The sequence below is a fragment of the Pieris rapae genome, chromosome 10 (genome assembly GCF_905147795.1).
Source record: "Pieris rapae chromosome 10, ilPieRapa1.1, whole genome shotgun sequence".
In the NCBI taxonomy this organism is placed as follows: domain Eukaryota; kingdom Metazoa; phylum Arthropoda; class Insecta; order Lepidoptera; family Pieridae; genus Pieris; species Pieris rapae.
The window spans coordinates 4621598-5198199 of record NC_059518.1 but is presented as its reverse complement, the minus strand read 5'-3'; the positions used below and the strand labels follow the sequence as shown (position 1 = coordinate 5198199).

General features: G+C 32.1%; 15 protein-coding genes, 3 long non-coding RNA genes and 7 other non-coding genes across 32 annotated transcripts; 10 read left to right on the top strand and 15 right to left on the bottom strand.

The window, feature by feature from the left end:
- Positions 1-50666: 50666 nt before the first annotated feature.
- Positions 50667-65987, top strand: LOC110991300 (5-hydroxytryptamine receptor 2A). Its single transcript, XM_022256618.2, has 7 exons — positions 50667-51063; positions 54668-54770; positions 56651-56780; positions 58178-58376; positions 59647-59770; positions 64160-64264; positions 64928-65987. The coding sequence occupies exons 1-7, from the start codon at positions 50778-50780 to the stop codon at positions 65817-65819; spliced, it is 1839 nt and encodes a 612-aa protein (XP_022112310.2). The 5' UTR covers positions 50667-50777; the 3' UTR covers positions 65820-65987.
- Positions 65988-116646: 50659 nt separating this feature from the next.
- On the bottom strand, positions 116647-120920 carry LOC110991266. 2 transcript variants are annotated; one of them, XM_022256576.2, is made up of 8 exons: positions 120778-120920; positions 120486-120593; positions 120242-120398; positions 119930-120075; positions 119762-119822; positions 118730-118847; positions 118283-118378; positions 116647-117926 (listed from the first exon to the last, which is right to left on the bottom strand). In XM_022256576.2, the coding sequence occupies exons 2-8, from the start codon at positions 120586-120588 to the stop codon at positions 117834-117836; spliced, it is 774 nt and encodes a 257-aa protein (XP_022112268.2). In that variant the 5' UTR covers positions 120589-120593; positions 120778-120920; the 3' UTR covers positions 116647-117833. The 2 variants fall into 2 exon arrangements, with proteins under 2 accessions (XP_022112268.2, XP_022112267.2); XM_022256575.2 differs by lacking the exon at positions 120778-120920 and adding an exon at positions 120664-120757.
- Positions 120921-122075: 1155 nt separating this feature from the next.
- Positions 122076-127562, bottom strand: LOC110991291. Its single transcript, XM_022256607.2, has 7 exons — positions 127423-127562; positions 126682-126811; positions 124975-125114; positions 124503-124563; positions 123480-123591; positions 123023-123118; positions 122076-122313 (listed from the first exon to the last, which is right to left on the bottom strand). The coding sequence occupies exons 1-7, from the start codon at positions 127496-127498 to the stop codon at positions 122209-122211; spliced, it is 720 nt and encodes a 239-aa protein (XP_022112299.2). The 5' UTR covers positions 127499-127562; the 3' UTR covers positions 122076-122208.
- A 1464-nt stretch (positions 127563-129026) lies between these two features.
- Positions 129027-133529, bottom strand: LOC110991288 (la protein homolog). The gene is made up of 7 exons (XM_022256602.2): positions 133354-133529; positions 133120-133249; positions 132335-132501; positions 131495-131755; positions 131133-131276; positions 130074-130185; positions 129027-129797 (listed from the first exon to the last, which is right to left on the bottom strand). Exons 2-7 carry the CDS (start codon positions 133238-133240, stop codon positions 129463-129465), a joined length of 1140 nt encoding a protein of 379 aa, XP_022112294.2. The 5' UTR covers positions 133241-133249; positions 133354-133529; the 3' UTR covers positions 129027-129462.
- A 1423-nt stretch (positions 133530-134952) lies between these two features.
- On the top strand, positions 134953-137303 carry LOC110991306 (protein asteroid). Its single transcript, XM_022256627.2, has one exon. The coding sequence runs from the start codon at positions 135137-135139 to the stop codon at positions 137297-137299; it is 2163 nt and encodes a 720-aa protein (XP_022112319.2). The 5' UTR covers positions 134953-135136; the 3' UTR covers positions 137300-137303.
- Positions 137304-137913: 610 nt separating this feature from the next.
- On the bottom strand, positions 137914-140279 carry LOC110991286 (androgen-induced gene 1 protein). 2 transcript variants are annotated; one of them, XM_022256600.2, is made up of 2 exons: positions 140092-140279; positions 137914-138520 (listed from the first exon to the last, which is right to left on the bottom strand). In XM_022256600.2, exons 1-2 carry the CDS (start codon positions 140239-140241, stop codon positions 137984-137986), a joined length of 687 nt encoding a protein of 228 aa, XP_022112292.2. In that variant the 5' UTR covers positions 140242-140279; the 3' UTR covers positions 137914-137983. The 2 variants fall into 2 exon arrangements, with proteins under 2 accessions (XP_022112292.2, XP_045485866.1); XM_045629910.1 differs by lacking the exon at positions 140092-140279 and adding an exon at positions 139128-139271.
- A 2608-nt stretch (positions 140280-142887) lies between these two features.
- Positions 142888-144592, bottom strand: LOC123689519 (androgen-induced gene 1 protein-like). The gene is made up of 2 exons (XM_045629872.1): positions 144379-144592; positions 142888-143488 (listed from the first exon to the last, which is right to left on the bottom strand). The coding sequence occupies exons 1-2, from the start codon at positions 144526-144528 to the stop codon at positions 142949-142951; spliced, it is 690 nt and encodes a 229-aa protein (XP_045485828.1). The 5' UTR covers positions 144529-144592; the 3' UTR covers positions 142888-142948.
- A 6398-nt stretch (positions 144593-150990) lies between these two features.
- LOC123689529 lies at positions 150991-151183 on the bottom strand. Its single transcript, XR_006750480.1, has one exon. It is a non-coding gene; the product is annotated as a U2 spliceosomal RNA (small nuclear RNA).
- Positions 151184-169406: 18223 nt separating this feature from the next.
- LOC110991321 (uncharacterized protein C18B11.02c) lies at positions 169407-425504 on the bottom strand. 5 transcript variants are annotated; one of them, XM_022256654.2, is made up of 15 exons: positions 350141-350201; positions 305244-305300; positions 216699-216984; positions 189554-189640; positions 186815-186902; positions 185598-185820; positions 184943-185030; positions 179929-180037; positions 178979-179090; positions 176849-177045; positions 174177-174374; positions 173885-173983; positions 173056-173159; positions 172130-172324; positions 169407-172005 (listed from the first exon to the last, which is right to left on the bottom strand). In XM_022256654.2, exons 3-15 carry the CDS (start codon positions 216873-216875, stop codon positions 171931-171933), a joined length of 1752 nt encoding a protein of 583 aa, XP_022112346.2. In that variant the 5' UTR covers positions 216876-216984; positions 305244-305300; positions 350141-350201; the 3' UTR covers positions 169407-171930. The 5 variants fall into 5 exon arrangements, with proteins under 5 accessions (XP_022112346.2, XP_022112344.2, XP_022112345.2 ...); XM_022256652.2 differs by lacking the exons at positions 216699-216984; positions 305244-305300; positions 350141-350201 and adding exons at positions 424698-424966; positions 425453-425504; XM_022256653.2 differs by lacking the exons at positions 305244-305300; positions 350141-350201 and adding an exon at positions 280347-280586.
- Positions 258338-258681, bottom strand: LOC123689499. The gene has a single exon (XM_045629827.1). It carries the CDS (start codon positions 258668-258670, stop codon positions 258338-258340), a length of 333 nt encoding a protein of 110 aa, XP_045485783.1. The 5' UTR covers positions 258671-258681.
- Trnaq-uug lies at positions 355435-355506 on the top strand. The gene has a single exon. It is a non-coding gene; the product is annotated as a tRNA-Gln (tRNA).
- LOC123689500 lies at positions 410767-412444 on the bottom strand. The gene is made up of 2 exons (XR_006750459.1): positions 412086-412444; positions 410767-411078 (listed from the first exon to the last, which is right to left on the bottom strand). It is a non-coding gene; the product is annotated as an uncharacterized LOC123689500 (long non-coding RNA).
- Positions 425505-433108: 7604 nt separating the features above from the next.
- LOC111004480 (pro-cathepsin H-like) lies at positions 433109-435738 on the top strand. The gene is made up of 5 exons (XM_022275519.2): positions 433109-433564; positions 433760-433886; positions 434174-434355; positions 434665-434787; positions 435544-435738. Exons 2-5 carry the CDS (start codon positions 433783-433785, stop codon positions 435675-435677), a joined length of 543 nt encoding a protein of 180 aa, XP_022131211.2. The 5' UTR covers positions 433109-433564; positions 433760-433782; the 3' UTR covers positions 435678-435738.
- Positions 435739-439367: 3629 nt separating this feature from the next.
- On the top strand, positions 439368-442861 carry LOC111004481 (zingipain-2). Its single transcript, XM_022275520.2, has 5 exons — positions 439368-439797; positions 440178-440304; positions 440961-441142; positions 441490-441600; positions 442668-442861. Exons 1-5 carry the CDS (start codon positions 439368-439370, stop codon positions 442799-442801), a joined length of 984 nt encoding a protein of 327 aa, XP_022131212.1. The 3' UTR covers positions 442802-442861.
- A 20820-nt stretch (positions 442862-463681) lies between these two features.
- Positions 463682-510272, top strand: LOC110991278 (zinc finger protein Gfi-1b). The gene is made up of 6 exons (XM_045629832.1): positions 463682-463884; positions 479677-479799; positions 488484-489129; positions 489461-489642; positions 507590-507844; positions 508605-510272. Exons 1-6 carry the CDS (start codon positions 463761-463763, stop codon positions 508691-508693), a joined length of 1419 nt encoding a protein of 472 aa, XP_045485788.1. The 5' UTR covers positions 463682-463760; the 3' UTR covers positions 508694-510272.
- Positions 510273-514914: 4642 nt separating this feature from the next.
- Trnaq-uug lies at positions 514915-514986 on the bottom strand. The gene has a single exon. It is a non-coding gene; the product is annotated as a tRNA-Gln (tRNA).
- A 2138-nt stretch (positions 514987-517124) lies between these two features.
- On the top strand, positions 517125-517196 carry Trnaq-uug. Its single transcript has one exon. It is a non-coding gene; the product is annotated as a tRNA-Gln (tRNA).
- A 398-nt stretch (positions 517197-517594) lies between these two features.
- On the bottom strand, positions 517595-517666 carry Trnaq-uug. Its single transcript has one exon. It is a non-coding gene; the product is annotated as a tRNA-Gln (tRNA).
- A 23785-nt stretch (positions 517667-541451) lies between these two features.
- On the top strand, positions 541452-541523 carry Trnaq-cug. Its single transcript has one exon. It is a non-coding gene; the product is annotated as a tRNA-Gln (tRNA).
- Positions 541524-554574: 13051 nt separating this feature from the next.
- On the bottom strand, positions 554575-557871 carry LOC110994239 (lysosomal thioesterase PPT2 homolog). Its single transcript, XM_022260780.2, has 6 exons — positions 557522-557871; positions 557169-557310; positions 556298-556405; positions 555886-556057; positions 555416-555517; positions 554575-554890 (listed from the first exon to the last, which is right to left on the bottom strand). Exons 1-6 carry the CDS (start codon positions 557654-557656, stop codon positions 554692-554694), a joined length of 858 nt encoding a protein of 285 aa, XP_022116472.1. The 5' UTR covers positions 557657-557871; the 3' UTR covers positions 554575-554691.
- On the bottom strand, positions 555565-555636 carry Trnaq-cug. Its single transcript has one exon. It is a non-coding gene; the product is annotated as a tRNA-Gln (tRNA).
- Positions 557872-558517: 646 nt separating the features above from the next.
- On the bottom strand, positions 558518-559104 carry LOC123689490. Its single transcript, XR_006750457.1, has 2 exons — positions 559044-559104; positions 558518-558924 (listed from the first exon to the last, which is right to left on the bottom strand). It is a non-coding gene; the product is annotated as an uncharacterized LOC123689490 (long non-coding RNA).
- Positions 559105-560960: 1856 nt separating this feature from the next.
- LOC111004410 lies at positions 560961-561997 on the top strand. Its single transcript, XR_006750475.1, has 2 exons — positions 560961-561021; positions 561141-561997. It is a non-coding gene; the product is annotated as an uncharacterized LOC111004410 (long non-coding RNA).
- Positions 561998-562614: 617 nt separating this feature from the next.
- LOC110994264 (HEAT repeat-containing protein 1) lies at positions 562615-570328 on the top strand. Of its 2 annotated transcripts, none has more exons than XM_022260811.2 (5): positions 562615-562789; positions 562874-564053; positions 564370-568857; positions 568950-569369; positions 570100-570328. In XM_022260811.2, the coding sequence occupies exons 2-5, from the start codon at positions 562891-562893 to the stop codon at positions 570290-570292; spliced, it is 6264 nt and encodes a 2087-aa protein (XP_022116503.2). In that variant the 5' UTR covers positions 562615-562789; positions 562874-562890; the 3' UTR covers positions 570293-570328. The 2 variants fall into 2 exon arrangements, with proteins under 2 accessions (XP_022116503.2, XP_045485650.1); XM_045629694.1 differs by having other exon boundaries at positions 562623-562745.
- Positions 570329-572917: 2589 nt separating this feature from the next.
- On the bottom strand, positions 572918-575097 carry LOC110994198. Its single transcript, XM_022260718.2, has 3 exons — positions 574946-575097; positions 574581-574835; positions 572918-574511 (listed from the first exon to the last, which is right to left on the bottom strand). Exons 1-3 carry the CDS (start codon positions 574958-574960, stop codon positions 574137-574139), a joined length of 645 nt encoding a protein of 214 aa, XP_022116410.1. The 5' UTR covers positions 574961-575097; the 3' UTR covers positions 572918-574136.
- Positions 575098-576602: the final 1505 nt, after the last annotated feature.

The window sequence follows — 576602 nt, the reverse complement described above, 5'->3', positions numbered from 1 at the left end:
ACGACTGCTGAGAACCACGAAACGGTGAACTGAAATTAATTCACGTTTTTGTTGGTTTAAGAAGTTTTAATTAAATGTGTATACATGGTTATGCAAAGTGTAGATTTATTTTATAAACGTTCAGTCCCTGATTCGCACGCCTGGATATTCATTTAATTTAATATGCAATTGTTAGACATATGGTATTAGGAACTTTTTTGCAGATATTAATATCTTCAATAAAATTATGGTAACATTACTTTGCTCTATTTTATATTGGCAATAGTTTCCGCAATATTTAATCTTTTTAATTTAATTTAATTACATAACGAAGTTCTTATACACGTCCCTAATTTATTTTAAAAAATACTCAATCTATATCCATTAGAATATAGTTACAGAATATTGTAGAAAAAAAGATTAAGATATTTTTTTAAATCTGTCGAGTCGTTTTGAAGTCTTCCAATGCAAACAAACAATACATTTTTCCTCTATATATATTATAGATATTTGGATAATGAAAAATAACTAATTCGATATCGCCACAGCTTCCGCTAACGCTCTTGCACATAACCATAGATGAATTCGTTACATATCCACAGTCGTATGACGTATCATATAATCCCGCATGACTGAGCGAGCGGTCACAGAGCGATTGTTTTGTACGTGTTCTATCAATTTTCGTGACTTTCATATTTTTTGTTGGGCCTTTGTTGACCACAAAGGGTAATTAGTGCGTCACGTCGTGCGAATTTTCGCGTATAATTTGATGCCGACAATAACTAAAAGTGTACTTAAAATGGTACGGTAAACTGTAAGCAGTGGGAATGTTATGTGTATGAATGATATGACCTCTATATGTGTGAGCTAATGCAAGACATTTTTCAATTTCCTTCTTCAAATGAATCTTCTATTAGGTCTAACGAATAATTTACGTGTTTAATTATTCTTAGCAATTACTCTGGTATTAGCTGCCATTGTCAATTATATGTCACAGATCTTGTAAATTAACAACGTGTTATCATTGTTTGTGCTGTCATTAAACTAACAATCGAATTCCAACTATTTTTTTAGGTGCATAATTATTTTCACCGAACAATCTCCTTCGTGCCTTTTCCATCTACACGACACTGCCGAAGTATCTTGTGCCTAGTTGGCACAAATTAAACCCATTTAAAAAAAACGCGTTATCAGTTTATAACCGTTATTACTTGATCTACAAATTAACATACTATTTGATAGCATGTAGTAATAGTTATTTCATAGTTATTATTATTAATATCGGAACAATAGCGTTAATATCAGCGACCATTGTTATTATAATTTAATAACAACAATGTTAAATCAGTTTATCAGTATCAGTTTATACCCTTTAATATTAGTGGTTTATTTTATTTGTCAATATTACTGGACCTAACGACAATTTAATAGTCGGTCTGCTATTGAGTCATAATTTTTATTAAAAGTAATTTATTATGACTTAAACACAATCAATATTAAAGTAATATTTGACACTCGTTCCTATGACTGCCGTTCGACACTATTTGGGTTTCGTCGCGAAACAATACACGAAATTCACTCGTTATTGTGCCTAATTCTCTTTCCCCGTCCACGTACTTCAATTCGTTCCCATTAAAAACAAAAACCTTATTGTCACACACATAATATGAAAAACATAAAAAGTAAAAATATCAGATCAACAGCATTAGAGTCTACCTACTACCGTATCTCAGGCTACCTTATGTAAAACTCGTCTCGAGATATATATTTTTGTGACCGAATGGTATTTTTATTAAAGTTAGATATAATATATTAGTAGTGTTATATGACTGCGAGTGAAAATTTAGGTTGTGTAATGTTAATTAATTTTGTATTAAAGTATAGTTTGTTAATGTTAGTAAAAGCAAGAGTAAAAAAGAGGATTTTTATTTATTTATTGTGTAGAAACTGATTTTAAATATAATATCAAATATGTATAAAGGAATTGTTTTGAAATGTAACCATTTGAAATGTAACCATTCGTAGAAACGGCCAGCCGGCCCATTATATTTGTAATCTGTACGTACAAATTACAAATAAAATAACCTTTTCCCAATTTATACAAGAAATATTTCCTTTTACGAAAATGATATTTTGAGGAAGTTCCAAATTCACTAACTATGTATTACAGACAATATGTTGACAATGAAAGGTCCCACGTGCTTTATTATGATGGATATCATAAAGTTTTGATATGAAATTCGTTCCTATTCATAATTTTATGACCAGTATTTTATGATACGTTGACGTTTCATGCCAATCTTTAAAATTGCTTTGTTGCTATCATTGCTATGAGACTGGCCATTTAGATGGTAACTTTAAAAAGCTTAACTTTTATCTTTTGTCTAAATCTTTAGTATCATTTAACTTTAGCTAAGATTTTATTGAAAAATGTAAAAGTCTATTATGATTACGGACTTTCATAAATATAATTTATGAAATTCAACTTTGAAGCAAAGGCAAACTATAATAAATTTAATACCCAGCTTTATTACTAATTAAAATTATTATTTCACTTAATTAATTAAATTTAAAATTAAATTAATTAAGTGAAATCTACCAGCAAGACAATATTCAAAATGGAGCTATAATTTCTAATTAAATATGCTCTCAAAATTTAATTCATATGTGATCTGACAAAATGATGGTTATCTCAATAACATAAATTAAAAAAAACATTTGCTGAAGCAAAAAAGCTGTTTTTCTTCAAAATACATCGTATATAAGTGTTTCAAAGTGCTAATTCTAGTACCGAGTGGTACGTACAAATGGTATTCGTTATTGTAACGTTCGGAAATTACCTGCAGTGATTTATCGTTAGTACGCTGTAGATCGTTGACCCGGATAGATAGCGCTCAATCTTTTTACTGACGACCTTAAGTATTGTACACACTGATGTATTCCTTTTAACACATTGTTGCATACATAATTCAATATATGAATTATAAACGATCGCTTTCAAACTAGCAAAGTCAAAAATAACCTAAACCTTCTCATAATTATCCCATTCACAGTCAGTGTTTAACCAATTATGTTAGTTTTACCGCAACATTGATAAGCGCGTAAGTGGTGAGTCTCTGTGCAAGCAATAGTTGCGTTTCTCATGCCTACTATGAATAATTGGTACTCACAGCTACAACCTCCCTAACACTGCATTTCCCTACATGTAAGTATTTCAAATAGGTAGAGTAATAGCTAGATCCCTCCTTACTTGAGTATATCCATAATCCAACCATACCCATAACGAACAATATCGGATGCATAAGCGGGTAGAATGGATAAATTCCATACATTTTCATGTATATAGCCAATAAACTTATTTTGTATTCGTTTCACCAGTGCTGTGTTTATCTTTTTACGTGGGTCCCATTGCGTTATTTAACCAAGTTTTTTCTTACATGTGTATTGTGTAAAATATATAAATATCAACAAAACATGGTAAATTTAAGGTGTACACGACATAAAACGCGTGGTAATAAATATTAATTTAGAAGAATCTTATTGACTATTTTTATCGGTTTTTATTGTTTATAGATTTGCATATATATTTTGTAGTGTTGTTCAGTTTTTTTTGTATATATTAGTCAAATGGGATCCTTTTTTTATTATGTATGTTACATACCTCATCCGCAGTGTTATATTTAGACAAACTATTAAAAGGCATACCTTAAGAGGGCTGGTAGATAACCTTCTTCTTCGAAACTCTACCCGTTCATTTTAAAAATGTCCCCTATATCACTACTCTACACTAAGGAATTTGTAAATCAATCCAAAGGTCTGATTTTATATCTTTACAAAGATACACATAACAAATCTTTCAGCTAGATTTTAGGTATAACTTAAAACTTTAAAGAGTCCTTTGTATTACGCTCATACTTTTAATATGAAGTTTTAAACTACTATAATATTATTTTCACGTCAGGTTCCGATAGCTATAACTATTATTTGAAGGAAATCGATGCGAATGTGGACACTGCACGGAACTACCAAATAGATTAAATGGCTCTGCGTTTGTCGGGAACATGGTTCGGCTTGAACCCGTTAAACTTAATGAGATTATAGTAATTGAATTAAATTTTGATTTCCAATCTGATAGCTATTTTAATTAATTGACCATCATTATTATAGATTATGAATAATCGTGTTTTGTGTATCAGTTACATTTCTGTATTTTATATTATAATATAAGCTGTAAATTAAAATGCATTAATAGGAAAATGCATTTTAAATACAGTTGATTTGAAAATGATTTTTATTTTATGGTAGGTATTTAAATTATTTTTTACACTTGCATTAATAAAGCTGGTACAAGTATATATTTTAATGAAAATTTGTATTTTGTGTAAGCGATTGCCAACATTTTAATTAATTTCTTTAACATAACCTTCAAGCCGAATAAATTTCAATACTTACATACATGTTTCGAGAACTTTCCAGCAACAAGCTTGCTTCATGCGGAGTAAATTTTATTATTATTATTCGCCGTAAGCCAAATACAATATTATTTTTGCGTGTGTTTATTTTTGTAATTGCTTTCTTGCTAAAATAAATCACTGGTATTCTATGAAAAAGGAACATTTTTATTCAAAGATCTTTGACAATACAAGTAGGTCAGTCCACTTCCGTCTTCAAATAAAGATACAAAAGATATGAAAGCCCTTAATTCTTTAAACAGTTTTCACGAATAGAAGTTGGAATCAGTGGAACGAACCTTTTATCTTCACGCATTTTGTTAAAATTACTTGTATTTCATGGTATAAGGAGAAATGTATTTTTTAACAAATTATCATATCAATTAATACCGGTAATTATTAACAGACTAAAACGTCTTTCATAAAGAATATTATAGTCATCTATATGAGGGCTATATTTAATGTGTGTTATATCTAATAACTAAATATAAATAAGATTCTCTAGACCGACTCGGTGAACACTAATTTAGAGCAATCAAAAAGTGTTTTAAAAATAATCAATCAATCAATCAATCAAAATTTATTTATTCAGTTTAGATGCGACTTAAGGCATGCTTATGAATGTCAAAAACGTTTACAATGTAATGTAATACAATTTTGTTTACATCCATGAAGTGTTTAATTTGAAGGAATTTATACGTCTAACATTTCTTCTATTAGTATAGTCGTACTCTAGAGTCAACAAAAAAGTAATAATAAAATTAGGGACGAGTATAAATTTTGAAGGTTTTGAAGTTTTAGTGACAAGATCGCCTGTTAGAGTACAGGTGTCGTGAGATATTAATTGTAATTGAACTCAAGTGTTAAATGATCAGTGTAGGCTTCATCGTGCAACCCATATCCATGCGGAAGTAGGTTCGAACCCATCCTGACCAATGTACTTTCTGAAAACAAACAAACAGAAAATAACACAGAAGGCTTATCACTTATATCCCTATTAGAAAAACAATAGAATACTAAATAAATACTGAATTGGAGTTCAAGATCAAAAAATCAACATGAAAATTCATTTATTCAATTTAGATGCGTCTTACGGCATGCTTATGAATGTCAAAAAACGTTTACAAAATTCGCGAAAGAGTAAAACTACGCAAAACTACCAGGAGGCTTTGTTCCGAGAAGAGCGGGCAAGAAACTCAGCAAGTTTTACCCTCCCTCTACATAACAATAATTCAAAGGAAAATGTCATAAATCACAACGTCATTTAAGTTACATAAGTAAAAATAAAAATAAATCTGTTCTGTGATTTACCTTCAGTTTAGTTAAATCAAGTGTTAAATAAATATGTTTACCTGAAGTGCAATCATACGGAAGTTACATTGGTTACAGGTGCGAGATATTGCTAAATAAATTCCCAGCCATTTCGTAAAAGTTCCAAAATTGCAAAGTTGTATTAGAGGATTTTTCAACGTCCATGTTTATTTATTGCTGGTTGTGGACGGGTATAAATATATTTATAAGACTTGTTGACCTTATTTTATGGTCCACTTTGAGATGACGTTGCAGTTATGTTTAAAATAAGTATAACTTTAACTCTGATCCAAATTCTAAATTTAAATCTTCGTAACGAGATTGAGCTTGAGAAAAAAGTTATAAATTAAATAGAACTCGGTATATTATGCCATTAGCATTATTAGACGAACTTTGTTTGTTTGATTGAACACAGCAATATTTAAAACGTCAGGTTTGCATAGGGTATAGAAATATAAAACCCAGTGTATTATAGATATAGTTAGTTATTTTTATACGTATGAACATTGGTTCAGAACGGTAGCCATAAGTGTTTCAATTTTAGCAAAAAATACCATTACTTTTAAAGGAAAAACTCGACCATATTCCATATCCGAAAATTGATTCGATACTTCGTTAGCAATATTGATAATGGATTGTAATAACGATCCGAAAATACTTGGAATAGCTACTATTTATTTTAGCGTCTCACCCGATGTGATGATATCAAAATAAAGATTGCTTGACTTAGAGTCCACTTGAAGCCAATTCGTTAAAATATTTAGAATGAATTTAACTTGTTTTCAAAATAAAATGTCTAGTCTTGTGTAGGGAAGCCGCATTTAATTCATAAGTTTATGTTTTGTGTGTTACACAATCTTTTTACTAGTTATGCGCGGCTGTTGCGTGGTGTCCTATTAGCCTTTGTTGAATTCGATCCATCATTCCACCATTCGCTAAAGAATGATTTACAGAGGCAATTCATATATTCACTAAATTGTTTCGAGTTTTAATAAGAGGATAATTATTATTGATTATTTGGTGGCCTAAAATAAGTTTCAAAAATACATGAAAACGTTGCAGAAAAGTCGCACATTTATAAATAAAGTTTGCATTGAATCGAGTTTTGATACGAGATAGATTAACTTGGGTTTCAATAAAGCCTCTAAGAATAGTTTGAAGATTAAAGTCTTTTGATCGGAAATACTTTAGCTACACGATATTAGGTTTCTATGACGTCACTGAATTGATCTTCTTGAAAATAGTATGGTCGAGAGAAATAAATTTATTTGCTTTGTTGTAACTGTATTGACTACTGGTTTACAATATTAGAAAATATTAACAGTAATTAGCAATGTATTTATCCGTTATAAGGTATAAGAATATGCTTTAAGTTAACAGTACAAAATTTTGGTAGTAGTCATTTTAAAAAAAACCAAGTTATTTCGTTGTATGGTCACACAAGTCGCCGTGTGTAAAACTACTGCATTTTTGATCCTAAACCTTATTAATGATATCTGATAACGGCTCTTACCCCTGCTCCAGAGGTCGTAGGTTCGAATACCGGTTGTGTACCATTGGACTATACGCGTGTATTTAACACTCGCTCCTACGGTGAAGAAAACATCGTGAAGACTAGCAGGCTGTATAACGAAATATTCAACGCGTTTCAGGGTCAAAGGAGGAAACAAATGATCACGGTAAAAAATCTTAAGCCTAGACTTCAAAAGTTTGTGGCGTTATGATATTTCCTTTTTTTAATTTTTCCGTGCTAGGGTTGCCTGAAAGAAATCGCTTGTTAGCGATAAGGCCGTCCGTTGTCAAATAACTTTTGTAGCCTGTTTTTTATATGTATGTTTAAGGTAACGAAGTGTAAATAAATAATCTGCTAAAACAAATCTTTAGGTGTTTAAAATACTTACGTACTTACCATTTTTTATACTTTTAAAAGGTCTACGTTGATTTTATCCACAGATTTTATTTTAATGTTAATTAGATACTCTGAGTACCTAAGCCTTTGATATTCTTTTCTGTTCATAATATTTCCATTATCGTATGAGTTATTGTTAATTATAATTAAAAAAAAAAATATTTTTTTCATAGCTGGGATTCGAACGTAACTTAAGTTTGTTAAGGAATTCGTGAGAATAACAAATGTACTGCATTTGTTTTTATTAAAAATCAACAACGAATTTTTATTAAAAATCAACAACAGTTCAGTCTCATATATTCCTAGTTCTACTACCTTATTGAATAGTTATAGTTGCATAAAGCGAACTTATTACGTAATATTTAACGGCTAAAGAACGTTGAACGATGATGTAAAAGGAATCCTTAGCAATTAGTCTTAAGTTCAACAACTTTTCTGAAGAAATATTGAAATAGAATTTCTTTTGACAAAAACACCTACGCTAAGTAATAAGACGAGTAAATTATTTTGTTATAAATGCGATATAAAGAAGTGAAGACAAGACGTATAAATAATGGACTAAAGATGTAACAGAATGGTGTCCTAGATATCATATAAGATAGAGGAAACTCAATATCGTAGATGGGAAGATAATAGAGTAATGTATGGACCGATATGAATTAGGAAGGCAAAATACATTGTTGTGGAGATAGCTTGGTGTCGTTGTAAAGCCAGAACTGTCTGGACCTGTAACTAATTATATTTTTAGTAATAAATATAATGTCTGTTGAGTTCAGGTTATTTATGAATTTTCAACGTTACGTCTACGTCTCATAAATCGTCCTACTCTCTAAATAACCTTGTATAGCCTATTGGGTGACCCTAATATAGTTATAAAAACATAGTTGACATCTTAATTTTTAAAGTTTAAAAACGTTACGTATTAACACACAGCTTTCCTCATTTTAAATTATTAAACTTAGGGTTTGTTTCACAATGTCCGGATAAGTTCTAAATGAGCTATTTACTTATTGGTAGGATAAACAAGTGTTTGTTGCGTTTCACGACTGTCAGATAGCGCTATTCGTCATTAAACGCGAAGTATCTTATTCGGAATTTTTATCTTCCAAATAATTTATGTGTTGCATAGCTATTTGGTACTTCATCCATACATTGTGAAACAGGACCTTAATCTTAATTATTAAGACGAATAATACGACGGGTTTCAGTGAATTATGTGCAACACGTTGACAAATTAAGTAATTTAATTTTAAAAAAATTACTTCACTTTCTACATTCATCACTATTCTAAGCCTATATTCTTATAAAGAGTAAAATTTGTTTGTTTCTTGTAAATACTCTCTTAATTCTCAAAACGATTTTTAATTCTTTCATCTATATACATAAACATTATCAACACAATGCAATCCAGATGAACTGAACATCAATGAAAAATGGAAAAATACTATCTCAAAAGAACTTTGGTTGTTGTATCGCTCTTTCAAGATCCATCAGGAATGATCTTTTTTTTTTACTTGGGAAAATGCATTTCGCATACCCCTCCGCGGTGCAACTTCTTGGTGCAGAAGGGTTATGTGGGACTCGCCATTGTGCATACCCACTAAAACCCCAAGGTGCCACCAACAATCGCCTTATGCGGAATGCGGTAACAGCGGATCCTTATCCGCTTGTCAGTAATGATCTAGGCTATCCAGTTTAGTACTCTTATCGATAATTGCGTGGTTAAGACCGATACAGATATGTAATAAAAAATAATTGTAATACACCATATAAATTTACAAGAAACAATACTTAGTTCAACATAAAGTTTACAAATTATGTATACACATATGTATCATTACTCGACCTTTCGCAAAAATATCGCGTTCTTTTCAGTTTGAACTGAAATCTTTATTTGTTAATTCAAAGTTCAAGATTAATATCTCACGCCAAAGACATCTTTGCTGAGCGAGTTTGTGCTTTAGGATAATGGCGGTGATGTTTGAAAAATTTAATCCTATACTATCAGTAGCCTTATTCTCGAAAGTTATAAATTAATAAGACTCCTGTTTAAACACAAGTTAAATTAATGATAAAGTAAAGCTTCGTGCGTGTCAGGTACGGTATGGTAATCACCTGTTTGTCTATTAGAAAAAAACAAATGACTACAAAATATGCACAGAAATCAGAGGGAATGACTTCAAATATTTTAGCGCCATAGGTTTTATTTTTCATTTGTGGACCCACATTAGGCATATGTACATTAGAAATAATACTTACCTAAGTTTGTCATACATATCGCCTGTTGTTATGAAATGTTTTTGAATGCAGAGGTTTTAAATCTTTTTTATATTACAGATTTAGTATTTTTCAATTTGGAAAATATTTGTTTTATATAACTCCTGTAAGATAATCAATAAATGAAAACGGTTCATATAAATTTTCACAATTTAACGTGAATATGACTTTGACATAACACGAATTGACGCTAGTCCAATTTGGAAATTAATCCCATAGGTACAATCACAAAGTTAGCACCTTACTTTATGCATGCCAAAGCGACCTCTATTATTACACAATTTATTACGAAAATGCTTTGAATGTAACAATTAGGTCATGAATTTACATACACCTACACTGATTCCTAGAAGCAGCTTTTCATAGAAATACGCTATAAGTGTTATGGTGAAATCAATATATAATTATACATTTCTGTTTGCCTTTATTAGAGCTTTTTCACTACCGTATTACTGTTATCATATTGCTGATATTTGTATTTAGTATAGCCAAAAAACTTCTTCCGTGTATACAGAATAAAATTTACGTGTTTGGTTTTATCTGTGTTAAATACTAAATATTACAGGTTTTAGACAACTCCCACCACCAAATAAATAGGAGTAAACGAAAGACTAATTTCTAGAAATCAGTTTGCAACCAAATTACTGTAGATGAAGTCAATTGTGTATTATAAATTAAACGACCATTTAATATTATGATCAAAAGGCAGGTTTTAAAATAGGAAAATTTATACCTAAAGAAATATTTAAAATGCTAATCGTGTATACAAAGCTTTAAAAAAGGCAACTTGGAAACTTCTAAAGCCCGCAGTATCTCTTGTGACTATGTATGACGAGGGTAAAAAGTTCGGGTGGAATCTGTCGTTTGTGCTAATTTACTAAGATGAAAACTGTCAGATTAATCTTTATTTTAATTTATTGTATAATAATTCAAATACTGGCCATGTTATAGAATAGTTAATATTCTATTTTATTTTTTTGATGTTTAAATTTTTGCCTTTTACAACATTTGATATTAGTCCAATTCCAATTCCAAGTCCAATTAAATCAATAAAATTTTCTATAAGATTTATAATTTTAATTTACAAGCGTCTAACAACTTAATAAGGATAACGATAAAGGTGATACTACATATAATTCCTCTTACTTTCTAAATTGCATGGAAATTTTGTCAATAATTGCTTTAAACAAAATTCCTTGTTTATAAGTGAATACACCTTAAAGACACAAGACCGTTTCACTAGACAAAAGTGCAATAAAACAAATCCTAGCTTTCCACACAATCTTCATAAAACGCCATTTACATTACTTTATTTTAATTAACTATTGCTAATTTAAATATAATAATTGAAATAAAAATAGATTATATAGAGATACATTTCAACTACAATTGAAACTTCAATTAATTTCCCGGGGCTTTTAGGTCGGTACAACCATCCGTTTCGCTACATATCTCGTTACAGCTATATGAAGCCACCTATTGTAATTATACATTGCTGACTGCAAACTCATGTAATAAATTACGAAGAGATGCAATCCGTCAATGGATAGATGGCAATGCTTGGAAACCACTACTGAATTTCAGGCAATTTCATGAGTGCTAGGCAACAGGTGCGCGCAAAAGCTCATTCGGCAGTGATCGCCGCCACTGCCGGACGTATAATTACCCCGTATATAGTAATAAAGTTTTTTTCAAATAAATATCGCGCCTATATAGTTATACACAATAGTTTCTGTGTGGTGGTATTTAATTTAATATTTAAGTATTGGAAAAGTGACGTATTTGGATTAAAAATAAAGGTAAATATTTTTTAATAATTTTACTAATGTTATTTATAAATTATAAATGTTTTGTATAAATTATAAATGCTACGATGAAAATTTTAATATTTTTCGTGTATAATATTAGTACGTAAAGTTTAGTTAGCTGATCTACACAATTGTGCAATAAAAAATCTTAAACACTTGAATACTTTTAATTACGATACATTTTTGATCATTTACATAAAAAACACTTAAAACATTCAAAATTACTTATATTTAATTGAATACAATTTTACGCTTTTTGATTTACCTAATAAGTCATTTGGTAGAATTCCGAAATTACGAAACAACTTACATATATTGAATAAGGCATCTTTATACAAAGATAAATGTGTATTTGAATTTAAAAAAACCTTAAAGGCTGATTTCCCTCAAAATATTTATTTCATTTAATGGCTGGCTTATGATAAATTTTATCGTTTGGAGGCCAAATCACTCGTTTTAATTCACAGAACCCAATACGATTTCCATATTGTTTACAAAAGTAATAGGCGTGAAACGTCGGCGAAAAAAGTCGAGCCTTTGTAGTAAATCTAAATGAATATATTTTTATAAGCTCGTTGAGACTTGGGTCGTCGCAATTTCGAAGCATTTAAAAGCAGAGGTCTGCATTTTCAAGATCCCTGTTTAAAAAGTAGTTTGATGTCTATTGTATAGGGTTATTTGCTTTTTCGAGATTCTGCCTAGTGGCTTGCGTAGCATTATTTACCACTCTCGGGAGGTGCGCTTAAATAATGAATAATAACAATAGTATTATTGTAAAATGTGATCGCAAAGCAGATAGAGAAATCTGAGGGGCAAGATACAAAGTTGTAGCATCCTATTTTTTTAATAGTTTGAATTTACATTTCGAAATGAAGATTTAGTATACGATACCGAATTGAAAAGACTAACGTAGTATGTAATGCGAAAAACAACGAATAAGTTTAACTTACTCGTATGGCGGTTGTTAACATCACGAGGAAACTGTCCTGACATGTGTCAGGCGCAGATATTGTATAATATGTGATTGCCTTTGATATAAAAATTATCACAAACACGTGCAATCTGGAGCCATAACCCAGATAGGGCTAGACATACTAAAGAATGACAATTTTATGAAAAAGTGAGATTATATGTAGAAAGAGGGCTTTTATGGTGACCTACGTCAAAACCGTTACGAAGATGGTCTCACAAAGAGGAGGCTGTGCTAATAAAGCGCTCTGTTTCGGGACGGAAGAGCCGGTGCACATGTAATACAAATAATTAATAAGATGTAGATTTTTGTCATTTACATTTGATTATAAAACGGTATGGTGGTGATAATAACTAAACAAGCTATCATGTGTTAGTGACATTAAAAAAAATACATTACAACAAACGTCGTATACATTTGCTTGTATTGAATCATAATTTTAACACCATAAATTAATACATTTCAATACTTCAAAATATAAATATGTACTACAATTTTAAAAGTCTCAGGGCAGATTTTTTGTGTCACAATATAACATCCCTCATATTTTATATAAGGAATACCTACTTTTTGCTACGTTATTGAGTCTTTAAGGGCATTTCCTTTCCAATTTCGAGGCATTTGACTAACAAATACACAGGCTCGTTGGTTATTTCCGAATATTTACATATTAAAGCGAAAAAAGAATTACGGACTATGAAATGGAAATACGGAATCGTATTGCAACATATCCTTGGGATATTTCTATTTCTGACGATTGAAGGACTAAAATAGGAAAACAAAATATCGAAGCATGACTGAAATAATATTAAAATCATACAAACCCGACAATTCAATGTGTAATATGATATTTTATAAAATATATGTGTAGGGTTGTTGTTGATTATAATTCAATTATTGTGTCCTAAAAGTGTTCAATTAATTAAGTATTATTTAAATATTTACCCCTCCAAACTATGTTTAGAATATGGGGAGTTTATACATGTTATTGGCCGCTCAGTCATGTTAAGGTGAATGACTCATTTTTTTTTAATGAAACAGCTGGTGTTTCAATATAAGTTTTCATTGATTTCATACATGCATTGAAGCATGCGTAAGTACATGTAAAAGTAAGTATCTAATATTCATAACATTTATTAACGAGTTGAGCTAAAAAATCTAAATTTCGTCACAAGATAAATTGATTGATAATATTTTTCTCATTTACCTTATTCGACCTATCTAAGTTAAAATCAAATTGCGATTCCAAATACATTTAGAAAGAATTAAGAAAGTAGAAAATTATTCAATGCATTTCCAACCAGATTGGGGATCATGACATTCGAAGGCTTTTTTCGTGAGAAAAATCACCTGCCACGATTCCAGTAATTACATTTGGGAGAAAGGAACTTTAGTGCTTTCATCTCGTTTTAGTAAAGATAAAAATGATTTGCCTTTTGGCTTCTTAGAATTAGAATGCTAAAAGCCTTTTTAATAGATTTAGTATTTGCGCACTCCGCGGGTAATTCTGTTCAATTTGTAGCCTTGTAATCCAGACAACATTAAATTTATATTGAAGTAAATGAGAAAGAAATTGTTGTAGAAAAAACACTTTTGTTAAAATAAATAGCACGATAAAAATAATGAAAATATTTAAATGACTTAAGCTTTTAACTAATCACACCGAAACAATAACTTCATTCGAATAGAGTTTGTGTTACAATAAAAAAAGTTTGCATTTTTAACAAATATTAAAAATAATATAATTGCAAATTAAAAGTGTAAAGTGATACAAATATTTTATGTTCGCCTAAAATATAATCTTAAAAGAAAAGTTTGAAGAGTAATAAAACTGTGTAACCTTACAGGCTGTGAATTTATTGCCTGTCTCGAAATATGCCAAACATTCACTCTGAAACTGCCTCAAGATATATTTGAATAATAATTTGTCATATCGTCGTCTTGACTAAAGCAATGTTGATGAATGTATAATGCAAAGGGGACACATTGCATCTGTTTTATTGATAATTTCTGAAATGAAACTATCCTACAATTTCTACATCTGTGCATTTATCTTGTACGATACTCTATAAAATGTGCCAAAACCGTCAAAATTGGACATTTAGCACCTTTTTGTCAAAAGAGTGTCATTGTAAGGGGTGCTATTGTTACTACTTATTTAAAATTACGTTTTTAGTAAGAATAAATATATAAATTTAATTTTTCCATTAGGACCGGGACGACGTCAAAATAACTAACTAAAAACGACAAACCCCTAGTACAATGTAGTTCGTTTAATATGGCGAGAGCGCTTTTTTAGCTATTAAAATAAAAATAAATCTCAATGTGATTACATGCTAATAAAAAGATGAAATAATATTATTTCACTTCTATTACGATAATTTCAAATGCAAATACATTTCAGCTCTTCCCAAGTGTCCTCAACGAAAGTCAGAAGTTCAAACAGTGATTGTAACGTATTTCCCGAAGGACTTCTATAGAATCGAAATAATTTTTAAGGCATGGACGGTTTCTTTTTTTAACAGAATATTAATATTCTTAATAACTGGGATTCTTTTATTATAAGTAATTCAAAAAAATTGGTAAATGATGTTTAAATTAATTAAATGAAATTAATTTAAGCAAGCATTACAAGCTTATATAAAATGTCACTGATCCCTCATTATTGTTGCTAATTATTATCGTTTTAATCAAGCCGTAATCAATTTTCGTTCCAACCATAATTTGATTGTTTCGGCGTTGAATAAACTGAGTTAAAATATTCGTTTCCTAGAAATTTACATATTTTATTACGTATAAGCTTTATTGAATAAGTAATATTAACTTCAAGAGGGATTGCCTCTTATGAAAGTACGATAAGGATAACCTTGGCTTGGCTTGATACAAAGTCTCACTAATTTTAAGACAAATTTGTTTTTAAAAGCTTTAAATATGTAATATTTTTTTTGTTTAATTATTGTATCATACCAAAGTAGGTACTGCGATATATATTCATATTTAAAAAAAATATTGATTTTAAGTCTTTTTTCGTGTTATATATGGGCAGTAATAGCGTTATAAGCTTCGCCGCCCAACGAAAAAGTTCTAGTCAACGACGCGTACCCACACTCTCATAGATACAAATTTTAAAACTGCCAATACCAAATATTCCGTTGTGGCAAAGTAACGTAATATCGCCCAGAAAAATATCGTATCTAGTTTCGCATAACTTCAATAAGAGTTAGCGTGATGGATAGACTTACAGTTGATAATTTCTTCCTTTTTCCGAATTGCAAGGATAAAATAATCAATGGCGCTACAATCTCATTAGGTCTTAGCCTCAGATTTCTGTATTTGACCTGTGGCCAACACACGCCGACGACGTTTTGGGCCTAAGTCAAGACGGTATCCTCTCGATGTTTTCCTTTACCCTTCGAGCGAATGTTAAAATTAAATATTTAACCTAGGCATTTAAAGCTTTGACTGCGTTAAATTTAAAGAGGAACGATTGTACTTTTTGTTTGAGTAATAAAATACATGGTGGTTTAAAATATCTGTTTCCCCAAGCAAATACGGTTATCCAAATAAATTTGGTACACTTTTAATGCCGTCGTTGTTGACAGTAACGAATGAATTGCTAGAATTCATTATACGAGACTCAGCGGGGATTGTGGGTTCTACCCGGCTATTAATAAAGTCCATGGTTAGGGTTTTCCGTTTTCTACTTTAAATATTTTCATTTGGTAAATGATGTTTCCCTTGCCAATTACATAGATAATGGACGGAAATAATTACTTGTGTTTTAAACCCCAACTGTACGTAAAATAAATTTCTTCGTATTGGCCTAACACTTGTTAGTACGCTAAAGGAGAATATTTCCTATTGCGCATTATACGGAAGACTCAGCATAAACATTTAACTACATCGAACCCTACCGTGCTGCTTATTAGTTAGGAGATGGGCGTACATTTTTAATTTATCTATCAAAAGATTACATTGCCAATAGATCAAAGGTTTAGTAGGCATGTGATTAAAATACTTCATTTATAACTTTCTTTTATCTATATACTTATATAAAATTGCATAATAATTCGGAATTAATTGTAGTAATCACAAATTTGCTCAGATTATATATAGAATAGATTGTTAGACGAAATGCGGTCAAAAAATACTTTCGTAGAGTCTCCTAGAATTTACTTATCCCATTTTAACTGAGTATTTAAACCAATTACCTTTAATCTCTCAAGCTGAACTTCGCTTTAATAATAACATATTAAATACCACAAGGTTCCTGTATACACGAGGTAATGAATTTAATACTGCAATCTTGACTATGTTTATGCAAACTGTAATCTGCATCGTAATAGGAATATGCACGTACAACGTCTATTGTTCAGGCATTGTTTCAGTTGTGTTGGTTTAGCCGGAAATTCATAAGTGAGATTACTTAAATAAGAAAATATTTTTATAGATAAATTTATTTCGAATCATTGATCCATATTTTTTTAAATAGTTTAGTAATAATTCTGACTTGTATTGTTATACTAGACTGCATAATTGAACATACCTGTAAACTTTAAGTATTTAAATGAAAGTGACAAACGGTTTATATGTATAATTTGTATAAGTTAGAAAGCGATTTACATAAGAAATCTTTCAACTTAACCTCAACCCGATGGCTCTGCGACCCATAACTATGACCAGATGAAAAAGTTACATAATTAGTTTAATTTGTTGATGTAGGTTAAGTTATAATACAATATATAATCTACACTAATATTATCAAGATGAAAACTTTGTTTGTTTGATTGTAATAAATAGGCTCATAAACTACTGAACCGATGTTAAAAATTCTTTCACCATTCGAAAGCTACATTATCCACGAGTAATATAGGCTATATTATATAATTTTGAACAAAAAATAGAGTTCCGTAAGATATTAGGGTTTTCCGGACACAAGGTGTAAAAAATCAACCAAAAAAGTCACTTATTTTGCGTACCCTGCGTAAACTATTAAAGATAGAACCATAAAATGTTCTAAGTAATTGTAGATCTTATAAATATCTACAAAAAAGTACAAAGTATACCTATCTATGTCGAGTGAGGCACAATAACCATAAATGATATACATGGCAAAACGACGTTTGCCAGTTCAGCTAGTATATTATAAAATAACACAATTACATGTAAACGACGCTTTTGTTGTGTTCTTAATATTTTGCACAAAAAGTCGGTAAACGCCATAATCAAATTTTACAAGTGCCTGGAAGAGATCGCTTGAAAGCGATAAGGCTGCCAGTTGCCCTCCTTTTCATTTAATTATGTTTAATTAATATATTGTAATGTAACGAAGTGTTAATAAATAAATAAGTTTGGTCAGTCGTTAATTATTATTTATTAATCTAATCGAATTGCGCAAATACGAAAAAGGCTTAAAGTTTTGATAGTTTTTGCTTTGCACGATCGAACTTTATATTTATGTAAATCACATTGCTAATTTAATATGCCATCAAAGTATATATAAATAAAAGTAACTTGGTACAGCCTTTATATATCTTCTTTTAAACTAAGGCTTCATAATCATTAATTCAATCAGTTGGGGAGTTTCTTTGAGTTTGATCGGAATTTACGCTAATTTTAAATTGTTTAAAGTTGTTCAAAGTTGAAACAGATTAGTCAAGTGTTTGTACTTTTCATGGTTCATCAAACTTTCGTTTATTTTATATTTATAAAAATACTTATATTGATTTTAAAACTCGTGTTTAATCACAGATGAAGAGAGTGTGAATCCTTATTAGTTTTTTTATTGAATTGTTTCTATTGAATATTTTAGTTATGATAAGATTGCTTAATATTAATGATGGTATGTGTCTTTGGATGGAATTAATCGCTAAAACACAGAAATTTTCCTTGGAAGTAAGCCAAATTGATACTATCATGATCAAATATTTGATACTTTATTTTTGTCTAAGTAATTGTATATCCTATGTAATGTTGCTCTTATTGTGCTCAATTTATTAAATTATTTTTTCTCACAGTGTTTGCTTAGTGTAAAATCGGGCCATTACGATATAGCTGCCAGCTATATGCATATATATAGCATATACTAGCGGATCCGACAGACGTTGTCCTGTCTACACGTCTTTAATTTCAAAATTTCAATTTTTAATAAGCCATTTTGATGAAAATTATTATTCAAATGTTATGACAATATCTAACGATCCAGCACATGGTCACACACGATATAACACAATGATAACAAAACTTTTTTTAAATTTCGGGACAGACTAAAATTAAAATTCGAATATTATTTAAAATTTGACACTGCGATGGTAGCGCCGTCTGTCGGATCCAATGTAAAACATTCCAAAATCAACAACAACTAATAAATTGAAAATTAATTAAAAAAACATTGTCCAGCGGACAAAATTGTGAATCTAAACCATTCCCAGATCCCCTTGAACACACACAAAAAATTTCGTCTAAATCGGTCCAGTCGTTTAGGAGGAGTTCAGTCACATACACACGCACACAAGAAATATATATATTAAGATATGCCAGCTCCTTTTTAATTACTTATTTTATTTTTACTGTATTTCTTGCAATAAAGTTTAAATAAATAAATAACTATAAAGAATCCGAACTATCGTTTTGCTATAAATAATTAGAAAATAACGTAAATGGACACATATTGACTTTTCAAATGAACTTGAAACTAAATTGTAGAGTTTTCAACGCTAATCGATAGCTTTAATAATAGATTGAGTTAAATTTACAGCCTACCACCAATTGAGCACCAACGAAGCACATATTAGCGTAAATGTATGCAGACGTAGCTTAATTTATAATTTAGCGATGGTTTTATTTTGCTTGCTTATTTGTTTACTAGTGACTAGTGGACGAGTAACAGAATTTAATTTGACAAAGGACATATGTCACGCGCCGTCACCAAAATCTGAATTGTTTTGTGAACCAATGATTTTAAATGATATATAAATACAATAAATATGCATTTCATTAATATTTCCAGTACTTTAAGTAGGCTTTATGATGAACATGCGGGAAATTGTATCGGAAACCTGTGTCCGGGTAGAGCTTTGTAGGCTGGATGTGTTCACACTTGACATCGGAAAATAAGATGTGACAGTATCTGAGAAAGTTATTTTAGTCGTTTGAAAATAGGGTTTTAATATCGAAGCTAAATGTATCAATAATCAATATTAATATTACACAGGAGTTTTTAATTATTTCGCTCGTTTGGACAATAGATTTATTTATTTATCTATGTCATATTACAATTTTACGTATATATTACTGTTTTGTACGTTACTCAGTTATATGTTACTTAATTCAACAATTTTAATTATGCAAGTATGGCATTCGAATTGAACTTATTAACATAGTTTATAATATTATTATTAAATTAGTCTTACTTAATAATATTTATATTAATTTATAGTATCTCTATATACATTTATCTGGAATATTTAAAAGTAAAGATTTAATTTTTTTTAAATAGGGCCAAACAAAAAAATATTTCAGTTTCCTATCCCTGATGAACACAGGCTTTAGACTATTTTCAAATGTAAGCCAAGGTCTTAAAAAAACACCTATACAAACAAAAATGGAGGTCGTAGATAAAAAAACTGGATTACAGTACCCTCATCTCTCTCCAATATCAGATACAGATATCTGTATCAATCTGCCAAGGCTGGCGATGCGCCCACTCTACCTTTGTTAGAATAGACAACATATCGAGTGAATATGTGATTCCAGTAGATTGCAATACAAGCCCAAGAATAATACACTAAAATCTCTTTGAAAAAACAGTATATTTTAATGATACATTTTAATTTATGTGTTTAATATAAATCCTTAATTTGACAAAAAGTAAAACAACGAAAGTTTAAAATTTGATTAAATGAAAAAGCGACAGTTAAAAGAGGCTGTATAATGCCTTCTAAGTCCTATCTCATTTTCTCCCACGTTAGATCTTATGAATATATATTTCTGTCTCTTTTTACTTTCGCTATTTTCTTTGCATCCGGTATGAAATCACATCGATTCTAAAGAAGCTTCACTTCAAAAAACATGCATAAAACGTTTACGTGATATAAAATTATGAATGATTACACATTTCCCTGATACGTCTTTAATCACGGGTTGCATTGATCTATATCACTCCAGAATGGATCCATTAATCTCGCTAATGGCGTATTTGATGGCCAGACAATCACTTTCTGTTATTGCACTTTAACTTTAATATACGATTGTAGTCTCCATAGTTATATCCATTTGAAGTCAGCATTTCTACCTTTCAATAGAGAGATATATGAGAGGAAACACTTATATACTTAAAATAAGGTTCATAAAATCAAAATAAAATGCATTTTCATTTTATATGGTTTATATAAAACTAATAATTATTTAATGGATTTAGTCTAAATTATTAAAACTATTTACTTAACCAAAGGTTTTGATTGGTGATAACGAGTATTATTATGACGTAATTTGGCTTGATACAAGTCGGAATGAAGTCACTTAAATAATTTTCATAATAATAATAAATAACATAAAATAACATAACCTAACATAAATAATTATATTAGTGACCGAACTTTGATTTTTGTTATATGTAAATCATGCCAGAACATTGTTACATCGACAGTCGATGAATCAATTATTGAATGATGAATATGAATAAAAAATTATACAGTGATAAAGGCATTTAAAATCTGATGAAAATATTTAAACATAGTTAGGTTATGTAAAATAAATTTAAGTAAAATTATCATATAATAAAACTTTGAAACTCTATTTTTCTATTAAACTATTAACGTTGTCTTCTTGTATTGATTCTGTAAGTTCTCTGTACAATTTAAAATTAACTGTTTCTAGTTTCAATAGATATAAATAAAATAAACAATATTACACACTAATACACACACAACACACAACTAAGATTAAAAGCTAACACACGCTCACTTCTGTAAAATCCAATATAGACAGGGCGGATACAGGGCAATTAGTGCAAGCGGATGTGAAAGCCCCGGAAAGTTCCTACAGCCTACCTCCTGAGGTGAGGTTAAGGTGTATATACATTATTTTATATTAAGCTAACGCAGTTCTATTACGTAACGAAACGAATGTCTTATCTATATCTGTAAATAAGATGTGGAAGCAAAAGGGATTCTGAACATAATTGTCAAATAATCGAAACTTAAATCAACATGTGGTTATCTATTGGTAAATAAAGGTGTCCTTAGTTGGCTATCACATAAGACTAGGTGAGCATGTTTGCCTCCTATTATATAAAAAAAAACACTGCAAGTTTTAGTTATGACAGGGAGAAATGAATTTCCATTCTCTCAGTATGTATTATTAATTATGCAAACGTCCTGGTACCGAAGTTATATCTTGAAAATTCTTTGCTTTATATAATATTTCTGTTATAATTTTAAAGAGACGCAACCTTCAAGATTTTGAACTTTACAACGTTTGTACTTTCCAACCGTTACAAAGAGGCTTTCAAGAAAAGAGCGTACGATTTTAAAAGCAACGTACTTGCAGGCCTTCCGGTGTTATAAGTGTCAATAAGCGGTAGGTAGTTAGAGCTTTATTAAGCCTGCTTGTGCTAGTACGAATTTTACGATTGTTTCGTTATGTATTTTTAAAGTAAGTATTGTCTTTTATTAACATAGCTTTTACATTTTTAAAGAAAACACTTTTTTACCGGTACGCGAAGCCAATAAAATAAAAAAAAACCCAATTTCAGTAGAGAAGATGGCCTAAAATTATCTAACACCTGGGATGCAATAGCATCCAAATAAAAATCTCAAAACAAACCATCTGAAAATGGAGAACACCGTGAGCAATTTCTGCAAGAACCCTTAATCTTTTAGTCGATATCAACTCCGGGGAAATAAATACAGATAATGTAACCAGTACTACTACGTAATTTATATATATTAAAAAATATTAAAAGGATAAATTCAATTCAATTACGCTGCTCAAGTATTACATACACACTTGTTACGTTAACTATTCGATTCTACATAATATTGTCCCCGCTAATAAGTACAGTATAGCAAAATGTGTATAAAATAGTGTTCAAAATGTATTAACAATAAGTGTATAGGTATCTTAAGGCAGTTGATTATCTGTAGAACAGCTTGTTAGACGCGTGTTGAGGAGCAATAAAATGGGAACAGTCTACTAAGTACAAGTTCGTTATTAGTATGTTTTAAGTGAGCAATCCATTGATGAAAGGTAAATACTCTTATTTAGAGATCATTCGTGCTTTTTGTTTCTACGGCCACCGAAGTTACAGCAATAAGCAATTACAGTCAAAACTGTTTAAAGCCCGAACCCAATAATATATCCACAATCTTAGATTGAAGACTATCTGAGATCAGACCGTGACAGGCGATCGATCTCTTATCTGCATTCCAATAACCAAACCCTACGAAGACAATCAATTTTTAACGACGGATAGAATGCAAACTCTTCGCTCTTTACACTCGTTTTTCATAGTAAATAAAACCGTACAAATAATATAAAAATATTTTTAAAAAATTGGTGTAAGTTAAAATCTTAAGATAGGATACTGTCACAGATGAACTATCATTTTCAAACAAAGGTCTATATCGATCCACACACACCGATACGACCTACCATGGATAGGTTAGATGGCTATTACAATCCATCGATTGATTATTGACACACTCTTATCAATATTTGGATTAAGATGTCTATCTCAGAATGGATTGAGATTGGTTATTGGGTTTGGCGTATAATGGGCGTAGAACAACATACCGGGTATATTGACCAAAATCAAAGGTCTCTCAAGCTGTTAACGACTATAGGTCCCTTCGATGTTGTATCAGATTTTGACTGTAATATAAACATTAGCATCAAGTACTGTACTGATAATTTTCTCTTTAAAAAATCCTTTTATTTGCCAATCGTAAGTTTTAACTTAAACAAAGAACAATTTTATAGAAAAAATCATTTCTCCTCTACCTATTTTCAAACAGTTTTCTCCCTAGCCTCCTTAGACCTCCCCTAGACTTAAACATTTATGTTCCTAATTGAACAAAATAGGATTACAAGCTGCAAAAGGTGCCAGAAAAAAAATGTATTTTCATGATCCAATTTGATTTTATGATTTATTCTCTAGTTTTAAATCATTTGTCTGACTTTATTATTTTAGAAAAAGAAGATATATAAACAAACAAAATGTTTAATATATCTAAGACCGTAAATTATACTAGATAGCACTATTTTCTTTTTGCTGTTTACAGATTTTCCATTCTAAAGGGTTCCGCGTATTGACCTATGCGAAGTATCATTAGGGCAAGAGCTTTGGGTTCATTAAGCTATTGTTGACGACACAAAGAGCAATGTCAGACGATGATGAATTGCCCTGTTTAATCCTTTCAACGTGTTTTATCGAAATCGGTAGATTATGGAATTATGAAATTATAATGGAAAAAAAATAATCTTCCTACTTCCAATGATTAGACATTGTTTTAATAAATGAGATAATAGCATAGCTTTTGTCTTACATAGTTAATCGTTATTTTGACTGATTGTATAGACACTTTCGTCTTTTTGTGATACCGTAGAAAACCCCAAATAGGTAATCTAGAATTTTAATAATAATATATATAGTTCAGTCTCGGTTGGAAGACTAATTTTATGTGAAATTGATTTATTCCAAATTATCAATTGGATTACGTATCTAAAACTTCTACCTATATGACAATAATTATGAGTCGGTCGGTATATTGATCTATACAACTGGAAATAAATACAATAATTGGAAAATTGCAAAATTTTGTTAATGTTCCGCGTTATGATTAAGTCCTATGATTTTCTCGATATTCCGTTTCTTTTTAAATTACCTACAATTTTATCTTTATTAAGAAGAATGTAAGAAAAGTTCTTATCAAATGAAAGCCTAAAATCTATTGAATTACTTATTTAATTTAAAGATTATAGTGCTTAAATTCACGTCTATAACCCATATAAATACTTAGATTTTTATTATATTTATTAACTTAAATTTCTTTAAATTAGGAATTAATTTTACTATTATATCAATTCACGAGTGCATATTGCGCAGATATTATATGTGTTAACATGAACAGGTATGAAATCTTAGTTTGTATATGAGCAGATATTTATGAAAAACAATTCGCTGAAATAATAATAGAATTTATGAAAAATTATATCTCTAATTCATAGTTAATACGGCAGATTATAATTCAGCGTTTTTAAATTCGCTTTAGTTATGCCAATTATTTCGATTCCAATAGTTAATGGGTTAAACGGTGTTTGTAACATAAAAATATTTATTTTATTATGTCTGATAATGTAAACTTTTAGGTATTATGAGTAGATTAATTTTAGTTGAAAAAATTAATATACAAACTTACTGTGGTATGATTTTATATTATATAAAGTAGGTCATCATGCGGTACACCAATACAAATGTTAATTAAAAGTCTAATACGACGTAAGAAGATTCGCTATCAACTAGATCCGGTCTCCCCCTAGCAATAATTGTGATCCTAACTCAACGTTAAGTTAAACAATATCAAAATTCCATACAACGGGATAGCTATTGTCATTGTAAGTTACTTTGTGTATGGGCGATGGGAGCCCAATAGATCGTAGATGGGTCTACGACATCCAAGGCCATTTAGATACGTCGAAGCATTCGTAGCAGTGAACTGCTACGAATGCTACTTTTTTGATAATATTACAAAGTTTATGTTTGGCGCGAACCACTTGGAATAAAATAATTTTAGAAGTAAAATTAAAATATCTCTATACAATTCTGAAAATTTATAGTACATACATAATTGTTTACAATTAACGATATATGTATATAGTACAGTCAAATGGGTAGACATTTCATCCGATATTAAGTAATACATATTTATATATTATCTTGTTCATTAAAACCTACACGATACCATCCACTGTTATGTTCCACAATCCTTAGAGAAGACATTTAAATTGTTTTCGCGTTCATAAAATGCAATTAGATAGATTTTTCCGTGATTGTTACATTGGTATTTCTATTATAACTACATACGAACTAATCTAAACAGTTTGTTATAATATTAATTTGTGTTGTATAACTAACTAAAAGCTAAATGTATTCTATAGTTATAGCGAAAAAACTTTCCTAAGCCTTACGAAAGCTGTTGATGGATTGATGTAATAATTTAAAAACAGCTTTTTCTGTAACTTCCAGTTTAAATAGATGGTAATTTTCTTTGTACGTTATATTTTTATCGTTGCTAATCCTAGCAACCATTAATTGTCTAATTATGTCTGTATTAATGTTTAGCCATTAGCGCTTATGAATTCGTTGGTCACTCATTAAAGGTTCTATGCTTATTATTTTTGTATACCAGTTTACTATTTAACATGTACAATATATACATATATTATATCTATATAGTAAGAGACAGTGTTACTAGGATATTGGTGTCCAATTTTCTTGGTTGTACTGCTTAACATTCCACCTAGAGTCCCTCTAACAAAATGAAACAAGTGTTCTACGCCAAATACGTAGCTTTTTATAACACGACACCTTTTCATTTACATTTCCCTACCTGTACCTACCATTTTCTTTTTGCTTTGACCATGCTTAGAAGATTATTTTGTTTACGTTTCGGATGCTATTATACAATTGTCCGTTGATTATTAAGAATCCAGCTGACGACTGTCAGCCTCAGATAGATTCGACTAAGAGCTGCAGTATTAATTCACGATGCGAACATGAATTTAAATCAAACAAAATAATATATATGATAAGTGCTGAAAATGAAGTATATAGAATTTTAAATAAAAATGATGCCGACGCAACCAATTATACGAATCGATCACCCTCGCGAAAAAGTGCTCCTCCAAACAGCAGACGGTGAAATGCGTCAGAGCCGAATAATCCATTTTAAACAAAATAATGTTAACCCATCTTATAACTGAGGAATCTAATCACTTCTGTTGCCAACTTTGTGTCAATCAATGGTTGAGTTTTATTCAATAACGAACATGTGCGTTCGTTAAAGCAGAAAATTGCCAATGAATTTTTAGGTGTACGTATTAAAGAATACCAATGACGCCACGCCCCTTTAAAGAGGTTCCTTTTGAATACAAAATACCATCTGTATCACCTCGACTTCCGTCGTTCCACAACTGAGCATTTTTTGAGGCAGTTTTAGCCAAGCACCACCATTATGTTGTACCGGCTACCTACTGAAGTATTTCCGAACCAATTTGACTTAGGGTCCTTCAAGTAATGAACCACCAATAAAGAAGAAGAAATAATGTAGTGCCAATTCTTAAACGGCTGGGGTTCCATTTGTATCACATGACATCAGATGAGCTTGTTACATAAAAAAGTAACACTTTGAATTGTCATTCTTTTTGACCGAGAATATCAATTGCGTGCTCTATATATTTTCATGCACTATTGAAGTAAGCGCTAATCGCTTACATAGAAAGAAATCCTTTGTCCTACACCCGAGGGGTAAACGCACTAAATAAATTAGCGTCCGAAAAACAATCATTAAAAATTCCTTATGGTTTATTTTGAAAGCGACTCGCTGCATTTTATAGCCGTGGGTTTGCTCTCCTATTTTATAAAAAAATTACGTCACCTGAGCCCAATGTAGTTCTTTTAATAGCCATCATCATCTTTACTGACCTTGGTAATAGAAAAATGTATAATATTAATAATAATTTATATAAAAAATTACAACCGCAGTTCCTAGACAGTTCCATTTCCTATTTGTCACTCAAAGACGTTACTTCATAATAATTTGCTGAATGTCTGCGTGACGTTTTTTTTATTATTTAACACACAGCAGACAAAAATCGCGTAAATGGCACGTAGGTCAGTTCAAATAATATAACTTTAAAATCATTTAAAATTGCGAAGTTGGACGTGAAATAACTTATAAAAAGACCAGTCTGACATCAGCAATGTCAAGGAGAGGGTTGACACTGATTTTCACTCAAGGCCCCTCATTGTCTCAAGATAGTCGATGCAAATAAAAGACGTATTACAATAGGTGTTCATTTGTAAAGAGTTTTATTTTTTATTCAATAAAATATAGTAAAACTTGTTTAAACGAATGTAGTTATCATTGTCGCTTGACTTAGTAAGCTTAACTTGTACTGTACAACTAATAAAGTAACTGCGTAACGAGAAGAAAATATTCCACAGATAATACAGCTAGACAAATAGCATCCCTGATAGTGACGCTTAACAAGGTATGTCTGTCGTACTAGCAATTATGGAAGTCGAAGCTAGAACTCCTAACTTTGTTTGGAATAAATTTGAACTAAATAAACAATCAATTTTATCTGTGTGCATAAATATTTTAAATTAAATTATTTATTATATTAAATATTTTAAATTAAATTATTTATTAATTAAATCTCTGCGCCGCTATGTGTGCTTTTAATAAACTACAAAGCCACTAACAATATGTTACAGATAATATTTTATCACTTACAGTTTCAGTTAAAGCAGATGTGCCGAATACGGCTTAATATGTATGAATGGATGCAATTACCATAAAAGCCTCTTTATTTGGTATTATCCCATTGTAGCTTGATAAAAGCACTTTCATTAAAGTATTTCATTTTCAAAAAATATCCTGTTTTATAAATCAATTCATATTAAGCAATATCACAAAGAAACTGGTTTATTTAATTAAACGTTCCGTTCTAAACGCACAGAATGATAGTATTATATAAAAAGAAATACGTTTACACAGATCATATGAACTTATTCAAAAAATAGTATTTGTGTGTCGTTTGGTTTTTCATTGTAGGTCTTTGATATAGCATTCAATTAAACTATCCGGCATAAAACGTAATTTCATAGACAAGAGTTTACAGAAAGGCGACCAATCGATATCGATTGATTGGGTCTTATCTACAGGTGTTGAGGGTTTACGAAGCCTTGAAACGTGTTAGGGGACGTATGTCACAATTTGAATTGGGTTTATTTGGGTTGACCCGACGTAGAAGAGGCCATTAAGGTTCTTTGTACATAAATATTGGCATAATATTGAACCTTTTATAGTTTTATTTGTCATTTCTCGAAATTCAGAGTTAAATTTCGAATTTCTATTTAACGCGTCTTTAAGTAAGTATAATTGTTTTTGACGTCATAACGTTTTATAAATTATAACTCATTATGTTCCGCCTGGGCCAAGCGTCATATGACTCATTATCACGTTCCGCCTGAGCCGAGCATAGAAGCGAGAGGCATGTCTTTTGGCTTGTGACGCATCGGCCGATGGAGTGGAAGAGAGATAAATGCGTCACCATGCGTCCAGGTAAAAGTGAGACAGCGGAATTCCATTCTTCTTTTTAAAAACAATTGCAGCAAAACAGAATTCTAAATTTTAATATATTGATTAGCCATATAATCTCATATATTTGTTCACTGTGTAAAAAATATATTTTAATTAACTCCATATTTGTATAAGTTAAATAATGATAATTAAGTCATAATAATTCAATTCATAAAATTATGAATATGATGATAAATATCAATGTTTCCGAATTCGTTATCACGTAAAATTATCGTCCACAAACCGAGTATTTTTTTCGAATGATTAATTTTATGTTATAATACTAAAATATAAGTATGTAATACCAGTTAAAATGTATGGAGACTGGAAACATTTGCAAATTTTCAAATTAAGAACTCTCTGATGTTTTGCTGTTGGTGTTTTTAATTGGTTATAAACTTAGACATTCATTAGGGTTTACAAAGATATAATCAAATTAATGATAAAAAATTAATTTATGAATGACAAATGTAAGTAAAAATGATGTAATGATGTAACTGATGCCCCATTATTTCTAATCAAATTCAAATACATATATTCAATGTTTACTATAATTTTATCATTTACATATACAATATTATTCTGTATATGAAGTACACCTCATCAACTTCAAATGTTACGCTGTTTGAACATCCGCAAACAACAGCTCCCTTTTCAATAAGGAAATGGAAAATCTATCCATCACGTGGCATAAAACTCAATTTTCTAGGTTCAAGACAAACTACTTTTGTCGTCTCTGCACAAAGACAAGATGGAATTAAGTAATCGTAGTTAATGCAAAGAGAAGGCTTGCAAGTTTTCTGAGAAACTTACGTAAAACTTATACAGGCGTCTTTTGTTCTGAAGCTGTTAAGGACATTTTTGATTAGCAACTATGTAAAAGTGTTAGCCTAGTATAATGCACAAAAATTGTCGCAAAACGCAGCTAAGTGAAAAAACAAAATTGTTTTATTTTTGATGACCACCACGTATAAGGCCCAAAATCCATTGTGTGTCATGTACGACTGGCCACCTTCTAATGTGTATAAATAAAAAAGATCAAATACAGGCCATTTTAATGGCCACTTAAACTTTAGCATAGTGCCATGGTAATAAGTTATATAGAATCCTGGCGCTAGACAACTCAACAAAAAGCCCAGAACGCAATCAGTAACGCGATTAACACAATGATTCAGCGGGAATTTGAATGTTTTCGTTGATCGAATAGATACGGGTCACTGCACTTGATAATTTGATTTTTCGTTTTTGCACTCTAAGTTTAATTCAAACAGCTTTGAAATAGTATTAACTCTTCAAATTCTTTATTTAATCCAGATCCTATAGCCAATTCAAACTAATGCCAGTGGCGATCTAGTTAGATAGTTCGAGCTCTAAAAATGAAAATAACATAAAAGGATGTTCTTTTATTCTGCAGTTTTACGTTTTAGTTGTTAACCGCATTGTTTTCATTGCAACTATGGTTACAATTATTTATAAAGTACACGTGATTTAGATAGATTAATTAATTCCTGATCTAATTATAATCCAGTTACGGTAAGGTTTAATTCCTCAGATTCAAACAAAACCTGTACCTGCGTATTACATATACTAAGTATATATGCTTTAGTGATTGATTTTTTTATATGCAAGAATTCTCCTGCGTCTATCGTCACCGCGCGTCGTCGAAATCATCTCAGTTTTCTTTTCATTGGTGAATTCGAGTGACTCTAATTAACGTGGCATATTATATTATATATGGAGTAGACATTTCGCGATAGCTTAAACATGACAATTAGCGTTGTATATCCGGGCTGCTTGATACAAAACTGAGTCATTTGTTTAGTTGCAGTTAATGTGAGAAACGTGAAACAATGGACGACAACGAGTCTGGAAGTCAAGGGACAATAAAGTGCAATTGTTCTAGTAGATAACCTTATATAATTTTATCTGAAATGATGTCGATAGCGTCATATCGTACTGCTTTTGACGAAAATCTAGTGTCAATTCTAAAATCTTGACATGCGTCTTTATACGTAACAAAGTTATTATCTCGAGTACTTAATTTTATAGTTCTTTTGAAACTTATTAAAAACAAGCATATTTGTCTTTGTCGTAAACTGTGTAACTCAGTGACCAAAGTGAGCATCCATATTCAAATATATCTTATTACAATAATAACATAATCTTCTTCTTACATAGGTACACCTTGATACAGTTGACATATTATTTAATCATCTTGTGTCAATAAGCTCATAATGCATCATAACTTCTTACCATTTTTTCGTTTTTACGTACCTATGTATGTAATTTTTAATTGTGTAAAATATTTAATGACTTCTAGCGCTATTATTATTTATTTTTATTAAATAATAATAGTGCTAGAAGTCTAATATTCAATAACTGTTCAACCATTTTCCCTGGTCTGATAAAAATTACCAAGAATAATTTATATGATTACTTATTACAGAATATTATTAGTGACTCTATTAGTAGTAAAATTAATTTACGTTGATGAATATTTAATAAATCTTCAGCCTGCTTGCAACCTTCAAGGCGCATTTTCTCACAAAGAAACTGAAATTACCTCAAAATTCTAACAACACTTTAAGAGCATTCTCAGCGAGTTTACCTAAAGTGAAACTTTAATGGCTTGAAGTGTTTAAAGACAAAAGTTTTCAATTTTATTTCCTGCACCAAGGCTTAAGCGAGCTTTTCTTCTCTAACATCTTATGTTTGCTTTTAATGCCATAGTAAACATTATTATTTTAAGCTATTGAATGTATTACCGGAATCTCCACAGATAAGATAATACTTACTCAAAAAAGCAGTTTCTGGATAGGAACATGCCTTTTTACTCAAACATTAGAAAGCTATTTAAACAAAAAAACATTATTATGTATGTACATTTCTCTTCAAAAAGGCTTCGAAATGAAAATATGTTTACTGTTGCAAGAATTCAATTCTAGAGAAATTATATTGTCGCACAAGATAATAAAGAAAACGCGATCTATTGATTATTTTACGGCCCATAAATTAAAAATACAATATCCTATGACAAATATATTTGGAACGAACGCCATAAAAGCGTTTGAGCAATTCATTCTCTCGTTATTGGTGTGGTAATAAGAGGTATTGGGCAGTAATGGTTGGGAGAAAGGTCGCTCACGATGTAATGGACCGGATTTAGTTTTACGCCGATTTGTGAGGGAATGTGCTCGAAGGAAAGTTTTTATCGAGTTAAACGCATTAACAGGTTGTAACTTTGGGTTTTAAGGCTGTTTTTATTCTGTCAGGCATTACTCACCTTTAAAATAGTATAAAAAGAGAAAAAGTTTAACTTTAATGATGCATGACATACCTCATGTTTTGTAGAATGTTGTATTTAAAGCTTAATTTGATTTAACAACAAATAATATTTTCTTTTTATACGGTTTTATTTCATAGTACAGAAAAATTAGCATTTTATTTGTCTAGATTTTGCGAGATAATGACACATGTTCCTTTAGTAATATCCTTAAAACAACTTCTGCGGTTATAACAACTCTTATCAATTTATTAGCTTGCAAGTTAAAATTATGTCTAATTCTATGTTTTATTCTCCTCCATTACATGCAACATCCCAACCAGGTCGAAAAAAATATTTAAAGGTTTAGCCTTGCTTGTAAGCTTAACGATGTATTATCGATCCACAGAACTAAATTTTATAACGTTTAGTAAATTAATTAAGTAAAACATGTAGGGTTATTATATTCGTAAAAAAATGGTACCAAACCGAACTATCGTTATAATAACGCCTCCAAAAAGCCTATTATTTCAAAAGCGGGCAGCAGTATAAGATGGTCTTTTGTCAAATATCTCAATGATAAGTCACGCTACTGAAATATTTCTCTCGCTACATTAGAAGCACTTTTCCCCACTCCATTGACTCCTTATTGAGTCTGATATCCCAAAGCTGTGGATAATGGCCTCACCTCCCTTCGAGGATTGAGTGGAATATTACATTCGAAGTCCCTCAATTTCGACAAATATGTAATGAACAAAAGCTATATTAAGAAGACCCTATATGCCTACAACGATAATTTAGAAAGGCGGCTTATGTTTTTGCCTTAACAAAAGTTTATAGAAAAACAATTTTTTACGTTATTAAAGTTATGTACTACATTTTCTACAGCTGTGATACTTTTTGACATTTAACACCTTTGTCTTCAGTCACCGTGACCACGTACGCTGTAAAGCACGCGAAACGTCGGTTAAATTTAAAATTATATTTAAATAATTATAAGTTTAAATACAATAATACATAACTTTAATCCGTAAAAAAGTGTTTTTCTTTAAATGTGTAATAATTATGTTAATAAAAGACAATACTATATTGACAAAAGTGTTCCAATACTTACATCTTTTGGCACTTTCATGGAAATTTAAGGATTTATTTATTTAATCTATGTCTATAGTCCGGAGTAGTTTGTTTCGACTTCAATTACCAGTTACAGTTAAAATCTATACAATATTATTAAGAGGAAATATTTTTATAAATGTGACCCATATTAATTTAAAAATGTTGGAGTTGTAGGTACCAAAATCTTTAAACAAATAAAATTAAATCAGTGGCGCTACAACCTCAGATGGCCTCAGATTTCTGAATCTCTTTCATGATCATTTTTCAAACTGAAAAGTAAGTAAGTGATCAGCCTCCAGTAGAGTTTTTGTGTCTAAACGACATCGGTTTCGAAATGCGCACATAGCAAGTTCATTGGTGTACGGCCGGGAATCGAACCTACGATAAAGCCTCTAGAGTCTAGGCCAACGCTGCTCAAATTTATTGTTTTTCCATATTTGGATCTGATTCTGATCTGGGTAAGTATAAGAAAATGTTAACATTGTTATTATAGTCAAAAATGCCAAAACATTGTTATGTTTAATTAGAGGATGGTTTACAGTGTCCCAGGTGCAGGAAGGCTTTATAACAAAAGTGAAGTGCTCTTGATGATATCCTATTTATCATACTTCCTTTTATTAATAAATTCATGTTCCTGGAATAATTTAGTAAGAGCAAGAATATCTCCTAGCTGAGAGTGGGGTAGTGGCTACATGAGACTGTTTTTATAGATTGACTTTATTATATACAGCAAATATTCTTATAATATTATTTTCTGTGCTATCCTAAAACACGGGGTTATCAGAAATCAAACCTAGACCAGTAACTTAATGTCACTGCAAAATATATAATTATAAAAACTCATACCCCAAGTTAATAGTACATAATACAAGGCGAAACAAATTAAATATGATTTATTAATAAACGGCTTGAGCAGTGTTGGCCTAGTGGCTTCAGCGTGTGACTCTCATACCTGAGGCCGTAGGTTCGATTCCGGGCTGTGCTGGGCGGACTTTCTTTCTATGTGCGCATTTAACATCTGCTTTAACGGTGATGGAAAACATTGTGAGGAAACCGACATGTCTTAGAACCAAAAAGTCGACGACGTGTGTCAGGCACTAGATGGAGGCTGATCACCTACTTGCCTATTAGACTTAAAAATGAGCATGAAACAGATTCAGAAATCTGAGGCCAGGACCTAAAGACGTTGTAGCGCCACTGATATATTTAATAAGCGGGCTTAGGTAAAGTTCATTATGAAAATACTTCTATTTATATTAAGATCGAACTTTGAAAATCAGTTACCAATTCCAAGTCAAATTTAATGTTTACATTGAATATGATCGAGAAACTATTTCTCTGTAATAATATCAAACTTGATTGATGCAAAGTGGAAAGCGATGTTCTCATCTAAATGACTTTTCGTCACATCAATAATAATAATTATGAATGGCATAATAATAGTAATTATTTAATAAAATGTTTTTAAATTTTATTATTTATTTTATTAATTTAAACAGCAAAATAATAGTTTAAACAACAAATGACCAAACTTAAATTCTAAAAGTTTAATTACTTACTTACTATTATTAAAAAAAAAATAAAAAATAACGCTCCTTAAGATAATATTTCGTGATATGTTATATATATATTTACGATGAACTATTATTTATATATTATGTTCTGAGGTTATACCACAGCACACACGCATTTCACACTTAATACGTACCCTGCTCTTTAAAAGAAAAAATGCTATTTCTTATTCTTCCACATATTTTTATTATTGTTATTATGTGTTTTGTTTGTAATAAATGTTATGTCTATATACATATATGTCTAATGTATAATCATCGCACGCGTGATGCCTGATGCCACATATTGTTGATTTTACTCCAATAGTTTTTCACACACTCATCAGTATACTATTCTCGATAAAGTCAAACATGTCGAATACATTTATATCAATGTGTCATTTAGATTAAACAACCCTTAAATAAATCAAACTATTTTTATTAATCATAAAAACAATAGCTCGGGGTAGAGGGTTACATTTTTAATTAGTTATAAGTTTAGACGATTAGATCCAGTTCACCCAGCTTAAAACCACCGATCTTAACATACTTACTACAATCCTTTTTGTGTTTGGAAGCTCTGATCCTTTGTTCCTATTAGGTTCCAATATTCTTCAGAATATTTTTGTGATCAGCCTGTGCCTGTCTTAAATACTTAATTGCATATTTATAGAATTTATAATATTTATGTTAGATAACCATCGAAGCTGCGACCGCAAAGACATTGACGGTATTTTGAGCCATGTTGGCGTAGTGGCTTCAGCGTGCGACTGTCATCCCTGAGGTCGTAGGTTTGATCCTCGGCTGTGCACCAATGGACTTACTATGTGCGTATTTAACATTCGTTTGAATGAACAAACACATCGTGAGGCTTGCCTTGCTTGCTAGATCCATAAAGTCGATGGCATGTGTCAGGCACAAGCCATCGACTTTATGCGATCACTTATTAAATTGACAAATGATCATGAAACAAATACAGAAATTTGAGGACCAGACTCAAAAAGGTTGTAGCGCGCTGATTTTTTTTATACGTGTTTCTAATAATTAAACACTGGAAATCGAAAAAAGATACATAAATATTCCAAAATTTGAAATCATTAACAGCTGTTATTATGTTTATAACATTATTAATACCTACTGTTTGATCTGAATGAACCCTTGGAAAATAACAAGTGTGTCATAAAATCGGGATCAAAAAGAGGTTCACAGAATCCTACAATACTCCAGTATTCGTTGAAATACGCGAGCGCTAAAAAAGGTAATAGCCGTCTATAAAGCTCGAGGCATTAAAACACAAGTATTTCCTTAAAAAAACGGCAGACAGAATGTTCTCTATTTAAAATCACTGTTACTACTTGTTATTGAAATATTTTAAATTCAATTTCGTTCTTCGTTTCTCTCTATCGGTTCCAATTGGTTTTGTTATAAATTTTATTTGAAATAAATGCGGAAATATATTGAACATAAAATACAAAAAAGCTACCGTCTCTTATACATCATAGAACTCCAAAGTTCTCTTTCGTTCTATCAAATTTTGATGTGCTAGATGAGTGCTTTAGTAATAGTGCAATAAAACTAATGTATCTTTTGTGATTAAGTTACTTTTTAACTGTAAAGTACGTTACTGATTTAAATATGCGAAAACAAGATTATTAAGGATTTTTGGTCATAAATTGCCATTGTAAGCGAACATACAATACAAACAATATTATGAAGCGAAAATTCTGTTGCGGTATAAGGAAACAGATTAATTAAAATCCCTTAATTAACTATGAATTATATATTAGTATTATAACAACTGTGTAATGGGTACACCAATAAATTACTGTAAAATGTATTAAATTCGCAATGCGAGTTCATACAATTGCAACAACCGACTCTCAATTCTGAACTCCCATGTTTGAATCCTGACGGAGCATTATGAATTTTTCAGAGATAAAAATGGTGAATAAAATATCTAATAACCTACTTGTCCGAGTCATGCAATTTGAAAAATACTCACATAGGGTTGAAGCACCACTGAGTTATTATTTAGTACTATAATTAATTACACAGCGCCACTCCATCACCTTCTAGGCTAATATAAAATCTAATATAGTGATATGACGGATAATAATAAACGCCACTCGCTGGAATATACTTCCAGCGAGTAGCGTTTAGCTGTACGCAATAATTTTGTTCGAGAGTACATACCCTCTACATTTTGAAACTTGTTTAAACTTAAACCCTCGCCTGATCTAAAATACTGGACACCCCAGTGCTAGCTTTCCTTTCACAACGTTTTAGCATTTCAGCAAGGATTTCCTGGCATTTTCCAGCATCGTTCTGAAGAGAGATTGTTAAAGACTTATTTAAAAACACAAAAGATTTTGAGTCGTGCTCGTAAACGGGTGATTCCTGTTACTGGTATCATACACATATTATTCAGTACTACTATGTATACGTATATATTGTATGTGCGTGCTCTTATTTTGCTTTACGAGCTGATTCTAAACGCTTACTATGACTCATGGTTTTATAGCGTGGCGTAACGGTTGAAGTACCTTACTATTTTCTCGCAAATAAGATATTCATTTTTTTATATGAATAACGTTCAATAAATAAAATAATGATATACAAATACTTCTACGTAAAATATATGTATTAATGCCTATTTTTCTGTAATAGTATTTTCATTTTATTTTTCCTATTACACGATGTTTGTAAGGAGCTCCAACCACTACACCATGCTCCATATGACATATTGAGTAATAAAGAATAAAAAAGTAAAAAACAAAAATTTGTCCTATATCAGCAGGAGGCATGGTGAAATAGGATCACGCACTTACATACTCGTGAGAACAACACGCAAATACGTAGTATAAACAACTAATATCACCGCATACACGTTATATTACACATATCTCACATATTATTAAGTTACAATATATTATTCATTTTAAAATGAAATTTGAAGACGTAAGTAGCCGTAGAGTGTAATCTCTGATAGTATTACGTAATTTATTGGGTCCTGTGTAAACTTCAATTTTCAACAAGACTTTGGACTATTTGGGGAGAGAAATACGGTAAGCGCATTATAGGGAATGCCACATATTGTACTAAATTTACGCCACAAGCATCCATTCTTGTTAACTTGAACTTCTGCCTCAGAGTAATGTCTTTAGAGGATAAAACTTGTTATGAGTTCGAGACTTTTTTAAACATTATGTAAAACGTAATTCGTATGTACTTTAAAATGTTGAAGATATTTCCAAGTCCGATACATATCTCTTTAATCTAAGAACTGTTTTATAAATCCAGTTATCTTGGCCGTAGCCTGATGATTTATATCCTACCTCAATTAATGTAACGATTTAACGTGATTTAACGAAATAAACGTCACCTTTATACTATAACTTTAGACTATATTCATAAAAGATTATCAAAAGAGTAACTCATTTGACCTACTAGTATTTTTACCGGAAGTCAAAGAATGACATTTAACTATCAAAAAGGTCTGTATTTAATTACTCTGTACGATGTCCCACAAATTGAGGGTCTTCATAAGTGCTCAGTGCTTTCCACATCGTTAGCGCTACTTCATATTTGGAAAAGGTTAATTTAACTTTTACAATGTTTTACGTTAAATCTTTTTAAAGTCTTCAAACAGAATTTGCACGTTCTACGAAAGTCGTAATTGCTATTCGTTCGTACATATTTCTGCTTATATTGAACACGGCTCAGCTTACATATCATAAAATGCTAGATTTTTAGACGAAAATCATGAATTCTTTAAAATAAAATATATAGTTAATAATTATTATCGTATAAATATAATGAAACGTATTAAAATGTCTGAATTGGAATATGCCACTAAGTATACATAATAGTCCCAACCTTTTAAATGTTATGAAAACTCCCGGGTGATACAAACTTTAGACAATTTAACTTTGGTCTTATTCGGCCGCTATTTAACTGTAATAAGTATAACAAAACCCTTATTCTAAAGGCAGATAGCATCTCTCCATTAACTTGACCCGTTTGCAGGAGCTGGATAAACAGTATGTGAAAAACACATGCAGTCTTAAATAAAGTCCGATGGGACGAATGTCCGGTATGACCGGAATAACGACAGCGTCTATTCCTATCCCAGGCTGAAGGATTCGTTTACACTATATTAACTGACTTTAAAACTAATAATAATAATTTCTTCGCCGCCTGGGAATTTTATACCTAATGATGCAAACTTCTAGTGTCAAAATTATTATTATTGTTTGCCTGTCATCAAATAATATACATAGTTATATGTTATTCTGTCGTACATATAAAATGTCTCGTATCAAAAAAAAAGAAAAGATTTTTTTTAAATTATCGTATCGGGTCTGATAATAGGAAAACTATTTAACCCATAAATAGTAAGGGTGACCTGATAATATAGTTTTTTGATAGTTTTGGATTAACACTTATATAATTTCCTATCTTTTATAATTTTTTATAGCGAGCGGTCTTCAACTTTCGTTGTCACATGCAAAATAACACTTGTGGGATCGGTGCCGGTAGTTTTAAAAACCAAAGTATCGTATAAGTATATCATCACTAATCTTCTAACCCCTTTGTGCACACAAACGTGCCATATATTGTGTCACACTTGAAAACGTCGTGTATAATTTATACGGGATACTGAAATGGACTATAACTTTGGGTCGATATGAAGTTCCTCTCAAATGTTGTTGAATATAGGGCAAACATCTTTGATAATAATGGCCTTATGCAAGTTAGATGACTTTGGAGTTATGAAAAATTCCCTTTTAATAAAAAAATTTTCGGTTTTATTCCGTTATAATGTCTAGTAATAATCCGATTTTTTTTATCTTAGCATCAACCCAAATGGACAGAAAGAGACGAAAGAGTATGTTAGTCTAATATGAAGATGATTTCTCTATGGTCAAAGCTCATACAATACTTTTTATTGACATAAGCCGCATTTATTATTTTAAGAAAAGTAAGTAGGGCTTACTAAAATCAGAAAATTATCCCAATACAAAAGTTGTTTAATAGAATTTTCCCTTTACACAGGCGATTTATCGCTATAATATACCTTCATTTATTATGTAAAAGGAGTGTATCACAAAGAAAATTACATAGCTGTTCAAATGAATATTCGAATAAAATTGACCAATTAATTCTAGAAATTTCATAGAAATGTTATTTAGGTCACGTTATAGCGAAATAATTTTATTGATATAGATGTTTAAATAGTTCATTGTTCATATAAATATTATGTAGGTTGGAGCTATCTATCATCGCAGTCTGGTGGTTTATAATTCTGGCATGGCGTTATGTTACGGGATGTTTTGACGTAAATTTATTAATTACCGTCAATGTCAGGTTTAAGCTGTACTATAAGTAGCTCTTCAGAGCCGTTCATTTGTTTACCAATGTTATTATTGTTTACTTAACTATCTTTAATGAGCACTGTCGCTATAGTAGCTAAAGCATGCGACTCTCATCTGAGATCGTAGGTTCGATGCCCGTGCCCAAATAAACTTTCTACTGTAAATATAATGTGGAAATCGGGCATGCCTTAGACCCAAACAGTTGATGTGTATCTAGGACACAACGTTGATATCACTTTTCGGAGCGTTCAAGTATAACGTAACGCAATTGAGGGGGGGGGGGGGCTTGTAAAACGTTACGGTGCGTTACAAGGTCTGAATTAAAACAGCGCGTTACGTAACATTTTTAATTTTTGAAATGTTAGAGCGTCATATAGAATACAGAGTACTATTAACTGATCATGCATGGCAGAGTGGCACACACTTATTTCGTCTGTATATGCCGGCGTCAACGTCAGGAAAAACGTTTCGGTGCGTTACATGGGAGGGATGGAGGTTCTAAAATGTTCAAAAACTGCGTTACGTAATACTTGAAAGCTCCCTACTTACTTATTAAAAAAACAAATGAAGACGATAAAACACAAATCTTAGGCAAAGACCTAAATGATTGTGCGGTACTGTTTTTTGTTTGTGTTATGTTATACTATAAATAGTAATATGCGCAACATACAACACACTAATGCTACAACCTTTTTCAGTCTGATTTCTGTATATGTTTCATGATCATTTGTTAATCAAAAAGGCAACTAGGTGAACAACCTTCTGTGCCTGACGCACGGAAATGACTTTTTGGGTCTAAGGCGCACATACAAAGAACTTCCATTGGTGCACAGGACATTGGTACATTATTCCGAGTATCGAACCTACGACCTCAGTGATGAGAGGTGCACGCTGAAACCATAAGGCCAACCCTGCTCTAATTATAATAAAAACACTATTTAATTTGACTGCCATTAAAAATTAGCTTTTGACAATATGCTTAACGCCTACCACTACCCACTTAAATTAAAACAGTGCATTTATACTACACTCTCAGACATTTAATTTTATATCTATTTAGACATATTTAAGCTCTTTATTGTATAGGTTTAAATTTGAGGTTAAGATTTCTATTTACATTCAAACTTTGGAGACTTATTATTTATTTATTTGAATCTAAATAACTTAGCGAAACTCAAATGCTTCTAATTACTTTGAAAACCAATAAGGGTAATTAAGCAAGATTAGTTTTGTTATTTGTTTAGAAACAGTCTAAATTTAAATGTAGAATGTTTTGACTGTACAAATAGTTAAAATATGTTTGGTACTACAACCGTTTCAATTTTTTTCCCAGTTTTCATCTGTTTCAAGTCGGTGATAAGGCTTCAGGGCACAGTGTTTTAATATTGCCTCGACCCTCCTCACCTCGACGTCCGCCGTTCCACAACTGAGCGTTTTTTAGAGCAGTTTTGCCGCACACCACCTATATGAGCTGCCCACTGGAGTATTTCCGAACCGATTGGAGTTAAAGTCCTTCAAGAATAGAGCAGACCAATCCTTAAGAGCCCGGCAACTCACTCGCGAGCCCTCTATCTGTCTCTCTATCTCTGTCATTAAAAGTGTCCATGCTAAGTGATACCACCTAGCATCAGTAGTCTCCTGCCAGTTTGCCCCCGGTTCTATAAAAATAAAATTCACCATACCCGACGAGCATTAACTGCTCGCAAAACAACGAAAATTTATTGGTGCACAGCTGGGATTAGAAGGCACGACTTTCGCAAAAACTTTTTACGGAAATAAGTGTTTTTACGTCTATTCAAAGTGGGAACATTCATATGTTTTTTTCCAGTCATAAGTAGATTTCTTTATCGTATATATAATTATTTTATCCTATCCTGGATACGAATTGGCGATTATTTCTAAAAGGTATTAAATAGAATTATTATTATTAATTATACATTTTCTGCTGTTTGTACCTATCTATTACTGGAGGCTGATTTGCAGGCTCGCGAACGGTATTTTATGCTGTGTCAGATGCAACTCCTCCATCGTCGTAATATTTTCCACCAACACGGAGACTTCTCCATATATTACCTATCAGGTACTTTCCGTTTTTATGAATATAAATAACGATTAAAAAACATACAAAAGAAAACCGAAACAAAGTAAGGAAAAAGTATTTTCTCTCAATATCAAACTTGTCATGTAAGCGTCTGTAAGAGGTACTTAGTGAAGAAACTTCTGTAACACAAACTTTCCGTACACCTTTGAAAGTATGCTTTGTTCGAACTTACAATATTTGTGAGCTTTATGAAGTTTTTACTTGTAATATTTCTTTCACTCTTATTTATCTTTCTCAACGTGAAATCCTAATTACTTGCAACTTGTACAATTCTTGCATGATGCTACAATGCGGTAATTTACAATGCAAATTACATGGCGTTAAAATATAAACTTGAAACAAGCCGAAGGGTTCGTTTTAGTTGCTTTAGAAGAGTTAAAGATTGGTGTTTTCGGAAGGAATACAAAATCATAATGAAATCATTGATTTTTACAAGAAGATATTATAATCAAATTATAAATAAAAACCATTTTTAAGGCTAAATATATAAAAACTAATATATATTAAAGAGGTTTAAAATGTTTTTAAAATTATCATATAATATCGATTATTATATATTTCAATAGCATTTCACAAAGATGTTAATAAAATAAATAAATAAAATAAATAAAAATAAAAATAGCCTTTATTACTGATTAACCTGATACAAATATACATTAGATTTATTTCAATTTTCGGTATCAGTTTGCCTTTTGGCATAGGCCTCCCCTAGGCTTTCCCATCCTTGAAGAATTTAGGTTTATTTGACGATATGAAATCTATCTCATTTTTCACGTTCCCGTCTGGAGAAATCCAGGTCCATTTTTTATTTTTGTTTTTCTTATATAAACTATTTAATATCCTAAGGTTATGTGCCTGTGCCAGGTGTATTAGTCTTTGTCCGTTATCATTTCTTTTTCCTGTGCTGAATTGGCCTAGTATGTTATATTCGTTTGTTAATCTTTTACCAATCTGGCCATTGAAATCTCCCATCAGTATGATTGCCTTGTGTGCATCTGCCAGAGTCCTGTCCAGGTCTTCGTAGAAATTATCCTTTATGTCTTTTGGTGTCAGCTCTGTCGGTGCATATACTTGAATTATTTCACAAAGATGTTACATAATATATAAATTTAAACCACGGGCAATTATAAAACTCAATAATGATCGGATCATTAAAATTTTTCATTGGTATAATTATTTAAGAGATCTTTGAAAGAACATGAAAACAGTTATATACAATAAATATTACAATAATCATTTGACACAATCTGTAGTCGATTCGGGTTCGATCACGGAACAAGTACCCGAAATGTCACAAAATTCGGGTTGCTATAAATAGAGGTACTGGTTCGTTCGATCCTTGTCCGGTGGAGCTACGCTTGAAAAAACAGCCAGATTGTATATATACATACATATAGAAAATGATTTGAATTATAATTCAAATCATTTTCTGAAAAACAAGTAACACATAATAACATTTAAGAATAATGTAACCAGCTGCTTATAATATTGTCTATGTTAACACCTATTTTGAATGATAAATAAAATTTGTCTTTAAACACAACAGCCGTGAGGCATTCAACTGTGTAAATATATTCGTGATTATAGCAAAAGAAAAATAAAGTTTTATTACATGATCTTATTATATACTTGTTTGGAAAAATATATTATTATAATTATATAAGTGTAAAAGAACTGTTGAATACAGGCTATAAATTGATACACCTTGTAAGTTATAAAAACCGAAAAATATATTAGAATTTGAAGTTTCTTGTTAGTTTTACAGGATCAACTAAAGAGAAACAATATAAAAGCTTAATTATGTTATGCTTAATAATATCCTCGCGCGCTTCAGCCCTTATCAAGGGCTAAAAAGCCCACACGCGTACCGTACCTTATTAGCAGGGCGCTAACCAGCACACCACGAGAATGGGGCCTAGACCCCCCCCCCCTTTGGAGGGAGCAACATGAACAACATAAACTACGAACGCCTTATAAAGTTATACGACATTTAGAAATACGATTTATTACTAACAAAATACACGCACAGAAACATAATCTAAGAAAAAGAATATAATGAGAGTTAACAGTTTTTTAAAGAAAAAGGTAAATTTTAAATCTGTAATTCGTGTGCTGTGGTTATCATTGGCCCTGGCTCAGCATTATGCTGAGGAGCAGAATGTTCCACAGCGCTGGTCATTCTGCCAGAGACCACATTAGCGAGTTTGCACTTCCTTAAGATTATATTATTTGAAATAAGAACTCTATTTATTTTGTTTTACTTTTGTCAAGTATTTACATCGTAATAAAATAAAGAAGTTCAGTAGTTTTGTTAAAGCTATGAAGATAGGTGATTTCTGGAATTCTTTATTGGAATTAAATATGAATTAATTATCAGCATTTATTTTTCAAGACTACTAATTGAGTAAGGTGTAACATATAAGTAAATCCGAAGGTTTAACGAGTTGTAGATTAGAGAATTATTAAAGCATGTCTAAAAATAAACTGCATTAACAAGCTATAGTCGAATGATTTCAAACAGCGGGCCAAATGTAAATTTGCAAATTTGGCATTTGTATTTGAAATGCGTGTTTTTGTTTGCAACGAAATTGAAACGTTTAGAGTCAAATAATTGGTTAGTAACGTTATACATATCAGACCATCGAATCAAATCATAGTAATGAGACTAATGTTTCACAATGTATGGATAAAGTGCCAAATAGCTATGCAACACATAAATTATTCGAAAGATAAAAGTTCCAAATAAGATACTTCGAATTTCATGACGTATAGCGCTATCTGACAGTCGTGAAACGGAAAAATACTATTTATCCTACCAATAAGTAATAAATAGCTTAATTGGAACTTATCCGGACATCGTGAAGCAGGCCCTAAGAAATGTGACCTTTTTAAGAGAGGCTAAGATTTTATATAGATGCTAGACACATCAGAAATTATCCGTTTTTCTATTTCTTTTTTGCTATCCGCAATGGAAATGCATTTGCCCCCGAAAGTAAAGTAATGTAAAGTAAAAATATTACTATTTGTTTTTTTTTTGGCATTGGTACTTTAATTTGCTTTTTTGTTGCTTTTTCTTACTCGTGCCACACTAGAATCTCTGCTTTTCAGAGACTGAGCGAGAAATATAGTGTGTATTACCTAAAACCACCTCGGGTAGGCACAAGACCACTGTGGAGATTTTGCATAACTGTTTCAAGGAACAACGGTTACTTTAAAAAGCACAGGCATGAGGTATAGTATGATACAAAGGAACTCCACTTTTATCCCTAGGATTCGTCCTAGAACGTTCTGCCATCTCCAACCCTAATACCACTGTATTCCATACCTAGTAAGTGACAAACATTTTGTAGATAACAAACGACAGAGCATCGTTGTTACCTACCACATAACCATACATTACAAGCAGCTCAGTGTTGGCTTAAATACAGAAATATAAACCGTTCTCAAGTTCTCTGAAACACGCCAAAAATGGACTCAAGTATTTATTTACATAAAAAATTTTCTCAAAATTATGTTCGAATTTGGCCTGCAGTAAATTCCAATCCAATTCTATTTTTAAAAATCGCGGCAATATAAAATTCCACCCGTGATCGCAATTCTCCATGATCGCGTCGTTTGATGCATTCCTATATTGTACCATTTCCTCTTAGCAGCTGAAAGAACATACCTATTTTTCTTCACCAAGATTGAGACTCTGACATAGAAACTATTGAAAAATGAATCAACAAAAACTTTATTAGCAAGGAAAGAGCGTACCAATTCTTAAAAGGCCGGCAACGCACTCGCGAGCCTTCCGGTATTGAGTGCCCAATGCTTGCTAGACTACAAAGTAATATTACAGACTTTAATGAATAAATTTTAGAGGTATCTCAAAAATAAAAATCCATATATATATCCAAAATATGTTAGCCTTGGCCACAACTTGTTCCTGTCAGCCTTCTGTGCCTGACACACGTTGTAAATTTTTTTCAGGTTAGAAGGCGTCACAACTGAAAAGTGATATTATTATTTGTGTTATATGAGGTTTGACCTGCTTTAATACAGAATTAGGGCACAAATAACAAAAAGTCCATTTACATTAAACATTGCCGCAAATAAACCGCACGCCTCATTCGAAGCTATTAAAATGCAATAAACTACCATTTAGATTTCTCTATAGAAAACACAATAGATCGAAAAACACTAATGACAGTTTGAACACGAGTTATAGACCCATAATGCTTTTCCACGCAAATCCAAATTATTGTTTCGAAATCAGATACATTATCTGACTGAAGCAGGTGTTCTTTAAGTAAAATAAAACAATTTTCTTCACATGGTTATATGCGAACATGAGATCATAAAAACATTTCGTTACTACTTTTTATGAGTATTAGCTTCATAATTTTGCATCTAATAATACAAAAATTGATCAACATTCTGTGATACAAGTCATAAATTGTGTTTTTAATGTGCCGTTTGTGATGTTAGCAAAAAAAAGCCAATTAAGGAAATGTACGTGCATTGATTTCAGTTAATAAAATACATTTGTCTGACGAGTCCGTCTACTCATAATCGAAGCAATTACTACGCGTGCACTGAATTTCAGCAATTGATTTATTGATGGATTTTTACAACCTACACGCCCAAACAATTAGAAGTATTTGGCAATATAGACAAGCTAATTTCTAAGGACAATTCTATGTATATGGACGATAAAGCTTGCACCGTTTTTGCTACGTGTGTAATATAAAAGTTGAAGATAGATCGTATAAAGATGATAAGAACAGATAATCTCACGTTCTGTCCAACAATAATCTATTCTTGACTGTTCAATTTACAACACAAAGAAGAGAAGATGACCTATCACATAATGTGTTAAAAATAAAATTGGCGCGTTCTATAGTCAGTGATTTGTTTATACTCTATAGTGACTTTGTTTAAAACTGCTTGTTTCACTATAACACTCTGCTAACAATATCAAAAATATTAAATAGAAAAACATGAGGTAGTCGACACGTATAATATTGTCCCGTCAAAATGACATGAGATACATCACGTAGTATCTATAATATTACTAACATATGTAGCTAATTCGTATGCATCCTTATTCATTTAATTATATTTAACAAGATTAAAGTCCTATAATCTTAGTCTGAAAACAATATTGGCTGAAATAAATCCCTTAGGCTAAAGGTCAATCAAGCCCAAATAACATTTCAATCTATCTGATTTCTTAATCTAAATTGGCTTCCAGCAAGTTTTATATGTCTTTGTTTCTATATTGTAATTTGACTTTATTATTGACCAATATTCGTTTTATTTCTGTAATAACTGAAAAATCCAAAATTAATTGAGGCTAGAATAATGATCTGGCTGTAATCGACAGGCATTTATTAACCGATTTCACATAAGGCGAACCAGTCTTACTTTTCTGTATACTTTTAATTTGATAATATTTGCCTATTTAGATGTAATATTTAAGTTTTCCAGCACGGGTGAATAATTTCATAATAGTGTGCATTATATTATATGATAACCTTAGAGAACAACTCAAATTATTTTAATCATAATAATAAATCGATTTAATTTTTATAAAAGTTGTCTTCTTTTATTAAGTCTGAAATCGAATATAAGAAACACTCAAAAATAGAAACAATAGGTTTGACCTTTAAACTTACTGAAGTACAAAACTTAAACTAAAAGCTTCGTAGCCATAAGTCTAATTCTGAAGTTCTTTATACAAGTCAATATAGAAGGTCACGATGATTCGTTCCCGCCACCGGCAGATAGCGGAGTTTTACGGAAATTAAGAAAATAAATTATTTTCGTCAGCATGCGATTGTCGGAAACAAGGACGTTTCGAGTAAGCAAATTAATAAGTTGAACGCTTTGCAAACACGCCAAGAAATGTTTTGTTTAATTGAAATGAAACTGTTTCGGTAATAAAAACAATGATAACTGAACTAGTAACATCGCCTATTAGATTAATAATATGATTTCATATGAAATAGATAATTTTTCTAAATCTGAATTAAGAAAATGAATGTTCATACTGTTTTCTTTTGTTCTTATTTACTATTTATTATATAAATAGTTTATAACAAACAAACAACAAATTATAATTGTGTGATGTTAACATAAACTAGATAAGTATAGTATTTCAGCACAGCAGAACAAACATAAATTTATAACAATTATACAATACACATCTATCTTTGTTGTGATAATATTTGAATAACTTAAATTTTCTCACAATGAAAGGTCGACAAAAATTGTATTTGGCATGTTTATTATTTGATGTGGTAAATACTGCACAACCTGAGTATTTGTACAAAAAGCTCCTCTGGCGTAGTAATGTCAACAAGCAACAAATAAGGAGTTGTACTCAGGAGCTCGCCATTCCCCAGCATCGGACAGCTTCATTTCGTGGGAGTTTTAAATATAGTGCGACGAAGTGTTGGAATGATATCCCTCCTCCGCTGAAGAGTCTTAAATTAAAGTCTAATTTTAGTCGCAGCTATAAAACTTATCTATTAACTCAACAAAAATCCCACGAAATCTAGTTTTTAATCCGCTAAAAAAAAAAAAATTGTAATAATAATAATAAAACTTAACAATTATTCTTATTTTAGCCTTCAATTTTACCTATTTACTTCACACCATATTACACAAGACTTTGTTACCGATATTGCTAAGTTTCAATAATACTATTATTATTTCCTACTGAGTATTAATATATTCTTTTTTTGCGATTGAGGCGCAAACTAGCTGATGTGGTCTCTGGCAGAATGACCAGCGCTGTGGAACACTCTGCTCCTCAGCATAATGCTGAGCCAGGGCCAATTACAGCCACAGCACACACGCAATATATACTTGAGACGGGCCGAAGGGGAAAAGGAAAAAAATAATTTACCTCTGTTTATATCTTTTATTTAATTTTTTCTCTTTGATTACTGCTGTGTTGTGTATTTATGTGTGTGTGTTTTGTTTGTAATAAATGATATGTCTATGTCTATGTCTATGTCTATGTCTAATATGCATTTATACTTTTCAATAAGGAATTGAATTGTATTTTCCCTACCGGATTTGACCCACTTAACATTTTTGTTGCAACCTAGTGCTGGGTTAACCACCAATATAATAATCACAAAAACCAACGTATCAGGTCCGCTTTTGCATTTTTATGAATGAGAAAATTCCAATTTTATTAGTCTTCGGATAATATAAAGACATTGTAAAAGTATCGCAAGTATTCACCCACGTTATTTAAAACAAATTAAATTAAATTAATAAGTCAATATAGATTTATGATTTCAAGATAAAACTGAATTCAAATACTTATTTAACAATCTCAATTATAATTCTAGTTCTGCTTATTCAACAAGTTTAAAGAACTGTAACAGTGCAAATCCGGAGCTTGTGGTAACTTTTAATAAGTCTTGTAAGAAAGCTATTTCTTTTATAATAATACTTGTTGAAGCAAGAACGAAATAAAAATTAATTATATATTAAATACTTATTATGGTTATTAAATGTTAGTTCTCAATAGAAATACATACAAAGAAATGTTACTTGAAAAGTCACTTCTAATAAGATCACTTTATGGAATGGGATAATTAGTGATTTATTTTTAAACTGTATGATTTTACACAAATAAATCAGTGGCCCTACAAACTCTTTAGGTCTTGGCCTCAGATTTCGAATCTGTTTCATGATCATTTATAAATCTTATAGGCAAGTAGGTGATCAGCCTCCAGTGCCTGACACACATTGTCGACTTTTTGGGTCTAAGACATGTCGGTTTCCGCACGATGTTTCCTTCACCGTTCGAACAAATGTTAAATGCGCACATAGAAAGAAAGTCCCCATTGGTGCACAGCCGGGTATCGAACCTACGACAGGTATGAGAGTCACACGCTGAAGCCACTAGGCCAACACTGCTGCTGATTTTACATAACAATATAAAAACTCAATAAACTCAGTACCGGTTAAATTACTACATTTATAATAACTTTATTATTTATAGCATGGTCGTGTTAAATTAATTTACGATACCAACAAAAATACTCAAAATGAATTGTCAATTGTGTTCCGGCGCAAAGCAGAAAACCGATAACACGATCCTGGTGTGAAATCACCAGCGACCCGACCTAAATTCAGACTTACACAAAGTAAATATTATCAATTTTCTTTCAGATGATAAATGAATCGAAGATGCGAGTATGAACATCGAAATGGACCCGCCGAACACAATATACCACATTTACGAAATAAGATGAATCACTTCCCCAAAATGAAATTGAAAACGAGTTTCACACAATGAACGAGACGTACGATATTTCCGCCGATGATGTAACTTGGATATTAAGTAACTATAGTTTTGGGAATGGAACGATCAGTGAGGCCGATGCGAATAATTGGTGGGCCCTTATAGCATTAGTACTAGTTGTGTGTACAGCTGCGGGCAATGTTTTGGTATGCTTAGCAATATACTTGGAGAGGCGGCTACAGAATGTGACGAACTATTTCCTGATGTCTTTGGCGATCACAGATCTCCTTGTCGCAGTGTTAGTTATGCCGGTTGGGATTTTGACGCTTGTGAGAGGTACGTGATTGCTTGGGATTTATTCAAGAGCAAGTGCCTTAATTTCTCTTGTCTACAGATATCACACAATCAAATGTGCTTGTGTTAAAATGACATATCCACGAATTGCAGGTTTCATAATTTATTTTTATTTTTTAGTTAGCAATTAATTGACGAAAATAAGTTAAATGAATATAAATGAATATAAATGAATAATATGGGATAATATATGAATAAATTCTTCATGCCGCTTTTCTATTAACTTTCTATAAACAAGAAAGCTAATTTAAATAAACTAAATTAGACTCTAGCAGAAGCTAATACAACAGTAATGGTTGCCTAGGCAACAGCGTTCGACTCTCATTCCTGAGGGTCGTTGTGTCGAACCTCGGCTCTTCACCAATGGACTATGCATATATATGATCCATGTCCATATTTAACAAGCGAGTGGCTCGCACGGTGAAGGGAAATATGTTGAAGACACGGGAATGTCATTAGCCCAAATAGAAGGCATGTATTAGGCATAGAAGGCAATTTGCTTAAAAACCATCGATGAAACGAAACAGGTATATCTAAGGCTCAAAAAGGTAGCACAATTGTTAATTGAACACAAACAAAAATTAAATACTGCGTAGTACGTAGTTATAGCTTTCTCAAATTAATTAGAGTTATAACTATATGTACAGGAAGACCACTTTAATATAAGAAAGATTTCTAAAAACAAAGTGGTTTTGTGTTTTTCCCTTTATATACTTATTTTATTCATTTCCTGAAGTTTAATTAGTTAATTAGCCAGCTAAACAGAATTCTTCTAATTAACTTTTAATTAGTTCATTTATGTAACCATTTTATTCAGAGACGGTCACATCAAAGCCGAGCTTTCTCTTAAAGTTTGTTTGACTAGAAAAAGTTTTTATTTAAGTGCGCAGTGCTGACAAGCATTCGCTTTATCTGTAAATTTGTAAAAATTATGTGTTACATTGTTACTCCAGATAACAACAATAACAGTTGCCATATGCTAAATAGATAAGATTTTTGAGCCTGTACCAGTAATTTAAGTTGCCCCTACTGACAGGCTTCTCCCTTTTAATTACGCGATTCTAAAGGTGACTGAAATCGATGGTTAAGATGACCTTATTAATTCCTCAACGAATGAACTATCGTCGGCGGGAAGGCTGAGAAGGCATGATAAAAAATATATATCGGATCTTTGTGTTTTTTTTTGTTTAAGCTAAAGCGCAATTAGAACCTGTTTTTACTGTTCTTTTTTTATTATAACAAACGGGCAGGAGAGTCACCTCATATAAAGTGATAAAAAATAAATCAGTGGCACTACAACCTCTTTAGGTTTTGGCCTCAGATTTCTGAATCTGTTTCATGATCAATTTTAAATCTAATAGGCAAGTAGGTGATCAGCGTCCTGTGCCTGACACACGTCGTCGACTTTTTGGGTCTAAGGCAAGCGGGTTTCCTCACGATGTTTCCTTCACCGTTCGAGCAAATGTTAAATGCGCACATAGAAAGAAAGTCCATTGGTGCACAGCCGAGGATCGAACCTACAACCTCAGGTATGAGATTCGCACGCTGAAGCCACTAGGCCAACACTGCTCTCATATAAAGTGATACTGCCGCCTATACTCACTACCAGAGGGCTCACAAGTAACTGTTTGGCCGCTCAGAATTTCTATAAGGACCTAAGTCGAATTGGTTCGGAAATACTTCAGTGGTATTTTGATATTGACAAGATATATAAAGCGCGCTAAGTAAAAACATAACAAAGCACATTACTGCTGAAACATAGATTTATTTCAAGCCAAAATGATAAAGGCACATCTCACACCTTAATATAATTATAATGATGGGCTTTGTCCTCGAATGCTGACGTCATTGAAACCACCCTTAGAAGCCACTGTTGTCAGTTTCAAACCGAGCGTTCCTTTAAATTAATAACCTTCTATTAGGCCTGTGCAAGGTATTTCACTTAACAATTAGAACCAAAGGCTTACGCACAAATTCTGTTTCTAATTTAAATTACCTGTTTTGTAAGAAAACAATATCTAATTTGTATTTACTCTAATACAATAATTTTAAATGTTGTCATTCCAGTGCCAAGTCATTTAAAACAATTCTAATAATTTTTATATAGAAATAGGAACTTAGAAACAGACAATCTCTATGTTATATGTTTTATGGATCAATGAATTGTTCGAGCTTAATGGAATCGTGAAAATCGGAAGTTTTATTGTGTTTATAACAATAAGGGTCTGTTTCACAATGTCCGGATCCAAATAAGCTATTTATTACTTATTAGTAGGATAAACAGTATTTTTCGTTCACGACTGATAGCGCTATTCGTCATGAAATGCCAAGTATCTTATTCCGAACTTGACAGCACCACAAAAATTATTTATATATAATATATATATTCATTATTATAAATAAATTCGCTCATAGCCTTAGGGCTGATTGCAAATTACCGCAAAAAAAACATATATTACTTTTATAATAAAGAATTATTGTATGTAAGAGAATAATATTTTATTTAAGTTAATTCCCTTTGGTAATATACGGGGCTTACATGGAAATAGCTGAATGTCTAGTAACAAAATGATGGCAATTTATAAATGTCCGTATTTAGCCGTGGCGGTTAGACGAACAAGTTTGTTACCCTGAACAATGTCGTTTATAATGTGCCAAAGTTACGTGTAATATTTTATTAATGCTAGTTTAGATATAAAATGTCATTACGTTAATTGCATTCGATTAAAAATAGTTATATTTTGAATTTGTCACAATTTGTCATCGTGCTATGTCATTTTATTTTATTAAATGTTGGGGCACGCATCTCATACGCGAGAAAATCCGTAGCACTATCTTTTAACTTAAAGAATACGAACGTATTATTAGACTAACTATTTTAAATTATTAAATTACACATTTTGGGATTTTATGTCTTAAAAATAATACCATCCAAATGACCCTCGCGTTCGCGCACTCAATTAGTTGAACAATAAAATTACTTATGACAGCTCGGCAGGTGGACTCAGTACTGATGGCTGCCATTTCGTGATGGATAATTTCTTTCATTTGCTCCAGAGAGCTTATTAGCGTAGACTTTAGATTTAATATAACCCCACAACAAAAATCCATAGGGGTTAAATCAGGAATGTGCAGAGGCCAATTTAAGTTACCTCTCCTGGAGATCAATGTGCCTGAGAAAATTTCACAAACTCGTGGCAGAGACGTATTGGACAGGTGTGACGTTGTTCCGTCCTGCTAGAACCATGTTCTTTAGTTACAGCCAGGAAAGTTTTGAAGTTCATCAAGTAGTCGTCTAACATTTCATCACATAGCGCTCTGAAACTAAATGTAAGCTTTCTTTTGAGAGATAACAAGTGTTATTACGAAGAAGCGGTTAATATTTCAGTTTCTATGTAACAATTTAATTTTCTGTGTAATTAGACTGTTTTCTTATATAAATTTAATTAATTTTAAAGTATTTACTACGTATTTTTTTTAAGTAAGTGTGGAAATAAATATAGCGTATTACTACGGGATAAGAGTTTTAATAATTTCAAAAATACAAATACCTCTTTCATGCAGATTAATGAAGAGTTCCTTACAGGCTACTTTCCGTTGCCAGCGGTGTACTGCCTGGTATGGGTGTGCCTCGACGTGTTGTTGTGTACAGCCTCCATCATGCATTTGTGCACCATAAGCGTCGACAGGTGGGTGTCACAGAATATAATTAGATAGAAATAGTTTCCCAGGTGCCCTTAATATAAATGACCTGATATATTCAAAACGAAATAGGCAATTAAAATGTCATCAATAAAAAGTAGAGTATTTTTGCTTAATCCAAATTTATTGACTATGTTCGGTATAATGGGAAAACATTTTCTTGTGTTGGCTTTATTTGTATATATTAATTATTTTTGCCGGGAGCTTCAAACTGTTACAGACCTGAGCATCGGTTTTTTGTATCTGTTCAATAATTAATTTTTATACAAGTCTGATTGTGTCGATTTTTTTGATCAAAGTCATTATTTTCTTCCTTTTTTCTCCGTTCGTACGTAATGCGTTGAAAAATCTCATTTAACACAATTGGAGGTGAACGCACCATCTTGGGCTTGAATGTCGCATATCTATTAATTACTTTTCGTCGCTATCAATAATACTGTCTCTCTTGATACATATATTTTAAGGAGAATTAGGAAAGTCATCATTAACATATACATTAGTTCGAAATATTCGTATTCTAACAAATGCATTTATAAAGTCATAAAATTAATTTTTAAACTCATAAAAATGGATTTGGTAAAATACGAAACTGGAGTAAAGTAATCTCGCGAGAAATCTCCTTACTTTCCGGAACTTAATGATGTAATCAGTGCAGCAATTTTTACTCTTTTTAAACCACTATTGAAACTATAAGTGGAACATCTTCGTAAAAGATAATTTTTGATAGAAATTATTAAGTAGATATGAGCGTAAAATCGTAATAAATATAAACCTTTTACTTGTGTGGGGATAAAATGAAAGACTGTGATGTGAAAAGTTGTTAGACAATATTTTTTTATATGACAATCTTATTTAGTAATTTATCCCTACGACGCCTATGACAATTCACATCAAACGTATTGTTTTTATTGACAATGGACATCTATTACTTAACATTGACAGAATTTATTAGTATATTCCCATATTTATATTATTACATACATTCTGGTTAGCTGATATTTTGCTTTCTAGGCCTCATATGCTAGTTTTCTATACAATTAATTTAAGTGTCAAGCATACTTGATTTCTCTAAACCTTTGAAAATAAAATTTTTTTACAATAGTAAACGTGTCTTAACTATAAGTTAAGACACGTTTACTATTGTAAAAAATTACTAAATACAAATTAACTAAATACATCTGGTTTTGAATACAGGAAAATGACTAAGACATTTTGATGCGGTGGAGTTATTTTTTCTATCAGTCATTTCCCGGATTTGTTATCTACGGTCGTCAGACTACGCACGTTAAACAAGCTTAATGAAAAAACTATTTCAGAACAATTCAGTTGTTATATGTAGGTTTTAGGTTATTCCTTCCAATGATTGTTACGGCCTAATTAAAATAATAATTAAACAAATAGAACCAACGGGATTGATTAACCAGATGATATGTCACGGTGGATTCTTGTCGTATCTCTACAGATTCAGGGTTATACAAATAATATGTTCTTGTAGAAATAGAGAAGAGACTGTGTTACATGTCCTGACCGACTGTCCTATGTATGGATACGACTGAACAAGCTATGAGAATAAAAGTAACTGAAACAAAGTTACAAGAAATAAGGTTCAACTAGGTTAAGAGGCATCTTTCTGGAATTAGTTATACAAAAAACTGTTTAAAGAAATAGATAATAGGTAGTACATAATAATCTGGGTTACCAATACCATTTCCTTAAGTTGTATAAATATACTTAAGGTCCTTCATATCTTCAACGACAACGTAGTAGCTAGAAAATATATAAAAATATGTAGATTTAGGTTTAAAAAATTGGTCACTTACTTGAATTTGTATTTTATATTAGAAACTAAAATTATTTTTGTTTACAGATATCTTTCTTTGAGGTATCCGATGAGATTCGGTCGAAACAAGACGAGGAAGAGAGTGACAATCAAGATTATGTTCGTTTGGATTTTATCTACCGCCATGAGTCTCCCTCTCAGTTTGATGTATTCTAAGGTATGTTCAAAAAGAAGTAAAGGAAGTGCAATTACATAAAACTTAAATATTTAAGGGTTTAAAAATGGAAAACATTTAAATAATATATTGCATTGTATCCTAATTAAGACAAACGTATACATATCATATTTATACGTCAAGGCTCGGCGACAGATAAGACATTGAAATCAACTGTCAATAAGATCGGTTAAGACCGTTTAAGAGAGAGAGTGAGTGAGAAAGGGAGTTCGAGAAAAAATACACGCCATTGGTTGATGTATTTAAATATTACGTTTGTAGTTACATATTAGAACATTAAATGGCAATTCTGTCGCGTCTGGTGCAGTAAACGCACATTATTTATTTATTTATATTATCTTTAGCACGTATACAGTGTTAATATAGATATACAAATACATTAAGTGATATACTAATACATGATTGGTAGTTATTCGTTTACAAAGAAGTTTCACTTCTGACATGTGTACTTTGTACGCAGGCACTTTTTTACCTTTAGTGCTTATGGGCAAAGTTTTGTTCTTTTTACTATGATTGTGTTGTGATGTATTTAAGGTACATTCTAAATCGAATTAGGCAAAGAAAGTGTCCCTAGGAACACCTACACAGACTAAATTGCGACATTGTCGTTTTGTATTTGATGCACATAACTCTATTGTTAATTCAAATTCCAGTTTGGGTTGGTTGATTAGCGTTTCAGATAGTTATAATATATAATAGACTTTATAATTGTAACTACTAGATTATTAGGAGTTCGATTTTAAATCACTCTACGTTAATACAGATTTTGATGGAATAATATAATTTATTGATGACGTAATTAGTTAACTCCATTCGTTATATCATGTAGGGAATTTATTTAATAACGCTTATCTTAGGAATCTCGTCTACGACCAAAACTTTGGCATAGGTTTAAAGTACCGATAATCGTATATGAATCAAACTAAAAATTCAATTATAAAAAGGATTTATAAAACAAACTGTTTGATTATAACCAAATGAAATAATATATTCTAAATTAGTAGAATATTTATATAAATATATAAATAAGCCAACATTATATAGAAATTCTATTAGTAATTTTAATTTTAACGAAGGAACATGAAGTCTTTAATTTTATAACAATAGCAACACCGGGCACAGACACCTTACTGTTGTGTCAGTGAACTTTGTATCCGGCTCATAAATAAATTTAAAAAAAACTCATACAGGTTATATGTATCGATCTGTTAGTTGGGCTTCGTTCTTTGAGCTAAAATTTCAAGACCTCTTCAGATCTCCCGCGACAGTGCCTGGTGGTTATCACCAATCTTTCGAATCCACCGATGCAGACTTTTTCATTTATATTACATTGTCAGCATTGCAGTATTATTATAAAAAAAATGTTTTACTTGTTTCAGAATGAAGAATCAGTACTAATAGGGGGTTCTTGTCAAATTCCGGATCCCCTATACAAAGCGATTGGATCCGTTATATCCTTTTATATTCCTCTGGGTGTGATGCTGCTTACGTATGCCCTGACTGTACAGCTTCTTGCAAGGCAAAGGAAAGGCCTCGGGCAAGGATGGGCAGCAGGCTGGCTTGGTGGGGTTCCTATCGGTATTAGTTTTATACAAAAAAACTTTTTGCTTTTTGAGTCACAATATGCTTTTAGAAACTTTTAACCATTATTTAACGATAATATTAGTTTAATTTAATTGTAAGTCCAATTCTTTTTTTATTTTTTTTATACATTGTACTTTCAGTTTTCTTGCATAAAATATGCTAGGAATGTAACGGGTAGAAGTAATAATAATTATTATAGAAGCCTTAAAAGTAAACTGAGAAATTAATATTAATTGGCAACTGCCAACGAAATGGATGACGTCACAGTTTTAAAAACATTTCCGCAAGTCGTGCTTAGTCAGGTACATTCTGATATAACGACGATAAATACGATTTTGTTGACAGAAGTAAATTCATTTGCAATAATTAATTGTTTAATATAATTTTTCTAATAACTAGACAATATATTTTATTTACATATATGTATATAAAAATCTATTGAATATACACATACCTCTATTCCTTTGCCTTCTGGAAAAAATCCTATGATTTTCCTGGACAGGACAAAATATGAAATTCTTATCATTAGAGATATTCCTATTCGTTACGAATTTAGATCAAACGTTTTGTATAGGTACACTATTGTCCGTACATTATTGTTGAATTTCAATACAAAACACATTTCTCAATTCCATCGCTATATTGGAGTAGTATATTGTTTGTTTTTTAATGTGGTTGACTTTTAAAATATTTACACCAATATTGAAATTAAATGAGCATAAGTACTTCCCGTATTTTACTACAATCACAGAGCTTATAATTACGTTTCAAGTATTTATATTGTATGTCATTAAAACTTGTTTTTATTAAGGAAAAATATTACAACAAAAAATACAAAGTACGCGGAGATTTATGATTAAAAACTATTATCTAATGTAATTAAATACTACTGAGCAAATTATTTATTTCATTTAATATTAGTATAAGAAATACACGTTACTTTATATATAATTACTGTTATAGCCAGCTTTGATGAATCGCCAGATTCATTATATACTTGATCAAAACGTTTGAAGATTTCTTTCGTCTTAAGAGGGTTTGAGTTATACTTATGCGTATGAAAATCCCAACCTAACAGCTAAGCTAAAAGTGTAATCTTGTTTAAAAAAACATTTGGTGACCCTTCTATGTAAGCATTTCATAACCTTTTACACGATTATACGGGCATTGCGTACACATAAAATTATTTGCTTCTAGATACTTCGACGATAGACAAAAACTCTTCAACTTTACTAATGTGGTATAACTTCCTTTGTTTACATAGAACGCCGATGTACTTGGAAGAGGTTTCTCAGTCCTAGAAGCGGTACCCCACAACATTCAGCTGCTTCAACTGAAACTGAATTACCACCGATTGACACTAGAGATCTGTGGCTTCAGGACTCGAGGTACGCCTTTCTCAGGATATATGCATGTCAGTTACCGCTTATCCTGTAGAATGCATGTCTTTTTACGCACTTGCGTTGCTATGTAATTAGAGTACCTACATCCTTCGACCTCATTCCTACGTGTCATTATTTAAAATATACGCATCAATAAAGTATTTTTATTGAATCTTATATATAAAAATACTTTCATTTTACTTATGTTAGTATATTTATTTATATGATGAAACTATATTATACTAAAATTTTCCTTAGGTTTAACGTATTACAATTATAAATAAGCTTATTTAATTATTTTATACTACAGCAATATTCATATAAAAGTAAGTAAGTAATGAATAAGTTAAGGCTGTCTAGTAATTAAAAAAAACTCGCACCTTTTTGAATTTAAATGGATTATGTCTTTGACAACCACAAACAAGATATTTTAACACCGTCAGAAGGCTTTAATTTACAGTTCAGCTTTTGTGTGTCAGTTTTAACCTTTTAATGCGATAAAATATTAAAAGACTTATAATTCTGAGTACTTCGTTTTAAATCTTCTTCGTTATACGGTATACTCTGAATAACCCTGAATCAGGACTGTAATACAATATTCAGAGTACTTGCCAGCACCCAGTTTGCACCTAAAGGCGTAATAGTGATATTAGTACATTATAAGAAAACTTTTATAAGATTCAAAGAATTAACGCAAAGTTATTATATTGTTTACATAGCTTTTAATTTTGAACTCGATGAGATACAAAACGCGTCAGCGATAGCTTCTAAATATCCATCAAAGAAAAGTTTTTGAAATGAGAATCTTATGTAATCTAATAACAATACAGTATAGTTAATGCGTTTGTTTTGTGGCGAAAACATCCCCGGTATCAACCTTCTTTATAAACTAATTCTTTATATTATTTGTCGGTGAGTTTCATTTATTATTGATGGAAGTCAACCGTGATTAATTTGTCTTCCGAAATCATTTTCGTAATTCGCAATTATTGCTATGGGGATAATAAATAAACATTAAAACAAATGAAACTGTATCGTAAAGGAAACACTTTTGAACATTAATTTCCCTAAAGAATATTTCGGAGCCTTCAAGCTAAGTGAGGAAGTCACAACATTGAACATTTTCTTAAAACAATCCACGATATGAAAATTTGCGAAAATTTTTGTATACATATGTATGACATAAATACAAATTTAATTTACTAATAAAATATGCACCGTTACCAAAGGTATATTAAATAGAAGAAATATACTCACAAAGAGAAATAAATTAAAGCTTTTTGTAACCGTATTCCTGTTACGTTTATTACTCAGTACTTGAGTTGAGTAAAGCAATTTTAATTGGTGTGTTTAAAAACTGCCTGAAACTAAAATATCAGTAATGAAACATATGAATTATATAATTTCTCTAAGTAGAATTTATTCCTTTGTTTTTCTACTTTTGGTGCCGTGGTTTCCTCCGGTGCCAGATGTAGAACTCGGTGTTTACTCCCTTTTTGATGAGTGCATCCCCCTCCATAATTTTTCCCTCCCGCTGTTATTCTAGGATTTTGCCCATCGCAATTATTTGAAATCGTTAATAGTTGTAATACACATGGCCCAGGGACTCAACTTTCCGTTGCTGGATATTCCCTGGCGTGTACCTATAAGATCTTACATAAGTAATGGCAGGAAATTAATTGAGGAGTCCCAGTCCCAGTTGAAGTCTACCCCCCCTCCCCCGACCTACATCCCCTGGATGGAGGAAAAATATAATGTCAATTACGCAAAAAAAATTACTGGTAGAGTAAATAGGGAAAAGAGATTTAGCCTCTAGTGTTTTTGGTTTTTAAGAAAGAGACACTTTATCATTTCATTTTTACCATTACAAAAACTCATAGAAGTATTTGTTTTAATAATATAAAAGATATTTGTAACGACAGCCCTCATCGAATCAATAAATAATAATTTTGCTCGTAGCCTTACCTAAGTTATTTTATTCAAACAATCATAGCCAGGTTCCTTTTATGTGTATTAGCGTACACCAATGCAAATTATTGTAAGTATACACTGTTATATGTACCTACAAAAAATCCCAGCTGCGTCTGTCTTCTGTATGAACGCATCAAATACATAATACTACCAAATATATTTTTGCATTAATTGATTGATTTAAGATGATTTACAGCTGTAAATGCATGTTTCAAATTTCGTTTGATAACTAATTATATTAGAATAACGATTTAGTAATTGCAAAAGAACTATATATTTAGAACATTATTATCTACTACCAACATACATTAACACCAGTTAAGTTGGATGATAGATATATAAGAGTTTTTGCTTTTCTATTCAAGGATTCCGCTTTTTATGCGCGAATTTAATGACGTGGAATAAGTGATACCATAATGATCCTATGTTCCAAAATAAATAAATAAATAAACGTATAACGTATTTTTGAAAAAGCGAAAACGATAGGAGAATTGTCTAAAACGACATAAATATATACACGTGTCACTTGTGTGTGTAACGGTTATTTAAATTTTACAATATTAATTTAGCAAAGATTTAGTCCTTAATATATTTTAAAAACGCAATGTAAAAATTATATTACATTACTTACATAACTCTTTTTGAGTCCTTTTCAGTAATCGTATTCAGCGACTGAGAAGAATAATTTAAATGAATACACGCGTAGAATATGTTTATGAGTTCCACTAATTATAATAATGCCTAAGCAAATTAACGTTCTTAGCTTGTTTACAGTTAATTAAATAAAATTTAATTGCCTGACGTAGTCTGTATACTCACATATATTTTATCGAGTAAATTAATATGCGTAAATTAAATTGTGGTATTTATTATCTTGTATAAAAGACTTAATAAAGGAGGTTACCCTTATTAGGCTTTTGCATTTGTATCTTATTTTTTTTTAAGTAGAAACTAGCTGTCTATATTTACATTTATTTTATTGTATAGTGTACATTGGTATTAAAGAATTAATTTAAAAATATCTAGAATTATCTATACGTGTTTAAGTATACAGACAACGACAGACAGTAAAATGTCATTTAAATAACTGAAATCGAGCTTAGAACGTGAGTTTCTTTAGTCATCCGTTTTTTTTGCAAATGAGTTTATTAAGCCGGAGGTCGTGCCCCGCGCGATTTTTTGGTGAAATTAGTTTTATGCAATAAGTTTCATGAAGGAGAGTGCCTGTGCTGTGTGGTCGTTTGTATTTCGACGAATTCGTGTGATAAAGACTTAAAACTATTTGTAACGCTTCTCGCCATATCTATCTTCTTCATATATTCTATTAAACAGCGAGAAGAATCTCAGCAAAAGAAATATATTATCTTCACTCGTCCGAAAATAGTTTTGATATATATTAGGATCTGCATCTGCTAATTCAGAGACTGACTACATTGCACCCAAAAGCTTTCTTGATAATGGTTATCATTATAACCTTGAATCCACCAACATTAGCATTTAAGTTTACAACAACGTTAGCATTTAAGTTTATAGAGAAATTTTTCTTTAGATGCATTGAATGTAGAACAATAAAACTTTGGTGCTAATGGAGCCATGGTTACTGCGATAACTCATGACAGTAGTTATTTTACGAAATTATTTTCGCATATATCGATACTAATTTCGTGAAACTGATTTCACAATAATTTCGTAATGTAATTCCGGCTTGACGATTATTGTGAAACCAAATTAAAAAATATATATATAACATTCTAACAAGTCTTTTTTCATTAAGCAATAAAATGTTACAAGTTCATTACAGTAGTTGCATGTTACGATTAACGTAATAAAGCTAATCCTTAATTAATCTTGTAGTGTTCTTTTTGTAGGAGTTTAAATGTGTCTTAACTATATTGAGTAGATATAGTTGAAAAGCATTTTAACATTGTTACATAAATATAATATTGATTTAAATTATTGTTTCAATGTTTTGCTTCTTTTAGTTCGTTAAGTTTACTCCTATATCATAACGGCTTAAAGAAAATATACTTTAGCCGGTTTAAAACTAAGTTATTTACAACTGACAGGTTGTCTTAATTAAGACAAATTAACAATATATGTTCAGTGTAGCATGCTCGTGCTTGAGAAAGAAACTCGCATGAATCTGGTAACTTTTTCTTCTGGCCGTACCATCTTCACAAAAATTTACAGTGCTTTTAAAGTGCAAGAGTTTCAGTAGTAGTAGATATTGTGATGATGTTGAAAAAAAATTATAAGGGAAATTGATTGTGTTACCGTTACTCACACAGGTGTAGTTCTTGACGTTACTGTCAAATATAACGTCAGAAACTACAACTAACATCATAATCCTCTGTCACATGTAGTGTCAGAATATTGAGTTGCTTTTTACTTGTCAATGTGTTGTGTTGTATACTTGTTGCACAGTGAGCCTGCTCCGTCAGCAATGAGCGCACTGCATCATTTTGGGGCAGAGATGTTGCGTCTGTCGCGCGGCTTGGAAGCTTCTGCTGCAGCTAAGACATCCAAAGGGTATATAGCACTAAATGTTCGCTTCACATATTAAGGCATACTTAGCGAGTCAATAAGTTTTAATGGTATTCATGTGAGACTTGGGTAATACGTGGAAAGTAGTTTTGTTCAATTAATTCAGTCAAGTTCCTTTAGCTCAAAGGAATGTGATTAATTTGTTCTTATATAAAAGTTTAGAAATTTCATGGATTTAATTATAATAAAAAACGAAATGGAGATTAATATGCTGAGTATGTCTTGGTTAATGAGATACATGGCTTATAAGTGTATCTGATATTCAAGCTTGAAGAAAATACTTATTGTAAGACTAAGCATTAAATAAGGCGCTTTGCATATGTTTATGCAAGGCGCCATGAGCCAAATTCAAAACAAGGAAATTTGTTTTATGGTACACACATTTACACAGACCCGATGTTTTTAAGTATTCACTGCATTATACAATAATTAGTTATGGTGTGTCTATGGTACTTACAACTTGGCTTTAAACGTAGGGTCAGGTTTTAACAAACAGCTTGGACTCACCCAGGATTCGAATACACGACCGCAGAATTAAAGAAATACCTTACTAAGCAACCCGGTTCTGTTTGTTTGTCAGTTTAGAGAAGTATTCCGGTATGAGTTTGGTCGTAGACAAGTAAAATATTTTTTATATATCTTTCACAGAACCAATATATCCGATAAGGGTGGTATGCTTACACCAGGCTCGTTGAGCGTATCATCCAGTTCACCATCATCTATGTTACTGGACAAAAGACGACCGTCATCCACATGTGACCCTAACACACCACTACACCGCGCTAGAAGTGCTTCTGACGATGAAAGCAATGATGGTCTTCTAGCTCCAGTCACATTAACAGCAAAATCAAGAAGTTCTGAAGATGGCCTACTTCTGCCTCCACCTTGCACTTGCCCCTATTTTGGGTCAGACTCAACTCCCCCGCGGCGTACTACAGAAGTCATAATAGTTCCTGGTGGGGATATCAATGGATGTAACGGTTATCCTAGGAACGGAACTCAAAACTCTGAAGAATCTCCAAACTTTTTTAGACGCCCAAGTAGAGGTGCATCTTCTATAGTGACCTGGGAAGAGGCCAGAAGATTTCGACGTGGTTCAAGCTTTGGCGCTAGGACAGCCTTATCCACGCCAGTAAGAACCATTCGAAACCAAAGATCAATCAATTGTCGCCCTCAAGGCTCAACGTCTACACCACAAAGACAAACGCCCAGGACACATCATTCTAGAAATTCCAGTGTCATATCACGAAATTCCTCTCGACATGGAAGAATACTGCGCCTAGAACAGAAAGCAACCAAAGTTCTTGGGGTAGTTTTTTTTACATTTGTTGTGCTATGGGCGCCATTTTTCATTCTGAATATGGTACCAGCAGTATGTCCAGAATGTGAAAAGAGAATACCGATATGGGTATTCGATTGTGTACTTTGGTTGGGTTATGCCTCATCTATGGTGAATCCTATTTTCTATACAATTTTTAATAAGGTGTTTAGGCAGGCCTTCAAAAAGGTGCTTTTGTGTCAGTATTGTAAAAAGAGATAGCCAGCACCCTGGGAGCGTATCCGACCATCCTCTGATCCAGGCCTTGGAGCGCTCTCAGTAAATAGAAACGTAAGATCTCAATTTGTGTAAACAGAGCTTTAAGTAAAAACGCTTTTAGGTAAAACTAGTCGTAGTTTTAAGGAAAAAACATTTTTTTTCTAGTCGTACTCGTTAAGATATTTTTATTATTTATTTTATTAATTTAATTAAAACTTCGTTACATTACAATATAACAATTAAACATAGTTAAATGAAAAGGAGAGCAACTGGGCAGCCTTATCGCTTTCGAGCGATCTTTTCCAGGCAACCACTGTGAGAGAAGAAAAACTATGTATTAAATTACATAAGGTAGGCAAGAAGTGCAAAAATACATATTACATATAGTTATTAAGAAGAAACTAAACAGGAACAAAAAAACACAAAATAAACTAAACTGATACTAAATCCGTGAAAAACAAAAATTTAAAAGTGCGCATGAAAAATGTTAATACACGAAAATCTAAATCACTATCAATTTAGTGTTAATTTATTTTTATGTATTAGCCTATCAACGCACAAAATAGTTTTTTACAGTAGTGTAAAATCTCTTTGTTGCTACTTAACTGCGTTTATAAATGGCTTTGAGGTATATAATAAAATAGCCACTCAAAAGAAAATTCTATCGCAGGAAGTTAGAGCAATACTATTTTATATATCTAGCATACTACAGTAAAGCAATTTATTTTTCTTAGTTGGGTAACAGAAATTATTAAATTCTTAGTTGAGATGTTCAATTGTTCTATTAATGTGATATTTTGGGTTAAAAATAAATTGCCTGGATTAAAAATATCTCTAAAAAGAAGAATATATCAACATATTATATAATCTGTTCAATGAAAAATACTATACTGTTATGTAAATTAATACACAATTAATTAGCAGTATTGTTACAAAATGAAAACTGTATTAATCTAGTCATATTAATGAGTCGCGATGAATTATGAATATGTAATTATAGTTCGTAATATTACTTAGAAGTGTATGTCAGTTAAATGGGATTCCTTTATTGTAACGCGATATTTGTCCTCTTCTGAAAATACGTATTATATTAATTTAAGTATATGTTAATAAAATAAATGTCGTTTTAAATATCCTTTGTACTATCTGAAAACAACTTGTCTCCTGAAATGAGACTCTCGTAAAAGGAATCGTTAGGGATAAATATTCCAACATAAAGAGCGAGGCATGTAAATAGATTTTCCTAATATAAATGTGTACTTACGGGTTTAATGTAGAAAAAAATATTTTATTATAATAAAGTGTAAATTTTATACAATAGTGTAAATGTCACGCATAATTTTATGAAAACTATTGTAAAAATAATTATAAAACACTAAGAATTAATAAACGCATTTGATCGTAATACTTTTTCATTTATTTCAATTGAACTAATCAGAGCCTTAATTAAATTTTATTAAATATTTTGCATAATTTTGTACATGGTCGTTTGTACATTTTATATTTTAGGACTTCTTGCATTTTCCAATGGCCTGTTTTTTCATACAAAGGTTGACGGGGAAGCGATTGCTTCTTATCGACGAGGTCCTTGCTGGCCCTCTCAATATAGGAAAGGCTCTCAATATAGAAGTTCAAAGTAATGAGAGTCTTTTTCTTGAGATTTTTTTTACAATGTGTTCGTCCTAGAAAATTTAATGACAACAAGGTAAGGGCTAGCTAAAACATATTTACTTTATTTAATTGAGTAAACTGACCTTTTACTCTAAATTTCCAAAAAACGAAATAAAACCAAAATAGAAATATGAATGTGCATTTTAAAGCAGCAAGCAGCGTTTAAATTTTACTAACGTGGAAAAATATTCATTTTTTTTATCCTGGCATAGTTTTTAATGCACATAAACTCAACTTAATGCCAGAGAATTATAATAAAACTTGCTATGCGTTACATTAACAACCTAGAAAAGTAAAACTAAATCAAAAGCATCGTGTTCGATTGAACTACACATAAAAAAGTATTGCAGAACTTGTATGCAAACAGCCGTTTGACACGCAATACAAATGATTAATGTTATCATTTCGTCTATTTATGACAAAGCTATAGAATATAGAATACGCCATAAGAAATAGATACATTAATTATTCGGTTTGGTAATGAAACTGACGTGATGAAGTGCTGATTAAATTACCGAATTAACTGACAACTAATTTTAAGAGAAATTAACGAATGCTCGTACAATTATGAATTTCATAAAAGTCATATTTCATAGTTACGTTAAATTGTATACGATTCGTATCGTATATATATTTTTCGATACAGTACCTAAAGGATCGATGTAGCTATGTAGTCAGGGATATAAGCATATATGGGTACTATTGTGTACGTTATTCCAAGGCCTTGCTGCATGCAAGGTAACACATTTCAATCAAAATGTATTTAATCATATTACTAATCTATTTTGGTATTACAAGTAGGCATTTCTGAAATGCTAATTAAAGCACAGCTACACCAAACAGTCACAATGAATTATTAATTGAAACGTAAGGCTACTTCTCATCACTATTGTCAAAGAATAGGTTTTTATTAGCAACAGCTATAAGAATAGGGTTGCTACTTTGACATTTTATTTTTTATATGATATCAACTATAAATCTTTTTATATACCCTATTACATTTTACTATTAGGCAGATGCGTGAGCAAGTTACAAAATTTATTTTATGACCTAATGGATTACCTGGATCAAGGGTTAAACGCCTTTAGCGAATAAAAAGACAGACATGGAGGACAGAGATCGATTCCCGGTAAAAAAAACGGCATGCATTCCGGGAGTGCCGGCAGACGTGAAAACTTCAATATTAACGTTGTGCATTTTTGAAATTTTGGAATGGTTAGAGAATAATTTTGCAGGAATTGCTTTAATTATTATCAGTATAAAAGTACTATCATTTATGTGTTAGAATACAATATTTATTTATTGCGTTATCGTACAGAAACATGACAATTTATATCACATTAAATACGCCGCGCCAGCTGTCTACTCTCCATCCGTCTTACGAATTTTCGATCAGGTCACGTGACGCGAGTTTTATATTTTTTACCCATTCCAAAAAAGTGTACAACGCCGCTAAAGAAGTTTTCACTTCAAAATTTCTTATTTTTGTGAAGTGTTCAAGCACTGAGTGGGGAAAGTGCGCTAAGAATACTCGGGTACTTCGAAGGCTAAATTTAAATTGGTCTCAGTTTTCGCACTTAGACTCTCAACAGTAGGTGCAGTTATGCATCATTTTTACGCATAACTGCATTTACTATTGACACTTCAAAGGATATTAACGATAAGTTATATTTTCTTTAAATGCTGGTAATGATATTTAGAAATGTTATTCGTATCACGCCATTTGCAAAATCAATTGTCTGAAATGTGAAAATACGTCGACAACCCTACGTTTTCGGCGTTTTTGATTGAAAACACACTCTCTGTTTATTAGCAAAAATTTTGAGTTTCAATAATGAAAACGAAGAGACAATGAGTCACAGTTTTGGAGTTATTATTTCTTTACGAAGTAGCTATTTACTTTCAAGTAGTAGTTGCTTTAATATGTCCAAATTTCTTAAACGTAACGTCTGTCTAAAAGTACCTCAATAGGGCTCCCCCTAAATTAATTATTTATGGTGTACTCCGGCCAACAACATTTAACTCATAGAAAATAGTCTAGTCTGATACCGGCGAACATGGCCACACTACAAAGTGTGTTTACTAGTGTTTCAAGGTACTCTGCTCTTAGACCACGCTAACTTATATTGGTTGGAAAACACAGATAAAGGTATGATAATGGAACTATATTAATGATAGAGATATGGTTGTGACAAAAGCAATATAACGCTAGTCCCAGGTCTTCTGTTGTGGGTAACACACATAAATGTTTTATTAATATTAAAAAAAACTCATACGAACCTCACCAGTATGCCGCAAACACGCCGTCAAACTATAGACGGGACCACACTAAACTTACTATTGTATATAATTCAAAGTCGAAGTCATAATATTCAGTACAGGTATGAGAGTTTCTTTAATAATAAAGTTTCTAACAGATACGTGTGATTTAACTTCTCAATGGATCAATATTAATTGATAAAGTTTGTTATGATTTCATTTCGATACTTTTGTATTACAAAGATGGAAAAAGGACTATCTTGGTCCGGTTTTTTTATTTATTTTTACAGTCATTTACAGCTTATCTGACCTTGGTATGTTCGAACAAGAACTTGTATGGTCCTCATGGCTTGGTCTGCTCATCACCAACAAGCATATTTTGTATGAATATTTAAAAAATATTATTTAAATTAAATTATTTACTCTGTGGTCTTCAGCTCGAATTTCTGTATATGTTTCTTTTTTTTCAATTACTTAATGTTAAATATCTTTGCTGGATGAATTTATTATTAAATATTACCTTTACTTTTGCTTATTTTTCTAACTCTTCTGACAGAACGTCAAAAAAAAACTTGAACTCAGATACCATACCACGCCACTGACGATATCTTAAGTTTTAATAAAGTAATAAAATTATATTACGGGATTAGGATTGCCAGAAGGCTAAAAGTGGCTTGTAAGACAACCTATTTTTCAAATTATCTACGGCTGTCAACAAACACTAAGCGGGAACGTTACTACAACTGTACAACATAATTCACAATAATAGGGCTTGTTACTGTTAACCTTTGAACTCAGTACTTAGTAATATGGCTGTAAAACTACTTATTTCACTATTTTATTTCTATAGTATTAAATGCATATAAATTTAGTTTGTTAAATTATAACGTAAATAAATATTTTAATAATTAATGTTCTTTAAATAAGCTTCTTTAATCAGGTTGCCTGGTCATGTTGATGCCACCGGATCCCCACTCGCTTGGTTTCGGCAAGCGCCAAAATTCTGGAGTAAAGAAAATATAAGAGATATTTATTTAATCATTTTAATAACTAAAGTCTGTTTATTTTATAACCTTTTTAATGTTACAGTATTAAACTCGTGTTCGTTTCTACAAACAAACAAATATGTCTATAGCAGTTTAAATAAATGTCCGATAAAACTAATTGACGAGAACATAAACCTCTATTCTAATCCTTTGGGTAACAAAGCTTGGAGCTTTACCTTAATTACCTTGGGCCCTTCAAAGATTTCAATTATAACCGAGACCAGTTGCACACTGAATAAAACATGACACTTGATTTTGTACCCCATTTTTAAGACCTTGTAAAGTTGTATGAAGAGTGTGTTTGAGTAGAATTCTTGATTTAGAATTTATTATTATATTTATAGAAAACTAGTTTTTGTAATGTACATCGAATATATTCCATATAAACGTAAAAACTAAATCAGCCGCATAATTAAAGTTCCGAGTATCTCTTTCCGTCAAATATAATTTACGCTGTAATGAAAAGAGATAGATTGGCTAGGCAAAACAGAGCCGATCGATCGATATATTTCTTATGAGATATTAAAATTTTGTAGGTAGTTCTATACAACGAACAGCCTTACTAACAAGAAAGAAAACTAATATTTACTTGTTTAAAATAAAAGGATGTATTCTGTGGCTAAGGCCCATATGGGAGCAACACTGGATTAATTTGGATTTCACCTTGGATTAAAACAATTTACATTCACGATTTTTTTATAAAAATACATTGGCGTTACTTCCTCGAATTCCTTCCTCTTATAATTATATCACCAAAGTTATGCTTAAAATAACGTCAGTATATCATTGATTAGTTTAAGGCCTTTGTGGCTTTTTGGTTGAGACACGTGCCAATAAATTTGTATAGAAATACAGTGATTTTTTTAATAGAATGATCTACCCTTGACAGGTATAGTAGATCTACATAATCCAGACAGAATGAATGGTACTGTCAGATAGATACGTCAATTGGCAGACTACAGAAACGATATTTCATTCGCGATATCCCCTCTCTGATTTATATCTATCGTAAAGCTTTACAATGAATTATAGAAATACATGTACTAAATTTATACAAGTATTGGCAACGGTCAAATGGTACGAATGTATTTGTTTTGTTTTACGAGTACAAACAATTTCTTTAAAATGCAATAACGCCCAATGGTAGACGTCATGTTTCACGCAATGTATTGACTCAATTTCTTACTATAATATTATAATCGTCGTATTATTGATGTCTCTTACCGAGCCCACTACGTCTAACTCAATGTACCAAGGCGGATGGGTCGATCTGAAAATGGCCAGATTTATCAAGGTAACAAATGATAGTTAGTGTGGTCGCGGACAAGGCTCCGATGTTATCGTGTCTTATTTAATCAAGTGCCGGTGGCAACATAGGGTTTTAACTGATATCATGTGGGACTCCGACAACCCGCCAACTCCGCCTCAAGCATCGCACATTAAAAAAATATAATCTAAATATATTATGTTAGCAATATGCCTACATTTTTATTGCTAACCACTACGAAACAGTGATATTAGAATATAGTATCTTTAATATATTCTGACCTCATCACCTTACAATATGTAGAAACACAAAAATCTGTGGAATTATTAATGTATTTTGTGTTTGAACCTGCATACATTAATTTAAAATCAAAATGCGATCGGAACCTTTTTCGTTTCAATCTGTTTCAGTGGCTTACCTTTGTCATGTCTTGTGCTAAGGTCTTCGGAATTCCGTAAATATTACAACTTAAATTTTAATATATTTAACAAATTGAGAAAAATTTATTTACAGTAAAGTTGTTTTACAGAAGCTAGATTGTTTTTATTTCAATGTTAATTAAAAAAATGTGAATGTAATGCGAGCGATATTACTCATTGTTTTCAAGAGACATTTTGGGATAGTCAAGGGATAGTTTAGTTAGGTTATTAATTTTTTTATATATTTTTTTAGATGTATTAGCGGGATTAATAATTATTTAACACTCGAAGTGTGGAGAGCTGATAATGTCATAAATACGTATATTTGTTAAATATAATACATTAATTTGATTTAAAATTGACGAAATAGTTCAGGGAATCTATTAGTTATAATAAGCTGTAAAAAGTCAAGTGACGTGTAGCAGTGGGGTATACTGGACTAAACTGGTTTTCAGGCTATATAAGCACGGCGCGCTGTATGGTCGGGTGCACTTCTTCGACGCTCGCACTAGATATAGGACGTTACTATTGTTGTTGAAATTGTGGTTAATTTCGTGTAATTTAATTTGGTTATTTTTAGTAATTTTATTTGTTAATTTCTTACTTCAGTAGTGGGATTCGTTCTCATTTCTGATTAGTTTAAATTAACGCCCACGTGGTTTTATTTTAGTCAGTTTAAAACGCGAGTGTTATACGTTTAATAAAAATAATGGAGGGTAGGCGGTGAACACGTTAAAAAAAGACGGTGTACCCGTCTCTGGGCTTGAAGAAACGTTACAGTCGATATTAAACCGTCAACCGACGCAAGCGACTGAGCTATGTCCACCGGTAGTGTCACCACAACTGTGCTCAGCAAAACCACCGCGAGGGGATCGGCCCTTTACACCGACATGCGCAACACCATCGGGTCTGCTGCTTTCTTCCGTAAGCGACACTCGTTACCACCTGGTACTGACGGTTCGCACAATGGTACTGAGAACGCTCCGGTGCCAAGTTCAAGCAGCGCATGAGAGTCAAGCACTGATCTGGTACTTAATCAGGTGACCGACAAACTAGTAAGTGCGTTGAGCACAATTCTGGTAAGATCTAACTCCAATTATATTTCTAATTTTGATCCGTCTTTCAAATATTTCGATATATGGTGTGAGGAGGAAGACTGCGCGGTTGTCTAATTATTGGGATGACCGTGAGTGTGTATCTCTGATTCGATATTGTTTGAAAGGGGAGGCTAAAGTGTGGCTAAATGAGTGGCTTAGTAATGATAATAGTTGAGAGAATTTAAATAGCTTTTTCCGTAGCGAGTAGACATAGCAAATATTTTATTCGACGTAATGACAACAGACTCTGATAGTTATTTCACGTATTGCGTGTTGTACGAGGAATGAGTGAAGAGTTAATTGTTGTAGTAGTTATTTGGGGTATTAAGGACCCACAAGTTCGCGCCGTCGCGACTAGTGCTAATTTATCATCGGAAGGCTTAGTTAAATTCCTCTCATTATATACCAAGCCCCTAGAACCGCGCTCTATAATACAAAATCACGTTATAAGGCCAAATTTGCGAGATAATTCCCGAAAACGATATAATTTTCAGTCTAATATTAAATGTTTTTCATGTGGGGAAATTGGTCATATACAAATTTTGTGTCCAAAAAAAAAACTAACTGTGTGAAACCGCACCAGAGACCCAATCTACAAACAATTCAAGTTTAGATAAAAGGCAGTTCTCATATCAAAATTATTTGCCTATTTTGTAAGAAGGTAGGACATAAAACGGAGGACTGTTTTGTTCGACAGCGTTCCGAGTCGAGCGGTAGGCTAAATTAGTTACAGTTTACCGCCCTTATAAAATGTCGTATGATGAAAAATTACGCGTTAGAGATATCATAAAAGATGTGTTAAATCAATAAATAATTAGAGATAGAGATTTGTAAAGAAAAAAAGCGATTCAGATAGGCTTTGTGTCGACTTTAAACTTAAAACTCAAAGACAGTTAAAATACCCGCTTCCGTTAATTGAGGACCATATTGTTTGGCTAGGTAAAGCTACCTATTATATTTGCCTTGATATGGCTACTGGCTTTCACCAGATAAAATTAAATAAAAAAAATCGACACCACTCCCGAGATTCGTAACACCTGAGGGTCATTATGAGTACATAAAGATGCCATAAGAATTAGGTAATGCACAGGTTGTATATCAACGAATTATATCAAATACGTTACGATTTTACATAGATTAGGCAGAGCCCTTGTGTGTTGTAATTGTGTAAATGACGTATTATTACCTAGTAAAACAATAGAAGAGGGTTTAGGTACATTACATGATGTGTCAGAGATGGGGGTAAGGGTAAGGGACCCAGGCAGGCTTTTCCATTAATTTAAAAAAAAAAAATGTTACTTTCAGACTACGGAGATCGAGTATCTATGCCGAGTCATTAGCAATGGTCAAGATATGAAGACATCGTGCATTGCGAGGTTGACTCGCGTGCATTTCAATGGCGGCGATTTTGCATTTGTGCCAAGCTGTTGGTAAGCTAGACTCCTGTATGCGCGGACCATATGTGGTTTTAGCGACGTTGTCGCAGGACAGATATGAACTAAAATTAGTCGCTGGTTCTTATGGTAAAGCTGCCGCGGAATACATGTTGCCCTGGCGCGGGGAATGGACCCCTGATGTGTGTGCCGCATTCTTTGAGAGTAAGTAATTTTTACTTGCCTTTTCAAAACTTATGTATGTTAATAAATGTTTGTGAGAACTGTAATTTTATTAGGACTGCTTATCATATAGGTAGTACCTATTTTGGTAAAGACCTGCGGGAGTCTTGTGTGATAGTAATGGAGTCGCTCTTACTATCAATAGCAATGGATTCGCTCTTGCTTAGTGTGATGTACAGTAATGGAGTCGCTCTTACTGTTAAAGCAATGGAGTCGCTCTTGCTTAGTGTGATGTACAGTAATGGAGTCGCTCTTACTGTTAAAGCAATGGAGTCGCTCTTGCTTAGTGTGATGTACAGTAATGGAGTCACTCTTACTGTTGAAAGCAATGGAGTCGCTCTTGCTTAGTGTGATGTACAGTAATGGAGTCGCTCTTACTGTTAAAGCAATGGAGTCGCTCTTGCTTAGTGTGATGTACAGTAATGGAGTCACTCTTACTGTTGAAAGCAATGGAGACGCTCTTGCTTAGTGTGATGTACAGTAATGGAGTCGCTCTTACTGTTAAAGCAATGGAGTCGCTCTTGCTTAGTGTGATGTGCAGTAATGGAGTCACTCTTACTGTTGATAGCAATGGAGACGCTCTTGCTATGTAAAAAAAAAAAAATGAACTAATGTTGTGTCGAAAGTAATGGATGCGCTCTTACTTTCGATGAAGTTATGTTAATTTAACGTTATAATAACAAAAATCATGTAATTTTTAGGTGGCGCTGATGATGACGATAGTCCTTCACCACAACCACCGCACGTGATACAAGAGTCATCAGCAGGTCAAGTTTCAACATGCCAACCTGCCTATCATCACACGGGCGAGGACGCACCGTCGTCAGGAGAGGCCGAATAAGCTGTAAAAAGTCAAGTGACGTGTAGCAGTGGGGTATACTGGACTAAACTGGTTTTCAGGCTATATAAGCACGGCGCGCTGTATGGTCGGGTGCACTTCTTCGACGCTCGCACTAGATATAGGACGTTACTATTGTTGTTGAAATTGTGGTTAATTTCGTGTAATTTAATTTGGTTATTTTTAGTAATTTTATTTGTTAATTTCTTACTTTATATTAACATATTAGGTATATCCAGAAAAATATATAAATAATCGTGCCACAGTTTACGGCCAAGTCGTAACAGATTTTACGAACCTGTCTGAAATTAACACGCAAAGGGTTTTACTATCAGACCGGCTTTTAAATCAAATTCAACACATTAACGATCTTATTTATAATTTTAAGCATTAACAGTATATGCATCTTATTTTTATATTTATGTAAACATGTATATCATTCATAGCAAGCATTTTTTTTTATTTGCGCACCGTAGAAATATGATTGCGTCTTGACTATGTCGTTCGAACGTTTACTGTAAGAAGTTTTTATCATTCAATTCTCTACGATACATTTATCGAACACAGCTATTAAACGAAAGAATTAAAGAAGAATGAAAGACACTTTATTAAAAATTATTGAATAATTTTCGCATTAACGATGACGATAAAAACTTGCTTCCGATGTTTCAAAGTTTTTCGAAGGTATATGTCGCTCAAAATGTGTAAATATATTCAGGCTTGCAACTTGCAACAAGATTATGTGTCCGTTGCGAGACGACGTGAAATGAATATTGGGATGACGTTGATATTGGAACGGAAAACTTTTATGTTTTCCTTTAAGTTTTAAACATAGTTTAACGAGCTCTGAGATAGTTAAAACCTATAGGAGTTTGAAGGAGCTATACTACGAGTATAGTTTCTTCAAACGTAATTTTAGCCTGAGTGGTAGCTTTGCTGTGTTCACACTGCGGCGAGTTTTAGAATATTTACTTAATTTATAGTTTTACAGAACATTATATAAATATATATTATATATATATATATATATTAAGATTCGTAATAAGACACATTTTTTAATACATAAGACTGTCAAGTAAGTCTTGATTACTGGTTTTTATCAGTATTTTCTAACCAATTAAGGATTTTAAAAAAATCGTATTATGAGACAGTTGTAGTAGTGTGTGTACCAATATATGTTCTCCGTACAATAATAACAATAGATTTTTTTAAGATAATTAATGTAATTGCAATTGTTAAATTAATTAATTTCTTTAAAACTTAAATAAAAGCACAAAAATAAGTAACGTCAAGACGCGTGGGCAAGTATTCTGCTTAAAATAGAAAGCTTTTAAATATCATTAAGCTCAGAATGTCGTTTTAAACGTGGACTAAGGTACCGTGTTTGTTACCATGGTTACGACCTTACATTAAGAAAGAAGGCCTAAAAGACACAATTTTATATTATTCCATTTTGACTATTATTTTCTTGAAGTTCAAACTCAGTTTATGAATTAGTTTATTGCAATGGTAGTTCACCAAATAACTCTATGATGATTTTTTCATTTCCTAAGGTGTAGACTGAAGTCTTTCCTGTAGCACTTGTTCAATATAAACTTATACATAATGTATGTTATACATATTGTATAACGCGTTGTCAAGCTCAGTCCCCAAAGCAATCCATACAAATCAGTGAGAAATCCATCTACGTCCCATTTTATGTATATCAGAGGGGGAGTGATATGCATTTGCAAATTATATTACAGACCGACTTCGCAAAGGTCTTTATACTAACGTTATTCCCTTGACTCTAACTAAGTAAATATACAAGTCTTTGCCATTATTTAGGCTTATGTCAATTGATTTGATTCCCATCGATGCATTTGACAGAGTACATGAAGTAAGTTTGATTAATTAATTAATATCAAACATCAAATATCCATACATATATAATTAAAATACAATTTTAACTAATATAAGTAAAGTTATCTACAACTAGTTAGGCCAATATCATGGCACTACAGGGATACTGCCTACCGCACTTTATGCTTAAAAGACAAAGTTTATCTTATGCTTAGAAGGATGACCAATAAGCGATAGCCAATGATTACTGAAAGTTGTTATTATATCATAGATACATAGATATCGTATAAGGTATATTTATATTTTTATATTTACGCATCGATTATGTTATAATAATAATAATACATTATTAATCGCTACGATTATTCACTACGCTCATTGTATAGCTTTGATTTTCATTAATTAGTTCTTATTACGTAAAATATATAAGTTTTTAACGTCTGCAAAAAGCAACGGGTTTCGTGAAATATTAACCAGTAAACAGTGATATTGACATCGAAATAAGATCATAACAGATTGCTTTCAATTAGGCAATTACTGGGTATTGAATGTAGCGTAATGGATAATAATGCTCTGTACACATCGCTGCCACGTTTGACCCGAATAGGTAATCCAATTTAGCTAGGTTACCTTGTTAGGTGTGAACTATGCACATATTGGCCAATAGACGCGAAGAATAGCTCTTTGAATATGATCAGGACGTGATGAATACATTGTGTTTACACTGTCGAAGAGTTTACGGTACAGTTAAAAAATATGTATTTATATATTATCAACACAAAACCGTAACATTCAATATTCCACTAAAACTATTTGAATCTAAACAAAAACTAATTCTAAGCTGCGTTTATAATTACATATAAGTACTTAGTGCACAATTGCATAACTGAACGTTTCGAGTACTTTAGCAATGTTGGTCAATGATAGACTATATGTAAATATGTATATAATATGTCAAAGTCAAAGTCAAAATTCATTTATTCATATAGGTAAATAAAGTACACTTATGAACATCAAAAAAAAAATTAAACGAATCTAATTTTACATTTACTGCCAGTTCTCAAATCAAGGGCATAGAACGGAACAGAAGAACTGGCAATAAACTCTCCGCCACTCTTTTTAATCGCTAAGTTTTTTTACACAATGATTGTAAGGAGCTGCAACCACTACACCATGTTCCATATAACATATTGAGTAATAAAGAATAATAAAATAAATTAGAAACAAAGATTAAAAATGTAAATAGTGAACTCGGGTTTTATCCGATACTAAAGCTATTTAACTACTACTAAAACAAAGTGCTGCTAACAAAGAATATTATGTTTTTTATCATAAAATTAACGTAATCATCATCGTATAAATTAAAATTCCCTACATACAACTAATTACAATAGTATGCACTTGAACTGAAGTTTAATGTGGGGCAGTACTCAAATACAAATTTCATTATACCAAATCGTTTAAAAAAAGCGATGTTATGTAAAAAAATAATAATTAATATTGTGAAAAAAAAATTAATAATGTGGTGCTTACGAGTGCTAACAGTGACCCGTTAAAGTAATTTACAAGAAACTAAAACCTTTCTAAATAATAGATTGATTTGCATGTTAGTATCAAAGCAAGTGGATGTCTATAATTGTCTGTTACAATATCGATAAGTGGATCTTTTGACGTCAGTAGCATAGTAGATTATTGCATAATACTATACTAAAAACTATCTTATATACATAGAACTATTATAAACCACTCAATGAGATCATAATTATTAAGAAATTACTCGGTAACTTTATAAAAGAAAGGTAGACAAGAATAACTATTTTCGAGTTAATCCGATTTTTTTTCTTATGGTTTTATATAATACACGCACTCCGCCCTATACCAGAAAGTACGCGAGCGGATTTTATGAGTGATCACAAAAACCATGTACCTATAATGTACCCAATATCTCGATTAAAGCGATTTATGATAAGCGTTTAACTCAGTTGGTTATTTTAGTTGACAACATTTATTAAAAAGGCTAAAAACATATGCCTAACCAAATAAACCAAAAATCTGAAACTTAAACTACTTGTGATTCCTTTGTTATTTAAAAATAGCAAAATAATCGACCCTATTACTAGTCTGCCTTATATAAAATTCATTGCAGCCATGCGGTAGTTTTAATATGTGAAAACTGTCAGATGTTGATATTTCTAATTTTGTCGAACAATTATTTCTAAATAGAAAAGTGTTCGATATTGAAAAATAGTTCTATATTAATAGCAAAGCTTCTACGAAATTCGTTTTATATTTATTCAAGATTATTGAATTGGTGATTTACTTTTAAAGCACCGAGTTCCTATGATATTGAGGAACAGTCGTGATTCGAAATAGTGCTGAGAAGAATACGCTTTAAGGCAATATTGCTCATATTATAAGTACATGTACATATACTTATTTAATTATTATAGAAATAAACTTGACTATTTTAGTGTGTTTATTTTTTTATAATTTAAACCTTTGACGCCCTAATACGATATGACGGAGATCTTATTTTCCTGGCACCATTTCCGCTTGTAGAATCTTTTAACATTCTTACTCTAGCAGATTCGATCGGAAATCATTGTCTGTAGAGCTAAGATTTTTCCTAGTTATACTCCTGTTTGCTTCCTGTTCCACACTGTATCTCCAGTAATTAAACGTACGTATCTTAGATACTGTATTTGCTAAGTGGAGTATAGATTCCGTCCCTCCATCGCAGTCGTTCATTTGCTCTTAAATCTATTTAGAAAATAATGTCTTGTTAAGACATTTGGTAACGGTTCTGTAAGCTTTATGTCTAAAATTCTAAATCTTATACGATTTTCTGAAAGACTTGGGAAAACGTTCCCTCTCGTTTTTACTGACAAGTTAAGCTGCTGAGATTAGCAAGAATACTATCTACTTACACGTCTTTTCAAAGTCATTGACATCAGACGAGCGAATGTTCATTCTATAACAATGATATCAAATTATTTTAGTGTAAATAGGCGTAGAGCATTATTTCATTATACTTAGTTTACAAAGATTCTATGGAATTTTCTAAGAATGCTCGCTCGCTCGATGTAAACGGCGCTAGATTGGGCGACAGTTGCTTAGAATGTTTCAGCGTGTTGCCACGTGCTCGCGCCACTGAGCGGTCTTTTCAAAGCAATCTTGTGTTCTAGCGATTGTTCAAGCTAGCTACTTCTTCGTTCATATGATGTAAACGTTGAACACGAGGTTTCGTTTACACTAAAAGATCACGAAATAATGCTTATATATTAGCTTTAGCTCGTGGTTCGTTTGATGTAAATGGATCTTCAGACAACCCTATTAATACCTTCCAAATCAAAATTCTTGTCATAAAATACGGAAAAACAGGGAAAAATAAAAGTCCTATTTTTAGTAACCCGTTTTCATAAATGGTTTTAGTTTCCAATACTACGCCGTTCACAGGGTCACCTTGGAAAGCATGAAAAGATTTTTCCACGTTAAGAAGTAACTCATTAATTCTGGCGGATACAAGTGTAGACGTCGGATATTTAGCAATGATGAATTAGGCTTTTAGGCAAATGCATTTAATATATCAATGCCGGAATGGAAATGCGAAATAAATATTGTCGGCTTTTATACATATTAAACCTAAATAGTATATAGTAATTGTAAGCGTACTTCAATGTTATCTTAATATATATATTTCTTGTGTGCGTGTGTATGTGACTGAACTCCTCTTAAACGACTGGACCGATTTAGACGAAATTTGATGTGTGTGTTCAAGGGGATCTGGGAATGGTTTAGATTCACAATTTTGTCCGCTGGACAATGTTTTTTTAATTAATTTTCAATTTTTTTAGTTGTTGTTGATTTTGGAATTGGATCCGACAGACGGCGCTACCATCGCAGTGTCAAATTTTAAATAATATTCGAATTTTAATTTTAGTCTGTCCCGAAATTTAAAAAAGTTTTGTTATCATTGTTTTATATCGTGTGTGACCATGTGCTGGATCGTTAGATATTGTCATAACATTTGAATAATAATTTTCATCAAAATGGCTTATTAAAAATTGAAATTTTGAAATTAAAGACGTGTAGACAGGACAACGTCTGTCGGATCCGCTAGTATACGAATAAACTCTCAAATAATCGTATTTATTCCTTTTTCACTAATGTCTTAGCCAAATTACAGACGTCACTTGATTCTCAAACCTAAATTCGCGCGTTCCAATTTCGGCTCTCCAGTTCGGTTCATTAACTTAATTATTTTTTTTCTAATGTTATATAAATCCAAAAATATGTCACACATCATTCATTATGTAGCATTTAATGGTTCTTCTAAGTGATAATGATTGTTGAATAGTAGCTAATGCCATCAGAAACATAACCTTAAAAAAACTCGCTACACAGTTCTACCTTTCACGCTTTCTTTCTTCAGTAATTACGTAATTAGTTTAGCTAACAACATCTTATAGTTACCATATAAATAATCTTATACGTTTTAAATAAATACATTGACTTGGCCATCGTTTGAAAACTTATTGTATCTCACAAGTACAGGTTATATTAAATTAAATTCTTACAAAAATATTAATAATATTTACGATTGATATTTAAATGTGATGTAATCACAATATTCAATACTCACAGTACTTCAATACTCAAAAACTATTAGACGTATTGACTGCTTAACCGTTTTAAAAAAAATGGGTATTTAATACATCACTTACTTATTCATATAACTTCAGAAATTATTCTGACACTTATTTTTATGTTTTAAGTAATACATAACATTTAATCATATTTACATCTGTTGACGAAGTTTGTAGTTTCGTTATATTAAATAAATTTGCAATTAGTGTAAATAAATCATTTGGAGACGTATAACTCTATACTAATGTTACTCTCTTACTATTACTCTAACTAATGTTGATTTTTGAACTATATTTCATAATTAATTGCACAGTAATTCTATTACATGAAGTTGCAGTTGTAAAACTTTAATTTTAATGACAGTTGGTTTATAAATGAATTGCAGCTCACATTTCAGTTCCGTTCTAGAAATCGTGTGATAAATAACCCAAACGATATTACGTATATAATATATAGTTTTATTAAAATGAAATCTGGATGCAGTAATTATGGCGTATCGCTGATATGCCGTTTTGATGATCGCTCAGTCAGTATGTGAGGAAATTAAGAAATTTGACTAGTTATAATTCTTAAAGTACTGGTATAAATTGAATTAAATAAGTAATATTCCGTGCTCATACAATCCCCGCTTGATAATGTGAAAATCCATTCTTCTAGTTTTATCCATAACGAAGTTATAGGAGGTCGAAAATGGCGGTGCCGCTTTTTCGTTCGATTTGGCGGGTATAGATCTATCAATAGTGACACAACAAATAACTAGTTTTGAACTATTTATCTTTTTAGTTAGTTTTAATGCTTTAGGACTTTACCGTTGTTATTTGCCTTATGATGTACTTTAATAAATATATTAACGCCATCGCACCGACATATAGTTGTAGATATTATTATACTCGTGTATATACTAATACCTAGTACCTGTCCTATTTGAGTATTTCCAAAGTGTACAAAAAACGTCTTAAAATACTATAAACGCCACTTTTGACTTTTTGAGTCTATTTGGCCGCAATTGCCTAAAAAGCACTCCAACGAAGCCTGAGAGTAAGTTTTTTATATTTAAAAAGTACCATTTTCGTTCAATAAGTTTTGTGTGGTACTGCCGACAACAAAAGACTATATTATCATGTTGAAAGTCATTTGTATTTATATATTTAATATACACATTAACAAACAAACAAATGTGTAGATTAAACTTATGAATAAAATCCTAATAATACTTGCAAATTCGGTAATATTCAAATGAAATTATGAAAAGGCTGTTTTATACATGTGATCAGCCAGAATTTTCAAATAAAACATTTAAATCGATCCGAATCCCGGACAAATTTGAAATTCATAAGGCGTTTGATACTCTCTGAGAGGTTTGAATAAAATTTACTTCCAATTTTGTGTTTAAGTATTGCGAAAAGATCTCGGAGAAAAAATAACCGCAAGTATTTTCCTAGATCTACATACGTCTTATCATTCTATATGTATTTCAAAGGCATTGCAAAAACAATCGAGAGTCAGAATATGTTATGAAAATTCTTTTGAAAAGAATATTCTTGGTCTTCTAAAGCCTATCAGTTCTGTGCCATAGTTGCTCTATTCATTGCTTGCGCTACATTTAATGTTGTGTTTATCAAAGAAATTGGTGACGTACAGTGTAGCACCTGAAGCCCGTTTGTAACTGACTCCTTGTATGGTCTCACAATGCTTCTTTTTTATTTTTTTCTTCAGCCCGCCTAACATATCCAAGATAAAAGCAGTTGTATGTTGTAATTTTCTTGTTTTGTTAATAAATATATATATATGTACAAATTCTTAAAAGGCCGGCAACGCACTCGCGAGCCCTCTAGCATCGAGAGTGTCCATGAGCGGCGGTATCACTTAACATCAGGTGAGTCCCCTGCCCGTTTGCCCCCTTATCTATAATATATATATATATATATATATTAATACTAGCGGATCCGACAGACGTTATCCTGTCTACACGTCTTTAATTTCAAAATTTCAATTTTTAATTAGCCATTTTGATGAAAATTATTATTCAAATGTTATGACAATATCTAACGATCCAGCACATGGTCACACACGATATAACACAATGATAACAAAACTTTTTTTAAATTTCGGGACAGACTAAAATTAAAATTCGAATATTATTTAAAATTTGAGACTGCGATGGTAGCGCCGTCTGTCGGATCCAATGTAAAACATTCCAAAATCAACAACAACTAATAAATTGAAAATTAATTAAAAAAACATTGTCCAGCGGACAAAATTGTGAATCTAAACCATTCCCAGATCCCCTTGAACACACACACAAAATTTCGTCTAAATCGGTCCAGTCGTTTAGGAGGAGTTCAGTCACATACACACGCACACAAGAAATATATATATTAAGATATATATATATATATGTGATTGCATTATAGACGTCATTCCTGCGCCTGTTTTCGTAATGTCGAATATTCAACACTATACACTCTTTTGCACATGGCCAGCTACATACAAACCGCAATAGTCATCGTAGAGAAAAATATCAAAACATAACGGTTATATACGACGGATACCACCCTGTATTAAAACATTATCGGTGTATAAACTTTACGATTTTATTAACTTTACGAGCTATTAAACCTTATAATGAAATTCCGTGAAGAATCAATACTTTAGACATTGCCCAAATAGAATTTAGCCTTGAGAAACCTTATTATAAATTTAATAAATATATTCTTTTATTATTATTGAATTTCTGTCTTCGTAGCTCAGTGATGATGGTTTATTTTTGTTATTAAAAGTCCTAGATTTTAATTAAAATATCAAATTTTTGTTATGCAGTTAAAGAATGTGTTTACTTTGTGTAATTCAACGCAAGTATTTCATTAAAAAATCTGTGAAGCGTTTATCGAAAAAGATTTACACATTACACTAGTAAATGTATATACACCATGTTAAAAATAAAATAAACCTGTGGTGTTACAACCTCTTTAAGTCTTGGCCTCAGTTTTTTGAATCTGTTTCATGATCATTTTTAAATCGGCATTTATGTGAGTCTAAGAGATGTCGGTTTCCTCACGATGTTTTCCTTCACCGTTCGAGCAAATGTTAAATGCGCACATCGAAAGAATGTCCATTAGTGCACATCCGGGGTTCGAACGTACGACCTCATGCATGAGAGTCGCACGCTCAAGCCACTAGGCCAACATTGCTCTAGGGTACAGATTATACATATAAATTAAAAGAAGAGAAAGAACCATTATTAAAAAAATATAATAAGCATTCCAAAACCACAGCAAAATAATTAATAATTTATTCATAATACCTAACGAGTATTAATCAACTTTTAATCCTAAGTTGTTTATGGAAGCGAAAGATTCAAAGGATTCAAAAATTTCCCAAAGGACCAGACGCTGTCACAAAAGTTAATTACACCTAAAAAGCTTGTCGCTTTATTTTTACGTGAACTTTTGCAGAAAGACCATAAATTTGTGTTGATTAATAAGCCTGTTTTAAAAAAGATTTTTTAAAACAGGCTTATTAATCAACACATTTTTTTGGTTTATAAATGTAGTATTGTACTGTATTATTGTGGGGTTTATTACTGTACTGTAAAATAAAAACGTTGATAAAAATTTAAGAAAATGCGGTTTTATTCTAAGATAAAATTTTGTAGTCATGAGTTCAAATACTGTGAACACTTTTGAATTGGAATTTCGAGTTTCTTTAAAACTACAAGCGTTATTCATGATGTGAAAATATTACTTTCTGAATAGGACTTGACATCTATTGTGTAATCTTGAAAAGTCCACGATTGAATAGTAAAAATCGTTTGATGCTTTCAAATACTTTTACGCAAATTCTTTAGAGATTCAATTCGCTGTTCTTTGTTTTATTATTCATTGCTTTCGTGAATACGTATATAGTTGGGTAAAAGCCTCTTATCAATTATTTATATATAAAGAAATTTAACTTTTTTTTTAATACTTTTGATACTTTTTAAAGCAAAAGCAAATTTCTATTATTATATTAACTTTATTTTTATGTTGTTTTATTTGTGTGTTACGATATTTTAGTATTTATTTATATAAATGTTGTACACAACACATTTAGAGGCACAATAGGCAAGTTTTTTAATACATGCTATTGTTTTAGCCTTTTTAAACAAATCCAAAATTACTTTTCGCTTCAGTAAGCGCGTGTTAAAAATGTAAATAATTAAATATGGGATTTATACACGAGATACTTAATTATCATTTCAATTAATATCGAAATTAATTGAAATATGTCTGTTTCTATAATTATTCTTTCGTATACATTTTCAGTAAATTACTATATATATGTACATTATAAGTACATTCCAATGTGTAATACTTAGCTATGCTTCCCCAGAGACTTCGGTTTTCCATGATTTTGTCTATATAAACAACAGAATTTATGTCATAAGTTTTAAATTAACAAATAAAAAATAGGGGTTGATCGTAGAGGGCTGAAATTAAGGTTTGTTTGTATTTATGTATTATAAATAGATAAAAACAAACAATATGGTCTAAAAAATAAAAATGAAATTTTGTTCACCATTGTGGGGGATGAAAAATATATATTGTCCAATTCGTAAACCCAACTAATATTCACATAAAATGTCACGAAAATCGGTCGAGCCTTATTGGAGGAGTTTATGAGTTTGTCATTAACTCCATTTCATCTTTACTATTTTATTTTTTTAAATGGGGTCCAAATGTTCAGGCTCGCCAATTTTCAATTCATAAATGAAACAAATCCTTCAACCGTAATGTAAAATAAACTTCCTTTAAATTTGTCGTTGAATGAAAACAAATAGCGGTAATGCGATAGGAAACTTGACACTTTGTAAAGAAAATGCGCAGCTGACAAATTTCTTTTATTGTTGTGTACTTCAATTCCTACTATTGAATTTTCTTTTATGATTTTACATTTTCAATGGTTTTATGGCCTTAAATAATTTATCATAACGTGTTTATTGTGATTACTAAGATGCATAAGGCTTATAACAAATTTATTTTTATGTAACTTAGTTACCTTCTTTGTACTTACTATTAACATTAACATAACCCAATAAAAAAACAAGATGAAAGAAGAAGGAATATTAAATACAACTAATTTATCAAATAACACAAATCTATTATTTATTTTCAGTCATAAAGCACCTCAAACGTCTCTTAAACCGCCAACTAGCAACGACACAGACAGGCTTTTCCATAGTAGTAGTAGTATTAAACTTACATCATTAATCTAGTGATTAATATAATTATTAATAATATTAATATAATCTAATGATAGTTCATTGTCAATAAATGGTATATTGAGAGTAAGTCGTTAAATGCGACTACAAAATCGCCAGCGCCATACGAGCAGATGCACACAGAAATCTATTGATACAGAGCACAGAATACACAATTCGAATAAACACTGCCCCAGCCCTCATTGCTGATATTATATTAAACATAGACTATACATTATTTTGCTTTGTAGTTTAAAATTTGTACAGGACTCAATTCGGTTGTGTCACATCCGTAACTATATACTGTGAGTATTGAATAGCTTCAATTTAATGTAGTTTACGTTGTGAAATTACTGGCGACAGGCTTCTTCGAGCTAATTGGATTTTATTTTTAGACAACAACATTTTTACATCTCTTTATTTTGTTTTATCCCAGGCAAACTAATAAATGGATTTAATTAAATCTTAAATGGCTATTGACTTTTAAAATACCAAGAAAACCACGTTAGTAAATTCTATAGATAAGTTTAATGTATTATTTCGAAACACAATCGGTGCTATACCATTCTCAACCTTAGCCTTACAATCCGGTCTGTGCCCTAATAGATTTTTCTTTCTAGGTTTGCAATAAACAGTAGTTTATTGTTCAACAGTAGAAATATATAAAACTGAAATGTTTTAAGACTAAATAGTAGGGTAGAAAATTTAGGTTTACAAGTAACTTGAGAAAGTAGTTTCAAAATCTAATGGTTTTCAAATATAAGCAAGAATCTGAGGAAGAGATACATAAGGTCAACGAATATATAAGGAAGTGCTAATACTTCTCTTCGCTTTGAATTTTCAAATTTCCCACTTATATTAGTTTACACCTGCTGCCGGATACAAGTCTCGCTAGAAGGAAGACTGCAAAGGAAATGAAACCTCAATTGAAAACTTACAAGAAAAAGACGCAAGTGTCAATATACTACTGCACTAGTTAGCTTACGCCAGAGATACATTAGAATGGAGAATAACATTCTTTAGCCTATCCAGTTTCACACAACTAATTTTTTGACAATAACGATACTTAAAATGGCATATTTATCGGATATTGGTCCAGTCCATTTTTTTGTGTACAGTTTATTCGTTACAAACATCTGTCTCTCTTCAGGCGATAGCTCATATTTGAGCTTTGTGGTTGGCAAGAAATATCTATTTCCACCTTCTTCTGTAAATTGGCTATCACTTGATCGGTCCACCTTTTGCCTTCTGAGAACTTAACACGATCAATATTTCTAAGTTCTCATTGCCTTTAAGCATTGTAGGGCCGGAGGAATTAAGTGCTCTTTATGGAAGTGTATCATAGTAGCGGTGCCGCCCACTCGGATCGGTGCGAGCGTCACTTTCATTTTTTTAAACCATTGCCATCCCTAGCTCTCAAGTATACCCAATATGCTTCATCCCGACCTCTCAGATCCGAAAAATGTTTTTTTTAATAAAAATAATAATATACATATTTTGAAACATTCATATTTACTTAAACAAAATTCGCCATAAAAAATGTCGGTTTCCGGCTATTACTTTTTATCCATTGTTTAAGCTGTCAGTGTGTTAATATTACTGTAGACACATAAAAAAGTTAATCTTAAAAAAATTATGTAATATCTATTTGCGAATTAGCGTATTCTTTTCCCCTTAGCAGCTAGAAAAATTTAATCTTGTTCATCTGAGGATTGGGAGTTGCTGAGTCACCGCTAACTTCTTAACTTAGAAAAATGCCAATAGATTTACTATTATCATTAAGTACTTAATCCTTACTAAACATTATCCGACTTTATAAAACAAATATCCAATTTTATTATTATATATTATTAACTTAATTCGACGTTTCGAGAGCCTATTAGTATAGGAACTGACACATGAAGTTGACTGATAACTATTTAATTAGTCTGTGGAAATTTTACATGAATGACTGCATCCACAATAACAATTAATAACATGTATATATAATGTAACAAAGTGATTAATAAACAAATTAATTAGTTTTGTTATCTATTGTATAAATTATGTATGCATGTTAAGGTGATTTTTTAGGTTTTGCCTTCAGAAAATCACTCGTTTAGTAATGTTTATAAGTTGGTGATAGACGTGTACTCTCGATACCCCAGGCATCCCATTATTCCAATTGTCCCTCCTTTACGTAGAACGCGTTTTGGTCAAACCTCACCGATGTCCAGATTAAGCATTCTGATAAACAAGCTGGGTCTGGATATCCAAAGTTGCTCCCCTCACACTTTAAAATCGATTTTAGTTTAGTTTTTTGTAATTGTTTCTTTTTTGTAATGTTCAAGTTTTGTTTAATAATTGTTTCGATTGATATTTGTATGAGCTCTAAATGTATGTCATGTTTGCCTTTAAGTGCTTGTCACATTAAAAATTGTGTTTGTTTTTACCAATGTATCGCGTGTGTGCTGAGCGTTGACAAGCTTTATCAATATAAAAAATATAAAATAGACAAATTATTACTAGGTTTTTCTGTAGCAGAACATAATGACATAAAAAAAGCTTTGCAGAGATGAGTTGGGGAGTTCAATTACACCCGAAGCTTGGGATTAAGAAATAGTGCCTGATTGGAGCTCACCTAATTAGCTTGGACCCTTTTACTGAAAACCTTTTGAGGCAAAAAAACTACCCCAAGAGAATTTATTTAATTTATGCTAAAAGTACTGTTCTTTACTTTAATCTCTGACGTTATACGTCATTCAAGTAGATAATTTAAGGTCTATACGTGTTATAAGAGAATATAAAGAATACATGTTTTAAAAGTTTTGTTAGATACCATAACTTTTAACTTAAAAGTGAATCTTATGTAATTAGAAGACAAGTATTTTAATATTTCTTGTAAGGTATTAATAATAATAATAAAATATTTACAAAAATTTTGTTCTTTTTCACTTCACTTTACTTTCTCGCGATCTTGTGCAAAATAGACAAAGTACAGTACAAGTGATTTAAGTCGCATTTTAATAAAACTTTAATACCGGGCCAGTGAGACGCCATCAAAGTACCTTAATCCTTCCAATGGATACGTCTTGTTAATTTAATTATCTACCCGTTTGGCAGACAAAATTTTTCTAGTAGCTGGCTACACTTTATAACAAAATAAAATGTATCTAATGAATTGTTAGAAAACAATTCGAAAGAATTAAAAAAATATTTATGAAAAGCTACAAATAATAGTGGTTGCCTGCAAGAAATCGGTCGAAAGCGATAAGGCCGCCAGTTGCCCTCTTTTTCATTTAATTGTTTAATTATTATATTGTAATGTAACGAAGTGTTAATAAATAAATTAATTAATAAAAATTCTAAAAGATTCCGATTAAGTAGACGCGGGTGGGAAAGCTATTTGGACAGTTTTAAAAACATTTTTGAGGTAGAATTTAAATCGACTTATGCAGTGTAAAAATATAATACACATTTAAAGTCGATGTGAAACAAGAAACAATAATTTCATATATTAAACTAAACTTTCTGTTTACTAAGGTACGTACTGATGCTATCTACGCTCTGTATATATAAAGATCGCAAACAATTTATAGTCAAGCCTATTGCCAGCCCATTATGTTTCGACAGAGCTATTTGTCTATGGACTGAATTGTTTACTGTTCCTACACAAATATTAATATTGAACTCCCAACATCATTTTGCATCGACAATTGTATCAATATAATAAACATTGGTCCGCGCGCTGGTATATTATTTGTGATCGGATTTATATGAAACGATTTGTACAATCAAATATGACACAGTAATAATAAAATAACTTTTTTGTTTCATGAATATTAAACAAATACGTGGGTAATAATGACGCTAGAGGAGCGGAATAGTGGGCTTCGAGAATGTAAGTACACAATGAAGGATTAAACTAAAGGGTAATTTGTGTGAATGCATGTATTTGGACTACTTAAAACCTGTTAAAAACGTTGCTAATTTTTATATGCCGCATTTGAATTTTAATGCCTTAACTTTAAGAAGTTTTTATAGAAATATCTATACTTATCGTAGATATACATTGCAACAGATGATTGTAATACTTTGTAAAACTCGAAAATTGTCTATTGTATGATTACTTCTAAGCGAGCACAAAATCTATTCGATATATGCTTGAACACGCGCCTGTGTTTGTTAGATATTGTGAGAGAATCGCACAGAATCAATCACACAGTTGATAGAAGAACATACAGAAACATTGTATTTCCAGAAAGTACGTCATTCTTGCAAAAGTAACAAATAAATATAAATACAATACTTATGACAATTTTAAATAACAGCCTTACTTAAGTTTTTCCCGATCAGTTGCTTTTTCTTATGGGCAAGGTTTTATATATTAGGTAGGTCTTCCATACCATCAAGTTTTTGAGTCTAAAGCATGTCAGTCTACTCACGATGTTTTACTTAACCGTACTAGTTACTATTAAATGCGCACATATACATAAATTTGAGAACAGGGTTCGTAGCTACGACTTCAGGGAATAGACTTGTACGCTCAAGACACAACACTGCTACTATTATAATGATTAGCTTTAGATGATAATAATCTAATAAAACCAGCCAAAGTGGCCTCGTCTGTTCCTTCTCTCCTCTGAATGTTGAACCAGATCCAGTGTATAGCGCACACACATTGCCGACTTTAAATTATTCCTTCATTTTTCATATTTTTTTAGTTTTCTTTTGATTATTATTATCGTGTGTGTTTCGGTAGTAATAAATGTTACGTTAATAATTACGTTAGAAAAGATTTTGATTCCCGTGAACATTTAATCAGCTGCAAATTTAAAAAAAGAATAAAAATCTTGATGTTATCAAAGTAACGGCATCTTTTCACGGACAGCAAAAAGTTTATCCACTTAAGTTTCATGAAGATAATCTAATACGGCGTTTTGGTCTTACTGTTACATGTAACCTGTAGTATTGCCTTTGACGTCGGTCAGATTATCTTTGTGACTAGCATCGGTCTTGGGGCATATCACTGAATACCGTAAACGTATCGGAATTGCGCTAAACCCGCACATTAATGAAACTCTCACCCATATTTTATCAGTAAAGTATTGTGCATTTTTTATAGTTAATAGCTAATTGTGTTATTTTAAGATTTTAAAAGTAATTTTGGCGTCTGAGAATTATGTTATTTTAAGAATCCTGACTTGATGACGTAACTGAGATGGTTTTAGCTTCAATTAATGAAAATCGGTTCAACCTTTTCATATTATCTATTTTTGTTAGCTGCTACAGAAATCTTACATGTAAATTTGAACATGTGTGTAAACAATGAATATTTGGAATATGTATGCTAGTACAACTAAGCTACCCTCGTGATGGATTTCGAAGGTTCTAGGTTACTTAAATTGTTATATTATTATTAATCCTATTATCAGTAAGACTTTCTATGTTTTGGTGTATGAATTAAGTGTCTAAGACACGGACGCATTTACCTTGTACGAAAGATTTATTACATATTCTGCAGAAAAGTTGCGCTGGACGTACTCTAAAATGGAGAGCGAATATCAAAGTAGAGATATAAAACAAATTAACTACAAAAAATATGTATTTACAATTGTTTAAAACAGACACAAAAGCTGGAAACAATGCTATTTGATTAAACGCGCTCAATAAATTGCATCCCGGAGCGAGCTTCCTGAAAGCTTGTTTCAAAGTAAATAAGGTTTCTGTGTGACCTTTTCTTAAGCTTTACTTAGTGAAATATTGCCCAGATTTAATATGAAGTTTTCAATATGAATTTTACTTCAATTATATTATGTATAATCATTACCCATGTTTTTGGATGAAATTATAACTGTGTAATAATTTATCTTATTAGGGTACTTCAAGAAAAGGGCGTACCAATTCTTAAAAGGTCCGCAACGCACTCGCGAGCCCTCTGGCATTGAGAATATCCATGGGCGGCGGTATCACTTAACATCAGGTGAGCCCGTTTGCCCCCGGTTCTATAAAAAAAAATCTTCAAAATAATTTCATACGCTGCTAATAATACAGTCACGTATAATACCAGATAGACATACTCTAATTACCATCCCATTTGTCCCTACTTCCCGATGAACATGTTTGGGCTATCGCAGGCCATATTGAACACTCTGACTAACGAGCCAACTCTATCCAAAGTTACTCCTAAATGAAATAAAATTTTCTTTTATTTTATAATTTATAAATGAATCGATATTTTAATGCTCGCTTCGTGATTGTTAATTATTAATTGTCTTTATTATAAATTATTTATTTTTGTGCCGAATGTTGGCTTGGTTAATAAAAAATACAAAAAAATATTGTAAAGTAGCTAGTTTATGAATTCACTATCATAATATGACTGTTACTTTTAGTGAAATATTATAATAGCCTACAGTATTACTATTACGTAAATTAATTATAGGTATATCACAGCAATGGCACCACTGTCAACTAGTATTGATAGTATATGTCACAGAGCTTATAAATTTACAACGCCTAAGCAAAACATTTGCTAATACTTTAAGACAATATAACTAAATCAAAAATTGCTTAATATTCAATGGTTTATAGTATTATGACACAAATTCCGTCGTTATCTCCATCAACAGAGTACCTTGCTTGTTTAAAACCTTAAATTTACCTAAAGGTCCTCTTAAAAAATTATGCGCTCTGAAGCCCTCTTTCGTGACAATAAATGCATCGCAGGTTTGAACATTTTAAAGTGTTTTAAAAGCATTATTATCATAGTTACATAGGAAATATAAAACAACTTTTCCACAATCTAAAATAAAACAAGACACTTATAGATCGTTGTCTCTGAAAAAGAATTGTGTGACGTAAATGGAAAATTCTAGGCCATTTTTATAAAGATAACCGTTTTGGCAAAAAAGTGGAGTTCTATTGGTTTGACGTGGACATTTGACATTTCTATATCTGTCTGGCTTAAATGGAATTTGAACGGATACATCACTTTGGTTTCAGTTATTTAGAATAAAAATTTCGAATGTCGAAGTTATGAATAAATATATAATAAGAATAAAATGGTGTACCTACTTCCATATGTAGTAAAAATTAAATCATTTCTTATTTTTTTGCATAGCAGCCATGTTACCCCCGTTTTGCAAATAAACTGTAAAATAAATTGATTTCTGATAAAAGCAATAATTTTTGTTGGGATTCGAAGCTTAAACATAATAGTTAACCATTAGGCAATGGAGAGAATTTTTACATTTTCAATATTACATTGTATAAGTTTTTATGTGTGTATCAAGTTTCCATATACATACTATTTATTTTGGTTACTACTTACGTTCTTGCGGATGTTTGTATCACTTATGCATTCTCATTTCTAGTGATTTTCATTGTTAAAGGCTTGCAATGTCTTTACAATATATTACTGTAAATCCCCTACTTATCAAAGTATATTTTTTGTTACACTTTCGTTGTGCTATAAATTCTCGGAATAAGCAACGATTTCTTGATACATTTAGACTTTAATACCTTGGTATTACAGTGATTGTTTGGCTTTGGTAGTGATTATATAATAAGCAAAAGACAATAATTTGCAATGCACTGAATTTGTATTAGGTAGTAGATGATATCTGCAAAAATTTACTAACTCCTTCGATACTGAATATTTATATTTCCTTCGTGACATTTATTTACAACTACACCACGAAGAAAGCAGCAAGTCATAGAAATAAGAACCGAAGTGTGGCCTCGATAATAGCTGTGGTAATGCACAAACATAATGCTTATAATTAATTATTACAAATCATACCTTAATTTATAGAACACAGCAATTGAACCTTAGAAAACGTATGAGGGATCCGAAAAAATATCAAGATTCAGGTCCTGGAGCAGATTGTACATTTTATTTATTGGAGCGTAGATATAAAGCATTAACTAAATTAGAGCACTTAGTGGAATAAAAAATGTAACTGATAACAGAAATGCTCAATTTAAACAAGATAAAAAGTGAGTCTCGCATTTTATTGCATAATTTATAAAGACACACCATCTAGATGATGCCTATGACAATAAATTGACAAACGCTACATGATGGAATTTTTCATGTCAGGTTCTGTTTGAATACAAGTGTCAAAGAAAACGCTGTTAAATGCCTTCAAACTTTTCTGTGGACATACACAACTTTTGCATTCCGTATCTAAGACAAAATGTAAATTACTTAAACAAAGTACTTTATTAACATTCTATTAAGGATACGGAAATTTAACAATTAATGCTTTTTCCACAATGATATATGGTAATAAAATGTATATTATAAAAAAATATATATAAATAAATTTTACTTGTCTATTATTTTACTTGATTAATATAAATATACATTGACCAGAATCTGGTGCTGAAATATTCTTCGCATCGTATTTCCGACACTAGTTAGTAATTTATCAATTACAAATGCAACGAAAATAACTTAAAAATAACATTACTATCGTGTCATGAAACTGTCAGAAAATCCTTAGGAAACATAAATCGTTATAGCGTCAACATGTAATGAAATAGCATCATATTTCCGACACTAGTTAGTAATTTATCAATTACAAATGCAACGAAATTAACTTAAAAATAACATTACTTTCGTGTGATGAAACTGTCAGAAAATCCTTAGGAAACATAAATCGTTATAGCGTTATCATGTAATAAATAAAATTCATTGGGGGATCAAAGAAAGAAATTACTGTTGAGTTCAATTTCCAAACTCTTAACGATTATACCTTGATCGATATTGTCGAGCCATTCGCTACCGCGAGGTAAGATTTATTGCCCACGAAACCCGGTGTTTAAGCGCTATAAAATTTAATTTTAAAGTTATCCTTGCAGAAAGAGTTGGAATACTTGGCGTTATTAAAGCGAATATTTTCTCGAGTTCTTGAGAAGTTAATTGTACCGAAACTCAAATATCTTATAATAGAATACCCAATTTGTTACGTTTTCCCCTTACATAACCCTCGAACTATATTAAGTATTTTGTCTATATCGAAATTATAGCTCCAATGATATCTAGTACTGATACATACATACATACACAATATTACCAGATTTCTAAAGCCTTTTAACTTATAAGCCATTTGTAGGAAGTGAATATATTTGATCAGAATGACATTATCTTATTGAAAAACCACAAAGTTCGAGCGATTCTGTACAGAGATTAACGATTAGTTACACAAAATGGAAGGCCCTAATTGACTTCCTAGGAGAATGATAGGTGACAAACGTTATCGAGAATCGGATGCTTTAAGAAAACAATGTATGAGTACACAATAAATTATAAAATGCTTTTTATGAATAAAACTCACAATCACAGGCATGAAAAGGGTTAATGACTTCTTAGATGTTACTCTGTTTGTCCATACAGAGACAAGATTGTAAAATACATAAAATAAACTTGTAAGTAACTTAAAAATATCTATTTATTTTATTCACTTATTCATTAGGGGTATTATTGGTGGTTTTCTGTGCTCGGTATACGTCGTAAATATATATGTATAGTTTGAAGAAAATATATATTTCCATTTCTCATGAACTTCACTTCTATCGGCTACCAATATACACGATAAAATTAAACATTAATTTTGTTAATAAAAAAGCACACACAGTACGGTGTAAGTAAGTTTACAAAAAGCCAAAAAACCTGGAAACATTCAACAATTCTTGTGCCAGGAGTCCTGTATCTGGGGCCTAAAGTGTTTGTTGATAGTTTAAATTTCATTTTCTATCAACGAAATTGATCACTTAGTCATGCTTTATTTTCGAATAAGGACAACACACAAATTGAACGTGGAACTAATTAAAAAGACAAATATAATTTGTGTATAAGAAATGTAAATTGCCTTACAATCCAATCACAACACACATATATGTAAAGGAAAACCTAACAATATTTCATAACGTATATCCGTTTCTCAAGATCGTGTATTAAGTTAAAATAACGATATTACCCAGCGACCAATTCGTTTCGATCCGTTGCACAACTGATGAATGATTCCCGTATTTTAAATGTAAAAAGCCTTGATCCTTTCAATGTATTGTATGAATTCTGAAGGCCAGACAAGTTAATAGAGATTTAGGTCTTCCTTCAATAAATCAATGTCAAACAAATTCTAACTTCAACGGAACGGCTATGATTAAACGTGTTTTTAGATAAAGGCATTTGCGAACTACGTGATAAAAATAGCTTTGGTCAATATTACTTAAGTAATATGGTGTAAATATACTTCGTCGTTTCGAAGAATTTTATTTATTGCTTCGCTGTTATGAATTTCTATTATCAACTACATATATTCATTTGCACCATATAGAAAAATCAAACAACTTCGTGTCAAGCATTTATACATTATCGGCGACAGTATGTTTAGTAATGAAGGTTTGAATTTAGATATAGGTATACATCTATTCATTAGATATATATGATTATAAAATCTTTTCGAGTGCTACAGATTTAGATAAAAGTTATTTAAAGGATATATCAGATACTCGCTGTAAAGCAATAATAATTTAAGTATTTTTTTTCATGTTACAGGAGGCAGACGAGCAGGAGGCTCACCTGATGTTAAGTGACACCGCCGCCCATGGACACTCGCACTGCCAGAAGGCTTGCAAGCGCACTGCCGGCCTTTTATGAATCGGTATGATTGCTAATTCGCCTATACTTATTAAAATTAAAAATCAGCTTATCGGATGTATTTATGAAAAGTAATACGCGACATCTATCTATCATACTATACCTTAATTGAATATAATTCTTCCTTTACCACTTATGTTACTTTGAAAATAAACAAAACAAATATTTTATAACTATTCGAGGCCAAAGATGCGCGTGATACATTTGACACAATTTACTTACATAAAGTTTTATCATAATTTTTCCAAAGAACTAATAACGTATATCAAACAATATGAAATATTTAAGTAGGTATTAATGTAGGTGACGCCTTCGTGAATATGACTAACTAACCTCATTATACCTATTGTAATACGCGGACAAACATCTTACTTATAATAATGTATCTACGTCGTGATTAAATAAATTAAATCTTACAAATAAAGCTGATTTATGAGGTTGATCTCAACAAAACGATTTTCTACTGACCACATTCCCTAATATAAATCTAAGATATTGTTTCTGATTTACCAATGTTACATACTAGAATTGAAGAAATTATTTTATCTGTAGAAAAAAATAAACCAAAAAATAGATAATTCAGTTAAAATTTTGCCGTAAGGTTTTTTAAGGCCGTTTTTGTAAGGCAACATGATTATAAGATGTCAGATCAGCTTTGATGAATTTATTTAAAATAATAAGTCGTCTGTTTTCCTAAACATTAGTATGTTATCTAGACTAATTGCTTAGCTTGACTGATGTCCCCTTTTTAGTTTTACGATAAATTCTTCCCAAACCTTAATTTCTTAAATATGGAAGAACCGAATGAAATAATAAGTTCTTACTGGACAAAGCAGAAGAAAGTACTTTTTAGACTAAAATAAACTAATTTCTGTACTTAGACACTATTGCAATTCAATAATATTATAATAAGATAAATGTTAGTTAAACACACTGGCTATAGTAGTTAAGCTATTTTGTTACTTGATCTCAAAGTGGTCAGTTTCTGGTTATTTCTTTCGCCTCATGCATCAAATTTAGATTATGCAAATCTTTTTTCTCGAAAAAATCCTTCAATTTCTGTTTACACCTCCAAAGAATCCATCGCGCCTCGTGGCCACATTATTGGATCATTCCTCATTCCGATCACGGTTTTAAATAGAACATGGACTTATTTTCTTCGCAGGTCACGTAGGTACGGGTTAAATAGTAAGTAATATCATTATACTCGTGTTTAGTTCTCTCAATTCCGTGTACTGTAAGAGCGCAAATATTTTGTGCTACAGCGGCAGTTTATTTTATTATTAAGTGTGATTTGAATAATAATAAAGACTTTTTATTATTATTCATTTTAAGTACATTTTCTTTTCGAAGTGTAAGATTTGGAAACCCTTTTAAGTAAAAAATACCTGTGTTAGGGTTCCCAGCTCTTCCATAAACAATCTTAATTACTTAAAATAATGACATTATTTAACCTAATTTTTTAACCGTTTCCTTATTTTTTTTATTTTTTGAACCGTTATCACACCTGAGTGCATGAGTAAGTGTGTGGCTGTAAATGTGTGAGTGAGTGAGTGAGTGAAATTGAAAGTGAATAATTGATACTAAATTTTATCTTCGATAACTTAGACTATTCTTTTTCTGTGATTGTCAAGTAAAATATGACATTGTGAGTTTCCTAAAATTACAATTGCTCTAGGAAAGGAAGCAGGCATTGATTGAATACTGCGTCTCGAAGTACAGCGCAGCGACTTCTGTCGTGTACAATACTACCATTTATTACAATACTTAAAAACAAAAATGACTACTTCTCGTAATTTAGTAGTTAAAAGTTCTTTTCAATGAAGAATTTGATTTGATGTTCTGTAATTAAACAAATATGTGTATTAAATTATTCAGCGCAATACAGTAACTCCTTTTCCTTTTTTATTATTAACATAAGGTTGTCCTTTAAATGTAACCCAACCCTCAGCACACAGTAACCATGTTTACTTATTATTTAAGAATTTTCCATTAACATTATCATTGCATTAATTATTATAAATAATATTACCAAATAAATGTTTTTTAAACACCTCAAGCAAATGTTAAAACATGCTTTATACTATATTTTCTTGATATTCACGTTATATATCTCCTTATATAGTTTTATACATATTTTCTCTTAAAACTTACAATAAAAGCGTTAATTCGAAAAAAAATACAATTTTCGTGAATTATGGTCGCTCTATAATCCGTGGTACCGTAATTGCTCGAGAGATTGCTTCATAAACTCAAATATTAAAAATGGTATTAACTTATTTGCGTAAACGGGATATAAACCACTAAATTTAATATTGGAGTCATAATTATTTTTCTTATAAGCGTCGCTGTGGTAAATATTAGTATTATATTATTGTAAAACTATAAATTTTCATAAATAAATTACATATTAAATTAAACAAGTGAAAACTAAGATCATTTTACTTAACATGTAATGAAAGGGCAATGTTGGCAGCGCATACTGGCATATCATGAAGCATGTCATTGCAAGTGATCATAATATTTGCGTACTATCCGCAGGTCGGTATTATGCGAGTATTATAGTGTGGAATATTTGTTTATACTTTAGTACAGAAAATATTATCCTGAGTAATGATTTCTTATAACAGTTCGATAATAATAATTAATTAAAAAATAAAATAAAATAAATAATAAATGCATTGAATTTTATCTGCTATTAGACATGTTGCCTGTTACACGATGAACTGACGGTATCGGCAATATGTTCTCGCTACCAATTTTCAACGCTCTGTAGCATGCTGTTGGTGGGACGAATTAATTTTTTCACCTGTCACTGTCATATGATGGTCTTGGTATGAACAGGATGCAGTAAGCAGACACCTTTATACCATCATAGAAACTTTCCTATCAAGTTTTATTGATGAGGTTGAGTGTCTAAGTTTTAATTGGAATGTCTCTTTAACCATCGCTCAAGTGCTTGTCTCTTGTAACATTAACTAAAGGTCCAGTTGTTAGGGTCAAAGTTAAAGTACAATTAACAATAGTTATTTTTGGAGGATTAAAATTGCTTAATATGAGAGAAACACTTGTGTCCCAGAACTTGAGTCGATAGAAGTTTTTTATCACATTAATGCCCAATTTGCTTGCTTCATTTAGTTGCTATAGCCCTACACCAGTCTTAGACAAGTGATCAGGGTTCTACGCCCAAACAAAACAACACGAAAGACAAACGTAAAAAAAGTAAAATCTATTGGCGAAAAACCATGAATCGAACGAACGACGTAATGGACACTGCACTGAGTGATACCTAACTATTAAATATTATTCTAAATTCTATACAAAGGAGTGATATTGTTTTTAAGTAAGCCTACATACCTACAATGCGCATTAAAAATTAATTGCTTCATATCTGTGATTAGACCTCAGAAATAGAAAATCAAGCGTTTAGAATAAAGATAACAACATGGTTATTATGTAATGTAGGTAATGGTTGCAGCTCCTTACAAACATTGTGTAAAAAAACTTAGCGATTAAAAATAGTGGCGGAGAGTTTATTGCCAGTTCTTCTATTCCGTTCTACGCCCTTGATTTGAGAACTGGCAGTAAATGTAAAATTAGAATCATTTAATGTATATTTCATTTATTTTGACGTTTATAAGTGTTCATTATGTTACCTATATGAATAAATGATTTTTGATTTGATTTGATAACTGTGTAATATGGCATCCGAGCTACGTTGTAACCATGTACCAAAGTAAATTTATACTTATAAAACATTTCTTGTAAGAAATCTTTTATTACGTGTTCTTGGCAACGAGTAACAATTTGTTATAACTACGTGATCATACACAAAATAAAGGAAAATAAAAATGGCTTTGCGGCTGTCCCACGCATCTGTAGAAAATACATTAAAATAAATTACATAGCTGTGGGTTGGAATATCAATGTGTTATCTTGATATTTAATGTTGAATGATCGAAAGAGGAAATAATAGTGCATACTTTGTTTCATGAATTATAACAATACGATCTAACATATGGTTATACGGCCTGTTATAGTGTCGGCCAAACGCCTTTGAACTAGATGCCTTTGCGAACCCTGATGATCATTTCATAAACGTATGGAAAAGCGACCAAATGTCCGCGTCTGTTTCGACAACCGGACTCTGGTCGCTTTCAATCTTCACCAAAGACAAACCAATAATTAATTGTCTTTGAAGATACTAAATATTGTTTATATTAAAATTAAACTTGTTTAACAGATACCATTTTTTTATATATTCGCCTGGTCAGCGACATCCGGTAATGTTTCTATGATATTAGAAATAGCATGCTCAAGCATACAATATCCCCACATTTATATGTGGAATATAGTGTAGATTAGATTTATCAAAGTAGGTTTTATCAAAAGGTTTAATTTCAATATACTATTTAGGGTGAATAGTCGGCGACGTACTAAAACTAATGTAATGTACCGTAAAAATCCCTAACAACAATTTGTACGAGATTTTTACGATAATAATGGACCGGAAAAGGCTAAGAACATTTTCTAAAGAAACTTTCCTACACAAAATACAAGTTCCACAAACATTTCTAGTTTTCTTGAAAGACTTTCAATTTCTCATTTATTGTTTCATAGTTATTTAGAAAACGATTTTTGTGCATTTCAAAATATTAACACATTAAATCAACAATGAACACATAGAAAGAATACAAATTGTGTCGAGTAATGCTAATGATATTTTTCGCGTATTTTTATCTATGGTAAAGAAGTATTGCCGTAGTTTCGCGGTACTTTAATTAGTAGTACTTTTTTAATTCACTTTTATGTATATTTGTCTATCTATATCTGTCATTATACATAAGTTTTAAATTAAATTAAAAAATATGAATAAATAAATATAATATATCTAGTCTCATAACATTAGAAGATTAGTGACCCCATCAAGCATATTGAACCTAGTAGAATATTGGCAACTTCGTCTAGGCGTCAGACCGTAGAAAATATTTTTAAAGTGAGATATCGCTGCGGTATTCTTATCGTTTCGCATTATTAGGTAACATTTCCAATTTTGATACAACGTCAATAATTTTAATTACCACGAGAATTGTAGCTTTTTCAAAGCAATGATTTGTCTGTTTACTTACAATATTATTTTTATAATGAGCTAAACGTATATTGGTCCAGCCAATGTTAATGCGAAGGTTAAAACTTCTTATAAGACCAACGTTAGTTCCTTTGTTATAAAATTAAAAAGGCTGTGTTGGGGGAACGAGGGTAAAACGTATATAATATCTTGTACTTGAACACACAAACTAAAATTTTTAGCCCACTCATGCCCCTTTGGGTCCTCAGAGATCGCGCTAGTCCTCGGTCTACCTTTACCCATATATCGGACAAGGGCTGAGACACAATTACCATGTTTTGGTCTTTGATATACGAATAAGTTTTTTTTTTATATTTATGGTTGCCTTATAACAGAGTCTTACGCTAACAGTAAAAAATAAAATCGTTATTTAATGTTACAGGAATAAAAAGAAAAATAATAAACTGTCCCAGTTCCTCTAGCTAAACCAACTTATCTATAGCCTTAAGAGATTGAATGGTTCGCACACACCCTATTTCATAAAATCCTTTAAATTATACGGTAATTTATAAAGCACTATTTCACAATGAATTACCAAACGATATTATTATTTAGGCAACTTTCAGTTATTAATTGATTAAAACAATATGATACAAATACAAGCTACTAATAAAAATTGCTTCTTTTCCCTCTTATGTCCTTAAAAGCACAATAAATGACATAGTATCTGCCTCAATAACGATATATACTGAAATTTGTCCGTAGACTTTTATTTCTTACATGATGTAATTAATTGTTAATTTGTGACAATATTATGAAAATTATGAATGACTGACACGTTATTAAGTGTCTGTAAATATAGTAATGCATTTAAAATTCACAATGATTCATTAAAAGCGCCAGCGTCCATCTACGAATTTTCCAAAATTTGCCGACAGCTGAAGTATTCTCCAATTTAATTATCGCCTGGTGCAAATTGCAATTACTCTGTTGGATGTACTGTTGTAATTTAGTTGAATGTACAACTATGATTAAGTAGTTTTAGTTTATTTTTTTATCTTATTTTACGTTTGAGAACAATAAATTTTAAATTTCATTAATCGATCCCTCGTTAACATATTACTTTTTACTTCTCCTTAATCCCACGCCTTGGTTCCACTTCGAAATATAAAGACATATATATCCATGGTTAGGTAATTGTCCCCTTTTAAAAGTACATCGTCATCTCTTTCTGACAATTTGTGTTAACAGTATGTCGAAAAGAGACAGTTAAGAACATTTTCCATGGAACATAAAGAGAGTGACTATAAAGAAATTTGGGAAGCCAATAAATTATGTAATTAAATATTCAGTGAAGGTTCGCCAAATGGCGGGAAGGCTCTGATTACCACACCCTGGTATCCCCAATTATACTAGATTGAATGTCAATTGAATGACATTGGCGTTTTAAATGGCCACGATACAGAAACAACCTCTGTTTGTAATAAAAAAAAGTTTTAAAAAAGTCAAAAAGTTTAAATACGAATCCAAACTAAAACTCTTTGTCCCAAGAGAGAGTCAATTTCTAAGAAAAAACACAGTAAGATGTGAAAATAAACATTCGATTGGTTTTTATTAATATATTCTACTGTATTTTAAGTTTGGGGTTGTCATTACCATCTCTTTGAAATGAGCACAGGTGAGAAATACACAATTGGAATAACAACAAAGGACTGATTTTTACAAAAAGAATTCGGAAACACAAAGATGGAATTCTGCAGTTAAATTAATGGATCTCTACCGACGTCATTGACACTTTAACCAGCAAGCTGTTGATAATATACACATTTTAAATATGAAGACTCTTAAGAGTTATTTTCATCACTACCTCCTTTATTTGTCTCTTAATCTCCAATTACCTAGGTATAAAAATGACGGTTTGAATGTGAATAAAACAACATATATCTCTCCTATTGTAAAATTATATCGAATTATTTCGTATTCAAACGACCTTTCTGACTGTCACTGACATCGTGTTCTCAAAAGAAAATTAAAAATGGAAAAAAGTTTTTTTAGAATTAAGTCTTAATGAAATAAGATCTTAAAAGTGTTTTAAGGCAGATTAAATTATAGTTTCGCTTCAATGTTCAAACCCTCTTCAATATGCTACTTTAAATAAAGGCCATACATACTGTTACATAAAAACTTGTATTTTATTCTATTTTGTAAATATTTTGAATTTGGAACTTCTGTTTTACGTATTTAAAAAACATTTTCGATTTTGAGCCATTTCACATAGTGTTTTGTGTTCATTATCAAATTACAATATAGAATATAATGCAATGATGCTATAAAAAAATTTTCACGATAGAAGAACTCTACAATAAACAAAATGATACATTTTTGTATCATGGTGTGAAACCTCTTCTCTTTTTGGTTATATTTATGTACAATAACAATTCGTCAACATAAAAAGCATCAATTCTAAAATCTACCATTTTATAATTCTTTAGAGCTTAAACCATAAGGTGAAACACTTAATGATAAAGTACTATACTTAATATAATAATAATGAGGTAATCTACGTGTAATGGTAATTTAACGAAGGACATGTTAGTAATATTTACCGTTTTTTTTTATTATTTTGTCAATATTGGAAATACGGTATGTAATAACATTAGAAGTAACAACTAAACAAAAACTAGAAAATAGATATATTAAACCCGTCATAAGGTACCATTCACAAAGCGGGTAAATTGGAGAATCTGTTTCAGCTTATTGAAATCGGCTTATGTTTCGACGACATTTACTGATAGCTAGAAATAACTGATACAATGCCGTGAGAGACTTTCCTACTTCAATAAACTTAATTTTAATAAATTCGAACACTTATAATTTATGAACGGCGGCTTGTAATGGTTTTGTATAGTTGGAAAATTTACAAAAAAAAATAGAATAATGTCAAAAATGAAAAAGAAAAAGTGCTCATGAATCACCATATCAGTTAGAAAATTACGGATACGATGTGGACAGTAGAGATTTAAAGAAAGATAAAGAAGGAGCTACGTGAAAAGAGATTGGAAGTGAATTCCATAGCCTCATCTTCCAAAAGTAAATAAGAGTTATGTGACGGATTTTTAAGGATGTAGTAATCGGAATAACGTGGACCATATTTGTAATAGTTTTTAAGATAGGAAGGAGTGTTAGGATTGAACAAGATGGATAATTGATGGGGATCGTAAACAGCCTAGCCGATTACAGAACGCAGAGAGTTTCAGCTAATACGTAACATGACGTGAAAAAGATAAGCATAGAACGAAATTCTATTCAGGTTTCCGGATGCATTTTGAACTATAATTCGATTTACCTGCTGCATGAACTGAATCAATTAACAACCTGATAATCGTAAATAACGTATCGGTTCAAAGTGATATACTACGTTACTTACGACTAACGGTCGTTAGTTTTATAGCCATCCACATATAAAGTTGTATAGAAGCATTATTGCCCTGATTTCTCTTGCGTGTCTAGCGCGGTTCACCAGAATTTGGGGCGTGTCCCACTTCGCAATTGATGATGGAGCTACAGTAGAAAAATCCTTATACCTTGAATTTTGTAACATTCCCCACTAATGGCTTTTTATCTTGACAAATATATATTTATGTTCATAAATTATTATATTTTTCATTGCTATACGTTAATACAAACAGATTCCAACGGTTCGATTTACACGTACTATTAAATTTTAGGGTATTAAAACTAAAGATAATTTTAGGTATAAAATAGCTGACTTATTCACACGTTATCAATTTTTCCTTTGCCCAATCATACCGCCGCAATTACTAATTAGGCTTGGAAAGAAAAAACAGTGCTCAGCCGGGATTATGCTGAGCCCTCAAGCTTAATAGTAACTAGACTTACCGTTATAGTGGTTATATAGACTATATTTTTTTCATGCCGTTTAAGAACAAAAGATATTATAAAATTATCGTGGTTCCATTGTCAATCCAAATGCCAAAAGTTATAACATTTGTGAGAAACAGACATTATAATATTTTATATAAAATAATTTACATAAATAATTATAGCATTTCAACGGCTTAAAAAATGATACTTTATCATAAATACCAGTGTTCTATAGGTACACTAAAGATCTATAGGATGTTTAAGAATTACGGTTTAATAGGAAATGGTCGAACACAGCAAAGGTTCATTTAGCCGCATATGTTATTTATATAGAATTTCTCGTAAGAGCTCTATTAAATCAGGGATCCAGTTGAGAATGTAGCCTTTGGGAAATCGTATGAAATTTCACCCGGCATCACATGTACATGGCATACGTGTAATGGTCACAACTGCGCTAGCATCTTAAAAACAAAAAAGTCTTAAAAATTAAAAGAACTCGTACAAGAGTGTGTAGTCAGTTCTTCTTATCCGTTCTGCGCCGTTCATTTGAGTATTGCTAGTAAATGTATTTTATTACAATTAAAGTCAAAGAACACAGTCATTAGAAATTACCGATTAAACCAAAAATCTAAGATAAAATTACCCAGTAAGATAACCCGCTTTATGAACCGATAAATCAAAAATCATCAAAAACTTACAAATCCTAAATTGTACAAAACATTTAAAGAAACTTGCCTGTATATACATTAACAAACATAAAACATGCTTTGCAACTATTCATATGGTAAAGATGTATTTATATAAGTCTTTGTAAAAAGCGCCATCTTTTATCCCTAATTAAGCTGTTTGTTTCCTTTTTGAACGTGGTATATTTTTAAATTAAATTATTAATTATGTTTTCCAATTGCATAGAAACAGTTTTCACAGTATCACAAGAATTACAGCTACATATTGCGATATGATATTACTAAGAAAGAAATAAATAGCAAATTATAGTTTATATTTCCCTTTTTGTTACAAAAATACTTTTAAATACTTAAAATACTCATTACAGTATCCTTTTGCAATTATTTAACTGTTGTAAAAATATTCAGCAACAGATTATTTACCGTATAACCGAAGCAAAAGCAATATACGTTTTCTATTTGGTGTTTCATGTTCGGAGTCAAGGAGCGAAGAGGACCCTTGAGGGAAATACCGTGTTTTCGGAAAGGTTCGAGTGATCCTTCAAAACATCTATATTAATACCCATTTGTTTTTATTACTATGAAGCTTTACTATCTTTTTGTGAGACTTATAGTATCACTATAATATATAAACACGTACAAATACGATAATAACATATCGAATTGAACTGAATCTTTTACCGATAACGTTTTTCTTTCAATCTCAATACAATAAATTACTATAGTCTACATATTAAAATTAAAACAAAAACTAGGTGATTATAAGAGTGGTGGAGAGTTTATTGCCAGTTTTCTTTCGTTCCCTTGAATTGAGAACTGGCAGTAAATGTAAAATAAGACACATTTAATGTATATTTCTTTCTTTGACGTTACATTGGTACCTATTTGAATAAATGATTTTTGACTTTGAATGACTTTATAAAATTTACTATCAAACTACATTACATTTTGTAATTTTAAACTGATTTTGATTTATTCCTGTATTATTTAAATTGAGGATTCCATTTTATGACGGCTTTATTATTCTAAACATTCTAAACTATCACTAAAATATCAAAGTCACGAAGGAGTTTCCTCATATTTACTAGGAAAGCACAAAAATACTATAAAAGTCATTTTTAGTGCTAACAATCTAATAATTATTCTAATGATTATTCTGTATAGAAATAGCATAAATGAGATTCAGTGAATTTGTCAGTAAGTAACTAATATCTGACTTAGGTTTTAGTAAAAACGAATTAATTTTTTTTTACTAAGTCGTTTTTATCTTATTTCTGTTGTTACAAGTAATGGAACCGGTAAACCTATTAAAACAATTTTAAACTTAGTACTATCACAAAGTAATCGTCGTATAATAGAAGGCTTACTATAATTATATCTTTAACATCAGTTATAAATCAGACACAGCCTCCATTAATACCGTAGATACATTTTTACTACGTAAGCGACCTGGGTTATATAAGGAAAGTTTTGCGCTTTCTTTAATACAATAAATTATTTTTCTATATTTAGATTGTACCAGTGATATGGCCTATTTTCTCAATGTCTACGAGTCATAAAACCCCATTCCGAGATAACTCAATTTGGGATTGCATATTAATACTATAATTTGTTTGCCATGTCGCTTAAAAACTAGTTTGATTTCTTAAACTAGATTTATATATGAGGTAAGGATAATGGGCTTCACAACGAGTCATTTATCCTATAGAAAAGAAAGGCTGGGTTTCTATGAAAAATTATTTATTAATTTATTTATTAACACTTCGTTGCATTACATAAAAAGAAAATATTAAACATAATTTAATGACAAGCAACTGGCGGCCTTATCGCTTTAGAGCGATTTCTTCCAGACAAATTAATTATCATTTGATTCTTTTATTAACATATGAATTAAAGCAGCGTAAAAAATTGTTGTTAAAACTATAAACGAAACACTAATAAGAAAAAAAACATTGATTAGAATGTCTGATCGTTTCGTGAATACTGTAACATAGGAGCAAGGAATGAATTTGGATAAATTAATATAATTATCCACTGGTGTAGTTCCCTTTGAACTGAGCGCAGGCATTAACTCAATTTAGTTGGTAACACTGCGTTTATTCAACGTCATTAGAGACTTTACTAGACAGGCGCTAGTTTCAATTAAAAGTAGAAATTTTCGTTAAAACGATTATTATTGGCGTAATTTTCAAGAAATAACTGCCAAATAATGGAAACTAAACAAATTGCTTGACGGGCATAAAATGATTTCAAACATTGTCCCACTAAATATTCTAACAGAGATAGGTCTTGCGATTCTTTATAATAGATGTAACAATTTACTTATGAATATTTTTTTAACCTGCGATGTAAAGTCACCGAGCAAATTTATTGAGTTCAGTTTTACATCATACGATTTTAATTATAATTTGGGGTACGATATTATATTTTAATTATATTTATTAGTTATGTGATTTCTAATATATAATTATAATTTTGTCTACGTCGATGAACTAAGGGAGTTTCCTAAACAGTTTGAATGATCAATGCACTCTAGTGAGTGTAGTCCAACTATATATCATGGACAGTATGTAATTATAGTTATTTATAGTACAAAACTTGACAAACAGAAAATATTTATTAAAGTTTTAATACACTGTAGATTATATTGTAAAAACTCTCCAAATACCAAAGAGGCTATGAAATTTATACTTAAACTATGCTTAAAATCCTTGAGCAATGTTGCCCGAGTGACGATCCCCAATTTGCTGGTTTACCCATGCGCATGTGAGCGCATGACAAAACCAGCATGCCTACAAAAAAAAGGTTATATGTCGTGCGTCAGGCACAATTGGACACCTACAGACCAGAATCTTTTAGTTTTTTTAAGTTTAATCTTACAAAACTAGAAACTATTTGACCATAAACTTACACTGTAACACTGTAACGTCGCTTAACTTCACAATTGTTAAATGAAATAGAAATATAATTAATAGCTGTCGTTACCTATAAACAATGTTAATGAACGAATAGCACATTATAATGTACGATAAACTTTGCCTGCGTTTCAGTTTTGTGAAACAATGTAACTTTACATAATTTTACGTAGCTATAACAACCTATACCGTTTCATTTTAGTACGTTAATTCTTCAATACATTCTACCTTTTCTTCACAATTTCAACATTGTTATTCTACCAGAAAAGTGGCAGTATTATAGTGTATATTATAGTACATAGTATTGTCTTTTATTTACATAACTTTTACACATTTAAAGAAAAACACTTTTTTAACGGATTATAGATATGTATTATTATATTTAAACTTATAATTATTTGTACATAATTTTAAATTTAAACCGACGTTTCGCGTGCTTTACAGCGTGCGTGGTCACGGTGACTGAAGACAAAGGTGTTAAATGTCAAAAAGTATTACAGCTGCAGAAAATGTTGTGTTATCTGTATTTATTTAAATATAATGTATATATTTTAAATAAATACAGATAACACAACATTTTCTGCAGCTGTAATACTTTTTGACATTTAACACCTTTGTCTTCAGTCACCGTGAACACGCACGCTGTAAAGCACGCGAAACGTCGGTTTAAATTTAAAATTAATTATTCTTAATATAAACTAATAATATTTAAATAATTAATCTTGTTCAATACTATTAGCGTTTCATATTAATAATATTCTTAGATGATATAATATTTTAGTTGTATCTCTATTTATAGGAAGGATTCTTAAGCGCCCAATTGTCGTATTGTCATAGTGTAAAAGAAATAATAAAAATATGCTATTTTGCGGGGAACAAAGTATTTCACCCAATATACTTATTGCTTCTCAAAATAATTAAAGTTAACTTTTCATACACTTCCTTTCTATATATGTAAGTGTGTGCTCCTATGTCACCATGTCTCTTGTTAATAGAGGACAAATCTTTGTTTTTAATTTATTTTATTATTCTTTATTACTGAAGATGTCATATGGCGATTAAAAAGAGCGGCGGAGAGTTTATTGCCAGTTCTTCTCTTCCGTTAAGTGTACATTAAAGTTACCTACATGAATAAATGATTTTGAATTGAATATAGGTATGTGGTGAGGATTTATGGCTAAAAAGGAGTTGAAATCAAATATTGTAGATTTAGAGGTTCTATCAGACAGAGTAGCAAAACTTTAAATGTACTTTAATAATTATAAGATTAACATAATTCAAGTCTATGCCCCCACAGCGAAGTCAAGCCAAGAAAACATAGATATTTTTTATGATAGCTTAAATAATGCACTAGTAAATTCTCTGCCATACACAATTGTGCTTGGAGATTTTAACGCACAGATAGGCTGAGCCACTCCAGATGAAAGTTGGTTATGGGTTTATGGGGACACGGTAACAGAAGCGAGCGAGGCAAACGACTTATTGACTTTTGTTTAGAAAAACAACTGTTTATTGTGAACTCTTATTGCAAGAAAAACACCAAAAATAGATGGACATGGTTATCACTAGATACTCGAACCGCTAATGAAATAGACTTTTTTATTATTAAAAGACGCTATCTATCATCATACCGTCGATAATATAGATATAATTAATACCACCCACCCAACAGACCACCGTATGGTTCGGGCAACAGTGAAAATTTCAGCAAAAATTAAAAATAGAAAACAATTTAAAGGCAGACAATCAGGACTGAACCCACTAGAACAAGAAACACTTAAGAATATTTTTTCGGTTCAACACACTGAAGAATCTAAGAAATATTGTAAAGTTTTTTGGAAATAAAGGCTATTATTATTATTATTATAGGTATGTGTTGGGCAAAACTTCATTGATTCACAGTTGACATAATCGAAAACACAATAAGGGTTTTTTATGCTAGTTTAATTAAGTTATAATGAAATAATGTTTATGATAACTGAACTTAAATATTAAAGAATATTTATAAATCTTAAAAGGAATTTCGTTAGATCTAACCGTATCAAGGAGTTGGTAAACTTATTTAGAGGTTTCGCTGATTACACCGCCTCGTCACAAAATATTAAAGTCATTTGATAAAACCTTCTACTTTGAGAGATGATTGCGAAAATCTAATTTTGTAAACGTTAAATAAAATTTAATATTTTTTCATTAATAACATTTGTTTTTAAGTCAGTACAAAAAATTAATGTTAATATAGGTACAAATAAAATTACCGCATTTACTTTAAATTTTTGTTTAATAACTATGATTTGGATGTTGAGTAAGCACGATATTACACATTTGAAAATATAAAATTAACACGTTTTACAAAGATAATATTTAAAATAATAAGTTGAATTAAATAAAACAAACTCATAGTTACCCAATCGTCTCCACGTTGTCTATATTAATCATTGAATCATAACTTTAATGGCATTTCAATTAGGCTGATCTGATTTAGTAATTTCAATTTAGTTTGTAAGTAATAATGCATTGTTAAATTAATTTCAATAATACTTTCAAAGTTTTGGAACGAAATGTTAATTATACTAATTATATTTGAAACGAATTTACATGTCTGTTAAGACGATTGTGTTCCACATATTAAAAAAAAGATTAGTATTTATGATGTTAACGCTTAATAAACTAGCTCCCATTTCCACATCACCGCTTTTTTAATAAGAGGCCAAAAAGTTGCAAAATTCAAAATACTACAATTAAAAGACCCGGAATCATTGTATGCCCCAGTCGTAAGCCTTTTATCAGCTGGAAGCTGTGGCTGAATGCTATTTCTATAGTCATAATATAAGAGGGCGCGGAATAACAATGGATTGTAAGACATTATTAGCCTCATCCCACGTCTTTTCTCTGGAATGCGGTACAAAGGTCATGGTGTGGGCGGAAATACGACCAAATAATCAGTTTACTCTCAGTGGGTGTATTTATAGCCGGTACATTTATTTGTTTAACTGGTAATATTCGACTGACTCTTATATTTGCGTGCGTTTGTCAATAGCTTCTATTACTATTAAACCTTTTAGATTTTATATTTATATTTATTTGATTTTATTTTTCGAAACACATCAGACATATTATGTTGTAATACATCATGTAAAGCCCAATTCTGTGATGATACAGTGTTGAGTTACTCTAAATGCCGGTTTTATGTTCTCATAGTAACACAAACGTTCCCTTTGTGAAATTTCCTATGTCAACCAAAGGATCGCTTTGAACGAATGCGGATTAACACGGAGGCTTTACATCAAATTTGCAAATATTGTCTAGAAAATTCCCTGCTTTTGGGTGAAGAAGTGAAGAATTTATTATTTCAGTGAAAACTAAAACCTTTAAGGTACTTTTAATTGAGAAACATGCTAAAAATAGGCAACAAGCAAGCCTATGAAGTTTAAAATTCATAAGTGTTCAATAAAAATAGGCGTATTTTTTAGCAAATCTATTAGTTAAACATGCAGCTCTAAAACCTTGGAACATGGTGCACATGATACTTTCCTATACCTACCTATCTTTAATGATTTAGTCCGTCATCTTTTTCAAGACAACATTCGAAACATATCAAACTTCGTCCAGGGAACATGTTGAGGTATGATTGGCGTTCTAGAACACTGGCCCAGCTGAAAATAACGTAGCTTAAGGTATATTATGCTTCACTTATATGTAATTAATAAGCCACAACTATTCATGGAATCCCAAACATAATCGTCGCGGTACAGCTAAACCAATTATTGTATTAATATATGTCAATAACTATTATAATTAGATTGAACCGCTGAAGCCTCGAACAGCGATTGTTAACCACAGACTATATAGATAAGTGATGATAGATTACTAATAAACCATATTATTGTTAAGTATTATATTAAGATTAAAGATTAATTTATGTTATTATTAAATTAAGACTTCTTAGAGTTAACCTTCGTACGGTATCAATATATCCGTAAGTACGTGATGTTATAATTGATTTATGAATTTTATGAGTTTCTTAACATTCAAAACTCGTATCACGTTCTTAATTCAAAAACCAAATTGGATAAAAAATAATTTAAAACTGTTCTCTAAAGAAAAAAACTCCAGATTTTCACTTATTTCCTTCACCACCTAAATTTATTTAAAAAACCAGAGCTGGTATCTCCTACATCTAATCTCGGCAAGCCCAACTTTCTCTAGCATTTAAAACCGCACGAACTTTATAAATTAAACTCGCATAGCTGTAGATACGGTTTGAGTTTAGCCCCGGCATCTTTTATTACGTTGCTTTACAGAACAAACCTGTAGGCTTACCACGAAACTTCATTTGCAAGTCTGACTCCCATTCCTGCATTGTTTTCATGCAATTAACGTATCAACCGCTACTGTATCGAAAAACTACGAAATATGATTTCGTCGTCAGGTGACGTCTATCGAATTATGTTTTAGTGAGTGCCTGCCAGTAAGTCTCGAGTCAATAATTGGAAATCAGATTTGCTTTTACAGAATGCCAACGAGTTAGGTTTTTAGCCCCGCCGGCCTATTATTAGTAAAATGCTTATTATACACTATACCTTCCAATAAATATTGTTTATTTATTTATTTAGTACTCCTACAGCTAACATAAATTATATATAATTACAAACAAATACACTGAGAATATAGCCAAAGATGGAATACATAATACATTTTACAACAAAAAGATTTAGAAAAGGGAGCAAACAAACAAAAAGTATTTAATACATTTAAATTATTGTGATTTAATTTATTTAACTAAGCCTAAATTGGTTATGTTGTGTGATGGTGTAAAAGTGTGGGTATGTACGTGATGGTGTGTATGTGGGGTCTCATGATGTAGATGATTTTGCGCTATGGATATTCTTAATACACTTTTTAACCACATTCCGCGATAACCTAAACAAGTTAAGGCCCAAATAGTGGTCATTGTATGTCCGGGCTGCGCGATACCAAACTGAGTTTTTTGCATAATTAGTATTGTGTGAATGCACGATTACGAGATTTGTAGGCAGGAACAAGGAAGGCCAACTTTTCGAGGGAGCTGCAATTAATTTTATTTGAGATGACATCATGTAATAGCAATCAATATTATTGTAACAATAAGATGCCTTATAAATGATGCGTTTACGTCAGAAAGCTTTAAATAGATTCGTTAAGAAGCGACTCATTTGCATTTTAAAGACAAAATTTCTGTCAATAAAATATACGCAAATGGAATGTTATTCTAGTATTAAAGCGATTTCCTAAGAAAGTACGAATCGCGGCTGTGTTAAAATGTATGTTCGCAATTAACAATTCCTTATAAGCAACGGTGTAGGGAAATATAAGCAGCCGACAACAACTAGAAAGCTCTGAAGAGCTATGAGTTACAGGAAAATAAAAAAAAACATGTTGTGTCGTTTTAAAATATATTTTTGTCAAGAATCATCTTAATTAACTAAAGTTTTAGGAAGCCAATTTAAAGTTTTTTTTCAGTAAAACGTGGCTTGGCAGGTGACACCTGTTTGTTTACTCACCTATAAACAAATAATTACTTATGTAACAGCTTCTTCCTAAGGCAGAAGTTATTCTGAACTGCGTATACTGCGTCAATTTGATTTCCAGGAATAGAGGATTTGGGAGACCTACAAATTGTCAGGGAATTTGGTACGAGTAAAACAGCGTAATTTTTCACTATTTAGTTTTTTTAATACCATAATGATAGTTTAAACTACATTGTAATAAAATATTATCTAGAAAGTTCGTCAAAATATGAACGTTGCTATTCCAACAATTTTAACAATCTCATTGTCAAAGGATTGCCATGTTTGTTGGACCGCTTTACACATTTTAATAATCAAAAATTCTTTGCTGAATCTGAAACTGAATACTTTGACCAATGACATTGCTTGACAACAGCGTAAACACTAATTTAAAGCATTAAAAAAAATATATACCTAACGTTTTTTTACTTATAGAGTAATAACATCAATACTTTTTTATCTTTGTATCGAAATGATAGAAGAACCTTTTTTAATTTATTATAATGTTGATTTATTCTAAAAGTTCTTTGATCCTCTAAGGTTGCCTAAGAACGGTTCCCAATAGACATCTATTATTTATACACCGAAATGCTAACCTGTTGCTCTTATACACGAAATAAGAAACGCAATTTCTTTTTATAGTCTCTTATCTATTTGACATTTTAATAATACAAAATGATCAAGACGTTAGAATATTTTAAGAGCAACGATCATTAATAACACATATACATTTACAATATAATTTGTATAAATATATATGATGTAAATATTCTTACAAATAATACATTGGGGTTTTAGTGTTGTAACAATATTGGCGATTTCGAATTTTTAACTATTTTCTCCAGTTTTCTTTATATACCTCGCGACATCTACCTTTGAAACAAGAGATTATCTCTTAAAATACGCTTATATTTCTTTGAAACGATGGATTTATTTAATTCTACTATCAAGTCAAATAGAAATTGTGTCCTATTTCATATATTGTTAATAATATTTAGAAATCTTTTTTAGCTTTGTTTCTAGTTTGGAGTCATACAAAAGGTTTAACATTGTATCGAGATAACATTGTCAAATCATAGATGGCGCGTTCGCATATCGTATAAATGAATATTTTTAAAAGTATAGGATTTAGGTATAAAGTAAAATGTATTTATTTATAAAACTTTATTATTTATTACAATTAAAAGATTCCTTGTTTATGGAAGTCTTAAAAGACTGGTTTTGAAACCATTATATAAAAATAAAAATCATAGATATTCTTCCTCTCCCTAAGTCAAGTGACGATTGTATATTTAATTTCGTAATCGAATACTCAAATATTCGATGTGTTATGGTCTTATGAGATCGATTACATTAATATCCTTCAGTATTTCATTTCCTATAGTCTTCACTGCATCACTGAGGATTTGGTTGATTTCATACTGAAACAAACATGTGTTTCATTGACCAAATTTGCATAGAAATATTACCTACCCTCAAGTTAATAATTAATAAGGATCTTTTATTATATTTGGCCAGGTATTTCATAACGAATTACAAATTCTTCAACTTGTACCGAAAATAATGAGTTTCTTCAGGTCAAGTTAGTGTCTGACACTAAAGGAAATAATAACACTCGACGATTGACTCACCAGGGTTTAGTTGTTTCTGTTTATTAAACAAGTCATGTTTTACACTTAAATGAAAGTGCCTCGCCAAAGAGCAGGAAAGTTTAATAAAATTCCTAAATAAGTGTAAATCGACTCATTGACAATTAAATAATAAATTCAATAGATACCTTAAAAAACGTCATGAGCTCAGGCACAAGGTTTCCAAGAAACCGTGATACAAACGAGCTGGCCACTTCGCTATTCCACATACCAGTGATGGTGGGCTGCAAAACAAATATGATTCAAATATATCGTTAGAAAAAAAAATTGTGAGATATATAAAGTCCCTGGACACGATGGCAGGGGAGTACAGTAAAATATTATTTAAATATATATATATCGTTAGAACTATTAACAAGTTTATTGAACTGTAAATTAAGTTGAATTTGTTTTATACCAAAAACCTTGTTTTAATATCTTGGATTAATGTATATATTTAAGAACTTGTGAACTAGAACTACATAATATAGTCTGCCACTCACCACAATAGCTCAACGAATATTTTTTACACAATGTATATATTTGTGCGAGTAATTCCTTACAATTTAATTGTCTTCATATAATGAAATATTTACCTGAAAATCTCCGAGACTGACTTGAATTTCACAATCATTAATTGTAAGGAACATTCCATTATTGATCCTCAGAGAGGTACTCAATCTTCCCTTGATGCGCGGTTTAACAATGTTTACACTGAAACCTTAATCATGTTAAAACTAATCAGTCGTTTTGACATGAACAACGAGAAAAATTAACACAGGAATTAGTCTCGTAATTCACTGTCAATGAATTTAAATTTAAACCTTTGGCGAAGCTGAGGTTTTCAGAACTTGAAGAATTCATTAATTTTTTTTTTAAATACATTTTATGCTGGTAGATCTGATTTAAAATAAATCTATCAAATCATTAAAAGGAAAATTCAGTGGCGCTGTTTTATCTGTATGTTTATAATCTTGCGTTTACAGTAGAAAAATTAAAAGTTATATATAGTGTAAAAAAATCGTGCCGGGCCATTCAATACTGCCAGAATGCCCAAGAGCATGTGAAACTATCGGTCCGTACCTACTCTCTAATTTCTAATAACTTATAGGATGGACTGGTGGCTATAGCAATTAAATAAAACGTTAGTAATACTTGTAACATTGTGTTTTCTTGTATAAGAGAAAATATAAAATGATTCTATAAATGACAACACACATCAAAGAAAACATAATCCAAATTCAAACGTAGTGTCGTAGTGTCATCTTAGACAATTATAGGTGGACAGCACCTTCCATCAATAACAACAGCAATATCAATCTTAACGGTTTTGTATACAAGTTCCATCAAGTTCTCTCATATCAGTAGCGGTAATGGCGCGACCTTGGAATCACGCCATATAAAAACTTATTATTAACAACGGGATCGCTCTTGAGTGTTACAGAATGAGAGAGTGAGAATAGCCATTGTAGGCAAGTAGTTTTGAAGATCATTTATTTAAATTTCACGTTTTGTAACGTTAGAATTTCGCGAATGTATGAAAACGGAAAGAAGACTAAAATAAATAAAAATATACAATACTGAAATGACACGTCGTACATGTACAGGTTTATTAAAATCGAACCTACCTCATAGCTCCGCTTCCAAATACTTGACCGCCCATTACTACAAAGTTCATGTCATAGCCGTCTGAAACATGAGACAGCATCAAAGAGAATATTTGTATCATAGAATAGTTATTCCCAGAACTACATAGTAAATAACTTCTCTGAAGCGGTGTTGTTATATATACTTACTTGTATTAACATTAATTTCCGGTATATGAGTGTCAAAGCTTAAAATGTATCGTTGTAAGATAATGCCCTCTACAGCAATATTTAAAGTATCAAACACAAATGTACTCAAATTATCAACGCGTGTCTCACCAATCTTGATGAATGATCTGTAATTAAAGATTAAAACATTCATATCACACATCCTCAGAGTGCTGAACTTTAATTAAAATACCATCATAATAAAGTGCATTTAGGAAAATTCATATAAACCACTGGTAACGAACATAACTTATGAAAACATACAAAAAAGAGATATTTAAAATACACACGTACTTCGGTGTTTCGAATATACTTTCACCAACTTCTATTTCACCTATCCTCAAAGGATCCAAAACCGGAATATTTTCAGTTCCATTCACCATTATATCACGTAATTGATCAATTAGATCGCTTAAAATTCCTTCGAGAATCCTATTTCTTTCTCCAACACCTGTGGGATTTCAGAATTTGAAGATAACATATATATAGAAATAACATAACTTTGAAAAGTACATATTAGTTATTAAATTATACTTACGATTCTCTTTCAGAGCCTCCTCAAATCTAATTTTATCTATTTTTAAATCTGAGGCATTCACGAAGCTAGCAAATACCAGCAAACTAATAGTTATAGCACGCATCCTTGCTGAAAATCAATTTTGCATAATATTATTCATTATTAATACTAAATAGTTTTATCAAGAGTGCGAGAGTACCAAGAAATCTTTTAAGCATTGAGTTGCCAACAGATTTAATAATATCTTTAAGTAGTACAGTTGCGATACTCTTATTTTCTTTTAAACTATTTAAGGAAAATAAAAGTAACTCACCAACAAATTATTTAATGTTATCACTAAATGAATTTCTCAAATACAGTGATAAATGTTAATTGATGTAAAAGAATCACATCCAATGGTATCAGGGATCTATTTTATCGAAAGATAATTAATAAATGTAATTAATTGATTGTTATAAATCTATTTATTTTACGTGATAAGCATTCATTATCTTGGTACTGATATGTTATAAGTATTAGCTTTGTTCAATGAAGTGAGAAATTTTTAAAACCCTATTTATCTTTATAAAGATAATGGGCAAAACAATAAATGTAGGTATTCTACTTGCACGAAACTTGCGAGCGAGATCTTTTAAGTCTTCAACATAATATACCATAAGTTTGTATTGTTTAGAAAATTTTAGTTTAGTATTGTATTTGAATGATGATAGTTCGTTCTTCCCTTCGGCAAGACTGTACTTTATAGAAATATAACTAACATTTTATTCTCCTAAATATATAATTTGAATTGTAATTATTTTACGATTTTATACTTATTATTCAGCAATATAACATTTATAATAAATATTGTAGTGTAAACATGTTTATCATTTTTTGAACGTTTCTATAATTAAACTGGACATTTATTTTTTGTCTTTCGTTTTGTAACTGTCTTTTCCTAATCTCAGCAGCATTCAAGTCAAGAAATTCTTACGGTGCAGGGTTTTCGAATTGGATAGTTTATTTCCAACCCCTATGCTCATCTTGTATGAAAGTGTTGCTTTCTTTAATTGTCAGAGTACTCCCTAAGTCAAGTGTTGGTTATGTATTTTAGAAAGCACCAGTATCATATCAATTTAATTAATGACTGATTATGTGTTATTTTCGGATGCACGTCCCAGATCACATTAACTCTATGTAGACTTCAGAATGTTTTCGTTTTGATATTTACATAATAAACGCTCTTAAGTCAAAAATCAATCTTAATATTTTTGTTTTATTTGTTCGTTTATCATACTTACTTAGTTGATTATTTATTTAATATGTGTAGTTTATAGCACTACGATGAAATAAATTTAACGAAATTGTGTTTTATGTACCCGTGATAATAGGTTTATCTTTCACAACTACACTTTTAAAAATAATATATATGGGCCTCGAGTTCGCAGCGCTGCCGTTGTAAAGGCTAAAATTATTTTAATTCTAAAGGCCTCGATTTAAATGACTTCCTTTTTAAATCCTTAGGAATGATCTGTAGTATATATAGATCTATGTTTGCAAGTTTAAACATTTAGATCAGATCTTAATTCAAAGTGAAATAAATGCACCTTATAAATAGTAAAATAAAAACGATTTGTTAGATAAACAATTTTATTCATGTATCATAGATGTCTAACCTATGATTTCTTACAAGATGGTCCTTTTTATTATAAAAATTATGTCACTAAATATCCCATTATATTGATAGCAAACATAATTAAATATATTAATAGCTTTCAATTTCGTTAAATAACCCAGACAAGTACCTGGGTTTTAAAACTTCATCAACAATTGCCCGAATTGTGTCTGTGATGAACTGGTTGATTGAATCCTGTAATAAAAGTATAAAATGTATAGTTAAAGCTTGTATAGTTTTATGCTTTGATTTTATTGCGGAGAACTTAGTTTTAAAATATTTAACTTTTACAAAGTTTTGAAAAGCAGTGGCCTAACACGTCTTCTCAGCGGTACACTAATTGATTTTTACGAACTAACTAGATACTTACGAATTCTTGCTTCTACGGGTAAACATCGCGAGTATGCAAGTACATATATCAAAAACGTAGTGTATTTTACCACATGAGAGTATTACTCACGGAATTTTCACTTATTTGAATTCATATTCAGGCTTAGGTATTACTCTAATAGAGTAATACCTAAGCCTGACCTAAGTAAGAGGTATTTCCGAACCAATTCGATTTAGGGTCCTTCAAGAAAAAAGCGTACAAAATCTTAAAAGGCTGGCAACGCACTCGCGAGCCCTCGAGAGTGTCCATGGGCGGCGGTATTACTTACCATCAGGTGAGCCTCCTGCCCGTTTGCCCCTGTTCTATAAAAAAGAGCCCTAAAAATCAGTCAATCATGTTCTCTGAATCATTCAGAGTATGGCTTATCACCTAAAAATCAATAATCGAAAATCTAAAGCCATACAGAGTTGTAGCGCCACTGGATTTATATAGAATAGACGACATATAGACACATATCGGTCAAGTTAATAAAGCAAAATATGTTACAGCTATAATACATATATTATATGGTACCTCAAAAGTTTTTAGGAGGTAAGGAATGTCTTCGTTGAAGAGTTTGTTGACATTGGCTGATAAGTCCTCTTCCATAACTGTCAAGTGAACGTTTGACTGAAAGATAAAATACAAATCTAAGTATGTATTAGTAAAATATATTGCGGAAGAAGGTTTTTGTTGCTCTTCCGACCTCTTCCGATCCTCTTCTAAAAGTAAGGTATTTTCTTAAGTAAAACTCAAATTGATTTTTCTGTCATAGAAATAGTAATTACTTGAAACATTTATATACTAGGACATACACATTCTGGCTTGGGAAGTAGGAATTGAACCCAGTTTATTTCCCTAAATTAGTTTTGTATAATGAAATTAGTTTCAGTAAGTTCAAGGGACTCCTATGGAATTTTCATCTTGTCCTAGTATTTTATTTAATACTTGTATAAGAATAAAAGTCTAAATAAATAATATCAGATCTTACTGTGATTCTGTCAAGGCGGAATTTCACATTCAGACTGCGAATCGAAATACCAGAAATTATTCCAATATTGACGCGGACTTCACCAGACAGGGCAACGCCATCTATTGCCAAACTGAAAAAGACATTAAACAAAACCTGGATACTTGTTCATTCTATTGTGAAAATTAGTAGTTTTAATTATAAAAAATATTGAAATTATACTTCTTTTTGCGCGTTAGGGAAAAATGATGACAGTAAATTCTTACGATGCGTGCGCACACCGTCACGAAAAACCAACACCCTGAAGTTAACCAACATTTAAGTATTTTCTATTGTTAGCGTCGTTTTTTCTACAAACGTATAATAAGGCGAAAGAAAAAACTTTTGAAAATATTTTTATCTCGTTCGGCCAAAGAAGTATAACTTCTAACGCGTATATGTACACACGCGTATTTTTTACCACAAATATTAACTATGATTAGCCTCTTTAGTTCAGGAACACTCGTTAATACGAATAATAGTTGTATTCAATGGATTCAATGTAAACTAAACATTAAATTATAAAAGAGGTCTCTACAGCCTTGAATGTATGTAACATGTATTAATATTTTTAAATCAAATCGTTATCAAATACTTGATACAGATATCGATTGTAGCCTTCAGACATCTTATACTAATTTAAAAAGTCAAAGTCCATATAATTCAGGAAGATCATGCATGATGATATACCAAATAGTTAAAAACCTTTGCTTTATTTGTTGACCAAGGCTTTCGACCATTCAAAACAAAAGAAATTAAATATGAACCAGATTAACACTAGGTATATAGGTTGTATCATGTGCGCTTAATTTTACGCTTACGATTACTTCAGTAGGTACGCGACTCCTGGCAGTCTTACGGTCTCAAGCATGGCTGTATAAAAGATGTTATCTATCTATATTATATTACTAGTTATAGTAAAGATTGAGGTGAGCGTTGAAGAGGTGTAGTGTTTGTTATAGAATAACATTGTTATAATTTTACTAAATATTGTCTCAAACTCACCTGCCTCTAAAATCTCCGCTGTATCTCTCTCCGAAAACATTTGCTTTCAATCCCGAGTTCACTAAAAAATACGCAGTTTATATTTTCTTCGGAATTTTGCAAATACTCCGAATTATTTAAGTATATTACAGATTTTAATACCCAGTTAGGAGAATGTATGTATATTTAATAAAATTGGTTTGCTTTCATAAAGCAGCACTAGTTCTTTCAAAGCAAGAACCATTAAATGTTTACAGTTTAGCTACCCTTTGAAGTAGATAAGAACGAGCGTCTCTAAAGAGTCGCTTATCTTTTTTATACTTAGTCTGAGTTAATATATAATAATATTAAATAAGATATAAAGATGTTTTTAGCTATCAGCCAGTTATTCTAGAAACCAAAAAGTTAGACAATGGCCATTCAGGGCTTAAATTTTAACCACAAATAAAAGAATTTGTTCGCGGCGGATATAAATACGCATTTTCAAACTTACCTACAACCAAAACAAGATGTGGAAGCTCAATATTAAAGCGTAACCTGTTGGAAACCACTGAGTAATCCAGTTGTCTAATCACTATATCACTGGCTCCAATAAAACTTAAGTTGTTCAGGAATAACCTCACATCTACGAGGCTGTAAAATACAAAAAATATTAACTTATGTACTAAGATAATGTCATGCCTTATCGCGTGGGTTCATTATAAAACTGTATAGTAATTAAGACATGGGTAGTTCTTCATATTTTTTAAATTAAGTTGTATAATTTATTTATTTTCGGAAAATATAAAAATAACTATAATTGTGGTTCAAAAAATTATTCAAAGTTAATTTTTAATATAAAAAAACTACTATTTCTTATATAGTGGTCGTGTGCAATAAAATATCCCAATTTAATATTTAATATTTCAAATATTGCACAATTATTGGGGCACGTTTAATGAGTTTAAAATGGTTAAGGGTTAATACATAGTCTAGCCATACGTTCTGTTACAAATGAAAATAGCCACCATTAGCTTTTGTACAGGCTTTAAATCTGTTTGGCCACGAATCTATGGATTTACGCACTGTTTTAAAAGGAAATTTGGCCAGTGTTTGCTTCTCTTATGAGACTAATGGCACTGTGTCGTTTAGAGTAGACAATATCCTCTAAAATTGACCATAATTTGATGTCTAAAGGGTGGAATAGGACCACTATATAGCTCATGTAAAGTCCGGAACGTTGGTTTCAAGGCTTGGGTTCGTGCCTTGTAATAAGGTGCAGAATCTTGCTGGAATATCCACAGTATATTTTTAAAAAGTGTATTGCTGAGAGGTTTACAAAAGATTAAAAACTGTATCTTGATACACTTTGGCTAAAGTTTTCACTCGATTTTTACAAAATGTAAAACGATTCCTTGATAAGACACGCCCCACCAAACCATCACTGACTTGAGCAACTTCTTTAGAAGTGAGCATACACTATCCTATTTTACTTTTGTAGTGTTCATCAATCGTGGAAATAATTTTTTTCATCGGTAAATAGGATATTTAGGTGCTTTTCACCTGCGTATCGCAACAAGAGGCGTTTTGATAGATCCAATCTCTTTAACTGTTAAGATTGATGTAGGGTATGTCGTCTATTTCGACGATAAGCACCAAGTTTCAGATCTTGTTTTATAATACGCGATAGAGTCCTAGCGAGAATCTTAATTTCTTGTGATAACATTTTTTTTTCCTAATGGGGCTTCCACGAATTCTAGCTTTAACAGCCTTTGTAGTTCTAACAGCACGCGGCCGCCCGACCTTTTCTGTGTTCTTTTATTTGTTGGTAGTACAATATACGAACATACGGCTAATACTAAGCTTATGTAGTGTCTGTAATATGAAAGACGGCTCCATACCTAGTTTATACAAGGCGAATACGGTAATCCTATTTCTTTCACACTCTATTCCATATTGTAATTTGATAAGGAACACAAAAAAATATGTGAAATGGCTAAATCGAAAAAGTTTTAAAATAATATGCGTGTTCCAAATTCAAAATACCTTATTAAAAAGTTGAAAATAAAGAAAAGTATTTATGGCCAGACCAGTTAGAGACGAATCTGAGCGCTAAGTTCTGATATGACTCTCCTAAATCTATTACGTTTATGACATTATGGTGTGTCAGACAGCACTATTTCTTAACTTTGAATGTTACCCTAAGATCGAAGATACTTACAAAGGAACGCTGTATTCAAACTCATAGGAATCGATGATAAGCGGGTCCAATCCATTTGCTTTAATTGCATTTTGTACTTGTCTGATAATATTTCTTATTGTGTTAGTGATCAAACGTGGCTCTTTGGGTTCTGAAAAAGTCACTTAAAAAATCAAAGTGTAGGTACATCGCACTTGGAAGGGAGTGAACATTATATTATTTTATTTCACATTTGAAATTTAAAGTAGTTACCAACACGAGATAATAATCTTAATTTTCCCTCTTATTATTAAATATAATTAGATAAAATATATAGATAACAAAAAATAAATCTAAATTTTTAATTAACATCATTATAAACTTTGTAAATGTCGCCTTCTCCTGTAAAAAAAGTTTGCGAATTGTTTAATTACTTATACAATACGTACGGTAATACAATACATTCAAAATATTAAAAAAATATATTATATAAATTTGGTATCATCCAATGTGTTTATTTTATTTATTTATTTTTAACTTTATTTTTATTGTACAGATGTATCTGTTTTGTTTCCAAATAAATAAATAAATAAAACGAAGGTATTTATATTATTTTTTACGATAAATTTCGTCGGAATAAAAGGTCAATAGCGAACTTCTATTTACCTGTGTTTTGAATTAATATTATGAGAAGAAAAACATATTTAATGACATTGAGGATTTCATCAGCTAAGCTTTAGTTTGAGGTCAATAATATTTCAAGCACCCAAGAAAAGAACTCACCAATTTCATTTGTCTTTTGTGGAAGAGCTGTGGCGCCGGCCACAAGCAGTGCGCACGCAAAAACGACGAATTTCATGATTTATGTCACGACTACGAAACAAAATTATAAATATTATACAATTATATATGTATTTATTAATAATACAATGACTGATTAGTAGATTCAATTGATTTTGTAATCAAAACACCTTCGAGAACAAGTGATAAATTGTTGATTTTGATCTCGAAATTATATCAAAAACAAAAAGCATTGAAGTGAAGAGTATGTCCGTTTATGAAAAGATAAACAAGAAATTTTGTTGCTACTGAGGACAAATCTATTTAATACTTATTTTACTTTGTCCATTGTATGTTGTCTTTCTGTTCAATTGTCTTACACTGCGACGAAAATGGACAGTTTGAAATTTTATTTGAATCAAAGAAGCGTAATTAGATTAAGTTTATAGTAATAAAGTATAAATTTCAAATAAATAAAAATCAAAAGATAATAGTGCCAATTGTAACTCAAATGTGCTCAAGTCAAGTATTGTTTGTTTTTCACCAGCATACGAGTAATTGCGCGCATAGAAAGCCAAAATCTAACAATAAGCGTAACGCAAAAAAAAACTAACATAATGAATTTAACCAGAAACATAACTTATAAAATATTGGCTATAATTATCTTTTGGCGCCTTGGTTATGAATTATGATCAAAGGATGCAAGTATTAAATACATTATTTAGTACTATTTCATATACAATACATTCAAGCCAAAGAACTGAGATGTTTGGAAATGTAATAATTCCCTAAATATACCTAATACATATAACTGAAACGAGTTCAAAAAAGATTTCTTATTTATACTGATTATGTTTATTATATTATAACTTACCAAATGAAATCGTATTATGCGTATTATTATTCGATTAGCCATTTTATAGTACAGCCGATATCATTTTTTTAATTAATAAGATAAACTTTATCAACAAAGGATTTTATAAAAAATTGATTACGTGCGTGATTTTACACTTACATATACCTACATCACTGCATAGTATAAAACAAAGTCGCTTTTTCTGTCCCTATGTCCCTTTGTATGCTTAAATCTTAGAAACTACGCAACGGATTTTGATGCGGTTTTTTAATAGATAAGAGTGATTTAAAAGGAAGGTCTATGTGTATAATAACATCCATTAAATAGTGGAGAAGTACTGTTATTTTTGAGGTTTCCAATGTGAATGTGTAAATAATTACATTTTTTCACAAGAATTACTACGAGTTCATTGCTCAGCCGACAAATCTGCACACTTTATATCTATCGGCTTTAGAATCTAGATCTAAAAATGGTTGTTTTTTTAGTAGCAATGCCTGGCGAAGTAATGGTACGGATACATACAAATTAAATGAACGAAATCTGATAACTACTAAGGCCATATGGAAACATAAATTGGCTGAATTATTCGACGCGTGACGTCATATTTATGAGTGATGCATCTCAGTTGTAAGTTATCTGCTCCCATTAAGTGATCATGCCTCATGGTAGACTCCCAGATTTATTGTAAGGGCAAGTAAAAAAAATTCTTTGTAATTTAACTTCTAAACCACAGTAATAAAAAAATAACTAATCATTTTTACAAAACTTTATTATTACAGAAAATAAAAGTATTTTACATAGATAAAAAATGTTATATTCTGTCAGCAAGATATAATAATAGTTAAAAAAACTATTTTTCAACCTGACCTCGACTGAAAACTAGAATTAAGAGAATTTTGTTTTAATTTGATAATAAGTTCTATTACTATTTTTTAAATACTAATAGGACTTGCTAGCAATGCTAATCTATGTACTAAATACTTCAGAAATCGCTAGCAACGCAAGTACGAATTTCTGTACGAGCCATTTCAATGGTTATACAAACTAACCTAGTCTATTAAAGATTTAACATAAGTTAAACTTTAATGTCGAATAGTGTTATTTTAAATTTCAAATTTAAAATGTACACAAACAGTATCCTTATAGGTAAGCACCACTAAAATAACCTTTCAAAGGTGTTTAAATATTTAACTATCGGCTTTAACTTTAGATGGAGGGCCGCCACCATTGTCATCTTGCCTCCGTTTCCTGCCCTTCCCTCTGAAATTCTTTCCCCTGTTGCTTCCTCTATTCTTGAAGTTTTTCATGTTTTTACGGCGTTTGGCCATTTCTTCAACAGTTTTTTCTAAATATGCCGTTTCTTCATCACCTTCAAGCAACTTGAATGGGATTTCTTTCTCATCTATTTTGACTTTTCCATCTGTGAATTTTTCGGAGAGTTCCTTTGCAGCATTTTCTTTGCTGAATCGCACCCAACCTTGTGTGTCACCTTGGTTAAAATCAATATATGCCACTTCACCACCTGAAAATTCACAATCATTATCATTAAACAAAGAGTTATGTTACTTAAATTAATCAAATATTTCTTAAGGCCAAGGCCATACTCACAATATTACAATATAAATATGTTTTTGCAATTTTAATATATTTCGGGAAGCAATGTCGATAAAGTCTTGCAAATGGACTCTAATTATCGGAAATTGCAATACACTATACACTGTATACCAACAGTTTTCAACTAGGTATATAAGTTTAATAGGTTAAAAAATTATGAATTATTCCACAAAAATAAAATTACCTAGTGACGTCAGAGCATCCTTTATTTTCTCTCGAGTGAGGTTGTCACTGCCTTCATTAAAGAACAATACTGTGCCAGTGGGTAGTTTGAAATCATCCTTTTCACCCTTCTCCTAAAATAAAAATAAACATTTAAATAATAAATTAATTAATTATTATTATTTATATTATTTTTTTATACATTTACATATTGGTCTGACATACAACACCTAGACTAGAACTTTAGGCAAATTGAAAATTTGTAAAATATGTCTGTGTTCTATTTAGTCCTCACAGCTGATCTATATCAGTCTATAAAAGTGATTTTAAACTATACTATAATTAAAATGATGAATTGAACACACGACATATACATATAAAACTGAAATGTAAGTGCAGAAGCGGCTATAACAAATGAATTGCAGCTACTTAGTTTTAGGAAAAAATTAAAATTTTAACGACAATATAATTTCAATTCAGTTTGAACACATTTTCAAAGTAACTCCACAGTTTCATAACCTTATAAAATAAGGAGATTGCTTCATTTTTTATTAATTCTATATTCTGGTGTTCCTAACATTGGCCATGGCTCCCCCCCCCACTGAGTACCAATCCCTTCTTGGCAGCCTAGACTAATTCATTAAGTGAAACCACGCAAATTCTAACGTAATTGAAAAACTTTAGTATCTTCTCTCAACTGTGGATACAAAGTATGAAATATTCCATGCTGTTCTCTTGATTGTGGTATTGGACACACTCACATAGTATGATCTCTTTTACACCTACGCTTGCGTAATAATAGTACAAGGAGAAGTTTCTACATCGAATTCCATCTTGTAAATAAACTTGCATCAGTTTTATGTTGCGGTCGAACTACTCCGAGCAGTCGTAGACGATTGCATTATGCGGTCATGTTGCAGTCGTGTACGACTTCAACGTCTCAACTGTAACATGCGGTCCATCTATGGCCAGCATTAGATATCTTTTATGACGTTCATAAGTGTACATTGTGTTATCTAGTAATTGTGTAATAATTTTGATATTTTTACCAGCATTAATTGTATATTAAAATAATACACACCTCTCCTTTTTGTGTTTTTTTCTGTTTCTTTTCCTTATGAGCGGCATACTCTTCTTGTTTCTGCTGTAAATAATTATCTTGCCAAAGTATTAATAACTCCGTATCATTATACTTTAAGCCCTTACTCTCAATTAATTTTGTAGCCTGAAATATAAAAAAAATTTATTTTAATGTAAGTTATGAATTTACTTTCAAATTAAATCTTTTCGAGCTAAAATTAAAATTGGCCACATTATTAGACCTTGTCGTACTTGCATCCAAATTGGTTATTTAAATTATTTCGAAATGTAAGGAAACAGAACGAAAGGAACCTTCTATGACTTCTAACCAAATATAGATATCTAAATGTCACATTAACATACATGCTCTTTAGTCTTGAAGGTAATGAAAATAGATCCTTTGAAAATCTTATTTTTAGTCTGTCTGTCTTGATATTTTCTCATAATAACATTCTCCACTTCTTCAAATTGTTTTAAGAACTTCAGTATATCATCCAAGACGCTATCTTTTGGGAATCCCTTGGCATAGACGGTGCGAGCAGTTAATTCCTTTCGTCGTTCTTCATTCATCTCTGGCACTGGCAATTCAGGGTTTCTACGGACTTTTTTGTTGTCATCTGAAATCTAAACACAAATATTTTTTAACATATAGAATGTTCAGTAAAAAGCATGAATGAAGTCTATTTCAGTAGTGGTGTTAAAATTTTTCTAATGTTAAAGTATCAAAACATAAAAAGAAATTGTTTTAAAATGTTCAAAATTTAAATCAAGGCACCTTATTAGGTATATTAATCAAGAAGCAATAGAACTTATTTGTTAGCTATTATAACAAAGTTTTCTAATCGAAACAATACAACAGAAACACTAGAAAAGAAACATCTTTTTGTTAATGTGAATTGAATGCAGCTTTTACCCCTATGGCTTTTTAACTTGAATATACAGTAAGACAACATAAATTATGCAAAAAAGTAAATAAAAATTGGTTATAATTAAGTTTAGTTTAACAATAGCAAGTTGAAGTTAGAAAAAGCTGATCACTACTTGTGTAGTAAAGAAAACAAATAACTACAAAAATCTGGTCCAGAATAATTAGAAAATTGTAGCATCACTGGTTTTTTTTTCGGATATAAAGAACTTAGTTTGACCATATGGGCATAGCTGTAAGCTGTATAATGCAAAGTATTAATGTATATGTCTGCATACCTCCAACAGGCCGGATCTTGATTTACCAAGGGCATTAACAATAATGTCATGATCATTTGACAGCTTTGCGAGACGATTGAACTTAAGCAGTATATCTAAGGGTACCCATCCATCATCAAGCAGTATTTGATCTCGAAGAAACTTATCTCTTGGCAAATTTGAATCACCTGAAGTACATATAATAATGATTATAACACCTGAATTGCAATTGAACATATTTGTTTAATAGAGTTAAAGTAACATTTTCTTATGTTCTAGCGTCCCAAAATATTTCCCACATAACTGACCTTTCTTACAATGTTGAACCCTTTATAAGGAAATTAAGAAATTTGACACTTAGTAACACCATACAGGAGATTTCAAAATGTCACATAATGTTGATGCATGAAGCTCAAGCATTAAAAATCCATAAATAATCCTGTACGACCTAAAGATATTGGATATATCACTATAGTAAATATATTTATTTGTTATTATTATACTGTAACAAATCTATGATTTAAAACAATTCTATGGCTGGATGGGTTAAAATTTCCATTGAAATAATTATATCTTTCGACATTTTTAAATGCAGATAAGTATTTAATGCCTTGAATAAAATCTCAACCAGAGGTAACATATACGCGAAGCTTTTTATAAAGCAACCTATCTAAAATAAAGTTCTCAAGACACAAATCTATACCTTTTTAGGGTTTAAAAGAAGATCAACGCGGCTTTGAAAAAAAACATACAATCATAGATTTAACGTAAAAAATCAAACACGTGTTTGGAAACAAATATCTAACCAAAGTAATATTCCACTTGACGAATTATAGAGTTTTCAAGATCTGAAATCTCTTCACTTCCCTCGCTCTGATTGTTTTCTTGTCCATTACTTTCAGTCGCTACTTCTTTTTCTTCAGTCATGGTTGAATACTGGAAGCAAAACGAATCGTGAAAACGAAATAAGAGAAAACATTGTTTATATACTGACATTAATTATGCTTCAAGTAAGCATGCTGTAAAAAAGTTTATTATACCTCTACTTTATAAATTTGGTGGATCCGTTATTATTTTGCTACTAAGCAATATATTTTGCGAATTTATAAGAGAAAAAGCTAATTGAATGTTGAAGAGAATTGCCGAATGCCGATGAATGAAACCTCAACGTTCAAAACCACATGTACAATGTATATGCAGTGTGACCACTTACAACTTTGAACTAACCAATTACAGCTAACCTGATGAGCTTTTTATTTTGAAATGGTTAAGTAGTACATACTAAAAACAAACATTATAATTTATAAGGACATTATTTACGTAGAAAAATGGGGTTTATGAGAAAGGGTCAGTCGTAATTTTAACGTAATTATAGTGATTAATTTTAATAAATATTACACATATGAAATGTGTTCGGGTCTAGTTTGGTATCTTTAAAGTTTTAATTTTTTATTCTCAATTTAAACTAAGATAAATTAAATACGATTTAGAGTTGAGATACAGCCCGAAGTATAAGTCCAAAATTTGGTGAGAATTCAATACGTATCTACGTTTCCTTTTAGTAGAAAATAACTATAAAAATTCTATTTAATTATAATCTCCCTATGTTTGGGAGAATAAATCTAAACTTCTAATGTGTCTTTAGTGGTCGATTGGTTTGGCATTGTCGAAACCATGCGGTAGTCATTTGTCATTTGCCTATCATACATATTAAATTATCTCTGATATCTGTGACATTATCTGGAATTATAAGACCGCGTGTCTGTACATTAAAAAATCTATTGACTCTTATAATATGGTGTTGCTGTTATCAGTCAAGAAGATTGAACATCAACTTGCATACCTTCTTCCGCCCCAGCTATCTCGCAACTATCACAACTAAAAATAAATAGTTTTTTTAGTTGTTCTCTCTATATCCTATATTGTTTTGGCTAGAACAATTTTTTTACTAATTAGGTCATTTGTTGGGTACGCATCTTGTAAAAGTATTAGAATTTAAGAATTTCACTGAAAATAATTTTATTAAACTAAATATTTGTGCTCTTTGATACATTATTTTGAGTTTTCCTTAATCAATCATATCATATATTCTACCATAAAATATACAGTTTTTCAGGCAAATAAAGACTTTCTTATGAACTATATTACTCTCTTAGTAATTACAAATTGTGTCGTAGAATATCACAAGTTGTAAAATAAATAAAGTAATACTTTAAGTCTATGTAGCGTACTGCTAAATTCTACCGATACCTATCCTACTATTAAATATTTCAAGATTTGGATCCAAAATATATAATTTTCAAATCTTATTTACACTAAAGTGTTTATGTTATACAGATGTAAAATAAGTTTTAACAAAACTTCGCAATTATTGCTTCTTAATTTTTTCCTATTTGAATAATATCATGGATTTTTGCTTTTCAGTGAGACCATCTAACTGTAGCCAGAATTTTCAGTGTATTTATTTTTTTCTAACATTGCTGGTGTATTACATTAATTGTCCTTTTCGTAAATAGTATATTATGTAATAAATTATTATAAATAAGTTGACGTCGATGATTACACACGAATCACAAATAAATAATATATTATGCTCTACTTAATCTGTGGTTAAAATATTAGAATGAACGGTCTGTTTTCACTTTTGTTTATGATCAAAATTCAAAACTTTAGGTTATAATTTTTATGGTTAATTGATACAATATTGAATATGCACATAACACAGTAAAGATAAAAGCATGGATAGAGTTTAATAACAAAGTGTTTTTAATAATTTATATTATTATCAACGGGTTGTCGCAGTATCGGGTATACAGGGATATAATGGGAGTTCGAGGATTAACTACATATTTAAATTATAATTCAAATATTTTTATGAAGGATTATGATCTACACAATACTAACTTAGTAATAGATGGACATAGCCTTTGTGCTCAATTGTACAGATCACTGAACTGCTTTTCCGCTTTTGGTGGTGATTACGATAAATTTGCTGCTTACGTTAAGACATTTTTTAAGAATCTAAAGAAATGTAAGGTTACTCCATATGTAATATTTGATGGTAGCTATGAGAAAAGAAAGCTAAGAACGGCACATAGTAGACTTCGTTCTAAGATCTATGGTGCTGCCCGCCTCGATCCAGTCACACAAGGATCTCTTCAAATATTTCCTCTGCTACTAAGGGAGGTTTTTAAGGAAGTAATAAAAGAGTTGACTGTGATGTATACAATATGTGAATTTGAGGCAGATGATGAAATTGCTGCCTTAGCTAGGTACTTAAACTGCCCTGTATTAAGTTATGATTCTGATTTTTTTATATATAATGTTGTCTACATCCCATTCAATAGTCTTGAGATAAAACCTAAGCAAATTCTTTATGATGAAAAGAAAGTCTTTGCAATGGAGTGTAAGATATACAAAGTTGAATTTTTAACTAAACATTTTGGGGGTATTGAAAAGGAACTTTTACCATTATTAGCAACATTATTAGGAAATGATTTTGTTGAAAAAAAAGTGTTTTGCAAATTTTTTTCACAATTAAAAACCCCTAAAGGTAAGAAATCTAAAAATGAACAACAGCGCTGCATACATGGGTTGTTTCTATGGCTTCAAAATGAAACATTAGAGTCTGCTATAACAAAAATAATTGGTAGGCTAAAAAAACACCAAAAAAAGAAAGTCTTTGCGATTATTATGAAAAGTATTAAAGGCTACAATAAAAAGGAATGTAAATCACTGAAATATTTCAATTTGTCAAATGACAGTATTGATGATATTGTTGACATAAAAATGCCTGATGAAATTAATGATGATGATATTGACAACCAATCAGATGAGAGTGGAAGTTTTTCAAGTAATGATGAATCTGATAAAGAATCTAATAGTGGTCACGACATTGAAGAAAGCCTACCAGAATGGATTGCTGAAGGCATTCGACATAAAACAATACCACATTCATTTATCAATTTATATACTCATCATTTGCATTTCTGTTCTCCTCAAGCTGAGGATTATTTACAAGATGATGCTCATTACTGTATTCTACCAATACTAAGATATGCATTTGATATACTAACAGACTTTGAACAAGAACATTTTGTATATGTTAGTAGAGAGAAAGATTGTAATTATAGAAGGATAATTGTTGGAAAAGAGTTTGCAGTTTCCAAACCAATAATCTTACCAATATCACAATTAATTGGATCCCAGCTACATGCATATTTCTACCATTTTTTCAAAGAAAAACTACCTCAACTAAATTTTGAAGTTTTGAAGCTGCTGCCCTCAAACTTTCAACTTTTTGCACTGGCACTTTTGTGGTGGGTTTCTAACTGTGATGTTGTAGTAGGCCAACTACATAGCTTAATTATGTGTTACACATATTTAGATGCAATTGATGAAAAAGTTGGCAGTACAAGAAGTTACTTCCATTTTAATAAAAAGTTCTCTAATAAAATATTGGAACTAAAAGAAAGATCTGTAACAGAAATTACAGATGACCTACAAATGAATAAAAATAAAGTTCAATATGATGATTGTATAGTTTCGGCAGCTATGCTATTGAAAAACTTTGAAATAGATGAAACTATAAGAAAGAAGCCTAAAAGTTATAATTCAAGGAGAATACATACCTTTGCCCAGTTCCAGTGTTGCCTTTATGCCATAAACTCTTTAAATACTCTATGTGGTAGCCCATTTGAAAGTACAATATATTCAAAAAGTTATAATGGTACATTCATTTACAATATGGCATTGAAACTTGAAAAGGAAAGCGATCCAATGTTATATTTGCAGAAATATTTATTTGGTGCAACCAGCGTACTTTGTTTCTACAAAAGTTTAAACATGGTATTATGTAGATTAATAAATGAATTAAATTTGAAATTTAAGGATTGTAACATGGGTAAGAAAAAAAATAGAAGACGAAAAACAGATGAAGAAATCACATTTTTAATTAAAGAATTTGAGTCAGAAGTTAAAATATAGTTGATATCATATTTTATTTTTTATTAATTCCTCAACATTTCTAGCAATAATACTAAATAACATACACCCTAACATTTTAAATATAGAACTTCCATGAAAATATTTAGTTTTCAAACTAGATTTATTTCATTCTTTTTTATTTGACTAACTATTCAGAATTGAATTGAATTTTATAAAAAAATTAGTTAACTAAACTGCAAAAACCTTAAACAAGTATTTTCAATGTGCACCTTAATTTAATTTATCTGTGTGACATACCCATTAATTAATTATTTGTAAACATTCATCATACAATTTACTACAAATCCTAAAACAAAAGGGTATTATGGCCGCATGTACTACTTGTGTTAACAGATTTGTTAAACCACCGTTTTTAAGTGATAAGGTAACAAATGAGAAGACTAGTGGTTTTTCTCAAGAAGTATGCACCAGAGACGGAAATGTAACTGTTGTAAAGTGGTTGGACAATAAGATTACCTACCCATCTTGTTGGTATAGGTGAAAAAGACTTGTATATATACTTAGACTTACTGTAATTTCACACACAAGGTGTGTGTGAAATTACAACAATTTAATACTTTGTCAATTTAGGTCACATTAATAAAACAGCAGTGTAATATAAAATTAATCAATTTATTATTACAATTTGTTTAGACTACAATGTGTTAAGACATATTTTGTGCTTTATCGTGACTTCTTGTTGCTTTTAACCTTAGGATTTAATTTAATGTTCAAACTTTCGCCTACGAAATAAAATAGGTGACCTATTACAATACTGCCGAAACAAAAGATTATTCTGAGAGGCCAATTGAAGTATGCTAATACAGGGTACACCCATTCTCCTGTTTGACCATAAACTACAAACAAAAATCCTAAATACGAGAACATAAAGATATTTATCATGGCTAAACCGACCGTCCTTCTAGGGTAGGTTACATTAGACGTTAACATTTCTAATATTATAAAAACAGATACAAAAGTATGTAAGGGGTGATTAATCCATGGTGGATAAGCTTTTTCTACGTGTTCGGGAAATATAAGTTCCTTGTCCACGGCGTATACACTCCAGAAAGCAATAGACACATAGACACCTAGCGGAAAAGCTATGGTAAATAACAAATCTTTTAATTTTCGTATTAAAGGCGGGTGACGCGGTGATGCTTCGTCTGTACCAAAAACATCATTGGCGAAGGCTACCCAATGGTAAACTCCGTGAAGCACCTGTGAAATAAAATAAATAAATATTTTGTGTGGTATACTACGTAGTTACACAGTACACTGTAGGTATGGGAGTTGCTGCTTCAATTCCCAATTGTGTGATTGTTTGGATTTGAAGGGGACAAAGCATCGTATCACGTCTTGTCTTTAGGGAAAAAATAAAAATTTATGTAGTTGTTTTACTAATTATTTGATGAACATTTTAATGACGAAATTTTAATGAAAGTTGTATTTAAAGTAATGTATAAACAATATAAGTAGTACTTTAAAATTTGTGTATGAGTTTAGCTATAATATATTTCTACTCTATATTGGAGTTGATGTTTATATTAACGTAAACTGGGCAATAATATTTTCGAAATATAAATAAATTCGGAAAGTTTAGTTTTTGTTTACATAGCTGCCCTTGGATTTAATAAATACACTTACATTAGGTAATTATTATATGAATTGTAATGTATTACCTAAGTATACAGGAAATAGTATTTTTTGTATTAAACTCAATTACTAACTTTTTTTTGACTATTGGGCTATTGAGGTACGGCTTATTTTGAATTTAATATAATATAAAATCCCAACAAAATTGTAAGTTTGGTGATGAAGTACCTACCAGTTGATACGTAGGTAGCATTAAACACTTTAAAAGTTTTGATTTCTTTAATTCTCTTAGTTGTAAATGTTTGTGACTATGTTTAATTAATATCATGCAAATTTAAAGTTAAATAAACGTAACAAAAGATTCTTTAACAAATATAGGCTGTTAGTTAGTTTTTAAATAACAGAAAACATTATTTTTGTATCACTATAAAAGCGAATATTTCATGTTCATTACATAAATTGACGTTTCGACAGCAAATATCGGTGGGGAGTTTTTCATTAAACCATGAGTTCTGTAAATTACGACAATGTAATATTTAATATTTATGTTTGTATTTAATAAAAAAATTAATAAAACGTACGTAATTTACAGCATTACCTTCAGTATGAGCTTAAAATTTAGATCACGCAATTTTTATTAAATTTAAATACATCCCCATAGGCTAAGTAGGCTTTATAAAGTTTATGTATAGTTTCAAAAATATTACATGTGCCAGACAGAAAGCTAATCGCGCACAAATACCTCTAAATAAAGAGGTATGCATGAAACTATTAGAACGAATTGAGACCAAGAACACGTAAAGGGTTGGAATATTATCTATTAGTGAATTAATTTTAAACAAATATTAAATCAAACTATATAAATAATGCTAATAATAGCAAATTATAAAAACAGTTTAACGACCAAGGAAGAAAATGATTTTGGTTAGTGTGAAGAGTTAAAATTAGCTGAAATAAAGATTTGAATTAAAAAAAAATGTATAAATGGCTAAACATGGTTTATAAGCCACAAAATCAGAGTATTTTTTGTAATTTCTCGAAATAAAAATTAAATAACATAAGAACAAATCTCAGTACCTTTTCATGTGCTATACATAAACTATAATAATTATGATAATAATAAATCCTATTTTATAATTACTGTAAATTATAATGCAGAGTAACTAAATATAATAATTATTTACTGAGTTACTTACAAAATTCCACAGAGTTAAGAAAAGAATACGGCTTTTAAAAGGGTAGGTGTCCAGTGAATTTCCATAGAATACATTCACATATACTTGATCATACCACAAAATATAAGAATTTAATACAGCAGTAAAAATATGTAACAATGGTAATGCCATATTACTTCAGCAAGCGTTCACGCACTTCGAATTATAATTTGTGACTGTGGGTCGACTAAAACCCGCTATTTATAATCGTCATTTAATAATAATTATTTAATTGATTAATCTTTCCTCGACCAAAATTTCTCAAGCTGCATTTAAGATAACAGCCACGTTTTATTTGGACTTCTAAATATTTATATTATTAGATATTTACAGTTGCTTATTTAGGGATGTATTTAATGTGTTTTCCTTTTCTTCTAGGTAAGATATGAATTCTGATAAAGTATTGACTCCTTTTTTAGTTTCCTCAAAGTGCTAATGAATATATTTGAAAAGTTCTTATATATTTTTAAATAAATGAACTTAAAAATGATTCGGACCAATTCAGAACGTTTTCCACCACCTTACCCTCCCTCTTTATGATATGTGTAACGAAAAGTCGAATAATTTCAAGATGTAATGCTTTCAGTTGAAAATAGTTATGTTCAATGATTATTATTATTCGTCAGTACAGACGTCTTCAACTTGGTATTCATTAAAAAATAATAAGGATGGTTGCAAGTATTTACAGTCTAGACCTACATATGCAGACAGAAAAATACTTTCAGATGGTTTTTCAATAATTCTTAAAGCGTGCATCCTGTATATGGCCGATTTAAATAACCGATGAAGGATAAAGGCTTATATTTTTTTAGCATAGATTCACCGTCCGTGGGCCGAAAATTTGGATATGAGAGATAGATAACAAGATATTCGTCCATATCCAAAAGCCTTGGGTATATGATTTTTCTCCTTGCATTTATATTACCTACACAACTATAAAACATATTAGACAATACTCTTTGTTATATATTTTCTACGATCTACCGATAAATATACATCAATATATCTTTTTCGACACATAATTGGGTCATTCACCTAACTATATCATTAAAGCTTGACCTATAACTGATATAGTTTTAGGCAATGAATTGTTTTATCAAATAAAAGGGAATGTTTTTATATTGGTGTAAATCATCAAGGCTAAGTGTTTTTTTTAATTAGTTACTTCTGAACCGTACCGAATGAGAATTCCAATATCAACTTTGAGTCAGTTGTATGCCTTTGGTAGAATGCCTAGAGACCTCTGAGGGATCTTTATGGAAATAGAATATGTAATTAATCCCAACACTAGGCGTCTAATAAATATCATCATTACGATCGTGCATTCAAACCCCGTACTTTACAGTAATGAATTTTATATCTGAACCTTTACAATATTGTCACATATATACTCAGTAAGAAAGCTATTCATATTAGCGATGTAAAAATTATTAAACACTCAATGAACTTATTCATCCGAATACATCTAAGATCATATTTATCGCCAACAAACTGTTATACAGTTTGACGATTTTTGATATTGATGTAAATGTTTGTCCATGTTTTGATAAAAAAAATAAGTTTTTTAATCCCGATGCCAAAACGACGCACTGTGTTTGCCAAAATCTTTTTTTAATGAACTCTTCCGATCTACGGATTCTGAGATAGTCAAACTATCCAGATATAAACTCACAAAATAAATAAAAATGTATTGTAGCCGATTTGTATTTAGGTTGCCTTACTATAATATATTCTGCCATAGTTTTGAGGTTGCAAAAGCTAACCCAGTGAACACTTTTAGCAAAGGAATTGTATGGCAAATAAAAGGACTACCATTCAATTACAATTGTACTAGTCTACCGTTAACTAACATAAAAAGTAAGTTAATAGAATAATTTTATTTGTTGCGCTCCGAAACATGACTACTATGGTTACGTTTATACAAACCACAGTGGTTTTCTAACATACCATGATTTTATTATATTATTCTGTAAAATAAATGAATTAAAAAAAAAAAACTCCAGCCACACTTTTAAATACGGTGCGTAGTGCGTATACATTTAATGTTACACAACTTAGTGTTAGTAGGTTTTAAATTTTTACTATAAGTTTTTATAGTTGTGCAAGCCACACGACAAGACAGGTCTCTTAGCAGAAGGCGCGGAAAAACTGCAACGATCAAGGATGACGGCTGATTAAAGAATATTATGATCTTCTTTAGTTTACTTGAATACATCTTTAACAAATTTGATTGACGTAATATTCTTGAATAGTTCTAATATTTAGCAACTGAAGTATTCAGCAAAAGCATTGTCTCAGTTACCGACTTACCTTCATATCAAGGAATATTTTACGTTTATATCCAAGTAATTGTAATAAAAAATTGTAAGGCACATATCGTCGACTTTTTGGGGCTAAAACATATGGGTTTATTCTCTTTTCTTTCACCTTATGACCAAATGTTACAATACATACATGCGCGCGTCTATTGTTACACACGTCGAAGGTCGCAACTACGACCTCTATGCTGAGAGTCGCACGCTTAAACTACTATGCCAAAACTGCTTACTTATTGTAACGATTAAAACATAACGCCCTCCATTACAGAGCTAGCAAAAGTTCTCAATCATGTGTGTGTATCATCACCATATATGTAGTATAAGTGCTCTTTTAAATGTGTGTATATATGTATTATGGTAGGTACCGTTTGGAAGTACTTTGGGAAAGTAAGCTAATACTTACCACATAAACATACATACATACTATTTCCTTAAAACATAAATTAATAAAACGACAATATGCATAAATAAGTTATTTTATTCAAGAATTTAACACTTTTACTAGTAATAAAATACGTGCCTTATCGTGACTTCTTGCCTTTGACTTTAGAAGACGGATTTAAAGTTCTATTTAAACTTTCTCCTAAGAAATAAAATAGATGACCTATGGCAACACTACCCAGACAAAAGCTAATTCTAAGAGGCCAATTGAGGTGTGTTAACACCGGGTACACCCACTTACCCGTTTGACTAAAAACTATAAACAAAACCACCAAATATGAGAACATGAAGACATTCATTATTGCTAAACCGAGCTTTCGTCTGGGGAATGTAATACTAGATGTTAACATTTCGATAGTTATAAAGACGGAAACAAGTGTGTGTAGAGGGTGGTTTATCCATGGTGGATAAGCTTTTTCAATGGGTTCGGGAAATATGAGGTCCTTGTCAACTGCATATACACCCCAGAAAGCAACAGAAACGTACACACCTAGAGGAAAAGCTAAAGCGAATATCACGTCTTTTATTTTACGTATTAATGGCGGGTGACGAGGTGATGCATCGTTTGTACCAAAAATGTCGTTTGCGAAGGCTATCCAGTAGTAAACAGCATGAAGTACCTGGAATTAAGATACATTATTGTTAATAGATTTGTCTATGTCTATTGTAGTTTAGATAACGCACAGTTGTTCAGGGTTTGATAAATGCTGAAGGTTTGGTTAGGTTAGGTTCTCTTCTTCTCCTTACAATAAGTCATGTGTTAAGTCATTAGAAGAATACCTAATGACCTTTTTAATTTATTAGTTTATACGTATAGTTTCTATCACTGAAGTTTTTTGGAACCAACTCGACTTTAGAGTCCATTAAGAAAAGATAGATTTAATACCAATTCTTTAAAAAAAACTGGCAACGTACTTGTGAGCTCTCTGGCATTAAGAGTGTCCATGGGCAGCATCATTTTACATCAGGTGATCGTTCTACCATATTTGCCCTTGTTCTAAAAAATCTATATCATTGAATTAAGCTTGGTTCTGTAATGTAATAACTAGTTCAATACAAAAAGATAATATAATTGAAAAAAGGTCAGAATACTTATCTACCAATATCATGGAACAGATAACAATAATAATAAATACAGTAGGTAGTTTTATAATTATGGTAATTGATAACGACAATACTTATGCAAATGTACGTTATTACTAATTATTACGAGTCACACAAATTAAAATAATTATCCACATTCTATTTACATACAAAAGTAAAATGTGGTCATTGGTCGCCATAGAACTGAACATCTTGTGTGACTTTTTAACACTAACAATTTTGTTCAGTGGGATCACCAAGGTTTATAAAAACCGGTTATTAGCATTGATACTCAGCATAGGAACCTTCAAAAAGGTTGGTATTTGAATGTATCGAGAAATAAAAACTTATAATGCGGTTAAATAAATCTTCTTAAAACCTTTTAAGAGTCAGTTTTTTTGGTTAGTATCAATAAAAATGTACTCACAAAATTCCACAGAGTCAGGAAGAGAACGCGACTCCTAAACGGATAGCTGTCCAAACCCTTTTCAAAGGGAACATTCACATATACTTGATCATACCACAATATATAAGAATTTAATACAGCAGCAAAAATATGTAATATTGGTAGTGCCATTTTTAGTAAGCGTGCACACACCTTGAATAATGATTCGTGACTGTGGTATAAAGAAATTACTTAGTTGCTTGATAACCTATAATTGTCATTAATTATTGCATATTAGATTTTTATGATAGCAAGTTTACATATTAATATATTTATAATTTACATGGAAAATTGTTTGAAGCTGCGTATAGCAATCATTCTTTAAAGCCACAAAAACATATGTAACGGTGAAATCAGTGGTCGGTTTTTTTTGTAAGTGGTTTGAGGATAAGATAAGAAATATGTTTAATTACTATACTATAAAATATATACACGTTTAAACTAACGTGTTCTTAAGTACTAAGTTAAAATGGTTCCTATTGTTAAAAATTCACTCTGCAAAGTTCAAATATGTATTCTAATGAAGGTTTAAAGTTTAATTGTCTTTGGTTTTGTTTCAAGGTTGTTAAGTGGGTAAATATGAATGTCGTGTCGTGATTATGGCGTACTTATAATATTAACACAAATGAAATTTCAGACAGCGAAATCATTCGTTTTGTTATTAATATTTTTTAAAGGTTACATTGCCTAAATATAAATCTTAATTAATTCACACAAATTTTAGTATGTTCGGAATCTCAAGAGGTCTCGATTCCTGAGTGGAACCGAAAAAAAAAATTGTAGACTAACTTTGAAAATTGGAAGTGTATGACTTTGAGCGCCTTCGTGCCTCAAATCTGAAGAACACGAAAAGCTACCGTTATATTGCGTCGTGACGGTCATTTGTTTCATCAGAGTATGAGTCATAATAAATAAGGATACTTCCTATGAGTACACTTGTGGGGAAACACATACCTGTGCATTATGTAATATTAAATAAATAAAAAATAGACATTGCCGCCATTGCCGAGAGATTTGTTATTTACACAAGCTGTGTCAAAGATGATCAAACATTAAAAAATCAACTGTGTCATTTTTGTTTGAATTGTTGAGGGCTAACGTTTCACGTAAAGCGTTAGTTAGTAAATGTTTGAAACATTAGAAAGACTGGTATTAGTCGACCAGTCTTGTTTCTTATCTCGTTATCCTTATAACTAGCTACCATTTTTGGTCAAATGAGTTTGGGTCGTTCACCTATCAATGATGTAATTGTGAATGTAAATATAATGTAAATGTGTTATGAGCGATATATTTTAATAAATTTCGTTTGTAAATAAATCTAATGAAATCTATTGTAATATTTTTTATTATGTATGCTAATAAAATTGTAAATACTGTATACTGAACTGTATATTTGTTTTGTTATTGAATACTTATTAAGATATTATACATTATTTTTATTATATGTATTTGGAAATATAAATTAATATTATCAAGCTTATTAACACGAGATAGACGTGAACCGGAATTTGAATGTTGTTATCGTGTAATGTTAAATTTGATTTTGAACATTGACGTTTTGTCACTTTGACGAGTGTCAAAGAGAAAGTATTGAATATAAAACCACTTTCAATTTGTTGAAGCTGTTTAATCATGTATTCAAACAGTATTCTAAATTAAATCCAACGATACAGTTAAGTATAGAACAATCAAGGTCTAGCACAGTACTTTCTATATATAATATTATGTATTAGGTACAAAAAATAAGTAAGAGAAAAAATATCTTAATAACTGTTTTTCTTTCAAATGTATTGTTTTGTAGCGTAATTTTACTCGACTTTAAAATTAATTGAGGAGATGGTAATTAATTGGACTCGCTTTTTTATTAAAATAAATCTAAACTCAGTTATAATCTAAGTCTTAACAATTAGCTCAGTCCCAATGTGAATTTTTTTTCACAAAATCTTAAATTATTTGTAATGCGTTTTGTTCCATGGAATTCACCTTCACCATTATACTGCATCAGGCGTGATGTTAGTGTCGGCAATATCTAACTGTACACCAACCCCGAATCGCGCATTCACACCTCAGTGAACATTTTATCTGTAATAATACTTGCTCACGCTGTGCAGAACTGCATAAGCAAAGCGTCATTTCTGACCAACAAGGTGTCAGGTTAAAAAAGCTGATATAATATAATGTGCTTATTCTGTAGTGAGAGGTTCCGGGAGTCGAAAGTGATGCAAAAAGGTTTGATACTGGTGTGTTAAGAAAACCAGAATAGGAAGATTTTTTTTTATAGAATGCAAAATAATTGTTGTGTTTGCAGGCTTATCAAATTAATTAATTAATGCGTTTTTATAAACTTCCATCTCCGGGTTATGATTAATTTGTGAAAGGTTATGAATATGATAACCCAGATGAATGGTTTGGCGGTCGACTTGCGGTATGATAATATTACTGGTCGTATATATTGCAGGTCAAGAATGATTATTTATATCATTCAGAATGGAGCCTACCACAAATTTTGAATCTAAATAAAACCAAATATTTGCTAACCGTCAGCGAACTACCCGAAGAAGGATGTATCATTTGAATATACCAATACAAACAGCTCCGTACGTCGGCGCTTGGCACAACTGATTAGTAGGTATTAGCAAACACGACGACTCTAGTTGAAATTATATGATATAATATTATAAAATTTAAGAATAACTTAAATTTTCTCACAATGAAAGGTCGACAAAAATTGTATTTGGCATGTTTATTGTTTGATGTGGTAAATACTGAACAACCTGAGTATTTGTACAAAAAGCTCCTCTGGCGTAGTAATGTCAACAAGCAACAAATAAGGAGTTGTACTCAGGAGCTCGCCATTCCCCAGCATCGGACAGCTTCATTTCGTGGGATTTTTAAATATAGTGCGACGAAGTGTTGGAATGATATCCCTCCTCCGCTGAAGCGTCTTAAAGTCTAATTTTAGTCGCAGCTATAAAACTTATCTATTAACTCAACAAAAATCCCACGAAATCTAGTTTTTAATCCGCCAAAAAAAAGAAAAAAAAATTGTAATAATAAAACTTAACAATTACTCTTATTTTAACCTTCAATTTTACCTATTTACTTCACACTATATTACACAAGACTTTGTTACCGATATTGCTAAATTTCAATAATACTATTATTATCATTTCCTACTGAGTATTAATATATTCTTAAACTATAAACTGGCGTATTAACTTATTCCATCATAACTTAATTGGAGTAATTAACATAATTAAAGAAATCGTACCATATGCTCGTCATAAAAAAATAAGATAAAATATTATTATGAGCGATAGTAACAATCCCCATAAAGAAAAAAGCTGAAAGTCCACAAATTAGCGAAAATCGTGTGCAAACTAGTGCGGCGTGCTTAGCTACGATATAAGGAGCTTATGTTCTTTTGGCTTAACATTTAATATTTATATTTGAAAATACATTTTCAGAGCAAAGTTGGTTCACTTTAGATACCTAGTAACTGGGTTTTGCCATCGTTATCTTTAATATAATTAACGATGGCAAACCTAGTTTCTATAATATAGTTATAGGAAAGAATATGTATAAATACAATATTGGTTAGAAATAGGGAATAATGATCTGATATAGTAAAATCTGGAAGTGAATTTATAAGTGCAAAAATGGAAGAACGAGTTGAACCATTCGTCATTTTACTAATGCCCAAACACAATAATATATCTCAATCCATTTTTCACCATCTGAGATAAACATCTTAATCTTAATATTGATAAAGTGTGCCAACAACCAATCGATGGATTGTAATAGGCTCTAACAAGCTATCCATGGTAGGTCGGATCGTTGTATGTGAATAGACCTTAGTATGAAAATGACTGTTCAACTGTGCCAATATCCTATCTTAAGATTTTAACTACATATGTATGTACCTACATAAGTATGATATGTTTTAAAAATAGACATGTATATTTATATATTATTTGTACGGTTTTATTTACTTTATTTGGTTTATATTGATTATCAAATATGAGTGTAAAGAGCGAAGAGATTGCATTCTATCAGATTCTATCATATGCAGATAGGAGATAGATCGACTGTCACGGTCAGATCTCTGATTGTTTTCAATCTCAGATTGTGGATTGATTATTGGGTTCGGGCGTAAAACGCATCTAATACGACTCTGAAAATTGTACATATAACCTTAATGGTTTTTTTTTAATTTTTACATACATTTGGTAAAACATAAATAATAATTAAAAATTACGCAGTCAATAGTGTCATTAACAAAAATGTTTAATTATGTAATTATTTTTACAATGACATCTTTAGTTAAACTCCAAATCCAAATATGAACTTAATATTTATAAGCTTTAATAAAATCATTAATTGTTCCGACAACCCTCAACCGATACTGCGTAATTTTACCAAGTTGGTTTTTGCGTTAATGCCGTTAAAAATGGAGCCGCCACATACATATTCATAGAAACTTACTTTGTTCCTGTCCAAGAATACGAAATTGAGACATAATTCATGAATATTCACGGTATACCTCGCAGACATAAGAGACTTATGTATGTATATTTTAAAATAGATTGCTCTCTATATTTCCCTGCTTGTAGCCCCTTAACTATTTGTCGTCATTGATCGTATGTAATATATACTTATAAGTACATTCAAAACAAAATCATATCTTAAATTCAAACCAAAAGCTTTTCGTTTCATATTATAGAGCAATTGAAATTCAATATTAATTCTTCTTTACACAACTACAAACAACTAACACAATGTTTCTAGATAGGATTATTGGATGTCAGTGAAAACTATTTGTTATAAAGACTATTTACAGTCTAATGCGGCTGTTTTCGTTAAAACAAGATACATAATTTCATAAGCTGCTTCGTGCCTAAACCGAAAATCTCTTTAATGAAATAATTATATGCCGTTTATATTATATTATAATATAAAGAGATTAGGAAGGAATTTAGATGAGCTAAAATAATTTCGGAATAGCGGTGCATACGAAAATACGAGCAAAATGTAGCAGAGGCGATTTTGCTGTGAAATTTTGTTCAGGCGTTTATTCGGAACACAGATAAGGATTAGAAATTAAAATGTATATGTATGTAATATTTGAATAAACACTTCATTCGTCTATTTATAACCTAGTTCATATATTCACATTGGAACCACAGTTTCAGTTATTCTGTAATTAGTTTCTACATATTTCCTTTTTGGAAAGAAATCAAGTATTCACTTAAAATGTGTCCACGAATTCTCCAGGAATATATTAATGACTCGAATATTATCGAAGCTTATCAATTAAGAAGGTTTTTCCAATTAGGTCAAATAGATTCCAATCGGAACAGAACACGAATACAAATCACCTATAACATGGCTTATTAAATAAAGATAATATAAAAACTGTTAAACAATCTTAATGATCAATCTGTAATTTGTATTGATAAAATAACTATGGTTGGTTTGGTTTGGTATGGTATGATTTCAATAATTCCATGTATAAACTGCAATTTAGACTATCACAAGAGCATTTAAACACACAACATATATTTGTATCAAAGCAACTTAACCAAATAATTTCAAAATCTATTACATCTGACTTGACTTCAGTCAACTATGAATGAAATAGATATGGTTTGTCTTAATAGTTAATAAACTTCGTTAAGTAAAAGTTATTCTTTCACCAGGCCATATATATAGTTTTTTCAGTTTATATGTTAAGAAAAACCAAATAAATACGCCGAAAAAATTATGAATAATCTAAAATAACCTCTTACTTGTAAAAAAATATTTCTTTACAAAATCGTGTTTTTTTTATTGAGGCTGATTAAATTTTCAATATGATATGATGTGTTAAAAATTACGCAGTCAATAGTTTCATTAACAAAATAAAGCTCGACGTCTAAGAACTGTTTCCATAGACAATTAAACTATAGAGACTGAACACACAATGATATTATAAAGAAGATAATATAATACATTACAGAATAGACGTTCCACTCTTACATCTTCCATGAAATAATATAATAAGTTGTCACCTCCATGTATACTGAAGCCTCGTTTCCTGTAATGAAACTAGAACGAGTAGGTTTTTATGAAGGCACGCCAGCGTTGCATCACACTGAATTAAATGTTTCCCTTTTTGCAGCCATGTTTATCATTTTAACGTATTGTTAATTTTTAATTATTGCGAGGGTTTGTCATTAATCTTGTACTGTTTTCATCGCAGCATCCTCGTTCAAATTTAAATACGTTGAATCTCACTAACTCGAACATCGTTAATTCAAAATCCATCAAAAAATTAAAATAATTCGAGATCCTTAATTAAACACACACGGTATCCCGAATTATTTTAACTTTTAAATCGAACAAAATGTAATTTTCCTACGAAGTTTTGATAACGTATTAGCTTTACTTAATTATAAAAAACTTGCGAAAGTGCCTTTGAATCAAGGTAAACAGTGATGAGTGATCACTGATGTGAGAACTGAGATGTCATTTGTCACAAGTATCTTTAGAAGTTTTTAAATTAATTATTAAAATAAGTAATGTAATAGTTAATAAATTTTAAGTTCTAGATAATTTATGTGGGCCGATCCCGGCGGCACTGCAATGCCGGGCCGACCCGTGACAGGAGTGGAGCGAGCCCCGAACATCCCGTCAGTTTCCAAAAATCAGTTTAATATACTGGTCCCGCATTGCGGGAACTTTCAGATATTAAGCTGAAAAGAACAGATACTACACTTTGATCTTAGCCAAAAGGCCGAGAAGCGATAACAGTCTCAAATATCCCTGAGAATATATGTCGTGGGCTAATACTACTAATACCGCCTTTTAAAAACATACAAATATAATAGCGTCATCTAGTGGTGTAGATTATAACTAAATCCTATTGATGCTTACCGAAGCGCCATCTGTGGTCGATATTGTGAATACGCGTTGTACGTACTTCTCTAAATTATTTTTTATATGTAGTAGTATGGAGTACAAAATGTTTGTATAGTCTATGATGAGGAAACAATACACTTATATGAAATATCTATAAACTCGGAACTACAGAGCCACTTGTATATAATATATGAACATAGATAGTGTCTTCACTATAAAACTGTTAGAAGTTATAAAGCCTTCAGCGAAATCTTGGTACGAGAGCATCTTTTTTGATTGCACCAGCCGATACTCAAAGCTGTGAATACACCTCGTTATGTCTTCAAGGGCGCCAGACACTATTCAACAACATGACGCCAACTAATTTGCGCTGCCGTTCGTATACCTATTATGAGACAAGCTTTTGAGGCTAGTACATGTGAAATCTTTATTTTAATCTTGCACATATTTAGAATCATTGCATAATGAGTCGATAAAGCTTGTTTGAAAACATCAGTACCTATTTTAAACTAATTTGTTAAAACAAATATTCGATACTTTTTTACACAATTTAGTTACGAAATATCAGTTATTTTTATGTTACTATAGTCTATAATTTGCTATTAATATTCAAATGCATTCCTTTTTATTTTTGTAGATTTCAACAAGATTTATAAATATATATCATTCTTAAGGAAATCGGATATCGGATCGGATTCGAAATTGATACACATGATAAGATGAATTTATGAATGGATGTTGTTTTTGAAATAATAATTTTTTTAACATTTTATTTCCAACTTCTAAAAGCTGAAACATAATTATTTATTCTCAGAGAATGGAAAGGCGTATAGTGTATTAGGTAGGAATCACTACATATTATAAAACAAAGTCGCTTTCTCTATCCCTATGTCTCTTTGTATGCTTAAATCTATGAAACTACGCAACGGATTTTGATGCGGTTTTTTTTAATAGATAGAGTGATTCAAGAGGAAAGTTGTTGACTGTCACTGTTATTTTTGAGGTTTCTAATGTGATGTCGTAAATAATTACATTTTTCCCGCTTACATTGCAAACGCAGGCTGAACCCTACGAGTTTTATCAAAATAATGTACATAAGTATTGTACACATTGAAAAGGTCTACAGAAAAGTCCGTGATGGTATATGTCTATCTCTTATGGATAACCCACATTTTTATATGAAACGTTCACAGATTTTCTGTAGTGTATTTAGTATCAGCATTGCACCCGTGCGAAGCCGGGGCGGGTCGCTAGTATACTATATAATATAGACTAGAATCAGTCGAGATTTTGCCACAATAATAATGCAATAATAAAAGATGATATATTTAGGTATACCTTGTATAAAAGAAGAAAGAAGAATTATCTTTATTATTAAAAAAATATATATATGTAATTATAATTTATTTTTTTCTTTTTTATTTTGTTTTATTATATTAAATTAGTTATAGTAACGTTTGTTTTAAGTTTTTTTGTTTCTTTTGTTAATTGTTTTTCATTTTTTGTACTCTACCCTCTGTTATTGATTGTCGATTGTCTTTATCGTTGTTTCTCATTAGGGTTGCCTGGAAGAAATCGATTGTAAGCGATAAGGCCGCCCTTTGCCTTTTTATATCTTTTGTAACTGTTTTTCAAATTTTTGTTATGTGTGTTTTTGTATGAGGCGATAAAGGAAGAAGCAACTATTAAAACTTTAAGTGTAGTAAAAGTCGATTGCTAAAAGCAAAAAGGTTTAATTAACTACATCACAACTGTGTCTATGGTTATTCACACTCACAGGGGCAGGTAATTAGAAAAGTTTCATTTCGCAACAAAAACAGCCCGGCAACGGAAACTGGGTTAAATTATTTATTAATTACTTTTATATACATGGAATACCTAACGTTGACATGATTCTGCATTATCTCTGTTTCTTAATGAAATTTACATGTACGACCAAATATTAAAAAAATAAGCTTCCTTAACAGATCACTCCAATATGTCAACTATTAACATTTATGTCACATACAAAACAATACATACACAAAACCAACACAACATTAAACAGAAGGTAATAAGTTAAAATATTTAAGAAGGCTAACTACTTTTTACAGTAAATTAACTGAAATTAAGCAGACCGTTTAAGATTATTTTAATAGCCAATGTTCTGTTGGTCTGAGAAGAAAGGTGGTTTCCTTACTAAAGGCAGGATCCTACACCAGTCTCAAGTTTAACACTGGCTGGCCCGAAGGCCCCAGTGGGTTATATCGAGAAGTTATATATACATATGTCATCCGATAATATTACGTAATATTTAAAACATACAGTGCATACGTCTGACGCAGGCGCTGATCAGAGAGCAACTCTATTTTTTTTGATTGATTTTCCGCACAACTGACAAGTTGATTTTGACACATTGACAGACAAACTGTAAGATGACATTGTGTGGTGTTGCCATTCTAATAAAACAAATGACATCGTGTTATTTTATAACATAACCTCTGATTTATATTATTACAAACAGTGATTTCGACTGCTAATAATAGAAGGCGAAATAATCGTTGGTGGTTGTCACTACAGGTCCAACAAAAATAATTTTGAATTCATCAAAAATAACACTTATCACAATCGCCTACATTCTATATTCCAAAAATATTGCTATTTGAGCTCGTTATTCCCTTCTCCGAATACTTAGAGACTAAAATTAGTTATAGTACAAAGTATACCAATCGATGTTATGTTTGACAACTAATGTAACCAAGTGTTCTTTGCATTGTTGAAAACTCTCACATCAAGGGATCATTTAGTGAAGTCCACTCCAAGCTACGAGACCCACTCCATACTGATAACTATTTGAAGTATCGATTATCTGCTGAGACTAAGCCCTAAGTTCGCCGATGATTTAACCCAAATAACATAGCATATCCCGACAAACACAGCAACAGGATATCAGGTATTGTGCAAAATTGAATGACTATATAAATTTAAAATTTTGAGAGTCTACTAAAGATAGAAACTATATTTTAAATCGGTACAAGAAGGAACTAACTAGCCAAATGAAACAACATTTTCCGCGACGACAAGGGCCGGTATACTTTAACTAGATTAATTTATTCTATCTTCATAAGTAATTTAACGGTAAGGACACGAAGCGAACTTAAATTAATCAACGTTAGATTTCCCATACATCAACAGGTCTAGGAGAAAAAATGCTACAACAAAATTAATGATGTATCACGTCGAGTGAACAACGTGACAAAGCTTGCTTCAGTCAGAGGGTGCCATCAATCTACATCGGTGAAAATTGTATTTTTATAGGGAATGCTTAAGTTTATATTAACCTTTCTGAATAAAGTGTTTTATTGTGATTTAATTTCGTGAACACTGAGTATTGTCACGCATCTGCGGTACTTATTGTTATTTCTGAACGCAAACATAGATGAAGATTGCAATAGATTTTTACAAACTGGAAAATCATTTGCGGAAAACCTACAGGTACTAGTAACCTACAGGTTTGAACAGGTACCTACGGTATAGATATAATGTTATGTTTCTATTTATGTATCTATTATATGAATTGTTTTTCTATCAAGTAGGCAAAGTAAAAGGCCGGCAACGCGCTCACACGCGAGCCTTCTGGAATTGAGAGTGTCCATGGGCGGCGATATCACTTAACATCAGGTGAGCCTCCTGCCCGTTTGCCCCCTGTTCTTTAAAAAAATATTAAGAAAAATGAATTTGTTTTAATCGTTACATAATAGTCGTTGAGATAATTTTGTCTATAGCTAATACGTACACACGAAATTCTGTGGACTATTTCATTCTTGTTCATTCAAACAAACAAAAGTCGATCGTATTATATTTTCAGAATTAAATCATGAAAATGCGTGTACCACACCAGCTCGACTAAAATGCTTTTCGGCAAAAAAATAATTCATATTTTTTTTTGTTTAATCCTTTGAAAGCATTTGGAGCTGTACGTCAAATAGACTGGCGAATACGTCAAAATTCCTTTACCAACAAAACTGAAACGAAGTGATACAGTGACATTGATTTTGGTTTATGTAGGTTATTTGATTATATCTGTTATGAAACATAACTTGGGTTTACACTAATACTTTAAATTGAAAATAAAACGCTTGTAGCGGCAATGAACGCAATGTTATTGCATTACTTAGTTACTAGCTCGGAGTCGCTTGCGTCTCTTGGGAAGCGGTATACCTTTTTTTTATAGAACTGAGGGCTCGCGAGTGCGTTGCCGGCGTTTTAAGAATTGGTACGTTCTTTTCTTGAAGGACCCAAAGACCTTGTCACCATAGTATAAGGACCTTGAGTCTTGACAGTAGGTACTTATACTATCATAATTTTTGACTTATTCAATGATATATGCATTGCACAGGAAAGTACATAGATTACCAACCCAGAGGCGTTCAAAACACTAAGAGCACTAACACTAATAGTGACACGTGTCAGACACAGCTGACTGACCTACTTGTCATTAAAATCATCTTGGTGTCCACGCCACACGTCAAATTGAAGCTTTCGGAACCTTATCCTCATGACATTGATAAAAGAATAATAAAAAATCACTTATATATTTTTTAGAATTTATTGGTAAATTATGGCAACACTATCTATATATGATCGGAAACGGCGCGTCTCGGTGGCCCTGGCATCGTATTGCTTCAATTTCACGTCTGTTTTCACAGAGGGTTATCGAGAACTGTGATTATAAAGGCCCCGAAAATTAAAATAATTTAAAATGTGACAGCGTTCATTGTTAGAAAAACAAAAAGTTAGGGATGATCGTATATAGTTAAGTTTAAGTTCTGCATTGAATTTTAATTGAATTTGTATTTGATTGAATTTGTATTTTTTAAGTCTGATTTGTCATGAAGAAACCGCTTCGTGTGGTGTTGTTTTTTTATTTGTTTTGTTGTTGTTGTGGTACCTGCACCCCTGTGACGCAACAGTATTATAAAAGGAAACGGATAACAGATATCGATCTTTGATCGGATCCCTTACATCGGACCAGTCAAATCCTAAAATAAGTAGTAAGTCTATAATATATATATCTATCGTGTGTCATATTTCATTAGGTTCAATTATTGTAATAGTTAAATTAAAGAAATTTTAGTATAAATTTTGTTTTTTGCGATGCACCGCTGGGCCCATTTAATTTGTTGATAAAATGTTATCTGCAAAATTATCGATATATTTATGAAAATTCTGCCTCATCATTGTATATGTTCCTATGTGTTGTTCAAGTTAAAATTCTCTCCCTTGGCCGCTGTACATCCTCTTAGGGCTACAATAAATCAGAAATAAAAACACTGCCGATCCGGCCCTGTCCTTGCGCAGGCAAATTGTGCATTCTCCCCGTATATGGAGCTTGCATTTCTTGATTTGAGTGTAGATTTGAACAAGAATATATGGAGTATTGATAGACATAGTACTAAGTGCATTTTGATGACGCGCTGCAAAAAACAATTGAAATATGGAGATGCAGTTATTTCACGTCGCGGTTTGAATATTTGAGAGCTTTCAAGTATGAAATCATCATTTGAATACGTTTTGAATGCATTGTTATATTTTGAAATACGTCTGGATTTTGTGAATAAGACTTTTATATTACTTCCCACATATCTTGTCGTTTTCCACATGAATGAATAAGCTACAACTGAGTGTGAAATCCTCTAGATAGAAGATAGTATTAAAATATACTCAAAGCATGTAAAATTCATTTTAGGCTATGCTAGAAAATATTTAAAATACAATTGAGACTAGATTGTACATCTACTTAAAATGAATAAAGACTTTTTTATTTATTTTTAGCTTAGACCTTCGTTGAAAGGGAAATGGGCCAAATATAAATAATATAGGGCATATGTTTAAACACATTTTTTTAAGTAAATAATTATATGATTATATGTAAAGCTTGATATGTAGAAGATATATATTTTAGTAAGTTAGTAAAACTATAAATCATTACTTTTGTTATAGTAACGATTATACTTCGTTAGTTAATAAATAAATTATTCTCAATAAATAAAATAAAAATAATAAACGCGACCAATAATAATTTTCTTCAATAGCATATATATAGTCCAGTCATTACGTCGGAAAAATCGAATAAGAAAAGAAAATGAACACGAACAATAACATTAAAATGGTGAATCAATTTCGAAAATCCAGTCTAGTACGTTTTGAGTGATTTCGTTACAAACATAATATGTACTTGCATACAAATCTTTCCTCTATTTAATTCGAGTGTAGATAAATATGGCATAACTAAATTAAAATAAAAAGAACAAAATTACATTGCTGCTATTTGTATAGTCGCCTACACTACATTCTTTGTTGTAGGTAATTAGATTCGAATCCGTGGTAAAATTATGTATTAAAGGATAACATAAAAAGATGTTATTAACCTAATTAACGATTCGTTATCATTATCTACTCGTACTATTCATACAATTAAGGCATATAATTGCGTTCATAATATCACCTCTCAAACATTTTGTTACAAATTTCACATACGAGGCGAAAAATCGATATAATATATTCACTCCCTGAATAAACGATGAATTGTTAAAGCTATTCTCTCAACATCCCGCGGCACAGAATTTCCCAAAGTTAAATTGACGATGTTACTAATTCAAAAGTCGTGAAGATGTGATTTTTCATACATTTAACTTGTGTGGTTAAATTTTGAAAGATACCAATTTGATTTAATTATAAACGTTAGGGAGGATGTATTCCGCTTTTGTTTTCAGATTTAGTTAAATATCATAGCAATGAAATGTTTTTCGTTAAATTTCTTATACAACGGAAGACTCAGATGATGAATACTTCAAATATATTGCACTGATATTTACACCTCTATAGATAAAACATTATAAATATAATAAATAATTTTAAAAATAAATCATTAATCGTTTAGCCAAGCTTTAGTTGTACAAAAAGTAACAAAATTATAAGTAGTGCACTATAAAATAAGGTATTCGTGGTAAGCATATGTGTATTTTTTGCTTCTTTAAGTATTCTAGTAAACAGCTAAAGCAAAGGTTGCTCAGTTGATCTTAGCTACACAGCGTTGTTACGTAATTTTTTGTAATCAAAATAAGTTATTTGAATACCATGCTATTCCTTATGGCAGTAATGCCACTATTTAATAATTGAAGATATTCCTATATTGTGTCAATATTATGTCACTTATATTTGCGAAAATAGTTACACATAAATACAACGAGGTAATCCTGCCAGCGTTAAAAGTCACATCTTTCAAAATTGATTTTGATTTTCCTTTTAATAGTTTTATTCATTACTGTTGTTGTTAGGTTGAGATAATTGTAAATATTGTTTAATTGTAGAAATAAGATTATGTTATTCAGCCAAATTTATTTATTTCACTAAGTTCGTAATATAAATTATTCTCTTATACCTCATTAGAACCCAATTCAACATCCGCAAATGACGGGTTGGTGGTTCTGTTTGCTAGGATTGCAAAAAAATAAGATTTATGTATAATTTAAATATTAATTTAATGTATAAATTAAATGAAGTAAAAAATAGATTGTTGTGAAATATTTTTGTGAGTGAAATATTTTCATAGGCGCGTTAACACAGACCGAGAAGCCTCGACAGGCATTTGAATCGCGAGAAAACATATCCTGAGGCGGCTGCGCGAGCCTATAGCGCGTGGTAAACGATTGAGGCGCATGTGAGCAAATTAAAAAGCCGACACTCGGTGACTCGGGCGCTCTGTCGCTGCTTTGCGCGGCAAATGCCTCGCGAGGCTGCTCGCTCTGTGCGTACGCACCTAATGGTTGTACTTAAATAAACTACATATATTACTTAAAACATCGTTTTATTATAATTAAGAATAAATCATTATAATAATCAACTATTGTTTGTTGGGGAATTTGTTTATTGAAATCCATCCGTCTAACTTGGATATTTAAAAATTATAACAATTTTCTGGAATAGCACTGAAATATTATACGGTTTGGTGTAAGCGCCATCCAAGATTATGCACTACCCATATGCAAAAACTGCTTTGTAAAATACATAAGTACAGAATTTCAGGCGAATAGCCAAAAGTTTCGCTTTATCAAATTTTAATCCGCCCAGCTGCGGTAACAATGCTGTTTAGTTGCTGTAAAACTTTCAGTATTAGATTTAATGTGGTGAATTCTGAATTTCGTAATTTATTTCATCAAGGAGAAACTCACAAATTGTTGAAAGTACGAATATATTAATTATAATTGGCGTGTTTACTTTGTCTACATACCACAGCTATATAAGGTTCATATGTATTGGTTATTACATATGTAGATAATACTTATATTATTTTGTGGGATAAATGCATACGATAGGGTGGATAGGAAAAGTCGGCGGATATTAGTTGTAACGGCTTAAGTTAAAGTTGAACTCGAGTTGACTCAACCAAGTAGATGTAATCCCGGAGAGCAAAAATCTAAAATTCAGTTTGTTTTGCGTATCTGTGTGTGTTATTTTAAGGAATAAGTAAGTACAATTTATTGACTTTCATTATATTTTACTTTACGAGAAAGGAGAAAATTATAATTCTGTTGACACGAAATCGTCATTTGATACCGTCGACAGCCCCCTCTGGTTTTGATCGTGTTAAGCCCTCGCCTCGCTCGCATAACAAATGTTCCAAATTTGAATTTCAAACTGAATGTCAATCCACAGATAAAATATGGCGGACCTTAAACATTTTGACTTTCAAACGATGTCAGGACTGTGCCGCAAAAATTAGACGCGCTAAATTCAATTTTGATTTTAATTCAGTTCATTTTATTCTTATTCGTGCTTGTTTTTGTTATGCAAATTTTCAATAAAGCTTAAATGTTTAACTCCTAATCTTAATATTCATTTGTAGTCAAAACTTCGCCATTGCTATATGTCAGGCAAGAATTCAAGAGAATGTTATTTCTTTAAAACAATCATAGCTTAAAACCGTACTTTATTGAAAATATTATAAAATATTTGATTTTGCGCCATTCCACTCAAAGGGCTTTTAATAAGCAACAACTTGTCAATTAGTATCTACAATTTAATCAGGCGAGTATTCCATTCCAATTCAGTTATGCTTGGAAAATGTTCATTCAATAAACGAAAATAATTATCTCTAGTTAATTGGCCGTTTATAAAGGGTTAACGATTTCAGCATGACAAGAGGGGTGGCCTAATTTTTTGGGCATTTTGACATTCTGTCACTATACACACACACATATATATAATATATATATGTATAAATAATATATATATATATATATAGTACATACATATATATATATATATATATATATACATATAATATATTACAAACAAAATTACACACACACATAATAAACTAAAAATATAAATAACAACAATCCCCATTAGATAACTAATTTATAAATGTTTTGCTTCCACGAGTTATATACATTGTCTTATAGGTTTAGTTTAATTCATAGTTTTTTTTTTAAGAAATTAACTCCGAAGTTTCCTGAATGTTAATTATTTCGTTATTACGAAACACGTGTAAATTAAATATGGAAATACTAGAATATACAACTTGAACATAGTTCTCGATTTCTATGCCACCTAGACCTAACTTTACGATGTCGAATTTTGGTGTTGGTGAGCGGGCACAACGAAAATTCACTCTCATCATTTTTCTCCATCGCGCACGAGTATAACTTCAAAAGGCATTCAAATGTGCATTTTTGATTTGACTTTGATTTGAATATGTATAAATTGCCCGTAAAGAAAGAACAATCCTTGGTTCAAGCGCGGAAATTAAAAACCACATCTTAAGGTTTAATTATTAATAGATTAAGATTATTATTAGATTTAAGTAATATTAGTATAAAGGACTACTACTTCCTAAAAAAAAGGAGCATTAAATATGCAATTTCAAAAATTTACGTGATTTCTGTAGAAAGTTTTAAATGAAGAATAGAAAACGTTTTATCACGAATTCTTTTCGTAAAGAATCAGCTTCGACAGACAGTCCAGTAATTAATTAATTTCAAACTTTTTGCTTTTAGAAAGGAAAAACTTGGAACTCGCGCCATGCATCTGACTTTTAGTAAATTAACAACAAAGCATGTTAATTGCAAAGTTTTCGAATTTGGATGAAAGTAATTTCTATATTAGCTAAATTCTAATTAAGTTTTCAAAATTCGCAATCAAAGTTTAATAACATTTCACTTGAAATTATTTGTATGAAAAAAATGACATTAGATACATCGTGGGTCAAAAAAAGAGGAGTACATAAATCCAGTGACTAGAAGCCTTAAGCATCAGATTTTATCCTCTATTTCATTTATAATTTTGCCAGTAGGTAATCTTTACATCATGGAGTTATTAATATCAGTTCGCATATATATATATCGTCTTCTTATATACAATCCATTGACGATAACACCATTAAAGCTAAAAATCGCATTGCTAATGCTCGCAATACATTTTCATATGACTACAGAAGAACCAGTGTTGCCGTTTCGACTCTCAACTTTTTCCATAAATTGAATAAAATTCTATGTAATTAATCCAACTACAATTTTACATGACTTTAACGAAGCGAAGGTTTATAAGTTATACTTTGCTTTTTTTTATAGAACAGGGGGCAAACGAGCAGGAGGCTCACCTGATGTTAAGTGATACCGCCGCCCATGGACACTCTCAATGCCAGAAGGCTCACGAGTGCGTTGCCGGTCTTTTAAGAATTGGTTTTAAGGCTTGCTTTTTCTATTCCAATACCTACGCCGATCCCCTTATCTAATAACAAAGTCATCGTTACTCTAACTCCATTTCCACTCCGGATATAACTTTTTCCCTACAATGACACAATGTGATTGATAGGCACTTGATTAGGATCATTTGGATACCTAATGACCGACCTTTTGATCAAAAATCTCATTTCCGAGTGTTTGTGATGGTATGATACCATTAATAAGGCTTTAAGTAAGTTTAGGGATAATCGTACTTTGCTGTAATTGGTTTTTGTTATGTATACTTCGCCATACAATTTTAAATGGGTCAATGTGTCAGATTACATCCGTTTCCTCGATCATTTTTATATTATAGACAAGTGAAGCCTTCTGTTTCTGACATATGTCATGCATTTCCTCACCATGTTTGCCGTCGACGCAGGGGCGTGCTAATTTGACACATGGAAAGAAAATGCCATTGGCGGACAGACGGTAGTCGTGATTCGAACGCACGAAATTAGGTAAGTATATGAATCACACTTAACTAACTAACTAAGGTTCATATCTATAACTAACTAAATAATATAATATTTATAATAATTTTTAAATTTACTGCAATTAGTCGTCAACATTTAATAAGTAATAAATAGACGTGAAAGTCTCAAGCTTGCTGTCCAGACAGAAAAGGCAGAAGAGAGACCCCGACACGGTCCAACGTTTCCGGATGATCCAATCCCCGTAGTTAATCACAAATTAAAAGCCAAATCAGATTAGGGTAACAAGCGCCTTCACAAGGTCCCTTATTTCGTACCTACTTCACTCACTCCAGTCAGCTCACGTCCTGACCTTTTGACTATTGACCACCCGAGGTCCAAGACTCGCAGAGACGCTCCTGCCCTAGTCGCGGGAAAAAGCGGTTTCCGGTCACCCAAATTGAGCTGTCACGGCCTTCAGGCGAATAGCGACATTCCATTCCAAAAACAAAAGCAGTTCAGCAACTAAGGATAGCGTTTGAACCCCGACCGAGTAAAATCAAAATGTTAATTTAAAAAATTTAAATTTAAATTTATTGCATGTTCTGCAAACAGGGTCAGATAACTGATAACAGATTCTTTGCGACTCTAGAATCGCCATCATTTTCTTTTACATAATATGTGTTATAAAGATATCAATTTAAACGTGATAACTGTCGATTTAATATATATATAAATATTATACTTTTAAGTTGAATTAAGATTACAAAATAAATAAACTGAATATACAAGGCAGTATTCGCTCTACATAAATTAGGCAGAGGTGTTTACTATGCGGCCGCATGCGGGCGTAGTGACGTCAAATCGTGCACAACATTACTGAATCACAATGAGCCATTCGCAATACACTGAGGTCTGTGAAAATATTATTTACGTTTAAATAGAGTTTTATAGTAGTATGCAGTTTGTTGGTAATTTGAACCTAATTTAGTATAATTATTATATTTAGTATAATATCTAAAAGTCTATGCGAGCATTCTATGGAACTAAGTCCACAAATAGTGTTGATGCACTGCTCAACATATAGGTGAAAATAATTAACATGGACGATAACGCGGGCATATTTTCTAATAATAGTAAATATATTTATCGATAAGCTTCTGTTGAAATAAATTTGTAAAATAAGTAATTTCAATAGTTGACACTAGATGGCACCACTAACCACTACCACCAGTTTCGGTTAATAAGTTTAATCCACCACAGGGGTATATTTTAGGGCTATTGAAAGCAATGTGTATAGTAGCCTATTATGGACAATCAAAGTTATAGTTCATGAGGTTTGGTCCTTAAGCTCAACCCCTGCAGAGTTATAAGTTAACTTTGCGTTTTTAAGAATAAAATTGCTAGGGAGCAAGTTATTAACAACAGACGTGCATTCCGTAGGTTACGTAGGAATTTTATTAGACGGTGCAGATTAAGTATTGTGGTCAGAGGCAGGAATTTTTAGCATTTATTGCAAAATGTTTTTATATAACAATTATTTTACAATCGTATTGTTTCTACGCCCTAGAAAGATATTAGACCCAGTCATGGCCATGTTTAATGCCTTTTCAGAATCCCTATGAAATGCGCCAAAACTTGTAACTGTTTTACAAGTTTTGGTCACTTTTCGGTAGTATATTTTTTTTAATTGGGGTCGTTAGTTTCGTAAAACTTAATAATTTTTTTTTATTTATAAAAACACTCCTGCCTTAACAGGTGACCTAAATTGACAAAAGTGAACAATCTGTAAAGAATATTACTTTTCTTTCGAAATTATGTATTAAAAAATACAAGAAATTTACTAAATATTATAGGCTCTATCAAATAAATAAGCTGGAAAAAGTTCTACGTATGCCAGCTCACTCAACGGACAATGAAAAAGATACTTTATCCTATGTATTTCGTTAAGTAAATTAATACACCGATACACCACAATCTTCAATACACCCAATAAAAAAGCATAAATAGCATGAGTAACACAAGGACTCATCAGTACCAATCTAGTGGTTAGTATGAAAAAGATACTGATTAATTTTTCGATTTTTTATAAGAATTAGTAAAAAGTCCATTTTCTTATTAAAAACGCAAAATAAATTATAACTCTGCAGGCGTTGGGCTTTAATACCTGTCGTAGAACAATTTTGTAGCTGATAAGACCATCTAACCCTTAGTTGCGTTTTATCCACGACTTTTTGGCTAACCTGTATAATAGGTAATTGATATTAATAGTAATTCTCTCTCGAAAATATCAATTATTAAAAAAAAAGTCGTATATAAAAACAATTAAATGTTTTAAACTCCATCTTGTTTACAAAACGAGTCTCTACGGATGTTCCGATTCCAAATTTAAAATTCGAATCCTATTTCAACTGTTGGTTTGCGGCGGAAACTAACCAATCGCAATTAGCTAATGAATGGTTTCGAGTTTTTCCGACCAATCAGTATTCTATGCTCTGTGGCCTTTTTTCAGTTTTAAGTTTCAACCAAGTTTCAAGTTTAGTCTTTGACATTTTATCTTTTGATTAAGATATTAAATTATTAATATTATAAGAATACGTACGCCTTGATTAGTTAAAGAATAAAAAAAATTAAAAAAGACATGAAAAAAACGCATATAATCTATCCATCTATAGATTTATCCTATCAAGCAATAAAAATATTCACGCGCTTTTACATTCCGCACGAAAACATAATACGATTATTAAGAGTCTTAAAATAAGTCAAGTAATAAAATAGAGAGTCGGAAAACATAAATTTTGAATCGCGGTAAAATTACTAGGTATCGTAACTCGTGTTTTCAGGTTTTCGAAATTGCTATTTGTTGGAACAGGTACGGATTCAGAGCCTAGGGAAACCCTTGATTATTAAAAGTTATTGCAGCAGGCGTGTCAAGACGATTAAAAATGAAGAAATGTTGAAATTTAATGCTAAGATCTGAAGGCTTGTAGATCGCTGGATTCGTTGAGAATTTATTTATTTGTTTCTATAATATTATATTGTGTTGGTGGAAGTGAAGTTGTAAAAAGTCTATGATCTCGTTTTTCCAGCTCTGCACCAGGATCGTAAAGATATGTGACAGGACTGAGATTTCTCAGTAAGTAGAGATCATCATCTGTCATCAGTAGTAATCGTCTAAAAGTGGGTTGTTTTTTTTAAGTAGTTTTATATCGTAGGGCGATAAATGAGCCTCCGGAACGGCCAAAAAGGGCCAGTCATCACCCATGGACATACATTTTTAGTGGGTGAGTTGCCGGCCTTTGGAGGTCGTATCTCTCAGGGAAGACCCCACCGATTCGATTCCGACCCCACCAAGGGGGTCGATTGCGCCTCCCTAGTTTGCAAAAGATAATGCCTTGTGAAACGGACTGGACAAACCCAAACAATTCTTCAGAACATACACAATCACTATGTAGAAAACGCACAGAGACGCAATGTCTCTGCGTAGAGAGAGAATCAAGCCGATCAGTAAAACATTAGAGATTCCACAACCCCTTCGTTTGGTCCAAAGAAGCTATTGGTAGTAAAATAGTATGTATGTTAGTGAATAATTATTGTTTCATATATGCTGTAAATAAATAAAGAGATGTAGACTACGTATGGCATAGCTAAGACTTTTTCTACCCTTGTAATTAAATATTATTTGTCCAATAATGAATACGAGCCTGCATTATATGAACTTTTATAACTTATGAAATAAAATATGATTGTACTTTAAGGTTTCATTCGTGAAATAAGTAACTAATACAGAACCCTTTGAGATTCGGTGAATAGTTATTGTATAAACTTTTAAAAATAGTTTTTGTTGAATAATATTAGAAAGCAGACAACAAAAAGCGGAAAATACTCGTTCATTGGTAGTTATTTGGGATGGCTTTAAAATTTAAACACATGATACTATCACAATGACAAATAGTACAACAAAACATGTTTTATTATGAAAAGTGTATTTTCTATATACATTTATTTCGATTGTGTTTTTTTAAATAAAATAAATAAATTCATAATAAACCAGAATAGGCTTAAAATTACCTTTCTGCAAATGTTTTCCTCATCTCAATTGGGCGAGAAATTTTACGACCTCTTGTTGACTACCTGATCTCTTCAATTTATTTTCGTTTTTATAAATTCATTCGGACGACTGTGAGTTACATATAAGAGTTGTTACATTATAGCTAGCCCTTTCACAAACTAAATGAGGTGGCAGTATACTTTACCTAAGATACATTTTCTCTCTTACGGTCGAATTGTATTTTGCATTACAAAGTGATTTATGTTCATTATGAATACAGGGGTATCTTTAATGAATAGGTACCACTTCAAAATTCCGAGGCTGACGCTATCTAGTATAGTATACTGGGTAAATTAATTTTAGGTTTCTGACTGAAGTCCATATCTTTAATTTTATTAGATAGATATTATATGTTGATACGACATATCTAGTATTGTAGATTAATAATTTTTTCATATAATTTTTGACGTCACCTATTTCGATTGCGTAGATCGATGCAATGAGCTTACAGAAACGTACCAAGCAGAAGACTCTAAATAGTCGAAATTAAATGGCTGATGCTAACACTATACCATTTTATTAATTAATATATCTCCAGGTTATGCTTGGTCACATACCATAATGTGTATCATTTAGAATGAGTTTTGGATGGTACCAACCAGCCTCCCATACCAACCAGCCTTAATATAGTTTTTTAATTCTTTATATAAAAAAATAATATTTGTTATTTATATTTTACGAAGGTGATTTAGATATCATTTGTAGTAGGTATTCATTTGTTTAACTTTTTGTATATGTAATACAATTTGTGACATATAAGACAATTTAAAGTCTCCCTCGACGAATTCTCTAGAATAAAACCTACAGATTACAAAGACCATTATTCATTCACAGCGTGATACAAGCCCGTTGAGAGTATATTTAAGTGCTGCTACGTTAACTGTTACGCAATTAACTGCAAATTTACGTTTAGCCAAATGGTTGAACTAGCTATAAATAACCGGCATTTGTTTTTGTGACAGGTCACAGTTAGTTACTTATAATAGAAGACCTATATTATATATTTGAGTAAATAGAAAATTAAAAAATAAACAAGCTTTTAAATATGTTTCAATAAATGAGTTTTTGCTTACCAGTGTCTAATATCCTATGTTGTATGTATACACGGCATCAATTTGTATTCTAATTTCAGAGCGGTTACTTCGTTTTTTACCGTATGTACGTACCATCTAAAAATTTACAAGCTGAGGTTCAACAACAGACCTTAGTTTAAAAGTTGCCTGTGTCTTATCCGAAAATCGAAATCAATATGGTTTTATACCCAAGTAGAATTTTGTAGACGCTTAACAAATTTTGAGGTTTATAGGCTAATTGCGTTTACAACGACTTGCCTGCAGGTATAATTTTCAATGCATGATTGAAAAATACACAATAAGACCACATTCCTGGCTTTAAAGGGCTGAAATTGTCACAAGTGGTAAATAGTATTGATTGTTAGTAAAATCGTACTAAACTTAATATGTACAAGATGTCAACAAACCCAGCGGCAATGACGTTCAGAGTTAGAGTCATTTAGAGTATCAGAACGTGTCTTGTATTTTTCATCTAATCTAATTCAATCCTTATTTGGATATTTTTTTTAATTCTACCAAAAAAATGCAGTTTTTATGAGAACTATTATCAGATTTTAATCAGAAAACTATCGATTAAAGTCTATCTAACTACTTAAATCGCGCTAGTATAATATTAGGCTATATTCATGATCAACTCTACTCTTGGTGATATTTGGCCAACCGTGCGCTATCTGCAGGCGGCAGTAGGTATGCAGGGATAATGTTCACTGCTTGAAACACATTCACTTCAACTACAGACATTAAAAAAATTTAATATAGGTGATTAGATTAATTTTTGTTTTATAATTTTTGTCTTAACCACGTTTTGCCAATACAGGTTTTGTGCCCTCTAAACCAAATCATATGATGTACACAGCAAATACTCATGTTCAAACTATAGTAGGTTCTGTAGTTTTGAGGGAGAAAAATTTACATAAACGAGAAATAAAACAATATAATTCAATGATGAAGTTTATTCTAATTAATTTTATGTGGAAACATGATCATTACAACACGTATCTAAAGAAGGAGACACTATGTATTCTTAATTACCAAATACTTATACAAAATAACAAAAATGTCTTTCTTTATTCGTTAAAAACACAACATTGGAAAAACCATTCGATTTCATATTTTTCGCAGAATAGATTACATTTATGGTGTTAAATATATTAGTTTATGACATAACTTTAGTACTTCTTCTTGCTCTGTGTCAAATTGTGTTTTCGGAATAAGAGATCTGTGTAAACAGATTATTAAAAAAATATTTAATTAATAAATCAACATTTCTGTACCAATTGTAAACAATTTCATGCTACTAAGACACAGTGTTCAATTGTAAATCGATGGAAATTATTCGATCTTTTGAATGCAGCTCGGAGTTCATCACTATCCAATATGGTAAGAAGTGTTGCAACCGACTCATACATTTTTCATGACGCTTCATGATCTATTGACGGGTACTTTACATCGAAGGATTGCCAATCCACTTGTTTTCCGCTTTGATACCACAGGATACGAATATCTAGTAACACAATTTAACGATGAGATGTTTGTTTGTCGGAGTATTTATTTCGTGATAACAGATGGCGCTTAGGAATTACATGATGTGAACGGATTGACATAAAGTTAGTTGGCAATGACAATTAACACAGATTGTAAGGAGTGTAAGAAATATTTCTTTTGTATATTAAATAGACAAGGTTATAAGTCATTTTGATTTATAACCTTGTCTATTTGACACGATAGTAATGTTTTGTATTTTTTCACTTTGTAAGTTCTGCGAAAATTATGCAACCGTAAAAGTGACTTATTTAGCCATTATGGCACTAATCGGCAATTAACAACAACGCAAATGAAGAAAATGTGCAAAATTGTGCCTATATCGAGATAGGGTTGTGCCAATTGAACAACCCTAGCTTTTTCCAAACCTATCCTAATAAAAAATCGGAAAAACGTTTACAATTTTATCAATATCAACTTTTTCATTATTTTGAAGGCACATGAAAATTTCTTACAAATAAATAAACCGCTCAAAGCTCCAAATGATGTAAAAAAGAAACGTATGCGAGCTTTACACATAAACAAATACTTATATACTATAAAAATACAACAATATGCAAGCCTACGACATATAGAAATAGGCTTTATTGGGTGATATGCCATTGTATACCATTTAATATTAAATATTTTAGCTTGTGATAAATACGCTTCGAAAAATCTGTTGATAATTTGACGTATAAACGCCCTCGTTCCTTTATTATCACGAAACAAATAACAAAATTAATTACATATTATTAATTCATTACATTTTGTTCTAAGCACATTTATAAAATTTTGCTATACACCAAATTCATATCTAAGCAAATTAACCAATCCGTGTGTGACAATCAGCGACTACTAGAAGAAAATAAGACGATGTTTCCGATAACTATAAAAAATCTTACCAATAAGAGTTGATCCCAAAACAGATTATCGGTCGCTAACAAACTACTTGCACATTTACAGCATCGATAAAGTTCAACCATTAATAACCCACCTTAAACCTAACAAACGATTTTCGCAGGTATTTCACCAAATTCATCTTACATTGCGTAGCCATTTGCACATTTAATTAATTGCTTAGTGATGAATAAAGGCTGAAGTGTAATGTAGGCAGCGCAAGTAGGTATAGAACTTGATTCAATACGAAATTACACAAGTACGATCTTGTTTATATTCTGTGGACAATGTATGTGTCAATTACTGCAGTGTGATTTTAACTAAGATGATGGTCATACTTGTTTATTATGAATATGTCAAATGTCAGGTAAAGCAAATCAAAGTTAGTTTAAGGTAGGGTACTCTTTCGCATATAAACTGGATACTTGAAAGCACTACAGAAATATAACAAAACAATAGGTACGATAAAGCGCTATTTCTACACTAAAAGTACGAAAAATATATATTTCCATAGAATTAATTTATAGAAAGCTCGTGAAAATATTTTTTTTATCAAAGTTACAGTAAGAATTGTCTTTTATTTTAATACTTGCTAATGTTACATGAATCTACGTTTACGAACAATCCAAAAAACTTAACTAAATTGATTCCTATTTCTAAAAGTCGACGACTCAAACGTTCTAGTCCTTCAGAATCCATTAAGCTGTCGACAAAACACGCAAACTTATGAAAAAACTTAATGTCTTTAAATGTGCTGCTTCTATGGACTATCTGGCATTTTAATCTTTGGAGATTAGAACCTCCTTACTTTGGTATTTTTTTTAAATAAATGCATGTATTATGCGGAAAATGAAATTATAATTTATTTACAAACTACACTATGGAAGCCAAAACGTCAAAATTTTAATATTATATTAATGATTTGCCTACATCAGGAGCCACGCTAAGGTTACAAGACAAGTGAAAAATTATATGAAATATAACATGCTATTTTAACAGTGATGAATAACAGTTATAATTCACAGCGCAGACATCACTGCGCTGTTTTTTATAATTTTCCTAACGTGGCTCTATATACTATTATACTTTATTTAAACGCTAGTTTTAACTGTTTAAGAAAATTTACCTGGTCCAGATTTACAATTTTATAATATGCCAAATAATACAGTGAAATAATTATGAGATGATATTTATAAGACCCTGCTATATTAAAGCGATTAATTACTGATATTTTTACAATATCTACAAAAGCTTGAAACATAGGCCGATAGGAACTAAAAAAACTTCTAATAATAATTGAAGAAGAAATATTTTTAAGGCTACCCTCCATAAAATGTAAGTAGGTAGGTACTTTTAGTAAAATTTTCATTTTAAAATAAACTCTACACACAAAAGAATTTGCATAATTGCAACTGTCATCAAAAAACTTACGTCTACCTTAAATTAATTATAAAACTTATCTGGATAAGTTATAACAGCCACGATGATTTTTCATCTTTCCACTAGGGTCGCAACCCGCGACTACAAAGTTGTTTACATGGCAAAATCTTTTTAATATTTATACCCAACTTGTTTTTTAAATCAAATAAATCCAAGATTACAATATGTGTCAGAAGAGGAGAAATGACCAGAATACGTCTATTTTATTGTCATATTTGTAATACCACAACAATTATCATTTTTACCTATCAACGATCTATCAATTAATAATGATCAATTAAAATCAACAATAAATGTTATCAACGATCAACTTTGCTGCCATTAACAATGTAAGATTAATGCCATGCAAATATTACACTTTACACCCGCAAAGCCGCAAGAAGCGTCCCCAGTGGTACAATTTGCTGTAACTATGAACTATCCGCTTCCTCCCATTCAACGTCAGCCCACTGTGGAAGTTCCGTCTCGTATTCCCAACCTGGTCCCTATTAATAAAAACATATTTACTATATATGTTAAGAAAATAATGTGTTCTTTGACATTTAAGCAAAAATTATTTAAGAAGAGATTCTGTAGTTCTTAATTGATGCTCGCGTCATTAAAGTTTACCTTATACTTCCAGGCATGCAGATACATAATGAGGTCTCTAGGACGTGGGTCCCGATAGCGCACCCTGCACTCGTAGCAATGAGGATCAGCTGTCAACGCGTCTGAAGGACTAGACCCGTTTGACCCACTCGGAGCCTGAGGGGGCACCCCAGGAGCACTGCATCCCGTCTGTGTCGCTACAGTTACTTTGTCCGACTGAAATCGTTATGTTCTATTTAATCCTGTGGCTATAGGTCAGAATATGATAAATGTAATTACATTAGTTTACAGGAAAAGCAATAAAAATCATTAAGAAATTTTGAAGGCACTATTAAAATATGAAACACTCGATATATGAATAAGTCATACTGAGCAAAAATGTACTTATCATTGTCCTTTTATATGCAATTGTGTAGTCAATATAAAATGATAAAAACTAGTCTACTTTGTTAGGCACTCTGCATTTGCATTTTCGATATTTTTCGAGTGTCAGAAAAAATTGTTTTTCTATATACATTGATATTTAGAGTAATATATATATATATTAACTCATTTGCTTAATAGCAAGAAATATAATGAGTCACAAAAATAATTGTACAATCGCTTAAAAAATGAATTACAATTACGTTACAACTTGTTAATGTTACAAAACGTAATTATTATATTACATTACTTGTCACTACATAGTACAAAACAAACTCGCTTTCTCTGTCCCTATGTCCCTTTGTATGCTTAAATCTTTGAAACTACGCAACGGATTTTGATGCGTTTTTTTTAAATAGATAGAGTGATTCAAGAGGAAGGTTCCGTGATGGTAGATGTCTATCTCTTATGGATAACCCACATTTTTATATACAATGTTCACAGATTTTCTGTAGTGTATTTAGTATCAGCATTGCACCCGTGCGTGGCCGGGGCGGGTCGCTAGTAATATACAAAATTCAAACCTTCGCGTCACTAGAGTCGTCGTTGCATAGAACTGGCGAATGAGCAATGTTGCACATCTCTTCAACCGGTGCCTCCGACGCACTGGACGGACTGGCTAGAGTCGCTGAACAAATGAAATGATTAGAAAAACACATCAAACACACGAGAGAACACATATAGTATAAACTAACTAACGGCAAATTCCCTAAGGCGTCGAAATCACTCGGCTTTGGTGGGTTTAGCTTGTATTTCATACAATGATACTGTCTACATAGCATTAAACTTACTTTCACTAGCATTAAACTTTTGTTTACAAATTGGGATTTGGCAAAGATGCCTCAACATCGAAAGATATGAATAAAATAAGTATAAACATACAACATAATTTCTGGTGCAGCAAAAGACGCTAGGCAAAAATAACAGACTACGCATTAGCGTTTAGATAACAATTGTGTTTTATGTAATTACTAACACTAGTCTGAAATAAACTTTATCTTTTTCTAATACAGACTTTTCTTCTTTCCATTTAAAGATGTTTGTAACTTCACAATATGCACCTTGAGCGTCGTTATATAGAAGTTACACTGTATTATATATTATGTTCTACATTTTATTCCAAAAACCCCGGAGTTAGTGTTCAGAAGCGGCGATATCACTTGCAGCTGTATTACAAATGAAAACAAAACGAACATAAATAATCATCGTAATTATAATAATGGCATGGACGGATGGCACAAGTTGTTACGATGTTTCTAAGACAAATACCAATATTGAGCTTAAGGAACCTCACTTTAAGATGTATATAATTTGTTTCCTTAAATGATCTGTATATAGGAAGTGAGAACTTACGCGTCATGACTGTAGATGGGGTTATCCCAGGAGCCGGCGATTCCAACCTTGGTGAAGACTCTCGTGAAGCTGGTCCTGTATCACATTCATCTTCGCCGACTGTAACAATTATGAATAATAACTATTAAGTCAAAAATTAGTAATCAAGAGTTAACACCCGACACAATTTAGATCAGTAGGGAAAATAATATTCAAATCTCAACAACAACAAGTTAAATAATAATAAACAGTAATGCATTCGTTGCAATTAATAATATAACGAAACCCAGATTCAATTCAATATTTGTAATACCTTTATCATCAGTAGGAGGCTTAGAAAAGAGCATGTCATCATCAGCAGCGTCCACGCCGAGCCAGTTTTCAGCGTTGTGTATGGCAATCAGATCTCTCACTAACTCCTCATCAGACTTGCCTCCCGTATCACCGCCTTTGCCCCGTAGCGGTCCAAATACAGAATGATTGTATAACGGATCGTTAACTACTGGGTAACCTGCAGTAAATTTATAAATGTATTAAGAGAGTGATTAAGAACCTGCATTGTTTAAAGCGACGATTGAAATAAAAATAATATAACATTCTCTATATCCTGACCACAAAGGGCCTTTCCTTTAAGGCCCTTTTTTATAGAACAGGGGGCAAACGGGCCGGGGGCTCACCTGATGTTAAGTGATACCACCGCCCATGGACACTCTCAATGCCAGAGGGCACGCGAGTGTGTTGCCGGCCTAGGGGAATTGACGACTCACTCTCATCCCTAAGGTCGTAGGATGTCTATGTGCGAACTTTACATTCGCTCGTATTGTGAAGGAAAACATCGTGAGGAAATAGGAATGCTTTAGTTAGACCCAACAAGTCGGCGACGTATGAGAGCCACAAAAGGCTGATAAACAACTAGCCGTTAGAAAAAAATAATAACGAAAGCAGTACAGAAATCTCATGCCCAGTAATAATCAGGTTGGAGTACCACTGGTTAATATATATGTACAAATATTACAAAATTAATGGATAAAAATAGTGTTTGCGGAAAATAATTATGCGCTTTATGAGTTATTTTCAATCAGGTATGTCATAATTACTGTCAACACGGATATAAAAATCATTTCAAAAAGAAATAAAAAAGTCCATACTTTTATTTAATGGAGTGTTGCAGCGCTGTAATAATCTAACCCAAGCAAAATGAGTGCAGCCAAAAGTAAAATGCATAATTTATTTGACGTAGAAAAACAGGTATTGTTGAGTTAAAAAAAAACATCAGACGCTTGTGGCCGTACCATTGTGAAGAGCAGCGGTAGAAATTAAAAAAGAAATTTTAACAAGCACTGAAAATGAAAATTGGCAACACGAAAGTTGAAACTTTTTCGCCAACTATTCAGACTTCATAATTGCATGCAAAAAGAGTTCTTTAGTGGATATGACTGGCGGTTTGCCACAGTTCATGATTAAATAGTAGCGATCTTCAATCTATCAATTTTGTTACGAATATAACTTCACCTATATGGTACGACCAACCCATGAGGCTGTATGCATTAAGAAAAAACTTCGATTTTGCAAATTGAAAGATAAGATCAACATATGTCTATATAGTATGTGTTAAATAATGCCATTATACTTATAACATGTATATATGTACATATGTACAAGTGTATCGAGACTAGATCATTTGTGTAAGACATAATTTATACACATACATGTAGTCGATTAAAACTTGTTGTTTTAACGAACAACAATTAGTTCCTTCAAAATGAGTAATCATGCATTAGGGTGAAGGAATATATTTTTTTGCTAGTCTTAATTTGAAAAGTATATTAGAATGATACAACATCCAATTTAGTATGACTCTCATAGTCAGCTAATTAATTTGCGCTTTTTTAGTTTCGCAACTAACCGTATGGGTTGAACTGTATCGTAGTTCGTAAAGTTTTAGAGAGGCTTACGTAAAAATAACTACGAAATCCTTTCTCTGATGAAGGGGCTTACTTTCCGAGAGTATTAAAGCACATAACTTATTCAGTGTTAATGGTCGTTTTAAAGACTAGGCGTATATATTAAGGGTATGTTAGAATATCAATATCAGTATTTCACAACTAAAACCTTTAAATATATACTGTCAAAACTGTGGTGTCCGTTAGATACCTTTGTTTAATTAAGAAATGTTCAGCCTTTATTTGAATTTATCTATTTAACATATTTACGCTTTGTCAAACAACGAGTGCCAATATTGTTTGATCAGTTTCTGTGTGTCTACTGTCCTTATCAGCGCGTTATAGACCAGGGTCGATAATTTTTAAAGCAAAAAAAAATAATAGTAGGATGAATTCCATTGGAAAACGAGGAGAATATTATATCAATGTAAGAATTGAATTTTTCACATAAATTTTGAGGTTATGTGAAAAAAGGATAAAAACAAAAGTGTTAGATCTTTTTACTATCTACAACTTTTCCATTTGTCGTTTTACCATAAAACTTTTAGTTTTACCGAAAATTGAGATAAACCGTTTTTTATCCTTAAAAACTCACCCCTTCCCCTTCTCGATTTGAGATCGTCCGTAAATTATTTTTGCTTTCATTTTTATTGAGAATATTCCTTATCCAATGAGTTTCATCATACTATTATTATTTTTCACCTTTTATTATTTTTAAAGGCTTCTACACTATTCTATTAGTTCAGTTTAAATTTTACAGAAATAGAAAACTATTTTACAAATATCTGTCAACGTTGGCTTTTTACTTTTATGATGCGTGTCCCCTTCAAGAATGTATGGATGCCTATATTTTAAAAAGTACTTAGGCAAAATTAATAAAACTTGAAATGTTTCCTAAGTTGTAATATATCTGTTAATCTCAAATTCCAGCTTCCAAGATATTTGTTGAAATATATACAAAATTTCACACGGAATTAAAATGAAACATATCCAACTTATATACTGATAATTTATTTAAGAGGGTTAGAGAAGAATTACTCACCCAAAAATTGAAGGTGTACTCTGATCTGATGCATTCTTCCTGTCTTAGGCCGGCACAGCACTACACTGGTGTTGGTGCGAGGATTGTAACCAAGCCTCTTAAACGTGGTAGAACAGTCTTTGCCCTTCGGCGACACCTTGCATACACCTATCTTGTAGCTTACCACTTCTATTGGTTCTGTGCATTCAATCTCTTCTCTGAAAAATAAATATTTTTTTTTATAAAATAACAAATTAAAATAATCCCAACTGAGAAAGGACTCTTTAAGTTAAAATAATATATATATAGAAGAGAAATCTTTTGTCCCTTCAATGGAGGTGGGTCCCATAAATTGTCCCATCTTATATATAAAATTCTCGTGTCGTGGTGTTTGTGGTTAAACTCCTCCGAAATGGCTTTCCCGATTCTCATGAAATTTTGTGTGCATATTGGGTAGGTCTGAGAATCGGACAACATCTATTTTTCATCCCCCTAAATGTCAAGAGTAATCCACCCCAAAAAATTATTTTTCCAATTTTAGATAAAAAAAATTATAATATATAATACATATAACCCTGAATTTTCAGTCCTTTACAATCGACTCCTATTTTTTATTTCATTATTAAAAACTTAAATTGTGAACTTTGAGGTTAATACAGAAAAAAAATCAAGAACAACCTAAAAAGATTTCATTCCGGAAAACCGATCAGTCTCTAGGATAGCATAGCAAAATGTTCCATGTTGGTATGTACTAAACAGGTAGACTCAGTAAAATCTAATTAATGAGAAACGAAGTTCGCGGTTGCAGCTATTTATAAAAATTTAATTTAATTCGTATTTTATAAAAATACACTATGAAAAATACAATGAAATTCCAATAGTAAAAATCAGATCGTAATAGTGCTACGAAAACAACGTAGCAAACTACGATGATAACAGGGTGATCGTAGAGCTGTAATTTCTGTTATTACGGGTTGTAAAAAGTTCGCCTACATTTAAAATAGGTCACGTGACATTCGTTTAAATGTATTTGTTCTCCAATATACGAGATTAAAATAACTCAAATACCATGTCGTAATTACCACACACACAGGCTTACCGTTTTGAACAATAGGTATACACGTATATATATAATCAGCGATATAGATATTTTTCATAGATAGGCGTATTGAAGCAGTCAAAGAACAAATATTAAAAGTGCCAGGGCAAAAGCGATTTGAAGATGAAATTTTACTTATACAAGAAAGGTGCATAATATATTTATAATATTTAAATCCTTTTGCACTTTTCATTACAAGAAAAAAGAAGTATGACATTATAGAGAATTAGTTCATTACAACAATATTGTACTACTTGAATGCTAATTACACTAAGATATTCCTTGAGCACAATCGATACTGATGAAGTGTTGTGTGGCTTATAATTACAGCGGTTAACGCATAATTTACTATTAATTAAGCAATTAAAATCATAGCGTGTAACTTTGCCCGCATCTAACTTTAAGTCATGGCATAACTTAAAATGGAAACTAAAGCAAGATGGAAGTTGAATAAAAATAATGTTATGACAGAAAGAGAAGTTTTAGATTAAATTTATTTTTCCACTATTAATCCCGACATGTAAAAAATTGTTTGATAAAATTATTATTATTATATATTAGATTATACGTTCGTCTTAAATCACCTTGAAAACCGCATAAGTTTTTTCAAACATCTAACGCTACAAACGAACTGAGGCTTCTATAATTACGTAAAAATACGTCACTATATGATATCACCTTTATTCTTAACAGATTTTATATACTGACACAATACTGTTTATACGTTATCAAATCCTATATTCCAAATATATCAACAGCCAGACAATATGTGTTTAACTAATGCATTAAATCTTGTCTGACAAGATTTAGCCGTCAAATTATGTCCCGTCTGCGCGTATATATGCAAGATGGTACCAAGGTGCTACGATAAATTATATTGTAATTAATCTATAACGAACTGTTAATATAACAAAACCCGTTGTTAACAGATATTTTTCTTCTTATGCCAGGAACAGAATAAAAATAGTTAGTATTATGATATATAATTAGATTTATGAAAATAATTCTATTATTTAAAATTCTCTCAAATAATTCAAATTTGATATACTCACTCAAGAAATTCACCGTCTACCCTGCATACGTATTCCTTCTGCACCTGCCGATTCCTAATCTGATGTTCCATCTGTCTTGCCTTCTTTGGACTACGGCCGAATAGCAAGAGACCTGGTTAAGAAATAACGAGCTGTTAACACAGGCATAATCTATAGCTTGTTGCCAAGTGAAAATCCTAAAATAAGGCGAGACTTTACTATCCATTGCTCTTGATCGCTTGAATTAAATTGGCGTAAACAGAATGTCTGATGTAAATCTCGAAAAGTAATAGAATACTTTATTATCTATATACTATACTTATTTAGTTGTTACACATTTATGTAATACTGCAAAATTCACTAGTTGTCAGCCACATATAGCGTTTAACTTTGAAATGCACAAAAAATGATTCAGTGAAAGTATATTTAAAAAAAAATCACCAGTCATAATTTGCAGAAACATATATTTCCAATCTTCATCGTCGAATATAGTATGCGAATAGATAAGATGATATTTTGAAATTAAACAAAAATCTAAAAATCCCACCAGTAGTAATAAACAAAACAAACAAAACAAAATATCTTTACTTATCTAGGTAAACAAGTACACTTATGAATTTACATTTACTACCAGTTCGCAAGTCAAGGGCATAGAACGGGCAAGAAGAACTGGCAAGATACTTTCCGTCACTCTTTTCAATCGCCACGTTTTTAATACAAATTGTTCGAACTGGAGCAAATCATTCCCAAGGATTAGGATCATTTAAGTATTCGTCACATTTATAAAAAGCTTTATTAATTAATTTAATTTTAACGAGGGTTTTGAATTTATTTAGTCATAATTTTCTAATTTCGCTTGGAATCGAACTCATTCGCAATTACCAAGGAAAACAACTAATAAATACAGATCACTAAAGTTGAAGTTACAGATATCCACTCAATCAAGATTAAGTGTGTGCATTTCAACTAACCTGACGTGAGCCTGTCCAGTCTGTGAATGGTCCTCAAGTTCTTCAAGTTGTACTCCTTAGCAAGGATAAATACCACTGTGTTGTGCCTATACCGGCCACATGGGTGAACCTGCGATGTTTATTTTATTTAAATGAAGGCGGGTGCACGCTGTACTCGAGTTTACGTATTAAATTTCTTGTACCAGCTCAGAATATTGAGCACAGAGCTCTATCCTTCAATTATTATAGATATGGTTTCATATCTTATATGTATATTCGAAAAAGTTGTAGTTGGTAGTAAGATTTCTAATTACAAAAATAAGAAATTACAATCGTAAGAAATGTACAGGTAATTGGAAAATAACACCAAACTCATATAATATTAAACATTACGCTACAAATATAGAAATAATATTTGTTTTATTTTCAAAGTGACACAAGATTGATATAGGCAAGACATTACCTATTTGAGGCAGTAATATGAATAAGGGATTTAGAAAAATAATGTTTTATAACCAATAACTAATTTATATTATCAATATTAATACAAGCCGGTGAATTAATAAAGCGAAGCAAACTAAAAGCTCTTAAAGCTTAGTAGGATTTAATTTGTGATGTGTTAATTAGCATGCAAAGTAATTGTATAATTCTCCTCTTAATACGGGTTGTTTGATAAAACCAAGAAAGCACACTTACTTCTCGAAAGATTGAGATATGTTTGCCATCAGACTCTCGTTGAAGTCGTTATTATATATATTTACACATAAAAAAGGAGAATAATCTAATTAGAAATAAAATAGAAGGTTAGAAAAGACTACGCAACTGAAATTTTGCTTGCAAATCAGATTGTGGAGTTTCAAATTGAATTTTTTTACAAAGAACAGCGTTCACAGACGCGCCATGGATACCCTTATTTTAAAATTCCATTCGCCTTCGTGTTCCATTTGACAAAGCATTTCTAAACTTAAATTACTTAACCCCTTTTTGATTTGGAATGTTTTTAAAGATAGAGAACTCACATGATAGCCTAAAAGCATCAAATCGAAATCATCTAGTTTTATACACGAAAAAGGTAAAGGTGATTTGATATAAAGATAAAATTTTATTAAATATTTAAGAATTACTCATGCATTGATAAATCGTGTCATTAGAGTAACAAATATAAAAATAAATATTTTTTTAAATTGCTCAACAACACTTAACATTTGTGGCTTTTAGTAATTGTAATTAATTAACTTTTAATAAATAATACCTACTCCATGTTTTGTACGCTTTATGTACAAAATTTCTAGTCTATGATAAATCCGGTACGTTCTATTGAAGTATAGTCATTATCTTAAAAAAACAAGTAACCTAAAGAAAAACATGCAATGGCACCTCTGTATGGTATGAGAAGTATTGTTTAGTGAAGCGTCAAAATCGGGCATTTAAAATCGAAAATCCTTTGAATCAGACGCATGCTTGCCCAGTCTCTCAAGGTGTAAGGTAAGACTCACCGGCAGCGAGCATGGCTTGTCTAGCACGAGTAGGTCCTCGTCAGCGTAAATGATGCGCAAGGGACAAGCGAGCACGGGGGTCTCGTGCCTGGCCCAAAGTAAGTACGAACTGAGTGTCTGCTCAATTCAAGCGTCCAGCGGGGCGGACTCCAATTACAAAGAAACTATTCAAGTTTATAATTCCGCGACCTTGCAGAGGCTTTAAATTTGGAGACAATGACGCAAACTGCCTATTATACCTTGCTTACTAGGACAGTAGGCGTAAATAGGGTATGAAATTGGGTTAGGGCTGTATAGATTAGGGATGTAAAAAAAGGTTTGTAAATATAGGACAATTGATTTATTTTGTCCGAAGACGTTGGATTGCCCCGTCGAACGCTAGCATAACACAATCACTTCATACCTTATCATTGTTATTTGATTATTTCAAACTTTTATTTATTTACATTTATACTCATTATACAACATTAAACATTAATACGATAAATCTTAAACATAAATTTAAAATATAGATGTAAAAAAATTGTATTTCATTTTGTGATGTTCAGTATGTTGGTGTCTATACTAAAGGGGTCAAAATGCATTAAAATTCAAATCAATGTGAACGTATGCAAGTAAACACTAGTGAAGTGAATATGTATGGGGCACTCTTTTATAGAGAATTAAATGTGGAAGAATTTTGCCGATAAAAATATATTTAAATCAAGTAGTCGTGACCTCAGAACTGGTACTTTTCTCGCTTCGTTCTAGCGTCGCAATACAGAGATTTTGCCAAGCCTAAGGGACTAAATTTAAAAGCCTTTGTTTAAGACTGTGCTGTTTAATATTGATTTCAATTATTAAAAGTATATTTATTGGTAATGTTAAAAGAGATTTTCTGCGTTACCCGACGTAATATCATTAGAGATAATTTAATAAAATCACATCTACAGAAGAATAAATCGTATATACCTACCGTATGTCAATAGGTGTCATGTGCAATCGAATAATCCTCTGAGAAGCCGTATCAATTAAAGTATATAATCAAGGACACTTCTGGAATTTACTATGAAAAAAGGAAACTGTTTTCAATAAAGAGTATTTATTATATATATATGCTTTTCAATACTAAATAATATTCTAATATACTCAGTATTATTTGTATTCTTGTTTAAACGTATTTTAAAAAATTCTTTCTCACCGGCTCTTCTCGGTAGGAACTACTTTACGATGGAAAGAAAAAAAAAAGATTGAAACGTGCTAAAAATACATAAATAATTTTCTTTGACCTGAAGTTGCAATTCAACGTCCGAAAAATATTGAATGTCCACAGGGAATAAAATTCTTATATAAATTCGCAATTATACCGACAATCAAAAGAAGTAATAAATCAGTGTATAGTGTATACCGTCTCAAATTCTCAGAATACGCATTGTATCAATCAAATCGATCTGTCTCGGCCACTCATATTACTTAGAATATTGCGTTCTGTTAATTTAAGGCGGTACTACTAAGGCGACGAAATTCATATGAAGTTGACGTATGGAATGCTAATAAAATATTTGTCAGTGACTAATTCTTACGAATGATGAACCTTTTACTTAATTATTTTTTATAATATGATCAGATATTACAACAATAACGTTTTAAAACTAAACAATTTGATCTCTTTTGCAATACATATATGTGAGTTAAAATACTTTCTTATTAAAATCAAAAATTTTAAATGTATACATTCTACAATTTAAAAATTTAACTGTCATAAGGATCATCGTCTGTCGCTCGCCTAGAATATGATATACTTTATATTTAATTTTAAATTAATTTGACAATAAAATATAGCCTGTTGCACACCTAACGACTAAAAATCATCGTCATTCAGTTAACTCAAACTAATAAATAACAGAGTCATCTACATGAAGGTATTTCTTTTTATATCATTATGTGTTTCTTGATTACGTTAATTTATTAAAGAGCCCCGAGGCGACTGATAAGCGCAGCGAAATAGCCAATATTGTACGCAACTTATTATTTTTGCTTGATGCGATATACAGGGTGTGTAAGGAATGGGCGAGTGCGCATTAAAAAAAATACAGCTGTCAAACGTTATGTTATCGTGATTTCAATTATACCATACTAATGTTCTACTGATGATCAAAGCTCAAGTCATGATTGAAGACGGATTACACGCTGACGTATGGCAGCAAACAATATAAGTAATTATTATGGAGACAGTTTTAGCGAGAGTATATTAATATTTTTAATAAAGTGTTTTGTTTTATGCAAAAAAACATTCGTTCGGCAAGTGACTTTAAAAATACTTAGGGCATGATATTTTATGTTTATTATTAAAGTGAAATTTTTATTACATTGTAATTTGTAATTTTAATGTTTATAGTGTGAATGAATTAAGAACATCCTGTACTTTATTTTACTAAACCATCTAAAGAGATGGGAGCCATCATGCAATGTCTTCTTTAAAAAGAAACAGGTTTTATGTTTCTTTTTTAATTATTAGCTACACATCATTATTGGTTTTATCCTCTTTTTGATTTCAGCCCATAAATTAAGTGATCTTTTATTTATGTTTTGACTTGTGTTAAGTGGTGAATTATTTTATTAATCGCTTATAAGGAATTTATATGTAAAGTAGTACTGTAGGTATTATGAATAATTAACGTTTTATTCGGTTATTTTAAGCGTTTTATATAATGGTTATATAAACATATTAAGTTAGATATATATTTTTTTATATTTAATGATTTAGCTTGTTCTTAGATCTATCCTAAAACAAGATAATTAAAGGTTTTATTTCATAAAGTTTTAACCATGCATTCTCAATTCATCTTTGTTTCTCGGATCTCGTTGATCTATCGAATTTAAACTGGGATACAACCTTATTACATTATGTTGGCGTTTCCTATATTTCCACAGAGTTTTATTTCCAGATTATATATTTAACAAAACGAGTTGTTGAAATACTAATTCGTTATTCATTTATATGTATATATGTACAGTCAATCTTAATCCGCGTCGAAATTTGATACATGTTTTTAATAAGAGAACGCAAGTAGGTAACTTAATTTCTGCAACGTCAAAAACATCGTCCCGAGAACATTAAAGTCATAATAAAGACACCCCTGTACTAAAAGTCGATATGAAAGTGACAAGAGATGGTATTATTAAAGGCACTCCATCACAGAATGGAATATTTCTTGCAAAGGGACCGCTTTATACGTCAAAGGACTTTGAAGCTTTGGAAGGAAAGCGGATTTTAACCGCAACTTATGTGCTTTTAAAGTCATGTAATGTTCGAATTTGAAACTTTTTGTGACGCAAAAGGGTTGTGAAAGTCTTTTAGACGAAAAAAGTAAAGCAAAATAAAGGAATTATGAAAAAGTCTCAAAATGATTTTATCTACATAGCAATACATAGCTTACTACACATGAATACTTACCGCAAGTGTTCAAGCCTTATAACTAGAGTTAATCTAAGCATGCAAAGAAGGAAGTGATAATGAAATAAAGCATAACCAAATGGCTGTCTCATTTGCCACTTACGGGAATAGAGGCTGGTTTGTTGACAACCACTATGTCCTCGTCGATATGTACGAGGGTGATGGGTTGGCTCGTCACTGGTACTTCGTGCCTGCAACGATACACACGTCAGCCGAAAGGTCACCGTGTGATGGTAGTCAACAATTCTCCTTTCTTTCTCCGATGAGATGACCACAGGGTTCAACGCAACACGAGTTATCACCCGTTCGTTTGTTATTTTAAAGTCATACACTCCAAGTGTTTTTAAATTGTCAGGTGTAATAGAATAGGAATAATTGCATAACAATAGCTGCTCAGTCAACATAACATTATGTGAAGGTTCATGACAGATATAATAAATATCGAATCCATGACGGAACGTGTATCCTGGAAGCTCAGCGTTCGCATGCTCGACTGGCAAATTTTGAACTTACAAGCTTGTATTTACAACAGTGTGGACAAATATAAACTTAGAAATTCAACAAGCATTGTTAGTAGAAAATCTAAGTTCCAAATACATACGATCCCGTGTGAGTAGAAGGAAGATTGGTTAAGATAAACGGGAATTTAACGGAGCTAATCTAACAGAGTGTCAATATGTTTCGAGTCTCGTGTGATGACATACTATATATCGTAAGCTATCTACAAATTTTAGCTTCGCTAATTATTAATATAGTACCTATGGACAACGTTAGCGAGAAGGTCGTTGTGTTTGAGTCTGTAATCTGGGTCGACTCTTTCATAGTTGACCGTGAGGGTGCCAGCTCTGATGCACCTTTCGTATTCGGCCGCGGGATGCGCCCTGAATTCCCTCGCGAAGACATCGAGAATTTTCTCGCCGACCCATCTGCCTTTTGTGAAGGTGGTAAATGTGAAGTAATATGGGTACACTTTCCTGAGTCCTGCAATATGAGGATTTTGAATTCAGATGTTAGTATTGGATGTACATTTAATCAGACCTGAAAAGGCTTTCAAATACATTGAATAAAATATTTGAAGAAAAATATTTCAACTAAATCATTGCGACGTATTCTATCAAATTTCTCAAGTGAAATTTAACGATGAAACAACAGCATTGCAGTTAGGTGATATTTTCACTAACAAGATAAAATAGGCCATTTACATATTTTAAATAGCTTGAAAAAACTTGCCGAACAATCGTGACCCGGCATTTATTATCCAATTTATTCTTGGCATAGTAACTTATATAACACGCCCGCTTTTAAAATAATGAAAGCGTCTATTATGTAACTTTGAATAAAATACACAGACATGTAGTTGTAGTCCGTTGAGTATCGATGTTTTTAGGAAACCTAAGAAATTCCTGGCCGTCTACTTGTCCACTAAACAATTGCTTGAACAATGGTAATAAAGTAATTGCACTTCTATTAAAAGTTTGTTAAGTACAAACGCTTCGCAATGCAGTGTGCCATTCTCAGGTGAAGTTGGCTGAAGTCCAGCGTACCGTCTCATATTTTCCACTTAATTTGCTTTTATATTTCTGATTCTTCACTTTATGTTCTGCAGTGCAACACAGCTCGTAAATTTAGTTAATAGATAATAAGACGCTTAGATTTTCATCAATTTGTACAAAATACTAGTCGTTTCCAGACATGATAAATGATACTGAATTATGTTTTCAGTTCGTGTAATTTATTTATTATAGTATTTTATAGGAATTTGCTTTATCTAAAGTACCTTTAGTTCGTATGTAAATTACAACTCGAGACTAAAGTATATAATAAACATATTTTTTTATGCGAAATTGAGCAGACCCGTCGCCATGGTTAGTGATCACCGCTGTGACATAGACATCCGGGCTATCAGTCTTGGGCAACGTGCCAGTATTAAACGTATACTAATGTCATAGACAAAGAATACTGAAATAGTACTTACCATTTTCAATATAGTAAGATGTTTCATTGTATCTGTCGTCTGTAAAACCAGGTCTCTTTGCCTTTAATGCTTTTGTCTCTAGTTTTGCCTGTAACAAGAAACATAAAAAATACGTTATATAATCTATTTCGAAAAATTCATTGTTTTTCAATTTGTTTAACTTTGTAGAAAATTTACTTAATCCTGAACCTTCAATGACTATCTATCTATGTATGAGACCAATCGACCAATACAGTTTTTAACCATTGCCACTACTAATACATATTTATTTGTGATAACCTTATATTGTAAATTTCTGTCCGAAGATTTAAAAATATATCACAACATAATATGCCTTCGACGTAGATCCATGTATAACTTGTCAAACATATTAATTAATAGCTACATAATATTCGTACTTTTTACCAAAGCTCAGTGCAACTCAAAGTAACACAACGCCATAATTCATTATCATTGCAATAAAACCCAAAGCACCCGCTGAGTGGAGAAAAAAGTGTGGAATATTGAATCGATGTAACATCAGGCGTATTGTTCCCAAGAATCGCTTATAAAAAACTTCGTTGCGAGGGACGAGATGAGAAAAGTTTTAAAAACGAAACAATCTACGCGTTGTTATGAGCTTTTTACTCATACCAATGTTGGAACTTTGTCGGGAATGCCGCAGTTGAAATGTAATAGTTTAACAAACGATGTAAATAACGCCCTTCTATATCCTATAGTAATATTTATCGGAAAATTTATAATGGTAACGAGAATTATTAAAGTTTATATCACATATATAAATGTGTGGTTTTTATTTTAAAAGAAATATGAAATCTGATTTTAATTAAAAATTTAAATCTCTTAAAGTGATACATAATATGCATGAAATTAAAGCCGGCTGAATTTCATGGCTGCAGTGTAATATTGAAGATACCATTGATAAGCTCAGTTCAAGACTTAAGAATTATTAGACGAAACTAGTGCAGAATGGATGCGTCATTAAGTGGACTTCAAACAGGATATCTATATTCGGGGAAATACACTCAGACCTTTAATAAGGTTCTCTAAAATCCGATACATTTAAATAAGGGATGAATACGTTTTCAAAAAGTCCTTCAGAATTAATGAACAAAGTGACCCTTAGATAAGAGTACCAAGGAAAAGTTTGGACTAATTGAAATACTGCGACTTTAGTTTTTCTTTGTTTTTTAGATTTTTCAATAAAATTTATCAAAAGCCTGACTAATTGGTTTTAAGTACAGGCTCAAATCAAAGCTAACAACTAAGTTGTTACATAATGTTATACAATAAAATACATATCATTAAGTTATTTTATATTAATGAAGTTTATTACAAACAATTTTAAGACGAATAAAGTTAAAAATGCTATAATGAATAAATTACAATAGAAAGATGAAATAATTGTTAATTACATAATTAATGTTTGACAAATCCTTAGGGTAAATCCAATGGGTATTTACACACGGGAGTCAAACTCAAAGGCCTTATTAAAGATACTAAGCAGTATAGGGAGTGGTAATCGAGACATGCATTAGATAATAGTTTGCGTAACAGTGAGGTATGTGGGAACAATTCGATGCACTGGCGTTGCACCAATTTGACACCGGCTATTTGGCATCTTGCCGGTGAATGTGTGCAATTGAAAGTTTTGCATGTCTGTCTTACTCGTGCCACTACGTCATGTAGTATTATAATATCATGTAAATTAATTACTTACCTGTTTTACCTTCATTAAAATAATTTATCTAAATAGGCATAAAATTGACTTTCTGGACCAATCATAAATGAGAGAGACAATTATTGGTGTAATTTATCAGTCGTACAGACCAGCGTTTCACATTTTTAGAATTCTGGTTTCAGATTCGTTGCATGTTGCAAGATCCATAAAACGCTGTAAATAGAACCTTAAACTCATAGAGTAAGGTTTACTTTGTGCTAACACTTCAAATTTTACTTCAAACGCGATCGTAAATCTCAACCCCTAGTCGTGATTAACTGTCTAAGACAATATTTTTTATATATTTATTGGTTTGAATGGTTATGTGCCAAAAAAAGAACCGTCACATTTTTCTTCCACTTCTTTAACCTCTGTCGTTATAGCTAAAGGTTACTTGATGAAGACTTTCTCACCAATAAATATTGCTATCACAATGGAAATCTCATCGCCATTGACTCGGCATTCACTTAATTAAATCTAAATCGAACTGAATCAACCCTTTGTCTGGCCCCGTTTAAAATTCACGATAAAATCAGCTCTATAACTTCGTCGTAAGGTCTATGATAGGTTGAGGCTTAGTAGCGTGACAGAACCGATTCAAACGCACATTGTAAATGGATAGTACAAATATAATGTCTCCATTACATTCGTTTACGTAGCAATATCGGTCTTATCGCAGCCCACACGCTTTCGGCGAGCGATGCATGCATAAGCAATTCTATTTATCGGTACATCTTTACTGTGAAAGGACACGAAGGTGTTGTCTCTTTACCTTCTTCCAAAACTGTATTTGAGGTAAATATAACTTCAAAGTTAATTAGTAAAATAGAAATAACAATTACTAAATGCAATGAATGACTTAATCATAGATTTTTAAACGTGAGATTTTTGTTTATAACTTAAATAAGTCACTATCTCTGTAACGATGGCTAATTTAACTCTACGAAATATTTTGTTTTGTATTTATATAAAATACAATATTTACAAATCAAGTAAAATATATACATTAGCCAACTTACCTTTTTGAGATCTTTGTTAATGTCCGCATCGTCGGCTTTTCTTTTCTCGCACGATAATATACAATTCTTGCCGTTGTCTTTTTCACCCTGAAACAAAGTAATCAAAATTAGCTACATAAATATAATCAATCCAAGCCAAATTAGGAATAAATAAAATCTTCATTTAATTGTGAAAAAATAAAACTAATATTCATCAATCATCACTCGAATAACACATACATCTACAGCTGAAACAAACATGATACATAATCATTTACAGGAAATTTATAATAACACATAATACATTGAGATTAAAAAAATAATAAAGTAACACAAAACAAATCTATACTGAATTTCACAGATAAAACGCAATTTCACTGAAGCATTTCCCTCAAACAATATACGAAGGAACCGACCGTAAGCAATAAATATAACAACAGCTATAACCTGTTGTATTCGACAAACCCCCAAGGAGGTTCAGGTATTCAGAGAAATTCTATATTTAATAGAAAAATATTGGATAAATCCAACACAATGTAATCTCGACGGATTTCTGTCGCCTTTAATAGAAGAGGTGTACAATTTGACATACTTAGGAACGGGCTCTTAGAAATGAAATACAAAATTCGTTTATGAACCGTAACTTACAAAATAGACTATTAAAAGGTAAAACTAAACAGCTTTGTGTTATATGATAAAATAAATGAAAAAAAATCTTTTTCAAGATCATCATATATTTTATTCCTATTTATGTATAGCAATCTCGAACTCAGGTCTACCTACCTACAGATCAAGCAGTTTAATCGTAATAAAAAATAAATCTGCACAATATCTAATATTATTCAGGCTTATTAAAAAACTGTGATAAAATTTGCGTGTCACCATGGTTATAGATTTGAATAAAAATACATTTCATTACCGTGATGATAACAAACACGATACCATTTACGACTACTTTTTAAAAGGTGAACATAATCTAATCTATGAGTCGAAAAGTGAATAGATAATATATAAACTAACTCCGATACTCAATAGCATGAATTTAATTCAACGAAGAATGTGAATATAATAGATTGCCATTTATCTTGATAGGGTAAGGGGATAGTCACTTCAGAAATCCCGAACATTCCAGGTTAGGATAGTATGCGGTGTGCCCAAGAGGGCAATTCTCCAATATTCGATATTAGATATTAACGAACAAATTTGAAACTTATTTAGGTATATGTAGCATTTTAGCAATAAATATATAAAAATATTTCCAATGCGAATGTAACATTATCAAAATGTTGAATGTTTTAAAGGAATTGATGATATAATAGTATTGGTTATAAGCTTGATTGGTAAGTTAGTGCGTACGTAGTGCTCGTAACTCCAGACTAAGCCCTATGGAGCTACGCGTGCACCCTGAATCAAATCAATCAAGGCTGCCAATATAAAAGATCATCGACATAACAGACGCATATTTTTAAGTGGCAGGACTCAAACGAGCAGGCGGGTCACGTATAATAAAATTACGACAACCTATGAATTTCTACAAGCCAGAAATACAATATTCTGACGGTAGTGTTTAAAAGCGTATTGCCGTTTGAAGTATTTTTTGGTTTAACTTTCATCAGTTTAGAAATAGCTCGAGTAACATCCGTTTTCCACATTGTGCTGGAATAAAATTCTCCAAAATCCAAGACCCACATTAAGAGCACAGCGCATATTATTTATTTATTGCACAACCCTAGACGATAAAGGGTGTCCAAAAATGCATGATAATTGCACGTGGCATTTCCGTGAGGGCTCTCAAGAAGTGTGCACTCATTCCACTCCTGTTTCTGCCCTCAAAATGAAATTGTTTTTGAGAGCCCCCTAGACGACCGTTCTCCGCTTTCCCAAGCAACGGGATAATGGATGAAATTATACTTATTTCAGGAGATTTTCCTGTGCGGCAAAATATAAATATTGTTGAGAGTAGGATTATTTTATATTCAACGTGTCTATCGACACGAAGAAAAGGAATATTAAAAACGAACAAATGTATTTGTACGAGCCAAGGCTCGTACATCTTACTCAGCTACGAGCGTAAAGATTTCCTATGTATGTACGTGCCATGGTTGTACATTTGGATCACTTATAAGCAGGACGATTTCCTAAATCGCCGGAGTTACACCCCGAGAGCATAGCCAGACGTAGGCACTCTCTTCGATTGTTTAACTGTATAGCAATTATCATTTTATTATATCGCTCATATTCTATTGTTATACGTAAGTGGTGAATATAAATTAAGATAAAAATCTTCTATTATTTGAAGCAAACGATGACCCAGGAACCGTACAGTATAAATAACTTAAAGTAAGATACCTTCGGGTTATTCCGATTATACTTCTTTTATTAATGCGTTATTTTATCAATAGCTTACCGTCGGAAACATGTTAATAACTAACGTAGGTGCCTGTTTTTCATTAAAATTGTTTACGTTTCTGCATTTTAATGAAATACAGACTTATTACAAACAAAATAAACAGTGCGTATGTAACCAGTAGATTAAGGTATAATTCCGACCACGTTCACATAAATAAACAGCTTTTTATACTGGGCGGAAAGTCGTTTGTGAATAATTTAACGAAACTCATCGCACTGAATTTTTTCATACCTCCGATTATAATTATGAATGAATAATATTTAATAAAATCTATAAAACATATTACTAAAGTTTAAAAAAAATAAGTATTTATTTTTTAGTATATGCGTTAGTTTGCGGCCCTTTATATCATAAATCAGTTTAGTGTATCCACATTTCCTGACAAGTATGAAATAGTAAAATTAAAAACAAACACAACATCCAATGAAATCTAGTTAATTTTAATATTCGCTTAATAGCGTGTTAGATTACCATACAAATAATTGTTTCAGACATTACAAGTGTAACAGACCTAAAAATATGCTAGTCGCATTCATAATATCAGGTAAGGACGTAAAGGATGAACAATATGAATACGGGGTTTATTGAAAACATTTATTCCTAATGAACATAGATTGATAAGTGAATGACAGTTTGACCTTTGTAATGATCCTATCGCAGCAAATTACATTGGATCCCTTCGTATTTGTTAAGTTGTGATCGATTCCCTACTTCCCATAATTGACGTTTGAAATTACATACAGTGGTAATTGATGGATTACCTGGTAAACCTAATTTCAACAAATTTAATAAATATTCGTTTTCATATTCCTAAATAATGTTAATTTTTATTTATATCTAAAGTAATTGAGTTATTTATATTTTATAAAAACGGTTTACACATTAACATAGATATTAAATAAAATTGTCACGAACGTTCTCTATAATTGTTGTATAAGAAATATTTTTGAAATAAAAAAACAAAATAATAAAAAATTTTTTTTTAATATAATAAACTATTTTTAAATTTTTGCAAGAAGCTCACCGGCATTTATTGTTAAATTACTCAGTTCCATTACAACTTATCCTAACAGTTAGTAGGAAATAAATTATTATGTTCAATGTCATACGCGATATCAGTTTATACATAAAAGCTATATATAATATAAAAGTTACAACAAACGAACAAAGTATTGCTTATTGCGAAATTTTAGGCCAGTAGGTAAAAAAAACCTGTGAACTTTTAGACTTAACTTGCTGTCCATGACTCCATAATATGACCTTGTTGATAACATTTTAATGACCTACTCGGTCATTCGCGAACAAGGGAACGATAAATCAAAAGAATGGTAAATGAGGGTACTGTCAAATCAATCTACTCGAGCCATGGAGGGTCGCAAGTGTTAAAAATAATCGCATTCCCTTTTCCTTAAATTACAAATCTATAAATAAAACTCGCCAGGCCTCAACATTAATTAAATTTAACGGGCTCTTCACCTTTTAAGTGTTTTTAAATGAAAGGATTGTATAATTGAATAAATAATCGAATTTATAATGATTTCGTATAAGCGAATTTATACAGAATATTTTATAATACATTAGATAATTTCATCATAGTCCATTGGGATTTTTGATTAGATAAAATAGTGCATTTGAAAGAATATGCTCTTCCTTATAAGCTTTTCTATGTGTAAACAACAAAATTTAATGTAAAAATAACAGAAATGAATGTAAATAGTACAAGGCTAAAAATAAAGCAGGCAACTAAAAATAAGAGTCATTATATCGCTGGAGTGCTACGTAGCGCTACGATCAATACTACGTAGCACGCCTACGAGCGACGACGTGCAACAGATTGCCGACACAAGCGAAGCGGATATATAATATCAATATATATACTACAAGTTTTGAAGACCTTCTTAGTTATATATTTCTTCTTATGTGTAGCAAAGTAACAAAAATAAGCAGGCTTCGTTTGGAGTTATGACATATATGTCATAGTTTCAGAAAACAAAAACGTTATGTGTTACTTTTGTACACGCGTCAGAAGTTATACTTCTTTGGCGTAACAAGATAAATATCTTTTCAAAAAAATTATCTTTCGACTTATTCTACGTTTGTAGAAAATACGACACTAACAATAGAAAAAACCTAAAATGTTGACTATAGGTTTTGTTTATAAATATAAACTATAGCTAACTAGCTATATGTATGGCATGTAGGTTACAAGGTGTCGGTTTTAGTGACGGTGTGCGCGCGCATCGTAAAAATCTACTCTCATCATTTTTCCCCAACGCGCCAAAAGTAACGCTTCAAAAACATTCATGAAGTATTGAACTTGAATTTTCGTCACGAACGTTAAGTTAGGTTAGGTAAATTCTACAATTTACGCAAAGGTTTAAAAAAATATCATGTTGGTCATTAACACTAATTTGCTATTAAGGGAACTCGCTCAACAAACCAACATGTCGTCACCCTAACAACTCTCAGAAACAAAGACTGGTTCCCCCAGCAATTAACGCACATACTAACAAAATGGTTTTAATTCCAGGGTTTTCAATTAGTCTCGAGTAGTGAAATCAAATAGATTTACTATTTTCACACCTTTTTGATTCCGTTAATAACCTGGGGTGTATTTAGTTGGGGCTACAGGGTGACATGAAACAAAGGGTTGGTAGCCCTTAATGATATTTTTAAATCTATTTTTTATATTTATTTCGATCGCATTACAAATTTATATTTTTATTAAGCTTGCTCTTAAATCTATTTGGAGTAGGTGTAGAGAAATCGTATGTCATTTCATATACCATATTTGCGTGTCTTTATAACTTAGTATAAAACATTTGTATAACAGTTCCCAGAGACAATTAACATTTAAAAATATTTATAGGATTCATTCGAAAAAACTAACACGAATAACATAAACAAAAAATAATAATTAATTGATCAACGTCTACACTAGACGTCAGATACATTTTTAAATGGTTTTAAGAGAATTTGATTAAGTCCAAAATGCATCTCTAACCACATTCCTATAAAAAATGACTTTCAACTACATATAAAATATATAAAATATACACTTTTAATCTACACAAATAACGTAAAATAATGTATCTAAATTCCTTTTCTACAAACTCGGTGTATTTCTTTCCCGACACAATATTTATGGAAGACCAATAAAAATATGAATATGTAACCGTGACATATATTGGACTATCGACCTATTTTATTGGCAGCCATATTTATTCGATAAGATATATGTACAAATATTGCGGGATGAATAAAGATACATCTGTTAGATGCGGAAAATTTTCATATTGAATTTATTATGGATATTAGGATGAACAAATCTTATTTTGCAACGTAATATTTGAGTGATTGAGTTTTATAAAATATTAAATTAAATAAAAAATCTATTAGTATGATACTCATTACGATATACGCCCAGGTTGTGCGAACTCTTTATCACTAAGAAGTTTTATTTTTGCTAGATAACGCAGTATTTCTAAAGTATTTATAACATTCCAATTTTGTTTCTTAGATTGATTTATTAGGTGCACTCAAGTATTACACTCGTGCAAAAGAATAATATTTTAAAAATGCTCATGCAAGAGCCGCTTTATCACAACTATTACAGCCACTATCTATTTAGGTATACAAATATTTAAATATAAATAATAAGGATATGTTTCATATTCATACTATGTCAAGGTTCTATTACCATTTGAATCATACTAAATAAAAACACTATTATACCTTAGTATGGTTTCAATTTAAACGTTTTCTTATAGAAAACTGTTTGCAAAAAACTTACCCCTACGTTCAAAGACCTTTACATAAATTGCGTGACTTTGAACCTTTAAGTAAAGACATTGAAACATTTGATACGTACGACCTTAGGATATAAGCAAAAGCGATTTGTAAGTGTTGATGCGATATAGAAGAAGATGCTATAAATATTTCGCCTCTGTTGATAGTGATATAATATAGCAATAATGTTGATATTTTTTTTAATAAAATAAATTAAAAACTGTCACGTTTTAGTCATGCAGCTAGCTAATAGCGGTTTTTAATAACACTTATGTAAAAAACAAAAAAAAAACTGTAATTAAACAGATGACCCTAAGATTTCGTGTTGCCCTTTAAGTATTGGTACGCTCTTTTATTGAAGGACCCTAAGTCGAATTGATGCGAACATACTTCAGTGGGCAGCTGGTTCCACATAGTGGTGGTTCACAACGCTCAGTTTTTGTATGAATTTTGTTTCTGTTTTAACGTCCGATTATGAAACTCAGCGGCAGGTATTAGTTTAGTCCGAACAACTCCTCTAAAGACTCTCCATACTTAATGCGGTATAAAATACAGAGAGATCCGACATCTCTACGCAAGACCAAAGGATCAAGACGCTCGGAAAGTGACGGGTCACTCTTCGTTGAACACGGATTCGTTAGGTAAGTTATAACGCTAATATTTATATCAGTCTTAATTAATACGACTTAATTTTCTAAACATAAGTAGAGAACGAATGCTAAGGTGTATTTCTGGTGTAGGCTCATTTTCAGATTGAAGGTAATTAGGTGTGATAATGGGACTGAATATTTTAACAATAGATATAACTAAATGAGACAAGGATATTAATTAACGGGGTGTTTTCGATAAACTCATCAATTAAGGAGGTGGACATACTAATATATTTTTTGCTATAATTTAACTTATTATAAGTAAAGTATATTTTTTTTGATCAAACACGCAGTTGCATAAGCTTAAATGTAGGCCACGTATTAAGGAAGATGTGTGGACTTCTGATGTCAAATATCGTTAGAATATACGAATAAGATGCGAATATAAAAAGCAGAGTATATTGATATAAAGTTTTATAGTATTTACAATTATCGCGTAAGTCTCTGACTGGGACTAAACGTCGCCAGTCGTGATGGGCGCTCGTTAAGTTCAGCAAGAGGCAATTCTAACATCCGATGTGGGCAATTTGGTGATCCGACTCATTCAACATCATCGCTTGAATGGATTCGTGGATCCAATGGATTTCTTCATTTCACGCATTTTTCCCTTGTGTCACGAATGTGTGCCACGTGAACACTTAATCCGATTTTAGGTTAAAAAGGTAGAGGAAATCATATGAAACCGTAAAGTATTTTTTTTATGTAATAGCGGGACAAGAAATATATATATATATATATATTTCTTTATGTTGCTAACCCTCGAATTTTGAAAAATGTGTTTTTAAATCTTCTTATCTCTCTTTATTTGTTGACCTCCTAAACAAGACTGCTACGTAACATTAATACAAACCACAGAGGTTTTTTAATTTAGCATTCTGTGTTATATTATTTTATTTTGTAATAAATAAAGAATAAAATAAATAAATAATAATAAATAAAAATAATTAAATAAGACTCTAATATATAAACTAAATTATTTTCTACTCTCATATTTATTTTTTTATAATATATTACTTTAATATATTTGGAGATTATACCCGATAGAATAATCTTCTACTGATATTTGTACCAACCAGACTTGACATAGGGACTTCATTGTGTAAGAGCTAGTTGATCTGGTTCTTACGGAAGGAGATTAAACACGCCAATAATGACTTGATTCAGTATAATTAACTTCATTGACTTTACATAAACTGTATAAGTTCAAACTTATATCAATTGCCCTTGCGCAAGTTACACCACTTCTTTTATAATCTATACCATCATATACCACTTCGGGCAGATGTTCAAAGTCAATTCGTAACAATTTTTGAAATAACTTGAGCAACATACATGCCATACATGCGCACTTATAGCAAGATTCTTCAGAATGTGTTTCATATACATAAATGTTTAGGATTAAATTTAATATACATTAGCTAATAATTGGTTTTATACGTCTCATATCCGTTCGTGTTAATACAAAATGTTAATGCAAAAACTAAGTGAATAATGTGATACAAGTATGTTAAAATGACCTACTTAAGACTTGATATCGATAAGTTTTTGATTGTACATAGTATTCCTTGCTAATGTTTATAGGATCGCGTTCATAAAGCTTTGGCAACGAAACCGTTTTTACGACCGATAAACAATTTATTGTCTGATACAATCGCTGAGAAAATCCTCTGACAATCTAATAAAATAAGATTTCCCATGTTGAGAGTAATATTTTTGTACTGTCGCGTACTGTTTTGGTTTAGGTCTCAGCTAATGTATTGCTAGGGACGCTTTTGTTTATTTTGTTTTAAATTACCAAATTTTCAGTTTGATATGGTATACTTCACTAGAAGGGACTAATAAAGTTTTAGCTCAAGGTAATTTTTAATTATAGATAATAAAGATATAATTCCTCTTCTGTCTGGTCCTGGGTTCTTTAAACCAAATCAATCTCTGGTGAATATGAATGTGTTATAAACAGTACATGGAACTAAAAATCTTTTGGGGCTGAACGCTTGATTTTAGTTTTGATAATGCTTATGAGGCCAATATTATGCAAGACTATCTATATTAATGTTTATTGCTAGAAAACCTGGTACCGAACCAGACCGACTCAAGCAACCACTAGCCCATGCATTACTCATATTGAATACTTAAAATATATGTTGTGATGATGTTAAAAAATATATTTTTTGTATACGTCGGCTGGCATCACTTTGATATACTTAGACACGCCATGAAACCCTATCTACGACCATGAATGTTCCATTTTAGGAATAAGCTAAAACAGGGATTTTAAATATAAATTATAATCTTATAAATCAAGCTTCAAATAAAACAATCCTACTAAACCTTAAGCAAGCAAAAAATTATACCTTAAGTCGCACTTGTCTTATTTTGGTAAAAGCCAATTCCTAAGATTAAACTGTCAAGTGTTTTTGATGCGTGCGTGTGCACAGATTGACGTTAAGCTAAAATAATTTCAATAATACGCTAACTGGTTTATTATTAGCAATAACTTAATCAAGACAGTAACAATTATCAATACTGTAAAATATATTTCAATATCGGAATAATTTTAAATATATATACACTATTGGTACGAGGTGACAACTAATATTATTATTTAGTATTCGAAATTTTGGATTCAAAATAGACGGAGAATATGGCGTAATACGGCGTATGTACTGTAATATATCTTTCTTCCCCGATTAAAAGTGGTGAGGATTGAAGCTATTAAAAAAGGACACAAACTTATTCCCGCTAATAATAAACCCACTGGATCCGTGGGAACGTTGAATATGCAAATATATTAAATAAAATAAACTGTAAGTACATAAGATATAAGTAATTGTTCTTGCTTAACATAAACTGAATACTTGTTTTTCTTAAGTCTTGTTTAACTGGTTTATAGAAACTTCAAAATTGATAATAAATGTTTACTTGATCATATGCGATTGTATTTATAAACTTAATTTATAAGTTAATACAATTGCACGAATAATACAATTGTACACTGCAAGTACTTGTGTATTTCAATAATTTTATTATTTTATACAACGGTAAACTGGCTTATGATGATAAGTGATACTGCGGTCAGCGAGTGCGTTGCCGGTACATTATTCCCAATGCATTAAGGGAAAAACGTCATTCATACTAGAATCTTTTAATTTTTCTCGTTGGCTTCCAAAATAATTATTTCTATAACGACGCAATAACTACTCACACGTGACTCAGTTACAAGTTCAAATGAAATAATAAATGCAATACAAATACGCGCAGGTGCAAGAATATATCCGAGTATCAGCCATAAAACCCAACGAAGAAACATTTATGTATGTTGCGACCTTAATTTATGTGACTTGTTTCTTTATTTAACTATACGTTATAGGGATTTTAAAATAGCTTACATATTTAGTCACCATTCATGTGTTCACGTTCAAGGCAAGTTGTAAATAATTATATAATGTATGATTTCCTTTAAAAAAATCCTGATTGTTTTTTAACGGAAAAAAACTTAGTCTTAGAAGTCTGTAATTCGTAGCGTAGTAAGACGTACCCTGTTTTTTATTCGATTCTCAAACAACTGGTTGTATTTGGCAAGTAGGATGAGATATATATTTCCATACTAATGGATAGACTTAAATAGGACTTCATTAACATTTTCTGTGGCAGAAGCTCAACACTACGTTAGAAAAAGACAAAAACAACAACTAAGTTAAGGGAATGAAATGTAAAATTTTATTTTTTATTGCCAGATATACACTACTAAATATAAAGAGTTTTAATGTTTGATCAAGAGTATTGTAATATTACTTCATTTGATAAACATTATGAAACATTTTGTATTTTATATTGCAACTGGAGATGCAGAACATATTTGTGACTACTGATAAGTGTAGCAGTAAGATACAAAAACACTTCATAGATAGTTACAAATATACTACCTAACTTTATTCACTTTTTTCTGTTAAGTATATCTATTGTATCTGCTTAATTGTTTTTGTATAACAATTGATTGAATACTGACAGCGACGGATAAACCATGTCAGTGTTTCTTTCGCTGTAAAATGTACCTAAGCCTAAGTTTTAAAATTAAATAAAAATCTTAAAAAAAGTGTATTTTACAGAAACAATATTCATTTATAATAAAGACAAGACATTCATGAAACTATATACAGCATGATTCAGTGTTTCATATGGGCCCGATTATAAACTTAAACAAGAGAATGAAGTTCAAAGTTAATAAGTGTCTCGCCAATTTGCGTTAAAACGTCGGTCCAATGTTAAACAAAAGGCGATAACTCACAAAAAGTAAAACCAAGAAAACGCATGGTATTAAGAAAAAATTAAAGCGATAACTTGAGTTTATGGTCGCCGTCTGTATTTCTGTGAACCGCTATTGTGTGGTCTTATAGAACAATATATATGTTGATATTGTTATGTCGTAGATATGGGTTTCGTATTTCTTGTTAGTTTTGTATACGTCACGCGCGTAATAACTTGTCTTTAATAATATTTGTGAGATTTAAGTATGAGATAATATTATACGTAATTTTCTATAGCCATGAATTAAGTAGGCTTCAATAGCATTGACATTGATTTTTCTAAACAGACTTTCAAAATAAAGTACTTCAGAAGTTGCATGAAAAACCTTATATATGGTTCATTATATCAAAAATATCAAATTAATAATCTCGAATTCAGTAAACCAGATAATCACCAAAACAATCCCTTTTAACGTATTAATCCCGGGCCTAAACACACAAAGTCAACATGAACGCACTACGCGTCCCAGATTTAAGACCCGCACAAAAAATGCGAATACCTTCGACAAAACATAAAATGCGATCGCTAACGAAGAGCGCCGAAAAAAGGGCAACAATGCTAAACTGTGACGGTGACGCGAATGAAAATAAGTCTCAAATGCCCGACACAAAGAAGCCGGGACGATTCTCAGAAAACGCAGGGTTTGGGAGGCTTGACGTCGGTCCTGATTAAGCAACAAAACCGTTTGATAGGATTCTAATTTGAACCACATGCAAATTACGGAACACGAATTTCGGGCCGTTTAGAAGTGTTAATTCGCTACATTTTGATTTTAAAAAGAACTTTACTCTGTGATGAGGATTATTAAAGGTTCCCATGAAACCTTGTTAACTATGCATCTGAACCAGACAGACCTCTATTAATGATTTAAGTAATAAATGCTTATCCCATTTCAGATCCTTTTGTTTTAAGTAATACATTGTTTAATTGAAAAAATCTTTTAATATTTACATCACGTAAAAATTCACTTTCAATAGATTTTTTATTCTTGGTACCTTTACAATGCGTCATAACACTTCCTTAATTATTGACTAGCAGGTACTTGTAAACATTAGGCGCGTGTTCATAATGACCCTGTCAACATACAAACTTCCTGTATTACTCTGTGTGTATAAATTATCGAGTTATTGATAATTTAGGAAACGAATTCTAAAAAATATTTTAAACACCTCCAAAATTAATTGTTGTTGTAACAATACAGTCAGTATTGTTACATAGATTAGTAAACAAATAATGGGTTGCAAATATAAACCCTGAATAAATTTCAGTTATCAAATAACGATTCAATATGACATACTACATTATGATCTAAACATTTTGAGCGCATTTATGGCAACTTTTTATCAACAATTCTTAATTCAAATATCTTCCAAAACGGATTCTTGACATCGATTTCTATTACGCAAGAAAACACAACTTTAATTTGTTTGCACCTTAGCCGAAATACCATCACGAGTCGTCCACATTCCGAGCTGGCAAAAAGGTAATCGTTCAAAACAAGAAACGATTAATTGCATCGAGACAAATTAATCGAATTGTGTAGGAAATGCCGACGCAATCATAACATGATATTATCAACGTAAGCCTTCCCTGTTATTGGAACCGATTTTTGAGGAGATATTGAATATTAATGCCATTTTTTACCATTTTAAATTTCAAGAAGAATCCCGAATTCGTTTTCTCTGAGACCATTTAAAATTTATTCTTTTTCGGCGTTTCGCATTCCTTTGTCTTACCATTAAGAGAATTAGCCAATTACTTTCGACCGAAGTGGGTAATTAACGAAGCGGTATTTTCTTGTAATTGCTATAAGGTTTTAATTATACGTATCACGTAACACAGGGACGGTGTCCGTTTTATTGACTATTAACGTACTCACCTTCGCGAAGATGTTTGACTTCTTTTTGATTTAATGTCACCGTATTATGCATTATGCATTAAAGGTAAATGCTTAACAAACGCGGTTATACAAAATTATGTAAGAGTATTTAATAAAATATATGAATAATAATTCATGAGTAGTGTTGGCCTAGTGGCTTTAGCGTGCGACTCTCATCTCTCGTCGTAAGTTCCACCCGTATCACCTCGACTTCCGCCGTTCCACAACTGCGCGTATTTCAAGGCAGTTTTGCCACGCACCACCACTTTGTGGAACCAGCTGTCCACTGAAGTATTTCCGAACCAATTCAACTTAGGGTCCTTCAAGAAAAGAGCGTACCAATTCTTAAAATGCCGGCAACACACTCGCGAGCCCTATGGCATTGAGAGTGTCCATTGGCGGCGGTATCACTTAACATCAGGTGAGCCAATTGCCCCCTGTTCTATAAAAAAAAAGTTCGATCACCAATGGACTTTCCTTCTATGTACACAACATTCGCTGGAACCGTGGAGGACAACATCATGAAGAAACTGGCTTCCTTTAGACCCAAAATGATGACGGCGTGCGTCAGGCACAGGACGCTGATCACCTATTGGCGTATTATATAAACAAATGATCATGAAACATAGAGAAATCTGAAGCCTAGACCTAAAAAGGTAGTAGCGTCACGGATTTATTTGTCAATATTGAAACTATTGAATATTTTATATAAAATTGTTAATGAAGTAAAAAACATAGTATTTAATATTATGAAATTATTTTAAATCTAATATTTAAAATTCTCGTGTCGCGGTGTTTGTGGTTAAACTCGGCTTTCCCGATTCTTATGAAATTGTGTGCATATTGGGTAGGTCTGAGAATCGGACATCTATTTTTCAATTTTTTTTTTTAATTTTAGATAAAAAAGAAATTATTATTTTTATGATACAGCATTAAAAATACATACAACCTAACTTTCACCCCTATACGATCAATACCTATTTTTTTATTATCAATGATATACATACGAGTACTTGGCAAAACGACGTTTGCCAGGTCAGCTAGTCTATACTATAATATTACATAAACATTTTTAAATAATGCATATATCGAATGCTGCATTATACGACTATTTATTGTTTAAAGATCAAGTTATAAAGTTTCTACAAATATTCCATTACCAGAAATAAATCGAACAAAAGTAAAAACAAAACCATGCCAACAAAATAATCACTTTTAAAACCAGTTCATCGAGTTTTTCAAATCTATCAATGACAATATTAATGAAGCATTCAAGTTAAAAAGTGCACAGGAGCCTCTATTAGTGACATTTAAAGGACAACTTGTGAACGTGGAGTAATAACAGTACTTTAACGACATAAAGGTACCAATAAGGTATGATGCTCTGTGACAAAAATAAGAGATTCACCTCGACGTTCTTTGAGAGATTGCAATGTGGTTATTATTGCTATGCGGTACATGTAGTTAGTAGGAATTAAAGTATAACTGGCGTATTATTATATACGTATGCGAACATGACACTTATAAGAAGTGGGTCTTGAACTCATATTAAACGGGTTATTAAATATGGTGATGGAAGCTAGCATCTAAGTTTCGATTATAAGGTCTGGAGTTTGAACTCTAATTGACGATGTGTGACATCAACTCAAATTTATAGTATAGTGTTTTAAACTGAGGAAACCGCCACCTTATGAACACGCCGGTTTTCCACACTATTGCAACCAATAGAAATATACCAAATTGAGCTTTTGCTATTTTTTGTTATAATATAGCACGTCGAAAAATATTTCTTCAAGTTAATTACGTTAATATAAAAGTATTATCACAAAAATTTCATCTCATACAAAATGTTCAGCACACAAAAAAGTGCTCTGTGCACAAACAGTTTAATACATCGTCCGCAATACATTCATTCCCGTGTCGAGTTGTCAGCGCTGCCTGAGCGCGATTGAGTCCGCAATTTGCCCCCGCAAATACGGCAAATAACGACAAATATAGGGCAACTCCAAGTAAATCGTTGACAGCCGCAACACCGCGTACCATTCCAATTACTTTAGTGTTTAACCAAATTCAGGAAATTCATTTAACAGATTTTAATTACAGCATCGTTTTTTTAGGTCAATATACATTTTCATTCACTAAAGTCAATCCTCAATTACGTCTGATGACAAATCATAATGTCCCATTTTTTGCGACTAAACGTTTTGCAAATAGAAAATGTCTGGTATGAAAAAATAACGGGATAAATAAGTAAAAATATTCGTAACTTAATTCCTAATGAAATTCTGTTTCCAAATGTTGCGTGGGCAGCTTATCAGAAATTCAAATATCACGTTTATAAAACAATGTTTGAGTGGCTTAACGAAGATAAGGGAAATGGCGAAATATTTTTGTAATTATCTCTAATTTTGTATTAAAATAATAAGGTATGAAAAAGTTATGGATTTTAATTAAAGACAACAATATTATTTCAATGATTTTTTGTTCAACGTAAAGTCAGAGTTATTGAATCAAATTACATAAACTTAGATGATGAGACATTTATATGAGTTAGCTTTTAATATTTATATAATTCATTCTTAAGCATTTCATAAATAATTTTTATGAAACATATTCTTAACGTCTTGCATATTATGTAACGTTGCTACAAGTTTTAAGCTACTTAAAAGTTGCGATACGACCCTTGGTTGACCACATTTGACACGCGCCGTGAATCCCTAAGCTTTCTAGTTTTCCTACCATAAATTCCTTCCGTTTTAAAAAAGTATTGATTGCGCACAGTCAGTGTATGAGAACACGACTTCAGAGTTTTTAGTTAGAGAATCCTCATAGCCATGAGGCCGAAAGGGCTAAAAACAGATGACCTCAATATTTTTATTCACTGACAAATTTTAGCCAGTAAAAAAATTCGGATGTCAAAAATTACCTCTTTATCCATACAAAAAGATTTCATTAGTTCAATCCAATCTTAATAATTTAGATCCATATTCGGATCCACAAACACCCTCTATTTGTCACGGACTACTTACATTTCAATATGAAAGAGGAACGGAAATTGGTTTCCAACTGCTGAACACGTTCAATGATTTGTATCTTCTGATAACGAGACGCTACGCTATTCTCGCATCTATTTCCTTGGCGCTAAGATCAAAAATTTATCTGTTTCTTGTTTCGATGTATACAAATTGTATGATTAGAGAATTCCTTTTTGAAACATCAAACGCTTACAGAGTCATTATTAAAAATACACACAATACAATAAAAAAATGTGTGCGTACGTAGAAGTGAAAGTTCTTAAAGACCTAAAAAACAGGTCAGGCATATAGATGCAACTTTACAGAAATTGGTTATATCAAGTTAAATTAGAGAGTTAGATAAATTAAATAAATAAAATCTGAAATATGTTATACATTTTATGTAAATTTATTAATAGATTTTTATACAATTAGAATTAGAATTTCATTAATTGTAACTGAAATTATTACTATCATCTTTATCGTTATTATATATTGTTGTTAATAATGGATTCGAATCTCTTCGAATCAACCGTGGTAGGGACAAGAAAACGATGGCGCCGGTAAAGAAGTTTCACTTTAATAAGTTATTTTATCAATATTAAGGTGGTTATTTTGAAATTTTTATTTTGTTGTCAGATATTACAGCCATAAAAGGCAGTTACCGCAGCCTGTCAAATTTAATGCCATTTGACAGAGGACAAGGACATCCACAAACGAATATATTTTTAAATATTTATTTACTACAAATATCGATTATAATTTAGTTAAGTAAATATATTTATTTTAAATTGTAACATCGATATATGTTATGAAATAACAATCGCATTTGATATTCCGGAAAAAATGCATATACTATTAATGTTATTATCAAATAGGATATATGAGAGCAGGATAAGGGCAGATGACAGAGATTCCTCGACAACAAGAAAAGCTATTGCATGAGGTATCTCAACAAGTTCCATTTTAAACTATGTGTTAATTGACAGGGTACATGTTCCCTCTTGAAATGTCCTTATTAATGGTCAATATACCTTTATTTGTAGGCAATGAAATATCTAATTCATACGAGTATAGTATATCCTTATACATATAGAATATCCATATAGTATAGCCTTCCAAATAAGGAATATAATTTGAAGTGTTATTAATACAATTAAACAATGCATTTAAACCTGCAAATTCATAATTTCAAAAACGCGTACTTAAATGGGTGAGATATCTTTGAAAGCCTAGAGTAATACGGACATTTTCGATAGCTACGGTGTAAAGTACAGTATTATGTCATGTCTTATGTAATAATAGAAGTAGATTTTTTATACACACCACAATCATATTGACACAAGTCTCTTTTTGTATAGAAAATATCACAGACTTGCGCTAATGAGGCACATTGCTAATCTGTAAGATTAACGTGTATTAATAGTTACTTTATCAATTAGTACATGAACGACATTTGCTATCAGTGAGACCGCCGGATGCTTTCATTTATATTAGTTTTGTATGTTTGCCTGAGTAACAGCGATTTACAAAATCCCCTGGGGATTTTAAATATGTGTCGCTAGGAACGGTTCGGTGACCTTTGATGCACACCCTATTTTAGTAATCATTATTTTATACATTTGACCTTGGTTTCACTTAAATTATACATTAAATTTCATGATCAAAACAAGTAAAAAGGTTAGTTTAATAAACGAAAATGGCGGATTACTAATCATGCACGTAGACCAATTTAAATCACTGGCTACCCTCAAAATGCAAAAAAGTATTTCTCTCGAACCAATGTTCTAGGATACTTCTAAAATGGTTGTTGTGTTTGTTTCAGGTCAAAATGGACAGAGCTGTCCTGTCATCGATCGTTGATCAATAACAATGATGACATTAGATCTAGAAATGTAACTGCTCTATAGTTATATATATTAGTTCATAATAAGACCTATGAGATAAAGGAAAAACCAGCCAATTTTACATTGTATCGTAAATACGCCATCCGCTTACAGTGGGCCAGCTCCTACAGAATGATATTCTTATCTATTCTTCTAGCGTCAAGATAGTGGACTGTAGGCATACGTTTTAACCAACTGAGTAATTTATACCTGCCAATATAAGATTGCACTGATAATTTTTCTGTAAGCTCATAAACATATAAAAGTATGTAAATATCTAAGTAAATAAAAAGATTAGCTTGAGCCTGTTTTGATAAATACACTCTTCATCTATTTATACAACAGTGTTTTAAATTTGGGAAGATCACATAAAATATTAGGTTAAAATGTATAAAAATAATTTCCTAAATATTTTAACATTCAATCCGTGAATTACATACGCAGCAGTGCCTATTAAACACTTAGAAACAAAACTCTTCTGATATTAAATTTATAGAACTACAGTTAAAAAGTGAAAATTCCCTTGTAAATTCCCAAATTTGGCCACTAACCGTCGGTAATATCATTTCATCAGCCTAATATCAATTCACACAATACGGTTCATTTTCTATACAGAAATTGTAGCCACAAATTGCTTTTAAGGGTATTATTTGAGGTGCATTAATATTTGTTATTGGGCAGACTGCCAAGAGTTCGAAGTCGGTTCTTTATTGCATCAGGTGTGTCTTCATAGTTATTATATATTCAAGATATTGATTATAATAAAAGCGGTAAACTTATATTGAATTCACGAACGCAGCTTGGTCCAGAGTAATTAAGCGGTACTAATTTTTACACTTTAGATGCATATAATAACGAAATATGTATGGAATTTCCTCAAACTTTTATCTGTTTTGGTGTCGCACAACAAAATCTGCCCGTCGATAATAATTAATTCCTCTGTCAACGAGTGACTCTTCTGTCAACCACTTCAATCCATCTTTAATAATTGGATAATTCAATTTAATCACATTGTTTTGCTTTTTATAGGTAAACTAACTGCGTTGTCTTGTGAGCTGCAGATTGGTAAATTTTATTTACATCTTAGTTTATTTAAATGCTCAAACATATTACTACTAATTAATAACACATTACTATACTGAAAATAACTCAGTGGCCCGACGAGTTACTAGCTATTAAAATATAATCTTACTAAGGTTTTCCCATATAAAATTATGCATATATCCAAATATAGTTAAATATTGTGCCCTATTCGCACTTTCATTTGACAATTGCGTATAATTGTAGGGGTTTTAAAATTCGACGCACACTCTCGACCAAACGTTGGCTTTCCTGATTCAATGCACATCGCATGACTCGTTGGAACGATTGTAAATCGATTATTGCTCACTCGAATACTTCTTGCGCTATACTTGTTTGCGAGGCCATGGATTGATTGTTTTTGCGTCACTGGTTTTGGTTTGATGGATTTTGCATTTCTATACGTGTTAGTGATGAAGAATCAAATATTCTTCATGTTATCTACTTGGTATAGAAAAATGTATGATACTCGTACTATTTATTCGAGTAATATGTAGATTGCTTACGGGATTTAAACATTTAGTTTCAATTTTCTAATTATATATTATAAATAGATGTATTATTAATAAATATTTCACACAATCTTATGCTTAGATCTTAGTTAGGTCGATAGCTAAAAAATAATTAGACAGACACCTCGTGGGTATCTAAAATCAATTTCTAAAAGGCATTGATAGGAAATGCTTTAGAGAGCCAATACACATAAATATAATATAGAAAAAGATTGAATAGATTCACACCCATCACTATTCACATCGTTAAGGAAAGTTAAAAATAAAACATGGTGGCGTCAATAAACTCCTATCCGGTTGAACAAAAAGCTCAATTCTTATGTCAGTTAGAGAATTATCGAGCGTCGCTTTAACAGATCTAAGAAAAAGTGAACTCGTTAGTCAATAAAACGATCAATAATCTCCACACAACACTATGGTATATTAAGAACAGTTGACTAAAACATACAACCTAAATACAACAGCATGTTTATGTTTTTTTTATTGGACATAAGGCAAAAATTTATTACATTGAATTAATTGATAAACACTGCCCTGACCCTGGTTTCATGCCAACCTTCGAGGTAATATTTGTTTTTTCATGTTCCTGAGTCGTATCGAATAGGAAATTTATCTACTAGCAGATAGTTTCATATAGAGGTGGTGCGCAGCAGAAAGTACCGTAAAAAGCGATGTGCTGTGGAAGGCCTGGCCTTATTTTATGCAACTAGAGGCAAACGGGGATGATGCTCACAGGAACATTACCTTAGTTTAAGCTATTTATAAGTATCGTAGAAAGTCAAAATAATATTACTTATTAGCCATAATAATTGTATAGACGAGATTGTAATTCATGTAAAGTCACTGTTATTCGTGAACTTTATACCTACTAGCAAAAAAATAATAATTTGCGTATATATTTCAGAATCAATAAATCCACACATTAAATAACTCAATAAAATTCTAAATGTCTACTGTTTGCAATATACTGTGATTGATATGCGAGGGGAATAAATCAGGAAATGCAGCTGCCTCATACCACATAGACGCGTAATTGAAGACATTTTCACGCCCGCTTTTCCTAAGAAATAAATTAAAATAAGTGAGTAATTGTACTGCCCTTTTAATATAGTTTACCTAAGACGCAACATATAAATAAAACGAAGTAACGTTATTACAATAATTGTTAGATTTACAATAGTGTTGGCATTATTTAAAAAAAAAGGTCGGAATAATAATAAGAAACGATCTCGCGAGATCCTAACTGTAATAAAAAAAATACTGTTTTCTTTTTGCACTTGCCAAGGAAAAGCCAACCATAAACCAGACTATAGTTATTCTAAACAAAGGCACAAGTTATTTAAACTTAGGGCCTGTTTCACAATGTATGGATAAAGTGCCAAATAGCTATGCAACACATAAATTATTCGAAAGATAAAAGTTCCAAATAAGATACTTCGAATTTCATGACGTATAGCGCTATCTGACAGTCGTGAAACGCAAAAATACTATTTATCATACCAATAAGTAACAAATAGCTTATTTGGAACTTATCCGGACATTGTGAAACAGGCCCTTAGTATCCAGAAATCTGAGTAAAATCTTATACAAATATTTCTATTAAGTTTTTTGACCTGCAGGACATTTCGTCTTCTTACTAAAGAGTTCAAAGGTTTATACATATAAAAAGTATCAGTAACCGAGCAAGGTGGCCCGACATAAAATGAATAACCATTAAAAGATAACACGCAATGCCTATAAATAATTATAAAAAAACTAATCCTACACAGTTGCAAACTTATTATGCCCGGACATGTACTGATAAATAAGCAAGCGCAAGGTGTTTGAATATTAATAGAAATACTTAAATAGCACGCTTTAAAATATTGCAAAGCTTTCTTATATTCATAAAGTAATGTTGAACGGCGACAGGAAATGGTACTTTGGAGATAAATTCTTGTTAGCCCTCCAGCGAGACTTAGAGGTATTTTTTTAAAACTTGAGGTTTTATTTAGGGTTACTAGTTACATCTTACGATCATTGTTTTATTATAGCATATATACTTTTAGAATGACGTTTATAATACATTAAAGTCAAAGTCAAAAATCATTTATTCGTATAGGTAACATAATGTACACTTATGAACGTCAAAAACTAAAGAAATATAATAATATATATAATTAAATGAATCTAATTTTACATTTTCTGCCAGTTCTCAAATCAAGGACGTAGAACGAAAGAGAAGAACTGACAGTTAACTCTCCGCCACTCTTTTTAATCGCCAAGTTTTTTTAACGCAATGTTTGCAAGGAGCTGTAACCATTACACCATGTTCCTATTGATGGTCATTGATGGTCATTGATATGACATCTTGAGTAATAAAGTTTAATACAACAATTATCAAATTGATTTGAAATTAATACAGATTATATTATAGCTGTACGTACAACTGTATAATAGCAATACTATTTCAGTTTTCACATAAAATAAGTATGTAATTATTTATTCAAAATTAAAAAAAAAAACAATATTTGTTATCAGTGTAATGTAAACTTAGAAAGTATTTATATATCTTAAAAAACTTGTGGAAATTATATTTCTGCCACAAATCTCGTCTTACGCATCGTGACAGTTTAAGATTCTCCACCAATTAAAAGCTTGTATTATAATGCCAGGCAGCAACGTCATTAAATAGAATTTAGATTGTTATCTTATTAATGTCGTTAGAATTGCGATGGGTTGTTAGCTGGTATTAGGTATGAACTGCATGTTTGTAAATAAAGATTTTCATAAAATAAACGATGAAAAACAATATTTTAGTCTTTATTCTAAGTTAAGTGAAGGAACCATTGAGAAACATTTGAGAAAAACTTTCTTTTTTTATATTATATTCTTTATAATCTGTATATATGTCTCCTGTCACGATGTTTGTCCGCGATGGACTCCTAAACTACTGAACCGATATCAATAAAATTTGCACACCGTGTGCAGTTTGATCTAACTTAAAAGATAGGATAGCTTACATCTCAATTTATACCTGCAATATTATTTTATTGCAAATATTTGTCTATTATTTGATACAATTCTAACAGATGGCTCTGTGTTAACAGTGCCAACGGTTAAGTTCTCCTACCGTTTCCTTTGAATAGTTTTCTACTATGTAATATTACAAAAACCTTAGCCAGAGCAAAGCTTGGCCGAGTCTGCTAGTATTTAAATATATCTATATTTTTAGTTAATATATAAACCATCTGTTAAAAATACTGCAATCGTATTAAGCACTGTTGAAAAAATATTAACCTGACCGTATATCGTATTAAAAAACAAAACTTGAAATTATGGAAACGTTTTAGTATTTATATATTCTAACCGTATTGCGATCGACAGCACCCGCATTAATTTGTGAGTTAGCGAACAATTCTCAAAGGCTTCCCGGCTATTACCACGTGATTTATTACTTTAATACCACCATTTAATGCTGCCATTGATCAGTTATATGTTAATATCGGAAATTGTATTGCAGAGGCTAAAACCTAACCCCCTGTTACACTAGTATAGTTGTTGCATTCCGAATCAAGGCTAGAAAAAAATTTGCGTCTGATTCATCAAATTTAGAAACTATTTATATTATAAAAATTAAATGGTATACTTTGATTCCAGCCACTATTTATTTTAATGTGTCTATATTTAATGCTATTTTCTGTGTTGTCACTTATGTTATGTATTAATATTATATATAATATAATAGTGATATGAAAACAAAGCGCGCTTTTCCACGGCCTTTAATTGCGTTTATAATAATAGCAATACCCTGCGGTTTTGTTTGTGGTGAATGCATTATTAAAACCAATTAAGTAAGACCTCTATTTGCTATCACAATAGCAAAATACCGAGATCAAGCTTACAACCAAAGGTCGGAGCTATTGCTAAAAAATTGCTAATTGGTGGGCGGGATCAATAAATTTTGATAATTGCTCGCTGTGGTTTTATTTAAATTTCGATGATATATTACACGACTATTATCGATAATTGAGATGCTAAAACTGCCCATTTTAGATTTTTTTATGGTTACAAATTTTATGTAAACAACAGTTTATTTAATGCGCTTCGCAACTAATTATTTTTTAATAATTTATTTTATAAATTATAGGGTATGAAATATATCGTTTGATATCTTTTCTTTAAACAAGAAATGAGAAGGATCTATGCAAGCTCCAAGGAGTAATTTCTAGAAGGCGACAGAAAAGACATTCTGAAGCAAACCTCAAAAATATATTCAATGAATAAACCTCGAAATATGTTACAAAGACAAAATGTTTAAAGAATTTGTACTAAATCCCGTAACCCCTGCTCCCGCGATACAGATATTTGCTTCAGTTTACAATTTCTACACGATGTTTATCTTACCCTACGTAAAGATGAATAGCGCACATAGAATGAAAAGTTCATTGGCTCACAGCCGGGGGGTTCAAACACACGGCCTCTAGGTTGAGAGGTCCATACTTCACTAGTTTTATTATTTTTTATTTTACTTTACCACTACGGCAGCAGTGCTTAGAATAGAGAAACAAGAACAATTTCTGAACGGCGCAACAGTTCAGTAATTTGTCAGAGAGTTTATCTCGACAGGAGCCTATTCGGGACTAATTTAGATCTAGTTTAATCCGGATCTCGATAACTCACATCCGAGATCTTGATAACGATTGAGTGTCCGTAATACGTTTCTAATACTCGTTTGTGGATTATTTATATAAACGTGAGTAATAATATAAACTTGTAAGATAGTATCTAAAAGCAGGCGATTTTATTTCAAAAGTGATGTAATTCTATTTCTCAGTATATATTTATTTCATATAATTATCACGGGTAATATTTTATGTATTGTCGTTTATTAACATAACTTTTATACATTTAAAGAAAACACTTTTTTAACGGATTAAAGTTATGTATTATTGTAAACTAACTATTATTTAAACATAATTTAAATTTAACCGACGTTTCGAGTGCTTTACAGCGTGCGTGGTCACGGTGTAGAAAATGTTGTATTATCTGTATTTATTTCCCCGGAGTTGGTATCGACTAAATTTATAATTTTAATTATGTTAAAATAAATATAAGTTTACAATACTACATAACTTTAATTCGTTAAAAAAGTGTTTTCTTTAAATATTTTTTGTGTTAAAGTTCAATACATTATGAAGATTACAGACACTGTACTGACAAAACAAAATTTATATGTAATTATATATTATATCGACTATACTGTCCCACAGGATACGTAATCAATAAACAGAAGGTAAAAATAATCGATAGCTAAACAAGGAAAACCTGTCCCATTTAAAAACATGTTGCCAGCAAAAACTAATCTGCCGTCTTAGAAGACAAACAAAGATAATCCGATCACTAGATGGCGTCTATTAAACGCACAACAGCTCGTTGGAAATTGGTCTATGTTATTAGTTGAAAGCGTAAGCTAAATAAAAAAAATCAGTCACAACGCCTATAATTCTACACACTGCAACTGCTTTTATATTAGGCTCGCTTAGTTAAAAACATCAAAGTTTCTATTTCATTTGTTGATATTCGAAACAGAACTATATTTTACGGGTATAAGACGATATTAAGATATATTAATTTTCGCGATTTTCAAGACAAAGGTTGATTTATGATGACGATATCAGAGTATAGTCACCCGTTAAATTTTCTCTAATGATTGACTAGTAATAGTTCTAGTCTAGTCTAGTTCAATTCTAAGGAATTCAGCAACGGAAATGGATATACTATTAGTCTGTCTAAACTTAATGACATGAGTTACGTAACCATTAACTCTTAATAAACGTCTCTGAACACCACCTAAGTAAACATTTAAATCTTAATCTAAATTCTATTACTTGCACCGCAGAAGCAAAAACCAATTGTTGCGGAGCTTACGTATAAGCTTTTTATTAAACGCGAGCAAAAATCGCCGCACATAAAGCTAACAACCTACTTTACTAGGATTCTCGGTATACAATATTACGCACTTCATACAGAGCTTTTAAGGGAGCTATCGCACACAAATGTGTTTTGTTATTGACGTATTTGTTATGCAAATTAAACATGTTTTCGTCGAAATAAATCCTTTGAAAGGTTATAGTTATATAGTGTATAATTTAACGCACAATTTAATGTAATGTTATCGTTGATTTTATTTAAAAGCCACTGTGAGAACACTTTAAACAAACAATGAAGCTTAATAAAATTTTATAGTCGATGTGACAATTAAAACAATTAATAGTTAAAATGTCATGAGAAACGTTTTAAAGTTATACGTATAAGGTTGAAGTCTATGTGTGTAGAAGCACATACACTATTAAATAACTCTTATTGGCTGTAGTGAGTTTTCAATCATAACTTTGTAAACAATAAAACTATCATTATCTGATTACTGACTAACTCATCACTGATAAACTGTATTGCATTATATATAAGTTGTCCTATTTACTACTACTACTAGGTAGTACAGTATTTACTACTGCACAGTACTTACTGTACCAGGTAGTACAGTATTTAACTAGTATGTGCTAGTAGAAGGTACAAAACAAATCATATTCCAGTTACATTGCGAAACAATATTATTTAATTAAATACTAAATGGTTATAAAAACGAAAAATCTTTAGGGCAAGCTGAATAGGGGGATGTACGCATGAACTACAAATTACAACATAATGCAATCTAAAATGAAATCTTCACACTTGTATCTTCACTAGAGAAAAATCCATTGTTTAAGCAATGACAAATTAAATGTATCTTTGAATGCATACGTGAAAAATAGTTGAAGGACTAGTGATTTGTGGAATGTCCCTAATCGGTCGACCGTACTTTTTAAATTAATTGAAAAAAATAAAAATTTGGCAGCGTATCAACAGTCTTTGTTTATTTTTAACGTATCGGGTTAAAAGAGGTAAAAGAAAATTTTATTTAGTGTTTTTTTAGATAAATTACTAATTATGGCAAGACTTAAGCCACAAACATTCATACAAAGTTAAAGCATTGTGATAAATACTAAAAAATATATTCAAAATAATTTAATACACAAATATCAGTCCCTTTTCAATTTTTTGTTTACTCGGGTAAAATTCTGTATTGTGATATTAACTTGACAATTTGCCAATATCGGGAACGTGTCAATATTAATATCGAAGTATTTTATAGTGCTTCCTTGTTTGACCTGGTGGCAGTTGCGGCAGATAACATATTTAATAATACATCACTTATTACATACTGTGAGCAGTATTGGTCTAGTGGCTTCAGCGTTCGACTCTCACCCCCGAGGTCGTAGGTTCAATCCCTGGCTCGCTCTAATGGTGAAGGAAATCATAATGAGGAAACCAACATATTTTTGTTAGACCCAAAAAGTTAACGGCGCGTGTCACTGGAGGCTGAGAGGCCGATTCAATCTGAGGCGAACCTAAAGAGGTCGTAGGGCCACTAATTATTATTTTTTCTTTAATTTGATATTCTATAAAATTTCATTTGTTAACATTATTGAAAAAAATAAAGTCTAATAAAAAGTTACAAGTAAAGAATCAGCATTACAAAATGAATAAAAACCAAATAAATACCAAAAATGAACATAGAAAATAATAAACAATTTTTTTAACCATACTCTTGCTTACCTTTCTGCCAGACTGCGTATGGGGCAGAGGCGCCATAAGGCGCAAAGGCGGAGGCGCCTGGGGCAAGGCGGCCAGCAACGGTGGCACCAGTGGCATTACGCCGCCCATGGGCAACGCCACTGCAAACTTCTGCACACCCATAGTCCACGGGACGAACCAGCCGCCCCCCGCCTGCATGGCGCCCCCACCGGCCCCGTACCACGCCAGCTCGGTAGCTGTTACCTCATCCACGATCACACAATCACTTGGTACGGGGACATTTACGTTTCACCGTTTTCACATATACCTGAGAACAAACATATGTGATTGTTAATAAAATTATTTGTGTACAAGATTTTGATCCTACGTATAGTATTGTCTTTTATTAACTTTTACACATTTAAAGAAAAACACTTTTTTTACGGATTATAGTAATGCATTATTAGTATGTCTAAATAATTATAAGTTTTAATACAATAATACATAACTATAATCCGTAAAAAAGTGTTTTTCTTGATCTTACGTAATTTCGGTTTTCTAGAGACACAAGTCTACTCTCAGTTATGGTTATATGATAATTACACACGAGTAAACATTTACAAAATATTCCAAAATCGACTCTTCAGTAAGCACTGAAGAATTCAATATAATTAATAAATTATAATTTCAGTGTTCAATTTCGTTTCACCGAACGACCGAACTACGCGTGTCAAACAGAATCGCTTTGATCTATAAAGTTAATGATCGAGGGTTCACGAGCGAACCGCGTCTCGACTATTCATTTGCCAAAATGTATTGACGCTTCTATCGTTGTCACCTTGTCAGCTACAAGAGAACAGCGCGAAAAACTTTTAAAGTACATTTTAGAATAATGTAGTAAATTGTTAATTAACTGATAGTGAAATATTCAAACGGCTTTTTTAAAATATTGAAATAATATTAAAATTTTGTTTGTATGAATGAAATTAATTATTATTTCGCCGAGGGACTTAAACACAAAGAAATATTATTTCAATAGTAAGCCGCTATTATAGGCCGTCAATAACTTCAGCATCTCAAGAAACGGTTCTATCCGAATGAACATGGCGGCGAGCTTTTTTGCTATTGTAACACAAAGGTTAAGATTTAATAAGCTTACCCAGATTCAATATTTATAAACCAACTTACAAAAAAAACAATTACTTATACATGAATACTCTAATTCCCTAAAATAATTTATATAAACTAATAAACCCAAAATAAATAAAATAAAACTTATTCTAGTCCACATCCTTTCAGCTAGAAACCAATTTTTCAGCAAAAACACTAACTAAATCTGATCGCAGATTGCCATAGACAGTGACCTCGGTCTGACGTTGACATGTTACGAAATAAACGAGGGTAGAATTGCGAAGAAATAAGTTTCGTGGGAAATCTTTCATTTTATTTGGATAAGCGACAGTAATATCACGCGATGGGATTACATATTATATTATGCATAGACTTTGAGTAAGTAAAAAGTGGATTGCTTAAAACATTATATAGTTACTAAATAACTAATTTTGAATTTTGGTACAGGAACATCTATACTATTATATAGAGGAAAGGTGTCTGTTATGTATGTTTGTATCTAATTAACTCAAACCCAAAACGATTGCTCTGATTAAATAAAATGCCACAATCAACTAATCCTTGAGTTACACAGGAAATATTTACTTCAAAATATTTTTAAAACATCCAGCGTGTGAACCCGGGCAGGCCGGTAGTAAGTTATTCAGTCCAAATCTGTTATAACGACCACTCATATTTAATGGTAAGAACCGATAGTCGTAAAAGCCGATGACGTTGTTACTAAGTACCGAATACATATGTACTTATTATTGAATGTGTGATTAATATACTCATGTATAAATTAAAACTACATTGTATTTATTTCACATGAAAGTTATAATTAAAAGACATTTAGTACAGATAATTATCATATTTCTACTTTTAAAAAATCTGTTATTTTTTTTATAAGTCGGTTTTATGGAATGCAGCAGGAACTTTTTTGAACTTTGTTTTTGCTCAATATAACCGGTATGTTGTTCTCAACCATGTCGTAAACGGTTTTGACTGTATTTCTATAGACACTTTGTGGTAATCAAAATATTAATATCTATCAATACATACACAAATAGTATATGTTACGTAATTTTGTTATTGCTATGAGTTGTTTATATATAGCCATAAAATATGTAAAAAGAAATTAAACCAATGAATATTTTATATATTTAAGAATATTGAAATGCTAATTATACAAGGTATCCAACAAAAGGCCTTAAAAACGTACGTTCCGTTGTCATTTCCGCCAATTCAAAGTATTTATGTTAAACATAAATAAATTTGGGTCAAATGCCTCTAATGATATGTCATTAGTTGCTGTTATTAGCAGGGAGGAAACGACATTCAGTTCTCCTGTGTCAGAAGGTCGGAAATGTTCCGGAATAGGTATTTGTCCGGGATGTCTGGAAATAGGACTGATTTTAACATAAAGACACTTATGGTGTATTGATGACATTTTAGTCAAATGTTTTACTCGTCTTGCAAACCTAAATCTTCGCAATAAAGCTATGACACGTCCGTATGGCAAACGCTTTGAGATCTTATATGATAAAAGGTTAAAATATAACACATCAATATCTTTCTTGATAACTTACGTTAAAACTATAGTCAGCAATTTTTATTTGAATAATAATTATTAAACACCACATACCGATATGCGAAACGATAGAAAAGCTATAAAACCTTCAAAATACGCATCATTTTGAAAAAAAAAACATATGTGCAATTCACACATGGTAGAAGTGAAACCTTCAAAAACAATTTTTTTATTATTAATCATATATAAATTAATCATTTTCCATTATCTAAATGTGTGTGTTCTTTTATAACAGTATATTTATAATGATACATTTTAATTTATAAGTTTAATATAAATTTTTAATTTGGCAAAAACTAAAACATCAAGTTTGAAATTCGATCAAATGAAAAAGCGGCAGTAAAGAGAGGCTGTTTAATGCCTGCTATCTCATTTTCTCCCACGGTAAATCTTATGAATTAATGTTTCTGTTTCTTTTTACTGTCGCTTTTTCAATTGCATCCGGTTTGTAATTACGATTCTTAAGAAGTTTATCTATCTATCTCATTTTCTCCCACGTCAAATCCTATGAATATATGTTTCTGTCTCTTTTTACTGTCGCTTTTCCGTTGCATTCAGTTTGAAATCACAACGATTCTAAAGAAGTTTCACTTCAAAAAACTTTCGATATGCAACAATGGACCGTCCATCAGTCTTAGTTTATAATCCCCATAGGTATTTGTTACACGGTAAAATTTCTTTGGATTAGGAAATATATAAGACCTGCGTGTTTGCAATAGAGTTTATCTGCTCTGTTTCCCGACATAATAGTACTTTGTATGAGTATGAGTATCATTAACTCGTACTGGCATATGTTCGAAAATACTACAGAGATATATTAAGGGCTTCTTAGCCAGAATAATTAATTTAGTTTGTCCTTTCATAATTTGTATTGCCCAAGAGTTATTTTAATAGTCCCTTCAGTATCTCGAGACGACTTTAATGAACCAGTGACATTCTAATTTCAGTGACTGGTCACGGCCTATCAAGAATATAAATTGTTTTATTCTTTAGCTCAATTGTTTTTGTTGCGGCATTATTGACATTTTTTAAAATAAATTTAGAAGTTAGGCGAAAAAATTAATTTTGCAATACCGTTAATTTAGTTAAATTTTTGACAAAAATAATCCATGTTTATATTATATATTTGTCTATTCTTTATATGTTATATTTAAGATATATTCCGAGTACGTTATTTAGTATAAACGATAAAAATGTTGAAAATATATATGCCGAATTAAATCGTCAATATCATGTTTTTATTAAGTTTATAATAAAACTATGTTGGATTTTGAATCTTTCAAGACGGAAAGTTAGTACTTAGCTTATTAGACTAAGAACGTAAGTAGGAACATTTCTACCTTGTTGATTTATTCCTTAAAAGCCCTTAGGAAAGCTTAAGCCGTTTTGTAAGTTCCATAAACCACTTAGGCAAATACAGGTCAAAGGAATAAAAATATTACAGTATTCATTTCAAATTCCAAACTATTTTTGTTTTTGTATGCGATATTTTTACCCGCATTCCGTATTTATGTCACTATATTAATTACGTAAGAATATTAATTATATTTGTAACGTTAACACTTAATAAAATGTAAGGCCCAAATCTTTGAAATCGTTTTGTCGTATCTGTTTATAAAATACGAGTAAGTGATAAGGAAAAAAAATAAAAATACACGAGTACAATATGTGTGAAGTATAAACGGGACCCAAATCGAGAGTCAAATACTTTTCTTATTTTTATGGTTTAATTCACAATTTAAGAGGGACTTTCAATATTTTTTCTTATAACAAATTAACTTTGTTTTGTCAAACAAAATAACTTTTATTCTATTTTAAAAAACATATCCTAAACGATACAAATAAATAATATCCATTTTATATTTATAAATAACAAGCATTCACTGAACTTTTGAAATTCATCTTAATTTATTAAGACTTAAGTTATATATTGTTCAGTTTTATAACGATCACCAGCAGACGTTAAAAGTACTGTTCAACTCATCCGGACTACCAAGCTTTCAAAATAAACCTTTTGTATGTGCGCGTTCATTGTTGGCGACCTTTCGAGTTTATTTGAAGAATTTCCGCCGAGTCAGATGGGTTTTCAGATTTCCACTGATACCCTAGGTATGAATAGAAGCGTCGGGATAACTTATCTCTTTGCATATTATTTTAAGTATAAAGGAAGGCTCAAGTATACTTTGACGAATTAAATTCGTAACGCTTTTTGATATTACTTTATTTTTAGGACAAAATAAAATCGAACAATATAAAAAAAATGGCTATAGAGAATTGTGAAATAAGTTAAAGGTAATAAAATTTGTAAGATAACTGTGAAACTATACTTATTATGTTTCATGGCCCGCAGCCGCATTCAAATGGGATGAACCATTTTGTGTATATTTTAAACGCAGTATCAGAGCTTTCTGAGTATTTAAAATAATTATGATTTTACTATAAACTTAAGTCAGGACCTTCGAGATGACTGAAGCATCATACGATACATCATACGATTCTAATCGATTAAATTATATTTATATTATTGGTCTTAAAGCTTGAAATAAATTTCCTTGTATAGCCGAGAAAGTAGTAGCTAGGACATTAACTCAATAAATATTTTCTATTTATGATCAGGTAAGGCCGGTATTAATTTATTAACTTAAACATGGTCATACATATAATCATTATTTAAGAGCTTAGGAATATCTTGGAATATGCAATCAATTACACCGATAGTGAAATTTATGGTTATTGATCTCATATGAACTATAAATATTTAAATAATATTCAATTATAATAATTTAGTGATCCGGGGAACTAAGAATGTATCAGTGGTGATATTGTTTCTATATTACTTTATATTTCCTTATTAAGGTTGCCAAGGTATAGAAAAGACGTTGTTACATACTGTGTATTATGTAGTCTTGCATTTACGGTCATTAGTGATCAAAATAATCAAATTCAACTGCTTATCCAATGATAACACTTATTTTATTGATAAGTTGCAAGAATAAATATAGTAGGAATGTTCGCTATAACATTATACCTATTCAAAACCAAAATCAGTCACGGAATATAACAGAAATCGGAAATGTTAGTGAAAACGGTTTTTGTAGAAATCGATTAATCATGAGCGCATAAAATAAGTCGCAACTATTATATTTACATAAAATAAAGAACTATTGTTTTTTTACCACCGAACTGTCATTTCACCACCTCGTAACATTTCCGTTATATAGGGCTGTTTCAATATCTAGACAACATTTCAAGTTTCATTTCTCAGTGAGCGATACGTTGAAAAGAGCCGAATCTATTTTGTTATAGACTGACAGGTGAAGGTTTTGTAATATGTGAGACAAAAGAAATAAGGTCGAGAGACCGAAAGACCAGATAAATAGCTATTTGATTTATCGAAACTAGCTCTGGCAACTTTTCAGGCGCTTTTGGGTACATCTTGTTACATGGATTAAGGACAAAACAATGGTATACGTATTGTACGCAATGGTATACGTATTGGTATACGTATTGTATTGTATTTTATCACGTTTCGAAAAATATTATATTTAAATTACATAGTTTTAAGCAATATTACGGACGTAATGCTTAAGGTAACAAAGTATTTGATTTATTTAATATTTTCACTGTCTGAATGGTAGGTACATGTATAAGAAGTTTTCATAGGTACTTACAGTAAACTAACCGTCAACGATAGATATGCCATGTATAGGTTTAAAAAGCGCGGTCGGTGGAAGTTAAAACCAACCTACATTTCCGAAGAAAACGTATAAAAAACAAATATATGCCCATTTTATTTGCTTGAAAGATAATCTTTATTATTAGTATTTTTTACTAAAAATCATTATAGTTTTACTGAAGATAATACTTATAAATTATTAACTGGGTGGACCATATATTTCTAGCAGTAAATTATAAACAAACTCTGAAACAGTTAATTAAAAATCGTTTTATGCATTGGTAAACATTTTCTAAATAGCAAACAGTATTTTCTATGAAACACCGCCGGGCACAAATTGTAATAAAATGTAAAAATTAATTAAACATTCAAGAGCTGTGAACTATTTTTGTTGCGATCCGAGATATCGCTAATTAGCGTTACGAAACAATGTTCGTTTTGTTAAAAAATAATCATTTGATTATATCGGAGAGAAATATTACGGGAACTATTTTTGTTCATTAATTTATTGTAGCCTCAGAGTACTTTGGTACTGTATAAAATAGCGGAACTAAACCAAGCACATATATATTAAATACGATGATAAAATATGCCAGCGTCATCTGAACTTGCAACTTTTTTTGCAACATAATACAACGTAATTTTTCCGCAGACCAAGAATAAGTTTTAAATCGTAAAAATTAGTATACAATCTTAAATACCTAAGAAAGTATAAGCATAGCTCAGAAATAAAAATGTTCGAGAAAGTTCGAAAAGTCTTGTTCTGAATATAATATATATCTGAATATTGCCAAAACGCAGCCAAGCTCTTGCATTTTTAGCAATACCTGTATAAGTTATTATGACAATAGTTACATATAAACAAATAAACAAATGCTCATGATGCATCATTAATTTAGTAATAGGTCCTGTAATCTTTAAATACACATTCAGTGTATCTTATTTACATTATGTGTACAATAAGATCAAAATAATACATTTAATCATGTCTGTATGTAAACATGGGTACAAAATGAGAATGACCAGAGTTATTGGCATTGACCCAAAAGTACTCCATTACCAGCGAGTGAATTACACAACAAGGTTGAATCACTTAGCGTAATACTGGAACATCTTATCGGTACGGGACACTTGTATAATAATTTTGTATTTGGCATTCGAAATTCGAATTTTTAATTTTCTATCCCATTCGCGCCATAAAAAGCGTAAAAACGTTGCTGTTACGACATTTTTACAAAACTTATATACATATAATGTTATTAGTAATTTGATCTCTGTGAGTAATGTTAAAAGTGGTCTACTAATGAAAAGGCTGTCTATACTAGGCTTAATACTTAACAGTATAAAATAAAATATAAAACCACAATATGGCTTTAAAAGGATTACACGTGTATTTATTTCGTATGGCAATAAAATGTTACTAAACAAAACAACAAATCGATTTCTATACTATTAAAATTCCTTACCACCGCGTAGGAAGTTAATTTCTTTCTCCAGTTTCATCGAACATATAAATTTCGACAATAAAATAAATATTACCTCCACATGTACTAGAAATAAATACGATAGAACGCGAATGGTTATCATTTTTATGACAATCCAAGAGCCTGTATTAGCTAACGTGTAAGTTAATGGGGTGATAAAATTTACGATTTGCATTGTAATTGTGTCTAGAAGTTCAATGAACCAATAGATATTATGTTAGATGTACCTAAATTATGTACCTCATTTGTTCGTGTTTAATTTATTTAATACAATAATTAAAAAATTGAATGTTGCATGGTACCTACTTTACTGTCTTTAGATTAATTTACTTTGTGATAAGTAGAAATTTGTTCACTTTTTTTTAATTTTAGTTTTTGCGAAGTTTTTTTGTTTATATAATAAATATAATTCAAATTCTAAAATCATTTATTCATGTAGGTAACATAATGTACACTTATGAACGTTAAAAAAAGAAATATACATCAAATGATTCTAATTTTACATTTACTGCCAGTTCTCAAATCAAGGGCGTAGAACGGAAGAGAAGAACTGGCAATAAACTCTCCGCCACCCTTTATATGATATTTGTATGAGGAATTTGATGTTTATGACACAGACGACAAGGGTCTGCAACTTACGTTCTGAACAATACTTATTTACCGATAGGAAATTTTTGGGCCACTGATTAATTATAATAGCTAATCTGTAAGAAAATTAGAAGATTCGAATTACCATGAAAAAGCCTATAATACGTCCAAACTGTTAACCACTTAAACGTATATTTTATACAATTTCCTTTGATACGACTGTTCACTTGAAATAGTATTAATATGGATTAATATTATTAAGTTTGCAGCGAAATCCACTCATAGTCGTTATTCTTTTATTTCTGTTTTATATGCGAAGTACTGGTGAATTGCTCGATAAGTCCTTATTTGCTTTCTGTACTCAATATATCAAGTACTGTACAATATTTCACATTTAATTTTATATTTCACGTTAGTAGGAAAATTGTGTCGCGGTTTTTAGTTTGACACTGTATTAATTGCATTGCAAATAATAGTGCTATGTTATATTTTATACGTTATATTGTGGTGGGTATTTGCTTTGAATTAATAGGTAAATTCTATTAGAACCTGAATTAATGATATCAAGAAATAACTATGGAAGAAATAAATTAGAATAATTGGTATGTATAAACACACTATCTTAATTCGTTTAAATTATGAATTCCAAAATAAATCAAATTGTTAATGAAAATGGAAATTTAAACATTACGATTTCTAAAAGTCAATTCATATTTTTTTAGTATTTCATACTAACTATATAAAAATAGCAATTCAATCAAATCTTAATGCCTATATAATAATATATTATTCATAAACACGGATGCATTGGATTTTTAAACAGAAATAGTGTCAGTGACATCATCAATAAGACTTAGATCACGACGTAGTTACTTATAATGTGTTGTGCTATTAACAGAACATACTATAATTTACATTTAAGATGTAAATAAAATATATATAATTTTCTATGAGCGGTTTTTTAACGCTTTTGTTGTTTTTGTTTGTTTTGATTGACACCGGCACGCAACGCATTATTTCATACGGTGAAGAAACAGTGCAAGAAAATCATGTCTTAGACCTAAATAAACGAGTCACAGAAGATTACCTATAAAACTTATCAATTTCAGAGGCACTCACGATATTCTTTTACATTTGTAATTATTAATGTAATTATTATTATTCATTTTCAAATGTATCATCGTACATATTTGTATCACCTTAAAACTGTTTTACTTACAAAATATAATATGAGAAACAAGAATAATATCACGGAAGGAGATCACTTATATAATTGTAATAATAAAAAGCTTCAATGAGCGAAATAGTATTCTCACTTAAATACACAAAATACTAACTACCCTATTTGTATGTGATCTACAAACTTCAAATAGCTATTCAATATTTTATCCTACTCACTTTGGTGATAGCAACCGTGAATAAATATTCTTTATGGAGGTAATATAAGACCTTGTTAAATCTAATAAGATTAATTAAAATACAAAATAGTCTATAAGCCGCATAATATATATAAGATAAATACGGTTCATTTCTAAATTGATGCTGGATGTTTTAATTCCAGCGGGTCCCTGGAGAAAGCAGCGATGAGGTATAGAACTAATCCCCGTAAAAGCGTCTAGAAAAACGAGAAATCTCTATTCGTCTAATAAATATTTCAGGGTTAGTTTACCGGTGGTGATTTGAATTTTTGTTAAGTTTGTCGTATGTTCAATAAATAAAGTAAATAATTTTTATAAATTCATTGTTATAGCATACATGTTTAGTTTTTTTACTATAGGGCAAACGGGCAGGAGGCTCACACCTGATGTTAAGTGATACCGCCGCCCATGGACACTCTCAATGCCAGAGGGCTCGCTGGCGTTTTAAGACATGGTACATTTTTTTTTCAATTTAATTAAAAATTTTTTCTATGCTTCGGAATACAAAAGGAATTTCGTATTTGAACACTGATATTACAAGTAAGTGTTGCAATGCCTCTCTCATTAATGAATTTTAGATCATTAATCTCGAATTGTTTCGCTGGACTTTGTATGTTACTAGGAACGAAGGTGAGTTGAGGGGGTAAAACAACAAACCTTTATTTCTATGGAACATCGGTTATACCTTTGATCAATACTTTGCCATTCAAACTTAGATATAAATCTATTAGTATTAGAAGTCACAGCATACAATCGTGACGAGCTTTGTCATGACATCGTGATTAAATCGATATATTTAATCCATCATTATAATGTGAGATGCGTTCGTGTTCGATACTGTATGGAATTGATTCAGTAATGACGATTATTATTCATATATCAGCTACCATAAGTCTATATAGTACAAAATTATACAACCCTTTTACAAAACTAAGGTTTCATACAACGATTATACGAAGCCTGTTATTATTCAATAAATTGTCAATCTGTAACTATGACTGAGCAGTTTGACAATTTGTGCTATAGAAGCTAAAACTTCCTCTAAAACTAAACTAAGTCAATTATAATAATTTATTTATTTTTTCTCTCATACAATAATTGCTATAAACAATAAGATTAAAGTTGCGAAGGTATTGGGAGACTGGATACTAAACTAGGTAAGAACCTATATAGCTATACATATATATATATACCTAATAGCCAGGCTTCCGTTCCACAGCAATGTCATACTGAGTGGTAACAAAAAGTACATACATATATGGGTAAGCAAACAATTTTAACGTTTTAAATAAGGAAAAAATAAAAATAAAACAGTCAACTAGTAAGGAGTTAGTTGAAATAAAATTGTATGGGCGTATGCGAGATAATTAGAAATTTCACTGAAATTTGATAAAAATATAAGTTCCCCATTTAAATTTTAACTCGTTCCTTGATCTTAATACTGGGGAATACAATATAATACTTCTAGGATGAAAAATAATTCATATCCGAGTTTCAAGTTCTCATTAAGTATTCAGAACTTAAATGGTTTGGAATCGAAATATAAGACGGATTCTGTTATAAATGAAACAAAGGCAACGCGAACAAAGCGATCAGGACTTCTAAAGTCATCCAAAACTGAGTTTATAATATCTCAACAAAAGGTCTTATCTCGTTACAGTTGTAATGTTTGTAGAAATATTTAAGATTACGTAGGAATAAAAATTAAATTTTATATTATTTCTTAATAATCAAATAAATTATACGTATTTTTTCTGTACATATGTACACTAAGGATTCACAGTTGAGATATAGCGTGAGGTGACCGTCGTAAGTTTAAACATTGTCTTTGTATGCCCAAAATGAATCAAAATAAACATTATTTATACTTTTCTCAAATCTAAACCACCAATCTTTGTTTTTCCAAGCATTGTATGATATGGCACAATAGTGTGATGGTTACAGCAACAAACACTGTACGGAGCAACTGCATTAAAACAAAAACTTGGCGATTAACAAGATTGGCGGAGAGTGTATTGCCCGTCCTTCTCTTCTGTTCTACGCACTTGATTTGAGAACTGGCAGTAAATTTATATATATATATATATATATAATATATATATTAATTAGAAGCATTTAACTTATTTTTTGACGCTCATAAGTGTACATTTTGTTACCTATATGAATAAATGATTTCGATTTAATTTGATTTAAAACAAAATTTGACAGCAAACGTTTTCGGACAATTTATTTTCATTTGTTTTCGGTTGCCTTTTAATTAACGGGCGTTTATGATTTTGTGATACGTGGAATGAGATAATTTTTCAACATTTTACACGATACAAGCACAAGTAAATGTATATTTATACATATTTTCTGTTTACGTTCATAAGTGTACTAGGTTACCTATATGAATAAAGTTATTATGAGTATATAGTGTAAAATAAAAAGTACACACACATGTGCTACATCAACAAGGCTAGTATAATACCAGAAAGTTAAATTAATATCTAAAAACAGTTTTATTTTTTAATGTCTTTAATTACATAAAATGTCCTAATAGAAAAGAAAAATAGAGCAAAACATTTGTATGTGCGTGATTTAGTATTTTTCAATAAGTCGTTACTTAAAACCAGTTGACGATTAGAAACACTCGATTAGATAAATACTTTTTTGCATCAAAACCATACAAAAAATTCTGCTGTTATACTTACGAAGAGACTGAACAAAATTATCCCTTATAATGTAGACATAAAAAATTAACATACATTAAGCGTATCACAGGGGTATTCAGATAAGTACCACCCTTTCAAACCTTAAGTTCGTTGCCCTTTGTGAGCCAGCGTAACAATTATCCTTCTCCAACTTTAGCATCACCTTATTAGGAATATATGTCATAAAAACCTGTCAGTCGCTTAAGCCCTATTAGGCAGTGTACCCAATTTTAATTTATCATCATATCGAGAAGGAAAATATGCTAATTAACAATTGTGTTGAAAATTAAATTGAATTTATGAAGCTCTTAAGACCTTTTTGTGCCATTGTATTTGTATTGGATATAATTTACACCAATTTATTATCAATACAAGCATTATTCAAACTTTTTATATGGCTGAATTGAATTATCGTTTTTAGTAACCATAGGAACTTGGTAGGTAATTTGGAGTTCTTGTTAAATCTTAATAATTATAATTATTAGTATTTTTAAATTTGTGTACGAATGTACTAATTTGTATGTACTAAATCTGTAAGTATAATAATAAAATAAAAAAACTGCACTTTTGACATGTAATTCGTAAAATATTCGGGATATATTATATGTTATCCTTGCGCGAGTATAATGAAAGTACAATGTAGGTATAATAGCTGTATATGACATATATATTATAAAAACTAATATCACATATATATGGAATTCATACAGAAAAACGGCTTTTTTAAAGCACCGTATATTTAACGATTTTTGTTTTTCTTTTTAAATCAGCGGGAGCCAAGTAATGAGTGGTATCGAACACCAACAAAAACCCCACTACATATTGTTATAAATCTTAAAAGTCGTAAACCGCTCCAAATATATATTTCTTGCATTACAAATCAGTTTTGGAGCCGGCATAATACATTTGAGTTTTGGAATTTCACTTTTTGTTGTCATCAGAATTTAATTTTCTTCTAATCAGAAGATCGTTTGCATTGAAAATTATATTTTCGCACGTGTAGGCATTTTTAAATTGAATAACGACTCTGCAGTAAAAAGAGGTTTAATTTTTCCTATATAAAATGAAAGGTTCTAAAAAGTAACGAGAGATATACTTTGACAAGGGAACTAGTACTATCGAAAGCAGTTGAGTAAATGTTGCAACTTTTAAATAAATTGGGTAGCTTCTGTCTACAGGTTCTCTGACACAACCAAAACCATTACCTGCACTTGGTCATTCAACTCGAGCCAAAGCTGCACAGACATAAAAAACAGCTTAAAAAATTCACGAGTTCCCAATTCGAACTTGACATCGCACATCTAAATGGTCAACATATTCCTGTGTTCCATCTAAAATGCACGATACCAATCCTCGCGTGTCGTGTGGCGGCCATTCCGCTGTCGCGACCGAAAAGTAAATGTCAAACATCGAAATTTATTTCGCCCATATCCGCTCGAGTGTATCTCATTGTAATTTATCGAATAAGCCTCAGAGAAAAAGTCGGAGGGCCAGAGAGCTCTCCCAATTTGCAAGCATTATGCTTCTTTTCGCGTGCACTTTTTCGTCTTTTTGTGTTTGCAATCGCAACGTTTTTTATTGTAAAAGGTGCTTAACGATATGGGCACTTCTAATTGAAACTGGAAATTTTCGGTATGTTTTGTTTGGAATGTCGCAATTAATTAATTAGTATTCTGAAAAGCAGGCAAATTGTGTATAAATTACAACAATTAAACATTTATTGCATCACTGTACGAATTCCCTTTTAATATCAGGACGTCAAAATCACTCATATCAATACCGATCAAAGGGTCATCAAATCTAGAGTTATCACATAAAGCTATACAATGGTCATCAAATCTAGGCGTGACCTCTATGGAAAGTCCAGACAATGAGAGCTGTTCCCACGAAATTTAATTCGAACACGATATACGGGCTTTGTTATTTGAAGGGATCGGCCTTCGGGAAGTCGTAAATTCCGCTCGAATAATCACAGTATCCATGGTTTGGTTTCTTTTATCGGCTATTATAATGTATTCGCGTGGAAATCGATGGACATTAGGTGATTGGACGTGTTCATTAGCCAATGATTGAATTTCGCTAAATTGTTGCTAGTTTTAGATTTGCAAATGTTTCTCAATAATAAGCAATGCCAAAGTGATTTGCAAGGTAATTGACTAACTACTGTTACCCTAGAGACGATATGTTTAGAGGGTCTTAAACAATGTTTTAATGAGAGTTCGTAAGATACCTAACCTATGTATATAGACGGTAAGGGTATCAATTTACAAAGAAAAATAACAAAGGATATTTGAAAAGTATATTTGGAAACACGGTCAAAACCTTAATAAAGTTCTGCAGACAGATTTTGCGACACAGAATAATTACTATGAAAACTGGATATCTACGAAGTTTTGGGATATAAGGTACAGGCGAAAGTGGCGACATAAGTCTATATTCCGTAACACTGATAGCCCGCTGGGATATTTGTGTAACAGACACTGAACCGACAGCTGTACGGACCTCTGCGAATACATGGGTCAAGAGAATTACAGAACCACTGAAAATTCTAAAGTCCCAATTTATTATTCAGAGGTGATGCTCAAATCAATTTAAAACACATTTAATCGACGAACGTTACAAATCAGCGATTTTAAAAGTAAACTTAACTATTAATGTTATATTAATTAGAGTTAGATACCTTTTTTAATTAAATGAATATAAAATACTCAATTATGATTAATTCATCGCTATACTAAGTAATAAGTAAGAGCAGCCATCATTAGTATCCCATATTATCCCGACTCAGCAATTACGAATTCAACACGCGTAGAAGTCTATAGTTTTTTATATAATCGACTAACGAGTCCACAATTTATTTTTAACAATCATTCTCGTTTAATCAAGTATCGATTACGTCCTACCAACCACTAATCAGGCGGCGAACAATAGTTCCTTAGCGGCACGCGGTGTCCCACAAACAATAACCCCAATATGACTTGGACAATACCAACCGGCTTGGATACCGGAGTATTTAAGCCCATTTAAACGTACAGCCTCCCCACGTGTCTAACATGTCAAAACTTTAAACAATACACGACCTAAATACAACGCAATAGATATCGTATTTGCGTGATTCATTTATTTGTATGGTGCAAGGATATACATATACATTATTAAATACATCGATTTGGTTGTTGAAAGATTTCGATGCTGTTAAAAGGATGTTAAATTGTTCCTTTTTCAAATCAAGCAGTTTTTTGACCTTTGCTTTTTGTTGATATCTGATACTTCTAATGGAATGTGTGATGTGTATTATTTATAGACCTTTCGACGCGTTCAAGTTTAACGTTTGTTGCCCGAGGCTACATTACATTTAAAAATAATGTATATTTTAAATAGCCTTCGACTATCTAAGCCAAGTACTATAATATATGTTTATATATGGTGATGATTTACTTGGAACTCCAGATAACAAAAAAAGTTTGTTAGTTACTATTATTCAATATTCTAGTAACAATATCTATTATTTGTTTTAATAATACACATAATAGATATTGTAATATGTAAGTAATAAATGAAATTAAGCACCTCATCAGAGTATTTTTGTGTTGTAAATTCAATTCTTTGTAATCACAAAGATGTTAAGCCTAGAATGACATTTCTGATATCGCGTTTCTATTGAAATTCAATGACCGAATAAAAATCGATTGACTCTGATTGCTAATCGATTTGTTCGCTGTCCACAACGTTTGTCATGTTTTTTTTATTCGATGAATCCATCACATTGTGAAGCTTTTGTTGTCTCTGGCTTTTATATTTTTACAATAATTAGTGTTTTTAATTTTAGTAAATTACAAGGTATGGGCGAACGCTTTCACCCAATAAAGAAATTACAATATTATAATAGTTGTATTGAGTCTTTTTCTATACAAGTCAAATCTTACCGCTGTCTTAATAATGTTCGTTGATTTTACGAAGATTACTCATTACCATATTAAGAGTTAATACGTAATTTACGAGACAAAAGATTTTTAAAAAGTCCCAAACATTCGTTTAGCGTTTAATCGGTATCAATAAGCATTATTTCTCCCTCACAACCAAAAGGAGTCTTAGCAACAATAAAACGCGCGTAAAAATAAATTTTATAGTTCGTTTAAGTGAAGTTTCGCCCCGAGCCAATTTGCGTGCCTTAAATAATGTGGGGTCGAATTTTGGTTCAGGTTTTTCTCTATAAAATTTTTATTGTTGTTTAGGAATTTAGCTTCTTGTTCTTTGGGCGATGCAGATTGGATACCGAATGTTATCTTTTACTGATTTCCGTGAGATGAAACTATATCATTGTCTTTGTCAACACACTGGTTCTTGGCAATGACATTCGCCTCATAGGACGATTCACTAAACTTAATGCAAATTGTGATATTTTCAATTTTTATAATGAATTGATTATATTAGGACATGAGATTATAAGTTCAGAAACCATCACTAGTCTTAAGAGACATAAATCACCTGTCACGATGTTTGTCTGCGATGGACTTCTAAAATACTTAACCGATTTTAAATTAAATTGGCACACCGTGAGCAGTCTGGTCCAACTTAAGAGATAGGATAGCTTAGATCTTTAATTATAGTCGCAATTTTATTTAATTGCAAATATTTGTTAATTATTTGATACAATTCTAACAGATGGCGCTGTGTTAAAAGTAACAACGTTTCACATAAGCTATCTACATTTCACATCAGTTCTCCTACAGTTTCCCTTGAATAGCTTACTACTATGTAATATAACAAAAACCTTAGCCACTGCAACGCTTTGCCAAGTCTGATAGTTACTTATAAAATAAATCATACCTATGCATACTTTTAATATTTCATAAAACTGGTGAGTTAGATTGGAAAAAATTAGACCAAATTAGATTTAAACATAGATAGTTTTTTTACCAAGAACTTATATAATACAAATCCTTGATTGAGGTTCATTGAATCGAATAGAGTAATCGAGATACGATCTCAAATCTCCAAGGATTGCTCTACGCTGCTTTGAAAGTATATGCTTTAAAACATTATGTTGCTTACATACTAAATATTTTTATTTACATTAATGGTAATTAAATTTGTTACGTAGATAACTAGCGACAATTATAGCAATAATCGATTAGAAGTCCATGACATGTTTCCTCAAAAAAATAATGTTAATTGACAGCGAATTAACGTTTGATATTTTTGCTTTTCATCCGGCTTATGTTGGTTGGTTGGTTAAAACTTGAAAGCTATATTTAAACAAGGATGAAGTCATTTTAGATAATTCCTGTAAAATGAACTAAATTAATATCCGACACACGCCATTATAATTACAATAAAAACGCTATTAGTAGTTCATACTACGATCGAATTTAATTGGTGTACGCAAAAAAATCATTGAAAAATCACCTTAATTGCGAATAAAATAAAACTCAATTTGTCTAATTCGTTTCCTGTTTGATTCACCCGATCGGTTTTTTATGAATTCTCATACGTTGTTAAAGCATTATATATTGGTTTCGTATTGTAGTTATTATTTAATTAATTCGTTCGATCGTTGACCCCTTTTGTATGAACAGCTGTCGTGCACAAAAAATACATGGTAAGGCAAAAAAATACTTGTTAGACAGTTAAAGAGAAATAAACCTTTAACTAGTTTAACCTAGACTGGCTTTGAATTATGTGAGTATGACACAATAAAATGATAAAAATTGTTTTACACAATTATTTTCACTTTGTGTTCCTGACTACATTACTAAAATATTTTAAGTTAGTCTTTCTCTGGTATTATGAAGAAAAAATAATACGCGTTTGTTATCAGCTCACAAACGTGTAAGCTTTTTCGCTGCTCCACACTTGTTCCATGGTCAATAAAACATGGTTGAAGCGTTAATTTAACTGTTTAATATATAATGTTAAATAATAAATAATTAAATAAATTCAATAATTAATAGTAACAATGTAAATATTACGATGTCTGTGATTATGTCGGTTAAAGTATAATTAATCTTTAGTATAAGGAACAAGCTTTTATTGTTCATCGTTATACAGCTTTGTTATAAAGCTTAATTCGGATACCATAAAACTAATAGAAACACATAAAGCGGCTAGACTAGGTTAGTAAACGTCTAAGAGCTAGACTTATAAATATTTATACTAAACTCAATAAACTTATAAATGCCTTGAAAAAACATTTCAATGTATTTTACAGATTCACGTACGATTCCCACGCTACAAGGTTCTGAAGTAATCGTGTTATATTTCATACGATTTTATGTTTTACGATAAGGTGAATAGAGCGATAATAGTATGAAGATGGCCAACAGCTGTCGAACATTCTGCTCATACCTAAGTAAGGCGTATTAAAGAAGCCCTATCTATGTATTTGAGGCTAAAGGAGACCACAGACAATTTACCTTATTATATTATTATGGCATTTCAAGAATTGTAGTCTGTAATCGGGTAGTCTGCGGGTTAGAGATTTTTTTGGCTATATTTGTTTGGCTATACAATAGCTACAAAATTATAAATATTTAAAGAACTTTATTTCTCATTACAAAAAAAATATATTTTATTTACATGAGAAACTTAATATTAATATGTGCGAGATACACGTCGCCGTCATAAGCCGTCTTAATTTCAGTCAACTGTGTTCATTCTAACATGCATCTTTACTGCCTTTTTGAATTTGTCAAACACTCCAATATTGCGAATTTGAGGTGGTAATTAATTAAATAATTGCACACCCTCATACCTAATAGATTTCTTCAAATAATTTGTACGCGGCTTCGGCAAGAAAAGCAAACTCGCTCGACGAGTATTGCGTGTAGTTGTGTATTTGATTTTTTTATGTATAGAGGTTTAGAACATAACACTCCTACTACGGTCTAAAAGAGTCTATTCACAGATTTTATTTTCCATATACTAACGAGAGATTTTGTAGCCAAAGCATTGAGCTTTTCAACATTAATTATATATACGAGACAGAACGAGCATACGCATTTATGACACGCACGCGTTTTCGTAAATGACTGATTACTATAACATAATTCAATAATATTTTATATTCTATTTATTCATACGACGATGTACGAGATAATTAATTGCGTACGAAAATTTAAAAAACGCCCATTAAAAATTATTGATGCAATGCCAATGAGTTAATCTTCATCATCATAAATCACGCTTTTGTAAGACGGCATATAAATTCATGTATCAACATAGCACGCAAATGTCGAGACAGTTTTGTGATTCGCTTTTGTTTTCGGCGAAAATATATTTTGTATTATAAAAATACCTAAATAAAAGACATATACATATGTATATATATACACAACTCTACACACAGAGAAAAAAAACATTTCTTAATATTTGAAGGAAAGCCATATTTAATTTTTTTTTCTTTATTTTAGTGCAAGAAAAAAATAGTAATACGTAGAAAAATGTCTATCTAAGGATAATTACGGGAGTTCCTTTTGCAAGTTTGTCTGTTGTTACTTTAAGAAAACAGGTGGTTTTTAATTGATAACTGGACCTATTACCAGGTTATTCATATCGTAATTGCTACTATTTATAACAAATAAATTTCTAAATTGCACCGTCGGAGGCTTTTACGTAAATTTAATGCGAGTGTTAATGATAGTTGTAAAGGTTTTAATTTAAAATAAGCATGGTCATAACAAATTTAAACCCTATAAAAAATATTATTATGAGAACTAATTTGGTTCTTTTTATGTCTAAGCATGAAAAGTGAGTTTGTCGGTGCAATTATCTGATAACTTTGTTTTGTTTTGTGAAAATACTGATGGAATAGTTGCATTTTTCAAAAGAAAATTTTAATTTTATTTGTTTGATAGATATTTTGTATGGATATATATAGAGATGGAATAAATGGAAACCACAATTGAATTAATCAAGTTACATTCATTTGTACTCATAAATACAAATATGTCAATTTTTTAACGAACGAACTCTGCCGATTCGATTGTGCCTCTTTGTCGCTCGTTCCGCGCTCTCGCTTGCACTTTAAGCCTTAAATTGAACAGAGGTAACGCCGCATGCGTCATGTTTTTTCGTGCGTGCAGCCGGCTTCATCGAATTATAAGACGCTGTCACGTCAAAAACAAAATGTTAACTCACATATCAACAACTATTTTAAAAAGTCATCAGTCAATTAATACGAAACGTCAGCAAAAAACAAGCCAATACTCATAAAAACAATCGTATTCGCGGCTCAAATCCAAAACGAATTAATTACAAAGCAATTTTAAGTGCTATTAATTACCTATTATTCATCTATTCTTATAAAGTACCAAATTACGAAGCGGATCTATGATACAAAACAGTTTTTATAATGTGTATATAAACGTGATAAAATCTGCATGGCCATGACCAATTTATGGTTCTAAGTAGGTTTAGATCAAATCTAAAGCCTTGGTGTATTAAGGTTTTACATAGTTGCTTTTAGCCTTTACAACGTCCGTATCTACTGTGGACCTACCTGAAAAGTACTAATTCCTCAGTAAAGTCAGAGTAAAAAATCATATAGGTAGCACTTATGTCAAAAAAAAATTTAAATGCTTCTAATTCAAACGGAAGTGAAGAACGGGCAATAAACTGACACTCTTACTCTCTCAAACAAATATAACATATTCCATAAAACCATTTTAGGTTATCTCATGCCATATATAAATATGCTATTTTAAACTAGGTACTTCAAGAGCTGAAAGAAATCCGTTTAAAGAAAGGCTCAATACAGAATAACCTGCATACAATACAAACAAGGTAATGACTCAATAATTCTCTGAAATTATCAATGCTCTGTATATTTAGTAAGAGATACATACTTAATTTTTTCGCAAAAGTATAAGTAAAACATTCACTACCTTAAAAGTCCCGTCCAGGTTTTTTATTTTTAGGGCATATATTCCTTTAAATAAATAGTATAAAACATATAATTCAAGAACTCCTAATAAACCCATAAACAAAACTGATGCGTACCGTATCAAGCTCCGAGTGAAATGATTCGAATTAATTTATGTAAAATATAACTATTTTTATGTCTGCACGTGGGAGGAGATACATTTACATAATAATACAGTTTGTGCCCCGACGTACATCCTTCATTAATACAGTACATTTGGAAATAATACTTAAAGAGAGATTGACCATGTGACGGTAAATATTATGAATGTTAAAACTGTTGCTCGACAAGTATAGATATTTTTCCAAATTTCGAAGGATTCCAGAGAAGTCATCTTAATATGGCAGATATATAATGATAATCCATTTCACGTTGTTGCTTATACAAATTCAGCGGTTCCGGAAGGAATTCATTCCATACTTCAACATCTGAATTAGACACTTATCTATAAAGTTTAAAAATAGGAAATACTGACAAAAGCATTATTTTGTCTACTACGTCTGCAATTCTTAGACTACATCTAAGATCCGAACTCCTGATTTAGTTTTAACTCAGTAAACAATGGAAATAATAAAAATAATTTTCGAACTTGTTATAACATACGACCTACCGTTGAATAATTTGCGATGCGGTCAAAGTAATTAATCATCAGTCAAATTAGTGTTGCCAGATTTTGCTGGCGCCTCGTAATTATGTTGTATTCGATTACTGTACAGCATTCCAAATTAGATAACAAATGCGTGTTGCAAAGAGTCACTCAATATGCATACAATTATTTAGATATAATATATTAATAATTGTTTTTGCATGTAAGATGAAAACTCGCGTAGGTAATTAATTGAAAGCTTTAAAATGATATGTTAACAATGTCTTTTATAAGTAAACTTGGCGTCATACGTCACCACAAATTCTCATATACATAGTATATATTTATAAGATGTCTAATGATATATATGTTAACAATGTCTAAGTAAACTTGGCGTCATAGTAACAACAAATTTTCACATATATACTGTATATTTATATGATATCTTAAGTATTATATGAAATTTCAGTGTTTCAACGCGTAAAGCACATGTTTCACTTCCTTCAAGGACGTGCTCCTAATAAACTATATTGATGACTTCGCCGTTCAGTCACGTTATTTCTAGTTAACAATGACATAATGATTACAGTATTTGTATATGTATCTTATTACACTATTGTTTAAGTGAAATATTATTAAAATACGTGCTTTTGTTCTTTAAAATTTAATTTCCGAAATTCATTTGTTTACATTGAGATAAATCACTATTAGCGTGAAATTGACATTTAATATGTTCTTATCTAAATGCAGATGTCACGTGTGGATCTATCTATACTTTATACATATACACATGATTGCAGATATGACTGTAGTAACAAAATTGCGCACATTGCACAAGATCCTGACAGTTTTACTAAATTGCATCCGCTACTTTGAGTGGACAATAATTTTGCTTAAGATTTTTTTTGTACAATTGTACGTATAAGCATATACATTTTATTTGTGTATTGGAATAAATATTAGTTGAAAACGTAGTTGGCCGATCAATGCGATTTTTATCATAAAGTGATTTCAAGCCTATAATTTGTTTAGAAATAATATATTTGCATTACATGGACCACGTTCCTCTATTTAGTCCAAACTAATTGAAACCAATGAGATTTTTTTGAAAAACGTCACATTTTGCAGTAACAAATTTGCCTTCAGTACCAATTTGACTTAGAATCCTTCAAGAAAAGAGGCAGGCAACGCACTCGCATGCCCTCTGGAATTGAGTATCCATGGGCGGTAGTATTACTTAATATCAGATAAGCCTCCTGTCTGTATTTAATCATACACAGGGTCCTACTACATATACAAAAAATTGGTCAAAATCTCTCATTAACATGATCAAATAAAGTAATTTTGGAAGGACAATGCCTTGTAGAGTTATGTCGCTCATTATACACCATGAAATGACCTTATGAAAAACTATTTAATCAAACGCATATTCATTTAACTCAATCTATCAAATTGATTTATAAATGGCGTAGAATGATATCATTTCCTTCAACTAAACGATGATTGATAAACAGAGAACTGAGTTTTACGCACGACTTTGTCTGCAAACTTTTATTTAAAGAAATCTAGAGGTTGGTTAATTTTTTTGGTGCTAAGAAAATTAAGATCTTTCCCGCCACTGTATGGTTGCACAGGATTCGTTTGCCTGATCTAAGGGATCGCCTAGCAAAAACTAATACTGGTGATGGATCTAATATAAGTCTTTTTTTTATAGAACAGGGGGCAAACGGGCAGGAGGCTCTCCTGATGTTAAGTGATACCGCCGCCCATGGACACTTTCAATGCCAGAGGGCTCGCGAGTGCGTTGTCCGCCTTTTAAGAATTGGTACGCTCCTTGAAGGACCCTAAGATCTAAGATAAGTCTCAATACAGCTGATGAATAAAATAATAAAAAAAATACAGCTACAGACTTTTAAGGTCTGGGCATCAGATTTCTTTATGCTTCATGATCATGTGTTTATCTGAGGCAAGTACTGATCAGCCTTCTGTGTCTGACGCACCGTCTCGAATTTTTGGGTCTAAGGCATGCCGGTTTTATTACGACGTATTCCTTCACCGTTCGAGCGGATATTAAATACGCACATAGAATGAAACACAGCCGGGGATTGAACCCATGACCTTGGGGATGAGTCGCAAGCCACTAGGCCAACACTGCTCCAACATATACTAGTTAATACAGCTGATGAATAAGGAAGTTATTATAAACGTGCCGATTCTAATAATATGAAGATGTAAGCATTACGTGCGTGTTATATTTTATTACGCTTGTTATGGCCTAGTTCGATAAATCTTTATTATTAGTCTAAATCATTTAAAACATGTATTTTTACCTTCACTTGACCAGGTCCCATATTGATAATCCTACAGAAATATTTGTGTCGTGGGCCATAATTACTGGTTTTAATTTCAGATCGATTTTTTTCCGTTTATCATCAAAATCAATCTAATTGCAGCATTAAAGATTTAGTACTCATTTGTATCTTTTCAACACACGGAAAATCTTAATATATATATTTCTTGTGTGCGTGTGTATGTGACTGAACTCCTCCTAAACGACTGGACCGATTTAGACGAAATTTTTTGTGTGTGTTCAAGGGGATCTGGGAATGGTTTAGATTCACAATTTTGTCCGCTGGACAATGTTTTTTTAATTAATTTTCAATTTATTAGTTGTTGTTGATTTTGGAATGTTTTACATTGGATCCGACAGACGGCGCTACCATCGCAGTGTCAAATTTTAAATAATATTCGAATTTTAATTTTAGTCTGTCCCGAAATTTAAAAAAAGTTTTGTTATCACTGTGTTATATCGTGTGTGACCATGTGCTGGATCGTTAGATATTGTCATAACATTTGAATAATAATTTTCATCAAAATGGCTAATTAAAAATTGAAATTTTGAAATTAAAGACGTGTAGACAGGACAACGTCTGTCGGATCCGCTAGTTTAATATATAAAAGAAAGATACGAAAGAGTTAAATCGGGGCCATACGGATTCAATTTTTATGGATAAAATGTAAATTTAAATTCACCCATGATGAAATTAAGTCGAAAGTATTTCTACGAAATTTCTTAACATAAATTCAATGATTGAACCTTAGAATAATTTAAACTTAGAACAGTAACATTGTATGAATTCAAAATTTCTTTTAGTTAATAAAAACTACATGAATTAAAGGTACTGAATACGAATTACAATTTCAAATAAATCTTTGTTAGCCTGCTCGGAGGCACAATCTTAGGCATGCATCAAAATATATGCAAGTTTGTTAAGTATTATACGGGTTATCCGTGATCGAAGTAAAATTATCTTTTGACACAGCTAATAAACTTAAAAGTTAAATTTTCGAAATATTTTAACAATATCTGTAACGAAATTCGTTTCTACCTTAAAATGACAACATATACCTACATGAATCATATTAGAGTGTTTTAATAAAAGGACTGTCACTCTTCAGAACAGATTAAAAATAGAGAAAGAAAAAACATTTGACAGGATTACTAAGAACATTGTAATAAGGGTACACCTTATTATATTAGGGACCTATCTCTTGGGACGTCCTGTATAAAGATTTTATTCGATTCTGCTACTGGAATACAGTGGCGATAAAGTTAGTCACTGTTTTCCTGGAGTACTTGATTTGTATTAAAAACTTATAATTTGTTAAGCTCAAATGAACGTACCGATTTTTTTCTTTTAGACTATACACAGTATATTGTATAAAAAGACGACAATTTAAAATGGTTTAAATATTAAACAATAAACAAAACCACTATCGGAAAAAGCACATAAGTGAACGTAAACAGTTTATAACAAATCTGTTATCACATATTTTATTATGTAAACCGTTATGAAACTGGTAAATGCTTGCTTGCGCTATATAAACAATTCGGGTAAACAATGTGTGTTGTTTTAGAGAATTTATTTGATATTCATTTGTGTTGAGTTCTATGGATATGACAGGACACAGTTTATCCATACATTTGCACCGAACATTCAGCTTTCCAATGCTGGTATTAGAAGTAGAAAGGTTTCGCTTGAGGGCAAAGATAATAAAACTGGATACACTAATGGACTTGGTGGCATAACCGGAAGCATGATGACGCACCCTAAAATCATACCACTATTTTTGAAATATATTTTTCAAATAGAAATTATCTTCAAAGGTTGAATAAAACCAAAAGGCCCGTACCGTAGAGCCATCGGGATGTAAAAAAAAATGGCACGAAATAAAAGTTTAACAGAGAATGCAGTATATTCTGTTTTACAAGATTGCAGTCTCATTCAAGTCCCAAAGGAGAAGTTATCTAATGTAACGTCACAAGAATCTTGCATTTAAAAGCGTATATTATTTTTAGGCACTATCTCCACTGTTTACTTAAACAATGAATGCACGCCTTGTGATTTTACGATATCGTTACATGAGCAATGTAAAATTAATCTTTAATCAGAAAATAGACAAGTTGCGAGCGACTTTTATTGTTGATATTATGAGAAGCAAAATTAGTTGTTTAATGTTCTCAGAATACTTTAAAAAACGTTAATGTAAGAAGAAGCTCAAAATAGAATGAAGATTTTGGTCAGGCAGGGACAAGGTGCTCCCGTAGAAAGGGAAAACGGCCCCGGGAGTCCCCATATGCGGTAGGGTAAACACCCTACTGGGGGTCTCTTTGAATACCAGAAAGGATGCCTGGTGTAAATCCAGTATCAAACAGATTACGGACTTCTAACGGGGCGGATACGGAAACCATAACCATTGAACTTCGGGGAATGCATATAAAGCCTTCAACTTCGCTATAAGAAACCAGCCAATGTGCTGACGTGTCATAGGTTAACAATTTACTTTCTACTGCAGAAAACGAGCTTAAATGCAAGAAATTATAAAGACATTTTCCCGCTCACAATAGATCATTATTATATTGGCTATAAAGTCCGCCCCACTGATACATATTTCTATCACGTAACCGATTTATCGAGCAACAATATTAAACTCTACTAAAATCCATTACAATCGAATTACTTCGCACATGTATTAAATATCATTAGCAATAAACTGCTGATCGGTCAAAATACGCAACGTTCAATTTCGCAAAAGCGTTTTTAAGTTTTAACGCATCATTTGTGTATCACGATTACAGGTAATTTTCAGTTTGCATCTGACAGCTAATGGGTTATTAAACGTCAGTTAGGCTGGGTATACACGAAACATACACGATTGTAATCGTTAAAATGTAGTGTCGAGAATTGTTGTGTTATTTGTTTGCATACAAGATTCATATATTTTTGGTGGGTTTTCTTAAAAATCCTCCTTAGTGACGCAGAGTAATGTGCGTTCTCATTGGTTGCCTAACTAGCAGTTGAATATTATCAACTGAAATCATAGATATGTTTAAATGTTTAACTTATTTTTAGATTGCGGCACAAGATGCACATTTCTCATAATACTATTTTCAATCCTAAAACTCTTTTCTAGCGGTGTTTTAATTTACGTTCTCTGATACTCTAATACTTAAATTTCCTACTTATAAAACATAATTCTAACACTCCTCCTTTACTGTGAAAAGTACTAGGGAACTCTTTCCCTTTGATATCTAACGAGCAAATTTAAATTTATTTAAGAATCTTCGTTTAAAGTATTTCTCTTCCTCGTAATTAGCTTGCTACTTATATATCATAATCTATATATATAAAAGAAAGTCGTGTTAGTTACACCACTTATAACTCAAGAACGAAAGAACAGATTTGAGTGAAAATTGGTATGGAGGTAGCTTAGAGCCAGGAGACGGACATAGGATACTTTTTATCCCGTTCGACAGCGTTCCCGTGGGACTTGACATGAAACGTCAGTCACTATAAAAAGTGGTATAACAAATAAGAATCAGACTTGGAATAATAAAACGCAAATGATAGCTATGTAATTGACGTATAATGACAGCTATGTAATGACGTATATATGACAATTTGATATTTGTAAGAAATCAATATTCAAAATATTTCTATTAAATAAATACGTTTAATTATTTTTACAATTTACAATTTAATTATAATGATAGTGCTATTGCCCATTCGTATAAACAGTGAAGAGAACTATAAAACTCGGTATGGTCGTATGTATACAGTTCATCCAAAGAATGATGAATGTTTCTATTTGTTGTTGTTGTCGAATGACGCATTTAATCGAGTAAAGGAAGTTTATGATACTTTAATGAAGGCAAACGATGATGAAAATGGTGGTTTATATTTCCTAGATGCCCTTGGTGGAACTGGCAAGACATTCCTCATGTCATTAGTTTTAGCAACTGTTCGGGCGAGATCCAACATAGCGGTTGCAGTTGCTTCTTCTGAAATAGCAGCCACATTGTTAGAAGGATGCCGTACGGCTCATTCAGAATTAAAATTACCGTTAAATCTTCAAACTATTGGAGAACCAACGTGTAATATTGCAAAACACTCAGCAATGGCCAAAGTTTTAGCGGCATCGAAAATCATCATCTGGGACGAATGCACAATGGCGCATAAACGTGCATTGGAAGCACTTAACCGAACATTAAAAGATTTACGCAATGAATCGAGATGTTTTGGAGGAGCAATGATTTTACTGTCTGGCAATTTCCGCCAAATACTGCCAGTAATTCCAAGATCTACGGCTGTCGACGAAATAAACGCTTGCCTCAAATCGTCAAATCTATGGCGCTATGTGACGAAAGTGCAGCTGACAACAAACATGAGAGTTACATTGCTTACTGATAAAAAAGAAGAAAAAGAATAAAGATGTAGATGACCTGAACTACATAATGGTATGCGTTTGGTGGTTAGAAAATTGAAGAACAATGTAATTTACGCTACGATAATGATAGGAAAATTCAAAGGTGAGGAAGTTCTTATTCCGAGGATCCCGATGATCCCAACCGATATGCCGTTTGAATTTAAAAGACTTCAATTTCCGATACGTCTTGCATTTGCCATGACCATCAACAAATCACAAGGCCAATCCTTAAAAGTTTGTGGTTTAAATCTAGAACATTCATGTTTTTCCCATGGTCAATTATACGTGGCATGTTCACGGGTCGGAAGACCATCAGCGTTGTTTGTTTTTGCGCCTGATAATAAAACAAAAAATGAAAAAATGTGTATCACAAGGTACTTAAGGGAAGAGCAACCTATGTACTAAAATACAGAAATAATAATGAATGATTAATGTAGGTATTTAATTTTTTTGTATTTTTTCCAATAAAAAAACCCAAACTGCTTATTTATTGCCATTAAGGCGGAACAAAGTTCGCCAGGTCAGCTAGTTATCTATATATATAAAAGAAAGTCGTGTTAGTTACACCACTTATAACTCAAGAACGAAAGAACAGATTTGAGTGAAAATTGGTATGGAGGTAGCTTAGAGCCAGGAGACGGACATAGGATACTTTTTATCCCGTTCGACAGCGTTCCCGTGGGACTTGACATGAAACGTCAGTCACTATAAAAAGTGGTATAACAAATAAGAATCAGACTTGGAATAATAAAACGCAAATGATAGCTATGTAATTGACGTATAATGACAGCTATGTAATGACGTATATATGACAATTTGATATTTGTAAGAAATCAATATTCAAAATATTTCTATTAAATAAATACGTTTAATTATTTTTACAATTTACAATTTAATTATAATGATAGTGCTATTGCCCATTCGTATAAACAGTGAAGAGAACTATAAAACTCGGTATGGTCGTATGTATACAGTTCATCCAAAGAATGATGAATGTTTCTATTTGTTGTTGTTGTCGAATGACGCATTTAATCGAGTAAAGGAAGTTTATGATACTTTAATGAAGGCAAACGATGATGAAAATGGTGGTTTATATTTCCTAGATGCCCTTGGTGGAACTGGCAAGACATTCCTCATGTCATTAGTTTTAGCAACTGTTCGGGCGAGATCCAACATAGCGGTTGCAGTTGCTTCTTCTGAAATAGCAGCCACATTGTTAGAAGGATGCCGTACGGCTCATTCAGAATTAAAATTACCGTTAAATCTTCAAACTATTGGAGAACCAACGTGTAATATTGCAAAACACTCAGCAATGGCCAAAGTTTTAGCGGCATCGAAAATCATCATCTGGGACGAATGCACAATGGCGCATAAACGTGCATTGGAAGCACTTAACCGAACATTAAAAGATTTACGCAATGAATCGAGATGTTTTGGAGGAGCAATGATTTTACTGTCTGGCAATTTCCGCCAAATACTGCCAGTAATTCCAAGATCTACGGCTGTCGACGAAATAAACGCTTGCCTCAAATCGTCAAATCTATGGCGCTATGTGACGAAAGTGCAGCTGACAACAAACATGAGAGTTACATTGCTTACTGATAAAAAAGAAGAAAAAGAATAAAGATGTAGATGACCTGAACTACATAATGGTATGCGTTTGGTGGTTAGAAAATTGAAGAACAATGTAATTTACGCTACGATAATGATAGGAAAATTCAAAGGTGAGGAAGTTCTTATTCCGAGGATCCCGATGATCCCAACCGATATGCCGTTTGAATTTAAAAGACTTCAATTTCCGATACGTCTTGCATTTGCCATGACCATCAACAAATCACAAGGCCAATCCTTAAAAGTTTGTGGTTTAAATCTAGAACATTCATGTTTTTCCCATGGTCAATTATACGTGGCATGTTCACGGGTCGGAAGACCATCAGCGTTGTTTGTTTTTGCGCCTGATAATAAAACAAAAAATGAAAAAATGTGTATCACAAGGTACTTAAGGGAAGAGCAACCTATGTACTAAAATACAGAAATAATAATGAATGATTAATGTAGGTATTTAATTTTTTTGTATTTTTTCCAATAAAAAAACCCAAACTGCTTTTTTATTGCCATTAAGGCGGAACAAAGTTCGCCGGGTCAGCTAGTGACTCATAAAGAAAAAGATAAGCATTTATTTATTATATTTTAAGATTTTACTTTAGCATTGCATAATTCTAGTTACATGTAATTTTATGTTTCCTGTTAATTATTTATGTAGAATTCATGTACTTTACCCTCAACAGATATTTTTATTTTACAAGAATAGGGTTGCCTAAAAGAAATCGCTAGTTAGCGATAAGACCGCCCGTTGCCTAGTAAATGATGTAACATATTTTTCAATATGTATCTTTAAGGTAATAAAGTGTAAATAAATAACCTGGTTATTACTACGACTATTTGAAATCCCTTCGATATATATATGCTGTACAACGTTTTACTATGCAATAAAATGTACATTGAAAGATTGCAATTTAACGACCATTAAAAGGGATACTTAATCGAATTTAATGTACATTTGCCAAATGAGTCGCAGGTGTGCAAAATCTCTAAATCGTTCCCTTGAAATCAAGTAAAATTCCTGAGTGTTTTTTAATTACAATGTAGTCACGAATCAAATTAATTGTACGTTGCACGTAATAATAGTTATGTGCTTCGTAATATTCACAATGCAATATTTACAAAATATATTTCGTATATAATTACGTATCAGATCTATGGACCTTTGGACATTAAATTGAAATATGTTATTTGAGAATATATAAAATGAATGGACCGAAGCCAGATATAATTTTACTATTAAATTCAAATAAGATGTATTTTCGTTTCCAGCGCATAAAACATACACTTTATTGCAATAATAATATTGTTTAGACATCGCGTCAGAGCGTGCACTTCTTAAAAAACTCTATGTTTGCCAAAACGTCATAATCATTCAAAACATTTACAAGCACTTGATACAATTTATTATACATGGAAAGTTTCTGGTTCAGAATTTTCATGCAACCTTTTGAATAACCAAATGTTTAAATTAGGCTTAACCAATCACCAATAAGTAAACAGATTTTGTAAAAAAATAAAAAAATGTTTAGAATAAAACCAACACGTTCAAGTGAAGAGCATATCAATTCAGAAAAGGCTGGCAACGCACTCGCACCCCGGTACCACGAGGTATCCCTTAAGAACTTATCTGGTCGCCAAACTCCAAAAAAGTACATTGTTTCTTTTTTTGGCCCCCTACTGCGAATGGAAAAAATATATGGTGGACTTAATTAGTTTATGTATCTATTTTCATAGATCGTACACGATTTAAAAAAAAATCTTTGATAGGAAAAAAAACCACAGAATTTTTTACACTTTCAATTCATTTATGATGAAAATTTATTTAGAACATGCTTTTGAAACTAACACGATTTATTTTATCGCAAGTTGAGTAATCCATTTCACTAACATCAAGTAAGCCTCCTACTCATTTCTCCACTCTGTTCTACAAAACATAATTAAATATAATGTGGTTTTGTTGACAATACATACACATCAGTTCAATGGGCTTCTAAACCTTCAGCAATAAGTTTAGAAGGCACTTGAGAAATATATAATAAATATATTACAAGAGTTACCAACAGTGTCCTTACATTCTAAACTCGAGTATAGCATCATACATTATTATTTCCTACAAAAACCTATTTTCAATGTAAGATACGTCACGGTATGGCACATACGATTTTTTACCTTTACATAAGAACTAAAACCTTGAGCTAACAATTAACAATTTGCATTTTTTGTTTAAATTCACGGACATTAGTTCAACATAATGTGCTAAAGGCTTTTAAATTGCTTAAGATAGTATCAGATATTCATAGTAACTTATCTATCCGAAGAATATATCGTACTTTGTTTTTTTTCAATATAGAACTTAATATTTAATTCTGTAAGTATTCATGAATGGCAATTGGTAAAATAATTTATTATACAAACTACAAATGAAAACGAAATTTTAATTTCACTAGGTAATTAAAAAATCTATAAATCAATAATATATGTTACTGGTTAATAATACAATTTATTCCTGTTCATGATATCGAAAACAAAATTTGAGAGAAGGAGATACATACAAAAAATTTGTAGCTAAATTTTATAAACAATTGTGCAAATTTAACAGGTAGAACGTAGTTTAATCATTTACAAAAAATAATTAATAATAATAAACGAAACCGCATTTTCCTTTACGTACACATACCGCAACACAAAAAATTCCAACCCAGATGACGGGATAAAAATTAAATGACATTTTAATGCTTAATTAAGTATAAAAATAAGTGGTTAGATAGTAATCTACTTAGCGGCACTTGTGTCGCATGTAATAGACTTATTTGATTATCTTCAGTCGAGTAAGACTATCAGTTGGCAGGTGGCGTCTTAATCCTTTCAAGAATTTCTTATCCAGATATATATTTTTAACACTTCAGCAGTTTATATTTGAAACAATGTTATATGTATGCGAAATTAACTTATCAGTAACGCACAGACCAGTATACAAAATTGTGATTGGCATACTAACTATAAATATTTAGTTATTATCAATTAGTTATCTGTAAATTTGTTTTATCAGTCTAGCTGACTACGATTGCTTTGACTGAATTGAAGCGTTAAATTATGTTGTCAATTCGTGTTTTCACCCGTTTACGAAAGCTTTATTGAAAAGTGTTTAGGCAAGTCAATTTTATTTTTAGGGCCTGTTTCACAATGGCCGGATAAGTTCCAAATAAGTTATTTATTACTTATTGGTAGGATAAACAGTATTTTTGCGTATCACGACTGTCAGATAGCGCTATTTGTCATGAAATGCGAAGTATCTTATTGGGAATTTTTATCTTTCAAATAATTTATGTGTTGCATAGCTATTTGGTACTTTATCCAGAGTGGTACTAGATTCCGTCCCTGACGAATTTCAAGTTTCAGTTTGCTGAAAACACACAACGGAGAGTGCAACTGAAGGACAATAATCTGAAGTAACTAAACTTTGCATAATTACATTTTAAGTGGTAAATATAAATATTTACTTAAGATAGCTAATCATAAAACTATTTCTTTTAATAATGTAAGCGTAACGATGTCATCCATTATCCAAGTATAACGAAACTTTAATTGCCGTTTAATTAGATATATACAGGAAACCTCTCCATTACTCGGAGAGGGACAGTTTGATTTATCCCCACAATTAACCAACTCCTCAATGAGGAATTAACTTGGTTGACAGGACAGGCCACAATTACAGGCGTGCGGCGCTCCCACATTTATCGATAGAGCATGTCGCACGGAAGCTTTAGCTACCGTAAACAGGGCCTACTGTATACGTTACGATCAAATGGATATGGTAACGGTTCAAATATATCTTGAATAATAGGAAATTAAAGTTATACTTACCTATTAAAATTTAATTTCTTTTCATTAACCAATTCACGCTACCACTAAGGCGTCTTTACGATTACATATATTCGTTTTTAATAATATATTGTATGTACTTTTAGAAAAGGATTTATTTGATATTGTTGTCAAATTATTTTTAGTCTTTTGTTACTATATCAACAGTGCTAATCCCATTTTTTTTATGTTACAGGAGGTAGACGGGTATAAGGCTTACCTGATGTTAAGTGACACCGCCGCCGATAGACACTCGCACTGCCAGAAGGCTACAAAATAGTCTAGCTATATTATTTTTATTTATTTATGTATAATACTTGAAATTTTAACAAAATATATGAAAAAATAGTCATTATGTCTTTAACATTAATTTTGTCATTACTACTAAACACTACGACATAGGTGATTATGTCATTGAATCTTACAATTCCTTTATAAAGCTTTTTTAATACATACAAGTTCATTAAAAGATACCTCGCTCCATTCCGCCATTTCGCAGCCACTTACCTGCAAATAAAAAACACAATTATGATTATCTTTGAACGGTATAAGGTGCCGCTTGATCTATCGTTATTATAAAGTTGTCTACAACCTCTGCCTTGTTTGATAAAGCCTGTTGCGAACATTTATATAATTTTTTTGCTCGGCGAAGATAACTTTGAATTGGTCTTATTAGGAATGAAAGAAGCATAATTCATTTCTTTGAATGAATAGGTTAATTAAACCGAGGCTTATTAATGTTTTTGTGAGTTAGCTATTATTATTAGACGAATAAAAAAGGTATAATCATAAAGATTAGCAAGCACTTGCTACGGTAAAGTTTTTTAATTAGCCAAATAGCCGCCAAGACTAAGATAACGCCACGCCATCTTTAATTTTTTACCTTAAATTACTTCAGGACTAAAGAACTTGTTTTTACAATAAGTCAAGCGATTTAAGCAGACTTCAACATGACAGACGGAATCAATAATTTGGCTTAATTTCAATAAACCTTATTGAAATTTTATATAATTTGGTAAAAAAAGTTTAAATTGAAAAACAAGTTCTGCGTTTATTGAAATTATTCATTTCAACTCACTCAAGTATTTCATATACGCAATTATATGAAAAACGCAACTTCCATATAGGGGATCTTCGAAGATGGATGGAATGCCACGAGACACGGGTCGCTCAGTAAATTGTGAAAAAAATAAAATGGTTCACACGCTTCTAGTTAAATAAAAGTGAAACTAGAAAATTCCAAGGTGGCGACAGCTGCGATAAAAATTTACAAGTTCTCAGAACTGAAGGGGAAGGGTATTATTAGAAAAACATGCAACTGAACTGATATTGCAAAAGTACAATTCAAAAGTTTAGCGTGTCTTTATGCAAAAAATTCTTTATTTTAAAGTGATTAACTACACATTCAGATCATAAAAAACTATAAATATATATTTACTTTAGACGGAAAGATTAAGTAAACATACAAATTAACTGGTTACGAATCTGTTAAATCCAGGAGATGACGTTACTCGTCTAAAAAGATGGCAAATACTAGACCTAGACCCGAGAAACTAACCCAAAATCCAGTTTCTACAACACATACGGTGCTTTTCAATGAAATCTCACCCAACCCAAATTAAACTCAGAAAATATCAGATGAACAAGAACACAAAAAAAAACATTAGACTATTTTCAGTTTTAAATACCAACTACAATATTCGTTTCAAGTAAGAATAACAGGATTATGTTTTACGCTCGTATTTTGTTCAACGATTGGGACTCTTGTTAATTAATTAGTGAAAATAATATTCGTCGGAGTTCAGAAGACTGCGTTTACATTACGCGTATAATGACGTGTCGTTTGCACAACTCATGAACCGGTTCCGCAAGGTCTCATGACAGACACCTTATACTAAACTCTCTTAGGTATTCAAGTGAATTTAAAAAAGGGCGCGCGTACATAGTACACATGTCAGAAGTGAAACTTCTTCGTAAATTAATTATTACTAAGGTAGGCCACAATAGATGATCATGTACCTGTATTTGATCACTCCATATATTTGTATATCTATATACATACTGTTTACACACTGTATACTTGCTAATGATAATATAAAAAAATGTTTACTGCACAAGACGTTATGTGACAGAATTGCCATCTAAAGTTCTAATAACAACTAAACGAATATATCAACCCACGCCATTGGTTGATATATTATTATTATTATATTTATTATATAGATTTTCTCTCGATCTCCCTTTATTACTCTTTCTCAATCGGTCTAAATCGTTCTCGCTATTTTCTTAGATAAAAACGCTGCACATCTTTGTGACGTTTCATCCGTAAAACATTTACCCTCGTGCGCCTAAAGTCAAGTTTCACTTCAGAAGGCTCGCAAGTTGCCGGCTTTTTAGGACTTGGTAAGATCTTTTCTAGAAGGTTTCTGAGTCGAATTGGTTCCGAAATACTTACAGACAATAAGTCTGTGTAACATTTTCATTGGATTATTTGATTTCAAGTAGTCACAGCTTGACCTTGATGAGTACAAACTTTTCTAAGAACAAATTATATTCAATAGATCCCATACAAAATCATACCATAAAAACTCTTATTATAGTAAAATAATAAAGTGCTTTTCAATTACCATAATACGCTATTCAATTCTCAGAGGTCAATAGATGGTTTTTCATTTGGTTCCGCCAGAATGCGTCAACAAAAACATACGCAGCATGACATAATCTATGGATTACTAAAATACTAATAATATACTTGTGGGTAGATTTATTATTATCATATAAATCAAGAAAATAACTGACTTTAGACAGCAATTGACGCATTCTCGTTCGACGAACTTTATACGTTGGCATGCTTCGTTAGATTGTGATTGGTCAACAGCGTTTAGTCCGATATCACACGCGTCACACATTTTTCCAATATCACATTATTTGCAACATAAACATTAGACGAAGCAGTGTTTGCTGATTATATAGAAATCATAGAGTAAAAGTACTTACACCATATCATATTGAACATATGATATTAATTCCCTTTCTATTTATCCTTGGTTGTACATTCTACGATATAGTAAAGTTAATATCTTGTTTTACGAGAAGCCTTCATAATTTAAAGGCAATGAAAATTAAACATTCAAAACTGCTATTCATATTCTAACTAATATGGTGTACGTTGGCATGTCGCCAATAAAATTCATTAAGAAGGCGCGAGAAATCAATTTGCACGTGAGTGATGTTTGCTATACCTTTTATTACATAGCTGTTTGGTAAGTGACTTTACGATTTTGTATTTGTTATGACATACTTTTTTTACAAAATAAAATCAAGAATATACCGAAACCGGTACAGAGATTGTTTTATTTACGCGTTGAGCGCGCGAGTAGCGTTGTCATGTACGTAAATACAATTAAAAACATGTATGTAATTATTGTAAATCTAAACCATTCTCGAATCAACTTTAACACAAAGAATTTCATCAAATCTGTAATTAAAGTATGCGTTTAGGAGTTTAATAACAAACACACACGCAGAAGATTTATATGTATAAACATATTACAATGTTTATATTGTAATTCGAAAGTAATTATTAGTAGAATTAAAAAAACAGTCAAATCCTTGTAAATTGTGATTACGGAACGTGTATAAATTTGTTAAGTGTCTACTGTAATAAAAGAAATTTAAAAATATTATACACAATATGTATACAAGATATTCTTTATACATTTATGAAAACCCAATATGTCCTATTGTTTGCATTTTGAATATATGACCACACCTAAAACACATTAAATCAACTTATATTTTATCAAATATTATGCGAACACTGCGTATTCAACGAAAATTTGCTTAAATCAACAACGTTTTCCAGCTCAGTGCCTATGTCTGAAGCAAACATTAATACGCTGTTGTTAAGATATTTATTCAGTATACATGCCGAGTCACGGATTATGACTTACAGTACCAAGATGATGATATACAGGGTGACCTTGTATCTGTCAGCTTTAATATCAAAGCAATTAATATAATTCATTAAGATATATGAAACAAAGCCTTTATACAAGGCTACTTTATATCATTCGTATAATAGAGAACAGAAACTTATATTTGTTGACATTTTCATACATTACGATCCCAACGACGTTATGTTTTGGAACATTTGTAATAAAGTGGGTGCTTTGTTCCTACGTAGACGATAATGTTCTGACCCAGAACCTACAGCTGTTCTGTGTAAAACAGCATCAATTTCAAACCATTCATGAGTATTTCAGAAATAAAATGTATTTTAAATTTCTGGAAATCACGTATCACACAACTCCAACATAGGAAAGTTCTCAACTACGCTGTACAACACAACTATCGGCTCAAACATCAATACAAAACTAGATTGTCCCCAGAGTTGGACATTTATTGAGGTCTGACAACTAATTACCATCGGTTGACGCTAATTTCTGCTCCCCCTAAATATAAGCACTCAAACCTATCGATAAACAATTTGATTATGCCCTAGTTTACAATGTGTATTTGACGTTGACTAGTTAAAGGTTACATTTTTATGTTTCAAAGAGATGTTAAGTATGAAAAGAAAAATGGTATGAGTAATCAACGAGTATTTATACAAAGCCTTTTAAAGCTTATATTAAGGAATCTGTAGTTTTATATTCTAGCTTTTAAAAACATTTTCGCATGTCAAACCACTTGTCAGTATTCGATATATATGTAATACAATATATCGACTTCGAAACTTCCAAAGAAAGAGACAAGTTTTGGCGAGGTTACCGAGGTAGCTTTGGTACCTTCTAGTAAGCCTTTTTAAAAAATAATCTAAATGTTTCATATTGAAAGCCTAAAATTATTATAACACGCTGTGTACTAATCTCATAGACATCATACGGGATAGACAGCCTATGCTAAATCAATATACGATGTGCGAGTAAACCCTTAACACTGGTTTGTGTAAATCCGTATATACCACATTCAATACTTGCCTTGAAAAGTTATTCTATACTGGGAAATAGAAGGCGTATTTTAGGCCAACTATATGTTGAAAATCTATGATTTTAATAATAATAAATAGTTTTAGGTATTGACCACTATCAAGTAATTATACGATTAAACGCAGAATTACAGAAGTAACTTCTATATGTGTATTTATTTTTTATTTTTAGTTTATGCCCCAGGCCTTTTTTTACCACCAGTAGTTAAAAATGGTTGATGCGTTAGTGAAGTATAGAATAGTGTGTCTGTGTGTGTGTATACTTAATGTGAATATATTATAACATGTTGGACAAAGAATTAGTCTATGCTAGTATCTTCGGAATCTTGCCTACAATATTGCCTTTTATTAGTTAGTTATTGTTTTTTATCATAAATATTTACATAATTATTGTTAATAAACATCATTCATAGTTTGCAATATTTTTTAATACTTATATTTATTTCATAAAGTGTGAAAAAACGCAGACAGCAACAACATAATAAAATGGTTTTATTACATAGTATAACATTTTACCCCAAAAGTAAAAACTCATTTTACAGAAACGACTTTATGTAAAGATTGCAGAGCTAAAGAATCTCATAAAATAAATCATAAAAATATTTAGTACAATACGAAATTTACAGTCCAGTAACGTATGCTGAGAAACCGCAAAGCGAAAAAAACATTGCGGAGAAATAACCCACAATTTCGCTTTTAAAATGAGAACTTTGGACCCTAATCACCACTGTACGTCTTGTAATTAACTACCATGTTCTGGACAAAATTTCTCATCAGTAAGCTGCAATTGAAATGTGGACTGAATTTTAAGTGTTTTTGCATAAAAAAATTAATTAAAGTAGACAACTTTTTTTCTCGTTACTATTAAACTTGAATAGGTAAGCAAAACTACTAGTTATAAATATAATATTCTTGAATACCTAAAAATTATCTAGATATATATTAGTTCTATACGTAGAAAAATTTAGCAAAACTAACAATATATAAGTAAATTCCAAAGTTCCAATAGCTCGGTATTTCCGGGACGTGTTGAATTTAAAATCGTAACAAATTTTATAACCATACACTGACCTCGTGAAAATAATACGCCACGAAACGTATGTCCATATATCCCAACAAAAATATAAAACCATACCCAATGTATTAGATTTGGTGTTATGGTTGGTATATACAATTTGTATGGGTAATACGTGATTGTATACATACTTTTACGATGCACGGAGACGTATCGTATATCGAATGTAACTCGATTTTAGGTTCGCCTTGATACAGATTCGGAGAGGCTTTAAATTTCGCGAGACGAAGGTTTGGATGTTAAATCACCAAGCAAATGGAATTTTTATCTTGCTCCTTTATTTTTCCTTTCCTTTATTTTAGAGAAGCTCAATTACGTACCAATGTTCAACTTAGAAATACGATAGCTAATCAATTTGCGTAATAAAAATTTATAAATCGGGCTTATGAAGCTATCCATTTTTATAAATACACTAGCAGACTCGGTGTTGCTGTGACTAGGGTTTTTGTTATATTACATAGTAGTAAACTATTCAAGGGAAACTGTAGGAGAACTGATGTAAAAGGTAGTTAGCTTATATGAAACGTTGTTACTTTTAACGCGGCGCCATCTGTTAAAATTGTAATAATAAACAACTGATTTGGAATAAAATAAAATAGCGACTATAATTAAAGATCTAAGTTGCACCAAACGGTGTGCAAATTTGATTAATATCGGTTCGGTAGTTTAAGAGTCCATCGCGGAAAAACATCGTGACAGGAGATTTATATATATAAATACATAAAAGAATTTTCTATTAACCATGCCGATATTTTAATAAACTAACTACCCTATAGTGATTTTCAAATTACTGATAATACTTAAATATAACCCGTAAACTTTATCCTTGTATCCATAACACCGACGATCCGTTTCCTTGCTGCCATTATTTATATGTGTACAATAACAGTAAATTTAATTTAAACAAACATCAAAGTACTGGAAAGCGAGTATAATAGTGTATAATCCAATAAATCGTTTGCCCCTATTTCATTCAGATCCCAGCAAGCCAACATAAACAATGCCAGTGACGTAAGACTAGCCATCGCAATGCAGAGATGAATGCAGAGCAAAGATGATGGCTTGGATGTCTGCCTATCAACAATTATGTAAACAGTATGAAAATACTGTTTGGGAATAATTATATATTTAGGTACAGGTAAAATTGAGTTACTATAGAAATTACTAAGTAAATTAAAACCTGGACATGTCAAACGTGAGGTGACATGTCCAGATTTATGTATCAAGAAGATCCGTCAACGACTTGCATCCTATAATCAATGTCAAACGGGCCAGTAACATAATTCCTTTCTTCTTCTTCAAGTGCCACTCCATTACTGGAGGTTGGCCGTCAGTTCTCTGAACCGCGTCTTGTCCTGCGCCAGATGCAGCAACCCCTCCGCACTCGCAATACCTGTCCACTCCCTGACGTTGCGAAGCCATGACTTCTTCCTTCGGCCAACACGCCGTTTTCCCTGGATTTTACCCATTATTATTAGCTGAAGGAGGTGGTAGCGGTCATGGCGCAACACGTGGCCCAGGTACGCAACTTTTCGCTGCTTAATGTTTCGCATAAGTTTTTTCCCCATTACAACTCGTCTCAGAACCTCCTCGTTAGTGACCTTCTGGATCCAGCTGATACGAAGCATGCGACGATAGCACCACATCTCAAATGCTTCCAAGCTAATAATTCCTTTAGCGCCCTCAAATTCAGAATTCGCTGTGTTATTTGAGAACAATTTTAAATTTATAAGCTTTTGAACTTAGTTGTTACTTATAGGGTATGATTTAGTTTTAAATCTATAGTTCGTTACATTGAAACAAGATCACAAAATATTCAAATATAATTTGTTCGCATATTACGTAGTATAGCATTTGTCTATATGAATAAATCGAACATTACTTATTTATGATAATTTAACTATTGTTTGCTTATTTTTTTTTATAAAAACACACAAATGATGAAAGGAATGAAGGAAGTTTTGCAACACCAACACAACCTTCAACGATGAAGAACGTGATTAAAAAAGATAAAACATTTTTGTTTCGCTAATCTATTTCATATGAATACATCCTTCAGTCCATAAACCAGTCGTAAAACCAAAACAGTAAAGAGTTAACATAATTATCTAATAAATGTAATTAAAGGAGATATTTAAAACAAATTAGGCTATAAATTGCATCATTGACTCGGATACCATAAATAAGTTGTAAAGATAAAGTATTACGAAGACTAAACTTCTATAACCGGTGTTTAAACAAGGTTAAGCTACGGACGGAATTGGGGTCATACCAATTAAGGGGCACTCAATACTAAAGTAAAAATACCGTAAAACTGTTTAAACAAAAGCCAATATAAGCATTATTCTGGTACTTTAACAATACTTTGCCTTTATTAAGGGTTTCCCAATTATTTAGAGAGAAATTGGCCTACTTAGATATATGTATATATATATAGTTAAATTTGTTCCAAGTTGAAGAACCTGGACGCGTAAGGCCAGCGCGGTGAGGCGGCAGGCATAGCCAATTGCGTAATACATTAACGAAGAGTAATAAGAATTGTAAGTACTAAAATAATATGTAAAACAAGACAGACAAGACATTTTATCTGAATTATCTTAGTTAAAACGTATGTATTGTCAATAGTCTTGTCATTCGTAGATAAATTATATTAAATTAATAACAAAGAAAAATTGACAGAGTTCTTGTGTACAAAAACAAAACATTTTTGAAATTAAAACGGAAACATAGTACATAAAACAAGTCATAAAGTAAATACTGCTGATCTGAAAATATTAATGATCTATTTTATTCTGAAGCTAGTACGTTATATTAAAAGTGTAAAGTTTATATAGAACAAGAAGCACGATATAAATTGCCGAGTAATCATTGGTTATACTATTGCATTAACATAGTAACACAATTTGCTGACATTGTTGATTGTATTAAATATAGTTTTAAAGTTTATTTTAAAAGATGAACACTATGAAGGGATTGCTGTTACAAATACATGTTTAACTTCTTTATTATATGTAGAGGCGTTTTCACAATTTTTTAGAGAAGACAAAATTTTAGGTCGCACTTAGCTTTTTCCTTTGTGTATTAGAAACATACCGTCGCACAAATAAATGTAAAAACATGTTATCCCTTACATTGGCCTAAGTAACAATGCAGTGATAGCTGGATCCTCAAATCGAGTTAATGTCTTAATGACCAGCGTCCCGTACTGTATTCGCACGGCTTAATATTTATCTGATAAACATATTGTCATGAACGTACAGTAAATGCGGAGATACCTAAGTAATAATTTAATTAGCAATAGGGTATAGCAATAGGACATCTACGGGAATTTTTTCAAAAAAAATACCACTGAGCTTTAAAATATATATCCTTATTTTTGTCTTGCAATTAAAAAAAACTACAAATCAAATGTTGAAAGAATTTTGAAAATCTGTCTTGTACTTTTTGAGCCAATTAGTTACAAATATACAAATCTCACCTCTTTATAATATTAGTATAAGTATATAATATAAAAGAAGACAAATGTAATAATAGAGTCGCGAAATAAAATACACAACAGTCATCGGACAGTCTACGAGACTTCTTTGTTCTATTTGAAAATTAATAACAATGGCGTGATAATTTCTTTCCTAGAAATACAAGTTTCGACAACAAACGTGATCCAGTTATTGCTTATATAAGTAAAGTATAAGTATACCTCATCTACGACAACATAACACGTTTTGAAAATACGCAATCAGACATGTAGCTTGCACAACAAGTGACATTTACGATGCCATCTTACTCTTGACCTCTAGATCTTAGCTATTCTTATGAAATGTGGAATCAGTATGTTTTATATCAGTCACTCGTTCCACAGGCCAAGAATGTGCATATGACTGTTGCATCCGTTTAATTTTTAAGTAGACGATGACCTTGATATAAGTTGATTTTTAAAGCTTTTTTTAATAAAAGGTGATCAGAACAGTCACTTGACTGTACAATACAACCGAGTCAGATTATAGTTCTTCGAAGGCCGACCCATTCTAGCATTTAAAAATCATAATAGACAGTCCCTCTATATTTAAAATCAATATTTCCAAATGATTCCGTGTGTAAAACTAAAAAAATGGACACAAAGTTTACATTCATCTAGCCATGTCGTAAAATTGAATTCTAACGGCGTGCCTCATAAAAATAACCTAATCATAGCAATCTTCGTGCTTTGACGTCTCATAAACTATAATGTAGTGAAAGTGACGTCGTTCAAGGCCGAGCACGTAGAAATGGCGAGTGCGCGCGCGCACGGGAACGGGGTAACGATGCGCGCGTTGCGTAACCGCGCGTAATCGATTATGTTGACAATTGACATTCATTATACTATATTTTATTTTATAATAAATTAAAATGTACCAAATACAAATGGATATCTTTTTCTTAGTAGAACTATACTAAGTATTTTATGGCACCTTAAAAACAATGGAGATACTGTCTAGTTATTGTTGAAGTTGAAAAAAATATTTAAACGATATAATGGCACGCATTGCTATTGTACTATTAGCTCTGTAATCCTTTCTATTACTGCTGTATTGACACCTAAATACAGTTTTTCTTAAGTTAAAAAAAAAAGTCTAAATACGACGAGACATAAAGCACAGACAGAAATAGATTTTTAGAAAACTTCTTGAAAAAATATAAATTTAAATAATTTTAAAAGCATCGTTAACTAGCAGTAATGACACTAAATTCAACCTCGCTGAACTCTTTATTGCGTTCATGAATGATGTTATACATATTAACATTTTATATATGAATTCACATTTAATTTAACAAAATAAGAATGTTTTCATTAACGCGTAGACGTATTATTTCATCAAAGGTTATTTATTATTACAGCGTAGATGCCAAACAATATCGCTAAAAGGAGTAGAAATTTCGTAATTAACCACTCTAAGTGGTAATAAGCAGAACCATACACAAAGCATGTATTTTATAACAAGAATCAAAGCCAATTCCATCTATTGTTTCTAAACGTCTGGCCATCGTGCTGGTGCGTTGCCAAATGTCTGAGGTACTATTCTTAGCTGGAGTGTTACTACGGTCCAGTCGAATAGTTTGGCTAACTATCTGAGAGGCTTACTATATTATCACTTCCTCTTGCCTTTGTGCCAGTGATTAGCAATTAAAATCGGGGTAATGTTCTAAGAGTTTAAAATAGTATTTTCTTCGTTTGTTTGGTTTGATAAGATAAATGCAGGAAATATGCCTCACAAATCTGGGTGTGAGCCCCTCGATGGAAATGTTAAGCCAAGCACATAAATACACAGTTAAATACCGTTTTACCGCTAAACAAATTATGTGTTACATAAAGTTTACAACCACATAAATATCATGACAAACGGTGTTAATAGAATATGAATTTGACGACACAGCGATGTCACATATATCCTCGATTTCATAGCTAAATATTTTGGATTCTACGAAACTAATACTTTTCTTCATAATTATGTATACGAGAAGACTCCTAAACACAAATTGTAGTTTCAACTTCTGTGAGTTTTAAAGACAATTTTAAACTTTGTGGATGATAATACCTGTAACAATAAGCACAAATGTTTTTGTTTATATTTTTCATATTTTTTTTTAATTACAGAAAACATTAAAAATAATTACTCATTGTTGTAGATATTAATTAAATGGAACTCAATAATATCATAACATTGAATTATTTGAACATCCCATACACCATATGTTTTTATTGCGGTCTAAATCTGACAGACGAAAATAAACAATCCATCAGTAAAAATCACGGGACTCGACAAAGCGCACGCGCATCTATTTATGTGCGTCATAAAACGTTCGCTTGATTTGATCCGGTACTTGTATAACAAAAATTGAGGTCGACATTATTATTTGTCAGGGCTGCCGTCTCTTAAAATGTAAAGAAAATCTTTTATTCATTACATAACATTTTCTCATGCAGAACACTCAGCAAAAATGGATTTATTATTACATATATATAACACATATAGCAAGAAACTGAACTTTATAAAAAAACACGGCGTTACAAGCGGGGCTTGAATCTTGATTGCATTCTTTGATAATTTTTTTTCATATAATAATAGATTAGCCTGACGAGGACCTCAGGGAAGAGAATCTCACCTGATAAAATTTAAAATAATCAAACAAAACTAAAGGTCTTTCACTAAACAGAAATTGTGTTCTATATATTTATAGCGGTAAAGACATAATAATTAAAACAGCCGTTTTTCAATAGCATTGAAATTTCACTCTACACTCGACTCTTTAGAATAGCGTACACAAGATTTATATAACCTATTATAATTTTGGGTATTTATCTCCAAAATGTAAGTAAATATATACTCTTTAAAGTTTAAACAAAATCAAACAGAAATATCACTAAGTGGAAGTCTTTGGTAAGGTGATAATTACGCTACACGAATTTATTACATGATTTACGTATGAAGTTTTATTTCGATCACTACTGAGTATAAAACACAGTTTGTGCTTACGCTGAGTTTTAGGGTAAGGCTCAAAACCGCAACTTGGTGCTTAATTATGACTTTTGTATGTCATAAACGTATAGAATTTTCACATACCTATAATGTATGAGATCATAATGGTGTCATCAAAAGACTCCTTACAATGCCCACCTTTTTAATATGTTTATTACTCATTGAATAGTCTAAAGAGAGCGATACACTGTGTCTACGCAGACGAAGAATACCAACAATTATTAACCATAACTTTTTTTCTTTCTCTTTAAGTAACCTTAATATATTCAGCCAGTTCGATACCATTTATAAAAAGCAATTTGCAATCATATACGAAAACAATCTGATAATATTAATGTGCTTTGTTTTTTATGAGTGTTATTTTAAGAAAAGGGATTATCAAGTTAAATCTTAAATCCAATTTCGTAGCGGATGAGCTCAATATTAGATTTATAAAAAGAGAAAACAATAATAAAACTTTGTCTTGATCTAAAATTATATGAATTTTTTGATAACCGACATAGACCATTTTTTGACAATTGACTACATGAATAAGATTTTTGACGTTTCTGATATCAAACTAAGAAAGCTTTCGATTGTAAAATTAAATTTTAAAACAATTCCTGGTATTGGCCCGCGAAAGAAGGTGCTACCCTACACACATATATATAAATTACTTTATGCATCGAAGCCCATAAATTATGTCCAGATCAAAAACATAGACAAATAGATTTGTATTGTACTTTTTTTACGTAACAAAGACAATAGCTAATTAGTTTGACCTTTCTTTAAAATAATAGATAATTTAGAGGCATGCATCGTAAGTGTATTCTTAAGACCGTCGAAGCGTTACACTGACCATCATACAAACCACGCTCTGTGACGGTCAAGATTCGAATTAACCTTGATTACGTCCCGCAATACATATTACATGCTAGCTTTAATATCTCATCTGTCTAGAACTGAGGTCATAAACAACTTTATTAGACAAACAATTTTATTTCTCTACGGACTCAGGGCTTTACGAACGTTGAACTTTCACTATGTCTTAAATAGAATCTAGCAATTCATGTTTACGTGTTTAAAAGTAACGAAAAAATTTATGGAAAGCAGAGAGTAGACAATCTTAATATATATAAATCTCCTGTCACGATGTTTGTCCGCGATGGACTCCTAAACTACTTAACTGATTTTAAATTAAATTGGCACACCGTGAGCAGTCTGGTCCAACTTAAGAGATAGGATAGCTTAGATCTTTAATTATAGTCGCAATTTTATTTTATTTGTTTAATGTTTGATACAATTCTAACAGATGGCGCTGTGTTAAAAGTACCAATGTTTCACATAAGCTATCTACCTTTCACAAAAGTTTTCCAACCGTTTCCCTTGAATAATTTACCACTATGTCATATAACAAAAACCTTAGCCATAGCAACGCATGGCCGAGTCTGCTAGTGATCTTATAAAACTGTTTTTTTTTTGAGGCAGACGGGCAGGAGTCTCACCTGATGTTAAGTTATACCGCCGCCCATGGACACCCTTACTGCCAAAAGGCTCACAAGCGCGCTGCCAGCCTTTTATGTATTGGTACGCTCTTTTCTTGAAGGACCCTTAGTCGAATCAGTTCCGGAATACTACAGTGGGCAGCTGGTTTTACATAGTGGTGGTGCGCGGCAGAATTTGCCTTAAGAAACGCTGAGTTGTGGAACAACGTCAGAGTGATACTACAGGATGGTATTTTGTATATTGCCTTGACGTCCGATGATGAAACTCAGTTGCAGTCCGAAGTAAATTTGAAATTGTATGCCGGTGAAAAATTGTTGCATAGTATTTCAGAGCATTTGCGGTGAAATGCAATCTAACTATAAAACAGTGGAATTTACGTCCATTTTCATACAAAATTTAACTTGGGCTAGCTGGTCTCGTCGCAAAGAATTTATTTTAGCGACGTTCCTATATAGATGTAGGTACTTTTTGAATATATATATACTCAACTCCAAATTGGATTAGATTTATAGCATTGAAACCAGAGAGATATTGGGAATTAACTACGAATAAAGCTTTGAAATACGTCTGGTAATTTCAAGTAGATAGGACGATCATCGAAATTCCAACCGAACGAATCACGGTTCATAGAATTTCCGATTGCTTGGAGTACAGTGTTTTATTATTCCATGAACAAATGTTTTAGGTTGATAAATAAAGATCTCGGCTGAAACTCCAATCTTTGGACTACTAAGTACGTTTTTAAACCCTATAATAACAAAAGGCAATTATGAGTAATTATAGGGTATGGCATTAGTTAAAAGACATGGCAGCAAAAAGCAAAGCATAATTTAGAATAATATTGACACGTGAATAATGGTCAGATTGCGTGTTTCAAACACAAAGGAAATTTGTCAATAGAATCTTATTATACTTATTATTTATTTTAAAAAAATGTGCAGAGTCATATCCTAATGGTACTTTATTTTACATTAAAACAACGTGTAAAAAAATGTGGTTAAGTGTACTTATAACATAGATTATACTATTAACCAAAAAGAGGCGACGAGAGAATTTGTCGAAAATACCAGAGTTACCCATGCTTTTTTTTGTCCCTGGCCCTAACCTATACTTTCCTAAAACTCTTTTGTTTACCCCCAACTATGTAACATACATAATATTTAATATTAAAATAACTAAAGAAACTTATATGATAGGCAGAAATTTTTCGGAGACTGTTGTGAGTAAATTTTCAAATATGAAAAACGGAAATTTAGGTTTCAAATAAATTTTCGATTAAGCCACTTAACAATCAAATTGCCTCCTTATGTGGCGTGGGCTCCATGGGAACACTATATTCAACAGTCAATAATTATACGAACGAATACGCTAACGGCTTACGTCGCACGATATTCGAAATTTTATTAAAATACTAGTGACCCGCCCCAGCTTCGCACGAGTGCAATGCTGATGAAAAGCAGGTTTTTATTATGTATTGTTATTTCCGTCGCTGGAAAGCTCCGATAATATACGCGACATATACCATATAGACATATACCATCTCGGACTTTTCTGTAGACCTTTTCAATGTGTACAATACTTAGTACATCATTTTGATAAAGCTCGTAGGGTTCAGCCTGCGTTTGCAATGTAAGCGGAAAAAATGTAATTATTTACGACATCACATTAAAAACCTAAAAAATAACAGTACTTCTCCACTATTTAATGGATGTTATTATACATATAACCTTCCTCTTGAATCACTCTATCTATTATAAAAAACCGCATCAAAATCCGTTGAGTAGTTTCAAAGATTTAAGCATACAAAGGGATATAGGGACAGAGAAAGCGACTTTGTTTTATACTATGTCGTGATGATAATGAAGTCTTCATAATTGATTTTAATTATAAACTATATCAATGGCGTAATACGTTAACCGAGCCAAACGTTTCACATCGCTAACCTTGCCGTCTAAAACCATCCGGTAATGTATTAAAAACTGAAACCGCGTAGTTATGTAAAGAGCGTGATCACTAAAACCCCTGTGACGGGCGTCACTGCGCCACTGACCCAAATAGTACATGCCACAAAAAGACTGCCTGCATAGAAAGACTACCGTGAATCGCAACGACTTTCATTTTTAAAGAAATCTTGATTATGGAAAGTATTCTAAATACGGTAGTGCAGGTAATAATACGTGTTAGGAACTGGATATACAAGTGATACTTGATCGGCGTAGACGTGATCACTGTGCTTTTATTTACTTCCGATACTGAGACAAAACTACATATTTGGTGTATCTTCTTTTCAAGGGGGTTCATTTCTCATTACAAAAAAATATTTTATTTACATGAGAAACTTAATATTAATAGGTATATACAAGCGAGATACACGTTGCTTTAGCCGGCTCAATTTTAGTCGACTGTGTTCATTCTAACATGCATCTTTACTGCCTTTTTGAATTTGTCAAACACACCAATATTACGAATTTTAGTTGGTAATTGATTAAATAAATGCACACTCTCATACCTAATAGACTTCTTCAAATAATTTGTACAGAAATTTACTTTATTCAAAGAAAAATTCAAAATTCACCGAAGGTCACTCAGGTATATAAATTATCTTAAAACAGCAATAAATAGGCATCTACAAATATTATTTACAGAAGATTCTACAACTTTTTCAAAATATTGTAGAAGTCTTATTAAATATTAACTTTATTAACTTATTTGTTTGTTAATTAAAGAAGTATATTTTAATTTGCAATTTTTTCGTTTATCAATGAAGCATGAAATCTTACGTTTTTTGAGTAATTAAAGTGTAAATTTTAATAAATACCTCAAAATTGTACATAATTAAAAGAAAATTTTCGAATTTGAGGTTTTTTCATTTTTTTGCATTTTCTAATAATATTTCCTATAGTAATGTATATTTTTTTTACACCATCAGAAAGTAGATATTTCAACGAACAAAAAGCCCCCAAACTTTTTGAAAAAAGCTGAAATTTTGACGTCAGAATTTTCGATTGAAAATTAGGGTGCTTTTTTGATATTAAGTTAAAATGAGGCGAAAAAATAAATAGTTTTAATCAAATAAATTACAGTATATTTGGGACATAATAAGGTAAGTTTTCACCAAATTTCGTAGAAAAAAAAAACTTTTAAAAAAAGATATAAATAAAAAACCAAAAACTTGGTTTTTTGAATTTTTCACCTAAATTTTGAGGTTATGTGAAAAAATTGTAAGTACCAAAGTTGTAGATCTTTTTATGACCTACAACTTTGCCATTTAACTTTTTTCCATAGGACTGGTAGTTTCGCCGGAAATCAAGATAAACAATTTTTCCCCCTTAAAAGTCACTCCCCTCCCACTTCCCGAACTCGGATCGACCGTAATTTATTTTTCCTTTCATTTTGATCATATTCCCCTGCATTTCTAATGGGTTTCATCCTACTGTAATTTTTTTTGGTTTCAAAAATTATCGACACTGGTCTATATAGCATTATCTAGAAGATTGATTATACGATTAGCACAACGTTTGTGTTAGGTCTTAGTTTAAAAGGAAACTAGGACGGCTAGATTCAGATGTTTGACAGATGTTTGGAGCTTTCCGGAAACGCGGTAACGCTGGAGGGAGATAATGACGACGATTCATCTTCGCTATCATAAAACGAAACCACCTGGCGGTGTTTATTTGATTGATACCAACTAGTTGTATATACGGTACAAAAATATTCTATATAATCACTATTAGTTTGCGTTGTATAATTATTTATTTAGAGATTCGGAGTATTTGTCTTCTTAACGTTTCTAAATTAGACTAATTAATGTTTGTTTAAGAAGTGGTGAAGCGGACCTCTCTCGACCTTGAAGTTTATTTGAATACCGGCTAAGAAACAAGAGTTCTTCCTTTATGAGTTATAAATACTTGCTAGTACAGCATATTACAGCAGCGAAGAAAGACATTGTGATGAATCCCGTATGACCTTAATAAACGAAGGTATAGGTCAGGTTCAGAAGCCATAACATAAATATTAGAAACTTGAAACGTACCTATTTCATTAAAAAATCCTTTAATTTTTTTAATTGTTATGTATTGTTTAGTAGTAATATATAATTTATAAGTAAATCTATGTCTATAATAACTTATAAAAATAAACAATGAAATAAATACAAAAATCCTTTGCGCCTGAGTTGATGCATAGTTTATTCAAGAAATAAAAGTGGCAACCCTGTAATTTTCATTCATTCAAGTCTGCACTATTCAAAAATCCATTCAATTATTCAACCGAACGATGAACCAACAATGAACAAAAAATTCATTGCGTCATCCTCAGATCAGAGATGAATAAATAAATACCATAATAATATTTATCCCACGCTCTCCGAAAACGTCGAATTCGTGTATCAAAATCATAATTTTCATACAAACAAGACGTGAACATTTTCCGAATGTGTTATATGACGACTGAACAGTTGACAGTCGCGTTAACACACGTTCTGAATACTGTAATAGAAAATACAAAAATATAATGCCCTCAATGCCTGCCCTATTCGATTGCATTCTTTCTGAAATACTGGGCACGCGAGGGAGTAACGGTATGTCGATGAAATATATTCAGATATATTTGAATTGATCAAGGTATGTAGGATTTTGTATTGAAAAAATGGGATTCGTCAATATTAGGTGTATCCACTGTAGGAAACTTAAACTTCGTTTTGATTTACAATTACATTTACATTATCAAATAAAAAAATTAATGCAATAAAATACATATATAAAAACTACTTATTTATTTCATAGAATGTGTCACAGTTTGTAAAAGTTATTTTTTTTATATTTTTTCATGTAGGTAATATAATGTACACTTATGATAGTCAAAAAGAAATATACATTAACTACTTCTAATTTTACATTTACTGCCAGTTCTCAAATCAAGGGCGTAGAGCGGATGAGAAGAACTGGCAATAAACTCTGCGCCTCTCTTTTTGATCGCTAAGTTTTTTCTTTATCCAAACACAAACATCTATAAACCCGTTGCTGGTGAAAAATATTATTTGGAAGATCTCCAGGTTGCATAGAAGACATCATTTGGATATTGGATAAGATAAATTTTTATATAGTGTAGAAGCAGTTTAAAAAAATGAATAATTATTATTATGTTTTAGATAACAAGTATAATATTAAAAATCCCTGTTAATTAGCGTGCTTAAAATATTAAACAAACATCCATTTGAATAAAAAACCTTATTCAGTATATTCGAGTAACAATTACTCCACTTTTTGTCTTCCAGTAAGAACCAGCTTAAAATTTAAACAAAAAAAGATGAATCAGCGATACGAAACTGTAATTACATTGAAATCAAATTAATTCGAGTTTCAACGAAACGCTTACCGAACTTTTTACCGTCGGTTGATTATCACTCAAGTAGAAGCGGGTCTACAGCACTCAGGTACTGGTTACCAAATGAAAATATCTTAAAATCCGTCTGAAAAATCTGTAAATCCCTAATATGAATTTGTAATTGTTAATTGTCAAGTAATGAGCATAAATACACTACACTAAAAAATACCGAAAAATTGATTCATGTAATCACTACATAGTATAAAACAAAGTCGCTTTCTCTGTCTATATGTCTCTTTGTATGCTTAAATCTTTGAAACTACGCAACGGATTTTGATGCAGTTTTTTTTAATAGATAGAGTGATTTAAGGAAGGTTTATATGTATAATAACATCCATTAAATAGTAGAGAAGTACTGTTATTTTTGAGGTTTCTAATGTGATGTCGTAAATAATTACATTTTTACCGCTTACATTGCAAACGCAGGCTGAACCCTACGAGTTTTATCAAAATAATGTACTAAGTATTGTACACATTGAAAAGGTCTACAGAAAAGTCCGTGATGGTATATGTCTATCTCTTATGGATAACCCACATTTTTATATACAAAGTTCACAGATTTTCTGTAGTGTATTTAGTATCAGCATTGCACCCGTGCGAAGCCGGGGCGGGTCGCTAGTTTAATATAAAATGTAAGTATGTTTATTTACTGGTGCAATTTAAAATCGGTATATTTGACTATACTTTAAAGTAAAATGAAATATTCAATATAGATTGAAAATAGCATTATTCAGGTAATAATCATGAACCTCATAAAGATTAATACGAACTGCTGTTGATGATAAAATATAACAACGTGCGATACGACATAATTTAATTTTAATGAAAATCGATTTTTAATTAAGATAAATGTTATGCTTTACGGCAGGTCGTTAATACCTATCTCCTATAAGTAGTTTTGATTATAACGTACCAGTTAAATATGAAGGTTTATATTCAGAATAGTAGTCATTCGATTTACATTTGAAAAAACATATACGCAGGAACTTGTCATATACTTCTTCTCATTAATAAAACTTTTTTAAGGGATATAATATTCATCACTTGTACTGTAAATAACCTAATAAATTCGCGTTTATATAATTTAAGAAGTTTTCTTTTATTGTACGAATATAGTTTTAATTTTTGAATACATAAGAGAGTTAATTGAAGAGATAATTGTTTTTTTTTATATAACAGTAGAAAACATACTCATCAGAAACAAATAATATAGAGGCACGAAAATGCATTTAAATCAGTAAAGATGAAAAAAAATCAATACATACTTCAGGCTTAGGGAGAAAAAGCATGGCAGACGAAGAGGTGAGACGACTATAGACACAGTAGTCTACATGAGTTGTAACTGATCTCTTTTTTTTATAGAACAGGAGAAAAACAGGCAGGAGGCTCAATTACGTTAAGTGATATGGCCAGAGGGCTCGCGAGTGCGTTGCCGGCCTGTTAAGAATTGGTACGCTCTTTTCTTAAAGGACTTTTCTTGACTACTTCAATAATTCATAAATTCAGAACTACTCAATTGTTTCTTATGTATTCAGAAAAAAGATCACCAAATTTCCTTAGAAAGCTTTTAGTTTCCTTTAAAAGTTACCCTACATTTCTGCAACGTGAGTCCCGTATCAGCATATCGCGTGCCCAATCTTGCGCACAGTTAATCACTGTCGGTACTAGATCGAAGAGGCGATTGCTGAAACGCCACGTCTCTCATCCCTTCCCGGAACTTAGTCTAATTATGCTATACCTACAGTCAAGCTAAATGTATAATCGCAGACCGTCCCTTAGTTGCTGTACCGTCAGTTTGACAAATACACATTTATTAACACACAAAACAACAACAATTAAAAGTGTTGATATTTTGAAATGGTTAGGTAATAATTTTTCACGAATTGCTTTAATATCAGTATAACTGTCATTTATGTGTTAGAATACAATATTTATTTATTGCGCTATCGTATACAAACATTACACTTATTATTAGATTATTAGACAATTTATATAACATTAAATACGCATTCTCTCCGTCTTACGTATTTTCGATCAGGTTATGTGTCCTGACGCGAGTTTGACATTTTTTACCAATTCCAAAAAAAGTGAACAACGCCGCTAAAGAAGTTTTCATAAACATTTAACGCTGCTCGCGTTAAATTTTTACATAATAATTATTTTAATACTTATTAAGTCATATCAGTATGACATCAGTTAATTTATGTATCCACAACTTTAATAAAATTAAATAAAATGAAATAAATGTCGTGGTTAGGGTGTGCCAAATGTTGGTATTTTTTCATTTGCTGTTACGAATGTATCACAACACGCTGTCTGCTTGAGAAAGTAGGCTATGTTATGGTATTAACCTTGAAAAGAATTACAAACCGGTTTGAGTTTATGGAATATAAGATTAAGATTAAGAATAAGTTTCATTAACACTTCCATAGATAACTATGCCCATCTTTTAGAAATCAGTGTAAGTAGTACTTTTAAACTAAGAATTTCTATTATTTATTGAAAAATCACCAGTTATATATTTACAAAATCTTTTTATGAATCAGAACAATTAAAGAATAGAATACAATTTGAGAAAATATCTTACTAGGAATTACTATTTAAACTTGTTTTACTTAAGATTATATACTAATTCTTAACAGGCCGGCAACGCACTCGCGAGCCCTGTGGCATTGAGTATCCATCGGCGGCGGTTTCACTTAACATCAGGTGAGCCTCATGCCCGTTTGCTTCCTGTTCTATATAAAACAAAGCAAGTACAGAAGAAAATTTTATTTGACAGAACAGTTTTGATATATTGTACGACATTTTTGACAGCAATTACAATATCTTTAATGCTACAAGACCTTATGTGATTAGGTGAAGGCCCTTGTGTCGAACACGAAAGTATGGAAAATATCAAAGAATTAAATTAACACAAATGCAATTGCGTTCTGCATCATTAGTATGCCATGATAATTGGTAAATTGATGTTAATTTTATGTTTATCAGTATTTTGTGTTGACGACCTAAATGTTTTTTTTTTTAATTTAACATTGATGCTTGGTACACAGTAGATACCCAAAAGTATTAACCACAATTATTTCATTATTTCTTCTTACGCAATATTCCGTTAAATAAGAAAAATATGTAAACACGAGTTTAGAAACAAAATATAAATAAGGATACAATCAAGATATACACAAAGACTCAATCAAGATATGTCGCCCGCCTAATAAACCCTCAAATCCTCAAGGAATTTGCGTCCTTTCAATTTCTGAATGTAATTACAAAATAGATGTTTGTTACATTTTATTGTAATACCACTCTTATGTTTTTCATTACAATTACACATATTTCTGGGAACGGTATCAGCTTTCTATTACAGTTCAATTACTTTATAGACGCAAACTTTTATATTTACTGTTTTGTCTCGAAAGCGCTACACACAATTAGCATACTATTTACGTGGAACTAAGTGTAACATACAAATCTAGGTTGTTCTTATATATATTATATAGGATTTGATCTGCAACAGGCAACCTGGAAGAGATCGCTTGTTAGCGATAAGGCCGCCCGTTGCATCCCTTGTAATTTATATATATTGTGTTATTTGTGTTTCTTTCTAGCAACGAAGTGTAAATAAATAAAATATAATTTATATAATTTTTAAATATAATAAGGGTCAAACGAGCCTGCGTGATGCCCAAAATGGGTAGTAATTAAAGCCCATAGACATCCATTTTAGAGGATGCGTTGCCGGCTTTTAACGGAGGAGTACGCTCGAATTTTGAATAATAGTAGGAGGCCGAATCTCTGAGAGAAGACCCCCACCGGTAGTCGATTCCACAGTTCGCTAGTCCGTTTCAAAATGCCGATTTGAAACGGACTATGAAAGATTTTCAACCATCAAGGTGTTGTTGGTGAAATTTAGAATTCATACGCCTCGTACGATTCTGAAACGAGGTAGGAGGGATCACCCTTAACAATTATTTTTCAGAAAAAAAAATTAAATAAGGATACAATACAAACAGATAGATAGATGACCTTGATGATCTAATGTTCCAAAATAAACGTTATTTATTTTATTTTTATACTAGGTCCAAACTAACAACTAAGTTTGTAGTGAAGTGTAAGTGTAAGTTTGAAGTGTGTACGTGACACTTCTTTTAACCAAATAAAATATTATTAGTGACTAGAAAGGTAATCAGCGCAAACTTAATTAACTCAACCCTTAGACTAACCTATTTCAGATTCATCATACATTCAGCTATTAATATAAAAAATCATTAATTTAATTTAATTAAGGGAAAGTATAATCTTCATATATTGTTAACATCACCAAATATGCTAACGTTCGACAATCCTTAATAAACGGTTTTATTTAGCTCACCCCGTTTCGGGTCCCTTCTTGGGTCAATTTTTTTTTATATCAAACCTAAAAAAGCTCTATTTGATACAGGCTATAATGTAATGAGAATTATTAATAGTTGCGTGCCGTCACGCTGGCTGGTGTGTTTATCATTAATATTGTTTATTAGTTTAATTGCTAACAACGTCAAAAGTCGTATTGTAATTTATACAGTTCACGACCAGAAACATTTTCTTTGTCACGCACTATTTATACAGAAATGCAACAAGTTTTTATCGATAGTAAATAATTAGTTAAGTAATATACGGGTTATTTTTCCTTCAAGTAATTATATTCAAAGATAGAACCCGTATCATTATTTAATGTATAAATGTTTATGGTAATTGAATTATTCGATAAATATTTGAGTTAAGCATATGCAGGAGACGAATACTTAATTATTATTGTAAGCAGACATCATTCTAATAGCCCCAAACATCAAAAAATCATAATGACCATATATCATGTACTAAGCTATAAATAAACTGAAGAACACATGCCCCATTTACTGAAGTTGCAGAGACACCAGAAGAATGTATTTAAGAATCGACGTATTTAGTGTAGGTACAATAGTCATAAAAAATACCGATTTTAAAATAAAAGAATTAATATCAAACAGAACAATTTTAATAAAATAAAATAACATATATATAAAGACCTAGCCTGAGGCGACATATAGTACCTTATATTGTGAGCTTTATTTCAGAATCCTAATATTATAATATAAAGACAGATCCAATTTATTATACAAATTCTTTCATCCAGCTTAAATAGAGTTTAAGAATATACGTCATCAAAGACACCCGCTAATATGAAGATAGACAGGCTAAGCTAACATAGGACCCTGGAATTTTCTCTTTAAGTATTTAACGAAGCAAAGAAACAAATTCTTAGAAACCGCGACATCGGAATCCCTTGGAATTCCTTTAACTTACCTATACTTTATTTACGACCGGCAAAGATTCTAAAAAATACAAGAATAAATTTACAAATTTAACTGAATGTTTAATCAATAATAGGTAAATCTTTAATTTAACGGTATTTCAAATAGAATAGTAAAGTTCACTACACATAGCTATCCCTTTAATGAAGAATGACAATTATTTACATACATTAATAAATAGTTGTAACTAATCATAATGTCATCTAATCATGTATGTGGTTTTGTAAGTTTTTGTGAGAAAATAAAGATTTGTGACATAGTAAAATACACTAGGTATTGTACATAATTGTTATTAATATAACAATATTTCTAGGTATTACTGGCAACTGTATATAACATCATAACCGCATTCAATTTGCACATAATAGCGAGCAGATTACTTGTATCCTCATGACAAGGTCACATCAACGCATATTATTTAATATTTGGCTTCCATTAGGACATATTATATATTGTTTGTTATGCGATTGCGTCAAACGTCATTAAGAAAACAGGCTTTATACGGATTGAAGTGTCCTTAAGATTTTTAATTCGATTTTTAATTCGATTTTTAAAAAAGACTTAAAGTAAATAATACATACTTTTATGTATATATGTTAAGATTCCCTTGTCTACCGTGAGTGACTATTTTTAAAGCACACGGTCCGTAATTGATAATTATCATGATATTTTAATCAATATTACCCAGTATAGCGAGTTCGTAAATACACTAAAAAGATTTCATACATGTAATATTACGCAATAATGTTGTTTATATATACGGATAAATACAAAAACCTATTTGACTATTACAAATTATTAAGGAAAAATACATCTAAAATGTTATAGAGGACGTTCAGATAATGGAACAGAAATACCACGTAATTAATAACAGAAACGTTGCTTATATGAATGGTTGTATGGGGTACCAGTTTCATGTTATTTCCGGGAATAGGTACTAATATTTAACAGATATATTAAATAATTATTGTTGATTTATAAAGAATAAGTTATGGTTTAGGGTGAGACAGATGTGGTAACTGTGCAAATTTTAAACAGTTACGATTCATATGTGAAACTTACGTAATTTCATATATTTAAAATATGTATTATTCCTATATATATAAAATAAATGAGCAACTTTGCCCTAGAGGCTTACTTGTAAGGTATTACTTACCTGATGGTAAGTGATAGGTGAGCCTCCTATTATAAAAAAAACGTGCCTCCCTCAACTCTTAGTGCGTTCGCAGGCAAGGTGCATTAATACTTGCTCCTATGGTAAGGGGAATCGGAATGTCTTAAAACCCAATAGTTTACATATAGTCAGGTCAAGAATGCTGATCGGCTACTTGTCTTTAAAAATTCTTACAATCTATAGCCAAGGCCTACATAGAGTTGTAGCGCTAAAGGATTATTATTTTAAAGAGGTTATAATGTTTTGCGACGCTTAATTTATCTTTTAGGTGACTCATCAGCCAATCTCTAAATATCTTTACATGTTCTATCTACAACTATCTATCTATAGCTATCAACAGTACCATCACTACTAGAGATGAACTTTCGTTTTTCTTTCTGACTTCTTTGCTCGTATATTTTTATTACGTAAATTTTCCACTTCAGAATGAAATATTTACATAAAAACTTAATATATATGAAGCATATTATTATTAAAATGTATAAGTAGGTATTAAGATTAACTCACAATAAAAAAGGAATAAAATTAAATTTTATAATTAAGTGAATTAATAAAGATGAAGATTAGAATTATTCATTGCCAAAAAACACTTTTAATTATGTTACGTAAGTTAATATAGTTACATCCTCGGTTAAAAATAAACGTCATACACAAACTAAATTTAAATTTATGTAATGTATAAGGACAATGTGAAGTCATTAAAACTTCAGCGATATAAAAATGCTTACTTAAAACCTGTTTAATTATTTTAGTATTACTTAAATATTTCCTGGGGTTATCTCAAAACAGAATCTGAGTAAGGTTATCTTTGATTACACGGTAATTGTTGCAGTAAATATTGTTCATCAAAAACATAGTTATTACGAAGAGTAACACTAATATATACTGAACATAGCATAACATGCTATGTTCAGTATATATTATATAGAGGAGAAGATATTATATACCTCATTCTATTCAGAAGTATGTCTACATACTCAATTAAACATTTACCTCAAATATAGACAATTTTCAAGCGTTTTTAAATTGGGATTATTTCAACCCGATTGGCATCGCTACTTCCATAATCTCTTTATCCAATTAAATTATTTTTAACCGTGCATTTGGTCCAATAGGAACGAGAATTAGAATTTTTCTCCGTTCAATATAAATGAACACCGAAACTGTATTTTAACCAATATCTTATATATATTATATTATATTATACTGTCTTTTTGTTTTTGACAAATTCAAAAAGGCAGTAAAGATGCATGTTAGAGTGAACACTGTTGACAAAAATTGAGACGGCTAATGATGACATGTATCTCGCTCGTATAAATACATATTAATAAGTTTCTATGTAATTTTTTTTGTAATGAGAAATAAAATTCTTTAAACACATCAGTTTTTATTGTGTAACCTTTGCTACCCGTCAAATTACGTAGCCGGTATCTGTCCTCAATTAATTAATTCGCCTAGTCCGCTCCGTTACCACATCATCCCGATTATCCATGGGAATAAACAGCTGATCGTAAATGTATTAAAATCGCTTGACACTTGCTTCAACACGATACCACAGATTTCATTGTTTTTATTTAAGTAATTTTAGTTACGTTCAAAATAATTTTTTACAACATATTGACAATACTCGTAACAGTCTGAAATATCAGACTTAAATACGTAGGCAATCAAAAATCATTTTAACAATTATTGCAATCGTTATAAATTACTATTAAAACAGAGAGAGTTCACGGGGTCATGAAATCCTAGAAAAATGTTTAGCTTAACACATATTTAAAAATAAAAGAGTTCGACGCCCGCAAACTTTCTGTCGCGTTTACAGCTTTTACATTTTATTCCAAGGCACGTATCACGTCACCCTTTTTATCTAAATTTAAAGTTTTCAAGTAATTGATCGATGATTCGAATACTCAATACGTATGCTATCGTGTTTGATTAAGTAAAATTGTAGCCTACAAGTGTCGGAATGTGCAGATGTATGATTTTTCTATTGTAATTTTAAAAACGCGAACAACAACTTCGGTTAACTGACTAAATCTATCTGTATCTAATGTATTTAATACAGCAAAACGTTATCTTAATTCTAATTACTGATTAGGCGGACGTGGGCAATAAATTTATATAGACGACAGAGGATCATTCTTCTATTTCTGTAAATAGCTCTGAACCGTACTGGACAATAAGACAATTTGGAATTCTGACGTGGTATGCGTTCGATCTTAGTCTATGTTTAACGCAGCCACAGTTTTTTTAGTTTCAAACAAAAGCCAACTTATATGTTACTCAATTTAAACGATCCATATTGAATATATAAAGCTAGATCGATTGAGTGATTAGACAAATATAAAACTAATTGATTTATTATAGATGTTATTTAAGGCTAATTGCTATAAAAAAGACAAATCATATAAATTTTCCAATGTTTAAATTTCATTTGAACGATTTAATTACTTAAATATTTTCATTATTATAACAGTGACCATCGAAGTCAAAATACAGCTCTAATAATCGCCCTAAGTCGTAAATAGTGGCAATGAATTTCAGTAAGTATACGAAATATTGAAAACGAACTTACTTAACGCGCGTTGCTGTATAATATATATATACATACACGATAAGAAACAACAGAAACCTCTTATTTCTCTACCCCGAGGTCGAATGTTTGAATCCCGGTTACAAACTAAACGATTATTCTATGCAATTAACTCGCAAGCGCTATAGTTCTCTAAAAAATATGAAATACAAGCAATAATATATCTGTTTAATATTGCGATAGATATGGGATTACATACAGACTACGATAGAACGAACTATTGGACTAGATAAAAAACTAGATTTCCGAGTTGCATCAAGTGGGCAGTGGTTAAATCGAGTAAAAAAATCAGGTTGCAACCTATTCATGGATGATTTCCTTCACCTGGCGGCTATTACACAATATACGAGTTACCTATGTGCAAACACAAAACGAGTTTCTGCATAATTAATATTTGCAAATAAAATTTTATCGATTTCAAGGTTTATACATTTCTTTTATACAATATTTGTCTCTGTTCGTATTTATTAAGTAGTTCTATAATTTTTGAAACAGTATTAAAACATTTGATTATATGGCGATTTTGAAATATATGATTTTAAATTAACAATAACGCCGTAATTCAAAATTATTAAAGACTTAAACATACCAATATTAATTATATTAATTTTCGTCTATTGTATTAATGATAAAATAATTTAAGTTTAAATGTGTCGTAAAATGAAATCAATTATGATTATTACAATAATAATCACTATAATTTTTGACAAATGTCGAAGAATGTTTTTTTTTATAATAATTAGAACCAATGTTTCAAATGAACGCTTTTTCTCAGATAATTATTATGTACGTATTGAACGCCTGAAGATGATATAAGCTTGAATAAATATAACTTACGTTTATTTCAATGGTAGCACAAAAATCCTTCCACAAACTAAAATAGTCAAAAAAGACCACAAAAAGCCGGCACGAGCAAATTATACACTAAAATTGTCACACTTTGCATGTATGTTCACGATAATGTTAATATTCAGAGGAGAATGTTATCAATATTTTTCGTACACGTAAATTTACGCGGGAAACGTTAAAAAAGCGAAGACGTCCCACGCACGGCGCTACCAGAAAACAACTGAAGAACGGATTCACCTGCAATGCGTGCGCTGATCGGCTGCGTTAGACAGAGACCGCATAGCATTATACAGAATACGTGTGACCGAGACATATATATGCACACGTGCTCACTTCCCCCCAGGGGTGAAGCCAGGCTTTCAGGAAAGGGGCGCGTTATTACAAAGCTTCAAATGAAAAGGTACGTATTTGCATTATGAAGCGTCGGACAATAGATTGCGTTGATGGCTTTTGTTTGGTGTTTTGAGGTTCTGTCTTCTGCCTTTATAGATTACAGATTCAGAAAATTTAATTTATTTAGAATTTTTCTAATTAATTTTCGTATTTAGAAGATTATTTTCGTTTTACAATATTTTTACCTACAACTGATACCTTAGTTTCCGTCTTAGTATGCCATTATGATAATTATGAAAAAAATCCTATTCCAATAGTCTTTGGTTGGTTAATATCTAACATAAACTAAATACCGGGTTACTATGGTTACCGGTTTCATATGGAAAAATATAAATCTTTTATAATATTGTATATTTAATATACAAGTATAATTTTGCTAATACAACAAGATTTATGAACGTGTCCGTATGAGTATTTTATGTCAATTATAAATAAAACGTGATTCTCATAAACCATTAATGCATTTATAACGTAATAACCATGATCTAAGCGTATTTTAATGACATCATTTATATTATATTTTTTTCAACTAGCGACCGCTATTTTTACTGTGAATTGAATTTATAAATGTCGTATGTTCGTGGATAAACAAAAATTCATGCAAAGACGCAAATTACATACACCTCCATAAAACATATATATTATATTTCCATCAATCAGAATATTTTTTTTCTTAATATTTAAATTTCCGTTTTTTTAAAGCCAGTATCAATTCTTTTCATATATAGTACACGTAAGATGAATACCTAGTTAACAATAATATATTAGGTCATCAAATACAATGGGCCTTTATTCTATTACATCATAGGGATAAACTCTAACGATGTTTTTATAGCATCGCCGTTGTATACACTTAACTGACAGCGTTTTCCTTAAACAAACAGTATAATGTTAGGAATAATATCCGTATGTTTATGAAAACTAGACTACGCCCTTAACGACGACTCATGAGTTCAGCGAAGTGTGAACACGCTTGTGAAATAAGTTTGTAAAATAGTACAAAAAATCTTCCATTTGTGGCTCTATTTTTAAACAATTAAGTTGTATCCTGAGGCCGTGCGTTTGAATCACGGCTGGCTGAATGTTTTTCTCTCTGCCCATTTTACAGTGGCGCCTACACAGCTGCGGTTGCCTTGAAAAGATTTCTTGTCAGCGATCAGGCCGCCCGTTGCATCCTTTATAATTTTATGTATCTGTGGTGTAAATTAAGTTACTCTGACGTAGGCTATAATTTATATTGTTTTATCTTTACAAGTGAATATTATGGTTTAGTGCGCTATACACACGAAACAGAGTTAGCCAGATTAATTGCTTAATAAATAATGCCTTTTTGTACTGAAACGCGGCCTAGGTTAAAGTAAATTTATATTAGAATTTCTCTGACATAAAGAGCTAAAATACAATCGGCTCGAGTACTATTTATCCCAGCAGATCCAATAACTTGAATGCCGAAGTAACATAAATACTGTGACTGAGTTTCATAACTTTGGCTAAATAAATTGCCGTAATATAGCTGTAGTACTAATGTCTCTATTATACAAGGTCAAGGACACACGGTGGGAAATAGAACTTTACATAAGAGAAAGCTCTGACTTATAAAAGAAACAACTTCATGTTTTGTAAATGTGAACTTTGCTGCTATTTTTTCATAAGCAATCATAATCTAATTGAAGCAAGCATTACACACTGTATACTGAAATTTTCTAAGCTTTTTTACCGCAAAAAAACTTTTGTAAAAAATAAAAAAAAAACAGTTAGGTTCACCGTTCGACTCCCATCGCTGAGGATGTAAGTTCGAACCCCTGTGCACCAGTGGGTACTGGCATATCTTACAACCAAAAGTCGACGTTGCGCGTCAGGCACGTCTGTGCCTACGGTTGATCACCTAATTGCCTTTTAGAAACGATAGGAACAGATAGACAATTCTGAAACCTAGACTCAAAAGGTTTTAACGCCATTGGTGTATAATATATGTACAATTTCATATAAGCTGACTCGGATCATTAAAGCATCATAAAAAAACTTATAAATATTATATATTTTATAGTAAAATATTAAAGCTGGTTTATTTGTATAATAAGTAAATTAAAAGTAATTTACGAAACAGGTCAAGGGCACCCATTGTTTAGTATGACGTGACACCAACAGACGAGGTTAATGAATATTACCCAAAATACTGCCATTATTTTTTCTTCAATTTAATTAGTTATATACTTTGTATATGAAGTCTTAAACAATCTTAGTTAGACATTGTCTTGTTCGTAATGGCATTGAAATAATAAATATTTATTCAACTCACTGTTTATTAAAACAATTTAAGTTTAAGATATTTTGGAAGATAACAACGACTGAATCTATTTTAAAATAAGTGTAGGCTACTGGAAATAACATTCATTTATATTTTGTACCAGAAATATACTTAATCGTTGGTGATAGGTCAAATCACTAACGTAAACAAATAAAAATAAATTAGTTTGCCATTGCGCCCACTGCGGGGCCTACTTTTATGATTGCATTTATTTTTCATAACCTGTAAATTGACTAAAATTGTTGGACATAAAGGACCGCGGTCCGCTATTAAACAATACTGTTGTACCGCGATTAAAATTGTATGCTTGAATTATAACTTAGTTTAAATTGCTTTAAAAATAATGAATAGCTAATAAACAGTAAACATAAATTACCATATTTTTTTAAATTATTTTTTCGATTCCTAGATTTAAACAGTTACGTAATTTTATTTTCTTTAGTCAGATAAAAAAATATTTATGTAAGAGTTGTCCTTTAAAATAACCAACCTACCAACCTTCAACACATAGTTAAAACCTGTAAAAAATAATTCCTTCACAACCTTCCGATAATTATTATGTATGTGTATTATAAATCCATAAGATGCAGACATTTATCTCTGTTTGTGTTTGTTTTTGTATTTTATGAACGTCAAATATTATTTGAAAAATGTTATTTTATCAACTATTGCAATCAGAGACGGATGCATATAAAATTAATAATATTTTTGTGCAACTCCTAATAAAACTTTTAATTGCTTTAACAATAATCAAATCCTAACCTTGTTTTTAAGATATTTAAAATCTGCTTAACATGAGAAATTAAATAGAATAGGATGTAAAAAAACTAATTACTGAATATTCCAAGTACTAGCATCATCGAACTTTTAATTTCTTTAAACAAAGTGAGGGTTGGTGAAAAACGAACGGTAGCTGACACAGATTTATTACGTAACAACGTCCGGGCATCACTTTCAGCGGTTTTAAATGTTACTAATTACTATCCGAGAGCAATTTAAAGACTTATTTATTTGACGGAGCATTTGGCTTCGCTGACTTCGGAATTCTTTTCTTTCTATCAACTGGGGGTAATTAAAATTCTTCGGCGGCAAAAATTTATTTACTTTTTTTTTAAATCCCTGATTGTTGCTCTGGGTGAGTCAGATATTTATATTGAGCGGATCGACTCAGAAATGAATAATCGCGGGTAATTCATGATTATGATTATTGACTCGATAACAAGAAAGAAAGTATATTATATACGTATGTATTTTTTTAATAAAAATCTGACCAAAATTAAATCTTTTTATGAATGAACCTAACGTGTTGACGATCGACAATACGATAGTATACTAAATGTACGTACAAAGCTATTATAACAAGTTACAGTGGTCAATTGTATGATACATATCTAAAAATATTGAAATTTTGTTGAAAAAATTATCATACCTACTACAGTCATACTGCCTATTAAAACTGAAGATGAAGAATGAAATGCTCTAGTATCTTACTGAATAAAGACTCACAGTTCGATATTTTTTTAAATTCAGAACTACATAGGTAATGTTAAAAGGTTAAACAAAGAAACTTGGTAATGTAAGCCTATATATATTATATTTATTAAGTGGTTTCAGTGTGGCCATACTTGAGGTAGTAGGTTCGATCACCGGCAATTGCTTTTCAATCTATGCATATTTAACTCTCAGTTGTAAGGTGAATGTAAGCATCGTGAATAAACAGGAATGCCTTAGTCCGTATGTGGGACACATATGGCTGATCACCTATTCGCCTAATAGAAAAAAACAAATACGGAAATGTGGGGGCAAGAGCTAAAAGTTTCTAGCGAATTGGATTTTTTAAAATATAAAACTATTTTTTTTATAGACCCCTGTTCTGTCTGCAAACGGGCTCACCTGTGTCACAAGTGATACCGCCGCCCACGAACACTCTCAATGCCAGAGCACTCGCGAGCCTTTTAAGAATTGGTACGCTCTTTTCTTGAAGGACCCTAAGTCGAATTGGTTCGGAAATACTTCGTTTCACTAATTGTTAAATTTGTTTTAGCTCTTGACAGGTACCTACTATAGTCAATTGTGTCCTACTTCTACGCGTATAAAGCTACCATCGGCTAGTTAAAAAAGAAACAAACAATCCCTATATAATGAACAAACGAGAATTATCGTGTAAAAAGCCTTTGACAATACGAAAAATATTTTTGCATAGCAAATTGTAAGAGCCACTCTCGTATAGGACAAAGCAAATGACATTGTTTACGTTCGCGTTTTAATGAGAATTTCAAATGTTTCAAATGTGGAGTACGCTACGCAAATGTGCGTGGAACGAGACGAGATATTATAAAATTAATTAATCTCTATATGCGATGTTTTGAAGCATGTTAACGTAATTAGAACGTTTTAAGAGCTATGAATGTTGTAATTTATGTTATTATGTGGCTGTTATGTTGGCTATGCTTTCATTATAACATATCAACTACCTAGTAAATTTATGTTATGAAAATTTTGTTCGAAAACAAAAATCGATTTTTTAAGCTATTTAATTGCATAGATTTTATCGCGGGCTTTGAGCGCGGCGGCCGAATCAAGGAATTCCGTAACGAAGAAAACCTAACACACGATGACGTATTCGTTTCGACGGACGAGTTCGGTGACGTAGCGGCCCGTACATCCGGTACGTGATACAGTGAGACAGACTATTTAGTGAACGTTGGCGTGTTAGTCTGAGTCTGGTAGAGTGGTAGATTGAATTCATATCATTGAAAAAAGTACATGTATATAATAATAAATAATTAAATAATTATAAATGCATTAAGTAGTTGATAAAAAATGCTATACTAGCTTTACCGCAGTAGTCCCCGAGTGCCACACGTTTTTTTTAATGAGCAAACGAGCCAACGGGACGCCCATAAAGCAGCCATCTCATCTCATTTTGAGGGAGGAGTTAACTTTAATTTCTAAAAGTTGAAGGTCGTATCTCTCAGGGAAGATCTTCACGGGATCGATTCCACAGTTCGCTAGTTCGCAAAAGAAACCTTGTGAAACGGACTGTGGAAGACTTCCAAACATCAAGGTGATAAAATATCAACAAATGCACTAAAAATAATCGATGGATATAATTTATAGAGGCGATTACTATAATCCTTTCAACGTTCATATCATCATTATTGTTTAGGGCCAGCGATAAAATTGAATATTTACCAATTTTATCGAAAAAATTATCTTTAGTGCCCCTGATAAATGTTAAAATAGTTACTCCACTTTACAATAATAGCAAACTTGGTTCCAAGGTTATCGAGTGTGCTAGAATTAAATATTACTGTTTCTTTTAAATTAGAGAATGAAGTACTTAGGATTTTCCCTATGGAACCGATTTTTGTTGCAAACATCTACAATCACTTTATTTTATTTGGTTTATATTTGATAATCAATATAAACCAAATAGAGTAAATAAAACAATACAAATCATATTTAAATATATATTTATTATTTATTTATTCAAACTTATATCTCTATGTTTAAAACATATCAAATGACTTTATAATTATATTAAAATCTGGTGAAAGTGTAAAATCTTAAAAAAGGATATTGGGTCTATCCATTTACACAGATCCGACGTACCATGTATAGCTTGTATCTACGGATGGCTATTACAATCCGTCGATTGGTTTATGGCACACTTTTATCAATATTTGGTTTGGTGTCTATCAGATATGATATTAGGTTCGGGCGTAAGTCGGATTGCTTAAGAGATACTTCACTGGCTCAGCCTCTCTTAGAGTAATTAATCCAGGCGAGTGTAGTTATTATTAAATAAGTTTCACCAATCGTTGAGGAAGGTAACTCGATTCAATTAAAACTTGAGCACCGGCTTCGATCGTATACGATCTAGTTTTGTTTGATTTGGAATCTCAATAATAAACTTTGAAAATCTACTGTGCCTTTATTAAATTCCAAGCGTCTTTTGTCTTTCTAATCATCTGTTCTTATTCTATTGTAACTTTATGATAACAAACAGATGTACCTACTTAGCGACAAAAATTACTCATCCATCTCTTTCACAGTAATTTGACAAAATGAGACGAGAGTGTATAAGGGACTTAAATTTTATAGTCTAAAAAATACAATTTATTACTTACATTATCTTAAATTATATTCCGGTCTTTATATAAAAGTTATTTTGACAGCCGTTAAAATATTGTAATAGTTAGCACCTACGCGAATTAAAACAAGTGAAAATGAAACTTTCCCAGCTAATCCCAAATCATGAAACAATTTGACATTTCTAGCTTCATCTATTTTAGATTTTCTATTGTAGTAACGTGTTAACTCCACCGACACCAAAGTGACATAAATAATGATCTTTTAAATAAATATTTCTCTTTCACAAAAATTCAAGAACAATACATGTGGTATTTAGACTAAGTATCGCTAGAAAGACATGCGTTCTAAATTTTTGTTTCAATATAAGATTATCTTGCGGAAATTTAAATAGGTATTTCAATCCTGAAATTATAAAAACAACGTTTGGATAAAAGCATATATAATGGCATTAACACCTTTGGCCTGAGACTTGTTCATCTTTTTCGTGATCATTTGTTTTTTCTAAGTACAAAATTCGTCAAATCCGTATGAGCCTGACAAAAGCCGTCGACTTTTTGGGTTTACGGCATGCCATTTTCCTCACGACCTAGTATCGACTGCGCACATAGAAAAGAAAGACAGCGCTCAAGCCACTACGCGAACATTTGTTGGAAAAATATGACGAAAGCTATTTTTTACTCGCTGTAAAGTTCGTCTATCGAGGTTACGCAAATCCAAAGTATTCATCAAAAATCAATGACTTGTTAATAATAGGCGATTTAAACATGTCTACAACTGTCTGCCAATAATAACAATAAGAACCTTTGTTTTTTTCCAACAACGTTTATCAAATGGAAATTAACTGTAGGGTGTGTCACAACACTAAATAACAATGTTTTATTTATTTATTTCGCTGTTTATTATACACTTTCATTAATTATATACATTAATAAGTGTTTTGAATAAAATAATGTAATGCAGAAAACGTACCACGGCAATTTTGAGACACCTACAGTTCATGGTGAACTGTAGGTGTCTCAAAATTAATTATTTAAAATTAAATGTTTAGTGAATAACGCATTTGTCAAAAGGCTTCGTGGAATAGATTGCCATGCGCGTGCAACTAAGCTGCAAAGACAATTCACTTAATACTTGCTAAATTATATTTTCAAGAATGAAAAAGCATAAACATTTTTATTGAACATCGCGGTTTAGCTAATGGATTTGAAAATTTTATGTTCGGTTTATCACTAATTTTACACATTTATTAACCTAGCATTATTTTACGGCGTCGTAAAAATACGATTAGATAAAAAACGGCATTCTTTAAACATTGTATGCAATTGCTTGGATGGGCACTTTCTAAATATACGTATCTAACTTTATATTCGAATAAAATATATTTTTATTATTATTAAAAATAAAAATTATTGTGACTGTTTATTAATTATATAAATTAAACAAGGGATCATATCAACCCACCTCACTTTTGACATAACAATAATCCTATTAAAACGTGCCAAAATCAGAAGTTACAAACACATTTGAATGACATTAGTTAAATTTTATTTAATAATTGATAAACCACGTCCAGGATTTAAAGTGGGTTCTAACCACGGTTATACATTACCAAATTTCTCTCATATCGTGAAGAAGTTGTTATAAAAATCGGCAAGACGCAAAAATCATAATTATTTAAATAACGAAGGACTTTACAAAAGTCTAATCAGAAATATTGCATAAAATTAATACATAAATATGTATTAATTTTATGCAATATTTCTTCAATTCTACATTATATAATCAGCACGAAGGAAATAAGTAAGATATTACTATTCAACACCAGACAAGTATTGAATAGTTATATCAAAAACATTGTACAAAGCTTTCATAAGCTTTGAAAAAGAGGCTATAGTCACAAAACGCTTCAGACATCTAGTTACAGCGATCTAAACTGTAAACATAATATCGAGGAGCACATAATCTCCGGCTTGAAGGGATCCGCAGTGATGCGCGCAGATTCCACTTGTTTGCTCGTTCGTTCTGAGATTTATTATATTAGAAGTATCCTCAATAAGGCTCTATAAATTTCAATCATCTTAATAAGAGATATAAAAAATCAATTAATTTGAACAAGTTGGTACAATTTGTGTAAATTTTGTAAGAAGCTAAAACAGATAACATTTTTAGTCTCTTTTTGAAACGTTTGTCTGATAAACTTTTGACTTTTATAATTAGGCATGTATGGTATGGTAAAAGACTTCCAGAAAATATTTTATCACTGGGAATCAAGTCGAAGTCCTCTGTCCTCAATCAAGCGTCAAATGCGTTGTGTCTAGTTTTTTTTTTTTTTTTTTTTTTTTTTTTTATAGAACAGGGGGCAAACGGGCAGGAGGCTCACCTGATGTTAAGTGATACCGCCGCCCATGGACACCCTCAATGCCAGAGAGCTCGCGAGTGCGTTGCCGGCCTTTTAAGAATTGGTACGCTCTTTTCTTGAAGGACCCTAAGTCGAATTGGTTCGGAAATACTTCAGATGGCAGCTGGTTCCACAGAGTGGTGGTGCGCGGCAAAAACTGCCTGGAAAAACGCGCAGTTGTGGAACGGCGGACGTCGAGGTGATACGGGTGGAATTTTGTATTCTGCCTCGACGTCCGATGATGAAACTCAGCTGCAGGTATTAATCCGAACAACTCCTCTGAACACTCTCCATGGTAAATGCGGTAGAAGATGCAGAGAGACCCCACATCTCTACGCAACGCCAAAGGATCAAGCCGCTTGGAGAGATTTTGGTCGTCAACGATTCGAACCGCTCTTCGTTGAATATGGTCAAGTGGAAGAAGCTGGTACTGGGGAGCACCCGCCCAAAGGTGGGAACAGTACTCCATGTGGGGCCGAATTTGCGCTTTATATAGTTGCAAGTGATGGCCCGGAGTGAAGTACCGTCTCGCCCTGCTGAGCACACCGAGCTTTTTGGAGGCTAATTTTGCCTTTCCCTCCAAGTGACCGCGAAACTGAACGTCGTTCGATATGTCAACGCCAAGTATTCCAATGCTAGCTGTGGCTTTAAGGAGAGTGTTTTCGAATAGAGGAGTAGCGACAAAGGGTGTTTTTTTAGCGGAAAACGCGCAAACTTGTGTCTTTTTGGGGTTAAATTGGACTAGGTTTAGTCTGCCCCAGTCAGAGACTCCACGTAGTAGGGTTTCTACTTCAGACACAAGTTTGTTCCGGTACTCATCGACATCTGCCCGAGAAATACTTGCCCGGCCAGTGTAAAGAGTATCCCCAGTGCTGTCATCCGCATAGCAGTGAATGTTGCTAAGTTGCAACATATCATTGATATGCAGAAGAAACAGGGTCGGGGATAAAACACAGCCTTGTGGGACCCCAGCGTTCACGGGTTTAAGGTCGGAACATGCTCCGTCGATGACGACCTTGATGCTCCGATCGGCCAGAAAGCTGGAGATCCAATCGCATAATTTCTCGGGAAGCCCATAGGCTGGAAGCTTCGAGAGCAGTGCTCTGTGCCACACCCGATCGAAGGCTTTCGCTATGTCCAAACTAACCGCTAGAGCCTCCCCCTTGGACTCAATTGCCTCCGCCCATCTATGCGTAAGGTATACAAGAAGGTCACCAGCCGAACGACCACGACGAAAGCCGTACTGAGAGTCACTTATCAGCTGGTGGCCCTCCAGATACTCGAGGAGCTGGCAATTAATAATGGATTCCATTATTTTGGAGAACAAGGAGGTTATCGCTATTGGGCGATAGTTGGACGGATCGGAGCGATCGCCTTTTTTAGGGATCGGATGTATCGAAGCGATCTTCCAGCACTCCGGGACAGTGCCAAGCGAGTACAGGTACCGGAAAAGGCGCGTTAAGACCGGAGCCAACTCAGGAGCACAAGTACGCAGCACAATTGGAGGAATACCATCCGGCCCGCTCGACTTATGTATGTCCAAGGAAGATAATGCTTTACGGACAGCACGTTGCCGGAATTTAACTTCCGGCATCGAAGAATCACACCGTGGAATGCTCGGTGGTGATCTCCCTCGGTCATCCAAAGTCGAATTGGACGCGAAGAGACAGCCTAAAAGGTCGGCCTTCTCCTTCGCAGTGTGGGCCAGCGAGTCATCCTCCCTGTGCAATGGTGGAATGGAGGGCTGACAAAAATTCCCTTGGACAGCTTTGGCTAGAGACCAGAAGGCTCGAGTCCCCGAAGGGAGTTGGGCCAATCTCTCGCCAAATCTGGCAATGTGCTCTGACTTTGCTTTAGTGATTTCCCGTTTGAAGGACCTGGAGGCTGAGTTATATGCTTTTTTGAGTTCGCTGGTATTAGCATCACGAGATTTCGCCGCTTCTGCCCATGCCTTAAAGCATTCTCGCTTTCGACGCGAGGCTGCCTTGCAAGAACGCTTAAACCAGGGCTGAGACTTGCCACTGATCGGCACCGCAGAAAAAGGAATAAAGAGTTCCATTCCCTGCAGAACCACTTCGGCGACAGAGGCAGCGACGGAATCTGGAGCTTCAGACGAAAAGCAAATAGGCCCCCAAGGGTAGGACGCAAAGAAAGACCGCATCCCGTCCCAATCTGCTGACTTGTAGTGCCAAATACGGCGAAAACCCAAAAAGCGCGACCGCGAAGGGCGCGTAGATGGCACAGTACTCCGGACCACACAATGATCCGATGAACCCAATGGCGGGTCAACGGAGACTTGATAGTTCTCCGGATGCGAAGTCAGCAGAAGGTCCAACAAAGAGGGTTTATGACCGTCCACATCTGGTATTCGCGTAATCGCAGGGACCATTTGTGTCAGGTCGTAGGCTAAAGCAAAGTCGTGAAAGGATCTTCCCGCGTGATCGGTGGTTTCAGAGCCGAGCCAATCGGCATGGTGGGCGTTAAAATCGCCAAGTATCACGATTTCGGCGGTAGGAACCCTTTCAAGCAGGGAATCTGTAGCCATTTGGATGTGCTCGATGAGTCGGTCAGTTTCGTCATTTCCGCTATGGGACCTATACAGGCACGCATAGAATCGCGGATGGTCATCGCAGTCTATGCGGAGCCAGAGGTTAGATAGGTCCCTTCCTTCAAGCGTCCCAAGGCGACGAGAACAGACATCCTCTCTGACGTACACGCAAACTCCCGCCCGCGGCACAAATGAATGTTCCAATTTGTACCCCGGGTAGGAGAGGTAAGAAGTATCAGCCGGGGAGGATATCTGAGTCTCAGTCAGGAAGAATAAGGCCGGCTTCGCAGATTCAAGGTGAAAGTGAACCGCGCTTAGGTTTGAATTGAGTCCCCTAACATTGGTAAAGTCCACTGTGAGCGTGGAAGGGGTTGCCTTCGGCGAATTCTTCCGTTTGCCCCGAGATCGAAACCTAAAACTAGAACTGGATGTTTTGTTTAGAGCGCAGTTTTTGCCCACCCCAGAATACGAAGGGCAGCCTGTGCATCCACCACCGGATACTGATTGTTCCGATGATGGACGCCCAGAGGGGGATTCTCCACGTGTGGTACCCCCCTGGGGTAATCTTTCTTTAAACTGCACCGTCATACTCTGGGGAAGGGGGGGGGGGGTGGGCTCCGGGAGTCTCACTCACCGAACGAAACGCGAGTACAATAAAATAAACCTATTGCATCACTTCACGCCGGTTTTCTGTGAGTGTAGTCTGAGGTATTTCGTTATAAAGCTATGAAATTTCTAATGATGAAGCTTACTTCTTATGGTCCGCTCGTTAGAATGTGCAAATATTATAATGCTGTGTGTTCTGAAGTTGATATTTTTCACAATAGTACAGTATAAACTCTTTATAACGTTATCGTTTATAACGATAAATTCCCTATAACGTTGGAGTATGTATTTGTAAATTTAAAAAGATAGTTCAAAATACTTGAATACTTGCAACCTTAATTACTAATTTGAATTAATTAATATATATAGTATTGTCTTTTATAAATCTTATTAAATTTAAAATTATGTTTAAATAATTATAAGTTTAAATACAATAATACATAACTTTAATCCGTAAAAAAGTATATATATATTTTTTTGTCATTCAGTTTAATATGTGTATGTTGTTTGGTTGATATCTAGCGTAAAATGCTGTGTACAGATATAATTGGATATCAGATTTTCAAATGTTATTTAGGGTGTAGTAACTGTATGTATCTAATCAATCGGTTTTCTGTTTGTAAATGTAAAAATAAAAATAAATAAAACAAATGGTTCGTACTAAACGATCTTGCAGTGACAAAACTGAGAAATTTACCATACGAGAGAATTTGTCACTCACTCGGGCCTACCCACTATACAAAAAGAACAATTTATAATTAATACAGTCAAACGTTTTTACGTAAGCACTTCCGCACAAGGCTCGATGGAACCTATCTCAAATTTGCTGCAGGCAAAATTCAACAGCGAAAAATTTTGAACTGAAAAAATTTACATGCTGTTCTAACTTTTTCCATTTCAAAATTCAGGAAGCACGAGTCACGCCGTGCACACATGTGAAACGTGTGTTGTTCGCATGAAAAAACTACGTTTGGACGCGGTCCATGGGCGTAATCAGCTCTTTTTGCTGTCATAAATCAACCGTGACGTCATCCCTCCATTCAACTCGCAACGATGCTACCACGGAATTCGTTGGGAACAATTTTAAAATGAAACTTCTTAGGTTTAGGGAAAATATGATTACGAAGTATGAAACGCAAATGCTAAGAAATTTCTACAAAAATATCTTTAATCCACGAATGTATTTATCACGTTAAGACAATTTAGTACTCATTTAAAATTTTACGATCTTATATATAAAATTCTCGTGGCACATTGTTAGTAACCATACTCCTGCGAAACCGCTAGACAGATTATTATCAAATTTTATATATATACTAGCGGATCCGACAGACGTTGTCCTGTCTACACGTCTTTAATTTCAATTTTTAATAAGCCATTTTGATGAAAATTATTATTCAAATATTATGACAATATCTAACGATCCAGCACATGGTCACAGACGATATAACACAATGATAACAAAACTTTTTTTAAATTTCGGGACAGACTAAAATTAAAATTCGAATATTATTTAAAATTTGACACTGCGATGGTAGCGCCGTCTGTCGGATCCAATGTAAAACATTCCAAAATCAACAACAACTAATAAATTGAAAATTAATTAAAAAAACATTGTCCAGCGGACAAAATTGTGAATCTAAACCATTCCCAGATCCCCTTGAACACACACAAAAAATTTCGTCTAAATCGGTCCAGTCGTTTAGGAGGAGTTCAGTCACATACACACGCACACAAGAAATATATATATTAAGATTCAGTAGGTCTGAGAATCGATTACTATCTATTATGCATACCCCTACACGATATGAGGAGTCCACCTGAAGAATTTTTTTTCATATTATTAACGAAATTTTTTGTTTTTATTTTTTTATGATACAACTTATAAAATATATACAACCCTTAATTTCCACTCCCTAAAATTAAACCCTATTTTTTATTTGATATGATACTAGGGTAGCGTAGCAAAATGTTCCATATTGGTGGGTACAAAACGCCAGACTAGGCATTAAGGTGAAACGAAGTCCGCAAGGGCAGCTAGTATATGTTAAAAATACTAACGTTTCATAAATCTTACTTTTCCAACATTTGTATAAAGAGCGTAAAAACTATAACCATTGAAAAAACTTTTAATAGTAGCGATGAAACAAGGCCGAGCGAGAAATAAGAATTTAACGTCATTTATTATAGATAATATAAAAGATTTTGATAACTTTTTAACTGCGATCTGTTATTCGTGGATACAACTGACGTCTATTTGACGTCGACTATAGACTCGACAGAGTCTATAGACGTCGAGGCTTTGACTTACTACACAGTAGTAGTAAAAAACATATTTAGCGGTGGCACAAGGCGTTTCATATTTAAATGTTAATTATAATTCGGACAGGCCTTCGTCTACCAATCATTATTCTTATTAAATTAATCTTGACATTTAATTTAAATGAATAATGTACATAATTCTTAAATCTATTATATTCCTGATTAAACAAAAATAGTTGAGGTTTGATAGACTAAATTAAAATTATAAATAAATTTTCAATTTCATAAACGTAGCACACAAAAATACATGCTAGTATTGGACCTACTCGACTTGTTACGGGTCTTCATACATCTGTTTTACCAAACTAAAAACAGCTAGCTAATTTGCCAGCATTATAACATAGGAGCAAACAATACTACCAATATTTAAAATATAACCAAAATATGAATTGATCGTATAATCAATGAACTAATACAAAATTACACTTTAAGCAAATGAGTAATATCATTATACACAGTTTAATTATAAAAAATGTCAAATCTACAATTATTAAGATATAGTTTTTATATCGTTCTTATAACACTGGTGTCATTAAACAAATTTGCTTTAGAACAACATACCGATTATATAGAAAATCAACCGTCGCGGGAAACTTCTATTGTATTAAGTAGGTCTTAATACAATTGTTACATGTATATTTATTTTTTATTTATTAACACTTCGTTGCATTACATAAAAGAAAAAAAAATAAACATAATTTAATGAAATGGATCTGGCGGCCTTATCGCTTTCGAGCGATTTCTTCCAGACAACCGCTGTGAGTAAAGAAAAAAAACATGGATTAAATTACTTAAGGTAGGCAAGAAGTGCAAAAATACATAATTCAAATGCAATAAGAAGGAAAAAAACAAACTTAACAGAAACAAAAAAAAAACTTAACTGATATAGGATACTTACTTACATAAAAAAAAACAAAAATAAAAAGTGCACATAATGATAATCTAATTATTAATTAACGAATAAATTAAGGCAGGTAAGCCATAAATTCGCTGAAAAAATGTTAATAAGTTCATCAGTCGATGTGTATTTCAATTGCTATACAATACCCATGTACTTACACTTCAGAGATTCTATATGCAAGCGCAATACCAGTTTTCCTTAGTACCTGGCAATGAAAAGTCTATTGATGAAGTTTTAAAAGGGCTTTTTCCAATGCCGACCTAAATTTAACGTAACACGTAGACAAACGTTCGTTGCTTCCCCCAACCGCTATTTGTGAATCTGGCAAAGCGTTTACGGAAGCGTGTCGTGGTCTTTTTACTAAAGATATTGTGTTTTTTTAACTCTGAAAATTGAATGCGAGCGCTGTGGCATTTTTACTGACACGTCTAAAATATTTCACGTTTAATGTGAGAGAAAATGTTTTTGTTTGCTGGCCTCGGTTTAAAGCAGTTCAGTTTGAGGTGTATTTTAATATGAACTTTTATATTCATCCATATTTAGACATTTCTTATTCTAATATTTCATCCACAAACTATAGACCAAATACAAATATTGACTTCTAAAACTGAATACATAAACGTCTCCGTAAAACAATTAAGAGAGCGGAAGGAACAGAGAGCAAGAAAGCTTTACGTGTTGAAGTCACAATAATGACATTAAAATCCCCCCCTCACCCCTCCCGGATTACAAGTGCATCAACCTCATCAATCATGCAACCATTAAGAGACATTTATCCGACAAACATTATCAGGTGAGCCTCCTGCCCGTTTGCCCCCTGTTCTATAAAAAAAAAACCGACGAAAATATTTTAAACAATAAGTAGTTAGGATTACCATCCAATTATTTCAGTAAACGTTCTTTACAAGCATTTACGCCTAACACAAAAGCTCTACTAATGCGAACAATACACATAATTAGTATCATTTATAACGTTGCTGATTACCCGAGAGGTGTGCATTAGTATATTCATAGAACTGGGTCATTTCACATTGTTGAAGGCGCTATTAATCCAACTGAGGGGGTAAAAAATGAGTCTCACACTCGCAAACCGTTCTATAAACGAGTTTCATAAGAAATTTTACGTACCACTTCTATTCATTACTATTAAAGAGACTTAATCTTGAGTTAAAATTGTTTGTAGTTTCTTTAGTTGACTGCGACTACATTTTGCTGGTTTATTTATTATGAACAAAATTATAACATTCGCTTGTTTTTTCCAGTATAAAGATTACTTAAAAATACATAATAATAAGATTACATAATATAGTACATTATTATGTCCTTACATTTCCATAATGATGTATACGCCAGAAACCTGTCCTCCTGAGTTTTACTAATTATTTCCCTATAAGGAAAAATATGAAAACAAGCCTTCTATACGTCCTAATTCGAAACCCGAACGAATTAAATGGAAATTGAATCCAGCCTGACACGTTATAAAAATTATTTTTCTGGTCATAATTTTTTTATAAGTCTTTATCTTGCAATCAGTCAGCTACCCTATGAGCAGAGCTGTTCTGGTCATGATTATAATAATTATTAATTTTGAACTTTTGCAATCGTAATTTTATAATTAAAAAAAATCGTATGTTTACCTACAATCTTTGAAAGAACATAGATACAGGGCCTCATTTATATAATTTTGTTTTTCAACATAAAACTGTTAAATGTCAGACGATGTAAGCAAATGTCACCGTCTTATATTTTCTTTTCAACTCAAGGCTGCCCCAATTTCAATAGAGATTAATTTAGCATGTTTTAAAAGAAAATGTATTAAGAACACAATTTGATATACTAAATACATTTCATTAAAAATGTAAATTTGAATGAATGATTTCAGCGTTCTACTACAGTGAAAGCAGTTTTGCCTAGAGGTAAAATAAAACTTTATTCGCAAAGATCGTGCAAGGCCCTGCTATACACACATTTTCTTATGTGTTATGTATCTCTGCAATTAACCCTTGTCGCACAATAAACGAAAACATAGTGAGAAAACAACACTCGCAGAAATTCGTCTTCTTGTTATAGGGCATATCTATTGTAAATTTAGTTACCACCAACTGAAATGCGATTTGTTTATTGCTGTAGTTTTTAGGTATTTCATTAGTAAGTCTTAAGTTGTCAAAAGATATTACTTAGCTCCTTATAACTGATCTTAATTAAACGATCAAAGCTAAGACCCATTCATACATTTCCACCACCTTTTAGATTGTATCCAAACATGTAACTAAACTAACTCCGTAATACAAACAAAACCTTCAGAGGACGTCCCTTTTAAGATATTAAGGCTTTCCGAGGTCCCGTGACCCTTTTCAAATAAATAGCCTTTATGAGATGTCTCTCTATTTTTGTGCCTTTGATAAGTTTGTCAATACCGAAGTATATTGAACTTACTTGGAGCTTCCGACACGTTAGGGTTTTGGTTTTCTGATTCGTATGATTTATCTTCTATGGGATTGTGTTGTATACTAGCAATGTTGTTTATTGGTTCGGCGTTCGTGGATTTTCTTTATATAATATATGTCTGTCTGCACTGTCAATATCTCCGATTAATAAACCTTCCCTGAACTGTTGATGATTTATATACTTTGTTTTGTTACGATTCTACCCTTTATTATGTAATAGGAGGAAAACGGCAGAAGGCTCATCTGATAAGTGATACCGCGATGGACACTCCATTGGCAAATGTCTCGGATGTGCGTTGAAGCCTTAACAATTGGTACGCTTCTTGAAGGACCCTTAGTCTAATTGGTTCGGAAATACTTCAGTGGGCAGCTGGTACCACATAGTGGTGCGCGGCAAATACTGCCTTAAGAAACGCAAACTATTGTATTGTTTTTTGAAAAAAGGTTGAGCAATAGAACTCGAAACAGTCAACTAACAACAAAAAGACACAAGAGGAATTAATATATATTATTTTAAGAGGCGTTATTAACAATTTTATCAACAAGTGTAAACTGATGGCTTGACAGGGATTTACTTGCGAATAACGTTTATTGGCTAACTTTTTACCAATTTTTTAAGATTTATAATATATTTTGTATACTGAGGTAATAATATGCTTTTATACTAGATACATATACCATCTTAATCTCAAATCAAACAAACACTCGTATAGTTTCGAAAATCAAATAGAACGATACGTATGGAGTTATTTAACCACTCTCGACAATTTACTGAGCCATTCGAAATTAAAAAAAAAGTATAAATTAGACCATATTTTTTTAACGTCAAGAAATGCTGTTTCGCATATCCCTGTGGTATTTTACTCCAGCAGGGATTATGAAGACTCTGACATAATATTTACAACCCTACCGACTAAAACCGACGGATGCTTTCAGCTCGCCAAAACAACAACTGAACAAAAATCATAAGCAATATAAAGAAATTGACCTTATTTCCTTTCGAATAATTACAACATTAAAAGTTATTTAAAGACAATCATTAAGACGTCTGGTTTCAAAGAGATTTTATGGATCGTTTAGCGGCGTTTGCTGATTATTTCGAGATGAAATGTTTGAAGTGTTTTGTAGAGCATTAAATGTATACTCAACGTTTGGCGAGCATGAATGGGACCACTCAAGAAATTGATGGCGCCAAGGAATGATATTAAATTATGTATGCTTCTATTAAAATATATATGTATAACCTAAGTATATCGTAAGAATACCTATTGGTACACATTGCTTATGTACATGATAAAACTAAAGTATATAATATATATATATAAATATTTATTTCACGTAAAATTACTGAAATTGTACATTTTTTTATATAACAAGGGTCAAACAGACAGAAAACTCATCTGATATTAGGGGATATCACTACCCATGGCCACTCGCATTGCCAGAAGGTAAAATACAACCAAATTTTAAATTCTAAACCCTTATGGATAACAATCAATAAGACTTTATAATATAAAGAAACTATTTTTTTTAGTATGTTAATACTATAGAAATCTTGTGTCTGTGTTTTTGTTATTCTCATAAAATTACTGCTAAACTATTGGACCAATTTTGATGAAATATTATCTTTATTTAAAAGTCCATTTTGAGGATATCTGTCGGGTTCACCAGTTTTAGTATAACTGGCGCAACGAATTAGTTGGAAATTTCCAAGGTATATAATAATTTAAGTGATTCGCTAGTAATCTTAAGGTTAACAAACAAATGATATTGTTTTATGGGAAATTTTGTAGAGATTTTGTTAAAAAAATTATATATATATATTTTTTTCAATGTAGTACACTTAATTTAAATATAATATATGCAGGTTCAGAAACTTAATATGCCATTGCTCACATAACAACTTCTGCTATTTCAAAATAAACAGCATTTTATTTCTTACAGCGCATAAAGCAGGAAGTTAGATTAGAATAAGCTACTTTACTGTCATACAATTATAAGTTTTTTAGTATTTCAGTTAGGATCCTAAATTTACTTGTTTTGGGTTTTCCTTAAACCTATACTATAATTATCATTCTGTAAGAGTTCCTCTGTTGTTAAAGAACCCCTACAAAGATAGATAGTCCTCTCAAGATTGGGTTATTTGAATCCAGCTGGGACTAGCTGTTACGAGTCTCCTTCTCCTTCTTATTCCCTGTGGACGGGCCACATGTCTTCACACTTCGATTTAAGTGACTGAGCGTATTCTGTTCCATCTCTTACCTTGGTGATGTTTCTAATATTGGTGTGCCTTATATTTTGCATGCTTCTAATACTCAGCACACTGTGTTCTATACCCTGCTGAAACGCAATTATCATTTTTAAATAATTTAATTATGTTGAATTTCTGCATTTACACCTCATAAAATCTATTTTGTTCGTTTAGGAACATAGTCTGGACCAAGCCAAAGAATACAATATAGCGTTGTATCATTAAAAAAGTAAATCAAATATTTTAATTTAAATAAGATTTTATTCAGAGAGGAAAAAATCGTATTCCAAACGTATCAAATGGATAATTGAAAAGAAAATCTTATAAAACATTTTTAATATCGCATTTCATTTTCTTTCAATAATAACAAATCTTAATAAAAGCGATCATAATTCTGTTTGTGGATCAAAAGTAATCTGAGCATTAATCTTCATTTCGTATAAAATCCCATTTAGATGAGGCGAACGTGTCCATAATAATTCAATATATTTTGATTTACGATGACCGCTCATATTTCATGATTACTTTACGTAATGTACTTTTCTTTAAATATACTTTCTAAGGCTTTGATTAACATTAAGTGTTTATGAAAGTAGAACATTATAATAAAATTACTGTATAAAACAGGTATTTTAACCTTTATAAGGGCCTGTTTCACAATGTATGGATAGTGTCAAATAGATATGCAACACATAAATTATTCTAAAGATAAAAGTTCCAAATAAGATACTTCGAATTTCATGACGTATAGCGCTATCTGACAGTCGTGAAACGCAAAAATACTATTTATCCTACGAATAAGTAATAAATAGCTTATTTGGAACTTATCCGGACATTGTGAAACAGGCCCTTAAACTTGGTAAATATACAACAATTAAGATAAAGCTTCGTCGAATTCAATAAAAAATAAAGCTTACAGTTCTTTTGATTATCTCAACGTTTCTAAATCCGCCCGCCCAAGCTTCTCCTAGAGCTTGGGCGGGCGCTTTGTTTGCTTACATCTGCATTTATTCATACCGTTGTTTGTAAACAAGGTTCTGATCGAAAGTCTAGAATCTTACCAGTCTGAAATAAAATTGGTTTTGTTCACGCAAATAAGAATAATTTCAACATTACCTTTTTTTAAATTTATTTTTATAATAATAATAGTTTCTATTTCAATCAATCGAATTTAAATATAAAAAGTAATTATTTAATATTGAAGCAAATATACTTTATCGATATAATATGGATAAAAAGCTTTCGGAATATGGGAAAGATTAAATGCAACGAATTATATAGGCCAGATAAATATTGTTAAAAAATAAATAATCTTAGTGAATTCAGCACATCAGAACTGGAGTAAAATGACCATACTGACGAAATTAAACTCAGATCCCAATTTAGCCCCAGTAAAATCATAACAAAGTACCCAAATTTTTAATTCACAACGTGCTCGTTGACAAATTAAGCAGGCTTAAGTTATCCGTGCAGAAATATACAATGCAGTTTTAAGAACTCAATTACACAAGGCTTAATTCGGGAGGCCTGGATTTAAACGTCCACCATTTCATGTAGGCTCCCATACTTTTGATTGCATTTTTATATCGTTTCAGCGAGATATAAAATATTTATATTACGAAAGTATAAGATGTTTATTGTGAGAATTAATAAAGAAATAAATCATATTCTTAATTATTCGGCGCCAAAAAAGAAAATTTACTTTTAATACGTCAATAAGTTATTTTTCTCGAGGAAAAAAATAATAAATAGGTTTGTTTCTTCATTGTTTATTGCACGAATATTGTTATAATAGTAAATTTTTGTCCAAACTTTTATGCCTCATGTGGGCACGAAGCATTCTATACAAAAAATATTGCAGATTTTATAAAAAAAATATAAAAGGTACAGGGTTATTTTGCCTTGAATATTCAATATCTACTGCATATTATATACAAAATTTTCAAGCTATAAGAATAAATACATCCTTAAAGCTCGTCTTAGTATTAAATAGCGAATGTCACTCTTCGTTACAAAACTTATACAAACACGCCGTACGCGTTAGTGTTGAAGTTGCGAGTTCTTATTTTCAGTTGTTAGAACACAATTCTATTATAAACTTATTACAAAAGCTAGTTTACGTCAAGAGTTTGTTTGTGCTTTTAATTCGTTTAGTTCGCGTTGCCTTCCTGATGAATAGTTTTGAAATTTATTAGAACATTAATATAGATATAGTTTTAGTCTTAGGTACGTTACAGGTAGGCGTCCGCGATTTAGGTGAAGGATTAGGCATTATGACAGTTTTAATATTAATTAATTAATTATTTAAATGTGAAAGTTTGTGAGTTTCTTAAAGGATATGCAACAGTAAAATGGTAATTGGGTAGATTTAAATAGAAATAAATATATAGTATTGAAATACATCACTACAAAATATATAAAACACAATCTAGGTGCTACGCTGGGCAAGTGTGGGATGGCAAGTCTATTTTTGGTACTAAGTATTAGAAGTTCATGGTTTTGGTTGACAGAACATCCCTGGACATACAACTAGGATTATTTGTAAACTAAAGAATCGTTTTCTTTAATAGTTTTTTAAAATCGACTGCTTTAATCTGTTATCTTAAGAAAAAAAACTAAATTATTTATCCACTCATTTCTAGAGAAGATAACCATCTCCTATAGAGCATAAATGAATAAAACTTTGGAAGTAAGATATACCTAAACCAATATCTATTGTGCTAGGAAACCCCTGCCAAAAGCAGAATGATGGCAGACCATCGTCCATGCAGTGTCCATGGGCGTTATCACTTACTACCAATTGCCTGTCACCCCTTGTTCTATAAAAGAGCATCTCAAATTTATCATCAGACTATTCAATACTATAGTATAACATACAGGCGAGCTAATAACTTCCCTTTTTGAAAAGTTGGTTAAGATGGACAAATCCCCAGATGTATTAGAATAATGGACAAAACTCTATGGTCTAATATTCTGTTGAAATGACATTTTCAACTTAAAGCATTCCTCGAATCGTATCGAAACTGACCAGACGCTTTAAGCTTTTCAGCGCAGCTTTCACGCTAGTGGCATATTTCAATTATGTCAGTAACTCCAATGGTTGACCTGCTTCGCAATTACACCACAGAATTAATTAGCTTAAAATATATTTTTAAACACGTCTTCGGTTTGGAAACATTGTTACTGTTACAATATTTTGCAAGTTTTTAAAGTTATTAAATAAACAAATAATCACATACTTAATACATCCTTTGCTCAATAAAAAAAACCTTTTTGTACAGAACTCGTTGGGAGTAAATGTTAAATAACAAGTTTCTATGTGACACTAAAAGATATGCTTAAATTGGCAAAATCTTGTCCTTTAAAGATATTATCATACATATATCTTTAAAGAACAAGACAAAAACCCTAATCCGGCATAACTATTATAAATTATATCTAAAAAATATAAGAAGTAACATTAATTCGAAAAAAGATTTAAGTAATCCTTAGGGGATGTCTAAGTCTAATTTTAAAGACAGCCAGGCACACTTCTTGCTTGTAACCTGCCTCTTAAATTCCACTGTACTTAAGAAATATAAAGTCTACATTTTTTTCCCTAGCTATTATAGCGTTACGTTACGTTACGTTTTCGCTAGCTTGTTTTTATTTAACTTTTTTACATATAAAAAGGGCAATGTTCAGAGATACCATATATCACTTCACCGAGAAGTAATATTTTGATATAATAATAATACGGAATTCTATTCTGTTTCATGATCATTTGTTAATCTAATAGGCAAGTAGATATGAAGCCTGCTGCCTGATGCACGCCCTTGACGTTTTGGGTCTAAGGCAAGCGGTTTCCTCACTATTTTTTCCGTATTTAACGTTCGAACGAATGTTAAATGCACACATAGAAAGTCCATACACAGCCGGATCGAACCTAGGACCTCAGGAATGAGAGTCGTACGCTAAATGGCCAGTAGGCCATTAGACCAACATTGCTTTTAAGACAATTAATAGTAGCTAAATTCCGTTGAATTTGAAAAACGTTTCATATAGACGGTGACAGTTAATTAATTAGAAATAATTATCAAATTTTAATACAAGGGGACTGCTAATTTCCTTTGTCGAATTGAAACGTCACAAACAGCAGTGAAAATTAAATGAAAATTTCAGATTTAAGGATATTCGTAGTTAGTCACCGCGAATACCAGATTCGAAGGAATTTAATAAGGTATTGTATTTTTCTTTTGATAGGTATTGTTGAGTCTAAATTAGTATGTAAATAAAGATTATTTACCAAATGTATTCCCCTACTTTAAAACGACATCCTCCCGGTAAGGACGATGGCTAGCACCTGTTACAATCTTAGCCTCGAATTGAATCAATTGTCGACCAGCATATTAATGGTCATGTTATATAATTCAATAATACTGCCTCATGTTGAGATCCCGTTTACCTGAGTGAGGCCTCTGCGCACATTTTTGTACTGGAGAACGATAGAAATAGTATTTTATGCTAGAACCATTTACACACGTTTACGTAAAACCCTGAATCTCAAAGCCACAAACGTCCAGCTAAAGATAAGTTATAAAAACCGTTAATTAAATTTCTTAATAATAACATACCGTTTCGCCTTTTTATGAAGCAATTAAATGTTTTCTTTGGCACGCCCGTCAGCTTACCTGAAACGAAAAGTTGTAAGATTAATTCGAATATCGCGTTTTATGCCAACATTGATAACTAATGGTTTATGCTTGTTCTTTATATCAGTTCAATATGTCAGAGTTAAATTACCCCTTTTCTATTGACTGATACATAAGTAGGTGCTATTTTACTTGTGAATAATTAGTTTCGAGTTATTATAGTATGTATGCCAGCACAGAAGTCTAATCACTTATGTACCCATAAAGAAAATGTAGAATCAATGTAGAAATGAAAATTATAATATTCGTTAGGTACAATATAATTTACGTAAGTACTTTTTTCTTACAGTTCAAGGGAAACTAAATTTACTATGTAAATAGATGTCAACAAACTATTGAGTATGTTTCTGAATTATTAACTAAGATTACTTCCATTGTTATAATAACCTATATAGTCATCCAATCAAATTCCCACAAACAGCAGTTCAATAATAATCACCCAATGATTTATAGTTACATTATTAGACCTTATCTCTCCAACCGCTTTTGATTCACCGGTTATATTGAGCAATAATTTTCTCTTAATATCAATTTATGGAATACGTATGTTCGAAGAAAAATACCCCAATTTCCACATGTCAGAGCTTATTATCATGAAATGTTGCAGATATTGGTATGTTACTGAAAATATTATTTTTGCTTATGAGTCTTATCTCTTATGTGGACAATTTACATTATTTACTAATGTTGTATTATCTAAAACTTAATACGAGACAAAAAATCAAACAAATTTGTTTAAAAAATGTTATAATTCTTTAAAATTTAGTTCATATAAAAAATATTATTTTTCTAACCCTACAGTAAATAAAAATATTAAATGACTAAATAATATTTAGTATAGTATATTATATAGAAACTACCATGAAAAAGAAATATTTGATAACTTATTCATTCATTAATAGGCTCTAACTATAGGAGTGATTTGAAAAAGTATTTCACCATTAAAACCCTACATTATCGCTGATAAATATATGCCTAAGAATATTGTGTGTAAATTTAGGGATCTGTATGATACCCATGTAACCCAAAGTCTGAAACAGACCAACAAAATTTCTATAGACAACCTAAAAAAATATCCTTTTTGAAATTAACAGCAGGGTATATTTATTTAATATAAAATAATGATTACTAAAAAAATATTCAATTAAACAAAACAAATTTTATATTGTACACAACTTTAAACAAAAAGAGGTGACTATCGAAGAAATCGGGATAACTCATTTAGTCCCATTTTCAGTTTAGCAAATTATTGCCTTTTATTGGAATAAAAATTCTGAAATAAATTCAAAAAGCCAATCAGTGCTCTATAAAAACCGACGTTCAATGCATACGAAATACGAAATTGTTCTAAATCGATTCAATTCCACACAAAATTTAAACCAAAAAAAATCCGGAACTATATCATCCAAAGTCAACACTATACACACGACATGATATATCGTTGAATAACTGGAACTCTGTTAATGATTTATAGTTGAAATGTTGACCAGTGTCTAGTAACTGAGCGCTACATATACTTCTGGAAATAGACATACAAAATCTTTAAAAGTGACAGTGACAGGTTTTCATCCCTGACAAATGTTTTACGCTTAGTTCCAATCACAGCTTTTTAAGTTTTGTTTTTTTAGACGTTAGAAATCACGAAAATATTCACTTTTATGCCTTTAGGATTTGTTCGGACGTTTTTATGAGTCCTGTTTTATACAAGCTTAATTCTTTAGTTCAATCTTTTTGATCATATGAGGCTATAAATATTAACTTTTTATTAGATACATTCAAATTCCATAAATCGACTTAGTCGACAAACACGACAGCTTTTAAGATTCATAAACTATTCACGTTCAAAAAGCTCCGCACCCAAATCCAATCCGTTCGTTTACAACACGTCTCTCGCGCAAATAACCGAAAAGCTTTCATAAAAACAGCACTCAGTTTGAAGGCTCCACCGCACAACACTATACAATAACGAACACATTGTTCCGAGGCCACAGAAAGTGATAAAAGAATCGTAAGTCGCCATAAACCTGAATATATTTCGCTGTGTCGAGAAAACCATTATTTTTAATATTATTTCGAGTTTAAGAACCTTTTGTACGCCTTCGACAATTCCTTGAAACGACACCGCCAAATGCCTGAACGTAGACAAAGGTCTATTAAGGTAGATTAAGAGTTCATCGGTAATTGAATTTTAAGAAAACCGTCGCCTTTATCAAGAGATTTAATTAATATAAAATTTGAGCGATGTAATGTCACATCACATCTCAGCAAAAATGAAATATTTGAACGAGGAAGAAAATTACTATTTAATATTCGTCATATGAAATATTCGTTAAAATTAATGTTTAAACGAATATTAATAGTTTGAAGTTAAATGTATATATAACAAATTTACGTTCTAAAGTTAGATGTTTTATTATTTTATTATCAGGCTTTGTGCACACAATAAAATGTATTATATGCCAAAAGCAATATTCATGAATGTTACTTGATTTAGAATGTAATTTCTCCCCTAGCCTATGCATTATATTAGTTTATATACGAGACGATAGAACGCCTTGTCGTCCAGTGGAAGGTGGAAGGCACTAGAAGGCACGGCAGATCACCTACGCGTTGGACTGACCAGATCAAGTCTGCCGTAAGAGGTTCACTCAATCAGTGAAGCAGGATGACCTCTAGGCAACGTCGTGAGGCGCATCATAATACCACTACCAATTACGACCATTCTACCAAGAGTGTACCGGATAAGAAGAATACTAGAAGAAAATAAGATCAATAGATCGCTATACGATATGAATTCATGTTAAAGGATCTATGTCCATACTAAACCTGATTCAAGATGAAAAAATGTTTGGGAATTGCCTGAACCATATTTTCGGTTATAAAAACGGAAATGGCGAGAGGGTCCTAAGCAAACAAGTGATGATAGCGATCCATCTTCATTTGAAGAGGAGTGCGGACGGAATCCATAACTTGAAGATGAATTTTATTATATTGAATCGATCAAGCATCGAGCTGGCATCAAGTTGATCAATCCATGCATATTATTGCTTAAAATGGGATTTTGTTGGAATTTCATAATATTTACGGTGAGAATATAATATGTTTACATATCTGCTGCGATTGACACATTTCTCATAAACTGAAGCTTAACATCAAGCATCTTTCTAATAAGAATCCACATCGTAATCGGTCCATCGTTTAGGAGCTAGCATGTCAAAGTCAGAAACGTCAAGCATACTCCTCTTTTTGCGTGGTTAAAATTTACTTTTACTAAACCGGGATGGTTACAAACTAGTTTATAGTAATAAAGCTAAACTTAACATCCGACATTTTCTCGAGTGGGCTAATTAACAAACCTCACTAACCCCGTTAAACGAATCAAATTAACTTATCTCAATAATAAGTACAGTTACTTTGAAAAACTGCTTTAAAACGACTAGCACTACTACTAACGACTAGCTTAGAAAGGAAAATGTATTTGAAAAACTCTTTTCAGTATTTACATTTAATAAGATTATTTTATGAGCCGTAATTTATTAATTATAAAAAAAGAAATACAACCTCTACCTTTTTGGATTTACTTTGATTTCCACAGGTTTGATTCCCGGTTGTATACCAATAGACTATCTGTCTACGTGAATTTATCAACTAGTACGGAGAAGGATAATATTGTGAGGTAACCAGCATACCTTAGACCCAAAAAGTCAAGCACCAAGGGCTGAAGGAAAAAAAACAAATCGTCACGAAACACTTACAGAAATTTAGGATCTTAATAGTTTGTAGGGCCACTAGGTTTCTAGTATAACAATAATTTTAATAATAATGTTAACATAATGTCCATTTAATAAGGGTGTCCCAACAGGGCCGCACACATTTGAAGCTTAATGACGATAATAATACTTTATCACGAAGTATGTTTTTGTTGTCTTCGTATGAATATTAAAATTTAAGTGCCATTTCAGACATTACTGATGTATAAATGTCTCTTGTACTTTTACGAGAGAGATTATAAAACCAGCAACTCAAAATATACATGTATGCAAGTCACATTGAAAAAAAATTATAATCATAAGTTACTTTGATAAATAGACCAAGGACACTTAAGCATTTACGTTGTTTGAAAACCGTTACAAACATTAACTATGAAATCAGAATTATAATACAATATTTATGTGCGAAGAGTTGGGCAGATGTTAAATAAACTTTACTATTTTAATTAGATTCTTGATAACTACACTTAATGATATAGGAGAAATAATTCATTTCTTTCACAATATAAATTAGTTCTTAATTCTATTGATAACATTAAATTATATAGTATATTAAAATAAACACTTTTTAAAAGTAACTTATTAATAATTTTTTTTTCGATTAATCATGATATAGTTTATAAAAAAATCAATAATTATTGCATAAGTTTAATCATAAGCATATACCATATACTCTTCACACAAAGTTCTCACAGACGCATTATTCAAAGTAGAAACTTAGCCGCACCAAGTAATTCAGTCAATGTTTGTGGATCCCAACCGCACGTCTGTAATCGGTCAACTGGCTTATTCCGACAGTATCTCGAGAAATTCAATGTTTAACAGCAATTATTATACGATGTATCTATTCTAATAGTAAAAGAAACATTTATAAGAAGGCTATATGTTATCTGACTTATCAATAGAGTATTAAGTTTCAATTCGCAACATACTATTTATAGAAATTATGCATATAAAAGATACAGATATTCAGAATGTTTGAGGTGTGTAACATTGACACGAGAATACAAGATTCATTTTTCAAATTCAAATTCAATAATCATTTATTCATGTAGGTTACATAATGTACACTTATGAACGTCAAAACTGAAATATACATTAAATGCTTCTAATTTTACATTTACTGCCAGTTCTCAAATCAAGGGCGTATAACGGAAGAGAAGAACTGGAATTAACTCTCCGCCACTCTTTTTATTCAATAGCTATATAAGGAAGGAAGGGTTATAAAAGGGTTCTTTAATTTTATTTAATTACCCTTTAATGTTAAACTTAGTTCTGATATATGTATATGTCAAATATATGTTGAAACTCACCAGTCTTATATATAAAGCTAGTAGGATGGTTAGGTCTGGAATTATATACTCGTATTAATTATTTTGGAGTAACATCAAAAACAAAGAACGAAGATTGACTATCTCATTTTGAAACCTATAATTATAAATACAACAAATAGGTATATGATACATTTAATGCATGAAAAGAAACAAATAAACTATAGCACAGCCTCTCTGCAACAAAATACTTATAGTTGACAGAATATTGCATAATTTACGAACCATATTGCTTTTGTTCTTTTAAATGTTTATTGTTTAGTTCCAAATCACCGTTGTAGACTATATTTTTATATGTCACCAATTAAAAAAAAACTGAAATACAAGAACAGAACCTTAATTAGTTAAAGAGATACTAAAGAAGTTTATTAAGAACTCATGCGCTTTTTTTGTAAGGTAGTTATTGTTAATTAAGAATTACGTAAATAATCCTTTTCTATTCAACATTAACCATACAGAATGTATATTTTTATGCACAAACACTGCTTTGAAGTAAGCATTGTGAACATTTTGTGCGTTGTATTTTATTTTGACGATTTCGTCAGATGTTCCGCTAGCTACGAGTGATTTAGAATCGCATATGGAAATGTTGTATGTCACGCTTTTATAGTCGTCAAGTTTTATTGCATTTATTTTTACCTAGCAATATTTAATAATTATCATTAGGAATTGGCTGATTAAATAAAATATATATCAGTGGCGCTACAATCCTTTTAGGTCATCATTTATCCTCAGATTTCTGAATCTGTTACATGATCATTGTCAAAGTAATAGGCATGTAGGTGATCATCCAGATCCTTTGCCTGACACAAGCCGTCTACTTTTTGGGTCTAAGACAAACAGGTTTCCTCACGATGTTTTCCTTCAACGTTCGAACGAATGTCAAATGTGCACTTGGAAAGAAAGCACATGACAACCTGGGATGAGATGGGAGTCGCACGCTTAAACCACTATTCCAACAAGGCTCCTTGTATAACACTTATTTAATGGTTTAATACAAAGTATATTAATTAAATTGCTAATAATTTAATTAAAAAGTGCATTAATGACAATTTATACTAGATCTATTCTTTACAGGAATTAAAAAAATGTGACTAATACATAAAATGTCCTACTATTTCAGGGGTTTTAATTTAAGTTTATTTATTTTTATGGACTTCCAAACCGAACATATTCCGTAAATATTAAACCGATTACTATTACCTAACTCAATCGTATTGCGTAAGAGAACATCAAAATATACAAAGTTATCGTAATAATGTTCTCTTTGTCGAAACGCAGTTTTAACTGCACATAAAATGCAACGTAAATCACGCTAGATGAACAACGAATCATGTAAATATCGTTAGCGTTTTCCACTTAAAGCTACTGAAAAGCTATAATAATGTTACTAATGTTAAAAAGAGACATTATTTTTATAGAAATGTAAACAAGCCTACGGGTCGCCCAAACAGGGCAGTCTTCGCAGCCCAACCGATTAAATCTTGTATATAAAAAAAAGTAGGTACACAAAAAAAAGAGAGAGAGAGCAGTGTTGGCTTAGTGGCTTCAGCGAGCGACTCTCTTACCTGAGGTCGTAGGTTCGATCCCCGGCTGTGCACCAATGGATTTTCTTTCTATGTGCGCATTTAACATTTCCTCGAACGGTGAAGGAAAAACATCGTGAGGAAACCGACACGTCTTAGATTCAAAAAGTCGACGACGTGTGTCAGGCACTGGAGTCTGATCACCTACTTACCTATTAGATTTAAAAATGATCATGTAACAGTTTCAGAAATCTGAGGCCTAGACCTAAAGAGGTTGTACCTCTTTAGGTCTAGGCCTGCGCCACTCATTTATTTTTATTTTACACAAAAAAAGGATAATATAGTGTCATACGCTTTTTATGGCAATTCGTACAAGACTTAATCAATGATCTTAAGTAAACTAGAATAATTTATAAATTCGATTTTTATTTTTTTAACGAAATTGGTGTTCGCATCAAAGATTCTCCTTGCTCAAATCAGCAATACTATTTGCTAAAGAGTATGTCAACCAGTGGAGGGTTATGTTATGCCAATAAACATACAATGTTATAAGGATGACATAGTTATGAATTTAAATGTTTTAGTGAAAAATATAAGTGATTTACGATCACGTCTGGTTTAGACTATGTTTATTCATAGTTTATTACCCGTCACAATCAAACGTTGTGATTTATTTACAGCTAAATATGCTTTCGTATACAATATACAATGAGAATGTTAGTTCGTTGTTAATATATTTAAAACCGATAAAAGGCGAAAGTGGGAGGTACACTGCTGCTTCCTACATTGTCTACAATTTTTATTGAGATAAGAAGAGTTAAGTTAGAAGGAACTCATACTTATTGATACAATAGATCAATTTTCGAAGCCTCCAATAGTATATATCGATTTTGAGTAAAAAAATTTACCGACAGATTTATCTCATGCATATAAAGTGGACCAACCAATATTTTTTTTTAACAAAATAAAACAACAAAACCCTCCTTTTTGTAGGAATGGCGGCTGTGATCAGTGTTAGAAATAAACGACTCACTCTCATAAAATTCTTCTTCGTCTTTTAAATACTGTCTAACTTTGCCTGTATACGAAAGATATACAGAACGAGTCTAAATTATTTTAATTAATACATACAATATAAAGCTCTCATTAAATATCATTTCGCTTTAATACAAGCATTTTTAAAGTCAGCTGTGAATTCACGAAATACCTTAGACAATTATTCGTTACCGAATACTATCAACAAACCTAGTCTTCCGTGTAATACAAATTTAGTAAAAAATTTAATCGTGCGTTTGAGGAATTTCAGCTCCTCCATTACACGTGCCTTGTGTCCAACGAAGACAATTTATTCTACCCCGAGCGTGGCGTTCAATTTTCATAGACACGTAGCAAGGGTAAGGGCGTGGTGAGGTCATGAGTCACAAGTACTCCGTCAATGTGACGAAATACTTAATATCACAGTGATTTATAACATATATACTTTGTCAGAGAATACTAATACATATTGCGTAAGTTTTGAATACAGTAATCATGAATTAGGGACGACACGTTATTAAATGTTTCAATGTCTTGTCTACTAGAAGAACTGTAGAATTAAAAAAAGTCTAACATGATGGTAGGGCAAACAAAATTATGCTATAACAAAATGTTGTCTGAAAAAGGTAATAATAATATTAATATATAGTGTATATATCAGGATATATATAGGCGTTAATATTTCTATCGTCTTAATCATATACATCCAATAGTCATCTGTTAATATAACAGGCTCTCGCTGACAACAATTGCTACGAAACATCAAGATATGTAAAATGTATGTATATATTTATTTTTGCATATTGTATAGATTTCTTGTTGTAATATCTATAAATTAAGACGAAGTCAATGTTTTAAAAAATACATTGCGTCGACTTACTTTGGCCTCAAAATATATAACACCTGTCTTGTATTCGCAAGCAAAGCTAACCCGGGGTAGAACATGTTTGTATTCTCTAATTATATTCGCTCTAGTATTTAAGTATTTGGCTGGAACAACACTAACTTCTGCGAACCTTTCATACTTTTATCCTTTCATTTCGGTCATTCGCTTCTATGAATTTTTGCAATATCGTCTGAGTGAATGCAGCCTTTGATGCTTTATAATTTTACTAGTCACTAGTATCTTCTTTCAAATATTATGAATGCGTAGATTCAAAATTAAAAGTTTTAAAAGATATTCACAAAGTAAGTAATAGGATGTAATACAATTATTTTTATATATAATTAACCTCAAATTCGAGGGGACTGAATTCGATCATCGTGATCATCAAATAATAATGTGGCCATTTTCTAAGATATTTGGCACTGAGATTTCTTGCCTTTTAATGGTTATTTTTTACATAAGGATATAGTAACATACAGACCGGTCTCTTGCCATCGTCTCAAACTATTAAATAGATTTTTGAGGCACATGTATCTAGGATTTACGGTATGTAGGTACAAACACTTTTATTCACACATGTTTCCAACATTATTTTTTCTTGGTTATGTAGGCTACAGCGAGCTAAGAGTACGCCGAGAATTCGTACTTGTGATGTACATAATTAAGTTGTTACATGGCAAGTACAGTAATTCAGGAGTACTTCAGTACCTTAGCTTCAATGTGCCTGATGGGTACGTCAGAAAGCGACATCCTCCGCCGTTAATTCATGTGCTAGGACATTCTGTAAAGGGCATATATTATTCGGTGTATTAATTTAGTTAACGAAATAAATAGCTTAAGTGACACTTTTCATTGTCCGTTGAGTGAGCTGGCAAAAGTATTATTTGTTAGTGCCTAAAGTAGTTAGTAAATTTATTGTATTTTTTATTATGTAATTTTGATATGCTTGTTTTTTTTGTTTCGTTTGTAAAGTATATTACTTATGGTTAATTCGTATCAATTTAGGGTCACCTGTTAAGGCAGTTATAAATAAATTAATTAATCTTTGCTTTGAAACTGATGAAATGAAATCTAGGAACCACCTCCTTGAATGAAACGAAGATTCTGGATAACTTGACATTTCACTCCATATTCCACCATTTTTGCCTAACCGTGAAGCCGAAATTTTCCGTAGCCCTACTTAAACTTTTCCACAACATTTATGACACACTTACCGCTGTAACGCGCTTAACAAACTATATAATAGCGGTTGGGTTAAATAGTTTATAAAACATTAAATATTCATATTAGCGTTGTTCCATCCGCCATATATAGGGATTAAGCATGGCGGAGAATATATAAGTAGAAGACATATTTATTTAATAGTTGTTGAAAGCGAAAAAAAATATATGAATGAATATTAAGAATTCATATCCAGAAATTAAATCTAGCAGCCATTTAGTGATCTAGAGCTGAGAAGACATGAGTAGTAGTGCAACACATGATACTAAATATTATTAGAAATCTAACCAATCTGTTTAAATTTCTCTATATACAGCCTGTTGCAAAGTGTAACCTTTTTAAATAAAACAATAAAGATATGAAAGATCTTCCATATATTGTTATAATACTCTTTTTGGCTTCGCAACTTAAGTTTAAGCTCCAACGGTATGTAAATACACAATTTTTAAATATTTAATAAATAAAATCGGTGGCCCTTTGCAATAAAGGGTCATTCATATAACGACCTAATTTGTCGCATATAATAGCCTTCTCAAATCTTATAGCCAAATGGCACCGCATAATGACGATGATTATAGTAAGAACATGCTTCCTTTATAGGGAAAATGAGGTGGGCGCCGTTTGGTCGTAATATTTCTTTCCTGGCGTCTTGTTAGTAGAATGTAGGTTAGTTGTACGTAGAGATAAGTACTGGTTTCTTTTAGATATGGTTTAGGGTTCAAAATTTTGCAATATTAGCAACTAGCCAAACCATAAGTTTGCTAATCAATATGGTATATTAGTTTTATGAGTGTAAAAATCTGTTACAATTAAATCACTAGGCAATAGGTATTTTCTTTTGCGAACTAGCGAACTGTGGAATCGACTACCAGTGGGGGATCCTCCCTGAGAGATACGACCTCCAACAATTCAAAATTCGAGCGTACTCATCCCTTAAAGGCCGGCAACCTACCCACTAAAAATGGGTGACTATGGGGTGCGATGACAGACTTTTTGGGCACCCCGCGGGCTTGTTTGCCCCTCTATTTAAAAAAAACACATTTCTGTGTCTGCCCTATTGATTCCCAAGTAGACGCTACTTAAGCCAACAATCAAACGCAACAATCTAGTTTCCTTTTCTATTTAAAAATAAAATCCATTTAAAGATACGCTCGCCAAAGCAGCCCTAGCTGAGCTGTATAGACACTTAATGTCAACAGCGAGATTACATTAAATAAAAAGCACAGTCGGGGTTCGAACTAACGTCTTCAGGGACGAGCGTCGCACGCTGAAGCTACTAAGCTAACGTCCTCTTTCATTTAGTAAGATTCAACACATCTTTTAAATTTTATTAATTTCTACGGCTCAAGCTTAGTGTAATATTAGGTGTGTTTCGTTATCTCGATGAACAACCTAAAAGTAAAATTTCTCTTCAATTCAAATAAGTAGCTCCTGACATTAGGACCTTCAATTGAACTCTTGACATTTATAATAATAAATAAAAATGCTTTGATTGCTGTAATTATTCTAAAGTGTTTTTGATATAACAATTTACAGTAATTTGATGTCATTTCGAGGCCTCCTTTAAGTGTCTTCATTTTAATCTGTCCCTTGCTATTCTATAGTATTCTACGCCGGCTATACTTCTTATGTATTTGCTTATCTTTCTATCCCTAGGATACCGCTCTGTTAACTTCTTTGTCCCACCCATTGCCATTTTAGTTACATGTCATTTTTTGATTCTTGATTCTTTTCCACTTTATTTAACTTAATAAGTTATTCGACATAAACAAATTCTATTTTAAAAGGATTTAGTTACGATAACAAATATTTATGTTTAAAATAAATTTTCCTGGAAGTTCACAATAAACTCGGAAAGTGAAAGAGATATTGCGATAAGCGTATTAAAGATGAGAAACAAATCCTGTAATCGATCGCCGTTCTTTAGAAATAGTCTCGACTATTGAATTGTTATGTTTCTGGTGTATAATATTACACGAATAGAGTTACACTCTATACAGTTCACTCGCTGTCTGGAAAAAAATTCCTCTGTATAACACTCAAACGAACGAGTTTCTGAAAATTTAATTTAAACTAAAACAGTAAGAGCTGTCGGCGTTTAACTCGTACTTTTGAAATGAGAAACGAGTCATTTAAAAGAAAATATGTGCCAGGTTGTAAGGAAAATCGAGCTTGTTAACTTAAAGCGGCGAAGCGTGGCTAACTCTTAGACTTTTTGACCTGTGGTTTAAGTACACACGTTTTTATATCATTATCTAAGTTAAGGTTGACAGGCAGTTACCTCCGGGAGCATGTAAGTGCTCGTAAAATACACGGGAGTATCAAACTTTTTGTCATAATGTTATTTGTTTTCCTTTAAGGTAGGAGAAGAAGATAAATCTTCAGGGTGCAAATATTTCGTAAATTTATACGGACTTTTGTAAGTATGTGGCTGAAAGGTGAAGCTCAATTCTGTATAAAAACGAAAACTTATTTTTCTTTATAGATTTTAATATAATCCTAGTACATATCTGTCCAAACTTCATTGGCGATAGGGTGTTTAACAAATTTTTACGTTTAGATATATTAATTAACAGTAATTTTAAAGGTATTTATAAAAAAATCGTTAGTTTTAAAGCACTTTTAATCTGTAGTTAGGTTAGGTTAAAAATTATTTTTTGAACATAGTTCAGGAATATTTAAATATTAAAAGGCTTCTCTAAAAGCGAGCAAAGTTATGCAAAAGTCCTCTATCCCAAGTAATATTTAAGGAGTGTACAATTTGTGTACATTAGTGTAAACTCGGTTAACATCGGGTCGAACTAAAAGTTTGTAGCAACTTGGAAACTTTATGTAAGGGTTGAAAAGAAACTTGTCGGCCGATTTTCCAACAACTTTGTCGGAAATATGATTTAAAGGACTGTATCACGACTTGCCTAGTATACTTTTATACAATAATAAACTTAGTCATCGCAGTCCATAGACACCCATTTTTAGTGGGTGCGTTGCCGACCTTTAAGAATATTTAGCCGTCCCGCAGGCTCGTTTACCCCACTATTATATAAAAAAAACAATTTCGTTTAAAATTATTGCGAAATATACAAAAAAGACGTACTGGAACTAAATAGGCTTGGTAATTATGTTCGCCGTTTCGCTACTACAAAAATTATTTTTATCGGATAAGTAATGAAAAGTGAAAAATAAAATTACGGTTTGTGAATGTGTTTAATTAATAGTATTAAACAAAACAATCTTGTTATACTGCACGTCATTATAACTGTATTATTATTATTTTTAATACATTTAATGAAATTCACAATTTATTATTACATACTCCAATATTTAATGACTACGATTAATGACATCTAAGTGGTAGCTGCGAATCGATTATATAAAATTAACGTGGAGAAATAACACACCACGAAAAAAAAAGTTAAAATATAAATTAAGTTCTTCATACGGAAAAATTCGCTTAGTCTTATAACTCATGGCACACTCTGAAGGATACTTAGAGAGCCTACCACATAGCCTTAATGAAGAAAGCTTCGCGCCTTTGATAAAATTAGGAACAGGTTTAAACTTGGATTAAGGTAACGTGGTTTAAACTATGTTAACCTCACTTAATCGTATACTGAGCACGCTTCTATACGAAATATGACTTAGGGAGGTATAATTATTGAACTGATTTTCATAGTACCATTATACGTTATGTCCTAATAAAACAATCGAATTAATATTAACTAACATATATTTATTTTGTGCAATTCAAATCGTATCATTTGGTTATCTCATACCGTCATTTTCTCACCATTTTAGACAACGAGGCTTCGTTGTAAACAATCGCGCTAAATAATCTAATCTAATATGAGTACATACTTGTGAGACACATTCTGTTTATATGCGATGGCCAAGTCAATCTATTTATTTACTATATAAAAGATTTTTAATATAGATATGGTCACTATAAGATGTTTTTAGGTTAGCTTCTAACGTAATAACTTAAGACAAAGGGTTTCTCGAGTAGAAACTGAAAAATTAATGGACTTGGTGGCTTTTACAACTTTTAACGGTAAAACTGAGTTGCGATACTTTTTTTTAAATATGTGATGGTTTTTCAAAGAGATTTTAATACAGACTAAAGATTTACAATTAATATGGACTGATGACGTCAACATTCATATGTGTATAACTCATATACTGCTAATGATTAGAATCGCTAAGGAATAAAGTATACATTTTATAGGAAAAATACAAGTGGCATGATAAAAATATTCGCAATACAAGCCTTTATATTTCAATAGTACGGAATGGTGCTACGTTGGAATTTTTATAGCGATATAAAGTCGAAACCGACGGTAAATATCGATTTTGTTTACGGTTGTGTGATGATACGCCTTTTAGGGATGTCACTTATCTGTTATTAAACTACTTGCTTGATTTCGTCTCTGAGTTATATTTAGTTCAGTTCAGTGCTTAAAGTCCTATGGAATATGCTGCTACGGTAAGGGAACGTTCAAATAGGTACTTCAAGTATGACGTCACGCAATTTTTGGAGATTCTTGACCCCCTTGTAACGCGACGTAACATTTTTCTTTACCTAAAAAATAGTAAAACGTTGCATAACCACCCAGTGACTCATTTAATTAACAATAACGCATAGCTTAATCCCCGCCCGCATTGTAACGTTTTTTGTAAAATGTTTTATTAAATCAACCATGATTTAAGACAAAAGTTAGACATTTTCAATTATACTTAATAAATATTGTATTAGATTAACCTAGTATTAAAAAGTTGACAAGGGTACCCCTAGCAATCTCTCAAGGGATAACTTTTCTAAGCCTATACGAATAAAATCGAATCAAAGTGGAATAAGCACACTCTTAAGCACTATTATATATTGAATTGTGTTTTACGGCTCGACAAAACCATATATTAAACATATATACATTCGAGTTAAACCAGGATATATGATTGTGAAAAATAGTTAAATGTTAAGAATGATAGAGTGCGGTAGATTTACGAATGATGTTATATTCGCTTGGTTTATTTCACGTCCCCAAAAATACAATTAAAAAAAATATTGAAATTACACAATTATCGATAGTATCCTCACTAAAGAACTGATAATATAACGTGTATAACACGAAATGCGACTATTATAATGATTGAAATCCACACTTGCTAAAGCATAATATTACTATAATATATTGAGGGTAGTCGATATATATAGGGAAGGTAGGTGTCGGTCGTGATGACCGTTCTAGGTTCTAAATTATGTTTTTCGTGAAATTACGTAAAATTTTGTGGTTCTCAAATTTGTGTAATATAGTTAATGTTTGAATCCGTTGTATGAACCATTGTATCACATTGTATCTCACAAGTAATACATGTTATATAAAATTAGAATATTTAGTGCGACTGCCAACAACGAAATTATAGGGTCGAAAATGGCTTGAACAGTTAATGAACTGAAATTAAATACAAGATATAAATAATTTAAATAGAGTCCTTACTCTCTAGACCATAAATTGTGAAATAGACCCTAGTCTGTTTCACAATGTATGGATTAAGTACCAAATAGCTATGCAACACATAAATTATTCGCAAGATAAAAGTTCCGAAATAATTTCACGCTACCTGACAGCCGTGAAACGCAACAATAGTGTTTATCCTACCAATAAGTAATAAATAGCTTATTTGGAATTTATCCGGGCATTGTGAAACAGGCCCTAAGTCTTATAAATTTAATTTAGCAAACACGTGTCTTCAGAAAAATCGCGCTTAGAGCGGTAAGATAAAACAGTAAATGACAATGACTGGAGCGTTATGTCGGTCAGTATATTTAGAACAGTTTGGAATATATCACGTGAGTGACTCGTTGGGACGCTTACATATGTGTTTGTAAGAAAATCAAAGGAATTTTGTGACATGGTAATACTTACATACTCATAAAATGAAAGATTTATGAAATGCGAAAAGCGAATTTTACATCAGGGATGGCGGCTTAGTGAGTAGTTTCGCTACCTTACGCTTTTACTGCAAAATCTATAATCGCAACCTGACAAATTTATTTCATATGGAATAAATTACAAATATATTAAAATTAGAACCTCTAATTGTAATTTTTGAAAGCTATTTATAAATTGTACATTCAGCAATAATTAAGCCTCTCGTCTACATTTATAGCAGCGATAAAATACAACACCATTTCGTTCCGTCTTTAAATTGTTATTATTAAAATACCTATACCAATATACTACTACTATTATATTCAATTTTATATTGTATTACTAGTCTTTAGTAGAAAGTAGAACAGACGGAGTCTTCTGATTAGCACCACTAGAACTTGCGGAACACTAAAATCTCGACACCACAAAGATGTAATACGTATGCCATATATATTTCTTACGGAAAACCTTTGATCTCGAAATCGATTTTAGGTCAAACACTAGTAAAAAAAGTCAATCACCCACTTGGCCCGATGCCACGTCAGTTGTAATATCGACTGTGACGCGCAGACATCATTAATATTCCTTTATTAACTTCCAAACCAGTGTCGTTTTCATCACTTATTTGTTAGCTTGTATCAATATTTAATATATCAACTCATTATCAGCGTTGTAAATGTCCGAAAAATATTTTTATTATACTTTAATTTATAGTGCATTCCCAGTAAGCCCAGAAACATAAACAAATACATTTTCATATAATTAGGTTTTAAAAATAAAATATTTACCACTGAAGTAGTTGGAGTCGAGAGACTTATATCAATACCAAATAATAAATAATTTTGAGCAATTATTGTAAATTCAGCCCACTGAACCGTAAAACAAAAAATCATTTCTAATAAATCACTTTTAAAAGAAAATACTATGAAATTTTTCAAGAAAATATGACGCAATATAAAAGAGATAAAGCCTTATAATAAATCTCTAATATAAAGGAGGCAGAAAAAGTTATTGTCGGCTCAGAGTACAGGAATATTTGAGAAATTGCCGCTACTGATACAAAGGAATAATTTGTTTTAAATTGTTTGCTAACGATAATTTGGTTAGAGAAATAATTATTTTTTATTTTCATTCGGTTACTGTATATTTATTATAAAACACACATTTCAACCGATTTGCTTTTTACTTAGTACATAGTCGATACAGTTTCACTATTAAAATTTATTTATGTACTGTACTTCTTTGCATAAATCAGTACAAATTTTCATAATAATAAGGACGAAGGGCGTCCTTATGACTTTTTTTATATATTCCAACCTTTAAGGAAAATTAAAATAAAATAAGCACGAGCAGTTCAAAAACTACACAACAAAGAACTAACTAAAACGTATTTAATTGTGTTATTGCTAATAAAACAAGTGTTTAGTCATTTTGTTACACTGTCAAGAATGCCTGCGCCTGCTTAGTCATCAATATTTTGCAATAAACCTTTAAATATTTGATCCTAACCACGCTTATACTCCAAACACAGAATATATTAGAAGAATCTTTCGTACGATTAACTTTCCGAACTATCCGGGAACTATTCAAAAAAGAACACTCTCGATGCCTGCTGAATAGATGGTTCGTCATCCCATGGAGAATCATGGTCATTCCAGAAGACCAAAGGTTAAAGCAAAGCTATACACATCCTCACATTCAAAACCCTCACATTTACACCATACTGTTGTGTGTTCAGCCAGATAAGGCAACACTTTGTTAAATTTATAAAATATTTTTTATTGTTTTTATTCCTTTCTAACTTATGTCAATTTTGGACCTTGTTTTACATTTATTCCATCGTTGGCTATATATTTAGTAAAACTTTTTTGTTATATATCATGTATTTTTAATATACATAATACGACTTTTCCTTGTCATACAATCGTGAATGCAAATGCCTTTTTAAGATAGTGCTCCGTAACAGTAGTACTTCTTTACCTACATTAAAAATATACTCTATAATAAAATAGATTTTTATTTATTTCGTGTTAGGGAAAATAACCGACGTAAAAAAGAACAAAAACGTCACGCTCTCAAAATAAACAAAAAGAAATATTATTTAATATCAAAATATAATTCATTTATCAAGCTAGTAAAACTATTTCAATAATTAGCCTATTTTTAAAATTACATTTTCACAACAGTTGCAGCTTTCACATATTTTATGTTTTAAACTCGTTAGAATTAAAAACTTCGCACTAAAATGGTTTTCACAACCGTTTACAAGTCCGCTGCAATATTAACAGTCTGCAGAGAGTTGAAGTTAAATTGAGACTTAACTCTCTGTCAGGGGATTTGTACCCGTAATGAATGGGGTAATACTAAATGCATTGTTGCACATTCCTCTGCTTGAATATTACGAAGGATATTGCAAAAACTATACGACTCCCTTACAATTAAACCTAAGATATTAACTTAGAGTTTGCCTTTAAGCATAAAAAGAGATTTTGTGCACTTGCTATCGTATTGTTTTTAATGTTCTATTTTTAAACTTAGAGTAAAGGACGATGTGGAATTTTAGATCAAAAATTCGTTATAAGAAATTTGGTGCAAAAATAAGTGTCCTTCGTGCGTAATGAATTTACATAATCTTTAACAGAACACAGAATTAGAAACACAGTCGTTATTAAATTAATACCTAGCTAGCGTATTTACATGAATACTGCTGGAAATCCTAAATAAGTCAGGACTCTCAATAATAGTTCTTCACTTTTACTTAGCAACACATTCATGAAAACAGTGTTGCTAGGTGAAGAAATTTACCTAGTTCATCGCACTAAACTTTGTGCAAATTTCCTTTTTAAATATCGCCCATGATGGTAACAGGTAACAAGCGAAACACGTTTTTTGCCAAACATTCTGGCGTTTTGCCCAAAAGTATCGATTTTTTGGCTTAATGCCAACGGTACATTGAGAAATGGAAATAAACTGTACGTGATGTGTCAAATAGAATATTGTTATTTCGCGTGCAGTTTTAAATAATTAACAAACAAGAGCAAAGCAACAATACATCTTAAGGTGTCTTAAATAAATTCGCTAATTCATTATTTATTTTCACAATTCATTAATCCAAAGCAACAGAAATTTATTAGTGACCATGAAGACGACCAAGAGATATTTGTTGCCAATCGTGGTATTTTTTTTATTCATAAATATAGTCATCACCTGATGATGCTGTTAGAACATGTAATCCTGAAGTATAGAAAAGTACTGTATGACTTAACAACAAGCAATTAACAACAAGTGCGGCAAAAACTATACCTAAAATCGGCAAGCTAAGGCTGAACAAACGGTTGTATAGGCAAAAATATGACTTGCCTAACAACGAAATACACCCAGTTAATTAACAAAATAATAAAATAATTAATATATAATAACTTCTGACATTTCGACTGCTTTTCAGCAATTGTAGTCAGCGAGAGACTGACAAATCAAATGAATGAATTCTATCGACGCGTCTCCTACCGCATTAACCACACAGAGTGATCACAGAGGACTTATACTATAGTGTTTTTAAGACTTTTTTTATCGCACCATCACTTTGAAGAATGAGCTGTCCACTCCGGACAAATTCGACTGTAGGCCCTTTAAGAATAGAGCATACCAATTCTTAAATGACCAGGAACGCCGAGCCCTTTGGCATTACGAATGTCCATAGGCGGCCGTATCACCGGGATGAGCCTGCTGCACACTTGTCCCCTCTTTTAAAAAAACACATACAATGTAATGTATTCGTATTTCCATGTGTAATACTCATTACTTTTAACAATCAAGCTCGTCAATTAATATCAGGTAATCAAAGCAGTCTGAAATTTCCAAGTTTCAACTTATGTTCGACGCTATTAATGATGTTAGAAGACAAGATGTGTGGTACAAACAACAAACTGGAAACAATCTCGGCAACTTATTCGCAGTAACTTTGAAACTGTGCGACGAGGATGTTTGCTAAAGTAAACACATTGTTATGCGGTGGTAAAGCTTAAATTTAACTTTTCAATTTGCTTCTAAAAGAGTGTAACGTTCATATTTGTTCGGTGAAAGAGATTGCAGGTTTAAAGTAAGCATGAAAGATCGCTTAGATAAGTGTTTCTCCACCCCCACCATCCAAACAATCAGATTAACATACGTACATTATTTAAAATATACAGGACATGGATGCTATCAATATCTGACGCACGTATGTCCATGGCACAGTTTTTTTTTACATTTTTGTGAATCTATAGCCCCTCCCCCCACCGATGAAAAGTTTTTTTTTTCTTATACATTTTTTACTTATAATTACCTAAGCTTAGTAAACAAAAATGGTCTCTATGACACTCTAGTAAATCCCTATTTAGCATCGTGGGCTCCCTTACTATTATAGAACTTAGGATTTAGTTCTCTTTTGTTTTTAAAACATCGATAAAATATAAAAAACACAACGATCGTTTTATTCCAGAAAACAAGCGATTTATCACAGATTGTTTTTACTGTTAGTATAATTCCATAGCAGTTATACACCTTAAATATAACTTAAAATCTGATTTTTAAAGCGACGAAAAGAGAGCTATATGCTACCACTACACACAATTAAATATTTATCTGCCAATACAGTTGTTAAAATTCCGCGAAATACTATATCCGCTTCGAAGCCCAATATCCGGAGACCATAAACGCATACGGCACGTGCTGATGTAAAACAGGAAAACTGAACAATTACATTTTACAGTCATATTAAACTTAACAATTAGGCTAGTACAATTTTTGAAGCGTTGGCGACAGTCCAATATTTTACGTATATAAGCAAAAACTCGGTACGATTTATATTATGATGTGTCGATCAATATATTAATAATTGACTAAATGTCTGTGATTTATTGCGTGTATAATTTCTGTTTTTGTCCATTAACATTATTTATGTTTGTATAAATAACATTACATTACGAATGCTATTTCTATATAGAACAACATAATATATGTAATGTTGCTAGATTACGTACGTAATCTAAAGAGGTATTATATCTGGGTACGCTGTATCGTGTTTGTTCACAGTCGAATTTTAGGCTTTCTCTTTACGAGCAAATGTTAATTGCTTACAAAATAAATATACATACACACATTTACAGGAACGTACGAACTCAAGTTTGATTCGTTTATATACTAGGTGAACACCAAAATAATTTATATGTTTAATTTAATTTATAATGTTTATTCTCTGCTGAAACGACGACGAAAATAAAAAGGGATACAATTATAAAGGAACTAGTGTTGTACCAATAAAATGTCACTAATTCATGGATGATTTATTCAACAATCGTATTGTGTATCAAAGGGTTGTTTTTACTTGGGCGTATCACGACGGAACACACGTATGTATCAGATTGCGAGCTATTTGTGCGGTGACATTTAGTTCTGTTGTCTACGGTCGTTATGCGCGCTTTGTTAATCTTTCTTATTTTAAATCTTTATTGTTTTTTCAAGGTCTAATAGAACATGAGGGCGCTTATGCTAATGGATTTTACGATTCAGGAAACAATATCTCATGAGTCAGTCTCAGTTGTATTTTGTATGAAAAGTTAGATAGTTAGTTGTTGGTTAAGGTTCGATTTTTAAAACAGTGCTCAGCAAACTACTTACTGTAGAAATCTATTACACATCAAAGGATGATTTTCACGCTAGACGCGTTGATCACATCTATTTGTGCTGTGACCTTTTCTACCGATTACATACAGTGAGTTCTTTAGTCTACTACTGCATAGTGTTGATAGACTGATTCATTATGCAGTATAACTTTGATAGTACATTTTACCTGGCAATTCGATAAAATTAGCTGTGCGAGAGTTAGCACAACTTACTACATACAGATATAGATAAACAATTTAATGATATTTGTTTACCAGCCGTTAGTAAAAAAATGGTTTATCAAACAAAAAATCTCTAGATAAATGCTTCTCAACGTAGGGCCGACGCTTCTTAAACGTTGTGAAGTTTCTTAAGTAAACAATTATTATTAAAAAATATATATAGGGAAAATATATATATGAATTTTTAAAAACAAGAAACATTGCTGCAGTTGCATTAAAATAACAAGATACTGCTTGAGAAATTAATAATATTTTTATTTTATATAGATGATTTATGGAGATTATTTATTTGGCTTTGACAGTATAACCGTTATGCGTTAAACAAAATCCAGTACAGCTCACTCGCTTCATACAGTTTTTACAAATCGAACGTTTTTTTAGCACATATCCGACGATCATTTCCATAAAGAGAGATTTTCATATTGTCTACACTGATTGAACGGTGGCGGCAAAGTGAAAATAAAATGGAATTGGTGAAATTCATCCAATAATTTTTCGATAGTCTTAAACAACGGCCAGAGTTATTACAGTCAGCTGTGCCCGACCCACTTGGAAGACAATAGCGGCTTCAAATCACGTCCTAATTAGAAATTATCCGTGCGAACATCTCGATATCAAAAGCCAGTAGCCATTTATTTTTGTTCACTGCATTTAGGATTTTTTTGACGAAAATTTATTGTATAATACATGTTATACTTAATTAATTATAAGTTAGTTTGATATCACAAATAATATGTTTAATAAATGTATGTGAAAATGTAGATTTATACCCTTCGAGAAAGTATGTTTATGAATCGTCTAATGCTCAATAATCGCCTTTACTAGAATCCAAGTTTTTCTATACAGTATCAAAACCTATTCAATTGTTATCAGGGCTTCAACCATGACTAAAAAAATATAGAGAAAATCTTATATTATATCTAGGGCGTTTACCCGCAATACTAATTTTCGTACTATCGAGAATGTACAAAACGCAGCATGTAAAAATACGAATATTTGCTAACAATGACAATCGTACAGTTGGAACATGTGTGACATTAGAAGTCTCTCGCACAAGACACGACATGTGATTAGTTGTTGGCTATTATAATTTTCTTCTGATCTTAAATTATTTCTTAGTAACTTGTTAAAATTGACAAACATGACAGTATTCGTCTAATTATATGGCATTTGAGCAATATATAAAGTTTGTTAAGAGTTTGCTTATTTGAAGCTTACGATGCACCATAAAAGTAGGGATTACATATATCACTCAAAATTTTACAAATCCCTTCGCTTCGGACTCTGACCTTCGAAGAATAAATAAAAGTAGATTCCTTTAGGTCTTAGTTTACACAATCATATATCTTTTGTTTAATTCAATCATCGTCTTTTTATATAAAACTCAAAGAATTTACGCACCTATAAAGTTCGACTCGTTCGAGAGAACAATCGTTTCTATAAATAAAACTACTTAAAGAACACAGCTGTCAGCGATATATTACTATAGCAATAAAATCTTAAACCACGAATTGTCTAGAGCGTAATTAATTAAAAGCTAATGTATTCTGTAAAAAAAGTAATGATCTTAATAAAATTACCGCGCAACAATTACTTTGTTTATCAGTGCAATGTGCAATAAACTGATATATTTTAAGCACTTACCGCTCTGCGAGGACGTTATATAGTGATACTGCAAACGAATATTACCTGTTATAAAACAATGTTTATTTAAAAAACATCTTTTCACATATAAAATATGTAATAATATAAGTATTAAATATTATTATTAGTAATATTAAAATCACATGGCTTATTTTTAATGTGATTATTATGTGTTCTCGTTTCCACGTGAACAATGGCCAAAAATGACATAATTACTGATGAATACTGATGATGATATTTTTTGGCTCGTTTTGATCTTTTATATTTCTTGCCAATATTTAAAACAAGAATGCTGAACCTTCAATCAAAGCTACATTTACTTTTGGACAATTTCCTGCATCAACGCCTACGTAGCGAATAACGACTTACAGTAGTGAGGTAGACTATTCTTCTATTGGTCAGTATAAGACAATACAACGCCCACTCTTTAGTCGACATCCACCCACTGTTGTCTGCCATTTAACTGTGGCATTCTGCCAACCATTTGTTAAGAAGCTGTAGGTACCGGTGATTATTTGTTGAGGAGTTACCAACAAGACAATCATAACATCACTTCTGTTAATGGGTCATCGTGATAAAAAGATATTGTTGTTTTTATTAATAGCCTGACTAACAATGTTTTATCTATGTAAAAACACAACACAATACGCCATATGACATATGATAACATATGCAAAATTTAGTTTTAACTCTCAGCGCCGATCTTTAATAAGTATTTTTGTTTTCTTTTAAACATTGTAATTATTGTAAGTATTCTTTACATTATAATTTTATTTTAAACATTCATTAAGACATATTGTTTAACTTTACTTTATAACCTAATATATTTTACTCAATCAATACATACGTGTTATGTACGAAACTCAGACAAGCCTTTATAACTATCTTTATATATTTTAATCCTTCTCATCTTCATCGGAATTGTCTATTATAATGTACAACAAAACAATCCCCTACAGCTGTTAGTCTATTATCAAGAGCGTCTGACACCAGGTCTGTAAATGCGTCTGCGCATTGCCAGACGATGCAAGCGCCACGTGACGTCACACTGGCATATATCCAGGACCCACCTGTTGCAGGAGTGCTCACTTATTTGTCAGGTACAACAGGAAATGACTAGGATTCTTGAGTTTCTTGGAGATTTGGTTGACTGATTGTACACGTGTAGAACCCTAAATATACAGTACTGAGAATCAGTCCCCAGGACTTTGTTTTAAATAATTAGATGAAATTCATACGATGTAAAGCTCTAAAGAACAATCTATTAATAATGATTAGAATTCAAGTTTCTATTAAAGGCAAAATTGTTATCATTAGCGCTAATGAAGTGTTTGTTTGTGTGTGTCAAGTGTCTTTGAATCAGACACTTTTTGGTCCGTAGAGCCAGGCAGGGTGAGTTTTAAATTGATTTTAAATGTCCACAAAACCTTTTCTTTATGTTGTTATCGTCACTACGATATTAATTAAATAGAGAAAATTCTACGAACTTGAACTACATAACACAAATACTTTGGTGACGTTTAGCGTAATAATTACCAAATCATGAATGAATATTAATATTATATATATAATAAATAACATAATATAATGGAATTATATTATGTATATACACATATACATAATCTTGAATTTACTTTTTATTAGGATAAACAATGTTGATCCTAAAAATACAAATGTTGTCAATATTATTAAAACGATCACAATCGCTATTGAACAGTTATTTCAATATTGTGTTTTCGCCCGGCGATCCTCTTTAATTTTCTCTATTCATCGTCCAAATACCGTGGGTACCTGGGGCTTTGTCTTTTGTCTGAGTTTTGTTTGAGTTCCGACGAGACGGGCTTTGTTGGCACAACGTTTTTAATTTTTCGTCGCAAGTAATCTCTGTTAATTGACATTTTAGAACCTACAAAAATTTCTGTTGACAAAATGATAAGGGCCTCTTCTCTCTGCGGCTTCGTATGAAATTGTTTAGAAAATAAGTTGGAGCATGTTTTTCATTTTTAATTTGATTTACATGTGCGATTAGATACGACATTATTTGTCCTAAAATTTAAAAAGGAATTAATGTCCGACATTTATATATCGTGTTATATATAAATCACCTGTCACGATATTTGTCCGCGATGGACACCAAAACTACTTAACCGATTTTAAATAAAATTGACACACCGTGAGCAGTCTGGTCCAACTTATGAGATAGGATATCTTTGATCTTTAATTATAGTCGCAATTTTATTTTATTGAAATTATTTGTCTATAATTAATTGACAGTCACAATTATCTGTTAACTCCAAAAGATTCTAACAGATGTCGATACTTTTCGACTTTCGATAAATAGCACTGCTATGGTAAACCGACAAACGTGTCATATAAGCTACAATTCAATATCATGATTACCACGTCTTATTGAGGCTAAAGTATAAATTAAATTTATTTTGTGGAACGAAGGAGAAACGAAGTTCGCGGGGGCAGCTAGTACATATAAATATCAAAGTCAGTAAATTCCAATTTTACATTCTTAGCGTGAATTCATAGAACAATTTGTACATAGTCATATGTGCTCTTAAAACCTTTCGTTTTTAATATAAAAATCTTTACGGACTTCGTTATTCTGAAAAGTTATACTCGATTCCCACTCAAGATAATACAAGGGTCGCCAAGAATAAAATAAAATGTAATTCATCTCCCTCCTTTACTTACGATCACTATAAGCCCTTTTCCTTAACAAGGGATGCCTAATAAATTGAATTCTTATTATCAGTACACCTGCTTCCTGGGCTTATTTAAATTCTTTTTTACCTGCGGGTACTCAAAATACTTTAGACAAAAACCTAAGAAAATAAGGTAGGCAATTTAAAAACATTTCCTTTATTCAAACATGTGTATAGAATACAGTTGAACTTGTTCCTAGCCAATAATTAACTACAAAATTCAATAAGTTTATCAACGAACTTTGGAAATACTGTTCACTCCACATATATTTATTTTATGACATTAGAGATTCATTTCGGCGAATTCTAATCATATTATGTCAACATTCATTTCACGCCATGTTTACTATGTGATCATTTAGTCTATCGTAATATTGTTGGGTATAGATAACGCTTTTCGTTAATAAATAATTTATACTTATAAAGATTTAATCATCTCATGGATTTAATGATTAACTGTTTTCTTATTTGAGGCAAACAAAGCTTCCATCTACATAGGTTATGTAAAAGAAGCGGAAATATTATTCTGTATTTAAGTTGTTAAGATAAGTTTGTATAGACTTTAAAACTGTTTTAGCATATATCTAAAAATATAAAATTTACATTTAATTTGATTTTCTACTGTAGTAATGTATTTGAATGTTTCATAATAAATAATACAAGACTCTTAAGGTGAGGTTCAGAAACGAAGCAGCGCATACTTTGAATTCCATATTTAAAATTCCGATACAATTTTGACGTACTTAGCGCTTGTGTGTAAATGTCTTGTATTAGGGTATTCACCTGCTTGTCTTGTATCTTTGGTAACATAAATTAATTGTATAGTATAAATGGGCAAAGCAATTTATTGCTATGCAACCCATTTCTATTAGAAATCGGTAAGGGCAAATCTTGCAATGTAACCAGCACACGTAGGCAATGCAAAGGCGTCGTTCGGCCGTAAGCTCTACATTTGCATAAGACCCGGTACCTACAATTATACCCCTTCTTTAAGTGCCGCTAATGGAGAATGCAAAAGGAATGTTGTTAAGAATAATCCTCATTTTTCATCAAGTTCAATCAGGAGAAAACAAAATGGTAAATATAATACAGGGTGTCCCGTGGCAGATTTAGGATTTGAAATTCGAATATTTTTCTAACGGTTGCGCGGTGGACCGGGGAAGGGTTACAGTTTGGCTCTGCATTTGTCCGGATTGGTTGGTCTTGATATTGCAGTGGACTGGCGCGCACCGCGCCTTCGCAGTTGAAGAGTATTTTGAAGCTAATAAATCATGCACTCTTGCTCACCGGACATTTTGTTCTCAATACAATATATAAATTTCATAAAGTTTTCAACAGATATCAAACTTGATACATTCTTTGTTTTATTGTAAGAATCTTTAAATATTTTAGCACGATGCAACATAAATTTGACAAGTTGTTATAGGATTTAAGTAAGTATACAACCTATAGTTGTAAATGTCAAATGTCATTGAAGTGATAACGCAGAATTTGTAGTTTGATATAGTACTTTAACATTACCCCACCTCTTTCTTCAGCCTAAAACTGAACGTTAAATTAATAAAGCACGTATGCTATGGATTACAAATAACAACCACTTCCGCACTGCATCCAATATTAATATCAAACTATCTGATCAGTTGAGCGCAGTATTCCCAAGCTAAGTTTCTCATACAATATTGTAATGTCTTAACTTAAATGGACTAACTTTGGTCTAGATTTACCGAGCCGTTCTCTCTCAATGGATATGTAAACAATTGTTCCACATGTTTTCATAGGAAACGGCGGCTCTAATCAGGAATAAAACCTAAGGTTAATAAAGTTGTCGTTTTGTTATCAAAATGTAGGTATTTTGATACGTCGATGTACTGTAGCCGAATACATCAAATACTAGTTAAATAATTGAATACAATTTTTGTATTGGCTTAGTACTGTAGAACGTGTTACGGCGATCTTCCTACCTTACAAATCGTAACAATCCATGTTTTTTTTCTAAGGAATATACATATATTGTATGCAATGAGATTTCAACTTAAATATACCTTTTAAATAAATCCTACTTAAAATCAAAACCGCTGATCACCAAAACCCTTTCAAGCGCAGCTGTATTTATACTGTATAAAAAATATAGCACTATTACACTAAGGTTCCCCAGACGGACGTGACGTTTGGTGGCCTGCTACATTTTTCCTCAACGGGACATTTCGAAATTACTCTGGTCATCCAAACGAAAACAGTCCCTAACCCCTTCAGACAAGTGCGAAAACTGCATATAAATGGCATGACTGTAGGGAATTTTGAGAGATGTTTCTACAAAGCCAGTGGCAGTTCTGAGGTGGAATATAATCAAGTTAATGAGATGGCTCGGTAGTGGATACTTTTGTAAACAGTGGCTATACAAAAATTTCTCCGCTCGAGGCTCTAAAGACACATCTCGTTAAAGAACGTCAAGTTGTCTTAAGGAAATTACTGAGGTAAATCAAATGAGTCTAGATCTAATGATGACGCGTTGAAAGCTACTAGTAGCGGTTTCTAAATAGAATTCGTCAACTTATCGAAATTCGAACATCAAGACTTTGAAAAGACTAGTTCTGAAGTTAAGACAAAGTTTCTCTCTCATTATTATTATATTACAGCGTTATTTTTTTGTTATAATTACTAAACCTTGATTTGAACTCGACGAAACTTATACGGTAGCGGAAATAATATTTAAAAATACTACGAATTGACCTATGACTAGCGTTTTTTAAGAATAAATCAATATACATAGATAATTTAATCTAACACTTACCGTTAACTAAATAACAGTTAACTAAGTGTAAATAATATTCTCGAAAATATAATTATGCCATCAAACAAAAAAGATGCGTAACTGAAGACTGACAGCAGAATATCTCTTTGAACTGTCGTCAAAGAAAATATATAGAGCTATGAAAAATTCTGTAATCGTCCGCAAACCGGAACCGCGCTGAGGGGACCGGATATGACGACAAACAATTTCCTCTTCACAGGGAACACACATTATATTAAAACGCAAAAATAACACCTATAATTCTATTTTGAAATGTTTGAACTATATTTTTTAGAAAGTGTTATTAATCGGGAAATATGTATACTAGTTCAGAGAAATATTACTTCTAGTTTTATTAATATAGAGAGAGAGGCTGCAGACATGGGCTAAAAGTTTAATTAATCTGAACCTTAAAATGAAGACGTAAATAATTTATAATTATTTCTCAAATCGCTAGTAAGGCATGCATTTCTGTATAAAAACATACTTTGGAGATTCACGTCGTTTAAGCCATACTAACTCTAAAGCGACCACAATAAGACGATCCGGTTAGATTATGAATATCGAGGCAAATATCTTAAGTCTTATAACCGTGGTATAATAATAACACTTTGCCCTACAATTATAACGCATATAAAGACATTATTATTATTTTCAATTTCAGTATTCAATAATATTTTTAACGCGATTATATCATATGCGCTGTCGTACTTTCTAACTAATAAACAGTTTTAACCTGAGACACACTAAACCTATAAAGAAAAAAACAAGTGACATTAACTTGAACCAATGTGTTGCCTCCATAATAGCTGCTACTGCACGCCTACTGGCGTGACAATACTTAATGTTTATAATATATGTAATTAATAAGTTAACATAGATTAAAATTCCAATAGGAGACCAAAAATAATAAAATATTGCTATCTTAATATATATATTTCTTGTGTGCGTGTGTATGTGACTGAACTCCTCCTAAACGACTGGACCGATTTAGACGAAATTTTTTGTGTGTGTTCAAGGGGATCTGGGAATGGTTTAGATTCACAATTTTGTCCGCTGGACAATGTTTTTTTAATTAATTTTCAATTTATTAGTTGTTGTTGATTTTGGAATGTTTTACATTGGATCCGACAGACGGCGCTACCATCGCAGTGTCAAATTTTAAATAATATTCGAATTTTAATTTTAGTCTGTCCCAAAATTTAAAAAAAGTTTTCTTATCATTGTGTTATATCGTGTGTGACCATGTGCTGGATCGTTAGATATTGTCATAACATTTGAATAATAATTTTCATCAAAATGGCTTATTAAAAATTGAAATTTTGAAATTAAAGACGTGTAGACAGGACAACGTCTGTCGGATCCGCTAGTATTTCATAAATAACCAAAGAGTAATAATAGAAGTCCCTTCCTATAATCAGGTTATAGTGTATATTTCAAAGAGAAATATGTCATGTGTAAAATATAGATCACGCAATACTAAATGTCTGGCCCTGAATTTCTTGTGCCCCATCACATAAGACAAGATTGCAAAACATAACACATCATAAATAAACAGATGTCTCCATTTCCCACAGATATTTATTCATGGCATAGGCATTCATATTTGTATATTGTAAATGACTAAAGCCTTACAAATATCTACTCGTTTACATTTATACCAAATTTGGAATATTTGTACGGAGGGGCCTATTCATAGAGTACAGAATAAATACTAAGGTTATAATTGTTTAATGCTCTTCTGGGATACTATTATAGATATACACAAGTATAACCATAATAGCTCATTTAATGAAGATCAAATGCAAGGTAATAAAAGCTATACTATTGTAAGAAACTGCAGAATTTATTCGAAGCCTAAAATCCTCCTTACTCAGAAATGGTAAAAGTCTTAAAAAAAGGTTAACTTATTACATTTTACTTTACGCCTGTGCATTGTCAAGCAAAGTTTCACTAGTGTCTCAAGCTTATGAATATATTTTTTATTGATACGTATATATATATCCTTGAAAAGGTAATAGAGAAAGGCTTACACACTGCCTCATCGCCATTGGGTTATAGTAAACACTGTCTTCGAAAAAAACAGAAATTTAGTTCAGTCAGGCTACTATTTTTTAAAGCTTGAATTACCAAAAATAATCATTGAAAGAAATGCAGGAATCAGAAGAATCCGGTTGTTACTTGATATTTGTAGAGTTTAAATGGGTATGAATAAATATTTTCGTTCCAATTATTGTTGAAAATAAACTATTTTAGTGACAATAGTATATTCACCGCGTTACCGTCACCTGCGCATTTTAATTGGATTGTATTCGCGTGCAGTTTACAGTGTCCATAAAACATTTATTCTCACTACTACGTATTTTAGTAATTACGGTCTAAAATTTTATTTGCATTTTAGTAGTGTAGTTTCGTCAATAAAATTTTAGTTGACGGTTTCAACCGAATGGATTATAACGATGTTATTTTTTACAAGGACATTGTTTTTTTTTTAAGTAAGTAACATGAAATTAATTTATGTTCCAAACCGTTAAAAACGGGGAAAGAACTTCAAACATTTATTTTAGTGTTTATGTAATGATAGAATTAATTAACGATACCAATCGACCATGTTATGCGTGGTGACCAAAAGGTGGCGATTAATTTATTGAGGAGACAAACTTTACTTCACAATCTTTGCGAACTCAAAATAAAACTTTATTTAAAAGTAATTAATAAAATATGTACTTGATAGGACACCTCAAAAACCGGGCCACCCTGCAACCAACTTATGAATCTTATTATTTTTCCATTTCTATACGATGTTCAGACCGTAATTTTATTATTCAAAGTAGTAAAGATGATTATTCAAAATTATAATTTTACAGGAAAGTGATTAGCACTTATATCTTTTGCGCTTTCCAATTCCAGGGTTGGAAACCAGGACTTTGCGACGAGGCCTGTTATTTCTAACAAACAGCTGCTATTTCAATACCAACAAGGACGGGGCCTGGAGGAAGTTTAATAAATACTTTGATGACAAGATTTTCGTCACAAACATCTCAGTGTGTAACGACGCGGTTCGCGGGCTTACTTTACAAACGAGTAAAATAATTAGAGCGAAACTAACTAATTAAGACTAGGTACATACGTATTTAATTAAAGCAAATCTCGCGTACATTTGAAATTATAATGTTTACAACAATACCTAACTCAGCGCGATCGTTACGTGAAATTAATTCGGCACCTATATTAAATTCTCCCCGAAATCCGTCGCTTTGCTTCATTTGAAAATATTATCTTTCATAATACGTGCTATTCGTTTTAATACAAAGTGATTAAGTTAATCGCTGTGAAAACAAAACGGCAAGGTTAATTACAATACAAGTACAATAAAGGATATTATTGTAAGAGAATTAAAGGTTATATTCTCATTTATTTAGTCTTATTGAAATAACATTTACCTTTTCGAAGCGTACGGTTTAGCTTCGGGCTAAAAAAGTTGTTTTTTTAACAAATCAAATACTCAAATAACTTTGTATGTTCAGCGAAAAGAAGTAAACCCTAGAAATCAAGCTTGCATTATTAAACTTATCGAACGGAGTTATTGAACCATGGCTTTGTACCTAATAGCTTTTTCTTTTTATGTGTGTGATGAACACAAGCTGGAAAGTATATATCGTAAAGGAATGAAGCTTAAAAAACGGGCTACATGAGCCTCAAAAAATCCACAAATACACAGAAGCCTGCCCTGGTATAACTACTACCACCTGTTTTTGCACCTGCATCCCAAGTGTAGAATTAGCAAGAGTGTAATGTGTGGTTAAACAAATTAATGTTTAACCACACAGCAGGCATCACATCAATACAGGTTTGGCATGTGGATGTAATAAAATCGTTGGTATAAAAAGGTTAAGACAGCATCGACAAGTATTAAGACAGCTTTATATATTTGCAGATAGCCGATATTTATATATATATATAAGCTCTACAATAGAAGAACAGAAAAATAAACCTGGAAATGAAGTAGTCGTTATTACTGTCACAATATAATGTGAACCTTATTAAAAACTTACGATACAGTGATTACAAATGATACAATCGAACAATAGCAGCAGCATGTCGAAAATTAACAATGAACTCGGCACAGGTGTAAAGCCTCCTTAAAATGGAAAATCATGAAATATTTCCATGAGTGAGTGTTGACAGAGTTTTTATCTCCAACAATTTATTTCGCATTAAATCGACTTGAATATTTTTACGTGCTCAGAATTTTCATAACGCGGCATATTTCACCAAAAATAATTTCTGTAGGTACACTTGAAAACGGCAAAAATTTATGGCGAACCATTTTGATAAATTTCGATACCTAGGTTTATTAAAACAGACTATCCGCAGTTGAAAGATTTTCAAATTTTGTGAAAAACTGCACCCGCAGACAGCTTAGCGAGGAGCGCTGATTTTGCAGTCTTTCAAATTATACTCTTTAATGATTTTCATGACAAATCCTATGTATAAAGTCACAAATAATTCATGTTACGTTTTATGACCATAAATAAGGTTTATATATCACACAATGTTATTGCACAATTAAGGTTTTATGATTATTGTGCAACGAAGTATAAAATAAATAAAATCACTAATATATAAGTTAAGCCCAACAAATGCAAAATTAGCAATAGCACAATAATTATTATTACACAATTTAAATGCAAGTTCTTTTCGGCTGCTGTACCCGCAAAACATTACTTTCTCCATTGCAATAAGTCAAAGTATGGCAAAGATATTACTGGTCTACAAATTTTAGCATGTCATAAATAACATGGCAATTTTTTTGTCTATGTTTTTGTTTGTGTGTACTAAAAGGCTTGGTTTTTTTACACATTCATACCGTAATGGTACGTATATTATAGTAAACTGAATGAATATAGGACATGTCTTAAAATAATATTAGTAACCTACAAAAATTGTCAAGTCATGCCATCAAGTTCTTTCAAGAAATTTATGAAATCCTACGGTTTTAAAGGATTTACCGCGCTCATCACTTACGCCAAACGATATCTTGAAAGAAGTTAGTAAATCCGGCGGAAGCTGGGATTTGTGGCTGAAAAAGTTTATCCATTAAGACTGGACCGGACATTTGTTTAGCTCCTTTCTGTGGATACACAAACGTTATTTATAATGTGAGTTATTTATGTGACGTACGAGACATGAGACATATTGAACGCTTTAGTTTCAATTGAAATACGTACCCATTTTCGATTTATATAGGATATTCCAGTAATATTAATTAAATAATAATTTAGTTAACATATAATCGCTTGTAGACCAAAAGAATGCAACATAAAAATATATCTCTTATTTAAATATGAACATTCTACGGCGTAGTAAAATTGTAGCACCATTTCCCGTAGCACAAGTCACTCTACATGTTATTTAGCGCTACGAAACTCGTAGGAAGGGTTCAACCCGTTTCGTCAGATTTATATTACGAGCTATTTCAGTAGGTACTAAAAAGTTACTTGATAAATATTTCACAAGTTCAAATAGAGTTCTTCCTTCCTAATTTCTTAATTTATGTACAACGGTACCGAAGGGACGAAGGACATTCAAACTTAATGTTCCTTCCAAGGGACAACTTCACAAATTAAGACGTCTTAGATAGTATATTATTAAATTTAAGGCCTAGTTATGTTGAATAATTTGAAATGAATATATTAGACCAGAATATTCCTTTATTAAAAGTTTCAAATATAATGTTAAAAAAAATCTTATAATATCAAATTTGAATGTACAATACGAGAAGAAGTTAATTCAGAATCACCTTATAAACGTGGAAGCTTTTCGGTGTTAAGAATGTTACGTAGTTGTTGACAAACAAAACCACTTAAACACTGTACTTTGCCAACAAAAAGGTTTTTATTCGTATTTGGTTCATTTGAGATGATTCATATATTACGATGGAGAATTTCTTTTTTTTACTAAAATCGATAATTAAGAATCGAAGATTAGGTAATAATCTTATTCAAACAAAGGTTACACTGATACTAATAAAAAAGTAAAGTGTCATTGGAGAACAAACTTATTAGGTATAGCAGACTCGGCCAAGCGTTGCTGTGGCTAAGGTTTTTGTTATATTACATAGTAGTAAATTAATCAAGGGAAACCGTAGGAGAACTTATGTGAAACGTTGGTACCACGACACGGACCTAAACTAAACTACCTTTAACTCAGCGCCATCTGTTAGAATTGTATCAAATAATAAACAAATGTTAATGTTATCGTAATTTTAGTAAGGATGCCAATTTTTTTGAAAATGAAATATAGCCTATGTCACTCAGGAATGATGTAGCTTTCCAACAGTGAAAGAATTTTTCAAATCTGCCAAGTAGTTTCGGAGCCTATTCAATTCATACAAACAAACAAAAAATCAAACCTTTCCTCTTTATAATATTATATATATAGTATAGATTACGTATATTCTATTTAATTTTTTTTTTTTGAGTTTCAAGTCTGACTACAGTTTTGAAAAAAACATCTATAAAGGTAAACAATAATATTGTGTTGAATTAAAAATTAGCAGACTATTTTTTTAACATGAAGTATATAAAACTTGGAAAACTAATCTGGTCTGATTCACTAAGTAGAAAGTTATATTTGGATCCATTAAGTTTTAGCGGTTGAAGTACTTTAAAATAAAAAGAAAGTGGAGACGTGGAAACCCAGTTGTAATTATTAATGTGTAGAAACTTAATGTTCAGCGTTTCTACTTTTTATAACTGAGTATTAATGAATAAACTTTCTTCTTTTTTCGATGATTGATTGATTCAACAATGTGCACTACAAAACTCTTTCGCACAAATTTTTCCCAGAAATTCTTATCCCCTCTATTTGGGGTATTACTTATATATCCTCTAACAAAATACGAGTACAAATAGACGTTGCACTACAGGCTTGGCTACTGGACCTCAACTATAAGGATACAGAAAAAATGCTAACCATAATAAAATATTTGAGTTTACGTAGTTGACACTTAATTTTAAGTTACATTTTAGGTAATCATTTATAGTATAATACTGTAGAGTTTGTTATATTAACAATTAAGTAATAATACATAAACAGACACAAACACGCATACACATACTCACACACATACATGTGGTTGTTAATGTTGTAACCTATTATAATAAAAATTGTTTACTCAGCATAAATTTTCTCGACTTTTTGTCGATTCGAAGTGGTGGAGACCTGAAGACCTGTAACACAGGTTCCCTTACCTCTAGCAGGCATCGGTCTTACACAAACAAGCATTTCCCTCTATGCAACTAATACAATTATTTATGTATGAAAATTAATAACTGTAACTTATGTATAAAGTTTTTGTAAGAAAAAAATACTATTATATGTATACATGAGATTCCTTTTATATACATGTTTGACAGTTCAGGTACTCTAACACACCTGCGAATATTAAGTGATTAATTACTTTACTTTGGAAGCAAAATTAAATGAATAATAAAATATATAATTTTACACATTCACAAATCCGTTCCAAATCCAAGTATTTTAATGTTAAATATCACTTTGATCTTAAAGAAACAACATTTTGAACACAACAAATAATTTTCGTTTTAATTGAATTTTGAAATCCGACGAACTGTAGTAAATTGAATTGGATTGGAAGCGCTCTACAAGTAATCATTAATCTGCAAATTTCAATATATATATTGATTCAACATTTATATTTAGTAATTAAAGGGTTGGTTCGGTTAACTTTATATTTTGTGTGTCTCTGAAATTAAATTAAATTCACCTTGGTTAGTTACGATCCACGTTAGAAAAAATACAAACAAACATACTATTTTATTTTATTTTTATTTATTTGGTGCACAAAACACATTATAATCTTTACAAAAATAAACTTAAAACTAATAGTTATGAACAGGATTCTAATGTAAAACCATGTGCACACTGCAAAATTAATGTTACATCAATAAAAGGCTCATAACTAACAAAGGTAACATAGTAAAAAAAAAAACAATAATAATAATAATAATAAGTTCCTCGACACCAATTTAACGTAACGTTAACCAGGACCACAAGGGTCAGCACTTAACCTACGATGGAGGATGTCTTTAACGACACTAATGAATTTATTGATGTTGCGACAGAATATGTCCACAAGTAAGTGGTTGCTCTTTGCCATCTCGTTATATTGACGAGCCATCCTGGTCAAAGGGTTGTAAAAAGAGATGTTATTCTTATAAGTTTGAAGGGAAAATAAATTGACTTCGTTAGCTCTACGGGCACTAAATCTAATGTTAAGGCTAATGTGAGCTAGTAGTTCGGGAGAGTCTATAATGGAGTGGGTGATTTTGTAAAGGTAAACTAAGTCGAAGACTATGCGTCTGGATTCTAATGGTTGAACTTTAAATTTCAGGAGTCTATCGCAATAATTTAAGTTAGACCGGCCAGGTTTTATACGATAACATAAAATTCTGAGAAATTTCCTCTGAATTCGTTCAATATCGTCAATGTGCACCTTATAATTCGGCGACCATATTGGACTACCGTATTCTAATATACTTCTTACGAGGCTGAAGTATAAGTACAAGGTGCTACGAGGATTTTTAAAACCTTTTGTGGATCTAAGAATAAAACCCAGTAGATGGTTTGCTTTAGACGTGATGTGACTATAGTGGGCACGGAATGAAAGCTTGTCATCGAACAGGATACCTAGGTCTTTTGCAACATCTGATCTGTTAACTAATTGACCATCTATGACGTAGTTCCATACGATTTTGTTTCGTTTATTAGTAAACGATATGACAAAACACTTGTCTATATTTAAATACATGTAGTTCGTCTTGCACCATAGTGATACGGTATTGATATCACGCTGTAATGTTAAGCAGTCATCTAAATTAGTAATAGAAGTAAATATTTTTAAGTCATCTGCATATAAGAGACAATTGCAGGACAGTTGTTGAATAAGGTCATTAATAAAAACTACGAAGAATAATGGCCCTAAGTGGGAACCCTGAGGTACTCCCGATGTAACTGCGATAGGTGCAGAGATGAAGCCCTTTAACGCAACCAACTGAGTTCTAGAGTCTAGGTATGAGCAGATCCATCTATATAAACTGCCGTGGATACCATGTGACGCTAACTTATGACAGAGCAGATGGTGATTTACTTTGTCAAAAGCCTTAGAGAAGTCAGTGTAAACAGAGTCAACTTGGCCACCTGTGGCAAACACTTGACAGAGATAGTTTTTGTATTCCAGAAGGTTAGTGACCGTAGACCTGTTTCTAACAAAACCATGTTGCTTGTCTGAAAGAACAGGCTTAAAATGACTGAACAGATGAGTATACATCACTGACTCAAATAATTTAGCAGCGCAAGATAAAATACTTATCGGTCTATAGTTTTTACAATTGGACTTATCACCACTTTTATAAATAGGTATTATGTGGGCAGTTTTCCAGCGCTTAGGAAACACACCACTAGTTAACGATTTATTAAAGAGAACACATAATGGAATGGACAACTCCTTTCCGCAACTTTTTATGAAAATAGGAGGCAGAAGGTCAGGACCCGCCCCTTTGTTAATATCCAAACTATCTATTTTACGTTTGATATCTGTTACCGTAATAGAAAAGCCAGATAATATATTAAAATACGTGTTATTTACAGCACCAGATTGGTCAGTGTATATAGTTTTATTAGTTTTATCGTCAAAAACTGAACCAAAGTATCGCGAAAAAAGGTCACATATCCCCTGACCGTCTGTCTCAGAAGTATTTTCAAGTGTCATGGTGTGAGGCACTGAAATATGGCCTTTACGATTATTCACAAATCTCCAAAATGATTTTATGTCCTTGGCCAACGAGTCCTCGATGGATGCGATATACTTGTCGTAACAAATCTTGGTAAGAAATTTGCATCTCTCCCTCAGCAAAGAGAAAACGTCGTAATCGCGGGGATTCCCAAACCTCTTAAACCGTTTATGATATAAGTTTTTTTCTTTATTACATTTAATTAAGGATTTGCTGTACCAGACTGGATAAGATGAGAATTTGCTACAACAACTTGGTGTATTTCTTGATATTATTTCAAATAAAAGCTCATAAAAAGCTTCGGTGCACTCATCAATACAAGGGGACGATAAGATTTCGGACCAGTTCACAGACTGGAGTTCAGATTTAATGTTTTCAAAATTACATTTAGCAAAATTAAGCCGTTTAATGTTAGCGCGTTGAAGCCCTTTAGAAATCTGAATCGGAGAAAGAGTAATCAAAATTGCGGGATGATTTTTATCTAACAAACTTAATGCAAGTGTTTCATTGACACTTATACAATCTATATTAGAAAGCACCAAATCCAACAAGCGAGCGTTTGCATTTGTGATAAAGTTATGCTGTTTTAGATTACACAGTGACATTAATTCATTTAGTAGAAGGAGCTTCTTACTCGGGTTAGGGGAAATTGACAGAGAGGGATTAATCGAATCAGAGTAATCAGGTGTGTTAAAATCACCAATTAATAAGAAATTATCCAAAGGGAAACGATTAAGAAGTAAATTTTGGCAATGGCTATAAAAGAGTTCAAGCTTGTTAATTCTAATATCAGGAGGCAAATAGCAAACACATAAATTTATGCGAGAAGTGTCACGTGCTTCAGGAATAAGAGTAACCCAGACATCCTCCATATCACTATCCCACGATGCTTGACGGATGACCTGGTATTTTTTATGGACGGCGAGTAAAACTCCACCTCCCTCGGTTTTAGCACAGGAGGAATCCGCACGATCTCGTCTGAAGAGATTGTAACGGGCGTCAACAACTTCGCCATCGAAAACACTCATATTTAAGTTCGTTTCCGTCAAGCATATAATATCGAAGTTAGAATTTAACAGATTTAAAGAAAATTGAGTTAACTTGCTACGAATTCTGTTTACATTTTGATAAAATATATTAATCATTGTGGAAATAACGTGTGATTCAGTATATAAAAACAAAAATTGATCAAGTAACTTACTAAGCAATGATAAACAAACAAATTAGTAGTAGTAATAACAATTAAGACAATTTAGTGAAGGAATCATGACTTTTAATTAGAATGGCCGGGCTTGATTCATCCTTACGAACATAAATTTGGCCATATCGCACCCAAACAAACCTGTAGTTCTTGTCAGTAGAAAATTTACGTGCCGCACGGTGTAACTCTTTAGCTTCAGGAGACAAATGTTCAGACAAGTATATCCTGCTCGACGACGAGCCGCCAATACCAATATCGGTAGTAGATAGTTTGGTGTCGGGGTGGGACTTATTGAAGCGAGTCAACGCAGACAAGAGTGTATCACGCTGACGCTGCGTTGAGAGGGTAACTAGTATGTTTCGCGGCCTTTTGGAGTTTGAGTCCATCTTAGCTACACGACGACATGCTTTAACATCACTCTCAGATACCACAACATTTAAACACTCACAGAGTTTTTTGAATAACTCCATCAGATTCTCAGTCTTGCTTTCGGGTACCTCGTGAATCTCGAGGTTTAAGTCACGTGAAATCTTTTCAACTGTAAATAAACGACTCTGGAGTTTTGATAACGTGTTTTGAGATTTCGTAAGTTCAGTCTCGAGTACCCTGATTCGATTGTCTTTGTCTGCAATATTTGACTTCAAATCATTTTGTTCTAAGATGATAAAATCCGTTGTCGTCGTGAAGTCAGCCTTTACCAACTCAACAGCTCGGCTAACCTCGTCGGTCACCATGTCCTTCAAGTCCTTTCTAAGCGCGGACCGTAGATTTAGCATAAACGATGAGTCAGGGGACAGTTTCAAGTCTATAAGTTTGCTAATACTGTCCAACGTAACCGACTGCTTAGAAAAGTCAGCGCCTGCAGAAGTTTTCGTAGCAAAATCACACTCCGGCTCTTTACACGTCGTTATATATGAGGAGGCGCTTGGTGATTGGTTATTGCGACCCCGCCGGACAGGAGTATTATCGTCATTGTTTTTACGCCGAGTTACATTCTGACACAGAGGACAATTAAGTGATGCCAATTGCTCAGCACTGAGCTGCTTAGTCGACCCGGCAGCAACATCAAGGCATTCATAACAAAACTTGCGTTTGCAATTATTACACTTTAAAAAATGATCGACATTTAATACGTTATTACAGCCATGGCACTTCATAGCTTGATTAGATTCACTATTATTCACTTCACTGATTTTACGTATTCTGTATTACTTCAAATTTGACTTATAAAAGCTAACACTATTGTTAAAAATTGAATAATAACACTTATAACACGGCTAATAATACTTTTAACACGGCTATGGACTACCTTCCACCACGGTTGAAAATTGAATGAAATTGAAATTGAAATTGAACTATTCTATATTTATAACCTAAAGTAGTATATTATTGAAATTCAAAGTAATTTTATTCATTTAGGTAACTTAATGTACACTTATGAACGTCAAAAAAAGGGATATCCATTAATGCTTCTAATTTTACATAATGGTAGGGGAGCCCACGATGCTAAATGGGGATTTACTCGAGCGTCGTGGAGACCTATTGGGTTGCAAAGCTTAGATGATAAGAAGAAAAAAATGTTATATGATATATACCTTTTCATCGGTGGGGAAAGCGGCTATAGATGTTTAAATATGTAAAAAAAAACTGTTGCATGGACATACTCGAGCGCGTCAGATATTGATAGCATCAATGTCCTACGTATTTTTAATAATGTACGTATGTTAATCTGATCATTTGCAGGGGTGGTTGTACGTAAGGGTTAAAAATGAAAAAAAAAAATTTAATCGAGCGCGAAAGGTTTTCTAAGGGGGTGTTAAGTGCACCAAAAAAAAAGCTCTCATTCAATAATCTGACGATTTCGATCTGACGCAAACTCGCAGCCATTATTATAATGTGCAAAAAAAATTCGCCATTTTGAAATACTCGAGCGCGTCAGATTAAGATATATATGGTTCAGATTTATATTCTAAACGTACTGTCTCATAATCTGACGATTATCTAGCGGGATTTGCCTGATCTGACAAAAAAAATATTAGAAAAACGGTTCACCCAAAGGCCATCCCTGCAATTCCATCCCTGGGCGCTTAAAATTGTACTTATGAGCTCGCTGAGTTCAAAGAAATAATATTTCTATGCGTTTGAGTTCTCCCAGCTCGAAAGTCTGATAGAAGTTTCATAGAACACTATTTTTGAAATTTTCAAACCCCAATAACTTTTGAATGGATCAAGCAATTTTCCCGCGGTTGACGGCGATCGACGCATTTTTTAAGCTCTAATTATTTAATTTCATCAAAAACGATAATCCGATATGAAATGTTGAAGTTATTTGATAGAAACACTTTTTTCGGTTTTCTTTCGTTCACGATATCTCTCGAACGAATCAACCGATTTTGACCAATTTGGTGGCGATCGACGTCGTTTTTCAAGCTTAAAGGTGGATTAGTTTTTTGAAGTTGATGTATAAAGCCGTTTAAAAGTTATTGCAAAAAAACACTTTCAAAAAAACAAATTGTTATTTTTTTTGATTTTTCAAAATTTCTCAAAATCTATCGGTCCGAATCGGTTCAAATTCACATGAAATCTAATTTTGAGGGAAACGCGGAGAAGGAAATGTATGCATCACGCAGCTGCACGCGTTTATCGCACGAACTTTATCGACGAAATTTTGTTATTTCGGCTTGCGGAAATCGTCAGATTATATATTTTTCAATATTCTTGAATTATTTCATTAAAAATAAAAAATAATTAGCTACGCTCGAGAATGTCAAGATGACGTTTTTTTTTTACAACTTTGCTGTCCTCCCCTCTCTTTACGTCACTCTCAAATTGTCAGATTAGTGGAATATACACTTTTTAGGATGTGATTAACTGACACTACCTTAATCTGACGCGCTCGAGAATGTCTGATGATCAATTTTTTTTTACTAATCTGATCCTGTATCCATCACGGGCGGCCTTATGTATGGGCCTCATATTTGGTGGAGGTACTTAACCGGGTACAAGGTATCCCCCTGTATATTATTCTGCCGCGCTTGAGTAAATCCCGAAATCCCCTCTTGGGCTCCCCTACTATAAACTGCTAGTTCTCAAATCAAGGGCGTAGAACGGAAGAGAAGAACTGACAATAATCCCTCCGCCACTCTTTTTAATCGCCAAGTTTTTTCTTTTACAGAACGTTTGTAAGGAGCTGTAACCATTACACCATGTTCCATATGACATCTTGAGTAATAAAGAATAATAATATAAATTAAAAACAATATTATCAGCAGAGTTCACGATATAACTTTTTAGATAATAATGGAATCGATGAATCAAACTTTCGAAATTAGTAGAAACAAAACAAGTTAATTTTACTCAGCCATCGATTGATCTTAGCTGTACAACCTACCTTCCAAAATAAAATTACAAAACTTTACTCAAGAATCGCTAAAATCTCAGAAGACAAGACCCTATTTTCTTTAGAAAAAGCCCAGACCGTGCACGTCGAAGTTAAAATTACAGCTAAATTGAAGCAGAATGAATGTTGAAATAGTCTGAAAGTCGTTTCTAGTTTGATAAATATGTTAGTTTCGAGGGTTATCAATCATTCCCACGACTCACGGCGCTTACTAGAATACGTAGGGTTGCCACCAAAAATAATTATTGAAATGTACCATGTGAATTAATTAATTTAGCATGAGACACGCAAATTAGTGCCAAACTTTTGTATAAAATCTAACTTCGGCTGTCAATGCCTGAATACACTATGATTATTTATGCCTTTCGCGTTATATATAAGTTTATTATATAGGCGAATTTATTAAATTATTTATATAAATCAACATTTCGGTTGCTTTTAAAGTACTAGACGGCAAAAGAATGGCTCAACCAGTATGTTACTGAAGTTACTTGTTACTTTTTCGAGCATCTCCCAAATATTACTTCTCGCAGCCCTATTTTACATTATACGACAGCCCTGTCAAAAGGCTGTGTCAACGAAACTTGAGCTGGATCACGATATTGAACTTCTTGTGAGGATCCATGTTTAATTTTGTTCTTGGGTTGCAAGCATCTGCAATTGAGATACTGCAAACTTTTAACACAATTTCTCCCTATTTAAATTCGCACTACGCAGTAAAGTTTCAATATTTTATCCTATCCTTTTTTCTATTTATTAAGAACATGAAAATACATGGTCGTTTTATGATTCTGAATTTGATAATGTAATATTTAAGGTTTATAGTACGATTTCGAATATTCGCTTAAAATACCTGGAAATAACAAATATCCTCATTAAAACTAAATTAGTCTCAATACTCTCTTTCAGTCGAATTGTGCTTACGATGTGATTGAAAGACTATTTAAAGTCCTTTAAACAAAATTTAAAAGCTATAATAATACTAATTTTTCTTACGAATAAGAGTATTGTTTATATATATTAATGACTTAACAAAAAAACCTGAATCAGTGGAAAATTAATTAGTCTATTGTTAAAACTTGATTTATTTAATATAAATTTGTTGAATACCAATTAAAAGCTTAAAGGATTTAAAATGTTCGCAGACGAAGTCATAACATGAAAAAATTCATATGAAACGGCTTTGAATGAACTATTTCGGACAAAAAACTCGCGTTCTGCTTACGTTATTTAAATAGGATCCTTTGAAAAACGAGGAAAAATTCACGGCTTTAAAAACACATGTTAAAACAGAAACTAAGCACACTTTTAATTTGGTTTTCTAACAATATTTTTTTTTTATATTACACTATATATATGACAGGTTCTATATCTCGATTACTTTATAAATAACTTTAAAAGTGCGAATTACTGATACTAAATATTTTTTTGTAAACCTAATCTGTGCTCTCACTAGCCTAAAATTATACATTTAAAGTAAATCTATAGTAAATGTATCTGCTACAAAAATCTACGAGCTACAACACAAATTGGAAACATAAAACGGCTACAAAGCTACGACACGATACCTCTACGCCGGCAACAAGTGACTAACATTTGCTACATGATATCCAACTAGAACAAAGCTATCTTAAGATATTAAAGTGAATATAGGAAAACCGAATACAAACCCTTCTGTTACCCGGGTATACATATAAAAACTAGCACTCGTACTTCACTCGCGAAAGTTCGAGACGTGTTATCGTTTCGACGGCTAGAGTGATACTGGCAGCTGGGTGGTCATCCATTGGCGCGAAGAAAGGGTTGCTAATGTTTACAGGACACTGTGGGGTTGTTTGTTTTGAATGTATTGCGCTTGTCTAGTATGATGAACTTTTAATCTTTATGATGATATTCATACATAATAAGCAAGCAACGCTTCGCTTTTTGCCTCGACTTTTTTAAAGGATATTTACGTTAGATAGTTTCAGAAGGACACAAAAATAATTAATCAGTTTTAGTTGTTTTCGTAATACGTATGACAAGCAAACCATTCCTTAGTATAAATTGGCGAAGGCGTTAATAGTAATTAATAATGTTATAAGAAGGGGGTTAAAAGCATCAACAAATATTATCTCCAGGAGAGCCATTTAAATTAATTTGAGTATCCACTTAATCCATTATAATGTCGCTAAAAAGATTTAAAATATTAACAAAACAGAAAAATGTGCTTTTATTCAACGTAATGAACAATTATTTATTTTAATTTACGTATAGTCCAAAAATTAAGCTATCCCAAAGATTTAATTCAACATCCGCCCTTTAATCGCTTTAACGATTACAATATCCTGCATTAATTGAATTCAAGAACCAAATTATATTAACAGATATTTATTACATTAAATTGTATTGATATATCTACATATGTATCATAACATAGTAAGTTTAGATCAACTACGCTCTCAAGCTTTCCCATACAAACATTCCTTGAGGCTATGTTGAGTTCTTTTCAGACTATTCAATATTGCACAGTCAATATCTCCAACATTGTTAGCCCACTCGTTATTTTAATAGAAACTCATTTAGTTCATTGACCCCAACCCAGAAGTCGGCCAGACATTAAATCTCTGGAGAAAATACGACTTCATTTTTAATTTTACGCCCATTCCTATCGATTATATCAGATGCGTTGAGAGAAATGTCCGTGATAGACGTATTTAAGGTTTTAGTTATGGAGCATGGGACGATACATGTATCAGTTATCGGTTGTTGTCATAGAAACGCGTCTACCTATGTAACATGACCAGTATTCCGTGCGGATTCGGAAACATATAAGTTTCATTATAATTGTTTAAAAAATAAAGTAAAAATTGGACTCATATTAATAATCCGACAAAGTAATATATTTTATTAAAAGTTTAACATTAATCTGTACTCTGACGTTTGCTTTGCGATCGAGTGATTATTATTGATTACTAATTAATTGTAAATCATGCACTACAAATAGGGTTTGCATTATCAGTATCGTTAATGACTAGTTGCTAAAACAAAATATCAACTAGCTTTAGTTGATTTTATTCAATTGAAAAAGTTATGCATCATCAATTTTTTAGGCTCAGAAAGTAGATTCTAAGGAGCAAGATCGTAACGTTTATAAAAATCATTTTAATATTTCAAGTTATACTTATTTTGGCGCGATGGAGAAAAATGATGAGAGTGAATTATTACGATGCGCGCGCACATCAACACCTAAATTCGACATCGTAAAGTTAGGTCTAGGTGGCATGGAAATCAATAACTATGTTCAATTTGCAAATTGTACTATTTTTATATTTAGAACACGTGTTTCGTAACAGTACAATTAAACAGTATGAATAAATAAATATTATTTTGGTGTTTTTAAATCAATTTCACATACGACGGTGATAGATAGTATATTTACTAATTATTTATTTATTTAAATAAAATCTTTTTGATTAATTTTAATATTTATCGTTAATCACTACTGCATTTTTTTCCATACACCAAAGAAGTATAACTTCTAACGCATGTACGTAAGTACACACACTCTTTTTTTTTTCATTACAATTAATTCGCGTGTTTTCAATGTGTTAAGTTATTTTTTCTTACAGTAAAATTCACAAAAAAGAGTGCGACTTTACATGAATTACAATCTAGCCTATACAATAATTATGGCTAATAAGTAAGATAATGTTGACTTCTACAATACTAATGAATAGCTTAAACTAAGGTAATGTTCATTATGAATAAGTTATTTAATTACTAAAAATATTGGTTGTAACAATTATTATATAGAAAAATATAATTTTAAGCAGAAAATACACTACCGATATAATACCGAGACGCAATAAACGCATTAATTAAAATGAAAAACTAAGACCTCAGAGTTATGAAAAGTATCCTAACAAGTGTTCTGTGTAATAATTTGTATTACAAATTCTTAACAATACAAAAGCGTATTCTTTCTATCATTTATATTCAATCATATCAGGTGACAACCCTCACTTAAAGCGCAGTTAACTACAATTAATTAAAGTAAATTAATCAATTCACTTGTAGTGGCAACGAGAGATATTAATTTCTCTAAGAGTTCACTTATAGTACTTAGCATTAAACTTGAGGTTAACAATATATTAAATATTAAGCTAAAAGATGAGAGTATTATTAGTGAAATTACTATTTTTTTTCTTTTGTCGCGTTCTTCATTACTACTGAAGGTCGAGTTACTGCTACATAGCTTCCTACCATCTCCCGTCTTTGGCACTGTGTGCGCCTGGGTAAAGCCTGTAATTACCTCAACTTAGTCAAACAAGTGTCCGGTCACCACTGCTTCATTGTACCGAAACCTCTGTGTTTAATTTTAAATATGACTCAAGAATAGATCGTACTTAATAGAACGTCAATTCTCTAGCGCCGATTGTAAATAAGCAGTGGTTTCACAACGGTTAAACATATACGAGTATTAAAGTAAGAACAAATTGCTAATAGTGGTCATAATTAATCCATATAATCTTTATGCCGGTTCAGCAACAGTGGTGTGAGCAGGATCAACAGCCTTGTAAGCTCATCCGCGAAAAAGGGATATTCAAAGAAATGTTGAGTCTATTATTCCCAGAAATATACCAATTATATTAATTCATGAGATGCAAACTCCCTTTCAGACCTTCAGTCGAACCCGCTAACCACTACACCAATAGGTACATATCAATTTTGTGATTACTTCGTGAGTACATTGAAACAATAGTCACTTGGCAGTTGGGTAGAATTTAATTTAATTGCTGGGTCGGTCAATAAAGCGATGTTCAGGTATTACAGATACCACAATGATAACATCACACGCAAACAAACAATAAAATTGATGAATGGAATTATACGCTTCGCTATGCCGAAGGTTTTACTTTCCCAGACAAGTTGTTCAAATAAAAACCTTTACAGAATAAGAAAGAATATTTTATATTTAGAACTACGAAGTCTGAGTACCTACTAAAGCATCTAAGGGTAAGAGTCGAGACGTAGTTCAAACTATTGGGTATGTCTCCCAACACATACCTGTGTATAATTCAATGTGCTGATTGCGCTGTATTTTTAGGCATCACTCTACATACTTGCTTGCAATGGAAGCCTCATATTACCAACCTATCGGGAAGACTTAGTTCAGCCGCTTTTGCGATAAGAAAGATTAGATTGTTGTCTGATATTGAAACGGCGAGTATACTTCATTTACTTTCATAGTATTATGACATATGGTATGTTGTTGTGGGGCTCAGCGACCGATTTTTTTGTATTACAAAATTGTATACAAATTAAATTATATTAGTCATGACTCGCTAAGAGAATTATTTAAAGAGATCAGTATTTTAACAGTTGCCAAATTAGTTCAAACTGCATACTGCGTGCAAATTTGATTGATATCGGTTCGGTAGTTTAGGAGTCCATCGCGGACAAACGACGTGTCACGTGATTGTGGCATATGTACTAACGTATTGAAGGCATACTAAATCCTGACTCGAAATCTTACCCTAAGCTTCTTTATTACTCAGACTTCGTAGTACATTTTTAAAGATCAAAATACAATCCCAAATACTTCATTATACTAAATTGTATGTATGTTACGAATATATATTATTATTTATACGAAAAAAATAAGTAAGTATATATAACCCGGCTCTGTGGCTAAATCAACTTTATACATCCTATCGAGCTTAAACTCGATTCCCGGCGAAACATCGCTCCGGTTTATAAGCAAAGAATGAAAGAAAAAAATGAAAGACTGTAATATTGACGAATTATTAATATTAACTAAATCGCACGCTTGACCTTAACTATTCCTCAAAAGAAGAATGACAATTATTTACATACATTAATAAATAGTTGTAACTTATCATGTATGATACGTTACAACTATTTATTAATGTATGTAAGTTTTGTGAAGTTTTTGTGAGAAAATAAATAAAAATTATTATTATTATTATTGATAAGAAATTAACAAAAAGTATTTATAAAAATGCATCTAACGTTACCCAAGTGAATCTCAACATACACTAAAGATATAAAATGTGAGGGTCGGCCGAGTAAAAAGACTTTTGAGATCATCGAATTTAATAAAATTAAAAATATGTATTTAGAACAAAATGATTTTTTTTTAATAAGAGCTTTGCAAAATTATGGAAAGTTGTATGAAATAGCGAATATGTGGCGCGACTCGCCAAACATACCTACGTTTTATGTTAAAATAACATTAAGTACTTAATAACAAAACTTTTTAATCTGAAATCATTGAAAATTTGCTCAAACAGATACGGTATACTGTCTAGAATATACTTATAAGTATGGTAAGTGGAAAAGTGCACATTGAATCCCGTAGCGATTTGTCTGACTCCCGGTTTTCTGTTTGTTTCATAATCCCCAATTAGGGAGTTTTCCCGCACTCATTCATTACTAACTCGACAACTTTACCAACTCGTATGCGAATTTACTGAGTATTTCATCATAAAAAGTTAAAATTTATGTGAAATGATGCTTAAGCTTTATCTATTTGAAATGTATGCAGTTTTGATTAATTTTTTAACTAAAGTGTTTTTATAGGAGTATTGACAACGTTATAAACTATCCAAAAAGTTAAGCAATTAGCGGCCTGATATCTACTGAGCTAAGTAAGTAAAACAAATGAAACTAAATTTTAAAGAAAGGCGACAAGTAATATTTAGTTATTTAAATAAGTTACAGTGTAAAGTTAGTGGATGCAATAAAACGAAAACAAAGAAACAATAATTGATTAATTGATACAACTTTATTATCTATATGAGATAGATAAATTTATAATATCGTTATCAGTAGAACATAAATTATGTTGCAATAAAATTATATTCAAAACCAGTTAGAAACATTCTTAAGTACATGTTATCCAAGACGAGTTATACGTGACTCGACTAACACATTTGTAATTTTCGCCAAGTCTTACATCGGTTCCATGGTGTAATGGTTAGCACTCTGGACTTTGAATCCAGCGATCCGAGTTCAAATCTCGGTGGAACCTGACTTTTTTGTTTTTTTTTTATGTTAAATCAAACTTAATAATAATTATTCGAGATAAAAACTATAAGTTTACTTATTTTTCCCATACATTTCAGAATTTTCTATAAAACATGGTTTGTTTATGTTTTTTAATACATTAATGGTGATGTTTATATTCCATTTTCTTTATCTAAAAAAAATTGTTTTATTTTATTAAGTACTTAACAAAATAAAAAACTTAAATAACGACAACTTAAATCTACATTAGCTACAATTTGTTCATAAAACTTGAAAAAGCTCCGCCGATTAAAATAGACGTAGTAGAAAAGTCGATCTAAACTCTCCAGTCCGACCAGAACCCGAACTGCGTCCTGGTTATTATTAATGAAGTGTCCAATCCCTTTCCGGGCCATAAAATTTTCAATCCTCCTAGTGCGATAGGGTTCCGATAAGACAGCTGTGATTTCGATAAATGAGTAATACACAACGAAATTGGTTTCTCCGACGCCTACCGAGGGCTCCACAAGTCTCTGGAGGGAACCACATTCATAATGAAGCGACCGTGATTATATTTCGGGGTTCAGACTACCGCAATGGAATTGATAATTCAAAGCTTTGAAAAATGAAAGCAAAATTAGATGTGGCATTAGTTTCAATGTTATAAGTATCTCACTCTTAAGTGCCTCATAAAAGTTAAATTGAATTCGATGACTAATTAAAATTAAGCCGCAAACTATTTTTTAGCAACATAAACTTAATTTAATATTAAGTTTAGGTTGCTAAATGTTATTGGTAACAAACTTTTAAAGATAATATACATCTATTATTCGAGAAATAATTCATTTTCAAGGTAAACTTTTGATTTTAAATAAAATTAAATCATGTTTCATGATAATTTGTGATCAGCCTCCAGTGCCTACACAATATTAATCTTTTGAGTTAATCGATCAAAAAATTCACTCGTGTTATAAATGATGCCTGTCTATTTTCGAAAGGTTATACGACTTATATACATTTCAATTGAATACTGTGATGGTATATAAAGTTTTGTGTATACCTAAATTAGTGTTTGTGCATAATATGCTCTTTTGTTTTTGTCAAATAATAAAAAAGTTTAAAGGTTTTCTGACACTGGTGCGACAAAATAAATCATGATTTGTATATAAATTTCCAAGTAAACATATACCATCAGTGTTTGTCATCACATTTGTACAAAAAAATCCGTGCTCTTTCTGTGGGTTTGTTTATCTCGGCTGCAAATAACAATGCAAATATACGGAGACAAATAAAGTGAGAACAAATATAACCTTTTGAAAAAATACTTTTGAAGTGTCCACTTTGAAGCGGATTTTAATTGCGGTCAGTGTGAATTAAATAGAAAATACAGCATATGTTTGGTAACAAACTCAGAAGGTTTTAGTCCACTTGTATATATATTTTTTGTGTAGATTGTTAGGCCTGTGTTTTGTTCTGTATCTATCACATTATAATTTAGTTAGCTGCTCCATTCCTTTTTAAACATGGTTTTCACGTATTATCAATGTATACAAAATTTTGTGTAAACTATTTTAAAAACTTTTCTCGGATCTGAGTGGAGCTGGGTCATAGTAGCGGTGCCGTCAACTCGGATCCGTGCGAGCGTCCCGTTCCTTTTTTTTAAACATTGCGATCCCTAGCACTCGGATTCGGGTGGTCGGTATACGGAACATTGCGTGCTATTTGTATTTAAATGTTTTTTTTTATAATAGTAATAATATACATTCATATATATTTTCAAACATTCATATTTAGTTAATCAGTATTCGCCATAAAAAGTTTTGGTTTCCGGCTATTACTATACCTATATCCAATGTTTAAGCATTCTATGTGTTAAAAAAAAATTTAACTTGTAAACATTACAAGTTATAAATATTTCTTACTTGGACTTCCAAAGTGTCTCCTTCCTAATGCCTAATTGACATAAATGATTTGACACGATTTGTCTCACATGAATGCCAGTTAAAAATTTCTCATAGGATAAATTAGGCTAGATACTACTAGCCTAAATAATGCCTCGTGTATGGTCCATAGTACTCTATCTCATAACTACATAAATAATGTACAACGCATCTGTATTTCTATATAGATCAAAACCTGCGCGCTTAACTAATCGCCTGGTATAAACCGATAGAACGCTTGGTATTCTTCGAGTTCGATAATAAATCCACTAGTCTGGGCGTATTTGCCAAGATCTAATTTTACAATCCTTTGTCACTGTTTGGATGTGACAGTAATTGTAAAGTATAGTTATATAAGTAATTTTAGTAGATGAAGAAAAACTCTGGTGTGTAAATAAATTTAATCGGTAAAAAAGTTAATAATTAACTTTTGAAATTAATAAAATATCGATCACATAACATGACACATTTCACATATTTATGAAATTAATAATGAAACAGATTAATATGTACGCATTAACAATATCAATTATTTATATGTATGAACAATTATCATTTGAAATTTAAATTATTTATTTATTACGTACATAACTTCTATGAAGAATTAATTATTAACATAACACTCAAGGTTCGTACGAGGTGCACATGTCCTCCAGACGGTACTGTATTTAGAACAAGGAAGGAGTAGCATATAGTCAAATACTACGTGCTTTATTTAGTCCAAAGTGTCCACGCGGGCGGCAGCGATTTGTATCGGGAGTAATTAATCTTCGGATTCGACGTCCAGTAAAGGTTACGGGTTACTATGCAACGGATTTCTAGACTACCAGACCCATCAACCTGTTAGATAATGGTGGTTCTTATCTATAAATAATTAAACAATATATAATAAGTAGACTACAAAACGCACTAAGTCTTTTTTAAATAATAATTATTAAAAAATTAATCTTTATTGAACAAAAAGACTTAATAAAAAATATTACTAACTAGTTATTATAGAGGTATAAAGATCTTTTATTTATATTTATAAGTATTCGCTTTTACAATTATGGATATATAGTTGTAATTGAACATAAAAATATCTACGAGGTTTTTTTAAATATAGTTAAGAATAAACTTGTATCTCATATTTACCAGTTTGATGCATGTTTTTCATTAATAAGTTATAAAATATTACGTCTATAAACAGGCAAATCTGTAGCAAACTTGATGGACTAAGTTATTTCCGCTATATCCATGAAACAGCGCTGCCAATCTTCACAGAATTAGCACCAATATTATCGACCTTAATACCCGATAATAAGACACCTGATATCCCGACTTTGATTACATCCCGCGTCTTGCAAATTAATTGCCTCTAATGAGACGCTGGAAATGCTGAAACAAATGAATATTTGCGGTATCACAACATATCAGTTCTAGTACACGGGAATAAGGTTCAAATTAGGTGTTAATGTACCGCTATTTTGAACGAATCCTTAATGATTACGATTGTATTCCTCGACAATGTGGAAACAAAGCTTTGAAGATTCGGCAAATCACTTGTATACATTTTGAAGGTTCTTGACTCAGGACTCTTAAACATGCGAAATGTTTTGATGAATTCAGAAAGGTTAGTAATTAAAAGATATTTTATATTTGTAAGATACGTCAACTGTATGTTGACTTATTTATTTATTTATAGCCTTATATTAGAATGCAAAATAGCTATTGTTTTCGTCAATCAAGGATAACTGATTCTGTGTGAACACGGACAAAGGCCTCTCCCATTTCTCTCCATTTTTCCAGCTTCCATTGCTCCATTTTGCCATCTTTTAAATTATCGGTTTCTTTTATGGCCTCTTGGTTGCCATAGTGTTACAATTTTGCTCCGTTTTTCTATATTTCTCCATACAGTTATTTTACATACTTGGCTATTACAAGCCATTCTATTCTATAATATTACAATTAAAGCTATACTAATAATACGCTTATTTAGTTTGTAAACAAAAAAAAGGGTCCCGCTTGGTTAAACCATCAACAGACTAATTCTTTCTTTGAATGTAACTTCTTCATTTTATTTTGTTCCAACTTTAATTACAAAATACACATTAAAATAGAAATAAAAAGCTGCCCGTTGCAGGAAACCCTATTTAGCCTCCTTTTTACCCGAAGCTAGCACTTCCGAAGTGAAAATGGCAATAGAAGGCAAGCATTTCATGAGCGACACTGCTAGTGAAATCCCAGTACTATACGTCAATCTAGGCTTTTCGTTCCTCCTAAATACATGTTCGAACAAGTTCAAAAACAGACACCCGCGTTTCATCTCCGGTACATGCAACGCGCCTTAATTAAGACAGAGACATTACAAATGCAGGATACGAGCTCGCGTAATTGCATTCACTGCGCTTTCAATTATTTAGCAGATGGGTGGTTATGAAAACTGCTTGAAATTATAACAACTAATTTTACAACATTTGTTATAAGCTATTTCACCGTTGAGCATGAAAGGTGAGACTGACTAATACGTTGATTAATTTGTATAAGACATGACGGTTTGCTCACGGCCATACACATCATTGTATGAGGCGCAGAAACATCCGCTGAGGCTCAGGCTAAACGATCTCCAGGGTCCATCAGTCCCACGCTTTACCAATAACTTCGCAATGCTAACTAATATTTGGTTAGAAGGAGTATTCCGATGCATAGCGCAAAATCGCCTTCACGAACTTACTCTCACTTTGACACACAACACAGCCAAATTCGGTATCTCTGAGTTAAATGAATTGAGTATCAGAGTTTTATCTCTGGCTATATTTTTCTTAAATGTAGGTTTACGCAATAAATATAAAACAGTAATTTTTTAACACCATGTAAATATATCATTTTTCAAAAATAGTGAGTCACTCATTTTTAAAAATGTTTCACACACTGCAAACTTTAATAGACCAATTAAAATTTTAGCCTTCTACAATTCAGTGGGAATTCGAAACGCAAAAGTACCCTGACAAATGTACCTGCGAACTGGAAATACAGTGTGATACCTGTATTATGCAAGTCACACACAAACAGTACAGTTGTTACATTGCCAGTTAGTCTTTGGGTTCTCGTCACTTGATTATACACCATTTAATCGAATCCGCTGCCGTCTGCCTTTGACCGTTCCGAGCAATCACTGACACAATACATCGAATCGGTTCTTGTATAAACGATTACAATTGAAATAACTAACTACGATAATTATTATAAATATTACAAATATTGTTAATGGCTTCGAAAATTAACATTAAACATAACAGTTGAGAAGAATATATTTTTTTTAATCGTGTAGATTTCAATACGACGCGTATGCTTTTTTACATACACGCTAAATAGAATAATGTAAATAATAATAATAATAATAATAAGTCTTTATTCATTTAAGTTGGTACATTTTTCTTTTCATAGTGTAAGATTTGGGAACCCTTTTAAGTAAATATACCTGTGTTAGGGTTCCCAGCTCTTCCATAACAAAGTTAATTACATAAAATAATTTATCCAGTTCATTTCCTTTTTATTTTTTACTTGTTAAACCGTTATCATCAAACCTGAATGTGTGCATGAGTAAGTGTGTGAGAGAGTGAATGAGTGAGTGAGTAGGTGAGTGAATGAATGAGTGAGTAGGTGAGTGAATGAGTAACGTGTAGCTATTTAAATCATGGGTCTCAAAAGCAGTTCTAATACTGCATAAGGGGTGATAATAAGCCAGTCTTTTATTCGGGTTTTTAGGTTGTAGGCGGTGAGAGGGTAGATGTTAAGCAGCCTATTTAATTTATTATATAAATAGGCTGCTTGCATATTGCGTCTAGCGAAGTCGGTCCTTACGGTCTGACCGACTACAACATCCCTATTTCTTTTTAAGACCAGCCTATTCTCAAACGGGAGCGCTCTGTGGGTTTTTAAAATTAGATTCAGGACAAACAGCTTCCTAACGGAAAGTAATTTGCTAAGATGATAGAGCTCTTCCGATGGGAATCTGTATGGCCGGAACAGCATCACTTTTAAAAGAGCCCTATGTCCCCGTTCCAATTCCAAAAATTTTGTTTTATTGGCCGCACCCCATATGTTTATGCAATATGTTAATACGGTCTGAACGAGTGCTGTGTAAATTCTTTCAAGTATTACGATGTGATGTATCGCAAAATTTTAAAGATGTATGTAAATTTCCGTAATCTACCAGTCATGGACTCTATATGAGGATACCATGATAGCCGTTCGTCTATGTGAATGCCTAAGTATTTGGTAGAGCTAACTTTTGTAATTGGAGGACAGGGGCAGTTACCGACACTTTGCATATCGCAGTTATGTAATTTAATTTTAAAATCTTTAGGTGGTTGCGTTCGATTAGAGATTCTGAAACATATATAGTTAGTTTTCTCTTTATTGAGAGACAAAAGGTGGAAATCAAGCCAATTAGCAATAGTTGTCAGTCCAATTTCCGTAGATTTTTTCACTTCTGCCCAGTTAATTCCTGTGAAAAGTACAGCTGTGTCATATGCATAGGAAAATATTTGCCCGTTATCAAGTTTTAGATTACTTAACGCATTAATATATATTAGAAATAACGTTGGGCCTAATATGCTTCCTTGCGGAACCCCATAGGTTATTTCCATTTCATCACTTATGTAGTCGCCTATTTTCACTCTCTGTGTTCGCCTTGAGAGGTAGTCACAAAATAGATTTAGGGGTATATCTCTTATTCCTATTTGCTCCTTATTATGTAAAAGTGAAGAGATACAGACAGTATCGAAGGCCTTTCGTAAATCTAGAAATGCACCAAGGCATTTCTTTCCCTTATCTAGGTTTGTCACTATCAGAGACGTAAATTGAGATATGGCATCTTCCGTGGATTTTCCTTGCCTGAATCCATATTGTGAGCTTGATAGAATATTAAATTTATTAAGGTAGTTTATTAATCTAATATTCAGAAGTTTTTCTAGTACCTTGGAGATGGCTGGAAGAATTGAAATCGGCCTGTAATTATTGACTTTGTCCTTATCGCCGGATTTAAATACTGGTACAATAATAGCTTGCTTAAGTTTTGTCGGGAAAATCCCTTTTTGAAAACATAGATTGGCCAAATGACATAGACAAGGTACTATGAGACTTCTAGCGAGTTTTAAGAATCGTGCGGGAATATTATCCCACCCTGGTGTGCTATCAGATTTTAGGTTTCTGATTATATGATCTACCTCTAGAAGGTCAGTACTAAATAAGACAAACGAGTGGGAGCTAGATTTAGGGGCAAGTAGTGATGTGGAGGACCGTGACGGGTTTTGTTGAATTTCCTGAGCTAGTGATGGGCCAAGATTTGTAAAGTAGTTATTAACTTCATTTACAGACTCTGTGGGCGTGGGCTTAATGTTTATTAGTTCGTTATTATTATGTTTTGTTTGAGTCATATATGCAATCCTCTTAATATTTTTCCACAACTGTTTTGGGTCATTAACTGAATTATCCAATTGTGTTCTTTCATATTTCCGTTTTAATTTTTTGATTAAGTTGTTACAAAAGTTTCTATATCTTTTATAAGTTATTGATAGAATTTCGTCATATTGATTACTTTTTAACCGTTTTTGCATTTTATTCCTATTTCTTATGCAACGTAAGATACCGGCAGTTATCCACGGCTTTAATACCTGATGTCGTTTAGATACATTTGTGATTGTTGTATTTTCTTCTAAGGATTCTTTAATCTTATCTATCAATTTGTCTACGACTACATTAGGATCCGTGCAAAGTAAGAGATTATTCAAATTTTTATTAGCTAATGTTATTACCGCTTTATCAAAATCTGTATAGGTTTTGAATTTTTTTGCTTCAACTGCGTTATGCATTTTTACTTTCTGTAAACTTAAAAATACCATGAGATGATCTGAAATTGAAGTATTTAGTACAGCTACTTTTGCCTGAATTTTTTTATTTTGTTGTTTTATTATAACATGGTCTAGGCAACTATTATTTCTAGTTGGAAAGAGATGTCCCGGCATTAAGCCGTACATAGATAACATGTTAAGGTAGTTGAGTCTGTTGTTTTGGTTACTGTTGTCGACATTATAGATTAGATTTATATTTATATCACCGATGATGGCTATATTTTTCTTGTTTTTCACATGTTCCAAGTGCAGACGAAGTGATTCAAGAAATGTGTCTGAACTCGGTATAGAAGGAGAACGATAAATTCCTAAAATTAAATGATTTAGTACCTCAATTTGTATGCATGATGCATTTTTTAAGATTATTTCGCGTACTTTGGGTTTCAGATTATTCTTAATATAAGCTACTACGCCATCATTCTGATTTAATTGATTCGTAGTATGGTATGATGAATATTGGCTAAGTTGAGGAATAGGTTTAAAAGGTAAAGGATCTAATAAAGTAATATACAGCCTTACTATCAGAAAGGGACTATGAGAAAATTCGCACGAAGAAAAGCTTTATACTGCCTTAAAAGTTATCTGTAGAAAAATCTAAGGGTCATAATTGAATCTTTAAATATAGAAATAGCCTCAAACACTTGGCCTTAACTTTATTCTTACTGTATCTGTTTACAAAATTTAAAAAATACAAAGCCAAACAAATGTTAAATAGGATTTAATATAAAAGTAAATTTCATTGTACTAACGCAGAATACATTTTCCATCCAGAATCTTATTAAAACTATGCCTTTGATTTGAGATTTATACAATTTAATCTTATAATCTCCTATTTCTTATTTAATGTTCTCGTAAATTAAATGTTTGTGAATTTTATAAACCAGTTAAAGTTATATCGTTGTTTTGTAAATGAAGTTGCTACAAAAACGAAGCTTGGTCCTGACATGTTATTTTTCAATGTCTTTAATTAATTTGTTCCTGTATAAAATACGTTAAACAAGGGTATATTCACGTTTTTTTTTTCAAACAAAGCAAATCTAATATCTTTTATGAGCCACGATGTAATAAAGGCAGCCGAGAGTGTTAGTACTAAAAAAAAGTTGTGGTACCTGCCCTAGCCTGTCATTTAGAAAGTTTTTGATTTATGTTTCGAGTTTTAGATCGGCTTTGAACCGAATATAATGTGACGTGACTACTGCAACGGTTGATATATTATAGTGGCTTTCAGAGCTTTTAAATCCATTTAGTACATCAAAAGTAAATCTAAATTATATCTTTAAACACAAAGTCAAAGTCAAAAATCATTTATTCATATAAGTAACATAATGTACACTTATGAACGTCAAAAAAGAAGAGAAATATACAATAAATGAATTTAATTTTAAATTTACTGCCAATTCAATCACAATCACAGAAAGTGTTAGCATGTAGCCTAGCCTACCTACTTATTGAGGCAAAGTCACTTTTGTAAGTTAAAATCAAATTTCATCGGCAATCAGTCGATCATAAACAATTATTGATTTTAGACAGCTTATTATTACTTGGACTGTAGGTTCATAAATAAGATATATATCGGAGTTCAATCGTTATATGGCCAACGGTTTCATGAATTGTAATACATGGACGCTGTCATATAATAAAAACATCAGATCATTAATGAATAATCGACATTAAGCATGATATGGAAAAACCTGGTGCCTCCCTGATATAGATTAAAAGACAGTTGAATTTTTGAAGGAAATATACAAGGAAGTTATTAAGAACGCAATAACAGTGGTTTTGTGGCCAATAAATTACAGTACAAAGTAAGAGCTATACAATATTTTTCACTTTATCAACGAATCGAAAGCGCCATTAAACACTGAGCTGTAGAAAAGCGCCTTAGCGCCCGAGTGCTTTACTATCGACTTACGTCACTACAATGAGTGTATTGAACGTCAAAACATAACTATCTATATATAAATAAAAATGAATCCCTATTCCCTTGGTCACGGCATCACGCGTGAACGGCGGAACCGAATTTGCGTGGTTTGCGAAGGTTCTTATGAATTAAATAAAAAAAATAGAAAATTGAATAAAACTTAACCACCATATTTAGTAATCCTGACTTTTGTTACGATAGCAATTTTGTTTTCGATTTTTGTCGATGAATAAATGGAGGGCAGTCGCTAATTGTTTGTGCCACATGTACATATTTACCACATGGTTAGTTATATGTCGCCTATTTCTGTGTAATACAAACAAAACTATTTATAAATGAGCCAGAAAAACAAACAAAGACTTTTGTATGTCATAAAGCATTAGAATACTAAACACTTTGTTTTGAATTTTTATTTTAGCTAATTATACCAATTATACAAATCAATATTCATTGTTAACACTACGTCTGTCGGGTCCGCTAGTATTTCTACTCTACTTAGTTTTTTTTTGACTTAGTCTTTCTTGGCAAAGGCCTGTGCGTGTTAACCATAATCAATGGTTAAGTTCGAACTGGAACGTACATTGTTTGATATCCTTCAGATTTCTAGGATTGGATACATTTGTGACAGGTTTGGGAAGACGGAGAGACGATTCTAAAATGTTTTATTCTTTAAGCAGTAACATAATTTGTTAGTAGGGTAAGGTAGCGTGTAAGTTAGTATATATGTTATAATTATTATTTGGCATATTTGTTATAAATAGATTAATCCTTTGTGATAATAAAGTATACCATTGCATTTATGTGAGAGAGAAACGTCCGTCGCCGAAGCCGTTACGTCGATTAAAAATTTCTTCCATCAGAAAATAACTCAATATGTAAAGATGACTCAAAATTTCCCACTGTTTGTACGGACGAATCAGACAACTATTTTACGTAATCCTTCATCTTCCATCATTTCCAAGTTTTCGGGTAAAAATCGGGCCATAAACATTGGGGCAAATACGACGCAAGTAATATCTGGGGCGCCTGCAGGTGCATTTGTCGACGGCAAATATTCAATATGGTTTCCAATATCGACTCTCATCAGAATATCTTCATATTCTTTATACAGATTATAAAAATGAAAAGAGGTATTGGGAACGTCAGCGACGGTGAAATGCAAACGTATTGAAGCTCAACATAATTTCGCAAGATGAATGATACGCTAAAGGAAATAGTTCTACTTTCGTATAAAATATTTGCTATGAAACCTATATTGAACTCTTAAATATAGCAAGAGCTATATTTATATTTATTACTAGACGACCAGGTGAACTTCGCCTACATATATTAGTGTCAAAATTAAATACAAAATTTGTAAAACAGACAAAAAACATGCCATGAAACACTTATTTCTAAAGGCATCACAAATTATGTGACAACCAATTGAGAATTTTTTATTTATAAAAAGACATTAAATATTTTCTAGCTAGGTACAATTTTTATCGGAAATCCTTTCCTGAACTTCCACAAATATCTCAATAATAATTAAAACAAAGTTATTATTAGTGTTTTCTTCATAGGTGAAGGTAGGCGGCCGTCACAACAATTATTGCACGAGAAATTTCAAGATCGCATAATTTAAAGAAATTCCGATGTGAATTGGCCACCGAGATCGTGCGATTGAACACCTCATGACTTTTTTCTTTGGAGATTTTGAAAGGAAAAGTGTATGCGAATGCTCCCCGGATAATTCAAGACCTTATATTATTATATTCGGACTGAAATTGCGGCGAAAGAGTCAATGATTCTGATAAAAAGTCATTGAAAATTTTGATGTTCGGATGTTAGCCTGTTAACGAAGCCGCGGTGCTAACATGAGCAATGTTATTTTTCATACATAAATGGCATAAACTAACCTGCATTTATGAATCAAAAAATCGATTTCCTCTTGTAAGAAGAGTGTGGTTTAATAAATAGAAAAAAAGTAATAGATGGCGCACCCTCTATAAGATGTACGAACATAAGACAATGTGCATACAAATCTATAACAGATATACACAGTACGTATATTTAAGATTTACTTCGACATTAATTTTTTTATCAAAATGTCTGATAATGTATATAAAATATCTGTCTGGGCGATTCAAATATGCTGACATAAGATATCATTGACTTTAAGATCTCACAATAAGCACAGTGTATTAAATCTATAAGGAGTTTATAGCAAGAAAATTTAACATTAATGTCTCTAGACCTGATGTAGGAAGACTAACAATCCACCAATAACGTGACAATAAAACAGATTTACATAACTTAAAACATGAACTAGTTTGGAACTGAAACAGCGAGAGCAAAGTTCCCGCACTACGGCACTGAATACTAAAGTAGCAAACTTTATGAAACACAGAAATACTTTTTTTACACTAATATTTCATAGAGTTAAAGGAGATAATTTTGTATATGATGTGAAATCAGTTCTGCCCATGCTACGTCTCATCTCATTTGTATTTGGAAGCATTGAACTTTTAAATGGACGAAAGGAAAGATGAAGACAATCAACGGAAAAAGAGGTCAAAGTGGAAGATGAAAGAGAACTAGGCACAATAACCAGAAAACACGACCTGAATTTTCATAAACAATTGTTGACGGTAATGACGTCATGATAAATTACCTAAATTAATAATGATAATGACTATGCAGTCATTATTTCCATTGAATTATTCTGTTAATTTTTAGGTCTAAGTAGTAACATTCACAAATCAAATAAATTACTAGTAATCACGGTTTTATACTAATTTGACTTTAATATTAATAAATTATAATGACAATGGCAGCTTACACTAACGCCATTGGTCCGACATTAATAATAATTCTAAGAAATTAATAATACTACAGCCTATCAAATAGTCTGTGGATTAGTAGTACTCTGGCTAAACGTTATTAATTTTATTTCATTATTTATGGAGAAGTTCCCTAGTCCCAAGTGAAGCATAGAAATAAAGGTATCATACATATCATAAGTGATACCTGTCTATCTTATGTTCCATAATAAACGTATGTTATGCGCAAAAGCAATACTAAGTAAAGGATATTTTCGAATTTCCATTACTTTTCGAGTTGCAAATAATCGCACAAAAATAATAACTCTACCAATCGCTGTTCAGCAGGAGTTTGGAAGCAGAGCGAATTGTTAGTTTACAAAAAAAACGAGCATAAAAGGAATTGCAACAACACCGTGTCTCGGGAAATCTGAAGGTTTGTTTCAAAGTCGGTGTTAGGGCACGAGGCATTCGTTCCAATTCTGTAGTGTGGATTCTGAATAACTAACATTTTCTTTCTATTTTACTATAGGAAATTCAAATGAACCTCCAAACAAATTATGGTAATATAAGTAAGTAGTATGGGTATTTTTAATTAATTTAAAAAAATCGATAAGTTTTTAAACAAATGCCTGAATATTGTTTTGGACGAATACCTATTAAAGAATGCACTTATCATATCAGTTATCATTTTAGCGATATTTAATAAATAATAAAACATTAGCTGACCCGACCAAACGATGACCTGTCAAAGTTTTTTTGATATAAAACTCGCAGTCAAATTTTGACTACATATACTGAATTTTCCACAACGGTAATGAACCGTTATATATTATATTGTTGTTGTTGTTTTTTTTATATGTAGATCACAATGTAGCAGCACAACCTCTGTCTTAGGGGTTCCACTACTTGGACAATGGCTGTTAACTTGTTTAGGTACTTACATTACAAGTCATAGTAATTTTTGGAAACCTAACCTCAGATGAGTACTTAAATCAGTCGGTTACACACTTACATAAGACTTTACTTAACTATATACTTTTTTTACAATTGGATGGAGATAATGTGGGATGTCTCAATTGAGAAAAAGCGTCATGGCTGGGCTGTAGAACATTATTTTAGAGTAATCGAAGGTATATTAAAAATTTTAAGATATTTTTTCTTAATTTGGTTTCAACTGTGACCAACCCTAGCAGAATGAAACGCGTGGTCGATTCATTCCACATTTACATTATAAACTAAACCACGTACACGGCTAAGTGGATGACGGACGCGGGCGTGTGTGCCAAGACGCAAGTGTGGGAATAGAACCTTATTGCAGCGGAACTTAATGCAACTTTATGTTGCGAGTTTTTTACTGAAACGTGTCGGCAGTAAACTGTGTGGCGAAAACTTGGAAGAATTCTTATTTGAAAATGGAATCAAATGAAAAGTTATAAACAATAATTATTTTGGGGTAGAAAAGCATAAGGTTGTTAGAATTAAAATCTTTCATGTTACTGTTTGGCAGTTCACCTATAAGGTTGGTTGGTTAATGATTTTGACTTTGGTTTATATTAGTACTAGCGACCCGCCCCGGCTTCGCACGGTGCAATGCTGATACTAAATACACTACTGAAAATCTGTGAACGTTGTATATAAAAATGTGGGTTATCCATAAGAGATAGATTTATACCATCATGGACTTTTCTGTAGACCTTTTTAATGTGTACAATACTTAGTACATTATTTTGATAAAACTCGTAGGGTTCAGCCTGCGTTTGCAATGTAAGCGGAAAAATGTATTTATTTACGACATCACATTAGAAACCTCAAAAATAATAGTACTTCTCCACTATTTAGTGGATGTTATTATACATATAAACCATCCTCTTGAATCTATTAAAAAAACTGCATCAAAATCCGTTGCGTAGTTTCAAAGATTTAAGCATACAAAGGGACATAGGGACAGAGAAAGCGACTTAGTTTTATAGTATGTAGTGACAATACATAAATGTAAAAATACTGACCATTACTATACATTTAAATAAAAGTAAGACTCTTTAACTTCTTTTTACTTCTCGATATGCAAATAATTAAATAAACAGGATTTAAAAATTATTTACATTCAACATGCTTTTTGCAGAAGTGGTCAACGATGGACTCCGATTGAAAAATGCATATTGGCAAATATTTAAGTATGCATAAAAGCAAAATTAAAAGCTAAATAAATAAAAATTTAAAAGGCCTAAAAATCTACTAAATATAAAAAATAGTTTCCCAGATTAGTTGTGTCTATAAAATGTGCCCTACATTTTAAAATATTGCAATAAAACCGAAACAATGAACAAAAGATTTTATAATGAACCCAAGATGTTTCGGTTAAAGTTTTTGTTATAAACTTTCAAACAAAAGAAACATTTTACACAAGAATACTGTTAAAATTGGTTGCCATTATTTTCACACAAATTGTTTTCAGAAAACACTTGAAATTAATTGTATATTTACTATGAAATTCTCACAGAGGTCACATTAAGGTAAAAACGACACACAGGTCATATAGTGACTAAACTAACATTATAGTGAATGCATGCCGTTTCTTGCCATACCTGAATTAATTGTAAGCTTATCAAGGTGCCATGTGACGCAAACAAAACGTTGCAATTGTTTTTGGACAAAGAGAAGCTATTAACCAATGACAATTCAAGAACCAATACATTGTAAGGATGAGATTGAGAAAAGAGTTAGCGAGATCTATGACTCCGATATGTCAAATACCTCTCGACTCGTTCTCCGCCAAAGTCATTCATACCGCTGTGAACACTTCATTAATATTCCAATACATTACAGAACAGAATAATAGCAAGAAAATAATCACCATAAGGTTACCACGTAATTTCAAATAAGATTCCAATTCCGATTCTACTATAAGGTGTTTGTACAACATACAAATAAAAAAATAACATTCTTTAAAGGTTTATGAAGTTGGATTAAATGACGTCATTGGTTTTGTTATGGAACTATCATACTTACAATCAACTAGCTCTTGATTGTAAGCTAACTGTCTGGGGATGGCGAGAAAGTATACGGTGCGTGATCATAAAACGCCTAATAAGGCAACAAAATAAAATTAACACAAACTGTTATTTTTGTAAAATCTAATCCATACAAAGTCGCGACTGTAAATTTTAATTAGCCGCCTGGTTTAACGTGCTCAAGTTTTGTAATTAATGCTATTACGTGGATAAGAATAATTTAGATGTGAGCAAGATAAATGAGACAGTAGCAGTTTTTATTGTAAACTTTTAAATCATTAATCATGTCGTATGAACCGCTTTGTAGTTAAAGTAGTGACGATTAGTTAAATATGTAACCCAGCGGAAAACAATTCAACGATATTCTTTAAACAATGTTTGTCTTAGTTGGTATGAAGGACACAAACGAGGGTTTTTTCTTGGCCGATATTAATAATAAAGCAATACCGATACAAGTCTTTTGATTCCTTATATACAAGTCCGTAATTAGTATTTAGTTTCTGACACTCAATTGCAACATATAATTAAAGTCTTAACTCATACACTTAAAAATTCTTACAAAATCAAATAATGTGCAATAGGAGAACTTATTACAAAGCCACCACAAACTCGAAGTAAAGGAATTTACATGACGACCTGCCATAACTTATGAAAATCTAAATACATTCGGCGTGTGACGTCACGTCCATGAAGGTATATTGCCGTGCCGTAGACACAACTTATTGCTACGTAATACAAATTTATTGCACCGTATCTGAACATCGCACGTAACAATTCAAAATAGACAATTCTAGGCTTTACTACATTGGAATAAGTGATAAACTGGTTATTTTTTCAGTTCATTCGCACAGTATAAATAATTGCTCAATATAGCTGCAAGTGAAATGAACAGTGTTTAAATATCGGGTGTCCAATATGAATCCAATAAATACAGATTCGTGCAATAGACATTTGACCGGATGTTTAATGGACGCGTTGTGAAAACAACTGTAGTTTCGTTTCCGGTATTTTAACACGTTGAAAGGCTACCAATTTTCTGGATGCAAATGAAAAGTGAGTGATTTATGTTTCTGTAATAGCGTGCGCTTTTCATCTCTTAGGTTGTAGTTTGAATCCCCGGCTGTGCACCAACTTCCTTTCAATGTGGGAATTTAACATTCGCCCGAACGCTGAAGGAAAATACCGTGATGGTTTCCAAAGCCGAACCCAGCTTGCTTCCGACCCAAGCAGCCGACAGCGTGTATCAGGGTGCAGAAGGCATATTTTATTTTTGGAGTTTACTCCTTAAGAATCGATTTTCATATATAAGGCGCCCGGTATGAGAAAAATATGACAGGTAAAATCTACTGATGAATGATCTCGTTACTTTTTTGGTGCGCACCTATGGTGCACAACTTTCTAATTTGGTTGGATTATTTTAAAAAATAAATGATAATTGTCAGATAATAATAATTACATAATTTATCAACATTCCTTATGAAATATTTGTGCACATCTGAAATTGACTATTGTGAAAAGTTTAATGTAAAATATTTCATTAATTTGTTAATTTACCCTTTCATATGGTATTAATCTTATTTTCAGTTGGATAAACCCTTTGCGTATATTTAGACAATCGTACTTAAGGAGTAAACTCCAGCCTTGCGTCGGAGCTGATACACACAATTTTTTTTTTTCAGGAGGCCCATGGAGCGAGTCTTGCGAGTCTTCTGGCAGTGCACTCGCACTGCCGGCGCTAAGAATTGTTACGTCTTTTCTTGAAGAACCCGAACTCGAATTGGTTCGGAAATACTTCAGTGGGCAGCTAGTTCCATACAGTGGTGGTGCGTGGCAGAAATTGCATTAAACAACGCTCAGTTGTGGAACGACGGACGTCAAGATACGGCTGGTATTATGTATTCTGCTTTGACATCCTATGAAGAAACTCAGCAAATTAGTCTGAAAAATTCGCTGATCATCTACTTACAACATGAAAAAGACAAAGAAATCTAAGGCCCAGGCCTAAAACTGTTTTTTAATTGGCAGATCTACTTGAATATAAAATTTTACTTAATACTTTTCACTTGAAGCCCTAAATTAAAGATCAACAAGGCATGTATTTATCTTTTCAATTTTAAAACAGTATCAATATTTAAGCCTATTCATCATAATAATTCCATTATGCTAACTTAAATGAATCCAGAGTTCGAGTGATTAATTTTAATGAGTAATCCGGAGCAAGGAATCGCTTTAATACGAAAATCTTCGCCGATTAAAAAGTTGTTATTGTCGCACTCAAATCTTTTGGGCGCCGTTAAGAAAACACGATGAGCACCCATAAGCTAGATTGAATATCGATTTTCAACTGCGTAGTCGAAATAACTTAATATTTTATTTTTACCTTTATCTTTAAATGTTTATTTATAAGCTTACTGTAAAGAAGTAGCTCCTAAATATATTCTTGTGTAAGAACTTGCGTCATTAACTTCGGATAATAAGCAAAAAATTTGGTTGATATAATTGAATACCTTTTTGTTTTTGGATAATATACGCATGACAGATTGTGATGTTAAAAAAAATATTGTATTCATAAGAACGAATATCAATTAAATTACAAGAATTAAATTCACTGTTTTTTACTGTTTTGACTGTGTTTTCTATGAAATAAATTGATTATACGATATGATAAATTAAACAGAACCATAAATATTTACCTGCTTTGTGTAGATTGAAGCAACCATTTTACCTACCAATATATAAGTGGAATAAATAAATAAATAACTGTAAAACAGTTATTTATTTATTTATTCCACTACATTATTATATAACATTACACATTTACACATAAACACATACACACACCCAGACACGCACGCAATACGTGTAATTTGTGTTTGTAGTTACATAAACTAATGTAATGTAAGTTAATTGTATCCCTACTATTGCTACAGAAAAGCTAGCACAAGTAAATTGTATATACATAAACGTGCAAACACATTTTTTTTATAGAACAAGGGGCAAACGGGCAAGAGGCTCACCTGATGCTACTTTCTGCGTTGCCAGCCTTTTAATATAATTTCAATTACTGTATTGTATATAAGAAATAAATTAAAGCACTAATATTCACCCCTGTTTACATCTTAACCGAAAAATTGAGCAAACAAATGAATATTTTAAACAGTGCCATAGGATTAGAGTATTTAGGAATGTATAACGGTTAGTTTACGTTCAATATTTCCAAATTTTAATAAAAAGAAAGCTCAAAACTTATACGTTTACAACCACTCAGACATTTTATGTAACGATTCTTTTAAGAATGGAATCATAAAAACACGCTTAAACGTAATCTACCTTCAAAACCCGACACAAACTACTTATCGAGGCGTTTGATCTCAAAGTTTACCATTTATATGGTAACTGATATTGAAACCCAGACGTGTTTCGTAAAATATACATTTTAAGTGTTTCATCAATTTGGCAATAAATAGTTTTCGAAAATATAAATTGATCTTATGTTTCTTAAGATGCCATCGTGTCCGTTATTTAAAACAAGATTAATGTTTATCACACATTTAGATTTAGTCACATTACCTACTCGTTAGTAAGAACTAATTTTATCTATAAAATATCTTATTGTTATCTTTCAAACTATTTATTTTCTGTCCACTCATGCGAGCTTTTTTGTGGACCGATCAAATTACACAGGTTTCAGTGATATAATAATGTAAATAAAATTAATATTGAGGAGTTTACTGTGAATATATTTTATTTTAACTACGTTAGTGAAAGTCTATCGATCCACTATTGAAATACGATGCTCTTTTGTTATTCTTGGTATTCATGACGCAATAAGAACGTATAAATGAGCGTATCAATTTTAAAAAGGCAGGCTACTCACTCGAGTCATCTGGTAGTGAGAGAATCCATGGGCGTCGGAGTGGTATGACTTAACATCAGATGAGCCTTCTACACCTTTGCTTTCTATTCTATTAACTCGATTTACTCCAGTTACATTTAACATCCGTTAAATAACAAAAAAATAACTAGATAAAGTTCAAAGTATTTTTAACCGTCAGAAAAGTTGAAAAGATTAGATCTTTTGTCTAATCTGTTTAACTGTAATTCTCACGAAGACATTGTCATTTAAAAGGAGGCATAAAATTGTGTGAAACTTTGACAAATTCAATAGGAAAGTCCGTTTTGCGTAATTAATTCATTAAAACCTAATTTCTAAGTGAAAAGTTGAAGCTCTCTCCTCTTAAATTTGTTAAAACTTGCTCTTAATAATTTGATTGTCCAAAGAGCATATTACGCTCGACGCATTTTTATTTTACAGAAACTTTATTACTGTTTCACTGATAGCACTTAGCAATTTTCGAAAGAAACTTTGCTTGATTTCTTCTGAGTTTTCTATGATAATACCAGTTTTGTAACACAAACAAACGTTTGTGTATGATGAGTTTTAAAATTAATTTAAATACATTGCCTACTTACGGCCAATTCCATTCCAGTTCAATTCCATTCAATTCAATTCAATTCCATTCCATTAGGTACCAGAGACAATACGCGCTTTGATAAAAAAAAGGAATTTAAAAAATCTAAAATAATTTATTCATGTAGGTAACATAATGTACACTTATGAACAATTATTATGAAAGAGAATCTTTTATAAATCTATTTATTGATTTGTAGGAAATACGACTTTAAAATCTAGTTGAAATTAAATAAAATGTATTATGAATATATAAATAAATACATAGCCGTTTGTATAACCAAATATCTACAGCAGAGTTTTGGTTAATAAAGAAAATTACTTAGACATTTAATTCATTAAATTATTTTCACGTTCTCAACAAAAGATCCTTCAAGAAGATTAGAGATTTCATTTCGCTTCAGCCTACTAACAGCCCATACAAATTGGGCGCGGGCGATAGAGGTTCAATTAAGTAAACTCAATTTGCTCAAATTGTAGGTCTATTACACAAAATTGTATTCTCGTATTGACGTTTAAAAGTGTGATCTGAATGAATAAGTCACGAGTTTAAATATAAGGTGCCGAGATTTTTAATTCTCGAGGTGGTGGGTATTAACACTGGCTTTTACACCAACATATTTTTCTTTCTATGTTCGCTAAAAAAAATTAGTCGAACGATGAAGGAACACTGTACATAATGTTGCGGGAATAATTAAAAGTATCCATACATATATTTTTATAGTGCCACAAACTGAGTATACTTGAATTTTAATGAAATTTGACAACGCTATAATAATAACGATGGTTCAATTTTTAGAATTAATTATCAATAGAGAGATAAGCACAAAACTTTAACAAATAACCTATAACACTTATATAACACAATAACAGCGAGCTTTGAAACTCATGTAATGCGATTTAATATTCACAGAAAACTTAATACTGAATACGTCGGTTATGTATATTTACATAAACGGCGTGTAGCCTTATAAGTGAACATATCAAACATTAACAATATAGGATAACATTACTTAATATGTTTGAAATTATGTACTTGACGGCAATATAATAATATAAACATAAAAACGATATAAATATATATATATGCAAACAACTAACAATTAACAAATAATAATTAGTAGTGTTGTTGACACGCATAATGCTGTAATTTTTCTAACAATCAAAACTCAAAAACATGTGACTGAAAGGCATTTTCACTTCACAAGATTGTTATTATTTGTATATGTGATTTTACCCCCAAAGACTTACATGGTAAGGTCGAAACTGGTATATTATCCAGTTATCATTTGATATGGCGTGCCGCACGCGAACTCGCTTAGAATACTGCATACTGTCTGCGTTTATTGATTCATGATGCTCCTTTTCCATGAATATTCAGCTTCATAATTGTGAAGCTTTGTGCTAACTGCTATTCATTGCGTCGTTCGTTAAGACGCGATTGATTTGCACTGTATGCTCTTAAGCAATATTTTTGTAGTACTCAGAGCACACGAAATATATAGTCATTCATAATCATTTAATTTATAACATTGTTGGATTACGCAGGTTTAAAGATAACATCAAAATTAAGCTTAGTTAAAAGTTGACTCACTTCAGATATATGTATCACATTTATATTAATAACGAAAACGTGTTGACGTGGCAACAGTTTTTAACAACAAGACGACCCATCATATTGGCTATAAATCAAAACCTAAATATCATAATTTAATATTAATACTTTAAAATCTCGACGAAAACAGTATGATTTATTGCTACTACATGACATAATCTCAAATAAAATTAATTGCAGCTCCCTTCTAAAAAATTTTGCTCTTCCTTGTTCCTGCCTACAAAACTCGTATTCTTGCTTTGTTTCATATTCCTCACATCAACACTAACTATGTAAAAAAACTCAGTTTTGTATCGCGCAGCCCGGACATACAATGACCACTATTTAAGCCTTGACTTGTTTAAAAGTGTATTAAGAATATCCATAGCGCAAGTACCTGCATCATAAGCACAACGATAACGAAATAATAAGTAAATAAATAATACAAGTGTCATATGTTTTCGTTTTATTTCGATCGAATACAATACGGATTAATTTCGTTCGTTCAATCTCATCTTGTACACTTAAGCTTATTATCGAAATGTACTTGTAAGTAGAAGAACTAAGGGCACGTACCCGGCTTGATATTCGAGGTTTTACTGCGGTTTTATTGCGAGATGACACTGGCCCTATTCCGGGTTTGTATCTATTTTATTACGTGTTTATATTACCACGTATATGCAGTTTCCAATAAACAAGGAAGAATGCTCATGGTTTTCAAGTAACGCTCAACATTACAACATGTTATTACATTAAGTACTTAAGAAAAATTCAAAAATATAATTTGAAAGTTATATAATCCGTTTACTACTTTTTTCCACCCGTATCACTTCGACGTCCGCCGTTCCACAACAGCGCGTTTTTTTTTTGCCACAAGGCAGTTTTTGCCGAGCATCACCACCTTGTGGAACCAGCATGAAGTATTTCCGAACCAATTCGACTTAGGGTCCTTAAGAGCCTATAAGAGCGTACAAATTCTTAAAAGGCCGCAACGCACACAACCGAGCCCTCTAGCATCGAATGTCCATGGGCGGCGGTATCACTTAACATTAGGTGAGCCTCCTGCCTGTTTGTCCCCTGTTCTGTAAAAAAAAAGTATCTAGAAACTTACGTCGATTTTTTGTTATAGAACTAATAAAGAATTAGACGGAAATACAGAAATTTGTTTGACTTTTCTAAACTCTCAAAAGCAGACCAATTTCTTTATAGGTTTGATATTTTATCAAGGTAAGCTAGCTTCTAAGACTGTTAATCAACCACATTTATTGATTTGTAGACATGGTTTGGCCATGTAAGCCCGGCATTGTACACAAATATTACGACGGGTCTTAGAAACTACTGAAAGCCGTTGAAAAATACAAATCCATTACAAAAAAGATTGTGGAAACGAAAGAATTTCCTCAAACTTTAAAGGCGACACGAAATTTAAATTTAGATACAATGTTCACCCATGCGGCCGACCAACTTCAAAACTTTTCCGTTTCTAATACATATGAATCTTCAATTTAATATAAGTATCGAAGTTTAAACTCTTCGGAAACAACAGGTGCGTTTTATTTTACATTTAAAAATCAGACTACATGTGTAGACGATATAAATAGGTATGCGATTTTAAAGCAGCTTAAAGATTTTTCAATCTAAAACTAACCATCACGATGGTATGAGTAAACATGCTTAATTTACAATTATTTGATGAAACATATTGGAAAAGAATTTATTATAATAATTAAAGGTGAAATAAATTAGATTTTTCGCATTTTCTGACAAGATTTAGGGCCTGTTTCACAATGTATGAATAAAGTGCCAAATAGCTATGCAACACATAAATTATTCGAAAGATAAAAGTTCCGAATAAGATACTTGGCATTTCATGAAAAATAGCGTTATCTGACAGTCGTGAAACGCAAAAATACTGTTTATCCTACAAATAAGTAACAAATAGCTTATTTGGAACTTATCCGGACATACTATAATAATATACCTATTATGTACATAACCATCGGAAAGTAGAGATTTTAACGAACAAAAAGCACATCAATTGCCCTATTTTCTCACTTTTTTAAAAAAGCTGATATTTTACCGGGTAAATTTTCGATTGAAAATTAGGCTTTTTCTATAATTATTCAAAATAAACCGTTTTTACCCTTAAAAACTCATTCTCATCCCCTTCCCGATCTCAGGTCGCCCGTTAATTTATTCTCTTTCATTTGGATATTATTCTCCTCCTTTTCCAATGATTTTCATCTTACTATAATTTTTTTGGTTTCAAAAACTATCGACCACGGTCTAAGTACAGAATTGTTATTTACCTAAACACGAAAGTCATAAGTGACAATTAATTATTTCTTATTCATTACAGTTTAAATCGATTACTTAATTATAGCGTCCAAAAGCAATTTCCTTTTTCTATATAGATTTACTAAAGATTTTCTTGTAGAATTTTAATTGATATTTTACTTAAAATCTTCCAAAATACCACTGACCTACAGACGCGATAAAGGTGAACAGTAATAGCGAGACATAATTTCATTTTTATAATCCGTCCATAACTCGCCATTAAAACTAATTGACTGTACTTAAGCATAACTTTTATCGCGCATATCGAATAGTAAAAGGACATGAAAATTCGTGACTGTGTTTTATTTTGCCATATTTTATTACTTAGGCATTACATAAGATTATGCTTGTACTAAAAAATATGTAACATTTGTTGGACTGACATAAAACAATATCTATATCAATATCTAATATCTATCTGACGCGCTCGAGTATGTCCATGCAACAGTTTTTTTTACATATTTAAACATCTATAGCCGCTTTCCCCACCGATGAAAAGGTATATATAACATTTTTTTCTTCTTATCATCTAAGCTTTGCAACCCAATAGGTCTCCACGACGCTCGAGTAAATCCCCATTTAGCATCGTGGGCTCCCCTACCATGAGTTAAATTTTTATATTGTTTGATAAGGGTCATGGCGATGATGACTTGATGTAACTAAGAACTCTATAATCAATTTAGCACAGTATTTTCTATTTAACACAAAAAATCATTTAAATTTTAGATCCTAGATGCATCAGATGGTTGTAAGTAACTTGATGCAACTAAGAAGTCTATAATCAATTTAGCACAGTATTTTCAATTTAACACATAAAAAGTTTGTTGTTATGTTACATCGTCTGAGTGAGAAGTGAGAAATATAGGCTTTCGATATTAAAACATGGAAGTAACTTTTATGAACAGCAATATTTTCCATAGTCTGAATTTTCTATTTTGGCTGAACATTACCAAAAATAATAACTCGTTTTCCGGGCGCTAATTCTGAAATATTGGACCTGTATAATTAGTGCTTATTAATTTGGTACATTGGTGAAATATTTTCCTTTATTAATCTTTGTACCAGAAATACTGGCGTACACAGCTTGTTAATGTGAAAATGACAGGAATATGCAATATTGAACGCATTCCGAGCGAAATGTAATTTAACGTTGGACTGTTACGATCTAAAATTAAACGATTTTACTGTTACCAATACATGTGAGTTGAACCAGGAATCTAATGAGTAATTATTATGATTACTCATTAGATTATTTTGAATAATTAATCAAATAATAATTGTTATGATTTTAATTTTGACTTTAAATAATATATATTCTTTCTATGGACGTCCAAGGAACGAAAGCCCTGTATAGGTAATCCCAGTACCATGGATTTAATTTCAACAAAATTTTTCTTTACACACTAATAATCCCTTTCTTATCTATTAGAATACATACAGAGTTTTACTTAGTAAAGTTTCGATAAAACTTGCGAGCTTAATAAAAGTTTCTGAGGCTTAAAGTGATAAGCTCTCCCGATACTCTTCGACTTTGTGTTTAATTCATAAGATCCCTATAGACTTTTTGTAGCAAGGAAGAACGTTTTCACTTAACTACACTACACTCAATATGTTAAAAAAACTACATGTATATATCAAACAGTACAGATGAGATTGTAAATCTTCCAGGAATAATGGAGGTTTTGACTAGTAAAAAGAACTTTTAACATCACTTTATTAATCGTGAAAATAATTTAAAATTTTACAGTATTGACGTAAGTATATATTTCCAATACTTTAAAGGCCTTACTAACTAGTATACTACTATATGATTAAATATTTACATAATTAAGATTTACAATACACATCTGTGATAAATTTTTAGTTTTAAAGAATGTTTAAAGGTTCACCAAGCACTTAGTCCAAATCGAATTAAAAGCTACCAAATTACTCGCCCACGCAAATAAAGAGGACGAATGTAAGCATTAATCGTCTCACAGAGTCATTCGGCTGAGTGGTCACTTTAATACTATATGTTGGCTAATGGAAAACGAAACGATATAACCAATTACTTCTGAGCATACAAATGTATTGGTCAGTGTTATCTTAATTTTAACATGCAATGCGATATTAACTTTGTATTACTTGTTATATACAACTATAGTAAAATACTGTAGATTTCAGAGGTATTTTTATACTAAAAATAGATAATATCCAAATCGTAATGTTATGGTAATCATTTCAATTCGAAGTAATTTTACTAATTCCATTCGTCGTTTTTTCATTTCAACCGCCTTAAATAAGACAATTTGTAACGTAGTGCTGCTTTGTACGTTTCCTTCAGAATGGTAATGAAACAATAAATAAATAATTACACCAAACCAAAGTTTACATTTTACCACAATTTGATGAACGTAAAAGCTCATGATTTTGACATTCTCGATGTTAAAAGCCTATACAGAAAGGTCACGTCTACATAAATGCCTTTTAGGTCTAATAATATTGATTTCGAAATAATATCGTAGCGAGGCGCAACTTGTAACTTAATTAGAGTCTGCCTCGATATTTCGCTTAAGTCATTTTGGTATTCTAATACTACATTTGCAATTTTATTAAGTCCCAGATGTTAAAGGTTCTTTAAATGATTGGTTTTTGAATTGATTAAAATAATGTTATTTGGCTGGCGATACTTACAATACGTCGATCAGAAGTCTTCTGATAACCTCGAATCGTTTGTGGATATAATAAAGTACATAATAATAATATACAAAATATTTTGAATAAATAAAAATAAATACGTGGCGCTACAACCTTCTTAGGGGGTCTCAGATTTCTGTATCTGTTTCATGTTCATTAGTAAATTATAATAAGCAAGTAGATTAGCCTTCTTTTTGTCCTTGACACACGCCGTCGACTTTTTGGGTCTCAGGTAAGCGGTTTCATCACTATTTTTTGCTTCACCGTTTGAGCGATTGTAAAATTCGCATAGAAAGAAAGTCCAGTAGTGCACAGCCGGGGTTCAAGCCCACGATTTCAGGGATGACAGTCGCTAGCTAAAGCTCAACAATTTTTTTTAATATCGTACATAACATTACTAAAAATAAATCAATGTCACATCTACAACGTTATTTTTATTAGCATATTCAACATTCTAAAAACAATTTTCTAAGAACAGATATTTTGATTTACATTTTACGAGAATATAACATCAAAATTTAAATAAAATACTACATTTTATCTACAAGTAAAACACATATCAATGTATAGCGGCATTCACCCCAACTAGATAAAACTACAAACGAGATTTTCGGTTAAAGACGAATAAAATTGCGTCGCTTTACAAGTAAATAAATGACTAATGTAATGGTGTGAGTCATAAAAAGCTCGCATTTCACGAAAGCTCGTAACTTCGTAACCATCGGCCGAGGAAATTGAACTTCTCACGTTTCCGTGCCTCGAGACTATCAAATACTAGTGGAGTAGTAGGAAGCTCTGCTGTATACGGATTAGTATAGACATAATTGGATAAAACTTTGATGATACATTTTTATATTTATTAAAATATATAACGTTATTTTTACGCAAGCAATGTGAATTTCATAGGATGAAAATTGACATTTAATTTTAATTTACTTAATGAATATAATGTCCTATATAAAACGCGGCTTATAAATTAACCATACTATAATAACAGATTACGAAAATTTTGATCTTAATATTTGGTATAAAACATCGTTACATTTGTTTTGCATGCTGCCTAATATAATAATCATGTGGGACCGCTGAACAAATCATATGCATGTACAGAAAATATCTATTTTGAACCTAATCATATGTTTCTAGGAAACACATCCGCCATTCCCCTGATTAATTCCCAGCTCAAACATTGACTACAGCTGCATATGAAAGGCAACGGTTTTAGGCTTATACTGATCTGGCCGGCTGCCATACGTAGTTTGGCAACAAGGGCCTGATGGACAATAATTTAGCGGTGACAAGGCTGAGACAGTGAAACAATAAAACCAACCGTAACATATAGGATTTAATTACTGTTATACTCTGAGAGAAACTAAGGATTGATGGATTATAAATGTAGGTGTGTACTCTGCTGCTGCTTTGACATCCAAAATATTAATATGTCAAAAATATCTTAAGGTCAACTTGAAACAAATGGTGCAAGAAAGATTTATGCATATCAATGAAAGACGACGATCACGGACATAAGTATCGATGATAAAGATATTGCATCAACAGATGTTTGAAATGACGGGTGCGATAGGTTACATTTACAAATGAACACTAATCGCAAATCAAAACAGAGGAGAGAATTTCAATTAACACAGTAGACTGGTTAACATGTACCTATAATTTATATATCTACTCCTTGGGTTACCGACTTGGAATGTTTAGCGACATATGCCTAATCACGTCATATTAAAAATTATTTATTATATAAATATAAATTTAAATTGTAAAATTAAAGAATATTTTATGAAACTTAACGAGTGATAGTAATGTTAACATAAGAAATCTATATCATTTCATAAATGACTCAATTTTATTTATTTATCTGCCTAAATGCCTCATTTATAACATGTTCACGAAATGCTGGAAGGTGACGAAGTTTTCCTCTAATTAAACCGTACACGTAACCCAATATTCTTGAAGATATGAGAGCGTGCGGGTAATGAACATGTACGAATACAAAATTTTACTGTATTTTTAGTGTACCTTTATAATATATTCAATTGTGTACAAACTAAGGATGCCGTATATTTTGTGTCTAGCACCATGCGTAGAATTGCTATCATTGTTTGAAGTAACCATACCACTTCTTATTTTTTTTATAGAACAATGGGCAAACGGGCAGGAGGCTCACCTGATGTTAAGTGATACCGACGCCCATGGACACTGTCAATGCCAGAGATCCGCGAGTGCGTTGCCGGCCTTTTAAGAATTGGTACGCTCTTTTCTTGAAGGACCCTTAGTCGAATTGGTTCGGAAATACTTCTTCTTATAGTGCAATCTCGTTGCGAAGGTTGGCGATGTCAAGTTTTTCAACCAGGACAGGTCTCCTTCTACCTGCCACTTTGCCTTGTATGATTAATTGAAGAAGCTCGTATTTTTGAAGTTACGTAAAACGTGTCCAAAATACCATACCACACTTCCTCTAAACTCAGCTTGCCTTATGTGATTAGAAAAGCTTATAAATATGTAACAATCAAAGCTTAACATTTCAAATTAACTACCGACTGAACTAAAGCTACCGAGATCAATCAGAAAAGTTGGCAGACTATTTCAACATTTTCTATTAGCTTTTAGGCTAGTGTCCGATTACAAGCCGTTGAAAGACAAATGTGTCACGCTTGTCAGTCAATCTTGGCTTCCTTGAATCTAGATGTGCTGGAATCTCTGCTATTTTAGTATGTGGCATATCCTTCTTTGATCTGCTTTGTGTATTTACAGCGGTTGCAAGATACCATATGTATTGAAGCAATTTTAGTAATTTTGTATATAACAGTGATATTGTTAGGTTATCATTGTATTATAGTTTTGTACGCAACGATACAATCGTTTATAGGAGAATCATGATAATTTGATGATGATCAAAACACAATATTCGATAATGCTGTTTCATGTTATTTCCTGACTTTTGTCTATGCACTTTCTAAGTCGTCTTCCTCTTTTTCGTGTTTTCCCTGGACGCGAGTTTAGTACTTTTTTGCTCCACTTTTATATGCCCCGCCCATTTCTACTTTAACAATAAACTAATATTTGATTATTGTAACATCTGCTACCTTCGTTCTCATTCTTAAAGCTGTATTCCCATAGAAAATTGAGACACATGACACACACAACTTTTTATAGAAAAGAGGGCAAACGGGCCACCACCTGGTGTTAAGTGATACCGCCGCCCATGGACACTCTCGATGCCAGAGGGTATATTCAAGTATTGAAAACCTTTTTTTTTGGAAAGGATAATCAATTGATTCACGTTTTACGTGTCATTGTATTTAAAACATATAAAGTATATATATTTAAGAATCTAAACCATCCTGTCTAGACGTATGCGAAACTAATATGTGGCATTGATAACCGATGAAGCAGATTTTCCAATCATTGCACAGGAACATTCTAAGATCGCAAACACCTACTGAAAATTTCATCTAGAGTTAACATTTAAAATATATTCCATCATGAGCATACAATTATATATAAATGAACCCCTAATTTTATGGCTTGATAATATAAATCCATAAATATTTTATTACTGCGCGAAATTAAATTTTTGTTTAATTTTAAAAACAACTTCCGACATGACGCAAACACGTCATGACTATTGTTTTTTTTTTTATTAAAATACTTAATATAAAAAACATATATAAATCCATAAATATTTTATTACTGCGTGAAATTAAATTTTTTGTTAATTTTAAAAACAAGTTCCGACATGACGCAAACAAATCACTATTGTTAAAAATATAGTCTCCTTTTTATTATTATTCTTATCTAGTATCTAAAATCTTACTAATACTTTCGTATTACTTTCCCATCCCTTCGAAACTAATAACATTACATAATAAATGAATTTATTACCCGTTATATTGTTTCTGTAATATCGTATTCAGCCTAACTAAATAATAGTCGATCGTATATCAAAGCTCCACTAACAACGCTATCTCCCGTCAGTGTCGTGTACAGATTACAGTTACATTAGTAGAATCGGTTTCTGAATATATTCGTGGTATATCGTGTTAATTTTCTAACAGAGTAACAACGAAGTTCCACTCTATACACAAATGAGTATTTTCTATGACTTCGTTTTAATTTGCTTTTTGCCGCGCACTTCAACAATATAATTTGGCGAAATGCAAAGTGATATCTTTTTCAAGGGCACGGTTAATCACTCGGTACAATTATACCATTAGTGGGCTAACGTTGGCTCAAGTCTCAGAGGTTAAGGATTTGGGAGTTTATTTTGATACGAATCTTGGTTTTGCGCGACATGTAGAGGTATGCAAAAAGGCCTACAGAAATCTGGGGTTCGCTTGTGGCTTTGAGAACATCGGTGCGATCAAAATCTTATACAACGCGCTAGTGAGAAGTCTTGGAGTGCAATGGTGTGGGCCCCATATGAGGCTAAATACAGTCTCATGTTAGAGCGAGTACAAAATAAATTCACTCGCTACCTCTACAAGAGACTGTATGGAGTGTATCCCTTGTATCCGCTTATGTACCCGACCCTGTTTGTTCTGGGTATGGTGGGATACGACCAGCTAGGCCTCAGAAGAGAGCTAGCTGTGTCAGTTTATTTATTTAAGATTCTTACGGGTAGGGTGCATAATCCGGATATAATGGAGAGGCTGGGTCTACGGGTATCAAATAGAAACCTGAGACTTACGTCTAAACTTTTGGATGTACCGCGCGCACATTTCAACTTGATTAGCAAAGCGCCACTCACGCGGGCAATACGGATAGTGAACAGAGTTGCTATTGAGGTGGATCTATTTGTTTGTACACTGGCTGAGTTCACAAGAGTTGCTAGCTATATTGTTAGTTATGGATAGATAGATTTAGGAATATAAGTTTAATTTTTTAATGGTTTTATCTAGAATAGTTGGTGTGGGATTTTGGAATTCTATCGTATTAGTAATTACTGTTAAGATAGAAAAATGTAGTGATAAATAAATAAATAAATAAATACAAATAATTAAAAATCACTTCAAGTGCAGTGGTCTATTGCAAATAAAAAGAAAAGACAGTTTAAAGTCAAAGTGTAAGCCTTCTCTAGTAGGTCATGCCAGGTTGGCGTTCTACGCCAAATTATGCCTATGACAGCTGCTATCAACCTCTCAATACGTGATCAAATTATCTATCAACGTATATCTATCAAGCTGGTATGACAAAACCTAAGCAATTTTCGAATTTATTATTTAACACAAATTTTCATACAATACCTATACTTTACTGTGAACAGTTCTGCTAGCCAGGCCTTTATTAGTGTGTTAATTGGGTGTGAAATGTTTCTATTTTGAAATCATTTGTTAATAACCCCTAACACAAAGAGGGGTTTTATAATTTGACGAGTCGTGGTAACGTAGCTCCTACACGAATGAGTCAATTTTGATTATTATCGTGATTATATATATATATATATATATATATAGTGTTCGAGATACTTGAATTCATGAAGACTTGGCCGTTACAAAACCCTTTTTGTACAATGTTTGATATAACGCGTGTATGCTAGTATCATAAAGCTACTTCGAAGACCAACGACATGAGTTACAGAAAACCAAATCGTATGTCCGTTTTCTTTAAAGTATTATACTAAAATTTAATAATAATTTTATTCGTCGTAAATAACGGTGCATCTTCATAAAATAAAACGGACGCTTCAAAAGTCGTCTACTCCGTTTCGTAAAGAATGTTAATATAATTAAAAATTCTTCTCAGTTAACAGCGAAATGTTTTTTAACCAAAAACTTTGTGCGACTCGCGGTTGTTTAACCATTTTTATGTTTAAAATATTGGAAAAATATGACAAAAGAAAAGTTTAAAGGTATTTTTAAATTAATACGGAATATCATTAAGTAATATTTTATACATGTTACGAATTCAAATTCCGTAGTAAAATTTTCATGAAATAACTTGAATCAATTATTGGCATTTCTATTGAAGTGGAGCAAACAAATCAAATCAGAAACTTACCGAGAAAACCGTCTGAGTTTTACAGGAAAATTAAAAGGAACGATCTTTTATAACATATTTTTTTTTCATTTAGTAATAAAAAGCAATATTACATGAGGTGAAAGTCCTGCTTATTAAAATATCAGACAAAGTTGCAATAAACGACGTGATTCTTGTGAACTGGAAGTAATCATTGCTATATTAATAGGCATTACATAATATGTAAACATTTTAAACTTTCATTTAGATATTATATATTTTTACGAGTATATGTCTTTTAAGTCTTGAATCTTGACGGATGAGCAGAACTTACAATTAACAAAATTATTAAAAAGTGACAGTCAAATAAACAATCAGAAAAATAGGATTTTATAAATTAAAAAAATATAGGAGCGTTTATTAAAATCTCCGATTTAATAAACATACAATTATATTTGCACATTGTGTTGAGTATTGACATGAATCGCATCAGTAAATAAAAGCCTAATTTCAGAATACCCACTGTGTACATTTTAATTATTATATGGCGGGAGTTGCTAGCGATAAAATTAAAAATTTCAACGAGTTTGTTGTTGTACGTTTAAAGAGCATATTGCAACATCATTTGACACTGTTTACTTTTGAATTAAAAAACCTGTAACTGTTTCGTTCTTTGTTTTGTCCAATGTGGCTTTCTACGCCTGAGACACGACGTCAACTTTTTCTGGTTAAGAATGCCGGTTTCTCACGGTTTTTTTTAACGTAGAAGTAAATTGGTGCACGTTAAGCCATTAGGCCAAATGGTACGCACTCCGTCTTAAATAAAGTAATATACCTATAAAAAAATTAATATATTTAATTAAGTAATGTGATGGGTTTGGTAGATATACAAGAGCAAAATCATGTGCAGGCGAGGTCATCGCTTTTCAGCGATTTTTTTAATGAATAGATAAAATAAAACATAAAATTATTTATACTAGCAAGATCTTCCCTCTTACACCACACAACAAAACGGAGCGATTTCAACGTAGTGGTGTGGGCTTACTGAAATGACGTCCATTATAATGTTGCATGCCGGCTTTTAATGAATTTCACGCTAATTTAACCTTTTCACTCGACATCTGTTTTTGGTTTGACAAAAAACTTAATTAAATTTGTATTTTAATTAGTCAACGCGTTAGAGCGTTGTTTTATACTGACAGAATTCAGTATTACTTGTTAGAGATTTCATGCATTTTAAATTTTTCAAGCGTTTAAAATGTTAATGCGTATTGCCTTAACTCGAACGTATTTGATGATTATATGCAATACACGTTCATATCAGTCGCTTGATAAGATAAATATAACCCACAAATCAATATTCCACGACAATGTATAATAGGTGTATAAGGAACAAATAATAATTAGTTTTAAAATAATATTGTTTAGTGTTATAATAAGTTATATCACAACATTATTGCTTGAATAAATCACGTAAGCCGCACAACTCTCTGAATTATTTTTAGTAAAAAAAATAAGGTATTTTTTAATACCCGACAATAAACATTTATGGATATTTTTATAATTTTTACCTATTTTTATAAAACATTCAAAAACTATATAAAAAATATTATATCTTACATTTAATACAGCCAACATGGGTATATGTAAAATTCATACCTGAAACAGAAAAAATATAATATTTTAAAATATTTAAGTACATATATCAAGCAACGAGATTTTACATGATTTCTACATACGGAAACATATGTAATTAGTTGCTTTAAAACAAATCTTTATAATTTTGTTGAAAATCAAGCGGCCAACCCGTTTGCTCTCGAGTAAGTTCTTTTAGTAGAAATGCAATAGTATTCTATGATACCCAGCAAGTAGGTTAACTGCTGAAATCACTTTAGATTTAACAATAAAATAAACGACATATGGTGTTTACATAATTACAGAGCGCCTTGTCAGCCATCGAGGTTATTTCGAAACAAATTATAAATATTTGAACTATTTCCGTGACGGAAAACATTTTCTATTCGAAAACAAAGGCGCGAACTTTGATAAATGACTTGAAGACTGTAAAATTTTATCCATTAACATTTCGTTCAGTTTGTATCCTTAGAATTTATTTGTATAGAACACGGAATATCCTCATAACTTAATCGTTATTACTATCAAAACTTATGTAAATGTGAGTCCATATTTCACTTACACATTTCAATGTTTCTAATTGCCTTGAAATAAGTTGCTCGGCTACCGAATTCGGGAGATAGTTAAGAATTTCTTTGTTACATACAATATATAAGTACATAGGATGAGTAATATAGAAACCAAGAGTGCCGACAACAAAAAGCGTGCTTATGTCATGAAAAATATAAGTATTGAATACTTTTTGTTAGTTCGTTCCCTTTTATTAAATCTTTCTGTAGTAAATTGTATGATGTATTCCACCTTTAGGTATATTTTCAGTGTATTTGTTTGTAATTATATATAATTTATATTAGCTGTAGGATTACGAAATAAATAAATACTTAGATAGTTTGGATATATGAAAGAAATTGTACGTTCTAGCTGTTGTTTGAACGCACCTCATACTTTAGCATCGCTCGGTTTGTAACAAGTATCCAAAATGTACTTTACAATTTTCTAATTTTAAAATACGTTTGTAAATTATACTTTTTCTGTGCCTTCTATCTAGCACCTGGAAGCTGGCCAAGCACTTTTATAATATGAAATGGTGACATTAACGATCGCATTTATGTTCAACATATTATCAGTATATAAATAGGTGCTGCTTATAGTTTGAACTGGCTTGAACTTCCGGCAGACTTTTAATAACATTTCCTGAGAGTTGAGAAGAAAAACTTTAAAATCCAACGATGTCAAAAATATCGCCATTAATTTTTGTTGTCTCTACATCGCGGCGTTATTTTTTATGAATAATGAGGGTACACTCTACTATGAGTGACAAATTATTCAATAACCTCTGCGCTATATATTATAATTCCCCTATATTATATATGAAACCATAGTTAAGCATAAAAGCTTCACGACACATACAATTTACTCACATATAAAAATAGTATATATATAATAATACACTTATACAATACTGTATAGACCTTAATTATAATTGTTATCACAATTAATTAGAATGAATTTAATGCTTGCGAATATGACGAATTGTAATGAGGAAAATTAAATTTTAACTCAACTAATTTTCTAGGATTGTTCTTGAAGATGTATGTAGGTAGCCTTTCGACCGGGCTATCACTAATCATTATTATAAAACTGCTGTGGTTACATTTATACAAACCACAATTTTCTAATCTAACATATATGAGTTCATTATATTATTCTGTTAGTAATATAAATAAATTAAATTAAAAAAATATATATTTTACGAGACGTAAGCGTTTCATACTTCCTATTATCATTGAAATACCTAGTAGTTAAAACCAGTCTGTTAATTTAGTCTGTCAATTTCAAATGAGAAATCACAAATCAAAGCTGTTCTTAATGTTTCCTATTAACTAATTGGCACAAGTTACTTCATTTACTTTACGAAATATTCTTATGTAAATTTGAAAGTTTGCCTTTGATGTTTATATAAGTCATGAATAAGGACTAAGGAGGATTTATAACTGCAAAGATATATTTTGTCAAATAATTTAATTCAATCATACTCCATAGAGGCCAACACTGCTCTCAATTCTCAAGTTCCATAAGAAACTCAACAAAATTAAGTGCAGACGTTCTCAAATTATACATAATCACGCCCAGATTTTCATAGATTAATAAAAACAGATGCTCTTAGTATCTCCCCATCGAGTCAAATATAGCAATCACAGCTTACCTCAAACGTCAACACGGCCACTTCAATAATCCAAAATGACAAAATCCAGCAGTAAATTCATATCGAGACAAAATGAAAAGAACAATACGCAGACATAATAAAGAAAACGGCTCAACTTAATACAATATGAGTGAGAGATTAACTGATTATCCCGAACCACGCTCGGTTGCTTATCAGATATTCCGCGTCGAAATCTCTGAACAATTACGAGATCCGATTCTAATCCGGCGTTCCTTAACAAGATCTATTTAAAGCAACGTAAGCTATCGTATTGTTAGGTAACGTAGGGATTTCATATATGTATCTCAACACCATATTGCTAACGACGTAATCCATTTGCTTTCCAGTCACTTTAAATGAGATTGAATATTTTTTAATATGGCTATCGGATGAAAATAGGTTTTTAACACGAAAATGTTAACAATTTTATTGGAACAAACAGGTAGAAAGCTCACCTGATGTTAAGTGATACTGTCGCCCATAGACACTTACATTGCCAGAAGGTTCGCAAATGCGTTGACAGCCTTTTAGGATTTGGTACTTTTTTCGTGAAGGACCCTAAGTCAAACTGGTTCTCAAATAAGTCAGTCGCAGCAGCAGTCAGCTGGTTCCAAGTAGAAGTGATGCGCGGCAAATAATGCCTTGCGAGCGCTCAGTTGGTAAAGCAAATAAAATATTTGTATATACATACTTTGAACTATATATATTTCTTGACTGGCAGAGTTTCACACGGCCTACCTATTCGCTTTAAAAATTTCATCGACATCGAAGAAAAATGTGTATGACACAGTGTTTTACGAAGTTTTAAATGTTTAAAATCCTGTAAGACTCTGTACTGTTATTACAAATTAGAACTAATTTTATTATTACTCTGATTTACAGTTATTGTAAACTGATAAGTACATACTTTTGATAATTTTCCAACGTTTCACAGGGTTCGGAATATAATATACGTAGATCCCGAAGGCTTTTTGAACCTTAATGCCCCTATGACAGTACGTCTAAGGTCCTATTTTTCAAGTCGCGAGACGCTACACATAACGAAGGGCTACGAGTTGAAAAGCAAATATAAAACAGGCTGCAGCTGCTACGGACGGGTGCAGTCGAGTACAGACGTGCACAAAAGCAACGTCAACTTAATGAACTTTCGTCTGCAATTATATATAAAGTATACACTAGAAACAAGATATACAGATTTTATTAGATTACAAAACACTTCAGCACGTGTAAAAGAATCTCTTATCATTTGAATTCAATGTAGATTATTACCGATATATTAAATGATATGTTAAATTCAATTTTGGTAAGAGTATCAGGATTGCAATAATAATATATACACTGCCTTCTGTCGTTACAATTATTTGACACGACAGTTTATAAGTTCGACGATCAATCAGTGTGGCCGTGCTTAGTGAATTTATATTTCGAATGCGATGTTTAAAATACGCATTCCAGGCATTCATCCCTTCTGTGCCTAATTGTACCGGATGTGACATCACATGGACCGAATTAACGGTATGAACAAGTTTTACGGGACGAATTCACAACAGATGCTACAAGTTGCTCGGACAAGGCGTGCACTACGCCATGTTACGACTACTTCATATACTTCCAAGACTACCTCATGCTTCAAGAAATATTTTACGACACATCAACTTGTTAAGGGCAATTTCGTTGTCTTCTACCTGAATGACCATCCGGTTATTGAGTCATACATTTGAGAACAGTTAATATATAACTAAAACGTTGTTATAGGTTAAATTAATCTGTTAAATGTAAATATTATATAGCGACCTCTTCGTGCGAAACAAATAATCCATTCTAATGTTACTATGAATGTGGCAGCTTCTTAAACTTTATAAAATCGAAAACTGTAAAATTGTATGTTATATCCCGGGGCACTTATCTCATACGAAAGGCAAAAAAAACTTTCAGTCTGTAATTTTTCGTCTGTGGATTTGTTTAATATTAATATACTTATTCCGATTAGAACTGCATCTTTCCTGTTATAATTTTATCAACAACAATGGAAATATCAAATGTCAAGGATCCTGAACTACAATAAATGGATATTTGTAACATATAATTTAACGTTACATGTCGCAGCATATTAGTTTGTGCACAACTGTGGGTATCCCGAGGGAAGCCGATACGAGATCATCTGATAACATTATTACTGCAACTCAATACGATATGGAAATAAGATTTAATATCATCAAATAGAATTGCTTCATTACGGTATCAAATACAATCTGTAACTATATATACGTATAAACAAACAAATCACAATTCAGTCTAACTAAATTTGATCTGGTTGAATTATGTTAATTACAATACCTCATAATATTTTTTTTATGTAACAGGAGGCAGACGGGCGGAAGGCTAACCTGATGTTAAGTGATAGCACCGCCCGTGGACACTGCCAAAAGGCTCGCAAGCGCGCAGCCAGCATTTTAAGAATTGGTAAACTCTTTACTTAAATGACCATGGGCAGCTGGTTCCACATAGTGGTGCGCCGCAGAAATTACCTTAAAAATATCAATTAATTGATGTCGCAGTCTTTGAATTTTGTACACATACCTAATTTACGGTGATCATTACGCGGCAAGACATATATGCAGTGTATTATTTATTCGTTCTATTGCAAGAAACAGTCAGAAATAACGTCCGAATAACAATTTATTCTATGGATAAAACATAAGGAATGATTTTTAAATCATGACAATCAAAATAATTTCTTATAATACAGAGAAGCAGTGCCCTTATTAAATATTCAGCCGCTATTTGTCAGACGGTTGAAGCTCGTTCCGTTGACTTTTAACCAATTTGTAACTTTAATTGATTTAAGTTAAATGTGTTTGTCTGTGCCACTTACGCTCAACCAACTGAACATGGTAGCAAACAATATTGCTATTGTTGTATGCTATTGTACACCATATAAGCTAACACTTTTGAAAACCCAATCCCACATATCTAGAATCAAAGAACCTTTATTTTATCGAAGAATCATTAAATCTGTATGGCACATTAATAACAGAGTCGTATAGTGTAAACATGAGATATTTATAGTACATATAAAATCAGAAAGAATGTGTCTATACAAGGTCATAAGATTTCGAATCGAAATCAAAACAAGAAAATGTATAATTCTAATATCAAAGTATTACTATTACTGGGAAATAAAAGACAACAAAACATTCAATCTATCAACTTCTAGGCTTTAGTTGAGGGCAAGTGTTTCCAACTGCAATTCTACTTTCAGGTATTTTCATAACAGCTTATATCGGATTTAAAATGTCAAGAAATATAAGAAAAATGTTCCATCCTGCTTAATTCTACCCACGGAGAGCTTTCATACCTCTAAAGCTTTGTATCAGAAATGCACTGCAAACAAACGCTGCATAATATCTCGGAAAATGCTATTTTTCTTTGCTTGAAATAGATTCCAATTATTCTGCAATAGAAATACTATAACTTTGTACCAGAATTTCCTTTTACTCCTTTTTATATACTTACTTAAAACTTAATAAACAATCCTTAATGGTACAATTAGTTACGGGAGTTGCTGGAGTTTAAATTGAGTTAAATTAAAACTTTTCTTGTTTGTTTTTGGGCTTTGAATTTTGTAGTTTCATTTGTATAGCGGTCCCGTTCTATTTTTGTACAATTAATTAACTGTCCTTAGTCTATACTAATATTCAGTCTAACAATGTAAATATAATAATATAAATATATTTTTAGTATATATAAGTAAATAAATATAATTTTAGTAGTCATTAAACGCTACATTTTTTTTACTTATAATTTGTAAGTCACTTTTTTATTTATTCTTATATAGGAAGGAAGTCGTAGAAGAAGTCGTATTATCGTTTCTAATGAGGGAATTCTTTGGTAGCCGTGCCATTTTCGCATTCAGATAACTACATAATTAGAGTACGAGTATATATAGAGGAGTTAAACAACGAGGATGATGATAATTAATAAATATGTATTATTAGCTGATCCAGCGAACTTGGTTTCGCCTAACAAATACTAACAAATCTTGATAATATCGTGTGTTGTGTATAATAATATTAATATTTTTTCTTTGCAAATACAGAAATGTTTTTTGTTTGCTATTGCGAAAGTTGAAATATGTCCTTCTTCTTGTCTTTAAAAATTCTCAAGTGAAAAAAAAAACCATTATAACTCACTCAAAATATTTATATTACCTCAAACCGTAATATATAACGTAGTGAGGCTTAAATGTTCAATTGAGTGCGAGGGGTACCGCAAAGTTTCGCTTGCAGTGAAAAATGGTCGGCTGTAGCTCGATGAATTTACATATTATGGGCCCCGTGGGAGGTCAAGCCATAGAATATACGAGGTTTATAACGGTCTGAAAGGTTTAAAAGCGAAAACTTTAAATTTAACAGCACGATAACAATTAATTTAAAATGTAACTTCTACACTTTAAGAGTTAATATACGCAAGTTTATAATGTTAAGCGTACGTAAATGTTCGACTTATTTTTAAATGTTATAATTATAATATATATAATTACATATATACAGATTGATTATATATATAATCAATCTGTATCATTATTGACTTACATTTAACATTTAAAATTATACCAAAAAATATTCGTCTCCTCAGCATTATAATTTTGTTAAGATATGCACCGTCTACGCCGTAGGTAATAGCATTGTAGACTGCTACGACAGTGAGCACGTAGCGAAGAAAAATGTAAACAATGTACTTTGCGGAATTCGTAGTGTATGTGAGCGACGCAATAGGAACGAATGTTACGAAACCTTTAAGATCTAGACATAGTAGGTAATAAGAAAAATGTCAGTATATTTACATAATAAAACTAAGAACATATACGGTAATTCTTACAAAATATTGATATGGAAAATTACTCACTTCACTACGAAACTTCACTGTATATAGGGTTCAATTTCAACAAATAAATTACTTTATTATCGATGTACCAAGGTCACGTTTTAACAACCAACGTTATAGTTAGCCTTCAGTTAATGCTTATTAAACCAGTTGTTTTTGTCTACTTTCGTCAAAAATTTATAAAAATCAGTTTGAATGACTGGCAAGGCGATAAGGAAAGGGAAGATATTTCGTAATATATTAAAAGTAAATCACCGTGTACTGTTATACAAAAGGCTGGATCCGGCAACAAACTTCTTACATCCGGGTTAAAAACGCGAGAAAGCACTCTCAACTCTCTCATTTTCCACTGAAAGTATGTGACACGTGTCTTTTCGGATACACTTAATGAATTTACATGGTTGGTTTAAGTCACAGGATAATATACGTTCCAACACAAATTTCATTCACAAATTTTTAATTCTCAAGTGTAGATGTTATCCAGGAGCGTGTTAACTTAGCCGTACAACATTGTGTAAAACATTTTCAACTAGCAATTTTAAGTAACATCCACTATAAGTAGGTACATCGTAATATTCCATCCATCATTCATTCTGCTTCTCAGCATAATGGTGAGCCAAGGCCATTTACAGCCACAGCACACACGCAATACACGCTTGAGACGAACCGAATGGGAAAAGGAAAAAAATAATATACCTCTCATTATATCTTGTATTAATTTTTTTCTCTTTGATTACTGCTATGTTGTGTGTTAATGTGTGTGGGTTTAGTTTGTAATAAATAATATGTCTATGTCTAATATAAGGTTAAATTGGACCTTAGACAAGACGTTCAACTCTTAAAACGCCGATAGATTATAACGGTATTATTCTGTTTAATATTTAATTTAATTTTAATTATAAGAATAATAATTCTTGCTATAAATATATATTTATAAGAAATATTAACAATCAAAGATGTAGCATTCACAATTGTATTAACCTACATAGTAGTAATAAAAATAATTAAAAATTGATAAAAAGAAAATTTAAACATGTTTAAAAAGGTTGGTCCTTGTGGCAGTATACGTTGGCAGCATTTCTTTATTTGAACGAGAAAATCACCAAGCTACTAGGCGAAAAATTTAAAATAAGTTTAAAGATTTGTCTTTTTCTTTATTCGTGCAATGAAAATATGTTTTATAAAATCGCTGAAATCTTATATCTTGTTCTTGTATACCTACACCATAAATAAACAGGTTTTTATGTCAACTCACCGTTTGTCGAAAGCGAGATCAAATTGCGATAGAACATAAAAAAAGCTTAGATAGAAAAGTATAATTTAACGTTTACGTTATCAAAGAGAAGCATTTATGGGCGTAATGAATTCCTATTATGGTAAGTCTAAAATACATTTTCTTGTACCATGATAAAAAAGAATGAATATCTTAAATATATTAACAACCAAAACAAACTAAGGCGCTAAAATCTCTAGAGCTTTAGATTTGTAATTTATATAATACAAAAGTTAAGTTCCCGTTAATATCGCACAGATAAATTAAACATTAATGTATGATTTGACTATGAAGATTTCTATTATATAGTATAGTTATAATTTATAAGCAATAAGTTAGGACAAGTATTTAGAAGAACATTAGGCACCTCACTTATTTTCATTACGTCCTATCCACCCGCGCCCGAAGCCATTAAGTTTCGACAGGGTTTTATTTATTTACCTTTTTGCTAAATTCCTACACTTTCAGCTCATAATGTAGCACAGTTTTTGTAATGTAATATTGACTCAGGTCAACGAACGATCCTTGTCCTTCAAACAAATGTTTTTAAAAGAATTCAGGGCCAGCGGTGAATCCCAATAAAACGAAATATATTTAAATTACTACAATAACCAGCACTTAACTAAATATCACTATTTAATGGGCCCGATCGAACCTATATTATACACTCATTACTATTCGAGAATTAGACCGGTCTGATGTGAGGTATTCGATCAAAGCAGTTGGTATCTGTTGTCCGCTCCTTTTTACAATGGTGTTGCATCAGAGGGGTACCGGGCAAAGTGGGTGCAATGGATATGTAACACAAGCGTATAAGAAAAACCTGTACACTGAATTTTTATTTATTTCAAAAAGGATACCAATTAGAAAATACATTGATATTAGTATTTGTAAAAACTACCTATTCCAATACATACAAATCATTTCAAGAACATGGCATCGAACTGAATTGGCCTTATGACTTCATCTTGCGACCCTCATTCCTGAGAAAGAAGGTTCCCACCCCGGCTATGCACAATTGGATTGGATTATCGTATCCAGCATATCTTCGACTCAAAAACGTCGACGGTGTGCACCAGGCACAGAAGACAGATCACCTACTTATTTATTAGAAAAAGCAAATGATACTGGTTTTGTTTTTCAAGTGATAGTAGCTGGCAAAACTATAAATTTTATTTGTATTAAAACTACTACTAGCTAATTACTACTGCACTAGTATGTAAGTTGTTAGTAGTGCAAGGCTGGTATACATTACCTCACTCACAGTAAAGAAAGTGAACACAGTATGTCACACTCTTCGATACGGTCGTAAAAACATTTTACTACGAGTTTCATGCGCAATAAATTATCATTTCCGCGACGATATAAATTACTGAAGACAGTCGTAAAACGCTGTAAGTGTTTCCCAAATTCACTTCGAGAATAATAAATGATTTCACTTCAAGCATCAGAACACATGTGAATTTTTAATAAGGCGTGAAAACAAAGACGCTTAGTTACAAAGTTGAACCATTGGTACAGTGATCTAGAACGCATTTTCATATTAACAAACCTAAGGATAATAGTGTTGTTAAATACATCACAACATTTAAAAAACATATTTTTAGTAGGAAAATAATATTATTCTGCGGCAAGCATTAAGAATACATATAACAAGTCCAGTGTAAAGCCTTATTAACGTCATTCGTTATAACGCTCAACTCTCTATAATGTAAAAAAAAATCACACTTTATAACATCTGTGCCATTTTTCATCGATTACATTGCCTGTAGGAAATTTTTCTCTTAGTTACTTAACGCACCACTGTCACCTATATATATACATTATTGTAATTGGTTAAATTTGGTGTTCTTTCTCTGCTCTCCTTATAACAAAAACTCTCAATAGCGAAGGAATCTGCTCTGTCCCCTGAAATTTGTTATAAAGTTATTACTGCTTGAAACTACATAAAAGTGTGCTTTTTGTAAACATAAACAAACCACTGGCGCTACGTCTTGGCTTTACATTTCTGTATCTGTTTCGTGATTTTTTTTATGAATAGCCTTCTGTGCCTGACGCACGCCGTCGACTTTTAGGGTCTAAGGCATGCCGGTTGTCTGACTGTTTCCTTCAACGCATGAGTGAGTTTCAAATACGCACATACACAGAAAACTCTATTGGTTTACAACCGAAGTTTGAACCAACGGCCTCAGTGATCCGCACGCTTAAGCTTCAAGCAAAAATGCTTTAAACTCATCCAAATTTCTAAGCTGTAATAATCTGAGATGCTTCTCAGATTAGGGGGCTTAAGTCGAAAACTAAATTCGTATGAAAATCTGTCGACACCAACTGTCATCTTCATACCAATTTAGTTTTCGACTTAAGCCCCCTAATCTGAGAAGCATCTCAGATTATTACAGCTTAGAAATTTGGATGAGTTTAAAGCATTTTTGCTTGAAGCTTAAGCGTGCGGATCACTGAGGCCGTTGGTTCAAACTTCGGTTGTAAACCAATAGAGTTTTCTGTGTATGTGCGTATTTGAAACTCACTCATGCGTTGAAGGAAACAGTCAGACAACCGGCATGCCTTAGACCCTAAAAGTCGACGGCGTGCGTCAGGCACAGAAGGCTATTCATAAAAAAAATCACGAAACAGATACAGAAATGTAAAGCCAAGACGTAGCGCCAGTGGTTTGTTTATGTTTACAAAAAGCACACTTTTATGTAGTTTCAAGCAGTAATAACTTTATAACAAATTTCAGGGGACAGAGCAGATTCCTTCGCTATTGAGAGTTTTTGTTATAAGGAGAGCAGAGAAAGAACACCAAATTTAACCAATTACAATAATGTATATATATAGGTGACAGTGGTGCGTTAAGTAACTAAGAGAAAAATTTCCTACAGGCAATGTAATCGATGAAAAATGGCACAGATGTTATAAAGTGTGATTTTTTTTTACATTATAGAGAGTTGAGCGTTATAACGAATGACGTTAATAAGGCTTTACACTGGACTTGTTATATGTATTCTTAATGCTTGCCGCAGAATAATATTATTTTCCTACTAAAAATATGTTTTTTAAATGTTGTGATGTATTTAACAACACTATTATCCTTAGGTTTGTTAATATGAAAATGCGTTCTAGATCACTGTACCAATGGTTCAACTTTGTAACTAAGCGTCTTTGTTTTCACGCCTTATTAAAAATTCACATGTGTTCTGATGCTTGAAGTGAAATCATTTATTATTCTCGAAGTGAATTTGGGAAACACTTACAGCGTTTTACGACTGTCTTCAGTAATTTATATCGTCGCGGAAATGATAATTGTAATGTAAAAAAAAATCACACTTTATAACATCTGTGCCATTTTTCATCGATTACATTGCCTGTAGGAAATTTTTCTCTTAGTTACTTAACGCACCACTGTCACCTATATATATACATTATTGTAATTGGTTAAATTTGGTGTTCTTTCTCTGCTCTCCTTATAACAAAAACTCTCAATAGCGAAGGAATCTGCTCTGTCCCCTGAAATTTGTTATAAAGTTATTACTGCTTGAAACTACATAAAAGTGTGCTTTTTGTAAACATAAACAAACCACTGGCGCTACGTCTTGGCTTTACATTTCTGTATCTGTTTCGTGATTTTTTTTATGAATAGCCTTCTGTGCCTGACGCACGCCGTCGACTTTTAGGGTCTAAGGCATGCCGGTTGTCTGACTGTTTCCTTCAACGCATGAGTGAGTTTCAAATACGCACATACACAGAAAACTCTATTGGTTTACAACCGAAGTTTGAACCAACGGCCTCAGTGATCCGCACGCTTAAGCTTCAAGCAAAAATGCTTTAAACTCATCCAAATTTCTAAGCTGTAATAATCTGAGATGCTTCTCAGATTAGGGGGCTTAAGTCGAAAACTAAATTCGTATGAAAATCTGTCGACACCAACTGTCATCTTCATACCAATTTAGTTTTCGACTTTCTACGTACACTACTGTTAACGCATCTCAAAGTCATAACATAACTAGCTTTTGAGTGACGTTCACTAACAATAATGTAAATGACATTACAAATGACTTGACGTATGTTATATGGACAAATGTGTATGAGCGAAATTTAAACGTAGGTCACAAATCAAGCGGGCAAATATTTTTCTTAACCGACCCCATCGGTACCCCACGTAACAATCCCATAACTCACGAGTTTTCAAGCGTATACACTTTCAACGAATTAATCTTCCCATCGTAACCGGAATTAGGTTATTTTAATCCAATTACTTTTCTAGGCCGCTAACTAAAAGTTAAGAATTTGGAATAATAGCTTCATATAACAAAACAAACAAAAACAAAAAAATCATTTATTCATATAGGTAACTAATGTACACTTATGAACGTCAAAAAAAGAAATATACATTAAATTATTCTAATTTTAAATTAGCTACCAGTTCTCAAATCAAGGGCGTAGAAAGGAAGAGAAGAACTGGCAATAAACTCTCCGCCACTCTTTTTAAAGGCCAAGTTTTTTTTTACACAATGTTGGAAGGAGCTGCAACTGTTACACCATGTTCCATATGACATCTTGAGTAATAACTAATAATAAAATGTTACATATTTCGATAAAAACATACATTACTTTGCCTAGAACCTAATTTATCGGCGTGAGTAAACCGTTCATCGTGTTCCCTGTTAGTCGCTTAATATCTACAGTACCTCTACAAATTTCGCCTGCATGCTACTACACGGCTATTTCGCAGACTTTAAAACGTCATAGACAATTTTCATTAGTTCCAAAAACTGCTACGTTCCAGAGTACTATTATAGAATTTCTAAATTAAACCAGACTAAAAAACGACTAGAAAAATAGTAATGCTTTTTAGAATACAGTTTTATTTTGTAAAACAAATGAAAAAAATAGTTAATAAACCTCTTAGAATTTCTTAGAACCTTTATTAAACCACATTTGGTGGAATTTCGGACAAACGCCTGTATATCGCTTAGTAATATGTATATGTATATATAACCATCTGTTATTACCGTCTCATTGTTCTTCACAAATGTACAAATAAAAATAATACGTTATTATAATAAAGGTAATTTATAAAAATTTACCCCACCTTAATTATATGTCAACATTATTTAACAATATTATACATTTAAAGAAAAACACTTTTTTTAACGGACTGAAGTTATGTATTATTGTATTTAAACTTATAATTATTTAAACTTTTTGACATTTAACAATTTTTGTCTTCAGTCACCGTGACCACGCACGCTGTAAAGCACGCGAAACGTCGATTAAATTTAAAATTATGTTTAAATAATTATTAGTTTAAATACAATAATAATAACTTCAATCCGTTTAAAAAGTGTTTTCCTTTAAATGTGTAAAAGTTATGTTATTAAAAGACAATACTAATATTAAGTATACATATTGCGTGGTGTTTAATACTTCAAATGAAAGGGATTTCAAGGATGTTTACAGTAACAACAAATACACGGGCAAGTTTACATGGATCATTAATCTCAAATAGCTCACTCCAACATCACCCACAGTTCAAACTGATATAATTATTAAATTTACAAAACATCTAACGTTCTAAATAACTTTTCACCCGTCTCACTTTATCACTAAAGCCTTCGCAAAATAATTATAAGTCGAATCTGTTTCATAATGAAGCGTCTAAAATTAATACTTTGCCGGTTTCGTGCACAATTTACTTTCGCGAGGCCATTTCCCAAGTTTAATTACTGTTGGGTTTAGAACGTGCTAGATTTTTGTAATCTTCATACAAACTATGCATAAAAATAAAGCGGACTATGTAAAACTGTTATCTTAATTTTATTCAAGAGTTTTAGTTCTTCCAATTTTTTTTTTCAAGCATATATAACTATTTTAAATCAATTTTTATTTATTTAGTTACTTATTACTACTACTACATTATTCTACTTTAATAGTTACCACTAATTTGGTAGAACGCCAAAATAATACTCACACTAATTATCCTACATAAAAAAACATTAAAAAGTAATATACAGGGTGTCCCAAAAGTCGACGTCAAGTCGAAATTTTCTCATAGGTAATGTTATCAGACTACACCAGTTATCAGAAAAATTCAAAAAAAAATTAAGTCATGTATTTTTGAAGTTATGGAAATTTTCCTTATATTCCAGAAAATGTACACCATGTGACAGTTTTTTCATTCCTGTTGTTACAAATATTTACTTCTTGCCAATTTTTTTTCTCTTACGTCATCCCGAATGGTGCTTTATGTACCTATGATCCTAAACCCTGTGCCGATTACTCCAACTTGTAGGAAAATGTCATTTTATACCGTACCAAGTTTTCAAAATTAATTTTTCGCACTAGTTCAACTGATCGTCCTGAAAAAAAAATGTACTACTCCAGTTTGGCAAGCAGCTTTAAAAGTTTGCGCATTTAATAAGGATTCTAACGTGGTATAACACTTGCTTCATTATTTCTTAGATCGGCCATAAAAAAATTTTTTGTTAAACAAAGTCTGTTTTTAAAAATTTCTCTGGAATTACAAAAAACTATTCTAGTGTACCCAAAGCGTTTCATTTTTTTTTTTTAATTTTTCTGATAGCTGGTGTGGCATTACCTATGAAAAATTTTCGACTTGACGTCGACTTTTGGGACATCCTGTATATGCCTAAATCTTATAACTAACTATATAGCAAGCAACTCTTGTGAACTCAGCCAGTGAAAAAAGAAATACCTCTAGAAAAATTTTGTTAATTATTTGAATTGCTAATGGCGCTTGGCTAACCAAGTTCGAATGCCTCAGGTTTCTACTTGGTACCCGTAGACCCAGTCTCTCCAATATATCCAGATTATGAACCCAAACCTATCATATACATATAGATAAATCACAGATGCCTCTTTTAATAACAGTGTAGACATAATGAGAATACTAAACCATAGTGATTAAATTTAGCATCTTTAAACGCGTAACGAAATATAATATAATAATAATAACACGAGAAAAAAACATTATTTACACAAACAACGATAAAAAGAGAAATTACTTCTACTATTGGCGGTGTAAAAAATGGATGCTATTAATTAGACTAAGACACTTACCATTTTAAAGAAGAAAGTCGGAAAGGCGAATCCTTAAAAGTCTTCGCAGTGAGGCTTTGGGATACATTTCCTTTCCCTATCCGCATAACTCGTTCTCTATGTTACTTTAGATCTCTACTATACAAGCCTGTCCTTATAATTTATATTATATAATTTACAAATTATCTTGATTCATGTGTCCTTTTTCACCGTCTTCTTTATTGTCTACTCTATATATTTTAATTGTTTTGATTTGTTGTATTCTTTGAGTTATTTTGTATCACTTGTAGTATTTTGTGTATAAGCTGAAAAGTGCGAAACTTGCCGCAGTCTGACAGTTTACGAATTACGAATAAAAAATAAGTATTGGACTTGCGTTGCCTAATTGCCATCATTTCTCATAAAATCTAATAAAAGAGGCTGATTGCAGATGGATATAAAAAAAGAAAAAAGTTGTAGTATTTAGTACTGCTTACCTTATTAACTATATTATTTTAAAAGCGACAAGACTTGTTGCTAATACGTTAACTGTACTGGTTTCTTGCAAGGTATTAGAATCCATTATTTTTATATTGACTTTTAGACTTATAAATATTAGACGCAAAATACGTTGCTAAGCGCAGAACTCGAAGATGGTTGGACTAATTCTTTTTTAAACCTTAAACTTTTTTATTTAGAGAAAAATTATAAATATTGCATGGAAATTTCTACAAACCATATGTTACCAACATGTGAGGCTACTAAAAAGGCAGACGTAGTAAAATAATATATTAAGGCGAATCGAATTTCGAGTGGGCAGCTAGTTACACATTCAATGAATCAGTTTTATTGCATCGTTAATAAATAAAACTCACTCATCTGTCTGTTTTTATGACAGCATAAACACACACACACACACACAACACACATACAAAAAGAGCTGAAAGATTTCTTTAGTTAAAAGAATGTTTAAGGTTTGAGGTAATGGCTTCATGAGTTGAATGAGTTATCTTAATATGTATATAAATCATCTGTCACGATTGTCCGCGATGGACTCCTTAACTACTTAACCGATTTTAAATTAAATTGTCACACCGTGAGCAGCCCGGTCCAACTTAAGAGATAGGATAGCTTAGATCTTTAATTATAGTCGCAATTTTATTTTATTGCAAATAAATTGTTTATAATTTGACACAACTCCAACAGATGGCGCTGTGTCAAAAGACAAACTTGACATAAGCTGTCTAACTTTCACATAAGTTCTCCTACCGTATACCTTAAATAGTTTCCTACTATGTAAGTAATATAACAAAAACCTTAGCCACAGCAACACTTGGCCGAGTCTGCTAGTGTTCGTATAAAAATTACTCAGACATATAGAATAGCGATTTGTATAAAACTTTTTCACACAACCTAATCAGAACACAATTGCAGCACGTAGGTGTAACCTACGTGACTAGAGGGAAATTATTTATATTATACGTGGATTTGAAATGAAAATCCAATCGATTCTGTTTACAGAGGTCCAATATTTGTTCGTCTATCTCGTAATTGTATTGCTGACTTGCAAAGACTTTCATATTAGGTAAACAGAGAGAGATCAAATGGACAATGCTTTTCACGGCTTTGTATTATGTGAGATCAGGTAAATAGAATTGATAGCATTTCTGTTATTTATACTAATAAAATTGGACTTTTACAATGCTTACGTATTTGCTTTTAAATATCATGTATTAATGTAAACCAACATTTAATAATATGATTAATACCCGATAATTTCTCTATCGCAATATTTATAGAATAAATTACTAAGAAAATTAACAATTATTTTTTTATTTATTAAAACTTCGTGGCAGAAATTATTAGCATAATTAAAAGAAAAAGAGGTAAACTGGCGGCCTTATGGCTTTCGAGCGACTTCTTTTAGGCAACCACTAGAAGAAAAAATATAATAAATTAGATAAGATAAGCAAGAAGTCTTAAAATAGATAAGACATTATTTAGACAAAACTAATTGAACAAAACAAAGCAATTAAAATTTATGTAAACAGTGATCAGGACAATATTAATATATGGAAGAAAAATAACAACAATACCATTATTTAATATATTATATTGTAGGTATATATATCGAAATCTACTGTTTTTTTTTTAAATTACATTATCCTCCGAAAAAGCTTTTACAAAAGAGATATTCAATACTTAATATCGAATACTCCGGAAAAACCTTACATGCAGAAGCTCTAACTAGCATTTTTTAATAATAACAATTTCTATGCATAACCTTTTAGCACTTAGCAAAAAATATTTTTTTATAGAAACTTAAAAGTGTTATCTTTAAGTTTCTAACGGGTTGTTTTTATTTAAAACAAGCTTCGCTTAGGGTTTAAGTTTCCAACAAAAGCGGAACTCATTATATTTCAGTGTTACGTTCAAATCTTAACATTTAACAAAAAAAACTGCAAATGAAATTATTTTTTATTGCAAAAGAAACTTAAATACTAAAAAATAACAAGAAAAGTTAATGCAATAAATTCACCTTTATATCCGCTAACGAATTTTATTTAAAACAACATAGTATTATTTAGGCAATAAATGTAGAGTTTTTTGAGAAAAACATCGCGTTCGCAATACTATTGTATACGAATGACGGCCCAGACTAGCTGAATAAAAGTTAGTTGAATCAATGTTCACAGTATATTCCCTACCTCTATCCCCACGTAACAAAGTAATATTTTTCACTATTTTAAACAGCGAAGCGTCGCCGGGACGAATTCAATTTGCACAATCCAATATACAACGTTAGGGCTATCTTGCCGTATCGCTTTGCAGTTTAGCGGCTCAATAAATATGTAATGAACCCCTACTACGGATTATAAGCCATTGTTTCTATATCATTCTGACAACGAATTCAAAATAATAAACGACGACTAAGCGATTTTTCGTATTTACGTAACGGCCCATTCGCTGTTTCAATCTATTTTTATATTAGGAACCAACACAAGATGTTCGAGCTGGTCGAATATATAAAATAAATAAGAGTGTGTGTACTTATACTAAACTACACTGCTTAAACAGTTAAACATAAATATGTGTGTAGCAGCATGGCCAGCGTAACGAAAATATCTGTTTCATTAATATCTGTTATCATATTAAACAGTAATTTTATTATATTTAACATATTAACATAAAACTTTTTCCAGACAATCACACTAGGGGTAACGGAGGCTATCAATCCACGCCAACATCAAAACAGTTTATTATAATTTGGGGAATGAAGATTGGTAACTTATTGCCAGGCCCATATGCTACTGGATAAATTCATGAATGATGGATGAAATTATCCCACACAATTTTCCCGCTTTATGCCTTAGAAGTGGACTGTATACATACTTTTAGGTTGGTGCGTAATAAATTTGCTTGCGTCATGAGTTTATTTCTCATATTCCAATGCTCTTGAAATAACGGTCTCTTTTAAATCGCGGTTGAATCGAGTTTAGATAATTTAAATCAACTTTAAATATCTGCCAATACCGTTTACATAATATACGTCATAAACTACTGAACTACAGAGGAACATCTCAATATAACTTTAGGTTTTCGTGGACAATATAATACACATACAATTTTTTCATACGTGCATCAATGTCTAATATGATATTCAAATAAACCTATGCCACCAGATAAAAATGTGACTTTGAAAGGAAATTTCCAATTGTAGTTTAACTAGTGTTTTGGTTGAGCGAGTTGCATACAGTCGCGCACATTCAATACGCTAAGATGATTTGCACCGTATAATCATAGTTACTGAATAGAAAGTTCACTTGTGTCAGTGGAAATGTGTACAATACATTTCCAGCGTAAATGACCACTCGCACTAAATACTACACCCCGCACTGCAATGGTCTATAGAACGTTTTAATAACGTCGAGTCTTTTATTACGTTTTATTAACTTTACCCAAAACAATTCAAACTCATATTATTCGAGTTGTATAAAATTTCGACCATAAACTAAATTATTACATATCGTGGTTTACGTAACTACATTACTTTAGTGATTTATTTAAACATCCAATTACAATTGTCCTCAACTCGCAAACGCCTTAATATAATTATTTTTTTAAACATGTATTAAGATAACCTTCCGCTTAGTAAGGCTGTCTTAAAAAGTACAATGCACTCGTTAATATACTTACTACTTATATATTTGCGCTATAGTAGGACTTATATCAGGATAATTCTACCTTCGAGTCAGGAAAAAATCTATTAGTACACCCTCGTTGGTTAAATTCAAAAATCGTCACACCCCTATAAAGAATTATCAATAAACAAAAGCAGAAGAGGTTCATAAAGCGGTAAAGCACCGCAAGTATATTTTATATATTTTATATAGAACAAGGCAAATTCCAAAGCAATATCGTTCTTAAAGAAGCCCGACTAAACGGCTCCAGCTTGGGTAAACGCTTGATAAATAACAGGTCTTATTAAAATTAAATATCAGGGAGGGATGCCATTAATAGCTCGACATTGATAAATATCCCTCAAATTTAGAACATCATAAGTAATTAAAATATCATTTAGGTAACAAGACATTGTGGCGCCTAATTTATAATATTATTGGGTCCTTCCCTTATAAATCTAGAAGACTGATGAACTGATTTCATAACCGATTAACATTTTTAAGGCTTTAAATAAATATACTCTATAATTAATATGAGCCATTGATATACAGATTTCCTCTTCAAAGGTAGACTGGAGAGGGTCAAAGACAATATTATTTTATACCTTCGCAAGTACACTTCTAAACGAAATAACAACATGTACGCCTGTCATATCAACTCCCACGCTTTGTAATTTTAATCCTAAGAAACAATTAAGCGTATAGAACTATTTATATATATATTATAGAACTATAGATATTTCACTTTATGGTAATTACGTAGTACTTTTTTTTAATAGAACGGGCACGAGGAGGTACAAACGAATAAGTAAAACCACCGCTCACGGACACACCCAATGCCATTGGGCTCGCAAATACGTTGCCGGACTTTTAAGAATTTGTATGCTCCTTTCTTGAATGAGGCTATGTCGTATTCTTACGAAAGTACCTCGACGGGCAGCTGGTTTCTCATAGGGGAAGTAGATTTTATATTAAAAACAAAAAAATACTTAAAAGCATTAACACAAGGCGTTTATTTTAGAACTCAATCCAAGGGATACCAAGAGCTTTTTAATGATGCCCCAAGAACGCACCAGTTCGAAGCAGCCTAAATTATGACTCGTGCGAAACCAAAGGCTCATGTTTTTCTATCCTTACTACACCCCCGGGAATCAAACACGGCTAACCGGCATTAATATTAAGTACCTTGCCAGATATTATTTCTTAGTTCCGAATGTTATACATTACCCGTCCCTTATGAATACCATTTAATATATCTTGTGTCAAGATTGTCAGATATTGTTCGGAATGTTTTATTCAATTAACAAACTTAGCATAAAATATCCGTAGTAATTTATGCTTGGCAAGGCTTGCGTATATATTTCATTAAATTTGTATAGACTACACAAATGATACTCGACCGATGCGTTCCGTTTAATACGACCACGAAGCGCTGTATACTGTATGTATATGTCACCGGAAAATAACAAGATCCGTAAGTTTATCAATTTACTAGGAAGTTTATAAACTTTCGTAAGATTCTAAACGGGAGATAAATTGTAATATTTTACGTCCACATTTTCGTAAATTGATAAACTTACTGAACTCACTCGTAAAATAATACGTAAGCAGTAACCAAACGCTACGCGCGATCTGATTGGTTGGCGGTCACGTGTCACTTCTCCTTCCTCGCGGCCGCCATTGCTGGCCACGGAACATAAACAAACCGGTTTGCTCGTGCGTTTTTATTAGTTTTGAATGTTGAACTGTGTTGCAACTGTGAAAAATAGCTTTATTTTGTTAAGATTATCTAGCAGTACCCATAATGAGTGACTTACAAGCTGCGGACACCCAAAATGAAGGAGATAGTGTGGTAAATGCTAGAACATTTGTTGACGAAGTAAAATTTAACACAGAGCTAAGAAAGTTTTATACTGGGCATAACCAAAATAGTAAGAAATCGGAATGGACAGACGAAAAAATTAAAAATGTTATTAAAATGATAGAAAATTATAATAAAGCTAAAGTTTTGGGACGTCGGCCCACAGACAAAGAATACTATCACGCCAAAAAGTATGACGTAATGACTTTTAGTGACGAAAAAGTTTTGATATTAAAAAGGAAATCTCAGCAGGATCCAGTGATACAAGTAGTTCCAAGCAGTAAGTACTACCAAACAATCCTTGATGCGCATGTTGCTACAGGTCACGGAAGGCGTGACAAAATTATTTACGACTTGAAAGACAAGTACATGGTTCCAGTGTTTGCCATAAATATTTTTCTTCAATTGTGCAAATTTGCCTTTCCAAGAAAAGTTTTCCTAAAACTGGGATAGTCGTGAAACCACTAATTACAGATGACTTTAATAGAAGAGGACAGGTAGATCTGGTGGATTTTCAATCATCTCCAGATAGAGAGTACAAATGGATGTTACAGTACCAAGATCATTTGACCAAATTTTGTTTTTTGCGGCCACTCAAAAGCAAAGAAGCGAAAGAAGTAGCAATTGAAATTTTAAAGATATTTTTAGAAGTTGGTTGTCCCAATATTTTCCAAAGCGACAATGGACGTGAGTTTACGGCATCAATATTGAAAGAAATTGTGAGCTTATGGCCAGCATGCAAAATTGTTAATGGAAGACCTAGATATCCCCAAAGCCAGGGAAGTGTAGAACGTTCAAACCAAGATGTGAAAAATATGATTCGTGCTTGGATGGTGGATAATAATTCCAATCAATGGTCGATAGGTTGTTACTTTGCTCAGTTTCAAAAAAATTCATCATACCATTCTACGATTGGCAGGACACCGTTTAAAGCCCTGTTTGGAGATGATCCAAGATGCGGTCTAACTTCTACATATTTGTCCAAGAATATAATTTCTCAACTTGAAATGGAAGAGGATTTAGAGACGTTTTTAAAATCTGTAAATGACAACGAACATAAGACCGTCAATGACGATGGAAATATAACTTCAGATAAAGAAAACCTTTGTAAAACTCTTGATATTGCCACAGAGTCAATTATTACGACAGATAATATTTCTGAAACTGAGCAAGTCAAAGTACTTGTAGTTGACAGTGAAAGCACGGGCGCAAACACAAACAATATTTGGCAAGACCTTGACAACATTGCAAATGGAATTGAGACTCCCCAAAAAATTGTCGAATCAGATACGTTGCTATGTCACATATGCAACAATGAATCATCTGGGGCTCATACATGTATTAAATGTCAACGTATCACACACGTTATCTGTGGAGAACCAACAGAAAATAATGACGAAGGTTATGGTTCGCAGTTAATATGTAAATTGTGCACAAACGAAATAAACATTTTGAGGGAAAGGAAGGACTCGCACTTAAATTTAAAAAGAGCAGCAGAAAAAATGACAGCACATTCTTCTAAAAAGTTCAAAAATATTGATGTTGGTGCTACTGTATTAGTCGAAGTACCGAGAGTAGATAGGGGGCCTCTAGATAGCAAGAATGTAGTCGGCAAAGTAATTTACAAAGTTGGCACTTCGTTCGGCATCATTAATGACTGGTTGCCTCGAAACGCTGTCCTTTCAACCCCAGGAGAAATTTTGAATGAAACTCTTCCTGAGGTACAATTTGTACTATTATTCCTACTTATATAAACTTGACTTCCTATTTTTTATGTTCTTTAAGTATGTGTTTTTATATACAGACTAAGTTACCATTAAGAAAAATATCTGCGATGTCTTCTACATTTGGCGGGCAAGGAATAAAGCAATGCAACTGCAAAAAATATTCTAAGGGACAGTGTTTATCAAATAAGTGCAATTGTAAAAAAGCTAATATATTGTGCAATTCAAGGTGCCATAAATCTTTGACTTGTGCCAATAAGTAGATAATTGGTAATAAGTACTTATATAATTTTTACTTATTTTTACTATATGTTTTTTAAGTCATGGTAAGACTGAATTGAATAATTACGAACGAGTTACTAATTATTGAATTATTTAACTACGACTGAGTAGGTGTGTATGACACGGACGAAAAAGCCATAATTCTTTTAGTTTTTTTTTTTGCAAAAACTGGTATGTTTTATATTTTTTTGATAATAAATGCCTTTCGTATTACACAATTTCTGTCGTTTTATTTAAAAAGAGCAAAGTAGTGTTCATTAGTGTGTTTTATAAGAGTATTCCTGTATTTTAGCAAGTAACTTATTTAACAGTTACTTGCTAAAATACAGGAATACTCTTATTAAAACTGATAATAGAAAACTCAACTCACTACATCCGTGCCAGAGAGGAACCAGGCATTGTTGCTTCCAATTTATAGTTTGTCAAGTCTGATTATTCCAAAGTCTATGGACACAAGCTTTGCCACTATGAACATTGACCAATCAGAGAGCAGTGTGTTATTTTACGTATTTCAAAACTCGTATATTTAAAAGAGTTTCTGTGATTGGTCGAACCATATAAAATCTTACGAATAGATATTCGTAAGTTTATAAATTTACCGTATGACGTCGGAAATTGATAAATTTACGAAAATGTGGACGTAAAATATTACAATTTATCTCCCGTTTAGAATCTTACGAAAGTTTATAAACTTCCTAGTAAATTGATAAACTTACGGATCTGGTTATTTTCCGGTGACATATACAAATTACAGTAAAAATCTAAATTCATTTATTCAGTTTAGATGCGTCTTAGGGCATGCTTATAAATGTCAAAAACGTTTACAAAATTCGCGACAGAGCAAAACTACGCCATCCGTTCGCAAAACTACCGGGAGACCTTGTTCTAAGAAGAACGGGCAAGAAACTCAGCAAGTATGTATACTTTTTATGTTGGCAGGATGATCACATGATGCTTAGTGACACGCCGCCCATGGACACTCGCACTATCACGTTTACTACTCGATATCACATGTTTTTCGTGTTAAAAACGACACTCGTGTGGGTTTAATAGATGTAACTTATATTTTTAATAAAAACGAAGCTGCGAAACGCGATTAATCTAAACTCCCTTCAGATCAGGTTTTTATGGAAGAGATGCCCCTATTAGTTTGCATAATGAGCCTGGCCCCTAGGGAGGGAGGCTGAGTAGGCAATATGAAAAAGTTTTAGGAGCCTTTAAACTTTTTATATTTTTAATGATACTAAAATACATCAAACCATGAGTAATTGCAATGGTATCTACACATGAATTCATCAAAATGTGTTGAACTATGCGGTCAACATCAGCGCAGTCAACTGTGAACTATCAGCACACACCACTGCGCATTATGGTTGTTATCAATTATTACAGTTGGATTTCAATGTGGTCTAATTACCCTCGATCAAACTAAACATTCCTTTAAATCTTTTCAAAATCAAACCACCCTTATTTTAATTGATATGAAAAGTACGGCTATAGAACATGTTTCCTTTTGTTACATAGTAACTCTACGATTTGCACAAACTTATTCAGCTTGAAACACAGACGCATACACTTGTATGCGTCTGTGTTTCAAGTACACAAATACATGGGGTCTAAAATGACCTGAACTTTTTCGAGAAAAGAAATGTAGGGCCGTGCAGCTGTTTTGCTTGACCGTGGCCCCAGATTGTTAGCGTGGCAACGCATCCATATACATATTATGCATTGTCATCTATATAAATACTAGCGGATCCGACAGACGTTGTCCTGTCTATACGTCTTTAATTTGAAAATTTCAAACTTTTTTTAATAAGCTAAAACATTCTGGACCATTTTGATGAAAATCTTACTCAAATGTTATGACAATATCTAACGATCCAGCACATGGTCTACAATAACACAATGATAACAAAACTTTTTTTTAATTTGATCGCAGCGCAAACTGTCGGGACAGACTAAAATTAAAATTCGAATATTATTTAAAATTTGACAGTGCGATGGTAGCGCCGTCTGTCGGATCCAATGTAAAACATTCCAAAATCAACAACTACTATTTAATTAAAAAAAACATTGTCCAGCGGACAAAATTGTGAATCTAAACCATTCTCGAATCTCCACGAACACACACAAAAAATTTCATCAAAATTGGTCCAGTCATTTAGGAGGAGTTCAGTCACATACACACGCACACAAGAAATATATATATTAAGATATACTATATTAAGATATTTCGAAGAATTAAACTATTAGTGATTAAAAGATTGTAGTTACAGCATTTTGAAAAAAAATCTACATCTTTGGATCTTTGGGATTAAAATAAAGTTTAATTACACTTTTTACAAAAATATTCATCATTTACTAGAAATATTTATTGTATACTGATGCTTGATGACGCAATATTCGGATCATGTCGTAATCATTATTTTATCAGTATTATACTGAACAATTCAAGTGATAAACTCATCAATCACAAACTTTACTTTAGGGGTAAACGTAAATTATATCGAAAAGGGCCAATTATTAACAACCGAACGGCATACAAACTGCAAGTTTAGTTATTGGATAAATTTAATTTAATGATTGATCATAGATTTAATGCTGACGTATACATTATTCGCAATCGATTTGTCAAATTGTTACATAAAACCTTGTAAAGGTCATAAAGAAGATAAACGAAGTCCGCCAATATATATCACTTCACTCGTTTTCAAGGCCCTGACAGGAAAAAAATAAAAATGACATTTATATCATAAACAATAATGTAAGAATAATATATTTATAGTAAGTATCTGAATGATTTTTAAAATTTTGTAAAATAGTCCATTTACTTATCAACCTATACTAACGTAAACCTAATAAATCTTAATCACAATTAGTATTAAAATGTCTGACCTAATTATTTAGAGTCGTTAAGAGTCGCCTCTGAATATTAAACATGTCAAGGACGAAAGGCGTTGTAGCGGAAAATCTGCGATAGTCATTCACTTGCCTAATTAATTTTTCCGATAAAGCATTCCGCTTAGATTTCCGGCAAATTTACTTTAACGAAAGACTTAATAGAAAATTCGTGTAACTTACAAGATGGAAAAGTTAACGTTTAATTAGCCGTTTAATCTTTTGGAAATAAGTTTCCATTTTTAGAACGTCCAGTTTTCCAGTCCGCGGTAACGGATCGTAATATTTATCGTATATACAAATCGGTCGTTGGTATATACATAAAGCCTGGAAAGCTTATTAGCTATATACCACATAGCTTTTCGTGGTCTCGGTCTAGTTGTAAATTTTGAAGTGCTTGTAGAATATCTTGTAGAATAGAAAAGCGACCCAAAGTACCCATTCAGTCCTGTATCGGAACACCTATTAATCTAGTCTCGCGACCGCTGTTTTAATTTCAAACTAGCTGACCTGGCGAACTTTGTTCCGCCTTAATGGCAATAAATAAGCAGTTTGGGTTTTTTTATTGGAAAAAATACAAAAAAATTAAATACCTACATTAATCATTCATTATTATTTCTGTATTTTAGTACATAGGTTGCTCTTCCCTTAAGTACCTTGTGATACACATTTTTTCATTTTTTGTTTTATTATCAGGCGCAAAAACAAACAACGCTGATGGTCTTCCGACCCGTGAACATGCCACGTATAATTGACCATGGGAAAAACATGAATGTTCTAGATTTAAACCACAAACTTTTAAGGATTGGCCTTGTGATTTGTTGATGGTCATGGCAAATGCAAGACGTATCGGAAATTGAAGTCTTTTAAATTTTCCTATCATTATCGTAGCGTAAATTACATTGTTCTTCAATTTTCTAACCACCAAACGCATACCATTATGTAGTTCAGGTCATCTACATCTTTATTCTTTTTCTTCTTTTTTATCAGTAAGCAATGTAACTCTCATGTTTGTTGTCAGCTGCAGTTTCGTCACATAGCGCCATAGATTTGACGATTTGAGGCAAGCGTTTATTTCGTCGACAGCCGTAGATCTTGGAATTACTGGCAGTATTTGGCGGAAATCGCCAGACAGTAAAATCATTGCTCCTCCAAAACATCTCGATTCATTGCGTAAATCTTTTAATGTTCGGTTAAGTGCTTCCAATGCACGTTTATGCGCCATTGTGCATTCGTCCCAGATGATGATTTTCGATGCCGCTAAAACTTTGGCCATTGCTGAGTGTTTTGCAATATTACACGTTGGTTCTCCAATAGTTTGAAGATTTAACGGTAATTTTAATTCTGAATGAGCCGTACGGCAACCTTCTAACAATGTGGCTGCTATTTCAGAAGAAGCAACTGCAACCGCTATGTTGGATCTCGCCCGAACAGTTGCTAAAACTAATGACATGAGGAATGTCTTGCCAGTTCCACCAAGGGCATCTAGGAAATATAAACCACCATTTTCTTCATCGTTTGCCTTCATTAAAGTATCATAAACTTCCTTTTGTTGGTATTTCAACAGGGGTACATTCGTTTGAACTACTAAATCTAATTCCTGGTGATCATATTCACGTTCCCGTTCCAATACTCGATTAAATGCGTCATTCGACAACAACAACAAATAGAAACATTCATCATTCTTTGGATGAACTGTATACATACGACAATACCGAGTTTTATAGTTCTCTTCACTGTTTATACGAATGGGCAATAGCACTATCATTATAATTAAATTGTAAATTGTAAAAATAATTAAACGTATTTATTTAATAGAAATATTTTGAACATTGATTTCTTACAAATATCAAATTGTCATATATACGTCATTACATAGCTGTCATTATACGTCAATTACATAGCTATCATTTGCGTTTTATTATTCCAAGTCTGATTCTTATTTGTTATACCACTTTTTATAGTGACAGACGTTTCATGTCAAGTCCCACGGGAACGCTGTCGAACGGGATAAAAAGTATCCTATGTCCGTCTCCTGGCTCTAAGCTACCTCCATACCAATTTTCACTCAAATCTGTTCTTTCGTTCTTGAGTTATAAGTGGTGTAACTAACACGACTTTCTTTTATATATATAGATTAGGATAATATGCACTATGGCACATTTAAGGCTATGATATTTTACTGTTACTGCTACTGTTAAAGAATAATAGCCAGAGTATATCGAAAACAATACTAACCGTTAATACGCTCATATTCGTAATAATTATAAATTGTTTTTTTGTGTATATGAAATTGCTTGTTACATTGTAAGAGGTAAGTTTTCTTTTATCATTAATTTTGGGTTTAGTTCAGAGATTTAAAGTTATATGTATTTTTATAGCTTTCAGAAACGCCCTCAAATAAGGTGTATCATCTATATTGTAATAGAAAAGCAATTTATTTTATTAAAAGGTTTCGTTGAATTGCCCAAAAATCCTGCTGACCCACCTATATTTATTTAAGTTTATGTTAAGATTTAGTTTGATTTCAGACCTTATTCGTTGTTCTTTTATAAAAGTCCTTTACTCCTTTGTTTCTAATTATTAACCCATTATGCTGTAGATATAACAAACAAAGATTATATCCTAATTTTAACAAACGAAAATAAATTTTATTTATTTATTTACTTACTTAGTCTGTTATTTAATAATTCCATAGATTTAAGGTATGCGATTTATGGTACGTAAAATCGTGTAAGTAACAACATAGGATTTTAAAAGCACATTAACAAACTTCCATGTCAGAGTTGATATTTAAATAACATACCGGTTTGACGAAATTTTCCAAAATATATGAAGAATGCATTTTCGGGATGTGGTATTTAAGTCGGGAAAAGTTCATTAAATATCTTGTAAATGAGCTTTTAATATATGCTACGACATTCTTCATTTTAGATAACGTTGTATTATAGAGGTTTGATGCTCATCGCAATTAAGAAGACAATTAAAAGACATTTTAATCAATGTATATTTAATTTTTTACTTTTATATAATACGTCTTCGTAGCGATTAACGCACGTAACAATCGATGAAGCAGAGGTTAACTATCAATAAGAGTTAACGGAATGCTAATTAATTACCCGAAGAACTTCTGAGACATCAAACATCCCGTAACAGATAGGCTATATAAAAACTGATATTTAGAACATTTTTCGGCTTCTTATACCGATTTTGTTAGCTAACATCGCTGATAAATTACATTAATTTATTAATTTAGTAATTCTACTGTAGTTGAAATTTTATTTATTTAATCATAAGTGATCGTACCGCTTGTATTATAAATATTATAAGACAATACAGAAATCCAGAACAGATAACATACATAAACAATATATGTAGGTATATGAAACAGAAAACAAGCAAGTACATTAAGTAATAGACAAAGATGCATTAAAAAAAACGAAAGAAAATTGAAATTTAAAATTTGAACCAACAAATAATATTTAGAATTTAAAATATAAAACAAACTAATATAAAAACCATTAAATTCTCTCCGACGTTATTTGAATCCGACAAAACTCTGTTCACAACAATTTTTATATAGTACGAATTTTTACAAACCAATGAAACAATGCCCAGATCTAAAAATTCTGGTGCACAATAATCGAATTGGACTTCAAACTTCAGAATCAGCGCTCAATCGATTCAAAGCGGTAACGAGTACGAACATCACTCGGCAATCAAAAGATTTTTACGTCAAACGAATAGAACATTTTCGTTCGGAAAATTTTTATATCGCGGCTAGCTGACCTGGCAAAGGTCGTTTTGCCAAGTATAACATTTATAATAAATAATAGGGGTTGATCGTAGGGGGTTGAAAATTTAGAGTTGTATGTATTTTTAATGCTGTTGATACAGTTGATAAAAAAATAAAAATTTATCCAAAAATTGAAAAAAAAATTCGGGGTGGATTACCCTTAACATTTAGGGGGATGAAAAATAGATGTTGTCCGATTCTCAGACCTACTTAACATGCACATAAAATTTCATAAGAATCGGTCAAGCGGTTTCGGAGGAGTTTAACCATAAACACCGCGACATGAGAATTTTATATATAAGATTTTATGGTCAGAATTTCTGATAAATCTTCGGTAATGCAAATTAAGTTTATTCAACTGTGTCGTATGAGGTTGATCTATTTAATTTCATACTGTCTAAACATCATGAGCACACCCCACTTACACACCATCGGTATGTATGTGGGGTTTTTATTCTTATTCTTCTTGTTATTTTTTTAAAGATTTAGTCATTTCAATATGCAAAGGCTTTGAAAGAAACTATTAGATATTATATGAAATTGTCATATTTTATTAGTTATACTTATTAAAGTATTGGGTAATTAGTTAATAAAGCTTAAGGTTAAAAAACTTTAAATTAAATCGCATTCGTGGTACATAAACTTTTCACATTTTCTTTTTCTAGGGTCAATTTCATAATAAAATTCAAACTTAACTTCAGAAACATTTGTACAATAAATATATTCTTTCACAATCTCCAATTGAAATGAAAATTGTCGGCAAACCCCAACTCAACGTAAACTTCAAAATTCATCACACTACCCTCGTTTCATGCTAGGACATAACTAATCCTAATTACGTCCTTATTAATTTCACGTTCATCCACTCACAAATGGCTGGCTTCCCGTCCATTTATTATGGACATAAGCTGGGTTTGGGGTCTACAAGGATTTAGCTCCTGACGTGGAAATCGAAAGATATAACATAATTAGGTTTACATTATTTCGTTATAAAGGTCAGATTTAACAAGATCTTGAATAGGTTTATAGGGGGTTCTTTATAGGGACCCTAAAAAGGGGAGTCGTCGCAGCTCATAAACACCTATTTGAGTGGGTACAATGCCGGCCTTTGAGGTAAAGGTATGCTCTTTTTTTAAATAGTTGTGGGGTCGTATCTCCGCTAGTTAGCAAAAGAAAATTTCTTGTAAGACGGAAGACTGCAAAATATTAAGGTATATATGTATATATTTCTCATTCCTTATAAAACATATACTTAACGACGTACGCCGCATGCAGCCTTCGGGACCATTCTTCCACAGTTTCTGAGAGGCAATAATTTCTTGCTTGATCATAATGTATTTATAAACATTAAAATGTCTATATCAAAGCCTCATATCATTTCTTGAATATAGTAACACTTATCAAAAACTCATGTGTAACACAAATAGAGTTAAGTGCCTTTGAAATAACGTACTTTGTATTAAGCTAATGAGAGTTTATGTTGCTGATAAAGTAAGAAAATGGAAATTACAGAATAATTCCACTATTGACACATCTTTAATATTTAACGAGTTTATTCTGTTCGTGTATCATGTTAAAATATAAGCAGGATTTTATGTGAGGACACGTGTAGGTACTAGTACATCCAAAGAATTAAAAAAAAATTAAGATTTGAAAAAAAAAATTTACTTACTTGTAAGTAAGAAATCTTAACTAAAACATTATTATGGGTAAAATTATTAACACAAAATTACAATACTTTCGAGAAAGTAGGAAATTAAATTATTAAGACAATTTATTGAAAAAAGAATCATAGCTGTATTATTTATATTGTCCATAGATAATATCAATTTTATCTTATTTTCAAGAAAATCTATATGGGTGCTATACACTTTGTTTTTAACATCAACGTCACTAAGAAATAATAACCAATGTAATTTTGAAAATGCCCAATTACGACGGAACTGTAACATGGAAACCGTGCTATTGAGGAAACCCAGCAGTGCACAGCAGGCTTTTAGTACAACTGAATCAGTTCCATTGAGCGACTTTACTTAAAGGAATATTGTTAGAAATAAGGAACTATAAAAATATGATCACTGTTCTATTTAACTCAAACGTACATGCCATGGCATACTGATGATGGCCAAAAGGTTAACCAATCTTCATCGATCAGTTATTCCATTGAGTATCACCAGTGACATTGGAATGGATGAGCAATGTCACATACTTTTGTGCATTTCCGGGATAAGGTCTATACGACAATCATTTATGGAATTACCTTGTCTTAGAAAAATTCCAACAAAATAAACCTCTTAAAATTCGTTGTAAATTTGTCAAAAAGTATATTTTTGTGGTTATTTTATAGCCTACAAGTGTTATTGAGAAATGTTGATCTCGGCCATATGTAATAACGTGGAATTTGATATTCAAAGATTCTAATATCGGCACGACCTGTATAAAACTCATACAAATGTTCTAGAGTAGGTTCATCATTATTTATGTTACTGCCTCCTTCCATTTTAATAACTTATTGTTTAATTTTGAAGACAAAATAAACGATATTAGTGTTACAAATATTATTTGTCCTAAACTCGCCAAGGCACGCAAATTCCTTAATAATGATCTACTAGACATATCATCGCACGCTCCGATTCCCATAGACACCTGTCGTACCACACATAGTAGGTACTGTTGTACTTTAACATTATTAATTTATTTAATAAGACTTTGTTACACCTAATATATAAAATTCTTGTGTCACGGGGTGAGTAACCGAACTCCTCCGAAACGGCTCAACCGATTCTCATGAAATTTTATGTGCGTATTGGGTAGGTCTGAGAATCGAACAACATCTATTTTTCATCCCCCTAAATGTTAAGGGTGGGTCCACCCCCAAATTTATTTATTTATTTTTTAGACAAAATTTTTCGTTTTTATTTTTTTACGATACACCATACAAAAATACATGCAACCCTAAATTTTCACCCCTCTACAGTCATCCCTTATGTTTTTTTTGTTAATTATAAACTTTAATTTTTTGGCACAAAAACATGGCAAAACAACGTTTGCCGGGTCAGCTAGTTACTATATAAAAATTGAACATAGTTAAATGAAAAGGAGAGCAATTGGCGGCCTTATCGCTTTCGATCGATCACTTCCAGGCAAACACTCATTAAATATTGATTTTAAAATATAATTAATTAGAGTACATCACTACATAGTATAAAACAAAGTCGCTTTCTCTGTCCCTATGTCCCTTTGTATGCTTAAATCTTTGAAACTACGCAACGGATTTTGATGCGGTTTTTTTTAATAGATAGTGATTCAAAAGGAAGGTTTATATGAATAATAACATCCATTAAATAGTGAAGAAGTACTGTTATTTTTGAGGTTTCTAATGTGATGTCGTAAATAATTACATTTTTTCCGCTTACATTGCAAACGCAGGCTGAACCCCACGAGTTTTATCAAAATAATGTACTATTGTACGCATTGAAAAGGTCTACAGAAAAGTCCGTGATGGTATATGTCTATATGGTATATGTCGCGAATATTATCGGAGCTTTCCAGCGACGGAAATAACAATACATAATAAAAACCTGCTTTTCATCAGCATTGCCCCCATGCGAAGCTGGCACTAGTTTATAATAATGGCTACATAATAGTTTTCACGAAATCGTTAACAGAAAAACCCGCGTCACTATTTATATAAGATAATAATTTCAAGTGAGATTTATAAGATCGTTATTGTAAATTAAATGTTCCAAAGTTTCTTTAAGCGCCATCGGAATGCCCTTGCCCATGCCCTATCAAATTTGTTAATCTGTATCTGTGGTAATTTTAATGTAATATCACTGCAAGAATTTGATTCAACAACGCAACATGAAACATTATGTGTTAAATTTCGCTCATTCACACTCAAATGCCAGTTTGGCATCCGTATTGATATATCATGTTTAATATTATCACGGTCATGAATTGTATTTTACGTTTTCAGGACTAAAAATATAGCATATGAAATTTACATTTTAAATTATTTTTTTATCTTTTTGTTCGTACAAAACTGCAACTTCTTGAAAAAACCTTATCACTAACTGCAGCCTGCAGTTAACTGAGACGTTAGCGATGGATCCGCTTCCACAATAGCCTTCAATTCTTCGTTATCAATTTTGTCTCCGGCCGTCCACGGGGCTAGTTCTGCAGGTCGATATTTACAGAACGAAAACGTTGGAACTAATAACGCACTGTTTTCTTTTGCGATACCGCCAACGTACACATCATAAATATATTTATTATTAAATAATTTAAGGTTTTTCATTTTATAAATATAGTGGGGCAAAGAAAGAAAATTAAATCGGGAAAATTAATAACCGAAAAACAAAAACACGAGAAAAATAAATAGCTGTAAAAAAATGAACTTGGAATTTCTAAATAAAGAGGAGTTATTTGAGGTGAAAGTGCCCAAGAAGACGAAACGCCCATTTCATATGTAAATCTGTATAATATATTCCCGAAAGGTAACTTGCCAAGCAAATAAAAAAATTTATACAACATTGGAACATTACAAGGTTGCATTTTTTTATATTCTCATAACAACGCTCTCTAGTACATCAGCGTCGATTCAAACAACTGTATGTTATCAACAGTTTTAAACGAAACCATTCATTTTGATGTTTCAACTACATGATAACAGATGGCGCGTTCTGCAAAACACAGAAATGAGTTTATCCATAATATTTTTTATGAAAAGTAGTAAAGGTTTAAGTAATTTTTAAATGTTTGTTAATTATATTTTTTTGTATGATGAAGATTATAATGAATTATTAATTTACCTGAATTTCACAGCCATCGCCAAGACTTGCCTCCCAAAAGTCTTCAATGTTCTCCGGATAATCACACTCATTAATTGGAGTGGGACTTAAGGCTTCCTGGCGCTCTTTAAATACAAATACCAGTCCTCCATACTCTTCTTCAGGTCTCCATGCACCACACATAGTAGCTACTGTCCTACTATTTTTCACTCTTTCTTCTTCCACTTTCATTTTTTTTGCTGGTTCATGTTCCACGATTAATTCACTTTTATTTTTTGTTGTGGCCATTACTGTTTTTTTAAAAATGTTTAGTTCTGTTTGTGTTAAAGTAATTCTTAAACTTTTGAATAAACAATTCAAATTTTTGTTAAGAAAGTATTTAAACATGAGTCAATATTCTCAATACCTATATTTCAAGTACTGCTAAAATTAATTATTTCAAACTTATAACATACAATTTAGAATAAATAATTAAAGAAACCTAGACACATGATAAGATAATAGGATAGAAAACACCTGCTATGTATGAAAACAGATATTTAAACTGTAGTCACATGTAAAAAATTTAGCTATATCCTTAACTTAGGTTGTCGTTTCGTAAAAAGAATAATCATTCGAAATTACAAGATTAATCGGTCAGGTGCTCGAATAATATTTAGGTAAACAGAAGCAAACTATTTCAAAATTCCAATAAGGGGTATTGACATAACATCACTTAAGTAGGTTAGTTAACTAATTTATATAAAAAATAAGAGTATTTATTTTAATTAACTCACTTTTCACACAAAATTCACTTAAATTTTAGTAAATTTTTAGGTTATCGGAAGAGTAAACCCGTGGGAAAATATTTACTGACTTTTTAGTAATTATTTTGACATTTGAAGTCGTTTATATGATGTTTATAATGTAATTTAACACATAGTAAATGACAGTGACAATAACCAGTGACTGTAATGCTCCTAAATTGTTTTACATATAAATTTTTTACTATGTTAAAATCTTGTTTTTTAGCTAACATTTAGCCATTGAATATTATGAAAATGTATTATATATAGTAGTAATATATTTCTGAATGGAATATATAGTCATCTATAATGTATTAGTTGAACTATCAAGTATTGTGATCTCTTAACTATTTTGTTCTGTGACTGCTACTAGGTGGTGCTATGAACCGTTTTCATTGAATTAATTAGTATATTTCTTTAATAGGGGATATTTTAAAACTAGTGTTTTGGGTTTATTTAATATTAATTTTATATATATATATATATATATATATATATATATATATATTTAGTGATAATTATTAATCATCATAAAAAACCTCATACTAATAATTATTAAAAATCTAAATGAATTTAGAATTTAGTTGTGGGATTCATATCGGGAAAAGAATTCCTTTGACGGTAGGCGATAGAATTTTTATCTAAAATAGCTGATGCCTGATAACTCACAATATATAGACAAATTTGTGATTCCATTGATTATTTTTTTTATTCCCATTTCCATTGATTATATAAGTTACCATGAAAATTTCTTACCCATTAGACGAGTATTGTATATAAGTAAGGCCTGCAAATTAATAATACATATATATTTTTAAATCATTATTTCCACATGAACAAAATCGTGGGCAACACTTAGTATAAAAATAACTTCAAAGGAACTTGTAGATGAGGTACCTATAGGCCTAACCCTCTATCGAATGCCTATTTACATGTTAAACGGAGTTAGGAAAAAATCAACCTGTTTCATAAACATACATTTGAATGTAAAAGGTATGTTTTATGTTTTGACGCTTATGTGAATATGCGAAATTCTTTGAAACGATAATAAAGACGACTATCTACTTTAAAGAATAAATTCGTATGAAACAACTATGGCATCTTGTCTATTGTCATTAAAATAACATAAAATTATTATTCAAGAGTATTTTTATGGATTATTGAAACGGCCTTGTGGTTTAAACAAGAAAATTATTTGAAAATAACTTGATTTGACATTGTTTATATTACATATAGAATTAATAAACATATATTACTTATATGTCTACATCCCTTATCGTAGTAACTAATAATTCTTTATCAAAAGCGATTGTCGTTGGCTATTTTTCAAGTAAAGTGTGATGAGTGTCAGACTCCGCACTGTACTGTCTCAGAGCGCAAGGATTGTTTGTGACGTAAAGGAAAAACCAGCGCAAACACAACTCTATTCAGCCATTTTCACTCACAAAGAATTTCTTATATACTGGGCCACAAACATGGCGAGAAACAGTTGAACATTTGTTTTTCAGATTTCCTTTCTATATGCAATATTTTCACTATCATGTAGGTACATAAACATAGCCTTATCGACAACCACGAACAGCAAGATTATTATTTTTTAGAATAGCGTCTGTATTGTACTGTATTTTATTTTTAGAGTTTCACACTAGATTCTTGAATTTAACTCGTTAATTTATTCAGTATACTTATATAGTTGCAGTGTTTTCCAATACTACAGTTCCACATTGATCATAACTTTTATAATATATATCGAAGCGAACGTGTACTATTCCCTAGATACGTCCAAATAGGTTTCAACTCTCTAGTTTTGAAGACATACCAAAAGATCCACCAACTATTAAGGTATCCCATTTGTCACGTCAGCGGATCATTTAGTTGATACTTTACAGATGTCCGCGACGGACGATTATGCTCAGACATGTCCAATCGTGTGAGTGGGCAATAGCAATATTGCTAACTAATGACCCTAAAATTATCCACACTCAACCATATGTATACGATATGTGCTTATTTATCAACGCTTACAAAAGTAATAACTTTACCTACGTAACTATTACCATTTGCTTATAATAATTAAGTAACATGCACAGAGAGATGCGTAATAAAATAAAAAGCAATTTATCGTTTATTCGACTAAAAATTTCACATAATATTAAGTTAAATACGATAAAACTTAAGGGTGTAAAATAACAAGTTAAGGACAGAAGATTAATTTTTGGGACAATTGATAAAGGTAACACTCATTATTAATTCACTCACTGACTCACTCATTCACTCACTCACACATATGCACCCACTCACTTACTCATGCGCTCAGGCGTGTTGATAACAGTTGACATATGAATAAAATAAGGTTGAATAGTGTAATTATTTTAAGAAATTTAGAATCAAGTTTGTTTTATGGAAGAGCTGGAAACCCTGACACAGGTTTTTTTTCTTAAAATGGTTTCCAAATCTTGAATCCTAGGAATGCAAATTTACTTTTAATGATTAAACACTTTTTATTAATTTTTATTAACAGAGACAACAATGTTAGCCGATTAAAACTATACTTACGTAAAAGTCTCACGTTCTTGTTACATTTCAAACTAAATATAGAAATATCTACAGACCGATTAATTACAATGTTGATATTATCAAGACTAGAAAGTTAATAGAGACATTTTTAGGACTATGTATAGGCTATCACTTGACAACAGGTAAGCCTGTTATACCGTATACATAGACCATGGTCTTTTAAGATTTAGTACGTTCTTTTCTTGAGAGACCCTATGTCGAATTGGATCCACATAGTGCGCGTCAGAAACTTCTTTAAAAACACTCACGTGAAACAACAACAAACATTTCATAAACTGCCTCGATGTACGATAATGAATCTCAGCTACAGGTATTAAACATATTATAGGTATATTGGGACTGTCTTGGGTTAAGATTTAGAAACGGGTGCACTAATTCTAAAACATGAATTGAACTTTGTCTCTTAATATCTTAATTAATCTCAACATTCTAATAAAGTGTTATATCTATTGGGGACCTAGATCGCAAAATGTTAATAATAGAAGCTATAGCAAAAACAAAGTAAGGCAAGCCGACCATTTGTTTACAAACAGGGCAACTATCCTAACATCACAATAGCTAACTTTCAGCATGTCCGTCAGAATTAGCCGCATCGTAACTATCGGCTGGAGCGCGCACCTCACCCATAAATTAGTTGCTGCTTGGTCGCTACAAGGGTTGGGTACGAGTCCATTGTTTTACGTTACGACTAAAAATATAAATCAAAGAAAATCAATGTGTTGTCGTTTTATATAGAGATTAGGTTAAGACTCTATTCTATGCATGATTAGTTTTAACTATTTTATATTATTTTTTATATAAATGAATGTATAAATTTAGAAGAGGACAAAAATTAGCTTAGTATTCAATATTTATTTATTTATTTATATAGTACTCCTACAGCTAACACAAAATACATATAATAACAAACAAATACACCAAGAACATAGCCATAAAATATTTTTATTCTTTATATTTGTATTCAGGCAAAATAAAGCACTTTTTTAACTAAGATAAAAACTAAATTATCAAAAATATTATGACACAAAAAGAAACAAAAAAAATGACTTGCTGAATTGAAATATCCTTACGCCATTACAGGAAAACAATGAATAGGATAGTAACAATATTTAGAAAATGAAATTCCAACCATGCCAATTCATAACAGGTTCGTTGGTTTCATTCATTTACAAGGAGCCATCGTATTAAAAATATTACCGTCGTATCAATCCGTTTCACGAATGAAAAGGGCAATCAGATAACTGTTTTTAAGTAGATTAGGTAGTTCTAATGAAATATTATTCAGTTTCTTGTGTTTTTTTTTTTGCGAGGGCATACAACGAGTTACAAAAGGAAACGTGGAGATGGACGGAACACACCTTGCAAGGAGCTTATAAGTGAAATAAAACTATAATGCGTTGGTACACAGCTTTGCTAATAATCTATTGTGTTTAAGAAATATGGAACTTGTCCGAAATAAAGGCAATGTTTATTTTTATTTATATAGACAAGAAATTAAAATCTTGCCTTAGTGCCAAAAATGGATAACGGAACAATGGGAACGCGTCATAAAGCATGGGCCATAGACTTTTAATCAATCTGCACGAGTGGTGCGGGACTGCAAAAATGGCGCAGGTTAGTACGCGGCTTAATTAAAACCATAAGGAAAATTGTATGTTCCGGTTCTCTGTGTCCGTTTGCTTATTTGGGACTTTGGTACATTTTTACGCTTTTTTCAAAGAGGATTTATGATTGGACGTTTATACTCCGTGAGTTTGGGTAGGCTGACTCTAACTGTTCTGTTTTGATAGAAAGCAGTCTCCTATATAGTAAAATCACCAACTTACCATGTATTAATTACATTATTATTATTTTTTTTTATATCTATAGTAGGTATGTATGTCGAATGGTATATGAAACTCTAGTGTAATCGAAAAGCAACATATATAGGTTTAGTAATTATTAATAATCATACTAATAATATATACAAATAATATTTTTCTATTGTTATTTATGGATGGTGTCGACTTTTTCGGTGCGCCGACGCCGCGCATTAATGTATTTTCTTACGTCCAAGGACTCGGTAATGATACATATTACATACATATATATTTTTTAGGTATATTTGGACGGCCGCATACGCGCCGTTTATTTTTTATTATTCGAATAAAAATATACAAAAGTTGGTCTAGGTTATATAAAAGTTGACAAAACAAAAATAGTCTATGAATCCCTTTTACGTTAAAATTTAAAAAAATCAGTCACGTTTGAGGTTAGACTAGTTGGATTTATAAGTTAGTTAATTTTGTATGGCGCCATCTATCCTACACACAACCTATGTAATAATATGAAAACCTTTTTTTATAAGCGAAATGTAATCCTAGTCGCCTACATAATCCCGCAATAGAGAAGCAATTCTTATGTATAAGAAATTTAATCTTCGCCAAATCGCTTCGTGGATTGTTTAGAATATTTACGAGCGTATTATTCAGGGGTAATCTTTGTGAGCGTTTTAATCTTTCGCTTTAACCTGTGATATTTTGTCGTAGAACACTATTTTCACTGTAGATAACTTGTATATAATTTTAACGAGAATTGATACTATGTTTTTATATCACTTACGGTATTTACAAAAATATTTACATGGTAAACTAAATATTAATATAGTTAGCGCCATACATTTATATATATTTTTTATTACTATTTTTTTATATTTTATTTTATATATTTTTCATTTTTATTGCATTATTTTCAATAAGGGAACATTAAATTTTTGCTAATATTTAACAGCTTTACCAAGTAAAACGACCAAGTTGGGGATTTCTTTCTTTTTTTAATGAGGATTGAGTGAATGCTTAAAGAGACTAACATTTTGAATTAAATATAAGGGTCGCGGCTTTTGCCGATTGCGTGTTGACGATAAAAAACGAGAATTCTTTCAGAGCCATTTATATTGTAAGCCTGCGACTTAAATCATATACATACTACTGGTCAGTTTTCCTACTGTTGTCCAAACATAAAAAATCTTAATTCTATAAATAAACTCTGTAGATATTTCATCAAATTACATGAAATCATAAATTGTATGTCAAATAGGAGCAATGCAACTTTGAAATTTACATATTTGCTAACGATTAGTTACTTAAAAAAGCAGTCACCTGTTATAACTTAAATAAATCTAAGTACTTAAGTAGGCTTCTTGCTAAATACTACACTTATTAAATATTGTCTAACAATCAGAATTTTACTTTACGCGCGAAACCGAAATTAATATATATTAATGTAATATATTTATATTGAACAACTTTACATTATATATTACCTTTTTTAATCATACAATACTTTAGTTCCCCTTGGTTTTTCCACATGTGTACTCTATGTACAGCCCATAGACTATAGAGGAAGGCAGTCGCCGCTCAAATAACCGATTCTGTCTCCCTCGGGTGTCGTTCACAACCCGCTTTACTTTTTACATCACCTCTTGAATACGATTTCCATTACCTAAGTGTTTATTTCTATGAATTTCTGATAAGTTTCTTTAATATTTTTTTATGTTATAGAACGCAGATGTAGAATTAGTTCGGATTCGAAGATATTCGATTCGATATTATATATATATTATATATAATATCGAACACCACTGTGATAGCTGCAACACGAAGAGTAAAACGAGCAACTTACAAATAACATAATATAATAATAAATATATAAAAAAATAAAAAATGTGTGTATAATTTTTTTTTATTATATTTCCTTTGTCAAGGACCTCTTATTGAGTATAGGCCTCCTCCAATTGGGTCCATTTCTTTGTGTTTTGAGCACTTTCCTCCCAATACTCTCCACCAACTTCCTTAAGCTCATCAGGCCACCGCGCTGAGGGCGACCTTGTTTTCTTTATTCCTGGTAGCCCTTTCCACTTTGTTACCCTCTTTGTCCATCTGCCATTGTTCATTTGAGCAGTATGGCTCACCCATTTACGAGTAACATATATACCATTATTAATATTTATTAATTATGATATATGTTAATATAATTAATATAATATATTAGATTATACCGTCAAATTGTACATGAACGAATCATAAAGTAGTACCAGGGAATAGCAAGAAAGCCTAACGAACTGGTCGGCATCACTTGGTGTTACCAAAGGTGGCCTTAAAGGTGAAGTTGTAAAGAGCAATTTACTTTGTACAATGAACTGAACTCCTTTGAAATCCAACTGGCTACAATTTTAACATCATTGTGGCGATTTGAATCTCAAAGATTTCCAATTTAAGTTTCGCATCGCTTCTGGCATTTTGTTGTGGTCCAAGAATGTATGACCATTTTATTATCACAGATACGGGTCTTTTGTTAATTTTTTTCGTGTGCTATATTGTTTAGGGAAAATTAGGAGATTCGCTTGACGCATAAATATGGGTAACAAATTTTTTGTATGACAATTAAAATGATTGGACGTATTAGGTTTTCAGCATTTTAAGTTTTTTTTAAGATAGTGTGTACGATAATGATATTTTAAATGAAAATAAACTATCTTGTTAAGAAACATAATTCAGTAAATGGAAGAAAAAAGCGACGCAATGGCTTCTAAGCTATTACAAAAGAAAACTAGGAAGACAAATAAAAAGATGGGAAGATGATATAAGAAGCCATATGTGGCTGCGTAAAGCTAGCAACTGAGAAGAGTGGAAGCTCTTAGAGGAGGCCTATGTCGAAGGAGAAGCTGTAAAATAGAAATTTTTGACGGGATTATATTTATGTACATACAGTACTTCTTTCAAGTAACCTGTGTGAAGTAACAGGGCATTTTTTAAAACATAATATTGTAAACACAATACTGGTACTACAGCGACTGCACTATTCCTTGCACCGTATCTTAATAATACTTACATATTTAAATAATTTTGTAGCATTTAAATGCACTACGCATTGTACTATATTTCCAAGTGATTGTTTTATTTAGCAACGTCATAAGTTGGTCTATTTTACGTCAACGTGAACATTAAAATGTTACTGGCATTACTTAAATAACAAAGAGTTATATATAAATATGTCTCAATATTCTTATCATATATCATTATTTTACCACGATGTATTCTATTTTACTCCTGTTATTGGTTTCGACGTCTAAAATTTTCTGTGAAAAGTTTCATTTACTTAAACAAAATTATTACGACATTGATGAATCTGAGGAAATATTCAAACAGTTTCTTGAATATTATGATAAATTTTACGATGAATCTGAATACAGAAAGCGATTAAATGTGCTGAAAGATAATTTGTTAAAAATAAACCAGTGGAACGAAGAAGAAAATAGAAAATATTATTTGAATGTTTTCGCAGATTACACTGAGGAGGAGTTTTCTCAGACATACCTTGGGCTTAATCAAATTTTAAGCTCGCGCACTGGGGTTGATGCAAAAGAATATGAATCCAAAGGTGGAGCTCCTGAAAATTTGGATTGGAGAGGTTTTGGTTACGTTTCGTCGGTAAAGCATCAATCACAATTTCATCGATGTGGATCATGCTATGCGTTTAGTGCAGTTGGTAAGAAAGATTTGGAAACATCAATGAACAGCTTCCTCTAAAGCTCAGTAAAGCTCATATGATTCATCTTTATTCAAAGTTAAGGGGTGTATTTGGTAAAATACTTGCATTTAAACATTGTCAAGGAAAATCTTTTTGTAGTTTTACTCATGGTTATGAGTTTGTATCTATTAAAAAAAACTCTTATGTTTTCAGGTCATATTGAAAGTCGTCACGCTATGAAGCACAACATTTCAGCTTTAAATCTGTCTGTACAACAAGCTCTCGACTGCGATTATTTGGACTTCGGCTGTAAAGGAGGAGACCCTTTACACGTTTTTGAGTAAGATAATTAATAATTAAAAACTGTTTATTTGCAGTTTTTGCGTATGTCTAGAAATAGCTTAAATGATATTTTGGAATATTGGAAATCACACATTAGGTTACATAATTTTTCCAACTGATAATATCTATAAATACAAATTTGGTTTGCCAAAACTCACTTTACGCGATTAATAATATTGTTCACTAGATACATATAGATATGTAAGATAATCCATGAATGCAATTTTACGCCATCACAAATAACGTATCCATACATAACTAAGTAAGACAAGCCACTCATTTCAGAACACTTTCTGAACAAGGTGGTTCGATGAGAGATACAGATTATCCGTACGAAAGCGTTCAAGGCAAATGTAAAACTGATGAAGAAGAAATTGAAGTTAAAGTTTACGGTGGTACACAGTTAATGCTGGAAGACGAGGACGAGATGAAAGACGCAGTTGCGCATTTGGGACCATTATCAGTTGGTAAGCTACACAAATTCAAATATCTTAAAAATAGTCTCATTAAAATCTTATCCACAGTTAATAGAAATGGTGTTTGTTTCTATAACTAACATCACAAGTATTATTAGGGAAACTAATTAAGAAAATCCGACTATATATATAGCTATCACCAAAACCAAAGACTATAGGTTTTACAATGTATTTCCATATTCTTTTACCGTTTAATATGTCCCCTAACTTTTATACTTGAAATATTAAACTTATAAATAATTGTAAAATGATCCATATGCAGACAACAACATTATTTACTAAACAATGTTATTATTTCAGCTGTAAGGTTTACTCCAGAAATGGCGGCAAAGGTTACTGATGAGATTTATGATGGAGCCTATTGTGAATCAAGCGGAACAGACGATCTTAATCATGCTGTGATAGTAGTAGGATATGGAACAGGTAAATATATAGACAGAAATTATTTAACCGAGTGCTGAGGAATACATATGAGCATTCAATAAACATAGTATAGATATGTTGGTAAGGCATTGTTAGGTAAATAAGTATGTGTTATTTTTCTCCAATATTATCGTGTTTGCCTACTTGCCTCAAAAAGATTTATCATAAAAACGGTAATCTGAAGCCAGGCGGAGGAGGATTCCATGACACTGTAATATCATTAGGATGATACACCTCATATGAATACTTTTAAATAATTCACGAATTCCATTATTATAACTGAAGCTGTGAATAATTTAATAATAAATAGAACACAAAATGCATATTGTGGAAACTTACCTTTTTGCTGCCACCATTTCCTTACTGTATTGCTACCTCTACGTTGAAGGATGAAAACACCTGTTGTAATTATTACTGGTACTAAATTCTTTAATTAACACTTGAAACTGAGCAAGGACTTCAAAGTAGTCCAAAGGAAACAAATCAATGTTGGGAGAAGGATTCTTGTATTTGTCACATTATTTTCAGCCTGCTCCGCGGCCGCGCATACCATAAATTCTTAAAAGGCCGGCAACGCACTCGGGCATTGAGAGTGTCCATGGGCGATGGTATCACTTAACATCAGGTGAGCCTCCTGCCCGTTTGCCCCCTGTTCTATAAAAAAATCTACATCGACATAAATATACTCATCGAATTTATAAACGTACAACTCTTCATGTATAAATTAAACATTTTTATAATAACATGTTATTACAGAGAACAATAAAGATTACTGGATTATTAAAAACTCTTGGGGCGACAAATGGGGTGATCATGGCTACATGCGCCTGATCAGAGGAGTTGGTGCATGTGGTATTGGAAATATTGCTTTTTTGGCTGATGTTGAATAATAAATAAGTATTTTTATGTATATTCATTACGAAAGAAAACCAAATTTATAATAAATAATTTTAAAAAAATGTGTTTATTCATTTTAAGTAAACATTAGCATTACAGTGTGTAAGATTTGGGAACCCTTTTAAGTAAAAAATACCTGTGTCAGGGTCCCCAGCTCATCCATAACAAACTTAATTATAAATTCCTTTAAATAAATTTATAAATAATTTAATTACACAGTTTTTTATTTGTTATTTTGATATTTTAACTTTTTAAAAGAATCAATAAGCAGCAATACATTGATTTTTATATTGATGTGACAAAGTTGTGAACCTTTAAAAATTTTAAAATGTTAAGACACTTTAGGTTTCAATCCAAGATACAAAAAATGTCAAAATGTGTGTGACAAATGTCAAAATTTTAAAAACGAACCGATATTTTAAGTTACGACTGTTTTTTTTGGCTATAACTGTTATCACTTGTGAGATCCTCGTAGGAACAAAAATCGATTTAATTTAGGAACCTTAACTCATCAGCATCTCATGCGAATCGATTTTCTGCAACTCTTGCTGTGGATTCCGTCGATTCTGATTCTCAAATCACTCGTTAAAGAGTAATTTGACGAATTGGTATTCTAATTAACAATAAGCGTGACAAAAGCGCCGCTCGAGTGAGATTGTTTACTTTTGGAACTAAAATTCGACACTCAAAACTGTTAATTTATAATTAGATACCTTATATGAATTAAAATCAGCAGTGAAGTCGATTTTTACGTTTAATTAAAAGTTGATCTTTCCTCGGCGATTTCGCGATTAAGAAATGAGTTAGGAATTTTTCGCATAGTTACAACTAATTTTATTAAGACAGTTTATATGTATTTCGGGGTTAGTTCATAAAATATATAAATAAAATGTTTCATGTTTACAATCAAAAATACATTTTGAAATACAAAGAACAATTTACAAATTTCTTAACCTACAAAGTAATAAATAGTTAAAATTATTGAAAATCTAAACAAATTCAAATAGTTTGGTCCTTGTGGCAGTGTAAAGTTTGTATGTGTAACCGTCTTAATAGATTGCCATGAGATTCCAAAAGTAAGGTGTATGACGACGGGAGCTGTTAGTAAAGTAAGTAAGTAAGTGGGTTATTATCAGATCGTTACAGTCGATCGATCTCCTATCTGCATCCCAATAACCAAACCCTATGAAGACAATCCATTTTTGGCGACGGATAGAATGCAATCTTTTCCCTTTTTTGTCGTGCCATTTTAGTTTAGTTTTGTTGTTTGTACATAATTTTTTTGCACATTGTTTCACCCGTCAAACAATATAAAAAAAATTAAGATGGGAAGTTGGCACAGTTGAACTGTCATTTTCATACAAAGCTCTATTCACAGATACCGATCCGACCTACCATGGCTAGCTTATATCGACAGTTGGCTATTACAATCCGTCGATTGGTTATTGGCACACTTTTTACATTTGGATTTAGATGTTTATTTCAGATGGTCAAAAAAAGATTGAGATAGGTTATTGGGTTTGGGCGTAAGAGAACGACAACCAACCACGTAGTAACATGTAATTAACACATAGCCAATTATGTACACACCAAATTCCGATAAGGCCACATATTCACATTATTCATACTATTAACAATATGAATTTAGTTTAAAGATGTTTTTGCTTATCAACAGTGAATACTAAAATATATATTGAACATTAATTTATGCTATCATGCAATCTTCAACATAACTTATGTCAGTTATTTGTGAAAATGCCTACTGTTTTTTTAATGCAAAATCCAATTAATAAGCGACCACAATAAATCTAAATTAAATAAACAATATTTACAATGATTTGCTTACTTTACGTTCTACATTTAAAGCTATGTCTTCTCATTAATTTAGGTTTTGTCAATGATTCGACTCCTGAAGAGTGAAAAATTATTTTGGGTTTAAGAGGTAATTCCAGTATGGGGAACACCGACAGTCTAAGATCCGGGATTAGAAAAATATACCCTCATCTGTTATTTAGATGAAACAATTTTTTATAAGCTGATTTCAATATCATGAACTCATAAAAACAACCTCTGCCATCAAGCCTGCAATTAATAGTAATTAATTAATTAACAAATAATTTATTTTTAATTTTTACCTTCTCATGTTAGTTACATGTAGTAAGTTAAAACCGTCAATATTTGATATTATATACCTCACTGTTGTAGGCACCCATCTCTATGAGTGCTATACTTACCTGCAGCCAGGTGAGAAACGAGGTTTATATTCCGTAGGGAGCCAAGTAGCTTGGACAATCGTCAAAATGGCTACAATGGATCTCAAAGATCAAGGCAGGTGGAGTTCCCTGTTGCGCATTTGCAGCTCTTAGTTAGCTAAAACATTTAAGATAAATTAAAAGTAAGTACTATAAGCCCGTGCATCACATCTTTTGCAAGATATAAAGTTTTGAGATTTGACAAAAAATTCGTGGTTCGTAACTGAAACTATTTTTTCTAAGTACTTACTACAAATAAACTATATTTAAGTAGTATTGGTGCTGACGCAGTTACTTTCTCTATAACCGATATTACAGCGTTATGTCATGATTAGCATCAAATCAACTTTGATTATGGTTCTCCTCACTAGGAAATTTGTATCGCCGCGTCCACGATAATAGCCTTTAATCCAGGGTATATATCGATAATTAAAGGTTTTTCGAATCTATGTTAATCGAGATAGATATTGATTACCTTTATTTTATTATATTATGGGTCTTGCAATAAATACGTTTTTTCTGGTAGCAAAAAAAATATCCTGAACTTAATTATCCAAGAGGAACCCAATAAAAAACATACTGATACCCATCATAATGAATCACCGGCTAAAAGATCATTAAATATTTCTTATCGGTGTATAGTAACTACACTAAAGCCTAAAATATAAAAAAAGTACATGCGTACAAAGTACACATGTCAGAAGTGACAATTCTAGTGAATTATTACTAATGTTATATAAGCCCCAAAAGTTGATCATGTACCAGTATATGATCACAGATATTCTCACTTTATCTCAATCGCTGTCTCCTTATTCTTCCACAAAAACGCTGCATATCTTAGTGACGTTTTATTCGTAAAAATTTACCCTCATGCGCCTAAAGAAATTTCACTTCAAAAATAAATCCTGCGCTGGGAGCGCTAAATTAACTATGATTATAGAAACACCAAGTATACCTAATCATAGACTTGCAAATTGAAATGCCATATTGATAACAATTCTCGTAAGGAAGGATAAGAAGTCCTTTCTTCAGAATTTGTTTCCGAGAAATAGTTCGTTTTGTTGTAAATAAAAAGTTCCAAAAGTTCTCCGGACTGAGGTGATTTCTTTATTTAACTGGCTAAGCTATACTTCTATTAATTGCACACCTTTTTTTGTTATGGACTTTCAAAATTAAGATAATAATATGTGTAATTCTTACAATTCTTATCAACATTTTATACAAATAATTGTTATGTAGGGCGAGTTAAAGAACGTTTAATTGTTTTTTGTTGTGCGTTATCGAGTCGGTATTTATCCTTCAATCAATAACCATTTAGAAATTTTTATGTATTTTATTAAGAAATTTCATTATTATTCATATTTGGAATTTTATTTGATAACAACTACTATATAATCAGAGTTTATTCTACCATTTGTATCATACCAGACAATGTTTCGCTTTTTCTGTCTTGTGTTAATTGTGACTGAAGTACTTACTTCACAATATACTTTGTTGGATCAGGATTACCATGACTTAGACCAAGCTCCTCAAATCTACAAGCAATTCCTTCAAAAATATAACAAGGAATCTAGCTCGACTCGTTATGAAATATTCAAAGAAAATTTAAGAAAAATTAACGAATATAATGAAAAGAGCAGTCAAAACTCATATGGCATCAATCATTTCACAGATTTGACCTTTGAAGAGATTTCGGAGTGCTATTTGGGATTTAATGGTAACTTTACATCGGACAATGTTATCGAGTATAAGCCCAGTGGGATTCAGCTTCCAACAGAAATAGATTGGCGTAATCAGGGCTATGTGACTGAAGTCAAGCATCAGTTGCAGTGTGGGTCATGTTTTGCCTTCAGCGCCGTAGGTAGGTATTTATTTTATAAACCAACTAGCAGACTCGGCCAAGCGTTGCTGTGGCTAAGGTTTTCGTTTTTTTTTGTGAAACGTTGGTACTTTTAATATAGCGCCATCTGTTAGAATTGTATCAAATAATAAACAAGTATTTGCAATAATATAATGTTGTGACTATAATTAAAGAGCTAAGCGATCCTATCACTTAAGATGAACCAGGCTGCTCACGGTGTGCCAATTCAATTTAAAATCGGTTTAGTAGTTTAGGCGTCCATCGCGGACAAACATCGTGTCAGGAGATTTATATATATTAAGATTAATAACTGACGCTATTATTATGTCATAAAGTCATCATTACTGCTGATTTAAATGCCATTTATTTTTATATAAAAGGAAGTATCGAAGGACAATATGCTAAAGCACACGGCACCACAGCATTTAGCCTTTCAAATCAGCAAGCATTTGATTGCAGCTCAGCTCAAAATTGTAAAACGGGAGGTATACCACATGAAGTTTTTCAGTAAGTACACATTATTAGGTGGTAGGTATATAGGGGTATTACCATAATGGCGTTATATTATTCTTTGGCTACTGGATTGCTTAACGTCTTGTATAATCGCGTGTCATAGTTATATAAAATCTTTAAATGTGTTGTAAATCGTACTGAAGAGCAGCATATTCATTCATTCATATTCTATGTTCTTTATATAACAAAACTGAAGAGACTGTCTTTTATGGCGTTATAGAGAGTTTTCGTTAAATGGAGATAAAAACGTAGAGATAATCGATGACTTCTACTTATTTGTCATGCTTAACGACAGTCTTCACGTGCGTAAAATCCCAATTTGTAAACAAAAGATAAATTTCTTGTAAGTTTGTATGCATGATGCCGACAGTCAAGTATATTGTGAGGTAGGATAATGAAGCGACAATAGAACGTAAGTACTCAGCTGCTTAGTTTTGACTAATTTTAGCAACTTGAAAAGTACTTCATTTCTTAATTGTTGCTGTTATTGAGACAGGGTATTATATTATGTAGATTGTATTGAAGACAAGTTAAACTAACCAAAGCTAATTGATTTCGACGCTTTAGAGAGTTTCCGTTATATGGATATTTAGACTGAGATAGACACTGAGTTTACACTGTCCATTAATTGATTGATATACCCTTTTCAGAAATTTAGCCGGACAGGGTGGATCAATGAGAGAAGCAGACTATCCCTATGAGGGCAGAAAAAATCAATGCAGAACTGACAAAAGTAAAATTGCCGTAACAGTCACTGGAGGGAGTCAACTTCAAGTTAATGATGAATATAGCTTGCAAGATGCATTGGCTAATTACGGACCACTATCTATTAGTATGTAAAAAGAACTATATAAGCATACGATTCATCTAGTATTTAATCTAGACACTCCTGTCTATTTCACTATTAATATTAGAGACATCTCATAACTACGTATTTTACTTACCTTTGTTAAATAGTCTATGCTCCGAACAATGCAGCTGGTTTTTGGTATAACTTTCGAACCAATTCGACTTAGGGTCCTTCAAGAAAAGAGCGTACCAATTCTTGAAAGGCCGGCAACACACTCGCGAGCCCTCTGGCATTGAGAGTGTCCATGGGCGGCGGTATCACTTAATATCAGGTGAGCCTCCTGCCCGTTTGCCCGCTGTTCTATAAAAAAAAACTTCTAAATGTTTCAGGTATTTGCGTTAACGACGAAGTTACAAAAAGGAGAGGAAGTAGAATTTTTACCCCTACAACATCTTGCCCCCACAATAACCACGCTGTTCTGCTTGTTGGTTATGGAAAAGGTAATATAAGTATAATATTTTTCAAATACATATAATATGTAGCAATCGAAATTATTTTTATAAGATATTTTATACTACATTAGCTGCTCCGCGAACTCCATTTCTCTTTAATGTCTAGTCTGCTTTTTTAGTATACACCAATATGGAACATTTTACTACGCTACCCTAACAACCCTCAAAGTACTTAACTATAAAAAAAAATTGGGGGTTAATCGTAGACGGGTGAAAATTAAGGGTTGTATTTTTGTATGTTGTACCATAAAAAATAAAAACAAAAAAAATTGTCAAAATATTAAAAAAAATTCTTAAGGACACCCCTTAACGCTTAGGGGTTTGAAATAGATAGTAGTTTCGCAGATCTACTGAATACGCATAATAAATTTCATAAGATTCTGTCGAGCCATTTGGAAGCGTGTGGTAACTGAATTTTATATATATAGATAGATATAATTTAGGAGACGTGAGAGATGAACGAAGACGAAGAATGAACTCCCTAACGAAGTGAGCCAAATCGTGCGCCTAGTTAATTTATAGACACGTATCACCTCGACGTCCGCCGTTCCACAACTGCGCGTTTTTCTAGGCAGTTTTTGCCGCGCACCAACACTCTGTGGAACCAGCTGCCAACTGAAGTATTTCCGAACCAATTCGACTTAGGGTCCTTCAAGAAAAGAGCGTACCAATTCTTAAAAGGCCGGCAACGCACTCGCGAACCCTCTGGCATTGAGGGTGTCCATGGGTGGCGGTATCACTTAACATCAGGTGAGCCTCCTGCCCGTTTGCCCCCTGTTCTTAAAAAAAAAAAAAAAAAACGTCGGTGATCATCCCTTAATAGGTAGTGATCATGATATACTGAATATGGTGAAGATACATTGTCGACCAGGATGACCAGATTCGAACACGCTTCGAATTTAAATTCTGAGTGGGATTTGAAATGTTCATGTTTTCAAATTACAATATTTCCGGTGGTGTGCACCTGTTTGACAGCAACAGGACTATTTTAAATTAGGGACTGGCCGCTGTTGAGTAAGAGAACATTAATTTAGACGTATACAATTTTATTTCAGAAGGTGAATCTGATTTCTGGATAATTAAGAACTCTTGGGGCCTTAATTGGGCTGAACAAGGGTACGTTCGTCTCATAAGAGGACAACGAGCATTAAATATTGGGTTGTATGCTGCCCTTCCAACAGTTGCATAAGAAAATATGTATTCACTCCTATATTTATTTGGAAATTGAAATAAAAAGTCGTAAATATCATTTGTCGTTTAAATTTTCCCGTTCTACGTTAGCAATCTGCCGGTTCTATTCAATATCTTTTAAATAATATAATTATTATTTTTTATTACATTATGAAGGTTACAGTTGAGACAGTCGGAACAATTATGCATATTTACTATTTGAGACGAAAAGTGAGATGAAATGAAATGAAACCAAACCTCACTGAATCAAATCATTAGTTTTGATATTGAAACAAATTAGTAGTTTCTTTTGAGAAATATTTGTATGAATCATAAAAACTTCGTGGTTGGTTTTTCTTTTTATTAGACATTATTTTGACAGATGGGAAAGAAAACGCACGAGTTCGGATAAGGTAAAGAAAAAGGCGAGTATGCAATAGCCAACATCCCGAACGCTATACGTCCCTGCAATACGCCACTTTTTCTGAAACTGTATGAAAACAGATATTTAATATTGTTATGGAATTATAGAACATTGTATGTGTATATTAACAATAACCTATTCAACTTTAAAAATAGGCTAGAATAAACGGTTCTAGTGGATTTGTGTATAAAATGATTTATATTAAATCAGAAAGTTGTTTGTATTTACTTGAACAAACACATAACGCTTTGTAGTATTGGATCTGAATTGCTTGCCTCGCTTCTTTGGCCCATCGAAGACTTTTTTCCTGAAGATAAACGTGTTTCCGATTAGATTTTGTCATCTACTGTTTTCGTTTTTTTAGTAACTTCGAACTTTGTTACTAAAAATACCAAAGAGTTAAAATTAAATATTAACGTTCTAATACTATGTGTTTTATTTTCAAAGAGTACCGAGAGTTTTTACGGCTGTTTTTTCTCTCGGCCTACACCCTCTGTCTTCTTTGCCGATGAGTAGGGATGCCTACAGGTTCGAATTTAATGACATTTATGTTCCATAATAAACGTATTTTTTTATTATATTAAACATTTAGAGAATAACCACTGCGCCATAGGTGACCAATGATATGACAGTATAATTGTTCTTACGTCGCGTCCTGATTAAAGCTTCCCGGGGATTTGTTATGGCCGCATTAATGATTGGCGTAATTATCGGCATCCCGGTCGAGGTTCGTTCCTTCCTCATTAACTGATGGCACGTCATATCACTCTGTCCTAAGCAAACCTCTCAATCTGCAAACTCAATGAAAACTACTAGATAATCTATTTAATTAAAGAAAGTTATTCGAAATTGCTATCTCTTGAAATGAATTAATATTTCATATCGAATTTTTTTTATTTATAACAAATGGATCATATTAATAATTACAAGAATTATTATTATTAAATATATAAGTAATACAAATTTTGTTAGAAACGTGTTATTATACTTTTTTTAATGCTGAAAAATAATGTTCTGTAATCTTGGATGCCAAATGTCACGGATGGAACGGTGCACCAGCGAAGTAAGTACTTTTCAAGCAGGTGTGGCAACTTTTTAACCCCCTTTCCGTCGTTCTCCGAGTTTCCATCCTTAAGTGGAAGTATTTTCCCTCCATGGTGAAAATCACATAAAATTACCTAAGATATCGACGGAAACTCTAATACAATTTGGCCTCAGGTGTTTGCTATTCGAGATTTCCACTAATCAACGATGGGGCTAAGTGATCACATTGGAAGCAATTTCTTATCGGTTTCGCAGCTGCTTTTGTATGTTTCACGGAAAAAAGCTACAGTAGAATAAAACATGATGTTTTTATTATAAAAAATAATTAATTAACCCAATAAAAGGCAGGTCCACTCGGAACATCTTATGTTTGGTAGGTACACACATAACCAGGTGCTGACAGTTACATTCTTCTTCTCAGTCGTATTCTTTATTAAGAGAAAATGGAAGCGTGGTTGTCCCAATCAAAACTAGCGGTGTACAATCACAGGCGAGGCATAGAGAGCCGGAAAGACTGGGAGCGAGGTTAAGAACAAGGCTTAAGACCAAACGCGATGGGGAATCACTGTCGACGCTTTCTGCCCCATCTAGGGGTTATAGAACATTAAGTCATAGGAGCTGTTATTGGGAGACCCGTGAGAATCGTGACCTAGTCACACCAGCGAGTTGTCGATCTGCCTTGCGTTCCACCTTGCTGACGACAACCATAGCTTATACTATTACAACAAGTAAAAATTGTTTAACTTAGAGTTTCATTTTATTCTAAGCTTTCGGACGTCCGCGTCGCCGCAAAATACAAATAGCATCCTCTCCATCTCGATGCCGCCACATCACTGCGCTTTTTAATGCACTTTTGCTGCGCACAATCTGTTTGTGGAACCAGCTGGTGCCAGCCGTAGTAATCAGAAGCCTTCTAGAATAGAGCGAACTAATAGCTCATATTTACTTGCATATTTGCTGTAATTTCCAGCTAAATAGCTTAATATACACATGAAATATGCAAATGTTAATAAAGACATAAAAATCGGTAGTTTATTTACCCTCCCATAATTCCAAACTAACAACGTTATAAAATTACTAATCATCGCTCGCCTGTGTCATTTGTATCACAATTTAATAACGTACTGTCAATCTTCTGCCCTTTTAAGTTCCACGAACAACGATACACTTGCGTTCGTAGCATCCTTATTACAACGAAATAAAGTTAATATTCGAATCGAATGTAATATTGGCTTCGAGCTTAATGACGTCACGAGCACTTTCTCGTATTAAAATGATAAACGGACGGCTATCGAGTATGGAAATCTACCAATTTATTATACGATAGCTCGTTATTCTATTAGGTAAACAAAATTTGGGGGGTTGATAGAGTCATCTTGGTTATTAAGAGTAATAAAGTAGGGCGCGGCAATTGTAGATATAAAGTAATTTTGTTAGCTTTACAGTTTTTGTATCAAATATGTCTTAATAGGGATACATTACTTAGTGTGATAAAATCTTACTGTTTTTGTTATAGCACATTAATACGTGTATAATTTGATATATATTCTACAGTACAATCCTTATCACTAAAATATCTTGAAAGCAACGAATGGTGAAATGTGAATATATATAATAATAATTTTGTAGTAGATAGTACTAAATAAGAGTTATTATAAAAGCCCCTTATAGGAGTAAAATATAGAATGACAATGTACCTACTAAAACTAGTCATTTTTGAAACAGTTATAAGTTACGCTGGTTTTTTAAGATTTCAAACGTGAGTCAAATAGCAAATGTGTACAAAAATATGAAACCCATAAAAGAGTCGTGCGACTTGGGAAAACAAACCGGCCAATGATCATAAACCAAATACAAGTATTCTACCCCTATTTACAAATAGTTAAAATAGTATTTTACCCTTAGCAATATAATTTATAAAATGTACCAACAATGATGTGGCTTTATAATTACGATATTCATTTTTATCGACTTTAAGTCTTACAATTAAAATAAGTTATCGTAAGACTTATTAAAAAACTGATTTCAGAAGTCACAGTTTAGAGTCACCTCTAATTAATCAGGACTTCTTTTTTAAATAAGGGAAAATGGGCATAGACACTCACAATGCCAGAGGGCTTTAAAGTCAGTTGCCGGCCTTTCAGAAATTTCGATAGTGACATTGTTGATAGTTGACATATCGCATAGACAAAAATCGAGTGCACGGGCTTCGAACGCACGATCTCAGAGAAAGCACGCTTAGCCATTGGATACAACTAACTCTGCTCTATAATTTAAAAAAATGTCAAAATGTATCGTTATTAATTAGTTAAGATAAACAATGGGTATATAAAATGTTCTACTTAACTAAACCCATCACTAACCAGCTAAACAAACCATAAATGGTAATTTTCAAGCTAAATAAACAAAGTAAAGCGATTTTTAAAGTGAAACCCATATTATTATGAGCAATATATCAAAATATAAGTAAGCCCTCGTGGTAACTTTGTTTGCCAACCATATAATGCAAGCAAAAAAATTTGACTAACTAGTGACTTTCAGCACGCTGTTTCAACCCTTGTTACTATAAAATACGGACGAGTGTGCTATGCATTTATTTGTTTATTATTCAAAGGTAGGTTGTACGTTTAGTACGGTCAAGTCACGCGTTGTTTAATTTAAAAGCTCGCCCATTAAAGCTCGCCATTGGTTGTTACTTTGCATTTTTGATTTGTTTTTCTTTCTTTCGTTTCGTTCAGCATAGAAATTTTTAAGTAGTTTCATGCGTATTAACTAAGAAAGAGGTCTTTTGTAGGAAACATTAGAGCGTCAACCTCCATGGTTAAGTCACGCACATACCAATTGATATTTTTCGTTCCCCGGCGAATACAACACAAGCCCTAGGTTATTTATTGCTAATTGTAAATGTTATCGAGCCTCTTTGTTTATAATTGTATAAGTCGAACAAGAACGCAGCCGTTCTATCCATTCTCGCAATTCAGGCCTCATAACCTTCAAGAAAAGATCGTACCAATTCTTAAAAGGCCGGCAACGCACTCGCGAGCCCTCTGGCATTGAGAGTGTCCATGGGCGGCGGCATCACTTAACATCAGGTGAGCCTGCCCGTTTGCCCTCTGTGCTATATAAAAAAAATTACTGCGTAGTGAAACTGACTGATCGATCATCAAAACTAGCACGCCTGGCACATATAAAAGATTCAAATTTAGAATACAATTAGTGCTTAATGTATAAATCAAGAAAAAAATTGTCAAGTCTATGTGTTTAGAAGATACTTTTTTTTAATATTCATGTAGTAGGGGCTAAATAAATTAACAAAATTTGGCGATCTAAGAATTTTGTCAGCTTTACGCCTCTGATTTGGGAACTGGTAGCATTTAAATTCAAATCTTTTGACTTTTAAATATTGTCCCTCGTAAGTGTGTTCGTACGTAGTTAATAATCTGTGTCCACGCAACTTATTCGTATCCCAAATTGAAATTAATATATCTCATAGATACAATAAAAGTTGCCTATTTAATTATTTAAGTTAACCACATTATAGATAATTGTATATATACTATAATTACAGTATATGTTAAAAGCTCTTAATAGCCTTAATTAGTGAATATTAAGATTTCACAGTTATTCTCGTGTATTATCTTTTATTAAGATTGCCTGGAAGTGATTGCTTAGCAGCCATAAGGCAGCCTTTTGCATCATGTTTTTTTGTGAAAGATTAAATACATATATATCTTTCTCATACATTATGTTAAAGCTTAATTATTCAATTCAGTTGACAAAACAGACCATTCATTAGTGCCTCTTGGGAGTTTAAAAACGCGACCAAGTTTAAACATTGTCTCTTTAATAACTGCCAAGTTAAACGTTTGACTGACAGGCCCCAGGGAAGCGAGGTTTTTCATTATTTTACTATGATAAAAGATAACACGACACACGATTTCATAGAAAACATGAATCGGAATTTTTTAAAGAGTGAATATTAGTAAGTAACTGGGTTTTTATTTTTGTTATTACGGAAAAGTATAGCAGTATTAAGATTAATGTCTAATTTATAAAAAAAAATAGAGCAAACATTATCTCAAATAGGTACATTTAACGTACTGGTGACCGCCATATATAATATGTCGGAGCAATGGCGTTGGTATCGGCTGCCATTTTCATTATTTAATAACATAAAAGTCAAATTAGTTCAGATCAGTTATATTATTTATTAATATTTGATAATCAAATTCCTGTATATGTTTTGTGAACATTTGCTTGTTCTAATAGGCTTCTAACGGAGCCGTGGAACGGAAACGGCGGCCGGGCTTCGTGATCAACGTCCTTGCCCCTTTCCTCATTTTCTTAATTATGTCTCGCAGAATCTCTGGAACATTTCCTATATGCCTGCTACTGTCACAAGGTACGCGGTATGGTATGATTCATCCCATTAAATCAACAGATTAGCCCTCATCCCGTTAATTCTTCAAACCCATTAAATCGTTTACATTTTACGACTTCAGAGCTAACAGCCACAAAACACAATCTATTCGCAATAAAAAATCGTACGACGTAAAATTACTTATAACATAAAGTTTAATTAAGGGATAGTAAAATTAATCTAATCGTAGTTTTTAGGGAAAGTACCCGTATTGGTTTAAAAACAATAAAAATCGTTCGCCCCCAATGGCTCGCTGATTGAGAAGGATGCTACTGTGAGAATGGACTGATTGTGTGGGAGCTTTACACTTTACGATATTACAAAATCATAGCACAAATATGAACGCGAAGTTTCGTAACATTTTTTTATTGTAACATCTATCAAATATTTAATTATGTTATTTATATTAACAGTGTAGAATTAATCCTCGCTGGAGAAATTTCTGTCACATAACAATTTTTAATGGAGCATTTACCTTTTAAACGCTACTTAAGCAATATATTTATAAAATATATATATATATATATAAACAGTGAGGGGTATTGCGTGAGTGTACACTCAAAAATCGATTCTATGTTTAAATACAAAAAAAATTTTTGAGATAAAATATCTATAAACCTAATGTTGGATTTTGTAAATTATTGTTACATATGATTTCCATTTTACCGTATATTTAATCCATACGTATATTTGAAAACAACTTTCTTAGTGAACATTGTCATGATAATAAGCATAAATTGTCAAATTTTCAAGATTTGTTATTTCTGCCTTGATTAATCTTTTAGTTCAAACGAGTATTATATTCGGCGGAAAATCTAATAAAAATCGTATCGTGTAAGTTAGTGACGATGTCGTGACGTTACATGAGTCAGTCATTAAGCCCAAGCTGTGCTTTAATCAGTGAGAATAACATGTAATTAGCCGAGCAGTTGAGTCAACCTACTCCTAGTCTTGTCTTTGACTAGAGTAAATGTGAATAAGGTTTTACTATTCACGACTAACTCGTTAAAATACTATTGAGTTGAGTTGTATTTTTTTATTATTTATATAGACGTTGTTCTGTAAATTCTTAATCACATTTATTTCATTGTAAATCTATAGCATTCTCGAATCTAATCGAACAAACATAATTAGTCCAGTTGGGATGAATTTAATTACATTTAGAAGTATGAAGATTTTTTAAATTAATTATCTTTTTCGTCTAATCAAAAGCACGACCTACGCGTTATACGCAGTTTACGTTAACCACTAAACTATATTATATTATGTATATAGATCTTTGGCCTCTATAATTTTTTAAACGGATTCTACTTAGTATAGTTCGGTTTTTGACTCATGTGTTTAAGCAAACCCTCGTCTACAGCATTGCATATATATTTGGTGTAATATAAAATGCGATGACGTCATAACCTGAACGAGCTTACGAAGCTATTCATACCGCTTAAGAAATCATATAAATCTTCTCGACCTTAGGTCCTTCGCAGGGCAGTTCTTCCCAGAGCCTTCGGGCCAGTCACTGCTAAGACTGAAGGATCCTCCATTTATATCAGAGAGTACTTTTCTCGATAAACGTATTTCAATCGAAGAACGTAAGGAAATACAAATCATACCAACAAAGTCATATTCGCATAATGAAACAATAAATTTTTAATTCAATATAAGAATTTAATTAACCAAACAAAAAATCTCTCACGCGTTGTTCTAAAAATAACTCATCAATCGTCAAAGGGTTAACGTTCGTAAAACAAACAGACAAACCCGCATGTCATTATTACGTAATGCATTAATTATCAGATTGCTAAGGGCCCTAATCACAAAGTTCGTTTTCATTAAGATAATTATAGACGGCTGTAAAGAAGCAGGATTTGTGGGGTTTTAAGTGTTAATTATGATTATGTCTCCTTTATAAAGTTCAATTTAACATGTTATGATTTTACGATTTTTGTCACCTACATAAGGCAACTTTATAGGGTAGTTATTAGTGAGAGATATATACGACGAAAAATTGTTATTACAACACAACTCTAATACCAGAAGTACATCGTCAGTTACCTTACAAGAAAATATAAATATCTAGAACCTTATTGAAGAACAGCCAGGGCACAAAGAACAAATCTCAGAGATCAATGCCATAATTTAACAAATGTTTGATTTTACGATACTTGACAAATGATAACTGACATTTACCTGTATTGTGACAAAAATTTATAATTATTGCGTTTTTTGTGAGACTTTGCTTGAAGACCTAGATATTTTTAGACGGTTTTCTCGGTTGAGGATGAATACATAGAAATTCCAAAAATATCCAGGGCATGGACACGAAATCTCACGGGTGAAAGGCGATTAGTATAATATACTATATTATGAAATAAATGCTACATAGTCAGTAGAAACCAGTTACTCTCCTAGTCTGCGCACCAAGATAAATATAGTTCGGAGAAATTCGAAGGCTAATTAAAAGTAGGTCAACTAAATGATCACGTGACTCCCGCTAGACAACGAAGACATAAAGAATTCTGGCTCTGTCTATGTTCTAAGCATTAAAACAACTGGTTAAAAATTCTCTTTTCAAAAAGCACTCTGTGTCATAGAAATAACTAGAACATAGAGGAACGTCATGGCCAATAATAGATCAGTCGAAACTATTTTATGTTATGAATACCTGGACAAGATTCCTGTATGAGTCGACCTGCCCTTGGTATTAACAAAGTTCATGGTAAGCCCCTGGTCAATTACGGTACACCGAGGGGTTAAAACAACATCCCTAACATTGATTAGTCGTGATGTATGTCAACATTGCGTGCGCGCATGCGGGCAGCTATCTCCGATCGCCGACAATTGGTAAAAACGACCGAATTCCCTGTAAATTGCTAAAACGGTATTTAAAGATTTAATTTGAAGATTGCTCTTTTTTAGAATGCGGGCTGTTTTAGATGCGTTTGATTGGGTATATGATTTATTAGTTAACGGCTTAGTATTGCAAGGGTTGGGTAACGTAAATGGTTTGTGAACGTGTGTTGCCCTTTTGTTTAATTAACTTTAAAGATATAAGGTAAGATTTAATTAAGTAATTAAACATGTTGTCAAAACCAGAGTGGCATACATGAAGATATGTTAAAAATCATTTACATTAATTTACTACGCTAGTTGTGTGACCCAAACCGGAGGTACTTTGGCCTCCGAAACGAATGAGTTCCACCACTCCCGTCTGTCAGCTGCAGCAGGTCCTTTTCAATAGAAATGGAAATTAAAAAAAAATGAAAAAGACCGTTTTGGATTATCTCTAAGCTGCCTTTTAAAAATAAATGTGTTATAACCATAGGTAGGCACGTAGCGATCTAAGATGGCTAGTTATAATAATCGACATTAGAATAAAATTTTGCTACAGTAAATATTCTTTTTTACAGTTAATACAGTCAGTTATACTATTTATATAGTATAGATTTTAGTACGAGTGATAACTAGTAAAGAAGAAATGCAAATACAATCCAAAACTATTCGTATCATTCAGTTAAAAAAACCACGTTTACAACAAGTTGGTTTCCATTATTTAATTTAATAATGAGCATTGCACATTTTGCCTACACATAAGATTCTATCGTGAAAAGCCACGGCCAGTAATCATCTATCAATTCTCTAATAAAACAGCATTTAATAGTCATCAATAAGTGATACCATCTCAACCCGTCCCACGCCACATGGACCGTACAAATTAGAGAAAAAATTCAATAACCCTCTAGCGACCCAGATCGGCAATATCAATGACGTTTAACCCTAAACATAATCAAGTCGAAACTACCTCGGGGACAGTGGGACCGTAAAATTGTTGAGTATTTTTTTATTCACCCCTTAGGTTTAAATTTGGGGTCTTTTGGACCAGAGGGTTTGGGATTGTAACTATTGGAAGTGTAAATAAGACAAATCGGACAATACTATTAAACACTTTTATTATTAATATAATTGTGTTATACCAATTAATTGATAATATTCTGTATAAACGGTCAATCGCTTTGCCCATGCTTCTTACGGCAACCCTAGACCACACAATGTACAAAAACCAGCTACCAAATTAGGGGAACTTCAATTGGAATGTCTAAGACATCTACCGTACTTCCTGGACCTTGCTTCAACAGATTTCCATTTCTTTCGAACTTTGGATAACTTCTTGCAAGGTTGAAAATTTCAACTCTGATGAGGCAGTCGAAACCGCCTTCAAAGATTTTTTGAGTCCCGTCCGAAAGGTTTTTTTGTGAGATCAATAAACTACCTATAAGATGGCAAAAGTACAAAGTATATATAGCAATGGTACATACTTTTTACTATTCTATTTAAAATATATTCTTATTTTTGGTTCTCCCATACAAACGTCAATTTCATATTATGTCAGGACCTAATATTTGAATACGTTTAACAAAATATACTGATTGATAAATGTGCTTGATGGATTGTTATTTTTATCGAGTGAATTGAAGTTAGTTGATTCTGTCCGTATTTATCGCATGATCACTTTCATGTTATAATGATTGCGTTATAATGATTGAGTTGCACGAGACTGTAAAATCTTATAACTTATGGCTGAAAGGCACGTTCGTTCGTTGATTGGTACAGACAATTTGCTTCTTTTTGTTTAACAAAAACCCAACTTAAGACTGGCAACTTGAACCAAAACGATAAAAAAAATTTATGACTTTCAGCTTTATTTAAGTGTAGGATTTATTTAATGTTGCAAAGTATTTTCAAATACTACCTACATGTAATCCACGGAACCTTGTATCTTCCTTTACAAGAAAATTTTTATTTATTTGCCTCTTTTACAGCTTAAAAATATTCAGTTTATGTTAGTCACAAGCGTAAAACCTTAAAATACAATTCGTACTTAACCCTTGCTGCGCTTGTACATTTCCCAGCATTCGCTCGAGGCGCGTCGCCTAAACGACCCTATAATTGATAAGAGGAAAAGAAGACCGCCGCATACATATTTATGAGGTAACCGAAATTGCTACTTGTAAGGGTTGCCAGTTTTACAATTAATGTTTCGCGAATTGTAGACGAATTAGGCTTTCAAGAGTCTTGTGCTGAAAATCTTGAATTTTATTAATACATAATTGTATTCTTATGGCTTTCAAAAATATTTATTAAGTTATAGTCCATTTGTAGAATAAACCAAATAAATAGAAAAGTGACACATTAGTATGAAGTGAATAGTTTTGCCCAACTAGGCTGTTTTATTTATAAAACTCAGAATTATAATTAAGGCTTATTTATACCTAGAAACTTTAATTTTACTTTTTCTATAGAACAAGGGGCAAACGGGCAGACTAGTTCGATCATCTCTGATGATGAGAGATTTTACATTTACGGTGTGATATTGAATCAAATGCTTTCGCGTAATCTATGAAAGCCTGTGTCTGTTTTTGAAGTTATAGGTCCTACTCCTTTAGGAGCATTATGAAATTATGAGATTATTATAATGCGAGTGCAGACCGTCACAAAAGCCGACAACCTGAAGTTAGCTATATTTAACATTTTAGTATTCTATTGCTAGTGTCGTTTTTCTACAAACGTAGAAAAAGGTGAAAGATAAAATGTTTGAAAAGATTTTAATCGTGTTACGCCAAAGTAGTAAAACTTCTAACGCCTGTACACACATGTTTTATTTTTTGATATATTTATACTTATCCATAGTTTGGTCGTTAGTATAAACTATTAGATTTTTTAATTTATTGGCAACCCTATTGAGGAGCATGCGAACAGTAGCACTTGTCTGTCTCATTGCTCTAGGGTTGTTATGGACTCTTTGATGTAATAAAATCGTAGGATTTCCTTTTGACGGATACAAGGTTAGAATAAATATTATGAACTAAAGAAACCAGTCTTAGAAAGATAAAAAAGAGTTAGAACAAGGCATAAACACAATCGCATTTATTGAAAAATACTAACCAAGATTTGAAATAACTACTGATCATGGGATAAACGGGCAGGAGGCTCAACCGAAGTTAAGTGATACCACCTCACATTGCAAAGCCAGAGATTTCGCAAGTGTCACCCTTCCAATTGGCACGGTCTTTCATGAAGGACCAAAGAAAGGTAGGCAGTTGAACTGGTTCGGAAATACGTCAGCGGGTACTTAGCTGGTTCCATATCTTAATGGTGCGCAGGAAAAATGCTCGAAAAGTTATTATTATTAAATATTGATATATATAGTTGACAAACGCCATTAATCAAAAAACTATGTTTACCAAAACCAATATAATATATTATACCAAAACTTACATAACAATAGCGTAATAGTGATTTTATTTTTTCTCAAATGTACTTAACTTAGACAAACTAGTCTTAGCATAGGCATGAGCACTGCCCATCCTGTGTACTATAATCCTGGCCGCGCAGCAAAGGATACAATGTCTTGTACGCTGAAAGAAAATATCATACCGAAACCAAGTCTTATACCAAGAATTCGGTATGTGACGTCACAGAAGATTGATCACCAACTTGTTTAAAAAGCAAAATGATCAAAGAAACTTTGCAATCTGTGGCCAAGTCCCATGTGGGGTGTTAGTTCCATTGGATTATTTTTACGTTTAATGTATACTGAAATGAAAGCTTCAGAAGCAGAAAGCGTGAATGTTTACTGTCGCTTTCGTGTATTTCCTTTTACGATAATCCATAATAAGCTTTGTTTATGTTCATGTACCTTGAGACTGTTATTACAATTTATTTGGCTGTAAATTGCATTTTTATTTCAATACTACAAGGAAGCAGCCTTTAGTAAAAACGGTGGAAATTTAAGTTATATTTGTAGGTAATCAGGATTTTTGGTAGATAATTATTAGTCGTTTTCATTTAGCCAATAAGGAAGTATTTTTGATAACATCACGTTTAATCAATTTTTACAGACAATGTATCAGTTAAGTACTTGACTTGCGAACTGGTTGTAAATGTAAATTTACAATTAATTTAATTTGTTTTTCTTGGCGTTCATAAGTGTACATGTTAACCTATATAAATAAAGATATTTTTGATTTGATTTGATTTAATTTAATTACAACTATAAATATATAAACAGTTAGAGAATACACATATAACTCAATCAGCCCTTTTCAATAGAACAACAGTTTTATTCAACATAATTCTAAAACCTCCTTGATAAACATCATGAGTGCCCGGAGGCGGAAACGTATCATACTAAAGACTAATTTATCAATCCATCTGCAGATAGTCCCTTGTAAATAATAACTTGTAATAAGTAGTCTTATTGCATAGGTTCATCAACACTTGCAAGACACATGACAATCTCCAGACTTCCTGCGATCACTTTAATATTATTTACATCTTGCAATTATTACTTAATGTACTTACAAATATCGATATAACAGATGTATAAAATAGATTATAAAAGTATTTATGATATTGTTTAAAACAATGTTTTTACCTCATAAAGACACATTTACGAATTCTATATGTTGTAAAAAAGCTCAAATGTAAATGCGCCCTACGATTTTTAATTCATTACATAGATGCAATAAACAAAACTACAATTAACCGATAGATTATTAATAAATTGACATTAATGCACAAATCATTCAATACTCATAGTAATATTTGAAACTAGTCTGTGCAATGAGAAAAAATGCAATATTGGTCACTGACATAAGATTATTTTTGAATGAATGGTGAAATTTTTTTGGTGAAAAGGGGTGTTATACACATACTTAGTACGAAGTAAGGAGTTTGTAGAACATTGATATTCTAACACGTTCGGGTATAACCGGGTCTATAACCGATCTCTTCTAAAGGCTAGCAAATTAACTAACAACTTAAGAGCCTTTGGATATAATTCTGTCTAAAGTAAATTGACCATAGGTTAGCTAATATAATTCTTAACTGCAAGTTATTACTTTTGTATAGACATGTTCCATGAAAAAGTATTAATCCACTACCATCCCATAAAATCCCCTTACGTTTATCATAATCCTAAATTAGTTCATGTACCCTGAAAGAATATCATACCAAAACCATCATAATATATTTACGTACATGATTTAATTGTGAACTTCCGCTAAGAGTATTCAAATTAGCAGCAAAATAAACTACTCAATTAATACAAATTTAACACACCATGTGTTAATTCAGAATCAGACAAGTGTGGTTATAACATCTTAGTTTATCTTTGAACGACTAGTTTGCTTGTAAAAATGCTTAAATATAAAAAATAAATATTTTTTTTTAATTCATTTATTTAATTATTTGGGTCCAGTTTTAAGTCCGGATATAGAAACTATTCGATATAACCAATACATTAATTCAAAGTTATCTTTCAAGTTACTAGAACTATTTATATTTTACAAGCCTTCTAGTATGCCAATAGGTATATATGCGAAAACAAAGCGTCCATAATAGACATCTTCAAGAACGAGAATATGTTTTTCTCAAGTACATACCTACTTAATATAGTTTTTATGAAATGAGAATTATTTTTTTCTGAGCATCAACAACAAATCATTGTACGTCGGATGTTTTATTGGTTTCATACAACAACGGAAGCGAATCATTGTCACATCTGCGCGACCCATGCGAATATATTCTCAGACTAGTTGACTATCATTAAGACATGTTTAATTAAGAAATTTCACGAATGATTACAAAAAGCCTGAAACCAATAATAATAAGTAGATATTATGTAATGTATTAAAATAGATGTGGCCTTGAATTTTACTATTATTAATTGATTTAGCCTAATACGATTTCAATTGATCGGTACGATCGAAGCAAATTGATTAAAAGGAATGCTTAAGAGATATTTTTAGCAAAATATACAGAATTTATATCAATAAAGTTTCAATAGGTCTTGCAAGTTTGATCATCACACGAATAATTCTACATTTTTTCTACAACAACATAATACAGCCCATACAATGAAAAAAATGTGGAGGACTTAGACCTTGAATTTGTGCACCAGTACCAGGAGTCCTGTGCTAAATTAACAAAAAGCATATAACATAGCAATTATGTTATAATTTTGAATAAGTTATTAACAATAACAATATCAGTAATTCAATCTCAAGTGCTATATTGGTAGGTGTACAAAAGCTGTAATTATTTTTATTTTTTTTAAAGAACAGGGGGCATACGGGCAGGAGGCTCACCTGATGTGAAGTTTAATAATTATAAACTAAATATAAAGTACTTGGATGAGAATGACGAAACTCGCTAACCAGGATTACTCTTAAGCACTCGAAACGTAAAGTTAGATAAAATTATTTTATCACAGAACTCACATGTAATTTTAATAATCCAGTGGCAATAGAACTCTATGTCTCTTGGCCTCATATTGGATCCGTTTCATCGATAATTTTTGTTTTGTAGCCAAGTAGGTGAATCTGAGAAATGTCACCGACTTTTGGGTTTAAGATGCCGCTAATATTAGTCTTTACAGTAGGAGCAAATGCTCAAAGATTTGAACTTCTCTTTCACGTTAGTTTTATAACTAAAGTAAATTTAGTTCCATAGAATTCTATGTTCTATGAGAGTTTTCTAATACGCAGGATAATATATATATTTTCAACCTTCAGCTATGAAGCCACTAATTAGGGTCGGGTTGTAAAATTCCAGTTTGTCACATTTGTATGCAAATTGTTCAAAGCTATTTGTTTTAACCGGTTTATACCGCAGGGTTTAGTCGTTGATATTTTCTGAATCGTTACGATTTTATTCCGAGGTATAAAGTTTTATTTGACGAGTAATTTTAATGTTATATTTTACGGCATATTATAATGCAGTGACTTTATTTGAAATTAGTTTGGTATATATTTTGTATAAAGAAGGAGGTAAATGGAAATCACAATTGAATTGATCAAGTTTTTTTACATATTTTTATATTCATATACGTACATTTAATTTTACGCAACAATACAATTTTGTAAATTTTTTAACGAACGAATGCTGCCGATTGTCGCTTTTTCCACGCTCTCGCTTGCACTTTTCGAGCCTTAAATGGAACGCCTCAAAGCGAGGTAACGCCGCCTGCATCATGTTTTTTTGTGCGTGCAGCCGGCTTCATCGAATTATAAGACGCTGTCACGTCAAATAGTTTAAGTGGAAATGATGTCCACATAGGCTGCGTGTGTGATGGCAGTAAAGATGTAAGACCCTTACTCGAAGTGATCCAGGGGAAAGAAAAAGAGAGGACGCCCACCTGGGAGGATGAATTAAAAGAGATAGCAGGGAAAAAATTGGGAAATAGTATCGAATTCGAGAGACAAATGAAACAATTCGTTGATTGAATATTTTTTGGTCTAAGAAGAAAAACTGTGATATGACATCGATTCATAAACATAACTTTACTAGATTATTATAAATAAAATATTAAATTGTAATTTCATTTGAATGTCTGAACGAATTTTGTTTAGGATATGTATCGGCTAATTATTCAAAGTACCCTAACCGTAAAAACGTTCAAAACTCCATCTAGGCCCTGTTCCTGTGACAAACGATTCTGTTTGATCAAAGAAAAAAACAAAAGCCGGAAAACGTAACATGAAAGGCGCTTGAATAAAATTTTGAATTAAAAGTAAACATTGAGCGAGGTAATTCCGCCGCTGTGCGAACTTCAAATGATTTTTGATGGCTACCTGCTTCTAGTTAAACGTTTAGAATACCTGTGGGGCTAGGAAAATATTATTTTGTTACAAATTCAAACAAAACCTTTAAAAAAACATACATTTTTACATAACTTAAACAATCTAGAGCTTTATAGCTATCGTGTGGTCTGCAAGGGACGTATCAAAGTCGTAATTGAAACTACACAAGTAAACCCGAAGACAATTATATTATATTGTTTATGAGTACGTTATAAACTTGTAAACATCACATTGTTGTGAGATTCTCATATTTATTAAATACACATAGTTCGGTGTTCATTTCTTGAAAAGTAATTACATACGCACGTATATAAATAAGCCAATATTATATAATAAAAATATATTTCCCTATAAAGTTATAAAACAATGTCAAAAAGAAACATTAAGGGCCTGTTTCACAATGTATGGATAAAGTGCCAAATAGCTATGCAACACATAAATTATTCGAAAGATAAAAGTTTCGAATAAGATACTTCGCATTTCATGACGTATAGCGCTATCTGACAGTCGAGAAACGCAAAAATACTGTTTATCCTACCAATAAGTAACAAATAGCTTATTTGGAACTTATCCGGACATTGTGAAACAGGCCCTAAGACACATATATTACAAATGTTATTTGTTTATCTAAACAATAAAAATATGACAAATAAGAACTGAGGTCGTCCTTTAAAATAAAATCGCTTACGCTTATAAAACCCCCAATCTCGTGGATTGATACTTAATGTTTTGTATTAATTAACCCGGCATAATTAAAGTGGCGAACAAAATACTAGCCAAGCTAAATTTATCCTCAACAATGTTGCCTCTGTGCCCAGAAATATACAAAAGATTATGCAATTATCATTTTAATTCTATGATTTATCTACAGTTAAGCAATAATTTTATATTATTTGTGTGAAATTTTTAAAATTATCAACGTAACAAGGATTTATAGCTTAGCTTAGCTAAATAAAAGTATTGTATAGTATTGTCTTTTATTTACATAACTTTTACACATTTAAAGAAAAATAAACAACCCGCGAAAATGGAGGACACCGTGAGCAATTTCTGCAAAAACCCTACATCTTTTAGTCGATACCAACTCCGGGGAAATAAATACAGATAACACAACATTTTCTGCAGCTGTAATACTTTTTGACATTTAACACCTTTGTCTTCAGTCACCGTGACCACGCACGCTGTAAAGCACGCGAAACGTCGGTTTAAATTTAAAATTATGTAAAAATAATTATAAGTTTAAATATAATAATACATATCTATAATCCGTTAAAAAAGTGTTTTTCTTTAAAAGTATTGTACTTTATGTTCACAGCCATATCATACCAGAGTAATGTTGCTCAGTAGCTGTGTACTAATGGAATTGCTTTCGATATCTGAATTAAATATCCTCAAACGATGAAGGAAAACATCATGAGGAATTCGGCTTGCCTTAGACGCAAAAAATCGACAGCGTGTATCAGGCTTAGGAGGCTTCTCACCTACTTTTCTATTGTATTGATAAATAAGCATAAAACATACAGAAATCTGATTGTAGCAATAGATATTTTTTTTAAAGCCGTAACAGTCTAATAAAGTGTTATTAGAAACAAACGAATTATATAAAAAAAAAATAAGTTATTCTATTTTAGGTTATTTATTGTTTTTGTTCAATTAAATTCAATAATAAATCATTAGTATAAATGAATGAAATATATACATATATGTACTCATAATAAACTCATGTAAAAAAAATGATATGAACACTACATCAAGTATTAACTATTTTGTTTCTACTTCTAAAACAATAACAAATGTATAATAATATAATAGTATAATAGTAAAATTAGTTCTTTACACAGAACCAAGAATTTGAAACAGGCTATTACATAGAACAACCTTTCCTCTTTATTACAACAAAATTTCACTCTACTCATAACCACTTTGCTTACTAACGACCTGAGATAAAATGCTTAAATTAATAAGGGATACTGTGCCGAGGCGATTATTTTATATTACCAACGCTTTATATTAAATTTTAACGTTACTATAAGGTAGAATTTAATTTTCCCCTAGCGAGACTTGACTATGAATATTGACTGTATAAGATTTGTATAAAAGTCGTCATGCCAGAATATTCTTCAACGTCTAAAGCACACACACCCAAACTTAGTATGTTTGGAAGGAGTTTAGAAAATCGTATAACATTGAGCAGTGTTAGCCAAATGTAGGTACTGTGTCTATGTGCGCATTTAACATGCGCTCAAATTGTAAAGGAAGACATCTTGAGGATTTTTGCCTTTAGACTCAAAGAGTCGACGGTACGCCGTCGACTCTTCTGTCTGTCTGTCAGGCACAGAATTCTGATCACCTATATGGCAATTGGATTGACAAATGATCAAGAAACTGATACAGACATCTTAGGTCCAGACTTAATGATTTTTGCAGCTCCACTGATTTTTTTTATTTTATTATATCTTTGATACTAATGCGAAGTTATATAGCGAATTGAATAACGTATAATCCGCATACAGAGATAATGAATCGACCACGTATGTTGCACTTACATTCAAAAATTATCAGATAAGAGATTGTACTTGTGTGACTTGTACGCTTTAATATAGCTTGTGTAGGTCAGCCTCAATATATGTTATTTTATATATGATCTTTTCTATGTTAGCCATATATAATTCTCGATGTCCGTCGATCCAGAGCATAAGGCACTTTTAACCGCGCATCACCACTAAAGAAAAGCTACGCCTTGAACTTTCCGAACCAATTTGACTGAAACTCCTTCAGGAAATGAGCATGTCATTCATTAATAGCCCAGCAACGTAACCTCGAGCTCTCTTATATTGTAAGTGACAACTTATCATCAGGTTTACTCACAACCCAACAATGGGTGTGAAGAGGCGGCCGCAACCGCCGCATCGCATGTCGGGAAGCGGATAAGGCTCTGCTGTTACCGCATCCCTCATAAGGCGATTGTTGGTGGCACCTTGGGGTTAACCCTTCCGCATCAAGCAGTCGCTCCGCGGAAGGCTATGCAATGCATTTCCCCAAGTAAAAAAAAAGGTTGCGGTAAGGAAATAAGCACTGAAATTGTTAAATAAATAATTCATTACATCACAAAAAAGCAAAACCTCCTTATAATTATTACCATTTTCCTTAAATTTTGAAGTATTTATAATATTATCAGTCGTAAGTGGTGGGGTAGGTGGGGCCGCATATCATAAAAGTTATCAGTTTTAGAGAAGATTATTTTATTTCGCGTGCAATATAAATCAGGCATATTACATTTCCATACGAACCTCGATTTTTGTAGCGTTCCCGGCTGCAATCAAGGGGCTCGCTAATGGGATTCAGGGCTAGATTATACCAGGATTATTCCTCTGTAAAAATTACGCTTTTCCCATCCCCATTTTTAAGAACAATGTTTCACAAATATAACTTTTATTGCAATAAGTACAGAGTTCATTATTGTTAAGAGTCGTTTGAGGAAAATTCATTTTGAGATGAATAAAAATATCATACAGCGGCTTTGCTTTATCATTGCGTACAGATGTAATTAGTTTTTGAAAAACTTGACAGCGTAAGCGAAAATTATTAATGTATATTAAAAAATGCTGTATAAATAATAAAAATGTGAGTGCCCAATATTTAGTAGACATATCTTAAACTTCTTAATAAGTATAAAGAATAACTGAAGTAGATTGTGAGGTCATACAGTTAAAAACTTTTGTTTAATAACTAGTAGGTACTAGGGTCGTAGAAAGCGAAAAATTTAATTCCTAGATCAATTTTCTACGATTTTTACACGCCACATAAATAAAGAATAAGCTATTTAGAATTTAGATACGTTACGATACATTATATAAACTCCTATTTTCTAAGTCAGTGCATAATGGTTTTTATCTAGTAATTTGTTTTAAATTCATTAATCTTATACTATTTGTGTTATTTACTTTAAAGTGATTATTGAACTATCAATAAAACTTTGAGAAATTATTAAAATCACATGACTTAAAATATAAATATGTATTCCATATAAAATAATCAATTACATAAGCGTATTCATATCGCAATCATAAAAATGGTATTATGTATCATCGCGTCACCGATATAGTATAATCCCTTCCATAATCAACAAAAAACCTAATACAAGACATATGAAAATTTCTCGCGCATCGTTGGAACAATAAAATCTATCAGGAATCATATTATTGTGTTACCTATACAAAGTGATTGTCACGCGTATGGCGGCGGGGAGCGGGGCGGGGCCTAATCTACCACGCCCAACAACGGCTGATAAGGTCCAAAACCCCATACAAAAAGTATACATTTTCGACCTTATTAACATGATAGACTTGACTCTACTCAGCATTGTAAGGGAACTTTAATACATACTCGCGGTCCGCGCGCGTCGCACGTACGTTAGTAACATTGTGTCGGTTATGTTTTGACGTTTAATATGGAAGTAAGTGCTATGATACCGATGCCTTTGGACTTTTCTATGGTGCGAAACGGATCGCCGCTAAGGGATGAATCGCCGAAGCCAATCTCGAACAGCGCTTTCAGAGTTGTCACCCCGAAAGGTAAGCTTTTATCTCGAAGAAGTAAATAGGGATGATTTACAAACGAATAATTCTGTTCACCCAAATTTTAAATGTGGTTTTCACGATATGATTCATTTGACATATGACAGTATATTTTATTATATCCTAATACTAACTACCTAAGTGCCTAATTGATAAGGCATACTAAAAGTCCGTTTTTATAAATTAAAACGGTCTTTTTCAGGCCTTAAAGCAAAACTTAGCTCGATTTTATCCGCTTTAACGTACTAACAAACAAAATCTTTTATATATGGGTACCTTTTAGTATTAAGTAGTTTTTTGTCGTGTATCCCCTTCTTGTAGACTATTTTAATCTATTTAAGTTTAAAGTATGAATAAAACATCTAAATCTACATATCGGGAAGCTGTACCACTTTTCTTACTAAATTCTTCATCCATAAATAAACTAGGTACAATTGTTAATTTCTTAAAAAAGGAATATTCTATATATTGTATTATTGAGGCTTTTAAACGGTTGTCGGTTTGAACAACAACCAATAAGGAAGTTGCAAAAGCTCTGCTGAAAATCAGCGCAGTTCTGCGGTCAGGAAGCGGTATGTGCGGCTACATACAACTTAAACTTTGTAATTCTAGATCTATTTTGTTTTATTTACGAGAACCACGTCCATACACGATTAATATACACTATAATAAATTATGTTATTATTTATTTCGCTTTATAAAATTGTTCAGCGCTGAAAATGAAGACGGTGCCCATGTTGAATTTCCTTGTACGTATATAACAGCAATATTCGAATAAAGTCTATGAGGGTCGATTGAATATAGAAATAAAGCTTCGAAAATTAAATAATCAAAAACGGATTTTTTGTCTGAGTTAAAGTTAGTTGTTAGTTAGAGTTAAAGATTATACCTAAGTAATTTATCTATAGACGTACTATAAACATTTTTTATTAAGACCAAACTAATATATATTTTTTAATCATAGGTAAAGGTGCCTAATTAATAAACTTATAAACTACAGATAAAATAATGTAAGCGATATTTTGACTGAAATAAAAACTAAAACTTAACTTTTCATTGATACTCAAAAACCTTTAGTTCCCAAATTATCTTCGAATAGTGAAAAAATGTCAAAAAGAATGCCATTCTGATTGGTCAAAGTACGGTGTGTTCAAAGGAAAATGGTGAAATTTTAATTTTCAATTTCCCCGATGAGAGGGTGTTGCTTTTTTATCGCGCCTCTGAAGACTTTGAACATGTAATCAACTTTAATTGAAGTTCGCTACGGCTAAGCTTCTTGTTTTGTATGACAAAAGATTTTACGTGGACTTAAAGCGTATAGTTATGATGATTGTTATGAAATGAAGAACGAACCTGTCGATTAGTTCCAGAACATGGCTGCTTTAACTACCACCACGAAGTCAAACCGCAAAATTTAAAAGACACCTACGATGATAAGATATTCCGGTCATCCTTATTTATTTATTTCGATATTTAATTAAATTTTATTGTATTATACATTTTTACTGTCTGTACTTTATTAGCTAACGTCCACAGTAGGATTAAAGGTTTTTAAGAACTTATATTTTAATTGTACAATACCTTACCTTTTAAGACTATAATGTAGAAAAAATAATGAAAATTATACGAAGTGCAATAATATTTTTATCTCTGAACCTCTGAAATTTTTGGTCAATTTGTGAAAGCATTACGACGTTGCCTTCTTTTTATCTTTTTTAAAAATCAAGAGGATATTAACTAAAAATACTGGGCCATGGCACATAAATTTATGATTATCAATATAAATATTTTGTAATAGCTAAAATGTTTTCAAGATTAATGATGCAAGCAACCCTCTAGTGAAACGGTGATCCGTATTACCCCTCAATATCAATTGATTTCTATTGTTCAACATATGTAACAGTTTGTGGAATCTAACGAATAAAATACCAACAAATTGAAGGAATTAAATAATTATTTCATAGCTTTATTACTCCTTTCATACCCTACTGAGAAAGAAAACAACTATATCTTTGTGTAGACTGAAAAAGTATCTGTATTGATACTAATATCTTAATAATGGATTGAGAAGAAGAAACTTTTTAGATTAAATGAAATTTGCATATAATATGAAATTTTATGTAGATATTATCAATTCTAGCCGTGACCAATATTATTTTTAATAGCATAGCGTGCGTAAAGTTTCGTATTAAAAAAAACAATACAAGTGTACTTAAGAACAAATTGTTCCGCTAAAGAATATTTTATTTTGATCAAATATATAATAATTATACCCTTAATTGATAAGATCGTAAATAACACAGTGACTGCGGGAAAGTTTCATAATACATAATTGAAATTGATAAATAATCTGCCATTGTATAATATAAGTAATGTTGGTTTTTTAAAGAAGTTTCTTTAAAAAAATATTTACATTTATTAGGAGGTTTCAAATCAATAGTTTCATAATTCGTTCAATGTTTTGCACGATTGTATAATTGTATATTAATAGAAATCCTCATGTCCATTGAATACAAAATGCAATAATGAAATCAGATACAATTAATATTATATAAGAGTGTAATCGGGGATTGCTAATAATTTCTGTACGAGACATCTGATCCCGTTCATAATCGGATTTGGCTGATCGAACACCGGTTTATTGAGTTTGTACGTTATTTCTCGTTGTGCCACTGTATACATTGATTTTTAATGGGATTGCTTACATAGTAGACCAGGGTCGATAATTTTTAAAACCAAAAAAAAATATAGGAGGATGAAACCCATTAGAAAAGGAGGGGAATATTTTAAAAATGAATGGAAAAATAACTTACGAGCGATCTGAGGTCGGGAAAGGGATGGGGGTGAGGGAGGAAGGGTAAACAACAGTTTTTCTCGATTTCCGGCAAAACTAAAAGTCTTATCGAAAAAAGTCAAATGGCAAAGGTGTAGGTAATAAAAAGATCTAAAACTTTTGTATTTACACTTTTTTCACATAACATACATAGAGAGTAGTTGCTTTCAAATTATTTTTTAGTGCAGTGAACCCTTTATGTATAAATATCTGAGCAAACAGTGACGGTCTTCATAGCCTTCATGCCTAAGCATCTAGTGCCTGTAATTTCACAAAAAAAAATACTTTTTACAATTAATATTTAAACATATCTTTATCTTTAAGACATTCGTTTCCACAAATCTTATTTAATAATAATTTTAGTTTACGCACAACACAGTTTGACAACTTGAGTCTGCGTCCTGCAATTTAGGATACAATTTGACGCGTGACCGAAAAATGTGACGCGTAGGGCGTAACCGAAAAATGTGACGTTATTTTTTGCCAACGCCGACAAAGAAGTTTTATTGTAATATATATAGTGAATGTATAATACAATGTATTCCTAAACGGCGTCTTATCCTCTGAGGCTCGATGCCTTTCATGGTTTCCAAATAGCAGTAATAGTATATTTTATACAATGATAGGGTCATTTTAGGTCTTTAGGTCTGAGCCTCAGATTTTTGTTCTGTGATCTAATAGTTAAGTAGGTTATCAACGTTCTGTGTCTGACACACACGATTTTCCGTCAACGAACCAATGTTTCATGCACATGATGATGAGTGGTTGAAACATTTAGGCCAATTTTTCTGTACAGAGTATTTTACCTAATAATGTATTGACCTCTGATTTGCCTGTCGTCATCCATCATCAGGAATGGAAATCCAATTTGTTCACATTCAGCTCTGCGCGCGGCACCCCTAAATGAATTACCGCGCACGCGTCTCCAATTCCACGATGATTTAGTTTTATCCTAAAAGTGCTTTGAAATCTGTTATTTCTATCACTACCAGACATTTTATTTCCTTCCACTTTTCCTTGATTTGTTGAACTAAACAGTGTTAAAGGCGAAACATACTTCATAAAAGCAGAGCAGTGATAGCCTAGTGGCTTCAGCGTGCGACTCTCATCCCTGAGCTCGTAGGTTCGATCCCCGGCTGTGCATCAATGGACTTTCATTCTATATGCGCATTTAACATTTGCTCGAACGGTGAAGGAAAACATTTTGAGGAAACCGACATGTCTTAGACCAAAAAAGTCGACGACGTGTGTCAGGCACTGGAGGCTGATCACCTGCTTGTCTATTAGATTTTAAAATGATCATGAAACATTCAAAAATCTGAGGCCAAGATTTGAAGAGTTTTTAGCGCCACTGATTTATTTTATTTTTATATATGTCAAGCATTTACTTACGTAGCTGAGTTACACCGTTAGTTATATATAATGAGTGTAATATGGAATACCTAATAATAATTAAAATAATATAGACTATTATAATAATATGTGCTATTGATTATTTAGACTTATAATATGAAAGTGTCAGAAAAAACCGAATAAGGTGATTTTAAAGTGCCTTTATTACCGTAGCTAGTTGAGGTACTTAAGGAAGGTATAAGGTAGGTATAAGGTAAGAAGGTACATAAGGCGTAAAAACCGTGATTTCTTACAGAATAATGTCTAATAAATATATAATAGATATACAGCTTTCAGTCCGGCTGTATCTGCTATAATGTTGCGCGCACATGTTGTTCCGCGACAAAACGACGACATTAAAATCGCACGGCCTTGGCAACATCCTACATCCGCTTCTCACAGCTCAATCTTCGCGTAAATGGCTATCATTTGTTGATATTAAATCCTTTTTAATTAATTACTATACGAAGTACATTACGTTAACTGCCAATTGCGGAGAGTAATGTTGATACCTACTTCATAAGTTAAGAATTGTGTAATTAACGAATAAAACCTTTTCCTAAGGCTAATGATTTTTCTTCTACAAAAACTTCTTTGTGGTTCAGGCTAAGGTGGCCTTTTAAGAAGATTTAGGGTGATTGAAACTGTTTGTGGAGTGTAAACTAGGGCTAAAATAAAGCAACAGGGGATTAAAATTTACTAAAAGTTGAAATTGAAAGAAATAATGTAAAACTATAGTGAGAATTAAAAATGATTAGATAAAATTCATTATAGTTCACCAGTATTAACAATAACATATGTATCGCTATAATTTAAAATCTAAATACATTTTAGAGACCTCAATTATAATGGAATATAGGAAACATATAATCAATTATAATAATATTAATTTAATGGTAAAGAACAAGGTAACATGCATGTCTTGTGAAAGCTAACCAAAAATCCGTTTGAAAATGAACTTGCGGACAGCGTTCAAAGGTCCCATTAATAAATAATTTGGCTAAATCGGCTTCTGTGAAGGGATTTGGCCACGTGCGGGCCATTAATGTAATGAGCCCTGGAATCTTTTCTCGCGTCGTAATTATCTAAGTGTGGGATGTAAATCAAGGGATTTATGGCACATTTTAAATGCCATTGAAAAGGTTCTTCCAATCCGTATGAAATTTTAATTAGAATATGTGTGTGTTCAGTGTAGTATAGATAGTTCAGTAGGGCGATTCTCTTAATTGACGCGCTGATAGTATCTTGCGTCGTTGGAATGAAGATTCACGTGTAGGTATATCTTAAAAGAGACTATTCGAGAGAGTATTCTATTAATTAAAGATTCACTATCAAATAATAAATAATGCAAATCTATTTAAAAACAAGTGATACGATATTTAACGTATTAAAATAAATAAAAACATACTTCTACGCGATACTTACTTTTATATAATATTATTTAAAATAATGCCAACATCTCAAGAGTTGTGGTGCTATTAGAATAAGATTGGGGATTTCGTAAGTATAATACGTTCGTGACATACATAATATAAAGGTAGTCTTATTTTGTTCTATGCATGGCGAAGCTCGAAGCTTAAATTTATGACTCATTCCGCAATGACTAGTATGACCCGCGATCTTAAATCTTAACCCTATTAGAATCTTCCTGTTCAAATTGGGTTGAGAAATGAGCGGCTAGATCAGACGTCGGCTGCCTCTGACCAATCAGGGGCTTGACTGATGGACATCATTGGATGTCCTAGTGATTTAGGTACTTGATCGATTTGCATTTATGTGCTGTTATGAAAACAGTGCAAATACTTCTCAGGACCTAATAATAACGTCATTTTCAAGTCATCGACATTGACATTATTTTTTGAAAGGCCGATCATACGCAATTTATGTCTGTTTTGGTAATGTTTATTTATAAGCAAGAAGGTTTAGTACTTGCAAAACATTCATGGTTCTCTATGTTATCCTTCACATTATATGAATATTAATTGCAATGAAAACCTTAAGTGCACGGACGGGATTCAAACGCACGTACTCCGCGTCTGACCATGATCACTACTCGACCATGGTAAAGAGAATACTATTTTTATAGAACAGGAGATAGACGGGCAGGAGGCTCACCTGATCTTAAGTGATAACACCATGGACACTCAATGCTAGAAGGATCGCGAGTGCGTTGCCTTTTAAGAACTAGGAACTTACTTTACTACTTGTATATATTTAATTTCTTATACCAATCATATGTTGATCACATTAAGACGTGTTAATTAAAACGTAGTCATAAAACGTAATATTTAAAGACAAAACATAGATTAGTAACGACTTTGCCCTCAATCCCGAGTCTCCCACGGGATTTGGTTACAGGGAGATTTTATTATTCGGCTTATATTTCTGGTATTTGATGGTCAAGGCTATTTAGTATATAAACAATGATATAACAGCATTATGATCATTTATTATACATTTAATTATCTATATATATAAATATATCATGAATAATCCAGCGAAAATTTTTTATTGTTTTGATTAAAAATTGTTACGTGTTTTTCAGATCTATAAAATCGATTTTGTAGGTACTTATAGCTTAGAAATACATATTTTCTTTAGTAAATTTATATTGCGAATTTTAGGGAAATTTTGATGTAATCTATGTATATATAATTTAAAAATACCTCCAAATTAATAGATAATTAAAAAATAAGTATTAATAGCTAGTACATATTATTGTTTTCCTTCAAAGGCAAGAAGACCAATAGGCTGTTAGGAATACAGCCGAAAGTGACAGCAAGGAACATTATGAAAACATATCTTTAAATTATTGTTAAACTAAATTAGGATAAAACTGTTTTAATTTATATATTTAGAAATCGATCCTATAAAATTTCTTTAAGGATATTTCTACTATACCGGTTTGTATGTTTGGTCCTTGATACACTTTAAATCGAGAAGTTCTTCTCTCGTACCTTCGACAACTAAACCACAATACCATGATGGCTTAGTAAAAATACTCAATTGCGTTCAATTGAGATTCTGCCCTGTGAAAACATTCAATCTCGCACAATTAACACCTCTTAACCCGTTCCGCTGTTCGCACGACAATCATCTACTGCGCCTAATTAGGTTGCGTCTTCACTAACTACCAGAGATGCTCTTGCCATTGCGGCGGATGTAAAAGATAAATAATATCAACACCTCAGCATTCACCGGAACACCAACAACTTACAACACAACAGTTGGATCTCAAGTTCCAAGTTAATGTCGATTATATTGTAAGAGTAATGAAACTCGTAGTAGTTTAGAAGACGTCAGTCAAATCTCGGATTCAATTCCCAGTGAAACTCTGAATAATTTGCACGTTACTTAGACTCATATGTGTCGTATCAAAGCATTAAAAGTTCAATATTATTAAGATATATTTGTGTACTCCAATCGGGACGTCCTTATCAAGCCAAAAACAGTCTGAGTCAGTCTCAACACAACCAAAATCGTTACGTGACCTTATCCCAATTCTTCCAAAGCGTTCACACAGCATCTATGAATGAACTACGATTTAATTAAACTAGATGTTAGATCAATTAAAGTAGCAGATGACAAACAATGTGAGTAATCATGCGTGGGCGGCGTGATTCCGTGGGAATCGGCCTAGATAGGAGTTTATTAGACGTGGGCTAGACTCTGGTTTCGCTCACAAAATCATTCTTTTGGTGAATCACTAATATAAGAGATTTCTTAAATTTTTACAACGGCATTAATATTATCAATGCATTTGACAATATTATATATAATATATGTATCAAATACCTGCTGGTTATGCAACGCCTAGTTTCTATAATATATTATATTAAATAAGAAGATACTATTTATTGTTTCATTTTATTAAAACAATATAACGTATATAGAATGTTAAGAAAACATTTAAATTATGTAATTATATAATTATTTAAAATAAGGTTTTAACTTAGATAAAAACATTACTTCGGTTGAATGTGATTAACATATACATATATTTTATAGCATATGATGCATTTTGTTATTTCTTTTTTGATTATGACAAAACATTTCTTCTCTTATATCCCCTAGATTTATCAATACATTATTTCCAATGTTGTTCTTACATTTTCTTTGTGTGTACGCATTTTGCCTTTAATTAGCTATGTAACATGTACAATCCACGGCTTTTACCACAACATACGTAATAACGAACATAATAAAAAGTATATGAAATATTGACCAAATTGACGAAAAACTCAAAACACAATATTGATTATATTATCAAAATTGGTCATAGAGACCGTTGCTATCCGAGACGTATTGCTAATTAGACAGAATCGTCAACTTCCTCTATTAGCGTTCACAGAAAAGATTACGCGATATTAATTAAAAACATTGTTATGTTTGATATAATTCACATCAGGAAGAGGTGACCCGGCCTGAACCCTAGAATTCCACAAAGACTTTTGTATTAAATAAAGAAGTATTCAGAATTATGTAGACTGCATGTCACCAAGATAACGGTGCTCGGGCGATTTTGACCCGTATGTATAATGAGCTAGTAATTAGAAATGTTTGTACGTGTCTTTATATGAAATTCTTGGAAGAGATAAGTTGGCAATTGTTATAATATGAATGAGAGCTTTTAAAATATCGATACAGTGAGCTCATATCGAACTCACACATTTAAAAAATGTATTTATAAGTAACAATACAGAATTTAGGTTGCATTACGAGAATTGATAAAATCGTAAGTTAACTTTTGTGAGTTTTTTGTGTGTTTTGGGTCTACGGCTGGTTTCCTTACAATGTTTTCATTCATCAGAGGAGCAAGTGCTAAATTCGTACTAAGAGTTAAAGCCCCTTGATGCACAGCCGAGGTTAGAACCTACGACTTCCCATCAATTGTTAAATGGTGAAATAATACTGTTACCTCATTAAAACATCAAAATTTATACATTGCCTAACCAATGTAACCTGTAAACAGATATTTAAAAATGAAACCTGATTATCATACTTACGATTTTTAAGATTGGAACAAAAATATGCTTTAAAAAAATTAAACATGGTCCAAAACATCTGAAAATATGTAATACAAAACAGTATTTTTAGTAAAACCTTCCAATTTCTTGTAAAAAGTCTAGCATAAAACTGTAACATAGTATAAAATCAATATATATTGAATGCAATAAGTGATCTGCTTCCGTTGAAGTTTAGATTGTGGGTGAGTGGGTCGATTGTGGCCAATAAAGCTCCACTGATCAGCGGCTGACCACCCAGACAGTGTAACATGACACTGCGCAGATTACAGCCATACATAGCCATAGAAATTCAATTATAGTGATGTTAAGTTAATATAAAAAATACGTATTAGAAAAAGAATAAGTAGATTCTATCAGAAATTGTTACCGACGAGTATTTTTTAGGGCCCAGCAGTGCTTGCGATAGTTTTTTAGTTCAGTTCAGTTTTATTTTAATAGTAAATAATATTATTCGAATTATTATTATATATTTTAACGGGGAGGAGTTAAGTGATACCGGCACCACACGGACACTCACATTGCCAGAAGGCTCGCAAGTGCGTTGCCGGTCCTTAAAGTATTGGTTCGCTCTTTTCTTCGACTCTCTTTTCGCTGAATAATGAATTAATATAATCCTAATAATACTTATTAATCCGAAGTTACGCGCCGAGATTACAACCACTTCATGACTCAAAATATTGTATTGTTAGGTATATTCTTATATTGTTTGAGCATTTGTTGAAAAAAATATGTTTTGTAAAAGTAAAATCAAGCTTGCATTTGATTTGAGATTAAATTACCTAATGTAATCTAGTCTTAGTTTAACAATCAATACTATAATCATATAAACCGACTTTCTAACCATGCATTAAATAAGGCAAAAAATTTTCTTACAAAGTATTTAATCAAATAAAAAATTCAACAGCTTATTTTGATTCGCGGATGACCGCATGTGGTCAAATTGGGAGGATAAATCTCATTACCACCACGTGTTAGATAAAACTAAAATAATACTTAAAATATTCCGAATACCCAATTAATTAGGTTAGCCGACGTAAAGTACAGAAATTTAACACAAAATATGCTTTATCTCTACTTCCACGCGTCTTATTAAGACACTATTTTTAATGACATATTTAAACAAGGAAAATTTAATTGTAAACAATAATTCTTCGAGTTTTGACAATATAGTCTTGTAAGATTATAACTGATTCGAACCATAATCATTTTCGATTCAATCAACATTACAGATGGAAAAACAATTTTATAGGACTCAGTTTATTTTGAGTGGTCGAGAAACCATTTGAATCTGCTAAATGCTAGATGGGTGTAGGTAAAAACTCTAAGTAATATGAAATGTAAACACTCCACCTCGCTACATCGTGATACTAATTGCAATAAAGTGAGCAATAATTGAATGATAGCCAGTGGGATCGCTAAACCAGCAGGGCGCCGATCGGCGCCGCCACTATTTATAACCCTCGTTTAGTTTCTATAGTAAACCGCAAAATAATATGAAAAATAATTCAATAGATAACTAGAAATTTATTGTACGTTGTCATAAGTTATTTTATAAAGCTGAAGAGTTTGTTTTTAACGCACGAAACTCAGGAACTACTTAATCGAATGTCATTATTCTTGTTTTGGATTGGACTGGACTTTAGGTTTCAGATTTTGTAGACTATTAGAAATACTGTAGTGAAAAGGTATAACTACCAAGTAAAGTTAAGAATAAGAATCGTAATACAGCGAGAAAATGCTGCCTCCGCCTTCCGGTGTATTCTACCACAGCGACCAAACTTTTTAAATTGGGTTTCATTTTCTATTTATTAACTTTTATATATTATTATTACTTACTGTGTAAGTTAAGAATACTGTAACTACTAAATCTTTATACGTATTATGTAAACAGGAAGAACATAAAAACAGGATTTTTTTAAGAAATTGTTTGATATAATACATACTGTTTTTAAATATAGTAATTATGTGCTTGTGTAGGTCCTAGGTAGATCCACTAGAATATCATAATCGCGTTAATTATTCTAATTATTTATATTAAAAAATATTTTGTTCGAGTTATCCATTTAATTAAACTATTCTAGAACTAATGCGGTTAATATAAATAATTAGTTTTGTTTTAAATTTAATTTATTTTGTGAATACGAAATTTGACCTTGGCAAATGGTGTAACAAACACAAGCGAAAAGCGATTTGGAAATTTATATTTTTATTCAAAATTATTTACAAATTATTTTTGTCATTATATATTATGTATTTATAAATTATAAGGACAGTCTAAGAATACCTCTGAGCTATTGTGGTTAGAGGATGAGTATTCGTATGTGTGTACAGTCATTATTGAAAAAAAACATTAAGTATTAAATTTGAGGTGATAACGGAAAATTGATAAAAACATTTAATGAATGTAGATAATTGTAATCCTTGTAGCAATTATTAGAAAAAAACATTGGCTATCACATACATCTGATAAAATTATTAAAAAATCTCTTTTCTATAATACGATTAGACTTTGTAAATATTATTTTGTTCACTGTTACATCACTCATGGCATTTTCATTCTTATTCTTATAGCATTTTATTGCTTTGTGCAATAAATTTAGCTTATAATTTTTATTTTATTTTTTATTTGCTCAAAGGATATTTTTGATAAAAGGATAGAATAGGATTTATGAGGACAGATCCTTGCAGCTTCCTTACAATCGCAATCCCACAAAGAATTCGCATTTTAATTAAACTACTACATTATCGTAGTAGCGATTTGATTTGGATAAACTAATGTTATGAGATAATAAGCCATTATTTAAGATCTCTCTCGCCGGTAAAAATAGAATTTTCGCAAGGCTTCTTATGCATTTGACATATCTATGTTGATCGCTTTGACGGCATTAATCTTACAAATCCACTAAGATCGATCGAAGGTTAGGTCGATATTCCAATAACTTTTATCTGTTTATAACATCTGACGTGCGCAGTATTACTTTTTCGTTAGTCACATAAATTCTTATTCGGTACTGTCTTTCTATATAGGATGGTGAGGTAACAAAAAATTTGATTCAATCAAATAAAAATATATCTAATCAGTATTTTTAGTATTCTTATATTGGCTAGTGTACCTACCTGGGTTCAGTTCCTGAATCACTAAGGATATTTTCAATAATGTAAAATATTTTCCATTAATATTTCAAAATTGTATAAAATAATTAAATGTTAAATGAATGTAACTGCTGTTGCGTCTAACTACACTCGAAGCGTAAATATGACGATTTAGATCATCGCCACGCTTATAAAATTAAGAAAGCCTGAGTGAGCAAAAAGTACAGGCTTGGCTTGAGGAAAGATGAATTCTGTCTAAGTAAAAATTACCAGCTTACAAAGGTAATACGCTTATCAGCCAAGACTTAGACGTAACTGTAACACAGGAAGCAATATTACAATTGGCGTCGTCGACAAATTACCGCGCCCGCGCCGGACGCCGGTCATTGATTCCTGAACTGCGCTGGCGCCGCTTTCGTTTCCAGCTTTTTTTTATTTATGAATTATGCTCTATTATCTACGACAGATGACTCATATTGAGAATGGAGGTCAATATGATTTCATAAATGAAGTTGTTGCAGTTTGCGTGCAAACACGTGCGTCAAGTTTATGTGTAAATTTCGACGTAGATTGTTTAAATACACATGAAATAGGATGGTAGTGCATTTGATTTTAATCTGCATAAAAATAGTACAGAATAGAATGTACCAGATTATGAAGAGTAGAATAGGGATGCCTACAGGTTCAAATTTAATGACGTGGAATAAGTGATACCTTGATGATCTTATGTTCCAAAATAAACGTATTTTTTATTTTATGAGCAAGCATCTTATATCCTAGGAGAGATAAACACAATATACAAATATAGGGCAAATGTTAATGGACTTAAATATGAAAAAAAATTAAATTTAAATACACAATTATATCTTATTATAAACTTAAGTATTTTATTACTATCACTCTCAGGCATATAAACAGTTAAAAAGACATTAAAATGCTAAGCTATGGCGATTGTAGTGACTGTTTGACTCATACTCACGAAGTATAAACTCATTTAAGACCTCACAAATCCACTTTAAAACCAATCAAAGTTAAATCAATTGAAAAAGCGTATATTCATATTAGCCACGCGCGACGAGCGGGCGCCATCGAATCGCTCTCTTCCTTAGGATGTAGCACAGATTGTCCTTGCTCTTATGGCTCTTATCCTGTTACGAAACCGTCAACTCAACACGATTTATCATTATATTTGGTTAGATGTTGATAATAGTCTCAACTAAAGTAGATAAACGGGGGCCGTCAATAAATTAGTCCACGCAGATTAATAACTGAATCTACCTAAACATTTGTTTATGACTTAGATACTTTAGTGTTAACTACAGCTGTTTATTATCATTTCGTACTTTGGTCATACTTTGTCAGCTCATCGTGACAACACCGAAGGGAATAAATCGCGTGGATGTTCGCCAATTAAATACAAATTGCATACAAAAATTATTCGCGCCAGATCTCACAACTGACCGCATTATCAACCGAGAGAGAGTGATATTATTATTATTATGTTCTAGGAGGCAAATGGACAGGAGGCTCTTCTGATCTAAATAATACTTGTAAGAACTTTTGTATACTTTCATTGCTGAGGGAAGAAAGAAAATTCTTAATTAAAATTAATTATAATAGGGTATTTTAATTGTGATTACCGCAAAACTTGTATAGTTCCTGGCATGTATGCACTAGTTGTAGATGAACCTCATTGCTTCCTGTACCATAAATATATTATGCTGCGCATATATTTTTATGTGTCTATATGCAGCATAATGCAAAAGTTTCAGAGCTTAAAATGGCTCCATCGATTTTCGTGAAATTTTGTGTGCATATCGGTTATGTCTGCGAATCAGACAACGTTTATTTATCATCGACATCAACCAACAATTTTTTTATGATACAACATGCAATAATATATACAAGCCTTAATTTTCACTCCTCTACAATAAACCCCTATTTTTTTAAATTAAAAACGTATGTTTTGATCTAGAGAAAAATTCACAGTAAATCCTAAAACGATTTCATCCGGAAAACCGGATAGTCGTACCACAGCAAAATGTTCCATGTTGGTACGTACTAAGTAAAATCACAATTAGGAGAAACGAAGTTCGCGGGGGCATCTATTTATTTAATGAAATTGAGAAAATAATTATAAATAGTAACATACATATTTGCCTCGCCCTTATTATCGAACGTACTAGTTTTTTAATGACTGTTCCTACAAAAGATAAAACTTTATCATACATTTGGGTAATCACTGCTACATATGTTACGATAAAATTTATAATTACTTTTATCACATATAATTGCGTGTAATACCTTGCTTTTGATGCAATCATGTCTGTTGAGACAGCGTTACAAGTTTGATTAATTAGTGGAAAAACCAACTTAGTGATTTAAAAAAAGGATTTGTGTTTTTTATACACGTAATTTTAATGTCGATAAACATTTTTGTGTAGTCCACTGTTTTAAAGGGCAAAGACAAAGCATATTAATTGTCTTTGCGGAGGGTAGACTTCTAGTACTTTTTGTATGTTCTGTCAGTTAAGCAGATTACAAGGTTAGTCTCGCAGGGGAAGCGACTTAATCTCTGTTACTCCATGAATTATTTTAGGTATCGTATTTATCAAAATATCTATGTGATAATAGTTCCATATAATTATATCTTTCATGACAACTCTCTTGTCATTCGGTAAACAGCTGCTGATTAGAAATATTGTATTTCACGAAGTTCTTCGGCATATGTCTGTCTTCAGGGCGTGCCCTAGTGTCCTATCAGTACTTAGCTTAAATTTAGATAACAAAATTAAATTCTGACAGATACAAAAACGTAAACTATGTACGTAAACGTATAATGAAAAGGCGTTTGGATTATCACCGATAATCATTGCATCGGTTGATATAGTAAATGATTTTGATGGACCCATACAAAGAGTTAATTTTCTCAGAGAGCCCATATTTTACAGATACACAAAAATACTTGTTATATATTACGAATGTGCTTTGTATTGAGGTTTTATTTTATTAAAAAACTCGAATCAAAATATAAAACAGTAACCTAAATGATACATAATGGGCGCAAGTGATTTGTCAATATGAATAAGTTTATGTTGAAAGAAAGCAAATGTCAAGCCCTCATGCGCAGGGGCAATCGAGCAAATCAACTCCTGACACTCGTTGATAAAGCAATTGAGATTTTGATGACGCGGCCGTGAAATGGCACTGACACTGCAATGTATCCTTGAATCAGTAAATAAAATTCTTAAAAGGTCATCATAAAATCCTTTAAAGACCTTTGAAAATAAACTGTACAAAAGTGGCGTGTGGCAAAAAATCAAGATAAACTGCTTCTAAAAGTTCTGGGTTTTATTCCCTCAATCCGAGGCAAACAGCTTAGTAGGTTTAAATAAATTAAAGATAGAACAATAGAATGTGTCAAATATACAAATACTTTTACAGGTGTATCAGCAAGTGAGGCTCTAAGGAATGGCATCTGCAATTCACTGTGGGGTGCATCCAGCACACGTCAAGATGGTAGATTGACACCACCACCCCAGAATATGGACACGTACAACAGTAGAGGTAAGGTACATTGGTAATGGTTATATGGCTTATAACTCGAAGGGTGTTTTTACTTGAAATATAAATAGATAGATAAAGGACAGTATTACATCTACATGTGCTTTCCAATCTTGTTAATTGTGCTGTGTATTGAACCGATATCACCATGATTAAATAAACCAAGAAATAATTAAAAATTCCGAGTACCTACTAGTAATTTATTAATTGCTCTAATGTAAAAACAATAACACTCGATAATTACAAGGCTACCTTTAAAAGGTATTTTCAGCCTGGGATGTGATTGCTTGCCTCCATAAATTTAAGATGTTTTATGTATGTGCATACATTTTGAAACTTCTTTAGGCGCATTAAGGTATTTTTTTACGGATGAAACGTCACGAACACGTGCAGCGTTTTTGTCTTAGTAGTCGTTTAGTAGTAACAATTTAGAACTTTAGATGGCAATTCTATCGCATAACTTCTCTTTCGTCTTGTGCAGTAAACGCACATTTTTTTGACGTGTCAGCGTCTTATAATTTGACGGAGCCGGCTGCACGCACGAAAAACATGACGCATGCGGCGACATACTATTATTACTAGTATTGTGTACTTTATACGCACGCACTATTTTTTTCGTTTGATTTTTTTGTATTCAGTACATTTATATTTTATTATGCATTAAATTTCAACTGTGGTGTAACCTTACAGGCACTAAGATTAAGCCCCTTGGTGTTTGCTGTACTTAAAATATATAAAAAAACGTGTTAGGCGAAGACTATTTCGCAATAAATTATCCCAACCTTAATCGAGAACCGTCGATTTTTAATAAACCTATCACGTCACAAATTCCAATAACATCAAGCAAATCCCACGGCTTCAGATTTCGGGCTGACACTATCTTATCGGCCGAAACCGTTATCGCTAAGCGAAATTAACGTTTGTTTTATGGCTCTGATTTGCCGGCGGCAACGACAAAGCCATATCAACCTATCAGTTCAAACGTTACGTGTTATGAGACTTGTAATTCATGTATCGAACACGAATTTCGATATCACTGATAAGGTACAGTCAGCATTTTAAAACAACATAAAGCAGGAAAAATACATGGTATTCTGTATACGACATATATAAACAATTCCTAAAGTTTCATACCTTCTTTCACTATAAAGTTTTTATATTTTTACGTTTTTCAGTTAAGCTATATTTGATACTATTAAAATAATGATCACTAAGCTATTATTGATGAAGATGACAATTGTAATATAAAGGAATAACCATCAAATGATCCAATTTTCTGAAATAAAAAATATAGTTTTTCTGTTGTCCGTCCACTGTATCATGTTGTAAATCCGAATTGGACATGTGTACCCTTGTAAGCAAACATTAGTTACAAGATAAGGCAATGTTTGAAAAGTATGGTTGTACATTCGGAGAAATAATAAAAATCTGTCCCTTGTGAGTCTCGTCCTCACAGTAGATGCGATATTGAATATTTATTTGATAACTAATCCCTGTCAATTTCATTATGTCGTCATCAAGTCACTGAATAACAACATGCTAAGTAAACACACACAAAACAATGTGTTCTTTGATGGGTGAATTTCTGTTTAGTTTCAGAAATAAGCTTTTAAGTAATAGATTTCAGGTATAATTAAGTCTATTATTATAACTAATATTTTATATGTTAATGATATTAAAATATATATAATCTATTTCTATTAGTATACGTAAACATGGATACATATCAAAATGGATCCATTTACGTAAGAATTTGCTACTTTTTTTTGTGTTTATATTAAACTCATCGCTTATTATAAAAATAGAAAACTACGAAATTCACTAAGACGTTTTACACACAATTTGTTACAATCGTTAGATCTACAGTAATCCTTTGTACTTGGATTATTTTATTTATTTATTAATGCCAATATCCACACCGTATAAAATGCATTTTATACAGTGTAAGTGACAATCTATCTGTACAAAAAAAAACAAAATACAATTAAAACAATACACATCCAATCTTACGAACTTTAGTTTTTACTAGATAGTAATTTTATAAATACGTATGCGCCCAACAATCCGAATTACTAATAGGCTTAACAACGTTTTCTGTTATGTTCTGTAAAAGTTCTGAATAATATTTTGCGATAATTTTATTAAATTCGCGAAGACAAAACATTATTTCTTCCTTGAATGTAATATTTCTATTTAAAGGCTCTCGTAACTTCTTACTGTTAACCACTCTTCATTAGTGTTCTTGGTTACCTGTATGTTATGTTGTATGTATTATGTTATATAAAAATTGAGTTACATATTTTGAATTCAGAAAAGTTTGAATCACTTGAACTGGGTTTTATTGTTTCAATTCAATTCAATGGTCATAGCGCAAAGTCACGCGAACTTACGTAGGGCTAATTCAGACATGGTCAAACAAATGTGAATAATAGGACAAACAGGGCACCGTCGTGACCACTGGGCAAATATTGACATCGAGAACACCCTTTGATTGATCGAGGAGCGTGCTTACTGCGAAACATGCGATATCCATATTTATTTACTTAAAATTCAATTGTTTCATTTGTCACGTAATTTTATGTTAAAATACTAAAGTCAATGTTCTTATATGAAGGATTATTTTAATTTCTGTTTACTTTACTATTAAAATCACTGTTTAATGCCTTTAAAGAAAACACTTTTTTAAATGTGTAAAAGTTATGTTAATAAAAGACAATACTATGTGCAACATTACGGACTAGAAAATGTAAACAAAATTAGACGACTGGAATTCTAGCAAACAAAGGCATCTCGTCTCCTCGCGATAAATTTTCTTAAAAGATGCAGAGACCACAACATCATCCCCAATTGTGTACGATTGGCTCCAAGGAAGGACATAGTTGGGAGCGCCAGTATTCTTGAAAATTGTTAATTAAACTTGTCGTTTATAATACATAATTTCAATCCGTTAAAAAAATGTTTTCTTTAAATGTGTAAAGGTTATGTTAATAAAATACAACACTATGTTTAATGCCTTTCAAGATATGTACCTTACAACATACATATGTTCCAAAGTAGTTATGTAATGCGTACTAAACTACGTATTTAATTACCTTACACCAGTTAAATCCAATCTCATTAACAAAACCTCATTACGTGGGTCATAACCACAAATCTAAGCATACGTTGACTGACTATTATCAAAGCTCAATTTAATCTCAAAGATGCCGCTAGCATTTCGTCAATGTTTACAAACATCACACTTACAAGACGAATTTATTTACACAATAACTTTGAACCTTGTGTGATTAAAATAGAGTTCGTTATCGCCCGACACTTGAATGTGAATGAAGCCTTGTAAATGTCGCATACGTGAATCGTGCTATTGTTTCAGCAAATAATTCGTGGAAACATTGGAAGAGAAATCGGGGCGTTTTAAGACGCCGACGAGATAATGGTACTATGGAATGGGTATATCGTGTTCTTCGACGTATAGTTATAGTATCTATCATTTTGTTATCACACTGTCAGAGGAGAATTTTTTTTGAAAAATGCCGTTTTAAAAGAAAGAGTAACGCGCACAAGCTATTCGAAAAAAAACAAAAGAAAACAGCTACAGATTGAAACTTGAAAATAATCTCTATTGCAAAGAAACGGGCACCTAAGGAAATTAATATTCGAAGCATTGCAGTTAATTAAATTTTATTGTTTGGTGTCTGAAGACTTACGTATAACAGTCTTAATTATTACGAGTAAAGTGAGTTCTGGCAATTTAAAAACGTTTGATGAATTCTTCAAATCGGGTAGCAGTTGTTGGCAATGAAGACAAGAAGATTTTTATACTTTTTTAATTAAATAAAGACACAAATGTAAAAACCTAATAACGAGTGCAATCTCTAGCCAAGGTTTTTTGCAAAACAGTTAAGTCATAAAATTAATACAAATTGCTAAGTAACGTAGCAATAAGTGGGTTACAATATTTGCAACAATTTGAATAAATTATTTAGAACTATTAAATTCCCAAGGTTCTTAGCTATCAAATCGTATCGATATCAGTAAGCCCCTCTCAAAAGATTTAAGGATTTATTTTTGTTATCAATGACGTGTAACACTATGCTGGGTGGACTGTGAAACGCAAAAGTATGTGATCTCGCCGCCATAAGATATAACCTTATCAAACTGATTGACAAAGTGACGGATGTGACGAAATGCATATGAAATGCATAATCCTATCATAAAACTGAAAATAAAGTATACAAAACATTCAATATGATTTATGTTTAAAGGTAACATAGGTTATTTAGTAATAATAAATAATGCCTATATACCAATAAAACCAAATAGAACATATTATTTTACGAATTCAGTTTTTAAATTAATTTTGAAATTTCCTAGCTGATATATCTTTCCCTGTCTTCAGTCGGCAGCTTATGTTTGAACGTCATAGTCAGCAGGATTGTATCTCGTGCGAATTATCTGTTTCAGCGGCTCTTAAGACAGAATAGTTTCAAGGACGACGAATCTTTCCCCTGATTGGCCCATCTGGTTGGCGAAAGGTCTCAAAAAGGTGGCGAAAGGTGATCTTTTGCCTTCTGTGTCTCTCCAAGTCATCAACGCCTTTGCGCATTGAATGCTGTTAATATATACATTTATAAATATTACATAATTTATAAATATCAAATCTCGTAGATCCAGAGTATATTCTATAGACGCCTATGACAGCCTCATACATGAACGTGAATGTGAACTGACATGATATTTTATGTAGTGTTTAAATCTTCCAAGTGTTTTAATTAAAATCGGAATAAGTCTGTTAATTTAGATATCTGTGACCACATAAACTTCGGAATATGTGGATTTCCCTGTAATACCCAAAGTACCGAATTTTGCATGTATAGCTTTAGTTATTACGTCTTATGTAATGTGGGACTTACAGTAGTGTTGATTAAATTCGATAAATCGTGGTCATTAAAATACTTATTAGTTCGGAATTTCAAAAACATTCGTTATATGGCACTAGAGATAAAAGCCGAATAAAATGGATACATAATAATCATTCAGACCTTCAAAACTTTGATTAATCCCTACTGGATGGATTACAATGAGAAATATAATGACTTACGATAAAGTTTATGATTTTTAGGGTACCTTGTCAGGCAATAAAATAAGTCCACGAGTGACTATATAATCTCTAGTAAAAGAGGGCACGGTTGTTAGATAGCGCTTAGCAGTAATTCAGAGATATAGATTTTATAGATAGATTTTTTTTAATATCTGGTTTAGATGACAAAGCTCCTGCTATGAATAGCTTACGTCAACCAAAGACTGTAAATCTAAAAACAATATCGTCTGTTTTACTCGCGATAATTCGTAAGCTCTTTAAAATGTAACTAATGAATGACCAATAAATATTAAAAAAAATTATTCTTTTCTCCAATAAAATGTTTTGCCACAATACCATTGAAAGGAGATTTGAGCGGTATTAAAAAAATATTATATTTCCGGATCGCTTTTAACAACGTGGTTTTTAAAGCCAAATGAAGTATGAGTCTGAATGTACCGGTTATTTGGTATGTAATAATGTGTTGTGTACAGATAACACACACATATGCCGATTAATTTGGACATTTACAATCCAAGATTTGGTTAATCCCAGCCGATAAGTGGGGCTTAAAACATTATTACAATTGATAAAAGATATTAAACACGAATGATAACATTTGATTTATACGTATTTTGTACGGTTTAATCGAATTTTTAGGATTTTTAATAATTAAATATTTCAATTTATTGTTTGTTACTTGGAATCTAAATTTAAAATCACGCTAATATTTTGACTACTCTGGACATAAATACTAATACATAAAAACGTTTATTTTTCAAATTGTTTAATTATTTTTAATTTGGAACACGTATAGTATTGTCTTTTATTACCATAGTTTTTACACATTTAAATAAGACACTGTTTTACCGGATTGAAGCTATGTATTATTGTAAACTTAGATATTTAATAGCCTATCTATAGCCTTTTTATGGGACAGGAGCCTATATACCGCCGCCCATGGACGCAGCGCCAGGAGATTTTCAAGTGCGTTACCGACTTTTAGGATAGTACGCCTTTCTCTGGAAGGCCCTAAATCATAACGGTTTGGAATATGTACCTGTAATATCAATTGGTTCCATAAAATGTTTTGAGACCAATTTCGTGGCTAGTGTCTCAAAAAGCACTCTGCTGTGGAACAGCAGACGTCAAGGACAACTGGAATTTAAAGAGAATGTGCATATGAAAGACACAATAATTTTATTGTATATAAAAAAATTTTTTGAAACGTAATTACACCCTCATATTATTGGGATCATTATTAAATATTTTATGACGACCTCTAATCTTGATAAACGACTGTAGCGTGACTTAGCATATCTTTTGTAAACTGCGCGATGAATGATCTACAAATTGTTTATTAATTGACATTTCTTTGGTGATATGTGACATAAACGTAATTGTAACATGATCCTTTGTGACAAAAACGTTTTCAATAATAATTTATATGTATTGAAAGTGTTGTAACCTGCTAAGTAACAAACGTCATTCCTACCTATTGGAACCAACCTAGTAGTTCGGCCCAGAGTACTTTTCCGGAGCTGGATATATTCGGTAGTGGGCTGATCAATTTTAAATAAAGCATTGTTATGTGTCTATCTCATACCTAATTCGATGTTTTACTGGTATTTTTCACTGCTTAACAAAAATACTATCATATTTCTATTTTATATATATTGTTCCCACTTCATAACATTTATTCCAACCACATCACCTAATACATAAAAATATATCTAATAACTAACCTTAAAATTTAATTATTAAAAAATATTATTAAAAGGAGTCCCTTTAGGCAAGGTTCCGAAGATATTTTATATATATATTATTATATATAAAATAGAAATATATATATTTTATTTCTTGTAATATTCATGTTTACTAAAATATATTTTACATAAAAGATAATGTAATATATACTGTTGATCTAGGTTTATATATGATGTGGTAAAATTCAATATATAAATAAATTCATACTAGTACAAACTTCGTTGTGGTTAACAAATTAGCAAGAGCAAAAAATAACTGTGTTTTGTGTCTTCTGACCACTATTGTACTTATTAGCTTATTAAAATATATGTACTTATCATAGAGGAAAAGTTTGTATTTATAAATGTAACGTATAAGCCCAAAACTATAGGACAGATTACAAATTATTTTACCATTAGAATTCTAAACTTTTCTTAAATTAATTAAAAAAAGTCTACGTTTCTTTATTAGTAAAATATATTATAAACAAAACACTTTTTTAATCCATTAAAACCTCTTGGAAAAATAGCAATCAGAATGCAACGCCAACCGCACCTTACAATTAAAATTGCATTAGTACCACAAATACGACGGAACTAATGATAATGCTCCATTTGAAAAAGCAATGTCTGATCTTTATATCATCTAATCTTTCTTATAAAATTATATATGAGATTCCCTTTTTGTTTGCATCAATACTCACTGTTTAGATATAAATTCAATAATACTTACATTTCAGTCCATAATCAAAGTCCAAATAACCTAAATTATCTTATCACAAAGAGCACAATACGAGTATAATGCCAGTCTTTAAATTACCCTGTATGGGGTTGCATTCTATATTTCGCAAAGCCATGAATTCAAGCATACTGTCGAGGCGGAACAATGAACCCAAATAACCATTAATATGTAATAAATACTATGGGGCAATAAAACTGTGTCGCGTGGGGGACAAACAAACAAGTGTACCGAGGCAACCCTAAACGTTGAGTATTGTTCAGAAAGACCCGGGCGTGAAATGACCGAGGGCTCGCGAACTTTGCCGATCGCACCGAATTGGTTCCGCACCGAATGCCAACAGCTGCTGCGTTTCCGATATAGGGGTAGCTCTTCATTAGTGTAACTTGTCTCATCTCGAGATGGATGTTTGTTTTGGACAGCGAGAATTTGAGCTGATGGTTTCTTGATGATGTTTCGATTATTTATTACAATATTTTAGTTAGAATAGTACAATTCATAGATGATTTTAGCTAGTTACATTTGTGTCTAGCTCTAACTTGAAACTTTTTCTTTAAATTGTTTAAATCATCAGATACGTTTCTTTTAAGAACCCTATCTACAAACGTTATAATTTAAAACGAGAATATAATTCATGACTAACAAATAGTTGATATAATTAAAAGTACATTCATTTATCAAAATAAAATTAGAATAACACTTACATATTTGTTCGATTAAAATCCGTCACAGTTACAGTGATATAGAGCACAATGGAAACTAAACAAAGCGAACCAAACTGCCTCCTCGCGCCCGCGGATTAGTGAATTGTAAAAAAAGATTGGGGTCTTTCCAACCCGACGTGTTAATTACTGGGGTTGGGCGAGGGGTAGCAGATGAAAGTCAATTTGCTGCTACGACATGATATGGCTCATTTCATCCAGCGACAAGTGTAGCACCTGTGCGTTTTCACTGGCGCTAGGGTGTCCTTTGTGATCTTAAACAAACAATAGCATTGCCCTTTTGAATGGAGTATTCTACAACGAGTTTTGTTTATTTCAAGTATCTTTTCGAAAGCTAGTTTATTTTAATCATATGCTATGAATGTGATCGCGTGTTATTCAATTCGAATTTCGTATTTCAGATGAAATCAAATTTGGAATAAATCGCCTGGTTGGCGAGCGGACAGATGAAGAAGATAGTGAATCGCATAACAATGAAACGCGACCGGAAGATATATCACCAATATCGCAGTGTGGTAGTCCATGTTGGGCACCATCCCCTCCATCCCCTCGATCAGTCCGGTCAACGTCTCCTGAGCTAGAAGTGGATTCCCCTCCATCATCACCGAGACGGCCGCCTGACTCATCCCCAACTATCAAACGATCAGAGGCATTTTCCGTAAGCGCTCTTCTCAGACCAGACGCACCAAGAACTCAACCACATAGACCGTTTTTATACCCACCCCTGCCTTTTGCGGAGTTTCTAAGAGACGCAGGCAGTCTTAGCCTCCCTGGATGGGGGGGATACAGCAATCTGTACCTCCATGCAGTTCAAGCAGCTGGTCCTGAGTTGTTGCGACTTCGCGCCGCAGTACTAGGAAACCCAAGCCCCTTATCCAGACCCTTGCCAATTGGAGATGTGTATTCGTGTGTTAAGTGTGAAAAGATGTTCAGTACACCACATGGATTGGAAGTTCATGCGCGAAGATCACATAATGGGAAACGACCGTTTGCATGTGAGCTGTGCAGTAAGACATTTGGACACGAAATCAGTCTTAGCCAACATAGGTTGGTATTTGAGAGTTCAATTTATATTAATTGTAATATAACATTAGTTAAAAAACGTTATATTTTACAATATTCATTATATGTATATCAGGTGAATAACGTCAATAAGAAGCAGTTTAATATTCTAGCCGAATTTTATTACTACTATTTCAATTTTTTTTTCTAAAAAAGATTTGCTTTGATTTTTTTTTAAATGTACAATTCTTCATATTGGGTTATAAAGAAGTTACGTTGCCGCTGAGCAATTTAACATTTTTATACTTCAATAAGAAATTAAACCAAATATAAGTTCTTCTGAAATAAGTTCTTCTAAAATAACAATAAATTTCAGGGCTGTCCACAGCGTAGAAAAAGTCTTCGAATGCAAGCAATGTGGGAAGACCTTCAAACGATCAAGTACCCTATCGACACACCTCCTCATCCACTCTGACACTCGACCTTACCCATGCCAGTACTGCGGCAAGAGGTTTCATCAAAAGTCCGACATGAAAAAGCACACCTATATTCATACAGGTAAGGTTTAAATTAGTAATCATAATTTATGTGAAATTATTATTGCGAAGAAAAACTTAGCTGTGCGGTCCGCATTAACCCAAAATAATATTTAAGCAATTGTTAATGTATAATTTTTTTTGGCGTTTTACTAAACACTTGGGCCTTGTAGCATTATTCAACGTGGTTTATTGCTGAGCTAGTCTCTGAATAGCAGAGATTCTAGTGATGGTACCACATACCACTGCAACTTTAGGGCGCAGGAGATGATACTCTTATTCATTTCCACCTCGATCCATCAAAAGAAGTTATTATTATTTTTTGGGTTTATACATTTATATTGACTACCTTTTCTGTTAATAATTAAGAATGTGACAAACACGAAACGAATATAGTAGCAGGATAGAAAAAAAAACTTCCGTCTATATAATTAATGTTTTCTTTTAAGGTAACATTTATATAAGCTTTTAGCCTAAAATAAAGTAGCATTAAAATGGATGATAAAACATCCTAATACAACACGTATTAATGGAAACAATGCATAATTAAAGCACAAAGGACGACAAAATAGACCGATTATTCAAGATATAATTCAAATAAGACCACAATAATTCAAAACAAACTCCTTTAAGAGGTCCATTTAGAGTGTAATTCTCGTTGGAGTCTGTCAAAACATCTTAAGCTCCCTCGCCACATAATTAATGTACATTAACACCTAAGATGAACAAGGGCGTTTTATAATCGTAGACGGGGTGAGTCGAGACGTTTGCGGTGAACGGTGGGGCGACTTTGATACACGTAATAGGGTTAACTTATGTATTATATTCGATGTGAAAAGAAAACTATATAATATACAGTTTTTTACTGTTTTGTTTTCAAATAAATTAATATATTATTGTAAGCGAATTCACAAGATTTAATATTGACATGTATGATTTAATAAATGTAGGTACATTATAAACTATCGTTAGTTGTCGACATAATACAGCTACTCACCATCATTGGCGAAAAGCACTCGAAAGTTATGTAAATAATGTCTTAATTTCATAAAATGTTTAATTGTTAATTCAATTAAAAGATAAAAATATAATTGTAGTTAATTCTTATATACGTAATAACTTATCTTAAAATTTAATAATAATTAAAATATATTATTAAATGGAGTCCCTTTAGGCAAGGTTCCGAAGATACTGGCAGCGTTCCCCCTTTGAATAGCTAGACTAATTCTTTGTCCGAGGTTGCTGCCAGCTCTTCGGTCTCCTGTGATGTCGACTAACCTTTTTGGAATTTCCCTAAAAAGCTTTATAGCGCTAGGATACCACGGACCAAGGGTTATAAATAGTGAAATACTGAAATGTGTCCGGCCGAATATTTTGACCATATTATAACTATCCGTATCGTCTACGAGTCGTTGACAAGGAAAAAACCTAATATATTTGAAGAATCTTTCATAGCTTATACATATATATTATATATACATTCATGTTAGTCATACAAAAAAGTTTTTAATGTTTTCAGTCTCAATATTAAAACTACTACTACAACGGTAGAATTCGGTACATACTTATGTTCCCAATATCGATTTTCGCTTTCAACTGAAATTTATAGAAACAGATTCCCCTTACATAAAGCAGTCCTCTATCTTCTAAAGTACCTACCTCTACTCAGTTCATTTAAGATAAGGGAGGGCTCGTGATTCAGACGCATAGATTCACTATTTCACTGCTCGTCGTGTGTTAGACAAAGAAGAAAGATAATACAATAAGGCATGATAGGGACAAAATACTGTAAGGGTTGTTTTATATGCATAGTATGTAAAGTCTTGTACGAAGCTTTTCTTATACATTTGACGTAGTATTTGTTCATTGAATTTACGTGAAATATTTGAAAATTTACTATGATTATACTGTTATATAGTATGTTTATCTATATACATAAAGTATCTACGCAGGCCGTATTAGTTCGTAGCATTTCTACGTCGTAGTACTTTATCAAAAGCTTCAGCGTCACTATTGGAGTTACAATAGTATTTTATGTGTGACATTATTTTCATTATGCATTTTTAAGTATTGATTACAGTAAAGTTAAAGTTCCTTGATAGTAACATAAATATCGGAAACTGTTAACAAGCAAAGTTAGGGTGAAACCACACCTGATCATCCCTCTACCGGATAAATTATTAACAATATCAACATAGTTGCGAACGGTATTTTAATTAGTGTCCCAACTTCTTGATTAATGCCTCCCTAACAATTTATCGTGAAAATTTTATAATTGCTCGCTAAATTAAACGAACGATTAGTCAATGTCAAGACGTAACCGCGACCTGCGATCTGTCACCTTATTTATTGAGTGTTTGTTTGTTGTTTTTTCAAGTCTAAAGTTAATTAAAAATTCGACTTTACGATGTAGAAAGAAAATAATTACATATAAATATTGTTTGTATTACAACGTTCACAAAATAAATTTAAATATAACATGTTTCATAAAATATAAAGAGTAGGTAATGGCTCAAGCAAGAAACGGTTGAAAACCCGAAAATAGTCGTTTCCTTTTGACGTGATCAGAAGGTTGATGCACTTGCCCACTAGCACGATAAAGTAGGTACAGAAATATCAGTAGCAATGGTACATTAAATTTCTGAAAATTAGCTGTCAAGATTGAAACCCTTGCATAATACTTTTTCAAAAATTAAAAAAAACATGAATGTTTGATAGCTGATGCTCCGTCGGGCAATTTTTTAAAAACCTTCTCTTAATTAGTCGGGGAATAAACAGGAGCACATTAGCTCTCTGTATAATTACTGGCGGTTCGGCCATTTTGTTTTTTTTTACCGTGGCTTGCGGTAGACGGTTAGAAAGCATTTGTGGAATTGCTTCTCATTGTTATGCAATTAGAAATGAGTTTTATGCGATCTGATTACACGATGGGCTTTTTTAGACGTTTATCAAGTGATCTGGGGTGAATATTTCTATTTAATTCATATATTCTTTTTACCTTATTCATATACGTTTTTTACCTTTCATTTATCACAATTTTGCAAGTGCTGCCGAAACCATAAGAAAATTGCTCCCGTGAATTATAGTAAGTAAAATATGATCAGGGCTTGGTTAGTCAAAGACAAATTGAAAATAAACATTTATTATATTTTCTATGTAACTATTTCCAATTGCTGTTATGTAAAAAATTAAATTAATATATGTATATATTATTTGAATTATATGCTTCGTATCTTTCAATTGTTATTTATTTACGTTACGTTCTATTGCTCAGCACGTCATGAAACACGTAGCTACAATAATTAATTTTTAATACAAAATTTGCTTTAGAAAGATTATAAAAAGTTGGTAACGATATAAGAGTTGAACACAAGTAGACATTTACAAGATAATTAACATAAAAAGATTGGGAAAACGAAAATTAAATGTATAAAACACTTCAAAATTGCTATTCTTGAGCCAAACGATCCTAACTTGGGCTCGCAGGCCCACTGATTACTTTTTAAAGCCTTTTCTCGCTTGGCCTCAAAGACACAAAGAAGTTTTTAATCGACTTTAAGTAGGTAATTTGACTGCTGGGTCTTGATATTACCGTGCAAATAAGGAAGAACTCCTTATTAATATTGTCTATTGCACGCCAGTTTCACAAAGATTTTATTTTCTTTTGTTTTTTTATTTCAGAATAATTTATAGTAACGCAATTAATTATAAATTTATCTAAAGAATAACTTAATCTGTATAGTAATATTTGATAAGTATTTGTACATAAAAATGATTATATAATTGTTATCTTAATTTATTTATTTATAAGAGTTTCTCAACTAGTATTACAGTATAAGCTTACACCTATGAACGCACTCAAATTAAAACTAAAATTCATTCAACAGGCAACCACAGCATGCTTTATATTGAATATCTATGACTAACTAATAGAATTACAAACTACTTAAACCGCTAAAATTTTTACATGACGCAAACAATTTTTAGTACAGTAAAAATTAACACGTAAAAGTCTAATTAAATTAAAAAAATTTAGCTAAAGATGCCTAAATATACATCTATATTATCCATTTACTACACCTTCATACATCCGCAGCCTATCAGTTATAATTATAATAATCTTTAGCTGACGTTAACACAGCCCAATCTTTCAAATTGTCTACGAGATTCCAGTCTTCCGTATTCTATCCACAAACTTAGGGGTGGAAATCTAAGCGCTCCATAAGGTAGGGGGTGGGTCAAGGGGGGAGGGAGTCTGAATCAAGGAGCGCTACGTGCCCGGAGTTTAATTAAGGACCCCGAGGACATCTCAAGATACTTCGATTTTAGTGGCGCTTTCTTTTAATTTCCTTTATTTAGTTACTGGTTGATGTTATTTCTGAGTGGGGATAATGCGTGATTTGAACATGTAATTTTCGATTCAGTGACTTGGGAAGATGTTTTTATCGGTTTTTATACTCCAGGTCTAGCTAGCTGGCTAGCTAAGTAGTTTTTATTTGGGTTCTTAGATTACTTAAAGTCACCTGGGAAGAGGGCATCCAGAGTAAACCAGCAGTATTGAGTCAGCTGTTTGAATTATGTAGTCTCCACGAATATATTTTTTTAATACAAAATACACCGTATATTACTCAAATCAATGGCTTAATAGTGACTCCAGAGTCTATTCTAGTAGGCTTGATAACTGACGAAAAAAATATGAAATAAATAAACTTGCTTTAATACCAGAAGCTCAAAGCTAAAAGGAATTATAAAAATATAAATGGCAATACGTTTTGTGAAGTAAGGAAAGCATTTATATGAAAAATGTATTCCCGTGAAGTTTCATCTCGTGATACATTCACGAATATACCGAAGGCTTATCAGATTTATTCTTAGTCTTGTTTTCGTAACTCAATATACACTAGGGATGTTAAGATTCGAGATTTTTTCACACGCGAAAAAGTGACAGTGGATTCGTCCCATACCCCATATAGTACTGTGTACCCCCGGGAGGAAAATAATTGAATTAATGTCCGCGGCCCCATTTTTGCCCCGAGTAATATGACACTGGATTGTTTCTTTGTAAGAGTACTTTTACTTAATTACTATACTTTGCAGATACAGTATAATAGTATAAATTGTAATAAGAGTTTTTGCTTGTGGGCAATTTTTGTAAACTTTATTCATATTATACTGCCCAGTACCTTTGGTAACTTGGTCTGGCGTTCACAAATCATTGAAGCCCTAAAGATAAAGAATTTTGTATCGCAATATGTAACGAAAATTATAATTAAAGAATGTAATAATTTGAATAATTCAGTTAAATCTTAACAAAATTATTTGGATTATGATTCATTATTAATAGTTTTGCTCAAATCATCGTTCAGCGATGTTCCTAATTTAATCTACATTTATACACTTTCTCAATTAAGAAAGAATAAAAAATCTTTGTCAATCATCTAACAGGTCAATATGATTTTTACCGCATAATGGTGCAATTCGAGACGCGTGGCATCGCACGCGGCGCCTAATTCAATAAACACATTATCACGATTAGCTCTCTATCTTTACCCCCCGCAGCTAAACGACCCCAGAGGGCGCTGCTCCCGAAGGAATAGCTCGATTTCGCGCGTAATATTAGTGTGTTTTATTCAAATGACCGTCTGCAATTTACATATCCATAAAGTGTTCTTTTAGTTTTGATTTTCGAAAGAAGTCTGTGTATCATTCATTCGTGCGCATGGCAGGCACCAAAAACTGTTTCCTTGAATTTCCCTCTTTAGAGAAACACTGGCTTGTCCTCGTTCAAATACTTTGATCAGTCAGCGTAAACCCTGTGATATACAAGGCAACGGAGGTTTCCCTGCTGAACAGACCGCGTTCAACACCCATCAACCATCTTGGTATTAGCACACAACTTCTATATCAGGTGTTGATATATAAATAAAATATTAGTCATCATATAAAATAATCATTCATAAAACAAAGTTGTTTATCTCACTTCCCGTATGCAGTTGGTAACAACGAACGTTCATAACATTTTCCTTGAAAAATCCATCAGCATTGTGGATTTTGAATGAAAACATTATACTTACTTTTTTGTACATTTTACATTCGAAAATGTATGAGATTAACTAGTTATGAACTAAACAACTTGTTAAACGATTTTTGTGAAAAATTGAATCTAAATTCTTTTATTATAAAGGTTTATTTCGTTTCGTAGAATTTTCGGCATACAATTGAACCAAGGGTGACCTTTAATTTTTAATATTAAGTTTTAAATTGGGGTTCACTTATAGCTGGTTGATTGTAGAACACGTGCGTGACGCGTGCCATGCGCCGGTGTCTGTGTGATTATTTAAACAATAAATTTAATTGCTAATCCGATACTAACGTTTTATTGAAATGCACTATAATCACGCCATCTGGCGGAATTAATAAGATTTCGTACAAAACAAGTGATTGGCTTTAAGTCCGTGGGAATACATATAATTGTGCAATACTTCCTTATTGAAAAATATTTAATCTACCCATTTTAAAAGGACATTTATTACATTATTAGCATTAATAAAACTATACTTCTTCGTCTGAAAATATACATCTATAAATATTCCACTATTTCATTACCACAAGCTTTGATCAAAAATTTGAATGACCATACGGGTTTTGAAAATAAACCTCGCGTTCCATAATCAAATTACCGTGTTTTGATTGGCCGACGCTACGCGCGCTTTTCGAGTGTTATGATTCGCCGATGTCGCAATGGCGGCAGTTGTCAAGTATTATCACAGTATACATGCGTTGCCGCTAATATTTGCATCAAACCTCTATGGTGACGTATTAAGTTCTATAATTGACAGATGCCCCATCACAAACAGTTTCAACTTTCAAGTATTAGAAAAATATTAGCTAATGCATTATGTGCGGGGATTTTAAGATTATTAATCTTTATGTAGTTACGCATTTTAAAAGCAATGATATCGTAAGTACAAATTAGTACGTAAAATTTAAATGAAAAGTTATGTAATGCAAAGGCCATATTTACTATGAATTATACTTATTGATATTTAGATTTTGATCTAGATAAGCAAAATTCTATACATATTCTTTATATATATGTGTGAAATTTAGCCTTTACACATTTCAGTCTAGGATTTCCTTCGTTCCGAGCACGTACTCCATACGTGCCTTAGCGAGGCAGATTTGCAGCGCGGACGTTGACCTCATACCTGACGCTGTAATCTGAAAAGAAAATTGTCAGCTTATAATAACTAAAACTTCTATTTATTTATAATTTTTAACACATAGCATCAATATTCAGCATTATCTAAACCTTCGTTACCAATCAAAACTTTTATTGAACTCTCATAGAACAGAAAATAATATTCTAAATTTAAAATTATGGTAGCATTCTAGAGCTCTAAAATTAATTGTTCTATATACAAAACTCATTTCATAGATTACAGATATGATCTCATTCGAAGTAATATTATTTAAATCCTTTAATGACTATCACGTATAATCCGTACAAATGACGTTCAACCCTTACTCTGACAAATATAAGCGGTTGAGTGGCAATTTATTTTGTCATACTTATTGTATTAGATTTGACGCGTAATATTCGGGATTAGTAGTGTCGGGTGTCAGTTGAATTTCAATAATGGGAATTATAACCGAATGGTTATGAACAGCAGGATAGGTTTTCATAATTTATTAGTAAGTAATAAGAAATGTATAATACTATAATTAAAATTAGTAATACATATAATTTTAATATTGGTCTATCTTCCTAAAAGTAATAGATTACTGACGTGTAGCGCTTTCAAGGGGAAGGTGATACATGTTTTAAAGGCAAGGTGGTAAGGTAAGGCAAGGTAACTTTACCGTCATCATTTAATAATGATGACATATTAATTATAATAATGTCATAATTGACATTATTATAATTAATATGTCATTTGCATGTCTATTTTTATGAGGCTGATTGTGAGTTTTTTATAATTAATCAATCTGAATGTACAATTTTCTTTCCAATTAAATATTTATTATTGTTATTTACAACATTAATAATAAATAAAAGTTTAATTTGAATATTAGGAAAAAGATACAGTTTAAATTAGTTAGTGCACGTTAGTGTTAAGTGCTAAACAGTAGTATAATGGAGAAATAGAACAAGAATAGAGTATCTTCCCCTTAATAGAGACTGCAAGAAGTGTTATGGGCACCTTCTATTTCTGAGTATCTATATGAATAAATCAGGAGACGCTTTTACTTACTACCCTAAAGTTACTTTTATTGTCTTTGGCAAATGCAATTTTACCTCTCACATAGTTCTAGTAACTAGAAATGTTTTATTAATATATTGGTATCTCAATTTAGGCCGTTTAGGTACTTAACAGAAACAGCTAGTGAGAGCCCCGGAGTGTACTTGAACTGTCTGGCTTTGTTTGTACTGTTCAGTTGTTCATGTTATGTTTGTACTGGCAACATGTTCTTAGATGTTTATTTGGCCATTCCCTTTTCAAGTTTAAAGAACCAGAACTATAAAAACTACTTCAGGTGTACAAAAACATAATGGAAAAGCTGAAAATCGCCCGAAACACTGGCATCTAACCGCATCAAATATTAAAACAAAACCTTTCTCACCTCGTAATCAAGTGTCGTTACATAAAATGGCGGACATTTGGCGGGAACGGTCAAGTATGCAGTAAGATTGTCCCAGCGGGATTGTGAGCAACAATTCTGGAATGTTCGAGTCACTCTTGGCGGAATGTGACAGTCACTTCACTTATTGCGTTTGAGAATTATTCGGGCGGAATTTGGGATTTTCAAGACGTTAATAGCTGATGTGTCTTTGTTGTATTGTATTGGACTTAGGTTATCTGGAGGTGGAACCTCAGAAGTCAGAATAGGGTATGTACGATAAAACGTTAACTGAAAACAAGTTTTGTTAAGTAATTTCTGACAACCAAATAACCTATCAGTTAGAATTATAGGTATAACGAAAGAAATAACCAAATTTCGTACATTTGAGAGATATAACATATTGTTCTATTAAATTAAATAACATTTCATTAAGGAGCTTTTATTTTTGGAGCTTACTATAGCATAATTTACTGAGGAAAAATCATTTAAATATGTATAACTTTTTTTCCTTAAACCATATAAGTTCTGATAGCTATGTTCTAATATACTAAAAATTAATTAATAATTAATTGAATAAATAAAGGAAAATAACGCAAACTCGATTCTGCAGGAAGTTACGCAAATCTTTGTAATTTAATAATGTTTACAATTTATATACCTACTATCGAATGACGACAAATTAATTATTGCAGTAAATATATGCCTTTGATAATTCCACGCACATAAACAGGAATGGTATTACAAAGCTAGAAATGAGGTTGTCACTTTGAAACTGGTAAACTAATATGAACTGTGCCTTATATACGCCTTAGGTGCCGAGTACCTAACGAAAATAACCTCAAAGAATAAAAATATATTCCAAAAAACTAATTAATCACAGCTTTCACAAAGTTCTAATTGAACGCTGAAACAATATAAACACAACTTTTAATAAATAGTGCCTAATATAAGGCCCCAATATAAGGGATAACATGAGCCTAAAGTAAATAATTAACAAAAAATTAACCACAAAGAATAAAATTAGGCGCCAACATCTAAACATTTAAAAAGTGTCTGATTTTGTAGGGGTTAATCTCGAGAACTACTGACCGATAGCAATATTTTACCATTAGATATGTGTAAGTTTCATATATATTAATCCAAAATGTTACTTAGTGTAGTTACTGCCTATATCTAGAATAATTCGCGGGGAATGTGTAGATATATAATTTATTACGGTTGTTTTTAAATTTCAATTTGACAGAATAAAACAAGAGTACAATTAGATTAATTATTTATTCATATTATATATACATGTATATATGTTGGTAAGAAAACAATGTTTTCCATAGAACGGCTTAGCAAAAATAATAAATACCATATCCACACCTAAGTTGTTCGGTGTTAAGTGTGGATCGCGTGGAATGTTACTGTCACCTCCTTTATTGCTAGACTGCAATTGATGTCTGGTGACCTTTATTCTGTGCTTTTAATATTAAATTTCCACGTTTCACTATTAATTTTTCTAAAGAAGAAAACGGCAACGAAAATTAAGCTAACGACTGATTATATGAAGATATGTTTATGTCTTAAATAAATGTTGACGTTTCTCTATTTAAAAAAAATAAATATCTATGCCTATCTAATTATAAATAGCAGACTATATAAGTGATTTAATTTAAATAGTTTTCTGCACTTTATATAGATTACATCGGATTTTGTGAAACAATAATTTATGGACATAAAAACACTTCAGAAATGCTCTCTGTGAAACAGCAAAAATTTTCGCCTGTCTGATTTCGAGGAAAATACCTCACCCTAGCCGAGGGTCGTGGAATTAACGAATTTGTCAACTGTCAACGAGCAAGGATCTTATTAGGTTTTCCCGGGATTACCAATCATCGTACTCTGTTTTGACCAATGTTTATAATCTATTACCTCACCTAATATAGATTATCCTTCCTAATTTTTAATCGTTAAAATAATCAGTTATGGATACAAATATAATTCTATTTTGCGACACGTCATTTATGAACAATTTTTTTTCATAATAACATCCTTAGTATTGATTTGAAACTGTCAACATAACAAAAAAGGAGAAATCGCTGCAGTATTTTAACTTGGGTACAATTTTAATATATAAAATATATATGGCAATATGAATAACATATCTAATCTAAACTAGATATGGGTACTAACATAATTCTTATTTGCACCTTCACAAAGAATATATAATTTTATTTTAAACTTATTAAGATACTTATAATGTAATGCTAATAGCCAACATAATAAAATAGGGTAATTCAACACTGAACCATTTTAACTAACGAAACGAATCACACATAGACATTAGTAAGCAGCACTATATATAATGAAATGTCCTACATATAAACATTTCCTTTTAAGTATATTATAACAATGTATTTCCTGTTATGTCATAAAAATATGCAAATACGAATATTTCAAGTCACGTAAGCCATATGTTTGAAATACCGAGTCCATACACAAGGTTCAATAAATCTTCTCTCTAAGTGGCATTTACACAGCATATATCTTTCCGAAGCAGAAATCGTAAAAGTCTGCGCTGACCCGGGTTTCGTCTGTGGGTGGGGGTGGCTACGTACAAAATTGTTTTGTTTTTATCTTAAATAACTGGAAGATCAAAAGATTTCATATATTACGTAGACGTATAACTCAATAGATTGAGGTCGTTTATTGTCCCAGCTCCAGCTACCAGTGATTAATACAACTTCATCTAAGGTATGGGTTAATCTACCTTTAGTCAGGCTTTCATATACTAGAATATATCTAGACTATAATATATGGAGTTTGGAAGCATCTGTATCAAAAAATCTACATTTGTACAATACTTGTGATATGAAAAAATTCAGTCCAATTACACAAACTTGAATATATACTAGTAAAGTAACACCGCCTCCTTTAACATTAAAACAAAGCCACTATTGAAGACCGGATGTTATTAGTAATTTCCGGAATCAATTATTTCCGGAAAATTAAGGATGTGCTAATATTTTCTTGTTCAAAGGCAATTTCTTTGAACCGACGACGTAATTTCGGTTTGTTTGCGAAGCTCTCTAGCAAGATTGCGTTTCCATTAGTTGTAGGAAAGATTGAGACAGAAGCTCTTGTTTGTTTGCCTGATTGCTATACAATTGATTTTATACTGAGAAAACATTTCAGGCTTTCACACGGAATTGTGACATACTATATATATAATGCTCTCCAAACACTTATGGTTTTATAAATAGAAGATAAGAATTAGAAACAAGTTTCCCGTTGATAAAACTGTTATAGAAATGATTTTTAGTTCAAATATCGCTGAGAATCAAAATGTAATTTGTTACTTTCAAGACACAAAAATGTTTTTGTTCAATCTTACCGATAATTATGGCTAATAACCAATATTATGTTAAACTAATTTTCTTTAATACGGGAAGCTTAAACTAAGGTTCATGACAGTATTATTCTATGTTTGGATACTTTGTTAGTGTGTCCGAATAAATTTTATTTTTAATTTCAAATATTGATATAGATAATCCATCTCTTATTTCAGAAACCACATACAATAGATATAAACGAGCTATTGCAATATATAAGCGAATCTATAAAGAAATCAAGACTATATTCGCATTCATTCTGAAAACAGATATCCATAAAGGATTTGGGCAGATAATATTCTTGCATTATCCGCGTGGGTTGTGGGGAGAGGTTGAGGGAGGCTCATAAACCGGGATTCAGCAGAAATCCTCACTCAGCCGACCTCGGAATCACGCCTTGCCGCGTGAAGATTTGTTAACATTTACCTACATTTTTATTATTATAACTTAAATGTACCCTTACAAATCTTAAGACTGGCGTACGAAACAACTTTCATACGTCGGCTTTTCTCTTTGCCTAGTAATACTCCCCTTATGTTAGGTTAGACTAATCTGTAAATATCTACTAGGTACAATCTACTACAGTTTTTTTATTATAAATGCTTTCTAGATAATTCTCCGACTATGTAGTCGACGGCGGCATTAAATAACTTAGGTAAATGGTATTGGTAACTTATTGGATAACACACCTAAAGAGTACATAAAAAAAGAAAGGTGAAATCTTTTTTCTTCTTTATAACTGCTTTTTGTGTGACCTTTATAGCAAATCCCATTAAGATGCTTCTTAACCTAATGTTGAACATTATTTCTATTGAATTCGTCTCCGTTACTTTTGTCCATACCAAAAAAAATACTACAGTTAAAACAGAATAAATAAGATGTATAAATAAGGAGTATAGTCTAGCATTAAGTGAGGTATGGATTTTCAGCTTCGACAAAAGCGCACTTACGGTCTCAGGTGCATTGAGAGTGCATTCCCCTCCCCCCCTTAACACTACAATCTTCTCTTCGTGAGGTACGGTTCACAGTATTATTAAGTATACCTACGTTTAATTATATACCATATATACAAAGAATAAACATATATTGATCAAAAGAAGGAATATGAGGAATAATATCAAAACTACATACAATGGAAAATATAACAATGTTATTAAGTTTATTATTTATAATAGATATAAAAAAGTAATAAAAACTATTGCAATTATTTTTTATAATTATGCCTATACTAAGCAAAATGATATAGTCTATATAACTCATATTGTCATTCGTGAATTGACAGTGACATAAGCAAACAAAATATTTTATTGTTAAGAAAACCTTTTTTAAAATTTTCGCCTTAGAACAATACAAAATAAATACCAAGGAAATAAAGTGATTTTCAAAATAAACATCGCTTTAATAATACATAGGCACAATATTTCTTAAAATCTTGCAGGAAGCACTTTAAGCCGTGAGCATCATATATTTAATTCAGAGCTCGCTAAAGTACGTCGCCATAAAAATCCCGCTCTGATACTGTGCAGATGAGCCAGCCAGGGCCGGATTCTATAATTTAATTATATTAATGTCTGTTTTATTGCGAATCTCGCGTTTAGTGCCTCGATAATGGCCCGTAATGATTTTCTCCGTTAATTCGACGTCTGTTCCTAACAGATTCGTTATAATTTCCTTTATCATTTTGTTTGTGATTTGGGTCGTTAATCAGTGTCTCATTAAGAATTATCAATTAATATTTTTCACAACAGATAGAAAAGATAATAAAGAGGTAGTGATAATATAACACGTGTCCGGAAAAGTATTGCATAAGATTGTGACTTACAAAAAAATAGGCTTTTACGTTGAAAATCTTACAATACATAGTGTATTTCAGATTAATACTGGCAGCTGAGTTTATTATCGGTATTACCCCGATGTCCATCATTCCACAACCGAGCGTTTGTAGGGCAGTTTTTGCCGCGCACCATCACTATTTGGAACCAGCTACCCACCAATGTATGTCCGAAGCGTACCTATTCTTAAAAGGCCGGCGAGCTATCTGGCAATGTGAGTGTCTATAGATGGTGGTATCACTTAGATGAGGCCCGTTTGCCCCGTTTCATAAAAAATAGAAAATAATAATTTCCAATTACATACCTATTTATACAATGATTACAATTTTGAAACCTGATATATTCTTTTTATTATGCTTTAAAATGTGTGATTGATTTTATATTACAAGTTTAAAATCTTTTATCAATGCATATCTGTATTTACTAGAGGTAGTTTGGGATTTACGGTTATCGCTCACAGGGATACCTTCAATCTCAGGGAGCTTGATGCTTAACGCCCCAGTCTAGCTCAATATTCACTACGCGTATTTTGCTTTCACATATATAAATATACAGTTTGATATGATAGCCAGGTATGAGTTGGCTAAACCCAAATAATTTTTCTATTCAATACAATCTTGAGCAAAAGTTTACATCGTAAGGGAAACAATCTTTGATCTAAAATATGTGAGTAAAAAAACAAATGCAATCTCACCCATAAAATATATGAGTTAATTTTGAACCCAACGAAATGTTTAAAAATTTCATTGAAATATTAAACAATGATTACTTTCAGTTTCACAAATATATGTATGGTTTATATAACATATATACGTATTTATTAACAGAATACAGCATATTTTTAGATTTTTTAAACTAAACCACAGATAATAGAAATGAGATTTCGGTAATTGCAATGCGTAAGTACTTGTTTAAATTACTATAAAAAGCGTGAAGCCATTGTCTATGGCTATGTACATAAAATAGTATATACCTAAATCGCCTTATAGTAAAAAATCTCAACGCGTTAAAACTTTACACAGCTATAGAAACAGAACGACGTACTAGAAACGTAACGAGCGTGAATCGCTGATGCCACGTGATTTTTTACGTGACACGCTAAAGAGATACTCGTAGAAAGTTTATTTAATGAAAGCTCCGCTAAGCTTATTCCGAACTAGCTACTAAAGGAAAATGCGATTTGTAGTTTGGAAAAATAAAATAGCATTTGCCAAGAAACATATGATACATAAACGTTAACTCTTTTATTAATACAAAATGTATAATTAGACAGTCGTGATAATACTAATATCAAAATTGTTTGAATTTTCAAATATATATTAATAAAATTTTATAAATTAAAAAGGACCTAACCACTAATCACAAAGTATCGATAAGTTAACAACTATAACTTATAAATGCCTATAAGCCTTATACAAGTATATGAATGTTATTTTGTGTTTTATTTCCGATCAAAGTGATACAAGAGTGATAAGGTCAAAACAATCAAAATTTTAACATAGGTAGGTACATATAACAAACTTCTAGAGGCTTCTAATATGACAAAACTGGTTTTCTTTAATAAGAAATAAGGCTCGTGTACAAAATCCAGCCAGTATATCTTTCAACACTGAGAACTCAATGAATTGTCGATCCTTCTCCATCCCGGGGGAGTCTTTAGAACAATTAAGGCACCCCAAACCCCCATCCCACTTATATAGGCCGTAATTACGCCGTTGAGTTGAGAAGATTTTACGCACTTGGACTTTTGGTACGTAATTTTGTGTAATTCCTGTCTTCGCTCGGCTTTATCCCTTTTGTTCTACTTAGGAGACTTTTGTATACGATTACGAGGTTTAATTTTATATTTTTTTGTCACTGTCTTCGTAGGTGTATTAATACAAGAATAACCGCATCTTTTTTAAGTACATATTTACTATGCACGGAAATACTTTAAAAGATGCCGTTATAGAATTGCTTCGGAAATACTTCAGCCCACTGAACCAATTCGACTTAGGGTCCTCCAAGAAGAGAGTGTACCAATTCTTAAAAGGCCGGCAACGCACTCATGAGCCCTCTAGCATTAAGAGCGTCCATCGGCGGCGGTATCCCTTAACATCAGGTGAGTCTCCTGCCCGTTTGCCCTCTGTTCTATAAAAAAAATACTATGAATAATATGGATACAAAATTAATTTGTTCCTATAAGTTATAATTATAATACCCTCGCCCGTTCTGAGATTCTGTATTATTTACAGATATTGTTCTTGGTTTGCGGACTTAGAAGTCTGATCAATTAAGTCATGCCTTAAAAGTTAATGTGGCAAACATAGAAATGGATCTTGCCATGCAACATACGTAAAAAGTAAAAACATATTAACATCAATATAGCAGAAATAAAATAAAAACCATATAAATTCAAGTCGAACAAATATACGATACGTTAAAATTCAACACACGATACATAAAAAACATCAATATCGCACAAAGGAACATCTTCACAAATCTGCTATCGAAGATGGAGGACTAACGAGGGACGCGAACTCTGATTTCCAATTCAAAGGAAAATTGCGATCCATAACGGGGAGGAGGGGGAACCCCCTCCCGTTGCTATGCGACGCTGGGTGGAGTCCCGCAATCACGGCCAATAGCACGACAGATATAAATTGGTCCCGCGTAAAAGAGAGGTCCGCGTCTCTGTCGCTCTAATGAAGTCGGACCCCTTGATTGAAGGCATCCGCGGCCCTTTTTCGAAATATACCTAATTGTTAGGTATCGGTACGATGCTGTGATTTGTTAGTGATACTGCGGTGGCGACCGATTGGTGTAAGGTAACAATCTAAGCGTAAATTAAAAGAACGAAGCAATTGTTATATGACATTAAATTTTTATATCTTCATAAAAAAAAATATATAACAAACCTTACAAAGATATATTAATAAATTACTAAAACATTATAATAATAAAAATATTTATCCTTCGGCTCCATAACCTACAGTTAAATTCCTAAAGAGCCTTTCTAATGTCAGCGAACTCATCAAAGAAGTCCAGAGATTATTAAATTCCAGACTTCAATCACGATACATAAACTCCTAATAGCCGGGTACAAACGGTTATAACCGGGTATATATCCGGGCAATATATTGTCCGGACGCTTCTTCCACGCATCCGTAATGCGGCCCCGACTTGGCACAGATTACGGTACGTGTATTAATACGACGTGTTTGGACGTTCAAATGTTTAGGGTTGTTCCTTGCAAAAAAAATTAAAATTGTATACGTGAATCAAAACTAAGTTGGTTATTGTCTATGGCCACATTAAGTCATGTGTCAAACGTCAATCTTTTGGTAGGATCTTGAGGAGTAATTTATAAGATGTTTTGCATACAATGGTTTTATCGATTTATCAAGTCGTAATTTTTTTTTTTATTGGGCCACAAAATTAGGACAAACACATGTCAACATCAACTTACATACGAAAATATAAAAAAAAGCGATGCCGTCCCTAGAACATGTGGACACGAGGTAATGTTCCACATGTTCTATTGGTAATGTTAACCAATAATCATAATAGAGGTTATTGTTTTCTAAGTATTGCTTAAAGTTATAAAATTATGATATTTTAAAAACGTATTGTTAAAACTAGTCATTAGGTTGCTTGACAGAATTTATTGATGCTTTCAGTTATAATTTAGAGATTTGAGTAATAGTAGTTTGCATTAATAAAATAATCAGGCGTTAAAGTTTAAAGTGTGTTGCGCGTTGTAATGATAACCTAACGATAGCTGTCCGAGGTTATCAAGTTTAATTAACAATATGTTATTATTTTTAATATCGGCATATTAGTGTGTTAAGATCGCAATATTAATAAATAATATGATCTCTTATATGAATTGAAAATTAAAAAGCAGCTATGCATTTGACAACCTTGCACCCTCCACCCACAACCGGACTGCGATCGATAACCGGATATCTGAAGTACGGTTATCCGGATCTATTGGAAAGCCATCGTGATTCCGATTATAATTACAGACTCATAATTAGGTTACTTACTTCTTTTGCGGAAAACGTCTCGGGTTCAATCCAGTGAACTTTTAAATAAAATACTTATTATATATTAAACGCGGATACATTTACTAATAATATGCGTTTGTTCTCAGGCGAAAAACCTCACAAGTGTCAAGTTTGCGGCAAAGCATTTAGTCAATCTTCGAACCTAATCACTCATTCGCGGAAGCATACCGGTTTCAAACCTTTTGCCTGTGAACTCTGCGGCAGAGCCTTTCAACGCAAGGTAGACTTACGAAGACACAGGGAGACACAACATGCGGATCTACGCAACGCCCAGCATATGCCATCACATACCGATGTACACGCCATGCACCCGGATATGCATGTCTCGGATCATAGGATAGGTAAGATTTATTTTATATTTAACGAAGCAATCGTTTAAGAAACGTTTCGCTTTCGAAAGCTTTAATCGACCTTTTGACCTTTCAAAGACGGCAGCTTGTTTTATTAAGTAGATCTTTGAACCTATATTCAGACTACATAAGTGGTATTATTTTATATTTAAAAGCAAAGTGGATGCATATTTTTAATACTCATTTTCCATACGAACTTTAAGTCTTGTGTATGAATAAAAAATTGTTTTATAAAAGCTACAGTAAACTGTTAAGTAGTAAGCCATGTGCCAGAAAGACTTACAACTTAGTTTTATACGCTTGCTTTATCATTTTTTTCTGTCTTTCAAATGTTATAGCTTCTCTAACAAGCTACTTTGATCGAATACCATCATACTCTGAAGATGTCGTCTCCTTGGTTAATAAGCTGAATAAAACTTTTAGTAAACACTTGTCCATGGTTTGGGAATATGTTAGGTCGTGAAATATGAAATTGCGTTTTGTCGCACTGGCCACTTTGACTTAAAATATCTCCACTTTGGTTAGGAATTCCGAATAAATTTCTTCAAAGAATAATTCTTTAAATATTGATTTAGTAAAGGGATCAATGAACTATATATACGGCAAAAGTGCATAGATAGCAATGGTACCTATATGTATACCTATTATATAATTAAACGTATTCTACTTTTAAAAAATCTACGTAAAAAACGCAAATTCATATGTAAAGACCTCAAAAAATAATCATATTAATTAAACATTTTGATCACAGATCTTCGCACCACTCACCCAGAGCACATTCGTCCCGACTACCGCGCTCTCAGCACCTCTGTACCGCCCTTACAGCCTCTTCCTTCTTGAAGCTCAACAGCCTTCGCGCCATGGCGCCAAGGCTGATAGGTATAGAAAGACAATTTGTGATTAAACTCAGTAGTGATGCTTTCTAAAGATAATGGGTATTTAGATTCATTGTATGAGCTTTTACGATAAGTTTGACGGATTTATGAGATATGGTAATTGGTATACAGTTTTTAGTAGCTGAGTTTATCTCGTAATTTTAATAGCGATTTAAATTATTATGTTCTTAAACCGTTGGCTATCTTTAACTATCTAATGACACATTTTATTCAATATCCATACATCAGGGTACCAAAACTGAATATTTACATCGCTGAAATTACGTTGTAAGAAGGCTGTATATAAATAATTTGAGATTAATTAACTGCAAAGAATGTATACACTGGAACTTTGGAAACATAAAAATTATCAGTGAGCTGACAGCTCTGTAATAAGCTTATTGTAAAAACGTTTTTGATCTCAGTGAATATTATTAGATAATAATTTAAAAAATTACACTTTACCCTCTTATTCATAGAAAGTCTAGTTTAGTTACACTGTTTAACTGAAGGCCGCCTCTTTTTACCATAGCGGAAATATAATTTAACAGAATGAGACAAAAAGTACTTTTAGACTAATTTTACGAATAAGAGGGCTTCTAAGACAATTGTAGCATTCCTTTTATAATTCCAATATAATACTTAGATATCTTTATTTCAATTATATGACGGCTTAGCCATTCCATAATCCATACTTTCCATTCCATAAGATATGTAAGACTATTATTTTATACCAAAGATAATCCAAAAATATTGATCATTATTTATTTTGATTGTTACATAAATGTATTCACGCTTGTTATATTTTTGTAAATAATAAGACTTTACGTATACGTTAATATAGGAACGATTGTAAAAAGATGAATAATGTTTATATTATACCAAAGTAATTTTAAAAACGACAAAGTTTCTGACGCCCAGTAGTTCGCATACCACGAGTTTGACAAACAATTTAGATCTAAAGTAGGCGTAAAATATTATTAATAAGACAATTATTAATATTCTGCGCAGGTATTAGTGTCAAACTTATGGTAAAGCCACTTGCTGGTATCGTATACAACATACCATTAAAAATAAATAAGTATTCTAATACAAATTAATTCGTGAAATTCAATAGAAATTCAAAAGAACTTTCATATAATTTAATAAGATTATTTAATAACGTTGAATTTATAACGTGTATCATAACCAAAATCTGTGTTGAACGACCACACAAGCAAAGTATGTGACCCCATTATACCAAAGCAGTTTACACAAACAGAAAACTATACGAAGCACATATTACAGTAAACTATATATGTGTATCTTATAATATATAATTGAATTCCTGTATAAAACTCGTTACTCTAATAACATATGTTTTAATAATTTCCTTTTGTACAAATTACGGCAGATACTAGTTAAGTAATCGTTACAAGTTATATTAGTACAATTGTTGTGTTTAAGTTAGGATAAGTTAAATGTATATAATGTAAAAAAATCCAAAGAATTCGTGCAATCATGTGTCATATTACAAGTTAACACTTCAATAAATAAATATATAACAATAATGTTGTTTAATTTTATTAAATACTAGCAGACTCGGCCGAGCGTTGCTGTGGCTAAGGTTTTTGTTACAATTAATATTACATAGTAGTAAGCTATTCAAGGGAAACGGCGGGAGAACTTATGTGAAAACTACATAGTTTATGTGAAACTTTGGTGCTTTTAACATAGCGCCACACAACACATAACACAGCGTGACAGTCGATCGATCTCCTATCTGCATCCCAATAACGAAACCCTACGAAGCCAAACCATTTTTGGCGACGGATAGAATGCAATCTCTTTACACTCATACCTATTTAATAATCAATATAAACCAAATAAAGTAAATAAAACCGTACAAATAATATTAATAAATACATGTCTATGTTTAAAACATATCAAATAACTGCATTATTTCTATATGAAATTACATTATTGAGAGGCGAACTAGAGAATTATAGACGACAAGTCACAATATGACTTCGACTTTGAATCTAGTCCAGGCTTGACCGTCGCCATTCAATTGTTCGCCTAATGACTAAATACAACTTGACTCCGCCGTCCTCTTTCGGCGGAGTTGAAAAGCACGCTAAAATTTCACCCCCTCATTGTTAAAATTCGTACCAAACTATTCGATTTGTATCGATATTTCTTGTGAAAATGGCGATGGAGACTCTCTGCCCCATTCAATCTTCGCTAAAGAGTATAACATGGGTTTATCCGGGGCGGCTAAATAGGCGCGCATTCTAATCGGTATATCACTTAACACTATTTATAACTTGACAATTATATATAAAAAAAAAACAATACACGCAGTAGAATTTAATGAAAGTCTTTAAGTACCACCGTACTAGAATTAAATGATTTAAGAAATTTTTAAAGTACTTGTTGTACTTGTATATTGAGCCTAAGATATAAAGAACAAAATTAACTCAATACTTAATAAGTATTATGATGACTTCAGTTCATCATAATTCGATTCGGGAGCGTAAAGCGATTTGCGAGTACGTCTCAAGTTACTTGGGGCGATGAATATTAATCGAATATTGTATCGAGTCGGTAATCGATTAATTATTACAAAGCTTAGACTTATGCTGTATTATTGCAGTGCGACGCTATTTAATTGTTTCACTGATAAATATTAGTAGGGCTAGGTGTGTATTACTGGGGCCTCTAGTACTATTGTGTATAAGTGCTACACACAGAATTTAGGCACCTCGCCAAGTATCATTATCGCCAAATCAGGTGCCAAGTTTATTCGTGCGTGTAGTAATCATAAAGTTATTACATCACATATTCCAAACAAATAAAGGATGTGCTTCGTGTGTTAGAGACAGGCTACCATTGTTTTCGAAGGTTATATAAGGAGTTATACCTACCCCGCGGTTCCACTCACATAGATAGCGATAGTATTTAGTACTACCACGAGATTTTTCTTCTTCTGATGTTATTTTGCAACTGGTTACTGGCTCCTACACAGAGAGTCGATGACGGCCGCCGTAGGCCCTAAAGAAAAGGAAACGCCACCCAAAACAATCCTGACGATGCTTAGTTTAGGCCTAGGCTCGTGCTATTGACTTGACGCGGTCTGAAATTTGGCTCAAAAAAGAACACCATGTGAACAGCCTCTGTTTCACCCAGGGGCCATAGGAATGAATATTGTATTGCAATATACCTACTGTTATATTGCAGTTTTATTTTTCAGTAAACAGAATTAACAACAGTTATTCTGAAGTTATTAGCAATTATTTTAAAAAGCAATCAGCCAATCGCGCTGTTTGTCAACGTTCAATACTGTTTACTAAGTGATGATGGATTTTTCATTAATCTAATGGGTAAAGCTCGTTTATCAACATGATACCGATGCAGGCACTTTAATACCAAAGTTGCAATTATTCGTTTTAGAATAGAATTCAGAGCTTTAATAATCTCTGATATTATAATTAAAGGAATACCTAAAAACCACTGAACATGCATTTTGACATGCGGGAGTGATAGTCTAAGCTGTATAACGCTAACATTAAACTTAGCTACCTTATAACTAACTACTTACCTATTAAAAAAATTATTTGTTTTTTGGTGGTTTACTTTTATAATTTTTTTACAGTTTACATAGAGAAACATATATGAAACGAAAATAAATGCTAAACAACGTCAAAGTCTTCCCGCCTCTTCCTAGGTTACACTGAAAACGCTTAGAAAATGAAAAACGCCTTAATATAGAAAGTTTCCAATACTTTTATTGCTTTTCGAAGTAATCTCCGTTCCTCTCTACACATCGTCGCATTCGATGGAACCACTGAGAAAAGCAGTGAGCCCATGCTTTCTAAGGGGTCTCTCCTATGGTATTTTCGTACGCTTTCTCCGCATCTTCAGAATCGAATACCTCGAATTTTATCTTTAGTTCTTGGGAATAAATGAAAGTCGCAGCACAGGACTGTATGGCGGAGTTCGTGTATTAATTTTTGACCTCGACTCATACCAATGCCTAGGCTTGCCCGTATCTGCTAATAAGTCACTCTCTCATATTCCATCACTCTCTCATGATGCGTCACTCGCACAGCACTGATGTTATCTTCAGTAGGCGCTATTAAAGGCCGTCTTTCAAGCGGATCATCATTGAGATTGCTACGTCCAAGCTTAAACTCAATACACCAATTAATTGTAAATAGTGGCACGAGATGGGGATTAATTAAGAAATGCTAATCGCAGTATCGCTTTTTTTGAGATGCTAATCGCTTTTTTTTTGAGTAAGGCCACAACGAAAGTCATGATAGATCATTAAACGACAGTTTCCTCGTTTTGGGTTCATTTTCACGTGTAACAAGATGTTTAGATTTGCCGCCAATTCGCAAAAACCTAGACAAATGAATGGATGTACTACATTAGGTTACCAAAGAGTTCTAAAATTCAAAAAACGTTTTCATTAGCAATGTTTCCAACTGGCCAGTTCATTTCAGTCCAGATCATTGTCAGATTTGTTACTCACATATGGTCTAAGATCCAGCCCTAAATCGTCCTGCACCGAGGTGATTAATGAACGAAACATATTTTAAATGAAATTTACAATATTAAAAAATAAATAAACAATGGGTTCGCTGAAAACATCCTGGACAGGCTGTATTAAATTATTAATTAAAAAATGATTTTTTATTGAAAATTGTACTGATGAGATTAATAAGAAAATCTTATACCAGCTGAAAGTATGAGACTTGCAGAATGTGCTATTGTTAGGTTCTTTATTTTTTTCCTGGACGGACACAAGGTTCACAGGTATACACAGGTATATTAATAGTGGGTTTTTACACTGAAATGATTAATCAATAAATTTTATATCAATGTGAGCGCTGTTTTATTGCAAACACGTTGATATAAGGTTCACTGCAAAAATGTTGGTCCTAAGTGCGGTTCGCGAATTTTGAAAATTTGAATTTTAGTCCGGCTGGGAACAGGCCGACAAAGAAGTCCGAGCTGAGTATCTCATGGGACAGAAAAAGATGCAACAATAATGCACGGGTGTTATCAAGCGTGTTCGTTTGATTTTTTTTTTTGAATGGAATCTCGCTGATGGCCTTAAGGGCCTTTACAGCTCAGCACGGGCTGTTTGGCGAGCTTAGCTCAGCCTGAATGGGTGGGGTTCCCGCGACTCGCGCAAGAGCGTCTCCTGTGAGACTCGAACCTCGGCTTGGGCCGTCGCGGGGGGGTCAATCGCCTGAAGTGCAGGACGGAAGCTTGTTCGTTTGATAACACCCGTGCCGATTCCATTCAAAAAAAAATCAAACGAACACGCTTGATAACATCCGTGCATTATTGTTGCATCTTTTTCTGTCCCATGAGATACTCAGATCGGACTTCTTTGTCGGCCGTTCCCAGCCGGACTAAAATTCAAATTTTCAAAATTCGCGAACCGCACTTAGGACCAACATTTTTGCAGTGAACCTTATATCAACGTGTTTGCAATAAAACAGCGCTCACATTGATATAAAATTTATTGATTAATCATTTCAGTGTAAAAACCTACTATTAATATACCTGTGTATACCTGTGAACCTTGTGTCCGTCCAGGAAAAAATTAAAGAACCTAACAATAGCACATTCTGCAAGTCTCATACTTTCAGCTGGTATAAGATTTTCTTATTAATCTCATCAGTACAATTTTCAATAAAAAATCATTTTTTAATTAATAATTTAATACAGCCTGTCCAGGATTTTTTCAGCGAACCCATTGTTTATTTATTTTTTAATATTGTAAATTTCATTTAAAATATGTTTCGTTCATTAATCACCTCGGTGCAGGACGATTTAGGGTTGGATCTCCTACTAATATACATATATACAAGAGTAGATCATAAACATATAAAAGAATTTCTTTTTATGCCAAAACATGAGTCACGAAAAGATTAAAGATTTTATAGTCCAAAGCCTCTCTCATATAATATTCTATCACATAGTAAACTATTTGATTACAGCTTCTCTGTGTAAGACACAAAAATAGATTTGGAAATAAAGCTGGACCTTTTGTCTCTTGGGCCTTCACGCTAAACGCCTGTTATCACGCATCACAGGGACGAATTCACGACAAATTATCATTCATATTCTCTTTGTGCAGTAATCTGTGATAGGATCATTATTCAATTAATTTTAAAATAATTAAAATAAAGGTTCCACCGAGATTTGAACTCGGATCGCTGGATTCAAAGTCCAGAGTGCTAACCATTACACCATGGAACCGCTAATAGAGACAAGGAAAAGTATTAAACCAAAAACTTGCCCAACTTCATATTGACACAGTTGTGTAACATGAGAGTATATTGTTAATATTAATTACATGTTATATCTTCACTCCAATTTGACTTGTTGCTCAACTTGTTTTAAGTATAGTATCTGTGTCAAAACAAACCGAAATTCAAACTGGTTTTTATAGTTTCTGTGGACAGACTCGTGACCATATAACATAATATTATTCGCCGTATTCACAGAATTAATTCGTATTGAGTATACCTTTAGATATGTATTAGTTAAGTTTATCTAAAATCTAATGGAGTAGAGTAGAAGGAGTCCTTTCCACTTGTCAAGTGGATGAGGAGCTGGTGCTAGACATAAATCATTAGAATAACAGGTAAAATTGTAAAATGTGAATAAAAAGCTTTTTTTATTAGGTGGGTAATGTATAGCAGATGGAATAAAAGGGATAGCAGGGAAGGATCGGAAAATGGTGCCAAGGATGTGAGACTTGTAAAGAATTTGGAGGAGGTCGTGTTCTAATATTAAACAAAATGACATGGACTTGTAAATCCTGATTCTGTAGCACTCGAATACAGGCTACTTTTTATTGTTATGAATGACATCAATACTTCAGTTACCTATTCTTTATCAAATGCCTAGTCTAGAATAATCGATAGTCAATTATCTATCTTAATAATCAGTTGTTTTATTTAGATAGAAATGCAAACAATTACAAAACAAACACATTTACCTCAAACTCAAAAAATCTTTATTCATATAGGTAAACACGTACACTTATGAACGTCAAAAAAAAACAAATTAAATTAATTGTAAATTTACATTTACAACCAGTTCACAAGTCAAGGGCGTAGAGCGGGTAAGAAGTACTGGCAAGAAACTTTCCGCCGCTCTTTTCAATCGCCCGCAGTAAAAGTAATAATAGAGATATAGTCCGTCCCTGGCGGCATCGGGATGGCCACTCATATATAATGCAGGGGCTTCCACGTGCGTCTCGGACACAATCAGTATTGTGAATAATTGAGCAGACGATGATTGCGTGGCCTCTAGAGATTGAGATTTACTGGATTTCGGTTTTTATAATTATTTTTTGATGTTCTCTATGTGTGCGCACGGTTTTGCACGTCACTTGCACGTCCACCGCAGACTTGTGATTACAATCCTAATAGAACAAATATTTCCTGATTTATTCAACCAAATTCTTAAATTATATGTATCTTAAATATATATTTCCACACGTGAGCATTACCGCTATGTGGAACCGTTTATTAGAGATAAGGCTACCCGTTGCATCCCTTGTAATTTTTATGTATTGTGTTATTTGCGTTTCATTTATTAGTATTATATGTACTGCAACGAAGTGTGAATAAATATATCCGAGCCAAATCGATTAGGGTCCTTCAAGAAAAGATCGTACCAATTCTTCAAGGGCCGGCAGTAGCGAGCCTTCTTGCATTGAGAGTGTCCATGGGCGTCGGGATCAGTTAACATCAGAGCTCCTCACTTATGCCCGTTTGCACCCTGTTCTTTAAAAAAATTATTACTTTTTGAATTCTTAATAATAGCAAAGGCATTATTATCTGTGTAAAAAATGCCTTTTTCTATGTTACTGATTGATAGTAAAAATTGACAAATTCCGTTGCTCCTTAATTTAACCTTCTAGAGGAGAACTTTCCAAAAATCTATCCAGTTTTACCAACACATTTTTCAGGGTGAGCAGATATTTTATTTTTTATGGCAACAGTTTAAACCTTATGCCAGTTTCAAGTAAAATAAACAGAGATATTTGAGACGATCAGATGACGTAACGCTCTGGAAAATAATTAACAATGCCCCTGGTTATACAATCACAGGCACAACTGATTGCAAATACAATTTTTTTACGCCAACTTTTTTTTTATAGTCAGTATGTATTTAATAAATTGTTAAACACAACTGTTTGATTGACGTATCCTAAATATTATTCAAATATGAAGCAAAGGAGAACAAACGTTGTTGATATTTTTCGTTTACTCGCATAACACATTGACATAAGATACGTCTTCCTTTCACTAACCTTGGGTTCATGACCTGACGACGTCCTATAAAAATAGCAATGATACTCCTAATTCGATACTCATTCATACGGTTCCATGGTGTAATGGTTAGCACTCTGGACTTTGAATCCAGCGATCCGAGTTCAAATCTCGGTGGAACCTGCTTTTTTTTAGAATAAGTTTTTATTTTTTTAGGTTTAAGTTTAGTAAACTGATTTTATATTTTATTCGTTTATAAATATTTTTTTATAATTGTTTAATTTTGTGACATTTCGTGCGTTCGGATGATAATAGTTTCACTGTGATGTTTGTAACTTAACAAAATTGTATTATTTAGTTGTATATACATTATATATTATATATTTACAATTTACAAAACACATTTATAATTCAAAGTTAATAATTATATAAGAATTAACAAGTTATTTAAAAAAGGAAACCTGCAGAAATAAAATATATCAATACAAATTGGTTCGGTATGGACTGGATACAATTTTGAATAGCAAATTTTGTTCAAACCATTTACTACTACATCAAATTAACATAATATTTCAAAAATCAGGTTCCACCGAGATTTGAACTCGGATCGCTGGATTCAAAGTCCAGAGTGCTAACCATTACACCATGGAACCGATGATTTATTAATAGAAAGTAATAAATCCAATAGATTTGTCTGTTTCATTCTATTTTTTACGAACAAATGTAATGGAGAACTTTTTTCATTATTTCATATATTAACCTCAATATCAAATTTCGAACTTCCAAGTAAATTTGGAATATAATCATTTCATAAGAAAAATTCTAGATTTTTTTTGCGTATTTCATATCGTAAGGTGAAGGTTAAAAGCGATGCTGTAAGTACCAAAGCAGCTCTACCTATTTACAAACATTGTACTTCGTTACAAAGGTAAATAAAGTCCAAGAAACTTACCAAAGAAAGTAAAATTTTATTGTTTGGCCTTACCAAAGAGGTTCCACGAATCATTGTACAAACACTTAATCTGTGCCACAGATATTGCACAAGCGCGCTCATTTGCTAGGATTTTCGGACCTAATTTACGTTTAAATATAAATTTAGGTTTTTTTTTATATTAGAAAATTATGAATGTGAAGAAATTGATAAGTTGTAGACCATTTCGAGAAAATCCGTCAGGCCTGTCTCATTCAAAAGCAAGCTTTCTAAGAACATCTAATAAAACAATGCAATAGTTAATCGACGGAAAGTTAATTTTGCCGAGAAATGCCAAAGAAAAATCAGCAGCTAAGTACTAAAATGTATCTCGAGTATTAATTAAATGGAAAATTATTTGAATATTTAAAAAAAGGATTTGATATAATTTGTTATTTTGTTAATAATCTTTATTAAATAATTAATTTTAGTGAAAGTTTTGTTATTTCCAAATCAATTATACATTTTTAATTTACGCTTGTGATTAATTATAATAATCTTTATTTAGGTATTTTCTAACTTCATACATAAACAGGCTACAGGTATTTATTATTATAAATAAATATTCTTCTATGGAGGAACATGCTTGTTTGTGAGAGACTGATGCCTGTTTAAGGTAAGAGCAAGACCTGTGTTACAGGTCATCAGGTTTCCACAACTTCAGATCGCCAGAAGGTCTAAAAAAGTAGTGAAACATTGTGATAAAAAAGCAATTCTTATTAGATATAACAGGTAGAAATATTAACAAAAAAGTTATATATATATGTATATAGGGAAATTAGATGAGGTAGGTATGGCTGTGTATTTATTACATTACAGTGTATTACTATTAACTTCTCTGGCATTATCTATTTTCGAACGAATTGAAACTTCTTATAAGTTAAATATTGTGACACTTGTAGGTACATACTTTCTTTTTATTAGTCATCTGTTCCATGGTGTTATTAGCCTTGTATTAGGTTTGGGTTAGCCCTCTGGACTTTGAATCCAGCGATCCGAGTTCAAAACTTGATGGAAACGTTTTGGTCTACTAAAGGTAGTTAGTACTGCTTTCAATGGGAAGGCGATTAGATTTTTCATGGCATGTGCTTCTGTAAAATGAGTTTTTAGATTATTAGTTTTGAACAAACATAGAAGATTAATATTACTTAAATAAAAAAACTTTTAATTTTAAATAAACATTTTCACACTAGTTTATATATGCCTGTATATGGCTGATAATGATGGCTTGAGAAATTTCAGGGCGGGGGTATCAAATGAGCCTCCTGCAAGATGTTGTTCTATTAAAAATCCGCTGTTGGATTTAATGTATAATATATATCAGCATGTAGGAGTTTCACCTCTTCGTTGTTGACATCAATTCTTATAAAAACAGCAAAGGATTGAAACTTCTTCCCCCTTCCATCTTTCCTAGACAGCACAATATGGTTTCATTTAAGCGGCGCTTAAATAGGCATCTCGTTGACAGGGGTTCCAATAGGACACATTTCACATAACACGTAGGACTGTGGACAAACCTTTGTGCAAAGTCAAATTAGTTTAATTAGGCCTATTAAAAAAGATAGATAAAATTACAAGTTAATACATTAAAAAGTGCCTCGCACGAAGTCGAATTACCTGCGTAATTCTCCAATGTTTAGGGTTTTGTCGAACTTTGACTTTGACGACCATTGTCAAGACATTGATCTTTTCTACCACAAAAAGAGAGATGTCAAGAAGTACTTGGAGAAGCGGGAAGACTCCGATTTTTTTAAGTAGTAGTTTTTAGGTTCATATGGAGAAGGATGGGCACGAAACTTCTACTCATTTGAAATGGTTTTAATAATGTTTTATTTACACGGATTGGATAAGACCATGTAGGACAAAAAACTACTATACTAAAATAAAATGGCATGGAGTTATAAAATAACAATGCAGCAGATAACGATATTATTATGTAGGTATATGATGCTCATCTATACAACTATTTTAACTATAGATTTTACATAAGACTATAAAAAAATCATACAGTCAACAAAAGATCTATTCGCAGCTCCGTCCACTTCTTCACGTATTTAATATAAATGGATATAAACTACCCACATATCTTTGTATTTGATCAAATGATATTGTAATATATCACTTGAAAAGAACGCAATGCAAATGAGTCATGATACAGGTTAAGAAATAATTCAAGACAACAATAAGTGTGACGGCAAAAACCCAATACATCAAACCCATACAATCATACGAAACTCAATTCGATTTGAATGCTTTAATCTAGCAGTCGCGACCAATTTCAACGCACTATCACTTTCCAATACGAACCCTTCCACAACGTTTGTGGCGCCGTCAAATTTATTCAGAGTTCACCCTGTCGCCAATTTCGGTACTTTAAACGCTACACTGGAAAATCAACTGTAACTACATATTATAAAGTCTAAAATCAATTGTTTCGAGTAAAAATTTCCAAACATTACAATGTTATAGAAATTCTTATTCCACTCAAAATAACATCCATGTCTTCTTAGCAGAGGTTCGCTTGTCTCTATCGGAATATAGGCTTTACTGCTAAGACATAAGGCGGGAATTAGAGTATATAGGTAAGATTGGTACATAGAAATGCCTGCACCCATTTGTACACGGTAAAAGCTTGGCGACGTGATCTTTTGCCAAATATGAGTGCACTTGGGTTGAAGTGAAAGGAAGGTACTAGGTTTTACAAACTACTTAGTGCCTATTTTTAAGTTTGGTTTCCGTATATTAAATTGAACACATTAGTTTTAAATTACGATTAGAACTTCTATTAGGCTTTAATAAAATCATTAATAAATAAAAGAGAAAATGAGATAAATATTGTATTTATCCACACTTCGTTTGATTATACAAAAACATACATATAAAAAGCAGATTACTTAGGCCTTTTCGCTAACAACGATTTCTTCCATGCAAAAAAATATTCACATTGTTATGTAACTTATTAACACCTTAATCTACATAATTATAATAATTAAAAAGGGATAAATAAAAACCTATCTGTCTGACCGAAAGCTAGCGTGTGAATTAATAATGTAAAACAAGATGGCGGTCAGGACAACAGCTGATTGCTTAAAATTTTTGTTTCAAATTGTGGTCTTTGGTGAAATTGTAAACATGTCGTCAACTCCGCCATGATTGTTTCGGTGTGATCGTGAAGAACTTGGAAATTCCATGTTTTATTGTAAATTGTTAGGTTTTTTTTTTATATAGAACAGGGGGCAAACGGGCAGGAGGCTCACATGATGTTAAGTGATACCGCCGCCCATGGACACCCTCAATGCCAGAGGGCTCGCGAGTGCGTTGCCGGCCTTTTAAGAATTGGTACGCTCTTTTCTTGAAGGACCCTAAGTCGAATTGGTTCGGAAATACTTCAGTTGGCAGCTGGTTAGGTTAGTCTTGTTGCCTAGGAAAGTTAAAAAGGAGGAAACTCGTATAACGTTACGTTCAGTTTCTTGTCTGACGGAACTTTAGCGACTTGATTGAATATCGATATTTAAAATTAATATCGATTAAATTAACACTCTGATTTAACTACTTATTGCGACATATATAATATATTATCAATAAATAGAAATTGGTACGTAAAACTATAAAAATAAGAAATACATAGACTAAAATAATCGAAAATTGGGCTTTGACTTCAAAAGCTTCAAAGAAGCTCACACGTACCCATTCGTAAATATTCCAAACAGATCGCATTAAAAAGCGCGTCACGCGAAGTAAAATGAAATTCCCGAGCTACCCCTATCGATACACGAATACGAAGACAAAGTAATTTACATTTGGAAAACTTATCTTGGCGACATTTACATAAAGATAGAACCATTCCAGCATCAGAATCGAGTTAGGGGAGGAGTTACTTTAAAACTGTCGCTTAGTTGAGACGGTGAATCCGTTTAGAGTTTTCGAGAGTGTAGTGATGTACTTTTTATCGACGTTTCCGAGTTCAAATCTCGGTGGAACTAAAACACTTTTCACTTTGATATAAATGATGCAATTACGCTAAACGTATAGTACTGCGGAATTTAATTTAATTTTAAAACAACTTGAACTTTTAAAATGTGTTATTACAAATCACACACAAATACACATAAATAATATCAGAACTTATGATTGTAATACATTTTTTGCTGTAAAATTGGGTGGAAATGAGAGCGTTAGGAAGTGTGTAGCATTACCTGACAGGAATATTAATAGTGTAGCTTAGCAGTGTGGGTTAAGAGGACGGAAGGATATGTAAGGGAACGGTCAGTAGCCTAGAAGTCTAGAATGGATAAATGAGAAGCGGTTAATAAGTAAGTTTTATAAGGCAAACTTGGATGGTGCGATCAGATTGGAGAGTTAAGATGAAGCGAGAGAGGTATGTCAGGACGTTTTAAAGAGATCTGTGATCTCTGCCTACCCTTTGGGAAAACTGCGAAATATAAACAAATATAATTTTAAATATAGTAATAATTTTCTTTTTAATAAATAATATTCAATATATATTTATATACACAAATAATACTTTTTAATACATAATACTTTACGAATAAAGAATATGTGTTTTTCACATCTTCTACGTTTGGAATATCGATAAACTAACATCACTAGCGTTCTCTCAGGGCGTCCAAGATGCGTATTGAGTTACGCGCCCGGTCCAATCGCATCAAGGAGCCGAAGCCATTAAAATATCCCGTTGCCGAGACATCGTAATCTCGATATTTACATAATAGCACTCCGCTGCTACGTGTTAAATCAACATCATTTCCAGGCTGCTAGGTACGCCATTTTTATTTATATTTTACAATGTATATAAGCAGTATTAGCATATTTTAAAAGTGATATTCAACTCTAAGATCGAGCATTTGAATCTCGGCTGTGCACTGATGGATTTTTATTTAAATATGAAAGCCAATGGGTCGTACATACATACGTACCTCGATGGCAAGATGTCTTCCACGCTCCGCTGGAGTCGATTCCTGTGGAAACTTTCCTGGGAGATTGGGAGAGGATACGACCTCCTATTGTTTAAAGACAGAGTATATTCCTACCTCAAAGGCCGGCAATGCAGCAACTAAAATGGGCATCCATGGGTTGTGATGAGTGCCCTTTTCGGGCAATCCGTATGCTCCTTTATCCTATAAAAAAATCACACCTTAAGGTTTCATAAGTTTCAGTGATAGTTTTTTCCAAAACCTATCCAATTTTTAACGTCAAACAGAACTGCTTATCTCACTTACTCATAAACATTAAAAATCAAAAAGTTTCAGTTAAATATTTGTACTGACAGCTGTCATACATAAATTCAAAGAGGTTTTATTCAAGACAAGTACGCGTATTGGCGCATTCCAATTCACGCAAATTCAACATTTCTATCAAGAGGGTATTCAATACTCCGCCGTAATTGATTCGTTGCGATGTCTTTTGAATTTCAATTGAGATTAAGTAATACTCGAATCGACGTGACTGATGTAAATCAAGACGTTGAAAGAGGGATGTTAGATGTACATAGATGTCTTATATAATGGTAGTGTAGGTTTAATATTGGTCTTAGTTTACACGGGTGCCTTAACACGTAATGGTTACATATATATCCCTTGGAGAAGTGCAATGATAATAATACTATAACGATGAATATATACATTCGAAATGTACTGTTGTTTGCAGGTAAGGAGACATATGCGTGTAAAACACAGTTTATTACAGCAGTTGAAGGAGAGATATGCGTATAAAATATTTAAATATTTGTGCATAACCAACAATTATTTATACTATATTACTAATCAATCATGATATATTTACTAGGTTAGTTTTAAGTCATTCAGAAAAATATAAAAAAATACACCCGCTACAAAACCACACAGTATTTTTTTCCTTCCACATGCAATTGCAACCCGTTTCAGGTAAATCAAGCCATCCCACTATTACCACCAGTATGCTGCTTTCCCGTCTCAGCACTGAGGACTTATGTCGTGAAAACAGTCCACACCTGTAACACCACTTATTGTAGAGCGAGCTTCAAGCGAGCGAGCCCCTTCAATATCCTGAAATCACAATTGTCTGTAGATATATTGAGCTAATTCTACATTCATCGTAATAAATAAGCGTTACCAAGTGGTTACCCTGGGTCCATTCTTATGACAGCCCATACTGTGTAAACTCCAACAGCCATCCCGATCTTAATATTTTGTACCGCGCGACCGTGCTGCCACATCAGCGCTGCGGTTATTGAGAGAACTACATCGAATTTAAATACATACAAAATCCTCGAAATTGGTGGCGGTGTCACTATTGGAAGTTACAGAGTAAGGATCGATAAAAAGGCGGCTTTATCGAACTTTTGTACGCAATTAGCATTTGCTCGTACGGTACTAGAAAACATTAAGTCGAAACCGGTGTATCGTACGCGTACTCAGAGTTGTCAAAATCGTATAGAATTTAACATACGCAAGCCGTACTTAGCGCAGTACCGACACTGATTGACACTCTGAGTACGCTGTTAGTGCTGAGTGCAACTGGATTATTATGATATCATCACATTATATTTTTATGTATATACACATTTTACTTCGCTAATTTCCTGACTATATTGTTGCATTAAGTAAGGTATGTGCGTATATATATCAATTATTTACTTATTTAATTATAAGTAATCTAACAGCTTATACTTATACGTATTATAAGACACTGAAACAATACAGAAAGCCAAAATAGATTACATAGATAAACAATATTGTATGTATAAAAAACATAAAACAAGCAAGTTGTTGGCGACTCATAAATAGAAATATAAATATATTATAAGTTTGGTTTGAAAATTGTAACTCTATAAATAGAAATTAAGTGCGAGTGTTAAGAGTTATAAGTTAGACAAAATATGTATACAGATTTAGGTGAGAAATATGTTATGAATGTCAATATATTAAATAAATAAATAGAATACTTCGCCGAATAAAAGGGTCACAGCTCTCGACGCGGTATACCGGCGCAAATGTATATAAGCGTAGCTCTCGTCGCGGTATACTCGTGGAGTACTTAAGCTCGGCGCGGGCGAGTCTCGAGGCAGTCGCGGTTCAGACTTGACACGGTGCACACGGGCAGTCGCGGTTCAGACTTGACACGGTGCACACGCGCAGTCTCGGTTCAGACGTGACACGGTGCAGACGCGCGTAGAGACTCGACTCTTTCCTTTATCCCGTGACAACGAGCTGTGATCCACGAATAATCGGCGAAGCAAGAAACAAGAACAAGCCGCAGTTTCATTTCAAGACAACACCTACAATTACGCACTAGCAGGGGTGCGTGGGTCGAGGCGGTACCAGCGTTACGACGAGCCGTCTTGACAAACGAGTACGAAGTCAAACCCCACCGGTATACAAAGCCGCACCGAGGTTACTTAGGTTACCGCACGGGTGTTATCAAACGAACACGATTTAAACGTACTATACCGCGCGGGCCTGAGTATATCTGCGAGTGTCGACGGTGGTGATTGGCTAACCAATCAACAGTGGTCCTTCGAGCCGGATCCTGCAACGGTTGTCATCAAGAAGTGAATATTGCGAGAAGGAAATGCCAGTCACAAGATCACAGAACGGGATGCAGCGAGGGGAATCGACGTTGACTGTTACCTCCGCCACTTCGTCCGAAGTCCGGGCCACAGGCGAAGAGAAAACGATCGAGCAGTCTACGTCGACGAGCGCAGCCAGCCAATCAGAGCAAGCATTGACTCTGATACCAGCGGGTTATACCCGTCGGGCCGCATCGAGAACCGTATCAAAAGCCAGCTCAAGAAGACTAGCCGAGGCCAGAGAAGAGTTGGCTCGCTGCGAGCTGCGGGAAGCGCAGGCAGCAGCACGCCTGGCCAGATTACGATTAGAAGCGGAAACGGAAGAGGAAGACTCCGTTGTAGAAGACGTCAATGATGACCATGAAGAAAAGGTAGCAAACTGGATGCGCTCATCGGCACAAAAGCCAGAAGAAATAGAAACAAAGAGCGACATTCGAGCAATAGCCGACGCAATAAAGGAAGTCATGACGAACCATGTAGCACCGCAACCGAAATACATTCAAGAACTGCCAATATTTGAAGGGGACAGCTCCGAATGGACAGCGTTCAGGGTCGTATACGAAGATACATCTCCAATGTTCTCGGACATTCAGAACATGGCGCGGCTACGTAAAGCGATAAAAGGCACGGCGAGAGAGAGTATTAAGAGCCTCTTGTACTCAGAAGCGAAGCCAGAAGAAGTAATTAACGCTTTACGTCGAAGATTTGGTAGACCCGACGCACTGGTGCTAGCCGAACTAGAGAAATTAAAGGCACTTCCTGGAACAACGGAAAATCCCAGCGAAATATGCGTTTTCGCAAGCCAAATAAACAACAGTGTGGCCGCCATAAAAGGATTGAAGAAACCGCAATACCTGTACTCACCGGAAATCATGAAAATTATCATAGAGAAGATGCCTGCGATTCTGAGGTTCAGATGGTACGACTACACGGCTGCGAGGGAAGAGGAATCGTTCTCAGATATTCAAACAATAAGCAACTTCCTCAATTCAGAAGCGGATAAATGCGGCGCATTCGCGGTACTTGAAGAGAGCAAAAGTGTACGACCGAGCGCAACGATGAGAAGACCGGTGAAACAGGCTACTTTTAATATAGCTGAAAAGAGTAGACCAGAAGAAATCAAGTGCCCAGTTTGTGAAGGCAACCATAAGCTCAAAGACTGCCAAAGATTTCTGAATGCAGCAGCCAACAATAGATGGGAAACGGTTAAGAGGCTTAAGGTTTGCTTCAAGTGCCTCGTTGGAAAGCATCGGAAAGAAGCATGCCGAAGACCACCGTGCAAGCTGTGTCGAAGATGGCATCACAGCTTATTACATGTGACATCTGAGAGCGAACAATGTCATGAAGAGGCAGCGACCAAGACAGTGACGGTCCATACAATTAGTACTCCGAAAGCTATTTTAAAGATGCTTAAGGTGGAGATCTACGGACCGACTGGGAGCAAAAAAGTACTGGCGCTGCTAGATGAAGGCTCAACGGTGACACTGCTCGACGAAAATGTGGCTGCTAGCATCGGCATTAAGGGTCCTCGCGAAACCTTAAATATAGAAACTATCGGCGGCGGGCAAATGAAAAATCACGACTCAATGATTGTAGATATCAAAGTGAAAGGGATAAGACAATGCGAGAAGAGCACACTTAAGCGGGCAAGGACTATCAAAGAGCTGAAATTAACCCCACAACTCATCGATAAAACCCGACTTAAGAAGTGTCATCACTTGCGGGGTTTACTGCAGGACGTGTGCTACGAAGCTGAGGCGCCGAAGCTGCTCATTGGCCAAGACAATTGGGAACATATTGTCTCACTACAAATACGACGTGGAAAGCCAGGGCAGCCGGTGGCATCAAGAACAAAGTTAGGGTGGGTTATCCATGGCTACGATAGCAACGGTGTGTCTCCGATCAATTATGTAAACACATGTGCACATGCAAGAGTCGTCGAAGACAAAATAAATCAGCCAGTGAGAGAACACTTTAATATTGAGTCTTTAGGAGTTCAGCCGAAGAAGCCGTCAACGAATATAGAACAGCAAGCACTAGAGATATTGAAAAGAAATAGTCAACAATTGAAAGATGACAGATCCGAGGTCAAACTATTGTGGAAAAGGAAAGACGTACAACTTCCCAACAATTTCTTAGCGGCCTTCAACAGATTTCAAGGAATAGAAAAAAATCCGCGTAAGGACGCTAAGTTTAAAAATGAATATAGCACGCAAATAGATCTGTTGAAAAGCAACTACGCTGAAGAAGTAACAGCCGACTGCACATCGTACAAAAAGTGGTACCTGCCTCACTTCCCAGTGAAGAAAAAGCTAAGAATTGTCTTCGACGGTGCAGCCAATCACAACAGAGTGAGCCTCAACGACATTCTGCTGTCCGGACCGGACTTCAGAACCGGTCTACAGTCAATATTAGGAGTGTTACTGCGAGTACGTCAAGGACTCCTATCGATAGCCGTCGATAAAAAAGAAATGTTACCGCGAGTGAATATGTGTGAAGAAGACAGAAACAATCTCAGGTTCCTTTGGCAAAAAGACAAGAAAGCGCTAGTGAAGGATAACAGAATGTTATCAGTGATTTTAGGATCTGCGTCACCTTGTGCCACGATTTATATAAAAAACAAAAATGCAAAGGCCTTCGTACATAAATATCCAGAAGCAGCGCAAGCAATAGCGCAATATCGCTATATGGATGACTATTTGCAAAGTTTTCACTGTGTCGACGATTACCAACGAGTTATACAGCCAGTGAGCTTGATCCACATAAAAGCGCACTTTGAGTTACGAGGATGGGCGTCGAACAAAAGAGTAAGAGTCGTTGAAGACGACGCCGAAGCTCGGAAAAGCTACCTAGAGCATATCGTTAGAATAAACGACAATCGGCTGCCGCGATGTATGTCACTATTCTGCACTGAGGGGGAGCTGCATACTGTCGCAGACGCGAGTGAGACAGCGTATGCAGCCGCAACTGGAGGTAATGGAAAATACTTAGAAAACCTCGTTGATGCCAAGTCGAGAGTAAAGTCTCGGAAATCAATATCTACGCCGAGACTTGAAATGCAAGCAACCTTGTTGGGGACAGAACACATAGACAATTCACCAATCACAAACCTAGCTGAGAATTCGAAAAAGGAGACGCTAAAACCAAACTACATTCTCATTGGACGATCCAGTGGAGCTGCGCGCATACTACATTTTCCTGATGCAAAGCTGGTAGGCAGAAAAGATTTGAAGTCCGTCCATCAACTCTCGGATCACTTTCGGAAGAGATTGCTACGGGAGTACTTGCCCAAACTACTGCCCAGGAAAACGACTAGACTACAGAAAGGCGAGCAGCTGCAACCAGGCGACGTGGTTTTTATCGTAAAGCGAACGCTACCACGATGCACTTGGCCGAGGGGAATCATCGAAACTACATACCCCGGGCCCGACGGAATAACCAGAATCGTGGACGTCGCAACCAAAGGGGGAGTGTTACGAAGACCATCGTCGAGGATCCTGATCTTGGTGCCTGCGGAGTCGCCGTGCAGGAACGACGGTGCTTCGCACGAGGGGGAGAATGTTGGCGACTCATAAATAGAAATATAAATATATTATAAGTTTGGTTTGAAAATTGTAACTCTATAAATAGAAATTAAGTGCGAGTGTTAAGAGTTATAAGTTAGACAAAATATGTATACAGATTTAGGTGAGAAATATGTTATGAATGTCAATATATTAAATAAATAAATAGAATACTTCGCCGAATAAAAGGGTCACAGCTCTCGACGCGGTATACCGGCGCAAATGTATATAAGCGTAGCTCTCGTCGCGGTATACTCGTGGAGTACTTAAGCTCGGCGCGGGCGAGTCTCGAGGCAGTCGCGGTTCAGACTTGACACGGTGCACACGGGCAGTCGCGGTTCAGACTTGACACGGTGCACACGCGCAGTCTCGGTTCAGACGTGACACGGTGCAGACGCGCGTAGAGACTCGACTCTTTCCTTTATCCCGTGACAACGAGCTGTGATCCACGAATAATCGGCGAAGCAAGAAACAAGAACAAGCCGCAGTTTCATTTCAAGACAACACCTACAATTACGCACTAGCAGGGGTGCGTGGGTCGAGGCGGTACCAGCGTTACGACGAGCCGTCTTGACAAACGAGTACGAAGTCAAACCCCACCGGTATACAAAGCCGCACCGAGGTTACTTAGGTTACCGCACGGGTGTTATCAAACGAACACGATTTAAACGTACTATACCGCGCGGGCCTGAGTATATCTGCGAGTGTCGACGGTGGTGATTGGCTAACCAATCAACACAAGTACATTAATAAACAAAGATACATTAAAAAAACTGAAATAAACTGAAATTTAACATTTAAAATAACATTTTTATTAGCAAAATAGCTTTTTTTATTACAAAGTATGATTTAGTACTACTTAATTTTAATATATTACTTTCTGGTACGATCCTCCGCTTGGACCTTCTGTATATGTCCACATTTAACATTCGCTCGAATGCTGAAGGATATTAGGGCAGGGCAGGGCAGGGCGAATAATAGGCAAGAAGGCTGATAACCTTCTTGCCTATTTGCTAACAAAGGATCATGAAATAGAGGCCCAGACGTAAAGAGGTTGTAGAACCACTGATGTTTTTTTTATGATCCAACTATTTGAATTACATTTACAACATATTTAAATAGATATTTTAAGCTTTGGGTGAAAATTATTTCTTTGCAGTTTGTCTGTTTCTTATATTCTTAGAATTTGTTGTGTTGTACCTGTCGTAGAGCATGTAATACCGTCACATCACAGGCTGCATTTTGCTGAATCCACTGTGACCTATCGAAATCTGTGTGATCATTCCCGATGGATTAATTTCTTTAACTATTGAATAGACGAGTCACACAATAACATATCAAAAGATTTAATCATCTGTTAATCAAATGCAAAAATGTTTCTATTTCATTATTCTAGGTATATTTTTATTAATATTCAAATATAAAGTGATTACTATAGTAAAAATACGATCACATACAGTTTTATATGTCATAAATATGACAAACCTTAGTACATTTACGACTGGCAATTTGATACTAAGCGATACGATGATAAATTTTATCCCCTATAACATGCGTCAAAAGTATTCTAATATGAAATGGGAATCAATTTGCTGAAGATTATGAGCTTTTATGATATGGCTTTATTGAATGAAGTATTTGATGTAATGAATTGGATCCCAGTAGTAGGTCATTGATTGGAGTTATACATATATCTCTCGTTTCATTTGACTTTCTCGTGGTAGAAATAAAAATAAAATGAAAAAAGTATAACATTTTACTACGCAACCACAATTAAACAATACATGTATTATTAATAATATTGAGCACTCAGGCTGTACAAAATCATGCAAAATATTGAAAAATAAATTAATATTTTTTTAACTAATTTCTTGATCACCTGAACAAAACATGCTTGTGCGATTATTTGCAACGCCATCTTTAGAAAGGAACATTATATTTTAATATTTCAGTACATTATATATTCAACCCTTATAGACCAATTGTCATGGACCCATGTTATCCTTAACATATTTGCCAAAACAACTTAAGAATCGGTAAAAAATTCAATACCTTGAAAGGATATTTACCCCTGAGAATCAAGGTGGTGCGGAATTATACTGCGCCTCAATGGTCAAATTCAAGACACTTTTATGACACCCCATCCATATTTTATACGACATCATGTACAAATCAATCATACCCTTGCCTATTTCATATTCCGTGTCGCACTTTTATAGCTTCGTACTGTGATATATCTGGACGGGTTATTTTTTTATTTGGCTCATAAAATTTTATATATGCCAAAATCGAGACTAAAAGGTTCTGATACTTTTCAAAATGTATGTCCAATCTAAAGAATTTTACATAGTGGTTCAGACACAGTTCTCTTAATGAGTGATATAGAACTATTAACTCCGTCTTAAAGTTAGATAAATGCGTAATTAACTTAATGCCCCATTATCGAGTGCAAATTGAAACATATAGCGGCGGTAAGTTTCCGTGTGGAGTCAGGCAGTTAGCTGGAATAATTGATAAGTACCTCCTTTGGGATCAAACGCAATCGCCTTTGTACATGCAATGTTCGTAATTGTGATTTCTTATCATTTTATATATAACTAGCGACCCGCCCGGGCTTCGCACGGGTGCAATGCTGATACTAAATACACTACAGAAAAACTGTGAACGTTGTATATAAAAATGTGGGTTATCCATAAGAGATAGACATATACCATCACAGACTTTTCTGTAGTATGTTTTTAATGTGTACAATACTTAGTACATTATTTGGATAAAACTCGTAGGGTTCAGCCTGCGTTTGCAATGTAAGCGGAAAAAATGTAATTATTTACGACATCACATTAGAAACCTCAAAAATAACAGTATTTCTCTACCATTTAATGGATGTTATTATACATATAAACCTTCCTCTTGAATAACTCTATCTATTAAAAAAACCGCATCAAAATCCGTTGCGTAGTTTCAAAGATTTAAGCATAGAAAGGGACGGAGAAAGCGACTTTGTTTTATAATATGTAGTGATTTAGACATGCAGTCCTGTTAAAACATCTAATAGTACCGTGATATGGATATGCTTTTCTATGTAACCATGGCAACCAAATTTTATATTATATTAGGTACTAGATTAAATCCTGTTATATAATGTTTAAGAGAAAGAGCACTTTTTTGCACATTGTTTTTTGTCTTTAGTGAATGAAGAAGATAAATTATTGAAGTGAGAATTTTGTTGATAGAAGTTATGCCTAGCTTATTAGTTATTACATATTAACTCAAGCAGAAGTTTGAAATGTAAAAAGGTTAAAGTGATGGTCGGTTGCAAAATGTATGGCAAAAGTGATGGATATTAATTATTTTTTTATAGATTGAATTAATTCTTATTTTTCAATTCATACCTTTATATAAGTTAATTTCAAAATTTAGTTTTATGCCCATAATTCTTAAATATAATACAGACTAAAAATATTACGCGTTATATCGATGCGATATGCTTAGATCTAAAAACCGTAGCAGCAATAAGAAACCGTAGTCCAATCATACTGTCTGTCTGTTGGCTAAGAAAAAACCCGCAGGCATTTAGTTAAAATCGTAATTCCAAGGATAATGTAACTGGCAACAAATCAATGTACCAAAAGGATAATTACCAGTGAATCTTCGTTAGACTCGTACGAGATGGCTGTAAACACGCGAAGCACAGAAAATAAAGACAATTTACTGTTTACTGTTTAAAGAACTTTATTTCTCAATACAAAAAACGTATTTTCTTTAGATGAGAAACTTAATTTACGAACGAGCTACACGTCGCCATTAGCCGTCATAATAAGTCTACTAGGCTCATTCTGATATGTATCTTAAAAATGCCCTTTTGAATTTGTTAAACGCGCTAATATTACGAATTTCAGACGGTAATCTTTCATCAAATAATTTGTACGCGGCGTTGGCAAAATAAGCAAACAATAGACAATATCATACATGTATTTTAAATGTTTCTTGTTTTGTTAGTATTAGGGATTTAAACCAGGACTCTCATCTCTCAGTTCGTGGGTTTAGTGCCCCGCTGTACCAATGGACTGCCTATGTGCATCTATCCCTCGCTCGAACACATCGTGAGTAAATAGGCTTATAGTATTGTCTTTTATTATCATAACATTTACACATTTAAAGAAAACACTTTTTTAACGGATTAAAGTTATGTATTATTATAAACTTATAATTATTTAAACATAATTTTAAATTAAAATTAATTTTTAATTATAATTTAACCGACGTTTTAAATAATACATAAGTTTAATCCGTTTAACAAGTGTTTTCTTTAAATAGGCTTATGTAAGACAATGAACATGATCAAGAAACGGTTGCAATTTAATGCGAATACCCTTACAAAGTTCTAAAGCCAATACAATAAATTTTATTATATACCTTATTTAAATGTTTCATGTAGGTTATAAGGAGAGTGGGAGGGGTTTTGCTAGCTGAACCAGATTTTATTTGAATGGAGTAACTTCGTTCCAAAATCAAATCATACATTTATGAATTAGTTCAATATTACTCAGATATTTTTGTGACAGGTTTTGTTTCTGTTGAAGTCCCTAAAAAAATATATTCATGATAAAACCTCTATGATACATTGAACTAGAATTAATAGACCGTCTTTGATGCTACCAGAGACTAAAAGTAGTGAAATAAATTTTCCAATAACCATTTCCGCCTAACTTGAGACATCAAATGGCAATTCTAGTAATGGTCGTCGTTTCGTTCGGGAAAATAAAACCAAATTTACATGTGTATTAAATTCGTGTGCATGTCGTACGACACTCGAGGGCGTCGTCAATGTATAGACGATAATTATCGAACGGTTATCGCGTATAGGAGCTTTTTACATAATACGCTTACGACACGATTTATAATACAATACAACAAGTTAAAGCCATACAAAAATATCAGTTTTTTAACGTTTACTCAAGGAAACTTGTTATCTTATTTAAGCAAATGTTTATATCTATAATTCTACTGTACGTGTGTATATCACAGAACTCTTAAACGGCTGGATCGATTTGAATGATTTTTTTTGTATGCATTTTGTGGCGCACAAGATGGTTTAGATTCACAACCCGGTAGATGAACCTGCAGTCTGTATCTTGGTTATTTATCTATACAGCAAATAAGCAGCTGGTAACAATGAACAAAAGTGCATTGCATAATAATTTTGTGCATTGTTCATAATTAAACTCTTAAACCGCTGGACAGATTTTAATGAACTTGAGTGGAATCAAGAATGTTTTAGATATACATGTAGATGTTTTACAGTTTGATTTATAAGTATGTATTGAGGACGTGTATAGGACATCGTCAAATGATATATACATAGTTTATATAGGTTGTATCTGTTAGTCTAGATATAATATATATACGTATATATATTTAGTTATAACTTCAACTACAATAACTGTAAAATACGGTTTTTCAGTCGCGTATTTAAGTCTTCGTTTTCTTAAAAACTATTGTAGGTACAATTTAAAATAATTTGCTAAAACAATCTGATTTCAAATTATGTGTAAACTACAGATATCTTTGTTACAATAATTCAAGATGGTACTCATGGTTAAAATAGCAAAATAATCGTATGTCGTAAGTATTTGACTGAAGACCCGTAAAGTTGACTACTATGTTTATGTTAGACGTTAGGACTAAGCCTCACTTTATTACTTGTTTGCATATCTTCACTCCAATACCTATTTTACTGAAGCATGCATGCATGGCCGATCAATAACATATTGGGAGGCGCAAGGCACTCCTGTGTTCTAAATTCAAAAAAAATATTTATTGTGTCTACTTTGTAAAGTGTAAAAATTATAAAAATGTACAACTATTCTATATCAATAACAATCAGTGGCGCTACAATCCTTTGAGGTCTGGGCCTCAGATTTTTGTATTTGTTTCATTATCATTTGTCAATTACGCAAGTGGGTAATCGATTTCCTGTGCCTGACACACGGCGCGACTTTTTTGGTCAGCAGCATCTCGCGATGTTTTCCTTCACCGTGAGAGTGAATGTTAAATGCGCACATAGAAAGAAAGTCCATTGGTGCACAGCCGGAGATCGAACCTACGACCTCAGTGATGAGAGTCATACGAAGACTGCCTCATTTAAGAATAAATTAAAATAATAATACCTTTCTTAGCGAGTGTATATTTCTCTCTGTCTGTTTGCGTCCCGTTCTTCTATCATATAAATTTGTTTTTTGTTTATTTCATCTTTTTGTTTCTATTAATGTGGTGTGATTGTTTCTTCTTAATAATTTACTGTTTATAATTTTACGTTCAATTTAACATGTTACGCCAATATTTGTACTGCCCCAATATGAATATAATCTCGTTAATAACGCACAATGACCTTACACAAATAAAAATTCACTAAAAGAGCACAATTGTTTTTGTAACACTCAAATGTCATTAAATTTTGAACCTTATTTTTATTGTGTTAAGAACTTACATAGAAACTACTATCTACTGTACAATTGGAGTGCTATTTCAAGTGATACTGTTTAAAAAATAAATCTTATGGCTTTCATAATAAGGCAGAATTTAGCGTTTAAGCATATTTAGGTGTATCACTAAGGGTGAGTAAAGCCGTAGGCCTATTTGCGTCGGTTTCACACTTACAACAATAGTGTCATGATTCCTGATCCAGGATTATCCCGATACAAACCCGGGATTAGGTCGCGTTGAGGGAAACAAAGTAGGGATAACAACTGATGAACAAGTGTTCAATGGTAGCATTAATTGGAGTTCCAATTTCAAATTGAATTTTAAATCGAGTTCTGATACTATGCAATTGATTCGAAGGGAAACTTTGTGTGTGACGTAAGTGACGCATGTGTCATTTAATAGCCGTTTTACGAGTGTAGATATTGTTTACCAAAATGGCTTCAGAAAAAATACACGTCGAAAAAAACCAAAGGAGGTTGTAGACCTTTCGTTTTTTTTGAAGTCGGTTAGTATTTCATATAAAAGTTCCCCGGATATGGCTCGTAATTTTAGTTTTTATATATACTATGGATTTTGATTTTAAAGTAATAATAATTATGTATTTTTTAAAGCAGAAACAATAAGTCAATAGCTATCGATACTATAGTGTACAAGAAAGAAGTACATACATCAAAATTAAATTAAAATCATGGGATTCCTCTGGGTAACAAAACACTGGCGCAAGGAGTGTGCGCAATTCCAGAAAATCATTCTATGTTTTACAGAGTAACCCTGCTACATTTAGCACCACCCATGAGCTAGAATCGTTGGCAGGTAGAGTTCAAATACCCATTGTTCTGTGAGTGAATTAATCAACCCGTGCCACAAGATTAAAGGCTATTGTGCCTGTAAGATTAATACTCATAATGTGACCAGGGGGCTGGTTCCCGTTGTTAAATTGTGGGTGTTTGGATAATTATATTTGTGTTTAGAACATCAATTTCTAGAGTATTTTCGGTGCCCATTTTGTTACCGCCATTATGGGTTGAAGGCGACTTGCTAGACACAGTTTTATTCTATTGAATTAAAAAAAGGTTACTAGTTTTTTGTTAGATATAGTGACCCATTTTACAAATAACCACAACGATTCAAATTCCATTGATTGATCAAATTAATTAATTTAAAAATGTCAGTTTATTTTCAAAAATAGAATTCTAACAGACATGTATAACTACGACTCTCGAAACTTAACCCTTTCTTTTCTGAACTAGTACATAATACATCTATGTAAAAAAACTTTTCAATCAGAAAATCAAAAATAGAACACTAGCGGCCAGTTCCATTGCGACGTAAATTCAAATTTCGAACCAACCCTGGATTTGGGGCGTGCATTCCTGAACGACGCGACGACTGCCGCTCGCAGTTATATTATGTCCGTGATTTATTGCATTGAATTCTCTTCGGTAATTAGTGCGTGCCTTCCCTGCCAGCTGGGAAATGTACTAAATTGGTAATTTAATTTGACGTCGAGCTAAACATTGCGATTCATAATGGCGATGTCGTTGGGGTTACAAATCCTGTTGCACTTGTCTTTAATGTGACTCGTAAAATGTAAACGTAGAACGTAGACTTTTTTGGTTTGGCAACGTATGGATAGACATTTCAGTATATGATTTGCGTGGCTAATTTTTTTATTCTGAATTATTTTTAGGCTACTTCCAAAAACCGTACGCGCGTATCAATTTGACATGATTTTTTTAAAATATTCCTTCGTTTTTGGTATCATATTTTTTAGAATCAAATTATGTATATTTTTTGATCAAATCCACCTGCACTTACATAACTTAGGACTGATCTAGCCTAGCTTAAACTACTAAAATTAATAACCTCAACATACTCACGGATTACAGGAGATTGGGTTTAATCGAGGAGCCGGGAGCGTCCCATTAATAACGTCCCGTTAATTTAGACTCCTAGTTCCGACTATATTTCAAATATAGAGCGGGGATTAAACAACCGTCGGTCAGCGGTTGTCGCGCGATTAATTTGCGGTTTACAGTGAAACTGTTTAAGCGAAAGACATTGGTAACAATAGTTTTAGATTTGATGACTTTTACATTATAGAGTATTATTATTATTAGACACACATAGAAGCTTCAATTCTTGATAGATTATAGAATTGTTGTCCTAATATTGCCTCTCTTTTGGGCAAATAGCGTTTACGCTCTGATAAAAAGAGACATGTGTACTTATGTAAAAACAGTTTAAAGAGACGATTTATTTATTAATAAGGGTTAGATATTTAATATTTAATTATGAAAAACGATATGTGTCCAATGTATGATTATATATAGGTCAGAAAAATATATAAAAAAGCAGTGTGGAGTGTGGAGATGCGGTGCCGTAACATGATTGCGCTCAGGTGTACATGGTGAGTGTATTGCGGAAAGAGTTGCGGCGCTAAAACACCGCTAAATAAAGAATTTTTATATATTATTTTTATATAAGTATTTATACTGTTCAAACGTCCTTTCTCATTGCATATGCATTGTCCATCACAAAAATATAAGTAGACATGGGAAGAAATTGGTTGTGCCAAAAATTTATCTGGAATTGTATAGGAAAAACACCTCCTCCTACTACAGATTTTAAAAATCAACTTATTGTACCAGTTTTGGAAAAAAAATTTATATTAATCAAGGCTGTTGGTGCAAATAAAACTTTTCTTATTTTTAAAATTTTACTAGGTAGTTAATAGTTAGATTATTTACATTATATTATTAATCCAGGTTAGAGTGACAAAATAATAATAATAAAAATCTGACAAATTATGCTAAAATGGCTTTAGTTGGTATTCTAAAACTGATAAATGGACTTTACAATGACAATTATAAAGTTATTGGCATGCCTAGGCTATAGAGCCTTTGAATGTATCAGGTAGTTTTGTGATTTTTACAGGATTCAATCCTACCCATTTACATATAATATACATATATATTATGTCGATAGCAGCAACATATTAGCGCTACCGATCAGCTCGCATAGTATAAATCATTATGTCGGAGCGTATTGGATTAAGATTTCCACCAAGCCTTCATCTCGCGAAGTGACGCAGCAATATTGACGATATTTCCCTCGAGGTGTATTTCTATGCTGATCAGAATCACTCCAAAATATATATATTTATATATAGTTTCATAACCTTGTCGGTGCGAAGTTATCGACGAAAAATTATTTCAATTACTTTCTCTGGATTCTACAAAATTCAAGGTCTCGTAGCGTTGCGATCTTATTAGACAACTGCAGTGCTCGGGTTCGAATCCCAGTTGGAAGTTAATTTTATTTAAATTTGTTCACTGCCTTGGATAGACCTGCATGTATGGTGCACCATACGGCCGACGAGTACCATACATACAGACGTTTGATTTTCTATGGCAACCATACGCTGTGTGTGTTTGTATCAATACGTCCAAGGCTAACATGATCAAAATTACAAACGTCGCGGAAATTTAACAACCTTTTGATGGTGATCAAAATATAGATCGGTTATAGAGCTTTTGATTTAAGAATTACATTTTTCATTCATACATACTATTCTTTGACATATACACAATACCTTTCATAATATATGAGTATGAACTAATAACACACGATTATCTTTAATTGGGTTCTTTTTAATTAAGGCCCACTTGTTCTTCTCTTGAACAGCGCCATATTTATCTTTTATATAGTAAATTACAAATTTGACAGATTATTAAGGAATGCATAAACAATTTCTATCAAAATACTGTTCAATACTACGTGGCTTCATTTGTTTAAAGTTTTGTATAAGTCAACCCATTCACGTTCAAATAAAAAGTCCAGACCATAGTAATTCCTGTGAACAACGATTTGTTCAGCCGTCACCGAGGACACTATATTGTACAGGAGAGTGATGGTGTCGCAAAGTTGCTTAATAAAATATTCAGAGCGTGTACATTGCTCTTGTTACAACAATCAGTCTTTTGGAATAGAGCGATTTAATAAGACGGAAGTGTCGTTTTCAAGAGCTTTTTTTTTGAGGAAAAATGTATTTGGCAGGCCTTCACCCTTGCTTATTTTTACCAAACTTTTGTTCTTGAAATGACTTACACGAAACAGTGCCTGAATAAATGTCAAATATCGCGTAGTTCGCTTTTAGTTAACAATTTGGTATTAATATTCTGTATGTTTACAATACATATTTTTCAATTATAAAATATACTCAAAGTGTTATGTAAAAGTTGCTAAACATGTGGGAGTGGATCACATCCGCCGAGAACCTATTTTATATTAGCTGTTTTAGAACTGTATTATAAAAGTGATTAGACTAGGGAAATATACACGTCAATTAAAGTTGTTAACAGCCAACCTATAGCAGTGAAAAGGCACTTGAAGAAGATAAAGAAAATTCTAAAGTGAGATGAATTTAAAAGTTATGTTGGTTTCATTTAGGATAATAAGTAAAGATAACACATCAAATTATACTTGTATCGCCATTTAAATAAGAATAATAGTCGCCTAATAACACCTACACTCCGAGGATCCAATGACGACGATGACGTCATATCCTGAATCGCGCTAGCAAAGTTATTCCGCTTGACTAAATACAACTTCTCGACCCTGGCCATTGTAGACTTTGGGCCAGTCAGATGGTCAAAGATCCTCTCTCTAAGTCAAAGGAAGAGCAGTACGTTCCTCCACAGTAAATATCGTTTTATAAAAATAAATCTGTTCTTTATAATAGAACATCGACAAAGTCTTAGACTAAAATCTCCTTGTCTTTCACTTTCAAACGAAATTGAACAAAATTGTTCGCCCACTTTGACAATTATTACGAAGGGTTAGCAACAAATGTTTCGAAGACATGACCGTGGGGAGATCTATTTGTGGGTAATTTCTTTTTTCTTACTACCGAGCGCACTAATTAGTTTTAGTCAGTAGTCATTTATTGTACACTCTAGTTTCCACTGAGTAAATAGATTTATATATTTTCCAACAATAGAACTTTGTATTTTTTTATATTTGGTTCATCTTTAAATCCTCATAATTTTATTATGTAAATAGACTTGTATATAAATAACAATGTGTCATTTTTAGTATAAAAAATCTAGGTATTCATTATTACAAGACGTTAATTACATGTAACAGCCGTTTCAATACAAAGAAAAGTTTCTATTATCCGTTAATAAATATTTACGAAAACTCAGTTATTCAATACATATTGAGCGTTGTTCAGCATCTCTGAAATATTGGAAAAACAATATTTTATGTCAATCGCTAAGCGGCCGATATCAAATGTATGGTTTGAAGATGTGACTTCTCCAAGCTAGAGCGCACACGATATTATGAATATAAAATGTTCCTTTATATAAATTCTTAATAAATGGACTAGCTGGAATCAATTTTTAAATAAGCGTAGAAAGGTATTAGTTTAACCTATATCTAATTTAGATTGATGTAAGATATTTATTACAAAATGTTAAACAAACATTCTGAATATAACTAAATTTTTTATTCACATAAAATAATCCTCAACTAGTCCCGAGACATCATATCCATGTAGACCGGTTCATATTTCAAAACATCACATTAAATATTGACAAAATAAAAATGCAGAAGACATACGGACGTGAACCTTACTTCGACTCGACCGTAACCACTAGAGGCCATTCCATTTTCAAACGGTTTCCTGTCAATATTACAACACACAGGGGAGTTACCAGTTGGAAAAAATATTTGCTTTGTGGAAGTGTTTTCGTATTAGTTCTATGTTTATACCATTTAATAACAATGAATATTAAACGTTAGTTGTATGAAATATTATGTACCACATTTTAAACTTATATTAATAAGGTTCCATGGTGTAATGGTTAGCACTCTGGACTCTGAATCCAGCGATCCGAGTTCAAATCTCGGTGGAACCTAACTTTTGTTTTTTTTAAGTTTTTACAAATATGAGAGCATACTAAAATTTTAAAATATATTTTTTAAGTGTAACAACCCTAAAATGTAACATTGTATTTTTAATTGTTCGTACTTTAGTAAAGAGGCTTTTTCTAAATGTCGCAATAGTCATTAATATTGTTACTAAGCATCGAGGTGACCACGCCTGCGGTATCAACTGATTAGTTTAATTAAAAAAAAGTAACTCTTTCGTTAGCATCGCCCGGGGAGTCGAGTGGCGTGTTTACGGCTTGAAAATCTATGAAGGCCAGGGTTTTGGATGTGTCTTTAAACAGTGGTTAAGTAAACAGCAATTACGATATATATAAGTAAGCTAAAGCAGACAAAATGGATCATTTTTTAAAGCATTGGACAAGATATAAAAAATCTGCTAATATATTATAATCAGGAGTTTATATTTTATATAAATGTTGGATTCTAGAATAAACCACTTATATTATGTTTTGGTTACACAAATTAGTAGCATAGAAATCTTGATTTCTAATTAAGCTACCCCCTTTTTGCCCAAGGTATATATACATATCAACATATAATCACATACTTAATACACATAATATTCCATTGATCTGGACTAATTTTATTTTGTTTTAGCACATAGTTTCACGCACTGTTAGAAAATGCGTTACAAATAACTTTATTTCGGCTTGATATAAAAAATAACGTCGAATAACATCTGTTCCTACAAAATTAGATCCTTGATGATTCGATACACTTTTAACCATTGCTTAAATACTAGTACAACCCGGCCCTAACCCTTTACATGCCCATACGATGCTTATCACCTGTACATCACGACTGGCCGTACATTACCAGTGAATTATTATTTCTGATTAATAAATTGTATGTCCCAGAAGACGGGGTTGGAAACGGTCGCGTCAATTATGAAATTTGATGCTTTTTCATTAACTTTACGGGGCCCAGGAGGCCCGGCTCGGCCTTAGTGGGTTAAGGCTTGACACATTTAGGGTTAGTTTTGAGGCGGGGCCATTTATTTATAGTGAAAATGCATGTATTTTCAGCCTGTTTTCAATTACAGCTTTTAATCCATTTTTTGCTTGCTTAAGTCATAATAAAAATGCTAGAATTAATATTTTTGTTGTAAAGCAGTTTAAATATTCTTTATTTTAAAATTGCTATATATCTATATATACCATGACATAGGCCATGTGCGCGGTGGGCTGAGGACTTTAAAAAAGCCTCCGGTCCTCTGTGGCAAGTGGCTTCCTTGAAGCACTGGAAACACCTGGAGGAGGCCTTTATGCCACAAAGACAAACTGTACAAGAGGACAGCTGTGCAACAAAACCTTCTGAAAGAATTTTTTTTTATATACATATACATTTTTGTTGTTTGAAATAAAGGCTTTGAAATTGAAATGGATATATATATATATATGACGCTGTATAATACCCAATTATCCAATTATAAAATGTGATCGGGTTAGCTTACTCGAGTCTCAATTCTGTTGAAAGCCGAGGAGATTTTTATCGGTATCCATTTTGATTAATTATCTTACACAAGTTTAAAACGGGTAAGAGTAAAGTCTTGCTTATATCTTTTCTTTCTTTTCGAGAGTAGTTTAAACGTAAATTTCAGTTAACACTGCTACTTGAATATTTTGTCATATAATTTAAAGCGCCTTACCAAAAGATCGAAGCAAAATCAATGATTCGTGTATATACGTTTTACACAGAATACTTTTATCGGTCACAAAAATACCTCGTTCTAATATTTTTAATTTTTTTTTATAAAGCCTCAATTCGTGTATCACGTACTTATTCATTCCTACGGCATTTGTTCAGTGAAACTGTGTGGGTCATAGCACAGGAGCACGCTGATCGCGTTTATCCTGTAGCTCGTTTGGGTTTCGGTGCGATGTCCGTAGGCCTGCTATTAAAGCCACAGAAATATTCCCCATGCCCCATTAGCAGTGGTCCTCCTCCGTGATGCTCCCTTGTTGTGGCACTGTAATAGGTCTCCTAGTAAAAGCCACAGAAATATTACAACACAACATTTGACAAGTTTTAATGCCTTTTGGTGTCATGCAGTTACTTTAGAATTGAGATAGATTGATGGTCCTATGGATTGTGTATGGGCAACAAACATTTGTGTAGTCCATGATTCAGCGACGGAGGAAAATGGAGAGAGGATACCGAAGCTCAAAAAAATTTTTCTTTGAGTCCACTTATTGTAAAGTACAAAAAATTTTGTTCCTTTAACAATACAAGTCTTCTTTACATTTTTATACGTTTTAAAATAACTCATAATAAAGAAATAAGCTCTTGGCCCAGATTAATTCCAAAATACCGTTTCTAACAATGTTACGCAAAGGTACTTCCCCGGTAGTTCCGGTCAAAGATGATGTAAATGGCCTTTGCAATGTGTTTACATTGCAACGGAGGAAAAAAACAAGGCATCAATTTTATAGATTTAATGTAATAAATAATAAGGCAAAAATATTAATATAAAGGAGGCAAACGAGTTACAGTCTGAATGCTCGCGAGTGCGTTGCCTTTTATATAATTGAATTCGACATTTCTCGCGTTTTTTTTCATATCACTATTGCTTTACGCTTCATACTTGCAGTGCCTATCTATCGTATGATCTTTAACGATATACGAAACAGTGACTACCAAGCTATCTTGCAACATTAAAATGACTTTCTAATTAAGCTCTTTATCTCTTAAATCGGCAGCCCATGTTTGAGCATCGTGGTCAGCAAGGAAGCATCTGGAGCGGACTATCTGTTGCCGACAGTTTCTGTCCGACGTCTACCTTATGACAATGTATAGTTTTGAAGACGATTTTTTAGACGACGTTTTCCACTTGATCGGTCCATCTGGTTGGCGAAAGGCCTCGTTATCTTTTACCTTCTGTGTTACCAACCACCATCAGTTGTGTATTTAAAAACTACTGAAGATTGAGATCCGCGCTACAGCACACTACAACTGCTCTATTATTATTATTCATATTATTTTGATGACTAAGGTCATGAAACAAAAAACTAAAATCATTTAACCATTATTTGGTTATAGATTATTGACTTTAAATGACGAAGAAACAATGCATAAATGTTATCTAATTAATATATTATGTATAATATGACCGGTACATTACCATTTCAGACGTAGAATGTGTATATATTATCACGTTATCTATGGACAAATAAAGATAATCTAGAATCAGGTACTAGATCAATACTACCAGTCTTCTGTATTACACTTTAATCTAGGTTTATTAGCATAATTATCTCATGGTCATATTTCAAAGTATTTTTCAAATAATATTATAGTTTCTATAATTATTAATTAATATAATATATTTTTGAAACCCGGTCACACTGCATCATATACAACGCAGACCTACATATAAGCTACCCAAAAAACAAGCTAACACCGCCCAACGCATTTTCGTATTAAATCATTACATATTTTAAAAACAAAAGTTTCACTAACGATTCAAACATTCTCCTCGTCCTATGTTTAAACAGAAAACATTATTATTATGCAACAATAGTTTAATTATAAAATGTAATTTATATGTAGAAATTATTATCAGGAACCGTTAACATATCAAAAGGAAGAAACTGGCTGCCCACCTTACATGGATGGCTAGGGCTTGTGCACTTTTTAACTAAATATTTGTAATATTATGTAATAAACTTTTTTATTTATTTCTAAGTCGAACGATTACAGTGCCATTAGGAACATGTACTCATAGTTACGCTATATTAAGATTTTATTTAAAACTAAATTATAATTTTCATGGTTTTCGGTTCATATTATATGCGTTGGGATTTACACGTTTACCATGAAGTTCGGAGTAACAGTAATGGTGTAGTTTCCTGTAACTAAATGATTTCATTCTTATAATACCGATATTATCGTAGTATTGTTAATTTTTATTCATATGTTTGAAATTGTAACGGTTATTTTTTCTTTGTAGTTTATTTTGCTTTTCTATTCGGTGTAGGTTAGTTAAAAAATGTCGTTTTCTTTCTAAAAGATATCTAAGTATATTTTTTCTACGTCATTCAACGACATTTTATTTACAGACTAAAGTACGTAATATGGTGATCCTACGTTTATTTTTCTATGACTAACCAAGATAAGATTACTAAATAAGTGTTATCCTCTGCCCCCACTTGTGACTCGTCTGGAGTATAAATTCTATGACTAAGTTCCTATATTCTACACGCCAAACAGATGAAATATACTATATATAATCACTCCTGTTCGTCTATACGATGTACTTGTATTGTATAAGGAAACGAGGCAGACACATTAACAAACACTTAGTTGGTAATAGAGCTTACATGGCCGCTAAAGCAAGACAAATACTTAATTTTTTTAAACATTTTAAACACCATAAACGCGTACATTTCAATTCTAATAGCTACAATATTTAATAGCAGTCGTTTTTTTACTCCAAACACAAGATATAAAAACACAAATGACATTAGAAAAACGTTTTTATGTACGTTCAAAAACGTTCGTAAGAAAAAACTATTTCTAAATAACTGCAACCAGCTGAGTACAGTATTCGTCTAATATAGCTTCTGCAATATTAATGCAATAATTCATCTTATAATAATTAAATTCAAAACAAAAACTGCCTGTAATTAAATAAAAATAAATCAAATTTGAGAGAAAACAAATCAATAAAAACAAACCCTCTCGAAGCATTAATAAAAATCAGAATATCACATATATTGTACCTATACTTAGTATCTTATAGGCATATTTCTGCGTCTGTTGCAATAACTATAATAAAAATTTATTTTTATTATATTATACTAATTCGACTTAAGGTCTTTGAATTAAATGGCGTCATTAATTTATTTATTTATAATTATATAAAGGCTGGAAAGGCACTGCGAGCCCTATGGCATTAGGAGAGTCTATACGGCTGTATCACTTAAAATCACGTAAGCCTCATACCTCATCTTCTATAAAAAAGTCCATCCAAAAGGAGTGACCTAAGAAGATCTAGGAAGTTACTGTTACCATAGAAACTAATAGTATTGGTAAAAAATTCTAACAGTAATTACAGTGATGTTTGCTATAATTACACAATGTGTTAACGATAGGGGTGACGAAATTGACTTCAGTCACGTTATGTCTTCATCCACTCATCGTCAAAATAATTGGCACTACAGTATAACAGTATTGGTACAATGATGATTGTGTTATTTCGTACTAAACACATGGCTGTTTAACTTAACAATAAATGAAAATTAATAATAGGGTTGTTTAAATCAGTATTAAATTTTAATTATTTTTAATCATCGACTTAATCTCGTTTTAACCTAGTCTTTATTCAAGGGTTAGCAGTGACCAGTAAAGAAAACAATTGAAGATTTCTTCTATAAATCTTTAGCAATCAATCTCATGCGTAGACTAGTTTAAAAAAAACTTTAATCAGGCTTAAATAATTTATGTTTTAATTCTGATGTAAGTCTATCAAAACATGTTTACTAGTAACAATTGTGAATATCATCCTATCAAAACGTGAATACCGGATGCTGTTAGACTTAATCAAATGTTATTCAATAATCTTATCGAACTTTCAAATAAACTATTATCTCGTACTTTATAGATGACTGTCAGAAACAAACACAGATATAAAATTAACCACATTTATTAAAAACACAGATCTTTACTCTTAAATTAATTTGTTTAATATCTAGAATTTCTTCGCTGAGATTTCTAGTGGATACGAAGGCATGTTCATCTCAAAACGATCACAAAAAACATGACACGAGGTCATCAACCTCCTCCAATCCACGAAGCAGGTACATTCACTGAACTAAACACGTTCACCGAAATTTGGGACACATTTTTAGTCTTTTCATCTTCATCGCATCACGAATGTAAAGATTGACTCGATGACGTCATCCAGGTCCTTACTGAAAGGGGACAGCTGGGCTTCATAGTTGGAAAGCCTCTTCTCTTTTCCGTCCACCAAAAGATGACAATTTGGCCCCACAATAGAGACGTTATCACCTTTTAAGCGCCTCTCAATCGTGATAGTACTTCCACTGCCGACTAAGTTGATATTTCCATAATTTTCTTTGATTTCCACTCGGCAATCATTGCCAATCACCTCGACGTCACCTTGGTTACTTTGTACCCGAATTATACAATTATTCCCGACCACCTTCAGGCGGGCAACATTGACCTCCATGGTCACTTTCTTCTTGTTACCGAGAACTGAGTACTTTTTCATATTAAATTATTTTATGCGTCTTACGAGCACGAGAGTTTGTGAGCGTATGATTTGAATTAGGAACGCGCGCCGCATTTATAAGCGCGCGCGCATTTGATCCGATAAGGGAACTCCCTGTGGCATGCGTCACTCATTGATTGAATCTCGGACCTGCCGAATAACATACACGTGGACACCGCGTAAATGATTGTAATTAATTTCGCATTATTATGTTTTTCCCCAACCAATCGGCAAAGTATTTGTACTAAATTTAATGATGGGACGATTTTTATACTACTACTACTACTATAACTAAAAACAAGACCAATCGCGGGTCCTGCCGGTCAGCGGGACTTGTTATATATCATGCGGATATTTCCGGAGTAGTTGTCGCCAGGGCCTGGCGGTAAACGCCAAGCCAACCGGGCCTAAGTTTAAGCAAATTAGGTCCCTTTTTCTGCTCTCGGCCAAAGATCTGCCAGATCGCGGCTTTTATGTAGGGTTCCTATAAATAAATAAAAATACTAATGCTAACTTTTTGGTTTAAATAAGCCGCAAAAGCAAATAATAACCACGTTTAGTTTCACCATTATCCAATTAAAAGCCCAATAATGTATTTGTGCCTTAGAGTCAATATAATACAGGCAAAGTTTATGATGTTGTAAGGTCATCATTAAATCGCTAATTAATACTAAAAAACTCATAAAACCCAATACCATATGGACATAAGCGCCAACAAATTTGATTGATTCGAATACAATTGTTCATTACAGTACACTGTTACCTAGGATTAAAATCAAAACGTATATTAAGAAAAACACAAAGGTATTATAGTTATAATCGTACACTGCGTTATCGTAATAATTAAGGTCAAACAAATTGTAATATAGGTTGTTAACCTTATTTAATTTCTTATATAATGTAAGAAACCTGTTGATACAAGTTTTTTCGTGATTGTTTAACAATATATCGGGATTTTACCGCTTATCAAATAAAATAATAAAATATATAAATTACCTTTCAATCTAATTTCGATAAAAGATAATTATAATATAAGGTAGTTAGACGTTATAAATGTTATATGTATAGAGCAATTGAATTTTCTAAATTTCGCCCTAATATAATTTATATACCTACTGTTTTAGTAGCAGCCAATACCAATATATGGAACATTTTGCTATGCTACTGAAAACTGTTAAGTAACTAAAACTGAAAACTACTAGAAACTGTTCCCTCTGACGAATAAAAAACGTTAGTAATAAATAAAACAGATACGTACGTACTAATTTATGCGATTAATAACAGACTACGTGAGACAATTAAATTTCATTGAATTAGCTGAAGCTGAGCTGAGCTAAGGTAAATTTCCTTAGGTGCCCATTTTTTACAATATATACGCGAAATATCTTCATATGTCAAGCTAGACTTTATGGGTTAACTTCTATGGATGCCAGTTCACACTTTTTGAGCGCATTACACAATCTAGCAATTTATTTGACGAATTAAAAACAATTGGGACATTGTTTTTAATTCGTCTTAAAACTTTAGTTATAAATAATAAGATAGATAGTCATTTATACTTCGTTGCATCATAATACTACAATTAGAACACTCTCCGGCTTCCACGCAACCGCTGTAAGGAAAAAATAAAATACATATAAAAACAATATAATGCAATTTAAAATGAGGAAAAAGACAACTTGCACCAATTTTAATATTTAACACCGTAGGTAATGTATGGCTAACTTTCACTCACTTGAAAAATCCGCATTTGCGGTTTTTTAAGTAGGTCAGTGGATCAGGGTTTAATTATGTTGTATGAAATGAGTACATATAAATGACAGATTCCAGTTACCTCGTGAAACTAGTCGAAAAAGAATAGATCAACAATTGTGGAACTGAAAATCTTAGGGGGCTGAAATGGAACAGAAAAACATGAAGAAGAGTCATCAAGCAATTGCGTATTCGGAAGCCTAAAAAAAATTTATTTTATTAATGCGCTAATGTTCGAACTGAAATACATATATATATTCATAAGTTAAATATTAGAGATATAAACGCAGACGCAGACGCGACAGCATTTTTATCCTTTTATATTGACACACCTACCTTTCTTATTATGATCTATTTTATTCTAAAATGTGTTATTTACGTAGGTCTTTATAACGTGTCCTTAATAGTTATCCACATAGCTACTAATTTATTGTTTAGCAGGGAAGAACCGGTAAAAAGTAAAGACAATTTATGATGATGAAATGTTTTAATATTTAAATAAAGTTTTACATGATATCAGCAGAGCATAAAAATACTCATTATAATTTTACAGTATCATTATTTAATAACAATATTTTGTGACCTGCTTGGGATTTTGTTTTTACGAGACTATTTTAATTAAAAATTGGAGTATATATCTTTCTTTCCTTTTAGTTAATTATAGTAATTATATGTAAGATTTTGCGATAAGGATTAAAAGACAATACGTAGAAAATAATATAGCTATTATCACTTGACAGTAAAACCTACTTTTTATGTTATTCCCCAATAAGTACACTTAGACTAGATAAAGGTTATGTGTGTCGACTTCCTAGCCAGTTGTTTTCCTGTCACAAGTGCGGAAGATAATATTTAATACCTATGTATTACATACAAGGTAACACAGAAACACTATTCAAATAATTTTCAGAATCTAACGTGATCGTTTACATGATTAACGGTTTCAAAATATTATTTGGAGTTGTTCCGTCTTTTGTTATCATTCATACATATGTGACTTTGTTAATCGTCTTAAATACTAGTTAAAGTATATACATTAGTCATTCCCATAGTTTAACCATGTAAACAAAATGGTCACCATGATTACAAAAACCTACTTTATTTAATCGGACATCTTTTTACATTAAATAAATCTAAAATAACCATTTTGGGTTTTGGTTGCATTAAATCATATTGTATCTTGGAATCCTTAGGAATTCCTAAAACATTTGAAATCGTACCAACAAAACAATGTCATTGTCGCACTTCCTTCCACATAACCGATTTCCTGTGGTGACAAGATTCCAAAAACTCTTATCAAGTCAAAGATAAGACATTAGAATAGTATCTTGATTGTTATATCATACATAGACTATGTGATTCACAACTTTATATTTTAACGCCGTATTGTCACGTGTTAAAAACTCTTCGATGTTACATTTTCAGCGGCTTTTTTATGTTGAGAGTACTTCGGTAGAAATTACAACTGCATCCTTGGCTGTTTTATTCAATTTGGCGAAACTCCTATTTGGAACTACAATTTGAAGAGAAAATCCACTTTCCTATTGAAAATACCAATTAGAATCTTGCCGAAATATCTACTTCATTAATTGTAGATATTGACTATGAATAAAACAGTATGACCCCATTTAAATATTGCCGAACAAATTCGTCTAGAAAGAATAGAGCGTACCAACTAAAGGGCCGGCAACGTATGTACTTACTTGCTTTCTGGCAATGTGAGTGTCAATGGGCGGTGGTGGTATCTCTTAACATCAGATGAGCCTACTGCCCGAATGCCCCCTGTTGTTTACAAATTAATAAGGGCTGAAATGTAGGTATAAAAGTAGCTTGAACTTTTCTGAGTATCAATAATAAAATAATTTCATAATATTGATAATAGTGACTAAAATGTAGTCAAGATGTAATTTTAGTGATATAATATTATCTTTTACGGTATGACTCATATGCACCTTACCGAATTGATGTAATCTTGAGCCTAAGAAATGCAATGAGTCACACATAACTGAGTGGCGCGCGCTGATTATAGGCAAAGAACAAAAAACGTGCAGACAGACAGGTACCTGGTCAAAGAACAAGGATCAGAAGGACCTTAGTAATTAAAGCAACACAATGCAATATTATTTATGCGTTTATTTTCTTAGAGGGATTATTATAAGTTTAAAGTAATCCTGTATGTAGTGTCATAAATCATCGAACTTTTAAAACTTAAATATTTTATCATAAAATCGTTAAAAAGTATTCTAAACAATTTTTACCAATTTATAATTGTTCCAAATTAGATAGTAAAAATTACAATGACTCTTTATAATCTAAAAATACTTTTGATTGGCATTCTGTCTATACTCTGAATTGTTCAAATCTCTTTACATTATCCTTCTGTGCTATCAAATCAAAAGGATTTCATTTTTCATGCCATCGTGAGTAAAACGCTTTTCATACAAAATTCTTTTTGCATGTAAAATTATATTAAAAACGCATACTAACATACACACTCTATAGACAAAATCAAGCGTCGATCATGGTTTTTAGAGACGCGTATTTTTAAACGTTTTTATAGTTACTCGAAATGATATATTTCCACTTATTAATCTTTGTTAATCACAAAATTTCAATAAGTCAACGTCCACGATAGAAAAGCCATGACTCATGCGCGTACGCATAGTTGTTTATCGACTCAAAGAAATGCAAAAACACAAGGAAAACGCTTTTACGAAGAATGCTTATTTTTGTCATGCTCAATAGAATTCTGAAAAGTTTAATTATGACTTATGAAACGATGCCAAGAGTTTTTATAAGAATTGCTATCTTGACAATATATTTATAGTGAAACAGTTACGATAGATTCTTGAGAAAGATATGAAAATTGATTAAATTTTTTGTATATATTATATCAATTGTATGTAGAGATCAGTAATTTTAGCCGTTTGAGCAAACTTTTTGGATTGTATATATCAATCAAAATTCATTTATTCAATTTAGATGCGTCTTAGGGCATGCTTATGAATGTCATAAACGTTTACAAAATTCGCGAAAGAGCAAAACTACGCCATCCGTTCGCAAAACTACCAGAAGGCCTTGTTCTAAGAAGAACGGGCAAGAAACTCAGCAAGTTTTACCCTCCCTCTACATAACAATAATTCAAAGGAAAATATCATAAGCCATAACGTCATTTAAGTTACATAAGTAAAAAATAAAATAAAAATCTGTTCTTCTCCACATTCACCATTCCCTTTTAAACAATTTGTAACGTCCAACTACTGTCTAAACAGAATGTGACCTAGAGAAACTGGGTTTGTTTTCTGGCGAACCAATCGTCGTTTCGACTTTGGCCGAACTCCGAAGGCTAATCAGCTATACTCCGATTTTTAATTCCGTAGAATTCGGAGATATTTTTTTTTTGACATGTCCAAAAAAAAAGAAAATCTCTCCAAACTACTCTTTGAACACTGGCGAAGGGATTTATCCAGGAAAATCGGACGGGGTAGCATTGCCAGCAGCTAGTGTAATATGTATAAATAAAATTGCTTTTTTTACAGTAAAAAATTGTATATTTCTCTAAAATAGACTAGTTCACTTACATACTAAATACAGCTAACGCTTTGTCTTAAGATGCATTACTAAAAACCATATAGCATTATTTCGAAAAATATAAAATATTTTATATTTACTGACATAGTAAGGTATAATTGAAAATTAGAAAAAAAATTGATCTAGAATATTTGTATAAATTCATAAAAAAATAACGTAAGTGAGATTCCATTATACATGAAGCGTAATTTTAACTTTCAATAGCAATTGTTAATTTCTATATTCACATTATTATATTCTTGAAATTTCACAGACCATTGTATACGAACTCGAAATATTCGTTACGTTTTAAAAATAATTTTCCATTCAGTAAGAAAGAGTATTAGTGACAAGATATAAACATAAAACCATAAAGATAAAAACTAAAACCATATAAAAATAATGATTATTGCATATTCATAAACGCAGTATGCCCAAATTTAAGAATTACCAGATTTATGACTTTTCAAAGCAATTTATTATGGGTATAGAACGTTTATAAATGAGATGTTCGTAACAATTTTTCATAATTATCAGGTCTCGATCACACAGTTCATTAAATAATTAATAATTTATTTGTACAATTTAACTCTATTTTGCACTAAAATGTGGCACAATTGTAGTATAATAACTTACTAAGAAATAGTGTAGTTTTATTCAAGAACATCTTCTTCTTTGGAAAGAGTAACAAAACCATTTTAGAAATGTCGTTCTATTATAAAATATAATTCTTTATCAAACCGTTGATGCGATATCTGTGTTAATCGAATGTATATTTGACATTTATTATAGCGCCATCTAGCGGTAATTTACGTTTCATTTCAAGGTCCGACTTCTAAAACGACAACTCGACATTCAAACCAGCGGCATTTTTGTTTTATATTGACATATTTGACAACACTAATAGGGACCTCAGTATAGTGCATAAATGTTATATATTTCTCATAAGAAACAAATGACAGCGTTTTCAGTAGAAAGATCTGTACCTACTGGTGTATCGGGAATCATCTTTCGTTTAAGATAAACTCTTAACTAATACTTAACTTTTTGGCAATTTCTTCAACTTTGACTATATTTAAATAAATGTAATAGGAAATTTGTAAGTTTGGATTGTATATATCACAATATTATTCATACACATTATTTGGAATTGTTGTACGTAACATTGTACTAACTGAATTTTTTTTATAAATTAGGTATTTTCCATTTCATCGCTTTATTCATATCTTAGACAATGTTTGTTGTATATTCGTTACGAATATATAAAAATACATTTCGAATTGTCATCGAAATGTCCTCGGGTTTTTAGGAACATCAGATTTAAATACCTAAATTCTATTACCCAAATATCTCTACATTACATATGCACTATGTATCTAATTAGTCTAATAATTCTAATCACTGTTAAAAGGTAAACCTAAACATAATTAATTCCTAGGTTATGAGCAAAATATAATTCATTCATATTTAAAAACTCGTATGTCTAACTTCAAAATCGCTGATTATTCGATAAAATGCAAAATATCAAAAAATCTTTGCATTCATTTGTCGATTCTTATATTAATTTGGCGTTCGTCTAATTAATCTAAATATGGTAATAAATAATCGTCTACAATGCTTACATTCATGTGCCAATCAAAATGATTAATACCAGGCACCGTGACGACATGAAGACGTCCGCTCTCGTCGAGAGCACGCAAGCCAATCCGGTCTGACATATAGATGTCCTGCTCTCGCAATTCTATCACTGTCTCGTTCATTCCATAGTAGCCGAATTGACTGGAATTGTAAAAAGTATTTGTTTATGGTAAGTCATTCGCACTTTTACTTGAAACTGGCATAAAGTTATAACTATTGCCATAAAATAAAATAAAAACTATGAAATTTTTATTGTAAACATATAAAAAATTATCAAAAGTTCAGTGGAATTTTAAAATTATTATTTAAATACAAATTCAAAAGCGTTTAGAATATATTGATATATATTATCCTATTTGTATATTCCTATATATAATAGTTTGGGTTATGCAATATTTTTATTATTAAAGATCGTAATTTTTTACCAAATTTAACTAGAAAAATATAATTGAACGTAACCTTTTTTCATAAGTGTATAATATCGGGTTGCAAGAAAGAGATACACGGCGCACCATTTTTTTAAATATTTTACATTGTAAACGAACCTTTGATTCAAATAAATACTTGGAAAAAAAGATTATGGATTGATTACGGTAACTCAATTTAAGAATAAATGTGTTAGACTTTGATAGTAATGTTGAGGAGTTTGTATCTTCATTATAATACCTGCTCTGCCAAGGAGTAATAACTTGATCATCTGGTCCACCAATTAAAACAAGCCGCTTCAAACTTAATAGATTGTTCTTGAAATCATTTGATTTTGCAGACCTGGATTTAACAACTACTGTTAGTTCGCAGAAAAATATAAAAAATTCAGGTTCCACCGAGATTTGAACTCGGATCGCTGGATTCAGAGTCCAGAGTGCTAACCATTACACCATGGAACCGATGACAAGAAAGTCCAAATTTCAATTCAAGAGGTATTTCCACTATTAAATATAGATAAACGTTTAATCTGTATCTTAGCGCAAAAATAAGATAAACATGTCCAATAACATATTTTAAAACCTAACTTTAGTTCCAAAAATATTTTAACTACAGCGCCATCTAGTGACATAGGATGCAACTAAGTAGAGATAAGTTCTTAAATATTAAAATAGACAATAAATATTTATATGTAATTATATAATACTTACAGGATATGATTATTAATATATGGCAGATAAACACTATATTCCTCATACAACGTTTGATGGTAGGGGTCTTTCCAGTAGTTCCCGACAGATGTGTGTTGACCAACTCTCGAATAGAATAATTCATAAGCTGACTCCTTAACTAAACCAGGAAATACGACGTGAAGAAACCCAGCTGAAAATTACACATTTTTCAATAATTCATTTAGCATACAGCATTTGCAGTTATGGTTAACACTTAATAGTGACAATAATTTTCATCATTGGTACATTACACAACTCTTTCATTGTGCAATGAAAACAAAAGATCATATAAGAAAAAACAAAAAATAGTAAAAATTGAATTATTCTCAAGTTATTGCAGAGTGTGCAAATCAGCAGTTATGATTCCTTTATATGTTAAAACCTATCTTACCTCCATACTGACCAGCTTGAGGAGAGCTGAGAGATATAAAAGTGCTCACAGACACATTTGGAAATGTTTGCACAATACCCCGAGCAACAAGTCCTCCTTGGGAGTACCCTGGAATTTTTGTAATCAACTATTATAAAAGCTTTAGGTGTAGTTATTTCATTACAATAGAATAATAACTAAAAAATTAGTTGTGAACTTCTTCATGGTAATTTAAATATATACAAGACAAATTTTATTATATTATAAATCATATAATGTTATTTTGGAAATATTTTCAACATTATTAGTTTAAATTGATTTGTAGTTGCTGTTGTCATTATAATTGTACTATTATTATATACTTTCATGTAGTTACACAAATAAATACCATATGTACAATGTTTCCAATTGTTAAAATATTAACTAGGAGTACATATTATGTTAAGCGAAGGTCATATGTTTGATAATGAATTATATAGAATATTAGTGATAAATTATTAACAAAACAAGGTCATTTCAATACCATTGACATCATTTAGTTTATGATAGTAACTTCATAATGTTTTTGTGAAACCAACATTTCCAATGCCTACAACAAAAAATCATAAAACTTGCAAGGAATATAAATGGATCATAAGTACTGAGCCACTTGTTTCTATCATGTCAAACAGTTTGGTGTTTCAATATTGAGTATGAACTTGTATAATAGAATATTCCCTTTTTTATTTTATTTTAAATATGCTTATTAATACAGTAATCAAATGGTCATGGTACAAAATCAAATGGTATCCTCAGTGAGATACCATTTGATTTTCTCTAATTTCTGAAAGTTAGTTTGCATACACAGAAATTCACATTTAAATTATTACATGATTCAGTTAATTAGTTTTACCAATTAGATTAATTCCTTCCGGATAATGACTAGATATATTTGCTACATCTTGACCAATTTCCAACACTTGGTGCCACATGGTTTCCAAACTCGACCAACTCTCAAACCTATTTACATTATAGACTTTAGTGCCAGGATGTTTCTGTAAATACGAGTTGTAGTTAGTAATTAAGTAAGCTTTGTAAGAGGAAACTTATATTTAAATCACAGGAAATAAATAATTAATATTCCAAAATTTTTAATTAAGCTAATATTTGTTGAGATGCCAACAAAAACTTTTGAATAAGCTATTCAGTAGTGACGTGTGAAATTAAAATTACATTGGTAAAAATAATTATTAAATATTTAGTTACCTCTTGAATTCTCCTAGAGATTATTTCCATACTTCCACTTCCCGTCATAATTCCATGAATTAAAACCACTGGTTTATACGCATAGCTGCAACTAAAAAGCATACAAAACGCAACAAGACGCTGAAAACTCATCATCAGAACAAAGAAAGAACCAATTGTATCAATAATCAACCGTTTAACCCTGAGATAAATTATTAATTTAATTTCCACCAATAATAATCATAACAATGTTATGTTGAAAAGAACACATCCATTCCAAGTTTTCTAACACTAAATGCCAAGATTTGAAACACAAAATTTGAAAAATTTATTTAATTATTTACGAAATAACTCTAGGATTAAAAGTAATACTTTTGTACTATAGACTGTCAAGTATAAGTTGGCGTTCCAGTGGCGGCGCCTCCTACAACCCTCTGTGTTGCCACTTTTTTTGTTTAGTTTGGATTGATGGATATTCTTAGATATTACATTAAAGGTAAATAAAAAACTCAATAACAAAAAATTATTTTTTATAGTAATTATGGTCTGTTAGAGGCATTATTCCTTCCATGAATTCTTCAGAGTCATCTGTGTCAGAAGAATCTGAGTCGCTGCTATTCAAATCAATTAAAAATGGTTGCATTACTGTTTCAAGGCGGTTGTCTGTCATACGATAATTATTTTCAACATTTATAACGTGATTACAGTGTTTCTGCCATTCTTCAGCAGTTATTTTGGAAAATGCACTATGGATTCTCTGTTCCATGTTTTCAGAGAGGCCAGTAACATTTGTGTCTGCAAATATTCTTTTGAACGAACTCCAAATGAATTCTATTGCATTAAAGTCACAATGATAAGGCTTACAGCTTACTTAAGTCTTACAGCCTTATGACCATGTTTCTTTAATATTTCATCAATTAAGTAGACATTCTCCTGATTGATTGTTTTTATAATTTCATACAATTCTGCTTTTTTCATGGTTTCCAAGTATGAAAGATTGTTTTTTTTTATGAAATCTTGCATCTCTTGTTTCTTACTGTTCATTGTCACGCGTTTATTTATTTTAATACAGTGATATGACGCATTGTCCATCACTATTAATGAATTGGGCTCTAAGTTTGGGATAAGCTTTGCTGGCTGTAGCCATTTACTGAAGTTATCTCCATTCATCTCGTCGTGATAATCTCCACACAAGTCATCCAAATCAGAAACAGTTAATTTTCTTTTTCTACTTTTACCTGGAGTGACTAGTTTTATCGTCTTAGCCTCGGAAGTAGTGTTCTCTGGTGTGGAATTGTCATCACAAGCTGTGGATGTGGAAGGTCCTTGAGCTGCTTGATTAGGGACTTCAGTTCTCGCTGTAAAATTACTTTCCATGATTTTTCCCTCTGAAACTATACGGTTCACGGTTCTTTCAGAAACACCTTAAATAAAACAAAAAATATTTTAAGTTATCCATCAATCACATTTACTTTCAAAAGCAATTATTATTTTTCCCTAAATTTGGGGATATAAATATCACTTTTAACTGGCAATACTTTACCTGTCAAAGCCGCTGTTCGAGCATTCACTTGTTGAAATGGAATAATCGGCCCATTGTTACGTTTCTCCTCTTCACAAAAACGTTTTACAGCTAGAATAATTTCTCTAGCTGCACTCCGCACTACTTTTGGCATGTTTCGTAATGATTTTTACACTTTAAAACACAAATTATTAGCACCGACACACGTGAGGCTACCAAGCTGTTAGAACTGTCAACACAACTGTCAAAATTAGTACCTTTTTCTGCCACACGCCAACTTACACATGACAACCTATATAATACTATTAAGTTTTTTTTTTCTTTTTTTTTTATGCCCTGGAGGTCTAGTCAAGACAGCTTAACAGTAGTGTATGTAGAAAGTCGAAAACTTTGAACGTGGTTACTGGTTAGGGGTTATTATTCTAAAACTTTAAAGCTCAAAAATTAGGAAATCATCAATAAGTATAAAAAAATCTATAATTTATATTATATTTAAATAAAATTCAAATTTTTATTCTAAAAAACATGGTCAAATTTAAAAAAATCGATTTTGATGCAAAATTTCATGTTTCTAATAACCAATGGAATCTGTATGGACTAAAGTCCTTTGCCTTTCCCATTAGGGATATATTGGAAAAAAAGTAACCAATGGAAAATGTGCGATTTTTTTACGAATTTCTATACATTACACAAGTATAAATAATATTTATTAATACTTAGACGCAACTCCGGCAGAAAAAATAACTTGGAGGTGTTCCATTAAAGATAAAGAGACACTTACATAATCAGTATTATCAAATTCTAACCTTAAAATTTTAACCATGAATATCTCCGTAACTATGGCTTTCCGCAGGTTGGGGATGAGACGGGGAGTATTTCTCCATCCCCTCTCCCATCTCCCATCCAAAAACCCTCAAAAATCGACCCTAAACCAAACAGCAGCTTTTGAGATCACGCAAAAACATGGTGGATAAACGTCGTTTTTTCTACACTGCCGAAACATTAATTGGCCGTTGACTACCGAAAAGTCTGAGCGTTAATGTATATCTTTTTGTAGCACTGTCATGGCGGCGCTTATTGTATCCCGACTCACGCCTTTAAGGCCTAGGCTACCAACTGTCGATACTAGCTGTCATTTTCATACAAATTTAGTTTTCGACTTTCTACATACACTACTGATGTACCTAATTTTAAATTATCTTTTATGGTCACATTTTATTCAATTCACATTCTGCAATATTGACTGTTTAAGTTTTAATTGTAATCTTATTTAATCTTAAGAAAATCTTTACTGTCAATTCTCAACATTTTCCAATATTTTATTTTTAAATGCACAAAAATTGTAATCGTAATTCTAATTTTAATAATTTGTACTTAGTTTTCAGACGAGGACTCCTCCGAGGTGGTGGAGGGAAAATTATTGTATCAAATAGCAAAACCGACCCTCTACCACCTCACTTATGTCCAAAAACACCATTGATTTTTCCAAGAACTTGTACTGAAAAACTTATTAAAGCTTAGCTTCTTCGGCCCCGGGGCGGAAGTCGCCGGGGAGGTAGGCCCACTACCCAATTAAAAAAATAATAATAATACATACACTACTGTTAAGCTGTCTTGACTAGACCCCCTGGTCTATACCATAGTCCGTCTACGAAAAATTGTGAAGTGACATTTAGCCATTGTCAATTATCACATGTCATACGAGTAAGACTAGAAATTAGACTATAGGTTGTCATGTGTAAGTTGGCGTGTGGCAGAAAAAGGTACTAATTTTGACAGTTGTGTTGACAGTTCTAACAGCTTGGTAGCCTCACGTGTGTCGGTGCTAATAATTTGTGTTTTAAAGTGTAAAAATCATTACGAAACATGCCAAAAGTAGTGCGGAGTGCAGCTAGAGAAATGATTCTAGCTGTAAAACGTTTTTGTGAAGAGGAGAAACGTAACAATGGGCCGATTATTCCATTTCAACAAGTGAATGCTCGAACAGCGGCTTTGACAGGTAAAGTATTGCCAGTTAAAAGTGATATTTATATCCCCAAATTTAGGGAAAAATAATAATTGCTTTTGAAAGTAAATGTGATTGATGGATAACTTAAAATATTTTTTGTTTTATTTAAGGTGTTTCTGAAAGAACCGTGAACCGTATAGTTTCAGAGGGAAAAATCATGGAAAGTAATTTTACAGCGAGAACTGAAGTCCCTAATCAAGCAGCTCAAGGACCTTCCACATCCACAGCTTGTGATGACAATTCCACACCAGAGAACACTACTTCCGAGGCTAAGACGATAAAACTAGTCACTCCAGGTAAAAGTAGAAAAAGAAAATTAACTGTTTCTGATTTGGATGACTTTGATCTTTGTGTTATTAGACGCAAAATCCAATCTTATTATTTAAATAATTCCGTCCCTACTCTCAGAAAATTACATTGTGATCTAAAGGCAGACATCAATTTCAAGGGTAGTATAGAATCTCTCAGAAAAATACTACACAAGTTGGGATTTAGTTATAAAAAGAATAAATCCAAAAGGATGGTTCTCATGGAGCGATATGATGTTGTTGCCTGGCGATCAAGATTTTTACGAGAAATAGACAATAATAGAAGGAGTGACAATCCGAGGCCAATCGTTTATTTGGACGAGACTTATTTACACCCTGGCTATAAAGTTAAAAAATGTTGGCAGTCTGAGGAAACTGAAGGTGTCCTTACAGAAGTCTCAGAAGGTCAGAGATGGATCATAGTGAATGCCGGAAGTGAGAAAGGTTTTATCCCCAATAGTCTTTTGTGTTTCAAATCTAAGACCAAAAGTGGAGATTATCACGACGAGATGAATGGAGATAACTTCAGTAAATGGCTACAAGAAAAGCTTATCCCAAACTTAGAGCCCAATTCATTAATAGTGATGGACAATGCGTCATATCACTGTATTAAAATAAATAAACGCGTGACAATGAACAGTAAGAAACAAGAGATGCAAGATTTCATAAAAAAAACAATCTTTCATACTTGGAAACGAAATGACTATGAAATACTATGAAATATTAAAGAAACATGGTCATAAGGCTGTAAGACTTCCGCCTTATCATTGTGACTTTAATGCAATAGAATTCATTTGGAGTTCGTTCAAAAGAATATTTGCAGACACAAATGTTACTGGCCTCTCTGAAAACATGGAACAGAGAATCCATAGTGCATTTTCCAAAATAACTGCTGAAGAATGGCAGAAACACTGTAATCACGTTATAAATGTTGAAAATAATTATCGTATGACAGACAACCGCCTTGAAACAGTAATGGAACCATTTTTAATTGATTTGAATAGCAGCGACTCAGATTCTTCTGACACAGATGACTCTGAAGAATTCATGGAAGGAATAATGCCTCTAACAGACCATAATTACTATAAAAAATAATTTTTTGTTATTGAGTTTTTTATTTACCTTTAATGTAATATCTAAGAATATCCATCAATCCAAACTAAACAAAAAAAGTGGCAACACAGAGGGTTGTAGGAGGCGCCGCCACTGGAACGCCAACTTATACTTGACAGTCTATATTATGTTAAGAAATGAGAATGTTGACAGTTGACTGTTGGTGTTGAGTTTAATGTTCAATGTGCGAGTCGCCGGCAGCGCACGTGCTCAAAATTCACATAATATTTGTTTTGACTGAAAAGGAAAAGTTCACACCAATAATTATAAAAAACTAATTATTTGATGCTGGTGGTAAGCTGCTTGTGACAATACGTCATATTGTAATATAAATGCGGGTAAAATCTCACTTTGTTTATCTCCAGGAATAACATAAGGTTACAAAAAGCTTTACTTTTATCTTTCTATTTTGTCATTTTTAGAAACCCTGCAGTTAGAAATGGCTTCTACATCGCTCAGTGAACAGTTAAAGAAGTTATCGACACCACAAACGTCTATCTATAAAGATGATAAAAAGCGGGTGTCTCTACTATTCGATCCAAAAGAAGCTGCATTAAAAGATCGTGAAACTTTCTATGAAATCGGTCTAAGTGGTCTCAATGAACTAATAGCATTATATGAAGGTTTTCGCGTGTATGAGGATTCATTATTTAGCCTTTCCTCCAAGGACTTTGAAAGAGCTGTCCAAACTAAGGAAGTAAATATTAACTTGGACCAAACTATTGAAAAGATTCTTCTAGAACTTTCACCATACATGCTTCTACAGTCCTCCCACAAAGCTTTAGAATGGCTAGTTAATAGGTACCACATCCATGAATACAATCAAGATGCCATAATGGCACTCATTCTTCCCTACCATGAGACAAAAATATTCATCAGATTTGTACAGATAATGGATAGTAGCTCAAAAAAATGGATGTGGCTAGAACCTGTTAAACAACATGGTATTCCCCTCTCAAAATTAGTGTTGCACAAGCAATGCATGTCTAATGTCAGCACCTTACAATTTATTGCTAAAAGTACTTTAAAATATGTTGCCCATTTCGGGGAAAGGGCAACACAGTTAAATACAGTTTTTGCATTTTTCTGCTCAACTGCAATTGGTTGTATGCATAATAGCCAAACTATCTCTGAAGCTATACTAATTGCATTATTACCTACTTTGATCACCGCATTGGAATCACCAATTGATGATTTTAGATCGAGTGCCTATATAATTTTAGGCTTCTTAACAACTAAAGCAAAATTGAAGAAAAAGACAGTAAAGGAAATAATGGATAAGCTTCTATCTTCAGAATTTGAAATCACTCAAGATGTAGTCTTACTGATGAATCTTATTTACACTAACCAAAAACATATTACAAAAATGTCAGATGATCTTCTAAACAACATTTCTTTAGACTTACTATCTACTATTTGTAGTTTTCTGAAAACACTTAGCCAAGGAAATATTAATATTTTGCCATTTACATTGGCTTTTCTCTCTGGAGTGTTAAATAAGATTCAGCTAAGTAGTGAAGAATTCATAGTATTTTCAAAACTTCCAACATTCTTTATTGATCAAGTAGATGTAAAAAGTCAGCAGCCTCAGAAGATTATTGAGTAAGTTATTTATTCTAATAATAAAATTTATAATCGTAATCACCAAAGTAAAAGTTTTACTGTTTTATACTATGCTTGTAAATTACATCAGAAGATAAGTAAAGATCCTATTTTGATATCAGACCTTATGTAATAAAAGTCTTAAATAAAATTACACCCAATATAAAACTATTTTTCTCATTATATACCAATTATTTGAATTTAAGAGTGGCTATGAGTGAGTAAGCATATGAGTGTTACAACAGTGTTCTATAAATTTCTAAATTAAAACCTGGTTTATCTTCAAAAGTTAACAAGAATCTTATGAATTTTTCAGATGTGTCCTTAATGCCTGGATAGCACAAAATAAATCCCAGCCAGCTGATGATGACGGCAGTGATTTAGAAATTATAAGCGATGCTAATGATTTCTCATGCAAGCTTCTAGAGTGGTATTCAATATTTTTCAAAGACCTTGAAAGTAAATATCCTGATGCATTTGACAAAGTTATAAAAAAGGAAATGAGCTCTGATAATAAGCTTCGTAAAGCATGCCTTTCTAAAGTGTTAGGATTCAATCCAGCTATCGCTCATAAGGTTGGTGGGGCTTACCTATTTGAAAATTTAAATCATTCTAATCCTGAAATCAGGAGAGAAGCTGTTACTTTTATTACTAAGGAATTCAAATCACTTCATCTTAAAAGCAAAGAGTTTGTTAAAGATTCAATTTTTAATAGATTACATGATGACAACCCAGGTGTTGTTAGAGAAGTTTTGTCAATAACTGATGCTGATTTAAATGAAATACTTGATGAGGTTGATTTGTCAGATGTTTTCACACACATATTATCCCAACAATCTAAACAATGGAAACCTGTAATCAAACAAACTATTTTAAAAATGTGTAAAATAGATAATCTTCCAGTGAACCATGATACTCTTTTATCACTTATGCCATATCTCTTTCCCTTTGACCATGCAAGTTGTCAAATGACATGGCACATTTTATCTTCATCATGGGGCAACAAGCTTGGTTTGATTAAAATGATTAATTCTGATAACTCTGTGCCTGATAAACCTCAAGTTCTCAGACAAATAATATTTAAAGCATTGTTTATAAATCATTCAATACAAATTTATGACATACTGGATATTACTAGATTAAATAAGAATAAAACAACTGATGTTGTATTCTATTTGCTTTTAAAAGCATGTTCTATACAACATACACCGATTGAAGACGTCATTACCATTCTGGATTTGTTGTTAGAATCAGTTGAGAAAAGAACAATCATCTCCAGCGAAATAAGTAATGTATTCAATGATGGAACAGTTTTGGAGTTGATAAAGCTAGCTAAACAAGATGAAATTTTGTTTGAATTATTGGAGTTTATTTTTAATAAAATTACGCAGAGGCTCAATCCTGGTGATATAAGTAAGCCATGGTGTAATTTTTGTGTCAAACCTAAAAATATTTTAGTCAGAAGACTCTTTGAACTGTTCATAACTGGATGTTCAATACCGGGATACAGCGAGACTTATATTAAATTACTCCAGCAACTTTTTAAGCAACTCTTCAGAAATGCTAAAGAAAAGTTTGATTTTGTTGCAAACATTGCATGTGGACATATTTTGTATGCAGCAAATCCAAACGAATTAATTAATCCAGCGCTACAGCTAAGATCTTTAAAACTGCTCAGTAATTTCATAACAGTACAAAAAAATGAAACGTGGCTATATGACTCTGATGTTCTCATTGTAATGGTTCTTAGTTGCTTAAATCATCCTATTAAATCAATACGCGAAGCCACAATCAATTTTGTAGATATTTTGTTACAACAAGCTAAGGACAAAAATGTGATATACATCCAGTTTTTAAGAGATTTGCAAGTACATAAAGAAGAAATGTTGATTGATCATGAACAGGTTTCACAAGTAATAAAGAAGATATTGACTCAGCAATCAATTGGAAACAAATTGTCTAGAAAGAACTGCATGCTAAAACTGACAGGAATTATAAATGGTGACACACCGGCTTTTATTAAATCTGTTGTAGTCAAATTGTTGTCCAACATCAATAACGCCAATATATATTCACACATCATACCATCGCTGAAGAATTTACTTGTGGCACTGAAATCTGAAGGAAAGATATTTGACATCTATGAATCGACTTTATTTACAAATGTTCTTAATCAACTGAATGAAAATACAATTTCTGCTATTTCTAAACATGAGGTATGGGAAATAGTAGAAATGGGTTTGAAACAGTACAAAGAATGTATTTTACAAGACACCATGGAATATACAAGTCCTTGTGTTTTAATATTAAAGGAAATAAATGAAGATGTGTTTGCTAAAGTCCCAGATGATAAATGCAAAGACCTTATCAATTTAATTATATCAGCTGGTACTTCTAGTAATAATCCCAATATTTCTAGTGTAGCCGCAAAAACTATAAAGAAAATACACATAAAACTTGTCGATTTTAAACCGTTACTTGAAAAAATGTTGAATGTATCAGATCCAGCAGATGTTCCGAAGAAGAAAAAATCAACCATTACAATGTATTCCTACCAAGTGGTTGAAACTGATGAGTGGCGTTTAGGCGTAACATTACTGGAATACATACAGAATAAAAAAAAAATGACCATAGACAACACTTTTGTGTCCATATTGTTCCAAGTGCTTAATAAATGTCAAAGATTTGAAGAGCAATCATATGTAGAATACACAAAGCAGTTAATATTATCTTCACTCTGGTACTATTGCAAGAAATATATAGATGATCAGGATCAGGAACAAGTTAGGGCGTTAAAAAGTGTATTTGACGTAGAATTAATCGTACAATGCATTCGCGGAACACAGAATCCCCAAACAAATCATCACGCTTTGATGCTGTTGGCTCAAGCTGCCTATATTTTGCCTGAACAAGTGCTCCATCACACAATGGAAATATTCACCTTCATTGGCTCGTCAGTTCTGCGTCACGATGATGCATACAGCTTCCAAATTATAACAAGAATTATAGAGACATTGATTCCTATACTAGTGAAGATGAATAAAAAAGTTGAAGAGTATTCAAGGAAGGAGTTAGAGCAGCTTCGAAAACGGGTTGTTCCTGTACTTCGGATATTTGCAGATGTCGTCCTACACGTGCCAGAACATCGGAGATTACCACTATATAAAAAACTGATTGAAACATTGGGTGCAAATGAATTCCTTTGGGTTTTCCTTGCATTGTTGCTGGAAACACACATTAGTCACTTTAACGATGAGAAAAAGAAAGATAATAAACAGACTTCAAAGTCACTGGCTGATAAAGAATCACCAATAAATCGTTTAGATTTTGGACAAAGTATTGTTCTGGAATTCCCTCCTGAGGTTGCTCTAGAAAACTTTATCAAACTGACTGTGTATATGAAGTCACTGCCATTACTCAAAGATGATGATGCTATGGAGACTAGCATAGATCCCAGTGAGATATTTAGCGTAAACGGACATTCAGCTATACAACTGCGCCATTATAAATACGTTATCGTAACATTTTTGAATACTTGCTTAAGTTTGCCTCGATTCATTGAACAGTGTAGTCAGGCGACTGAAATCATGACAATGGAAGTACACTTTAAATCACTGGTGGTTAATATCCTCACTTTCATTCAAAGTATTACGAAAATAAAGGATGAAAAAACCGCAAAGTATTGGCGTGTTATGTTACATCACAGTTACGATTTCTTAGACCACGTTAATAATTTGCTATCAGCTCCAATGTTCATCTCAGTGATAAGAGGACTCATGACACACACCCTACAAACCGTCCAACGTAAATCAATGGAGTTACTGAATTTGAAGATCCAATGTAGCCCGGAGATGTTTGACACGGTGGACCATGAGCTGATGTTCTCATTACTTCCTAGTTTGTTGCGAATTGTTAAAACTATTGGGACACAAGTGGAAAATGTAGACGAAGCTCAGGATTTGGAGCTTAACCAGCAAACGGCATTATTGTCCCTGAAATTGCTTACCCGAATGCTAGCATCTAAAGACCCAGAAGCATTCCAGCCTGTGTTGGAACTTGTAACAGATCTAACGTGTAGTTCGGGTATTCCACCGAACGTGATGGCGTCTATTGTGCTCTGCTTAGCTGAATTATGCGCCAATTTGAAGGCATATTCATTGAGCTCGCTTCGCAAATTTATGCCGGCACTTATAAAAGTACTGAAAAACCAACGTAAAGCAGAAACTCCAGAACTGGTTCTGCTAAGTACTGTGACGGCAATGTCTAAAATAGTTGAGAGTATGCCGTTGTTCTTAAGCCCATATTTGCAGAAGATAATTTACGAGTATTCAGTGTTGAGTGCTAAATGGCTGAACAACGACCAGGAATGCAATAAAGTGTCTGCAATTATTTCTAAATTGTTAACTATCAAGAAGAAGCTTGCAAGTTCAATTCCCCCAAGAGTTCTGATACCAGTTGCGAATGAGACGCACAAATTAATATTGAACAAACAGAAATACGACGCAGTTTCACCCGTTATGTCGTTATTGGCAGATAGTTTTGCGAACATAACTACAGCGGACTTCACGGCTTTACAGCAAGACTTGACAACATTCTTTATTTCTGCTCTACAATTACGCTGCGATGCGGGTGATATAGATGCTGATTTGATTGATGGAGCCGAAGGTGAAGTCGTCAAAGCGTTGGTATCTCTAGTTTTGAAGTTGTCTGAGACGAGCTTTAGACCGTTTTACTTTAAAATATACGATTGGGCAATAAGAACTAACATTGAAGGACATAAGGAACGAGCTATCACTTTCTATAGGTAAGGTTAAACAATATTTTATCAGTATGAAATATTGATATGATTGGATCATCAGAGACTTTATATGTTTTCCTTTTAAATGCTCTTTTCAGATTAAGCAGCGCTATAGCAGATAAACTAAAAGGTCTATTCGTATTATTTGCTGGTCACTTCATCAAAAACGCTGCAGAATTGTTAGACGCTTGTAACAACAGCAAAACTGAACAATTATATTTCGATTCTGAGGAAAAATGCATTATTTTAGTAAAGAATATTTTGAAAACATTGCATATTGTGTTTCTATACGATAGCCAGAGTTTCTTAAATAAGAGTCGATTTGAGACGTTAATGCAGCCCGTGGTTGATCAGTTGGAGAATACGTTGGGTGGGATTCCGAACCTTAAGGCTAGGGCGGAAGAGACTATTATCCCGTGTATATCTCAGTTCGCTGTTGCTACCGGCGATGATTCTCTTTGGAAACTCCTGAATTATCAAGTACTTTTGAAGACGCGACATAATGATGCAGAAATAAGGTAAGATTTTTCTTTCATGCAACCCTGACTCATGGGGATTGAGAAATATTTGTTTCATTGACGAATGTTTTTGAGGTCTGGGCCTCAAATTTCTGTATCTCTTTCATGCTTGTTAATCTAATAGACAAGTAGGTGATCAGTCACCTGTGCTTGACATACGGCGTCAAAATGATGTTTTCCTTCACCGTTCGAGCGAATCTTAAACGCGCACATAAACAAAGTCCATTGGTGTAAAGCCGGGGCTCGAACCTACGACCTCAGGGATGAGAGTCGCACCCTTAAACCATTATTGCTGACTAGCTGACCTGGCAAACGTCGTCTTGCCAAACTACTACCTTTAACTCAGCGCCATCTGTTAGAATTGTATCAAATAATAAACAAATGTTAATGTTATCGTAATTTTAGTAAGGATGCCTATTTTTTTGAAAATGAAATATAGCCTATGTCACTCAGGAATGATGTAGCTTTCCAACAGTGAAAGAATTTTTCAAATCTGCCAAGTAGTTTCGGAGCCTATTCAATTCATACAAACAAACAAACAAAAAATCAAACCTTTCCTCTTTATAATATTAGTATAGACAAGCGCGTTGAACATAACCCTATACAATTAATGCTTTGCCAAATTACTAAGCTACTGCATCGTACGCTAGTACACAAGGGAATAGAAGAGATTCTATGCAAATAACACGTCTGAACATGTTAATTTTCTAATAAATTTAATGCTTAACAGATTAACAGCCCTGGAATGTCTGGTGGCAATAGCAACGCAACTGGGCAGTAACTGGCTCCCTCTATTGGCGGAGAGTGTTCCCTTCTTCGCTGAACTTCTAGAAGACGGCGATCAGAGGATCGAAACTGCAACAAAGAATGCAGTACGAACATTGGAACAGATTTTGGGAGAACCACTTGAAAAATACTTTTAATTTTTATGATATAAAAATAAATATTGTAAGCATGTTTGTATGGCTTTTTATCAGGAAACCTATACCTTATTCAATAACAATCTTACTAAAATATCGTATTATCATTTTTCGTTACTCGAAATTGATCAATTAGTAACATATTTATCAAATATTAGCAACTAAACTCATTTGAAAATAAAATCTCTAAAAAAAGGGTCCCATTATTTGTTCATATGAAATTGTATATTACGTGTAGATGGCGCTATCTTCAAAGCGTTATTAAAAATAAAGATTAGGCAGGGTTGTGAAAGCTGATTAGGATCAATATTATTATGTCAAGAATAGACCGCTATTATGATTTTAATTAGGTCTGACTATTGAAATTTCAGTTTGAAAATTAAGGAAAGATTCGATTTAGCGTCGATGAATAATAATTTTAACGAAAAAGAAATTGACCCTTTGCCTTCAAAGCCGTTATAGCAAAATAAAGCAGAGCGTGAACACTTCGAACACAATAAGTTTTAATGAGGAAAGTTTCAAATTAACTGTGTACCTAAGTAATTATTACAATATTAATGATCTAGTATCTAATAAGTTTCAAAGTAATAACTTTCAATAAAATTTTAACATTTTAACTAAGCTAATTCTAATTATCAGCTAGATTTGTAATATTTTTACTTGGACCTTATTAAATGTTTATCTAAACATTACCATTAGTAGATTTTACGCATCGTAGAAAAACTTTTAAAAGAAGATTATCTACCTACTATTTACCTATTAAAAAAATTACAACCGCGGACTTTAATGGAACAAACATCTTTCCGAAGTTAAAACGTTTTGCTGAATTCACAATGGCTCTACTCTTTTGCTGTGAATTAGTTTTAAATTCAAAACATAGCTTTTCATATAAATCTTTTTGTGTACGTATAGATTTGTGCCCTAAGGCAAGGCACTATCACACCTGCAATTGCTTGTAATTATAAAGCCTTATTTGACCTTACCTGGATAAGTTACCGATTTAGAGTCTTAAGAAAAGAGCTAAGGTAGAGGTAAGGTAAGACAAGATTTTCAGAGCTCGTTATTGTATTCCATTAGACGATCTTTTGTTGAGTTTGAGTTTAATTCCAGTTTTAAATCAAGTGGTAAGCAACATTAAAAGACTAACTTAAAACAAAGAAACAATTTAAGCAAGTGTAGCTAACTTACTTTTTGTTGTAGTTTGTTCGATGTGTAAATAGTGAGGCTTCGACCAAACAATACCCATTGGGTACGTTTTCTCTAGTAAGTGTATTCTCTTGAAGGCTTATTAAAAATGTATTTTTGCGCCACAAACCAAACCAACTGTTAGCTGTCACAAAGTTATTCCGATAAGAGATTAATAACATAACTTCAACAATACCGAACTCACGTAAATCAAGCGTCGTATTTTCGCGAAACTTTTCATCATATTATTTTCCAATTTCTACATTTCCTACTGAAATTATATTAATTATAAAATTCACTTGCAGCTGTGTTAGCCCAGTGCTTAAGCGCGGGATTCTTGACGCGGTCGGCTGTTATAAGTCCGTTACGTCTTTTTTTAAGCTCAAAACTTGCTCGTGCGGTAATGAAAAACTTCATTAGAGCCATCAATAAATAGTATATTTCATTACAAGTGCGGAAACCCTGTCATTGCAAAGAGTTTACAGACGAGAGTCTACCCTCACCTTCGTCTGCGCCTCGGCTCGGGTAGACATTCGTCGGATTCCTCAGTCGGAACAAGTTGAAAAACTATGAATTTTAGTAAAACCTTCGTGGTTGGTTTTTTCTTTTTAATAGACATTTTTCTGACAGTTGGGAAAGAAAACGCACGAATGCGGGAAAAGCACGAGTGCGTAATAGCCCACATCCCGAACGCTATACGTCCCTGAAATATGCCTATGCCTACATATATTTTTGAGAATATTAAAAAATGATTTAAATAATCGAAAAGTACTAGAAATTAAAATCTCTTAATGTACTAGTTCTATCTTTGTATTAGATTTGATTTGTAAGTCTAGCCTCACTAATCTTACCTTACGAAATTAAATTTAAATTCAAAAATCATTTATTAATATAGGTAACATAATTTATTTATTTATTTGTAAAATATAATTCGTATAATGTACCCTTGTGAACGTCAAAAAAAAAGAAATATACATTAAATGCTTTTAATTTTATATTTACGCCAGTTCTCAAATCAAGGGCGTAGAACGGAAGAGAAAAATAGGCAATAAAGTCTCCCCCACTATTTTTAATCGCCAAGTTTTTACAAAACGTTTGTAAGGAGCTGCAACCATTACACCATGTTCCATATGACATCTTGAGTAATAAAGAATAATAAAATAAATTAAAAACAAAGATTTGTCCTCTATCAGCAGGTTGCTCGTGAGAGCAACACGCAAAAACGTAGTAGGAACAACGAATATCACCGCATACACGAATTCAAGTACGACCAGTCACCACAAGTAGCACACGAACCCGAGTATGACGATGATCAGCCCCCTTGCCATATTTTAGGGAGAGAGACAACCCGACGCATGAACGCCGCCACAAGCAATGACATTTAAGTGAGCATGACGATCCTTGAAATGTGGACTTGCTACACAAGAAAATAGTAATAATTCTAATAAAACTGAAATAATTTGATACCACATGAATCGCGGTTTCAAGTCGGACTATCACGCATTAAAATAATGTTGCGTCAATATTATTTGCAAAGTGGCACGAAAGTAGTTTATTATAAGATAGACATTACATTGAGTAGCTACGTTAATTTCGTTTATAGTAAGCTTAAACATAAGGTCTTAAGTTGTAAATACATATAACTAATTAATAATGAACAACCAATCTGCAAGTGTAATTCCCAAAGCAAGTGCAACTGTCTTCATTTGCATCACAAGGATCCCTACTGTTTTGACTTAGCTATTCTTAAAACATTTGCATATTAAATGGCATTTGTCTTCCTAGATTGTTCACTGTTTTCAGTAAAAATGGTCGACTCAAATTAAGCTGTTAGCAAGTTCTCAACATTTTTTTTGTAGTATATTTTGGGATATTTGTGGAAGTATTATATTGTGCGCTTAGTCTGACCTAACATATTATCAACAACCATTTGATTCACTGACTGGCTGGAAATTTGTTTTATGAGTTTGTATTATTATAATACTAGACAACCAAAGAACAGATAACTAAATTTGGATGGGCATTTGTCAAATTATGTAGAAGAATTGTGTGTTTGACTTCCACTATTTCTTACACAATTATTTTTTTTATTAGATTAATGCAAAATCAATGAAATATGATTATACTAGGACATGTTGAATCCCCAATAAACATACTTTGCCTTATTGTTTTATTTAGTTCATTTTCCATGAGTCAGCTTCTACATGACTTACTATGTACTACATACATACAAAAATAATGACTAACAGGTAGACGATTGTGATTATTAACTTGTAGGCCCAAGCAGCAGTTCTTGCAACATTGACTTGTTATTTCACTTACTATGTGATTATCATTGTGCAATATACAAGCTGCAACAGCTGTCCTGAAGGACGAATAATTCTTACTTTATATATTATGTTGAAATTATAATATTGAGGAAGTCCCACCTTAAGTTGTCATCCCTGAAGGAAGTCGAATAACTTGAGGATTATTGCGAAATGATGGTAGTAAGTGATACCAGAAATAGAAAAGATTTAATTTTAAATTACTTATTAAATATTTATACATACTATTAAGTAATTTATTTCAGCTAAAATATCTTTTAACAAAACAAAACTAACATATTACTACATAACAAATAATTAAAATTAGTATTTACATTTTTGTTCTAATTCTAAAGTTATACATCTTTCCCCTTAAGCTTCTTAATCTCTAATTTTAACTTAACATTTTGTAACATAATATTCTCTAACTTAGATTCTATAAACTTCTTTTTTGTATTGAAATACTCTGCTATGGCAACATTTCTTACCCTTACCCCATTGTCATCTTTAGTTAAACTTCCACTAACACTTCCATCCAAAACAGACCCCTCACTTACACCAACTTCACAATCAACAGCAACTCCATCACCTAAACTCATCCAGTCACCAGTCATTTTGTGGCTTTCATCACCACCAATTTCTTTTGGTCCCTCGCTAGTGCAGCCTAATAAGGCTGCTACTCGATCCAGGATTTCATCAGATGCAAAGTAATCTGGAGGACCCTCACCGGTCTGAAAGTAATATCACTTTTATAATATTATGCCATATTGTAAAAACAATGTGATTTTGTTATGATTTACCTTCATCTGTTCCATTCGTAATTGAGTGCGCTTTCGTGAGTTCTTCTTTAAATTTTCCCATTTTAAACGCAATTGTTGAGGCGTACGGGGACAGGTTGCCATCGAGGCATTAAAGGTCTTGGTGATTCGTTCCCATTCTTGAAGCTTTAATTTGTTGCTGGTGGCGTTTGTCTTCTTATTATTTACAATTTTACTTTCCTCAATTAATGAGAGAAGGCCCTTCGTCTCATTTCTAGAAAGAGCTTTACTTTTGTTCTAAAAAGAAATTATATAGTGATTATAAGTGTACTTTTAATTAAAATTAACACAAGGTTTTGTTATTAAATAGAAAGATTCTATAAATATTTACAACTGCTAATACTTACAGTGTCAGGCTCCATTACTTATTTAAATTGTCTTAATGTCTAGAAGTAATATCAAATCTTTGTTGTATATCCCTAATTCCGTAATCGTAAATCGGTATCGTTGACAGTGTCTACTTGTTACTTGCTAAGTTGCTAGCCGCTAGGATGCTTCTGCACGTTCCATTTTACAAGATTCCGACAGCTCCACTATGGAAAATGTACTTTACAGCGATTACTCGCAATTTAATATACAGATATATAAAAAATATTGTCATTTTTCAAATAATTTTTCAATCAAATCTTAAATAATTTTTAAATAAATAATCACATTTTCAAATAATAATATAGGTCCCCACAAATAAAGGCCACACGTAAAACAAAACCACGTGAGGCACGACCAATTCATTTTTTACAAAGATTACAAAGCACTAAGCAGGGATTTTCATATATAATTTATGCAGATTCTCGATCGATCGCAAAAAATCTGGATTGCAAATAATTTTGTCTATTCTCTTGTATAATGAGTTTTTCTTCGAGCTTGTGCGTCCCAAATAACATGGCGGCGCGTCGCAGTTAGCGCGCGGTGCGGCAGGCTTCAGAACTATTTTTCCCATCCCATTTTCTCTAATTTGTTACTAATGTTGAATCCTATCTGAGTCTCCCTTGCCTGGAGGAACACCTCTTCTAGAAAATTAGTTGACCCGTGCAGCTTCCTGAGGATATGAGAGTCTCGCAATTTTCGTTGTTTAGTCAAATGAGAACAAGGTTGAGAACCTTGTTCTCATGGCTAACAGGACAGAGGATCCCTTTTTGAAACGAAAAAATGAATAGCAGAATGCATCCGTTTCATTGCCGACACCTAGTGTTAGTGGCAATCACCAAGCTGACTGTCATCTACCATCGAATAGCACCTGTAGTGGTCGTCCTTCTAGTGATTCTGATTTTGATTCGCGAAACTTCGACACAACAAGAGTGTTTGTGTGTGTGAGTGAGATTATGTATAGCTACTCAAAAAAGGGCTCTGCAGGTGAAATGGATGCTTGGAAGGCTTTATTAAGTATCAATGACAGGTCCATCGAGACCTTCGAAATGGGTTCAGGCTTTAAAATCGACTGGGAAACACACACTCGCTAATATGTTATTAGAATAGTTATTGCGACAAAGTATTTGCGTGTTGTTCCCACGAGAATGTAAGCGCAGGCTCCTGTTTCACTGCTGTTTCCTTCTGCTTATAGAAGACAAATTATTTTTCTTTATAATTTTTTTTTATTATTAATTACTTTATACTTATGTGGAACATTGTGTAGCAGTTGCAGCTCCTTACAAACGTTGTTTAAGCAAAAAACTTGTCAATTCAATTTTTTTTAATGGAGAAGAGTTTATTGCCGGTTCTTCTTTTCCGGTCTAAGCCCTTGATTTGTAATGAGATCTGGCAGTTAATGTAATTAGTAGCATTTCGTATATACGTTAATTTTTTGCGATTTAAATACTTATATGAATAAATGATTTTAAAGTTTGAATTTGTTGAATAAAAATTCACAAAGAATCAACATCGGGGATTGAGAACAATAAGTTAGGACCGTAAGCTGTAGCCTTTCTACAAGAAACTGGCAGAAGCGAAGAAATGTTGCTATCCACCTAATACTGCTATCACCGAAATCTTGGCTGAAGTTCAGAT

Coding starts and splice junctions, on each gene's coding strand:
- LOC110991266 (XM_022256575.2), bottom strand. Junction 119,823..119,929: donor GGAAATTAATGTTAATACAA/GTAAGTATATAT, acceptor CTCATGTTTCAG/ACGGCTATGACATGAACTTT. Junction 118,379..118,729: donor TCAGTCTCGGAGATTTTCAG/GTAAATATTTCA, acceptor TTTGTTTTGCAG/CCCACCATCACTGGTATGTG.
- LOC110994239 (XM_022260780.2), bottom strand. CDS start 557,656: ATGATGAGTTTTCAGCGTCTTGTTGCGTTTTGTATGCTTTTTAGTTGC. Junction 556,406..557,168: donor GGAAGGAATTAATCTAATTG/GTAAAACTAATT, acceptor CAAAAATTCCAG/GGTACTCCCAAGGAGGACTT. Junction 554,891..555,415: donor ATTACTCCTTGGCAGAGCAG/GTATTATAATGA, acceptor TTACAATTCCAG/TCAATTCGGCTACTATGGAA.
- LOC110991291 (XM_022256607.2), bottom strand. CDS start 127,498: ATGAAATTCGTCGTTTTTGCGTGCGCACTGCTTGTGGCCGGCGCCACA. Junction 124,564..124,974: donor ACATCTTGTTTTGGTTGTAG/GTAAGTTTGAAA, acceptor CGTATTTTTTAG/TGAACTCGGGATTGAAAGCA. Junction 123,592..124,502: donor AGCGGAGATTTTAGAGGCAG/GTGAGTTTGAGA, acceptor TGTCTTTTTCAG/TTTGGCAATAGATGGCGTTG.
- LOC123689519 (XM_045629872.1), bottom strand. CDS start 144,528: ATGGCACTACCAATATTACATATTTTTGCTGCTGTATTAAATTCTTAT. Junction 143,489..144,378: donor TCCTGACTCTGTGGAATTTT/GTGAGTACATTT, acceptor TCTTAATTCCAG/GTACTTCATGCTGTTTACTA.
- LOC110994264 (XM_022260811.2), top strand. CDS start 562,891: ATGGCTTCTACATCGCTCAGTGAACAGTTAAAGAAGTTATCGACACCA. Junction 568,858..568,949: donor CGAGCTATCACTTTCTATAG/GTAAGGTTAAAC, acceptor TGCTCTTTTCAG/ATTAAGCAGCGCTATAGCAG. Junction 569,370..570,099: donor CATAATGATGCAGAAATAAG/GTAAGATTTTTC, acceptor AATGCTTAACAG/ATTAACAGCCCTGGAATGTC.
- LOC110991321 (XM_022256650.2), bottom strand. CDS start 425,063: ATGTTTAAATACTTTCTTAACAAAAATTTGAATTGTTTATTCAAAAGT. Junction 186,903..189,553: donor TTAACAAAGATCTCAAAAAG/GTAAGTTGGCTA, acceptor TTCTTGTTACAG/GCAAAACTAGAGACAAAAGC. Junction 173,160..173,884: donor CCCATCTACAGTCATGACGC/GTAAGTTCTCAC, acceptor TCATTTGTTCAG/CGACTCTAGCCAGTCCGTCC.
- LOC123689499 (XM_045629827.1), bottom strand. CDS start 258,670: ATGTGGTGCTATCGTCGCATGCTTCGTATCAGCTGGATCCAGAAGGTC.
- LOC110991278 (XM_045629832.1), top strand. CDS start 463,761: ATGGAAGTAAGTGCTATGATACCGATGCCTTTGGACTTTTCTATGGTG. Junction 479,800..488,483: donor GGACACGTACAACAGTAGAG/GTAAGGTACATT, acceptor TTCGTATTTCAG/ATGAAATCAAATTTGGAATA. Junction 507,845..508,604: donor TGTCTCGGATCATAGGATAG/GTAAGATTTATT, acceptor TTTTGATCACAG/ATCTTCGCACCACTCACCCA.
- LOC111004481 (XM_022275520.2), top strand. CDS start 439,368: ATGTTTCGCTTTTTCTGTCTTGTGTTAATTGTGACTGAAGTACTTACT. Junction 439,798..440,177: donor TTTTGCCTTCAGCGCCGTAG/GTAGGTATTTAT, acceptor TTTATATAAAAG/GAAGTATCGAAGGACAATAT. Junction 440,305..440,960: donor ATACCACATGAAGTTTTTCA/GTAAGTACACAT, acceptor TACCCTTTTCAG/AAATTTAGCCGGACAGGGTG.
- LOC110991300 (XM_022256618.2), top strand. CDS start 50,778: ATGAACGAGACGTACGATATTTCCGCCGATGATGTAACTTGGATATTA. Junction 51,064..54,667: donor GATTTTGACGCTTGTGAGAG/GTACGTGATTGC, acceptor AGTTCCTTACAG/GCTACTTTCCGTTGCCAGCG. Junction 58,377..59,646: donor GCTTGGTGGGGTTCCTATCG/GTATTAGTTTTA, acceptor TTGTTTACATAG/AACGCCGATGTACTTGGAAG.
- LOC110994198 (XM_022260718.2), bottom strand. Junction 574,512..574,580: donor TACGAATGGAACAGATGAAG/GTAAATCATAAC, acceptor TATTACTTTCAG/ACCGGTGAGGGTCCTCCAGA.
- LOC110991288 (XM_022256602.2), bottom strand. CDS start 133,240: ATGACTGAAGAAAAAGAAGTAGCGACTGAAAGTAATGGACAAGAAAAC. Junction 131,277..131,494: donor CCTTCAAGACTAAAGAGCAT/GTATGTTAATGT, acceptor TTTATATTTCAG/GCTACAAAATTAATTGAGAG. Junction 129,798..130,073: donor GGATGCTCTGACGTCACTAG/GTAATTTTATTT, acceptor GTGAATTTTCAG/GTGGTGAAGTGGCATATATT.
- LOC111004480 (XM_022275519.2), top strand. CDS start 433,783: ATGAAGCACAACATTTCAGCTTTAAATCTGTCTGTACAACAAGCTCTC. Junction 433,887..434,173: donor GACCCTTTACACGTTTTTGA/GTAAGATAATTA, acceptor CACTCATTTCAG/AACACTTTCTGAACAAGGTG. Junction 434,788..435,543: donor AGTAGTAGGATATGGAACAG/GTAAATATATAG, acceptor ATGTTATTACAG/AGAACAATAAAGATTACTGG.
- LOC110991306 (XM_022256627.2), top strand. CDS start 135,137: ATGGGAGTTCGAGGATTAACTACATATTTAAATTATAATTCAAATATT.
- LOC110991286 (XM_022256600.2), bottom strand. CDS start 140,241: ATGGCATTACCATTGTTACATATTTTTACTGCTGTATTAAATTCTTAT. Junction 138,521..140,091: donor TCTTAACTCTGTGGAATTTT/GTAAGTAACTCA, acceptor TTTATTTCACAG/GTGCTTCACGGAGTTTACCA.